Source organism: Python bivittatus, unplaced genomic scaffold, assembly GCF_059951505.1.
Source record: "Python bivittatus isolate LINGU-HERP-01145 unplaced genomic scaffold, Pbiv_v1 ctg000220_np1212, whole genome shotgun sequence".
Taxonomy (NCBI): Eukaryota; Metazoa; Chordata; class Lepidosauria; order Squamata; family Pythonidae; genus Python; species Python bivittatus.
In genome coordinates this window covers 31,555,722-32,080,900 of record NW_028277048.1, presented here as the reverse complement: position 1 = coordinate 32,080,900, position 525,179 = coordinate 31,555,722, and the positions used below count along the sequence as shown (strand labels likewise).

The 525,179-nt window shown below is 39.0% G+C and overlaps 8 protein-coding genes, 1 long non-coding RNA gene and 1 other non-coding gene across 19 annotated transcripts; 6 read left to right on the top strand and 4 right to left on the bottom strand.

Annotated features, from left to right (window-relative positions):
- Positions 1-11,734: 11,734 nt before the first annotated feature.
- On the bottom strand, positions 11,735-29,884 carry PSMD12 (proteasome 26S subunit, non-ATPase 12). The gene is made up of 11 exons (XM_007433211.4): positions 29,700-29,884; positions 26,415-26,474; positions 25,770-25,898; positions 22,668-22,775; positions 17,255-17,359; positions 16,390-16,539; positions 16,111-16,245; positions 14,513-14,625; positions 13,802-13,976; positions 13,243-13,320; positions 11,735-12,168 (listed from the first exon to the last, which is right to left on the bottom strand). The coding sequence occupies exons 1-11, from the start codon at positions 29,805-29,807 to the stop codon at positions 11,959-11,961; spliced, it is 1,371 nt and encodes a 456-aa protein (XP_007433273.1). The 5' UTR covers positions 29,808-29,884; the 3' UTR covers positions 11,735-11,958.
- Positions 29,885-43,875: 13,991 nt separating this feature from the next.
- PITPNC1 (phosphatidylinositol transfer protein cytoplasmic 1) lies at positions 43,876-186,008 on the top strand. Its single transcript, XM_088138275.1, has 9 exons — positions 43,876-44,684; positions 114,492-114,640; positions 130,967-131,055; positions 135,940-135,947; positions 148,153-148,224; positions 163,863-163,958; positions 169,687-169,842; positions 173,737-173,800; positions 181,222-186,008. The coding sequence occupies exons 1-9, from the start codon at positions 44,625-44,627 to the stop codon at positions 181,479-181,481; spliced, it is 954 nt and encodes a 317-aa protein (XP_087994401.1). The 5' UTR covers positions 43,876-44,624; the 3' UTR covers positions 181,482-186,008.
- A 4,812-nt stretch (positions 186,009-190,820) lies between these two features.
- On the top strand, positions 190,821-216,375 carry NOL11 (nucleolar protein 11). Of its 3 annotated transcripts, none has more exons than XM_088138274.1 (19): positions 190,821-190,984; positions 193,338-193,451; positions 194,042-194,098; positions 194,825-194,970; positions 195,222-195,279; positions 196,205-196,346; positions 197,189-197,386; positions 197,904-197,980; positions 202,582-202,705; positions 203,846-203,943; positions 207,474-207,518; positions 208,282-208,347; positions 208,876-209,060; positions 211,365-211,490; positions 212,042-212,269; positions 213,809-213,887; positions 214,826-214,918; positions 215,898-216,005; positions 216,228-216,375. In XM_088138274.1, the coding sequence occupies exons 1-19, from the start codon at positions 190,853-190,855 to the stop codon at positions 216,339-216,341; spliced, it is 2,190 nt and encodes a 729-aa protein (XP_087994400.1). In that variant the 5' UTR covers positions 190,821-190,852; the 3' UTR covers positions 216,342-216,375. The 3 variants fall into 3 exon arrangements, with proteins under 3 accessions (XP_087994400.1, XP_087994398.1, XP_007430612.1); XM_088138272.1 differs by having other exon boundaries at positions 207,471-207,518; XM_007430550.4 differs by lacking the exon at positions 207,474-207,518.
- A 5,943-nt stretch (positions 216,376-222,318) lies between these two features.
- Positions 222,319-314,275, top strand: BPTF (bromodomain PHD finger transcription factor). 5 transcript variants are annotated; one of them, XM_025168141.2, is made up of 32 exons: positions 222,319-223,246; positions 235,518-236,340; positions 250,327-250,550; positions 258,137-258,337; positions 258,611-258,796; positions 260,569-260,742; positions 260,866-261,041; positions 261,710-262,065; positions 262,533-262,664; positions 262,776-262,905; positions 267,989-268,124; positions 269,200-269,454; positions 269,854-272,236; positions 273,434-273,558; positions 275,865-275,993; positions 276,097-276,247; positions 277,563-277,686; positions 282,896-283,148; positions 285,733-285,894; positions 286,542-286,693; positions 287,586-287,709; positions 288,428-288,648; positions 289,306-289,528; positions 292,132-292,535; positions 294,565-294,647; positions 297,579-297,804; positions 302,915-303,264; positions 306,270-306,443; positions 307,171-307,363; positions 307,816-307,900; positions 310,325-310,511; positions 311,947-314,275. In XM_025168141.2, the coding sequence occupies exons 1-32, from the start codon at positions 222,559-222,561 to the stop codon at positions 311,981-311,983; spliced, it is 9,267 nt and encodes a 3,088-aa protein (XP_025023909.2). In that variant the 5' UTR covers positions 222,319-222,558; the 3' UTR covers positions 311,984-314,275. The 5 variants fall into 5 exon arrangements, with proteins under 5 accessions (XP_025023909.2, XP_025023907.2, XP_087994396.1 ...); XM_025168139.2 differs by having other exon boundaries at positions 222,320-223,246; positions 277,563-277,605; positions 292,132-293,033; positions 311,947-314,274; XM_088138270.1 differs by having other exon boundaries at positions 222,320-223,246; positions 292,132-293,033; positions 311,947-314,274.
- Positions 314,276-317,705: 3,430 nt separating this feature from the next.
- Positions 317,706-328,387, top strand: LOC112540916 (uncharacterized). Its single transcript, XR_003084952.2, has 3 exons — positions 317,706-318,590; positions 318,720-318,774; positions 327,939-328,387. It is a non-coding gene; the product is annotated as an uncharacterized LOC112540916 (long non-coding RNA).
- CUNH17orf58 (chromosome unknown C17orf58 homolog) lies at positions 319,183-330,080 on the bottom strand. Of its 2 annotated transcripts, XM_007430549.4 has the most exons (6): positions 329,847-330,080; positions 327,828-327,968; positions 325,459-326,076; positions 324,804-324,884; positions 324,051-324,242; positions 319,184-321,041 (listed from the first exon to the last, which is right to left on the bottom strand). In XM_007430549.4, the coding sequence occupies exons 1-6, from the start codon at positions 329,914-329,916 to the stop codon at positions 320,851-320,853; spliced, it is 1,293 nt and encodes a 430-aa protein (XP_007430611.1). In that variant the 5' UTR covers positions 329,917-330,080; the 3' UTR covers positions 319,184-320,850. The 2 variants fall into 2 exon arrangements, with proteins under 2 accessions (XP_025023906.1, XP_007430611.1); XM_025168138.2 differs by lacking the exon at positions 329,847-330,080 and having other exon boundaries at positions 319,183-321,041; positions 327,823-327,897.
- Positions 330,081-346,510: 16,430 nt separating this feature from the next.
- On the bottom strand, positions 346,511-346,583 carry TRNAR-CCG (transfer RNA arginine (anticodon CCG)). Its single transcript has one exon. It is a non-coding gene; the product is annotated as a tRNA-Arg (tRNA).
- A 551-nt stretch (positions 346,584-347,134) lies between these two features.
- On the top strand, positions 347,135-356,533 carry KPNA2 (karyopherin subunit alpha 2). 2 transcript variants are annotated; one of them, XM_007430546.4, is made up of 11 exons: positions 347,135-347,286; positions 348,296-348,400; positions 348,477-348,617; positions 350,100-350,188; positions 350,886-351,154; positions 351,884-351,978; positions 352,060-352,323; positions 353,198-353,431; positions 355,279-355,461; positions 355,624-355,773; positions 356,040-356,533. In XM_007430546.4, exons 2-11 carry the CDS (start codon positions 348,326-348,328, stop codon positions 356,127-356,129), a joined length of 1,590 nt encoding a protein of 529 aa, XP_007430608.1. In that variant the 5' UTR covers positions 347,135-347,286; positions 348,296-348,325; the 3' UTR covers positions 356,130-356,533. The 2 variants fall into 2 exon arrangements, with proteins under 2 accessions (XP_007430608.1, XP_087994395.1); XM_088138269.1 differs by lacking the exon at positions 347,135-347,286 and adding an exon at positions 347,336-347,535.
- A 37,739-nt stretch (positions 356,534-394,272) lies between these two features.
- Positions 394,273-490,370, top strand: SMURF2 (SMAD specific E3 ubiquitin protein ligase 2). 2 transcript variants are annotated; one of them, XM_088138268.1, is made up of 19 exons: positions 394,273-394,943; positions 443,701-443,739; positions 447,111-447,219; positions 452,244-452,377; positions 452,710-452,775; positions 456,592-456,676; positions 456,903-456,986; positions 459,126-459,328; positions 461,812-461,896; positions 464,364-464,522; positions 470,064-470,271; positions 470,886-470,989; positions 473,684-473,798; positions 476,427-476,605; positions 477,308-477,445; positions 477,703-477,823; positions 478,872-479,073; positions 479,883-479,958; positions 487,239-490,370. In XM_088138268.1, exons 1-19 carry the CDS (start codon positions 394,892-394,894, stop codon positions 487,336-487,338), a joined length of 2,259 nt encoding a protein of 752 aa, XP_087994394.1. In that variant the 5' UTR covers positions 394,273-394,891; the 3' UTR covers positions 487,339-490,370. The 2 variants fall into 2 exon arrangements, with proteins under 2 accessions (XP_087994394.1, XP_087994393.1); XM_088138267.1 differs by lacking the exon at positions 394,273-394,943 and adding an exon at positions 416,480-416,540.
- A 1,022-nt stretch (positions 490,371-491,392) lies between these two features.
- Positions 491,393-524,908, bottom strand: CEP95 (centrosomal protein 95). The gene is made up of 22 exons (XM_007431349.4): positions 524,770-524,908; positions 522,155-522,283; positions 521,356-521,463; positions 519,373-519,486; positions 516,514-516,622; positions 515,233-515,348; positions 512,894-513,013; positions 511,962-512,176; positions 511,220-511,292; positions 508,345-508,427; positions 506,888-507,006; positions 505,796-505,919; positions 503,509-503,623; positions 502,750-502,931; positions 500,712-500,804; positions 499,291-499,441; positions 497,013-497,173; positions 496,343-496,417; positions 495,484-495,636; positions 494,691-494,837; positions 494,539-494,610; positions 491,393-494,265 (listed from the first exon to the last, which is right to left on the bottom strand). Exons 1-22 carry the CDS (start codon positions 524,789-524,791, stop codon positions 494,086-494,088), a joined length of 2,661 nt encoding a protein of 886 aa, XP_007431411.1. The 5' UTR covers positions 524,792-524,908; the 3' UTR covers positions 491,393-494,085.
- Positions 524,909-525,179: the final 271 nt, after the last annotated feature.

Genomic DNA, 525,179 nt, shown 5'->3' with positions numbered 1-525,179 from the left:
GACCCCTTGAGCAATGGAAGTTGCACATTCTGCAGCTCAGGTATTAAGGCTGCAGCTTTATGCTCCCATATTAACATCCTAGAGCATTTTTGAGAAACCCTGTGTAGGACTGGAGTTACAGCACGGAGGATCCAATTGCAGCCTTTCATTTCAATCTGACACCATGGAAATGGCTTCAAAGGTAAAAGGGGGTTGCCTTTTAAGCACTATCATAGGGTTTGTGCAACACACTAAGCTAATATGTGGCTGATATAGGTATCTGGTCCAAGCCATGAAGATGGCAAAAATGACATTATGTCATTGTGCAAATGACTTGATTTATGAAATTTTCATCAGTTGCCTCATCCTAACACCCCTGGCAGAAGACTAGTTTGTGACTCTTGGCATTATTCAGTAACCCAAGTTGCATAAATACAACCTGTTGATATAGTGCAGCTTGACATAGCTAAGGTCTCTGCTCCGACCTGCAGTTTACTACTGTCAAGAGTCCATCCTTGTGGAATTGAGAATTCCAAGGCTGCAGGAGTGAAAACTTAGCAGACATTTAATTTCAGAGGCACTGGTAAGTGACATTGCCCTTGGGTTGGGATAAAGATGATTAATTGACTACTTTGTGTTTCAGCAGATGATGCAAACCAAAATAATTGCATTCACAAAATACCACATAGGTTAAATCTGTAATCCAAAGACAGCCCAAAAGTAGTTGTCTCTTTGGAGGAGGAATTTAATCCTGGATTCATGCATCTCACTCAGTCACAACATGATCTGATGGGATTTGGGCTTAAAGTGTTATGTGAATCCAGCCATTGTGCTTCTTAACAAAACCATGGCTTAGTACAATACATGCACCTGCTCCTTGTTTGAAGAAAAAGAGACAGAATTAGGAAAAAGCCTGCTCAGGTGGGAGCTGGAGCAACTCCAACTGAGGATGCTAGGTGCTCAGGGAAGCTGTACTCCTGCCTCTCAGGAAAAATATTATGCCAAAGGTGGGGGTGTGACTAGCCTGGCCCCTTCCACTGAAGAGCAATAGAGCAGCTGTAAGGAATTTGCTTTTCCTTCTGTCCTATTAACATCTGACCTGGGACTGGTTTACCAAAAGGCTGGTGGCTATAGGAACAAAAGCCAGAAATTGTGATTCAAGAAGGACCACCACCAAAGGAAGGTCAGCCAAGTCTGAACTACATAGAAATACCAGCATATTGCTCACCATTTCTTTGTGGCTTGGGAGAACTGATTTCCTCCCTTCCTGTGCACTGTGTGTCTTGCATGTGCAATTTGTAGACTGAAAGCCTAATACATTAGTAAATAAATGTTGAAAAAATCCACCTTCAAAACTTTGGCTTTAAGTTTTCAATTATTTCGATGGTTGACCTTTGAATCAAAAGCAGAAAGAATCAGCATTGTGGCAAAAGCAAATCAACTGCTACTGCAAATATCTTTCCTTTTGCTCTGCCCTGACTTCTTAGGCTGAAATGGTCTTCAGAGAGGCCTATACTGAAACCCTGAATATTGACCTTTGTACAAAAGTATCATAAACCGTCAACAGATTTTTATTGTGAAGATTATATGAATTTACCCATGAAGTTTGGCCAGAGGGACAGATGTCTGGGAGTTAGATATAATTTATGTACATTTCCTCTGTACATTTTCAAGGTAGCTGCTCAGATAAAATAAATCATAAATTCATCATAAAAATTGTAGGTAAAGAAATTACCGCTAGGACACTGAATAGGCACCATGGTGCCTGCAGGCAACACATTTCATTCCTGGCACAATTTTCATGTTTGCTGGCTGCTCTAGTTTCTTGTCTCTATGTCAGAGTTGGGATAAGCTAAGTCATAAATCAAACTGGGGTCAAGGTAAGTAAACTAAGAACAAACCTTGGGTATGGTAGGGGCAGGGTTGAACTTTGCCCTATCTTGGACATGTCTGAGTTTTGAGACATGAACGATGCAGTTTGAGCACCATTGACCTAAATATGTCATGCAAATGCAGCCTGTAAAAGACTAGGAAGTGATCCAGGGCAAAATATTGGGAGAATAACATGTTTTGTATTTGATGTAAAGTGAAAGACAGCATAGCTCTGCAATTATTTTCTATGGTGACTCACAACTATGCAAATTGCTATTACTACTACTGTATTCTACAAATGTAATTTGTAATTCTCAGAGCCAAAGAAAATATATACCAGGACATATGAAAATTACAGCTCTTTACTACAAAGAATAAAACACATTAAACTCAATGTGCAATTTAATCCAGGAAGGTAGAAATCAACCCCTCTTTCTCAAACAGAGTCACACTCCATCTGAAAGATCAAGTATGGACTTGTGAATTTTCCAAATTTCAATTTGATCTTGGCTACTATTTACTGCAACTCTGTTATTCATGTCTTGGGTACCCAGAATATTATATAACAATGTATACAGGACTATCTCCCAAGGCAGTTCAAATATTTCAGTTAGACAGGACAGGAGGCAGTAGCACAGAACATGGTGAGGGCTAGGTATTTGGATTTTTTACACCAATTTGGCATGAGTTGCATTGATTATTTGGACTGTGGCTTCAGAAATGATTTGGAAAAGGTGTTTCAGAGTATGAGGAAGCATGAATGTAGCACCTATTTGTTGTTGTTGTTCAGTCGTTAAGTCGTGTCCGACTCTTCGTGACCCCGTAGCACCTATTTACAACTCTTTAAAGCAGGTACATATTTTATCAGGATTTCAATTGTCCTCCGGTTTCCATGCAATAAGATACAGCTGCTTTAAAGAGTTCCACATTACAATAATGGTATGTTTGAGCTCCTGCATGTTCCAAAGCATGACATAGCTCCCTGCATGTATTTGCTTCTAGAACCAATACAAAGTGCTAATTTTCCTAACCTGTATCAGGAGAAGACCTTTTTCAGTCTAGTGGTCACACAATGACATCCTATAAGCCACGGTTAAAAAAAAACAAAAGTGAGGCCAGGACCAAATAACAGCACCAACAGAGTTAGTAGGCAAGTGCCAGGCTAAAAAAAGTCTAACATTAATTTTCTAGAAATAAAAGTAAATATATTTAAAGCTGTAAATTACATTGCCAAATTCTGGCAGCACCTGATGTGGGAACTCCGGATGCCAAGCAAGAGCAGCAGGGCCTTGTATACAGCCCTGAGGCCAGGGGTTGCCATCTGTATGGCTCACATTGGTCACAGATGCAGAACTGCATGATTGAAGGGACTGAGTCTATAGTATTGGCCATGTGATTGTGAAAATAAGCAAGCGAGTTACTTGCTTTCAAATGGGTTTTAAGTAACATTTTAGTTTAGTCTGCCTTGATTTTAGCAATGGGCCAAATTGCTGCTGTTGCTCTGGAGGGGCAATTTCCCTGTACCTGCAGCACCCCCCCCCCTTCCCAGCAGATACCGAAGATATGCAGAGGGTTCAGCGGTAGGAGAGAGGATAAAGCCTCTCCCTGCATAAGTTTCTTTTATCCAGCCAACCTATATTAACTGGTTTTGTGAGGTGGGCCTGTTGCTGTTTTTCTTTACTGTTTTAATATTGTGTATTTTTCAAAGTATTGTAAATTACTTGAGAACACGTCTTGCCTTTTAAGCTTTTAAATGATAAATAGTTCTTCAATATGTTTTGTAACTTATTCACAGAGCAGCCCTGAGATACAGCGGATGCTCTTAAATAAGCTGAGATGGAGATGGAGAGAGAAGGAGCATTAGCTTAAAAAGAATAGGATACCATAAATCTATGTATCATGGCTACAAATGATGTCTTTCAGTGCTCAAGATCCACTATCAAAATGTCACAAAAATAATGAGAAACATGAGAAAAGAATAAAATTAGGAGCAAATACAGAGTTGTCTGATATTTAAAAGTACTGGAATATTTCTCAAAAGTGAGGGGTGGGGGGTCTTCCTTTGGAAGCTGGGCTGGGCCCCAGAATTCCATATTGCCAACTTCCCAAGTCCCTGAAATCTCTACTGGTGTCCATCAAGCTTTCTGTTCCACCTTTCAATGCAATCTTAGAATGCTGTACAAAAAATAAATTAATACAAAATAAATTAGATTAATAAATTAATGAAAATAAATTAGAATAAAAATGATAGCAGTGTTCAACTTTGTTTGGGAATGTGTCCGCGTGTGAAGGAGGGGGAAGCTGAAGTAGTAGCAGCATTCAGGGAAGCTAGAGAAGGAATAATTTGCATTCTGGTAAATTGGATTTTGTGACTATGTCCACATCAAACATTTTGCTTTGTAGCTTCAGATAATCTGGCCCTTAGCCATTATGGCTTTAAAGGCTATTACCAGGACTTCATATTAGTCCTAGAAAGGGAATGGAAACCAATGCAGGTGGTAATGCATTGGCATTATATGAGCATATTGATCAATCCTATTTCATGCCTCTGTGCATCTAACAATGTAAAAATATAAAAACAGGAAGAAGAAAAAAAGACCACTACACATAGAAATAGGAGCCAGGGTTAAACCAGACTTATCAACCATAAATCAACATAACCAATGTATGGGCTTAGCCACACCTCCTGATCCCCAGGTCTGGTGACAAAACCAAGTCTTTAAGCCTTACAGAAAGTCAACAGAGTTGGAGCCATTCTAATCTCTGGGAAAATCATATTTGAGGGGCAGGCACCATGACAGAAAAGGCTCTCTAAGGATCACATTCCTTAGCAGGCAGAACCCAGATCATGCCTCTTCTGCTGGACCTAATGGGAAGAGTAGACATAATTAGGGAGAAGCGGTCCCTCAGATAACCCGGCCCTATATCATTTGGGCTTTATAAATTACAACCAGCACCTTGACTTGAACCCAGAAGCAAACTGGCAACCAATTCAGCTCGCAGAAGAGAGGTAACATGTGCTGATTGAGCAGGCATAACTGCCCACATTGCCATATTCTGTACCAGCTGTAGCCTCCAGATACTCTTCAAGGACAGCCCCATGTAGAATACATTACAATAATCCATTTGAGAGGTCACCAAGGCATGAGTGACCATGAGCAGGGCCTCATGGTCCAGGAAAGGGTATAATTGGTACACAACAGAAAGCTGTGCAAAGGCTGTCCTGGCCATGACTCCTTGAACAAAAGCCATGAGTCCAGGAGGACCTCCAGATTGTGCGCTGGTTCTGTTTGGAGAAGTGCAGCCCCTTCCAAAACTAAAGATGGAAAATCCTGGAACCGCAGGACCCGAATATCCAAAGCCACTCGGTCTTGTAGGGTTGAACTGAAACCTGTTGTTCCCCATCCAAACCCCCACAGACACCAAGACAGAGCCTCCATGGCATCACTTGGGTGACCAGGGTATGATGATACCCCATGCCATCAGATGACCTCACCCAGCAGCTTCATGAGGATGTTAAACAGGAGAGAGACAACTGACCCCTGCAGGACCTGCAGAGCAAGGGGTGTGGGCTGGACCTCTCCTCCCCTATCAAAACTGTCTGGAACTGGCCCCATAGAAAGGAAGAAAACCAGCACGACATAGTACTGCCCACTCCCAATCCCCAGAGCCAATCTAGGATATCGGTATTGTTATCCTATTTTGGACTTAATGAATTTTCCAGATCATTTTATCCATATAAGATGCATTGCAGTCATTCACATGAGAGGTTACAGGTCATATTACACCTGCCTCTATTGAAAATTGAAATCACTTTTTCCTATTTTCTAAGCCAACACACAGCCCTATGGATTGGGAATTTTAGCCAGTAACATTTGGAGGACACCAAGCTGGAGAAGGCTGTTCTGAGCCATCAAAAGAAACATTTGAAGACTGGACTATATTCAGTTCAAAATCATCTTAATTATATATAATGCTTAGGAAAATAGTCAAGAAGTTGGAAGGAATCTCGGTAGAAAGGATGTCCTGTCAATCTTTTCCAAGAATAAAGTAAAATGTTCAAAAGTGCTTTGGAATTAATTTGCAGTAAATTGAATGTTCCAACTCATTCCCAGTTCCCTTCCATTTGATTATATGCCATCAAGTCTCTGCTGAATCTTAGTAACCACAAAGCTAGATCTTCTCCAGGATGATCTGTCCCCAATCTGGCCTTTCATGTCTTCCAATGGTGCACCCATCACTGCTGCAATCAAATCCCACGACTTTGGTGCTGGTCATCCTCTTCTCCTCTTTGGTATCCTTTTTCCTAGCATTATAGATTATTCAAGAGAGCTAGGTCTTTGCATAATGTCCCAAAATATAATTTGAGCCCAGTTGGTCAGAACAGAAATAAAACAGGTGGCTAATTCTGCCACCTGTCTCAGGCCTTGGTTCTATTGCCAATTTACTCACAATGTGAGAATGCATATCACCTTAATGATGGAGGTGGTAATTATTTCAAACTTAAGAGATTTTGAAAATTCAAGAAGAGTTTGCAATGCATTTCCTATTGCTGAGAATGTGTGCTGAGTGTTAATTTCCCCATGCTTGCTCCTTGAACGAAAACTAGCATGTTTTTCATTGGAGTACATAGCAGCTTTCTCCAACTCTAATTACAAATCAGCCATTAACTAGAGGGGGGGGAAAGAATCATTTCTTTTTGCACAGAAAGATCCCTCCTTGCTTGATATTAAAATTCATGCATTTCACAGTGCACAATTACTCTACTTACCTGTTGAAAATGAAGGGATTGCATAACAACAAATAGCCTGGAATTTAATCTGGTGCCATAAAATGAATTTAATATTGATTTATTATTGGGCTGCAAGCTATTCAGGTTGGGCCAATGGTTAATTAATGCTCAGTACTTTAGTCCTGTTAATGCCAGGAAAATAATTATTCAGACAAGTTGAGAAGCAAACTATTTTTTCCTGCATTTTCCTTGGGGCTGAAGGGACCTCAGGAAAGTAGTTAATCACCACCCCTAATTACATTATTTGATATACTTTCTATAGCAGGGGAACAGGAACCTGTGAACCTTGAGCCAACTGCAATCTTCAAGGCCCCTCCCCCCAATTTAAGCCCTCTGAAATTTGGAAGTAGACTACCAAAAAACACTGTTTTCCAACTTACCGTGGGGGGAAAAATCATTAAGGAAGTAGACTTTATGGAGTCTTACCACTAAGTTGGTAACATGTGCAGCTCTTAGAGCTGAAAATACTGCCTTTCATACTACAGTATTTTTCCTTCTCTTGCTTTTGGTTTATATAAATTGAAGGAACTGGGAATGTTTAGCCTTGAGAAAACTAAAAGGGTTATGAGAGCATTTTTTCAAATGTTGAAAAGACACAGAATAAGGGTTTTAAATTACACAAAGGCAGATTCCAGTTGAATGTCTGACAAATCTTGCTTACAGCAACAGTCACATTGGAATCAATTACCCAGAAAGGTAAGTGGACTTTCCTTCAGTGGCTAGGTTCAAGCTGAGACTATCCAAGTGCGATAATTTAGATTCTTGCATAGAGGATTTAGACTCAAGCGTCTAAACTTCCAACTCTGATTCTCATATGAAGATATAATAAAGGTAGAGATTTGATGTATCAGATTAAGAGCAAACTAATGCACTTAATATAGGGGCACATGTTAGTTTGGGTTAGGGATGTTGGAATACATAAGCCTTATTTGCCCCATGCTCTTTTACCATTTAGAAACTACAGAATGCATAAAAGTTCTCCAGATCACTTCAGGAAGTGTTCTTTGAGAACATGTAAAAATGTATAACCACTTCCCTCAGACATTGTTCTATTAAAAATGACATGATACTCTATAAAGCATACCCAAACCTCAAATCATGTTTAAAAATCAGCACCCTGAATTGATAACGGTGCTATCCATTACAAAGTAAAAAACAGCCAGCCAACTTTGTGCCCTTCAAATGTTTTGAATGACAACTCCCACAAAGCACAACTTATGATTCAAAATACTGAGAGAGGTTGTCTAATACATTCAGCAGGCACCAGGTTATTTTTTAACCTTATAGTAGATACTATATTTATACTGGTATTTAAGCAAAATTTGTGGTTTTGATATGCATATTTAAATCATCCTATTACTTTTTATATTACTTCTCACAACATATTAAGCCATAATGCAGTTTATTTAGTTTTGGCTTAAGTTACATGAATCCAGCCATTTTATTTTACAAACCAGTTTATCGTTTAGTATGTTCTGCAAATCCAACCATTTGTAATTGACTCAAATCTCAATTAACCAAACCACGGTTTAGCTCATCATGTGACTAATCCTATACAAAATAGTCTGTACAGAAGCATTAAGTGCCAGTGAGTAATAAATCTGTACTTTTTAAAATCCAACAGAATTGCGTGGCATTACCAAAACATAAAGACTACTATTCCTTATTAAAAGTATGTCTCAAGTAGACTCCCTAAAAATTAACAGACTCTTGCTCAGAAAAATCAGTGCATGCACTCCGATTTACCTGATACTCTAGATAAATGGAATAAACATTCAGCACATTATCTGATACTGTAATCCCAACTTTCTCCATCCCTCCAAAAGGTTCATGGGGGTATACACTGAGAATGCTGCTGGTGGATGACCAAAAAGGGAAAGTGCTTGTAAACTTTATTCACTTGAAAGAAACTCTGTGGGGCAGTTGCAATTGCTGAACATTTTAGAGCACAAAATCAGCAATTTCTGTTTAAAAGCTTCTATTGTAATGTAACTTGCTTTTCAAATTAGTTTTTGTCCAATTTTCTCATCTTTATATTTAATCCACCATTCCTCTCTTCAGAATTTCATTCAATTGCACTGGAAACGGAAATGAGTTTGAACCTTACTGGTTAAACATAGAACTTCAACTGGGTCTCATCAGCTCTTGAAGAAAAAGGATTTGCATGTTAATATACCATTCCAGTCTGACTCATGCAGATTAAGTTGTCATATGCACACGTTAGCTGCTTTCCACAGGAAAGAGCGAAGGAAAGTGCCACTATTTTTACTAAGGCTACCTATAAAGCAATACTTTTCTGGTTTGCAATCAACAATACTAGTACTTTTTGGATATAACTTGCACTAAACAGTCTTTAAACCAGCTTTATATATCACGGGGAAAATATACAGCCCATACAAGACATCATTAATGACTTGCCGTTAGACCAGTTTCACGTACAGTTAAGTAAATCTGTTCTAATTTAAAGGTTATTAGGGTAAGAGTAAGATAAAGGCAAAATATCTACCAGCTTATTTCAGTAAATTGTGGCTTTCTCACCATGGGTTCAAATATACTGTATACTGGAGTCATATAGAGACCCTTCAAAAGAGCTTTTTCAGTTTGTTAAAGGTCTGTAATCTAGAAAATATCTTGCTGGAGGTGGTGTACCTTCATCTGGATCATACAACACATATATACAGGTAGTCCTCAACGTACAATAATTGGGACCAGAACTTCTGTCACTAAGCTATGCAGTCAAGTGAGTTGTGCCCAATTTTGTCCTTTTTTGCCATGATCGTTAAGCGAATCACCATGGGTAAGTCAATCCAGCTTCCCCCACTGACTTTGCTTGTCGGAAGCCCCATGGGAAGGTCGCAAATGGCAATCATGTGACCCTGGGACGCTGCAACTGTCATAAAATACATGCCAGTTGTCAAGCACCCACATTTTGATTATGTGACTGTGGGGACATTGCGATGGTCATAAGTGCGAGGACTGGTCGTAAGTCACTTTTTCCAGTGCTGTCATAACTTGGAACTGTTAAGCGAATGGTCGTAAGTCGAGGACTATCTGTAATGCAGTTGGTTTCACTGGTATGTTCTGGGATCCCAGCCACTAGACCTGGCCAATTATGGTTTATTCAACTTTGATTAAGCAATGACTTCATGGGCTGCATGTGCCAGGTCTCTGTTGTCTCTGATGAGTGTTTAAAAGTGGTCTCTAGGTGAAGGCAGAAGGAATCACAGGGAAAATATATTTTTCATATAAATTGAATGTCATATAAGGAGCATGGGAGCCACCACTGTTATGGTAGGTAGAAGCTCAGGAGAATCTAGGATTGCATTATAGAAAAAAGGGCAACTATTTGTTCAAATCCACAGAACTGTCAATTGAAGAGAGTCAGCAGTTAATTTCTCTGCTCTTTGCCACTAAAAATTTTTCTAAGTGTTGTAGGATAATCCTGTATAAAGTGGACTATGGCATGAGAATCTAAGAGAATCTAAGGGAGGTTATCTAAAATCAAGTAGTGGCATATTTTGTAATCTTTGAAGCCAGTGAAAAACAGTTTGCAATATAGCAAAGGCAATAGAGTTCAATTGACATTGGCTTTCTGACACATACAACTTTAGTAAAAGCAAATAAGAAATTAATCTCTCAATTTTGCACAGCTTAATACATATGAGAATCAAGCATGGTTTAGATACTTACTGGGCTCATATCACAACATGGGGTAGCACAATACAGCCACACTTAGTATGCTGGACAAACACTTTATGTAAAGTATTGCATATTCTGGCCCTTCATTACATTAATAAGACACCACATGCAATACATAGCACTTAAATTAAAGGTCAGGTTTTACATGGCCAAGGTTGGGGTGGCTGCCTTCTTCTGGAAATCCATCCATTGCCCTTTCCTAACCCACTCAAAGAGTTCCCCTATATTGAAGAGAGATTTGGAGTTTTTTGGAGGGGGATATTCAGAAATACCACTTTCCATCCTCTTCTTCTACCAGTATCTCTCTAAACCAAGGCATTAATTGAGGTCCAGATTCTAAATAGTGTCTGATCATGAGATCACTTAAAGTTCTGTGTGCACTCACTTAGAGTTTCTTATAAAAAACAATGAGATACAAAAGCAACAGGTAAAGATTAACTATCAATAATTCTTATATAGAATAGTAAATCTCAGAATGAACCTGAACAAAATTTGCCTGTACAAGCAACTGATCTATTTACATCACACCATGCAAAACATATAACACAAATATTTTGTTTGTTTATATAGGCTATGATCCAATGTTTGAGCATGCCCAATGAAACTTGTTCTTTTGAAGAGCAGACCTTCACCCACCCACCTCTTACTTCATATCACATCATAATCTCCTAATCAAAGTTTGCAAGTTGCCAAGTAGAATAAAGGAATGCAATTTAAAAAATGCAAGCTCAAAGCATTAACCTCAATGTATCCAAGGCACTTACATATACATGCTGTTATACTGTTTTAAGTGCCATTTATAAAAATGTTTAGTTGGAAACAATCTGTATTCATATCTGAACATGGCTCATCTAACTGAATTAATAGTAGCATATAGCATTCTGCAGGGCTGTACATTTAAAATTTGATAGTTTATGGACCAAAACTCACAGCTATTTACCAGATGAACGCAAGGTTAGGACACCAGCTGGCTTATTTACATTTTGCTTTCATTTTAAATCTTAAGGTTACTTGAAACAGCCTAGATAGTTCCTTCATCAAGACACAATGAACTATCAACAACACTTTAAACTTTTTTTGGTGACTTTTTGTGTTAATGTACCTAGCTAAATATAAGTAAAGTGAAAGACATTGATGTATAAAAATATACAAAACAGCTACAACTTAATTCCATGCTTTTCTTGATCTGCTATAAAGCTACCATGCTTTAGTATAGGAGAGAAATGATATTTGTTTCATGCTTGAAATTCCAGTCTAAGAGAATCAACATTAAATAATCACTTTGTCACATTTCTTTATAAAAGAATGTATTACAACATACTTATATATCTAGCAGTAAAAAGATATGCAAGTCAGACAAATGCAGGATGAACTGGGATAAATCAAAGGCCATTTCCATTACACAAGCAGTACAATTTTATTTTTCCCCATCAATTGCAGCAAAAAATTGTTATAAACCAAATTAATAATCAAAGGAACTTAATTGTCAACAATTCTTCAAGAGTGATTATGTTCTAAGTTTCATCTGGAAGGGAGAGATGAAAAAATATACAGTGGGATAAAGTCTCTATGGCCAATTCAATGCCTCTCTAAAGCATTAAGGCTACTGAGGCACCTTATTGCAAGTTATGTATCATCTCCTCTTTGGCAATGAGGTGTGTAGTTTTATTAACTAGAGCCATCAGTGAATTGAGCTTGTGAGACCAGTCATTGAGTAAGTTATTTGGGTCCTTGGGTCTCTGAAAGTTGATAATTCCTGCCAGCCTATCAACTTTTGCAAAGATGGTCTTATTCACCACTAAGTTGGACAAAAACTCTTCAGATTCCTGTAAAGCAAATAAATGACACAGAATCAGGTAGTCAAACTAACAAACCATTTTGAATGAAATTTGATTGTTTCATAATAATACATCACAGTTACCCATACTCTGAAGAAATGAAGAGAGAGAGGGAGAGAGATCCAATAAATGTACTTAAGAAACATTCTATTTGGCTGGCTTATCTGATGTCATTTTTTTTTTAAAAAGTGTGATTCAGCATTGAAACTATGATTGTATTCAACCACAACCTTAACATGCAAATTAGCTAATTAATGTGGCAAAATAATCTTGTGTGAGACAACTCAAACCTTTATCTAAAGCTGAATAAATATCTGCGTAGCAGTATTCTGGAAGTGATTACAGAACATAGAATCCCATGTAACTATGATGGCTATAATGGCAACGTGGAGTATGACAGGGAGGTGGGAAGGAACTGGGTGTTGCTGCCTAAAAACATCTGAAGCAGCCTAAAGCAAGAGCACCTACCTGGGCACTCTTCCTATGGCCCTTCTCTTAAAGAAGGTATGTCCTGGATGCTACCACTTTGAGGTACAGACAACATCCCCAAACAGAGGGGAGCATGGGGCTAGCCATTACAATGAGTTTTTTAGTTGGCGTATCATTTGGCAAAGGCTAAGGAACCATAGCTTAAGAAATTCTTGTTTCTATTCTACACACTTTTTAGAATTACTATGTAGGAAAAAGAACAAGTAAATTTCAACAATTGGCAAGCCATTTTCAAAAAACCTTGCCTAGAAAACGACAGGGACTAGTCCCAGCAGTTGCCAGGAGTCAACACTGACTCAAAGGCCAACCCCCCCCCCCACTTTCTAGTACAAATTTACATAATTTCCTCAGATATACTGTAAATTCACCTAGTTCACCTACAAATAATCCCAGAGAAGTATGAACAGGACCAGAATCTCAATAGGATTTACTGATTCTATTATTATATTAAATGTGCATCACCCTGGGGATCGGATTCTAAAAGCTCCAAAAACACTACTCGAGCTCTTTTTTCAACTGTGCTGTACATTTTCTCTCATGTAAAATCCATAAGCAATCTTGAGCATCACTTACATCAACTGATAAATCCAAAAGCTGTGCCATTCTCTTCATAGTAATTCTGGTATAATATTTTGCCATTATTCTAATATTCTAAAAAAAAAAAATCAGAATAGACTACTATTAGGAATTAATTGAAATAATTTCCAAAAATATAAAAGGGAACGTTGCAATGGATTCAAGTATTTGCTTACATTTCAAATACTTATTGAGAGTGAATTAAATAATTTATTCAGTTTAATATGCAGGAAACATACAAGATATTCTCAGATACAACTTCTAATACACGGCAAGCAAGTTGCTGGAAGGAATTAGCAGTGAGTTACATTTTAAAGAAGATAGCACTCTTTCCACATTCCTCTCTGTAACAAAGTTTGTTTATATGGAACAGCACTGTCTTTGCTACAATGTCTTATGTGTATTCCAACTAGAACAAATATGTGTATCTGTTAAAAATAACTTCTCAAATGGAGTTTGGCAATAAACACTATGTCAGTCCTACTGACAAAAATAGTTTTAATAAAAAGGAAGCTTGCTATTGATGACAAATGGCTAGAAAGCAGAATTGACTTACATGTTCCACTACTCTGTTTTTTAAATCTTTCCATCTTTTTTCACCTTCCTCTGTATAGCCAAACACATCTGTTGCAGGACTTTCAAGGGATCCTTCCCTCAATTCTTTTCCATAATCCTCAACAAGGGTAGTCCAGCGCATCAATTCCATAGTGGTAAATAGTTTTAAAAGATCTCTGTTTAAGAAAGAAAGAAAGAGAGCCTCTGTAAATGGTTAAATAATTTTCACACTCATCAGAATGCTGTATTTTCCAAAACAATTCTGCCAGTAACACCAGTGCATTAATTTAACAATTTTACTTGCGTTATTAAATATGTGTAATTGTATTAATACTTTAGAAAACAAACTATTAATTCAGAAGAGTGCAGCAGCACCAGTATACATATCCAATATAGAAGCATCTACTTACAGTAAATTCTTTACAAATATACATCAAGATACTAACAGAGTTTCAGTTTGACATATACACACATTTAAAAACTTGGGAATAGAAATCAATACTTATATGTGCAACGACACTGCAAACTATTATTTTACATTCTATAAATAGAGGTAATTCAAATATCTTCACTATATATCTTAGCCACCTCTTTCCAACAATACAGCATTATGAATATTATATGAAATTCTACAGGGAACATATTCCATAAATCAGCATTCCCCACCCCACCCCACCCCAAATGTATTCTTAAAATGAAAAAAGCTACATACTTATATTTGGGAATGTCTTCTAGTTTTTTATCACTGCTTATTCTATGCACCAGGTCAGATTGTTCATTATCATAAGGGGACAGGATGACATAAAGAACAACACTCTTCAATGCCTGTTTCAGAGAAAGGGAAAGAGAATGTTCTGCAGAGATGTATTAATCTATCAAACTAAACAACATTACAAGTACCTTTTGGAACAAGAAACTGAATTTTTTATTCTATGTACTTGTCTGTAATCAAATTTATTTTATCTCAGGATTATAAGTTTAGAGAGCTAAAATGAGCTAAACTGCTCTTCAACTGTATGTAAAAATTAGGAAACTTCTTGAAAACAAATTAAAGCTTTCTTGTTATGCTAGAATTCTTCATTTTAAGGAAGATTTAAGTTGATTTAGTGGAATTCCCATATATGTACCTGGAAAGCATTTTCAAAAACTCAGAACATTGTTCCATACATTTCTATGAGGTTCTTCAATTCCTAAGATACCTTTGAAAATTAAGCAAATAGGAGCTCTGGTTTCCTATGCCTTGAATAATTTATGTGTATCTTTTTATCAGTGCCAAATTTTGGATAACATCACTTAAAATAACTTCTCCTTCCTGGGCCTTTTTGGCATATTCATTCATAACTTCTTTAGTTACGAACTGTAGAGGGTTAAAATTTGACTTTCCTATCATTATTACACTGACCACTTATAGTTCCCTACTAACTTTTCATGCTTTAACATGCATGAGAATCAAGCCTGGTTCAGATTCCTACTAGACTGACTCTATGGTTGGAGCAAACGTACACAAGGTGGAATAAGATATGAGCATCCGTGGAGAATCCTGCACTCATGAAGGTCGCTCTTCAGAGGTTCTGCCCAATTCTAGTTATCACACACAGGAATGTGAAAAATAACTGTTTGTTATTTAAGCATGCCCAGGTTGGAATGAGATCTCTGCCCAATGTTTCCTCTAGTGATGCAACAGAAGCCTGTATACCTGGGTCTCCAATGTACCCACATATTTTAATTAAAAAGATAGGAAGTTAAATGTTGCAAAGCAAAGCACCAGCCTCCAGCACTGCCCGCACTTCCAACAATGCCTCTGATTCTTCCTTCTCCCTGCAGTTTTCTAATTTTAGTCAGAAAAACCTGTTTGAGCAATACGTGAAATAGTTTCACAGAAACACATGAAAAATTATTCCTTTCTACTTCAAGAGCTTCAGCTGGATTAAAGTCCATTTCAAGAATTAAAGAAGTATTCCATATTTGCAGAACTGCCAAATCATATCCAACTCTGTTTTAAGACATTTTCCTTATGGCCTGATAGAATAGAATCTAACTATACAGCTATAACTACAGCTACATTTTATTTAATAAAAAAGAAAGTAACTTTGGAGCTGTTCTAGAAACAGAAAAATCTTTAAGAGATGTACGTAGAACGTGAATCACATTTTTTCTGAAATTTTGATTATAGTAGGATAATGATAGCATTTGATTTTCATTGCCCTAAAAAATAAACACCTTCAGAAAGGGAGCTTCTGTTCCATTTAAACAGAATCTGACTATATAGACAACTTAACAGCTTGTAATGCATTTTCCTTTTGTTGTTACCTGTTGCCATTTTTCACCTTCAGCCTGGATGCAAGGTGTATCATAAATAGCTCTGTAGTGTTTACAAATGGAAAGGTAAGAACCTTCATGCTGATCCAACTGAATCATTAAATTGTAGTATTTCAATTTTAGTTTCTGAAATGTCAAATAATGTTGGGTTAGGAGAGACACATTAAGCATATACATCTGCCACTTCCCCAGTAGTGTGAAAACTATATAAGATGTGTGAATAACACCCCATAAACCAGCAAATCAAAAGCTTTCTACCATCAGACATACTTCAGTATTTTCTTCCTGGAAAAATTTGGTGTTAATTTTTTTGCTAATAATTTGAGTTCGAATGTAGTCCTTTACAGCCAGACAAAGCCTCATCTGTTCCAAGATGAACTCTACACGCTCCTTCTTTTCCATTGATCCATAGGTCTCCACCTAAAGTTCAGAACATGAAAATATTATAGACTATGACACATGAAATTTTAAGAACTGCACACTCAGCTGTTTGTTAACAAAAGCAGTAATTAATATTTGACTTAAATAAAGCTCTTCATTTGAAAGTTACAATTATACAGCAAATCAAAACAGGTTAAAGTATAACAAGATTCTAGAGACACAAATTCTATTCAATTTCCAGTTGAATAAGCTTCATTTATTTTGAGTTTTTGTCAAATTCAAAGTGAAATTCAATGAAGGAGCTTTTTGGCAGATGGCGTCAGACCACAGGTCAAGTTGTTAATAATCTGTTCTTAAAGGCTGGGGGGCAGAGGGGGAAAAAAACTCCCATTGCAAAAAATGATTTGCACAAGCACCATACTGGATTTCAAACGCTGTCTGGTACATCTTCTTAGATAACTCTTCGTTGTTTTCTTGAGAGAACTCCTGCAAAGCTGGTTATCTTCAGATTGGCAAAGGTAAACTCTGCAACCATTTCTGACAAGTAAACAATACTGTGTAGGCAATGTATTTAAATGCTGTACTAAAAAGGTACCTAAAACACAGAGATAAATACCAAAAATGTCTGTGCTATTTAATGTTCTTATATTACTATTGGATAACTGACCAAAACAGCTTTTAAAAATTGAAAAGAAAGGTAACAGTATTTGAAACACAGGAACTTATCCCAAGCCAAGCAATTCTTTTATATTACCTGAAGTTCCTGCAAAATTGAGGCTGCTTCTTTTACTTCACCATTCTGTTCTTTTATTTTTGCTAGTGTATTTGTCAGCCGAGCCCTCTCAATTTCAACGTATATCTAAAAACAGGAAGGCATTTAATTTCATGTAAAATATGACCTATCATTGCATGAACCTAGTGTTGTATACTGTATGTGGAAGAAACTTTATAAAATATATCAGTATCATACTTAGCATCAATTATACAAGTAATTTTATGTTTATTAACATCTTAAAAATCATACTTAACATTGATATAATTTTTTCTCATTTTTAAAGGCTTAACTTATCTAAATCACCATCAGTGTTAATAGTTTCCAGTTTCTGTTGTATAAATATCAATGTATTCAGTTATTATTATCTGTATTCTATAGTATAGTATTCATATTTTATAATGCAATAAAAAATTAACCTGGAAAAAAATAAAATCCAAAAGTAAAATAAATAAAACCTTAGTGTGTTCTTACTTATGTGCTAATGAGACACAAGGCCAAGTTATTATAATGAATGGACATTTCAGTTATTCCTTGACTGGACAGAGAGAGAGATGGAAGGCATATAAACACCTGGTTATCATAATGTCCTGGAATTGTGATGGAGGGGGGAAAACCAGGGCTCCTATCAAATCTTTGTCTGTGCACTGGTACTATGCTGGTGCAAGGCAGGAACACATTCAACCATTAGCCAATAACAATAAATAACAAGCTTTATTTCTTGTTACTTATTACCAGTACATATATCAGTATAAAGGTTGACAAACTAGATTGTTAAAATATATACAAGGTAACATTGTAAAGATTGTATACAACTATGCAATTTTTAAAAAGAATAAAGAAAATTTCAGGAACAGAACTTAAATATTTTTTCCCCTCAAACTGCTCAATATTCCCTTGCCTTGTTCCTCTGTCAAAAAAAGAGTGACAACCACAATTCAAATACTGACAAAAATATGTCAACAGTTCACTAATGGAGTGTGAATTTATCTTTTTGTTGTTATATAATAATTGTTTTGGCTATCCCAGCTCAAAGTATGTAAACTCTTAATGTACTGATATGTTCCAAATGCAGTAACCAAGAAGAGCATATGCAGCAAGCCATATTGACAAAACTATGTATTTCAGACCAGAATAAAAGCAATAGTAAGAGTATATGTATTCATTTAAAGCAATTTATTTGTCTGAACCAAGATACAAAAAGTTATTTATGCAATGAATCCAGTTATACAGCATCTAAAATGTCACTTCTCTAACTCGGTAAAACATAAATATTAATGGTATTGATGAAAAGCTTTACAACATAAATAGAGTATTAGCTGTTTAACTCAAGAAGACACCGAAAGGAATTTAGATATAATTCAGAAGACCCCTTTTTATCTTATTACTGAAATCAGATCATGATTTCTGAGGAAGTTTTACTGAGCTTCTTTCCTCTTCCATGAAAGGCCTTTACAAAGTTTCCCCATAGGATCACCTAGCAGAGGTGTACAAATTGCAACCTTGTTTTCAATACAAAACCCCTTGAGAATAGTCAGGACAGCCCTTTTGAATGTGAAATACTGTGGACATCCCTATCACCTGATGCTTCCTTTATTGTGTTTTTGGCATCAGGGCTTTTTTACGCATCCAAAACATCTCAGTATATGCCATGACCCTCCTTGTTTGTGGGATGTGGACAACAGTACATTGGCTTGCAAGGTAGTCTCCAGATTAGAAGTCCTACTTTGCACTAAATACCATGATCATGCTTGATACAAAACTGGATTTTGGTTGTGCTTGTGACATATTGGCCAAAAAAGAATGCTACTGTCCCTACTGTTAGCAGGGAATGCTCATGAGACATATACATAACTAAGGGTGGTAATCTAGTCTCCTCTATCCTATTAAAAAATTGTGTGAAAACCTTCACTGACCAAAGCCATGACAGACCTAGTATCTGGCTGATTAAAAGGCCTGTTTCAAATATATGGTTAGAGCATAAGTCAATTTATGCAAACACACAGCTTAGGAATGGAACTAAGAAAGAGTCCTACATGAAGAAGACAAGGATTAATATTCCAACAAATGAAAAGTGAGTTGACATAAATGACCTTGGTGCAGAAGCTGCTTGGAACAGAGTGAAAAGAATTGTATTACAGAGTGCTACAGAAGTGTGTGAAGTCCCATTAATGGGAAGTATGCAAGAAGGTATCTTGATGGAATGAAAAAATAAAAAAGGCTATGAAGGAAAAATGCATGTAAAATAATGATTGCTGCAAAATATAAAGATGAAAGTTGGTTTATATTACATTACATTACATTACATTACATTTATATAGCTGCCCATCTCACATTCGTGACTCTGGGCGGTTTACAATTAAAACATAAACAGCACCAAAAAAACTAAAAAAATAAAGCAGCCATACAGACCATACAAATTTTAAAACAATTAAAAAGCCATACAGTATAATCATTGGGAGAACACAGCCATTCAAGAACAGTACAGCCATTTTATAACATATATAATAAAATGGCTGTAAAGGAAAAAACAATTGCAAAGGATGTGATCAAACAGAACAAGGAGCAGTTAAAATTAGGCAGAGAAAATGCAGAGCAATTTTGGTGGAAATAAAACACTCTTTTGGAAACAGGCTAAAGGAGAAGCTTCCAACAGAATGAATGGAATCAAGAATAAAAATGATAAAATTACTCAGGATGAAACTGAAGTTAGAAAATGCATTTTAGAGATTTACATGGGAATAATAAAAATAATAATTTTCAGTGGAGTCAAAATGAATGCTATAAATATTAGTGTTCAACAAAACAAATAATGAATCATAAATGTTCTGTGAATGTTGAAAAAGGGCAAGATTGCCAATAAGCCATGAAACTGGAGAAAAGTTAAAATACGGACGTTGTGTGCTTGGGGAGTGACTACATTAATGTGTATGCCTGTAGACTGCATCTAAGTCTGACAATCGGAAAAATACCGTTAATGTTCTAAACAAATAAAGAAAAAATTAGCAAGAACTAATGCAAAACTACGGGGGATAGTTTGTTAGGTGTGCCTCAGATAGTGTTTGGTAATTTCTGATGGAAAGGTTACGAGATGCGGCAATAAATATAATGTGGGAAATTCAGTGCAACATTATGCCAAGCAGGGATACAAATGCTAGAAAAAGATAGCAGGTGGTCTGTTGCGAGGATTTGTAGCTGAACTTACCAGCTACTGTCTTCCCAGTCACTGGAACATGGGCTTGACAGGAAAGCCAAGTGGATAATCAGTAGTGTTGATTCATGAAGGAACTTCCTGCACTGAACTGTTTTGGAAGTAAGCGCTCTATCCCAGTGGGCTGATATCTTTGAACATCTCATCCATGACTGATAGTCTGAGTGGCACTGGGATTAGCCATAAATGCAGTTTTTGGACTACCATGCTTGGCACTATTACATGCACTATGCTAGTGATCTGGTCCTAAAGAAAAGCCACTGTAGTGATCTGGGATAGGGATAGGTCTTGGAACTGAGTCTAATGTTCCAGTCATAAATCTTGCCAGCTTCGTAAAGGTCAGCCTCCCAGATGCTAGGATCTCTTTCAAAGTTTGAGGATGCATTCCTGAGACAGAGAAATGTTTCTTTCCTCTGTGATACCTTCTCCCAGATGTAGCATCTGTTTGAACAGCATTAACATGCTCTTGGAAACAAAGGAATATTCAGTTTAGGCTGTTTTCTGCTTTTTTCCATCAAGGATGCTCTGATGCATAGATCCTCCTTAGATCCTGTTCATCGTGATATCATAGAATCTTAAGAGTTGGAAGGGACTTCAGAAGTTATCTAGTTGAACATCCTTCTCAGTAAAGCATTTTAGACAGATGGTTATCTGGCCTCTGTTTGAAGACTTTCAGTGCAGGGGAACACAGAGACCCTTTTCACATGTATTACTGCCAAGCCAGGGTCTCCCCCATTCTATGTATGTCCCTTTCATTTTTCCTATCCAGATGGAGAACTTTTCACTTCTCCTTGTTAAAGTTATTTCAGGCTACTGCTCAGCCCACTTGGATCTTTTTGAATCATCTTCTCTTCTAAAGTGTAGGCTACTCATCTTAATTTTGGGTCATCTGCAACTCTGATAATCATCCCCTAATCCCCTTCATTCAAGTCATTAATAAAATGCTAAATATCACAGGGCCCAGGACAGCCCTGTGGAACTCTATTCAATAATACTTTCCAAGCTAATGTGGAGCCATTTATGAGTACTCTCTGAATGCTGACAGTCAGTTACAAATCCATCTAACAGTTATCTCACCTATATTTTACTATTTCTTTAATGAGATTATGAGACTTTGTTGAATGCTTTGCTGAGGTCAAGATGCACAGCGTCCACAGCATTCCCTTATGTATTAAGTTAGTAATACTGTCAAAAATAGATATAAGATTGCTGCCATTTGGGCTGGATATGTCAAGGGAAACATAAAAGTACACTGAATGAAGACAGAGTAAGTTTCTTAAGAACCTCATGTGATAAAACAAGGACAAGGTCAAGAATGAATGGGTAATGCACACATGCAGACTGAATACAAATGTGAGTGACCAGTATAAAAGAGGTGGCTTGCTCATATAGAGAGAATGAGGACTGAATTGCAAGACAAGTATAAGAGGGAATGAGTCAAGATTGATTGATTGACTACATGCCATCAAGCCACTGTCAACTCTTAGCGACCATGTAGATTTTCTCCATGATGATCTCTCCCTAATCTGGTCCTTCATGTCTTCTAAAGGTGTACTCTTCACCACTATAACTGAGCCTATCCACCTTGTTACTGGTTGTCCTCTTCTTTTTCCTTCCACCTTTCCCAGCATTAAGAGTCTTCTCCAGAGAGCTAGGTCTTTGCATAAAGTGTTTGAAGTAGGATAATTTGACCCTGGTCATTTGTGCTTCAAGTGAGAACTCTGGGTGGATTTGTTCAATGATCCATTTGTTTGTTTTCTGGGCTATCCACGGTATTCTCAGGAGTCTTCTCCAAAATCAAAGTTCAGAAGCATCAATATTCTTCCTAACTTGCTTCTTCAAAGTCCAACTCCATAGAGTGTCACAGGTTCTCTGTGGCTTGCATGATTCTGATCTTTGTAGGTACAGACACATCATGGCATTTGAATATTTTTTCCAAGGCCTTCATGGCTGCTCTACCAAGTGCTAGTCTGTGACATATTTCTTGACTTCTTGGAACTGTCTATTTCTATGCTGTTTTACCCTTCATTAGCACATTTTAAAGTTGGAATTTATTTATTAAATTGTTCCATGATGACTACATTTAGTTTGCAAGGCACTAAAAAACTGAGTGTTATGGTGTTAGGTAAGTATTGCAAAGAAATAAAAAAGCCTCACAGATTGTGAACAGGAAAAATATCTTACCTTTCCTTCCGTCACTGTACGTAATGTGTCAATTAATTGCAATTTGGTTGGTAAATCTGTAATCTCTTCAACGTAAGTACAGCACTGTTGGACCATTTTAGCAACTGCCTAGCATGAATAATGAGAAAGATTACACTTATGTGAATATAAACTTGCATATATAGCATTGGTGTTCATTTGTTTCAGTAATGCTGCCTGTTATGCAATTTTATTTCAAAATATCAAAGGAAACTGAAAATGTTTGCAATCCAAGGAAGAGATATGACAAAACAAACAGGAAATTGTCAGTGATTGTTTCCTTTTATTTTCAGATATACACATGGAGCAAAGGGACTTCCTGCAGAAGGATATAGTTGAGTTATTTTTGTCTAATATTTCTTACTTTTCACAGTTTAGATTAAGCTGCTAAAACAGAAACGTCTCCAGCAATATGTGGTAAAAGAATAAAAGTCACTTGCCTGCTTTAGGATTTCAAAAGAATAGTGCTTTCTTTACTTCTCATGGCTGCTACAACTTAAAATTACAACACACTAAATTTTTCTTTGCATAATATATGGTATTGTATACAACTTTACTAAAACAACAAAAATAGTGCAATTTAGTTTTCCTGAGACCTTGAACTGCTATTTGTACTATATATAATTTTGCTATTTGCTTTATTTGCATCTTTTGGGTAGAGGGAGGTTGCCTATGGGTTGTTTTTTTAAGCAATCAAGCAATAGTTGAAAGGGAGAAAAAGATTAAAAAAACATAAATAAACTAAAAATATCCCACCCAGACAGCTTTTTAATTTGTTTAGTATTACTTTTTATTCAAAGCAATGTTTCCATTCATAGTCACTACTGCTATATATTCAATTACAAGTTCAAGTCATTTTTATAAAAGAATGAAATACAGGCTTGGATATAAACTTGTACCTTTCAAATGATTTATAATCAACTTTAAAACCCCTTTATTATCTATCTTCAAATTATCCACTGACCATGTGGGAATTTCCAATTTCACTCTCTATTACTGTAAATTGTACATGCTGAATCAAAATTAGCTAGAAACGCAACTGATTTAAATCACTCTGAACCAATTACTATCTATCTCTCAGCCCAAGCCTATTTCACAAGGATGGAGGGGAGGGGGGTATTGAGTTGGGATGTTACATACAGTACAAATATGTTACTATGAGTAAACTGCAACAGATAGGAAATGAAAAGTGGACTGTAGACCAGATCTAATAATTACGAAAAACCTATTGTTAGGTTTAAACAAAAAAAGCTAACTAATACAAGATTGTAAAAAGTCATTAGGATTTAATCTCTTACAGAAATCTTAAGGTAACCGGAAAAAATAATTTAGCAATATTTTATCTCACTTCAGAAAATTTTAAACCTCAAGGAAATAATCTTCAAAGTACAGCAAAACTTTTCATTCGACATAATATATATTACATGATTCTGGAAACAGTTATGTCCAATTCTCTACTATATGCATGAAATTTTGAGCTATGACATATAGTATTCCAATAGTCCCCTAGTCTAATGTAGGAGACTACACCAAAGAAATATGAAACTAGGATCTGGATTTATACATCATGTTAAGCTAAAATGTGAATATTCGGTTTAGTATTGTACAAACCTAGCCATTTATAGTTGTAAACCATGGTTTAGGACAGGTATGCAAAAAGTATAGTCACGTGCAACCTGGTGGCAAGCTGGGTGTGAACAATTTTTCAGACCTTCTGTCGTGCAACTTTAGTGTATGTAAGATATGAAATAGCTGCTTAAACCTTCAGCCTGTTTAACTTTTTCTACGTTCCCTGGTATATTTGTTTTGTGTTTAAATAGAGAGAGAAAAGCTCAAGTGTTTTAATTAGTGGAAGAAACTAAAACTCTAAAAAAAGGGTCTGAACATCCAGATGGTAAAGGCACTGTTCAGTTGAGCTCAACTCCTGGTGAATACATCACCAAAAAACCCTTGAATTCCCAGATGGTCCCCTATTCAAATTACCTGCCAGACTACCTGCTCCAACCAGAATCAGCTTCATTAGGACATCTATGGAGAAACCAATTCTAGTGTCCCACTTTTAGGAAATTAAGGAAAATGAGGTCCTACTTTCCAGTCTCTTTGTGTCAATCAGACTGGCTCTCTTCCTGAGTGCGTTCCGGGAGGTGCTGGAGACTTAAGTTGTTCTGGAAAATACTCTAACCAGACTGGGCCATATTTTGTTTCATTTTTAAGTTGCTATTTGATTCCTGCTTGATTTTGATACTCTTAAGAACACATCGGATGTTTTAAATGTAAGTTGTACTGATTGCAGTGGAATACAAATGTAACTGATAATCAGCTAGGTGTTGCCAACTGCTGAGGTCAGAGAATTTATATTGATGGGGGGGAAGCTGTGGTATACATTCATTGTATTTTGAATTCTTAATTCGGAATACTCTAATTACTTAAATGATGAAGATCAATATAGAACATGGAAATGTATTTAACACGTGTTCAAATAGGGACAAAATACATAATGTGGTATCTCTTCAAATGATGGTTCTTAGAAGGACCCACAATGATTTAAGAATGACAGTGGCAATCCAAAATTTAATTCTAGTAAGTAGGAAAAGACACCTGTAGCTTATTTTCTGCTAAAAACAATATAATAGATAGAAGCAACTGCTACAAACACACACATATTCTGTTTCTCTTGTACTTTTAAACTGCTTCATCAGATAGCATATATCAAAACAAACTGACTTCACAGGTACAGGAAGTACTTTTTATTGATGGTTTTAGAGATTACTTATGAACATCTAGTTTTTTTATTTTAATTACAGCCAACATTATAGAAACAGAATTCTGGGACTGGTCCTATTCATACTACACACAGAGCCTCCATATTTGTCAAATTTGTTCCAATTCTCCAGAGCAACTTCAAGAGATATATACAGTTGTTTTGAGTGCTTTTTATTAAATGAAAAAGCAGGAGAAACCTTTTTTAAACAAATACACAAATAAACAAGGAAAAATCTGCTTGTGGGTACTATTCCATCAATAGACAGGTATAATTATTTGTAACTCTACAAACCCCTCCCCCCTTTCCCTTAGTAAACTCACCTGCTTTAACTGACTCCTTCTTTTTGAAAGAAGGAAGATATTTTCATTAAGACCATTCCAGTCTTTAGCATCATAACACATTTTTACTACAGCAACCAAGATGCGAGATGTGGAAACCATATCAGAAGCCTAAAAAAGCATGAGGGATAAAATATCATTTTTCAGTATAAAATATTTACAATAATTCTTTAAAAAAAATTAAAAACTTAACTATATATGAAAATACATTTCTGACTACATGATGAAGTCTACAGCAGGAAAGTAACTCAGATTTCACAAAGTCAACACGGATGATCATTTCATTGTTCCAGCACTCATATCAGGGTGGTTTAGAACAATTTTTCCACACATTATTCTTGCTTATAAATGGAGATTTTACTTTATCAAATAATTTACTAGTACTATTTAAGCATTAACTCCCATACTCTTTTACTCTAAAATAACTCTCTTCCACTCGGTTTTCTACAACTTAATTAAAATCAATGAGAATCTCATTGTTTATAAGCACATATTAAAAAGCTGGAGGAAAAGATATCAATTACCATTTTGATATCTGCAGAAGAGCTACATACAACAAGAGAAAATAATGGGCAACTAATTTGTTACAAATTGAAAAAGTGACTAATTCATTTCAAGTATTCTTACAGTTCGAGTCTGTTTTTCCAGTGACAGCAATGTCTCAATTGCTTCCTGAAGCCTTCCATCCTAAAACAGAAAGTACAGTGCTCAAAACAAAACAAAACAAAACAGCAAAGTACTTCTAAATTAACTGAATTGCCAAGTTATATATCTAGTAAATATAACATACAACAAAGCTGGATAAAAAGGTGTTAGTTATAACAAGTTAGGAAACTATGGCTTGGGTCACATAACTTGGTAAGCTAACATGTTGTGGGAATCTACCAAGACTGGTTTGTAAACCATGACAGACTAGACCACATGAACCTAGAAAATTGTGGTTTCTTCAGTAAACCATGGCTAAACAAAACAGATTGCTGTATTGCTGGAATAAACTTACTTGTTTAATTTAAAATAGAAGAGCCAAATCCTGCTTGTATCAAACATAACCAAGCTGCATGGAAAGCAATTAAATTTCAAACAGAATAATGGAGCCTGTTGATTTCAACTACACTTATGTCAAGATTAACTACACCAGGAACAAGACCAGTGGATCTATATCCTTTTACTCTAGCTGCCTGGGCTTCTCCTGGAGATAGAAGCAAAGTTTCACCCCTCAAATTACAACTGCTTTGTATTCTCTTCCAAATAAGCTACCCAACATTACAAAAAAATATATAGCCATTTTAAATAGTGAGAGTCAAATTGTACCTTTAAGTTTCCTTAATTTAGAATGCATTTTCCTTAATATTATACTCAATTTCAAAGGAACTACTCCACAGCAGGATGCTGTGGAAACTGTCTTCAGAAATGTTTTAAATGTTTATCAAGATTAAGTCTATAAGGTATTCATTCAGATGCTGAGAGGGAAATCATAGTATGCCCCTCATTTTGCCAGATGCAAGTTGCTTCCTCTCTCAAGTAAACAGTGAACACATTTCTCTTCTGCCAAACATAATAATCTATTATAGTTATTCTTTTCCAGTTAAATTATTGCATCTAGTTATATGTACTTTATTGCTAAACTGTACTGCCCTGAAAAATTCTTTGCTACTGCAAAAAACAAGCTGGGGAAAATGGCAATGTTTACACAAAGAAACAAATTCATAAATGCGTTATCTCAAGCCTGTCATGGCAAAATGAATTAACAGTGGTGTTAAAAGCAGTATATTGCATTTAGTACCAACACAGAGCACTGTTAAAAGAAAAAATCCCAACATGTAACTGAATATTTCATACTATGATTCCATGTGCTGCACATTTCTTTCCAAATCATTTTAGACCATGGTAGAGTGGGGAGACCTTCCTCCAATAATTTAGTCATACCAACAATACCCTTTATGTTCAAGAAATGCACAAAGAGGGAAACTTCTTATGGTAAGTCTTCAAATCACTCCACTGACAGAGGCAGCACCTAAAGTTCCAACTGTGTGCAGTAACTTCTTTGGCCAGATTGATCATTTTCACTTTGTTTCCCACAGCCAAAAGGGAGGTGAGGACTCAGTCAGTGCCCACTCTGGATGCTAGGCTTCTTTCCTGCATTTATCATAAGGGGTTCTAAGGAATATGAATGATCCTTCTCTTGCACAAACCTCTCAGTTCAATGCTTTAGCTAGTATTCACATTACAAACGTTTCCATGTACAGTACAATTTAATCCTGGCTTACTCAAATATAAAGTAGGTGGCTGCACCTGGTCAACCTTGGCTAATCTTAAAAATCTAAGCAGAGTTAGATCAGGTTAGCATTTAAATGAAAGACCACCAGGGCTGTAAACTAGATTAGAATTTTTTTAAAAAGAGAGAAATTCTGGAAGAAAGCAAACTACTTCTGTATTGTTGCCAAGAAACCTACATGGATACATCCTTGAAATCATCAGAAATTAAGATCAACTGTAGGGAGACTTTACCACTTAACCAGATTTTCTAAATTCACGCAGCATTCACATAAATGAATCACAAGGCTGAGTTGATCGAACACACTAAGTTAAAATGCAGTTTGATAATTTGGGGTTCAGCAAGTGGCTAACATGACTTGTAATCAATATGGCAGAGAGTAACAGTTCTTCACCATCACCACTTGGTCTGGATAGTGATGGGCAGCTTTGTACTGTTTTCTAAATTCAAGATAATTAGCACCCAGGATAGATTTTTTTCATGGACTCACATCTTCTAGAATGGAGATAAGCACAAGGGAAAATCATAAAATATCTGCTAGAAGAGACTGTATCCCAGTGGCCTAAATAAATGGTACTGAAATACCATTAGGATAATGGATTCTCAATTAGCTATTGTTCTCTAGGGAGTAAATCTGGGCTAGCATTATCAGCACCCAATTCTATAAAGAAATTAACAACGTGAAAAATTCTATACTTAAGTACCCAGTCCCCCCTTTACTGGAAAGTGCAGTTAGTATTAATAACACACAGCGAATGAAACAAAAGGTAGCACTCGAGTACACAGTGATGCCATGTGCATCAGAACCAAATAAAAAAGTACTGTACAGCAATTCATCAGATACCTAAGATATACAGTACAAGGTGTCCCTTAGCCTAAATCCATGCAAACCCTTTAATATTACTTCAACATATAGTATTAATATTCTTGTAACTTCGACAAGAATTAAAAGAAAGCTAAAAATCACGAAACAGGAACAGCAGCAGCACCGATTTACAGCGAGCCAGAAGTCCACTGAGTTTATTAAGCTCCAGTAAACGTTCGGAGAATTTCAGTGTTACTTCTGACCTCAGTAACCTCAAAAAATATAATTGCCTCTTTCTTTCAACGCAGGCTGACACCTTTCGCTAAGTAATATTACAATATTCGGCTGTAATATTACAATAAGGAAAAGGCCTATAATTCTATAGGAGCAATCATAACTATTTAACTCTGGGGGCCTCATTCCTCCGAAAAGCAGCGTACGGGGGAAAAGGTTCGTCCCCCTTTCTACCGCTCTTGAATTACAGAAATACGCAGTGACATGCCTTTGCCTATCACACGCGCGAGCGCCACTTCTTTAGGAAAGAGAGCAGCATTTTGCCCCGTTTCTCCCATCCCAGCCGCCAAAGGAGCGGAGCCACCGGTCTGAGGCATCTCTCTTCCCTTCCCTTCCCTTCCCTTCCCATGCCGGGCAACGCGGCTCCCGCGAGGCGAAAGGCCCTTCCGCTCTTCTCCCACCTGCCAGAGCCCCCGGCCCGGGTCAGCCTGGCGAGGCGATCTCCCACCCCCCGGGGAGTAGCTCCTAGCGAAGGGCCGATGCGGCCTAAGTCGGGCCGCGCCATGACTCAGCCCTCAGCGGGCCATCTGCTCCTTACCCGGGCCATCTGCTCGCACTCGGGCAGACGCTGGTCTACCGTGGCACTGTAATCCACTTCCATTTTCACGATGCGGCCATCGGCCCGCTCCGCACCACCGTCCGCCATGGCCGGGTCTCGTCCAGCCCAGAGTCCCTCACAGGCTCTCAAGCAAACACTCAGTCACGCACTGACTCACCGGAACCGGAAGCCCCTGGCCAGTCTCGCGTAGGCATCCACGAGGACAACCATGCCGCCAAGGACCCCTCGCGTCTGACGCCCGGCAGCAGGCACCCCGTTAGCCACCTCAAGGTGGGGGCGCTTTAACCTTAGCCTTGCACCACCAGATCGGGGCGGTCAAGAGTCCTTTGCATCTCTTTTTCTGCAATATAGTGGGCGTCCGGATTTTTGCAGCCCAGATCCGGAGGCTCTATACCAGCCTCGGATTCATCATCGAGGGAAAGACGGGAAGCGAGCAGAGAGTTGTTGTGGGATCTGCCAACTTGCGCGGTCGTGTCGGAGTCAGAAAAAGAAAGGAGCGCGCTAAACGGGAAGCCTACCTTCCCCAACTTGGTGCCCTCCAGATGTACGTGACTAGAGTTTGCAAAACTCCGTTTCAGGAGTCGTAGTCCGACGCTGCTGAAGCATCCCATGCGGAGGAAAGCCGTCGACTGCCTCCTCCGGTAGCCGGGAAGGAGAGAAAGCAGGAGTCGGAGAGAAGCTCCGTTTCACTGAGGCGTGTGTTATGAACCGCCTTGCCTGTCTCACGAAAGCAAAAGAAGTCAGAGTCGGGTCACTCTGTCCTGAAACTCTGAGGTGGAACAATCGCTGAGTTCAGTTCTGGTTCTGAAAATAAATGCCTGTGCTCACAGATGCTCCTTTCCCTAATTCTAAATGTATGTTTGACTCAAATTATTTTCCACTGGGGTCTAGCTGATGGGGCTTGGATTCCAGCAAAAAGCAAGCTAGATTCAAAGCCAAAAAGTTTGACCAACGCTGATAAAAAATGCTCAACCAGATGCATCACTGGTCTCTGTATAAAGCACTCGCTAATTCGTGACACAGCAAGCAGGAACTGGATGGGGGCAGGAGCTTTCTATTCTTATACAGTACTGGGTTGCTGCCTGTGATCCTGGCTAGTTGAGCAGAATTGAAAAATCACCAAAAAGTGCCAAAAGCTGCATATGTACTGTAGGTTAAACTAACACATTCCAGGTCTACTTGCTTCTATCATGTGGTTGGAATAAGCAAAGGGTAAAATAACAGGAAGAAAAACACAAGGATAGTGAGTGAAGATGGTCTTCACTAATGCCTCTGACACTTCAAGTTGCAGGACTGTATAGAGTATCAGTGGAATAAAGTTGTTAGGAACTCTACATTAGCACTGAGAGTTTAGTAACATTCAAGGCCAGGAAAAATATGTTTGTGAATCATTGTGGTGGATATTAAAGAGGTATCTGCCTTGGAAATGCACATTTGATTTTAGCTCCAGAATAGTGATACATCATACTTCAAACTTGACTTAGAGTACTTGCAGTTGCTTTTGAGCATTTTGATTATATTTAGAGCATATTTTAACATTTTATACTGACTAGTTATTTTTGCAAACATCCTTCCTATGCTTTATAACTTATCTTATGCCGACTTACTCAAATGTAAATTGTACTGAATTTCATTAGGAGCGTTTCAGTCTTGGTCACCTTACATTTTATTTATTCATTGGTTTGCTTAATTTATTTTACTTGTATACTGCCAAATCAATGCAGACTCACTGCAGTTTAGTCAACAAAAGCACCCATAAAACATTAAAATGTCCACAGTAAGTACAAATAAAATTAAATATAACTAATATAATCAAAATTACAAAAATAGTTATAGCAGTTGTAATAATGAAAAGTAAATAAAAATCATAACATCAAAATAAAATAATTTAAGTAAATTCAAAATAATGTAAACTGTTCATCAAAAGCTATTACGCAGCGGCTTAATGACGCTGAAAGTTGCTGGCCAGAAATGGTCGACGCTTCAGCGGTTCGAGTCCAGCCTTCGTGTTAAACAGGGTGAGCTCCTGTTTCCTCCCCAGTTCCTGTCAACCCAACAGTTCGAAAACTTACGTGAGTAGATAAATGGGTACTCTCACTCCGGTGGGAGGAAAAATGCTGGGGCGCCTTGCAAAAAAGGAGCTGGGAGCAGTTGCCGGTAAGCGCGAAAAACCGCGCGTGCCTGAAAAGGGCGCGAAGCAACAGAAACCCCGCCTCCTGCGCTCGCCAGCTGGGCTCTGCCCTAGGAAGGAGGCTCTGGCAAACCACTTCCGAAGAACAGTTGCCTTGAAAACTGCAAGGACTCGTCCAAGCAGTCACTGCAGGGTCAGCAATGACTGAGCACAGACCAAAAAAAAAAAAAAATAAGCCACCTTAAGTAGCTTCTGAAATGTAGAAAGGATGGATGAAGCAAACCTTAATTCTAAGGGGAGACTATTTTACAAGGTTGAAGCAATAACTGATAAGTAGTATCTCTTGGCCACTGTTATCCTTACTTAACAAAAGTACAACCAAAAATATCTGGGAAGAACATACTGCACAGGCTAAATCAGGTAGGAAGAGGTGGTCCTGCAAGGTCCTGGATGCCAAGCCATATAGAGCTTTATAATCCAAACCAGCACTTTAAGTTTTGTCTGGAAATCTACTGATAAGCAACGTAGGACCCAAAGCAGAAGTGATTAGGTATGATCCTAGCAGGCAGTATTTATAAACAACCAAGCCTCTGCATTTTACACCAATTGCAATGTCCAGATTGTTCTTCAAAGGTAGCCCCAGGTACAGCAAATTGCAATAGTCTAATCAAGATGTGATTAGGGCAAGAGTCTCTGTTACAAGATGCTTGCAATCCCAGGTCCTAGCCACTGCCTCCACTTGCCCATCCAGGAGGACTCCCAAATGACAGACTTGGCCTCTCAGGGGCACTGCCACCTTTTAAGAGACAACACTAGAACTGACTGAGAATCTCAGAGGCCAAACAGTAATTCTGCTTGCTTGGGTTTAGTTTCAGCCTGTTTTGCCCTATCCAGACCCCTGCAGCTTCAAGACTTCTATCACATTACTGGTACAACCTGGGGTGGCAATCTGTAGCTGCTATCATCAGTGTACCAACAATACCACACCCTGAAGGGCAGACAACCTATTCAAGTGGCATCATATAGATATTAAATAGTGGGGGAAAGGGACCGACCCTTGGGGTACCCCACATATGAGGGGCCCAGAACTGACCTCCCCTATCACCACCAAATGGAACTGCCCACTAAGGAGTGGAAGCATTGTTACAGTACCTTCCGCTCTCAGCCTCCACAGGCAGTCCAGAAGAATATCATGTTTGATGGTATGAAAGCTGCCAAGACATCTGATAGGACCAGAAGAGATGCACCACCCCTAATTAGGTCCCAACATTCTGTATGTCATCTATCAGCACAACCAATGCCATTTCGATCCTATGTCCAGGCCTGAACTCTAACTAAAAAGGGTCCAGATAATCTGTTTCTTCTAGGATACTTTGTAGCTGGATTCCTACTACTCTCTCAACAACCTTTACAAAAAAAGGGAAGGTTGGAGACTAAACAATATTTGTCAAATATGGCCACAGCCAAGGAGGGGCTCTATCATGGCTTCCAGCATAAGCACCTCTCACAAAGAAGAACTGACAATCTTCTGGACCCAGAGAGCTATGCTTCCACCTGTTTCCTGAAGAAGCCAGGGGAGGCATGCTAGACAGCACTATCAATTTCATCAGAGTCTACAAACCATAAAAAATCCCAGAGAACATGGCAAAATGTTACCCCATCAGTCCCCTCCAACAAAGAATAACAGTTTTGGCAAATCTGTGCAATTTTGTCAGTAAAATCAGCAGCCAGTCAGCAGATTTACCTGTTCACCCCTCCATCATTTAGGGACTTAATAATCCTAAACAAGTCTGCTGGCCAACAGCTTGCTAACACGGAGAAGTAGAAGTAGGAGAAGCTTGCTAACATGGAGAAGAAGTACAGCTGCTTCACTCTGGTCAGATTCACTTTTCATCTTTTTCCATTAGCACACCAGGAGCTGCTTCTGCCAATTCACCTCCTGGAATACCTTGGTAAACAAAGAAACCAATTGGGATTGGTGTGCAGAAAGGCTGCAGGAACAATGGTGTTGAAAATCTGGGTTGCTTCCTGTTGCTAATGACTAAACAGGCAATCAGATGGAACTACCTATCAAATCACTGGTAAAATCCCTAAATGCCTGCTTCAGGACAAAAGCAAGGCCCAACGTATGACCACATGCATGTGGGCCCAAGATTAGTTGGAACAAGCCCACAGTTGCCATTGGAAATCATGAAATCCAGGATCCAGCCCTTAGGGCATGGAAGTTGAAGTCATTCCACACCAGCTGCAAGACTAGATTCAGCAGCCTGGGCAGAGATCCTACTGGGCCACAGGGTGACTTGTACAACAGCAGATTCCTAATTTTTCCCTATAGCCCAAAGTCCCAAGAAGATATACAGGCATTCACTCCCTGCTTTTACAAGAGGAGATCACCTGGTCACATACAAGGTGTTTTCTATGGATCAATACCCCCTTTCCTCCCCAGCCTTGACATTGAGGACAAATTTCTGTCAAGATAAATTGCCATCCTCACTCACCCAGGGTTTGATAATACATGCCAAGTCCACCTACTCATCAGCCATCAAATCTTAGATGAGCAAAACCATATTACAGATATTTATTGCATTCCAGTTGGAACTGCCCACTCAGGAAGAAGCAAAACCAGCACAGGACACTATCCCCAAACCCCAATTCCTTGAAAGCAGTCCAAAAGAATGTTGTAATCAATGGTATCAAATACTACTGAGATCTAACAGGATGAAGAGAGGTGCACCACCCCCATCCATAACCTACCACAGGTCATCCACCAGAGTGATCAGTGAGGTTTCTGTCTTATGTGGAGGCCTGAAGCACAACTTCAGGCCTCATCAACTTGTAGAGAATCCAGCTATCTTCTCAACATCTTTACCCAAAAAGGATAGGTTGGAGACTCAGTCAATCTAGGACAGCTAGATCAAGCGATGGCTTCTTGAGAAGGGGGTATACCACCATCTACTTCAAGACCAGATATACTGTATTATCCCCGCCCTCAAGGACATGTTCTTCACCTTCTGCACCATGCTATAATTTCCTCTTTGGTTGCAGATTATCAGCCACGAGGGGTGTGGATTAAATTTACTGGTGGCTGAGCTCATCCTACAGAAAACCATGTCTACTTCCTCAAGAGCCATAAGTTTTAAAGAATCCCAGGTGGCCTTTCAGGATATTACTTGTATCACATCTGCCCATCCAACATCCAGTCAGAGTGAAGGTAAGCAATTTTGCCTGGCAATCTGCCTATAAAAGCTAACAGTAGGCTCTTTCATGCACCTGAGGATGAGAATAGGTCACTTGAAATTGCACTCTTGCCTGGGGCAGAGTAGTATTGACACTATGTTATATTTATTCACCTGGTGTAGACCCAAGGGTGTATCCAAACCTGACCGGGCATCTTTGGCAGCATCATTCCAGGCATCTTCAAGTGCTTAACTTCAATAAACTAAGGAGCACCACTGGATTGGCACACTGGGAGACGCCTTTGCAACAACCCTTTCAAGCTCCTTTGTTATCTCCATATTCCCCAGCTCAACATAGTACCCCACAGAGCCACCCTAACCCAAAAACACGGCTGAGCAAAATCTTGAATAGAAGAACTCTCCCATCTTTGCCCAGCCTATTCCTTTCTCTTCCACCATCAGACTGTGGAGGAATAAGATCTTGTTACAAATAGAACCAGCTAAATCCAAGGCCTTCAGGGATCCAGTCCCCAGGACCTTGGATTAAGGCTGGGAGGCTGGAAGACAGGTTTGGAACTAGGTTTCCTATTCCTATTTATTTATTTGAATTTATAAGCCATTCCTCTTTAACAGCCCACTCCCACCTCAGATCATATCTCCTTCTGCCTGTCACCATCATAATCCCCCCCATCCTCCAGTCCCCCCAAACAGTTTTCTCTGATCTTTTTTCTTTTCTGTATTAGTCTGACCTGGATTTTAAGCACCCATTTGGGAGCTATCATATTTCAGCTGCTTTCAAAGTCTACAGTATCTCTTTCTTACCATGTGGTGGTGATCCAGATTTTTGCAGCCCAGATCTAGCCCTAAACTGGTGGTAAAAAGAAACTGAAACCAGGTAAGTAAACAGGAGAGGGGGAGAACTCTGTTCCTATCTGAAAGCACCCACTATCACCATCAGGCTACTAACATTTGGGGACAAATTTCAAAGGTCTATTTTTCTACCTTTCAGTTAAATTAGTGGGCTTTTTTCGTTACTAACACATTAAAGTACTCTTTCTTCCATTTTCCTTCCAAGGAGGAAGAAGAACAATTTATCACTGTCATCATTATTGCAACTGTCCTCCCGTGTAAACAAGAAGATTAAACAAGTTAAGGGAACTCATTTACACACTACATGGATGTCATCCGAGATGGTTAAAAAAAGGTTCTTGGGTTTCACTTCTGCTGAATTCCTTTGCTTTGAAAAACATTTAAGTTCTCTGCTGTTCCCCCTTTTTTTTCCTCCCTCCAAAAACATTTTTTTTATTTTTAGGCTCTATTTCTGTTATCTTTTTGATATTAGACTACCTCCTGATTTTCTTACACAACTCCAAGGTCAAGCGTGATAACAAAACTATTTGGCTTGAAGTTGTTAGTCTGCCACCCATTGTCGCATAAACCTGTATAACTTGTCTGGGGAAGTCACAGAAAGGTTAGCAGCTGATCTATGGAGTGATAGCTGGGCCTAAGCCTATTAATTTCTGTATAGGATCAGGCTGAAATTGTGCTGCACTCCATAAACTATGCCATAGTAGATTAAATAATGTGGGTTTTTTTTCAAAAATAATAAACCAGATTTTGTTAAAGAAATAATAAATTGTATTTCTTTAAAAAATAACTTCTGGTTTGAAAATGAAGCCATGATGAAATGCAAAAATCTAAAACTCTACTCAAGCATACAAATTTTTAAAATGTAATCTGTGATCCTCTATCAACTGCAACAGCCTATACCTTAAACAACAACAACAGACTGCTAGGACTGGCTGAATTTGGTACCTGGCCTCTCGCAGGCACTCTCCATCCAGGGTCAGGGAGTACATCAAATAGCATAGCCTTGGTATACCTTGCTGAGGGGGAAGGGGGGTCCCCACAAACACTTTTGCTAAGTCCCAGCAAATGGCCATTTGTGGAACCTCTGGGTAAGAAAATAAAACACATGTCATCTGAACTGAAACTGAAACTCTGAAGTAGTTTAATAAAAGTAACAGAAATAAGTAGCTCTTAAGAATACTGTATACCTATACTGCCAGGGGAAAAAAATCTTGTAGCGTCCATAGGTATCAGTTTTAATGAAGGAAAAAAAACACCCTACAGCCCCCATCCTATGGTTATTCATCCTACATTCCCCCCCCCCTTTTAAAATAAAGGATTTTCCTCCCTTTTAAATAATTTATGCCCTCCCTCCCCACCCTCCCCATGTTAACATAGATTTGACAACCTTTTAAATATGACCAGGAAGCTAAATTACAAGGAACAGTGAAATAGTAAAAACAGGAAGGATGGCTTAGTGGGAACCAGAGGAAAGAGCAAAGGAAATTAAGACCCTCTGAAGATGGACTTCAAAGACGATGGGATGTCAGAGTAAGAAACTAGACAGAATTTGCTAAAGCCACACTCGTAAATCTGATCCATCATCTCCAGTGATCTACCTGGCTACTTTCCCTCATCAAGAGGTCTAAGGCCTAGAACTGGATCTCCTTCTTTGCTGTCTTCCTCAAGAGCATCTTCAGCCAATGTCCTTACTTGCAGCAACAGCACTATATAATAGCCACTCAGAGTAAGATCATGAGATGTGAGAAATAAGCCGAGAGCCAAGGTTTCTCAAGGCAAAGATCTTAGTTATATCAACAACCAAACTGTTCCATTTCAAAGCCATAAAGCATAAGGCAAAGAGTTCTTTGAAATGAGGGAGGGGCAGAAAGAAGCAGCAAACTGTCATGGATATGAGAGAGACTATACCTTTACCCTGATAGAGAGCAATCAACTACTGTATTCACTGTGGCTTCAATCTAGTTTCCAGTAAAGATTCTTACCTAGCTGTGCTGTGTTGAGTGTCAGAGAGATTTCAGCCAAACTTGTGCCTAGTTCAGCCTTATAGATGTAGGGATTAAAGATTTAGAGCCAAGACCTAGTCCAAGGAACCTGACTGGAGATGAGGCTATGTGTGCTGGATCCAAAATCAAACACTCATGCCTTGACTCCAAATGTATCTACGAGCAAAATATAATTACCTTCACCTAGGTAAAGGCAGAAATGGGGAAGATCCTTTATAATTCCAAGATCTAGAACCATTTTCCTTGTTCTGAGCTCACAAAAAGAAATGTTTTAGTGCTCTGAATCCTTGCTGGAGTAACACTTCTCACAGAATTACTTTTGAGGTAGATGTTAGCCTACCTGCAAAGTTCTTTAGCCAATCTGATATTAACTTTGGACCAGATCAAGCATGCATGCAACCGTGTCCACTATTTTTATTTATTTATTGAAATTTGTAATAGCTGGCCACTCCAGTAGACTTGGACAGCTTACAAAATCTAAAGAAGCAGTAAAACCTGTCCCACCCGGTCACACAGAGAGGGCATGCTTCGGACCCCCTCAGTAAAAGAACTTCGGCTAGTGGGGTCCAGAAGGCAGGCCTTCTCTGCGGTAGCCCCCGCTCTTTGGAACATTCTGCCCCCGGAGGTGCGATTGGCCCCCTCACTCCTGGCCTTCCGAAGGACCTTGAAGACCTGGTTCTGCCACTTGGCCTGGGGTGGGGAGGGAACATCTCAAGCAGGGAGATGGCTAGCCCCATAGTGGCCGGCTGTCCCCGCCCTGATTTTCCATCTTCTTGGATTTTTGTTTCTAGTATTGTTTTAATTGTATATATGGGATGTATTTTACATATATTTATAGTTTTAATCTCTTTGTAACCCACCCAGAGTCCCCTATTGTAGGGGAGATGGGCGGGAGAGAAATCCAATAAATAAATAAATAAATGAATGAATAAATAAATAAATAAAAACAGTTCAAAACATAAAACAACATAGACACCCGAGGCTAAAAAAGCAATAACAGTAACAATAAAACAATGAAGGCCCCACAAACACATTATTCCCCAGGGCTTGGACTAGAGCCAGATTTTAAGGACTTTCCAGAACCCCAGGAGAGAGGGCATCATCTGTATTTCTGGGGGATGCTGTTCCAGAGGGCCATGACAGAGAAGGCATGCTTCCTCATTCCTGCAAGTTGCCAACATTTGATAGAGGGGATCTAGTGTGCACTCACTCTGCCTGAACATACTGGCTGGGCAAATACAATTGGAGATAGGCAGTGCCTCAGATAACCAGGCCCGATGCCATGAAGGGCTTTATAGGTGCCGACCAGCACTTTGAATTGCATCCAGAAGCCAACTTGCAATCAATGTAGCTTGTGTAGCAGCGGTGACACATGGGCATAACAAAAAGTGCCCATTACTGCTTGTGCTGCTGCATTTTGACCCAGCTGTAGCTTTCAGATAGTCTTCAAGGGCAGCCCCATGTAGAACACATTGCAATTGTCCAATTGTAAGTGACCAGGGTGTGAGTAACTGTCTGAAGGGCCTCCCAGTCAAGCAAAGGCCACAACTGGCGCATAAGATAAACCTGTGCAAAGGCCCTCTTGGCCACAGATGACACCTGCTCTTCAAGCAGTAGCTGTCAGTCCAGGAGGACTGCCAAGTTCCATGCCAGTCCTGATTGGGGAAGTGCTACCCCATCGAAGACCGAGATGAAAACATCCCTAACGTGGGGGGCCAAGCAGCCCTTTTTCTTCCTATTTCTTCCTTATCTGAACTCAGACTATTGGGAGTTGGCTTTGTATGCTCATGGTTAACAATTTCCAAGTCCTTAACCATATTTTTAATAAAGCTTAGTTGTACACTTGGTTTACAATCAAAGTGGACTGGGTTCATGCTGAACCATAATTATAAACCCACATTTTTTTAGTTTATTGTGTGAACCTAGCTCAAGTGACCTTGGTCTGCCCAACCATATCTTTGCCCTTGACATATGCTTCCTATCCAGCTATGGACCTGTTTGCCTCATTCCTCTCCTATCACCTTGCCAAACAATATACTGTAGCTCAACCTCAGCCATTTCCATTTTGGTCACCATTTCATTAACAGCCTCATGGTTTGTAAAGCAAGAGATCATTTCCCATGTCAGTTAGAAATATAGATGAACACTTGTAATTATTACTACCCTGCCTATTTTTGACATGAACAATATGCAACTGATAAAGGATGCTGCATTTCCATTTAATGCGTAGGTACATTTGACGTGTGTTAAGGTGATGATCATTTTTATTCTCAAATTGAATGCTTTGAATGCTTCTCCACTTTTATAGGTATTTTCACAACTGTAAACAAAATCTGAAAAGTATCAGAAAAAATCAAATGAGTAAAAATGTTAGGTAGCAATAAAAACAGCATTGTAAGATGAACTATTTCATATGTTTTTCACTCTTTTGTAATCTCCATAGACCTGTGAGTCATCATCTTGGGGAAGGTGAGCTTAAAAAAGAGACATCACCATGGCCTTCAGGTTTAGTTAAATCAACTGATGCTGTCCTCATTATCAGGGCTGTGCAGTATTTTGGATTCAAGGACAAAACATTTTGGACTTGGAGCATCTGAAGTACAAACCAAGCTGCAACTCCTTAATTCAAATCTGCCTTTTTTCTGGGATTGAATGGCAGCTGAGGAAGGTAACCATGCAACCCCAGGAAAATAGATCGCTGCTTGAAGGACCTGCAGACCTGTACTACACTTGTGTCCCCAGGCACTCCAAAATATCTTTTGGCTATTGCATCCAAAGAATTGCACATCACTACTCACTCTTACACTTGTTTATTCAAGACAAGGTAGCTGCTGGTTGATCATTTTTAGAACATGTTTGCATGTCACACCTGACCTAATATATGCTACCCATATAGGACTAGCCATAGAAGAACCAGCAAATGGAGGACAGCTCTATTTGGCTTGGGAATATCTACTGTATCTTGGTTGGAATTCCAGCTGTCTTCATAGTGACTGGCTGGCCCTTGTTGTTGCTATTGACTGTTGAGAAAAGATCATTAAAATCCATGGAGGCTCACCACAGACTGGAGAGAAGGGTCCTGTTATGTCCTTGTCAGCCCTTTGGGGATGGGCCAGATCAAAAAAACAGGCATGGCAGGTATTCTAGGAATGCTCTTTATTGTAATAATACCTTAATACCTTACCTTGTAATAGTACAAGGTAGAATCTTGAAAGCCTCTCCAAGTTTCACTCAATATGGGATTGGATTTCTTTCTAATGCTTCCCTCTTTCTCAGGACTGTGTAATCTTTTCTGCCAGACGATCCCCCCCTCTTTTCTTTCAATGGTACATTCCTTCCTTCCCCCCTTACTGGCTCTTTCATAATTTCCTCAAGGTCAGCTCTAAATTCCTTTACACCCTACCACTTTTGAATCTCTGTTGTACCCTTCCTCCATAATCCTGAAGGGGAAAAAAGAGGGTGAGTAAAGATAATATATGGCTGTAACCATCTCATTTTGCAGATGCTCTAAGTTCTGTATTTGGAAGTCAGAAAAGGTTAACTTCAAAGTAACTCTCCCTTCACAGTCTTTACAGTACCAAGAGCCCAGGCTCAGGTTGATTGGTTTACAACAGAACTCATATAAAGCAGTGGATAAGGGGCTCTGTCTAATCCATAACTTGATCCAAAGTCTAGGTTTGTGTGGCATGCAAGATCTAAAAATAGCCTACCGTTGTGTGTGTGAAAATTTCAAAATACCATGCACATTTTAACATTTAGATTAGAAATTGGTTTCCATAATTTCCATTTCTAATCTTGGAAAAGAAATATTTGGGTCTTTAAGAAAAGCAGAATTAGTAAATTACAAATGCAATCGCTTTTGTGATGCTCTGATTAATGCATGAAGCATTCGACCCACTGGAATGCTGCAAGGTGTCAAGATTATAGTAACATTTGTCATTTGTTGTGACTCCATGTGCTAAAATATTTTTAGCTTGCCCAATACTATAGTAGCACAATTCTCTGGGGACTCCTTCTGAATGTAATTAACCTACCAATGCCAGGATATCTTGTATTATCATCATTCTTATGTGTGTGTGAATAGACTCTATTAATGTTGTAACAGTCACTGTACTTTCTGCATGTCGTTTCCCTGACCTCACTGTTTACAATTCCCTCTTCTGATCAGACGTGCATATACACGTAACAAGGACAGCACTACACATCTACTGAAGTGGTCTATAGTCCACGAACATTTTTGCCATTTTGTAAAATTTTGCTGTTTTCACTTCTAGATACATTGTAGATTGTAGCCTAATACCATATAAATGATAAATTAGAGATTCAGAGCTCCAGTGGGAGGAGTTCCATGTGAATTAGAGTAAATAAAAATAATTTAAAACTATCAGCCACTGAAAGAACTCAAATTTCCACTACTGTATTCTTATTTTTTGAAAGTATGGGCACAAAATTAAAACATGAGCAAAAAGAGCTTAGAAATTGACTAATGCCTTCGCTGAGCGTTCCCTTCCTTTTTTTTTTTTTATAATAAATATGCTTTAGAGTCATAATAAATATATCCCTATTTAGAGGTGTCAGATTTCATTCTTCATACTAAAACAGATTTTATGGCTACTCTCCTAAAAATTAAAAGCGGCCTGTTTGCAACCAAGTGTTCTTGACAGACTCGAAACCAGGTCCATGTAATCTGCCAATAAAACCATCCCATTTTAAAAAGCAGAATCCAATCAAACAAGAGTAGTGAAAGATAACTGCAGTAGCATTAGCCAATCTCAAGGCTGGCTGGCAAAGAACAGTTTTACCAGGCTCCAGAAAGACCATTGAAAAGAGACTGAGCAAGCTCCCCAATTAAGAGGCTTTTATCAGGATTCTGCAGGGCCTTTTGCAAAAGAGCAAGGGGGAAGGGCGGAGTAGCTCATGTAACTTAATTTAATACTAGTATATGCAGCAGCTACCACTAGCTTGAAATCTGTCCAGGGAACCATTATAAAATGTAAGGGTTTTTTAAACTTTGATTTTTACCCAGGCAAGGACTACAGATATGATTATATGCTTGAGAGGTAAGAGCATTCTGCCCATTTTTGAGGACTCAGATGGTTCAGATTGGGTGGAAGGTGCAAGAAATGGGGCTTGGCCTCTTAAAATGGAGTTCTACTTATTCTCTGCTTCTATTCTCTTCTGAAGAATATAAGGCTAAGATCACATGCCAAGCAAAAACACAGTTTAGTGTTTCTGAGCTCAGCCCACAGTGGTTTGCAAAATAAAACCTGTTCAAGGGGAGCAAACCAGATGGAATGTGTAGTACAGGCCCTACTGTATGTGCTTCAACTAAGGATAGAGCCAGCTCTGCAACAGATGGATTTTGTATTAATAAAAGCTCAGCTGCCTGAGCCTGTATACAGAGAACACCCACATTTTCCCTCCCAGCCGCTCCCCCCCCCCTTTTCTTTGTTCACCATCTTGTAGGAACGAGGTCCCCAGTAAAGGCACTGCCCTCAGAGAGACTCGGGATGTTCCCGATGGCCCCGAAGGCGATCTTTCCTTTCTCTGCGCTTGTGAGAGGCACCGTGTTTCGGCTTCCCTGGTTTTCGCGTCGGAGTCCGCGTCTACACAGGTCTAGCCCCCGAGGCTGTCTCACTTCCCCGGGGAATCTCAGCCCACAGACCACACGAACTTGCCAGCCGCCTTCAACTTCTTCGCTGAGCGTCCCCCTCTTTCTTTTTAAGAGAAAGCCTGGACTGATTCTGCCCCCGCGCACGCCCTGCTGCTCCTCTCCCTCTCCCTCTCCCTCCTCTTGCTCCTTGCTCCATCTTCGCGCCAGCGGCTTTCTCCCCGCTGCCGCATCAGCAGAGGCACGCTCTTCTGTTTCAAAGGGTCGTCTGCTTCGCTCTGCCCTGTCTCTATTGGCCGGATGGGGCCTTCTTCCTGCCGGGGCTGCTGATGTCAGACACGCTCTCACACCCTTCCTAAGGCCGCCGCCGCCGCCGCTGCTGCTGCTGCGGTAGAGCCTGCTCGGCGCGGCCAGACTCGCCCCGAGCGTGCGGGCTCTCTGCCGGGGAGAGCCGAGCCCAGCCCAGCCCAGCCCAGCCCCCCGAGCGATCCAAGGGGCCAGGCAGAAAGCGCTCCTTCCCTCCACCTCCCGCCCTCTCCCGGTGCAGCAATGCTGAACGCCTGAGAGCCGCTCGCCCAGCCAGGCGGAGGGAGCTTGTTTACCAGGCGGAGAAGGAAACGTTATCAAGCCTTTTGTCTTGGAAGGGAGCATCTCCTCCGGCGGCTGCCTCCAGGGCCGGGGACGCGGACTGCTCGCTCCAGCCTGCCTGTGCCGTACTTCGGCTTCTGGAAACATGTCTTGATGCTGCAGCGGCAAAGAAATGTCCCCTGCTCAAGCGTCCCTGGCGGATGCCTTTGTATAATCGCCTCCTTTTATGTTGGAGCCGCCTTCGGCGTGTGCACGCATGAAACCAGGCACTTGAGCGCAGTTTGAAGCGGCAAAACTGGAAGATCGGAGGAGAACATCGTGGGGTGTTTTTCCTTTCCTCTTCCCCGGTGGCCGGGTCAGCCTTCTAGATGGTGGCAGCGGCAGCATCTACGGACATTGCCAAGCACGCGTCCTCCGGGGCGCTGTAGATTGTTGGTGCTTTTGCATTTACAGTATTGGGGAGCCTTCGGCTACAGTCGGGGTGCCTTGTGGTCGCGTTTCTCCTAAACTGCTGATCTGCATTTAATGTGTCGGAATATGCTCATGAAAGAGTATCGGATCTGCATGCCTTTGACAGTTGAAGAGGTGAGTGCGCATTGCTTAATAAACGCTTCGCGGTTCGCTTAACTGTTCCTCCTCGGGAGGTGAGCAGAGGGCTAGGCGGCGATCCATCTCCTGCTTTTTCACGGAGTTCTTTATAGTCTTATAAATACGTTGAGGGATCCTAGTTCTGCTGCGAAAGCGAGAACGTGGAGATAAGGCAAAGTACGTGTACTAATTTGCAAAAGCGTCAGAATCTTGATTGGCAGCCCAGCCTTGGCATGAAAAAAAGAAACACGTTCTCGCGCGCACACCTGGGATGGCCCTGATGTGGGCTGCAATTAATGTAAGAAGAATTTATTTGGTAAAAAACTAACTTAAGAAAAAAACGCTCCCCCCACCCCACCCACCGCCCACAACGACGTTATTTCCATTCTCCAAGTTTATAGAGTTAATAATGCTTGGACATTTCTATTAGGTAAAGTTGCATTTTTAAGTGGGCTTGCCTCTTCCAATACATGTAATAAGTAACCAGCCTCTCTTTTGGTATTTTACTAAAGCAATGCCTATCCTAGCATGTGCGTGCGGCGCTAGATACCTAAACTGAAGCGGGTGGCACACAGACATGACGGCGCAGACCTACATCAAAGGGGCTGTTCATGTGCAGAATGCAACAAGTTTCAGTGTCATGCCAGCTACAGTTTTAATCAAAGTCGTAATCGTTGCTTTACTGAGATAAAGTTTTGATATTGTTTAGACTGTAAACTTCAGACTGCCTTTCTTTTTTTCTTCCCTCTTTCTATTAGCGTTCTCAGTTTTGAGTACGAAACTGAAAGGCTGCAGTCTGAATCGGAAAACAGTTTAAATTACAATTATTGCCTTAATGGCAATCCAGTCAATACCATTCAAGTCTCTTTTCGCCTGTATTCTTCTGGCAGTGCCAAATACATTCGCGCTTTCTCTCTCTCTCTCTCTCTCTCTCTCTCTCTCTCTCTCTCAATGTGCTGTACGCCACAAGGAGGCGCTTTTTGGATATAATTCTCTCTAGAGCTTTATTCTTTTCCTTTCTATCTGATGCAGATATGTATGGTGGGAAGAATCCCATTTGTAGATTCTTTGTGTGTGTCTGTGTGTATGCAGGTATCTTTATTCTTGCATCCCTACATTTTGGATCCTTGCTGGATTTATAATGATTTTTGCATTTACATAAAACTAGTTTAAATGTTCTGGCAGTGCCACAGTTCTTTCCAGTTTGTGTAATGAGAAAATAGAAATGCAGACATTAGTCATCTAATTCACCTTGTTCTGCATCTATATTATTTTAGTCAGCTAACATTCAGTGCATATGATATATTTCGTATCTTTAACATTGTGAGCTGACTAGCTGTTGTATGAATGTTTCCTTCAGCAGCTTCTTGAGTTCTTCAGGCTCCTCTGTCTGCCCGCCAAACCAGAACTCTAATGTTTAGGAGAGTTTTGCCAATAATTCAGCAGAAGTTGCTAGTCCTCAAAAACTGATACAAGTAAGCTCTGTTGTTAATGTTCCTCTTTATTAGTCATTTCTCAATAGTTAAATTTTAACACCACCTCCCCCTCTCCATTTCAAAACTTTTACAGCCTGGTTGCCTGGAGCTTGTCATAAGCAAACGAGACAAATGGCTGTTTACAAGCCTGACTTAAAATGTTTGGTGTAGGGGTTGAGGCACCAGACTAGAAACCGGAAGACCCTGAGTTGAGTCTCACCTTAGGCGCAAAGCCAGCTGGGTGACCTTGGGCCAGTCCCTCTCTCTCAGCCCCAGGAAGAAGGCGGCGATGGCAAACCACTTGCCAAGAAAACTGCAGGGACTTGTCCAGGCAGTCGCCAGGAATCAACACTGACTCGAAGGCATGCACACACACACACACAGAGACACACACAAATAGTTCAGTAGAAGTAAAAATTCAGATCCTTAGTTCTTTGCACAGATGTGAAAACATTGTATTTCCCACTTCCTTTCCTGGCCTAGGGTAATCACAGTTTGCCATTTTGTTTGAATTTGCAAATTGTGGTTCATACTTTCCTTGTAGAATAAGACTAGCGCAAATAATTTTCCACTTTGGGAAAAATAAGAAACAGGTTTGCTTAAAATGAAGGAAAGAACTACAGAAGCACTCAGTTCAGTCTTGGGCTTATATTGCCAAATCACAATTTTGTGTCATAAATGAATGAACATTAACTTTTTGGTCTAAAAGTACAAACCAGGAGCAAAACGTTATGGCTTTTAGGTCAGTCTCTACTCTATACATGTAATCCCAAAGGATTGTGTTTATGATTGTGCAAAGGCTCTGTAGTAAGATTTTCTATATTCACAAAAAGCGTGGACATACCGTTCCCATTCATGGAGAGGTATGAGTCCTGCTCTCAGCCCTGCTGGTAGAACTGGGATGGAAAACCACCAGCTCTTGGGATGTTGCAGAATTTCAGTTCCCAGTAGCCATACCCAGTATGGCCAGCGGTAGGGGGATGCTGGAGGACCACAAGTTGCCTCCTGCTATTCTAGAAGGCTTTGGGCAGTCAGTTTGCCATCGTATCTCCTTTTACAAGGAAGCAGAGTTCAGTCGTCTTTACGCTGAACATGTCCCTCAAATTGTGCCTGGGTATAGAACCTAGCTTAGGGTCTTTACAACCGTATCTAGAAAGAGGCAACTAATTCTCTATGTGAATATAAATTCTCTACTCCAGAGGACATATGGTTTTGAATTGTGCTCATGCTATTGGTTGAAAATAATACAGTAGCAGTCAGTGAGTGTCTTTTTTTCTTCATCAAATACTTGAGAGCTAGAAAATGGATTTAAATAAGTTCCTCCTGGTGTTCTTTTCTTGAGGGCCTTGGAATATTTCGCTGTGAGGAACTGTCACCTGCCTAATAATGGGCTGGAGTCTTTTGCCATTTTGTACTATAAGCAGTGATAAATGCATGAGTACATTACGTGAGTAGGCTTATAGCAACAAGCTGTAGCTTTGCTTGGATCTTTTGTTGCCATGTTGTTTTCCTTTTATTTAAAAAAATGGCTATGAGTATCTGACCTTTAAACATTTATCATCAGACTGGGCTTTTTCCTTGAACACTTTGTGTATTTGCTGTAATTCTCATGTGGCTTGAGTCACATTGGGATAAAATGTCAAAACCTCAACTTTAGGCTGCTATAGCTATTTTATAGTAAAATTTCTAGTAAACCTGATTGGGGAAGAAATATAATGTATGAAATCTGACATTGTTAAATTGTTGATTATATGTTGGCTAAGGATCTCCTTGTTCAGTTTATATTGCCTTACTTAAATACTGAATTCTGAGCAAATTCTATCATTTTGGCAGACATCAGTAGTATTTCAATGAGACATTCACATAATAGCCCACTTAATGCAAAAGGTACTCCAGGTTGAAAGCATTAAGATGCTTCCTTGTAATGATTAATGTTTGTTTACAATAGAAAAAGTCTGCTTGGCATAATTAGCATTTATGATTGGAAAAAGATCTGAAATAAATTTGCCCTAAAGATTTAATTGTTCCTGGTCTTTGTTCAAGTACATGGCATATAGATGGGGGTTCCGCTTAACATATTTCCCCAGACTTCAGGTAAGTACAATGCTGTCTTAATTTCATGATTGTTTATAAAAATAATTTTATCCATCACTTTCAGAAAGTGATGGAAGAAAACCTTCAAGGCAGCTAACAGAACTGATGAAAACAATTCAGTGTAAATGAAGCATGACAATGAAACATCCAAAATAAATATAATGGAGGAACAAAAGGTAAATAGAACAAAATATTCAGTTATTGAAACTGATACACTCACCTGGTATAACAATATTGAATTGATCAAATGATTGAATTTCATTAAAAAAAGAGCCATCTGGGCTTCTCAGGAGTTCCAAATCTTAGATGCTGCATCTCTACCTAATTCCCTATTCAGACGGTGTCACTAGACTCCTAAATGAGAAATACTGTCCAACACAGAATAGTTTTGTATTGCTGTTATGTTGTGCTGGTCAAATGCACCCATAGATCTTGATTACTGATGTCTGCAGCTCTCATGAGCTAGGTGATATGAGCTAGTGAAGGATACTAGATGCTTGCTGCAAAGCCTAATGTGCTTCAAGATGTCTTAAAACTGGATATTACTGGTTTGTTGCAGGCTAGATAACTATATGATAATTTATAATCCTGTTAAGTAATTTTCAAGACCACCACATAAGCCAAAGTATACAATGCAGTGCTGTTGGATGGCATAACCCCTGTTGCTCTGTATGGGCAAGACCATGAAAATCTGATGAGATTTCAAGCAGGAATACCAAAATCACTTAAGATTTGGCATCTTGTGAGATATAATTGTATTTTGCCCATTTAAAAAATGTGCATTTATTTTGCCATGTGCACGAGGGGCTATCGTTGTTATCCTCATGAACCATCCATGGTCCTTTGACCACAGATTAGGAACTATTGGCTTAGATTAACCATTGTTAAAGCATCACATGTCAGGTAACACCAAATCATGGTTTATCACTAACTCTCTTTTTTGACAATATCCTGACAATCTTTACACTAGCTAACACTACCTTGAATTTAATATTATTACTTTCCCCCAGCTTCTATATTTTACCTCTGAAAAACAAAGCAGGAGCAACCTCATTTTCCAGGAGCACTAGTGATTGCTTAACCACAAGCTAGCCATTCAGTTGGTTTTGGGTTATAACCGGCTTTTCCTCCAGAAACTTAAGAGCATATTAATAACAGTTCCAGTGTTTTTCCCATCCCAATAACATGGTGAGATAGTTTGTGCTGAGAGAGAGTGACTTCCCCATAGTCACTCAGTGAACTTCCATGCTGGAGAATGGACTTAAATCTAGGTTTTCCCATTCTTAGTCCAATACCTTAACTTCTCCATCAGACTGGCTCTCTCCCATCATTATCTAACCACAATCATTTGGGTCAGTCTTTTCCTTATCTTGGTCTTGTTATAAAAATGACAGTCTTTGTGCTTGCTTGTAATCTGTTTCAAATTAACCTTGGGAAGCGATGTAGTTCTGTAAACTATTTGGGAATCCAACAGACTTCCTCTTTAATTCAAGGAAGTGAAGGTAGATGCGGTGTTCAAAAGGAATTGGTATTTCTGTTTGCCAGTTACAAATATTCAAAAGGGATGCACATTACATCGGCATATCTTCTTTTTGTTATTCTTGCATGATAACATCAATTTTTGACAATGTTCCATGCTATTTTTAGGATTCTGAAACCCTTTTTATCTACTCATTCTCATTTCAAGCATGTTTTATGCTTATGACAAGCTGCAAACAAGAAATGCTCTAAAATTCTCTCTTCCTGGGTTTCTGTCAGTCTCAGTCCAAAATTATAAAGCCACCTTAGTATGAAGTTAAATTTAAGCAGTGCAAAACTGGAAGATGATGGGACTGCTGATTATTGTAAGAACTGCTGCAATTTTCAAATCTACCACTTCGTACAATATCTGCTTACAAAGGGTGCATAACTAACTAATGCTTACTCTAGGATAAATATGTAGCCCTATCCTCTATCTGGTACCATTCTGCTCTGAATGCTCCTGCGAAGATATTTAATCTTAGTAGAGGAACACACTGCATTCAACTCAACTGCTCTCTTGACTTGACTTCTGGTATTTACCCAGTGAGAAATGCATTGTAGCAATGCTAGGTGGTGTGGCAACTATGTTTACTAGGCTTTAAGAAATATCTCAATCAAAATGTGTTTTAATATTTTACACTCTATTTCTTTAGAGTCTTATCTTTGCATTGACTTGCTTTTGATATCAGATACATCAGCACTGCAGTTTTCAGATTCAGATTTCCCTCTTTGATTAACTAATGCCCACATCTCATTAGCTATAATATTTCAGCGCCCATACAAATGAAGTTATAATCCAGGGGGAAAAAACCCAAGGTCCTTATGGTGATTTAAAGCCCAGTTTATTTATTCTGATATATTTCAGGATTCAGTTTCATCAGATCTGTGGACCTTTATGGCAAAATTGGCATTTCTGTACACCCCTGTTTTTGAGACACTGAGAATTATAAACACTGAGATTAGACAAAAATAAGACAAAGAAAAGTATAGAATATGATAATTACCTTATCAGTTGTGGGTATTCCAAAACAGCTGCTGGTATGATCCAGACACTTGGAACGGATGAACTGCTTATTACACATAGCGATAGGCCTTTTTTCTTGGTTCATGTCACAGAGGATACAATGGAACTTCTTGATCAGGAATAGAAAACTTCTGTCCTATGAGCTTATTATAAGTCATCCGCCTGGTTTTCATGGTTTTCCCTTTTTTATATTTTTTAGTTTTATTATTGCTGTGAACCACCCAGAATTGTGTTTTACAAGATAGGTGGACCATGTAAGGCTTTTTAATAAATAAGCAAACAAACAAACAAACTCATTGGTATCAACTATGGAGTCATTATCAAGAAATAGAAACTTGAGCTACCTGATGTTTCCACACATAAACCTTATGGGCAGTATAATTAGAGACAACGGTTTACTTTTATCACTGCACCAGCAGTGGTTTCTTGTTATAACGTCAGAAGAAATCGGAAGGATATTTAACAATTGGATCTGGCAGCATGTAAAAAAAATTAGTGAAAGCAGGTTGAATCAAAGCAGTCACTGTGCTTAGTTGGGTACAAAACTACATGGTGGCAATGCCCAAATATAAGGATATTCGAGAAGAATGGGAATCTGGTAAATGTAAGATGATGAGGATGCAAAATAAGAGCTCTGGTCAGGCTGCTGGGATTTAATAGGGATTCAGTAGACTAAAAATAAGGATTTCCTATGAAATATGACCACACAAATGCTTGCTTATAGCTACTAAATGGAAAGATGAAGAGCACCTATTTCATTCCCAGTGGCATTATTAAAAAGTGGCAGTTTTTGCCAATGGGCAATCTAAGGGCCCCTCCACAGGCGGCACTTGTGCCCATGTGGTGGTCCCACACGGTTGTCCATCTCTTTGTCTTCCTTTGCAGGCTTGGCTTTCCACAGCTCAAACGACAAAACTCTGTGTGATTTGTGATTCTGGAGCTCTTTGGAGTAGGGCATTTTCCCTTTTGCAGGATTCTTGCCTCATCCCATTGCCTATGCTTAGAGGTCCCTGGTAGATTTCATGGACAATATCATCAGCGATCCCCATCTTGTTGGTTTTAATCAGCAAAAACCACCTGGCTCCATTTTTGTTGTTCATATAAACAACCTGTGTTGAGCTTTGCCCCACTTCCCGGACCTTGGGCTCAAATGAGCCATTCCTCACTTCCCCCCATCGCCACCCCCCTCTGCTACAACCTACAACCATGGCTGCAGCTGTTGGAAAAAGCGCCTGCTTGTAAAGCAGTGCTGTCATGCCATCATCACCACTTTGGGGGGGGGGGATTTATAACGCAGGAAGAATGACATTGTGATGGCCAGGCAGCTTTCCTCTCATATGAGCAGCTCATATTTTTTTGCAAAACAGTCAAACACACAGCTGAAAGCTATTAATAAACAGTTTTAAGTCTAGCATGAGTAAAATGCAGTTGCATAGGCATACCATTAATAACTGTAGATGAGAGGGTAAGTAATAAATAAAGGGTAAGTAATAAATATACAGCAAAAAAAAAATAGAATTGAACTTTAATTCTCAGTTTATACACGTAGTACTACTCACAGTCAACCATTAACAAGCATGACAGCGAGATGTATTCGGTCTTGCACGACTGCTGCTATCTGGAACTGGGGAGATTCTGAGGTAGACTGCAGCATCACAGTCCAGTACACTTTAGAGCCAACATAGGTGGCCAATTTAAATGCAAATTTCAGCTTTAAATGTGTTGCTGCCCTAGGGCCATACATCTGAATCAAAAATCTCAAAGCGGGTAAACAGACAACTTATTACATCCTAAAGAAAACTGAAAGTTCAGATGGAAATATAGCATAGTAGCCTTCTATCAGATATTGGGGGCAGGGGGTTGGTTTGAATCAGAAAATGAATAAGTACATAGGAATAAAACAAAGCTCATATTACTCTTCCATAGATGAAGTTGTGTTGAAAAGTGATCAGGTTAGCTAGTTGAGAATATACAGGTATGGCTGTTTAGCCTGGAAATTTAGCAGAACATTTTTACATCTTAGGTCTGGTTTTAACATGCACTTAGTTTTTGATGCTTGGGTGATTTTGTTTTGTTAATATGCATGTCCACATATTAATTACATATTAATTCTTCCTTGAAAAGTATAAATTTCTAAAATGCATGGCCTTTTCAAGTTTCCACTTACTATATTGACTCCAGTGGGAGAAGTAAGGGATTATATCTCAGTGGCTGTTTTCATGCATCACACCAAGCATGGGTTTTTAAACTATAGTTTGTTAAGTAAATCACATTTACCTAGGTTTACACAACAGTGTCATGTGCAAATTATGTTTTGGGTTCTTCTTCAAGGCCATGCTAATTTGCATTCCTCCAGTGGTTGAAGCAGCAGAAAAATAATATGCACTGCTGTAGTAGTCAGGCTCTAAGCGGACTTAGGAACAAGGCTTGCAAATGGTCCAGCTCTTACAATTTTGCTGACAATTTAAGGACAGCAATTACTAAAGTCCTCTAGATATTTTTCTCCTCCCACCCAGCATCAGCAGCCACTGGGAAAGACCACCAGTCTCTCCGTAAAGTATGGGTGATGGGCTTGGGGGAGTGTGGGCGGGGGCCTAGGATGCAAGCCATCTTCAGGTTGACTGAGTGATAGTTTCCAGCGTAGAGATGGTCTACACTGGTAACCTATCCCTTGAGTTATTTCTGAACACAGGTCTACTGGTCTTCTGGAAAACCAGTGGAGCTGGACCCAAGAATAACCCAGCTGAAAGGAGAGTGTGACAGAGAAGAAGTATGGGATAAAGCTGGAGAAATCTTTGGCAAGACTGAGAGAGCTTTGTTCTGCTCCATCTTAGCTTGTCCTTCACCCAGTAACCTGTCAGGTGAACTGTTTTTGGACAAAGGTTTACCAGCCTTCCAGATGGGTGGATAGGTTTACTGGTCACTTGGGTTAGAACCAAAATGGTGTCAGTCCTGACTGGGTCAACGCTAAGTTTGTGAATGAGGTGTCACAGATCATTCACACACTGAGCCTTGGGTTGGGAGAAGGTAGAAAACACAGTCTTTGTTTAGTGACTGACTCATTTAGCAACCATTTGCAGTTACGATGGTGATGAAAAAGTAACTTTATGACCAATCCTTGCGTTTATGACCTTTGTAGCTCTCTAAAGCAAAGGAAGGTTGAAGTAAGATCGTAAGCACAGTAGCAGTTTTGCTTCACTTAACAACTGAGTTGCTGATCCCAATTGTGGTTGCTAAACGAGGACTACATGTATATTAAAACTGGAGGAGTTAAGGACAACTTTACTCTACTTCCATGGTTGGCCAGGGAGGAGACAAAAGCTGCATTATGAGAAAAGAAAGAAAGTGGTTAGTGGGACAACTCTGAGTCATGATTAACAGACTGTGTGAAAGTATGGTGTGTGCAATGTGTGAATTAAGTCTGAGTGTAACAGCATTATAAGAAAAGTACCACCAAAGAAATCACATTTCAAAAAATGTCTTCCGAACTGGGGTATCCTCCAGATGTGTGGACTTTAGCTTCCATTATTGTCAGTGATAGTCATGTTGATTAGGGAATTCTGGGAACTTAAGTCCAGATCAATATCAGGGAGAGAAGGCTAGAATACAAATGGGCAACCAAGCATAAAGTGTGTACGGAATGAAACTCTCCTGTGTTGCATCTGTAATTTGCTATATAAATACCAAGGCAGTCTTGCCTATTGAATCAAACGTTTGATATTTGTGAATTCCATGTCACCATGGTAGGTTTATAACAAACTGTATACAAATCATTCATATTCCCTCTATTTTGTTGATTTTGTTCCTAGCATTGTATGCCCTTGTATGTATATAACACTTGGATTCTTTTTCAATATTTATTTTATTTATTTATAGGACTTATATGGCTGCCTATCTCATATGATGACTCTAGGCAACTCACAACAATCCATAAAAAACATAGTTAAAAACCAAACTAGTTCCTGGTATGTACTCAGTACTCAAACATATGTTATTTGTGATCTAATAATTGTAATAGTAATTTAGTAAATAATAATAATTTATTAAACTTATATGCCACCCAGTTCTCAACGACTCTGGGCAGGTCACAACAATCTAGATTCATATCTCATTTGTATTCTGTTATAAAGTCATTAATTAGTGTTTGCTCTTGAAAGCTTTCACTTTAGTGATGCTTAATTTGGGCCAATAAAGATCCAGAACAAATATGGATCTTGAGTTTTTAGAATCTCTTTCTGAAAGAATTTGTAGATAACAAATTGCCAAAAATAATTTAAATTTAAATCCTGATTTTTAAAAATAATGTATAGATATCTTAAACAAGATCCAATTATATTTTAGTTAATTTCTCCTTCCATTATAAAGTTATATATCCTCTTCTTTTGTTGAGCTGGCAGCCAACATGAAAGTGAAAATTTTTGGTATTCTCTGAAATAGTGAGAGATTTTAGAATGTAATACTAATTATGATTGTTTTTTTAAATTAGTAAAAGAATTGGTGAGATGTTTCGATGTGACAGCTCATGGTTTTGATCAAGAATTATTACAGGTAGTTCTCAACTTATGACCACAATTAGGACTGGAACTTCCATTGCTAAGCAATGCATTCATTAAGTGAGTCACACCTGATTTTACAACCTTTTTTGCCACAGTCGTTAAGCAAATCATGTGGTTGTTAAGCAAATCCAGTTTCCCCCATTGACTTTGCTTGTCGGAAGCCCCCTGAGAAGATCGCAAATGGCAATCACATGACCCCGGGATGCTGCAATTGTCATAAATGCATGCTGGTTGACAAGTGCCCAAAGTTTGATCATGTGACTGTGGGAACACTGTGACGATTGTAAGCACAAGGACCGGTCGTAAGTCACTTTTTCCAGCACTGTTGTAACTTCAAACGGTCATTAAACAAATGGTTGTAAGTTGACAACTACCTGAACTCTAGCTCTGAAAAATATTGGAGAATAATAACAACACTTAGTGAAATAATGCATATAATTTTATTAAGGATTAGTCCCAAAATCTTTTTTTTAAAACTTAATTTAGTCTTTCTTAGAACTATGTGTTTAAAAGCAATCTTTGTATCCAACAGACAACCTTGCAATAAGGAACTCAGATTTGTATTGGAAATGCAAAGTGCATCTAATCAGAACACTAGACAGTATTTCAATAATGGGAAGGGACTAATCCTTTTATCCTAGAGCAGTAATGAAGGCAGCACTTACAGTATGAAATGCCTCTCATTTGGCATCTGTGCTTTGTAGTAAGGGTGAAATGCCATTATGTGTCCATTACGTGAACATCTCTGACCCTCATACAACTTCTCAGCCTCCTTCATTTCTGCGTATAGCAGAAATCTGGCAGTTGAGGTATGGTAGGAGAACTTTGCCAGATCAGACCAACGCGCAAGTTAACCTCACTATCTGCTAGCTGGCATTGTTCTCACTGATGTCTGTATTTAATTTTTTTTTAAAAAAAATCTAATTAAGAGTTGAATTTTTAAAGGTATGAAACATTTGCAATTCATTAATGAAAGGGGGGGGAAGAGAATTTGTTGAATTAATTAATTATAATTACACAATTAATTATAATTAATTCAACCAATGCCCTTTTCCTCCACCCACCCCTTTCAGTTAGACGCCTCGGGATATCTCGCTCCCTTCCTCTGAAACCAGCCTTCTGTGAAGCGATGTCCTTCAGATGGCTTGGAGTCACAATTCAGAGTGGCCGAGGGCAAGGAAGGCTGAGGGGCCTTCCCGTTGTATCTGGAGGATATCAAGTGGCAAAAGGCTTGGGCCTAAATTATGAGAGTCTGTCTGTATGTATTTTTTGAATTTATATGAGTCGTTCCCAGGCAGGCTGCAGGTTTTTTGGGTTCCTTTTCTGGCAGCCAACACATTTCTCTCTCCAGACTCCAATTCCCTATCCTCAGGAGAAAGAGAAAAGCTGATTAAGAATAGGAACTTTCCTGTAGGGCTTTAAAATACCCACCATTTTACAAGCATGCATGGGAAAGTTTCCTCTGAAGTCTCTCCTCCCCAACGCTACAGCCCCCTGATGCAGGGAGGCTTTGAAATATCTTCCCTTGACCAATAAAAGGGAGAGAAAAATTCAGGGAAGGTTTGGTGTTTACTAGGAAGAGCTAATTCTTATTTTCCAACACTTCAAACCACCCTTGGAAATCAATCTCCCCTCCCCCAACACCCCCAGCCGTCAGTTTTTCAAATAGCCTTCATATTAACGGAAGCTGTTTCAAAGCTTCCTCACCTGCATGGGGAGGTCGCTCTGTGGGTGCGGATATACCTGAGCGCAGGTAGGTTAGGAATTGCAAAGCTGCCGACAGCCGTCTCCCCCTGCATTGTGCTCTGGCCCTGCTTCCTGTTGTCGTGTAACCCTAAAGTTGTCTCTCTGGAAACAGTTTGGCTGTTGAGCTGCAGTAAGTTCCTTGCATCTTTTTTAGGCCACTGGTTTCGATTAGGATGTGTTCTTCCATCATGAAAAAACAGTTATGGCAGTTTGATCGGTATCAAGATGCTCCTCTTGCATTTGCAACAAAGGGGATTGGGAATACCTGAAATGATTCCAGTACAGGCATGTTGGAAGCAACTCTGCTTTCAAGCCTCTAGTGTGGGGATGCAGAGCTTTTGGCTTGTGGATTTATTGCAGCCTGTCTGGCTGACTCGTGCAAACTACAGGGCCATGAAGGACACCCCCCCCACTTCCCCTAACCTCTGTTTCATCTACCCTTCACCTCCCCAAAGGGTAAAGGGAGGGCATGGGCAAAACCAACAAGAACTGAGCCTCCAAATGTTCCTGTTAGAGCGCTTGTGAGCCCCACTTTGTTTTAACCCCATGCAGGATGCAAGAAAATGAGTGACATGGAGGACATACATATGGAACAGGACATCTCCTCTTAAAAATCTCCCCCCCCCCCCACTGTTATGCAGCTTGCTAAGGTAGATGACTGGCAAAATCTGATCTGTAAGCAGTGTTGTGACCCCCTCCTCTCTTCTATTGTTTTACAAGGAATAGTATTCAGTTGTGATCTCTGCTCCATGTAATCTAGCTGGTTTTCTCTCATAACTTACAATTGTTCCATTTGCATTTGTTTCTGTGTTCCCCATATCAAGGCGTAAAACCACTGAAATATCAGTGTTCAGTCTAAGTGTGAAATTGAGACATGTACGTATTGTAATAACAGTAGGTGAGAAACCAATCATTTCCTGATGTGAGAGAGGAATTATGTCAGCTCTAACTGAATGAAGCAAGCAGTCTGGTAAACACAGTAACACTGATGTTATTTTAAGTTCTATATGTCAGTCTCTGGCTTCAGATTTTTTTTTTAGTTATTTGAATTTTGACTCCCAGGATTTGGAAATTCTATTTGATATTTTGCTTCAGGCAAAGATCAACTCCTTTTAACTACTTTTCCCCTGGAGCTGTAGGACTGTACAACATTGACAAACCTTTGTAGGAAAGTATGTGTGAACTTCTCCTGTTTTGTCCTGAGGACTTACTTACATGAACCACACAAAGAAAAACTCTGAAAAGCTTTCTGAAGTTGTCTCAATGACTTACTTTCCTATGACATATAGTTCATTGTTTCAAAAATGAATGAATGAATAAATAAATAAATAAATAAAGCAAATATTTATTTGCCAGACAGAATTGAGGAAGAAATGCCTAATATTTGTTGCTTTAAACATTCAAATTAGCCATCACCAAATTAAATATTGTTACAGTAATTTTAATGGACCAACTGTAAGCATGAGTGATTCTGGATTTGATGCAGAGTCCTAATGTATTCAAAGGTAGAAGAAATTTTTAAATTCAGATTTAATAGAAAATCACATTTCTTACTTTGGGAATGATCCTGCTTGAGCCCTGAACTCATGCATATTTCATCTTGCACGTTCATGAGAAGATAAAACTTTGGCTTAAAATAAACCTGTTGTTTCTGGGGTTTCTTGTTTACTTTTTTTATGGGAGACAGGTCTACTATTTGTGGTAAAATCCCATCTGTCTTGATACATTCAATATCATATTAAAGAAAACTTATATAGGAAATAGATAGGCTTAACACGTACAGTATATTTACTTGTTTTAATAACACCTTTTGGAACAAACCATAGGGGCCTGGTTCACATATCACATATCACACAATCCAAAACCAAATCACATTGTGACATAAACATAGCATGTGAACCCAACCTCTAATTAAGTTCCTTTTATGAACAAAAATTTATGACTGTAAGATGTCTCCAAATTGCATGTAAAAAGAGATGTCCTGAATTAAGGTCAACATCTGGTGACTGCATGGGCAGAACCGTTCAGTTTTCATGTCTTAATCCAAATCTATTATTCTATCCATTATTTTTCAGTGTAATGCAGAGTAGCCCTTAATATTAATGGTATTCATTCACAAATGTAGCCCATCCCATTAAACTTGGGATCCTCGAACTGGAGAATTGAGCTGGATTCTTCTGAGATCCTATACACTTTTTTAACAGATTTGACGCCATCACAATGCCTCCACCCAGGGTGGGAACTCATGGGATCTTAATTTTCAACCCATCCCTGGGAAACTCAAATGTCTGTTCCAGGAAAGGTGTAAAAATATCATCAGGCAACCCTATTGGAATCAATGTGGTGAATACATTTCCTGTTGCATAGCAGGGCCTGGTGCTCAAGATCTTGGAACTAGCTCCCTTCCCTGTGTGTACTTTCCTGGGGATGCGTTGGAGCTTGACCCTCATTGGAAACATCCTGTCTTAAAGCAACAGTACACATTAACCTGGCTGGTCACCTCTGCCTGGCTGAACCACCCAAAGTTCTCTCTCTGGTTAATTATCTCCGTGTCTCTTCCTTGATTTCTGCTGCCTCTGGGGATGTGCTTCACCCCCACCAGGTCTCTCCCCCAGTTAGACTCTGCTCTTTCTTTCACTGTTCTTGTGGCTCTGACTGTGAGTTGATACTTTTCTCTGCTGCTGCAGAGAGAGAATCGTTGCTGAGCATACACTCCTTGCTCTCAGTTGCTGGAGAGAGAAAAAAAACCCACTTTACTCCGAAACAGCTTTTCTGTCCTTGCTTCTTTTACTAAACTTTTTTTTCCCCTCTCTCAAGCTCCTTTTTTGTCCAGCCTTTTCTTTCTACTTCCTCCTTGCCTTTCTGGCCAAATTTCTGCTGTGCACGCACTTTCTTGCTTGCTTCATCTCCTTCTCCCTCCCCTTTTATCAATTTCTGCTTTCAGTTTTCCACTAAATTTAATTTTGGTTCTCCTACTCCCTAGAAAAGCCCCATCAGTCTTGAAGGTTTTTTAAACTTTCATTTATTTTCTGCTTATCTCTCGCCACAACTCTACTGGCACCCAGCAAGCAGGGGGTTGCCCAAATGGATCTCTGCAGTAGCACCTGGGCAACTATCAGAGGATTAGAGTAACGATGCACATCTTCATGCCTTTGTGCCATGATCAATACCTATATAATGTCTGATCTGACTTTCAGCAAGTTATTTATTGCTCTTCAGACACAGAGGCGGATGAAGGGAAGCCAAACATTTACATGCTGATTGCTGAAGTCTTCATTCATCTTTTCTAATAGGAGGGAAAACAATTCAGCTGCTTTAAGCCTTTGCCAAGAAGAAGAATAAGGTTGAAAAGGTGTGGCAAATCTGCAAACTGTCTCTAGCTATTCTAAGCAATTTCCTAACCTGGCATACAAAGAAATAACGTTGTGTTGACCATAAGTCTTTGAGTTTTAGCAAATTATTTTGAGGCACAATGCCATAGTGCTTGCGATAGCTAGGGCTGCATAAACAACATTTTCAGCCCTTATGGAAGCAACTTGGCACTGAAACTTGAGTGGTTTTCCATTAGACACAAGAAGGCAGGCCCTGAATATCAGATAAATGCTCTGCCAAACAAGTCAGCAGAAAACGCAGTACTGTATAGCAATCTGGGAAGGAGTTGGTCTGTATTCAAGGGGCTAGTTACTTAGACTGAGCCCAAAGCTGGAGGTTTATATGCTCAGGTGAAGTCTCACTGACCCCTTGTATCATATGCCAACTATACGGTGGTCTCTTGGCCTTTGGATTAACATGTTAATGGGAACCCATTCAAGTTTGTAAATTATGATTAATGGTTTCTGTGTGGCAGGAACTCAAACAGTTGTGGTTGGGTAACCATGGGGAAGTGTCATGTATGAACCCAGCTACTGAGTCTTCGAGTTTCAATAGATTCTGCTATTTACAGTGTTGATTAATAAGTGTAGCAAGGCAGAAGTTGGAAGGATTCTTCCAAGCTACCTGAGCAGCCCAGAGATAAATGCACTGAACTGAGGTGGTAGTTTGAGATTCAGGATATCTTACAGGCAACCCTTTTCATTTCCTTTAAATACTTTTCAGATGCAAAACCTTTTGGGATTAACACAATTGCTGCCAAAACTCTCTTGTGCTGGGGCAGAGCAGACTTGATGCTCCCCAAAAGTATGATTTGAGTTCTCATGTGAGGTTGCTGCTCATGTCCACCAAGGCTCACCAGCCAGAATTATATACAGTTCCAAGCAGCCTCTATATTGCAAACTATTCCATGATGGTTACAGTATTCTTGTATATTTTTGTTCATGATTTATATAGGATTGGCTTTTCTGTATAGTTGCTTTGGCGACATCAGTTCTAAAAACAATGATAAAATTCAACACCGTTAAAAAAAAAAGATAAAGAATATTCTCCCTTCCTATCTTCTATACACACTCTCTGTAATGCTGATGGTTTATTTAAAAATGTGATCCAAGAGAAAAAAATAGAGTGGAATAAACAGCAGGGTGGAAAGCAGGTTTGAAACATGAGGTACAAGCCTCTTCAAGCTTCCACCACAGAGGTGCTTGGTGCCACATCCACTGAGCCTACCCCCTCCCTGTGTTGGGGTCAAAGATCTCAGGAGGGGAGAACATTCAACATACAAAAGCTTTATTTTGTGTTCTAGAATCTAATGTGAGTCAGTTATTAAAACTCTAGTGATTGACCATCTAGGCCAGTGTTTCTCAACCATGGGAACTTTAAGATGCATGGCTGGCTGGGGAATTCTGGGAGTTGAAGTCCACACCTCTTAAAGTTCCCAAGGTTGAGAAACACTGGTCTAGGCTTAGAAAATGCTGCCATTTTCTTCCATCCTCACAAGCCATGGATGACGGGCAGTCGAGCCTATGAATGGGATTTCCCGCTCCCACAGTTATTGATCATATGGTCGCAGTGCCCGAAGGGGCCTGTTTATTTGAAATATTTGTATTGATGGTTGTTGTTTTTACCTTGGATGCCGGTTGTCTATTTATTTTGTACTTACTGTTTGTTAGGGTTTTTTTTAATTTAATTGTTGTTGTTGCTAGCTGCCCAGAGTCACTTGTTTGAGATGGGCATATAAAATGAATGAATGAATGAATGAATGAATGAATGAATGAATGAATGAATGAATGAATGAGAGCTGTAGGAAGTCTGGATTTTCAAGTTTCAACAGAAGTAATTTCTGGTGTTAAGTCTAGGCTGAGTGCTGCTGGTTAATCATTGCTTAGTGAAATAAGTTTCTCAGACCCAAAGATTCATACTCCCATAACACTCAGCAGAAATTCACTCAATAATTTTGCTGCCCATATCTTTCTTGTAAACCTCATCTGGAATTCTTAAAGAACTGTCCTTTGCCTCTGAGTTGCAGGCATTATTTTAACTCTTCTTTCTATACTGTGAAGGATATTTGCCATTGGAAGACCTGAAAGACCAGATTAGGGATAGATCATCATGGAGGAAATCTATTTATGTGGTCGCTACAAATCATAGACGACTTGATGGCATGCAAACAAAGGATATTTAAGAGCAGTGAAGGATATTTACTAGTTCAGTTGCTTTTTTGATCAAACCTTAATATTTCTGATAATTTTTTTAAATTAATTGCTCCTCATATAACTCTTCCAGAACAGCACTGGCATAGCTTAGTTGCTCAAATTAAGCTTTTCAGACTGTTCTACAGAAATCTGGTCAACAAACGGAACTGTTTGCATAAATAGACTGTAGTGGTTGTTTGACTTTTAAGGTTACTCTAATATACTTAAGAAACATTCTCAAACATTATTAAGTGAGTTTCAAAATATCTGATGTTGACATTTGCCTATTTATTCACTCCCATTATTTAAGCCTAGGATGCTACATCTCAGCTTGTCTATGGACATTAAAATGTGAATGTGTAGTTTCAGTATTTCTTACTGCAAAGAGACCCACCTATTTCTAGAATGTTTTTATTGCTTTAAAAAAGAAAGAAAGAAAGGCTTTTGTAGCTGATTAAATAGGATTTTAGCTTCAAAATTATATGTTTTGAAACCGACCTTTCTCCCATAAAAATAGTTGAAGACAAGTAGCAACTTTCAATATTTATGGACAAGAATGATATTTATGGAAATGTCTTTTGATAATCTCTTTTTTGCATTTCTGTCTCAAAATCAGAATCCCTTGGTAAGGTTTATTACATCAAAGTTAATGAAGAGTTTCTTTATCATTCTATAGGGAATTTCTTGTAAAGAACAAAATGGAACTACTATTATTCAGGGCTAGCAGAAGATGTTATCATTCTGTTTATTTAAAGGTGTGCAAGCTGTCATTCATTTAATTAAAAATTCCAAAATTGTTTATTAAAAGGATACAATATATCATATAGTAAAATGTAATAAAATCAGTTTTTTAAAACCTATAAAATCGAAAATTATTAGGGGTGACTGACAGTAGCATGGCTGGGCAAAAATTGAGCAAACAAATAAATAATTACATCTGATTAGACACTAATCTTGATGTGGAGATTGAAGAAATAATTTCACACAACAGAGGGCACCCTTCTCAAAATCCTCAGGTTTTGGCATGGTAAGAAAAGCATAGAACAAAAAGATTAGGTAGACCTTTATAGAAGGAGATTCTTCAGATCTAGACTATTTAGGGCTTTGTTACTCAGCCCCAAGACTGAGCATGGATTGGTAAATAACTATCAGTCAATGAAGAGCTTTCAACTAGGCACTGTTTGTACTCAGTACGAAGGTCTGACCTAACTCAGATCCAGAACCATTTTTGAGCTTCCATTTTTCACCCTAAGTTGGATTTCCCCATGACCATACTTGTCTTTCACCTCTCTTCACCTCTAGCTTCCTTCTTCACTGAGATACTGAGGCAAGGCCTGAGTATACAATGGACACTATTGCTACAGTATTCTCTAAGGTGAATGATGAAAGTTTTGCTGTCATCTAGCTGAACTTTCTGCTTGTGGGTAAAATATTTTGGAACTTCAAATAAATGAAGGACCCTGTGTGTGCAAAAATTAGAGGAACATAAGGATAAGCCTTCAAGTTGAGTTTCATTCTTGGTGATTTCAGGGATATGTCCATGCCATTGGTAGGGAATAATATGAACATGGTTTGCCATCACTGCCATCTTCTGTTTAGCTTTCCAAGATCAGCCATGGACAAATTCATGGTACTACTTTCTGAAGGTATGTTATTCTAAATACCTTATAACAGAAGATGGACACATTATGCCTTGATAATGTTAATTGTTTTCTTCCTCAGCCTTAACTACAAACTCATTACTTAGTCTTTGCTTATTAAGACAGAGTTTAATTCTTAACTGCTAAGGTTAACCATTGTGTTCAGTGAAGCTGATAGAGCTGGATCACTTATTGGAACAATAAAATATTTTCTTATTGTTATTTAATTAACCAGTTGTAATGGAGCAGCAGGATTCTTAATTCACAATTTTGCATGTCAGCAAGTGTGACTATGGTATAGTCCAGAAAAAGAACTGATAATGATTTACTGAATGTTAGAGGCAATGAAACAGCAGGGGCTATGATTGGAATGCAAGGGAGGAAAATATTTTACTGCCTTCTTTGCAGCCAAGGGTGTGATTACTTCTTTGTTCTCAAGGTCATCCAGTGGAGATGCCAGGTGCTCAAAGATCTTTACCATCTGTGCTTCTGAGGTGTCTGCCAGAATGCTTGGTGGCATACTAACCTGACATAGCTGCAAAGCATTCTTCAATTAAAGTGCACTCTTCTGCTCTAAATTGGTTGCCCCATGATTTGCAGTATATGATATTCCATTATTTTATTTTCCTGATTTTGTATTCCCTGGTGGGAATATGTTCCAGTTATGTTATCCTGAGGATATTGAAGGAATTCTTGCAGAAATGTACTTTAGCTTAGCTTAGCTTAGCTTAGCTTAGCTTAGCTTAGCTTAGCTTAGCTTAGCTTAGCCCAGCCCAGCCCAGCCCAGCCCAGCCCAGCCCAGCCCAGCCCAGCCCAGCCCAGCCCAGCCCAGCCCAGCTGAGCTCAGCTTAGCTCAGATCATATTTCCTTGCTCAGGAGGTTAGTATAGACAATGAATAAGGATCTCATTGAAAAAAAAAAGGCAATGAATTCCTTCCAAAAATGTAGGTACTGCACATCTGGAATCTCTCACTGTTCTGGGAATCGTAATGTTATTTTAACACCTATATGAAGCTCCTTGAGTAAGGGATTTGCAGTGAACAATAATTGTACTGGTAACATTTAACAATTTCTTTTCTTGCTAAACTTACTGAGATGGTGGATGGGAGCAAAGATTGAACCTCTATACAAGCTAAATTTACTATTAACTGAGGATGCTCAAAGGAGACTGTGGGATTATCTTCAAGTTCTTCTTGCTCTGTTAACTGCTTATGAAGACATGTCCTCATGACATTACCTCCATCTCATCTCCAGACTGCTTTTGAGGCAGACTAGTTCTTGTGTGGGAGTGGTATTTTCCTTCTTCTCCCAACACTGTTAGGCATCTAGACAATCTGGGGCACCTGAGGATATCACAGTCAGGGGCTGGGAACTGCCCAGGTCCTATTGATCATGTATGTCTGTTGTGGGAATGCAGTCATTGGACACAAAGGCAGTGGAGCAGTTTGTACACTGTAAAGCTCAAAGAGGCCCCCAGACACTGCAGTGAGGATCTATCTAATCCATGGGAATATAAATCTCTTTATATTTTGTACCTTCCATGGGACTGAGAGATTGATATACCTTGAACTATTAGATAACCATTAAACAACAAAAAAAGTCCTTGGTTGTACCTCTTCTCTACCTACCTAATGGAGAACTTGGCTCCCTTTTTTTAGTAGGCCGGCTCATTTTATGTATTCATTCATTCATTCATTCATTCATTCATTCATTCAATTTATATAGCTGACCATCTCACATTTAAGACTCTGGGCAGCTCACATAACTAAAACAGCAACAAAAACAATAAACAGAATACAAATAAAACATATAACAGATAAAACTATTAAAACCAAATTAAAACCATAAAACATCATCAGGAGATACAAGTCAGCATCTCAATCAATACAGCCATCTAGCAGGCTCCACACCACAAATGGATCTCCAGGCACGATGACAAGACCACATCTTGAGAGCCTTCCAAAAGGCAAGTAGGATCATGGCTAATCTAACCTCCAGGGGAATGATGTTCCAAAAGGCAAGTGCCATGGCAGAAAAGGCTCTTCCTGGATCCTGTCAGATGATGCTCCTTAATAGACAGGACCTGTAACATGCCTCTTCTGCTGGACCTGATGGGACAAGTAGATGTAACCAGGGAGAGGCGGTCCCTTAGATAACCCGTCCCCATGCTGTGGATGGCTTTACAGGTCATGACCAGCACCCTGAACCCGGAAGCAAACTGGCAACCAGTGCAACTCGTGGGCCAAAGATGTAATGTGCACTGATCGAGGAGTGCACATAACTGCTTACACCTCCACATTTTGCACCAGTTACAGCTTCTAGATGTTCTTCAAGGGCAGCCCCATGTAGAGCGTGTTACAGTAATTCATTCAGGAGGTGACCTAGGCATGAGTAGAGCCTCCCGACTCAGGAACAGGCACAGCTGATGCATAACGTGAAGTTGCACAAAGGCTCTCTTGGCTACGACTGCTACCCGCTCTCAAACAAGAATCATGAATCCAGAAGGACCCCCAAATTGTGCACAGGGTTTGTTTGGGGCAGTACCACCCCATCCAGCATCAAAGATGGTAAGTCCTTGGAACCTGTGATGGTATGTGGGAATGACCTTGGGAGACAGGAGGAAGATCCACAGCCTACACAATGGTCTGATAAGAGGCAGCTCAGTCTGCAGGTGGGGGAAAAGCATGGGATACATTTGAGAAAGGACCCTCCCTAGTTTTCCAGAGACTAAAAAGAGAGAAGGGGAGAAATACTTTCAGCCTTGCAAGATTCTGTTTAACTTTACAGTAAAGATGGTGCTGATGCTCCTGGTAGTGCTCCTTGTGTGGACTACCTCAAAGGGATAACAGAATCCAAAGACCCCAAAACCTAAAGCCACTGCTAGGGTTGAGCAGAAGCCTGTCATTTCCTATCCAAACCCCCACAGCCTCCAGACACCAAGACAGGACATTACATAATTCGCCTGGGATAGAGATGTAGCTGGGTATCATCAGCATACTGATGATACCTCACCCCATGGTGACAGATGACCTCATCCAGCAGTTTCATGTACATGTTAAACAGAAGTAGAGAGAGTACTGAACCCTGTGGAACCCCGCAAAACTGGACCTAGAAGGGACCACTCACTCCCAATTAACACCAACTGGAACTGACCCTGGAGGAAGGACGACAAGCAGCACAATACCCACCCCCAGCTCCCAGAGCTGATCCAGAAAGATACCATGGTCAATGGTATCAAAGGCCACCTAGAGGTCCAGAAGAGTGAGGATGGATATACTACCCATATCCCACTCATGCCAAAGGGCATCCAACAGCACAGCCAACGGTGTTTCAGTCCCATGCCCAGGCCTGAAACCAGACTGAAAGGGGTTCAGATAAGCCGCTTCATCCAGAATCATTTGAAGCTGTTGCGTAACCACCTTCTCAACAACCTTCCCTAAAAAAGGGAAGGTTGGATACTGGATGAAAGTTGCCCAGTATAGTTGGGGCCAGTGATGGTTTTTTGGGAAGGGGGTGAGCCAACACCTCTTTTCATCTCTCTTTTCCTATTAAAATGGTCAGACTTGCTCTGGTTTTTCACAGCTACATGGGATTTCCAGAGAGGATCTGAGTGGCTCCTCCAACAAAGCACTGAGGTCAGTTGGATCAGCTGGCAGCAGCAGAACTCTAGGGGAAGAAGCAACATTATTGTTGCTGCATCCCAACTGTGAGTGACTCCCCAAGTGCCTCAGCAGTGGAGCCTGACAAGTGATGGGCAGCTACAAGACAGTTCACGTGAGCAAGCAGAGGATACTGATGATGCCTGGTGGCAGGCAAGGAAGACACAAAGGAAGTGCTAAAGCTGCTGGTCGAGTTCTGTTCCAAGGGGTTTGTTGAAAATGACAGGGGCCCAGGAGTCAGCTACTACCTGTGAGACCCCAACAGACCTCATAAGAATTGAAGACAATAACGATCCTTTTCGTGTGCTTCCATGAAAGAGCTGGATTTGGCAGAGAGACAAATCGGGCAGCTAAAGCAAGTATTGATAAGGCAGTTCACTCCCTTGTGGGAGATGTTGGTCTTAGACAAGATAAAGTTCCTTTTCCTTTTCCAGGTTTTCTGCTGTAATTTCCCAAGGGTTAGTTCCTTGCTATAGGCAAAGTCAAGAAACAGTCACAGCAGGGATTTCAGAAATGCCTTTTAATGTTGTAAGAAAGGACAACAGATTCTTGAAAGGCTGTCAGAGTTTCTCTCTGCCTCATCTTATACTCAACAAAACCAAGGTGGGTTTTCTTCTATTTCAACAGAGGAATCTTTTTTCTGCCAGTCGCCCCTTATTGGTTTGCTCCTTCTTTCTCAATTCCCAGAAGGTCAGATCTACATTCTTTCACACCAAGGACTGCAAAAACATCGTGTACAAGCGTGAATTTCATACCAATAGCCGGTTCTCCCTTCAATTTTTATTAGAAAAAAAGAATGAAAAGTTTTTGGTTAATACAGGAGAGTTAGAATTTTTTTTTCTTTTTCTTTTTGAGGGGTAACCTCCAAGGAGAGCAATAGACTTGCCCAAGGTAACCCTGAAAAATATTCCAGGTGACTGGCTGGTGGAGCATAAGGGCAGCACAGGAGAGAGTGTCCAGAGTCCCCCGTCTCAGTCCCCCCACATATTCTGGAGAGCAATTGGTGGTTGGTTTTCTGATTGTAAGTGATGCTGGCTAGAAGGAGGAATGACAGCCAAGAGCCTACCAGTTGTGTCCCTGAAATTCCCCAGTGTTACCTTGGATGGAGATAGCAACAATGCCTGGTCTTATGGGTGAGGCACAGTAAAGGGATCTCTTGGAAGCACAATTTAGGTCAACATCCTATCTTTCAGCCTCAAGGATGGAAGGAAAGCATGTTGAAGTGGCTGTCTGGATGAACCCCATATCTTTATCCAAAGGGCACACAATTTCCATTAAGCAGAAGGGCACACGTGCTTTTGAGTGTCATTTTGGGTCCATACTCCAGGATTGAGCTGGGCCAGGTCCCCAAAGTGGGCATGATCATTTAATTTTTTCTAAAAATAACATGAAATTATGGAGGGAAAACATTTAAATCTCACTTTATAGATCACTTGCAGTAAGAGTGATACAATAAATAATACAAAGAAATAAAGAAAGACCATGAGTTATTTGGCAGTCAAGTGTTTCTGAAGACATGGAAATAATATAGTCATGACAGGCTTTCTATTTTAGAAGTCATAATATGTGTAAGAGTAATTACAAGATGTGGCTACTGTATAATGATTTCTGATGTACCTCAGTAAGATGTGTCTGTCCCGGTTCTTATTTTTAGATAGAAAGGAAACCCCTTACACAAGATTTGGAGAATTAGTAAGTTCAGAAATTGTGATGGAATGGAATTATGAAGGCCAGGCTCAGGGAGATAAACATTTTCTTAGCTTGCCGGAGGAGCATGGGAGCAACAAGAGGATGAGACTGGCACCTCCCTGAGGAATTCACACTGTTGTGGCTGGCTGGCTTGGGAGCTGGGGTTTCAGTCTGGGAAGATTCTTGCTAGAGGTTGTAGCTAATAAACATAGCTGAACTGAATCTGCATTGTCTCTTGGAGTTCCTTGGGTTAGGCCTGACAGAAATGTATATATTTTGTTTTATTTATTTATTTATTTATTTATTTATTTATTTATTTATTGTCCAATTGTGAGGCTATCCAACTCCGTAATGACTTTGGGCAGGTTACCAATAAAAAAGAAAACAATACTGTACATATAAAGAGAAATCATAGCTGACAGGAAGAACAATACAACCAGCTATAAACCAAACTCAACCAAAGGGGGCTCCAGAGCCTCCCTATCAAAGGTGTGTTGTTAGTGATCTTCCTGAATGTCATGGGGGGAGGGGGACGGGTTGATGTCGATCCGGAGGACAGGTGCTGCAACAGAAAAGGTGCACTTCCTGTGTCCTGTGAGATACTATTTGATTGACCAGATCCGGAGCGCAGCTATCCTGCTTGATCATTCCAAATGGGCAGAAACAATTGGAGATAGGAGGGTGGAATTTGGTAGAAATGTCTGGGGCTATGGAGCTATGTGAGTTTACAATAAATGGCAATTACCACATTCATGAATAATCATTCACATTCCTTTCTTATTGCTGGCAATCTTTGCATTTTTTTTCTTTTTTAAAGTTGTTTCTTATTTCTTAACTTTTAGGGGGAAATTACTTAATGCATTGGAAGCAATTGTTAGGGCACTATATATTCTATGTATTAAAAAGATATATTCTTAACCATCTGTATTAGAGAACAGCTTTGTAAAATGTGAAAACAAAAAAAAAGGATAAATAATTTATTTTAAAGTTTTTTAGAACTTAAAAATGCATAAGAAGCACATGTTTTGCTCTTATACAAATAGTTTGATACAATGATTTGAAATACAGCAAACAAGCTCTAATCTAGTATAGAATAGGATAACAATGGTTCTGCACTTGATTGAAGAAAATTTCCTGGAATATTTTTCTTTTATCTGAATATTTTGTTTTAAAATAACCGATAGAAAAACTTTTATTTATTCTCTATCTATAGAATAAAATAGTCTTCTTATCCTCTATATGTTTTTCAGTTTTCTTTAAATTGGATTTTGTAAATTTATGTACTGGGTATGTTTATTTTCAACATACTAGATCTATTAAATCTGTCTTTTTGAAATACTTACCTATTCTGAATATTTTTCCCCAAAATATCCATTTTGTAGTCCAAAGTAGACTGATCCCCAGTATTAAGATATGGCTTTAATTTCCTTTGAACAGTAGTATCATAATGCATTTTTAATTTAGGCAAGTGAGAGAAAGGAGTGTGAGGTAGTGGAAAAGGTGAGTCTTTTCTAAAACCTTCATAAGCATTACTCTTAAAGACAGTCTTTAAAACTGAGTTTTAGAGAATAGGCGAAGTTCTTTTACTTCACTTTTTAATGTAGAGGTACCCATTTTCGCATTGTAAAACAAATGCAATCACCAAAGGGAATTATCCGTTGAAATGGGGTGCAATCCAGTGTTGCCCTAATGGATTTCCCTTAGTGCAGCACAGATATTTTATCCTCTCTCCTATTGCTGGTTGGAGCATCCTTTGCGGTTAGTTGTGAGGATTTGACGGGGGGGAGTGGGTTTGGAAGGAAGACTGGAAATATCTACTCCCATTCAGTGAAAATTAGTTATACTCAAAAATGCATACAGTCCATTTCACTTGTTATGATGCAGTTGTCCAGTTTTTAAAAATGCATATAAACTGTATGTATTTGGCAGGAATCTCCATCTCTTTTGGTCCGATGGGGAGCCTTGCTCATTCACAAAAACCTGCCAGAAGGGATAGAATCAGTTACGAATCACTGAGTTCCCAGAATGCTGCTAGCAGCCCCATCCTTGCCACCTCTGCTCACCTTTACAGTATCCTTTTTATGGGTAGGAAGGCCATTTGGAAATAGAAATGATGTCGGAGCATGCTCCTTTGTTTTGCAAGGTACTGGTTTCTCTCTCTCTCTCTCTCTCTCTCAGGTTCAAAAGAAAATCTGGTGGAGGTCAAGAGAGGTATCTATGGGTGCCATGTTAGGGACACCATTTTTAGGGGACGAGATACACGAATGTATGTTTATTGAAGAAAATAAGCTAAAACCAATAAGTTATATTAGGACAGAATTTGCAAATATCTACATATTTGAAAAAAAAAACATACAAAATGCATGCATTAAAATGCTGATTTTTTTTTTCAATTTCTTATGTTAATGCAGAAACAGAATAAGCCAAATTTCACATTAGAAAAGTAAGAAATTTAGTCAGCTTTATTTGGTCCTTTGAAAGAATGAACCTGAAGCTATTTTCTTGACGCCCCATATGTATAGGTTATATCCTTTGTCTCTGAATCTGAAAGAGAAGTGCAGACAACTCAGAGTTATATGAAAATGAAAAGATAATTCTTCCTGTGTAAGGCTGGGAGTTCTTCTGTTTTGCCTGGTAAGCTCGTTACAGTATTTTCAGATGAATTTACAACCAAGAAAATGGTTTCTGCTCCCATTGCAGATAACCCATCATCCTATTCTAATTTTGAGGAGTTTGTAAGGCTCTAAGGACTATGGCGCACTGCACTACTTTAATTTACCTGATTTTTCAAAATACAAGATCATCATCATCTTCTTCTTCTTCTTCTTCTTCTTCTTCTTCTTCTTCTTCTTACTATCAGCCTCAAACCTTGTGGACATCAGTCAAAGTAATGTCCCACTTGATTTTCACCATGTGATTATGTATTCAAGGGGATACATAAAATGTCTGTGATCAGGTTGAATGTGACCCATTCATTTCTGCAGCTGGAATAGCGCTGGAATAGACCAGTGATAAACCAAACTTCATGGAATTTTCACCCTCAGAAAAGCTACGTGATTCCATGTGCAAATTACAGTTTATCTGCGTACTGAATAGTTCTCATTTCTATTTTTAAACCATTATGTTCCAAGATTAAATACAAAAAATAAATGTCTCTATTGACTAGGTTTAACAGCTCTTTTGAATGTAGATTTACTGCTATTCTATCTATTTGCAGTAAAAAATGCATGGCAGAAAATTGGATCATTTTGTCATAAAGTAACCATTACATTGTTCTAACTCATATCAAGGATATCAACTTTCCTAAAGTGCAGGAGGGATGGAGGGAGTTGATCAAATTTCCACACAAATGGAATTCCAAAGTGTGGGGTACCTATTGAAAAAAGCTCTCTTCCAAGGCTGGATTAGATGACAGTCAGATCAGGAAAGAACATGGAGGGAGTTGAGCACAGTCACTCTGTTAAGATGGGCAGATGAATACAAGACAAAGTTGTCCCACACGTAACCATGTCTGGAGTCATGTAGGGCCTTAAAGATGACAACCAGCACCTTGAGTTGCATCCAGAAGTTAATCAGGAGTCAGTGCAGCTCCCTTAGCAGTGGGATCACCCAAGTATGCTGGGATACGCCCATCACGGCCCAGGCAGCCAGATTCTGTATCAGCTGTGCTTTCTGAATGTTCTACAAGGCCAGCCCCATATAAAGCACATTACAGTAATCTAAATAGAAGGTAACTTGGGCATGAGTGACTAACTAGGGCTTCCCAAACCAGGAATGGCTGCAGTTGGCCCACAAGATGTAACTGTGAAAGCCCTCCCAGTCATAGCTGTCACCTGCTCATCGAGCAGAAGCTGTGAATCTAGTGGGAACCCCAAACTGTAAATCATCTCTGAATGTGAGAGTACAACTCCATTCAAAGACAAAGACTATTTCTGTGGAATAGTTAGGCCCACGAGCCACTTTGATCTAGTGGTTAAGGCACTAGGCTAGAAAGCAGGAGATGGTGAGTTCTAGTCCCTCCTTAGGCATGAAGGCTGGCTGGGTGACTTTGGGCCAGTCGTTCTCTCTCAGCCCAACTCACCTCACAGGGTTGTTGTCGTGGGGAAAACAGGAGGAGGAAGGAGTATTAGGTATATTTGCTGCCTTGAGTTATTTACAAAAATAACAAAGGTGGAATTTTAAAAAATCTTTAAAAAAAAAACGACTGCTACTCCATCTTGAAGGGATTCAGTCTGAGTCTGTTCCTCCCCATCCAGACCCTGGCAGACTCTGGGCACTGGGACAATGCTGTTACTGGATTGCCGGTTTGCCCAGGGCCGAGACGTAAAATTGGGTCTCAGCAGCATACTGATAATACCAGATACTGTGCCAATAGATGACATGCCCCGGTGGTTTCATGTAAATATTGAAAAGAAGTGGAGAGATGAGAGACCCTGAAGCATTCCACAAAGTAAAGACCTCCATATTCCTCCCACCAACTATCCATTCAGGAAGAAGAACCACTGCAAATCAGTGCCCCCACTCCAGTCCTTTGGAGACAGTCCAGAAGGATACCATAGTTGATATATCAAAAACCACTGAGACGTCAAGGAGAACCAAGAAGGCTGCATTCCCCTGGTCCTAACTGCTGTGCCTCTAAATTATCTGATCTTGGCACAGCTGCTATAAATTATAGTACAGGATTGTACACAGCAATTTGCAACACATGACTAAAAACAATAGTTAACCCTATGGAGTTCTCATAAGCTGTGTTTAGTTTCAGCTCTATCTCCAATCTGCATAATGAGCCTAAAACCTCTGGACAGCTGCAGAGTAGCTGTAACCTGATATGCAGCATTAAACTACAGAAACTACATAAGCCACTCACTCTCGGGCACTTTCCAGGTTGAGGGCAGTAAATTGCACTGGTTTAGAATTTGCATTGCTAGGGTTATTTTTAATTGTTTTACACTTGAGAAAAAAAAGCTAGAGAAAGCATGAATTTAATCTAAAAGAACAGGATAACCATATTGGTGCTCCTTGTTGTCCCCTTGAAACGCCTGTAGGCAGTTGTCCCATCTGCCCCAGAGGACACTTAAAGTGGCTCCCCAATGGAAATCAGGAATTGACCTACACAGACAAAGAGGTGGTTGTCACTCCTTTTTTTATATCAGCGTGGTTCTTATTTTGCCGCCTTATGTATATTTCCTGTTGGGAAGGGGAGGAAAGAACACACGCACAAGTTTAGAAACATGCACTTCCCTTTTAATTGTTAAGCAGGAATGACGTAAACACAGCAAACTACCCGCTATCATGATAAATGAATTGATGCGTAGGGAGCCATGGAAATGATCTTGCAGAAAGTATCCAGAAGCTGTTAGGACAATGTGTATGTGTTAAGCTCAGGGGGCCGAGAAGATATTAGAAAGAGACTCAGACTGGCTCCCCTCTGATTCCCTGGGATATAAAAGGGAAGGAAGGGAAAACCTGGGGAGACTGGCAAGATTCTGTTACTATATTCTGTTACACTTTATTTATCTCAATAAAGCAGACTTCTGGTCTTCCTATGGACTCAGTTGCCTCGTCTGTCTACCTTGTAAGTCTGAAAGGATGGTTGGCTTTCGTCAAGAAGTTTTACCATTTAGTCCTTTTGAATCTAAACGTTGCAATGCTGCTATGGTCCTATTCATTGGTCTGCGCAAGTTTGTTCAAGACGTGACTTTTTTTTTTTTAATTCTGGCAAACTGGCCTGAGGCTAGGACAAAGACAGACAACCTTGTGCTCTCCAGCTGTTTTGGTTTCAATTCCATCAGCCCAATGCAAATGGCATGGGGCTGCAAGGTGTGTAGTGCAAACATCTGCAAGGTACCAGGTTACTTACTCCTGATCTATAGGACTACATCTCAATTCTCAGCGTTACGTTTGCCATCTGTTACCCACAAGCTGAGATTAATCTGCTCTTGCAAAAATGTGTTATGATTCATGTTCTAAAATATATCAAATTAAGTTTTAAAGACACGGTCGGCACATTAATCACTTGATGTTCTAGCTAGGTATTCTAGCTTGAGAATACTAATGATGATAATTGTAGGGAGCAAGTAAGTTTCACAAGAAAATGTTCATTCTGTAATGGCTGATGGCTGCCCTAAAGTTGATCTCTCTTAAATAAGAAGCAGTCAAAATCTCATGAGCCATGAAATTAGAAACAGACTGATAACAGTTTAGTAATTCATAATATGTAACGTGCTACTGACAGAAGACAAGGTAGTTAAATATTATCACTGATGATATAAACATGAGTTTACAAGATCTCGAGCAAATAGTGACAGATAATCCTGATGAAATGATGTCCATTGGGTCACAAAAGTCAGAGACAACTGAACGACTGAACAAAAATATGCTGTGGCATGAAGGAAGGTTTTCAGGGACAACCATCTGTTTTTCTATCGAAGAAAGTACATATAATTTTGTCACTCAAAGAAGCATTCAATTATATATTTTTTCACAAATGTATAGCCCCAAATATAAGTCAATTTTAGTAAATGCAAAATACTGCTATTAATCATTTAAAGCATATATATCAACACTGTTCCTTAGCAATCAGTGTTCTGTGAACAGTGTCCTGCTATATTATAATCTTGACTTGGATTTAGGAGTAGTTGCAATATTCATTCATTCATTCATTCATTCATTCATCTATACGTACATACTGTGCCTTTTTCTCTGGGAGTTCAAGATACTGTATACAGTAGGCCTCCCTCAATTTTAGCCTCATAACAACTTTGTGAAGTAGGTTTTGCTAAGAGAGAGTTATTGGTCCCCAGCCACACACTGAGCTCTGTAGTTGAATGAGAACTTGAACTTAGGTTTCCCTGGTTGCAGGACCAGGGAACTCCATAGATACACTTTCTGTAACTATAGAAGTCCATTATGTAAATACAATGTTAATAGGACCCTGTACATTTGTTTTATACTGAAAAAGATCAACATTCTTTAACTATAAATTGGAATATTTTTGTAAACTGCAAAATGCTTTTGCAGATCTCTTATTTATCAATATACTATCTGAACCTTCTGCCAAAATGTCTTTTGCCCTGCAATTTTTTTTTTTAAAGTCATAATAGGACAGAACCATCCTTGTGTTTCATAGGCATCTCCTACAATTATTTCCTAAAGACCTAGGCACAGATTCAGAGGGGGTTGCCCTCACCAGGAGGCATGCACATGTTCTTTTTCCTTGAAGATGTCCTTTTCCAAAAAATCTTCCACTGCAAATCTTGGAATGTTTCCTAATAGTTTTTCTTTGGTAGTTTTCAAGGTTAATGGCAACACAAAAGTTCCACAAAATTTAGTGAAAGATGGGAGACCTTGGTCTTGAGTAGGTTACAATGGCAGTGCAGGCAGCCTAGGATGGTAAGGAATGTTAGAAGTTCAACGCTGTTTGGAAGTTTGCAAGATCCTCATCTTTTGTGTATGCAAACAATTAGGATTTTGTTTTTCTTATTTTCATTGTTACTTTGAATTCTACAGGAATGTGTAAAAGTAGCTTTATATTGCCTGGGAAAGCTGCTATTTCATGCAAACAGCTGTGTTGGTGCTTAATGGATATGAATATAAACTTTGTTTTTCATCTTCCATGGAACAATCTGAGAGTGAAGCCACAATACCATAAAACATATGAATGGTGCTGCTATAAAACTACACAGAACATTTACTAGCAATGTTTCATTGGGTTCAATTCTCAAAGAGTAAGATGCATATGTAATTTTGGAGCCAAATTAGTGGAACCAGCTGCATTTCATGGCAAACTGGCCCTGGCCAAACAAGGAGGAGGATCAGCATCTGGCAAGAATAAGCTTCTGAAATAGATGTTGCTCTTTGGCATCCCGCTGTGAACTGGCAGAGGCTCCCTTTTACTTTGTCCAAAAAGGCACCCATCATACTGAACCAGAGCCTTGAGAGAGTTGCAGCAGTCCAGTATTTAACACTTTGCAGTAATTTTAGCAAAGAGCTACACACCAATGCAGGCTGCTTAGCATTGGTGTGTAGCTCTTTATATCCATATATGATATAAGACATTTATGAAAACTAAGGGTAAGATTTTCTTCTCTTTGTTTTTCATACTGTTCATCTATTCTTTTTAGATTTAAAAAGATTAATAATATGGTTAAATTGATATTTTTGTAGGGCTTTTTAACTTTCAACTAGAAATCTCTAGAAATAATAATAATGGTGATGACTAGTTCTAATTAAATAGAACTTTGGGCCCAGTTCTAGGATGGAGAAAGCCTTGACTGACTTAGTCACAGAATTATAGCTTTGGAAGGCACCTTAGAGGTACTAGTCCAACCATCTACTCAGGGCAAGTTCCACTAAAGCATGTCTGACAGATGACCACCCCAGACTCTGTCTGAAGACCTCTAGTGAAGGAGAAGTCTTCACTTCACATGACAGCCTGGTCCATACAGTCCAGCATTTCCTCCTGATGTCTAGCCTAAACCTCTTCCCTTATAATTTTAATCCATTGGTTTTGGTTCTGCCTCTGGAGCAATAGAGAATAAATCCACTCTTTTTTATGTATGACAGCCTTTCACATATTTGAAGATTGCTGTTATACCTCCCCTCAGATTGTCTTTTCTACAAGCTAAGTGTAACCAGATCTTTTTACCATTCCATTCCTCATAAGGCTTGGATTCCAGACCTTTCACTTTCACCTTTTGGTAACTCTCCCCTGAACATGCTCCAATTTGTCTTTGTTCTGTCCAAGCCAGGGTAGAAAGTTACTTCCCATGATTTGGACTCTATATTCCTGTTAATGTCCTGTTAGATATCATTTGCCTCCTTAGCAGCTTTATCACATGCTTTTCCTTTACATACAGTGCAAAAATCCTACCCTTTCTGTTGATTAGGTTCCTTTTGAATAAATTGTAGCTTCCAGTACTGTGTGTCAGTCATGAGTATTATTATCCCACTAAGTTTCACTGATGCCTAGCACATCATATTTGCCTTCCTGAGTCAGGCTCTCTAATTCTCCCTGTGTATTTCCCATAGTCCATGAATTAGTATAGAAACATCTGAGGTTTTCTATGGCACCACTTACTGACCTCTTGGTTGTAGTTTCCTGTAAAACTCAGAGTCCCTACTTCTGCTTCTCCCTTTGTGTTCTGCTTTTTTGACCCTAGTCCTTGGCTTCATATTCAGTTTTGGACTTTTGCCACCATCCATCTTTTTTCTAGTTTAACACCCTCCTGATGGAACTGCTGAGGTGCCTGCCAAACACTTTCTTCCATGTTTTTGTGAGAGGTATCCTGTCTTTCTCAGGACTCCTTCATGAAATTAGCATGGGCCATTATTACAGAATCTAGTCCCTTTTTGGTAAGATTGTGTAGCCTGTTGTCTACTCCCAAGGTTCTGTTTTCTCTTTTTTGCCTTGATCCTCAACTGGGAGAACTAATGAAGAAACTACCTGTGGTCTCAATTTCTTCACCTTCCTGTCCAAAGCATCATTGTCTCTGGAAGTTCTTTCAAGATCTCTTCTGGCTCCATCATTCATCTGTATGCATATCAAGAGAAAAGGGTAGTTGTTGGTGGGCTTGAATAGTCAGGGTAATGACTCCCTCATGTCCTGGATATGGCCACCAGGAAGACAATGTATCTTCTCTAACGTTATATCACATATGCAGGTAGCTGCCTCTGTTCCTCTTAGCAGGGAGTCGCCTACTGTCATGATATACCTCTTCTTTCTCAGAGTGGCTCTTGAGGTGTTTTTTATTCTTGGGGGCCTACTTTCTCTTACAAAGTTCTGTGGCATTCACACGGTTTGCTCAGGTGGCTGTCACTCATCCTCTAGAAGGAGAAATTGATACTGGTTCTTGAGCTCCACTGGCACTGAGTGCCTTATGTTTTTCTTGTCTTGTTGGCTCAGATGCATCCATGTATTTGGAAGAAGGGAATGAAAAGGAACTGTTTTGCACTCAACAAGATTTCAGGAATGCTGGATGGAAACAAATTTCCTAAAGCAGTTGGCATATTCTAAAATAATCTAAAGGGTGATTTTTGAAATGAGAATGAGAATGAGCTGGGAATGTTGTGTAAAACAAAAGCTTGGGAGAGATGTGAGACTTAACAGTTTTATGTGCATGAAAGGATCATATTATTAGCTCTATTATTTTATATGGTCCAAGTTCTAGCCTTGTGAATCATTAGAAGTGGGTGGACTGCTATAGTCATCCTAATCTATGCTTCCATTTGCCAGACAAAACATGAGCAGAAGTAATATGAAATGGCCATATGTCATTCAGGCAATAATTGTGGGAGTGAGGGGGGCATTTCCTTTTGGTTGCTCTTTATAAGAAGTCTGTTTGCATTTCTATTGATCAAAGTCTAATTTCCAAGCCCATATTTTTACTTTTAAATGCATCAAGAAAAGAATCGGCCAGGTGTTTAGTAAAGTACCATTCCCAGCAGCCCCAAGTAGTATAGGCTTCATCCTAAAAGGCATAATAGTAACTATTTAAACCGTGTCTTCTGTCTAACATTCCTGCTTAAGAAGTTTTTAAAAGAAGCATTGTCATCATGGCCATCATCCGTTGGTTTTCTCTGCCAGTGAAGATTAATATGCAACTAGAGGTTTGAGAATGCTACAAAACTAGTCTAGAGGTGAATCGGCACAGTGATAAGGAAAGGCCTGGAAACCATGATGTCTCTTTTGAAAAGCTGGAGACAATTAATATTTAGACTTGGCAGTTAATGAATGTTTTAGATAAATACAATTTATTATTTAGAATCTTCCCTAATCATCTCAACTTGGCAGCCACAGGCACAGTTAACATAAGCTAGAGGACTTGCTTCCATCCACTTCTCTGTGTTTGAAACATGTCATAAATTAAGGGAAACAGATCATCTTTCACAAGGGAGAGATTCTTCTGACTGGGGGCTCATCTCAGAACTTGAAAAGCCGTAGTGACCAGCCATACATCCTGAGTATTCTTAAGAAGCTGCATTTCTCAGAGGAATACTCTTCGATTTGTCAGTTCTTTATTAATGATATAAAAGTTGCTTTGTTGTAGAAAAAGAATGCTAATAAATTAGCATTTTCTGTGCCCACTTTATTAGGAGCTTGGTCTTTGCTCTCTGATTTAGTGATGTGTGTTTTTAGGAACTCCATAAGAGAATTCAGATTTAACATACACAAACTTTATTGTGAAATCCTGTGCACGCCTGTAACTCATCTGAACTGCGATTTCCAGTTATAGCCAAGCCAAGTTTAATTTCTACTTGCCAATAAGAATATAAAACAAGGATCTGATCCTGGTTGCTAAAACATTTTTAAAAATAAATTGTTTACATATCAATCATTGCAACCAAAAACAGATGTCAAAGAATTCTGCTGTCTACATGAACTATAATGGAATTATTTACCTTTATGAAAACTATTTTTTGTTGTTAAAGATAATTTCCCACAACATAGCTGAGGCTAGAAGTTTGCCAGCTTGTAATATTGTCACTTTCTAGGGTTGTGCATGAGTCAAACATGATTCAGAAGAACGGCTTTGGACCTTGCACATCATGAACACAACACCTTTCTGATGCTTATTAAAGCAGCTGTGTCTTTTTTCAGGCTTTTGTGCAAACCTGAAAGAAGATGCCACCGTTTTAAGAGTCCCTTTAATGAATTGACTCTTATTTCCTAGCACAGAGGTATTCCCAAGGTTCAGAGCACTCCTTCCAAATCATTTTTGATCCATGTGCAGCCCCATCATTTCTGCCCTTCTTACAAAATAGGTTACTGCTTGATGAACTAGAGGCCTGGTGCTGGAACTCTTTCTTGTGATTTAAAAAAATTGCAATTCATATTTAAATTATTGCTAGTATTATCATCTTCTTGCTTCTTTGTTCATGAGGGGTAGCTTCTGTGATTTCTGCATGATCTGCTGAGACTTTATTATATGCTGCCACTAATAGTACTGCTCTGGAAGTACTGTACTGAAAGTACTGGGTTCAACCCACCAGTCTACACTGTTTTCATAGTTAAATATTTAAAGTGAATCCTTTGTTTCCTTTTCTTCTTTTGTTCCTCCTACAACCACTGGAGTTAAATAGCATGTGTTTCTCTTCTATCGCCTCCTCTACACTATCCTACCAAATATTGTACAGAGTTTGATTGCTTTCTTCAAGAAATCTCTGATTTCTTCTCTAAGAATTTAGCTCGCTGCAATTCTGATTTTCTAAAATGGACCATAGGCAGAAGATTTCCAACCACTCCAGTCTTGGTGTTAAGAGACATCACTGTATTCCCAGCCAAAACCCCCTGCTTCTTTGAACCATTTACTTATTTTGCCAGAACCCAATTCTGTTAAGTCCACCAAGTAATGGACTTTCTGAATTAGCTAATTACTGAATTCACTTTTAATCTGCAGGTATTTTGCTCTTATTTTCTGTTTATGCTTAACATAATGCTTAATAGTTCCACTATACTTATTCCCCCAATACCTGAAATAGTTCTTCAGTATTACCAACACATTTCTCTAGCAGTTATTGGCATCTGTAGAGCTGCAGGAATAAAAGCAGAAATCAGTTAGTATGCAATTAAAAAAAAAGATTCTTGGCCTGTTACATTTTATTAGATTAGTTGGCAGCACATATTAAGTGTCTGGGATATAATTTAATTCTTACTGAACGTCCAAATGTGTGTGCTTTCACTGTTATTATATTTTCTTAGTTTTCCATTGCAATTAGAGAAGCATAAAAATATTTAATCTTGCCATTCTCTGGAGTCATTCAAAACTCTAAAGACAGATTCAGATCATATTCAGATGTGAATATATTAAAGTCTACAGTTCAAATCCAAGCACGAATTTCCCAAAGGTATATGACATTCTCATGAAGTCACTGTTCTTTGCATGGAATCTTTTATATATGGTATCAAACACACTGCTCCAGGAAGTTGGCGATCTCATTTATGCTAGCTTGTGTTAGGTCATACTTCTTAAAAAATAAATTGAAGTGAATCAGCTTAGGCGTGAAACCTAAAAGGCCCCCTCCTTAATAAAAGCATTTGCATCTCCAGGTTTTGGAAATAGGCTCAAATAAGTTTCTCCAGGGACAGCAATGGCAAATTGTCTAAACAAAAATTGTGGGCCCCACTCTCCATTTAGTGTATCCAGGAACATTTGCTGGGGGTGGGGTAACAAAGTCAACATGTTGGCCAGAACCATGCGATTGAAGCTCTGTCCCTTTTTACATGCATTATGTAGCTCATTAAAAAAGGGTCAGAGCTTCAAGCACATGGTTCTGGCCACCAATTTGACTTTTTTTTTTTTTTTTACTTCTTCATGCAGAGTTCTCTGGATCGATTGAAAAATACTGTCAGGTCTGAAGGATGTTGCATTTTCAAGTCCCTTAGATCTTGCAAGTGGGATTTGTCAGCTGCATGTTTTGAGAATTGTTCAGAGGACTTGGGATTTGTTGATTGTAACTTAGGTCTTCTTTTCCCTCTTTTTTAAGTCTCTCATTTAAGACTTCCACAGCTTTCCTTATCCTTCGCTTAAAAAGAATAAAAGGTTTTTAAAAAAGGGAATTAATAAAGGATCCATTCTGTTCATTATTCAGATATTTTGGGGGATAACCATGAGGTTATAATATCCTTCATTGCAAAATATACTACCAGTTGGATATTTAGAGCTCATAAGTGCACCCATGTGGGAAAGCTGTCAGTGCAGAATGTTACTTTCCACTTGAAGAAAAATATATTTCTATGTCAAAAGTGGCAAAAGGGTTAGCATATTTTCCCAGACATATTTTTCCTGAATTGACTAAAAAGGAAGCATATTTTCCTGGAAACTCTGCTTAAACTCGGGAGCAAACATCTTATAAATATTTCTGTTCAGGAATTCATATAGTATGTGAAAGTTAAATTATACTAGTCCCAAATCATTCTGGGGAGAAATAGTTATTTTATTATTATTTTTAAGTGTAGAATTAATCTAGGAAATTGAGGAGAGTTTTGTAAAATGGCTTCCCCCTGGTCTTTAATGGTTTTATTGATTCGTCAGTATATTTATTTGAGAATAACTCCTTTTGAATTCAATAGAATTCATTTCTGATTCAATGTATTTAGGATTGTAGTGTTAATTCTGATTCCTGCCCCTTTTCACCATCCAAAAATATAGGCTTTAAAAAAAAAACAACCTTTGGTTCATTTTCAAATGAAGCCCATCTGAGGGTTTTTTGTTTGTTCTTTGCAAGATACAATTTTCTTGCAAAGAAAGAAATCCAGATGTAAAAAAACAGTTTATTCAGTAGTTCATATTTAGAACTGTCTATTTTCTATACTTGGAGCAATCTGCCCATTCTCTAGAGACTCATTTAACACTGCACTGCTCAAGGAAAATGAGCTCCAGGGGGAACAATTTGCCCTCTGTGTACATTTTTATGTAACTGTAGTCTATTATCATGGTCACTCCCAGACAGTGCCAAAAGTGGCAAGCTTGTTTTTTTAAAAATGATGGTAGCCATGTTGCATTTCCCCAAATCTCAGCAGAGGATTGGGATGACAAAATGACAATCGCTCTGCTTTTCTTCTCATGGAAAGGATTTTGCCTCCCTTCTGAAATTTCGCAATAAATGTTGAGGTAGGGAATGCACAACATGGACTTTTTCCATTCCCAATCCTGTTCTTTCCCAGCTTCTGCTCCATTCTGTTTTGAAAACTGGATCTTTTGATGAGGTTCTTTGCCAACCCTCCCCCCCACAAAAGGATCCAAAAAGCGTGAAACTAGCTTTGCATTCCAAAGAGGCGTTTGGCCTGCATTCTTCTCGAGCACTGGTTCTCTGACAAGGGGTAGAGATCAGTCAAGGCAGACGAGAGTATCAACCAAAGGAAAATCAGAATTGGACTACAGTACACATTCATGCCTTGGCGTATGCCTAAAGCTGCTTTTTAGATCTCAGTCTAAAAGTATTTTTCCCTAGTTCTTTATGCACATGTTTTCCTGACACATTCCAAGAAAGGATGACGAAGCAGAATTTCCAGCAAGGCTTGTTCATTTGTGAGAGCGCTAAAACATTTGCAACCAAATGTGTTCATATGGAAATGGGGGTGGGGGGAACACTCACTGCCATAATACAGTGTCCATAGCATTCCTCCAAGTTTCAAAAAGGGCTAAGTAATATAGGGTAAATTGTGGACATTTTCCCTGTGAAGACAACTGTTCTCTGTATATGTGCGTGCATATCCCTAGCATAATGTGCCAAGTTTTTTTTTTTATATAAAGATCGGAAATCTGCACTTTAATTAGCAAAAGGGGATTCCTGTAGCAATATTTAAAATGGGAATTGGCACTGTTCAGATTTAACTAATGAGATATGCTTGAACATTTGCCACTGTAGCTTTGTCTATATACTTCATCACAGTATAGTAGGACATGTGTCAATGACTCAACATCCCTGCCAGAAGGCAGATTCTTTCTACAAAGGAGATGTTCTGAATTTACTTTTGAGAATGGCTGGTAGTAAGTATCTAAACTTCATTAGCATGAAAGCCCTGGGGTACAGGTAGTCCCCAGTTTAAGAAAGAGTTCCATTCCCAAGGTCTGTCCTTAAGTCGAATTTGTATGTAAGCCAGAACAGTATTATTGTATAATACTGTATAAGTAGTATTGTGTAATGAGCTTGACCTGTTGTGCATTTAATTTGAATCATTGTGTTTTTAACTCGAATTTTGCTACAATAGGCTCTGTTCTTAAGTACGGGTGATCCATAAACTGGGCGTTCTTAACCTGGGGACTACCTGTATCTGCATGCTGCGAATTGCTCAAGGTACTTAACTGATTTAAAATGGTTCTTAGACCTTCCCTGGGGGACTTTCTATTCAGAATCCTTTATTTAAGCTTTGTCATAACCTGCTTATAGCCCAAAGGCAGGAATACCTTGGGAGAATAATCACAGTGTTGAATCTGTCACTGTGAGTCCTATTTCTAGGAAGACTGATAGCTATCAACCAGAGTTAGAGGGCTCATGTCAGAAAATTTAATTTTATCCAATAATTGAACATGATGTCCATACCCCAATCTGTACTTTATTCAGCCCCTCTTCCATATGAATTGCCTCATTAGAAACGCATTGTGCAATCTGAAACAACTTTCTTAGAAATTTGGTTTGAACAGCCTCAAATTTAGCATATTTAGAGTTGCATGGACTAAACTGGGCCCCACAGAGGAATGATGTGAGTGCCTTGACCTCAAGTAATTTTACAGTGATGAAAAGTATTTTATGCTTAGTAGTGTAGGCAAGAGGCATGATACCCAGTGAGGTTTTGGGGGCATTTAGTGAGGCACAAGTGATATAGGCATTTCAATTCCTTCCCTTCTTGACTGGAATACAAACCCTATACAATATATATGTGTGTGTTTGGGCCAAGAAGGTGGGTGAGGTCTGTTGGTAATGTAGCTTTTATGATTTGAGTTAGATGTCTGCTGTTGTTGTTTAAGTTTATACACTGCCCAGAGTCACTGTTGTGAGATGGGCAGTCAGATAAATCTGTAAATAAATAATAAACAAACAAACATACACACATACACATACACGTACACATACATATACTCTGTGTGTGTGTGTGTGTGTGTGTGTGTGTGTGTGTGTGTGTATGTTTGGAGCATACTACCTGCTTGATGCCATGTCCCTCCACATCAGCTTTTTTCGTCTTTTTTCAAAGACATAAGCTTGGTTTTCTCAAAATTGATAGGTAGCGAGTGATCCCTACTGAAAGCTTTTGTGGGAGTAGTCCATTCTCACATTTGCACCGACTCTTTCCTTATCCTTCCTCTCAAGAGCTGCCTGGTTGATTTCAGAGACAACCTTATCAGCAAACTTTCCAGGCAGTTTTGCAACCCCTGTAAAAACTCTCCAGTTTATGTCAGCAGCAAGTACCAGCCTCTTGCTTCACCCCACTGTCCAGACACGGGGCTCAAGCAACCTATCGCCTCCACCTTCTCCCAACATTCCTAGAGATTCTACACTGTGACCTACAACTCCAAGTGTTGGGAAGAGCATTAGGCTGCCAAGCTGTTACTAAGAAATCTGAACAGTCAGAATTCAGATTTTTAAAATTGTACTTTTTTTATAAATAGATGCAATAAAACTTTCTGTTCATTTGAATCCAGATATGTTCATGTTGGATGTCCACATATTTTCCTTAGATTTTCCCCTACTCTTACTGTTCTTTTCTCTTTGTAAGTAAATATTAACTTTAGGGCAATTAACATTCTAGTGCTATGTTAATGGATTTGTGTTAGGTTGGGATTAGATTCATGAGCTTAAAAAATCCAAGTCAGCTCCATGTTAAGTGATGTGAGCTCTTGATTTATATAACATCTATGCTACCTCATATTAGTGTTTCTTTTATAATACTAACTGTATTATAATACTATTCTGTTTTCAGATGTATCATCCTTATGCATTCACACATATAAAACCGACCCAAATTAATCCAGTGTAGGATGAAGGCCTCTTCATTAAAGATTATTGATCATAATCTACCACACTGATCTAGTATGAGTTGGTAGATAAATGTTTTTCAACTTCCTAGTCTAAGGCTGAAAGAGAGTGACTGGCCTAAAGTCACATACTTGGCTTCTGCACTAAGACAGGCCTAGAACCTGGGTCTCCCTGCTCCTAATGCAGAACCTGAACCACTACATCAGACTGGCTGTGATACATATGTCTGTGTATGTATATGTGTGCATATTCAGAGGTAGAAACCAGTTATTCCCTTGGTTAAAACAACCCCCCCCCCCAAATTTGAAACATTTAATAAAATGGAGCTGAGAGGCAACCAGCCTGATACTTAGGTTTCACTTAATTGTTGTTCGGTGATTCAGTCACTTCCAGCTCTTCATGACTCATCCCTTTGCCAAAACTGTCAGTAGCTGTTTCTTTGAGTTCCTGGGAACTTATACTCGTGTTTCAGTGAGAGTATCTAGCCAACTTGATTTCTCCACATAAAAATACAAAAAGCAACAAGATGCCATCAGGAGTAAACTAAAGGAAAGTCCCTCTGAAGCAATTTGGTTGTTAACATTTTCCAGAATAACAAGGAAGGGGCCAGTCTGATATCTGTCAGGAAGCTGTTCCAAAGGACCACTGCTGCCCCAGAGAAGCAGCACATTCTAGCTTCAGCCCCCCGAGCCACTCAAAAATGTGGAATGATAAGTAGCTGTTCTAATAGGCCAGGCTGATATTGGTTGGAGCGGACAGTCCAGTAGGTATCCAGGTGCCAAGGCATATGGGCCTTTAAGAGGTCAATACCAGCATCTGTTCTACCTGGAAACCTTTCAGGGCTCACAGAATTGGTGTTATACGCTTTCAGTGACAAGAGCCAGTAAACACACAGGCTGCCATATTCCAGACCAGTTGCAGTATCCAGATGGCCTTTAAAGGCAGCCCCATGTAAAGCACATTCATTCATTCATTCATTCATTCATTCATTCAATTTATATAGCTGCCCATTTCAGACCAGTGACTTTGGGCAGCTAACAACAATAAAAACAGTCAACATTTAAGATAGTACAAAAAATTAAATATAAATATAAATACAGCCAAGAGATCTTTAAAAACCATCGGTATCAGCACAACCATGAAATGGGGCCCTTCACACACTCGGGGCCCCAGGCCTGGACATAAGACGAGGTCTTCAAGGCCTTCCAAAAAGCCAAAAGGGTCGGGACCATCTTAATCTCAGGAGGGAGGATGTTCCAGAGGGCAGGCACCACAGCAGAAAAGGCATGTCTCCTGGTCTCTGCCAGCCAACATTCCTTGGCTGAGGGGACCTGGAGCATGCCCATCCTGCCAGACATTCCATCAGTCTAGCTTGGCAGTAATGAAGACATGAGTTATTGTAGCCAGGTCCTCTTGCCCCAGGTACAGCTGCCATTACCACACCAACCAAAGCAGGGCATAAGCCCCTCTGACTATGGTTTCACTTGCTGATCAAGCAGGAACTATGAGTGCAGAAGAACCCCCAAGTTGTGGACCTGATCTTTCATGAGGTAGTGCCTGCCTGTGAAGAAGCAACCCTGGTGGCAACAGAGAGCCCCAGTGGACAAACAGCAACTTTCTCTGCATTGGGTTGGCATTGCCTACTGTATAATACTGTGTTCCTTTTTTCTTTTTTTTTTAATATTGAGCAGCAGAGCAGCTTTATACTCTACCCTTCCACCATCAGTAAGAGATAACAAAACAAGTTTTCCTTGCTTCCAGCTGTCAAAGTGCTTCATCAACATATCTGAGGTTATTGATGTTTCTCCCAATAATTTTAACTTCCTCTAGTCCAGTATTTTTCACAGTATATTCTGTGCATCATTTAAATAAGCTGGCAGGATAAATCTTGGTGTAATCCTTTCCCAAGTTTGAACCATCAGTTGCTCCATATTTTGTTCTAACTGCTGCTTCATGGCCATACTACAGATTCTTCAACAGGCAGGTGAGGGGCCTTTTACCCCTATGTTTTTAAGGCCATCCACAATTTGCTGGGTCTACACAGTCAAAAGTCTTTGTATAACCAATAAAGCAAAAATAGTCGTGTTCCCCCCCCCCCCCACTCTCTTGCCTTTTCCACTGTCCATTAGATGTTAGCAATCTGATCTTGGGTGTCCCTGCCCCCTCTGAATCCAGCTTGTACAGCTTGCCATTCTTGTTTCTTGTATTGTTGAAACCTGGATTGCAAAATCTTGACTATTATGTTACTAGCATGTAAGATAAGTGCAGTGATTTGTTCATTTAAGCATTCTTTAGCATTGCCCTTTTTGGTACTGGAATATAAATTGATTTTTTTCCCCAGTCCCTTGGTCATTGCTGTGTTTTCCATGCCTGGGTATAAATTGCATGTACCACTTTGACTGTAAGGTTTTGAACAATTCTTCCAGTAGTTCATCAACTCCTACAACTTCTTTGTTAGCAATGCTTTCTAGGGCATGTTTCACTTTCTAAAATTTCTGGCTCTAGTTCAGCGATCAGACTTTTGTAGATATCAGTTTGGGATCTTTCCTGCACAGTTCTTCTCTATATTTGTCTCGTCTCTTTGCATTTTCTTTCTCCAGTAAATCTTTGCCTCCTTTGTTTTTTATCATGCCCCCTATGCATAAAATATGTTTTGTGCCCAACTTTGCATAAAAGTTCCCTTGACTTCTGTAATTTTCTTAAATAAAACTCTTATCCTTTCCATTTGATTGCTAACATCAGTTTCTTTTCATTGCTTATTTAAATTTAACTTCTTATCTCTTTTGAATATCACTTTGAATTCATTTAAAAACATTACAAAGTGAATGATAGTAGGCACCATAGTAGGAGATAGGATATGTAATTAATGTTGGGGGATTTAACAGTGGAATCAGTAATTAGTTTAAAGGCAGAGTTTCAGGAAACACACTGCCTTTGATTGTTTCTTGGAACGGATCAGTCTCCAGAACTCTTACATAATAGCAGCATTTCTTGGTTGTTAGTGTTGTTTAAGTAAAAGCATGTGCGCTTCAGTGGCTATTGCTTCCATTTGGTTAAACTTTCTCTAGTCCATTCTTTCCTAAAATGGTGTTCCCCAAAACTGTAAAGTGCTACAGTTTCTCTAGTGCTGGCTGGAGATGAACATAGTTGTAGTCCAACACATGTGGGGGCATCAAGTGAGGGAAGGCTAACGTGGCCTTTGTTCTGTTTGCAGTTTCCTGTAATACAAATGCCACATATTTACTTCATTTCCTGCTCAATAGCGGCCCAGACTACAAGGACAATTACATTTCTGAGAAGCAGAATACCGCAGTGGAGTGCAAAATCAGCAGCTCATTCTGTGTGGTTCATTACATTAAGTCTTTACAAGCGTTCTCCAACTTTTTGAGGAGTCTAAACATACCCAGAATAAGGTACTTCTATACAGCTGTGTTTTTCACATCCTAAACTTTCGAGCAAGGTGGATGGACTCAGTTACAGTGGCAATGGGTGCACTGTTGGAAGAACTAAAGGGCCAGATTAGGGATGGATTGTCATGGGGAAAATTGATGTATGTGGTTGCTAAGAATCAACACCAGCTTGGTGGCACATGATCAACCTTTCAAAGGCAGTTTAAAGACAAACCACTGCCACTGATGTTGTAGCCCTAAGATCAAGGAGGGAAGATCACATGCCCAAATTATCACAGGTCCTGAAGCAACAAAGATGTCTTGGCATTCAGTGCCACACAGACTAGAAAGAAAGAGAACACTGAAGTACTCTAGTGCTTTCATGTGGTTGGTCCCCTGTGGAGAAGAACAACATACCAACTTCCCTCATTCGTTGTGCGACTACTGAGGGGAGATGTGAAGCTGTCAAGCCAACATTCCCTTTAGAAGACCTTCTTGAAGCTGAGAGGAGGGTGAAGCAAGAGTTATCTCCAGTGGAGAAAACTCCCCCCATGTTCCCCATAACTGCAGCAGCTTTAAAACCAGCTTTAGGGCAATTCTCTTGCACTGCAGTTGAGCCAGAAGTAAGTCAGCTTAGCAACTAAAGAGACATGATAGCATGGGATCAAGGGGACTAGCATGAACACCTCTTATGGAAGTGCTGTAATAGATTTTTAATTGCTTTATTCAACTGAAGCATTGATGCTAGGCCTACAGAGGCCTTGGGACTGGTGGCCATGCCCCATATTCTCTAACATTCTCTTTAAAATGTTTACCCTAGTCAGTTATTTTAATGAGATTGTGTTACTTTTGTTGTGATCTGTATGTCTTTATGAAGTGTCTTTTTCCACCAAACATAGCTAAAAGAGGCCATAACTTAGCAAGGAGGTTGAAGTCAGCAATAATTCTTGGGCATTTTGGAACACATGGATACTTAAGTAGGTCCACTTCTCTCTTCCTTGGATATGCAGTCTCTAAGCTTGGATCTAACCTCCAGGGGTTCTCAACAGATTCATAGATGCTGAAATAGATTTACTGGTTGGCAGCTCTGTTTTCCCCTATCAACTATAAATCGATAAATAATTTCCCTTTAACTTCTCTACAGATGCAGCCACCCCAGGGATTCAACAGTATCTAGGGGAAGAATGTGATAAAGTAGCCTATTCAGGCCAAACAAAGATTGGGGTTAAATGAACTATGATTTATTGAATTAATCCAATTGCCTCAGTTTGCACAATAGAGTGAACTATAAACTAACAACATAGGATGATTTTATACAAAATACTGAGTCACCGCTCAATTAAAGGGCTGTGTTCCTGTCCTTGAACTGGTAGAAAACTGTCCCCTATCCTGCCTCTACTGCCTCAGTTCTGACTCACTGCCAGTGGTGCTAGTCTTATCATATACATCCAATATATGATAAGCAAAGTGACTGGTTGTTTTCTCCAACTTTTCAGTCGTCTTTCCCTCTTCTGGATGTCACCAGCAGTGGGAGAAACATCCACCAATAATTGCTTTGCAGCAAGAATGGATCAGATCTGGCAGCAGTTTGTCATAATGTCTGCTGAATAAAGTGTAAAACAGCACAGAGATTGGAGTAATAAAGGCAGCCAAGTCACAAGCAGCATTTTTATATAGAATTTCTCTCCCTTTTTGTCCTCCTAGGCAACAAAGGCTAATTTCCAGATTCTTCCATGCTCTGTTTAGGAGGCAGTGGAGGGGACACCTCCCGTCATGCCATTGTTCTGCTATTTCAGCCTTAGACAAAACCAGTAAGATTCACAGAGCCAACAGCACTTACAGGGCTGTTGGCTGAGCCATCTAATGCTATTATGCAATTCTTGATAAATTGTGACAGCCATTGGATCGAGGCTGTAGTCCTTTTTACTAAATGTTTTTGTATAAATGATGAATATGTTATTGTTAAAATGTATAAGACGTTGTTATTGATGAATCTGGGAGATGAACAAGCCAAGAAAGATGGAAGGTCCCACAAATACCTACAGGAGAAGAACGGATTATCTAATGGACTTGGCTTAAATGGCACAATTAATAGTATTAATAAGAGATAATATTGTTTTTTAAATTCGTCTCCTTATGGCAACCCTTCTTAGATTACATGCTTGTTGGGGGGGGGGATGAAAGTGTTGATTGTGGGTTTTAATAATTAGGTGGTTTGTGTTGATAGAAATAATGTGAATTTGGATTAACTAGTGGTAAGAGATTAACTTTTTTTTTAATTTGTGTTTATATCTGCATGGGAGATAGTCGGAAGTCGCTTTCCGTTCTATTCTATCTTCACTATTTTAGTTTTTGTCTTTTTTCTTTTAGTTCTATTTTCTATCTTTACTGTATTCTCTTTTTTGTTTTTAATTGTATTCTTAATATAATATAATAAAGTTCTTATATATATAAAAAAAGCTGTAGTCCTTTTTACCAGGACTAAAAAGGGTTAGTTCCTAGTTCATGTATATTCAGGAAAGGGGTGGTGGTGTCATTCTGCTATTGTCAAACCTCACCAACTGGGGAAGATCAAGGAAGCAAGAACTAAGCAGATTTTGCTGCATTTTTAATGCTAGTCTAGGATACATACAGAATCTTGGAAACTGCAGTAGAAGTTTCCCAGCCTCATTTATGGTGACTCCTGTTCAACCAAGGATGTAAATTGAAATGATATAACTTGTTGTTTGATATAATTTACGAAATGATGCTGAGCCAGATAAGGATATTTTCCTTATAATTCTGGAACATCTCTGAAAGTGGTTGGTTTGTATTGATAAGCATCTAGTTGTTGGGCACCTCTGCCAAGGGTTCTGATAGACCATCATTACACTGTTGGTGTCTCCAGCACTTTAGGGAGTCAACAGCAGAATAAGGCTGACTAGGGGGACTGAGTGTGCCTGCCTCAGCCTGAACCAGCCAATAAGCTATGCTCTTATCCCACCAACTAACGGCCATCTGATTTTGCCTCTGATGAATTTATTTATTTATTTAAATTTATTGGCCACCCACCTCTAGTGGACTCATGGTGGCCAATCCATGGTGAAGCATAGCACACTTTGCTGTTGCCATCAGATGATGTTGGCACTAATATTGGTACAGTTAAGGGCAACTTGAAGCCATCCTCTTCATGACTGGGGGTAAAATGAAGATAACATTATGGGGACAAGTGGGAAAAAAAGGTTGCTGGGCAAGATTTGTACTGTGGTGAGGAAAGGCCCATAAAGAAGGCTGCTGTATTTTAGACTAGCCTGTTGTGCAAACCCAGCCTATATATGACCTTAAGCACAAACCTACTCTAAATATAGCCCTTGTTTTTGGCTTGCTAAATGAAAAGCTTTGAAATGATCCAAACTGGGGGTAGCGTAGAAGAAAAGAGTTCAGTTCTGTTTTCATTCACACATGATTGTGGCCCTTATAGCTATTATTTAGGAAGTAAAAACCAAGAAGACCAAGACTGTATTTACAGGTCATATTAAGCCATGGTTTTCTTAAGTGTGGTTTATGGAATAAAGGATCATTGGTAGGTTCACTGAAAGTGCAAAGTGCAAAGTCAAAACCAAACAAATCACAATAATTTAGTCATAGGTATGCACAGGAGGGAGTTAGGTGCAGTGTAGGTGACAAAAAATGTGTCACCATTGTAAATGCTGTGACTTGCATACTTGTGTCTTACATCAACAGGCAAGCACAAAAAGCTGGGACTTGTGTCATGTCACGACACTCATTTGGTTGTTGTTGTTGTTGTTATTATTATTTTGGTCTTCACAGTTTATAGCAGCTGCCTATGGGCTTAGTATGATCAGGCAGTGACTAATATAATGGTCATGTTATTAAAACAATATTTCATTTGTCAGTATGAGGGGAAGATAATTGCAAATGAGGAGAGATGGGAAGCTTTATGTCAATATAGTGACTGCCTTGATTTGTAAGCAGACTTAGTAATAATCTGTGAATAACAAAACCTTCAAAACCAGCACTGTGTGTCCTAAAATCATTTGAGGAATTTTAAGATCAACAAAGGCAATGAACTCTGCCTCTACCTTTATGCATTTCTTAGAAAGAAAATGTCCAATTTTTGTAGCATTGTCTACCATTAAAAAAAATCTGTTAATGAAATGTACCACAGCATTCCCCTTTGGATGCAAACTGCAGCATAGTCTTGATATCCTGTTCATCACTTATATGATAAATTCTATATGAGTAGAGCGCATTGTAATACTAGTGAATAATGGTGTATGCTAGTAATATCAAGCAGTAGATAATGAATGCTTGGACTTTAAATGGATTAAAGTAGATTTCCCTAGTAGATGTTTCAAGGATGCAACGCACAGAATTCCAGCCAGCAGAGTCAGTGGAAAATGTTAGTATCAACTCCCCTAAAGTGTAGCATACCAGGGAAGCTGCATTTAGATAATGAATATTTAATCTAAAATGGTATTGTATTGTATTGCATTGCATTGCATTATATATTATCTGATATAATACATATACCTGAAACTGTCATAACTCAGTTGCTATAATTGTATATTTAAAACAGAATGGTTGGGCTTCATGTAGATCAGGGAAGTCATGTGACCTTGCAGCCTGTTCTTCAAGAAGTTGTACCCTCTTCCAGATGTAACATTTCCATGGCTGAAGAAGCCAGGAATAGCACTGACACAGTGTGTACCTCCCTTGTTTGCTTAGGGGTACTTCTAGGCTTACAGCTGCTAGTTCTACCAGTCAGAAGACATTATGCTTCTGTTCCTGGTTTCATCCTTGATGGATTCTTTGTGGTTAAGAAAAAAAAAGAAGCAGCAATCTAAAACCATGAAATTCATAGAGGGGAACTTTCATCATTTCCACCACCACCACCCCACTTTCCCAGTAATTCCATGAATAAGGCAAGCTGGTTGCAGAACAGAGGCATTGTTTAGAAATGGTGTAAACCAGGACACTTGTCGTAGGAGATGAACTGTGGTTTGGTTCAGATTGAACACAGTGTAGCAGTCTGGAGGCAAATTTGGACCAGCCACATCTTTTCCCTTCCTCCTGTAATGTGCTGGTCTTGGCACCAAGTCCAAAATAAAGAGCTGTGGCTCCACATCAGGTGATTAGGATCTTAAACCAACATTACATTGTGATTTGTAAGTTGGTTCTCTGTATGTTTGCAGGTCTGGTAGCTCTAGTACTGGTGCCATGTACTGGCTCTGCTCCATCCCTGAGGATGTCCCCCAGACTATCGCTGCTGCCATTCCTCCCAGGAGAGGCTCAAGGGTGCAAGCCTTGGATTCAGGGCAGGATTGCTCCCTCAGATGTAGCCACTAGCTTTTCAACTGATGACTAATGTTAGGGTGAGGGGGCCATCAGAGAGACTTGCCTCAGGACCCAGAGAGCTCTGCTTGATTGGCAACAACAGCACAATCATGCTGGTACACTGTTCTGCCAATACCAGGATGAGTGGATAGCACTATAGTTTGGTATGATGGAAAGCTCATAACCCAAATTTTATTACCAACAACTCATATCTCTGTCTCTCTACCTCTGTATTATGGTGATGTCATCATCATGTGTCATTTGCTCCCCAGTGAATGTCTGTTTAATGTTTAACATTACTTCTTCAGAAGGCCGAGGCAACTTGGCTGTATACCATTCACAGAAACGGATAATTAATTTAAAGAGGCATTACTCTTGATTGTAAGAAAGAATGCATTGTGTTTGCAGGAGCATGTATGTACATATTCCTGCTGATCTATTTGAAGGTAGCTGCAGCACATGCTCAGCTGCATGTTCCTCAGTCCCTCATTCAGACTGAGAAGGCCCCTGACTTTGGGGAGAATTATTAGCTTGAAAGACAAGCTTGGTTTAGTATTCACCACATAGTCATTTCGGCCATGTTCTCACGTGGATCAGTGCTCCACTCAGCCACCATCTTGGTTAGGAAAACTTTGGAGCTGCGTGCCCTACAAATGGCTTGTTCTATAAGAGATTGCTGGAACTCTGAAATGATGGCTTGCAGAAGGCTTTTGAAATTACACCAAGAATGGCTCCTTCCCTGACTGGAACGAGAAGCCCCAGCTTTTCTTACTGTTTCCCTTCTATGGGGTCTCTTTGCTGTCATTCCCTTCTCACAAGCCAACTCACATGGGGCAGAGACTTTTGAGAGGATTGACCCAATGGTGTTTTACCTGGCAGTGGACCTTGGTTGAAATGAGCAGGGCCCAGTTATATAAGTCTTTGCCACAGAATTTGAGTCCATGTATTCGGAGTGTTTCTCATGCCAGTTCTGCAGAGAAGATCCCTGCTGTAGGATCCCAGCTACCTGGTTGTATCATTTTAAACATCCTCTCAGGACTATGTTATTTAGAGATGTGGCTTCCTCATGGCTAGGACTGAGCATATGTGTATGATAACAACGTCATAATGATCTATTTCTATGGAACCAGGCTCACTGGTCTCTGTCACATCTATCACTTCTCTTTGGAATTCCCAGTTAGTTAGTGTATTATGGTCTCTGCATGTTCCTATGTTTTAAATTGTGCTAAATTCCATTTCTGGAACAATGTGGTTATTTAATATTTTCCTATCATAATCCCAATTTGTAAGTGATCTGGAAAAAGTAATACAAAAATCCAGAAGTATCCTTCCACTAAAAAAATTACCCCATTTACAGAATGATGCAAGCTAAATCTTTCCAGATGTTACCCGAAATAGCAATCAGTACTTTCTTCAAGGTCAGATCCACACTTGGCACAAAATGATGACATTCCAGATATTTCGATACATGCAGCCAAAACTTGATCTTCCTGAAGTGCTAGTAACTTCAGCAGATGGCAGTTCATAATTGTTGCATGAAATTAATATTGGGGAGGATTGCATAAATGTTCTCCTTAAAAAGAAGAGTTGTGTAAACCTTTAATATTTTTTAAGCTTTCTAATACAGGGAGGCAGTAAACATATGGGCATATGTACTGTCACTGTCATATTGAGGTAATTGCACCAAAGACCCACAGGATAACTATTCTGATAGTATAAAATCAGTACATTAAAGCAGTCCTTGTCAAAATGGGTGTTCCCAACATGTCTACCTAGTTACAGTTAGTTTAATCCTGTGTAAGATTGAATGTGTTTCTTTAGAGTTAATTGTCTTGGTTAACTGACTCCTTTTCAGTGTTCCAGTGAAATGCTTAGCTGCCAATCCTATGTCACTAAGCACCTCCTGGAAACAGAAATATATCATATTGTAAGTAAATAAGTAAATTAATAAATTCAAGAAAACTAGCTGTATAGATTGTATGTAATTACATTTTTAATCCTTTTTCACATGAGCCCTACCAAACATAAAGATCTATGTTTTTGAAGTTCAGAATTTCAGACTTACAAAAACAATTTATTGATTCCAGAATTTAAAGCAGGATGTTGCCATCTCCCTAAAAATCAAAAGTTTGAATCGTTGTGTAGGTAAACTATACATACCTTCTTGAGTTCCAACTGAAAAATGTGGAATATACATGAAATAGATGCATATTTTTTTTATTCTCCTTTAGATTGCTATAAATTTAAACCACATTCATGTCTTTAAAATGAGCCAATGTTTGGATGAAATCAAAGAAAAGGGATACCAGTCACTAACTCCTCAATTTCAAATTGCCAAAACTTGCAAAGCTCAGTAAAATCAGCCCTTCTGTTTTATACTAATTACACAGTGATCTAGTCACAATTGTCAATTTATCTGGAAAGTCTTGTTAGGTGCCAAATTTGTACTTATGATGTGTTTCCTCTTCTGGATGACCGCAGCATTAGAAGACATGTTGTGTTTTCTCTGAATGATTCATTATTTTCATTTTCTTCCATCTTGTAATACAACTACTGCTTATATTGTAGAACAATTGCAAGAACATGAAAAGGATTTTAAATGTCAAATGTTCATTTTATTTTTCATTTCTTCTTACTAGATCAATTACAATTACAATTTGACCAAGCATGTTAAATCTTCTATCTCAATCAGACAGTATTTATTTATTATATACAGGGCATGTAGACTGCCCCAATTTATCAGCTCTGAATGGCATACAACTTCCCAATATATATTTGGGTTCCAAAACAATTAAAGCAACTACTAGAAATATTCCTATGGAACTGGCAGTTGTGATGCAAAACATTAACAATAATAAAAAGACATCCACTCTCCTGACTGAGAGACAATCACAACAAACTCCTTTCCTGGCTTGACAGACCAGGTCAGACCTTCCTAAAAGCCAGAAGGGAAGGGACCAATCACTATCGCAGCAAGTGCTATTCCCGATGAAGAGGGTGGTACTGAAAAGTGAATTTACATGGCCTCAGAAGGTGACAGTCTCTAATTGAGGGGACATGAATTGAGCCCATCCTACTACATCTTATCAGGTTGGCAAATATGGCAGGGAGAAGTTGGTTCTACAAATGCCCAGAGCCTGAACCTGGTTGTCCTTCATGGTTAGGATTCAGGCTCTGGGTATTTGTAGAACCGTAACTCTAGGTATTATCTTCTTCAGGGGAACAGTTGTGATTAGGTTGATTATTTGTTCTGTGGCATGCTAATGCCTAATTAAGTTGCAGTAGAGACAAGACAGAATGGTAGTTAGAAGGGCAAAGTTTTCTAAACATAGAACTCTTCTCAAAAACCATATACATATACAACTTCTGTAACCATGTTTTAAAAAATGCTAAAATAGTATTTTTAATTAATTCAATTCCTACTTCAAATATTTAATATTTTGTTATGTCACGTTTTAAAATACTCATTTAGTTTTGCTATATTATGCCAGTTCTACAGAGTATAATTTTTTATGAATGGCAACTACGTTGTTGGGAGGGAAAATAGCAATACTGTTGATTATTGTATTTAGTTCCAGAAGTTTGAATCAGTGACCAAATTCTACTGTGAGCAGCTGTTTTGAATTCATTGTAGATTTTCAGATTAAAAGATGTAGGTCAAGGACCAAGAAATACAGATTGTGATTTCTGAAAAGAAGGAGAATAGAAATAGATTGAGTGTGCGGGTACTTCTAGAAGCCAGCGTTACTTTTTGTGCTACAGTATGGCCATATATTTTTTCTAGCACATCCAGAAAAAGAAGATCTTCTACTTACCATGTTACCATCTCTTCTTCCTGAAAAGCCATGAGTTCATTATTACCGAAGAGAAATTGAGAGAGTAAACACTAGCCCATGTAGCCACCAGAGATGACTGTGACTCAACGGCATTGAACTACTAACATGGAGCTAAAAAGAGCCTGAAGGGGCTGCTCTCAGCAATAGGCATGAGGAAGTAGGCAACTCAATTTGAACTGTCCCACATGATTTAGGATTTCAAGACTTGGAACCAACAAACTTGCTGGATACCTCTAAACCATGGATGTGTAGTCATCTCAGTCTTTTGCATTACAAATTGACAATTTAAGTTTGATTTTCGTGTAGTTTTAAAGTACTGAAAAATAAGACGTGACCATCTCTTAATTTATGCAACTGCATGTCTTGTCATTCATTGAAAAAATAATTATATAAACTTTGAGAATTCAACGCTAACCCTAACCCTAACCCTAAGTATTTTGAATAGTGAAAACTGGATTCTTATTTTGAATTATTATTACGGATTCCAATTACATTTCTCTCAGAGACGTGTTTGATATCTTTGTTTTTTCTAGCTATATCTACTGTCTGGCACATTATCCCAGGTCTTCATGTTGTATTTCTACTTGTGGATATATACAAGTGCACCAATGTTTTTTATTGATATGAGAGCATTTACTTCATTAAGTATATATTGATTCTAAATACATTACTTTTCTCTAACCTGGCACATCCAAATAGGTTAGCTTTCAACTCTCAACAGTCATGCTCACTTGAAATTCAGGGAGTTTTAGTCCCAACACATATGGCAGTTTAACAGTTAGAATGGTGAAATAAATTAGAGATGGATTGATGTCTATTATATAAAATATGAAATAAATTACAAGAAATCTTAGTAATGTTAAGGCAGTGTTATCTGTTACTAAACGATGTGCCTCCTTCAGTACCAAGGGACATAACCATTTCCTATCTGTGAATTGCAATGTTACATTTGGGACTATAACTCAGAGTTTTCAGGAAGATATGTTTATAGCTTAAGTATCTGTATAGTTGGAAATTTAAACACATTTTTATCTCCAGATCTTTAACTCTGTATCTGTAGAATATAGAGTTAAAATCTGGAGAGCAATCTGTGGTTTTAATCTACCATTAAGTTATATTTGATATGTAACAGAATTATCTCTTAAGGAAAAACTCATGGGTAAAACACATGAGTAAATCTTTACATTCTTTAATAAAACTGAACTGTGTGATAGGTTAAGTGTTTTCCATTAAAATTAACAAGGAAAAGGTTAATTAATATTCCCAATGAAATTCTTTTAATGAGATCTGAACAGCCAAAAGAAGAAAGAACAGAACAATTTAGGAGAATAGAGTGGAATAGAATAGAAACTACAGAACTGTTTGCTTGAGTCTATCTTCAGACTCTGGAAAAATGTATAAGAAAGAGAAATGGGATATTTTCATAGATATTTTTATTCATAGCCACCTATTGCACCTTGTGTAATACTAGAATTCATCAGAATAATAATATTTCATTCATTCTTCTGTAATAACTTGCTTGTTTCAAATGAATGATAGTTTAGCTCCATATACAGCAAATATATTTCCCTGGGCAATGAGGTGGAAAACTACCTTGTCATGCTTGTTGAAGTCCAGATATATTATAGGCTAAAAATAAAGTTCTAAAAATGCTAGACTAGTACAAGTAAAATGAGGCAAATATACCAAGTCCTAGGTTTTGTCAAAGGATCAATCACTACAACAACCATATTCTACACAAAGCCTATTGTGTGCTTATTTATCTCAACCCCCAAATAATAAACCTTCAAACTGTGTCCTTATTTACCTCAGCCCTCAAACCTTTGCTCAAATCTCTGTATTCTGAAGGCTTAATTGGCCGTTCAGTTAGAAGACATCACCTGTGCCTTACAATGAATACACCATATTAAACAAAAACATTATTATATTGTGTTAGAACAGTAAAAATCCCAAGTCACTCACTTTACAATGACCAAATAGTAAAATAGGGCTGGTAGAATAGGATTTGGGGCTACACCACTACATACTGCATCAAGACAATTAACTCCTTGTGGTTAGAACTGTTAATATCAGCAAGTAGCTGCTGGCTGAACAAAGGTATGCAGAGCGCCGATGTTGAAGAAGATAATTTGGATAACTCTTCTCCAGCCTGGTGCCCTCCAGATGTATTGGACAGCATTCCTATCATGCCGCGGAGATTGTAATCCAATTTCTCTTGAGGACATCAGACTGATTTGTATAAAGCCCAGAAGCCAGCCTCAGACACAGAAACATCTCTGGTATGCATTGCTGTGGAATAAACAGAAGGATCTCATACCCAGCGGATCTCAGGATATTTACATTTACTTGGAACACAAAGACACACTTGCACACACTCTTAGCAGACATTAAGCAAAGGCTGTTTTCCTTTATATAGGGGGCACCTTCCATTCCCATCCTGCAGGTGGAGAAATCTGCTGAGGAGAATTCCCTCCCACAATCATTCCGAACAAACCTGTTAGGACAATAGGAGTGAATGGGTGAGGAATGGACAATGAGCCCATTTCTGCAGGTGGAACAGGGTCTGGCGGCAGAATGGCAGGAGACTGAGCCTAAAGTAGCCTAAAGATAGTTGATGGTACTTCTTTTGGCAGCTGTAAAGTCCTTAGTGGAGCCAGTTTGGTGTAGTGGTTAAGGCACCGGTCCAGAAACAGGGAGACGGTGAGTTCTGGTCCTGCCTTAGGCATAAAGCCAGCTGGGTGGCCTTGGGCCAGTCCCTCTCCCTCAGCCCTGGGAAGCAGGCAGTGGCAAACCCCTTCTGAAATCTTGCCAAGAAAACTGCAGGGACTAATCCAGACAACAGTGGAGTCGACACTGACTTGAAGGTGCATGCACACACACAAATCCCCAGAGGGCTTCCTTCCTTTTTCCATCCTGGAAGAAATCTTCTGTGGGAAGAGTTTACCCCTTTCATTGCCTGCTTTTTAGCAAGTGTTGCTTATGATTGTATTTCAGAAAGCATTCTTTTCCCTTTTCTCTGAGCAGTTTTTTGGTTGTTTTATTGGGTGGACGTAGCTCTGAGTTTATGGAGTATAATTTATTTATTTATTATTTGAACAGTTTAACTAGCACCCTGCTCCACACCAGTAACTCTGCTCCAACGTGATTTGCCGTGTTATTGTAACCGATGGAATTCTTTATGTATAGAATTACATAATAAACAGCATACTATTTTTACACAAATAATAACTGCACCATCAGAACTTTGAAAGATAAAGTGTGGCGATAGTAACAGTATGAAGAGGTTCCTATTTCATCCTCTGGGTATGTAGAGCATTTTGAAAAGTTTTAAGTGAAAAATAGTAAAATAAACAGGAAGGGTTATTGCACATGCCTGAAGCGGTTGACAAACGAAACGGAAACAGCAGTTACGCTGATATAGGAGTACTTTTGCTTCACCAGACATTCATTGGGGTTTAAAAGATTGCTATTTTATACTTAGCCTAAAATAGATCTTGGTTACTCACCTAACCCCATAATGACCATTTTTCTAGGTTCAGATGAGACAATGAGCCACATTGCAATACTCTACAGCTGAGTTTAGCATGCAGGTGTGACCCACATCTTAAGCGGCTACAACTTGTGTTTTGTGGGTTCTGACCTCCACCTCTTCGAATTCGCCTGTCCATCCGGTTCCCACACGAGCCGTGGAGAGCTGCACTGGTACCAGATTTATCAGGGTTTTTTATTTGTTTTTCTCCTTCTAGCTTAGCATGGCAGCCCTCCTTTAAGAACTGAGAAAGCTGATCTCACTGTACACTGTGTTTAAAGATAAATGGAATAAAAAATAAAAAATTGTATATGAAAATAATAAGGGCTCAATCATCGTTGTTTTTAAAATAGTGTCTAATAGCACTCCTTTTGGTTTCTTCCTACATAGGGAGAATAACAAAGCAGGCAAACCATATTATGACTTAACCTACCATAGCCAGCTAGTTGTAGTTTCTCCACGACTCGGGGCTCAGCACAATGCAGAAACCCAGTGATTATCTCCTGGTGGCGTAGAGCTGTGGCATAGAAGTCTTTGTCTGCTTCAGTTCTCCATCCGCATAGCTAACCATCCTCTAAAACCCCATGCTCTAAAAATAACAAACAGAACTGTGGCACCTTAATGACTTAACAGTTTATTAACCACAAACTTGTGTGCATGATGCCGTCATAAGTCTGAGAGCTGTTAAGGGGCCACAGTATTCCTTCTTGTTTTGTTGCTAGAGATGAATAATGCAATTAAAAGTGGGGACAGGGATCCACTTCCTAGTTCCAAGCCCAGCCAGTTTTTTCTCATCAGCTTGGAAGGTAAAAAACTAAATCACTTTCCCCTGTTCTGTCTCCTGCTATACCTGCCACACAGAGTGACTGAGTAGACAGGGTCTTTCCATCAGGTTTTCTGAGTCAGTTCAGAATCAGACACAGCATGTCCAGGATACTGAGAATTGAGTCTTCCCTGCCCCCTCTCTTTTTCATGCAGGTTTATCTAAGAAAAGCTGGCCTTCTACTTTGAAACATTGCAACTCTGCAAGGCTTGCAGGCAGTTTGTGCTTCCATTGGTGGGAAATCTTGTCTAAACTTATTGCCTGCCTCTGAGCTACAGTTTCATAATGTTTGACTTAGGCCTTGCTTAGAAAATATCTTCTAAACTCAGGCGTTATTATCTGTTGCCTCTGAGATCTTGGAACGTATTAGGATCGCTGTCCAGGGATGATTTGAGATATCTGAGCAGTGCTGCAAGAGATACATGGAAAATACTAGCTCAAAGTAAATTTGGTCCATCGAATGGTGCTATTACCATTTCTGATTAATAGTTTTAGAGAAATTAATTGTGGAGCCTAAGCCAGTAACTCATTTCTATAGGAAGCTGAAAGAAAATACTTCCTCAGAGAATGTTTAATAAGTGTCAGTTGCAACCACATTGCTGCTGAAGATATAATTCTATTGAAACATTAACTCATATGGTTTGGTCTTGTCAACAACAGTATGGTTAATACGACTCTGCATTATTCACTCTGTGTTCTATGTTCTTCTTGGCTATATAAACAAAGCTTGAAATCTATGTAGACATCAAGAACTGTGGAATTTTCAGGCATAGGGGCTGGTTAGAAGAATTATCATACAACACCCAAAGAAGAAATCTACACCTGATTTAATATGATGGATTGTTGATATGTATTTTTTGTCCACAACTGAAATAGTATTCTTTCAACAAATGGGGAAGAAAGAAAACTTTCTAACAATATACACACTTTTGGGGGAGTTATTTCTTTATACTGTAATATAATTTTCCAAGCTATTTTTTTCTTTCTCTCTTTTCCCATTTGTCTCTTATTTTTATTATCAAAATTATTAATTTTGAAGTTAAATAGTTTTGTTGGTACTGTCCGTATGTATCTATACTTCCTATCCATTAGAGAGAGAGAGAAAGAGTGAGTACGTATGTGTGTGTGTGTATGTATGTGTAGCTTCTCCTAATAGGAAGAATTCCAATTTTTTGTAATGGGTCAGCTGGAGATGGGCACTGACCAATTCATGAATACCTTTCATGTTCTTAGGTTTTAAGATTAGCTGAGGTGAAGATGAACCCGAGGTGGGCTTCCAACTGCTTTGTGTGGGCTTGGAGAAGGAAATGGTGGTGATATGGAAATGCCCACATTGTTTCAGGAGATTACTCTTCTCCTTTTTGATCATAATGTGGAATCACAAAGCCTCCACCTAAGTCCCTTAATTTATTATTTCCATCTTGTTGGCATGCCCATATTTTGAATATGTGGGTACTTCCAGATAGGTGTCTCCAGCATTAACTATCAAAAGTCATTGTGGAGCTAACCAGTGCTTTTTTTCTTTAACAGATTTTTTTTTTCTGGTATAAAAAGTGATGGAAAAGTCCTGAAGAGTAAGAGATGAAATGCAGTATTCCCTGGATTTCCTGTAAAATTCAATGAAGATAAAAATAAAAGCTTCATCTGAAAGTACTTTGTTTCTGAAGCTACTCTTAGTACACATTACTACAGCACAGTAATGTATACTAAACCATAGTGGTTTATATAGACCTCCGCAGGAGTGCACAAATGAAGAAATTTGTGTTGTAATGCAAAGCAGGTAATTTATCTATTTGCATTCGACATTGAGACACAAGTATGAAAGGTATAATTGTATCATTGTGATGAACATATCTCTTATTCATTCATTCATTCATTCATTCATTCATTCATGGTTTGTAGAGGCCTGTGGTAGATCATAGGAAGCCAAAGAGGAATGACTTGAGGTTTAATGTGCGTGGAGGTTTAATCTTCAGTGGAGAAATAACGGAGAAGAGGATGGACAGAAAAGAAGAAGACAAAAGTAGTGATGGGGTGAGAACTAAGGGATATGCCATAAGTACCACTTTTCTGCCACTGTTGCTGGAGGATTGGAGGGACAGGATGAGGAGAAAATTGAAGGACAACTTACATATGCAAAATAGTGTAAGTTAATACTAAATGTGTGGAATATATAGAATAATGCTCTGTTTAAAATAGCAACATTGAGGGTTATCTGGATACCACTTTAATATTACATGAGAAATGTAGAGTCGACTTGGAAAGATAAATACATGTAAATAACAAGGGAAATATATGAAGACCAACTCAAAGATCCCTCTAAGCCATGGTTTGATTGAATAAACCATGGCTGGCTTTGTTCAATCAGCACAGTGACCAATATAACATGATTTACAGACCCTGATAACTGCATTTATTCAACCATATTAAGCCTTAACATGATGACTGAATTGCATTATGGAAAGTGCTGCTTTTTTAAATACTTCACAGTTAACAGCAAAATACATTTAGAGCCAAACTACTGGAAGGCCACTCCTTTTAAAGAGAAACTCCGTTTCTCTCCACGCTAGTTCTATAAATATCACACAGAAGATGGCTTATCCCCACTTAATACCCATACTTTGACCTCCTGGACTGATGTCCAATAAAGCAAGGTTCAGGATGGACTCACCAAAGCATGTTATCTCTGAAACAGAGCTTGGCGATCATTGTTAGAGGTACACAATGGACAAAGTAAATTTAGTACCCTTGTGGCTTTTTAGGGATGCGCTTCTAAATGTGCATTCTCTTTCTGTCACAGGGAAACACAAGGCTAGCAAATGTAACCTTTAAACAGCAGGGATGGAACAGCTGCATAAATTGTTAAATGTCACATAAAGCATTGTCAAAGCAAAGCACAGCCAGTTCTTTTCTTTAATCTGAATTTATTTATAACATAAAAAATGAAGATAAAACAAGATTCTGTTCCCAATTACAAGCAGCAAAGGGAGGCGGAATCCCTGGGTTATTCATCCGAGCACAGTGGAAGCAGCATTTAGCTGTGAACAGGTTTTCCCACCACCACTGGCAGGGAGCAAGCAGGAAAATGGCTACATCTGGATATGCCTGTGATAGAATATGTCTGTGTCAGGATGTATGTTGTCATTTGGGATACCCATAGGAAGAGTTTTCAATGGACTGGGCACACCTACCCACAAGAGTCAGCTTCTCTGTATCTGTGTTGGGTGTAGTAAGTATGGCATCAGCCAACTTGCTCTTGCAAAGCTTAGAATACAGAGAAAGGGACATGCCCTCGTTGCATTGCCTTTGTCTCATCCCCAGCCCACAACTGAAGCAACTTGAAGTTGTCTTTAGCTGTTCCATTCATAAAGTAGGGTTTTCACTCTTCCCCCAGTGCAGTATTGCCATGAATGTGCTGTAGCACACTTCACCGATAATGCGGCTGCTGGTGTGGTCAGGGATTGAGATCTGTCCAGCTCCTAATGGCTACTTTAGGTTGCTGCAGGCCCTCCCCCTTCCTCCTGGTCTCTGAAAATGCCCTCCCTGGCTGTTTTGGCTTGGGCAGAAGCATCTTCCTGCACAATGCCTGGCCAGGACTTTACAAAATGTTTGTTAGGTATCACATGGGCTCCTTCCATTCATGGGTTTAGCATTCTCCTGAGAGAGTGCTAGACCCATTTTTCAAACATGGAGAGAGAGAGAGCGCGCGCACAAGAGTGCTGCACAGAAGACCAATTTAAAACGGGAAAGAGAAATTAGTTCCACTAGCTGAATTTGCCTACTTCTGTCATCTATGAGAGTGTTCCACAGCTTCTGACGAGGGAATTTGGATGACTGTACCACTTATTGTTTTTATTGCTGTGGTTGGAAGAGGGGTAGTGCCAGCTTGCCTCCTTGTACACCATTTTGTTTCCTACACAGGTTACTTCTAAGTGTCTGGGAAGATACTCATATGTGGAGATCAGCAGTTCTTCAGGAACACATCAGTTCTCTTATTTTTGACTGGTATAAAAAATGGAGCAAGGAATGGGAGGGGAATGAGTAATTTTTGAGAGAGGGAGCACTCCTCTCTGCCAAGAATGCATGCAAAGGCCATTCTTGGGTGAAACAACCTGAAACTTTCTAACTGAAATTTAGTAGGATTCATTCCCTTAGAGAAGAGTGCTATGCCTGCAAATATGTTCATTTTTTGTCAAAAAGCAGAAATACAAGGAGGGGAGAAACCAGCAGAATTAGTAAGCAGGACCAGATCATGTACCCCTCTTCCTGGCATGTGACCTGTCAGCCAAGGTATTTATTGGACCAAAATAACCCAATCAACAGGTCACAGGCATAGCGTACTTCCATGCTTGCCTGCATCCTGTTGGTTGGACAACTTGACAGGTAGCTAAACTCACCATTCCATAATGACCCTGCCAGTGTCTACCATCTTGCAGATTTGGATCCATGCTACCTAACCAACATAGTTAGGTAAGCTCTGCTGCTGATGTGATCTTTAACCTCAGGCATCATGGGTTATTTGTTGTGGATGTTGTTTTAATCTTTGTACGCAGCCCAGAGTCACTGTTGTGAGATAGGTGGCCATATAAATAATCTAAATAAATATCTGGATCCTTAACTTCAGAGCTTGCAGGGTGAATCTCTGGATTCCCACAGCAAGCTCTGGCTTTCCCTTTTTTCCCTCCTGAAGACAAAGCAAATACACCTAATTTGGGGTAGGGTGGTAGTGGTAGCGGTTCTGGGGGAAACTGAATCAGCAATGGCCTGGATGACCTTATCAGACACTCTCTAGGTCAGGGTTCCTCAACCTTAGCATTGAATTCTGGGAGTTGAAGTCCACCCATCTTAAAGTTGCTGAGGTTGAAGAACCCTGCTCTAGGTGGTTCTAACAATGACTGTTTAGCATAAGGCCGAAACACTGGATGTGAAGCCTGGGATGTGAATTCACATACATGGATAAGTAAGGAAGGCTTAGCTCTTCTCATTTCCGTATATTCTGTGTGCTGTAAAAGTCTGACACACACTCATACTCACATTCACATATACACACGGCATTAATATGTAGCTCAGAGAACCAGTTTAAATAAAAAATGTACTGCTGTCGTATCCATTGCATCCCTTAGGGACTAAGAAGAAAGAGGCCAAAATAAAAACCTAAACATGTTTGTGGAAGGCATAATGTTATGATTAGTCACTGAACTAGGCTGAAAAAAAAATCACCATATAGAATCACCATATTTTATGAGAGGAAATTAAAAGCTTGGGCTTGTTTGAGCTACCAAAAACCTAGTTGAGAGAATCTGATTGCACTGAAAATGTATCAAGGAAATTAAACCAGTAGAAGCAGAGTAATTTAGGTTAGCATGGATTCAAGACCAAATGAATAGGCAAATTATGTCTAATGTAACTGGTGATTTGAGAAATGTTGTCCTGTACTGTATGTGAATACTGAATTTTCCAAATGGATGTAAATATACACAGCTTTCATTTTTACGTAGATATCGCTATGCAGCACTCATGAGAGACCAGGGCACAGGAAGGGACGTGGTCCCATACTGTACGTCACTTCACTGTGCTAATTGAGTTTAAAGGCAGAGATTACAGTTTTACTTTGGATATACAAGTAAATTTCTGCTGTATGGGGAAAAGCAAGTATGGTAATATTTATATATTTATTGACATAATTTATATGCCCCAGCCTCAGCCCCATTCTACAAGCTCCAAGCAGTGTGTGCAAACAATACATATATAACTCAGTAAAAGAAGAAAATCTGTTCCCCTGAGCTCAATGGGACTCACTTAAATGTGCTTACGTTTGGCTGGATCATATGCGGTCATGGTTATTTCTGTATACAATGGTGAGTGAGGCTGTATAGAGGAACAGGGTCCAGAAACTAGTTCATCTAGTTATTTCCAAGTGTGTTGGTCATCCTGAGATGCTCAGGTCTATAACATGGTAAACATCCATTATATTGATTTATGTTGCATTGTAAAGAAGGGGCCTGTAACAGGGGAAAAGCAATGTTAATGAGCAATTTAAAAGTGAACTCCTGCAGAGCAGGGAAAATGTCTGTGTGTGTGTATTTGGGGGTCAATGCGTTGCCACTTTCTTATTCTGATACCAACTGCTTAGCGACCTTTGCTAATAGCATCATACTGTTAATCATTAGATGATTTCTCATAAAATGGGAATAATTGGTGGAAAAGTGGAAGTGATTAAAACTTTTCCTAATACTTTGCTATCAAAACAGTTTTAGGAACATAGGCCCCTTCCTTAAATTCAAAACAGTTCTAGGCGGTGTTTGGCTGGTACGTTCCTCCCTGCGCAGATGCACAGATGTGCTTCAACTCTATATGTGCTATTCAAGCTCCTGCTTGCCCTGCTTCTCCCTCCCCCCACCATGTAAAAGGGTCAGGACCTGGTAATAGATATCAGATTTCTTGCCTTTACATTTGTTCCTAGGCTAGGACTTGGCTGAAATCTTACAGGCATGGCTGAGCTAAAGAAGGATATTTTGAGCGGACAATAATGGAGCCCTACAAAACAGCTGGGTGCCCACCTGTGTAAGGGTGTAAGTGCCCTGACACCCCCGATGATTCAAACATGTGACATTTACTTCCTGCCTTTTCCCAAAGCAGGACTTGGTGGCCTTGAAGCTGAGCAGTTGTTGAGTGTTCACACAGTTGAACACCCAACTCTGGTCAGAGATCTGCCAGCCCAAGGTTCACTTTTCAAATTACATATCACTTTATACTAGATCTTAAACATCTTTAAGGAATTCTGTACATCCTTAATTAAGGTATTAATTTTTCTATTCTTCTTTTGTGTCTTGTTTTTATAAATTATACATTGTTAGTATGGACTTGCTTTAAAAATATGGTAAAATGCCAAGTGCTACATTAGGTGTGTTGAATAGAAAAATAATAACCAAGATAGATTTTGGAACTGACTTTCTTCATATGGAATCCAATGCCAATTGATTATATATAATGTAATATGTCAGCAGCTGAAAAAGGAGAAAGGGAATACATATGCTGTATTTAACTCTTTCCCACAGGTAGCACCAGCTCAGAAGATGTAAAACATTTGAAAGCAATGGAGTCGAAGCAAAGCAGATAGTTAAGAGCAATTAAATACAGTGAGCTCAGAGCGGATGATAATGAAGATAAGAAGCTCTTTTGAACTGGCAGCCAAGAAAAAGCACTTGTGTAGATTGCTTAAAATCTGTTTTCAGCAAAACGCCTGTGTCATATTTGTACATACCTGGTCGCAATGGCGTCTGAGTTTGGTTGTGCAAAATAAGGCATCCCTACCTCATGCCGAAATATTAAGGCTTTATATGTGAGCCAGTAACTTGAAGGGGGCCTAGAAACAACTTTGCATGAGCACAACTGATGAAGTATTATATGGCCGAGGGATTAGGACCTCAAAGTGGGTAGCCTGCTGCATTTGATACCACTAAAAACTTCCAGGGTTAGCCCAGATAGCCCTGTAAAATACAACTGAGGGCTGTTAAGTATTTAGGAACTTGTGATAGCTCATAGCCTCTCCTCTCTACAACTTTCAGAGTTTGTTTTAATTATATGTTACATATTCCCTGCAAACTAGACATTTTGAGCTATATTCAGGGTGAGTGGATTACACTGAACCCTTTTCATTTCCAGAGAGCACCATTTTTTTTCATTATATGTTTCTGGTTGCGTAGGCTTTGCAAAAGAACTACACAACCCTGTGAAGTGTAAGTAAAGAGAGTGGAATCAATTACAGCACAGATAATTGTAGCTCTTTGGTATACTACTTTGGAGGGACTTGGGGCAATCCCTGCCCCTTTACTACAATGAGCTCCAATATTTTCCAGATTTGTTTTGACAGCTGACGGTCAATATTGATGGGTTGGTTGGTTGGTTGGTTGGCTAGCAACACCAGTCTCCCAGTCTCTTGGTCAGTTGATATTCCCATGGCAAAAAAAGCCTATATTTTTCGAAGTTGCTATATTGATGTCTCCACCAAGCTGCTCTTGGCTTTGGTTGACCCTTCTTGTACCCAACAGAAAAGATATTGATGGTGTCTTCCTATCTGGTGAATAAACTGCGATTTACATCATTAAATTCTACTGATTACTCATTTAAATAAACTCCACCCTGCTAATAATTCACTGTTCATTGTCTTTTATTCCTTATTAATACACTGATGTTCCTAAATGCAAAGTCCAAAGGGTAGCTGTTTTGGACTGTTGAAGCAAAAGCAACAAATAATTTTCTGACATACGTTTCTGAAGACTACAGTCTATTTCATCAGCTCAGACTTCAATTCGGTTTGGCATTTATGCGGTTAATGCTTGTGTATCAGTAAGGATTTTTTTTCTCTCTAAGTTCTGTGTGACGCACAACTCCAGCTGACAATTAGAACATGCTTAGTAAAAAGGTCAGTCATATGAGGGAGAAATGATGTTGTGGACAAAGTTCATCATCTGAAGTATTTCGCATACACCCCAAAATACACTGAAAGGCTCAAGCACCTAAAATTGATCTACTGTCTCATTCTGTTTCTCATGAGAAAAAAATTGAAATGTAGGCCCACTGTAAACTGGAGAAGTGGAATGACCTAAATATCCTCCACTTGGATGTTTGTAAGCATTTTTGGACTGTTTTAGGCATTGCTGCTCTCCCTGGAACTAATGTATTCCAGAAAATGGTTTATATTTCCCCATTTCTACTTTGTACCTTTCTTTCTTCAACATATAATCTACAGTGTTGTGACTAGAGCAGCTTGTCCCTAGCTATCCTTTGTGAAAGCACTGTCAGAAAGTCAAGGCCATAATCTTTTTATCTTTCTTTTCTTTCCAGTTAGTTTTCGGATGGGGGGGCGGGTGGCAGGGTTAGCGCTGTATTCTATAATATACAAGCCAGATCTCTGACGTAAAATTATTCTTGGCATCAACAGAGGAAAGGTTGAGCTTTGGGAGCAATCTGCCTTTCTGCAGTTTTAACGAGGAAGAGCATCTCCCCAAGTCAGAAGACTCACAAGCTTTTAAATATTATGCTATAAAAGTGGTCCTCTGTGGAATACCTTAATTATAACAAAAAATTTTATGCTCTTGTTAAGCACTGCTTAAAAATAACAATGTAAATGTTCGTTCACAAGCCTAATGCTACAGTCAAAGCGTTGGCTTTTTGTAAAAGGATCATGCTGTAGAGTTTTATTGTTGGTAATGACACAGTCCCGATTGTAGTACCTGGAGAAATGTGCATCTCAAAAGTTCCAGGAGACATATTGATATATAGCTTGGGCTACTCATTCTGTTTTAAATTGCAGGGTCTTTCTCTTTTCCATCCTTAGCAACTCCAGAATAGTTTTTCATGTTGAAAATCGCACTGCAATTTGACACTTGCCATTTTGTTTAGCGTTGTCTAACCACAACACTAAACAAAATGGGAAACAATGAACTTCAAAAACTACCCAGTTTGGTTACTCAAATATTTACAGCTGTGTCTAATTCCACTAAACAGAACTAGTGTTACAGGACTTAAAAACTGCATTAAGAGACGTTTTTAACTAAGCCAAATGGAAATCACATTCTGTTATGAAAACAGTTAAATACCACACTTTTAATATTTAGCTGGAAGGTTTTTAACTGAAGTCCTCCCCAAAATTGTCCTTGGTTTCACATAACTGCAATTCAATTAGTTTCAATTAATTTCATATGATGTTTTCTTGTTGTAACAGTTATGAATCATTGGGAAACTTGGACTTCTATTTACAAATAGATTCAAAGGAATTTCCAAGACCCTTTGAAGATACCTTCAGTGTTTCATTATTTTTATTTTTTCTTTAATATGATCTAAGCAAATTGCAATGCCCAGGTTAATATGTGGAGTCCATAAGGAAGTCCCAGAGCTTCAGGCTATATGCAGAAGGCAATGGCAAACCATGTCCATATTGTTGCCAGAAAATCACAACTCAGCTTGCAGGAGATTTTACTTGTATAGTATGTCCCAGTTAGACCAAACTTAATGGAGTAAGAAATATCAGATCTGGTAAACATCCACAAACAGAACTGAGCTGACAAATGAGACAATCCATGGAGCATTTTCGGTCACTGGCTGCACTTAGGGTTCAAAGCTTGGGTGTGTATATATGCAGTAGGTTGAAATGTTGCTCCCCCCATAGTCTTGGGACCATTTCATGTGGGACAATTTACAGATGTAGAAACTAGCTCCATCATACTATAGTTTTAGCTAGATGGTTATCAAAGCTTCCCAAAGGGGCCTTTGTATAAAGGATTCCTAAACATATGATTATAACAACAGCCAGCTTTTAACATTGTTAGTAGTTTCCATAATTCATTATTTTTAAATGTGCTACTCACTGTGTAGATACTTTATGGATTTTGCAAAAACAAAACCCAGCCCCTAAATATACATTTTCCTTCTTTTTGCATTGCAGTACAGAATTGGACAGCTGTACATGATCAGTAAACATAGCCACGAGCAGAGTGATCGTGGAGAAGGTGTGGAAGTGGTACAGAATGAACCCTATGAAGATCCAAACTATGGGAACGGTCAGCTGACAGAAAAACGGGTCTATCTGAATAGGTAAAAATTCCTGTAAGCGTTCTGGTATTGCATCCTCCTGTAATGCATATGCAGCTTTGGGAAGGAAACTCTGGTTTTAGGCAGCTTTCACACATTGCACCAATCATCAGTGTGTAGCTTTATGAGGCTCACATGGCAGAATGCCCAGGACTCCTTTAAATTAGAAACATGCTTACTGGCTGGTTACTTCCTTCTTCCATGTAAGAACTCTGGGGAAAGGAAGGTCTGTGGAAATGAACAGATTCCTCTTATATCAGGTGTATCTACAGATACTTATGGGTTCATACATTATGCTAAGCACATAGCAGTGGAAAAGCAACTGAAATTATAAATAAAATTAAGCAAAATATGTGTCCAAAATGAAAAAAACACAGTACGTGGTCTGGATCATCAGAGGGAATTGCTACTGATCTACGCCTGTGCATTTCATAGGTTATATTTGTCAATATTTGTGCATGCTTGCATGACCCAAACCCCCCCTAATATCAAAGATTTAGGTCAGGGTGGTATGTGATCAAACTCCCATTGAAATCCATTACATTTTGTAAATGCTTGAAGATAGTTTCAGGGACCAATCTGAGTATGATCATGCTAGACTTTCTGCTTAAAAGGAATCAGATATTAATTTGTTCATATTTTTCATGGTTTTTAGACTCTCTAATGCATTAGATACAACAGAAGAGAAAATGGCATTACTGTAACTGAGGATCTACAAAGCAAATATGCCTGAAACTCCCAAATCAGTAACAAAAACCTTTAGAAGGAGAAAAGTTGCTTTTAAAATAAAATTCCTTTTGACATCAAGGTCAAAGTCTGACCTTGTTTCCATTTGCTCAACATCAGCAGCTTGGATAAAATCAGTCTGGCTCATAGCATACAAAGAACTGCTTACGACAGGAATATCAAACATAGCTTCATAAGAAATATATTTTAGTGAGCTCTTTAGGCAGCAAAATATCTTGGTAAAGAACAGGACCATTATGAATGACTAACCTTGTGCATCATTGCCCCAAAGCAGCAAAATTAAAGATTTAATGAGTGAAATACTTTTTCTCTTTCTTGTCTGATACTTTCTTAAATAAAGTCTCAGCACATTTTGTAAGAGACTTAAACCTTGTTATTTTTACTGTCATTCCAGAGATATATTGTGCTTTTTAAAAATATATTGCTGAATCAGCCACCGTCATTTGATTAGTGGTGGTCTAACTAAATATTGATGCTTTACTTACTTGCCTCTATGGCCTGTGGTCCATTGACTTCTACTGAGCTTGTGACCTTGGTAACAGACATAGCAGCTACATGCCCATTACATCATGCAGCGCTGCCCTAGAATCTTGATACTTCTGACCTTTTGCAAGCGTAGCACTTGCATTACCAGCTATGTTCAAGTTGAAAATTCTGTTGGGGCAAACATGTTTCTTCAGGCTCACCATAGCATTGCCTTCAAACAAGAGCTGAGTATTAAGAGTTAATAAGCCTTGCACACAGACATTCCAAGCATGTCCACAAACGTATATTTATCCAAATAAAGAAAGATTAAGACCTGTAAGTTAAGCAAGGCATCTGAAGACCGCTGAGATCTCTGTTTTGGAGGGATCATCAGAGTTTGCATAAGACTGGGTACTTGATATCTCTTTCATTGATATCATTGGAACAACTAAGTACCAACAAAATTTAAGACTTATCTGCCAGGCTGAAAGTTTGCCTCCAGCAGGCCTGATCTTACAAAAAGGGGAAAAAAGGACTTTGATCAAGAAAAGTATCAAGAAGAATGTATTTGGCATAGTTCCTCATCCATAAATAATATCAGAAGCATTAGAATCTAGGAAAGAGGAATCTGTTGCATGTTGAAACAAAACATAGGCTTTGCTCATTCAAACTTATCGGACTCAAATATATCAGGAACCTTAATATTTGGGATTATTGATGTGGCGATTCTCTGTGACTCTACAGCAAGGCTTGGTGAGGCACATGAGATTGTATCCATGGCAAATTCATTGGGATAAGAAGGAAACACCACCTTAACACTGATATGCAGAGTAGGATCAGATGAAGGCAACATCATGAGGATACAGCAAGAGGAGGCTGAGTTCTTCTTGTTCCCAGAGCAGTTTGTGTTGCAGTTAAGTGCAATTAAGGAAAGGTACTTTCTCACTTTTTAAGTATATTCACCTTTAAGCACCAAAACTATTCTAACTTTGCCTTCTTTCTGCAGGACATTTATGCTTGGTTTTGAGGGGAAATCAGCTAGCAAAGTAATTGAGCAAAGCTGTTTCAAATGCTTCTTGGAGTATATAATTTCCACCATTAGGTTTTGTTTGTATTCTAACCTGAGGAATCTATCTATATCTTAATATTTTCTCTATCCAAATCATAGCTGAGCAGAAACTAACAACTTTAGAAGAAACTTCAATAAACTGATCTGCTAGTAAAAAGCATACAGTTTCTGTTTCAGATCAACTTGCACGTTTAGCGAAAAGGGGAAATACTAACTCAGAGTACCAGGGGTGGTTGAAGGAGCAGCATAACAAGGCATGCAAGGCTTGATGGCTTTGTCTGGACATAGACAGAAGCACCCTGAATACATGATGTTACTAAACTGCCCTTCCAACACCTTCAGGGGCACCTTGCTGGTGTAAATGTCCTTCTGTGTAAGGTGGACAGTATGTTAAAAAAACAACTAGGAATGCTGAAAGGTCTGCTACAGAGGCTCCGTAACAAAAGTCTGAAGCTTTGAATCTGTGGGTCCAAGTCCACAACTTCTTGTGTTGCCTTTAACATAGTTTCTTTGGACTAAGCATTAACAGGGCTTGAAGGCCACAGTAGGACAAATCAGAAGCTACAGATTTTTTTGCAAGAGAAATTGGACTTGCTATGAGAATAGATTGGATCAGGGTCTTACCCCAGAACATTTGTTTCAGCCGGTATTTCAAGTGAGACATTATCATGCAGGTCTCCACATAAAACAGCCCAGTTCTAGTCAAAGAATTGCATTTGACACAGACTGAGGAATGCAAAGCATTGCTCTTATGAATTTTGACTTAATTGCTTTTGAGGCCATTATATCTTTATAGGCACAGAGTGAATGCCATAGAGCGGGAGACTTAGCACCTTTGCTCTAAATAATTTAACTGCTGCAGGGACACAGTTATTATCATTGCAACTAAAGAATTTAATTATAATGTTCTAAACCTTTGGGGCACATCTATTGTAATTTCTCAGATTTGTTGTTTCCAAGTGCTAGGAGATTGAAAGTGGATTGCTAAATATTTGAAAATCTTAGCCTGTTCAATTTGGACACCATTGATTTTTTAATTATGATGGCAGTTGGTACATCTCTTACTGAATATGACCACCTTCATTTTAGAGTAATTGATTTCTAGGATTTTTATTATGGCAGAATGTTGCTAGTGCCTGGAGACTCTGCTGAAGGCCAACCTGTGTCAAGGAAAGAATGATGGCATCATCTCCATAAAGGAGAATGGAAATGAGTTTATGACCTAGCAACAGGGGGGTGGGGGGAATTCAAATTTTGAGAGAGCCTGAACTATGGGATTGATATACTACTGTAGTTAAAAGGGGCAAGGATACATCTCTGTTTTGATTCTCTTTAGAGTGGGGATTGGTCTAGAAAGAATTTCATCACCAATGCATGTAGGTATTCTCATGGAGCACTATAATTATCCAGAGTAAATGGTGATCTTTAGTTCTGGTTGCCAGTTTCTTGCATAACATCTCTCTCTAGGGATTAAATCAAATGCTATCAGCTCAGTGAAGGCAGCACAGGGAGTTTCTCATTGGCAACTGCTGTATTTTTCTGCCGAAGGATATGTGATGCACAAACGTTGATCCATTAAGTATGAGCCTGGCTTGTTCCTTAGCTGGCACCTTCACTTGGATAATCCAATCAAGGAATTTATTACAGAAGAATTTAGCACACAATTTACTTTAATAAGCAAATTGGCCCAAAGTTAGCTGGGTTGAACTTACTGCAGTTTTTAAAGTCTGGAATTGTTATAGATTGACCTCACTCTTTGCACATCTGGAAGGAATGGTCAGTATGGTAAATAAGATTGCTAGCACAGGAGTCCACCATTCAGAACTGTGTTTGAGGTATTCTGCAAGGGATCAAGTCCACACCCCACACAGCCCCAGCAACTTTATAGTTTTTCAATGGGTTCTGGAAGTTTCTGCACTGGTGACAGAAGGCCAGTCAGGAAGGGGATCAGAAATCACCACTTGCAAGGCCTGGTTCACTAAATGTTATATTAAATCGCTCGTGAAAGTAGTCGATTTTGCGTTTCACAGGTGGGTTTAAAATTCTGGCTCCAGAACTGAATTGGAGACACCAGAAGACAGGAGAGTTTCATCCTTGGGCTGCTTGTATCAGTTTTTCCTGGATGGCCAATTGCTGTTTCAGTTTCTTTTTTTTTTTTTTCAGAAATGTCTTACACTTTTTTCATGGCACAAAAAGCACCCTGAGAATGTTGTTCACTGCTACACCCATCCTTGATGTGGCCTTTTTCTCATCCCCAGTGCATGAATGAGACAGGCTTAAGTCAGATGTAGTCTGACAGCATCCACAACGTGTTTGAAAACTCGAATGATTTGCCACATCTTACGTCAAAGGTAACGTCAGGTGACCAACACTCAGCTGTTTAAGGCTGATGCAGGCATGCCCTGTCTCCACCATTCTCTGGTCAGCCATGTCAGTACTGGGAGAGTGTAAGGAAGATGATCTTGACACATAGGCCAGATCCATTACCAGTTCAACGAGCAGAAAAGCATGGCTTAAGTCCAAAACAAGCAGATGGTATATATACTGTAAGTGGCTCAGACAGACACCTCCCTTAATTCACATGGGTACAAAAACCAAGGAGGCCCAGCACAGTCAGACTTGCAAGATTCTGTTGGTATAGCCACTCTCAGTAAAAGTAGTCTTAGCTTCCTATGAAATTGATTCTTAGTCTGGTGTCCTTTGTGTGGTTGACAGTACTGTAAGTGGTTCCACTCTGGCCTTCATGACTCTTACAAGGCTGACATCCCAAAAGGGTGAAATAGTACAACAGGCTCAAATAGCACAACAGTGGATTCTTTCCATTGCATCCAAGGTGTATTAAACCAAGATCTGCTAAGGTGGTTGCTCTTTAGTCTGCTTAATATTGGTGCTGGTGGTGGTGGTGTACTTTCTATAATGAATAACTTAAAAATCAAGGCAAACATCGAAAGGCAGCTTTGCAATTGTTTACAGCAACAGTTCCAGAGAGTTTGCAGTATCCCCTGTCATAACAATGGATGATTTGAAGGTTGAGTTGCTTAATATAAATGGATTAGGAACCATGATGAAAACACATAAAAGGTATGGGTTTTTTTTTGTTGTTCATGATTGAGAGGTGTGAATTAACATGTCACTAAGAAATCATTCAGTGTACAATGACTGCATAGCACATGGATGAAAGACCTGGTCCTTCCTTCCTCCCCCTGCTACACATCTTTGCTTCTTCCCCTTCCCCTGCTTTTATACAGTGGGGCTTGAGGAACAGTTCTGGAGAACTCAAGAACTTCTACATTCTTTTACAGTATGTCATGTTGGCTTTCTCTAATAAAGGTAAAGGTAGTCCTTTACTTTGTTGTTACCTTGTTTAGCAACTACCTCATTTAGTGACCATTCACAATTACGATGCTGATGAAAAAGTAACTTTCAGACCAGTCCTTGCATTTACAACCTTTGCAGGTCTGTAAAGCAAAGGAAAGCTGAAGTAAGATTGTAAAATTGTGATGTTTCACTTAGCAACCACTTCACTTAATGATCAAGTTGCAATCCCAATTGTGGTTGCTAAACAAGGACTACCTTGTACAGTAATACTCAATTTTGGATGTTGATTTTTTTTCCTTTTGCTTTTTTAAGTAACATACATATACAGTTTTCTCTGATTTTAAAAATGTCATGCTCTCAAGTATGCTAGATCATTGGAATATTTATCACTAGTTTGGCAATATTATTAATTTAATTTAATTTAATTGTCAGTAAAATCAAATGACTCATGACAGTACCACCAGATTGCAAAACAAATCCAGGTGGTTCATAGATTATAATCACAGCACAACAATAAAGTTGCAAATAAAACCTCATAACAAGGTAAAAATATTTTCTTAAAAACCCATTAGTCCTCCATAAAAGAATGCCCAACTATGATTGCCCTGCTCATGTAGATGACACAATCATTTCACAAAAGCCTTATGAAAAGTACCGTTTTTACTACTCTTGGCAGGACATTAGATGGGGCCCATCTGCACCTCTGGCGATAGAGCTGGGATGCCTGTCAAGACAGTCTTCCCCTGCTACCCCTAATTTCATGGAGAAGATGAACCTGAAGCATCCTTTCCTATACTGGAATCTTCAGCTTGAAGAAGCCCTGGAGATACTTAGGAGCCAATCCATATAGGGTTTTATAGATTAACATCTGGATTAGCATCCTCAATTATACCTGGAAACCTGCCAGAAGCCAGTGCAGCACCCATAAAACCCATAATACATGATTATATCAGTTCTCACATCCAGTAGATGGGCTACCCATTCTGCAGCACTTGCAGTTTCTGAAAAGTTTCAAAGGCAGCCCCAGACAAACTGCATTGCAGTAGTCCAACTTCAAGGTGATAAGGGCCACCTGTGACAAGTCTCATGTAGCTGGCAAAGGAAGCAAGAACCACACAAATGTAAAGAAGGAATGCCAGAAAGTGGTAAAAACAATCCTGAAAACTAAGAGTATGGCCCCTACATCTGGGCTGTGTTGCCTCTTTTCACATAAATTGAAATCTTCCTCCTCTTCCACTTGCTTCCCACAGTCTCTCAAATCCTCCAAATAGGGCCACAACTGGTATAACAGGTGAAGCTAGGTAAAGGGCCCGCTGGCCAAATCTCTACCTGCTGATTCAGTAATAGCCATTAGTTCAGGAGAGCCCCCAAGGCATGGGCCTGCTTTTTCAGGTGAAGTGCAACCCATTCAGAGTCATACAAAGATCCAGATGGCTATTGGATAAACATCTTGCTAGGATTCAGCTTCAGCTTGTTTCCTCCAGTCCAGTCTCCCCACAACTTTCAGACACTAAGTCAGGGCCTCCATTGCATCTTCAGCAAGGCTAGACTATCATCAGCTATATTGATTGTACTTCATCTTGAACTTATGGATGACCTCTCCCAATGGTTTCATACTAGATGTTAATAGGTTAGGAGAGAGAGAGCTGAGGACTGTGGCACCCACAGAGCAACCAGCCATTTGACCTCTCCACCCTCTGGGGCCAGGAACTGGCAACTGACTGGAATTCCCTGCTGAGGAAGGAGTAGAACACCAGTAGAACCGTGCCACCCGCTCCTAACCCTCTCAGGTGACCCAAAAGGATACTATGGGTGATGGCATCATACACTGCTGAAAGATCATGCAAAACCAGGAGGGCCACACACCCTGCCATAGGTCACCCACCAAAGCAACCAATGCAGTTTCAGTTTCATGCCCAGCCCAGACCCAAAACCCAGCAGGAAGAGGTCCAGATAAGTATTTTCTCTAGGATATTCTGGAAACCATGTGGAAGTTGTCCAGTATGGTTGGATCAACAGAAGGCTTCAGGAGGGGGTATACCAGTGTTTCCTTCAAGGTAGCTGGTGCAACTACTAAAGAAACGTATTCCCTCTCAATTCCCAGGAGTCACATGCTTCCTCGCCTTCCAAAGAAGCCAAATAGGAATTGGAATCCAACATACAAGGAGAAGGACTCCAATTCCTTGGAATCTTTAAACCAAAAGAAATCCCTACTCAGAATATACAGTATGAAAACTGTAGGACACTTAATGGATATAAAAAGTTCATAAACGGTCAGCTGTACTACACAGAATGACAATTGTCAAACATTTCCACATTTGTTGTGAACAGTTAGTTTACAATGGCTGATGTGGGTCTTCCGGGCTGTGTGGCCGTGTTCTTGAAGTTCCGGGCCACACAGCCCGGAAGACCCACACCAGCCATCGTATGCCGGCCGTGAAAGCCTTCGACAATACAAGTTAGTTTACAGTTGTGCTGTTTGGTTATGTAGTCAAGAGCATTCAGATAAATGCCTCAAACATTTAGTCTCTATCTCAATTTTGCTATGTAGTTCTTAATACTTTGTAAAAAAAATCCCCATCCAATACCTTACAAAACAAACATAGAAATGCTGGCCTGAAATGATAACCAATGGCAGATTATTATTAGCAAATTTTAATTTTAAGATCCTTTTAAAGAAAACATTAATTGCCCTCTGTTCTCCATCATCCGTTTCAAATGCCTAGAAAAGTGTTAATTATATTTCATTACTTAGTACAGTTTCCATTGGAACCAGATATTGAAAGCATTACTGTATGCTAAATGCATTGTTCCATTTAAATCAATTAAATTACCAAGGGTGTGAATTCTTTTGTATTCTGCAGGTACAGCCTATCAGTTTCACAGACAAGAACTTGTAAGTCTCTTCAGTGTATCCAGAGAAAGGAACTTTTTAGTAAGGTTTCATTCCATCTTGCGCGAAACTCCCCAAACCTTCATTTTAATATTTTGTATAGCCCCAGTTCACATTGTATTCAGTTTTAGATTGATTGATTATCTGTCATCAAGTCAGTGTTGAATCTTAGGAACCACACAGATTTTTTTCATGATTAGATTGATTAAGCTTTATTAATTTATAAACTGCAAGATCAGCAGCTTCAAGATACATAAGGAAAATCTGAGGTTGTTCAGGAACTTGCAAAGTTTTTCTTAGTAAGATGAGTAACACTGGCCAAATTTTCTCAAAGACAGTTGATCCGTCAAAACAGTTATAGATTAGTTAAAATGTAATCACTTATATCTTAGATGGAATTATCTACTTTGAGTTGCATTCCCAAGCAACTGAACCCCAAGAAGACTTGATCTCAGCACACCCAGAGGCCTCATACCATACATAGACCTTGGATTGAAGACTTGATCATCCCTTATTTAAGATATTCTAGGCAGACTCTTCCCCATTTCTATATCTACTTTCACATTTTACTGTATTTGTCTAATATTATGTCAACCATTTAAAATTTATAGTAGCTATTAAGTCTCCATTTTAGTTGTAATATACTTGTATATAGAAATACAGGATTGTATCTAATTAATGGTTGAGTATTTAAATCCCTCCATGTATTTTAGATCCATCTTTGTATTTGTGTCCTTCAATCTCACACACCCCACCCACACTCCTTTTTTTATTTTATGCAATCTGCTTACCCACTTTCCCATCTTTTCCCTGTGCACTCTGTCTTTCCATCAAGGAACTGTATGTTAATTTGGTCACTAATTGTAATAAAAATATATGTACATTGGCAATCTATCTTGGTGATATCCTCACATTTGCAACCTAATTAATTTGGAACCAGAAATGTGAGAATTAAGGGAAATAATGGTTCAGGAGACAAACACCAGCCAAGAAGTACAAAAGGGTTAATTGGGGGAATATTTTGGTACCAGAGAAACCATTTTCTCTTTTATGCCAAAATAAGCACTGGGGAATATTTAAGAGAGATCTTATATATTATTACTAATTGCCTGCCTTGTGCAGTTGTAAGAAAGAGTGGTGGACAGCATTTGGCTGACCTTGTCTGGGATCAGAAGCTAAGCAAGGTAGGAACTAGGTTAGTACTTGAGTGGGAGACCACCAGGGAATAATAGGTTTATAGGCTTGACTAGGAAGTAAAAAAAAAAAAAAAATCCTGGAGGACATGACAAATTACTTACCTAGAATTCTGCAGTTCCATGCAGAAAACTGCATGGATGTATACATTAAGTTATCAGGAGCTGATCTGAAAGAGACTACCTTTTTTTATCGGAACATTTACAGCAGTGATTCTCAACCTTTTTGAAGCTGCCGCCCCCCTAAGGAGCAGAAAATTTTTCAACTCCCCCCTTTGTGAAAATCCTGTAATTTAGGGTATGGGGGGGGGGGAATTACTGAATTATAAAAGGCAAAAATTTTAAGTAATTTTTTTCAGTAGACTTACACACCAAATTTGTTTGATTTAATTCGATACTTTCACCCTGGAAGGTAATTGCATTCCTTTTATTAAAATTAAAATGACTAATGCAAAAAAAAATGCTTAAATGTTCTTTTATGTAAATACGTTTATTTCAAAATGCTGTAAATACGTTTATTTTTTTGATGCTTGTTTTTTTAATTTTTTTAATTTTTTTTTATTTTTTAATTTTTTTTTGCAAATGCTTTTTTAATGTTTAAAAATTCTTTATTCTTAATTAGATAATTAAAAAAACAGCAAAAAAATATGCTAAAATTTTTTTTGATGATAGTCCACAGTCCTGGGTAGAGGCGATTGATGTTACTTTGAAGCCAAAATTCTGTGAGACGATCACCATTCTGGAAGCTGGCTTTCAAAGTTTCATTAGTTTCTCAAAATTAATAATTCACGACCACGATAAAGAACTAATAAGCGCACTTACCTAGCCGACTGGCCAAATAAACAATGAAAGTAACTCGAAACTGAGGGGAAAAAACAGAAATGAAGCAAACGAAAAGCAACTCAAGAAACACGGGTCAAATCAAACATTCATATTGAAAGGATGCTCAGCGCACGCACTGCGATTAATCGTGGGGGAAGACAGCTGACGCACGCGCTGCGATTAATTGCGCGAGAAAACAGCTGACGCATGCGCTGTGCTGGTTGGGATCGGAGAAGAATCGTAGTGTCGAGTTCTTCAAGGTCATCCTACCTAGAATACAAATTCGTCTCACCGTTCTTAGAAGTGCGTGAGGGCAGCCGTCGCGTACGTTTGTTTTATTGCTGGTACAAATGGTGTAAACCGGATAATCGATTTAATAAATTTTTTTGGGAGTTTTAAAATTAAGTTCAAATGCCAAAACAGGCTCATCGCCCCTCTACCGCCCAAAACATGCCCACCGCCTCCCTACTGCCCAAAACAAGTTCACCGCCCCTCAGCATCCTCCCACTGCCCCCCGGGGGGCGGTACCGCCCCCGTTGAGAACCAATGATTTACAGCAACAGAAACATACAACTGAAGTATCCTGTACACTGCCTAAGTATTTATTGTATAGCAAGAGTAGGCAAACTGGTGCCTTCCAGAGAATTTGAACATCCGTGATCCCCTAGCTAGCATGTTCAGTGGTAAAGGATTGTGGGAGTTGTAGTCTAAAATCTCTGGAAGGCACCAGCTTGCATCTCTCTGTCATAGTGTTTGGCCCATTATTTTCTTGATTAATGCAGAAGGGTTCCTGTTCAGACAAGTATACGCAAAAGGCATTGCTTGTGTGTGTGTGCGTGCATGCGCGCGTGCACACACGCAGAGATAGAGAGGGATGGATAATTATAGTTTATCAAGGATGACAGACATATGAACTTTGCTCTAGTGTAGGTCTTGGCTTGAGAAAAGAATCTGTAAGAGCCAGCGTGGTTAGAAGACTGGATTAGAACTTGGCAAACATACCAAAAAGATTTAACTATGGTATTGAGATTGATCTGCTATTACTTACACTAATATCACCATCTTATATTTAGATGTATTTATGATCACAAGTCAAAAAATCAGTAAAGTGATCAACACAAATGGTATTTTGAAAGGCTTATTATCAAATAATTGTAAGTGCCCAATCATATACTGCCAAAATTACAGTAGTGAAAAGGTGAAAGCAAAGCAGACACAGAAATATTTTAATTGTAATCTCAATTTGTTTAAGCAGATCACTTGTGGGAAACCCAAATAATTACCTTTCAAGTGGGAAGGCTGGGTACATTTGCCAAGTATGTAGCGATAAAGGCAGGTGCTGTTGAAAGTGGAGAAGAGCCATCAAGGGAGAACAGGAAAAGCATCCTGGCCCTCCCCTCCTCTCATCACTTTCCATGTACATTTGTGTAGCGGGAAGCCCCTCTGTCCACGGAGGCTCTCCCCACAAATGAAGAGTGTATGGAGAATTTCCATGAATAGGGAGGACGACTGCCATATTGTGGCTGCAAAATCCAGATACCCACTAAATCAAGAGGCACAGAAAATAAACTTTGCTGCCATCAAAGTTAGTGGCTGCCTAATTTTTTGTAGGTGAGATATTTTAACTGTACCAGTAGAAGAGAATACATGTAGCTCAGGGTTGAACTGTGGAGTCCTTGGTACTCTCTGAGCTTAGTTGTTTGCTTGCAGACATTTCATCGCCCAACTAGGTAACATCTTCAGTGCTACTGAGTGTGGGGTTTTCTCCCTGTTTATATACAGTAGCTTGCCCTGCCAGTGTTGGTGGGGGCGTGGTTTTCTCCTTGGTAGTTCCTTGATTAGGGTATTGTTTTCTGCTTGATTATTCCCCTGCTTGATAGTTTGTCTCCTGGGTGGTTTTTTCATTATAGTTTTCTGCTTGATCCTTTGTCTGGTGTTCATCCCCGCTTATCTAGGCTGCTGGAGAGGATGCGTTCTGGTCCTTGTGTTTCTTTCTTGGCTTTCTTATTGTCTCTTTTGAATGGTGTGTAAATGTGATTTATCTCTATATGTCTATTGCTGGCTGATGTGTCTGAGTGCCAAGCTTCCAGGAATTCCCTAGCATTTTTGGATTTAGTGTGGTCTAGGATGCTATAGACTTGATGGCAAAGTCAGAAAAGATTCTGGGAGAAGGTTGTGGCAAACTGCTTCCATACTGTGGCCTTGAAATCTAGATGGACATGTCTGGTTATCAGGAGTCAGATTTGATTTGAGGGGCATCTTCATCTTTACCTTAAATGTAAGCTGTTGTAAACCTCTCTAAGAAACATCTGACTATAATTTATTTGAAAAATCAGTTAGAGATTCCTAAACACCCTCAACAGCACAGTCCGGTTGCCAAACCTGTTCTAACTACTGATCTGATTGATAGTCCTCCTTTCTATTGGCACTGAATACTTAAAGCAGCTCACAACATGCAAAGTATAGATGCAAAATCAAAAATTAAATGCAGTGATAAAACAGTAACAATCAACCATAAAACCTTAATGGAAGAAATAGAAAAGTGGGTTGGGATCAAATGCAACTCTATAAAGAACACATGTTATAGCTTGAGAGCCATGCAGAAGAAGGCCCTCTTTGATACGCCCAATAGACAGGCCCTGATAGAAGGGTCCTCTTAACATCCAAATAACTTTTCATATTTATTTATTTGATATATTCCGTCTTTATTTGTTACAATTCAAGGTGGCGTACATAATGCTTCCTTCTCCTGTTTTCCCCACAACAACAATCCTCTGAGGTGGGTTGGGCTGAGAGAGAGAAGGATTGGCCCATAGTCACCCAGCCAGCTTTCTTACCTAAGGGAGGACTAGAACTCAGGGTCTCCCATTTTCTAATCCAGCACCTTCACCATTACATCAAACTGTCTCAATATCACAAGAGTTGCACTTTCAGATAGACAGCCCCTAACCCAGGTAAGATTTAAAAAGTTAATGCTAGCAGCTTAAAATGTGTCTGAGAAATCATCGGCTCAGCTCCATCTATGTTCTTCCCATTAAGACCATTTACTCCAACTGGAACCTGCCCACCCAATATGTACAGGCCAAGAGGGCAGGCTGTCAATATGTGCAGCCCCCCCCCCCGCCCCAAGGAAGTAAGGAAGCCTGGAGGATAACCTTTGCGATTGTGGTACCTCGCTTAAGAGTAGCTGGCCCTGAGGTCTGGATGGCTCTTATCCTGTTCTCATTTAAAAAAGCAGTTAGGGCCATCTTTTCTGCAGAGCCTTCAGAGAGGCGAGCACCATATAAGGCAGTCAGCATTTTGGCTGCTGCCAGTATGAGCTATTGTGGACTGGTTTTATTGACAATGTCATTGTTTTAGAATTATAAGTTACCTAGAATTAATTGTGTGGGCAGCACATTCTCTCTCTCTTCATCTGTTCAGCCATAGCTGGCTTTACTAGTTCTCTTCATTCCCAGCCTCATTTTCTAGCCCCTCCAACCATTCCTAGCATAGCTTTTTTTTTTCCCTAAGGATCTGAACAAATGATATGACCAAAATAAAACAACTTTACCTTGGTAATCTTCGTTTGCAGTGATGTTTATCGCTTGATGCAAATCTTTTATTTTGCTGTCCAAGCTATGCACAGTAGCTGTCTCCACACCCCTAATTTAAACGAATCCAGCTTCTTCTATCTGCTTTTTTATTGTCCAATTTTCACAACTGCAGGTAGTTACAGAAAAAACAGTAGCATTTACTGTTCTGCACTTGGTATCAAGACTGGTGCCCTTGCTTTTCCAGATCCCCATGCTAGTCACTACAGTGCGCTCAAGTGATATTCTGAACTATCATTCAAATCACTGTAAATAAATACAGTAAATGGAGTCTTCTTTTAACGTGGACATGTGACGCCAGCCATGCAGAGCGGGTAACATCTTCACTGTTTCATTTTACATCAAATGGCACTTCTGGATCCATTTCAAGATTATCCCCGCCTAAGAGCCTCTGGCAATAGTCAAGGTCAGTGTTGTCCAAACTTGGCCACTTTAAGAGAGTGGACTTCAACTCCCAGAATTCCCCAGCCAGCCATGCTGGCTGGGGAATTCTGGGAGTTGAAGTCCACTCTCTTAAAGTGGCCAAGTTTGGACAACACTGGTCAAGGTGATCGTGACTACTTTTCCCCCTAACCAAAATACTTTTTATGTTTTGAAATCCCCTTGCTACTTTTCCTTATCTCAAGGAATGCATGAACAATGCTCCCCGTGCACAGCAGCCCTGCCCCCAAGGTCTCTGGGCATCCAGTTAGTGAGCATGTCCCAACACACTGACCACCTCAATTTTTCATGTAATCTGCCAAAACACACCGTTCTGGAGTTTGGGCACATGTGAACTGAGCCTTATTCATCTTATTCATCTTCTATTTAAATGAATATAGCCCAATTCCTGTAGGGTTTGCCACCTATCTCTTTATCATCTTCCCTGCTCTCTGCTGGATCCTTACCAGCATATGGGAAGGATTTATCCTGACGTCAGCACGCAAGACAGACTGCATTTTTTCCCATGTTAGGACTTTCATCACTCATTCAGCCACCACTTGATAACAAGAAAACAACTTTACAATTGGGAGAGCAAAGTAAACCTTCAAATTATTAATTGCGATACAGTGCTAACATTTTGGATCGGTTATCAGAAAAATATCACCAGGCTGTTCTTTTGTTGTTGTCCATTATTCGGGGTTTATAGCGAATCTAAATATTTATTATGTAGTGTAGAAACACTGGAGTGATTATTTAGGCTCATCAAATGAAGACAGTGGGTTGGGTTTCTAAAACGTACCAGTCATATCTGAAAAAAATCGTTTACAATACTTTTATTTTAATAGAATATTATTTAATATTTGCCCTTCCCTGTATTATAATAAATTATTGATGCCTAAAGGATAGATCAGAGTCGCTCTGCAGTGAGATGGGCGGTGACAAATTTGAAATATATATATATCCAGAAGAGTGCAGTGCTAGGAACAGCTCAGATACTGTGCAGAACCCTCAAACTCCCAGGCCTCTGGTAGAGGACCTGAGATTGAGGAAGACACGTATCACCCATAGGGGTGAGAGGGGAATTTTTTATTGTTATTATAGGTAATTGGCCTATCAGAAAAAGGGCTGAGTAGGATAGGAGGCCATTGGAAATCCCAGAGTGTAGGCTAGGAAACAAAGGCCTGGGAGAAGGCAATGACCCGTCACTTGCATCTTGCTGCCCAGGAAAACTACAAAACTGCATTGTCAGCACCTGGAGTAAAGCTTGATTTGAGGGAGTCTTTGCATTTCAAACTGTATTTACCGCACTGCTAAACAGTAATGCTTGGAAAAAGAATCCCATTTTCAGGCTGCTTAAAACTAAGCCTGGAGAATACATTTTGAGCAGTTGCCACTGTGAAAAAAATGGCTGCTGTTTACGGACAACAATTTCTCAATTTATAACGGCAACCTGGAAAAGCAGATACTCCACTTGATCCAATCTTTGGTGTTTACTTTAAGTCTCATAAACCTGTGTGTTGGGAAATGGGTATTTTGTGGCTGGTCATACTCCACCATCATTGCCCTGTTGTGAAGACACAACCTCTTTTGGCAGCACTCTCCAAGTTCTAAATGTGCTTACCAGCTACAATGTGAGAATGAAAAAGATTGAAATTTTGAGGCTTCTGTTTTGGGGTATTTTGTACAGAAATATCATTTGTCTTTAGCTGTATCTACAACCATTATGTCTTCCACTGATTATTGTTCATTAGGGGAAATTAACCGGGTGGATTGTATTTGTGATTCAAGTTTTTGTTTCTCTTGCAGCAAACTTCCAAGCTGGGCAAGAGCTGTTGTCCCCAAAATATTTTATGTTACAGAGAAAGCATGGAATTACTATCCATATACAATTACAGGTATGTTTTTAAGGGGGTTGTGGTGGTAAAGAAAGTAGATGTTTTAATGATTTCAGTTGTTACACAATTCTGCTATTCTATCTTGGATTAACAATTTTATTATTGTATAATATCTTACAGACTAGATCAGTGTTTCTCAACCTTGGCAACTTTAAGATGTGTGGACTTCAACTCCCAGGATTCCCCAGCCAGTCCGGCTAGGGAATTCTGGGAGTTGAAGTCCACACATCTTAAAGTCGCCAAGGTTGAGAAACACTGGACTAGATGCTCCATAAGATGCATGTTTATCCTCATTTGGGTATACGTATATCATTTGTTTGGGTTTAGAATTGCAAGCAGTTAAATCAGAGGGAAATGGCATGCAGAGGCTACAAAGAGTAATAATTAGATTGGAGGCTGATGTTAAAGTAATCACAGTGACTTTTTATAATGGCAGTGACAGTTGGTAACACACTGCTGAATTAATTAATCTCTGTAGTGAGATGGAAAATCATTGATTCTGTTTAGACCAATTAATAGAATGGAACTTCAGCTGAAGTCTTCCCTTGGAATTCTTTTGTTCAAGAGTGACTGCAGTAAGAATAGTAGCAGGTCAGTTGAATCTTGACTCCAACTGGTTTCTGAAGATTGAATTTCTAACGTCTGATTTGCATCACTTGATTCTTTTCCATGTCCTGTGCAAATATAAAATGGTATTTCAGGCAGATTACAAGGATATATAAGAATACAGGTAGTCCTTGTTTAGTGACCACAACTGGGACTGGCAACTCGGTCATTAAGTGAAGTGATTGCTAAGTGAATCCATGACTCTGCTTACGATCCTACTTCAGCTTTCCTTTGCTTTACAGATTTGCAGAGGTTGTAAATGTGAGGATTGGTCTCAAAGTTACTTTTTTATCACTGTCGTAACTGCAAACAGTCGCTAAATGAAGCAATTGCTAAACGAGGACTACCTGTATAAGCAGGAGAGTGGATGTTGTGACTAATGTTCTTGGGTCCTCTCATTGTGTTGTCTTAATAGATATGGGAATCAAGTTGGTACCTGTCTCTCTTGTACAGTCTGATCCCTATGTGGTCCTCTGCTCATGCTGGCTGGGGAATTCTGGGAGTTGAAGTCCTCACATCTTAAAGTTGTCAAGGTTGAAAAACACTGCTTTAGAAGTTAAGCTTGACTTGAAGGAGAGCTTACTTTTTATTGGCATGTGTTCTGGATATAGGATGGGGCTTTTTACCCATTCTGTAGATAAACAGTAGTGTCCAGAAAGCAGATTGGTTTGTCAGACTAATCTAGATTTGAGTTATTGGGAGGTGAAAGATTTGGTCCTGGATTGACTTCTCTAGGTTTGTGAGTTCAGATAGTAAAAATGTCATGTATCTCAGGCAGAGAAAGTTTTTAGAGGCAGGAGTTTAAAAAGCCATTGTTGGAAATCAACCATAAGCATGTTAGCATATTGTAGAGCTAGGCAGTATCTGTGGCAGTACAATTCATTTCCCTCCGACCTCACTGCTTTACAATTCTCTCACCCATGTTCAGTCACCCATTTAATTGTGATGCATACAATTAAATGAATTAAAAGTTTATATCTATCTTCCCCAGCCTGGATGTCTTCTAGCTGTGTGGGTTTCATTTCCCAGAATTCTCCAGCCAGCCCGGTTACTGCCAAGAATTCTGAGAACAGAGGTCCATAAGAGAGTGCCATAGTTGATAGCGCCTATTCTATAATACATTTCTTAGCCTAAAAGTGCCACCCAAGACTGTTATTTTCAGAGCAACACAAATCAACACAGGCACTCTCTGGACATTTTTGCTGTTTTATGTGTTGCTCCTTTCCACATTAACTTTCATAAATTAAAGTTTCATAAGTTACAGATAAAAAATCCCACTACTCTTTAGAAGAAATGAATCCCCACTATTTTCATTTCATGCTCTAGCCTTTGCTAGATACTTATTACCCAACTCTGTTCACTGCTGCTTAAGTACAGCACCACATAACATTGTGAAATAGTTTGATGTGCTATAATTCACCTTGCTGCTGTAGCTGATTTCCCTTGCAGTTCACCTAATAGCTGTACTGTACCAGGGACATTATTTAGTAGGGGTTACAAGGATCAGGCAGTATTTCATTCAGTTCATCCCAGGACAAGTTGCCATTCTTCAGCTCCCATAATTAGAACTTCTGCTTACAGGAGAGCCAAGCTGAACACAGATTAGTCACACAGCTACAGATTATTGTTTATGGTACCATGGCTGAGTTTGCTCTCTCTGCATGCCTATCTGTAGATTGCTTTACATGTCCAGGGCATACCCAGTGTTCTTGCAAACAAAAACAAAAAAATCTGTTCTCACTCCAGCTATCTAAGGTGAAATATCAAGGGCATATTTCTCCTGGCACTGCAGAGTTTCCTTGGCACCAAAGGAGAGCAAACACGCTCTAACTTTGAGCTAGCAGCGTACTGGTTGAAGAGAAGCTGGGAGTTGTCAGATGGGTACATTCCCGAAAAGCCACAATGAAGCCCTGAGAGCTCTCGGGCACCAGAAATGATCTCCTGGGGTTCTCTTCCTCCCACCAACCACTACCTTGAGCTGTTGGTGGAACTATGCTTGGTGCCTGCCTCAGGAGAACTCTCCAAGATTGCCTCCATTGAAGGAAGGGCACATAGCTTAGTAGAAGAGCACATACTCTCATCTCCAGCTTACAAATTAAAAGTGGAAGGAGGTATCCTGGAAGACCTCTGCCTGAGAGTGGGGCCTTGGAGAACAGCTGTCAGTCAGAGAAAGAATACTGGGATAGGGAACAAAGAGTCTTTGGGCAGATGTCTCTCTAGGGACTTTTGCTGGGTCCCATGAATTTAGTTTTCTTACGTGGTGCCATTTGAGTCTTCACACCCAATTCCTCACCCCAGCCGGTCATACCTACTTTCCCAAAAGAAGGCAACTATTCACTGCAGATGAAACAGGATTAACAAAAGCATGACCTCTAACAACTGTTTTGCATAAATGTTTTTGAGGCAAATTCATATTCTCCATGCTTATTATTTAAGATGAGAAGTTTAATCTTTCCCTTTGCCTCCAAAGTGAGTGCTGTAAAGAAAGTATGAATAGGAAGGACATTTTGGAGCTCAATTTCTAAATTCAGTTTCCTCCATTATATTATATTTGTTGCGGGAGACTGGAGGGTTAGGGTTTCTCTTACATATACACATGCACAGTTCTTCTATGCTTCCATTGGCATTGTTTATTTAGTATGTTGATATAATCCATAATATTCCATCAGAGAGAAGCGTACACACATTTGTAGAAAAATATAGTTATTGTCAGCAATTAAATTCACACAAAACTGAATAATTTATTGGTCTAAAAACCGTAATACAATACAATAAAATTAATTAAATACTGACATGAAGTGGTGGTTTCAACCCTGTAAGGACTGTGCCTGACCCACTCTATGCCACTGTTAAGACAGCATTTGACACAGATTCACAATGTTTTGTTACTCCACCACTTGACTCTAATTTGAATTATTGTGCAGTTTGCTAACTGGAACTCCCTGGGAGTGCTCTTGATATATTAATTCACCAATTGATTTTCCAGTAGAGTTCCAAATAGCTTATATGCATTTAAGGTAAAATAGAAACATCTATTTCCCCTAATTTGTTTGATATATGTGGACACACACATGTGCTACACACACACACACACACACACACTCAAGCATGTATACAGGTTTCCCTCACTTTCTACAAATTTGCTGTATGTCAGTTTGCTATTGCGCAATTGATCTTTTTTTTTTGTCCAAGAATTTGCTTTATGTGGAAAAAGTCACTACTGTACAGTTTGTACCAGCATAGTCAATTTGTGCCACAGGTTTGGAAACATGCCAAGACTTCTTCCTGCCAAACCACTTGAACATTTTCCCACAAAACTCCTTTCTGCCCTCACTCAAATATTTACCATCATGGTGCGTGGTTGTTCTAGTTGTGCCCAATCTCCCGCTTATTTGGTGCAACTATTACTTGCAATAGCTACAACTGTTACTATTGGGTCAAAACAGCTGTCAACATCTTGTCCCACTCTATTACCCCAAAGGAAAAAGACCTCTCTAACACTAGAAATAAAGTTACATGATGTCACACCAAGGCTGGTGAAGGATCCTAAGCCCTCAGATGAGCTTTTAACCTGGGCAGATCTCATTATGTGTGCAACATATGTATGCCTGCAAAATTTGTAATGCTGGGATCCATTCTTCCTCTGTCTGCCATGATAACCAAGTGCATTAGAAATCCAGCAATACAAAAGGTAGAGAAAATGTTTTACTGTACATACTACATAAAACAAGGAAGAAAACATGTTGGAGTAACACAGTGTTTAAGAGTAATTCTCTAAAAATTTACGAGGAACCCCATTTTTTCCACTGGTGTCTTGCTTCTTGCAAATTTGTTACATGTGAGGTTTTCAGGGTACATAACTCTAGCAGAAAGCAAGGGAAGCTTCTGGGTGTATGTGTATGTTACATACATTGTTTTTGTATTCACCTAGTCACCAGTCATAAAGTGGGTAGCTTTGGGGGCATAAATCTGTAACCTTAACATTTCACTGAGGGCAGGGAAGCTGAAAAGCAAAAGTATGCAAGAATTACACCCATCAGGTGCTTCAATAGTTCAAGTCATAACATTCCACAGTTTCTCCACCCACTCACTATGAAACAATTACAAATAGTGCCCCTTTGAATTGTGTTCCAGCCCATATGATTCTCAGGGCTCTGTATCATGCATCAAAATTAGCAGTGTATCTTTGCATTTTAATTAAAGCAATATGAACAATGAAATAATTTTATGCCATTATTTTTCCTTTTCTTTTATTCCCATCGGCTGAATGTGGATCAGAATACACGGTAAGTTCTAATTCTTCTTTGTCATGTTAATTAGTATTTAAAAAGCTATGATTAGAACAAAACAATACATTCTTAGCTTTTTTATAAAAATAAAAATACTGATACTCAACAGCAGATTGCTCCTTCTTTTATGTAGCTGAAGAATTGAGCTTCTAATACTATCAGTTATGTTACTGATGTAAAAATGTAATAATTTCAGAAGCTTGATATATTTTGTTACTCGGTGGCTGTAATAATAAAAAAAAAAGCTTTCTCTCTTTATATAAAAAAGAGACACACAGCCTTTAATATGCTGGTTATTGCTGGTAATAGAGAGACAGTTTTTCATTTTATCTTTCATTAACTTATAAAACAGCCATCTGTCTAGATATAGTACCTGGAAAATGCTGCAATCTCCAGACAAAATTAAACAAATCTGGGCTCAGTGCCCAGAAAAAATAAGAACTGAACAAGGAAGTATAAGACAGGAGAGACACAGTGCATAGTTAAAAATACACTGCCTTGAGCTAAATAAATTTCTGTTCAGCTGTCTTCTATGAAAGAAATCTAGTAGAAATATGTTTCTACGGCAAGTACATCCTTCTCTATAACAGTTTGATCAAAATTAAATATACATCTATATTCTATAGCTAGATTAAGTGGAAAGATGGAAGGTTGGCCTTCACAAATTCAGAAGGTAAAGATGTCCTTAAGTCAAGCTTCTCAGGTTGACTACTTGGATATATCTATTATAGCCAAGCACACTTTGAAAAGGATTCAGAAGTGCTTTAGACCAAATGTGTGTGGAACATCTGTCTGCTGCTCATTAAAATGAGCCTGAAAAAGTATGTCTCAGCTTTAACAAATGCACTCCTTAAGGTTAATGCAGCTCTTCAAGCAACACCTTTTTCTCAAACTTGTGCAGAATAGAAGCATTTCTTCTTCTTGTTTTGAAGCATGCACAGTCCTAAGGTCCATGAAGTTTTCTCGGTAGCACTATGGAGGCTGTTTGCTAATACCGTCTTCTGGGATTTTATTTTTTACATCCCAGCCTAGCCTACAGCCTCAGAGTTCCCTGGGAGCCTCTCATCCAAATAGTAGCCAGCCCCAAGTCTAAGCTCTGTGCCTAAACAAGGTTGGTCAAGTGCTTCCACATGTTAAGAGAAAAGGTTTGCTAATTAGCATGGCTAAACATGACACTTTAAGAAAACATAGTCCAAAAATGACCCCAGTCGTTATAGGGTTATTAAATTTGTGCTGCAAAAAACTCAGATGCCAGCAAAGAAATACAGAAAGCGATATCTCTTTGCTCTCATCGTCTAAATTTGTGCAGCTCAGATCCAGTAACTCCTGGCCGTCTTAGAGTAGGGGCACCACATTTGTGAACATTGAGACCCCCCAGGAGAACTTACATGAGAGTTTAATCTCATCTCTGTCATGCTTAGCTTAGTAATGACTCCCATGACGCATTCCCAGGACAACTAATGCTATTTGCTCTCCTTATGGATGCTTCTTTTTCTGGACATGATCTATGATATTTGTTTTGAATAATTGTGGCTTACAGTATTATTGGGTATAGTACACTTCATTATCGTGAGAACCACTTCACTAGTGAAGGAGACAAGAGGCTGAGTGTGTTTGAAAATATTCTTCAGTGAGAGGGAGGGAGGAAAAAAATAGGTAGATGCAAAGCGCCAATGGAAGAAAAATACCAGAAAACCTTGATTTTGCCCATTAAAAATGGCCACTCTCTCTCTATGGACAGAGGAAACTGCACCATCGACAGGTATTTTCCCATTCCTCTTGCAAACAGGTGAAGCCTCCACACACGTGGCCCTGTTCTCCAAAGTACAGCTACTCCTGGCCAGAGTAGCAGAAAAGCAGACTCCTGTGCAGGAGCTCTAACCAAGGCAGCCATGTCCGTGCTTGTGTTGTGTAAACAGCAGGAACTCCACTGCATTCATTTTCATGTGCCCAATAAGCACAGTTGCCGTTTGGATGGAAAATGCTGCATGGACCACATGGGCTCCAGTGCAGAACCTACCTGTCTGAAGAACCAACTATAAAGCTGATGAGAAATCCTGGATTCTCAGCTGTGGCCTCGCTGCTTTAGTTCATCTCAGCCAGAACACACATTGTATCTGTTTTCAGTAAAGGTGGATGTACATACATCACAGTGGATTACTCTAAGGCATTTTAATTGGCTCTGCTCTTGAGGAATATCTGGTATGCTGGTGAAGATAGCTGCTGCAAGACTTTTGACCAGAGCTAGCTGTCAGAAGTTCTGACTTTTTTGTAAAACTGCCCTCTGTCCTTAAGAATGTTTCTCATGGGGATCCACAAGAACTATTTTCTTCCTGCTTTTGTTCATGGCATGTGTATAATGCTGATGGACAAGAACATGTACAGATATGGAACTGAAGGATCATTGAAGGGAGTTACTTTTGAAGGTTGTTTAAACTATGCCATTAGTAGAGAACACAGAAGCTGATAAAAAGTAAGAGTCCTCAAAAACACATTGAACGGATTATGCCAGACCAAGTATTCCACATTTATGTTGAATGCTGCCTTAACCTTATAGTTGTTTTCTTGAGCCATCACTAAGATCAACTAAGACCTTCTGTTCATGCGCTTCATCTATATACACTATGTACTCAATAGCAAATATAACACACAGTTGCTGTGTAGGTTTAATGAGCAAAACTGTGGTCTGAAAAATCTTGTCATGAGATAGAAAAAGTTAATAGCCTATGTATTCAACTGAATTATTTGCTGCTTGTACTGTAGCTAAGCAGTAGTTGATGGGAAAGTACAGGTAGCCCTCTCTTAATGACTGTTTGTTTAGCAACCATTCGAAGTTATGACGGAGCTTAAAAATGACTTATGACCAGTGTCTAAAGTTATGACTGTCACAGTGCCCCTGCAGTCACATGATCATGATCCAGGCACTTGGCAACCAGTTCACACTTACAACGGTTTCAGCATCCTGGGGTCATATGATCGTCATTTGTGACCTTTCCAGCCAGCTTCTGGCAAGCAAAATCAATAGGGAACTGTATGATTCATTTAATTACTGTGTGGTTTACTTAATGACAACATTGATTTGCTTAACGACTGCCACAAAAAAGGTCATAAAATCAGGTCCAGATTCACTTAACGACCACATCACTTAGCAACCTAAATTCCGGTCCCAATTGTGGTCGTTAAGCGAGGACTACCTGTACTGTTTTCTGTTAACCAGCAAAAGTAAAACTTAGTATTTCAAAAGCAAATCTGTAAAATTTAATTTTAATTGGAAACCATTTTTGAACTACAATTTTATACATGGAATTTGCCATATCCAAAATTTGGGATTAGAATCCATAGTATAACTTGATGTATAATTTATATTATTGGTGGAATGCATTATTCATTACTATAGTTTTCTTTCAATGGTTTAAACAACGTGAACCAAGCATTTTTTAGTTTAAAGCTTAAGAGGGGCTCATGGATTTTGACTAGAAAAATGGATATAAAATATACTACTATAAGCTTCAAATGATGTATTAGAATATAGTAGCCTTATGATACTTAACATTTGTTGTTTATCTACCTGTATTTCTCAATCTGTAGCTGACTTTCTTATTTGTACTACCTATTTCTTGTATTCTTTCAAAATAAGTATAATAAAGAAATGGGAGAGAGAGCGAGAGAAGTGGTTTTCTAAAGTAAGATAAAAAATGTACTGAAGTCCTGTTAACATATCTAGCTCACTTACACTGAGTCAGACTCTCAACCTATCTAGCCTCAGCCTTGTTTAATAGCGGGTTGTTTTTTCCCTAGCCTGACAAGCCAAAACTTATAATTGAAAATACCAAGAATTATGCAAATTATATTTCCCTTTGCCCCAACAACTATTCCTAACTCTGATTTGATTTTGATCCTTTTCTGTTTAATATATTGTTCTTCCTATCATTTTTTAAAGAAGTGGGGTGTTGAGCCCTGCTGTCCATTTACATGCTTCAACGTCATATTGAGGGAGACTGTAATGGACGCCATGTGCGAGGAGGATACTGGAATGGAGGATCAAGGTTATCAGGAGGGAGGGGGAGCATTCCTGAGCAAGCGCTTCCTCAGCCCGCAGCAGGACCGTGAGAAGGTGAAGAAGCTGAGGCTGGAGCCTCCCTAGAGTTTCATGGGGTATAGCCAATAGTTGCTTTGGCATAGGTTTAGTCTGGCGAGATTCTGTCTATTAGGTGCAAGCTAATAAAGGAACTATACTGGACTGGACTGCCTTGTTGTGCCTGACAGAGACTGATCTGTCATCTTTTCCATTTATATTAACCATTAGGCAATGACACTTGGGAGTAAGAATATATAATAGGCACAATAACTAGCTTTCAATCACCATGAATAATTATTATGGTAATAAAAGTATTTCGGTCAGCTGCTTTAGAACTGTAGTTTGACAACAATTTGAGTTCAGCCTGGACTGTAAAAACTGTAACTTCAAAATCTGTGTTTATTTCAACAGTATGATTAGACTTACTATCTAACATTACTGATAGCCACTTGCTTTTAAATTGGTGTGTAAACTAATTGGAAAGACAATTGTTAAATTGTCTTGGAATGTCAGAACTTCTGGAAAAATGCTTGTACTTTTTATTGTAATCTGGCTGGGTTCAAAACCACAATGCTTCAGAAATTTCACATTTGGTGTGAAATAGAGATTTCCGAGCTTAGTCTGAAATGGATCTATTACTTTTTAAAGTGTTGGGAGAAAATGGAGACATGTACAAGGACAGACGACACAGCTTCTTTCTCTCTCTCTCTCTCTTTCTCTCTCTCTCTCTCTCTCTCCATCATGTGCATTTATTTGCTTTCCTGAGAGTTAAAGCTTACTCATTTCCTGCTCTTGTGTTAAAAAAACAAGCCTCAGTTGCCCCATTATCTTTCTTAGAAACGGCACTTTCTGATAAACCATTTTTTAATGTTGCAATGGGCAGGTTAAAACAACGACACAAGTTGCATTTTAATGATTTATGTACAGCCCTTTACTGTCAAAAATAATGAAAGTAACAAGGGTATTTCCAGCACCCAGAAATTCGCAAATATAGAAAAAGAAAGAAATTCTTCTTTTCATTCTTTGCTCTGCTTTAATGTACAAAAAAAAGATTAAAGGAGAAAAAGAAAGCAAGGAGGAAAAAGAAAGAAAACAAAAACAGAGGGGGAAAAAAGAAACCAAAAACACATACTGTATGTTATATATAGAAAATCTTTCATCCTAATTTAAAATACATTGTTTAACTCCTGGCCACACAAAGTAATATTGATTAATCTTTCTATTGCATTGATAGAGCCAACTCATAAACAGAAAGCAAATTATGTCAGTAATCCAGGAACTGTAAATCTAAGACAATGCTTTCTTCCAACCTTGAAGAGTAGTATTTTTTGCTGTTCCTCACCTCCCACCCACTTGATTAATCCATAATACTAAATTCAAAGTTTTGGATACATAATTCAGAGGTATATCTTTGAACACTATATTAACAAGCTTGTGGATATTTAATCAAAACAACATAATAGTGAGAGAAACCCATATGATATGAATAAGTGTTCCCTCACCCATTTTGTACTTTCAGCATAGTGAGGTTGATAGCCAGCCTTTTTAAAAACATTATCTGGGGGTGTCCACTGAATGCGAAAAAGCATCTTTTGTTGAATTAGACTTACCCTGGAATAATAAGAAACATGTGTTAAACTCTTTAAGACCTTTAGCCATTGATTTCCTAATATGGGATCTTGCAATTAGCTAATATCCACCTTAATGATACTCTTCATTTATAAATAAAAATACTTAAAAGATTAGAAATATTCAAAATACGTTCCAGTGCTGATAGTAATTCAGGAGTTTTTTCAATGCTGCTAGGGCTTCTGGACCAAAATGTGAAATCAGAAGACGTTTTAGTTGAAGATGCAGCTGTTTTGCAATATTATACAATCCAAATTCCTGTGCTAGTACCTTTAAATTCAAACAAATTGAGATGATACGAAGAATTGTTCAATGGGAAGGACAAATCCCTAGGTTTCGTTTATCTAAATTACATATTTATCTAAACTAAATTATACAAAGTTGGGGGTTTTAACTTTAGTTTCAACTCTACTTTCAGTTTTATCTCTGGACTTATACTTTGACTTCAGTTTTTCTATGGAATGCAAGTGATCAAGTAAAAAAAAACCGAGCACAATTAGGAAATGATTATGTGACCCCTTGAACATGATGGCAGGGTCTTGGCTCTATAGTGCCACTGTATTACCTGCATTAAAGGCTGCAAACACATTTGGAAGATGCTGGAGGTAATTGCATGTCTGAGGCAATTGCAGCTTGAAAATAGCAAGTAAGCGTTTCTTGAAGTCATGGGCAAATTGGGCTATTAATACTTTAGGTCAGTGTATTGCCAATCAAGTTTTTAAAGCATTTGAATATGAAGAAATTTGAGTATATGAAGAAATAATAGGGCTACCATTTTGGACTGTAAAAATCTGGACAGCCACTAGATGGCAGCAAAACTGTACAGAACACCAAACTCTTTGCTTCCATCTAGGGAGATTTTTTACCATGCATCTATGGTACCCCTGGGAAGAGGATGAAAAAAGCCGGATGTATTCGCCCACTTTGCAAACCAGATGCAGTTCGGGTTCACAAACATTAACAAATTTATACCCAAATATAATTTTTAGTACTGTCCAAACAATATTTTTCCATTACTTTCTTGGAAGAACAGTAATGATTTAATACAACAGCAATTAAGGATACAGATATAGGAAGTCCTTCAGGTTCGAAGAAGACCCGCTGTGATGCAGTTCATCTGTGGACACGGAGGTGGCTCTGTCGTCCCAGTCTGGAAGCGCAGAGTCAAGCACAATGGGGCACTGAAAGTCCATTGTTGTAATGACTGTGGGTGTTGTTCTGTGACGCCGCTCATGTTTTCTATCAGTTTTTGGTGGTGCCTGTCTTCAAAGCTGGTGTATGGGGTGCCCAAGGAGGGGTCACACCTCTGGTGGATTAAGGATCCAGGAAAGAGTATATTACTGTCATGTCAGCATCAGGATTAAGTAATCAAAACTAACTTGAATAAATCAATGAATTACAGGTTTTTGGTGCTATTGAACCCTAATGTATGGCAAACAGTTGGTCTTAAAACTCAGTGATAACAATAGTCCATTCACAGCGAATATAAAATGCTACTGAGGTCTCTCAGGTTTATTGTCCCTTTATACTTTAGTATCTTCAGTATCCCTGTTTTTCAAAGTGATTTCTACCTTGCAATTTCCTGGTTGCTGTTCATTTCATGGGCATCAAATCCTTACTAGTCCCTGAACTACCAGCTAATGCAGTTGAAGGAAGCAATTGGTATATGAATATTCCATTTCTACTCTTCATTTTTTATTTGATAGACCCCAAATAATTTCCAGTGACTCAGAATTAATGCCTCTAAAGGGCAGAATAATGAGGAATGACTTAAGAATCTGTTCAGCTATTTTGGAAAAGGTAGCATTAGATATTACCACATGAAACAGTTTTGGCTTGATTATTCATCACGGGTTCCTCAGATGGAAGAGTGGAGAAATGTTAATTATCTTAATTTTCAATATTCCTACTTCAGAATATTGTAATCTCATCATCATTTCAAATGCAGTTGGTATGGAAAGATCACAAATATAGCAGTCACCACAGGCTGATAGAAAAATGCCATGTATTTTCTGTTTGGTGTCTTTAATTCTTTGGCACTTGTCTTGGCTTACGCAAATTAGAGCATGTTCATGCAGTTGCTTCTTATTGCTATGGCAACATTAATCAATCATCACCCTAAAAATAGCCTTAATTCTTTTTTCTTTTTTAGAAGAAGGCATCTGTAGTGAATTTAAAATTTGACTATCGCTATGTGTTTTCCATGGCTGTTTTCTCTTCTTCCTCTGTCTAGGGAATACTCAAAAAGTTGTCTTAGCAATTAATTACGTTTCAGTTTATTCTGCTTTTTCTCCACAGTGGAGTGCTGAAAGCTCTTCTCTACTGGTTGTATATTAAAATATGTGAAGATAAACAGTTCTGGGCACAGGATGGGTGGGGAACAAGCATAGCCCTTTGTAATCATGTGCACTAGAGCCAGCATGCATTTTCCCATTGGTGTTAGAGATCTGGGAGAGGGCTGAAACTTTGAGAAGTTGTCAGCAGATTTATGCAGACTGACACATTTTTAATAAATACCACCAATATTTTCTCCAAAGGCAAAAATGAAGGCAAAAAGAGAGTATTTTTTTCCGGGGGCTACTCTCAGTAACAATTACTACTAGCTAATACCGTAGAAGACAGAAATGATCTTGATATTTACAAAAATGGGCAGATAATATCAGCATGAAATTTATCAGAGAAAATGAATGCATCGTTTTTTTCTTGAGGAATAAAAACTCAAATAACAGCTCTCCGGATTGGCATTTGTTCTTGGGGAAATGAGAGCAAGCTCTCAGTCAGCAATGTGATGTGGCTGCAAAAAAAGCAAACCCAGTTTTAGATTTCATCAAGAGAAGAATAGTTTCCAAACCAGGAGAAGAAGGAGTTCCCTTCTGTTCCGCATTGGTGAAACCACACCTTCTGGGCACCACACATTCAAACAGATTGGAAAGACAATCAAGATTATCAGAGGGATTTAAACTGAGTGCCAGGAGGAGAGATTGGCAAGTGAATGTGTTTAGCTTTAAATAGGGAGGGTATGATACCCGTTTTCAAATATGCTGAAAAATTTCTACACAATCGCATCTGGAACAAATTGATTTTGTGGTAGGAGACCCATCAAGTACAGGAGTCTCAGAAAGGGGAATGCAAAGGAAATGTTGGCTTAGGGGAATTTGTTAGGATTTAATAAATCAAATTTCTCAAATTTCTCAAAAATTTGACAAAGTGAACATTTAGAGTGAGATTCTCACTGTTTCCTGCTCCAGTTTGTGGCAGAGTATTGTAGACTTTCTAAATCTCTTACAAGTATTATTTTGATTAATTATTATTTATCCCTAGAGTAGCACCTGGCAACCTCTAGAGATGTTAAATAGGAAATTAGAAAATACGCTCTATGTATTCCTTTATATGCCATGTGTACTAACAAAAATGCCATATTTGTACTTGAGAAATGTATGCTCAAGGGAAATGGAAAAAGGAATTATGTCTTAAATTTCAATACACTTACAACATTAATTTTTGGCATTTGTATCTTGCACCTGATTTTACTTCTTGCATGAATTAATATGCTGTCACTAAGGTAACATTTAGTTGGTTTGTAAACAAACAACCTAGAATTCTGTATGTTGCAGTAATTTTCTAGCTTTGCTAAAGTACAATGAATACATGGGGTTGTACTTCTGTTGTAATCTAGATTTAGTTAGTTACTGCTAAATATTGATAAGTACTGCATAATATATAGATTGTGTTGTAGATTATGGGTTAAGGGATAGCAAAAATCTAATAATAGGAAGGATTAGCCTTTCCTTAAAATAGGACACAAAATGGCATACTAGGCAAGGCATGAGACCTCTTGTTGTTAAATCAACTGATGCCAAATTTTAAATATTTCCAAACATACACTTAGTCCTAAAACATCCAACATATGCATTTGATCAATCAATCAATCAACACTCCACTTTGATTTCTGTATGTTTCCATTTTCAAAGGAGAATTGTTCAATTTCTTTTTCCTAACCATTATGATCCCAATGTGTTGCAATTTTTAGAATTCTGGAAACTCTTTTCCGTAAGTTAAAGAAAAAGGCTATAGGAGGGCATTCTAAAGCCATAGGTTGAATCCAGAATCTGCCACTCACACACAATGGGAACAGGGAAGGTGATGATCTTCCTTTAATTCCTTTTCTCCCAGCAGCTCTAGAGGATCAGAGGACTTTGGGGAGTTGGAAGTGGGTACTGCAGAAGCAGGGGTAATTTAAAAATGGAGGAAATCCTAGATCCAAAGCACAATTATTAAGGTACTTTAGGATATATTAAGCTGCCAATACAAGCCAGATTATTGCTCATCTTAGTAAGTTTGCCTAAAATGAATGGGAGTAATTCTCCAGAGTCTCAGGAAAATGGCCTTACCTGTCAGCTGCTACTTTATCCTTATTTTAAAAAATGGATTAGCTTCTGCAGGGAAAGCATGCTTTCCCTGGGCTGTGCTCTTTTGTCATTCAACAAACATTTAGGCAAAAATCCAGCTTCTACACACTGTGTTCTCTTTGAAAGGCTTGCATTCGGCTAATAATCTGGGTAGATGCCTTTATTCTGTAATTCTTTGGGTTCTTCGTCATAGCCATGTTAACATGCATTCCTCCAGTGCTTAAATTGGCAGAAAAGTATGCCAGCATAAATTGCTCTGCCTGGCTGCTAAACCCTATTCTGTCTCAGTAAGGAGGCTGGTGAATGGTGCTTAATGCAAGACAAGGGAAGCAGTGGGTGAATTCCCTTGGCTTTGTCTCTTCTTCAATCAAATATCACCTGCCAGCAGGAAAAATAACCAACAGCCCCTTTCCTTAATGTGTGGTGGTAGCAACATTGGCCAAGGGTAGATGGTGCTTGGAATGGCAGGTTCACCTGCCATTAAGTTGCCCGCCTAACAAATCATAAGCCCAGGGGTGCTATTTAAACACAGATCCAGCACTCTTTGGAAGGAGCACTATACGCCTGTCCAAAAACAGTCCAGCTAATAGGTCAGCGGGACAAAGGGAGGCTTAAGTAAAGCACCAGGGGCACTCCCTCCCATTTCACCCAGCATCTCTCCTGGATGCTCTCCCATTTCACCCAGCAGCCCCAAATGCTTCTGTTGGTTCCTGAGAGATGAAAGAACTGGGCACAGCCTCCAAGAGCAGGCCCTTTCAACTGACAGCTTTTGTGTTATTCTGGTAAATTGTTCTCTTTGTACTGAAGCATGGACGTATCTGGGTGGAATTCTGTAATTATTTGCATTGACAGGAATGCGTACATGCAGTTGAGTCTCTCTACTTATTCTGAGATTTGCTGCGAGTGGCAGTGTCCGCCCCAGTAAAAAGCACAGCCGCATTAAACCCCTTGTCAGCAAAAGCAGCAGAACATTTATAATGCTCTCCTTGGGGACAGAACAAGCAGAACCCAGCGCTCTTTCCTGGTGTAAGTCAAACTTCTGTGCAGCACAAGACTTGAAACCCATGTTGAAAAAACACATCCAGACTCAAGAAAGTTCTGAACCAGCGATTATAAAGACGCTATGTAAGATGTGACAAATGCTATGGAAAGTGCCATTTGGGTGTAACATGAGTAGATTCCAATGTGGAAGCTGATGTCTGGTCATTCCTGCAGTTCAAGCCAACTTGGCTAAGGAGCCCAGTGCCTGGTAACCAGAGGAGGGCTCTTGCCCATAGCAGCCTAAAATGGTGCATCGGAGATGTGTAGATTGCAGCCTCCAGCACATTGTCAGTTGTGTGCTAGACTGTGCCCATGGCCAAAATTGTGTCTGGAGGAGGAAAGACTCCTTTTGAAGTTGCTTCCCTTGTAGACTGGGGATGAGACAAAGGTGATGTCATGAGGACACGTCATTTAAAATCAGTTTGTGAGGCTTCTTTATGCTGAGGGACATGAAGATACTTCGGTTAACATCTTACTATGATGATGATGATAATGCTAATTTCATTCTATTGTATTTGGTATAAATCTGGAAAGTGTTACATTAATGAAAAACGTCTCCAAACTTGGAATTCTGTGGCAGGAAAAATGACTTGGATTATTTGGCAGTGGAAATGTGGTAGGTGGCAAAATGATTAAACATCCCTCAGTTCACATACCTGTTACATCCACTCTCCTGCTTTTCCTCCTGAAGTTTTTTTTCCCCCCTAGAAATTGTTTTGCTTTTGTTGCTTACCCTTGCAAGTTCAGCATAACTGTCTTCCCATAAAGCAAATGCTTCAGTTCCAACTGATGAAAGTGTCACTTGCCAGCAAAATATAGGAAACTGTCCATGGACTGAAAAATTCATGGATGTTGAGACTGTTGGGCTTGTGGGCTATTACTTTTTTCCCCAGTCCTTATAGAGATTTCACACCTATAAATGTCCTGCTGATTCTCCTGAATGTGAGGTCGGTGGGAGCTACAGCCAGGATACTGAAATGGACAGATGAAGTCATGAAGTTGTTCATGGTTACAATTGTTGTATTATATGTTGTTTTCTTTGCAGTGCTCATTTTTGCCCAAGTTCTCCATTCACATAGAAACAAAGTATGAGGACAACAAAGGAAGCAATGATAATGTAAGTATTCTCTCCTTTGAGTAGTGGAATGTAAATACATTTAAAGGGTGGGGCAGGTAGCCCAGAGGGGTTCAAAGGGAGATCTACCAGCATATTGGCATCCAGCAGCACCATGGTGTGGACACCACTTACATGCAGTATAAATAGTCAATATCCAGGTGTACACTAGAGACCTTTCAGGCTTGAGTGCTCCTGTTTCATAGATGGTTGATTCTTTTTATGAGGGTAACAATTTCTAGAGGGAATTATCTTCAATTTCTTTTCTGATAGCAAAGCAGGATGTATGACCTGCCAGTATATTAGTCCAAGGATATTACGATATGGTATGTTGGTAACTAGTATGCCCCCCCATCTTTAGTAAGGATGACCCATGTTATATTAGATGAATGAACTTGGATAATTTTTGAGTAGAATAAGAGTTTTCCATTTATATTCCTTTTACTGTATGGAAAAAAGACAGATACTGCCATGATTCTCCTTCTTTGCTTGTACGTACTGCCTATCCTTGCAATGTACCTATTTTTTTAAAAAGATAATAAAGATTTTATCATACACATTTTTAAAATTGGTCAAAAAATGTATTCATAGGCTGTCTAATTTTTATAGGCCCTAGGCTGGGCTTCCTGTTCCATAGAATAATACAGTGCTGTCAGGAATTTTTCTTCTACTCCCATTCTTTTCAGATTGAAGGCGAGCAAGCGTGTGGCCAGACTGTACAAATAACTAAGATGCTCACCACCACCATTAGTATAGGAAACCTACTGAAGCATACCTACAGTTGTGTTGTAATTAAGTTGTACGTTTTCTAAACTGTCAACATCTTGAGTTTCCAGGACAGTACTCAGATCAAAAAAGATTTTAATAATTCCTTTTCAGAGAAAACAGGAGGAGATTGGTGACATCTTATGAGCTAGATCAGTATATTGTGGCATTAGCTTTCATAGACCACATCCCATTTTGTCAGATACATGAAAAGGTCAGTTACTGAAGAGGAAATAGATACAAAATCCCTTGAGTTCAGAAAACATAAAAAAGGAGGAAAGGTTCTTTGTTTTTCTTATGAAACAAGGCCAATATGGTGTTTTGGATGTTTCAGGCTGGCAAATAGCAGGATAATAACAAAAAAGACTCCACAGGTTATTTCACATAGGTTGTACTAATCTAGCCTGAAATCAGAAGAACAGAAGTAAAAGCAGGAGACCATTCAAAAGCCATCAAGCAAAGGAGGACAGAAGCTAGTCAAAACTGTACCGAATGGTAGGCAAAGAAGCACATTCCGAGGTTTCAGGTCCCTATAAAAGAGCTGATCATGAGCAAAATCTTACTCCTGAGTAGAATTGTAGCTTTTAAGGTGTTTGGACCTCTGCCTGGGTGTTACCTTACCAGTTCAGCCAGTTTCTGCAAACCAGTTGTTAATTTTTTTTTCCTAATATTTGAACAGCAGCAGTGTGGCACTTGATGGCATGCAAGTAGGAACCATGTGGGTACAATAAAATATTAAAGCAATATAAAGATTGAAAGACATTAAAATATAAAAACCAATTTAACCAGTGCCCCTAAATACTGAAACAGTAGCATCATGAATGTCTGTGCCAAGGTAAATAGAAATTATGTCAGCCTGCACATCTCTAGAGAAGGAGAGGGAGCAACCATTACATTGAAAATCCCTTTTCCTGCTTGACACCAATGGATGTCCACAAGGTATAGCACACCCAGAAGTGCCTCATTAAATGATTGCAGTGATCAGGCAGGACTACTGCCTGTCCTGGAAGATTTGGGAACTGTGAGACTTGAACAGGCAGCTCTGAAATGGAGGGATTGTGTACCCTAAAGACACTAACCTAGCTGAATTATGTCTGAGAAGCTTCTGTTGAGTAAGCCTGGTTTCGAATAAGGGGCTATTATCGTCTGAAGAGCTGAGATTTACTGCTGAACTCTGGTGTGAAGCCTGACAGCTGGTACCATTATTTCACTCTTACATTACTTCAGCCTTGCACTAAACTGATCAGGGCTAGAGACTTAAACTACTAAGGTACTGCTGGCTAAACAGTCATGATACCTTGGGCAGATCCAAAGGATCTCCAGCATAGCTTTGCTGTCTCCAGCTCCTTAAAGGGCAAGAGCAGAATGGTGGCAGATTAGACAGACCAGGGCCGGGTGGGAAGGGCATGTCTGAATTAGCCTGAAATGGCCAGTTAGCACCTCTCTGATCTCACCCACTGCTGGTCACCTGACTTTGCTTCTTGTGTAAGAGGGTGAAGCATAACAGATTTCACTCATCTTGAGGCTGCCTATAGATATTTTCAGCTTAAGGGGGAAACACTCCTTTAACATCAGTACAGCTAAGGATAACCATTGCAAGAAACAAATCTTGAGTGTCTGCTTTGTTTGCACTATGAAAAGTTCAAAAGAGGACATAAAATATGTTTATATCATTTGAATCCTGCAGTAACCTTCCCTGTAAGGATAGAATAGACTGAGATTCAGTAGCCTTAGAACCTGGCATAAGAATATGAATTAATGCCTCCAGTTCTCTGTACCACAGCAATCTTTTCATTCTCATGTAAACAGGAGCAGTTTTACGGAATCATGAGTTTGCTAGCTTCTGTATAGAAAATTTTTCCTATACAGATCTCCAACAACTTTCTGCCAAGAAATAATTAATCAATTGTGCTTCCTGTTGTATATCACAAAGCAAATAAGGTAGCAAACTTTAATCAATAAATTCATTAAAGCTCCAGGTAATTAATCAAGAGTACAGTACTAATTTTAACAAGGAGACTTTTTTAGGCTGTTTCATGGTGTGCCATAGTAATAGAGAATGGAAAATAAATATTAACTTAGATTAACAGACCAGAGATCTGCCAAGGTGTAAAGTTTCTTTATGTATGTAAGGATAAATGTATGAATACACTGCGTGAAGAACAGAAGCTTTATGGCACCTTTAAGATGAATAGATTTATTTAATATCTTACAAAGTAACATTTATTGTCACAGAAACTTTTGTCTATAAGGCATCAGAAGACTCTTAATTTTCTTGTTTAATAGGATATACTATATAGATACTAAATTACAGCATATGTACTGTATATGCTGCCAGAAAAACCCAGAGGTTTCTCTTTCTCGTCCGTCAAACTAAAGAATATTCTTAACACTATCCCTTTTAAAAAACAATTAGTTAAAGCTATACGTGGAAATTATATTTTCAATCTGCAGTGAAACAGAATTTAAGATTCTTAGTTACCAAAATGTTGATCCTTTAAAAGTGAGATATATACAATCTCTTATAAGTAATAAGAGTAACATATAGCAATGCAATGTTTGGACTCATTATCACAGAAATTTTATAAAATGACCATTTCAGAACAGAATATTTATCAGACAGAAATAGAGAGCTAATTTTCCAATATACATCCTTGATGGAGACAAAGAACAGCAATAGCATTTGACAAATTAAAAGCCAGAGAATATTTAAACCGGCTTTATAATAGTACAGGTAGTCCTCAACTTACAACCACAATTGGGACCGGAACTTTTGTTGCTAAGTGATTCGGTCATTAAGTGGGTTGTGCCTGATTTTATGATCTTTTTTGCTGCAGTTGTTAAGTGAACCACCATGATCATTAAGCGAATCACATGGTCGTTAAGCAAATCCGGCTTCCCCCATTGATTTTGCTTGTCAGAACCCCTAGGAAGGTCACAAATGGCAATCGTGTGACCCCAGGATGCTGCAACCATTGTAAATACATGCCAGTTGCCAAGCACCCAAATTTTGATCATGTGACTGTGGGGATGCTACAACGGTTGTAACTGTGAGGATCAGTAATAAGTCACTTTTTTCAGCACCTTTGTAACTTTGAACAGTCATTAAATAAATGGTCGTAAGTCAAGGACTACCTGTAGATGTCTCTTGTTATTACCTATTAAGCTTAAGTTATTAGGTTATAAGCAAAGTTATTACTTTGCTTATTTCCTGCCTCTGACTGCTTTTTACATGCTATCACATATTTATTTAGATGTACAGTGAAGTATTCCCTATTCTTCTGATAGAATTTGGCTCTAAAGAGAACATTTTCCCACTGGTTCTCTTTATTCTACCAGGTTTCAACCATACCTATTATCTCCATCTTCCTATAAAACCAAAGCACTCTAGCACCCTTATTTTGGCTTACAGTCTTCTAATAGTACCCAAGAAACATTTTCCTGTGGCATCCTCGGCATGTCTGTAGCATTTGACTTTTCCCGTTTGTCCTCCTCCTCTTGGAAGGAAAAGTTTCATTTATGTAGATCAGCATCTTTCTTTATTTAACTCTAAAATGAAATTTGATTAATTTGCCCAAGTTAGCAATAACAGAATGCTATGTCTTTGCTATGGAAATGCTGACACAAAGTGTTGATGACAGGAGTTTCTATATTAAGTTGAATATGATGCTGTAGTTCTGGGTTAATGTCGGTCCACAGAGATAGAATTGCACATTGAAGCTTATTGACCTCTTGCCATATACTTTTCAAGTTCTTTTTTGTGGGGAGAGGTTACAAGAAAGGGGGAAATGTTTTTACTTGCATTCAGCTCATTAAGTTACCCCCAATATTTGAATGCACACAGTATATAAGCGTATAGAAGACAATATGAAAGCCTATCACTTCCCATAGCCTCTAGTTGTAGTCTGTTAAAATGTGTAAACATGATGGCTTTTCTTGCCCCTGCCATCCCCCTCCCCCATTAAGTGGTTAGTTACCCAACCGCAAGGCCTTGTCAGTGTCCAGAAGTGCATGCAGCTTAGCACGCTAAGAACACTTCTGACATAAAACTGCAAGCAGACAACTGGTAATTCTTCAAGATTTATAACCTGTTCTATGTACTTTTACTTGGTAACAACTGAGTTTGGTTGGACCTGCCTAATATAAGTATTTAGGATTGTTAAAAGCAAAAATACACTTTCTTAAAAAATTATAAATAGTATTTCTGCTTCAAAGAGTTTAGCTCAATAGTATATAGAATACATCTGTCCTCTTTAAGCATTATATTACTCCTTAGGGAGATACGTAATCGGCCAAAAATTATTTCATAATTTATAGTACTATTAGCACATGATTTACTATGAAAGCTGTTCATCCCTGTGTTGGAATTACTCAATTTGTCAATTACTCAATTTGTCAATTACTCAATTTGTCATGGTAAGTTGTTTCTTGTTTTGCAAACTGGGCGCAGTAAAGGTCTTGTGTTTCATTTTTGGTTATTTGGAACGAATTATTTCTGTGATAATTCAGTGCTGAGCCATAAGGACTGAAATATGACATTAGTACAGGAAGTTTGCATTGTTCAAACTTATACTTTTTTATATTCTTAAAGTCTCCTTTGAGCCAATGCTGACTCCTGGTGACTGCAAGGACATGTCTTTTTTTGTAATTTTGGCAATAAAATGCAAATGGTTTGCTACTGCTTTCTTCCAGCATGATTTTTCATCTGTCTGTCTGTCTGTCTGTCTGTCTGTCTATCATCTGTGTGGCTGCCCATCTCATCATGATGACTCTGGGCAGGTAACAATGGTTAAAATACAATATAATAAACACCACAACAATAAGTACATAATCATCAGCCAAGATAAAACCACAAACACACATCAACATAACCTTCTCATGGGCTCTACCCCACATTCTGATCCCCATGCCCAATGACACAGCCATGTCTTCAATGCCAACAAGGTCAGGGCCAGTCTAATCTCCAGGGGGATGATATTCCAGGAAGCAGATGCCATGACTGGAAAGGGTCTCTTCCTGGGTCCCATCAGATGGCACTCTTTAATAGATGGGACCCATAGCATCTAATCTAATATTAATTCATTCTTAATAAATCTGAAGAAGTTATTAATAAACTGGTTTTTTATGATACACTACAGTATAGTTTTTTATGATCCGATGGTACAGTTTATGGGAATTTTCATTTGGTAATATTGCAGCCAAGAAGAACTACTACTTCTTTCTCTTCCAAAATGAAATACTTTCATTTTTTTACTAATCCCTCACACTCATCTGTGAGTGAATGTGTAAACTACTAGTAAAAGGAATGAGAATTTTCTTGATTAAAAGGAACTTCTACAGAGGACTTACACTTTAAGAAAGAATTACTTGGATCAGATTTTTGTGAGTTGACAAATATGTACTAAGAACTAATAAAAACAGAAATATTAAAAGACTGGATGGAGTTTTTAAAGCATCTCTTGGAAAAGAAGTTTCATGTAAAGTGTTTTTGTAGAAGACAAGAGGATTTTCTGTGTTGCCATAATAGATTGCATGGCCATAATCAAGTTTATTAACATGACCAAATATGACACAGTACGTGAAATGGAAATGCTATCAGTGTACAAATGAAATAGAGAGGGTTGTAGATTCAGATCATCAGGCAATTGTGAGAAGTTATGAAGGAAAGTCTTGTAGATGAATTTTTAGAGTGATTCGACCATTTCATAACAGAGCATTTCACCAATGGCTCTTAATTGACTTTGGGTTAGTTTAATTAATGATAGCATTTAGTCTAAGCCCACAATTCATTATATTTTTCAGTCACATGAAGATTATTTATTGACTGAAGCAAGATTTAAGTTAATTATTATTTTAGCATCAGTGTGCTAATAATACTGGCATTCCTTGAAGTCTGGGTTGATCAACATGGCACCATCCAAATATAAATGTCACATGTTGGGAGGCTTCTCTAGCCATTTTCCCATCCTCAATAAACATTCCATCCAGACAGACACGTTCATTGATTCGCTCTAGTTTTTTTCCATTGACTTGCTATTGTTCACTCCACTTTTCCTGTCAAAGACAACTACTTCTGTCTTTCAATACATTAATGTTCAGATCCATGATCCTTGTAGCATCACATGGTCTAACATTTGCTGTAAATCGTTTGGGTTCTCAGCCAACAACACGGCTGCATACCAAAGCACACACATTCGTGTCCCCAGCCAAACACCACTAACATCCCCACAAGCATTCCTTGCACTGATATCCGTAAGTGTATTAAACAACCAAAGAGACATCCCACATCTTTGTCATACTCCCTGCTCAGTGTGGGACCATTTGTTAAGCATTTATTCTCATGAATGTTTTATTTCCATCATATGCCACTCTTAGAGCATACAACAAGCAAGCAACTTTGAACTCCATATCTATGCAAAACTTTTCCATAATGCAGATCCGTCCATTTTATCTTACGTTTTCTCTGTATCAACAAACATACAATTAACTTTCTAGCACCCAAACATTTTTCTCACTGACACTGAAGAGCAAATTCGGGTCTGCACAATCTTCGCTTGGCATAAAGCCACAGTGTACTTTCCAACTTTTGCTCATTGTCACATCTCATACCCTTTTGAGTCAGAATTCTGCCAAATACCTTCCTATAAACTAATATCTTAAATATTGTTATGTACTTTTCTAATTTAATGTTTTACTGTAATGTAAATCGGCTATGGTCTTTGATTGATTTAATCTTATAAGGGAGAAAATAAGTCTTTAGGGGACCCAAACCAGGTCCATTAACACAGAATGGAGAGTGTCTTTTGTGAGGAGAGTGACTTAATATAGGGAGGACTGATGGTATGGAATATTGTGTCCTGAATAAGAAAAGCCCTCCGTAATATTTGGAGCTCTGTTTTATTCCAGTTCTCACTTATTACTTGTATAAAACAATGTCAATAGTTTTGATTTGTACTCTTATCAATCCAGGAGATCTACACAAGGCCATGGTTTTTTTCTAAGCTCCCCATCTTAGGTGCATCGTGCTGGGTACTAAAATGTTTCCCAATGGAGCCTCTGCACCGCTCCAAGGAACACAGGGACATAATATTGCCAAGAGTGCTGCAGCAAGTTCCCAACAGTCAGAATGAATTGCTAAGAGCAATTAGTGCTGGTTGGCTGGCAAGTCAATCTTAAAACTTCGTGCTGAATATTAGTTTTCTTTTATGTAAACTAAACAGTTCAGTGAGCTATCCCTGTTTCAATTAGAAGAGCAAGTTATCTGTAAAAGATGTATTTCAAATCAAGACGTTGATGTCAAGCTCTGAGCAGAAGGCTGGAATTTCAAGAGCTTGGGCAGTAATTCATTCATTACTCATCCTTTAAATGGTGGATGAAAGTCATTATGTACCTCTCCTGCAGTCCAGACCTCGAAGCAGCTTGCCTTAATTTACTTTTATCATACAAAAAAGCACAGGAAAATTCTCATGAAGATTGTGGCTTACTCAGTGGATGCCCATGACCCACTAGACTGTAGTGTGGCTTTTTTGGCTGGCTTAAAGTAAGAAGTTAACACAGATATGGTGATTAGTAACCCATTGTGGTGTATTATTGTGTGGCTCAAATAACACAAAGCCATGGTATGCTTAAGCCTGGTTTGTTGAGTAAATTACTGTTGGCTGGGTTCACCCAACTGTCTAAGCAATAAGTCATGATTTTTAAACCAGAGTGGCCTGTTTCACACAATGTGCTAAACAATTAAACCAAAACCATATAAACAACATAGCTTAGTTGTGTGAATTCAATGTGTGAATTCGCTCACCAACCTGGTTCACACATTGTGCTTAACCACAGTTATTTATTATGCAACAATTGGAAGGGTTAACATCATAAGCTTAAAACTAAAAAAATTAGTGTAATGTGTAAAGACAGCCATGTAATCTATAAAGAGAGGGGAATCAGCTGTTGTATGCTAGTGAATAAAGGATTCAGAGAAGATATGAATTGGGATGCATACTCTGTTTTATTTTTCCTTGACTGAAAGTAGAAAGCTTAGTTACATGGTAAGCTTGCTTGAGCAGCAAACGAACAACTTTCTATCAAATGAGGCAAAACAAGCTCGGATTCAATCCTACCAAGACAGATTTGCTTGCTAGACATTATGATGATCTTGTAACGTCTGGTCCAGTAGTCAGTCTGGGTGCTGTGCTCCCCCCAGAAGGAGTTGGTTTGTGGCTTGGTTCTCCTGGTCCTGTGGCCCCTACTTAAACATCAGGTGAAAGCAATAGGCAGCAAAGTCTTTGTCGAGTTTCAGCTGGTGTACCAGTTATGACTCTACCTGCACCAAGATATCCTGGTGATAATAACCATAACCTGGATGGACTGCTGTAATTCATGGGGTGGCTTTTGGAGACAACCCAAAAGCTATACTTGGTACAAATGCGGTGGCTAGGCTCCTGATAGGTCAGCTTCATCAAATGAGAATAAATACCTATTTTGAAGTTCATTCCCTTAGTTGCCAGTAGCTTCCAGTTCAAAATACTGATTATCACCTTCAAAGTCTTTTACAGTTTAGCACTGAGGATCATTAGATAATGCTTTGCCAAAATCAGATCTGCCCAACCAGTCCAGACAGAGAGGGCCAGTTGTAGGTCTTCCCACTCATGAGGTTTATGGGATGTGAGACATTGATGACAGGCCTTCTCAGTGGTGGCCCCCATTTCATGGAACCCACTCTCTCAGAAATCAGAGACAGCTCCTACTCTAGCCAGAGCAGTATTTAGCCTTTAGGTTGCCTTAACTGAATGACACCCGTTATGTACTAGGCTTCTGTTGTTGATTTTTATTAGTTATATATGATTTTTAGTGTCCTGTTTTTGCTTTGACTTTGTTGTATCCTGTCCAGGCTCCATTTGGATTGGGATGGACTATAAATATTGTTAAATGAAAAATAAGCTGCTTGAATTCCCCTGATGACTCCTTCTGTGAGAAAGCTGCTCTAATTGTTTTTTTCAGCATGTTATACAAGCCAAGGATTCTCAGAATGATAAAAGATACTTCCTATCAACACCATGACCACCACCTCACCTTACCTACCTTTCTTTGTGGGGCAGATAGACACCCTTCCAGACAAATCACCACTTGCATTTGGATTTCTGAGAATGCCTGCTGGGGCATAAGTAGAGTTTTCTGGGTCCACGGGCAAACCTCTTGGATGGGGGTCCCCAATGATTAAAGTTTTCACCCTCTGAGACCCTCCAGCTATGGGAATTGAGGGCAGACTGGAGGAAGCAGGAAGAAGGGTTTACCCCACTGGGCCAGGCTCTGCAAGGGTCCCCCCAGGTCTTCAGTACAGTACACTATGTGTAAGGGAAATCTCTGGGGCTGGGAGTGAAACAGGAGTATCTCAAAACCTCTGCAATAACAGATTGATATTTCAGGATCAGCCTTATCTGGCAAAAAGATGGTCAGCCCTTTGGTCTCACATTCTGGAGAAAAGAGGTTCAAATGGCTCTCAGAGATCCCACCTTAATGAATTCTCTACTGCAGGGTTCCTCAACCGTGGCAACTTTAAGACGGGTGGGCTTCAACTCCCAGAATTCCCTACCCAGCAAGGCTGGCTAGGGAATTCTGGGAGTTGAAGTCCACCCGTCTTAAAGTTGCCAAGGTTGAGGAACCCTGCTTTACTGAATGAATGCTAGAGTCTTGGTTTATTTGGTTTCCAAGATTCTGTATATTAACCTTTTTTGTTCTTGACCATAAGCCTAACTAATGAGACTTATGAAATCTAACTACTCAACCTAACTAATGTGTGCCTTACTTTCTGGGTTGTACTCTGCTGTAGGGCTTAATCGCATGCCTTCCTCGACTAAGGAGAGGAAATACGGTAGACTGGCAGCAGTGCAGCTGTTGACTGAAATGATGGCTGATTCAAGCAGCAGTGGAGGAGATGGTATAACAGCAGGGGTGCTAGCTACTTCTCCCCCACTCATGCCTTCTGCACTACTCCTCTGCTGCAGCTCCCATTAGGGTCCTGCACAAGTAGGTATAAGGTTTGAGGCAGGTGAAACAGGAATCAGCAGTTCCCAGGCTGAACTGGGAGACATTCAACCCCTACTCAGCTTCAGAGCCACCAAGCGTTGCACCAAGAATCCCTCAGTTCAGAAGGTTGGGAGGAAGAAGGCATGATTTTGAACCATCAAGGATATGGGAGGGCAAAGAGAAAAGCAACCGAGAGTTGGAACTAGCAATATCCAGTCAGATGCATATGGCTGTTCATTCTTGGCTGCAATGAAAATGCTCATCTAACCAAGCCGTGGCCAGGAATTTAAGCAAGGAGGTGGGCTAAGCCAGGATGTCTGTAATTTACTGCTGAGTCTGGGTTAGAAGAACCTGCCATCACATATGTTGAGAATGAGAGTTAAAGGGGAGCCTGGGGACCCCTGCATCTGTTGGCTTTGACTATTTTTATACTACGTAATGCCTAGGGCCCATATGGAGCTCAGAGGCTGTCTTAAAAATGAAGCTGCTGCCGCTGTAAGGCATTTTGCTTTGCGACGTGCCAGCTTCTCTGCCTTTTTAAGTAAAAAAATCCAATTTGTTTTTTTAGAATCAGGCCAAGCAGAAGGTTTGACAGGTTCCAAGGGAAGTGCCTGCAAGGAGTGTAGGGGCTCATGTGCAACCCCAGGGGATCCCAGCATTAGACTGATGGCAAATACGCATAAGAAGAGACCTTATTGCCCAAACTATGCAACCCCTCCATTTCGTTTTTGGTTTTGGCAGACAGCTCATATAGTACATACTGAAAACTGTGGAGAGAGAAGCAATTAATTTCATTTTGTTTTTATGTGGACAGTAGTAGCAACGAGGAGATAATTATTGCAGGACTGTTGGGAGCTCAGAGGCCAGAACACCGTTCAGTTGTTATTTTTAAAACTCTTCTATTGATCATTTACAAGGGAAGAGTCTGAGCAATGACTGACTGATGGTGTTTTCTTCATTCTTTGTGTTTCAAAGTTGGCAGAAGGGAAGGTGATGATAGGTTGTCTCCTAATTACTTTGTGATTAGGAGCACTGGTGGTGTGGAAATGCTCTTAAACAAAGGTCTTTTTAAAAGTCTTCAGTCGTTCAGAAACAATGTATGTATTTCATCAAACATGTTTTCATAATGTTTCTTTTGTTAAGTTTAACTTTAATTAGTAAATGTTGTATATACTAGAGAGGCAGTGTGGGGTAGTTGTTAAGATGCTGGAGTAGGAGTGGGGGAACCCGGATCCTAGCCCTCCCATGGGCCCCAAAGCCAGCTGAGTCACCTTGAACCGGTCACTTGCCTCAGCCCTAATCAATGTCAGGTTCACTTACTAACCAGCTAATGCTGTGCCCACCCCTCTTATTATGCATGGATCAATTAGCTGTAAAAACTAGGTGAGCACAGTGCAAAAGCAAGCAGGCCCTGCAATCATATGCAGGCTAAATGGTAAGAACACAGCAATAGATATTATACATTTCTAATCTTATTATGTCTAATTTGATAAACTATAGATAATGGAAAAAGAGAACAAAGTTCTCTAAGCCACAGGAATAGCCTTTCAAAGCTTTGATCCTCTGCCTATTTATTGTCCTTTGGGAGGAGCAGCAGGTCAAACATTTGCTGATACAGTATTTGGGGAGCAGCTGGCAGTATATGCAAATATTAAAAAGTACATTCTAGAAAACTGAGGCAAATCATCTATTAATCTGGGGGCAAAAACCCTCTCAGATTGGATCATTACATTTCACATGGAGTCTGTTGATGGGAATTAACATTTAAGATTAAAAATATTTTCACTAGCTTGGATAAGCTTTTCTCTCATTAACGTAATTTTTAATGTGTAGTAAAAGGTTGATCCTACTAATAATGAATTGATTTAGGAACACAGAGAATGTAACCTGAAGATTTTCTCTGTGTTACTTGAATTGAAATAACAGAATCAGCCCTTCCAGTATTCTGCTAATATATTTTCAATGGCAGTACTGTGTTTTATATTCCACTAGTATAACAGAGTTCTTGCCAAATCCTATAGTCCCTCAGCCAGCAAAGTTCAGGGATCACAGCTAAATTTCATTTGGAATTAATAGAAACTGGGCTGTAGTCCTTAACACATTTCTGTCTGTTCAGTTCAATAACTGTTGGTCCACATTCTGTCTTGATGTGCAATAAAAAATGGATCCAGACTACCCTTGGCCACTTCTGCTGAAGAATAAGCAGAATTTACATCAGTCCCCGTCTGCTTCCTAAAAATCTGTCCTGGAAAGGATGAGGAATGTTGCAAAACATGAGGGAATGGAGAAGAGAGAATGTGCAAGAGTGGTTTCTTCCTTTTCTTCCAGCGTGAGCCTCTGTTGGATTTCATTCCCACTGGTACTGGGCAAACAGCTTTGTAAATACTATAATTTTAAAAATGCTGTCATTTTTATAAAGGTTATAATTTATAATTCACTTTTGGTTCTTGAAAATTCTTAATTTGGTTTAGTCATGGGCATTTCATATTGCTATATTACTTCCAAAAAGCAACCCTCTCTAATTTCTCTTTCATATCATAATATTTATGAGTCCATTCTACAATCCTGACCTTGTTAGGAACACAGAATGTTCTTGCCATTTGCTTTCTGCTTTTTGCCAGCACAGAGAAGCAGATTGAGAGCCTTCTGCTTTTCCCCATGAACTTTAATTTTCTTTTTAAAAACTTTTAAATATCCCCAGCTCAACTGCATAATTAATTAAATTATCCCCTCTACAGACTCTTAAATATTTCAGAGAATATTTGGCTAGAAGCAACAGGAAAATTATCTGTATTGATTTAGTATATAAATAGATCCTTTTCTTACTTTGATATAGCTATTTATTTACTTAAATAAATGTCATGATATAAAAACAAAAAGTACCCTCTAAAATAATTTAAAATACAATAAAATATTAGATAAACTAATCAAAGTAAAAATGCCCAGGCAATGTTGTTACAGCACAGAGTGTTTCAAGCTAAGAGGTTAAACCTCCATCTGTATGCAAGAGAAAAATATACACGAATAAAAGTTCAGACATCTGAGGAGTGAAATCTATCAGATTTAGGATCCACTTGAAATTGATTGGGAAGATGAAAATAGTATCTTATGGATAGGAGAGTTCTTTGCTATAAAGCTATTGGCCAGAAGATCCATAACTCAAATCTCACATCAGGCATTCATGTTCAGCAGATGACCTTACGCAAGCTACTTCCTCCCTACAACCCAAAGAAAAGGCTATCACACTAGTGTGCCTTACAAAGTGGTGATGAGGTTTGTCATTTGTATATTATCCAATGCATATATTACAATGCTTTGCATGTTTGCAAATGGGAAAATTGAAAAGCCAATATAGATTTAACTTTTTTTTTTTACCAGAAGAAGGAAGGGGTAGTTTTTCATCAGAAAAAAAGAAAAAGAAATCATTTGTTTCCTGAGAGGAGTTGAGTTGAGTTGAGTTGAGTTGAGTTGAGTTATAAAGTTATTTGTGTGCCATCTCAGCTGACAATTCTAGGTGATTTTATCATCTGAAGAAGCCATAAAATGTGCAATAAAACCATAAAATAGCGGATAGAATCCATTCCAAAGGTTTTATAGAAGAACTGTCTTAACAGCCTTCTTGAAGGTTAATAAGGAAGGAGCTCTTCTAACCAGGGGTAGGTTATTCTAGAGCAAGGGGGTTATGATTGAAAAGGCCTTTTTCCAGGCTCCTGCTCCCTTAGTATTCATCGGGGAGTGGGGAGGGAATCCCACTCAGCATCCCATCTCAGGCAGCACATATTTGACACACAAATTCTACCTGGAAAATATGGTCCTGAAGGTAATGAGGACCTGAACCTTAAAGATCTGTATAGGTAATAACCAATACCTAGAATAGAATCTCACAATCTTTGGGGTTATTCTGCTTATCTGCTCTCACCAATCAGCAGGTGGGCAGCTGCGTTTTGCACCATTTGTACCTTCCTAATCAACTTCCAGGGCAGCCCCATGTAAACAAGTGGCAGTAATTCCTGGTTTTGCCTTTTGCGGAACAGCAGAGTTCATCGTCTGCTTCTAAGCTTCCCTTGAGAAAAGTGTTTAGAGGCCTTTCGCTGACCTATGTATGACATTTACTTGGCCAGGAAGAAGGGGTAGAGAGGCAATTCTGAGTGTCAGGAATGTTCAACTTGCCCTCCATGGATAATTAGGGTATCTTGATATCAGGTCCAGTAGCCTAGAGTGACTGGCTGATTAGGACTCGTGGTTAGGTTGTGATCCTCCCCCTTGGGTTGGAATGAGATACATATCAGAGGTTGGGAAAAAGGAGGGCAGCTTTATAAGCAATAAATAAAGCCAATTCTGTAAATTTTCAGTGGCCTCTGCTCCCCCAAATCAAATCCAAGTGGGAAATTCTTTTTAGTCAAAGAGTTGTGGCTTGTGCAACATGTATTTATTAATGCAAGGATAGGGGAAACATTTTAAAAGCATGTATCAAGGTCATAGCAATGGAGAATGACAGTAGGCAGGCTTATTCTGATGACTAGAAAATGGCTGCTTATCCTCTGAGTTTTTCAGTCTTACCTCTTAAATCATGTTTTCATACTGTCACTTATGAGAATAAGATTTGGAAAACTTGTCAGAGGCATGAAGTAAACTTGGGTTCATGCACTGAAGTTATTGCCTGCAAACTACATAATTTGTGCACAGCCAACCTGTAATTAGGAGCCACGGCCAAGAACATATCCTGCTACTTTTGGAACCAGTATTTTTGTTTCTTGAAACAAGTTCATAACATTCAGTACATAACATTCACAGAGTTTAACTTCAGAATATGTGTCTACCAGAACATTAAAATGTGTTTGTTTTACATCTTGCAGATATTTGATAACGAAGCCAAAGATCTTGACCGAGAAGTCTGCTTCATTGATATCGCCTGTGATGAAATTCCTGAGCGCTATTACAAAGAATCAGAGGTAAGTAAAGAACATAATGCTTTTGACTGATACTGTGCGAGCAACTCATGAAAACACCCAAACTACCTTGGGGTGAATATTCCCATCCTGGAGTAGTTTGGCTGTTTGTTTAAATCATCCTACCAACTGGAACAGAGAAATGTTCCTACATTTTGTGTGCAGAAATGCAATAGCTTGAACTGTACACTTCTTTTGTGATTAAAGCACATGAGAACAATTCTACTAAAGCTGACCAAAGGCCTGTCTAGCATTCTTGGTCATCAAAGGCCAACTAACTGGGTTTGGAGAGCACAAAGGCAACACAATGCAGTAGCACCCTCTGCTTGGAGTAGGTACTAAGTTGCATGTTGTCCGTGTTTCTGGCAGTAGTCATATATCACTTTTCTGCCCAGGACTCCCAGACCGCTTCCTTTTCATCTGTTTTCCATAGTTACATTCCATCTACCTGCACTTTTTTTAAAATAGGTGCTCTGGGTTTTGACCTCTCCATTAATGCTTTTTGTTATTACAGCTTTAAATCTTCTAAGCCTTCACTCTAGTTGGCTTTTAGGCATTACTGTACTGATTAGGTTATGCAGTAATTTAGGAAAGAGCTTTCATGGTTAGGCATGGAATTTCTCTTCGTCATAGCTCAGATCCTGTTCACGTGTGCATCTGTATTTTTCTAAAGCAACTCACTAGAGATATCTAGACTTTGCTGATATTCTAAATTTTGTTTAACTTCAGCACTTAAAAACTCTTTAATAAGCCTTAAATAGGTTTATTAAAGAGGACTCACATTTTAATGCAGTAAGGATTACGTTCACACTGGCAATTTCACATTTGAGTTATTGAAGAATTGTCATACAGATATCATTTGGATGCAGTGAATTCTTATAATTCACTGCAATGTTTATAAGACCTAAAGATTCATAATTGCATCAGTTCCTGAGATATTGTTCCTGAAAATGTCAGTTCAAGAGGCTGTTCCTGGGATCTCATTCTCCGTAGCTGGGTTCCTCGGGAGAAAAAGTGGCAGGAGTGGGAGTAACTTATAGGAGCAACTTGTAACCTTCTCTGCCAGCTTCCCCATTGCCTTTGCTTGTGGGAAGCCAGCAGGAAAGGTCACAAATGATGATCACATGACCGCGGGAGACTGCAACCGTCCTAAGTGCAAGCCAGTTGCCAAGCACCCAGATCGTGATCATGTGACTGTGGGGGTGCTGAGATGGCTGGAGCTTCAAGGACAAGTCGTATGTACCACGCGTTCAGTGCCTTCGTAACTTCGAACAGTTGCTGAACAAGTGGTCATTAGCCAAGGACTACCTGTACAGCAGTAGGAACAGCCACTGCCGTTACTACCAAAACAACATTATTGCTCTGTGCTGGTAGAAAAGAGAAACATCTGAGTCCTTTACTGCCTCTTGAATGCAGAGGAAGGAGAGAAGAGGTTCTTCTGGAGAGCGGTCAGCAAATATTTGCGGATTCATAGTTCTTGAAAATTGTTAGAAATTGCCAAATGGGACCAATCAATCTTTCCTTCCTTCCTCTTATATGCCATTCCAAACGTTGGAATCTGAATGGCATGCTGTCAAGCCCCACATATTTGGCAAACCAAAGAAACAGGAACCACATGGATTTCAGAAAGTTCTCTTGGATGCTAGGCTGGGATGAATAACTACTCTTGAAAACTGTAAGAGTACATTCCCAGCCAAACTTACTGTGAGTTAATTAAAGCGGAGTCTTCTGGAAGTGCTTTCTTCCCAGAGGTCTCACAACTGGACTGTGTTGCCTCTTCTCGCATATACTACACCCCCTCCTCCTTGGTTTCCTTCCCAGTCTCTCACACCTCCGCACCCAATATAATGTTTGGATTAAAACAGTACACATGACATAGATATCACTGCTAGCAATCAATCACAAAGAGCGCTCCCTCCTGCTTTCCAAAACTTGAGAGGATGGGGAAGTTCGGCTTTTGTAATAATAGCGCTGAGCTATTGTAGATGGCAACCCTTCTTGGCCCTATGAGAAAGGTGCTAACAAATTCATGTTTTGCTTTAAGGAAACGAAAAGCTAAGAGCGATTAATTTATGCAAATAAAGAACATGTGCATGCTTTCCTTGTGTTTGCATCATTTTATGTTGCTCCTCCTGGGAGAAGAGGCTGCCTAACACACATTAACTAGATTCCTGTTCACTATAAGTGTTATTTAATCATATTTCTGGTTTCATTGATGTTGCCTATACACTCCTATTTTTCCTTCAGCCACAAGGAACCACAGAAAGTTCTATTTGAAAAGACAAAAGTTTTCAGGAGCTGAATGTTGCATCTAGTATTAAATTCAGCGGTAGTTATCCATTTGCATAGAATAACCGCATTAATATTCAAGGGCCTATAGACATGTCTCAGAAAAAACATAATCCCAGGAAAAGAGGCAGTACTTTCAATGGGTACTTCAAGAAGACCAGACTTCCTCACAGCCAAGGGACCTGATTTCACCATGAAAATGAAGCAGGGCTGGAATGGGCTGTTCTGACTATTTATAATTACCAAGATGCTAATGCAATACATGTATTTACTTCCTTACACATCTATGGGGCTTGTAGAGAATCAACAGCCAAGCAGAGCTTATTCTTCTTGGAAGGAGGCCCTTCCTTGCCTGTTTCCTCAGTTTTGCATCAAAACACAAATCTCTTCCCCTTTTGCAAAAAAAAAAAAAAAAAAGCATTTGGGGTACACATCAAGATGGCAACTCATCAAACCCCCACATCTAGTCCATTGTGCCCCCTTTACTGAGGCCAGATTTCCTGGTATGGTATGGGCCAAAGGTATAGAACATGCTGGCTGGGGAATTCTGGGAGCTGAAGTCCACACATCTTCAAGCTGCCAAGGCTGAGAAACACTGGTATATATATTTACTGGGGCTCATATGCCCTCCAGTCCAAAGGGATTCTAAGAGCCTTACATTCCCTTCTTACAGTAAGACCAAAATAATAAAACAATATAACAAAGGGCAAACTAATAGCAAAAAAAAAACCTCAACCAATAGCAAGAAGGGTATCATAAAATGTCAGAACAATATCTGATGTCCTGTCTAAGGAACATAGGCTGGAAAAATAAAGGTGACAATTTACCCTTGTCTTATCCACATCACCTCCCGAAAATGGATGTTAGGAGTCATCATATTCAATTCAATTGGACAAAAGAACACTGGAAAAGCCACTGATTCTAATTACAGTATAAAAAGTCCTTAGTATTGTAATCTGAAATCTCAGATTTGGATGTCAGATCAGTATTTAGAGATCGGCATCTTGACTTGAATTATGAGTGATGAGATGTTTCCATTCTTACTTCAGCCATGCAGGTACAGTATAGCTTTAAAACAGCCCACGTGGTTTCACTGATCATAATTTTATTTTATAAGTACAATGCAAAAGTGTTTCACTGGGCCCTAACTGATGTTGTTCAAGCACTTTCAGTGAAACAAACTTTAAAACTGAGTCCCATTCTTTAAGTCAAACATTGAGGAATCTCATTGGAGAATCTCATTTCATTAAGTCAAAGAAAGTTTCAAAAAGTTTGTTTCTTCATCTCACTGTTGAAGTGCTTCCTTGCAACATATGTCAAATATTTCTCGTAGAATGCTCCCTGTTAGGTATTAAGTCAGTGGCCATATGCTGGTATACAGGAAAACTTAATTGTCTTTTTATAATTGATGCAGTTTGACAGTCTATAAAACATTTGCCCTCAGGTTTATAGGCAAGCAAAGATTACTGTATTGGCTAGCCCAGTTCAGAGAGAATATTTTTATAAAGGATGTTAAACTTCCTGAAATAATAATGATAATGATAATGATAATGATTTCTGAACAGATGCTTAGGTCTGCCTGGAATAATCTTTAAGGAAAGCGTAGATGCTTGATGAAGTCAACCCAGATCTTCCAGTTTAGAATCTTGATTCATGCACCATTCATAGACTGTAAACAAGAAACGTGCATCAGTGAAATATCAGAAGTGTGTGCCTCATCCAGGCTAGCTTCTAGCTGAGCACGCTTAGCAGAGGCATCCTGACAGATGCTATTTCACTAGTAAAGGGAAGAAATCCTGCAGTAAAATTCTATTTTGTAGAGGTAATATCTAATTATTATTTTTGTCTAAATTAATAGATTCTAGATCACAAACTGTGGCTGAAATTTCCTTGAGTTTGCAAAAGCAATTTGTCAGGTACACACACACACACACACACATACACACACAGAGAGAGCCTACAGAGTTTTTCTTATGATACCAGATGCATCATTTATACTCCTAAGTCTTCAGGAGCAATGAAGCTTTTCAGTCTTGCTCAAGCTTTCTCATAGAGATGTTTTGGAGAAAGGGGACTGTGCTCTTTCCCTAGTGTCATAAAGTACCTGTGAAAAACAGAGCAACCCACTCATGTTTAACTTAAGACTCACCATACAATTGTTCTGCTAGCGCTACGTTAAAGACATTTTCCAAGCACTTGTGTTAGATTTCTCCTTTGCTCCCCTCTGTGCTTCAGTCAAATATAATTTATGAGGCAAACTCATTTCGATGGAATAATTTTGCTACCAAATAGCACAAATTGCTCCGTGTTTTCAGTACATTGTGATGCGAAGCACAGGATGTTTTAAAATAGCACTTTCAAGTATTGAGCACTACCAAAGCAGATGTACTGCTTTATCTGTGCTTTCTTTACTTTGAAACCAAAGGGAGGAAAAAAGAAACAGCCAAATGTAATTATTGTTAGTGTGTGAGTGGAGGGAAGAAGTGTGCCAATTTTCAAATGTATTTTTGAAAACATACTTTTCAAATACATTGAAGAAGCTCTTTTAGATTGTCAGGATTATGAATGAGATGAGCACTTGGAAAACAGAAAGCAAAGAACTATCTGGTATCAAAACTACCTGAACTAGTTGCAGAACTATCTGAAATATCAAAATTAAAATGTGCAATACCTTATCCATTAACCAAAATGGTATTTTAGCAGGTTAACCTTTTTGAAAGGATCACACCTATTAATAAATCTTACTCTGTCCTAAACTAATGCATATATTTAAAACAGAAGTAATATATGGTGGAAATCTGTTAGAATATGTTCATTTTTAACCTACATTTAAGATGTTGAACAGGAATATCAACACCCAGCCAGCATGCTGCATCTGCCCTGATCCTTAGACTGTACAACTATAGTATGTTGTAATCATTGCAAATTTATTTTTATATGGTACCCACGAAGATAATATATTTCTCCTTCCCATTCTAGCAGTAACTTTTTGGATAGTTTATTAGAAAATGTATTTATTAATTATATTAAAGAATTAGCTGCTTTCTGTTGTGTCTAATAATTTTCATTTGCATAGCTTTTATTTTATTTTATTTTATTTTATTTTATTTATATGGCTGCCAAATTCCCCAAAGTAACTCAGTTGAATGGTTAAATGGGGCTAAGTGAAGTGCTTCATTTAGGATTTAGGAATAAGGATTGGAATTAATACAGTGGTTTTTCAAAAATCTCCAGTCTTCTTGTACAAACAACCAGCTTCCAGCCCTAATATTAATAAATAGAGAAAAGAAACATGAAATGAACATTGTTCCTGTCATAGATAGAAATAATTTTGTGTAGCATTCCATTCTTACTAGTAACAATTTTAGCACAAGTGGTTCTTTTTTTCAAACATAGATTTCAATCTTCAGTTAGGCTGCTCGCTCATTCTTGTTTTCAATAGGACCCTAAGTATTTCAAATCAGAGAAGACTGGGAGAGGCCTATTAAAAGAAGGTTGGAGAGAAACTCAAGACCCTATTATGTGCTCCTACAAACTTGTATCTGTGAAATTCGAAGTATGGGGACTTCAAACTCGAGTTGAGCAGTTTGTTCATAAGGTGAGTAAAGGACAGTGTCTACAGCTGTTTTTCCTACCTGTCCTATGCAGCTTTTCTGGGGAGAAAGTTGCTGCAGGTAGCCAGGATCAGCAATAAGCATAATACAAAGAGTTGATGTGAATATCTTTGCAAGTGTTTATAATTACTTACTCTGACATTTACTCACTTTCCACTTACTTTGGCAGCAGACTATCTTGGCAACTCTAATGTTTCCATGTGATCCTATGGTCTTATCTGGTCCTCAGCCCATGTTTAAACAATCCTATCAGTCCTTTGGGTACCACAAATAAACCAAATCATTTTTCTTGCTTAATCCACTACAGAGCTACAGCATATAAACTTTATTCTGATTTCTCACAATTCTATGGGAAGTACATTCATCCTTTAGGAATTAACCAAACAAGTTATTGGTTAATTCCTAAGGGAAGTAACAACATTTTAGGAGGGAGACAGGAAATTCATGGCAATCAGCGTCCTCAAAATAGTTGCTCCACCACAATGAGGATAATATAGTTTGTTAGCCAGCTAGGAAACAAGAAGATCCAGGAAAGTATATTGCTATCTTGCCAAGATACTATATTGCTACAGAAAGGGCTGAGATATCCTAAGGATTCCGAGTAAGGAAAGTCTCTCTGATCATATGTTTAGCCAGGCGCTTAATGAGTAAAACATAACAAAAACTGAAGTAGAGTCTGCCTGACACTAGGATTGCAATATGTTGATTCAAGAATTAAACACAACCACAAAGGATATCCACTAAAGGTTAACAGTACCAAAAAAAAAAAAAATGGCAGGAAATAATGTGCACATTTATTCCAAAATATAGTATTCTTTAATCATAATGAGAGTAATTTTCATGAAAACCTATATGCTTTATCATGATGTCTCAAACCTGAGCCTAGTTAAGAGATGCACCATGATAATTTATATATGAAAATCCATTTATAAATCTACTGAGCTTCTATGGAGTGGTAGGGGAAAGAAAGAGAGGAAGAAGAATTAAGGATGGCAGAAGTGAAAGCAAACAACCAGAAATTAAGGAATGAGTGGATCAGAAAGAGAAACAATGGGACTGTGAAACTGCACCTGCAAAAAAAAAAGAAAGTTAGGAAGGGAGCTGAAAAAGTTAAGACTGAGATGGAATATACTCTTCTGAAAGCTTATAGCAGGAGAGACAATTATCTAGTATGATTAGTTTCCAAAATTCAGAAGTGCCATGTGAGTCTGAAGATACAGAATTAAAATAACTAAGATTTCTTTTAGGAAGAAAGGAGAAGGCAGATCTTTCTAAAAGTATGTCAGGGCAAATCGTGACTCTTGTCCTGGAGGTCATCTACAGCCATTGGTCGGCTTCTTCTCCATCAATTTATCTAATCCATTTTTAAGCCTTCCAAATTGGTGGGCACCACCATTCCTTTTAGTAGAGAATTGCCAAGTTAAACTTACCTCACCTGAGTCTTGTTCCTGTAATTAGAGAAAAAGAAAACTTATCTCTGTCCCCTTTCTCTATACAACATATGTTTTTATTGAATGCTATTTCCTTTTATGTATTTTTAAAAAACAATTAAGTTGTAAATTTGAAATATTTATCTTCAAGGAAGCTCCTTGCCTCTAATCCCACCTGACTAGCTTTATCCTATTGACAGAATAAATAACTTATTAGAGAAAGCTTTCTTAAAGGACCTATCATTATTTCAACCCACCAACCTTAATTTTCTTCCAAAAGTGCATGATGAAGCTTGCCCAGGTCATTTCTGCTGACAAGCACCATGGCTACTGACCCACTCCAGCACTATTTTCCAGTCTATCTTGACAGAAACTTACACATTAAAAATGAAACTAACCTACATTTTTCTTCCTTGTGCCTTTGATGTGTATGAAAGAGAGAGACAAGTCCTTAGCTATGTGTTTACTTGCTAATGTAATCTGCTTGTAATTTATGTCCTCAAATTCTGCACATTTTTTGGCTTATTTTAGATTCAAGGTCTGAAACAGATGAAGAAGAACAAAATGGGGAAGGAAGTTCTGCAGAATATAAGAGAATATGGATGTTATTTTCATGGAATGCAGAACTATTTCTTAGATGATTTGCATCTAAGTGATTCTACATGGGGTCCAGATAAATCTACCCTGGTGATAAATAGCTTTTCCATGTTTCAGAGACAGTGGAACTCACTCTCTATGAATTATGCCCCCATTCTTGACTTGCTTTTTGGAGATGACTTGTTGCCTGGAGTATAAATACTATATTTTAATACCCCCCTCCCCCAAGATTTAGAAGCAGAACTAAATATATTATGAATCATGTTGCTTTGCTTTAAACAGAAATATTTAACACAAAGAAAAACATTTTACCCCATTTATTATCAGTATGTATGTTAGTATATATGTATACTATTTTATGTTCCTGGGATTCAGTAGAAGAGAATGCAATGCATGCTGTTGGTTTATGAGCCATCCATCAAAGGTTTGCTGCTGCCATGTCCTTAGTTCTTTTGTACTCACTGTCGTACAAGCCAGGAACACATTTTTCCACCTAGCTACTCAAAGACAATGTGCATTTCTTAGCGGCACAAACCTTGCTCCCTTTACTACTTGCTATTCTCAGGAGTTATCATTCCCCAATATGTGAGAGTTGGGAAAGTAGGCTAATATAAGTCTGTTGAGGAGGTGTCCAGTTCTAGCCACAAAGGCACCCACCAGCTGCACCTAAGATGCTGGGAGAATTGTCCAGGGCTTGCAGAGAAGGCCTTTTCCAGTAAGAGGCCAGGAAAATCAAGTGGACCCCCACCAGACCAGGTGAGGGCAACCCTCCGTCCATATGGATCCCCATACTTTTTTGACACCTTCCTAACCTTCCCGTGGTGGCAAACTCTTGAATGGCAGAGCCATAATTATCCCTTTTTTCCCAAAACCAATAATAAAATAGGGGACTTAAGCCTCTGATAGTTTTAAAGCACCAGTTTTACAGAATCTCTCAAGCCCTAAACAATGCAAAGGGGTGGAGGTGGTAAAATCTGGTGGTGCCCTCTAATGCAGGGTTCCTCAACCTTGGCGACTTGAAGATGTGTGGACTTCAACTCCCAGAATTCCCCAGCCAGCCATGCTGGGGAATTCTGGGAGTTGAAGTCCACACATCTTCAAGTCACCAAGGTTGAGGAACCCTGCTCTAATGGCTTCAGCTTGTTACCTCCTTGCCCTTTGTGGCTCTTGAAGATGAAAATGATTGGTTGAAAAAGTGTGATCCTCACTTCAAAAAGCTTGCCACTTGGTTCTAGTTCTCAGAGCTCTCTTAGGCTGCCAGCAATCAAACCCTTCAAGAACCTGGGAAAGAATGTTCTCATGTTATTGGCATTGTTAAAGCAGAGCTCCTCTTGCTGTTGTTGCCCCTTCCCAGGGACAGTACCCTAAAGAAAGGATAAAATATTTGTCAGGAATTTTAAGGGTGGGGAAAAACATCAAAAGGAAGACAAAGACCAGACCAGTCCACCTGACTTGCCAATTGTAAGCAGTTTGGGCAACTGCTGGAAAGCTAAAGTCACATGGCTATGAAAGGCAAATTAAAAGTGGGATTCCCAGAAGCAGAGATAGACTTGGGCAACTGACCCTGGGACAAAACCACAGAGGGACAGCCAGGTGAGATACTGTACAGTAAAAAGGAATCCCCTGCTCCAGCTTAAGTGTAGGGAATAACATTACTGTACTCTCCAGTCCTGTATTTCATGGTTTTCTTTCATTAGTAATTTGGTAACAGTTCTTGGAGGTCTCTGAAGACCATCCCTAAGGCATTCAGAGATCATAAATGAACCTGATTCCTCCTGTTATGTACCTCTACCACAAATGATCATTTCTGGCTATTGTCCTCTCAGTCTTTTAACCTTTCTTAATTTCTAGGTGGTCAAAGACATACTGCTAATTGGCCATCGACAGGCATTTGCATGGGTGGATGAGTGGTATGGTAAGTCATGTTTTTGTAATAGAACTATTTCAGGCAGTGTATACCATGTGACCCGCTTATTTTTATTCTAGTTGTCTTCATTAAAATAGTCAACACGAAGGAGAGCATGTTCTGTTCTTCAGACAAAATTGCTAAGAGAATGTTTGAATGTTTATAGTTGCTTGCAGGAAATGTTTGCAGCTCTGGGTACAATCCTGCAGCAGTGCTGACGTCATAATGTTATTAAATGTGTACTTTAGGATCTGAAACGCTAACTAGCAGGTTTAATTTTAATTAAGTTCTAAATCTGTCTGGTTCAAATATAACATAGAGCCTGGTTTAAAGACTAGTAGCAAACCACAATTTGTGATAATAAAACCAGAGTTTGAATTTCAGAGCCAGTGTGATGGAATGGCTAAGATGTCGTCCTAGGGTTACTTTCAAGTCTATCCTCAATCATGGAAACTCACTAGATGATTTTCAGCCAATCAGTCTCTCAACTAATCTATCTAAGACTAGTTTTGTTCATAAAATGAAGGGAGATACCAATATAAGTTGCCTTGAGTGCTTGGAGAGAATGTGAAATAGAAATAATTAATTATGTTAGGATTATCCTTGCCAAGCAACAATTCTGCAGAAGTTTCCACAGACAAAATTGAGACAGGCAATTTTCCACAGACAAAATTGAGACAGGCAAAACATTCAGCTTGATGGCTTTCTTCCAAACTCCAAACCATAATTCTGTATTGTGTCTGCCCTGGTTCATGTTAACTTCTGTATTGAGTAAAGGCATTCATAGATCAGAAAAATGTATCAAGTTGAGAATTATGAAATGAGTGAACAAACCTCATTCAACAGATCCAATTTAAATCTATTGATTTGGTTGCAGCAAATGGTAAATATAAATATACATGGATAAAAATACAATAAACAAATTAAATAAATAAGCTTTAAACTAATATATATAGAGATAACAACCATAAAAATTAGTTTATATCTATTAAATTCTAAACACCAATATCATTAATATTATTTTATATTAGATAAGCTTATTGAGTTTTTCTTTAATGAAAAAAAACGTTATTCATTGTAATAAATATTTGGAATCAATTGATCAACTCCCTATTTGTCTAAAAGTAACTTAGAAAACATGGAACAGGGAAAGGAGAGTCAAATGAGTTTGGCTATTAGGAATATTGACATTTTGGTCCATTAAATGCACTGTGATCAATTCTAGGACTTATTCAAATTTATAACTCAGCCTCCCAACCAGCCTCCAGTATCCAGATCTGAACCAGTTTTCGAAGATTAAAATCTTCATTTAGATAAAAGGATAAGAAATCATTAAAAGGAAATATCACTGGTGTTTGGTTTCTACCATGAGAGTAGATTTCCACTGGCCACGTCCATGTTTTGCCATTTGACATGAATGTCTTGATGCATTTCCCCAAACTGTATTTTGCTTCAGCTTTTATGAAAAGTAGCAGGTTTCCCATTTCCCATAACTGGCCTTCCCGTGATTATCAAACTACTTAAGCAGGATTGGAGGATCAAATGGTGCTAGTAATTTTCTGACAGGCAGATGAAAGCTTTTCCCCCCAAATAATTTTGTGTACAGTCTTTGAGAACCATGAGCACTGCAGTGGGTATGTACCTTCTGGCGCACCTACATTTTCCTGATAACTCTGTATTTGGATTGTTATTGCTGATTAATGGTAAATTAATGTATATAGAATTAGGATTTTTTAAATCTTTGGTTTGGAAAAATTTGTTATAGAAGTAATACATGAGATGGCTCTTTCAAGTACATAATGATGACCAACCTTCAGCATTTCTTATATGCTGGAAGTATATGTTCCCTAGGGGTATCAAATGAATTCCCAGGACTAATGTAGAACTGCTCAGGATATAATTTATTTTTTAATATGTATTTTGTTGATGCAAGGGCTTCACCCTCTAATTGCAGACTAATCCTCAGTTCTAAACTTGTTTACAAAGAAGTGTTGCCATGATTTTAGTGGGACTTACTTCCCTGTAGATATGTGTAAGATTGTTGACTAATATGCAGTCAGCTTTGCCGTAAGACAGCATTATTGCATTAACTTGAAAGTTGCTAATGAAGAGCATGAACACTGCTTGGCAGAAGTGCTTCTGATCACGCTGGTTCCATTGCTTATAAGCTTCTTTGATCAGTGCTTTTTAATGCCCTTAATTTTAAGTGAGAAAAAAAAAGCAAAACATGATGATACTACATGAATCATATAAATATTAATGGAAAGTACTATGAAAACTTAAATACTAGAGTGTGCTAAGACAGGAATGTGCTAAAAGAATAAAATGTAATGCCGTGTACTGCAATATAAGAGCACTCTTTCCTCCAAAGAAGAGAATAAAAATTCCCAACCAGTAGAATTTGATGTGCGCATGTTCTTGTAGATATATTGAATATGCCCACATAATCATATTCCCACTGCTGAGGGAGAACTGGATTGTGTATAATTCTACTGGATAGTCTTATAATAAAAAATGAAGATATACTGATGGTAGCTTGACTTTCAAAGCATGTAAAATTTTCAATTAATCTATTATTCACTAGTACTCTGCAGTTAATCTATATGACTTAATACCTTCTACAATCTAAGCCAGGTAGTGTTTAAACAATTTAATATATTGATAGGGAGCATAATGTTATTTAAAGTAATGCTCTAGAATTTTGTTGGAAAGTTCCTGACAAGGTAAGTAGATTCTTCTTTAATCCTTCCTCTTTTTTTCCCCAGGAAATCTTCTAAATTTATTTTAGAAGATGTGTGCCTGTGGCAAAGCCTGCACCCTGCACTTTCTTGCCTAGCTCACTTCACAGAAATAACCACTTTCCAAATCCCTATACTGTGATTCTTTTTAACTGATCCTTCTTATACTTACATTCCTTGGCTGGTTTATCTAGCTGTTTGCCTACTGATACCAAAGTTGGCTTCCTGCTTTGTGGCTTTTGCTAGGAAGGGATTTTGCCCCAGATTCTTCCTTTTATTAAAAATTGAGATTGAATTAATAGAAGATCCCATCATCTTGAACTTTTTTCAGATATGACTTTGGAGGATGTTCGGGAATATGAGAAAAATATGCATGAAAAAACGAACATTAAAGTGTGCAATCAACATTCATCTCCTGTGGATGAAATAGAGAGCCATGCCAAAGGAAGTGTATGTAGTGCCTTTAAAAATATTGCCCACCATCTCCTAATGCAAACAAGGAATAAAAGTGCTGAGCTTTAGGAGATTGCTATGGGAGTAGGCCTGATCACTGCAACTGTATGCCTTTTGTATGCCATTTTCCCACTGAAGTTCTGGAAGGATCAACATAAGGTTGAAAAAGTTTTTGCAAGCATGTGTATCTTGGTGGGTAGGCTCAGAGTAGAAATCTAAGACATACATGTATTTCCATGTATAGTCTTCCCTTAAAAATTGGGTCGTTCTTGTGTTCTGAGCCAGCTGGGCACAGGCACGGATGTCTTGTTTCCCTGTGATGCCTTCAGAGCATTTCTTTTCTCTTTTGTCAAAACAGTGTCTCATACTTTTTTTTAAAAAGGGGATTTTTTTTTAATTTTTAAAGGGATCTCAAGGTGTATGTGTTTGAAATAGCACAAGAAACCAGTGCTCATTTGAATGAATGTTCTGCTAAGCTTTAAAAAATAGACATGACAAAGTAAATGCATCTGAGTTGTTGATCACATCTATCCTTGAGTTTTGAATCAAAAATAAACCCAGGGGATGATGAACTGCATGTCGGTACACATCTTTAGCTGCACTGAGCTATCTCCAAGGAAAATTAAATTGTCACATTAGAGTTAACTGAATGTATCATGTGGCAGTTTTATTTCTGTTCTCTATGCCTATCGATGGAGGGCTGTATAAAACCTGGAACAATCCTTTTTATCAATGGCTGTGATCTGTTAGATCAGACTCAGGCAATCAATACTCCAATGCTATAGTTTTCTTCAGAAATAGATAATATCCTGGTTCATAATGCTAAGCCAGGACTTCTTTAAATTGTGGTTTATTGAACACGCTGTAGTGGTCTGGTTTGTTGCATATAATGCTAAGGCATAATGGATGGGTTCATTCTTCATGCCATGCTAAGAAAAGATAAGCCATGTAATGATTTTGTTATGTGCAAAGCAGGCTATTATTTTATGCAAGTGGACAATATCATTTTCTCATTTCATTAAAATTATTGCATATTTTTGTACAAAAGAGATTCAGGATGGTTACATCTCTGGAATGGTATAAAGAACTACAGCTTATTTCACTCAAGTAGCAGTAATCAAATAGGAAAAGAAAAGGAGAACCATGGAGCTGCTGCTTTTATCTCCAAGGAATAAAGCTGAGAACAGTAAGCTCTCCCTTGAGTCAAGCTCAGTTCTGGATGACTTCATGGATAAGTTTCTTGGCAACAGTATGGAAGCATTTTGCCAATACCTTCTTCAGAGATTTTTTTAACCATCCATTAAGTTTTTCTTATACTCCCCAATCCATAAACTAACCAGGTCTAACTTTGTTTACTTTTTGGAAATCTAATAGCTAGATGCTACCACCCAGCTGGATACTTTAGGAAGAGAAAAAGAATAAATAGTTTGACAGCAATAGGAATTCATGCAAAAGACAAAATTTCACATTGAATAAGAGTATACCCCCCATGTTCTTTTTTTACATATTAAGATCATAGGTGTGAAAATTCTCACATGGTCAAAAGTAGATCAGGCTGTTATCAGAACTAGAAACAGATGGAAACTATATTTCCTGCCCAAAAGAGAATGCCTTCTAGCCGTTGACATAGAGTGGGTGGGAAAAACAGGGGTGAGAAATTTGAATGTTGATTTTGGTAGAAATATTCAATACACAAGAGTCACTGGAATTCTTTCATAATATCTTCACAGTTTTGTTACAATAAATCTACATATCTGAGCCTTCATGTCCTGGAAAATATATTCTTGTAGTGTTTTATCTTGTCAGCGAAGATTAAATAAATAAATAAATAGCAATAAATAAATAATAAAACCAGCCTGACAGTAGGTTTCAATTTCCATGTTTCTCTGTTGCCTTTGCTATCCAATTGTTTGACATCACTTCAGCCATTCATGCAAGTTATTGGGGAACCACATAATACTGATATCAGTATCAATTGCTCTTTTCCAATCTTTTGCAATATTCATCCCCCAGAAGTGACGAGTAGGAACTTAAAACTTGACTAATTGGATTTTGACTGAGTAGATGGTTTCAAGAGGCTCTTAACAACCATTTGTTTGGTATTTGTGTTTGACCTTCTTTTAGCTTCCTTCGTAGGAACCCATGCTCCCTGCAGGAAAGTTGAAACTCAAAGAAAGGTGGGGTTTCTTGTGATTAAGAAACTCTTTCCTGGTATTCAAAACATTAACCTGAATCTGGTATGAAGTGTTCAAACCTCAAATGACCTTTTGCTGAACCCATCTTGCCTCTTGAGTTGGTAGAAGGAAATAACCAAGGACATATTACTCTATGAAGTTTCCATTGGAGGAACGGACACTATAACGAAGTAGCTCTGCCCTCTGGTGGAATTATTCAGTAGGATTGTAATATTTTATATACCTGAATGAAAATCCAAGATCTTTCATTGTTAGGGTAAAGAATCTGATTGGGTTGCACTGAGCTTTCCTTATAGCCATAATTAAGCGGTGCAGTTCTTTCGGTTGGATTATATCTAACAACTGAATTCTAACAATTCAGGATCGTTGTCAGTGTGTCAGAAAAAAAGCCACTATATATTTTTCAACCAATTTTAACTTGCAGTGGGCTCTATTCATTTGCTGCTCTCGCTGAGCTCCTTGTCATGTTAGGAGCTAAATGTGTGTTGGCTTTTTTCAATCATACACTTAGGCTGACTTGAATTTTTTAATAATTCATTGAAGAACAACTTTTGTTGAGTTTTAAAATATTGGAGTTTTGTTTTGTAATAATCTCAACTTTTTTTCTAGTACATTTTTGATACGATACTTTTCTGTATGCATACATTACATGCCGTCATCATAAAACATGTCTTTTGAGAATAAATATATTTGTGTTTATGCGTATATATTTGTGTGTGTGCACACATGTGTGCCCAGAAAATTTCACACTGTATCTGGAAGATGACAAAATTAAAACTATTCTCCATATCTAAACTTCTCTTTGATATGAGGAATATTTTTTAAAATACATAAGAGAACTTCAAAGCATTATACCACGGGAGCCTCCATCTATATTCTACATCCTAGAAACAGATAGAACAATAAAACATAATGTTTTCTTACTGCAGTTTTTCTACTGACTTCAGAAGAGATGGAATTATTAAAAATGTCTCTTCTTGTCCTAAAAGATGGTAAGACTTTATTACGGTCATAGACCAAAGGAAAAAAAAAAAAAAGGAAAAAAAATCTCACATTGGTAAAATATTGCATAACCATTAACAATTAAGTCTCATAATAGGGCAGAATTTACCCACTGTATAGCAAAACTTAGCAGTATTTAAGGATACAGAATTGTCTTTGTTGTCTAGTGGGGAATGCCAGTAAAAGTCCTAAAAGATGTGCTATTTAGAAAAAAATATCAGCACGTGCAAATAAAAATAGGAATGCTTCAGTCATGAAATTTAACTTATATAAAAGTACTTTAAACTCTCTCACATTTTTATCTTAATCTGTATTTAGAATGGCATTAACTGTCTGCTGGTGGAACGATAACTGCAAGTAGCTGCCTCTTTGAAATATTCCCATATATCCTAACTTTTTTTTTTTCAGAGGCTTGAAGGCAATAACTCCAGAGCAAATGAAGGAACAGGCAGGCAGCAGAGAATTGAAACCAGACTTATTGCACACGAAAACCATTGCATAATGTCGGATGCAGCCCACTGGATATATGTCAGTGGCTATATTATAACTCATTGATAAGGAAGTCCTGTTAATGGTTTTCCAGAATGATCAGAGAGCTCTACAGGATGCATGATGACCCAGAACAAGTTAGAATGATCGCTAGATTATTAGCTGAAACAAAGGATCCAGTTAATCTATGATCGTTTGTTTCGGCTTTCGTTTATGATTTTTATCCTTGTTTGAGTGAAACCAGATAAAAACATAACTCTGGAAAGAAACAAATGTCTTTCTCTCATGTGATCCCATCACGAGAAATGGTTTTGTTTTGCAGTCCCAGAGTTTTCTTTGAGCAGTCAGCAACTCTACCAGTGAGATGAATGGTGTGCAAATGTGGCTCCTGAAATTTCAGCAGCACTTCTGAAATATTGGCCAAAGCATCTCTTGAGTAAATATGCACACTGACAGGAATGGCTCCTTAAAGACTACAACTTGAATAAAGCTGTGTAATGATACCAACTTGCACGGTGATTCTAACGTGTTCTTTCTTTTCTTCTCATTGAAGACATGACTATGGACGAAGTCCGAGAATTTGAACGAGCAACTCAGGAAGCCACCAACAAGAAAATTGGAATCTTCCCTCCCGCCATATCCATCTCTAATATCTCCCTTCCCTCTTCAATCCGCAGTGCTCCTTCTAGTGCTCCATCTACGCCTCTCTCCACAGACGCACCTGAATTCCTAGCAGTTCCCAAAGACCGTCCACGGAAAAAATCTGCCCCAGAAACTCTCACGCTGCCAGATCCAGATAAAAAGGCTCTCTAAACCCAGCATGGTTTTTTCCTTATGACAAGCTATGACTGACAGAATATCATTTGCAAAGTTCATGGTAGTTGTTTTATTTAAACAAATCTTATAGATCTGGAAGTATGCCTTTCCTATTCCCTCCATTCTCTTAGGCTTTCCCTGAAACTAGTTAGCTAAATGCGTGCAAGATCATAGTTCATGTGCTCTGATTCCCAAACTAAAGCTCTAAGCCATACGACAGATGTTGCTATCAACCCAGAATGAAGTAGCTTGTAAAGGCAAAAGCAATCTCTTCTAGTGATTGCTGCCAACAGAAGATGTAGAATTGCAGTGTTTATGACTGGAGAGGTTACAAGGATTTCATAAAGCTAGCGAGGACATCCTGAGAGAATGAGGTTCTCCTTAGCTACAGGTTCAGATCACATTTCTCATTTCAAGCCATTATCTCTCTATTTCTGAAATCCTTTTTTACTCTCAGGCCGAACGCACCTTAAAGTAAACTTTGGAACTGCTGACTCACTGATCAACACTTGAATACCAACAGATTCAGATTCCTTTTTACATAATACAACTCAGGATTTCGGGTGTAGTTAATGCACACTTTAAGCTCTTCAAAAATTAAAGAGCCAATGTGCTCTAGCTTTGTCTTAAATTATCGTAATCATTTTGAGACCCTTGAACTATTTGTAACTTGCACAAAATTTTTAACTCCTTTTTATCATGTGCTGTTGTAAAACTTTTCTGTGTTGGTTTTGGAGAACTGAGACCTACTGCAGGAAGAAAAAATGGAAACACAAATAAATAGGCTACAGAGCCCAAATGGGACAAATACATCCCAAGAAACAATGCCATTATTAATTCATAATTCAGTTTTTGATTCAGGCCTTCTGAGTTCCTATGAAATTAATGAAAGTCCTGATTGAAAACCCTGTTCAAAACAAGAAAAGTTCAGTCCATTTTTTGCAACATTGTGAGCAGTCATCAATCTATTCTGTGACTGGAATTTTTGCAGAGGGTAGCCATGTTGGCCTGTTAAAACAAAAGCAAGAGATTATAGCATTAAAAAATGCCATAATAACATGTGTTAGACTTATGGTGCAGATTCTTTTTTCTCAGTCTAAAAATCCTGTATATATCTATCTATCTATAAAATAAATACTGAATGTGTTGTAAGGCTGAGCCATGAATAAAATTAAGAAAGAAAAGGCTGGGGAGAGCCAAACAGATTTTTTAAAAGGTGGGTCTGCCAGGAAGTCTTTAGCGTGTTCAAGAGGGTGAGACTCATGCATGGTCCAGCAAGCAGTACTTTTTTTCAACTGCTTCACCTGTTATTATTACCTCCTTTGAATTCAGGCACCTGAATTCAAAGTGGAAAGGGAAACATGGTGTACTTTTGCTACAGTTGACAGTTGATCATGAGTCCTTGTTTAAGAGCAAAAAAGTTATGTGGGAATCTTCTAAAGCTTCTTCCAGAAACAAAACAACTTGCCAGCTTCCTGAGCTCCTTTGGTTGTACTCTTTTCCAACAATGAAAATAGAATTTAAAAGTTTTTTCTTTTGACTGTTGGTACCCCAGAAAACAGCATTAGTTGCACCCTGCCATTTAGTTTGGAGAGACAAAATATTGGCCTGTTAATTGCATCACCCTTCTGTCTCAGGAATTAAAGATACTTCCCCATATACAATTTAAGACACTTGGAATCTGTTCCTTTCCTGATAATTCATTCAGAATTTAATTTAGTTCAGTAAATTAAGTTACCAGTTAACCACATGCAAGCTAGAATCAGTTGTGAAGGTATCATAAACATATAGTGACAGTACTTCGTATTGTCAAGGGGAATATAGAAATATACATGCAGACCTCAGGGGTAAAGCTAACTTTGAATAACAGAAAATTTCTAGTAAGCACGGCAGCATGAATTTTCATATGAAAAAGTGTAGCAGACTTAAATCTCCAATTAACTCTCAAGTGACTTCTTACTTAAATTGTACATACTAAGGAGACTGTTGTTTAGGGTAGTTTTAGTCATAGAATGGTAGGGTGGGAGAGTAGAATGCACTGTGTGCATTTGAAAACTCAAAATATGTAGTAGCTCTAAGTCTGTATTAATCCCCCTACCATTTAGCTTCATGCCTTTTCTCTGTTATTATTCAAGGTATCTTATTCTATCTTGCTCAGCATTCTGAAGGTCTGTGTGACTGTTGTTAATACCTGGTTTTTTAGTATTATTACATTTCTATACAGAAATACGCCTTGAGTTTGTGGCTTTAAGTTAGCAGAAAATTATGATAATTTCTGTAGGCAATCAAGCCAATGTTGCTCTCCTATCTCCCTTTTAGAATCTTGCACAAATCTATAGGCCAAGACGTCAAAACACAGTGTTGATTTATTTTAACTATTTCACTTCTTCCTGTATTATTGTGTTACTTTGGCTTGGGAATAAGATCAGGTATTTGAATAATAGATCTTAAGAATATGCTCATTAAAAGGCTGCTTAGTGCAAAAATGAAAGGTAATAGCATGCTATGGGGAAAAAAATAGTGGACTTATCTGTGATACTTTCTGCTCTCAGTGCTGCAGCAAGAAGTATTTGTTCAATTTGATGTGCTATCAAAATTGGGTGCTTACTGAATAGACACACAAAATTTTATTCTTCTGCATGTCTAAATGATGGCTGGCACAATCCATGTCTGCCTGCTCTTTGCTTTTCCTACTTTTAGCAAGGAGTTAGCAAAAATCCAATGGATGTTTCTTCAGAATATACACTCTCATGTACCTATGCTCTTCACAAATTCTGTTACACTCCTTTGTCATACTCTGTTTTACTTCCACAGCTTTTGCCATTAGGTTAGTCATTATTCAGTTACTTTTCCTTCTTGATTTTTGTCCTCTGCTTTTAAAAAACATATTTCTGACACAAGAAAAGTAACTAAATTAAATTTCTAGCATATTTTTGGTTGCACTAATATGTCTTTTACATGGGAAAAAAGTTTGGCTGGGTTGTATTGTTGACTTGTCTGATTTAATTTGTACAGAATCTGCTGTATATTTTTAGCTGTATGTGTTTTGTGAGGATCAGACCTGTGGATGTTTATCTATTTGTTTTGTGGAACAAAGTGGCACTTTCAATAAAGTCTGGTGCAGCAAAGCAAACTGAAGTAGTATTAGGTTATTGTGCCATAATCCTGTGGCCCCTTTTTTCAGTGAGAACATTTGAGCATTGCTAAGAAGAGGAAGGAGGACTGTGTTCTGAAGCTAATCTACTGCTGGTTTTAAATTAACCTTTCCTGTCAAATAAAGCAGACTCCTGAAATTCTCTCTTTCAAGACCCAGCTTTGACCTCCTAAGCAAAAGAAGAAAAGCTTTTTTAAGCTGTATCATGAAAGTCTCAGGAAGGTTGCTCAACATTTATTATTGGAAATGCTGGTGTACTTTCATCGGATATGCTTTCCATGTACATGAATCTTTAAAAAGCCATGTACATGTGCTAGAAGTCTTCACTGGGCTTATGTTTGCTAACAATGTTTGCAAAAAAACTTGCTAAATTGCCATAAGATAAATTTGAGCCTAGCTGTTCTTCACATATGAGTGGACGTAATTGAGTTTAGATCAGTTCTTTCATATTGAATGAATAGAAACAGCCTAATCATCTTTCAGGTAGAGATTTTCAAGTTACTGCTAAAGGGCCCAACTGGAATGGTATCCTCTAGAATAGAAAAACTCTTACAAATTTTCTTACTGAAGATTTCTGTTCCATTGACAATGTTTCATTTTTTAATGAAACTTTTTAAACCTTTGTTAATGTGAAACGAAGGTTACTCCGCTGTCTTTATCTGAATAATAATAAGAGAGATGCACCTCTTTAATAACACATTGGGTGGATCCTGAGGTACCCCTATATGAACAGAAAAGGTCGAAAGATTTTGACCATCCCATAAGTTAGCTTTCCATTGGCCATGCTTAGATGAGGTTGATTGGGCCTATAGTCTAACAGAATTCCTCTCATGCAACTTTGGGTTGTGGTTTGCTGCACTGAAACTTTAGAACATGCTGTTGTTTAAAAGACATCAAATGTATGCACTTCATAGTAGATAATACATACGATGGGGAGGGTTCATGAACTCATCAGTAGGAACTCATTATTTACCATTATTCAGACTTCTATTTTCATAAAGGCTTGAAGCTAAACTAATCCCGGGGAAGGGTCTTCTTGTCTGGACAGCATAGTCTTTGAATTACAATTGTCTATGATTTTTTTAATGTTACTTCTAGAAATAAGTTTTTGTTTCATTTCTGTGACAATCTTTGTGACTTTGAGTGTTGTGTATAGTAGTGGGGTTTTCTGTTTTTTGTTTTTGGTGATAGGGTTAGTGTTACGAAGGAAGGACCAAACACTCCAAGTTATACAATACAAGGCTAAATAGAAGAATCTGAGTTTCATAGTTTCCATACATACATAATTGTTGCTTTTTCAGTTATTTATTATTGTTTTTAAAACTGCCTTTTCTTACATTCTGTTGTAAATAAACTACAAGCAATCTTCTTTCCAAGACTGCCTTGCTTTATTTCTGAACTCATGCAATAATAAAATGCAGATCTAGCCATATTTAAGATTTTTCTTCAGCTCTAATCCATGGGATCAAACTAGGTAGGATAATACCAAATGAACTGAACATGATAGAACACACTGTGGTGGGGGAAGGGTGAGCCTCTGAATGATGGATAAGAAGATAGTAGGGTTTCCAGTGGAAGAGCCATGATGGTCTTTTGCTGTTTTTGAATACCTCAAAGTCCAACAAATGCACAAACTTTCATCAAAGGTTTATTGGAATGAGTAGCATATCAATGTATAAATAAATAGCTTCATCAGATGCATGCATCTGATTAAATGAATTGCAGTCAGTTCACTAATAGGCTTTTAAGGTATAACAAGACACGTTTCGTTTGTGTGAACAAAAGTTTCAAGGTAGTGCTGGTTGGTGTTGGACTAGGCCCAGAGAGACCCAGGCTGAAGTTAATTCTCAACCATGGAAGCTCCCTGGGAGAATTTGGTCAGTTGCGCGCAAGCCAACCTACCTCACAGCATTGTTGGTTGTGGAGAAAAATTGGAGAGGGAAATGCCACATATGACTCCTCCACCCCTCCCCTCCCCTCCCTCCTTCCTTATAAAACATTGAGAAATGTAGAATTTATTCATTTGTAAAACAAATGAAGAAAGTAATTCCCATGTTATTATGGTTACATAATAGCTAGCAGTTGTCAAGAAGTTGTCACATTGTGAGTGCAAGATCTAGGCAATTGGAAGGCTTCCTATAGTGTTCTGTATGTATAATTAATGGGATTCGGAGATGAAGACATTGGGTTAATTCTGCAGTCAGTTAAGGCTAAGTCATAAAGATTTATGTAGGATGGTTTGCTTCAGTTTACTTACCCCATATGGTCACTGGTCATTTGTAATGTAAATCAAAGGAGTGAGAATGATTCATAAGTTTAGATAAGTTGAATGTATAAAAAACTATCTTACGCTAAGTAAGACCTTTGATCCCTCTGTTACTGAGTAGTCCAGGAATAAGGACCTTTTCACTACAAGCTTTTTAGTTTTTTAATTTGAGATGCAAAGGCCTGAACTTGGAATTTTCTGCATAGAAGGAATGTGCTGGGTCACTGCACTCTGATGTTTTTGTCAGGAAATCCTTTTATGTGGTTTATAATTTACAGCTTCTTCCCTCCAGTTCCTTTTTTGTATAAAATACACTGTTTACATAAAGGTTTGTGCTACCCTGTTCATGCTGACTGGAGCTGATGGAATGAAGGCTGTTGGAGGTCACTTTATTACCATCGGTGTCTCTATTGCCTTACCACTCTAGTAACATTAATAGACTAACCTTTTGGACTGTGGTGCATAATAATTAAAACCACAATACATTAAAAACAAAGCAATCTCAGTTTAAAAAACAGCTAGTCAATTTAAAATAGTAGTAACAGGAATCAGCACAAATAGAAGAAGTCCAGAGGAAACCACTCATCAAAATCTAACATGACTATCATAAAAAACTCATATGTAAATTAAAAAAGAAAGGAGCCATGCAGGAGGTCCTATTCCAAGTCCTATAACTTTACATCTAGAACCTTCAGGGAGAATGGAGCTTCATCCAGAACATGCTGGATCTATTTGGATCAGTATTCCTGTTGTTCAAATACATCTCTGTTTAAACTTGTGACAAAACTAGACATGACAAAACTAGATATTTACTTCCCCATTCAAATAAACAGAGGAGACTGTATACATTTTACATTGAAAGCTGATTCCATATGACAGGGACTGCACTTTCTCCTTTCCTCTGCCTTAATTTCCTTTGTGTCATCTGTTCAGACTTTTTTGATCCATCCAGGTTCCAAGATGCTGAGATTAGTAGGAAAAGAATTTACAGAAGAGTACTGAAGATGTTTCATGTTGTCTGTAAGGCAGATTATTTCTGAAATGTGTAGATTTCTTTGATATCAAAGAAAGTTTAAGTGCCAACGAAAATCAGCAATGGTGGATGTACATTCTGGTAAATTATATAATATAAATGTATATTCTGATAAAGATGGCAATAATTGTGAATGTTTTCATCACAGGGGCACTCTCCTGAACAGAAAAAAAGTAAAATTTGTGATCCACAAGTTAAAGCTAGAACACTTATTTGAGATACCTTAAAGCAAGAATTTTGAACAAATCAATTACAGTAGTGGGTCTGTTTGACACACAATAACAGCAGTTGCCACAAAGTTGCAATCCAATATTCAACCAAACTGTGTGTTATATCTGAAAGAAAAAGGCTCACTCTGTACCTAAACAATTATTGTAACAGTTTTATTTTTAATATCCAAACACTTTATGATGATACTATAAGTCTGTTCTGAATCCAACTAAAATAAGGGGTTTGTAATAATAATATTTTTTAATAAAAATTCTTACGTTTTATCTGGTAAAGAGGCAGTAAGTTTAACTTGAAAATAATTCAGAAAAGATATGGCTTTGTATGGGCTGATCATTTCTGAAGATTTTTCTTTTATCAAATGCTGTAGAACTCATCCACATTTAAACGGAACCTCTTTGGCATGATTAACCATCCATATGGCAGTTTGAATAGCTGTGAGGAAAGTTGTTAATTCACATGGGGGATATACATAATAGATGCCATCCCCAATTCTAAGACTGTAGTCCTGAACACAACAACCTGGAAATAGGGAAGGGCAGTCCCATCATGTGGAAAATTGAAGCTGCCATCTTGGGTGGCAGATTTGGGGGATGACTGAAAGGCAAAAAAGTCACTTTTTTATTTCTCTTTAGGCCCTTCCTTGCTACCAAGCTGAAGTGCTATGTATCTGTCCTTGGGGTGACAGAAAACTAGGCCCGAAGGCATTTGTTCTCCCTGCGGCTGATATCTGTCCTGCCACTGTTTCCTCTGCTCCCAGTTACTGCCAATCACTGGACTTCCTACACAACTTGAGGCTATCATTGTACAGTGTTAGAATAAGGTGAAAAATACTACTTTGATACTGGTACCTGTAAGATGTAAGACCATCTTATTTATTTGATTGATTGATTGATTGATTGATTGATTTCTATAGCCACCCATCTCAACAAGTGAATCTTATTCATTGGCTGGGGATATAATGAGATCATGGGAACAAGGGGGAAAACAAATGTTTTCAAGGCACGAAAGTGTTGTGGTTAGGTGCAACTGGGGACACGGCTGAGATAAAAACAGTACTTCCAATTAGTAATATGCATATTGTCTAAAATGAAAATATTTCTTTTACTACTTCACCCTGACTTCAGATTAACAGCTTTTGGCATATACTCTTCCTTTCACTGATCCTTAGATTCTGAAAATGACTATCTTATTTATTTGTTATGTTTCCTCTTCAGCCTTTCTGTTACTACTGCTGCTGAAAGAGCTGCACAACAATATCCAGTCTTAACAATAAATAACAATAATCCATGAAATAACATTATTAAAAATAACCCCAGCAGGTAAAAACAGTCTCAGTTGCAATTTATATGTCAATCACCACATTAATTACCTGGAACTGGATTTGAGCTGAGGCTTAACCTAACCCTGGTTCCAGTGCCAAGGCTCGGCAAGTACTGTATGTAACATACGATGTAGTAACCACTGTGATTTTTTACATGCAAACAGGCAAATGCACACAAGATGAAATAAAATCATGGATGAATGTGTGTGTGTGCGCATACGAGCAAATTACTTCCTACAGTTTTCTTGGCAGGGTTTTTCAGAGGTGGTTTGCTGCTGGCTCCTTCCTGGGGCTGAGAAGGTCCCCCAGCTGGCTTTGTGCCTAAGGCAGGACTAGAACTCTCAGTCTCCCGGTTTCTAGCCTGATGCCTTTAATCACTACGCCAAACTGGCTCTCGATATCAAACTAGTGTCCATTAATTCTTTTGCACAAAGTTTGCTGTTTGCCCTACAGTGAATCCAGAAGTGCATTACTGGCAAACAATGGTATATAGACGATGACGCCCCTCTGAATTCTATGTAAGACAACATGGCCCTGATTCTGTGCCTTTATTTATTCTATTTCTCCCACCTACGACTGAAGATTAGTGCTAATCCTGGCAATTGCCACTATTTGTATTATTTTTATATTAATATTCTATTATTTTATTCTACTTTATGCCTCCTTTTTACTTATATCTATAATTTTAGGCATATGTCTTTCTATGTAGTGTTTTCTGTCCTAAAGGCTGTAAAGGTTTGTTGTTGTTAGGATCCTATAATATCAGACTGATTCACAAATTGTCAGGATTTATTTTATCTACATTGTACATAGCATCATAGCAAAAAATGTAACAAATTAACAATAGCAATACATACCAAACCAAACCACCAAAACACCCAATAGCTACAATAAACTGCTGTGCTATAAACCAAGATAACCAACTTCCATCACCAGCTTCAGACACTGGGAATGACATACACACCGCTTTGCACATCACACCAATGTCAGTGGTGTGCAAACCAGCCCGGTTCCGTGTTTCAGAGAAACGTAAAAAACTGGGTTACGTGAATAAGTAGGTCAACGTGTCGCTCAAATACAGCTCAGACTACGTCCAGCCAGCCTGGGCTTTCTCCGCCGCAGGTTCAGGCTCCTCAGACCTTATTCCGCGAGGCGACGTCCAACTAACTCGCCCATTTACTCTCCGCCTGCGTCGCTTTTTCTTCCCAACAGGGAGCGCTGCAGGCTCCCGCGCCACCGACGGCAACTGCGCTTGGGTGCCGCTGAAGCCTGGAGCGGGAGGGAGGGGAGGGGTTGTAACGCAGGCGCGTTGCATTCTTCCCTCTCGCGAGACTGACAAGCAGGTTCTCGCGCGCTTTGCAAGATGGCGGTATTCCGAGAGAGGTTCACGTTGTGCAGCTTGCCAGGGACTCCCCCTCGGGCACCGCTGGGGTTGGAGGCGGACGCGGACCGGGTGCTGCTCACGGACCGGGGTCGGACGGTGACGCTGTATAAGGTAAAGGCAGCCCGCTGGCACTAAGCGAGAAGGTCGAGGGCCGTGACCCCGTGCTTTGCGGCGAGGCAGGGACACGGTCGCGCTGCCGTAGGGCAAGCGGGGCGGGGGAAATCCGGGCGGTTCTGCAGGCGGGGGCAGCAGCGGCAGACTTTTCGGTGTCTTTTTGCAGCCCGGATGCGGCGGGTGCGCACCTTTCAACTCACGTCCGGGCTCTTAGCGCGCAGCCTCGTGCTTGGAAAGCAGAGTCCCGACGGTGTGGTCCTGCAGGGGCGATGGGCTTTCGCGTCCAGTCACCACTGGAGCAACAGAAATCAAATGTGTTGTAATCCTTTTCAATGGGTACTTGTCACTCCAGCCCACAGATTGTATTTCTTTTTGCTTTTAAGATTACTGGGGTGCCTTCTTAACGTTCCCCGCATTAAATGACAGCTCGCGGAACTTGCAGCCACCTCTGTTGGACATCTTGGCTGGGAATTCTGAGCCGGAGGGTAGAGGGCATCCACACCATTCATTCTAATTTTTAAAACTTTTAAAGGACGTTTTAGCTTTGTTTTTGACCACTATTATAAAGCTTTTATGTAAACCTGGTCCAAGATTACACTCATTTAGGAAATCTGAAAATGTTACCCCAGTTCTGCACATGTTATCGCTATGGTTTTCCAGACTCATTTAGAATACCAGTCTTAGTCTTTAATACGTGGATGGGCAATCTGTGCCTTCCTTTCCCTTCCTTGTAAGCACTGGAGCCTTCCTGACCATTTTTGCTCCAATTCAGTTACATGTTTTTGCACAATTTTGTAGCCGAAAATACCTGGAAATTGTACTGTGCAAGCGCTAAAATTGATGTAATGTACTTTAAGAAATTCCAGAGAGGAATTAAGAAAAGAAAAGAAAATCCAGAACTCTACAAACCCTGACAGTGTTGGCTCTTTTCATGTCCATGGCACAGTCTTGTCTACTTTACATTATTGCAGTCATATTGTGGACCTTAGACAGTCCCCACTCTGTTCTGAACCTTTAAATGGCTTGTGACAAGATTATTTGAAGGACATCATTCACTCATAACATCCTGCTAATATATTAAGATCTGTCTTAGATTGTAATATTAGTCAGGAGGCTACAGAAAGTAATACAATCTATAATTCACCCATTTCAATATGGATTTGTAAAAATAAATAAATAAACAAGCATCTGGCAGTATCTCCTAAGTGATTGACATTTTGGATATCACAGCAGATAAATTGGATGGCTGTTTTATTGGACACTGAAAAGCCCTTTATGTAGTTCAAATTGAATTTATGAAGTACCTTCTAAGAAAATATTGTCATCTTTTGTTCATTGGATTACAATTTGGTATCTTAAATCAATGTTATTATAAATAGATTTGCCTCTCTATCTAGTTATTTCATGGTACTTTTCAAGGATGACCTTTGCTTCCTTTAATCTTCAATTTGGTTTTTGAAACATTGGTTTCTTCTATTAGACCAGGAATTCTAACCTTTTTATGCCATGGACCCCTTTTAAGAGTGGTGCCCCTTCTCTGAGAAATGTTTTTAAATGCCATGGGCTTCATTTCAGAAAAATGTATTTAAATGCTTAAAATAAAATACAGACATAGATTGTATTATAAAGGAAACCAATTATGCTCAAATATAATTCAAATAATTTTAGATAGTGGGATTTCTTGAAGTTAACAAACATTTTGAGAGTTAGGGGCCATAAATTATTTTGTTGCCTGCATTCATGATTGAATGGAAAGCTACATTTGGCAATGTATGCAACTGAACATGTGTTAACCAAACAATAATACAAATAATTTGTATTATTTATGTTTTTACTGATTTTAAATTGTTTTGTTGTGAACCACCCAGAGTCCCTCCTTATGGGGGAGTTGGGCAGTGATATAACTTTGACATAGAAAGCAAGCAAGCAAGCTTGGACACTAGCAGCCTCTAGGATACCTGCAATTTTATATCCATAAGAAATACAGTGCTTAAATGGAAACCAATAATTAAATGTTATAAGGAATTAAAAAGTAAAATGAAAGTTAGTATTATATCTGAATTGTGGAAAGAAGGCTTAAAATACCCAATTTTGAAAACTCAGTAGGGTCCAGGTATTAAAAAATGTAAAATAATACTTCTTATGATTTAAAAATTAATCCATTAGAAAATATTATTTCATATTTATTGGATCCTTCAAAGAATGCTTAAAGGTGGTGGATATTAGATTTTTTTTTCTGTTGGCTCCAAATCATGTATTTGAACTCAGAATCATGTGATATTTTATTCTGATTACCTAAATTACTTTATACTGAGCAGCCTATTTTATTTGAAACTTTCTTTTTTTCAAGGTGTCTGATCAAAAACCACTGAGTTGCTGGTCAGTCAAACAAGGCCAAACAATTACATGTCCAGCTGTTTGGAACTCTGAAACAGAAGAATTCATTCTTGTTCATGATGGCAAGGTATGATTTTTAATGTATATGATTACAGGTGTATACCAATCCTCTCAGTGTTTTTTTTTAACCATGTTTTATTGAATCTTATCAGAGGATAATAAAATAGGCTTTGTTTAAAATTTGTTTTCGTTTTTTGGTGCTTTCCCTGTATAGGGAAGGGGAAAGGGAAGCGTCTGTATAAACCATCTGTTGTGAAATTGCATGCTGCAGGAATGCTAAATATGGTGTCCATGTTTTCATTAAGTTGATCTTGCATTCCTTAGTAAAGTGAAGTTGAAATCCTAGATGTAGAAACAAAATGTTCATTTTTCTACTGGAAATAAGTTCTCTTGCACAGAGTCAGTACAAGAAGGAAAAGCAATACTGCATCCTTACCTCTTTGAATATCTTTCATAGATTTGATGGGGCTGTATTTTATGCAGCTTCAAAGTATGTGCAGATATATTTCAGTACTTCAGCCAAATACTTTTGTGTGCCATAGATTATTTTATTATTCTTAAATATATCTGAAAGTATTTGATTTTCTCCAAGTTTCAAGAAGAATAGTTAGTAGTTATTGTGTCTTTCTAAAATGATAATTCTGTAAATTTTAAAAGGTTTTACAGATCTGGAAAGAAGATGATACCGATCTGGATAAAGTGTTTAAAGCCACAGTACGTACTGATAATATATTTTAAAGTCGTTGTAGAAAGTAATTATCTCATGCAGTTGGACTCTAAATTCAACAGGGGATTTTATTGAAGGAGGATGGGGATTTTTGCTTGTGATCATTATTATTTAGTTACATTTTCCCTTCAACTCAAAACCTGCTATGGAGAATTGAAGCGCTGTTCAGAAGATTATGCAGAATTGTGTAGAATTGCAGAGGTATCAGGAATCAGTAAAAAATGTCAGTATTTCTCTTCCCCCTACCTTTGCTGGTTTATGACCATAATAAGATTGTACTCTACTCTTTTACATAGCATAGTGGGATGTCCCTCATCAAAACAGGCATAGAAAGACTGGATCATCTCCAGAAATAAAAAGGTGAATCAGCTGATAGTACTCAATTGAGTAGAATCCTGTTGCCAGCAAAGATATTTTCTCTCTTCCTCTCTCAGATCATAATCAGATTTGTTTTGCTGGGACAAGAAAATATTTCCATTTTGGAAAAGTGGGTGAAGAGCAAGTGACATGAGTCTTGTGCAGGCCCACTTATCTAGAGAATTGAGGTGAAGCTCATTCCCTGCTTAGTAGGAGCATCAGATTTTTGAAGCTGGGTGAACAAAAAATTATCATTAGAATATTTATTTATTTTCACAAGGAGTCCTTTCATTTGTTGCCATATATGTAACCTACTGCATATCTCAAAAAAAGTATTTTTTAAAATTATTTTGCAGTTGTCATCAGATGTGTATCGGATACATTCGTTACCACACACTGAACCCTTAGTCCTGTTCAAGGGTGGAGCTGTTAAGAATTTGGATGCTTTGCTAGCAGCCCCCCAACAAGAAATTGAAAACATCATTTCCAATGAAGTTATTAGGTGAGTTACACTGCTTGTAGTAGCGTTAAAATTCAAAGTTTGAACTGAGATTCTTTCCCCATTTGTACCTAATCACAGAAGATTTCCCAGCACATCTCTTTTTTTTCTGCCACATCCCCATGATATTGCCTTATCTTGACCCCAATCCATGAGCGAGACATAATGTACAATGTTAAATGGCTGCAATAATATCTAATGTTTTATTTGATTGCATTTTCTCCTATAGCAATAACCATGTTCCTTATTTTTAGGTGGAGTGATACTTTAATTGGAGTTGAAAAGCATGTTCTTTTATTTATTACTGAGCAGGTGAGTGTTAAAAGTTAGATAGTGGTAAAGTAGTTAAATGATGGTGTCAAAGTATGAATGTGGCAGGGCTGCTGCTTCTAGTAAGTAGGCTAAAATGTTGGTAATCCCGATATGTTCCATTCTTTATGTATCTTTCATTCATCTCACTGTGGTAAGTATTCTGACCGATTTCCCAATACTAGGACATTGGTATATAAATGTTTGGCTCTGTTTGTCATAGAAAGATATTGGCTTTCTGAAAGCTGAATAGTATTAATTAGCACTTTAAACACTGAAGACATATTTGAGGAGTTTGTTTTATTTTTTTATTTTTATTGCATTTATATCCTGCTGCAGTCAGATGACTCTTGGCTGTTTTATGAGCCCTAAAGATATGATCAGATGTTCAGATGACATATAAACACCAAGTTATCCAGATGTTAGTATTATGATATGTCTGTACTAGTATGTCTGATCCACTGACATCTGTGAAAATGTTCCTGTGCACTAGATAGTTAATAGAATGTTGTTTGCAACAATATAGTGAAGCAATCGTCTTCAGATGTAGAAAAGCTATTTTAATTTCAATAATCCATCACAGTAATTTACCAAATTGAAATCTTCTGCTAACATACCATACTTATGAAACAGGCCTTGCCTTGGGTGAAATAGGATAGAGTCTTTCTGTTTGGTTCCTCTTCTTGGTTCCTTTAACATACAGACACAAATATAAGAAGAGGCTCTGTATTGTTTAGACTGACCTTCCTTTGATACTGCTTTTTTCATGATGAATATATTGGCATGTGTTTCATACTGGATTGTCATTTCTGTTCTTAAATGTGGGGCTTCAGTTCCAGTGGGTATGTCATGTAAACTCTTACTATCTTGCCATCATGATCTTTTCATGAGATAGATTGGGACATTAAAAAAAAACCTTTATTTTCAGGATAGGAATTACTTCATATATGTACAGCACTGCAATCCGTATTTCCTTCAGAAGTTTAAACTTGAACAAGGAGTTGGGTCATCTACTCCACTGAGCTTTACAGCATATTTGAAAAACAAAGTTATCGCACTCCTTTGCTTGTGTAAGTGTAACTGTATTTTCTAATTATGTTTAATTTTATGGCAGAGCCTCAGTTTGATACAACATGCACAGTGTTACTTTAGATACCAAAAAAGATGGAGTGTGTGTTTTGTAAATAGTATGCTTTCTGCTTCACTAGTCAGTAGTCACAAATGGTCTTATTTTCTATTATAGTCATATAAGCATAAGTATATAAAATGCATTTAATTTCAGGAGATTATGGTTAGATTCACACATGATGCTAAACTATAGTTTGTTTTAGCCTTGGTGTTTTGGAGAAGCCATAATGGCCTGGTTCACACATAACATTAAACTATGGCTTACAAATTAAACCAGCAAAATTCCCATATGCTGAGCAAGAATGAATTAAAGTATATCATAGTGCACGATGTGGATCAGCATTCTAAGAGGATGGTATTTATTTTACTTCATTTGCTGTATCAAATATTGAATGTTTAAGGCTGTGTTTCAGGTCTTTGGGAGGGCTTTATGTAAATGTTTGGCCAGCTATATTTCTCTCTCGTTGATTGTTACTAGTCATCTTGCCATGGATAAAGAAGGGAAAACAGGGAAATAAGTTTTCTTCAACTCTTGGAAGTAATCTGGCAAGTGGCATACTTACATTATTTTTAACGCTTTGATTATAGTTTGATGGTTGAGGCTTGTGTGTGTTTGTGCATATATATGCGTTACATACTGTAGATCACCCATAGAAGTAACTAGCAGAGGGAAGAAAGGGATGACTGTAGCAGTGGAGGAAGTTCGTAGATCTGTATTAACTATCGATTCCAGTTTTTATATTTATTATTGTAAATCAAGATGTTAACTTGATTTTGTATACAGATTCCAGTGGCTATGTGTGTGAGGTTCTGGTCCCACTGCAAGAGAGTAAAACTGCAGAAACACAGATTTTACCAAAATCAGTTCTGCTCAGACTCAATGTGTGTGGAAGTATTCTTAAAGGAACTTCAATTGTGATTCTTGATAAAGATCATATTGCTGTAACAGGATGCCTGGATTCCTCAGAAAGTAATGTTAAAGGTAAGCAATTGAACAATTGGACTAAAATAACTTATCTTAACTTAATTGGATCAAAACAGAAAGGAAAACATCCAAGAAACATTTGAAAAAGCACTAACAATAAGGATCTAAAGTTAAATTATTTTTCAACACAAAATGTAGAATTAAAAAGCAATGGAATCCTGATTGGAACCTTACTGATTAATCAGCTGAACAATGAGGGAGGTCAGGAAAGATTCTGCAAGGTGGTAGAGGAACAGACACTTCATTATTTTGATCTGAGAACTCACGTTTACTGAGAACTGATGAGCTTTCCAGAAAACATTATTTTGATACGTATTTTTTCCGATGCCTTAGTGAATTGAGACACTTGATTATTGACAGCATTCAGCAAGAATGATCTGATGTGTTAATTACTTCTGGAGTACAGTATATTGCCAGAGTACTCTTAATTAGTTTCCAAGTGACATTTATAAATGAGAACTGTGCATAGGTAAATGGCACTCTGTTTGACAAATGTTGTCTTTCCACTTGGTAGACTGCTTTTCAATATGGAATGTTAAGTTTCAAACTCTGGAAGCATCAAAAGAATTGCCACAGGGGACAACTGGACAAGTAAGTTGAGACCAGTTATTTGATTTTAATATACCTATTGCAACTGGGTCATAATAGAAATCCATGCACATGTAAGGTGTAGAAGAAATGTTGGCAGTCAGTGTTTTAAAATGTTTCCCTTTTGTTAATGAATATATCTCAAGCCTGTACGCTGTCTTTTCTTGCTAAAAGAAATTTGGAAGCATTCATTTCTGCATTCTGTTTTCTGCGTCATTTGGACTCAGAATTGTTATTATTGTTTGTTTTAGTACATTGGTTTATAAAACATCTTTAAGTTTGGCTCACTTAGAAAAAAAAATTGTATCAGTTTGCTGCGCTAAACCAGATAAGAAAACAATCTTATGTTAACCCAAAACAGTGCTTCCAAAGTCACCCAGTCACCTGGAAAATGCATAATACATTGGTTTAGACTAATTAATCCTCAGGGAACTTTCCTCACCCCTAAATGGGTTGGACGGTTAAGATGGAGAAGGGACCTGGGATCCTTCAGTCAATCTGTGGTCATGTTACAGGAATCATATACATCACATAAGATTTTGAAAGATTATTTTTGGTGGAAGGGACTAACAAGTCAAAAGGGGTAGCCATTTTATTTAAAACCAATACAGATTTTACAGTAGAAAAATATTCAAAAAGATAGGAAGATTTATTTTTATTAAAGGAAAGTTTGATAATAAAACTATAACTTTGGCCTCTAAATACATGCCAGATGAGACTCAATCAGGATTTACCAAAAACTAACAAAAACTCTGAATAAATTTGGCTGGCAGAATTTAGTTCTAGGGGGCAATTTAAATATTGTTGCAGGTATACCAGAACAAGTTGTCAGAAAAATAGAAGACAATCTTAGCATTAAGAGTTTGCAGAATTTGATACAACTGCAATACAGTTTATTGATATTTGGGGTACTATGCATCCGTTGACAAAAGTCTTGTCTTTTCTATTCTATTCTATTCTATTCTATTCTATTCTATTCTATTCTATTCTATTCTATTCTATTCTATTCTATTCTATTCTATTCACAAATACCAATCTCATTCAAATTTGGTTTCAGAAATATTTTTGAAACAACCCAAATAGAGACTGCACCAATATATATATTTAAGACCATACTCCAGTAATTTCTGGATTTAATTTGAATGGCAAAATCCCATTTGCTCATTTTTTGTGCTTTAATTCTAGTTTGCTACAGAATCTGCAAATGAAAAAAATATTTCGCTCAGAATTTGGGGATTTTTTTTCAAGAAAATTGTACTTTTCAAATTATAGTAGCCATGATAGCAGTCAGTGGAATAGATCAGGCTTATAGTATTACAAAAGCCAGGATAACAATTATTAATTATGATTCAGAATACTTCATAGTCTCAAGAGGTACCAAGCGGGGCTGTCCCTTTATTATTTTATCTTGTAATAGAAATATCAGCAATAGCTTTTTTTGGAATAAGGAAATTAAAGAGATAAAAATAGGAAATAAAAATTATCAATTAAATTTATTTGCAGATGATATGATAGTAACATTTCCTAGTAAATACATTAGGATTGAATTGAAATAATTTTCAGAAGTACCAGTGTTGACAGTAAATTTTAAAAAGTCATAATTTATGTTCTTTTATATCTCTCCTAAAATACCACGAGAGATAGCTTATATTTTAAATATATTGGTGGAAAGCAAATCCTTCAAATATCTGGGAATTAATATCAAAAAAATAACAGACTATTTAATAATAATTTTATTGCAGTATGGAAGAAATAAAAAAGGAAATGAAAATATGGGATAAGAAATATTTAAATATTCTAGGTCAAATTGCAGTGTTAAAAAGATGTGTCTTTCAAAATTATTTTTTTTAATTTCAAACTCTTCCAGTAGAAGTGCCAGAAAAATATTAACAATATAACAAAGAAAAATTGAACTTTTTTTCCCCAATACTAAAAAATTAAGAATTAATAGAAAGATCATTTATAGGCCTCAGAAACAAGGACGATGGATATTTCCATTTTCAAAATTACATTATGAGGCAGGACATTTGGGACATTCTGCCTTCATTATTGGAATATTCAAAAAGACAATGGATACAACTAGAAAATATATAGAAGCCAGATAGATCCATGTTTTTTTTTCCTTCAAAAAGCCTTTTAAAACTTGAATAATATAAATAATATGTTCACAAAAGCTACACTTCAGGTTTGGGGGAAAAAAAGATATGTATCTTTGATAACGTGCATCTCCCTCCTAAGCCTTTTACTGATATATGCAGGATTCTATCATCAGGACAGGTCAACACAATTGAAGCCTTGGAGAGATCTCAGTTTCAGTAGAGGAAGAGACTTCTACAGTAATGAGAGACCAGGTAGTAACGAAGAGATTGAGTTGCAGATAGCTTCCCACCTATCCTGCCTAACATAGCTCCAACTTAAATCCTTTCTGAATAAGAAGAATATAAAAGAGCTAGCATCTTGTTGTTTACTGTATTTTTCTGACAATAAGACGCCCCCATGTACAAGACGACCCCCACTTTTCCAGCCCAAAATTAAAAAATCAATATTTTAAAGATAGTGCAGAACACATTTTTATTTAGTAATTAGTTAACATTTACCTGATACACTCGGTGGGAGGAGGTCCAAACCGTCTCTCTGCAGCTCTATTTCCAGGCTCTTTTGCATAACTGATTACATTCAAGCACGAGTGAAACTGCCGATAGCTTGTCTCTGCAAACAGCCTACCTCTAATTGGTTTGTTCAGCATCAGCTGACGTCAGTTACATCAGGCTCGTGATTGGAGGAAGTCTGTTTGGGAGACAAGTTATTTCACTCGTGATTGGAGGCTAGCAACAGGAGGAAGCCTCTCTGCAGAAACAAAGTATGGGCAGTTTTGCCACCGTGCGGCTCTCTCCTCGGTTGACTTCCTTGAATAAGACGCCCTTCAATTTTTAGGGTAAGGATTTTAAAAAAAAGTATCGTCTTATAGTCGGAAAAATACGGTAATTATTTTTGAAAAATCAATCTTTAATTACCCTTCCCAACCCAAAGGAACAATCTCCAAAAAGGATATGGAGAGAGAGAGGGAGAGGGAGGGGAATTGAAGGTGGATAATCCACCTATAGGTCTGGAAGAAGTTTGGGGTACAGATTTAGGAAAATAGATGGAAAAGACAAAGTGGCAAACACTTTGGAAATCAGGTGGCCTTCTATCAGCTTCCATACAAGAGGTGCAGTGGAAGATACTACATTGCTAACATTTAACTCCAACTAAACTAGCACAAATATTTCAGAATTATCAAAATGTTGGAGGGTTGTAATCAGAAGGGAACATTTTTTCATATGTGATGGACTTGTGAAAAGGTTATGATTTATTGGAAGGCAATATTCAAAGAAGTTACAATAATAACTAAAGAGAAAGGAGAATACGTGCTAGAGTTGCGACCATTACATAAGTTTGAGAGAGATAACTAAACAAAACGGAGCTTATTATATTCTTATTCCTAAATTAATAATTGCTCAAAAGTGGAGATCTTTAGATTAGCTATCATTGAATATTTAGCATGCTAAAGTATGGTCTTACAGAAAAAAATACTGATAAAATTCAAATACTGACTTTTCAGAGAGATGAGTCACATTTTTATCGGATCTCAAAAGATTATATAAGTTGGTTAACAATAATAATTCTTCTTTTAATCATTTTAGTGATATATGTAAATTATAACTGAATATTGAGATATATTATTCTGGGCTGTTATCTTGTACTCTTGTTTCTTTCTTTCTTTAGAGAATATTAAAAGTGAAATATAAAAGAAAGTGAAATTTGACCTGAAAAAAAGGGTACTTTGTATTGATTACAGACCTGTTGAAGATATTTTGCATTGGTCTCTAAATTGATTAACCCTATTTATATCTGATTAACCTTATTTATATCTCTGTGGCTGGGTCCATTTATTGCCACTAAACTATAGACTATGGGTTACATAGCAAGATGGCTGGGTTCATATAGTGGGTTATGCCAAAACAAAACAAAACGCATTGTAACTTGGACTAGAACAGTGTATGAACTAAATTTGCACAAGACTTCTGTCAATACATTTGTTTGCCCTTTTCCTTTTATTTCATGTTCATAGAGATCAGCCCAAAAGGATGCTAATTTCCTGCTCTCTACCCTAATCTTAGTTTTGTAGAATGGGCGGTAGGGAACATTCAGTATGTTTCAGAAAGTTCATAATATATTTTGTACTAACTCTGAAATAACTTAAAAACTCCCTTTATACATTTTTGAGACAGATTACAGAAAAACAATAAGATAACATTAGCAATAAAAATAATGCTAGCAATTGTATGAACTTTGGCTTCTACACCAGCCACACATTTGTTTGCACAAAGAGAACCTTATGGTCAACCTTACAATCATTGTGTGATTCAACAGCTTTACCGTAGTGATATTTATATAAATATTAGCGTAATTAACCACTTGCAGAACTAACAAGAGTTGAGAATATGTGTTATGTGTGTCAAGACAGATAAAGGTTGAAAGGACATACATTTGCTAATTATTTTCCCCTGGCTTACTGTATGTATGTACATACGTTTGTTTGTTTGTTTGTTTGTTTATTTTAGTGTTGGGCTTATGATGATAAGCTGTTCATAACACATGGCAGAGAATTAGAAGTAATCTTATATAAGTGTGAAACATCCTCTTTGGCTGCTGCAGTTGGGAAAAGCAAGGATACACACATTTCTGGTAGGAACTGAACTGCAATGTTTTTGAATTACACTGTATATAATGCACTCAAGTGCTTTTGGAAAATTACATGTTAAAAATAGGTAAAACCAAAAGGATTCATATTATGCTTTGTTTATTATTAGAAGGCAGAGTTCTCAGGCTGTTCAGTTTAAAAGCTGTAATGGCTTCCTTCAAGTTCTATGAATGCAACAAATAAAGCTGGTGAGAAATAATTCTCTTCCTGTTTATTTCTTAAGTACATCCAAATGTAATATGTATTAGTCAATTAATTGGAAGTTGTGGATTGATTTTAAATACCCCAATAAAAAGGTTTCTGAATGATTGAAGTTCATCCGAGTGTATGGTTCTTCAAATGGCAAGGATAGGGAGCTACTGACCAGCTTGCAGCTTAAAAGGGAGGAGCAATTTGTACTATGGAGGAAGACAACAGGCAAGCTATGAATATGAGAAGATACTGTACACGCAGGACTTGGAAGTTGTTGGAGGCTGACGTAGGAATAATAGGGCTGGGTATGCTTTAAAAAGGTTTTGCAAGAGGTACTCCAGAATGCGTGGGAGTGCAGCACCTTTTTAAAAACACCCACATCGTTTTTAAAGGACACACAGAAGCCTGAAGAAAGTTGCATCTGCTTTGCAGTGGTGCTACGCCCCTGCTCCCATGTATTCGGAAGCATCTCTTCTGAGGGATTTTTGAAGCCCTAGAAAATGAACTAAAAGCTTTGTTTATTTAGTTGATAGGATTGGAACCAAGAACTGTCTCTTGCTGCTTGTATTCCTCATTTTGCACTGCAGTACTATTTCTATTAAGAAACTGAGGAAAACGCTCCAATAAAATAATCAGGACTGTTGGTAGTCAGTCAAGCTCAGATAATCTTCTATAAAGTGAGAGAATATCTAATTGGATATTGAATGAATCCGAGTGACAGAACGTTGGCTCTTAGAACTGGATCCTTTGATGACTTAGAAAGTGTCATACTCCTAAATAAAGGCCTTTTGGAATATATGATCACAATGTACACTTGCCTCTTGTACATTTTTGAGTCAGAAGAGGAACAATTTGCCAGGAACTTGGGGGAGGCAGGATGAACATAACATGGAATACTTTGTATCCTTTAAAGTAAATATTCATGTTTCTAGAAATGAAATCTCTGTCTACTGATTGGAATATGCTTCAGGAAGATGATTTGATGTGTGCCCATCCAGATAAACCCGCTAAAGATGAATCTAAGAGGCTGGTATGTTTTATTTTGTTGTGATTTTTTTCTAATTTCCTTTCCTAAGTATATAATATGATTTTCTGTATAATACATATTAATCATGGTATAGATTATTATATTTATCTTCTGACTGAGCTGAGTAATAGTAAGAGTCTCATGAAGTTGTGTGGCTTCTGAATTGAATAGATGAATAAGTAAAAAAGTAATATGGTAATATAAAATTGCTTTTCCTCAACTGTTTTGCTTTCTGAAAGGTTTTTCTCCAGATGAATTCAAATTAAGTTAATTATCCATGCTCCCTAAAACTTGATGTGAAAAATGTTGACCAATCAAATCTTATTGATTTCCATGCAAACTAAGTCCGATAATTAAGTTCCAATCTTTGGTATAATGTACATACTGATGAACTGTATATTGTCAGGCCAAAATGTTTTATACTGTTTCCTTAACACTATTTTGTTGATGACTGGAATGGAGTTGATACTGCATACAGGTAGTCCTCAACTTATGACACAATTGGGACCGGAATTTCCATCGCTAAGCGATGCAGTCGTAAAGCGAGATGTCACATGACCCATCACTTAGCAACTGCAATCCCTGCAGTCCCCATTGCTGTTGTTAACCAAGAATTGCAGGTTGTTGAACGAATACCTGCCCCGATCCAAGCCATTCCAGGCTTGATCCCTCCCAGCCCTGAGCCTCAATAAGGTAAGGGGCTGCCTTCAACTCCCCCCACCTGCCTATCTCCCTGCAGTGGATTGCAGCAGAGAGCAAGGCTATCAGGAAGGAGGGGGTTCATTCCAGGAGCGGAAAGGAGACAAAAGACAACACAGTCCGCAGGGGGAGCGTGAGAAGAGTAAGAGGTTCAGGATAGTCACTCCCTAGAATCTCCCAAGGTATATCCACTAGTTGCAGTAGTATAGATTTAGTCTGGCAAGATTCTGTCTATAAGGTGTAAGCAAATAAAGGGACTATACCCGACTGGACTGTTTCACCGTTGTTCTTGGGCTGGGCCTGACACTCCCCCCATCTCTGCCCTTTTGGCTGCCCTGCTTGCCACCTCCCAGGAAGCCACAGCCGCCCCAGCCCAGCCACAGTCGCACTCACCACCCTGCACTCCGAGACCCCTGCTGCCCTGTGCTCTGCCCCCCAGCTGACCTTTCCAATCTTCTTGCTCCCACTGCTAATGAGGCGGGCTGGCCCAGGCTGGGGCTGGGCTTCGCACTGTGAAAAAAAAGCCAAAAGCAGCCCCTGAGCCGCAGTGTGCCAAAAAGCTCCTTTGCAAAAAGCTCCTGGGCAGGGGTTTGCGCTGCACGAAAAAAGCCATGAAGCCCAGCCCCGTCCAGGAGCTTTTTGCAAAGGGCTTCAGGAGCTGCTTTTGGCTTTTTTTTTTTTTTTTCACAGCACAAAGTCCAGCCCCAGCCTGGCCCAGCAGCCAGACCAGGCATGCCTTGTGAGCAGCGGGAGCAAGGAGACACCAAAGGTCAGCTGGGGCGGCAGAGCACAGGGCAGCAGGGGGTCAAAAGGAGGGGGAGATAGGCAAGCAGGGGGAATTGAAGCACCCCTGTGGTTGTAAGTGCAGGAGGGCTACCAAGTGCCCAAATTTTGATCATGTGACTGGGGGTGTTGCAACGCCCTTACTTCGGGCACGGGTTTTGAGTCCTTTCAGCGCCATCATAACTTCAAACGGTCACTGAACAAATGGTCGTAAGTCGAGGACTACCTGTACTGGAATCCAAGCATCTAGTAGCTATCTGTTTAACCTTAAAAATTCTCAATTGTTTGGTTAACTGTCCAGATTTCTGTAAACAGAGTAGATGATGTGATTCTATCTGCCCTGGTGGGATACTTTGTCACCATGTGGCTAGACAGGAAAGGATAAATGTTAATGGACTTGATTTTTTATTTGTGCTCATAGGAGCTAGTGTATCTCCATCTCTGTTTTAATCAATATCAAAGAAGATGAGAGTAGGAAGGTGGTTATCTCCCTTCACAGGATAATTCTTTTCAGGCATGGCTAACTGTTGCTGGGGTGCGGGGGGGGGGGCAATTATGGAGAATCAGCTTGGAAAATGGAAGAGAAGAAAAGTCTTGAGTTTGCTTTTCCCCCCATTGTATTCTGAGATACAAAAATCGTGAGAGCAGAGCACTCTCTGGCTTTCTCTTATCTAAATGCAAACTCTTTCTCTAGGATTGTGCCCTGAACCTTCACTTACATGTTGAATATACTAGCATTTTAAAAAGTCCAAAATGTATGCATATGTATATCATTTGCCTTTATTATATTAACAAGTATTTCAACATTTTAAAAATATAGTATACGGTACAATACATACAGTATTAAGCAGTGAATTGTATCTCATAGCATTGTTTCTGAGGATATTTATTTCTAAGCTAGAGCATGAGTGCGTGTTATGTGTGTGTGTGTATTGTGGTAAGAGAGGCTTGTGACAACTACCAGGTAAGCCAAGGATTATGTGACGACATCATCATCATCATTATTATTTGATAAGGCTCTTGGTTCATCTAAGTAATTTTTGAGCCCTTCCTTGCCTTTTTCAACCTTCTTTCATCATATGAGTCTCACAGTGAAAAGAACTATTCCAGAAACTGCAGGGAAACATTCATGCACCCTTTCATGCCTTTCACCATCCGGCACCCAACATGTTTGTGTTTTAAGGTGTGTTAGAGTCACCCAACTGTAGAAGTGTCCCCAGGACACTTTTAAGAAAAATCTTCCATGGACTTTAATGCAACTTTCCTTTCCCCTTTTTTAATGCCAGCAGAAGGTGTCATTTTGGAACCAATCAGCACATGGCAATTCTAGCTGGGATCATTAGGGGGCTCCCATCAGTACAGAGCAACAGCTGGATCATATTTTAACACGTGGAAAAGCTAATTTTTCTACATGCACCTGACAAGCACTTGCCATCAGACCCAGCACTAGTCTCTAATGAGGCTGCTAACCCAGGCTTTCTAGTCTTGATTCTCAGAATAGCATTTTTTTTTTTCAAAAGATAAAATGGTTGAAATGTTGGAGTTTTCTTCTTCAGATTTCTCCTCACCTCCCTTAAACAAACAAATAAACAACGTTCAGTGGTCCAGTCATAACAGGGTGTGTGTGTATGTTTTTGTTTTGTTTTTGTGCTTTTGAATCATTCTTGACTCCTGGCAGCTGCCTTGACAAGGACATTCCGTTTTCTTAGCAAGAAAGAAAGGAAATGGTTTGCCATTGCCTTCTTCCTTCTAGCATGGAGAGAGAGTGACTGGTCCAAAGTTACCAAAGTGGCTTTATGCCTAAGGCAGCAGTAGAATTCATACAGGTAGTCCTTGAGTTATGACCATTTGTTTAATGCCCCTTCAAAGTTACCAAGGCACTTAATGAAAGGACTTATGACCAGCCCTCAAAGTTCCAGCCATTGCAGCACCTTCACAGTTACATGAACGAAATTCAGGCGCTTGGCAACCAGCTCGCATTTAAGACTGCTTACAGTGTCCCGCGGTCATGTGATCGTCATTTGTGACCTTCCCTGCTCTCTTCCCAGAAGCAAAGTCAATGGGGAAGCCGGCAGGGAAGTTCGCAAGCCGCTTGGGTAAGTCTCCCAGGCCTTTCTTCACACGCACCATGCCCTCCTTTCCCCTTTGATTGCATGCACACACTGCGCCCTCTTTCCCCCTTCGCTCACACACATGTACCCACCAGCACCCTCCATTCTGAGCCTCCCTGCCTTGCACACGTCCCACACCCTCTTTTCCCAGCTTTCCTGCACTTGCATACACGCATGCACCCACCAGCGCCCTCCTTCTCAGGCCTCTCTGTGCTCACACGCACCCCACACCCTCTTTCCCTGGCCTTCCTATGCTCACACTGCACTGCAACACCCCCCTCCCCCAACTCATGCATGGCCTGTGCCAGGCTTCCCAGGCCCTAATTTTGGTTTGATGCAATAGAGGCATCCAAACCGCACACTATTCTATTAGTGTTTTTAACATAATCTAATGGGAACCAGTGATGGTATTCCTATTTCTGCCCATTACACAGTTTGTTCTGGGCCCATTCTGGAGTGTGGGTTTTTGTGATTCAGAAGAGACACTTTTAAGTGCATTCTTTACATTTGCAGTAGGGTAATAACATCACTGCTGGTATACAGTACGTGTTAATACCTGGGTTACATGATCCTTGTTGTCTGACAATGCCTTTCTTACATTCACCCAGATGGTACCTTCATAATAAATGATCAGGGGTTCATATTAGGATATGAGATCTCATTGAAGACATAATCTTTGATTACTTGTTTTCAGGGAGTGTTATCTACTTGTTTCAGAGAATCTTAATTTTTTTGTCAAATATTGCAGTTGAGATCAAGAAAGAATGTTCAAGAAGGGACCCTGACAGTTGAACAGCTTCTTGTAATTATTAAGGTAATTATGAACACTCCCTACTGAAAGGGTGACAAAGCAATCTTGAGTGGCACTGGGTTTTTTCTATGTGCAGATGCATCCTTAAGCGTGGCTCTAACAAAACGTAATATGTACCAAATTGAGTAGTTGATGTGCAATTCTCTTTTAAGTATCAGCAAAACAAATTAGTTATAAAATAATCATGGTTATATTAATTGGCATTTTTAAAATGTAATTAGCAAATCTCCTAACTGATGGGTCTGTGTGATTTTTTAAAAAATAAGTTGTTTTGTAAATTGCAGAAACAGAGGCTGAGAAAAAATATTTCTTAAAAACAAAATCTTTTCTTGGGCTGGTGGCATCTGTGCTACATGCAGGCATCTAAAAACTGTTTTACCTTTCCAGACTTAATTTCATGAAGAATTAATGGACCAGAACTCTTACAATATGCTGGGTGACTTGTCCAATAATTAGTAATTGTAATTAGCAATTAAGAAAATAATTAAAGTTATACTTGGAACTATTGAGTAAAGTTTTTTTTTTTTTTAGGGTGCTTCTCAGAATACTGTAGAAGAAAAACTGTTGGCATTTTTGTCTAGTACCCCAATGCCAGTCTTTCAGGTGTCAATTGGATATATAGTATCTACTCTTGTGAACAGATGTAAAGCAGAGTCATCATTCTATCCTCGCAGGTGCTTGGTACAACTGATTCAAACACAAGGTGTCTCTTACAGGTAAGAAATATCTAATCTTTTCTAACAAAAAGAACTAGAATTCTTCACATTTTTTGTAGCAGTAACTCTCAGGAATTGGTTACTTTATAAACCTGTGGCACTTCCAGAAACTTTTGAAAAAGATTTTTGGGAAAATACAGTGCATTTGGAAAGTATTCAGACCCTCTTCACTTTTTTCAATTTTGTTACGCTGCAGCCTGATACTACAATCATTCAAATTCATTTTTTTCCTCATTAATCTACACTCAGTACCCCATAATGACAAAGTGAAAACAGAATTTTAGAAATGTCTGTAAATTTATTAAAAAGAAAAAACTGAAATATCACATTGGCATAAGTATTCAGACCCTTTGCAACAACACTTGAAATTGAGCTCAGGTGCCTCCCATTTCTCTTGATCATTGCTGAGCTGTTTCTACACCTTGACTGGAGTCTACCTCTGGTAAGTTAAATTGATTGGACATGATTTGGAAAGGCACACACCTCTCTGTAGAAGGCCTCACAGCTGACAATGCATACTGTACCAGAGCAAAAGCCATGAGGTCAAAAGGACTGCCTGCAGAGCTCAGAGACAGGATTATTGCAAGGCACAGATCTGGGGAAGGCTACAAAAAAAATTCTGCTGTACTGAAGGTTCCACAGTGGCCTCCATAATTCTCAAATGGAAGAAGTGGACTCTTCCAAATGCTGGTCACCTGGCCAAACTGAGCAATTGGGGGAGAAGAGCCTCAGTAAGAGAGGTGACCAAGAACCCAATGGTCACTCTGACTGAGCTCCAGAGATCCTGTGTGGAGATGGAACAAAGTTCCAGAAGGACAATCATCACTGCAGCCCTCCATCAGTCTGGGCTTTCTGGTAGAGTGGCTAGACAGAACCCTCTCCTCAGTGCAAAATACATGAAAGCCCGCTTGGAGTTTGCAAAAAAGCACCTGAAGGACTCTCAGACTGTGAGGAGCAAGATTCTCTGGTCTGATGAAACCAAGATTGAACTGTTTGGCCTCAATTCTAAACATTATGTCTGGAGGAAACCAGGCACCGCTCATCACCTGCCCAATACCATTCCAACAGTGAAGCATGGTGGTGGCAGCATCATGCTGTGGGGGTGTTTTTCAGCAGCAGGGACTGGGAGACTGGTCAGGGTTGAGGGAAAGCTGAATGGAGCAAAGGACAGAGATCTCCTCAATGAAAACCTGTTCCACAGCGCTCAGGACCTCAGACTGGGCTGAAGGTTCACCTTCCAACATGACAACGATCCTAAGCACACAACCAAGACAACACAGGAATGGCTTAGGGACATCTCTGTGAATGTCCTAGAGTGGCCCAGCCAGAGCCCTGACTTGAACTCTATTGAACATCTCTGGAGAGACCTGAAAATGACTGTCCACCAACGGTCCCCATCCAACCTGATTGATCTTGAGAGGATTTGCAAAGAAGAATGGCAGAAAATCCCCCAATCCAGGTGTGCAAACTTGTCGCATCATACCGAAAAGGACTTGAGGCTGTAATTGCTGCCAAAGGTGCTTCAACGAAGTACTGAGTAAAGGGTCTGAATACTTATGCCAATGTGATATTTCAGTTTTTCTTTTTTAATAAATTTACAGATGTTTCTAACATTCTGTTTTCACTTTGTCATTATGGGGTACTGAGTGTAGATTAATGAGGAAAAAAAATGAATTTGAATGATTGTAGTATCAGGCTGCAACATAACAAAATTGAAAAAAGTGAAGGGGGTCTGAATACTTTCCGAATGCACTGTATATAAGAAAGCCTAAACGTTAGCACATTAGAGAGCTAGTTTGGTGTAGTGGTTAAGGTGCTGGCTTAAAAAACTGGAGACTGTAGTTCTAGGCCCCCCCTTAGACTTGAAAACCGGCTGGGTGACTTTGGGCCAGTCGCTCTATCTCAACCCAATCCACCTCACAGGGTTGTTGTTTTGGGGAAAAATAGAAGGCAAAAGTATTAAGTATGTTCGCTGCTTTGAGTTGTGTATAAAAAAAGGCAGAATATAATAATAATAATAGTAATAGGCGCCTTGGATGCAGTCCCAAAACATCTGGAGCACCACTTGAACACCATTGGCATTGAGAAAATCACCATCAATCAGTTACAAAAGGCAGCTTTACTTGGAACAGCTTACATCCTGTGATGATACCTTTAACACCAACATCTGCCTATCCCAGGTCCTTAGGAAGGACTCGACAGGTGGATAAAAATGCCAAATCCAGTCTTAAACAACTGGCTGACTGCGTGATCAATAATAAGATTAAATATATTGAGAACTTCACTACTTATTTTGTGTTTCAGCATGTGTCCAGAACTGATGGCTATTGCAGTGGAGAAAACAGATATACACCTGTTGCAACTATGTCTGCAGCAATTTCCTGATATCCCTGAAGCAGTTATTTGTACTTGCCTAAGGATTTTTTTGAGGTAAATATAACATACTTCTGTCCACATTTAAATTTACTAATAGTTCTTGCAAGAGTTTGTTTTGAACTGCTAGGGTTTTTTCCAGTTTATGTTTTAAAAAAAGCTCTGAAAAGATGGCGCTACCCTTAGATCACCATTTGGACAAGCTGAAGAAATGATAGCTGATATAAATCATCTCTTTTTCTTCAGAGAACTTTTCATTCTAGAAGCATATTCATTTAGGTCTACTTAATATTGTATGAACCTAAAGTAATTTCCCTTTTATAAGATCCAGATTGTGGATTCTTTTTCTTTTAATTGATTCAGATCAGGAAAAGTTCATCTTCAGGCAATTAACTATATAATGGCTTTCAGCATCCCTGATGTACTATTATCCCTATCAATTTTGCCTGCCAAAGGCAAATTTTTCCATACATCAGGGGAAGGTATGCTCTTCTTTCTTGACTACAAATAATCTTTCTTAGATTTATTATTATTTCAACTTCAGAGTTATTTTTAAATACCATTTTAAACAAATATGAGTATCTGTGGACATTTCTTTTCCTTTGTAGCATTGGTGATGACCACCTTGAAACAATGAATATGAATTTAGATTTTGTACCAAGTCATGTTGATACTGTACAAAACAACAAAATGGATGAACTGTCTAAAATTGTACAGAATGGCTGCACTTTTGAACTCATAGAGGAAGATAGCTGTGATACACAGGCAATACAGAAATCCCATGAACTAGACCTAAATGAAATATGTCCAGTTGGGCCATACAGAGCAACATTACTGTATCCTTTGGAATGTATTATTTATGTGAATGATGAAAAAGAAACAATATCATGATTGTTCTTCCTATTCATTATAATACTCTGAATTGAAAACGGTAACCCTCAGATGTAGTCTTTGGCCTCTGAATTTATTGTGGTATACAATGGGGATATAAAAGAAATATGCATTGAACTTAATTGGGAGCAAAATGTAGCGATGCACCAAAAAACACTGAACAGATTCTATCAACATCTGTCATTCTCAGCTCCAAAATTTGCATAAAAGTATATATTTGTTTTTGTGCAAAAACAACATATGTTGGAATAGTTACGTCTAAAAAGTATATGATGGTATGGTTGAGTTTTTTTAAAGGGTGTTTAAGGTATTGTAACAACAATTAATGTAGTTTGTTTTTAATCAAAATAATTGGTTGACGTAAATAATATGTGGAAGTAGGGCTCTGATATGGATTGTATTTAGTGTATCACATCTCTAACAGCTTTTAGTGGTATTGTTACAAAATATCTATGCAGCTGAAGCAAACTTGCCTATGAGGTTTGTTTACTAAAGTTTGAAAATGTCTTAATTGCAAACCTCAATTCTCTTGTGGCTATTTTTCAACAAAGTACTGCATGATTAGACCCTTAGTTAGCATAGCACACTAGAATAGCAACAATTTTGCTTGAGCCACACCCTAGGCCGTGTGGCTATTCAGGAATGGTGTGAGTTGGGAGTTACCTGTAGAGCCACAGGTGTCCCACTATTGCCCTAGAAACAAAAGTATGCAGGAGAAGATTTCTTCTGCCCTATATCCTACATGGGCCATTACAGAATGTCCCCTATTAGTACCATCTCTTTCTGTGTATTAAAAAAAAGAAAATATAGAGAGAAGTAAACCTTATAATTCCTCTGAAAAGTAGAGGATTATGTGTACCGCTTTCTGCTGCACTGCTACAGTAGTCTGATTGTAAAGATAAAGACTGAACAGGACTGAAACTTAATTGTGTTCCTTGTTTGTGGATCCATCAGTCCGTATATGTTCACTTTTAACTCATGATCCTCAGTCCAATCCCAACGTTATCTGTCTACATTAAGCTGCCTACAGAAAGGAATTCTTTTCACCTGGATCAAGACCAGCAGAAGTAGCAAGACTGCTACTTGGTTCTGCTAAACCTTCCCTGAAAAATTGGTGCTTTGGTGTTTATGGCATAGGCGAAGATGTATCGACTTTCATAGCGGCAGTTAATCCTTTCTAATCTCTGTAGGTAAGGTACTGGTTGCATTTTTTTTCTCTTTCCCTAACGATGAGACTTGGTAGAATTGTTTCTAGGACCAGCAGTGTTAATTTGCAAAGTCCCCAGGTTTTGAGTCATGTTGTTCCATAATTTGGATCCACTGGATGATGGGTTCTTTGGATGATGAACAAAGGCTGTTTTGCCTGTTAATCTTTTTAAAATGTTTTAGTTTTAAAAGTACTGCTTTCAAAAAAATTGGGATAAAATAAGATACAAATCTTAATACAAGTAGATCCTTGACTCAATTATCTCAATATTATGCAGAAATACAATTATTTGTTCAGCATACAGTGAAACGTTTCTTTTGCCTCATTTGAAAGATCTTTCTGCAAAGGAAGTCATAGTAAGTATTGGTCTGTTTCTTCAGCATTCAGTGACCGTGTCAAGTTAGTTTTATACTTGATTATGACTTTGCTAAAGTTGTCCCTTGAATATCTTGTAGTTTAATATTAAGATATAGAAGCCTGTTTATAAACATAGTTAAAAATCATCATATATGTACTTTCTGTAATCGGCTGAAATCCTAGTTCATCTTGCAGAACAAGTTGAAGAATCTATCTCTCCATCTCTCCATTCGTCATTTCAGTCTCCATTAAGCAGTCTTTCATCTCTTTCTGATTCTAGTCCCTGTAATGCTAAATTTTAAACTTTGGATATGGAGTTGTGATTGTAATAAAACTTCCCTTTCACTGCTCTTACAGAAATTTTAGATCGATCTGAGCTTGGTGATTTTCTTGCAGATGTTTCATGACCAGACTAGGTAACATCATCAGAACAAGGGCCCTAGCCTGGTCATGAAATGTCTGCAAAAAAACTACCCAGCATAGAGAGCACCAAGAACTCAACAGTTCAGCCCTGAACTATATATTCTCTTCCATTGGAAGAGGATGCCTGTTACTTACGAATGTGTGTTAAATTGCAATTGTGTCATTACAAATTATGCAAATTGACACACATAATATTATTTGTGTAATCACCATGAACATCATAAAATGAACACAAATTTAACTCCCTCATCTGGACTACTTTGTATGCAGCCAACTTATCTATTACTTTGGGGAGCGAGTCCAGACTGCAGTTTGGTTCACTGCATCCAGAAATCGAGGTTTTACTGTAGTGTTTGTCTTTGACTGGAAAATAGTTCTTTTGCTTGTTGATGTATGGGATGTCCCAGTTGCACCACCAAATAAAATATAAGTCATTCTTTTTAAAAGGGACTGAGTATTTGTTTGCACATATAGCTGTGTTCAGCAACATCTAATTTTATTGTTTTCTTCTTAGTTATTTCTCCAGTATCTCCAGTATGTATACGTGCAATGTAGTAAAGAGTCTTCTGCACACTTTCCTGGAATATTTCGTCTGACCGTACAGCAGGTACAAAGAATTTTCCCTATGAAAACTATCAAATTATTCTTAAACATGCCCAAAGGAATCTTTTAGGGCATGTTTAGATTTAGTGCCTCTGGCAAAATAAGTAAGGATAATCCTCTCAGGTTTCACTGGAATAATGGACTAAATGAGAAATTTATTAATTGGGCCTGTTTGCCACCAATTACTACATTCAGTCCAGGTATATTGAGATTAGGCCTATTCATCCTAATGAATCTAATGTGAGAATGGCTAAATTTGGTTTCAACACATTATATTATGACAGTGAAAAAGTGAATAAACCCTTAATACAGAAAATCTAGTCTTGCTTGTTGTAGATCAAGAGTGGCATTCCATAAACAATACGAGCTCCTCTGGGCCGTAGGTGACTCCATTAGAGCTTCTGCTCCTATAATTGCTTGGGCTGGATGATTTTTATTTGCTTTGCCACGGGTGCTGGGATCTTCCTGTAATGTGATGTCACTTTCAACTAATTTTCAGTAGCCCAAATTGTGCTTCCTATATTAAATTCTAATGCATAGCAACATATCTCTAGTTAAATCTGTGGTGATGAACTGATTGGAAAGCTGTCATTACCAGTGAGGTTGCATTGCTGGGAAACCTGTAAAGTTTCTGTGTTCTGTGCGGAAAAGGGCATTGGGAATTGTGCTAGAAATATATTCACACTGACAGGAATGGAGATCATTCTTGCCTGGGTTTAAAATTATGGAAACACATAATTTGGTAAATTCTTCACAGAATTACCACGATTGCCAAAAAATAAAAATAAAAATCAATAATTATTTAAGCATGCTACCTTCTTCAGAATGTTGTTAGTATCAGTTTTAACACTGAAATTAAAAGGCTGGGATTCTAAGTAGGTATGCAACAAAATTCTGTATGGCTGTTGGACTGGCTTGCATTTTAATGGCTGAATACTAAGATGTTCTTTCACGATGACTGTGTACCTTGACTTCATTTCCAGATTATGGACTGGTTGTGCCTCCTCCTAGATGCTCACTTTACAGTTGTTGTTATGCTGCCAGAAGCAAGAGGGTTGCTTTCAAAGCTACACAAGTTTGTTAGAGCCCAAGTAAGTTTCCCTTCTACTTAATGCTACAATCACAAGCAGAAGTTGATCATGATTATTGTAGACAATAGTGGTATCAAATCTGTCTTCCCACTCCCACAAAAAACATAAATGTCTGCTGTTTTATGCATTCTACACAGGCAGTTATTACTTTGGTTCTCACGAGGAATAATACATTAAAATGCATATTTATTTGTTGGCTAAACCTTTACTTTTTCTTTTTAGGTACATTTTTACTCTGAACTGAACAAGATTGAAGGAAGTCTGAAACATTTACAGAGAATAAACCACCCAGAAGATAAAGGCTTATATTCCATAGAAGTTATAAAGCTTACTTGAAATTGGCACACCTTCATTAAATTATTGTTATGAATCTGTTGTAAAGAGCCCTTTATTCTCTTTCAGAATATGCGCTGGGCTTTGGAACTGAAGCCAAAAAGGGACTTCTGAGCAGATAAGGAATGCACAGTTGGTGCTTCCGTAAATCAGAGTCATATTTTGGATCATGCTACCATACAACTCCAGGATAAGATGCAGTTTCTTAAGGAGGTGCTCACAAATGTGGAGTGTGCCTTGGGCCTGCTCTGAAACAGCTTTTTAGTTTCAGATCTGAAGTGCACTAAGAACTGGTGGCAGTAGTTCAAGGCACGACAATTGGATCAGTTATCCTAGTCTTTAAAACTTGGTACAAAAACCTGAAAAAGATGGCTTTATAAACTAACTTGCACCTAATCTGGACCTGGAAATAAGGACCATAATAACTCAAACTTGATGGTTTAAATTGCTCTCCTGAAACTCTCAGGAACATGGAGACATATAAAAGAGCAACCCTCAGAGCAAGTTCAAACAAGCCATAACTTAAATTGACAGGTTGCATTGCATGAGAGACTTGAATGCTTTAACTCCAGCTGATAGCTGAGGAAGTCTAAAGGGGAATAATCTATTGCCAAGGTCAAACCAAAACAGTCCTTTGCCTATTAATGGGTCCTCATCATTTGACTAGTTTGGGTGGCACAGCCTCCCCTAAGTTTCAGAGAAAAGTGTAACAAATAATTCAAAAGATATGTATAACTGCTTTTGCCAGTAGATGAAAGAACAGATTTAGCCATTCATTCAATAAATTAAGTGGATTCAAGTTGGATGATCATATTCACATGTCTCATCAAAACTATAATTTGTCCAAATCCAAACCAAAATCTGGAGCAATAGAATGACTCAATAATTACAATGGAAACCAGATGAGCTTTGTAGCCCTTTCAGTCTTTCTATCTGGTAAAGCCTGAACCAGCTTCTGCCATTTAAGAGTCTGAAATTCACCCTGAATCATTCATCTGCTATTACTAATATTTAAATTTATATGCTGCCTGACTCCCAGTGACTATTAGATTTGCAGATGGTGTTCTAGAGGCCTTACTCTGCATTTCAAGTATCTTCTCATTAAGAAGGTTCATTGTCAAATAATTGTACGAGTTTGTAGATGGGATTAGTGTGTAGTTCTGTTTTATCTATGTAAGAGCTCTTTCTCTAACACTGTATTAGGGTCTCCAGTAACAGTAACCAGGAGTAAGGAAAATCCTGTGGTATAAATATTCTACTATTTACGATGCTCTTGTCAAAATGGAACACTGTCCTAATTTAGAAAATGATCTGTATCAACATTAAGTTGGTGAGGGCTGAAACAGCAGGATTGCTTGAGTTAAAACTCTAGTACATTTTCCAGGAAGAAGTGAAGAACAAGATTCTATGGGGTTTTTTAACCACTCAAAAATTTAACCACTCAAAAAAAAAAAATCCGCGCAGCAGAGCGAGCTCCTGCTTCCTCCCCAGCTCCTGTCAACCCAGCAGCTCGAAAACTTACGTGAGTAGAGAAATGGGTACTCTCACTCCGGTGGGAGGAAAAATGCTGGTGGCGCCTTGCAAAGGAGACGGGAGCAGTTGCCAGTAACGCGGAAGCCGCGCACGCCCAAAAAGGGCGCAAAGCAACAGAAACCCTGCCTTCTGCGCTCGCCAGCTGGGCTCTGCTCTAGGAAGGAGGCAATGGCAAACCACTTCCGAAACACCTTGCCTTGAAAACTGCAGGGACTCGTCCAGGCAGTCACCGCAGAGTCGGTAATGATTGAGTGCGGATTAAAAAAAAAAAAATTAAGCTGCTTTTTTTTTTTCTTGCTATCACAAAACATAGTAGCCTAACCATGCTTGCTTGGATACAAAGTTGCTTGATGCTTATTGTAGTCTATCCATTTCTTCAAGTTTTTGAGCCGATGGAGGTTTTTGTGGAGAAAGCCCTGGGATTTTATTCTCCCCATCCCCACCCTGAATTGGGCTCCAACTTCAATTCTAGGCTGATCTGGAAAAATCCTGGAGATCCAAAGCAGATTTTCAGGAAGAGGGAACTGGTAAAACCTATCTTGCCAACTTCCAGCTTGTGGAGGCTGTCTCTGGATCTAAAAGCAATCCACCCATTGTATCTAAAGCACACTGCTATTGTTACAAAAAGTATTTATATTGAAAAACAATGTTGAAATGCCTGAGGAACTCTTGTTTTATTGATGTCTATCTAGCAGGTTAGAACAGAAAGAAGGAAACAGAAATCCTTATATTTATATCCAGCATGAAACAAAATCAACTTCAATACTGCAGTGCAAGAAAAAAAGAGGAAATATAGCATCCTGTGTCACTTTTTTTCTTTTTTTAAATTTGGATATTACTAAGCACTCTCTCAACATGGCAGCTACCGTATGGTACAATGAATAAATAATAGTATAGTGTAATAAACTATACTAGTTCACAGATAAAAGTACAAATTCTTGTTCATGTGTCTGTGCGTATCGGACAATCTGCAGGCAATTTAGAAAGAGACTCCTAAATGGTTTATTAATTTTTTTTCTATAAAAATAATTACAAACACATGATTGATTTTTTTTAAATACAACTGTTGCCAGCCTGGGAGGAGGGGTTTTTTTTTTTATGTTGCTACCTTATATTTTATACTTATCAATAATCACTGGTTTACTCATGGATTCACTACTATAATAGGAACAGTACAAGATTTTATTGTAAAATACCACAAAATGTCTGCCATAGTAACACATACTGCTGCATCCTTTGATAGTAGAAAATACTGCCTTTTCCAAAACAGATAAATCACACATTTCCAAGAACCTTTCCTTGATATCTGGAGTAATAACATATTTCCAATTTCTCAATATGATTCTTTTAGGCAACAGCCCCCCTCCCCGCCCATGCTCAATACAGCCACAATTCCTGATAGTCAAATTCCAAAGCTTTGGTATTAAGTTCGACGTTACATTAAAATCTTTAATGTTTAAAGGTTTTCTCATAAATCTGCTTATATACATTAATACACTATCTCAAAAAAATACCAAATGATCACATGGCCATGTCAGAGGGATCAGTGAACTCACATTTTTTACACCTCCAGCATAGAAAATCTGATGTTCATCCTTTCAAATACATTCTTTGGGAGTCCAATGCACCCTATATAGTTTTCTGATTAATCAACTTTAATCTCAGATCTGTTGATACCATTTTAAATTTTTAAGGACATGGAACCATTAGTGGGGTTTTATTGGCGATTCCAATTCTTCAAGAGGCATATAGCTCTTACAGAAACCTGAAGTGATGTCTTGCATAAAGTGGTTGAAATTGACTCAAGAGCCACTTGTGGCCCTGGAACCACAAGGTGACTTACCTCTACCTTAAGGGCAAATCATGCATCAATAATCATAGCAACTGCTATATAGAGAAAACATGAAGCTATTGGCAATGGTTACAAATAGATATTAGACACACCTCTGCTGACCGTAAGATTCTCTTCCATCTATTACACCACACCTAGAAGAACTATGTATAATGCCAGATGTGAAAAGGAACATTGTGATGCTGAAGAATGACGGATGGCAAAGGGTCAAAACTATTTCCCTTCTGGCTGTGCATGTATCTAGTAGCCACAATAAAAGCTGCATGTGCATAAAAATATAGTTTAGCTGAGTCAATCTCTTATGCAGACAGAGTACAGAACATTTCCCAAATAGTCTTAGAATACGAATGTGGAAGTCTTCTACCATTAAACTCTGTAGAGGCCATAGTACAAATACACAGGGCAAAGTTTGAATTCATGCATCATAGTCTGTTTGGGTTTGAATTCAGTCGGTGTGGTTTGTAAACCAGGTTTATGTTGAATGGATTATGTGATCCAACCCAATGGTGATTTATTAAGCAGCCATAACTTAACATTATGTTTTAAAGTCTGATTTACGATGTGGTTTTTCCATGCTGAAAAGAAAAACAAGTTAGTGCTTTTTTTTTAATCCTGCCTTTATTATTTTTATAAATAACTCAAGGTGGTGAACATACCTAATACTCCTTCCTCCTCCTATTTTCCCCACAACAACCACCCTATGAGGTGAGTTGGGCTGAGAGAGAGCGACTGGCCCAAAGTCACCCACCAGCTTTCATGCCTAAGGCAGGACTAGAACTCACAGTCACTATTATTAAGCTATCTACCTACACTCAAAATAGGCACAACATGCCCATATGTCACCTTTTCCTCCACCTCATATAAATCATCCAAGAAATTCTAAAGTATATTCAGCTCAGTTGATATCTTTGTTATGATGATAATAAAATTGGGCAAAATAGGACTACCATACTGGGGCTGCAAAACTCCAGATGACCACCATATGGCAGCAAAGAGATAGAAAAAATGTTAAGACTGCTACCATTTAGTGATCACTCAGATTTTTGCAGTCCAGATATGGTAACCCTCATTAATTAAAATACAGTGGATGATTTACAACAATTAAAACATCTATGATACATCTAAAAATGCAATACAATAAAATACTAAAAATAAACATTAAAAGACCCACATTAACAATGAATATTAAAATATCTACACAGTATAAATATCCACAAACACAGTACAGAGAACAGTATACCCACAATCCATCATAATATTAAGTAGTTCATTATTAGTGACTTCCAAATTATGATTTGTTTTTTATTAAAAAAAAAAAACCATATAGTGTGGAGGAAGACGAAGTCATTCTTTAGTATTACCAGAGAGGCTATGTCAAGATATGGTTGTTTCCCATTCCCAGCTCTATGGATCCCAGTTGTGGAGCCTGTTAATTAAATAATGCCTCCAGGTTTTGGACTGCAAACAGCTCCCTTTGAAGGTTGGAATATTTCTGGTGTAAATAATATTTGGCTGGAATTCCAGACCATTATTGGAAATTAGAATTGATGCCTCAACATGATGCCCATACCTTCAGCTTAATCAAAAAGGATCCTATCCAGTGTGTAGGCACAGAAATACAAGTAGGTCAGGGATGGCTCTAACAAGTAGGCTTGTAGCTACAGGAAGTAGCTGCCAGGGCCAAGGTCAATCTTCTAAATGTGGAATGTGTAAAACACTGCAATCAGATGCATTATCACTTTGTCTAAGGTCTTTTCTTCTCAACCCTTTCTTCTTCTACCATTTAGATAACCCTTTTCTCTAAGACTGCCCTCTCCCCCTGTGTGGATTCTGAAGAAGAAGAAGAAGAAGAAGAAGAAGAAGAAGAAGAAGAAGAAGAAGAAGAAGAAGAAGAAGAAGAAGAAGAAGAAGAAGAAGAAGAAGAAGAAGAAGAAGAAGAAGAAGAAGAAGAAGAAGAAGAAGAAGAAGAAGAAGAAGAAGAAGAAGAAGAAGAAGAAGAAGAAGAAGAAGAAGAAGAAGAAGAAGAAGAAGAAGAAGAAGAAGAAGAAGAAGAAGAAGGTGGTGGTGGTGGTGGTGGTGGTGGTACAGGAAGGTACAGCATAATTTTGTCATTGCAGTTCCATTCCACCCATTTTGAAACGAGCCTGACACTTTCGCAAACCTCTTAAAAACTTTCTTTCGCACACACATATACAACCTTGCGTGAAGAAACGGGAATGGCTTCGAATCTGAAACAATTTAAGGAAGTAAATACAGAGCAACCAAGGCTTGAAAAACCTCTTCCTGTGTATCAGAAGTGGTGGTGTCTGCTGAGGGCTTTAGCGACATACCACTGTACGGGAGGGGAAAAGAAAGGGCGTGCCTCCCTTACGGAGGGGTAACAGGTGTCTGGGGCTTATTTGCGCGGAATGCTTTCTGGAAAGGAGGAAAGCGCTGCTGCACTGGGTGCTCGCTCCGCATCGAAGATGGCTGGGAGCTCGAGCGAGGGCAGCTGCCGCCGCCGCCGCCGCCGCAGGTAGCTCTCTGGCGCCCCCCGGCGGCGCTGCGCTGGCGGAGAAGGCTGGTCACGTGAGGCGCTCAGGGCCTGCCGCCGCCGCCGCTTCCCCCAGTCAGAGCGGAGCGATCCGAGGCAGAGACGAAGAAACAAGATGGCGGCCGGTGGCGATCCGGAGCGGGACGCCGGCGATTCGAATTGAGCCTTCGGCCCTCGCAAGTCGGTGGCGCCCCTTCCCTGCCCCAGAGCTCCGACCGCGGGGAGGAGGTCCCCTGCAGCCTCCCGCCGGACCCGAGTGCCCTCGCCCCCTCGCTTCTTCCCCCCTTGGCTAGCGCCCAGCGATGCGGGGCCGGCGAGGCAGGCCGCCCAAACATCAGCAGCCTGCGGCGGCCCCCGCTCGGGCGAGTACCCCGGCTCCGCCCGCCCCGCCGGGCCCCATCGGGGGCCTGAGGTCCCGATTACGGGGCAGCAGCCGGGGCAGGTGGGCGGCTTCGGCCCAGCCGGCCGGGGCTGCGGGGCCCAGGTCGAGGGGGTCCGCAGCTGCCCAGGCCTCCTCTTCCTCCGCCGCCGCCGTCTCCTCCTCCTCCTCCAGGGGGGGCGGCAGGAGGAAGGGAGGCAGCGGCGGCAGCAGCAGCAGCACCCCTGGTGGGGGAGGCAGTAGCGGTAGGGGCAGGGGCAGGGTTGGAGCGGCGGCGGCGGCGGCAGCGACGGGGGGAGGAGGAGGCGGAGGCAGCCGGAGCAGCAGCAGCAGCCAAGGCAGGGCTGCCGCCTCGTCCAGGAGGAGCAGCAGCAGCAAAGTGGTGTACGACGATCATGAGAGTGAGGAGGAGGAGGAGGAGGAGAGCGTGGGGTCCGACGAGGAGGAGGAAGGCGACGCGGAGGAGAAGCCAGACTCCGAGGAAGAGGAGGCGGTCATGGAGGACGACGACGACGATTCCGATTATCCCGAAGAGATGGAGGACGAGGACGACGCCAGCTATTGCACTGAGAGCAGCTTCAGGAGCCACAGCACCTACAGCAGTACCCCAGGTAGGGGGCGAGGGAGGGGGGCGGCCGGGGCGGGGGCGTCCCTTCACGCGAAGAGGGGAGAGGGGCGTCGCTCCGCTGGTCCGGCACCTGGCTGGGGGCGAAGGGGTGGTTGGGCGACCGACGAGAGGGAAAGTGGGTTAGGCGACGCCGAAACGCGGCAGGGAAAGGTGGCGACTGCATGCAAACGAACAACAGACGTGGAGAAAGAGAGACTAGGAAGGGACTTTTCGAAAAATAGGGCGGCGGATGCCTGTAATAAAACAATGCCAGATCTGCAAAGGAAACACAGGAAAGGGGTGGGGGAGCTCATCCTGTTGTACTTGGGGAAAGGTGGCATTTGTAAACATTGGCGTAGACAGATTTCTGTACCGTCAGTTTGGTAAGGAACAAGGTCTCTGCTACCCACATATAGTCCAAGTGAATTGTAGAGTAACCTGGAGGAAGGCAGAAACGTTCAGAACGCAGTCCTTAAAAGATAACATTCCTAAATGTTAAGAAAATGTGTATGGTTTAAATGTAGTGTGTAAGTCTGCTTTTGTCATTCAAATTCAAATGGTCATCTTCTTATTGGATGTTGGTTGCTATTTTTAATTTAATAATTTTCTGTTATAAAACTGGTAAGATCACCAAAACTGTTGCTTGTTTGGCCTTTATATTCTGTGGTCTTGCTAAATTGACTATTGTTAGAGCTCGTTTTCAATTCTTAATATACCCCTATTAGATGCTAACATGATTTTAATTATAATATTGATTATATTTTATTTCCAATAAGCATTAATAGAGTGCAATTTATATAAATCATTAGTTGCCACAGTGCTATATTAACTTTAAGTGTGTCCTAAATTAAGTTCCATTGAACTTAAACTTCTGAGTAAATATTGTTCAATATTCTATTCAAGCAAAATATTATTATGTGAGATTACATGGACTTAATTTTGTTATGTTAGGTAATTTTTGCTTATGTTTGCAAATTAATGTGACTAGATAAGAAATTGAAAAGACAATATTTTAGTTGTTCAAGGAAAACAATATGTGATTTGCCAAAATACAGTTTGTTGAGGTTGTATAAAAGTGGGTTTAATGGACACTTAAAGTATATCTTGTCAAGAATTTTTTAACAGTTTTATGTTTTAATGCATAGATACAGTAGTAGGTACAATAGATACATTTGGGATCTTCTGAATACCTAAAGCAACCTTTTCCAGCCTAACACCTTTCAGATAGATTAGATCACAACTCTTGTAAATCACAACTAGCATAGCCAAGGGTTTTAGTGATTGGGGAGTTAGTAGTTATAGTCCATACATTTGAAGGATACCAGATTGCCTCCCCCCACAAAAAAATACATTAAGCTACTTTTACCCATTTTTATAAAGCAAGCTTTCCTCACTTCATAGGATCATAAATATAAATAAGTATAAAGCTTTGTTTAGCCATACGTTTTTAGCAGTTCAGCATTTATCGATCTTCCTTCATTTTGATTCTTCACTGACAAGGGAAATATTCTATACTATTCAATGTTTAACTGGGAAGTTTGAATTAAATTTGGTCCAAGGAGACATTGATAATTATGCCTCTTCAGGAAAGCAAATAACAATACTGTTTACCCACCCACACAACATGGAATACATATTTAATTACATGCAGTCATGGTTTTGAATGAACTTCAGTATATATCTAATATTTCAGAGTTGCATCTAATTTGTGTAAACTATTCTTTAATTCTAATGGTATGTCTGTAGAGATCATTATTGTATGTAAGATTATTCTATAAATGTTAAATATTAACAAATAAAGATTCTTGTCAATATAATATAGTAATAGTAATTGTATAATCATAATATATTACGCTTGTATGCTGCCTGACTCTCAATTACTATATTAGATAGAATAACCAGTTTTATTTGAGAGACATATTTTAGTCCCAGAGTTGGTATCAGTGTTTCCTTATTCTTTTACTTAACTACCAGTGATAATAAATCAAGTTTGATAGTTGTATAGTGAGTGTGTCAGACCAAGAACTCATCGATTACAGCAGTATGCTAGTTTGTCAATTTTGTTTCCACCTGTTGTCCTGTATTGTTCACACATATACAGTAGTAGCTTAATATGTAGTTTTTTAAAAAAAAGTTTTGTTAACTTATAATTTAGTGTAGAGATATGCAAATTTTTGCAATCCAGAAACAGAACATCATGGCTATAGTATCTCAAACTGCTTCTAATTCAAGGAATTTACTTCTGGAAATGGTGCCAAAACTGTCTCCAGTGTGGCATATTCCACACTGGAGAGATTCAGCATTGTCTGGAGAGGGTTCAGAATTCTCAGGTGTACTCTGGAATGTTTGCTTCCTGAATCCCTGAATTTTGCACATTGGTAATTTAAAGCAATAAGGATGTGAGAATTATTCATTTCTCTTCCTCAGTTGCCTAACTCTGCCATACCTTGTGGGCCAGTATATTTCTTTCAGTCATCACTTGTACACAGGTTTCCCTTCTCATTACTCTTTGGAGGTAAATGTAAAGCACGAATGGTGAAGTCCCATACTTTGGAAGCAGTTTCCACTGATGGAACAGCTTCCCTTCTCTTCACCTAGATGTTGATTTGCACCCTCACAATCTGCTGTGATGGAGTAAAAGGCTTAATAAAAGCTGAGCAGGTTTCCAGGGAAAGGAATTTCATAACCTGAAGCCATTGACTTTGAAAATTGATTAAAATATTCATTTTTTGGATGGTGCTTAGTGGTGAGACACAAGAAGCAGCAATTCCGTCAGTTTAAAGGGGCAGTGGGTTAGGTCCTTGATTAAGGAAGCCATCTTTGGACCAAACCAATTTTAATAATTATAGGCTTGTATTCTGTATCAATACTGCAATTCCAGAGGAACATTTAGAGGAAACTGAGTATTTTGACCCAGATTTTATATGGAGTTGCCCTTGGGTGCTCTGATGAATAATTTACTGAGAGAGACATATGGTTATGGTAATAACTCCCAGTCCATTCAATGACTTGTGATACCACTGATCATGGTATCCTTTGGGAGTATTTGAGGGAGTTGTGGATTAGAGGTGCCATTTTGTACCGGTTCTGCTGTTCTTTGGATATGATCATAAAGTAACATTGGGATACATCTGCTCAGCCCTTTGGAATTGTAGGTTTTCTTGGAAAGATGTTGAAGCTGCCCAACATGATTTAAAAAAACACCAAGTAAGTTAAACTCTCTAGAGATAAAGCATCCCAGAAATGTATAGATGTTACCTTAGAGTAAGGTTATGTTGCTATAACCTTTGAGAATTTTTGAAGAATAGGTGACCCCAGGGTATGGCCAGTTTGTTGATCTTGTCATTGAAAGGGGGGGGGGGAAATTCAGAACACTATAAATCAATTATATTAAAAATAATATGAGGCAAAATCATAGGATAGATTAAGTCTGCCCTATGACCATATAGAAAAGGACATGTTGACTACTAAGGAGCATCCTTTGTCAATGGGGTTGTAGAAGGGAGGGGGAATTGCAGTCAATAGCTCTTCTCCTCCTCCCTTCCTGTTTGTATACTGGAAGATTGCTGCTTTAACCAGGAGGCCTAATTAGACTTTGTTTTGTCTTCAGCATGCCATGATTTCACCTATAACCTCTAATTTTGTGCAGATTTCTCAAGCTGGAACCTTAGAAATAGGAATTGTGGCCCTCCATGCACCATTCCCTATAGCAGGGGTTGGCCTACCACCCAAAATCATCCAGACCATAGTCCCCAAAAGAAACATCCACCTGGCCTGCAATAGTCCTAAAAAAGAAGTTTGTAATTTTATCTTAGGCCTAATGTAGAACCACACTACTTTACTAAATTCTAATGATTTTGATGATATTATGAATCCATATATAGATATACACATATGCTTACAGTATACCTTCCTTTTCCCTCCATAGGCATTTCTTTTCACAAGAGATGCTCTGAGACTGCGGAGCACGCCCTCATTTTCCCTTTTGGCCATGCTTCCCTTTCTTTCCCCTAAGAAGGAAACACCCAAAGAGTTTTCCCCAAAGAGTCTTCCCAAGTGCCAGTGTATTCGTCCAAGAGAGAGGGAAGAGTGGCCTGCCATCCACTCACAGACATGGCCTCTGTCTCCTATGAAGAAGGTTGCCAATTCCTATCCTATAGCAATCCAATTCTTTGTGCACAAACCATCATTCCAACAATGATCTGGCTTTACAAGTACAAACAGGAGCCCTCTAAGAACTTAGTTTTGCTCTGCTTGAATTGAGACATTAGTGAGACCAGTTCTGACAAGGTTTGGCTGTCAGGGGGTCAGGAATAGGTTAAGGAACACCTTTGATATGAAATTAATAGTTGGTGTTATATGTTTTGTTGGGGAGGGGTCATACAAATCATTTTAGGGAGTCAAGGCATCACAGAATTTGAGGGTCTCTGAATTAAGTCAAATCTGTAAATCATGCTTGTGGAAGGTCATCAAGACCTGGCTTTTACCCTGGCGCTGGGGTAGAGTGAGGATGTTTCGGGTTGGTTGTTTGGGCATCCCAAGGGGATGACTGGGGTGCCACATTTTGGTTGTGTTTTACAGTTTTATGGTTTTCATAGTGCAGGGTTTTTATTGTTGTGAGGCGCCCAGAGTTATATTTTATGGTGGGCACCCATACAAATCTAATAAATAAATAAAATTATGGGAAAGGTGTAAAAGTCTTCAGGAAAGCATTGAACAAAGCTTCCTATAATATCCTTGAGGCATATGGTAAAATAGAGGCTGAATGATATTACTATTGTATGAAATTCACAATAGTAAGCAGCAAGTGTTCATGAATGCTTCAGTTTGTACCAGTGCTTTTGAGCAGAGTTTCACTAGACGATATCCTTGGCTTAGTTGTATTCAACATCTGTATAAATGACAAGGGGACATATCTAGGAAGTTTATTTCTAGAGGAAGCTTTGGTTGTGGTAAATTGAAAGGTGAAGAACCACATATTTGGGGCACCAACATGTTTGCAAGGGGCTCAAGATAATGCAGAAGCTTCTGCTTACTCTGAATACGGAAGCCTCCCACCTCAATTCCTTTTGGGGGTCTCCCTGTGTATAGTTTAGATTTGCTGGTTTTCAAAGTAAGATGTTTCTTACTTTAACTCTGTTTGCTAGAGATAGTTAACATTCTGTTCTGTTTGATTTATACTTTGCTAGCTCTCATAGCCTGCCTAAAAGTATAAGAGGACTTCATAATCCATCTTCTAATCCCCAGAATATAAGAAACAGTCCTTTCATATGTACATGTTTCAAAGCTATTGAGTGAATAAAAGGAGAAGACCTCTTCTCATCCCTCCCTTTTCCTTTATCACTTTAGCCACAGTTAGCCCCGCCAGTTAAAAAAAAACGTATTTTCCATTAAAAAAGAAAAAGAAAAATCCTAAAGGTTACAACTCTGTACTCTATCTCAAAGTAATTAACATATGTTAGTTAGTTTTTTGCTATTTGTTATTTCAGTTACCTAATCTGCTTTTACATTGTATATCTACATTTGTACCCATTATGCTGTTCTCTTCTGAGGTGAGCAGCATTATGTGGACAGTAGGAAAGGAGTAAGAAGATTACTCATAGAAATTAAAGGCATGAGATCAAATAAAACAGCTGAAACAAATTTATGTCCCCACACCTTTCTATTCTTGCAAACCATCCTTGCTTCTTCTGTGCCTAACAATTGCTTCGTATGTTGCCTTTTGTTCTTTAGGCTTCTTGCCTCTTTCATTTTGAGGTTCTCAGCTCCATCTAATCACAACTTTCTTGATGTTCACCTTCCTCTTGATTCATTCACTTCATATTATTTGTTCTGCAATTTGATCCTTACTCTCTCTATATGACCAAACCACTTCAATAAATAAATTCCTTGTGCATTTATCTAAGACAAGAAACCAACCATTCCTTGGTTATTTATCCACGATAAATAACCAAGTGGACATCAGTGGACTTCCTTGTCTTACTTACAGCTTAATGTTGAACTATTTGCTAAGCATTGTATTGTTTTCACGCATACATGGGGCTCCATGAGAGATCATGTGCATTTATCCATAGGTACCATAAATAAGTGGACATCACACTTCCTTGTCTGTCTTATACCTTAATATTGAACTGTTTGCTAAGCATTGTTTGTTTTCACACATACATGGGATTCCATGAGAGATCATGATTAAAACAAAGTTTTGTTTTTTGTTTTTTTTTAGCTTTGTACATCTTGCAATGTGTACAAAATGCTAGTGCTTGCAGTGGTGAGGATTTTTATGTGCTGTTTCTCAGCTGCTAGCATGCTGCTTTGCTGTTGTTATGTGCCATTGTAAAACAAGGATTGTGTAAGCTGAAAGTGAATGGTATTGTGTTTGTATTTTTGGCCATTTTTGTGTAGGGGTTCCTGGGACCTGAAAATTATGTCGAGGGTTCCTCCAGGGTAAAAAGGTTGAGAAGTACCGGTGATTTCTCTAAATCAACAAATTTAAAATAAACTTTCTCATATTCATCCATACATTTTTAAATGACCTGCTGAAGAGCAAAAACCTGCTCTGCATACCCCCTGTTCAGCAGAAAGCTAGCTACTTTGCACTGCTCAAATTTTCTTCACTCTCATATTTCATACCCTTTCAATCAGGATTTTGTCACACACCTTCCAAAACTAATGCACCTGAATATTTATACTTACTCTTGCTACCTTTCCTTTTGTACTAGCTATTGCACTGGCTATTTTCCAGTTGTCAAGCAACTTCCATTCTGTAGACAAACTACATACATATTTAACCATTCCTTCACTGTCTACACTTGCCACCAAACAATTTGTTGATATTCTCACAACATTTATGACTACCTTATCAACTTTTTCTTGGACATTAAGATTTAACACACTTAGTTCAGTTCCTGTCTTCAACACATCACTATCATTCAACATAAATCTCTAAAATACTCCTTCCAGAATTTGCCTGCTCCTTTATTTTTCCATAAAAATTGCTTTGCATTTTCATTCCTTCTTTTCACTGTAACTCTTTCTTGTTTTCTTCATCTATATTCTTTGCCATTATCTTTTTCTCAATACAGGTAGTCCCCAATTTAAGAATGAGTTCTGTTCCCAATGTCTGTCCTGAAGTTGAATTTGTATGTGAGCCAGAACAGTATTATTGTATAATACTGCATAAGTAGTATTGTGTAATGAACTTGAACCAATGTGTATTTAACTCGAATTTTGCTGCGGTAGACTCCGTTCTTAACTATGGGCCATCCTTAAACCAGGCATTCTTAACCCAGGGACTACCTGTATATATGCTATACAGTATTTTTCTCATATCCTAATTTTTGGCAGCAGTCATTCTTGTTTATGTGTATTCTCTCATCCATAGCCTCTTTCGCTTCATCATTCCACAAAGCATCCTTTTTCATACTTCGCATTTTCTAAACTTCACATGCTTCTATGGTCCTCTGTAACATAATTTTTTTCACTTTGTTCTATTAGCTCTTATATCCTCTTTCCTAACGTCCACTTACTACTCATAATGTTGGGAGATTAATGTGTGTTCTAATACTTTTTCATATAGGGTTGTACTTTTTATTTCTGCAGTTATTCTACTTTCATTCTCATTTTTTTCACTTTTTTCCTTCCATGTCAATTTTTCCCAAAAACAGCCGTTGACGCTACCAAAAATTGGTCTGCCCCAAATTCAAAACCTGTCATCACCTTTTATCTTTCATTAATTCTATTTGTTCTTCGTTATAAACTATTAAATTGGTCATGCTTTTAGACTTATGTTCCATTGGCCATACAGGTAGTCCTTGTTTAGCAACATTCGTTCAGTAACCATTCAAAGTTACGGCTGCAGTGAAAGAACAATACTTATGCCCAGTCCCCAAAGATACAGTCATTGCAGCACCCCTGCAGTCACATGATCAAGATTTGGATGCTTGGCAGCCTACCCAGTATGACAGTAGGGGTGCTTCAACTCCCCCCCATCTCTGCCCTTTTGGCCACCCTGTACAATGTCACCCCTCAGTGGCAGCAACACTGGAGCTGAAGTAGAGGCTTGGGGAAGGTGGCAGTTGGCTGAGACTGCTAAAGGCTCTGGGCCTCTACTTCAGCCCCAGCACTGCTGTGGCCACCAAGGAATGCTGCTGTGCAGGGCAGCCAAAAGGGCAGAGTTGAAGGGGAGATAGGCCTTACCAAAGCTTGGGGCTGGGAGGGACCAAGCCATGAATTGCTTGGATCAGGGTAGGTCCTTGCCTAATGACTTGTGGGATTTGGCTAAAGACGGCAATGGGGACTGCCAGGATTGTTGTTGCTAAGCGATGCGGTCATGTGACTTCATATGACTGCATTGCTTAGCAATGGAAATTCCAGTCCCAATTACCATTGTTACTTGAGGACTGCCTGTACATACATACCTATACAGTTGTGTGAAAAAGAAAGTACACCCTCTTTGAGTTCTGTGGTTTTACATATCAGGGCATAATAAAAATCATCTGATCCTTAGCAGTTCTCAAAAGTAGGTAAATACAACCTCAGATGAACAACAACACATATTACACCATGTCATCATTTATTTTACAAAAAGAAAGCCAAAATGGAGAAGCCATGTGTGAAAAACTAAGTACACCCTTACTGGTTCCATAGGTATGGAGGCTAAGTAGCAGCCAGGTGCTGCTAATCAAATGCCCTTGATCAGTTGATCATCAGCAAGTGTGACTACCTCTATAAAAGCTGAAGTTTTAGGAGTTTGCTAGTCTTGAGCATTGAGGTGTGTGTTAACACAATGCCAAAGAGTAAAGACATCAGCAATGATCTTAGTGAAGCAATTGTTGCTGCCCATCAATCTGGGAAGGGTTATAAGGCCATTTCCCAACAATTTAAAGCCCATCATTCTACAGTGAGGAAGATTATTCACAAGTGGAAAACATTCAAGACAGTTGCCAATCTTCCCAGGAGTGGATGTCCCAGCAAATTCACCCCAAGGTCAGACCATTCAGTGCTCAGAGAAATTGCAAAAAATCCAAGAGTTACATCTCAGACTCTACAGGCCTCAGTTAGCATGTTAAATGTTAAAGTTCATGACAGTACAATTAGAAAAAGACTGAACAAGTATAGTTTGTTTGGAAGGGTTGCCAGGAGAAAGCCTCTTCTCTCTAAAAAGAACATGGCAGCACTGCTTAGGTTTGCAAAGTTGCATCTGAACAAATCACAAGACTTCTGGAACATTGTCCTTTGGACAGACGAGACCAAAGTGGAGATGTTTGGCCATAATGCACAGTGCCATGTTTGGCAAAAATCAAACACAGCATATCAGCACAAACATCTCATACCAACCGTCAAGCACGGTGGTGGAGGGGTGATGACTTGGGCTTGTGTTGCAGCCACAGGACCTGGGCACCTTGTAGTCATTGAGTCGACCATGAACTCCTCTGTATACCAAAGTATTCTAGAGTCAAACGTGAGGCCATCTGTCCAACAGCTAAAGCTTGGCCGACATTGGTTCATGCAACAGGACAGTGATCCCAAGCACACCAGCAAATCTACAACAGAATGGCTGAAAAAGAAAAGAATCAAGGTGTTGCAATGGCCCAGTCAAAATCCAGACCTCAACCCGACTGAAATGCTGTGGCAGGACCTCAAGAGAGCTGTGCATAAACAAATGCCCTCAAACCTCAATGAACTGAAGCAATGTTGTAAAGAAGAGTGGGCCAAAATTCCTTCACAACGATGTGAGAGACTGATAAAATCATACAGAAAACTATTACTTCAAGTTGTTGCTGCTAAAGGTGGTTCTACAAGCTATTGAATCATAAGGTGTACTTAGCTTTTCACATATGGCTTCTCCATTTTCACTTTCTTTTTGTAAAATAAATGATGACATGGTATAATATGTCATGTGTTGTTGTTCATCTGAGGTTGTATTTGCTTACTTTGTCCTGATACGTAAAACCATAGAACTCAAAGAGGGTGTACTTCCTTTTTCACACAACTGTATAGGTATGAACAGACTTGAGCTTAAACTATGCAGATGAAACAGAGCTTTTTCTAAAGAGAGAGTCCTCAGTCACTGTCTCATCCATTCTTGGGTCTTTGAATGGCCCAGTCATTTTTTCTGTACTCTTTTGTCTTATTCCCACCAATTCATTCATGTTACCTAGCAGAATACATTTTCCCTCTGGATTGTATTCATTCAGAATGTTGCATAATTTTTCTCCAAACTCATCTCTGGTTCAGATCACCATTTAGGAGCATAACATGCAGTTATCACCAGCCTGTGGATTCTTCCTTTAAAGTGCCCTACAACAACCTAGACAACATCCTTTCATACATTTGGACATACAGTTTAGCCCCTTCATTCATAATGAAATCTTTCCTGTAGGCTCCCAGGCACTTTTATGCTGTTCAGTGCTTGGATCTGTGAGTATGTTGCAGAACAATGTATTATTGTTCACATCTTGGACTCAGAGATAGATACAACTTAACTGTATAATCAAAATGCCATGTATGTACGTGTGTGTATTTTCTGTTCTTGCAGTAAACATCTTATTTCAGTTGGGTATGGAGGTTTGAGTGCAAGTTACAGCAATCCCAACAGATTAATTTTCTTTGTCAAGCTACCTAGAAACAGTTAATTGTGTGTTATTAGTGTGCATGTGAAGAGTAGCAAAATAAATATGGTAGCCCATTTTCTTATTTAGAAATGTAGATTCATCATGCTGAATCATGGTTTGTTGAATAGGCCAAAGCTGTTTGGATGTACAGAATATATTAAACCTTAGATAGTGATTTACAAACTATAACAGTCATCTCCAGAGTTTGGATGAGTGCACCATTCAAGTGAGACAAAGGGAAGAGGCAATCTTTGTCAATTTTCCCTTTGATTTGCAACTATTTGGGTTTCCCAACCTTCAACTTCAACTCCAACATTCTCACTTGTGGCCATGCTGGCTATGGAATTCTGGGATTTGAAGTCTACACACCTGAAAATTGCCATGGTTGTGAAACAGCAGTAGACCAGCAAAAAGTTCCCACCTTCCCCATTTCACACAAAAGAGAAAGAAAAGTGGTGACTAGCATCCTCCTCCCCCAGTCCACCAGGCAATTGCTGGTAAAAGAGCAGGCAGCCGCTTGGGCCTGTCCTCTGCCAAAGAGACAGAACTGTTGTTTATTTCACCCTTGCTCACTTCATCTGAGCTACTGTGCATAGGTAAGGGAAGGATCTGCAAAGACTCAAAACAGTCTAGCTCAGTCCTAGCTGTATTTTAAAGTGGAATCAGCAGGGCCATATGCCAAAAAATAAAAATCAGAGCAGATTTTGTGAGGAGGACCTCCAAAGCAGGATCTGTGAACAGAATGCTACTTCATCTGAAGTTGAAGAGCCGGGGGATCGGGTGAGTCCCAAAACAGACTGTCTACAAGTTTTGCTAGAAAATGTAAAATAGATACACCACAGCTGAGCTAAAAGTTAATCAGCTTGGCTGCTAATCAATGACAGCTTGGGAACATATAGCTCTGGAACTGATCTTGAGATGCCTAAATCTCATTAGTCTTAACTGGCCTTTTTGAGCAGGGACATTACATTTTTTTCTTCTCTAAAAGAGCCTTCAAAAGGGAGAAAAAATGCAGCATGATAATTACTTTGGGCCTCTGCTTTTGAGTAAGAATCTCTAAGTCCAAGTGTGGATCAATAATATACAAATTACAGCATGAACTTCCTTGTGTACTTCAGCAAAGTCTGTTATTGTGAAAATCACACATTTCCTTTTATAAATTTCCAAGCAGCAAGATCAAATTAGCAAGAGATATCAATAAAAATACTGTTTGCTTACTTTTATTAATACATTTGATTTTACTTAAAGGCCTGTAGAAATTCCCCTTAGAATATGAAGATCTTTCATATTTGTGTGGCTCCTGAGTTAAGATATATTCATTTTCCAGATAGCTTTTTCTAGACGTTTAGAATGAAGCAGCAAGTCTTAGCTAATTATAACATGAATCCTTTTGCAGAAGGTGTACAAAATGAGCACAAGAAGAAAAAGGAGTGTTTTGCCTTCTCATAAAGTTTGATTAAATATCTGTTGTTTCAGATTTTTTTTTTTTAATTGGATCTGGTAGAAATTGGATGGATGGATGGATGGATGGATGGATGGATGGATGGATGGATGGATGGATGGCATTGTAACAAGTGAATATTCAGTCAGGATTATAAATATGGATATTTCTGCTTTCGCTTACTATTATCACATCCTTACTTATTTACTGTTCATTTATAGGTAGAAGGCGACAGAGAGTACATCGACCACGTTCTCCAATACTGGAAGAAAAAGACATCCCTTTTCTTGACTTGCCCAAATCCTCAGAGGACCTAATGGTGCCTAATGAGCATATAATGAATGTTATTGCCATCTATGAGGTACTGCGGAACTTTGGCACTGTTTTACGCTTGTCTCCTTTTCGTTTTGAAGACTTCTGTGCTGCTCTCGTAAGCCAAGAACAGTGTACACTTATGGCAGAGATGCACATAGTGCTTTTAAAAGCTGTTTTACGTGAAGAGGACACTTCAAATACTACCTTTGGACCTGCTGACCTCAAAGATAGCGTTAATTCCACATTATATTTTATAGATGGGATGACTTGGCCTGAGGTTTTGCGGGTATACTGTGAGAGTGACAAGGAGTATCATCATGTTCTTCCTTTTCAAGAGGCAGAGGACTACCCTTATGGACCAGTTGAAAATAAAATTGAAGTTCTGCAATTTTTAGTGGATCAGTTTCTTACAACAAACATTGCACGTGAGGAATTAATGTCAGAAGGTGTGATACAATATGATGACCATTGTAGAGTTTGTCACAAACTGGGGGACTTGCTTTGCTGTGAAACTTGCTCAGCTGTCTACCACTTAGAGTGTGTGAAACCACCTCTTGAAGAGGTCCCAGAGGATGAATGGCAGTGTGAAGTTTGTGTAGCACATAAGGTGCCTGGTGTAACAGACTGTATTGCTGAAATCCAAAAAAATAAACCATACATTCGACATGAACCTATTGGATATGATAGAAACAGGCGGAAATACTGGTTCCTGAACAGGAGGATTGTTATGTAAGTACATATTCTAACCATATCAATATTATACTTTTTTTTTTTAAAGGCAGTTCATCAATATATTTTTATTTTTATAATTTGGTTCCAGGCTTTATGTATATTTCCTTATAAGATTAAACAAAATTCCCAGATTATTTGGGGGGGGGGGGTAGGGATTTTTTTAATTGTAGCTGAAAAATTCCAGACACTATTTTACAGTTTTGAAATGATGTCTGAGCTTAGAAACATTGGTTGCTTTTTCCTTTATTTGTTACTGGTGCTCTTAAGGATCAAATTTAAATTTATTAAATTTAAGATTAAATTTAAGAAAATAATTTATAATATTATTTACATCCTGCATCTCTGAAATGGCTTTGCTTTACTTGCTTCTCCCAAGTGGCAGTTTAACCTTTTTCATCTTACTTACAGTTTCTATATTAAAATCCAGGTAACAGATTCACGTAATTTAAAATGCAACAAGCTGTTACAGGATGATGATGATGGTGATGATGAAGAAGGAGGAGGAGGACCTGGAGTACAGTTTTATTTTTTGTGGAGGCCGGATAGAAGCTTGAAATTAGGGCTCTGAATAACTGGGGGTACATCTTTCAGTTCCACTAGTTTTAGCTGTGGTCAACATTATACAATGATTTGAATGTTTGGTGCGAGCAAGAGGAACCCTGAAATTTGAAAAGCTTAGAAACACTGTCTTGTTCAATATCACACAGATCATAGTTTGTTTTATCTATGCTTTACAGAACAACATAGAAACAAGCCAGAATTAGTCTTTCAAATAAGCAAAATAATGATTTGTTTGGCCATTTTCTGACTGCTTTTCCTCTTTTTTTTAGCAGCTCTGTGGATTTTGTACTTGGGTAAAGTACAAAACCAAATTAGGAGTAAATCAGGAAACTACAGATATGATGTAGCCCCATTCACATTAGCAGCTAGCCAGTAATAAACTATGTTTCAGTGGTGGTTTATTGATGTAAAAAAATTAATTTATTCACTGATTACTGTTCGCACATCATGTTAAGCAAAAAACAAAGCACATTATGACAGCACAGTATATGAAACCAGCCATGGATGAAAAGAATCTAGCATAGTTGTCTTGAAATAAATGTATACAACTGGGGTACTAATATAGGTAGTCCTTGCTTAACGACCCTAGTTGGGACTGGCAACTCTTTTGCTAAACGAAGTGGTCATTAAGCAAAACATCACGTGACCACCCCTGCTTAGCAACAGCAGTTCTGACAGTCCGAGTTGCAGTCGTTAAGTGAATCACCCACAGTTGTTAAGTGAAACATCACATGACAGCGACTTGCAATCTCCTGCCAGCTTTCCCATTGACTTTACTTGTCGGAAGCTGGCTGGGAAGGTTGTAAATGATGATCACATGACCCCAGGACACTGCAACCGCTGTAAATGCATGCTGGTTGCCAAGCACCCAAATTTTGATCACGTAACCATGGGGATGCTGCAAGGGCCGTAAGTGCAAGGGCCAGTCAGAAGTCACTTTTTTCAGTGCTGTTGTAACTTCAAACAGTCACTAAACTATTGGTCGTAAGTTGAGGGCTACCTGTAGCTCATTTTTAAACTGGCCAGTTCAGTGAAATCTCATTCTAAGATATCATTTGTTGTTCCATTATTCCAAATGTCCATTAAATGTGATAATATGTCATTACTGTGATTTATTTCATTTGCATCCTGCAAAGTACATCATGATGTAATGATACCATTACACAAATGACATAAATTGCTGCACATGTGATAAAATTGAGCACCTGGGTCAGACTATTTCAAATGCAGCAAGTTTGTCCATTATATTGGGGGAATGTCTGGATGGAAATGTGGTTTGTTGCATCCAGAGTCTGCACATTAAACTGAGGGTTCACTGTTGACAGCCAGCATGGTGTAGTGGTTGAAATGTTGGAGTGGGAACAGGGAGACCCAGAGTCTGGTCTGCACTCATCCATGGAATCTCACTGAGTAACTTCGGGCCACCTACTTTCTTTCAGCCCAGCCTACTTCACAGGGTTGTTGTGATAAGGAGCTATAGGTCTTGTACTGCATTGGGTATAAGGGCATACCAAATTAAGAAATAGTAACATATAATTTGTTTCCAAAGATTCCAAAGAACAGGACATTGCAGAAGAATCAAGCGTTGACTTTCTAGGGAATCACTGGTCTGGTCATACATAATACTAAGCTATGATTGATTGGACAAACCATAGTGACCTGGTTTACACATACTGCTAAGCCATAATAGATGATGTTGGTTTTTGGCCAAAACTGAACTGCATTATACTTTAGTATTGTTTGCCAACATTCACAGAAGTCAGACAAGGCACTGGTACAAATCCGAAGTGCATCATGGGGGATATGGGGATCTTTGACTGCCTGTTATATTTTATGCTGATTCTGGTGGCTCTCAGTTCTCTACAGAAGTGTCATGGCCAACTTCAGTAATAATGTGTTTCTTTTAACCATTGCTTAATTTCATAACATGCTGTTTATGCTTTTGCTTCTGTCTCATTTTATCTGTGACTAAGATCGTGTGCAGTACTTTGAAACATACCTATTTCTAGGAGTGTACCTATTTGCCTAGGAGTGTATTTAAGCAAATGAATTAATATCAAATGTAGTGTTCTCCAAGAAGAGAAGAAAGAAAGCCTTATATACTTTTTTGATTGCAATTCATGCTTTCATCACTGATCATGTTCCTATAGAATGATAAGCCAAGATTCATCTGAATAAGGAAGCACTTATTGAGTATATTCTTAAACTGAGGATTCTCAGCTGTTGTCAGTTTGTTCTTGCTTTAGGAGTGTTCACTTGTTTGAGAGCAAGAAGTTAGGTTCCTTAGACTGACTGATACTCTTAACAAACCGTATCTCTTCCTCTTGTGAAAAGTTGTGTGTGAAAAATCTGTTAAGTGTTAGCAATTGTGATAACAGAGAGCAGAAAAAGTGCACAGGCTGTGTGGATTAGTTAGCGTGCAGGATCTTCATGAGAAGCCAGGTTTCTTTGTTCACAAATACTGCAGGTATGTCTGCCTGGTCTCTCTTCATCTTCTGCAGAGGAGAGCTTAGCCAATCTACTAGGTTCTTAGTCTAATGGAGTGTTTCTTAACGTTTTTGCTCTCAGGACCCCTTCCCACTTTTAAAAATTATGGAGGACCCCAAAAGAGCTTTTGTTTGTATGGGTTATATTTATCAATATTTATTGTATTGAAAATTAAAATTGATGCATTCGTAGAATATTTATTTATTGAATCATGTAAAAATAACAATATTAAACCCTTTAAATATTAACATAAAATATTTTTTTATGGAAAGCCCTATTTTCTTAACGAATAAAAGATAATAATGAGAAGAGTGATATTGTTTTAAATTTTTGCAAATATCTTCAATATCTAGCAAATAATTTTGATTTTGCAGACCCCTCAGAGGGTCTTGGTGGACCCCCCAGGGGTCCTCAGACCACAAGTTAAGAAACATTGGTCTAATGGGTCTGGTACTACCATTTTTGTCTCACTGCTTCTTCCTTCCCATATTTAGAACATTGTATCCAGTGCTCCATATATTTTTGTAGAAATATTTTGTTGTTGTTGGAAGATATCAGCCACTGAATTTTGCAGCCAAATAGAATCTTATAAAAAATGAATATTAAAATGGGTATTTCCCAGATTTTGAGTTGGTACAGAATATAACTCAGATTGTTTGGTATGACTGTACATCCATGAACAAATAGAAATATAGTTCACTAACAGTTGAATTCTTCAAGCTGCAGATGGAGTAGAAAGCTGTATTATTTCCTCTTAATGCTGTAGTTTTTTGTGTATTTTGCCATTTTATCTCATTCATGCTGAATTAGATAAGTTTGAAAATTCTGAACTCTTTTCCTCCACTTTAAAAATTGAAGCTTTATAAGAAACAACCTAAGAGTCCTAGAAAGCTGAATTCTGTGCTCACTACCACATTCAGTGTATTTCTGTATACACTATTAAGGACATACATGTTTTTCAACAAGAGACACTTATGTCCTTTTAAACAAGAATATAAACATCAAAACACTGGAAACAAACTAAACTGATGTAACTATAAAGTAGTTATATGTATGTATCTCATGTGGTGTAATTCATCTTCAATTTGCAGAACTATATGTATACCTAAATAGGTCTTTTTCTGTGTATGTTCAGTGAAAGCTAATGTGTAAGGTTGAAGTGCTAACTTGAAGGCTATATGAGGTTTGGGGTGGTAGTTTAAGGGGTAAAATGGATGTCTTACACTCTGAAAGACCTATGTACCCATTTTCCCCTTAATCTCAAGAATGGGTGAAAAAAGGAGGTTGACAAACTGCATGCAGCCCCAAGGCTACCTTTTTTGCATCCCTGATAGAGGTATGTATGCAAATTTTATAAACCAAATCAATCTTTATTGCAGTCATTAACCAGCACACTAGATTTAATACAGACTTAAGATCCCCTGCTGGATCTGATTTACTGCCAATCTAGTCTAGCATTCAGGGTACTGCAGTGGCCAACCAGACACATTCAGGAAACTTTCAAGTGTGGACTGTAACATTTTTCTTTCACTAGTACTTTTTAGCAGTTGGTATTTAAGGTGTGGGGTATATGATTCCAGACATAGCAAATAGTAATTGATAGCCCAAACATCTATGAATTTGTTCAGTCCCCTTTTAAACTGTTTAAATTGGTGGCTATCACATCTCCTGTTAGCATATTCATAGCTTAACTAAACATTGTGTAAATAACATTCTTTATTCAATCCTGAATCCCTCCACATTCCATTTTAATGGATAACTTAATTTAAGTATTACAAAGAGAAAATATTCTGTATCCTCATTTTCCATACTCTGAAGGATATTTCTCAGTCTTGCCTTAAAAGATATAAACACTAGGCTTAAAGATCAGTGTCATTTTTGTTTCCTGTAGAACTTCACTGCAAAAGCAGCAGCAGGTATATTAGTTAAAACTCCATGTCTGTATGTTGATGTAAGATTCCACATAATAAAAAAGGATTAAAGGTTGTGTAACAGAAAATTAAAGGACACTTCAGGTACAGACTAGTATGAGATCTATATTAATGGCAGTGACGTTAATAATGCCAGATAACAGAAATATCAACCCAGTGTGTAGTTGCTGCTAAAAATAAATAAATAAATAAATGCTGTGCTTGGAATAACTATGAACTGGAGTTAAAACAGCCAGCATAGTTGAAATCTTATATAACTCAATGGTGAGACAAGATTACTCTGTACATTTCTGGTTCTGACACCTGCAAAAGACCACTTCTTTCAAGGGTTCCACAGCAAAAGACAATTGATTACTGTGACCAGTCAGGCTAAACCTCTTGACACTTGCCTAGTCATTGGCCATTGGATGTCTTAGCCTTTCTATTCAGGAATTCTCCCTTTAGCTCAGCTCTAGGAAAATAGAAAAGAAGATACATTGGTTTGTCTGCTCAAAGCCCAGAGTTATAGACTATAAAAACTTCATATTGATCTTGAAACATGGAAGCTATGTAGTCATGTGGTCTTACATGCAGGCATGGATTCAGTGAGAAATTCCTCTATAAAATCAATTATTGAAAATGTTTAGACACATAAAAGAGTTTATTGGGGAAAGGGAAATTGAAGGAAAATAAAACAAGAAAACATCACAGGGTATTATGGCACTAAGGAAGCACATTTTTTAACATTTGGCTCTGAATATTACTTCTCTGTTAAAGAAGTAAAGAGCTGCAACAAATAATAAAATTTAAAAGTATACCCTTTCCTTCTTTCTACCTAAACTATGGATTACGATTCTCACACTGCTGAACCAAATCTGGTCCAGAACTTTAGCTAAAGGAAGTTGTAGTTCATTTCAGAGGCTCTCTTATTTATTGATAACAATGAAAGTGGAGGAAAAGCCTAAAATTGCATACTACTATTCTCTAGTGTAGTCTCCTCCATCTTGATGGCCTATTAGTATTTTGATTCCCAGAATTCTCAGCAATAGGCTTGCTTGCTGGGTTGATCTGGGAATTGAAGTCCACACAAGTCCATGAAGAGCACAAAGGTTGAGAAACGTTCTAGTGGGAGTATCTTATGTATGGAGTTTTATTCACAGAAACCTTGGGCAAAAGTCACAGATAATTTTCTCATCTGATACATCGTTGCAAAGGAACTGCATACATTTTATTCTGTTTCTTAAAGTACAGGTAGTCCTCGTCTTATGACCATTTATTCAGCAACCATTCAAAGTTATGGCGGTGCTGAATGAAGGGACTTACAACTGGTCCCCAAAGTTAAGGGTGTTGCAGTGCCCCTGCAGTCACGTGATCAAAATTTGGGTGCTTGGCAACCCACATGCACTTACCACCTCAGGGGCGCTTCAACTCCCTCACCCCTCTATCTCCGCCCCATCTATGCCTTTTGGCCCCCTGTCGCTCTGTGCTCTGCTGCCACAGCTGATCTCCGCCATCTTCTTGCTCCTGCTATTGACCAAGCATTCCGGCCTAGCCTTTCATGAAACAGCTGCTGGCTGCCTGAGCCTTTCTTGCCCAGGTCGCACATGGCGGTTTTCTCACAAGACCTGGGGCACTCTTCGTCCACAGCAGGAGGAAGAAGACAGTAAAGATCAGCTGGAGCAGTGGAGTGTAGGGCAGCAGGGGCCTCGGAGTGCAGGGTGGCAAGGGTGACTGGGACTGGACTGAGATGGCTGCAGCTTTGTGCTGCTGGGCTGGAGTGGGTCCTTGGCTAATGACCAGTGGAATTCACTTAGCAATGGAAATTCTGGTTCCAATTGTGGTCGTAAGTTGAGGACTACCTGTACAACCTGTGTTAAATTTAAATCCTTCTTATAAACTAAGTTGGAAATCCAAGTGTCTGTTAGAAGATCAGACTTGGAAAAACAAAATAAGGGTTTTTTTTAAAGTTTAATTCACCCTCAGTCTCATTTTAGATTAATATCTTAAGGGTTTTTTTTTTTTTTTAAGTTTTCCCAGACTAGAGTTAATTGTATATGCCATTTAGGAAAAAAATAATTTCCATTGACTTATTTAAGACCAACATAATTGCATATCATGTTGGTTTAATGGCAGATTATGAAATTAGACCTAATGCAGACTTTATTTTAACAGTATGAACTTATACAAATCAGGTCTATTGAGAGGAGAGAGAAAGTTTCCTATGCAGTCAGCATATTACATTACTTAAATTTGGACTGCTCATAACTACAGCAAAATCAAAAATAAATAGAACTGAACAGATTATTCAAATATCTGCATTTAAAAATTGTACATTCTTATAGGAGAATCAAAAGAAATTTAGAAATAATTTTGTACAACTTCCACATTTCATACAAGGAGACATAACAATCTCTGAAGTCTCTAAAGAAATATTGAAACTCATTTTTTCCCTAAAACTGGGGATTAAGCAGGACCGAAAGCTTTTACCGCCATATTATTTTTAGATTATCTTGCATTTTCGTTGGTAAACTAATTGATATCACATACTAAGCTGTGGATACTACATATAGCCATGGTATATAATGAATAGTAGGTGCTACTCTATGATCATAATAAACTAACTAGCCACTATATGAGTCTCATAAAAAAATTCTAACCTTGAAAAGAATTAGACTCTGCAGTTTCTCAGTGCTGCTATTTCAGTTCTACTTTACTAAAAAATCTAAAATATTTTCAATTATATTAGAGGTGAAAATAAGAATTATAAACATCAGTGTTCACTGACTTAGTGATCTCATATTCAGTACTATGTTACCTTAGTTCAAGGTTTCTCAATAAAATTTGATAAAGCAGAATAAGTTACTATACATAAATCTCATGGGTATTTTGTTTATACATATATATTTATTTATTGTATCACAAGAGTACATCAGTACCATGTATGTATCTCCTAGTTGGTGGGAGATAGGCAACAGAATGTCCCCTTGCATAATAAGATTAGAGAGGCTAGCTTGCATTGAATAGTGTGAATGTATTTAGGGTAAAACTGGGCTTTCAGCTGCTGGCATACTGGCCAAATGTACAAGAATTGACAAGTATTGTCATTACCACTAGCAGGAAGAGCTGTGTGTGTTATGGGTGCAGATAAGGCTGATAACCTAGTCTGTACCTTCGCTTTATGTGAAAGCATCAGTTGATCAAAGCCCTGATGGGTGGCTCAGCCTATATGCTGAATATGTATTAAGGAAAGCTGGAATGGAAGAAGACAAGTGTGGTTTTAAAACTGGAAGAAGAAATATCACCAAACTCTGCTATGCTGATGACACTACTCTGATATCTGAAAATACAAAGGATCTGCAAGCTCTAGTAATGAAATTCAAGGAGCACAATAAAAAAAATGGGACTAAAATATAAAGAAAACACACTAATGATAACAGGTACAGCAACTAGTCTTAGAATTGACAGTGAAGATACAGAAGTGGTGGATAGCTTCTGCCTTTTAGGATCAACCATTATTAGGAAAAGCAGTCAAGAAATATGCTGCAGGCTAGCACAGCCATGAAGACCTTGGAAAAGATATTCTGACCCATAATACGTCTATAACTGCAAAAATCAGAATAGTAACAAATGGTATTCCCTGTAACAATATGGAAGTGAAAGTTGGGCTTTGAAGAAGCAGGATAGAAAGAGTATTGATGCTTTTGAACTTTGGTGTTGGAGAAGACGGCTGAGAATACCGTGGACAGCCAAGAAAACAAACATCATCAAACAATTCAACACAGAGTTCTCGCTTGAGGAACAAATGACCAGGCTTAAATGATCATACTTTGGATATATTATATGAAGACCTAGCTCTCTGGAGAAGGGAAGGACTCAATAGGTGGATAAAAATGCCAAATCCAGTCTAAACAATTGGCTGACTATGCAACCAACAATAATAATAAAAATCACCATCAGTCAATTGCAAAAGGTAGCTTTACTTGGAACAGCTTATATCCTGCGATGATACCTTTAACACCATCAGACAACAACATCTGCCTATCCCAGGTCCATGGGAAGGACTCAATAGATGGATAAAAATGCCAAATCCGGTCTAAACATCTGACTGTGCAACCAACAACAATAATAATAATATGCCGTGCAGCTCTGGGCGGAAGGGGAAAGGAAAAAGAAGAGGATGACCAGCAGCAAGGTTGATGGACTCAGTTACAGTGGCAATAGGTGTAGCATTGGAAGACCTGAAAGGCCAGGTTAGGGACATTACTATGGAGAAAATCTGTATGTGGCTGCTAGGAGTTGACACTAACTTGGTGGCACATAATTAGTTGACCTGAAACGTCTATGCTTTATATATGTATGTATGTATGTATGTTTATACATACATACATACATACATACATACATACATACCTCAAATTTAGACACTGCTCATCTCACGAGGAAGAGCATACAATATTGGTTTTGTAGAAGAATTTGGACAATTTGTAGAGGAATCTAGACTGTGTGTTTGTAGTTCTCATGTTGCCATGAATTTTCCATCTTTAGTTGTGAATGGGATAACACTCCCCTGGATGAAAATGACATGAAGTTTGGGAATCCTCCTGGACTCTCAGCTCCTGCTTGAAAAGCAGCTGGCAAGTGTGGCCAGGGGGACCTTTGCCCAGATTTGTTTAATGCACCAATTGGGCCATTTCCAGAACCAGGAGTCCCTTACAGTCACTCGTGCCTTAGTCATTTGACACTGCGTATGAATTATTGCAATGTACTGTACTTGGGACTGCTCTTGAAGAACACTCAGAAACTGCAGCTGGCTCAGAATGCAGCAACTGGGGCAGGGATCTTGGGATGTCTGTATAACGGCTCTGCTACATTAACTGCACTGGTTACGAGTAGCTTCTGGGTGCAATTACAAGTGCTGGTCATGAGCTACAAAGTCTTTCATGCCATAGGGCCTGACTGCCCAAGGGACTGTCTGGTAAGATCTGGCAGAGCAGGCATGCTCCGAGTCCCATCCTTAAAACAGTGCCATTTGATAGGACCTAGGCAACGTCCCTTCTCTGTCACGGTGTCCCTTCTCTGTCACAGTGTCTGCTCTCTAAAATAGTATCCCCCCTGAGGTTTGAGTTGTCCTAAACCTGCCATCCTTCAAACGGGCCTTAAAAGATCTGGTTCTTTCCCTACGCATCCAGTCAGGAGCATGTCTGTTGGGGAATTTTTTCTCAGATGTTTGTTACTTTAGTCTCTGGTTTATTGCCTTCTGTTTGTTTGCTTGCTTGTTTGTTTGTTTGTTTTTAATCATATTGAATATGTTTTTAATTGTATGTCACCCATAGTTGTTTTGAGTTGGGTAGCTGTTGGGTTTTTCTTAAGCTGGTACAGACCACAGATACAAAGACTTAGATTTGTTTTTGCCTCACTAGGCTTGTTTTATAATACAAAATTAAAATGTTTGTAATTATCCTACTCCTTACTTTTAATCTGAATGCTAAATCTTCGTGTCGGTTTCTAACTTATTTTCTTACTGCTTATCTTAATCTAAGGTTTCCTGTCGGTATAAGTTTCATAAAAGTAGTTCTGTCTTAACCTATGAGTTTCTGTCTCTGTGTTCTACGTTTATATTTTCCTGTTCCTATAGTTCTTAGCTCTATATTTCCCTATCTTGACTGTTTCCTAGCTTTTTCAATCTTTCTTGTTTCCCCATGTCTTTGGCTCTTCTACCCACCACAGTTCTTTTGTATTTGAAAAGTCTTTTCGCTGCTTCTCTAACGGCTTGCTTGCGTTATTGGAGCTTTTCTCCTCTCCGCCCCTGCAATGCACAGTCCTCTCTTCCCCGAGTTGTATTGTGGAACTCTGCGCCTCGGCTGTTGCACGCGGTGGGCTTGCTCTGGTTGCTTCTTTGCAGATGCCGGTCCGGCTTTTCCCACCATCTTTTAGCTCTGCCTCAGCGAGTTTTGTCTGTTGGGTGCCTGCTTCAAGGCTTTCCATTCTTTGTGTCATCTGCCACTCAATTTGCTTGCCTTTGAATTGAACCTTTTCTCATTTCCCTGTAATCTTCCTAGTGCAACTGCTTTGTACCACACCCACACATGCCCTGGGTTTCTTGCCTGCTTTATGGGACGCACTCTCCAATTAAGGAGAGGGTTGGGCTATCTTAACCCTCTTTCCCAGGCAGTATTGAAACTCTGGATCTCAGGAGGGAAGGAGGACCACCCACTCATTTGGGGCGGTTAAGTTTATCCTTTCCCAATGGCCTACATGAGCTATGAACATAAATAAACTGACATTCTGGATAAAGTTGTACATTTCAACAAATCAGAAATGAATCTTTCATTGTAAGTCTCATTGAGTAAATGTAGGTAAGATTTCAGGTTTAAGTGATAATCTGGCAGTTTACTTCTTATACATACAGGAAAAAATGGCAGGGGATATGTCTCTGATACGGAAACAGGGCAAAATATTGATAAATAAAGCATAATTGGTACACAGAGAAATCTCCCTGCCATCCTATTCAATTTGTGTTTTTACAAATTTGGGATGCTGATTTCATCCAGCCCAGATAGTTCTGAAAACCATAGTACATTGGCAAATATCAGGGACAACATGCATGGCATTGTGAGAAACCAGTGCTTTTTAGCCATAGCTCTGAGACAGTAACCTATGTAAATTTGGTCAGCCTTGCAGAAAGGATGAAAAACTTTTCTGTGGAAAGCTTGAATTACTAGAAGGATTATTAACTTGAACCATTTAATAGAGCCTGACGACAAATGGGTTAATACTCCATCTCTGAAATGGTTTGTGGGCACTATAATATTTCAAGTATCTCATCTTCAAGCATGTGCCTGACTCTTTGGGTGCTTTTGACCTTTCTGGTTCTGTGAGACTACTAAAGCCACACATATGTCAAGCAGAACAGATAACTGCATTGGGATTTTTCTCAAAGAATCCCTGCTTGATATCAAAATGTATTCAACGGAAATATTCAAAGCTTGAATCTATCAAGTGGCCTTTTGTCAAGACAGATCACTGGCCTAACTAGTTGAGCAATCAGCTTCAGGCAAAACTCTATCCCATACCAACCTGCTATCTGATGCTTTTACAGGTAGTCCTCAGGTTAGGATGACAGTTGGGACTGGGATTGCCGTTGCCAAGCACTGTGGCCGTAAAGGGCAATGTCAGATGACCACATAGCTTAGTGACAGCAATACACACAGTCCTGGTTGTCATTGTAACCCCGAGATGCAAGGGTAAGCGGGAAGCAAAGGGAGCCCCAGGTAAGCAGAGCAGGGATGCCACAGGGAGGTAGGGGAGGCCCAGAGCAGGCTCCATGTGAGTTGGAGTGCTGCAGTGCAGCACAAGCTCAGGGAGGCCAGGGCAAGAGGGTGCGGGGTGCATGTATGTAAGCACAGGGAGGCTGGGGAAAGAGGGTGCAAAGTGTGTGCAAGCACAGGGAGGCTGGGAAAAGAGGGCGTGGGGTGTGTGTGTGCGAGTGCAAGAAGGCCCAGGGAAGGAGAGCACTGGTGGGTACATACATGTGTGCAGGCACAGGGAGGCCAAGGGGGAGACTTACCCAAGTAACTTGTGGCCTTCCCTGCCAGCTTCCCCACTGACTTTGTGGGAAGCCGGCAGAGAAGGTCGGCAACAGTGATCACGTGACTGTGGGATGCTGCAACCCATCGTAAGTGCAGGCTGGTTGCCAAGCACCCAAATTTTGTTCATGTGACCACAGAGGCATTGCAACGGCTGGAAGTTCAAGGACTGGTTGTAAGTCCCTCGGTTCAGTGCCATAACTTCAAACAGTCGCTGAACAAAGGGTCATAACTTGAGGACTACTTGTATTAATCCTAGAACTCTTATGCAGGTGAAGGATGTGCCATATGGTTGAATTCCTAGACATCATTTAGGTTGCATAAGAAATATTGTAGCATCCCGTTCATATCTTCTAGTTCTTTGCAGTGACAACAGTATTGCAAATTATGCAAAAAGTTAAATACTGTTTTGAAAACCTCATTAATGTTAAAGCAGTTATATATGCTATTGGGAACTATAGGAATATGGGCTGAATATTTCTGCTATTTCACTATACTTGGCTACATTCACGTGAGAATAAATTTGGTTGAACATTTGATGCTTGATTAGAAATAACTGTTCTTCAGTGGCGGGGAGGACTCCTGTGACTGCAGGATGAAGGTGGTCATTTCGTATCCAAACATATAAAGTAATTCTTATCCATGATGGCATAACTGCATCCAACATTAGGTAATAGAACACAATAAAAGAAAAGCTTTGCTCCATTCTTCTTCTTTATCTTTCTTATATTTTGCTTTATTCTTTTCTTACTGTGTATTTATTCTTTGTAAAACTGTGGTGTTATTTCAATTTACAATATATCTTTTAAATCTCCAGAGATTATTTTTTTCAAACCGTATCCTTATTATCATGTTCATAGTGCCTTCTCCAGCACAAATTGCGAGAGTTTCTTGCTGTTCCAAGTGTCTCCAGAGTTACCATGACATTAGAGATAAGGACCTGTCTTTCCCCAAGTTGGAGAAGGGGCAGGAACAGTTATACCAATTTTCTTCCAATTAAAGTTTGAGAATTCCTGGTGTAACTAATTTTATCACCACCCAGCATAATGAATTGGTATTTTACATAAGGTTGACAGTTTCATTTTATTCTAAGAATCTTTTGTGCACTTTTAGTAAACTATTTCATTCTCTGCAAAACGCTCCTAGATGTGTTTTGATGATATATGCAAAATAACAGAATATTATGTTGTAGATTAAGTGACCTACTTGTCTATCTTCAGATATTAATTTATGCATAATGCTTTTTAGAATACTTTTATTATGTTTGTTCATTGCTATGTTCAGATGAATTGGAAAAAACAATGCCTAACACTTGGATATTTTTTAATGTTTTCCTTCTTATTTTTTATCATATAGTTTAGGTTTTAGATATAGATATAGATATAGATATATATAGAATTCCTCATGTCTCATAAACAATTATTCTAATGCTATCACAGAGAGGAAGATTCAGAGTGTGAAAAGCATAAGAGAATCTGGTACTATAGCACAAAAGTCCAGCTGGCAGAATTAATTGAATGCCTAGACAAAGATTACTGGGAAACTGATATCTGCAAAACTCTGGAAGAAATGCGCGAAGAAATTCATCGGCATATGGATATAACAGAAGACCTTACTAATAAAGCACGGGGTAGCAACAAATCTTTTCTTGCTGCAGCAAATGGTAAGAATCTACTTAATTAATCTTAAATTTTTAATCGTACTAACAACACATTTTGATTGCATTGACTCATATTCCAGCAAAATACGGTTGTGAGAGGAATTCCTCATGTCTCATAAATGCAAGAGGGTAGGATAAAAAGGCACAGCCAAATGGAGAAGGGACTTCAAAATACTTAAGGAAGCAGCATTTATTGTGAAGCCTAACAATTGTTGGATCCCAGGATACTTTTTCAAGCATGCAAATACAGCTAGGATAAGCAAACTGCAGTGAACTAGCTAAAGCAAAGGATTTCATCTGTAGAATGAATTAGATATGCAATAAATGTTGCTTACGTACTTGGTAACCATTATGCCATTTGTCAGAGAGAGAAAGAAAAAAGACATATTTGTTAAATCAAAGGCCAAATTCTGTTTGGTTTATATTCTGAAATGATGGTTTTCTGAAAGCAGCTTTTAACGACAATGGAATACATTTGAGAAGATTCCATTAAACCTAAGAGCCATTATAGAAGTTTTGAAGGATGTCAAAAATAGGCATGTATGTAATGAAATGACCTGTAGCTTACAAAAGCTTGCTCCTTTATAGAATGTGCTAGTCATTCCATTACCAGACTCCTGATTTTGGGCTACCATATATTAACACAGCTCTCCTACAAATAGTGACTCAGATTTTCTTGACTTTGAAAAACAAAATTTTGAAAACCAAGAGAGAGAATTAAAATGTAGTTCATTGCATCTCTGCTGAATATATATTACAAGTTAACGATTATATTTCAAACAATCAGATCCTAATAAGACATGATACACTAGAATGGCATTTGTCTGTTATAGTCCTTTCGCTGCTGTTTCCCTTAAGGTCTGCAGGTCAAAAATTGAGAAGCCACAGTTAATTGTAGCTCTCCATTATGTATAAACAGGAAATATAGTTAATGACTTTTAAACAAGCCAGGTCTTATTTGCAATCTGTTTAAAACATTGTTTTGCAGATCAGACATAGGAAACTGTGGGTTCATTGTGTCTGTCTGGCTTATTTCCCCGTTTATGGGATGAAATGAACAAAATGGCAGCTAATTGCATTTGCTGAATGCAACCAAAGTGCATAGTTTTAAGGTGACATAGTTGTCACCTTTAAAGCCCCGCATGGCTTAGGACTGGGTTACCTCCCAATAGTTTCTACCCGTCCAATTTGGTCTGGTAGTTTGGGGGTGCTGCGGATCCCATCAACCAAGGAATATCACCTGGTGGGGACCAGAAGGCCGGCCTTCTCAGCAGCAGCCCCGCCTTTTGGAACATTCTTCCTTTGGAACTCAGGATGGCCCCAATCCTGCTAGCCTTTCATAAGGCTTTAAAACCTGGCTATATGCCTGAGCCTGGGGCCCCAAAAGTGTTACCTGGTTGCACTAACTTTTATGTAATTATTACGATAATTCTTGGCTGCCTGTATGTATAATTTCTAATGCTTTTAATGATTGAAATTGTTCATCACCCAGAGTCACTTGGATTGAGATGGGCAGCTATAGAAATTGCATGCATAAATAAATAAATAAATAAATAAATAAATAAATAAAGAAAGAAAGAAAGAAATAAAGAAAGAAAGAAAGAAAGAAAGAAAGAGAAAGAAAGAAAGAAAGAAAGAAAGAAAGAAAGAAAGAAAGAAAGAAAGAAAGAAAGAAAGAAAGATAGATTATTGTTTTGTGCATGCACAATACTGTGAATGAAAATAATTTCAAAAAAATCTTCCTGAGGCATAGGTATGATGTACATGTTGGCATTACTATTCAGTAGAGAATGTATACAACCTCATATCATTAACAGGAAATTGTACACTTTCAGTTTCCATAGTTTAATAGCTGTCGTTTCATGATTAAATTTGTCTAATCGGTCTTCTCATTCTGGTATGAGTAACTACAGTCTCCAAGGGGGCTGTGTAAACTACAGACATTACCTGCATCTGCAGGATATTTTGTACATTGATGACATATTGCTCATGCAATATGTATGAATTCATCTCAAGGAATTTATATAGTGCATAATTAATATGAATATTTTCTGGATAAGCAACAGTCTCCTAAGTTCCAGAATAGAAAACAGGATTCAGGGGGGTGGATGGAGGGGAGGTAAGATGATATGACTTGGGTTGAAAGATCTGCAGCTCACTTGCTTTGCATGTATGTAGGAGGCAACTAACCCTAACCCTGTAGACTAGGAATTTTCCAGAGTATCTTGGGATAGCTTCCTAGAAGAGGAAAATGGATGTTCCCATCTGCACAAGCAGATTTATTTATTTATTTACGTATTTATTTAACGTGGCCCCTATCTCAAATGACACTGGGCATCTAATATAAAAAAAAACACAAGGTAAAACACATTTATAACAAAAACGAATAAATATAGCTGTCATGATAAAACAACCAACACAACCAGCATAACCACAATATGGGCTCAACCACACACCAAGAGCCCAGGCTCAGTAACAAAACCAGGGCTTCAAATATTTATGGAAAGCCAGTAGGGTCAGGGCATAATCTCTGGGGGAATGATGGGTTTCCAGAGGGTGGGTACCATGGCAGAGAAGGCTCTCTTCCTGGGTCCTGCTTGATGACACTCACTAATGGATGAGACCTGGAACATGCCTCTCCTGCTGGATCTAACAGGACAGGTAGATAAAACCAGGGAGAGAGAGTCCCGCAAGTAACCCAGCCCCAGGCCATGCCATTTTCTGCTTGAGCAGTGTTATTTTATACCTTTCCCCATTCAACATAATATCAAACACAAGGACACTGTTTTGTTTTGTGTTTTGTTTTGTTTTGTTTTTTTGGTCATTTCTGCTTTAGATCAGAGCAATATTGGTCAACTTCATGTAATTTTTTCCTCCCTGTGCCCATAAAAGTATTACTGAACAAGCAGGTAAAATACTTCTTGTAACTACTGACAAAGTCAGAAAATCACTTTATAGTTCAGTTAGCAGATGTATCCTTATGAAGGTGAAATCTAACATTGCATGAATAGACTTCTATTCTCACAGCGCTTTTCTGCCTTTTTTAATGCATAGAGTACAGGTTCATTAAAAACAACATGGTTGATTACTTGACTCTGAGTAACCTTAGGCATTTTCACTTTCCATTTATCAAGGATAGCATTTTCTTTCACAGCAATCATGGGGCAAACTTCCATTTGTTATAAGTAGTATTCATTTGCCTTCTCAATAAAATCTGCCAAGCTTTTATATGACCTGTGCCACTATGTCCTTTACTACTTTGGCAAATGAACAATATTGTCACTTTGCAATATCCTGTCTCATTTGGGCTACATATAACACTATGGACATAGGCTCTTAAGCATATCCACTCTCCTGTCTCCTGAATCTGCTGTGGAGAACTGCCCCCCAACTATGCATAGCAAATTTAGAGAAGGGGAAGGGCATTTATTTTGCTGGCAAATGCTACTTCATTGTTGGATAGATAAAAATTTGATATAACCATGTTAAATATTCCTGATATATGATAGGTTTATGTGGTTCCTTTGGATTTTTGCACATCAGTATGGCAGAGGGAATTTATTCTGAAATAACACTAGTTTCACTAATGTCACTACGAGGTATTTGGATCTGAGGTGTTTTGATGACATTTCAGCAGTTTTACCCGTGTTAGCACTAATATATAGAGAATATAAAACAGGAAATTGGGTTAAATGCTGAAAATGATATTTTGCCATAATGTGTGTTCCATTGACCAGCACTTGAATGTGCTTAGGAAACTATATAATGATATAATGAACCAAATACATGAAGTATATTCTCATAATTGCATTGTACTTGGAATGTTTTTGCTCATTTCCTGAAAACATAACTTTTTAGGTGACCTTTGTCGTGGGGTTCTTCCAGACATCTTTTGATTTGATCTTCCTTTCATATTTAGATACCGTTTATTGTAAAGTACTATTCAAAGAAAGACTCTGGTATCATATTGTTAGCCACTGGTTAACTTAGTTTTTCAAACTAATGTACTGTTTTATTAAAAAACAATTCAACATAAATGTTTTAGAATGGTGAACACTTGTATTTGCTAATAATCATCACCTTTGGCTGTCGGAAGTCTTACTAGAATGGATTTCTCTGCAAATTGTTAGGTTATTAGCTATATATAGTCTAAGAGCTACAGCAAATATCTCTATCTGGCTTCTGCTTTGCAATCACCAATCCATTTCCTTTGAACTGGCTTAGCTACAGTGTATTTTTCAATAGATGTTTGTTTTATTTGTTTGAACCCAATTTCTTGGTGGTTCAAGAGCCCTCATTTAGTTCTGAAGTCTTTCAGATATTACAGTGAATAAACACACTGGGAACAGAGTGGATTAAATTAATCCTTTCTTCTTGGGGAAGCTCTTAGCTGAAGGTTCATTTAATCCAACCACCCCACCTAATTTTCAGTCATTGTACAAATTTCCCTGTATATATTGACAACTCAGATTCCTGTAATTTCGTAGAATTGATTTTTCTTTCCATCTGTTCAGTTGCATCTGACTTTCCAAGATTTTACAGATTAGTTTTCTCTGTTCTTTCTGATGTTTTACAATTTCATGTAACGTTTCTAGGTTTAAAACAGTATCTTGCTTGATTGTATCTATCCAACATGTTCTTTGCCATCCTGTTTTTCAAGCACCTTTAACCATTCTTTGCATAATTGATTTTTCTAAGAATTTGATCACATGACATAGCCAAAGTAAGACAATTTAGCTTGGTAATCTTAGCTTTCCAGTGATATTTCTGGCCTGATGCCGTCAAAAATTCATTATTTTTTCTGTTCAAGATATGCACAGTAGCTGTCTACAGATCTGTAATTCAAAGGAGTCTACTTTTCTTCTATCTGCTTTTTTGTCGTCCAAATTCAGAAAAACAATAGCATTTATTATGACCAATATCCTTAATTCTGCATACTGATCATTGCAGTGCACTCAAGTGATATTCTGTATTTAATTTTGGAACCAAGGAGACTAAAGTACTGAACTGATTCAGTTTCTTCATTGTCAATTTTTATCTTGCTGTCATCATTTTCAGCTGTTGTCATGAGTTTAGTTTTCTTTCTTTTTAGTTATGTTTAGATGCAATCCAGCCTTTTTGCTTTCTGCCTTGACTTGTAGGATTGTTTTATATCCTATTCGTTTTCTGCCAGTAGATGGTATCAACTGCAGATTTTACATTGTTAATGTTAATGCTGCCAATTTATATTCCAGCTTCTGATTTGTCTAAGGTAAGGTTCCTCAAAATAATTTCTGTATATAAATTAAACAGAAATGGCAGTTGAATACAACCCTGCCTCACACCTTTTCCAGACTTCAACCCGTTTATGTCTCCATATTCAGTGCAATCAAAGGCTTTACAATAGTTGATTAAGTATAAACATGCTTCCTTTTGAAATTTTCATACTTGTTCCACGATCCATTGAACCTTTGCAGTGAGATCTCAAGTACCTCTTCCTTTTTTAAAAACAGCCTGTACCTCTCTTTCCATGATTGGGTCCAATTGTTGTATGATTTTCCACAACATTTTCTAGCATGTGATATCAGGGCTATTATGCAGTGCTTGGAGCAGACACACATGTCACCCTTCTTTGGGATTGGGATGAACACTGATCTTTTCCAGTCTTTCAGTCATTTATTGATGTCCCACATTTTTGACATAGTTTTGCAGTTGCTGCTGTTGGTAGCGATTTAAGTAATTCTGATGGAATGTTATCAATTCCGGGTGTTTTCCTTTTTGACAGCTGTTTCAGTGCCCTTCTTCATCTTCCAGTATACTGGGCTCTGCTTCGAATTTCTGCTTGTTGAAGAGTGTTACTAGTCATATACAATTCCTTAGCCTGTTCCTTCCATCTATTTTTCATTTGCTTCTGATTATTTGGTTCCTCCCCATCTTTGCCCTTATTGTTCTTTTATGTACAGTGAATAGTGTCTGAGTTTTCTTTATTATAACAAAAGATCTCCAGTATGCCCTTTTTGGTTTCTTTCTTCCATTTCTTTGAAATGCCCGTTCCAGCAATTTTCTTTATTTTTTTCTAGCTTTACATTGAAATTCTATATTTAGCTACCTTGCTTCATCTCTTACCAATGGCTTTGGCTTTCCTTCCCTGTTCAGCAATTTGAATTGTTTTCTCTGAAAACTATTTGTCTTCATTTTGGGGGAAGAGTATGGGAAATGCTCCTGGGGTGTTTTCTTCCCATAATTCATGTGGTAGTTTTTCCACAAAGTTAAGTCAAATCTGTTCCTTACTTCAACTTCAACTGCATATAGAAATGAAATGTTGTCAATACCATACTTCCTGGTGCTTATGTGCAATTTCAAATTGAATTTGAAACCAACTTTGGTACAAGTCATTCATAATTCAAGCCACAGTCTGCAGCAGCCAAAGTTTTAAGAGAGAGAACTGTGTTTCCCTCATTGGCTGCATAAGTTGTGATCACTTTGGTTGTGGTACAGTCCATTTGGAGATGTCCATGTATGCAAGTGTCATTTGGATTAAATAAACCATATAGTGGTGATCTTCGGCTGATTTTCTTGACAGAAGTGCACCAAATGGTCATCTGCTTCATTTTTTTCTCTAAACCAAATCCACTGACAATTTCTACTTCTTCTACTTTCTCTAATATTGATGTTGAAATCTCCCTCAATGTATATTATATTCTTTTTTGCATTTGTAGTAGTGCTTCTTGAATGTCAGCATACAACTCTTCTATTTCTTCTTCAGATACATCTGTTATTGATGTATAAATATAGAAAATTGTGACATTAAGAGTTTAGATTGGATTCAGATAGCCATTATTCTGTCATTGGTTATCAATGCTACTCATTTCCTCCTGATGTTGTCCTTTCTGGAATAGTATACTGTAAATACATCTGATTCAAAGTAATCTTTCCCAGTCCATTTGATCTCAATAACACTGAGAATACCTATTTTGTTACTTCTTTCTTGATAATATTCATCTTCCCATGGCTCATGCTACATACATTCCACATGCCAATCTTATTCATTTTCTTCCAGTGCAGATGGTTTCTTCTGCCATAGATTTCATCAGCTTTCTGGTCCACCAAGGGGGTTTTCCCCTTCTGTGTCATAATTTCCTAGTTTATTTGTAGCATGTTGTTTTTTCCCAGTAGCATATTTCATACTTCTAGCCTGGCACTCCACTTTGCAATGCCATCTTTGAGGGTTTTTTTGAAAACCTTTCCATAATATTTTGGTGATAATACCAGAGTAGGTTACCAGTCTTTCTCCAGCCCTCCCAAATTATCTGGGTGTACAGTTGTGTTACCCTCTATATGGCTGGGTTGGAGAGAATGAACATTAACTTAAAAAGCCACCCCATAAAAAAGGTAGAAAAAGTTCAGCATCTGCAAAATGCTGCATAATTGCCAACTGTACAATGGCCTGGGTACTCAGTTCATTTTCACATATGGATCTGCCACACATATACTTCTGTGCTTCTGAAAGGGTATCATGGTGCATTACAAAACCATAGTGTATAGGCTGTACTCTTATACTTGAAACGGTTGGTCTTAATTCATCTTTTTTTCCCCCATGTTTGCTTTAGAAGAAATTTTAGAAGCAATCAGAGGCAAAAAGGGGGAGCTATTAGAGGACAGAAGCTCAGTTGCTGATGAAGAAAAGGCTACTGTTGAAAATAAAGAGTGCACAGATATTGAGAATGGAAAAGAAGAACTTTCAAACCAACAGGTGGATGTCAACAAGGAAATATTGGCAGAGGAAAGTTCTGAAAAAGGGAGAAAGGAAGGTAATAGTGATATATTTGCTAAGTTAATATATTTGTTACAGTAGCAATGCTAATGCATTTTTTTAAGCAGTGTACAATATATATTTCAATTTTATAATCCATACAGCTATTTTTCACTGAAGAATCAGCTGTAATTCCCCAGTGATGCTTTTGAGGAGAGAGAACGCTATCTGCTGTCATGAACTTATTTTCAGTTCAAGTTCAATTCATGTGGTTTGTAAACCAGTTTTAAAAATGAACTTTTTATGAACTTTTACCATGCATTTCCTATAGAACCAGCAGATGCTTGTGATAAAAACAACTCTGTGCTATCACTTCCTGGAAGCAGCATCACAGATGTTTCTGCAGGAGAGGCTGATGCTTCTGAAGGGAAGAACACAGTGGGATGTGATTCAGAAATCCTTGGTGATAATGTGGCAGACAAAAATTTGGCATCAGAAGACCTTAAGGATATTTCAGGTACAAAGATATTTTTTGTGTCTTGAACTAAATTAGTAGTTTCCTAAAGTTAATGTGAATGTTGCTTATGTTTCTTTGTCATTATATAGTTATTAAGTTCAGAGTATATTGGAGTTTGATTGGTATGTGTCTGAATTTTTTTACAGTTTTAGTCTGCATAAGAGAGCCAATTTGGTTTAGTGATTAAAGGAACCAGGTTAGGAACCAGGAGTTCTAGACCTGCCTTAGGTACAAAGCCTACTGGGTGATGGGCCAGTCACTTTCTCTCACCCCTAGAAAGAAGGCAATGGCAAGCCACTTCCAAAAATATTGCCAAAAAACTTCAGGAACCTTTCCAGGCAGTCACCAGGAGTCAAGACTGATTCAAAGGCACAAATTTAGTCTGCATAAATTCTGGTACAGTATTGATATACATTGGTTAAAGATGTTTAATGAACATCTTTCACATTACTATATTTGCTAGTTATGCTAACTGATGGCTTAATGCTGGTATTTCCGATAAAATATCAACTAGATGCTTTGGATTATAAAATCCAAAGTCTTGCTGCCCTGTACTAATAAGAATTGTAAACTAAAACATCATAGAGTCACCATGGTAGGGAAGATTATTAATCACAAAGTGCCGAGCTGCCTCCAGTTTGATAATCATCTATTACTCCCTCTTTTTTGTATTTCGCTTGTCTGACACATTAAATTGCTAACATTAACTAGGTTTAATGTTATGACATCAACTTCAGATGGTGGCTTGTCATAACATTAACTAGGTTTAATGTTATGACATCAACTTCAGATGGTGGCTTGTCAACACAGTTTCTTGAAATAAACCCTAATTAATATTAAGTATATTATCAGTGGGAAGTTGCCTTTCCTTATCTCCTTTCTCATCTGTCCACCTGTCTCCCCCTGGTTCCAGCCTAAAATAATATAGAAATGTACAGAAAGGACAGCATTCTATTAGTTTCACATGATGTATCTGCTGAGGAGCTTTGTCTCCATAATATTATTTTATATGGTTGAAGTAACTCTGTGAATATTACAACCACATGAATAGTCTGATTTGGTATGATGAGGGCATGCACTTTTAGGAGTGAACAATAAAGCTTGTTTGTTTGTTTGTTGTCCATTATCTGGATTCTTGTAATTCTGAATAATATAACACTGTTTTAATCCTATCTATCCTGGTGTTTATTTTTAAAAGCACTAAGTTCAACACAAACCACTTTTTGTTGTTGAAAATGTTATTTTATTCCTTCTCCTTTTATCCATGACTGCTAGGGCTTCCTTAGGAGTGTTCTTCCAAGTCTTTAGTAACCCTAGTTCCATGCTTGCCCACCAGAACAAATAATATAAAGCAATACATCAGAGAATGGCTCTCTTTCCCGAGTACATGCAAGGGGTTAGTTGCAATTTTATATGCTCATAACATTAAAGCAATATCATACTTGCTGTACTACAATCTGAAAGAAACCTGGGTAATTTTGCAAAATACGTAGTTTGATCTTTAGATATGCTTGTTGAAATGGAAGGAAAAAAATCATTATTGGAACTAAATTAAGAAATAGAATTATTTTCCCAGTAGGGATGTGGGTGTAAAGTAAAAGATATAGTACTTCTGTGTAATCGTTCCTTATATGCTTTAAATGTGTCCATCATGTATAATTATTAATTTATTCATATTAACATTTTGCAGCTTTTTGACTTCAGGTGTTAATGTTCTATTTTGAAGTGTTCTTCAGGTAATACTAAGTACCTAAAATAGCTGTCTTTTGTAGATGAAACAACTAAGACAATTCCTAATCTGAACATTGATTCATCTGCTGAAGCACTTTTGTCTGATCCAGAAAACAGCAGTAGCAATGAACCAAATTCTATGCAGAGCGAATCTGTGAAGAATTCTGATGAAGTGGAAACCATTGAAGGAGGGTCTCAGAACTCAGAGGACCTAGGTAAAAATAACGCTAATAGTCACTAGGATATGCTGATTGCTAGTTTTTAGTTTTAAATGGTATGAGTAGCTGTACTCATTTGCCTTACTTGTATGTTCCTATTTAAACCTTTTTATCTGATAGGAGATAAATCTAATGGTGAGAGAAGTGAATCTCCAAGCAGTGGAAGAGGCACTCCAGGTTCAACACGAATGGTCACTCGCTTACGAAATCCAGATAGCAAACTCAGCCAGCTAAAAAGTCAGCAGGTTGCTGCTGCAGCACATGAAGCAAATAAGCTTTTTAAAGAAGGCAAAGAGGTTTGTGTTAGTGTTGAAAACAAGAAGTGTTCTGATTCTTAGAAGTGCCAAATGAACATAGTTACATAGTGGTTAAGAAACAAAACCTATCAAAAGTAAATGTGTATGGAAATGCCACCCAATACTAGCAATGATGGCATCAACATCTATGCATGTGTGTGTGTGTGTGTGTGTGTGTGTGTGTGTGTGTGTGTATTTTTTAATTATTATTATACTTGTATGCTGCTGAGTCAGGAATGGTATTCATTTTCCTAAACATGTGATTTCAGTTTCTTTGCTCTGGAATGCAGAAATATTGTGCTGCTATCAGAGATCATGAATCCACTTATGTTGTTTCGGCCAAAAATGTTGATGGAAATGCAAGCTTAGTTTATTATTGAGGTTTATTCAGGTGTTTATTTATTACCACAATATTTATGCTGTTGAATTCTAGAAAGGCTCTAAGTGCTTACAAATAATACAGAAATGGAATAAAATGAAATAATGAGGCAAAACCTGTGTGGTCAGATACATGCTATAGTAAGCATTGTTGCTCATTCTTAACATGGTAGTTCCTAAAGGCTGCAGAATTTTGCCTCTTTCTTGTTTAAAACTTTAAAATTTAAGTTTAAAGAATAAATGTTCTTAAGTTTTGTTGCTTTTGTTTGTTTTGTTTTGACTTCAATAAGGTGCTTGTGGTTAATTCCCAAGGGGAAATTTCCCGAATGAATACCAAGAAGGAAATAGTGATGAAAGGAAGCATCAGCAATTATTTCAAGCTGGGTCAAGAAGGGAAGTATCGCATCTACCATAATCAATATGCTACCAATTCTTTTGCTCTGAATAAACATCAACACCGAGAAGACCATGACAAAAGGCGTCACCTTTCTCACAAGTTTTGTCTGAGTCCTGCTGGAGAGTTCAAATGGAATGGTTCTGTCCATGGGTCAAAGGTTCTCACAATATCCACTCTAAGGTTAACAATAATTCAGCTAGAGAATAACATCCCCTCCTCATTCCTTCATCCCAACTGGGCTTCACACAGGTAAAAAGACATCTGTGGTTTTCCTAGGTATTTTGTGCATATAAGCATTAGATTATGGGAAAACACACCAGAATTGAGGAGCTTTCAGTTGAACATTCAACACTGGAGAAATAAAGGGGAAAAAAAAGGAGTGAAAATAAGGCAAACATGAAAGCAGTAGGTAGTTGCTTCTGTTGCAGAGAAGGGAACTAGGATATTATACCAAAGACATCACAAAGAAGTAGATTTTAAGGAGGGATTTGAATGAAAATAAACAACATCAGATTTTATATTTTATCATGCTGTAGATGTACTCTAATACACCCAGGACTACGGTTAAAGATAGGGTTAAGTTATCAGCACTTCAAGGGTTTTTTGTATCATTGCAGTTGTTGCTTGCTGTTTTATTATTTTTGTTTTGCTGTTGTTGGAGATGGCTAAGTGAATACAATATACTTAATACTTTTCATATTTTTGTCAAATAATAGATCTAATTGGATCAAAGCTGTCCAGATGTGCAGCAAACCTAGAGAATTTGCATTGGCTCTGGCTATATTGGAATGTGCAATTAAACCAGTTGTTATGCTGCCCATTTGGAGGGAGTCCTTGGGTCACACCAGGTAACATATTAGAGTGTGTATAAAAGCAGTTCTAATGATCTACATCAAAATATTTGACAATTCTAGATCAGCCTCATGCTTTAAATGCTCTAATGTGTATCTTATGATTAGGTTACGCAGAATGACAGCTATTGAAAGAGAAGAAAAAGAGAAGGTGAAAAAAAAGGAGAGAAAACAAGAGGAAGAAGAAACCATGCAACAAGCAACCTGGGTGAAATATACATTCCCCATCAAACACCAGGTATTATTTCTACATAACATTATTCTCTTTTTAAAAAACTAATACATTTTAGCAGATTGCTACTGGTCTTTGAGTTAATTTAAAAGACTGTGAATATTAATGGAATACTAGTTGAAATAATCACAGTAATACAATAAACAAAAGAGGGGACCTAAATGAACTTGGAGTGCTGCTGTAATCTGATACCACTCCATTATGGTTGTAATCTTGCTCATTTGATCACCAAACATCTTTGATATTGAATGTGGTAGAGTTCATTAAGGGAAATTCTTAGATGGACCCTTTTTCTTCTCCCCAGTGAATTCTGAGTGGAGGTCAATTTCTTAGGAATCCAGCTGGGAATGGCAAACCTATATCCCCAAAAGGGTGTGTGTGATCTTTTTCTCTCTTACTCTGGTAAGCATGGTACATAGATGGTTGTTAAATAGTTAGCTGAGAAGATCACAAAATTAAGCACATTAAACTTTTAACTTAGCACATGGAAATTCTAACAACCAGAATCTGAGCAAGAGGGAAAAGTAAATTATGGAATAAAATTGCTCCCATTTTTCTTTACCTCTACTAAGATGGACATAAGCAGGCACAAAATCTTGTGCATTATTGTTTCCAAACAAAAGGATTGCCTTGGGTTTAATCTGTCTTTAACAGACCCCTCGCCTTTATTTGCAGTCAGATTAGTCGGGGGGGTTTTTGAAGGGGGGGGTGTTGTATGAATTCGGCAGGTGACAATACTCAAATGACCTGGTTGATTTCAGAACAAGGTTGACCTTGCTTGGTACTTGGATAAGGGACCATATAGGATTTCCTTGGCTATAGACTAGACAGGGAAATGAAAAAAAAAAAAATCCTGGAAGAACAGAATAGCAAACAACTTCCATGATGCATAGATGTCACCAGAAGTAGAGTTCAACTCAAGGATGCCTTTACCATTTTTATGCGAATTCATTACTTGTGAAATGAAAACCATGTGATTTTTCCCCAGAGAGGCACATCTGAGTCTAGCACTTTTGTTAGATTGAGTGGATTTGTGTAATAATAGGCATTCGTTCTGAGTTGCTTTCAGAATAATTTGTCTAACCATAAAGTACTGTTTTCAGCTAAAGTCAGACAAGAGTACATTTTAAGGAGATAACAATGGACAATGTCATTAAGTAATTATATTTTTTGGTATTAGTAAAATCTGATTGAGAGAATTATTCAGACACTCATGCTTATTTTAAGGCACTTAGTTCCTGTCAAGTGGAGGAATTGCCTTTATTTATGGTTCTCTTAGTTGAGAGAAAGATCACCAAAAAACTAGACTGCATCTTTGGGGTGATTTCTTGAGAGAGGATTTAGAATGGCCCTCTCTAACCTGGTGGCCATTAGATGGCCATGAGCGCTGGGGACCATTGAGTTTGTAGTTTAGTGCATCTAAAAGATACTGGATTGGAATGTCTTTAAGCCATAGGGAATAAGAACCACTTTTGTGAAGCTTGCTGTGAATTCAGGTACACTCTGATTTTCCCATTTTGTGGGAATAGGAAAAAATAGGTTCTGAGGGATTGTGTATTCAATTGTGATGGGTAAAAGGCTCGTCTCCTGAATAACTGCTGTTTGCAAGGCGTGTGACCTGAGAGCTGATTGTTAACAATTGTTGGTGACTTTTACCATTGTGGGATTCCTTCTACCAGAGTCTGTAGAAGGAATATAAGGCTACCAGGTTCTTTCACTGAGAGTTTAAGGGGAATCCTTGGCCAAACTTTTTCCTCTTAGGACAAGAATGAGTTGGCTAACCTGAGGACCAGAGAAGGTAATGAGAAGAAAAAATATTTCTCCTATCTTAAGCAATAAAAGTGAAGATGAACAGACAGAACTTGACAGTTGTAAGCCCTAGGGCTTCTTTGTATTTCTGCCTGAAAATAATTTGGAAGTGCAACTTTGTAGTACCCCCTAAAGAAAAAGTCAGAAGATTGGAGCAACGAGTCACCATACTTCAACTGAAAAGAGAGGGCGAAGGTTTCTCAGATCAGAGAAAGGTGGCACTACAACAAGAGTTGACAGAGGATGCAGTTCTTCATAATGAAGGAAATCAAACAAACAAAAATAAGGCCCAGTGTACAAGACTGACAACCAAAAACAAGAAATGTGAAGTGACTGCAAAAAAGGCAAATGTTGCATCAATAAAAATACACTTTCCAAATCATGTGAAATAATATTTGTACTGCACACTCAGGTGATTTCTTTACTATTTTATCCAATTCTGGACATCCCATGGTAATAAAAATTCAGGTAAACCTAAGCAAATTCAAAGTAGGACAATAAAAATGATCTGGGAACAAAAAAACAAGTTCTGTGAAGAAAGACTGAAGAAACTAGGATTATTTCTCCTAGAGAAGACTGAGGGGATATGATAGTATCAGATACCTGAAAGACGATTGAACTAAAGGAGGTCAAGATCTGTACTCCTATGTGCAGAACTCAGAATAATGGGTTTCAATTACAGAGAGCAGATTCCATTTGAATATTAGAAAATAGTGTCTAAAGAGTATGAGCAGATTGACAGTGGAACCAGTTACTGAAGAACTGGAAGGTACCTTAGGTGAAGATACAAATTAATTAACCTCTTTTTGCTTAAAAATGCAAAAGTTGTTATTTAGACCAACATACATCAACTGATGAAGACTGGTAGTGAATAACTTGAGCTAATAAATTCAAGATTAATTTCTTGAAATAGTATTATTAAATTAATTAGTAAATCCCAAAAAAACTCTAATCTCTGTTTATATTTGGACATCAGGGAATAAAATGCAGCTTGGAAATATTAAAGATGATCCATAATTCCTAAATGTGACATTCATAATCCATCATTGAATAATATTTTAGTATTTGTAGTATATATCCAATTTTGGGGAAGTTATCAAATATAAATTAGTATATTTAGTTGAGGCTAATTAGCTTCCACCAATTTTTAATTTGGAATTCCAAAGCATGTAGCATCTTGTGAAAAATAAGGTGGTTATTCTTATTATAACAGAACCTACTTGTTTAACTTGGAAATTAAATAAGGTCACCTAAAAATAAAAATGGCTTTTCTGTTCTCAGAGAGATGTCAGCAGAATGATAGCTGTTTATAAAATGAAACCCAGAAAAAGAAAGAGACCAAAAACACCTTGATTAGGTGCTTGTGAGTTTCTAAGAAGGATGATAACTTTAATTCTGTTAAAAGTCATCCTGAATTATACAAAGATGTTTTTGGAGGAAGGAAAGGAATAAAAACATTAGATAAAGTATTTTATATACCCAGCTGAGGTGCCTGTTATGTGTGTGGACTTCAATGTCTGAAGTTCCCCAGCCAGCATGGTCATTGCTGGGAATTATAGTAATAAATTCTTAAACTGAGGTGGTCACTATCCCCAAATTTAACTCCTACAGAGAAAGGGTAAGCAATACATGAATCCTCCAGATTCTGCTGTATTTTAGCAACCCCAGCCAGTATAGTTCAAAAACATCCAAAGAGCCACACATTTTCCTACTCTGTAGTAAGTATGATTTCAGAGGAGTGAAAAAGAGTGGAAAAAGTACCCAACTCACTATCACTAAGAGGCCTGCACACAGTTTCTCTTCCAAGTGGACTGGAGTCCTGAGCAGAAGTACTTCTAGCAGTAGTGTGGTGGTACATACTATATTCTATGCAGTTCCCTTGGTTTGTATAATTGTAAATTTGCTTATTTAAGCCCAGTGTCCATGTGTGTATGTGATTTGTCACTTCTTAATTGAAAGTAGGCCTTTGGTGGTTTCAGTTAGCCTCTGTGGTATACCAGGGCCCAACCCGCTGACATGCTTTTAAAAACCCTATTTTTATACTGGCTGTTAACTCTCCCTACCATATGGTGTTACTGCTTTTAAGGGGTTGTATTTATTCCAGTTTTTATTCTAGCTTGAATCCAGACCTAGATTTGTAAACTGCTTCCGATTTCTTTGTAATGAGTTTTTGTACTTATTTATTTATAACTAATAGATAAACTTTATTTACTGCTTTCTTGGATGCAGTTTATATAGTATCATATTTTTTAAATGCACTCTTTGTTTAGCGGCAGCGTTCCATTCCAGAGATTTTGTCGTTAAGCAAAATGGTCACTAAGTGAGCATATGACTAAGAGAGAGAGACCACTGGCTGCTGCCCTCTCATTCAGATAAAGTTCTCTCACGTAACTATGCCTGTGTTATTCCGGCATGCGTTGTTGTCAGGCACATGAAATTTGGTCATAAAAGCATGCATTGGTTGGAACGTGAATTGTTTATTACCTTCATATTTGTGAATGGTCATTAACGAAGTAGTCACTAAATGAAGAGTGGATGTATGGTTACCACTGAAACAGCATTCAGTGCTAACAGTCACAATATTCAGGAGAGGATATTCTTGGTCAGTCCTTTTAGTGAAGTAATGAGAAGACAAAGGTTCAGTTTTAAATATCTTGCCAGTTATGGTTTGAGCTAATCAGAGTTGAGAACCTAAACATTGTTTGAACTTCCAAGGAAACAAAGGGGAAATCAGGGTTTAGCATTACTTGTTTGCCTTTTTCAAGTCATATGTCTGCTCCTATCTTCCTGTTATAGCAACCTCTGGCAGTGAAGAACGGCTGTTAACCAAGGCATATGTATTCAGATGTTGCAACAAACCTTAGATAAACTTTCTTAAGTGCCAGTTTGAGTGTAAGCCGAATTCATAAAGTAGAAGAAGACAGTTTTATTAATTTTTCTAAAGCTAGCTCTATTTTCTATGCTCAAGAAACCTGAACAATAACCCCCATTGTCACCTTTTCATTCTGATGAAAAGGATTTCTGTTTTAGGCAGAGGCAGCTTGCTCTAAGGGCATGTGCACTCCTAACCAATTATTTCTAAAATGTTATGCCACTTTTCATTGTAAAAAATAAATTGCAAAACTAAAATTGTTTAGAACTTGAATGGATAAAGTGTTAACTTCTAGCAAAAAAATAAAATAAAATTCAAACATTCTTTAAAAGTCATATTTTATGTGTGTGTGATGCTGCAAATTCATATAAAAGTTTTTAAAAACTATATACTTAAACCCTTTCATAGGTCTGGAAACAAAAAGGAGAAGAATATAGAGTAACAGGATATGGCGGATGGATATGGATTAGTAAAACGCATGTTCATAGATTTGTGCCCAGATTACCTGGAAATACTAATGTCAGTTATAGAAAGTTGCTACTCGGTAAGTGTTGGAAATCATCATTATCCTTATTATTTCATTAAATTTATTATAGCTGACCACTCCGGCAGACTATGGGCAGCTTACAAAATATAGCTATGAATTTTGAAATATTATTTTTTGCAAGTGAAGTTTAGAACATCAAACACCAGTTTTCACAGTATTTTCAAGCAATGTTGTAATATCATTTTAATTTCTTTCTAGTTGTAGCAAGCATTTTAGGAGAAAATTTAAAATACATATCTGTAAAATACTCTGTAGCTATCAATTAAATACTGGTGTTTGCAGTAAAATATTGCTGATTATTCACATAAATATCTTAATTTTCTAAATATGAAAGAAGCATACTACTGGAATTGGGTTTAGTGTTGAATTTCTCCAGCTGGCCTATTTAACTTTATTAAATTTTATAATTAAAGAAAATTTGTGATTTTGGTAATGTACCCTAACCCCAAGCTAATAGATTCAAAGCTGTACAGAGCAGACTTTGACAAATAGGATGTTTCCATAGATGGAAGATCATTTTTATTGATTTCCCCATTCCTGATACGACCAGAAAAGCTGTTCTGGAAGGTTAGGGGGCCTTTGGAATGGGGGGAAAGAATGGGCACTGCAGCAGAAGGAAAATGAACAAAATCACCTCTGTTTCTCCTAGTGGGAGCCTCTACAAGATCAGAATCCCTTTTGCAAACAAAATAGCTTGTTAAAAATGTCATTTTATAATTGTTGCTACTGATGCAGAAATAACAATCTGATTTTATTGAGATAAAAATCTATAGGTAATAGTTTTTTAATGCTTTTGGTAATCGGGTTTGGTGAATTACATCTGTTGAGATCCTGTTGGGAAATGGTCAGTAACATTTCTATTGAAGAAAATTGCATTTCAGGAAAAAAATAAGGTGCTATACTGTAATTGTAGTAGTCCTATTTCTGAATACAGTAATAGGTTTGGAGGGTGTGATAAATAATAATCTTGAATACTCTTAAAAGTTATTCCTTTTAAAGTGTATGCTTCTATGAGAGTCTTATACTGACAGATGACAAAAATCATGTGAATATATACATATTTTTTTATCAGCAAAGAACAATACTGCTGCTATCACAGAAAAACAACATGAATTGGATAAAAGGAAAAATCCATCAAAAGTAAAAGTAGAGCATTATTCTTTGAAAGATAGAATAAAGAACTTCCGTGAACCACATAAAAAGGACCAAAAAGAAACTGAAAATTCTGAGACCACAAAGAAAAGTCAAACCAAGGAAGAAAATGAATTAAATGAAGAAAAAGCTGAAATTGATAGACATTTTGAAAAATCAGATCATGCAAAGGAAGGTAATAAGCACTTTATCCATTTAAATAAACATTTAAACTTTCATCGGTTGAGCAAAATTTTATGTGTGTAACATTTCCTGAAAACAGTCTAGAGAAAATAATTATTCAGTGGTAGAAACAAAGTACTTTATTAATTCCATATATCTGCATATACTATTGCAAAAGAATATGTAATCAATCACAACTTAGATTAGCCTTCTTCAATCTGAACTCACTCCAAATGGGTGATCTCAGATTTCCAGAATTCTCCACCTAGCATGCCTATTGTTGATGCTATACATAATGATGGGAGTAAGTTATATAATTGGAAGGTGCCCTGTTGGGGAGCTCTGACTTAGGTTTGCCAGTATGTATGTTAATTGATAAAATGTCCTACTGATTAAAAATTATTCTTTATAGATGAAAAAGAAATATGTGAAAATGATAAAGACATCAAGGAAGAACCTATGGAAGTGGATGAAATGAAAATGGATGCTTCCACAAAATATGAAGAAACTCCAATCAGTGCAGATTTAATAAATGTTAGTGAAGGTTTTCACTTAAGGACATGTTACAAAAGGAAAGTTAAAACATCAAAATTAGATGGACTACTTGAAAGAAGAGTAAAACAGTTTACATTAGAGGAAAAGCAGCGATTGGAAAGAATTAAGCTTAAAGCTAGTGCTAATTCCTCAGATTGTAAACCTCCAAGTCCACAAAGGAATACAGATGGCCTACTGTTAGCTAAGACAGAAGATGGAAAACAGATAGATTTAACTTCACAAAAGAGAATCCATATTTCAGGTACAAATCAATCTGAAGATCCTGTTAAAGACAGTTTGTCACCTAACAATCTTCACCTCAATAAAACCAGTGAATCAATCCAATCCTTGTCTTGCTTGAATAGACTTTTAGAAGAAGAATCAGATCTCATTTCAGATCAGTGCTCAGATACTCAATGTTTGATAGCAATGAATGCTCATGAAAGTGTTTCTGAACCAGTGGATATAGAGAAAAATAAAGTTTTGAGTAAAGAGAATGATAATTCAACCATGGAACATTCTCAGGCAACAGACAATAAAGAATCAACTAAATGCAGTGCATTAGAGGACAATGAAAAAAGTTCAGAGGAAACAAAGATCACAGAGCCCAAGAGTGAACATAATATACAGCCAGTGGGAATTGAACACAGCTGTGAAAAAGACACTGCATCTTTCATTAAGAAAGAGAGTGAAACATTAAAAACTGAAAATCAGGGCTGTGATTCTGTAGAAGCTTGTAATTTAGAGGATCATCATGCAGCAGTATCTCTACAAGCAAATAACATAAATATGAGTCTACTGAAAAGCAATGAAGATGCATCTGAACCAAAGATTGTATTAAATCCCAAGCGAACCCTTGAAGGCCTAAAATCATTGCGTACTGAGCTTATTTCAGAAAAAGCATTTGAAGCCCAGATTCCTGACGTGATAGGAGAAAATATTCTTGATGAAATTACACACTCTAAAATTACAGAAACAAATGGTGAAAAGCTAGGTCAGGCGAAGTGTGATCCTCCAACTTCCATAAGCAAGTGCTTTGATCAAATTAAAAGCATTGCTGATAAAAATAATAATAAAAATGGAGAACATGATGTCCAGATGGAAAGAGGAAAGTCAGCAGCATTTCAGATTAATGGAAAAGATGCTGATTTCAAAGTATTACCAAATGAAGGATGCTTAAAAGAAGTAATTGAAGAAGCCGAGAGTAATATTGACTCTAAAATCAATAATATTAATAAGAGCAATCTGCTGGGTAAATCATTTCCCTCTAATGAATCTGTAAAACCATTTATGAATGGAGATATTGCTGCAGAACATGTGGATGAGAGAAGAAATTCAGACAATGAGTGTTCTGTACAGAGTTCTGTGGGTCCAGACTGTGATTCTCGAGATGGTGTTTTACCTCAAGACAGGACATCTCAGTCTGCTCAAGACACTGGAAGGAAGCAGTATTCTTCTGAAAGGTCTAGTCCAGTTGATGATGCACCCATCCCAGCCTTCCATTCCTGTAATGAGAACAGTATATGTAGTGAAACAGAATGCATGGAAATTGAATCATCATGTGTTAAGAAAGCTGCCCTCTCACCTGTAATTTCATGTGAAGAATCTAGTTTGAGTAATGACTTTGCTGATCAGAATGGACTGCAGACACATAGAGTTAAAAACATCAATGGAGAAAATGCAGTAAAAGCTGTTGTGACAGAAGTGACCACCACATCTACTATTTCTACAGAATCAAAAACTATTTATAAAATGTCAGAGCTATCAGCAATCAAGGAGGATAAAGAAAGTGTGGTGTCATCTACTGAAAACTGTTCCATATCCACTGTAACTACTACAACCACAACCACTGTAACAAAGCTTACCACTCCCATAGCAGACAGCAGTACAGATGTTATTTCTGTAAAAGAGCATAGTAAAACTGTGGTTACAACAACAGTGACTGATTCTTTGACAACACCAGGTGGAACATTGGTGACTTCTATGACAGTCAGCAAGGAATATTCCACAAGGGACAAAGTGAAACTAATGAAATTTTCAAGACCTAAAAAGACTCGGTCTGGAACAGCATTGCCGTCTTACAGAAAGTTTATTACTAAAAGCAGTAAAAAGAGCATATTTGTTTTACCCAGTGATGATTTGAAGAAGCTGGCAAGAAAAGGAGGGATTAGAGAAGTACCCTGTTTCAACTATACCGCTAAGCCTGCTTTGGACATCTGGCCATATCCATCCCCAAGACCAACTTTTGGTATCACTTGGAGGTACAATGTTATAACAATGTTATAAAATAATAACATTGAGTGGGAGAAGTTTTTATTGTGCATACATTGTAAATATATTATAATCCAGCACTTTAATTGTCATCACTTTAAAATCTTAATTGCTTATTATTTTGTCCCTTAGACACTGAATCTGTATTTAACAGGAGAATAATATTCCTTGTATGTGTATTCAGAAAGAAAGGTTTCTCAACTGCTACTCAATCAGGGTATGGGAGCAGTATAGGGCACCCTGCACCTAATGCACATTTGGCACTTTTCTGCCTCTGATGTGTGGAGTGATGAAGAAGCAGGAGACACTGCAGAGTGTATCCACTGTAAGGATTAAATATGCTGAGTAAGTGCCCACTGAGACCAAAAAATAGAAACTAGAAATATCCTGGAACCTTATCACATCCTTTTTAACTTGAGCCTCTTAGAATGAATGCAGCCTAAAGAACTGAACACTACAAAAATTTATATTTTAAGATTATCCACAAGGTTGGGTGGAAAACTCTGGTCTCCAATTCTGAGCTTGGACTTATTCCCGTTCCTTTCATAATTGGTCCTGTGGCTGGAATACATGGAATGATAGCAACTTCAGGAGGGCTACAGATTTGTTAGGCTAGGCAAAAGGCTTTATATAGTAAGTTTGCCTTTATGTTATTAAACAGGATTCTGCTGGATAAACCTCATTTTAACAGTAACCAAGGACTTAAGAGTTTTCAAAATAATCATGGTTCACATTCTAATATATGCCACTAGTATTATTTAGAGCTTACCAATACTAGAAACTTGAACTCATAGAAAATAATGTTCAAATTGCCATTACAGAATAGTGTTTTTTCATAACTTACCTTCTTTGGTTGGGTTATCAGAGCTATCACAAGAACACTTAACACCTTATTATTTGGTTTCAGTGGATAATTAAGACACTAAAACTATACCTAGTTGACCTGCCATTCTAAAAATATTCTGTAACTTGGCATTTAAATGAGCAGAATTCAACATGTGATAGCATAGGTCTGTATAATCACTGCTAGTGGTATGTGTGTGTGTGTACATGAAAATACACCCCATTCTTAACTAAGACTGAAAGAAAAACATGAACTTTACCTTAGGAGATCTATGGCATTTAGGCTGTTTCCTTTAGGATATTGAAGGTGGGCAGCCTATGATTTCCTTTTTGTGTTTTTCCAGGTACCGACTTCAGACTGTAAAATCTTTGGCAGGGGTTAGCCTCATGTTGAGGTTACTCTGGGCATGCCTAAAGTGGGATGACATGGCTGCCAAACCCCCACCAGGAGGAGGAACTACACGCACAGGTAGGGTTAACTTTCAGAAATATGGATAATTAAACGTTCTTGCAAAATATGTAATATGGTATGGGAACTAGAACTCTGAATTCAATTATTTTTAAGAAATTCTGTTTTGTTTTGTTTTTGTTACTCAATTTTTATTATGCTTTTTCTTCCTACTCAATATATGATATGCCTTGGATGAATATGAATGAAACTGAAACTCATTTCAGTCCATGATTTAACAGTAAACCGTGGTCACACTATTAAGCACAGACTAAATGAATTTTACACAGCAAAAAAACTGAATTTTGTTGTTGTTTAAGTAGGAAGATATTTATTAAAAAAGATGATACCCAGAAAAGCTGACAGCTTCACTGTCTAATATTGCACAGTGTCTGGATTCTGTTAGTTCAACAGAAAATTTAAAGCATGCTGACACTGGTTTCAGAGAAAAACATTCCCTGGTATAAGAAACAAACTCAAGCATTTATTTTCTATTTGTGCGTTGCTGCATAAAAGACACTATAGTTCATGTAACCATGGCTTTTCTGTGACATCTGAATTGGGGAACTGATTAAAGCACTTCCTATAAACTAGAACTGCAAATTGGTTTGTGTTTCTGCTTTATAGAGAACCCTTAAGCTGGAGTTCACCAGTTGGGATATTATGAGAACACTGGTTTAACAGACCTGGGAGCTGTTTTTGTTGCTGTGCACACAAGAAGGAAGAATAGCCAAGTTGTTCATATTCATTTCCATAAAGCATTGCTTATTGGACCTTTATATCTGAATCCGATATAACTTTTAACTTTAATTTTAGCTGTCAGGCTAATTTTTTTATAAGTCTTTTGTTCCTTTAGCATTGGGAGTTCAGCATAACATCATTCCCTTAGACTTGCCTGACCCTATTGGTTTTTGTAAGGCCATAAAGACCTGGTTTTGTTGCCAAGTCTGGGGCCCAGAGTACGTGGTTGAGCCAGTATCTTGGTCATGTTGACTGTGTTGTTGGTTTTATCTTTGCTGCTATGTTTCTTATATATTGTTTTCTATGGTTTTTAACTTTTTTTTTATTCTCTGTCAGCTCCCCAGAGTCATATGTTTGAGATGGGCAGGGGCATATTGAATGAATGAATGAATGAATGAATGAATGAATGAATGAATGAATGAATGAATCTATCTATCTATCTATCTATCTATCTATCTATCTATCTATCTATCTATCTATCTATCTATCTAATTTCCTCTCTCCTGCTTATATTAGACCATAATTCTGGGGGCGGGGGAAATGAATGATAACTTTCTGTTATGGTCAGAAATATTGTAAGCATCTTTGTTATATTCCAGAGTTTCAGAATATGCAAGACAGATGTCAATTTAAAAATCAATCCTCAAAATAGATTTTTTAAAAACCAGTGTAAGCCTTCACATCTATAGACTGCTAGTAAGAGAATGCTGCTTAATGTGGATTTATTTTTAATGTATTACTCATTTAACTGGTAAATATGTACTTCTTAACATCTTCAAGAAGATATTGAGTGAGAATATCATGGAGTTTGGGATTGAGTCTTGATCATTGTCACTGAACTTTACCATCTCTTTCAGTTGAAATCAAGGAGGTGGAAGATCAGAATGTTGTTTGGACATGACAATGTAAAAGGCATTTCCCTTTCTTCTCTATTTCTGTGCTGATATTTTCTTGCCTCCAAATGCAGCAGGATATTATAGATTCTTTTTGACACATATTCGCTCTACAGAAGGTTTTTGAAGTTAGATCAAGGGCTACAGAAGGCACTCTTCTGAATTAGTCAATCCGTTACTTGTTTTCTGGCTGATAGAAAAGACATTTCTGTTTCTCATTCATCTTAATGTTTCATAGTTAGAAATTGTAGTTGATTTTTCTTTTTTGTCCATTCTGTTACTCTATTTTTAATGTTTAAAATTATGGTTATTCTGTATATTATCTTAAAGGCCTTGTGTTCAAAACATGTAGCTATTTTCATCAAATAAATACAAGTATGAAATCCAGTGATATCTGTCACTTTTCTGTATTTCATTTCACTTTCATTATGGGGTTCACTTAATCGGTAACTTAAGCTTCATGTTACAGATTTTTAAAGAGTATCCTGACATATTACACAATGGCTTAAAACTTTTCTTAATTATACTAATAACAAAAGTTAAATTCAAAGTGCCAGTGGGTTTTTCGTTTTTTTGTACTTATGCTAAGACAAACTATATGTGCAGTTTTTAAACTGAAACTCCAGAATTTCAGCTAACATTTGTGGTAAGTTCTTTTTAAGTTAGTGAATGAATGTTGAAATATGTTTGTAGAAACATCAGAAATGGAAATTACGACGACAGAAATAATCAAACGGAGAGATGTTGGACCATATGGGATTCGATCAGAGTACTGCATACGGAAAATTATTTGCCCTATTGGTGTTCCAGAGGCCCCAAAAGGTAAATATGTGTATAAAATGCACAAATAACTTAAAGAGACACACATGATGTGTGTTCATACTGATATTTAACTGAACATTGATTGATGTTGCTTTTTTGTCAGAAACTCCAACCCCTCAGAGGAAAGGCCTTAGATCAAGTGCATTGAGGCCTAAAAGGCCAGAAACACCAAAGCAAACAGGACCAGTCATAATTGAAACCTGGGTAGCGGAGGAGGAATTGGAATTATGGGAGATAAAAGCGTTTTCTGAAAGGTAAACTGACATTTGAAATCTGTTTTAGCTTTACTGAGGTACATATTTAGGTGTATTCAAGTTATGCTAATTGGTTTAACAAACAAACTGAAATCTCAGAAAAATCGTAGAACTGTAAGTGCAGGAAATACAAACAGAAAAAAACTTCTTGATACCATTGTTTCTTCATTTCAGTGAATGTAATGCTAAAAAAATAGATGTTGAGGCTGTTAAACTGATTCCAGTTAATTAAACTTTACAATCCCTTTTGTTTCCTATTTTTTCATTTCTTTAATTCTTTAGTATAGCCATTATCTTCCTAGATTTCGTATTGGGTTTTCTTTCTTTCATACCCAGCTTTCTGGTAATTCTACCCAGGTCCAAAATCTTGTTTAGTTTCCCCAGGTTTCCTTTTCTACTTCTTTGTACTCAAGAAAATACTAACTTTGAAAAGTAGAAACTTTCCAAATTTCAGTGTCTTTACCCTTTCCATTTATCTCATCATGATGATAGCATTTTGTGTTTTTATATCCTATGGCTTTCTCTGTCTCCATTTCCTTCTCCACTTTGTGCTTCCTTTAGGAGTTGCTGTGCTTATTCTAGCACAAGGCAATCAAATTTGTGCCTTCTAAATTTGTTGTACTGTGAGTTCCGTAAGTCCTACCATAATAACAATATCAGCTGGTGCTAATCAGAATTGGTACTTTAAGCCTCTGAAGAATGCTCAGCTGCTTTCCTCTGACTCACTCAATTGACTACTTTGGACACCTTTCTTCAGAGCTTTTTAGGTTCTTCTTTAAGTTTTTAAGTCAGCTGCTTTGACCCCCTACTTCACTCACTAAAGGTATATCATCCATAGAAGGTTTGTTGTCAAATTGTTTCATCTAGACATTAAAATAGTTCAGCCAATGCTTGGTTTAAGCAGCAGGCAAATCAGAGATCTGAAATTTCTTGAATTAAATTCAGAGGTGGTCAGCAGTTGGTGCCAAAGGATATGAATGGAATTCTCCAATTCTCTTCTCACTGGAATCACATAGGAAGAGGGATTGGATTCTGCATAGGGAAAATGTAATGAGACAGACGTTCTGTTTTTTTTCCCAGCAGGAAGTGTTCATTAGATCCCAGTTTCCTCTAGTCTTGCAGAGGACCAGGTCTAAGAACTCATAAAATATTTCAAAAGGAAGAATTATTTATGAAGTAGAGCATATTGACATTGGAAAATTTCAGGAACTTAGATGCAGCTTACTAATAACCTGGAAACCAGTTCCCTTCGTATAAAAATGTTGTAATTCCTTTATAGTGGCCAGTATTAATTTTCTATACCTCTCTTTTGCAGGGTGGAGAAGGAAAAGGCACAGGCAGTTGAACAACAGGCTAAGGTTAGTGAACAGAAGAAGGCAGAGGAATTCAAGGCTCAAATGGAGGCTCAACTCAAACAACAACGATTGGCTGCCCAGCAGGTGGGGTAGCCTTTTAGAAGTCCCACCTGTTAAAGTTTAAATTGTTTGCATTTGTGTACAATTAGCAAATTAGCATGGAAGTGTGTCTTCCTTAAACATTTTCATATGAGTAAAAATATGAAAATCCCTAGTGGAAATCTAAAATTGGTATATCAGATTTTTGTCATTTATTGTGCTACTTACATTACACATCATGTGGAATGCGGTGGCTTTTCCTCAGGGTTGTATGCCTCTTCAAATTTCTGTTGCAAAGCTATTAAGGTAGATGTTGACAGGATATCTAGTGAATGTAATTTTTGGCATTCTACCAAGTACACAATCAGAAACACTTCCATGTTGGAATGGAAATGGAATTCTTAGTTAGAAATATTTATATACCCATTGATATAGAATTAATCTGCTGTGAATGAGACATGCACACAAGGATGACATATGTCTAGTAGTTAACTCTGTAATTTTCCTAAATTTCTTTTTAACAGTTGCTTTACCTTTTACCTGTCATTGATTCTTTATGTTATTTCCATCTGCTTTTCCAAGCAAAATGCTCACTCAAGTCAGCTTATGTATTAATATAAAATAAAACCAAACATATGTTGCTGGGTTTGGTATTCATGAACAAAACAAGCAATAATAGCAAAAGCAAAATGAGAAAAAGAATCAGAGAAAGACTAACCAGAACCCCTTCTTTTCATATGCTTTATTGACAAGTATGATATTTCATAAAACAGTTCTCTTTATTTTAAACACTTAGAAAAGTGTTCAGTCCTTACTTCTCTAGCAGAAATGCTATTCCATACCAACTTTTTAGTTATATATTACAGTACAGGTAGTCCTCAACTTGCGACCACAATTGGGACTGGAATTTCTGTTGCTTAGCAATGTGGTCATAAAGTGCAATATCATGTGATCGCATTGCTTAGCAACGGTAATCCAGGCAGTCCCAGGTGCTGTTGTAACCCCAAGACATGCAGGTCGTTAAGCGGGAAGACGCAGGAGTCCCAGGTAAGGAGCATGGTGGTGCTGTGGAGGGGTGGGGGAGGGCTGGCCCAGGCTGTGCATGAGTTGGGGGAGGGGGTCCTGCAGTGCATTTGTCAGGGAAAGAATACGCTGTGGCTCACGGGCTTCTTGGCACACCGTGGCTCTGAGGCTGCAAACTTTTTGCAAAAGCAAAAAGCCCCAGAGCTGCAGCACGCCAGGAAGCCCCTTTGTGCCATGTGGAGCCGAGCCCCAGCAAAAAGTAAAAAGCCCCAGAGCCACAGCACACCAGGAAGCCCCTTTGTGCCACACGGAGCTCGGCCCCAGCAAAAATTCCCAGAGCCACAGCACGCCAGGAAGCCCCTTTGCGCCATGCAGAGCCCAGCCCCAGCAAAAAATAAAAAGCCCCAGATCCATGGCATGCTAGGAAGTCCCTTTCACCACACAGAGCCCAGCCCCAGCAAAAAGCCCCAGAGCCGCAGTATGCCAGGAAGCCCCTTTGTGCCATGTGGAGCCCAGCCCCAACAAAAAGTAAAAAGCCACAGAGCCACAGCACACCAGGAAGCTCCTCTGTGCCGCACGAAGCCCAACCTGGCCCAGCCCAGCAGCATGGCACAAATGGGCTTCCTGGCTCCCACTGCTACCCCAGGAAGTCCCAGCAGCGCAGCGCAAAGCAGCTGCCCCAGGAATCCCAGCTATCCTTGCTGGTCTATACTCCAAAGCCCTTGCTGCCCTGCACTCTGCCACCCCAGCTGACCTTTGCCATCTTCTTGCGCCTGCTGCTGGCCTGGCTCTTCATGAGGCAGCTGCTGGCCAAGTGAGGCCATCTTCCTCAGGTCTCATGAGGAAACCACCATATGCAACCTGGGGAAGAAAGTCTTGTTTGGCCAGCAGCTGCCTCATGAAGAGCCAGGCCAGGCATGCTTAGTCAGCAGTGGGAGCAAGAAGACAGTGAAGGTCAGCTGTGGTGGCAGGGGCTGCGGAGTGGAGGGGGCCAAAAGGGCATAGATGGTGGGGAGATGGGTGGGGGGAGTTGAAGTGCTCTTGCGATTGTAAGTGTGGGTGGGCTGCTATGCACCTGAATTTTGATCACGTGACTGCTGGGGTGTTGCAACAGCCATAACTCTGGGGACCAGTCTAAGTTCCTTTGTTCAGTGCCGTTGTAACTTTGAATGGTCACTGAACGAATGGCCATAGGTCAAGGACTACCTGTATAGCAACACAAATACAACCATCTATTCTTATTAATACAATAAAAGATTTAAGGTGTCAGAAACTACTCAATATTAGGGGAGTATAGATATTCTTGCATGCATATAAACACAGAAAAATTACACCAGATTTTCAGAACTCTTTACATTTATTTACAAAATTGATCTATAAAGTGTTGTGAAATGTATTTATTTGCTTGCTTGCTATGATTTGTATGCCATTTAATTCCCAATTGCTCTCAGTGGCTTACATCAAGCAACAACAACATTAAGACAAAATCATAATAATCTAAATAATACATTAGTAAGTCAGCTTGATCAATGATTATTATATTACATTAAAAATATTAAAAGAAAGATAAAGTGTTCAGATTTGTGCCAGCTGTTGCCTCAAACAATAAACCTCCCTTGAGCGCACCATCCAAGGAAAAGAAATTCTCATTGTCCCCAGATGTTTTCCCGAGAAGCTGTGTTTTCAGATCTCTTCAGAAATCCAAAAGGGAGGGGGTTGTCCTGATATCAGGAGCAAGTTGTTCCAAACAAGGGACACTGAAAAATCTCAACTGCAGGGTCCCTGTAGATGGCATTTCCTTGTAAAAGACACCCTTAGAAGCCTTCTCTCCCAGCTCTTCCTGGATGGACAGAGTTAATCTGGAGCTGGCAGTTTCAAAGATATCAAGGCCCTGAGTTTCCAGATGGTCTTCATGGGCAGCCCTTTGTAGAAATCATTGCAGTAATCCAGGTACATGATGACAAGGTCAGGACTGAATGTGCACTATGCTTCCTGGTTCAAGAATGGCTGCAGTTGATGCATCAACTATAATTGTTCAAAAGTCCTGGCTATTGTCTTTACCTGCTGTTGAAGTAGGAGGTGTGAGTCTAGGAAGGTTCCTCGGACTCCCAAGTCAGCTCTCTCTGGGGCAGCACAACCTCCATCCAAAAGTGGTGCTAGATTGTTCCTGGATTGTTAGCTTTCTAATACACAGCCACTACATCTTCCTAAGGTTGAGTCTGAACCTATTTTTTCCTGTCCAGTTCCTAGTAGGCACCAGGTCAGGAATTTTGCTACATCTCTTGTCCAGCCAGGGGTAGAGATGCATAATGGGCTATTGTCTGCTTATTGATGAAACCTCATCTCATACTGACTGGTGAGGCAAGCTGTGCTGTTTCTGTTCAATACCTGGGCCTGAATCCTGACAGAGAGATTCAGATAACCCATTTCATTTCAGGAGTCTCTTTAGCTAATTGCAGATTCTTAGCAATGTTCCCTAAAGATTGGAGCCAGAACAACAGTTGTCTGAAACAGTTGGGTCAAGTGATGGCTTCTTTAGGAGGGAGTGTGCCATGTCTTTTACAGTGGGAGGGGAATGCCTTTCCCTCGTGGATGTGATCACCATTTACAAACCCATCCTTCTGTAATCTCTGTGGCAGTTTTCTCTAGCCAGGTAGTGGAAGGGTCCAGTCCCCAAGTGACTAACAGCACAGAGAATTGTGTCAACTTCTTCAGGATTCATAGGTTCAAACTGATAACCTTATAAGACCAGACCTCTGTCATCTCAGCTACCTAAAGCTGCAGCTTTATCCAAAGTGCCTGTAGTATACAATAAAATAATATTACCTGTTTGAAATCTTACATAATAACTGTAGGCTCTGTTGTGTTGAAAAAAAGTAGTATCAAACAAGGGTTTTTTTAAAGAATCTGACTCCAGCATTTAAAACAAAAGCACTTCCAATTCAATGCTTAAATATTTTACTTTCACATTCATAATAAAGACTTCATAGAGTGTTCCAAACACTGCATATACAATGGTTTGGATCCAGAGCCACCATATTGTGGAATCTGGTGAATTGGATGTTCTGTGGAGGAATTCTCCCCTCTCAAGTAAAAGGTGCCACTAGAGCGGGATACTTGCAGTCCATGCAAAAGAGGACCCTTCAGAGTCAATAGAGGTCCTGTCTTTCCTCATCCACTCTTCCCTAGAAAGCTACTAAATCGGTGCTAGTGCTCCTTCTTGGCAAGTGGTAAGTGGGGGAACTGTACACAAGAGGAAGAGAGGCAGGGATTGTAGGAAGAACTTCTGAAATACTGGCCAGGGCTTCCCAACCCTAACAACCTTGACTGCTGCTGAAAATTTGCTTTCAAGGTTTGGAGACCCTTTGACAGAAAGCACACGTATGCATTCTATGATCTCAGGCAGGCCAAAATTAACTAACTAATGGAAATATTTATTGCTTTTCATGAATACCATCCCAAAGCACTTTTCAGCAGTGCTACAAAAATGCGAGTTTCAAACTGCCAAGTTAGAGAAATGCTACCAATTAAGCTTATAGCAAACAAGGGGCTCTAGGGATATTCTTTGTAGTTCAGTTTCTTAGCTGCTATTTTATAACTTTCATATGGTCAGGGCTTCGGTGGATAATAGCTTCTCTGTTCTAATGCTTAGACTTTTGCAACTTGTAATGGCTGTATCCATTACAGTTGGCCTATTTCTTTAAAAAAAAAATACTTTATCTCAAATTACTGGGATATCCTGAAGGGTCATGTAAGTAGGCTTATCTTCTGCACATTTACATAGTTGTATTTGCATATTTACATAGTTGTCCAGTTGTATTTAATAGTGCTTGGTTCCAAAAAATGTGCATGAAATTTAGCCTTAATATACATGGACTGTGTCAGGGATGGGCAACTTCTAGTCCAGATCTTAAGTCTGCCTTTTCTGATTCTTGGGACCATCTTGGTATGATTGCTGAAAGCTTGATGGTACAGTTTCCTGATATTTTGACGTGATAAAAACAGATGAAAACTACAGAAGTAAACCTTAAAATCACCAAACCACAGTTAGAAACAAAAACACCCCCCATTTTGCCCATACGAGTGATATGACCTCGCTTCCCCCTCCCCCAGGTGCATCTCTTGATTACAAACGTTGCCCACCCTTGTATTCTGTGATGAGAATGATGGTACAGTTGTGCAGATGAATGGAAGCTGTTCTTTGTGATATCATGATGTTTAACTCTCTTAGAAGCGACTGGAACAACAGAAGCAGGTGCCTGTTGTGTGTGGAGCCACTACAGCTACTACAACTAACAGTACTGTGACCACAGTTTCCACTCCTCAGAAAGTTGTAGTGGGCCCATTACCACGCTCCATGCCCAGCGGAGCCAAAGTAGTGCTTGCCACCAAGGTGGGATCTCCAGCTACAGTAACATTCCAGCAGAACAAGAATTTCCATCAGACTTTTGCTACCTGGGTTAAACAAGGCCAGCCTTCAACAGGTAAACAAGTTAGTTAAAATATACTCTCTATGGGTGTTTTAACTTGGAACTTTAAAAACAGCTTTTTATTTATAATATTGGAGTCCACTCATATACTGGGGAACACTAGCTATGGTCTTTAGGGTTACAGGTAGCTGCTGAGGAGGTTGCAGCTAAGAGAGTTGTTGTTTGCATAATCTGTCATTGCTGTCATTTGAACAATGTGGCTCAGAAAGCTCCTTGTGCATGTCCTTGTACACAGCTTCTCCTGGAGATGTCAGCTGAAAAGCAGAACCTTTGTGCTATCTGTCCTGAAGGTGATCATGTGATTGGTGCAGGCTGTGTCCTGGAATACTTAAGCCTAATTGGAGTGTTCTTCAGAAAACAGATTCCGTAATTGTGTATGCTAGCAGTGCATTTTGTCAGTATGATGTGTTTGTATACTGTTTACAAGAGCCTAAAAATTGCCTTGTTGGGTCAAGCTGAGGCCCATGTAGCCAAGTGATTTGTCACCTTGTGATATAGCATTGTATCTCTAGGAAAGTCAAAGCAGGGACCAGTGAGGATAAACAGAAGGGTCCTCCAGTTTCTGGTACTTAAAAGTATACACTGTCACCAGGATTTTAGATGCCAAGTAAGTATCCTGGTTAATAGCCCTTTAAAAAAGAGATCTGCACAACTTTTATCCCTATTCAAACTTTTGCAAGCTTTTCTCACACAGGTAGGAGAAATGCAGATCAATTGGCTTAGTCTCTCTCTGTCATGTTTCCCAACCTCCCAAATATAGAGGGCACTTGAGAGGAGGAAGGCGGTAGTGGAATGCCCATTCCTAATACCTTTTCTTATGTGTAGAACATATGTGTATTCCCCCATTGAACAGAACTGTGGAACTCTTCTGTCCAGAACATCCCACTGATCCACCTTCTGTTTATTTTTTTGTTTCTCTTAAAACAGATGTAACACATTCCATGGTGACTATAAGTGTTCAGTGTTCTTCGGGCTGTTTTAGAAATTCTCCCCTTTTTGTATGTAGATGCTATTGCTTTGACTTTATAAGAAGCAGCATCATGTTTATTCCAAATAAGCAGACTGTAAATTTAGTATGATCTTTTCCCATATAGATAGATTAGAGAGGGAAAATTTACATACACAGCAAAATCCTGTTAAACTTCCAACTTCCTTATCTTGTCAGATAATGTTGTCAACTTCCAATAAAACCAACCTCAGCAAATATGTGCTTGTGACCCATCTTATGCAAATATTATGTTATGTATGGCCACCCAGAGGCCATACGGCAAAAAAGCATGGGTCCAGGAAAAATTAACAAAATTATCATCTATTGCTTTAAATTAATTGCCTGTACAATAATGTAACCCTCTGTTTTCATATACACAGATACATTCTCCCGTGCGCAAACTACTTTCACACATACACACCCCTACAGGGAAGGAGATTCTTTGTAGAATTCTGGGCTCAGCAAACATACAGCTATGAGTGCTTACTTTCTCATTGGGTTTAATACCTCTTACTTGTGCATAGGAACGCTGAGGGTATATCTGTTCAGCCCAGCTTCTGTCACCTTACTTGGGATAGAAACTGTGGAAACAATCCTTGGGATAATGAGGTTTTCCCCCCTTCTTTTTGCAACAATGAAATGGATCCTTTGTGATGAGCAGCAAAACGCAAGGGAAGTTGTGCATGCGGATTCTGTTGTAAGCCCCACAGACTTCAGTGGCTCCTGTTGCAAGGCATCTCATTCTCCCTTTCCTCCATGTGTGGAGGGTGAGGGTCTGTAATGGAGATTCTGTCCACTGGTTGAGGAGCATGCTTTTCCTGAGTCCACGTTCACAGAGGGAGTGTCTCCATGGATAGAGAGGCTCCACCTTGCAGATTCATCCTCTGCATATGGCAGACAACAAAAGGAGGGTGGGGATGGGGCGCTTGTCTCATTCCCTGTGAAGTAAGGTGACAGTTTCATCTTCTCTCCTGCCTTATGTACTTGCTTTCATTATTTGCTCCTCCTGCACAGTTGCTTACTTTCAGTAACACCTTCCTCTGTTACCATATTCTAAAAAAATATAGGATGACCCTTCCTCCGTTCATAGGGAAAATTATTTGGGGGGAAAGCTATCTTCTTTTGCATACTTGTAAGCTTCACCTGACTGTTAGCTTATAGAACAGTCGGGACATGAGTGAGGAGCTTTTTGTTCCAACAACTCCCCCCCCCATGAAGAATTTGTATTTAAATTAGTTTAAAGGTTTACTGGATGAATTTAAATGTTATAATAAATATTTAAAATGTTTGTATGCATTACCACATTCATAGTTTTATAAAACTCGGTTTTGCCCTCCAACTCTAAATAAAAAAGATTCTTTAGCCTTTCTTTAATGAGGACTGTGTATTTAAAAGCCCAAGTAAATACAGCCACTCTATATAATGATGTTATAGTCTAGACAAAAAAGTGAAATACAAATGTTGTTGTTACTGTGATTGATTGATTGATTGATTGATTGATTGATTGATGTTAGCTGATTGTCAAAGAAATATGTACATCTACATTGGATTTTGTTTTGTTTTGTTTTGCCCCCATTTCTGGTTTATTAGCCACAAGCACAGCTGCTACATCAGCAACCACCATTTCTAGCAGTGGTCAGACTTTCCAGATTGCCAGCAGTCCAGTAACCATGGCGGGCAAAGTGATTACAAAGCTGCCTCTTCCTGCAAATAGCAAAATAGTTGCTGTTAATGTTCCAGCTACTCAAGGAGGTAGGAAAATGTCATGAAAAGTTGAATTCTTTTTTATTCGGGGTTTCCTAGTAAATCGTCTATGATCTTTTTTTAGAGAAGATTACTTGGGATTTGTTTATAATTTCTCTGTTTTAATTTCTCTGATTGGCATTTGTTCACACTGGTATCCATAAATCTCTATGCAATTGTCTTTCAGAGTCTGAAGTGAGACACATAGTGTTTAAAATCAGTGTCAATATACAGGTTATCCATGCTAAAGGAAGCTAGTAGCAGACTTAGGGCCCAGGTTGTAATTTTTAATCTGATGGAGGAAGGGGTTTGTTATTAAATATATTACTGGAGAATAATCATATTCACTATATTTAATTTTTACTATCTTTAGGCATAAATAAAATGAAATCAAGTTTAGTTATTGTCCACTATTTTTGAGTTAAATGCTTGTCTTCACTGTTCAGAGCCCCAGCATTATGAATGCAGAATAGATTTGTTCAGCCAAAATATTATTTAGTTCCCAAGTCTAATCCATGTCATTTGTCAAGATTCTTATGCGAATTTTTAAAAAATTTGAATCTTTTAAAAATCCACCACTGTAACATTCTAAAGAATGAGTGTGTTATCTTTTGACTTGGCAGTGCTTTTAAATAAATACATTGCTCTCCCAATAGGCGTAGTTCAGGTGCAACAAAAAGTGTTGGGCATCATTCCATCAACAACTGGAGCAAACCAACAAACATTTACTTCATTCCAGCCAAGGACAGCAACTGTAACTATTAGGCCAAATAATACAGGGACTGTATGTACGACAAGTGCTTCACAAGTAAGTTTAACTCTTTTATTAGGATAATACAGGACTTATTTGGGTGACTTTAGGATGATTCCAATTTTTATTTTTTAATTATTACTGTAATGCATTGAAATCCTGTCTTCTGGGAGCTCATGGTGACCTACATGGTATGTCTACGTTGTATGATAGATTGGGCTGAGAGATAGTTTTGGGCTCCAAGTCATCCAGTGAGCTTACAGGACAGAATGGAGCTTTGAATGAGGGACTCCCTGATGCTACATTTTACCCAGTATACTATACTTGCTCTCATATGTGTTAAGAATGTTGCATTTGTGAAGTACACTATTGCTAAGGACAACACCATCACTACATTTTCTTGATATTTCAGGACCAGAAACTGTACTTCTGTGGTAGGCTAGTTAAACTGGATTAATTTTCTGTTAAATATGTGCATATGTAAAGCAATAGGTCTATAAGGCAACCTGGTGAATACTCTTCAGTTGAACAAGGGCCATACTGACTGGCAATTCTGGTTGTTATATGGTTCAGATATCACTGTGTCAAAATAACCTATATCCATTGCTCTACTCAGATACGAAATGTCTGAGAATATGTTAGTTGTGTTTCTTTTACCAAAAAATGACTCAGGTTTTCAGGGGAGATGCTGCTACTGCTACTGTTGAATAAAGTTATATGAAAAAAAATGTTAGGGGGATGAACAAAAGAACAGTGGCTTAAATAGAAAAAAAATGCAGTTTGCTTTTCAAAAAGCTTTCTTATGGCTTTTGTGAAGAGTGTTTTATCTTCAAAGCTTTGTTTAGTATCTTTAGACAACCTTTAATCTGTATATAAGTTACTTTTTTGCATATCTGCTGTTCTTTGCAGTATAAGAAAAAGTTGAACAGTTTGTTTGAATTTTGTATAGGTAATGCCTGGAACACCTCTTCGGCCTGGAATGACGGTCATAAGAGCACCTCTTCAGCAGTCAGCTCTAGGAAAGACCATCATCCGAACACCTGTAGTAGTACAGCAGGGTGTTATTCCAACCAGTAAGTTAATTTTCTTTTTAATGATTTCCAGTGTAGGCAGGTTGTGGTTTGTTTCTCCATTTTGAATTTTGTTCTGTATCGTTCACACTTATTCAAACGTGTCCAGGTTGAAGGGTTTGTATTTAAATCATTGATAACATTTAATAGCTTTAGATTCAGTCACTTTTAACAGTACTAAAAATTAAATGGCATGTTGCATTTTGCAAAACATAGTTCCTTTTTTTCTGTTTGAATCAAATATATGATAAATACTTTAGCTGGGATCAAAAGTGCTGCTCAGGCAAAGGACTCATGCTAGTACAATCTTTGTTTCTTTTTGAATAGTTAACATCAATCACAAAAGGTTGTTAAAAATCTCTACTGTTTCAAAAGCATTTGCCATGTAGCATTGGAAGGTGTGTTTGAGATACACAATTCCAAAGTCCCCTTGGAGTGTCAGAATAAATTGAACATTTCTGTACATTCTGTCCTATAAACAATTGCATTCAGTATGTTAATGCATCAGAATACTATTTACTGTGTAACAATATAAACTATATTCAGTCCTTTGAAGAAACCAGCTCTGATTCTGCTAAACAGTGTATTGTTGGTTTTTCTGGTTAATGGATCTTGCTATTTGAGAAGAAAAAATACAGTTTTTTGATGACTGGGTGGGTTAATTTTTTTAATAAGAGTTCTTGGCCAAAGGATTGTACAATCCTGTGATATGTCAATACAGGCCAAACACAACAAGTGGTCACACAGATCATCAGAGGTCAGCCTGTGTCAACAGCAGTGTCTAGTCCTACTACAGTTTCTACCAGTCAGAAGGTGGCAACAACTCCAGGAATACCTTCACAGCACATGCAGTCACAAGCCACTCCGCCACATCCTCCTCGGCCTCAACAGGGACAGGTGAAGCTTACCATGGCGCAGCTCACGCAGCTCACACAAGGACAGGTAAGCAATCATGATTTGGGATAAGGGGAGTCATATAATGAGCAAAAGATCACAATGAGCACCCCAAAAATACGCCTTTATCAAGGACTGCCTCAGGCAGAGAGAACTCAGTGTTCAGTGAGGTACCACTGAATTTCAGCAACCCAGTCCCAGGGTCTCCAGGAGCTGCAAAATGGGGTTTGAGGAGCTCTAGTTGCCCTGCTGTTGGAACCAACATACTGTATTCAGAAAAAAACTGTAGCTCCTTTCAAATGCTAAATTGTATTACATAGGGAAACTGCAAAAGTGCTTGCAAATTTTATCTTCCTTTCAGATATATTTTTCATCTTCTGTAGTTTTAATTCTCTGCTCTTTGCATATATATGCATAGTCTTCAGTATATTTGGGTGCTTAAAATGCAAGTTGTGCAATGTTGAGAGATTCACATCAGATTATCAAACTTTTCTATTTTAAATTTTCATGGATTAATGCCATGAAAATTTATTTTTCTTTTCGGGAAATTTTATCCTTTTAGAAAACATATATATTATAGACAGTACAGATTGCAATGTCCGTACTAACCCTCACTGGTTTGCAGTTCAGAACATAATGCAGACCTGGATCTTTTACTGATATTAATAACTTTTGCTTTATTTATTTTTTTGTCTCTCTTCTTAGGGTGGCAGTCAGGGATTAACTGTAGTAATTCAGGGACAGGGTCAAACAACTGGACAGTTGCAGTTGATTCCACAAGGTGTGACAGTAATCCCAGGTCCAGGTCAGCAACTGATGCAAGCCGCTATGCCAAATGGTACCATTCAGCGCTTTCTTTTCACCCCATTATCAACAGCAGCTACAGCAGCTAGCACTACTTCCACAACAGTTTCCACCTCAACATCAGGTATACTTTTTATATTTAACACACACAAAAAAAGTAATTCAGAATTTTCATACAAGCTAAAAAATGCTCATTTTTTTCCCAAGGTGGTGGTTGGGAGAAAGTTCAGTGTCTGTGCTGGGCATGAGAAAAATTAGTTTCTGTAGGCTTCTTTTTTGTTGTTTTTGTTTTGGGAGCACTTGGATGGACTTTGTGTTGTGATGCTAGTCTGCACTCTAGTTGGGAGTGCAGGTTTCAGATATGAGCAGAGAAAGAATGGGATGATGCACTGTGGAGGAGTGGGAGAAATGATTTGAACCTTTCCAGTGGCAGAGGAATGGGCCTTTGTGTAGACATCTTGGCTTTATTCAGTGCATTTCCATCTCGGTTGAAGAGGTGGTGTCTCAGCTCATTGCAGTGACAGTTTTGAGGGCCTACTCAAAATCCTGTTATTTCAGGCAGCGCAACTGACTGAGAGGAGTTGCGTGACATGAAGGCTTGCAGATGAAGCAGATTGGTCTCTCAGTCAGCAGAGATTATTTGTGGTGTCGTGGTGAGGAGCTGGAGTAGCAGAAACTGGGTTGGGTGGAGGTGTATCAGACTCACCTGAGCCCTGCAGTTGCCCTGTGTAGGATGGGAGTGAATGTGTTGAGCAGCCTTTATGAGAACCTGGCTGCCCTGATCCTACTGATTGCGCTACAGCAGAAGCAGTAGGGGGAGTGGCTGTGATTGATGGTGACTGAAGGTGGTTGATAGTTTGCTGAAGATGTTTCTGGGTCTTGGGGGCAGGAGATAGGGATGGGGGGCAGGGGAACTGACATAGGGCAGGCATTACTACCCAAGTGGTGATGGGCTCAGGGAAATATGAAACTAGGAGCAGGCTGTACATGGGGCAGGCAGAGTTTATAGTTTTCCTCCATTCTCCATGGCTGGTTCCAGTTAGTGTTGATAGCTAGGGAAAGGTCTGACCCAAAGCTCCTGGTTTGTGGGCTGTCTTAGGATTTAATTATTTTACCTCTCCTGTTTAACAGGACAGGAACCTCATGACTGTTGATCTGGCCACTTGTTTATTAGATCCATGTCCCTTGTGACTGGTTAAGGCCTCTTGGGAGGTAACGTGTAAACAAATCTATGTGGTGCTAAATTTATCCTTAGAGAGGAGGAGGTTCTGCCTGCCTTGAAAGAAGCAGTGGTGCATCCCCCTCCTCAAGAAGCAATTGCTGGATCCAACAGTTCTGGACAATTTTCATTCAGTCCCCAGCCTTCCCTTTTTAGAAGAAAATGGTCAGACTACAGCTCCAGAGGGCTCTGGAGAAAACAGATTATCTAGATCTGTTTCTGTAAGGTTTCAGGACAGAGCATACTACAGAAACAGCATTGATCACATTTGTTGATGACCTCTGGTGGAGCCAGGAAAGGAGTGATGCGGCTGCTCTAGTTCTTTCTGATCTCATAGCAGCTTCAATATCATTGATCATGACATTCTTGTGGACTGGGAGTGGGAGGCAAGGTACTGCAGTGCTTTTCCTCCTTTCTCCATGGCTGGTTCCAGTCAGTGTGGACAACTAGGAGAGGGTCTGAACCAAAGCCCCTGCTTTGCAAGATGTCTCAGGATTTGATGCTCTCAATTCTCTTGTTTAATATTTACATGAAGCCATTGGGTGATGTCATCTGTAGGGTCAGGTGCCATCAATATACTGATGATACTCAGCTGCATATGTTGCCCCAGATGATGCTGTTGAAATCATAACCCAGTATCTAGAGACTGTTCAGGTCTGGAAGGGCAGGAACAGGCTCAGATTCAACCCTGACAAGACCAAGTGGCTGTGAATACTTGGCTCCTCTGGTGCTGGTGATTTTCTGTTGTTGATTCCAAATGGGGTAACAGGACCATGAATCTTGTCTCATGATCACGCATGCCTTGATCACCTTACATGTGGATTATTGCAATATACTTTACATTAAGTCCCTGAAGACCACTTGCAAGTTATAACTGATCCAGAATGCAGTGCCGTAAGCAGTTATCAGCATACTTTGGTCCACCAGTCTAATACCTATGCTATGCAAATTGCACTGATTACCAGTAAGCGCTTGGGTGCAATTCAGGGTGCTGGTTATCACCTATAAAGCCATTCATGGCATAGGGTCTGAGTATCTGAGGGACTGCCTGTCTCCCATCATTTTTGCCTGCCCCATAAGATCCAACATAGGGGGCATGTTTCATGTCCCCTCTCTTAAGTAAGGCCATCTGATGAAACCTAGGGAGCACGCTTTCTCTATCATGGTGCCTGCTTAATCTTTAGGCATTTGGCTTTTTCTCCAAGCTCTGGGGTAGACTGGTGTTGTGCCATTTGCTGTGTGGAGTGCCTTGGTTATTGTATGTTGTTTCCACTGTGACTTTAACTCTGTGTCATGTTATTTTCTCTGTTTTTAGGTATTGTATTGATTTTAATTGTACACAGCCCAGAATCTGTGCTAAGTTGGGAGGTCTTTATAAAGCTAAATTATAATTTTTTAAAAAAATAAGGTTCAGGCTTCAGATCACTGGGTAATGTGTAATGAATGCTTTTAGGGCAAAGGAGTTGTTCTTTACAGCTGTGAATATGAGGCTTCTTTTATCTCCCCAGCTGCAGGAGAACAGAGGCAAACGTCTCTTGCACAGACTCAAACACAGCCAACGCCAGCGCTTCCACCTGCTGAGCCCAAGCCTGCTCAGACTCCGCTCCCAGCTCAGCCCCCAAGTGGTCCGGCTCAGACTGTGATGCCAGCCCAGACGCAGACTGCGCAGGCGCCAGTTCCAGCTGAACCCCTCCTGCCCCCAGAAGCTCAGGCTCCACCTTCGCTTCCAAGTCCAGCCGTTACCTCTGAAGCACAGCCACCAAGAACACCATCAACTGTAACTCCAGCTGTGGCTCAGCCCCCACCCCAGAGCCCTGCACAAGGGCAGCCTGTACCTCCAGCACAGAACCAGTCCCAGCCAGTTGCGCATCCGCAGACTCCACCCAAAGGACAGACGATCCAGCCAACTCAGGTACAGACCGCAGCCCCACAACAGGTTCAGATCCAACCACATCCTTCAGTGCAGATCCAGACCCAGCAGTCCCAGGTCCCAACGTCACTCCCAGCTTTGCCGCCTGCTCAGCCTGCCAACCAAGTCACTGTACCGTCTCCACGCCCTCAGCTGCAGATTCAGCCCCCCCAGACCAAGGTCATTACTGTGCCGCAGCTTCAGCAGCAAGTCCAAGTGTTTTCCCAGCTTCAGTCCCATATGGTGGCCCAGATTCAAGCTCAGCAAAGTGGCCTGTCTCAGCAGATTAAGCTCCAGTTACCAATTCAGATTCAGCAGGCCAGCTCGGTGCAAACACATCAGATCCAGAATGTAGTAACTGTTCAAGCCAGTGTTCAAGAGCAACTGCAAAGGGTTCAGCAGCTCAGAGAGCAACAGCAGAAGAAAAAACAGCAGCATATTGAAATAAAACGGGAACACTCCCTTCAGGCTTCTAATCAGAGTGATATTATCCAAAAACAGGTAAAATGTTTTCAAAGGAAAGCAAAACTTTATTTCTCAGTTGGCATATCATTATATTTACCTGAAACAAAAGTGAATCTCTCCCTCACCCCCAAAATTAACTTTTAAAATGGGAGAATTAACTTAGATTGGCTGAGAAAGAAACAAATGAGGGGGGTTTTTTTCTGTTTAATTATCATTTTGGGTAGGGTTTATTCTAAATTCAGGTTCATCTTTCTTTTGTTTAAGTATGATAAGGACAAATCAGTAAATTTTAGAGGATTAAATCCTTGGTGACGTGCCTTTTATATTGCTTCTTGTGAAAGTAAGAGATATTCTATATAAATCTCTTTAACATAGCTTCAGAGTTATTGAACAATAACAGCAAGAGAAAGCTCCCTTCAATCCTAAATTAAACAGCAGAATTGAAAAAAGCTTGGATTAACCAGGACTGCACTCAGTATTCAACTGTTCTCTGTGTTTGGCCTTTACAATTTTGGACTTTCAGGTTATAGTAAAAGCAGAGTAAAACTATCAATCCTGACATCTTTTGTCCCATTTTTCCTCAACTGTAGAATATTAAGGATAGATTTAGAGAAGAAATCCTAGGTATGATAAATTCTATTGCCAAATATTTAAAATATTTTCAGGAACAAAATATATCACATAAATTATCTAACTTTTCCTACTGCAGAAGAAAGTATCCTTGCACAGGTTGTTCCTGACCTTTGCTCCAGGAGACAGGGGACTGGTCCATCAAATATGTCTGTAGTCTTCTGTGGGGAAAAAACCCTCCTCCCATCTCACTCCAACCGCTAGGACATCAGTGATGCCTTGCTTCTGAACTCCTTCCTGTTTTTTCTTCCTTTGATTCTCCCTCATTTTCTTTGGGATTTTCTTGAAGCTTGAGAATCTGTGGAAGGAAAGAACATAAGAATCTAATAAGAAACAGAAATTGCGATGATAATGATCTCAAACAGCATGGCAAATCCCTCATTATTTTATCTGAAAGCAGATCAAGAACATTTTGGAGCAAGTTAAAGACAGAGAGAGACCTGAAACATTAAAGGAATGATGGTGGATTAGGTCCTAGGTCAAACGTCTTTCCTAAACTCTTAAGCTAGACTGATTTTTTCTGCTTTTTAAGATAGTCTTCCCTCTAGAAATCTTCTCATAGCATTCTTATTTCTGTCTGTCAGGCTCCTTTCTTCGATAGCTTTGTTTTTGTTTTAATTTTTCTGTTCCTAAGCAAGGATGTGTTATACTCCCAGCTCTGGTCCTTCTTTTCCTGCTTTTTCTCTGCAGCCAGTATTCCACCTCTCCTGTTCCTTCCTCCTTTTGGAACTCTTCAGTTTTGCTTCAGAGGAAGGCAAGCAAATACCTTTTGTCTGAATTGCAGCGGCTGAACAATTAAAGGCCACTTTCAGTTTAATCACTCTGGTGCTCAGGTTTTGAGTTACTTGTAGGTTTAAAGAGGTCCCCAGATTTCCCAGGTTGTTGTTTCTTGCTCTCTGAAGTTTTCATATATTGGATTTTTTTTCCTGTCTTGAAGGTGGTAATGAAACACAATGCTGTGATAGAGCACTTAAAACAGAAAAAGACATTAACTCCTGCTGAGCGTGAAGAGAATCAACGGTAAGGCAAATTGTTATTAGCCAGATATTAATTGTATATGTCTTCCAGTGTTTCCTGCTGCAGTGAAATATGGTAGTGCAGCACCAATTGCAGTAGCTTCCACAATGGGTGGGATCCTGAGTTCTCATATGCTACATGGAAATGGAAGGGGCTTCTGATCCAGCAGAGACTTTGCCTAGAAGAAGAGCAATGTGGTTATTATTTTCACCCATTGTTCCCTCCAGCCCTGTATGCTACACACACATGCACACACTCACACCCCCTCATATTGCAGAAGGTCCTCCCTATTGTTTGGAAAGATTTTTAGAGTGTAAGCTACTGCCATAGGGCATAGTAAAATTTCCCCCTCATCCTTTGCCATTAAATGTGTCATCTTATGGGTTCAGAATGTTAGTTGAGAACTAAGCCTATATTTCTAAGAGGTGAAGGAAAAGAAGTGTTTTTCTGTGTCTCCCAATGTTAGAATTCAGGGCAGGCGTGTTACCTAAAATTAAGTAACAGCCAGTTCCGATTATTATCTGTAATGACTCCCAACCAGCCACGTGATGGTGAGATTGCCAACATAGGAATGTGCAGATATAGACACATACAAGATGTAAAAGAGGCACAGGAAGTGCCAAATTTGGACTGCCTAGAGCAGGTGTGTAGGGTCAGCACTACAACCCAGCTTGGCATCCCTCAGGAAGAACACAGAAAATGTAACAACTGGTTCGCAAGAACAAGACTGAACCAAAAATATAACATCTGTACTATTGTCAAAAGAGTTATGTCTCAAGTATTAACCTTCAGAATTTATTATTGTTTCAGCGGGATACAAAAATCAGGGTGGGGGTGTTGAGTGTTTCCCTTAGTAGAAGTTTTTTTTATATATATATAGGAAGAGGGCAGTTTGGGCAGCAGTCTGTAGTTTGCAGCTCTGTAAAAAAACCAAGTCAGATCTAAGGCTCCTTCCTGTCAATAGCTGCTGGGCACCAAGGTTAACAGACTAAGGACTGACAGCTCCTCAAGCTATCCAAGCATTGCTCTTCTGGTGGAGCTGCCTACAGCAACTTGCCTTTCCATAGTCTCACCTGGGATGGGGTAATCTGGTGTATGTGCAAGCTTCCATGCTCCATCCACATGATGGGCATTGTGTAGCCTTGATGAAGTGGAAACTAGAGAATTCAGAAGTTTTTTAAGCTGTTTTTTTCTGTTTGCACCGATGTGCTGTTTCAATACAGAAGCCTCTTCCACAGTTACTTAAATGATTTTTTAAAAATGCTTTAGGGTAAATCAGCAGATTTGGAGGAGGGGCAGTATGCCAAAAAGCCCAAGAAATACAGCATGTTGTTGTTCTTAATCAGTATATACAGAAAAACTTTTTTCTTTTAATGTTATTGTGCATATATACGTGCATACATATCAGAGCAAAGCAGGCACGGTAGGAAGGAGTTTTTCAGTGTGATGAAAGGACAGCAAATTGTTGAATGTTTAGAAGTTAGTTTATTTTTGATGCCAGGGATAAGGAGAAGTACTTGGTGGATTTCTTGGCTCATGTATCAAAATACTTTAAGCAGCTTGATTACTATATACCAGGAGTCTTAAACTCAGATTGTCTCAAATATTGCATGAAGAGTAGTTCCATTAGCCTGAGGGCCATAACACAAAAATCAAGAAGATGTGCAGCATCACATTATGCCATTATGCATAAATGTATTAATTTTTTTAAAGAAAACTTTTACTGTGCCCGGTTAGCCATGCATCTTGCATGTGAAACCTAGATCTGATCTAGCTAGGGATCTCCTCCCCCTCCCCCTCTTCATTTGAATTTTGTTTCTTGACAAGCACTCCCATTCAGAAATGGTATTTAAACAGTGCAAACTTTCTGACTAGAAATGTAAGCAAAGATGAGATTGGGGAAGTTAGGGACCTATCCTAAACGTGAAAAAATTACATATTTCTGCATTTCCACCTTGATTTTTTATTACCCTATTTCTCATGACCATTTTTAAGGAAGGGTGTTTGGAAAAGGGGCCCTTTATTTCCAAGGGATCTTTCCTTTTTGCCTGGAGAAAAATTTACCCCATTCCAGGGTCTTTTGCATGCACTGACATCCTGAGAAGCTTTTTAACTGGTTCTTCCTGAAAAATAACTAGTTCTTCTGGGATGATATAAATGGAAAAATTGAAGACCATATTCCAAGGAAGAAACTTGTCCTTTTGAAGTCCAGCTGCCTTTGGACTACATTTCCCAGGATGCCATTGACACCAGAAGAAGTTATTACGAATGGGTTGTTGTTGCAATAGTTGAATCACACTTGCATGCTTGGCGCAGACTTGGGTATTAGGCTTATTTTGCTCCAGTCCATGGCTTCTTTGTGCTACCCGGTGGAGCAGTAATGACAAACTGATTAAATTGCTACTTGCTGAGGCAGCAGGAGCAGCAAAAGACAGCAAGGTATACAATATGCTTTTAAAACTAAGAGAAAGACCAGTTGTAAATAAATAAGGAACACTACATACAGTATGTCTGATGTATCCTTCTCCCATTCTCTGCTTTTCCGAACAAAATTTAACAACTGGTTAACAAGAACTAGACCAAACTTGCTAGTTGATGCTCCTGACTCAGGGTCATCCATGGACACAGTCTGTAGTTAAATTATGGAATTTGTGTCCTCAGGCGCAATGGACCTAACCAAAAGGACCATTGATTTGATCCAGCAGTGCTTTCTTTACCTTCTTAATATTGTAGGATGCACAGATCAGCATGTAATGATGAGCTGAGAGCAAGCTCAGAAGTACTACCTTTTAGTAAAAAGACTATCATTCCCAGTTGAGAACTATGCTGTTTGGAGTATAATTATTATGTTGTCTCAAATGTAGTTGTCGGTCTTTTTTTTTTTCCCCCCCATATTACTACTACTTAATTACACCCTTTGTTTTTCTTCCCCAGAATGATAGTGTGCAACCAAGTCATGAAATATATTCTGGATAAGATAGATAAAGAAGAAAAGCAGGCGGCTAAGAAACGAAAGCGGGAAGAGAGTGTGGAACAAAAGCGCAGTAAACAGAATGCTTCAAAACTCTCTGCTCTACTCTTCAAACATAAGGAGCAACTAAAATCTGAAATACTGAAGAAAAGAGCACTTTTGGACAAAGATCTGCAAATTGAAGTGCAGGTATAATTGTCATTCTTAATCATCTTGGAGAGTTGACCCAATATTGCGGTTTATTGCTTTGCATCCATAGGCAAAAGCCCAGAGCTAGACTTTTCCAGCTTATGTCAGTTTCTGCAAAACTGCCTATTTAAACTGAGGCCTGCTCCATCCCATATGCCCAAGTGTGGTTTACCATATTATCCTGGGCTTCAATTTGAGGGTGATTGTTCGCTGAGAACAAATGGTTCACATATTTCTGGTGGTTATTGGTCACCTTTGAAGTCATTTTATTCTAGGTTGCTAACTGGTTGTTAATATTAGGCTGTGCAGTGCTTTGGATTCAAAGGGGGGGAAATGTGCTTCAGTGTGCCTGGGTTTGAGCTCCAAATCCACATTCAGTTCAGTCTCCACCTTTTTTCCAGAGTTAATCATCTTATCCACACTTTCCTCTATCTTTTTTTCAAGGGATTTAAATCTAGCTCCTAGTTCATCAAACATTGACTGGAGTAGACTTAGAGGAGTTATTTTACCTTCTAGTGGCTGCTCCAAGGGACCCCTTTTAGCCATTTCTTCTTCTTTTTTTCCCTTTCCGTTTAGACTAGTAAAATGTATAGCCAGATATAGTTAGTTACAAATGAAAGTAAACTGTAGTTCACGCCCTCTAGTGCCTTTCAAGCTAAAATTGCAGGCGTGTGTGCTCGCTTCAAAGGGATCACATAGGAATCAAGTTACAGTCTAGCTCTCTTTCTAAAGACTCACCAATCAGCAGACAGAACTGAACAAAACATAAAACTTTCCCGTAGAAAAGACAAACTTCGTTGCTGCAGATGGAGTTTCATGAAAAAAAAAACTTTTAACAAATAAATCTTCCTTTTTCACTATGAGTAAATTTTAAGTCTCTTTTAAGTTCCACTTTTCCTCCAGCTTTTTGTGAATTAAATCAGCTTAATTTAAAACTCTATTTCTCATTTAAAAATATAGTCCCAGAAATAAGGATAAGCCCCAAGAGGTTTACTTATCTGTTGTGAAGGAAAATTTCTCTTAAGCTGAAAAATAATTATAAGCCAAAGTGTTTCAGAAATGGGAATCGGTCGGCTCTAGTATCCATTAAGGCTGCATCACAGCAGCGAACGGAGATGGTTCCCCCACCTCCCAGCCGCTTGACTTGAGAGTGGTTCACAGAGGCTTCAGTCTCTGCGATTAGCTTTCCAGGAACAGCTGGCAAGAGACCAAATGGGTCAATTTCCTCACTTCCTCCTTTATTCAGAGCAAATTGAGTGGCCAGCACTTGCTGCCAGCCACCAATCCAGCTGCAGTGTCATCTCTCCCTGTTACGGAGAGGGTCTAAGCTGCCATGTTCCCACCGGAAATCCCAGAGTGCCTGAGTTTCATGGTGTGACCCCAGGGAACTGTGGGAGGGGCCACAATGCCCTGCAGTGACAGGGCAAGAACTGGTATGTGTGCCAGGTTGCCAGCCCAAAGAGCAAGAGTCAGGCAAGCATTGTGTACGCACTTGCATACAGACTTAACAGCATGCATAGAGAGCAAGAGATGAAGGGTATGGTGTGTATGCTTGCACACTATATTACCAGCACAGAGAGCGAGAGGTGAGAGACAGTTGTCAGGCTGTCCAGGGTTGGGCAGGAGAGAACCAATAATAGTGTGTGCAAATTAGCATGCCAAGGTCTTCCAAAGACGAGGGTGGAACATGGAGTGCGAGAAGCAGTATTCTCTCTAACATTAGTTGAACCAGAGTGGCCAGTGTCTAGAGCAATGTACCCCTGGGGTCCTCCAAGATCCTCTCAGGGGTCTGCAAAATCAAAATGATTTGCCAGCCTACGTTGAAAAATAATCCAATATTTTATTTATTTATTTATTTTCAGACTTGTATGCCGCCCATCTCCCCCAATGGGTGACTCTGGGCAGCTCACAATAATAAAAAAGAAGAAAAAACACAGGTCTCTCCAAACATGGATACAATCTATAATTAAAAAACATATATTAAAAATGCCCTAAAAACCTCCTATGATTTTAGCCCTTAAAAACCTGTAAGATGCTGGGGGTGGGGGACAACCCATCACCCCACCAGCCATCTCCACAGGTGCAGGCCCCCCTCTGGCCCCCAGGCCTTCTGGCACAGCCAGGATTTGATCCCTTTCCTGAAGGCCACGAGGGAGGGGGCACACCGCATCTCAGGAGGCAGGATGTTCGGGCGGGCGCTGCAGCAGAAAAGGCTCTCTGCCTAGACCCCACCAATCAAAATTCCTTGACTGGTGGGGTCTGCAACCTGCCTCTTCTGCTGGACCGAGTGGGGCGGGCTGAAATGACCACGGCGAGGCGGTTCCTCAGATAATATTTTAATATTAAATTATTAATGGCTATTCCTCAGATTAATATTTTAATATTAAAAGCCCATCAAACAATTGTGAAAAGCAGTAGTGGCAGCAAATGTGTCGATTTTAATTTTTAATACAGTAAATATTGATAAATGTAATCCATACAAACAAAAGCTCTTTTGGGGTCCTCCACAATTTTTAAAAGTGGGAAGGGGTCCTGAGCTAAAAAAGTTAGCTAAGAAACACTGGTCTAGAGCATAGGGTGGGAGCCAGATGCCAGAATTGCTTCCAGCAACTGGGGGAAGGTGCCAGCTTCCTTTAAGTGTCTTCCTGGCTAGGGTTGTGCAGGTGTAGAGCTGTTACCCCAGCTGTTGCTGGTAATGAGGCAGTTAACTGTGTCAGATTCTGAAAGGACTTAGAGCCTCTTCGTGAGCCATCCATTTCTGCATGGTGTGGTGCAGCATCCTTCCATCAAGGCTGGGATAGTGTGCCTTGCAGCCTGGAATTTGTGTCTGCTGGAGAAGCGTCCATACTGGTGGAGGGTGATCCTGGCAGTGGGGAAACACAGGATGTCCCAACATCCTCTGTCACCCAATCCACTCTTTGAAGGCCAGTTCCACTGCTTGGGGCATGATGTTATGCACATAGCACCTGTCTGGCAGTTCTTTAAACCAAATGCTTTGCCACGGATCGCACAGCAGCTGCAGAGAGTAGCCCTGAGATCCGAGGAATGGATGCAGCTATTGTAAGGAGTTGCAGATAAGTGCTATATACACACCCACTACACTCTGAAGCATCTTTTTGCCAGTGAGTTCAAAGTGCTGCATAGGCCTTGCTAATATACTTGACTGTGAGGAGTTCATTTTTTTGATGTCTGGACTTAGGTGAAGAGTTCTTAAAGTGGCATAGACCTTGTCTGTTGAATTTGCCAAGGTGTCGCTTCTTGCTTCCTTATCTGCTTGCCGTCTCTTCCTCCTCTTCCACTCATCCACATAGCCTCTGGGTTGGCTTTCCCTTTTCTTGGCTGAGGGCACGTGTGATGATGTAATGGTATGTGGAAATGACCTTGGGAGATGGGGGAAAGAGATGCTGCCTAGGGAACGATCAGATAATAATGGGAAGAGAAAGAGACCCAAAAAGGAACCCTCCTAACTTCTCAGGCTGTAAAAGAGATGGCAGGAGACTTGTACTATCAGACTTGCAAGATTCTGTTAATGTAGCCTTACAATAAAATAGAATGAGCTCATCTGGTCATGTTTCCTGTCTGGTCTACCTTAGAAGGCTGACAGATATGAAGCATGCTAACAGTGCTTCCTTTTCTGAGCACAGAGGGCACTTTCAACTATAATACAAGTAGGTCTCAGTTAATGACAGCAATCGGGACTGGAATTGCTGTTGCTAAGCAATGCAGTTGTAAAGTAAAACATCATATGACTGTGCACCACCTAGCGACAGCAATTCCAGCACTCCTTGTTGCAGTCATTAAATGAATCACTGCATGTTGTTAAGCGAGGACATCATGCGGTCACCATTTGCACCCTCATGCCGGCTTCCCCATTGACTTGCTTGTCAGAAGCCAGCAAAGAAGGTCGAAATGACAACCATGTGACTGTGTGACACTGCAACATCGTAATTGTGAACTAGGCACTGAACACCCAGATCACGATCATGTGACCCCAGGGATGCTGTGGTGGCCATAACTCTGAGGACCAGTCATAAGTACGACTTGTTCAGCAGTGTCGCAAGTTCGAATGGTTGCTGAACAAGTGGTTATTAAGCAAGGACCACCTGTGGGCTTCTCTTTATTTATTTATCAGATTTATATCTCTCACACAGGCTTGTATCTATGTAAAATTAGCTTATTAATCCCCTACCCAATTCTTTTATTCTTGCTTTCTACTAAATAAAGTGAAATCTCAATTTAATGAACCATTTGGGGAAGGAGATTCCAATCTTTCTGAATGTTCATTAAATACAAAATTACATAATTATGGCAATGTATGCTATTAGTGTAATAACATCCAGATGAAGCAAATTGCTGCAATTTGCTATTGATACAAATGATGTCATTTGCACAGTGATGTAATTATACAAATAATGTACATTGCCACAAATGAAGTAAATTTAAGGGAAAGTTAACATTCTAAGTGTTTGTCTAGATAACTTTGGATGAAATTGTTATTTTGGTGGCATATCCAAAGGGAAATTGTGTCCACTGCATCTGAAATCCAGTAAATGGGGGTCTTTTAAATCAGAATTTCACTGTATTAGAAAGTGTTTAAATCCTACGGTGTTATTTTCTTCCTTTTTAGTAGTTATTAAGGATTGGTGGGCAGTGGGACAAATGTTCAGATTTGAGAGAATGTCTTTTCAAAGCTTCCTTTGTCTTGTATTTGAAACCTTTTGTTTTTATATTTCTTTAAACTGCAGAAACAAAGGCTAGATTCATATAAAATTACCTACATGAATTTGGCATACTAATCGATTTGGGTCCAATATTTTTGAACGGCCTAAGTTTTTATTGTGCACATGATTAAGCCAGAATCAGTTTATTGCTTATAATTTAGATTTTATCAATAGCTTGTTTTCTTGTAGTGAGCTCAGTGCCCAGATCTTCTGGGTACGAGAAATCTGAGGAGCTCACAGCAAGAAAGCTGATATGTTTTGCAGAAGTGACTAGTGCCAAGTCCTTCGCAAATATGAGTTTTCTGTAGAAGTTTGATGGTGTAAATCAACCTTTGACATTGTGGACACCTATCTATGTGGGTTACTTTTGTGCTTTTCTTTTTCTTTAGGAAGAACTAAAGAAAGATCTGACTAAGATTAAGAGAGAAAAAGAAAAGGCACAGGCTGCTGCAGCAGCTGCTGCAGCGGCTGCAGTCCTGCCTCCACCACCGCCTCCACCTCCTCCACCGCCACCACCACCACCACCACCACCTCCACCACCACACACTTCCGGTTCCAGCGTTCCTTCAACAGCTTCAGGCACATCGTCTATTTCATCCCACAAAAGAAAGCGAGAGGAAGAGAAGGAGTCTGCATCTTCAAAATCCAAGAAAAAGAAAATGATTTCTACTACCTCAAAGGAAACCAAGAAGGATACAAAGCTTTACTGCATCTGCAAGACGCCTTACGATGAATCCAAGTGAGTAATGAATGTTATGTGCTTGAAGCATTCTTAGTTTAGTTTTAGCTTTTAGTTAGTAGCTGGATTAGATGAATAGAAACGGAGTTAGACATTTGATACCGTTTTATTGTGCAATCACTGAGAAGGTATTACAAATATTAGCGCTCAATTGTATTTTTTGAAAGCAGTCTTTTGGCTTTTGTGATTCATACCTTACTTGCATGTTTCCATTGTACAATCTTGTCTCACATTGCACATTCTTTACTTTGTTCCTCCCCCCCCCCCCTTTCTTTCTTGCTCTGGTTCAGAAGCAATGGATTACAGATTAGTTTTCTTGGACAGGCTCTTGATCATGTCTAAATATATTTATGGATTATATTTGTACTCTCCGGCAGGGAGGAGACTTTTTAAATGCCAGGATACACATTTTATATTACGAGTTTGCCAGATAGGAGGTAAATTATAGAATATCTGGAGAACTTGGATGAATGTACTACAGTAGAGTTTTCTGAGAGTTCCAAGTGCTGTTGTCTTAAATTAGTCTTCTTTTTAAATTATTATTTTAGGGGAAATGGAAAGGGCAGGTCTCTAAAATATTGTTCAATAATAAAATGTAAAATATATTTATGTAATTATTAAAAACATTAAGATGCCATAGCTAATATAATTTAATAAATCAGAAATAGCTTTTGATCTGGATATCGCTATAGTTTAAAAACAGCAAGTAATATTTGAAAAATCCAGCTAGAGATCTAACTGCCCCACTCACAGAATTGACTTGACTAAAAAGATTAAAAGTTGGCAGTTTAACCATAATGGTGGTATCAGAAGTTTTAATGAACATGTCCTGGATTTCTTGTTGTTTATCTAGAGTTCATTGTCAAATCAGTACTAGAACTTTTAAATTTTAAACTTATATGGTTAATTGCAATATTTGTAGGAGACATGAGTCTCAAGTCTGTCTACCATATAAAATTAGCTTTTTCTGAGAGAATCTTTATGAATAATCATATAAAAAAATATCTGTTTCAAAATGTCTGTGGCACAGCATTTACCACAGTTACTTCTTGAACTATAGTATCTAAAGAAAATAAATTATCACAAGTAAATTGAGCAGAATGAGTGAGTCAGCACTTTTTTTCTGGAAGTTAAGCTCTAATAGTACTGGCATGTGTGTGTATTGATTACAGTAATTTTTAAATAAAATACATATATAAAAATTACTGTAATCAATAATACCTGCTTTTCAATTCAGACAGATGAGAAAGGTATTACATTTTTCACTGCTGAATTTATTGTGAGCATTTATTAGAAGATCAGATGATTTACAGATTAAAAATAGTTATTCAGGCCATTGCTCTCCTTCTGTTGAACCATGCTCTTCATTGATGAAAAGGAAGAAAGCTGATTATTCAGTTTGCCTTCTGTACATATTTTTATGCTGCGTTGTCTCTTCACTTAATATCCTTGGTGAAGATAACCTGAGAGGGAATCTTGTTGACATTCAAGCCTATGAGAAGTGTCTTGGCTATGGATCACTCAGTAAATTCAGGTGTTAATAGAAGTAAGGCAGACAACATAAGCAGAACTCTTCACTCGCAGCGTGGCTTTCCCATCCAGCTGGTCCTGAGAAGGAGGGGATCCTGCAGAAGGACAGAAAGGAGTTTAGGGGCCAGTGCTGTCAGCTGAATTTTACTCACGCTAGTTGGATCCCAGCCGTAATATGCAGCATGTTTATTTGGCCTTCTTGCATCAAAGCTGTTTGTTTAGATTTAGCGGGCAATCGTTAGGACTGCAGTGGAAGATAGGCAGAAAAAAGGAATGATTGGGGTAATTTCTGGAGAGGTTTGTAAGAGAAAGTTCTTTCAGTCTTAGTTCTGAGTGGAGGCCATAGCAGATACATTGGCTGGCATATTGCAGGAAGGTTTTCTGTCTTCTCAGGTGCGGAGATTAGGTTAGTAGGCACACCTAAGCACTGTAGTGCAGCAGTAGGATGCTTAAATAACAGGATAACATAACACAGTATGCAAAGGGAGATTGTGGAACTAGGGGCGGTGTTAAGGAATATTCCACCTAATTTGGAGACCGAAGCTATGTTCAGACGCAATACCAAGTCAGTTATAGGGGTACACGAATGAATCTGGTATGAGGGAACATGTGTTCCTTTCTTCCATAAGGCTACAGTTCCCTCCTTCAGGGGTTTGAGGCAAACAATATATCTAAACCAGCAATTCTGGTACGCAGCACTAGCATCGTACTAGAATCACTAAAAGAACAACTATTTTGAACTTGGATACTGTCCGATGGAGGTTTGCAAGTACGCAAGGATGAGGTTGCGTACTTGTGTGGTTTTTTAACATGTCGTCTTTGATCTGACACCCAACGTTTTCTGAGAATAGATATTTTTGAATAAATGCCCTGCATTTTTTTTTTTAATTTGCTAGAATTTCCACCAATTTCAGGCAGTTTCTTGGAAAACATACATCCACTTGTCCCATTTTCCTTCATGTCATGTTATACCAATATGTGTTTTACATATGGCTGGTATGCATGCTGCTTTTTTTTAAAGTGTACCTGTAACTTCTAGTCGTATCTGCACTGTGCTTCTTTTTAAAATTGAGACCTATGTTTTCAAATCTTAAGAATGACCAATGTGTTTCATGGTTTTTTAGCAAGAGTTTTGAAAATATAGATCTTTTTCTTTGGCCGTGTCTTTGTGCATTCACAGTTGAGACATTCACATTTTTCAGATTTCAGTCCTTTTTTGTTGTTGTTGGTTTTTGTTTTTGTTTTTGTTTGTTTTTTGTTTTTGTTGGGGTTTTTTGCAAAAATATGAAGAACTGTCTATTGAAGTAGGGCCTGGCAACTTTTTATCTGTGTTAGCTTGAAGATACTAGGTCCGGAAGAGTAGATTAATGTAGTTAGGGAAATTTAATTCAGAAAAAGTCAAAGATTCAGGTTAGCAAGTGCCTTGCCATTTGAAATGACAATTACATTGTCATTTTCATTGTAAATACTTTTAGGTTCTATATTGGCTGTGATCTTTGTACTAACTGGTATCATGGAGAATGTGTTGGCATCACAGAAAAGGAGGCTAAGAAAATGGATGTGTACATCTGTAATGAGTGTAAACGGGCACAAGAGGGCAGCAGTGAGGAATTGTACTGTATCTGCAGAACACCTTATGATGAGTCACAGTGAGTTCTGACAAGAACCTCTTATTTAATATTTAGGTAGAAAACTGCTCTGAGTTTGGTAATGTGTTTCTTGAACAAAAAAGAAATATTGTTCAACATCTGTTGTATCTAGTGCCATGACTTTAAGAATCTCTAAAATGACACTAAATCGTATTATGATTGACACTCGGGGAAAGGGAGGTTTCTAGTATTGCCAGTAAAATTTGCATTCTTCAAAACAGGCTATTTTTACTGATTTATTGCAGCACGTTTCCAACAAATGCCTTAGCTGCTAGGAATTTGTAATTTATTGCAATTAATACTAGTTTTAGTTCAGGCTGAAGTTATGATTGTAATTTCAAAATCAGTATATAAGTGGTATTAAGTTTGTTAAAGTGCCCCATTCATATTATGCTATAGGACTCTGAATGTCAATTTTCTACAGATAGTCAACCAATGTATTAATAGTACTTTTACAAATAGTTGATCAAAAGGAAAAGAGAATCTCTGATAATCATATTTGTAAATGCACAATTTATGATTTTGGGCTTCACCTTTGTTCCTTTCAGCTCTAAGAAGTTTCAGTTGTTTGAGATTAAGCATGGTTGATAAAGCAATGCTTCCAATTTGATGTCAGAAATTTAAGTGTGAATGTGAGGCAAGAATCCTCATCTTTTAGGTTTGTTAACCAAGGAAAAGTCATAATGTGGAATTAAAGGTGTTAACAGTTTTCTTTGGGATCTTGCAGATTTTACATTGGCTGTGACCGATGTCAGAATTGGTATCACGGGCGCTGCGTTGGTATTTTGCAAAGTGAGGCAGATCTCATTGATGAGTATGTCTGTCCGCAGTGTCAGTCAACTGAAGATGCCATGACAGTTCTCAGTCCTTTGACTGACAAAGATTATGAAGGGCTAAAGAGAGTGCTACGTTCATTGCAGGTAAGGCTGAATATTGTTTAATCAATGCACCAGCGTACGCTAAACCCTCAGTTTCACAGAGTAATTGGAAGGGGTGTCCACTAGATCCAAAGTCCACTAAATGCAAATGGGGTTTTGTCCATTGCATCTGAGTCTACTGAATTGCGATTTAGTGAATCGAGGGGTTAACTGCATTTCAAAAAGCATTGCAGTAGATCTTTGGGGGAATGGGGTTCAATTAGTTCAGCCAGTGGAATGAAAACTGCTGAGCAGATCCTTGTGAATTGAAGCTCACTGAAATCAGCCACTCTGTGTGTGTGGTTTGCATGCAGCAATGTAACAGATTTCTACAAGTGATTTCCTCTCCGCTTTTCCCAGTGCACTGCAACAGTAGAGTTGATGTGAAAGAAGGTTTCTCATATTAACGAACAATCATCCTTTTTGAAATGAATGATATATCCTTTTCCTAACAGGCTCACAAGATGGCTTGGCCATTCTTAGAACCAGTAGATCCCAATGATGCTCCAGATTATTATGGTGTTATCAAAGAACCTATGGGTGAGTGAATCCTAGGGCATCCTGTTTAGTATATGTTGTGTGTATGATTCATTTCTTCTATAGGTTAGTCGGCAAAGGCATGTTTGACCTACAGTGGGTTAAATCCAAAACAAAATTTAAATGTATGCTTAGAAGTTAATTAGAACTTATGAATAAATATGCATTAAATTGAAGCTGTAATAATTTCCTTGATTGGGACAGAATATTATTTACACTTTTTTTCCTATTGTCCTTCCTAGTTACAAGCAGCCACATCACATTATAATATAGATGAAAAACAAAAATATACGCAGTACATAAAATCATGATGCTTACAATCTGTCCTTTTCAAATTGTAATCTTGGTGCTAATATGAAGTCTCTCTTTATTGAAGCAACTGTTGCTTCTTTTCACAATTTTATCTTTGAAATCTCTCTTAAGCTGTATTCTTTAAATCTGCCCTGAAAGCTGCGATTAAGGGTTTGCTTATTAAGTATCTCTACTTTTGCATGACTCTTTTATTCTGTTGTCGTGCTTGTTTTGCTGTTCATTGTAATCCTGTTGTTTACCTTTTTCTTTAATATTCTGTTTTCTTTGATCCTATTACTTTACCTCTTTCCTCTTCTTTTCTCTCTTGGTTTCTTTCTTTTTCCCCCTCCTGACTTAAAGGCTAAAGGCCTTATATTTTGCTCATTCTCTCCTCAGTCCTCCCACTTTTGCCTGTCTTACAGTTAGATTGTGAATCTATTTACAGGTCTGTGTATTATAGTCTTTATATTAAGCTGTAGATACCTCTTGAAATTATATATCATGATATGTTTCTTTTAATAAGTTGCTCATAGTTCTTCACTCAACAGGAAATGCTAGAAGCAATTTTCTTATTTAATAGAATAGGTTGTTTCTTGTAGGATGGGTCAGATAAATGAATAATAAAGCAAATAGTTTGTATATTGAAGGCCTGACAGATTTTTGGGTTCTTGATTACTGTTGAGAATCTAAAATTCTTGTTTCTACTGTCTATAAACAGATCTTCCAGGTTCTCAGTGAAGCCAAAGATCAGAGCTCCTGTTTTTGCCTGTCTTTAGGTTGTAGTGAGGGGAGTATTGCTCTCCAGTTGCAGTCAAAATAAAGTCTTGTGTTTTTCCATTATTTCCTATAGGCAGCTTCAGCTCCAGGTATCAAAAGTCTAAAAGAATTGGAATTTAGAAAACTCTGTTATTTAGTTATATCTAAAGTGAAACCTGGAATGTTCAAACTTCGGTTAGGTGTGGAGAGTGAGAATGATCTGGTACATGAAGACAGAATTTACATGCTCAAGTGCATAGCAACCCGTAATAAATCTTTGCAAGGGGGAAATCTCATTGTGATGATCCAGGGAGATGTTTTACTTTCCATTCTCCCTTCCCCCACAAATAAAGCAAATAGGTACAAAATTTATAGCCAGCTCCAACCTAAGTCCTCCTTTTCTTTTTGGGGTTATTCCTTGACTTTTGACCTTGTTGGTGAAATGCCAGGATTTCTATATTCCTTCATGGCCCTGGCACTGGGGATCAGAACACATCTTATTTAGTGGCAGCATTTATCCTCTTAATTATGCTCACCAGCTTCCTTTCCTCATGTTGAAGACCTGTTTGTTTCTGAAGACTTTTCTTAAAAATTAGACAGTGTTTTAATTGGTGCCTTGTATTCCTACATAAAGCGTTATGAGGGTTTTCTAACTAGATTACCAAGTCTGCTTGTCCTTATCTTTAGCAGTGCTATAATATCTGGAACTTAAATACATTTGTGAGCATCAGTGTGTGTTTTAGGTTACTGATTCCTTAGATTTTAGATACTGTTTTATTCTCCCACTGTTTAACAGAGGTACGCAAACTGTTTCAAAGTCAAGGAATTGTAACTAGAAATTTCCTATTACTGTGACTGGTAATTACAGAATGGGATCCTTGATCACACTGTGTTCTTTGTGTCCTTTTGCGTTAAAACTGATTGAAAAGTTCAGACAAGGTTCTGAATTGAAATAATGAGTGCTCAAGAGAAGATGTACAATTTAAGCATGTTTATATGCACTAATTGCTTGGGGTAATTAAAAAGTAAGGAAACCCCAATCAGAGAGTTCAGAGTATAAAAGCCAAGTGGTCTCCGGTGGAAATGTGTCTGTATAGGTTTCAGAGTGCCTTCTTCAAACAGAATCTTCAAAACTGCATCTTTATAACTAGAGATAATGCCCAGTATCCTGTCTTGACTTTGATCTGGAAACATTTGATAAACAGCTCTTCTTGCTCCCTACTCGATGATCTAACATAATACCCTAAACACATATCCTGTATACATTACTGACATTCTAGTCAAACATACGTTTCTTTTCCTTCGTATTTCCATGGGTGTGGGCTGATATGCTACAAGTTACTGAGGCTTGTTTTTTAATAACATTTGTTTATTTTGAAGATCTTTCCACCATGGAGGAAAGAATACTGAAGCGTTACTACAAAAAGGTGACAGAATTTGTGGCCGACATGACCAAAATATTTGATAATTGTCGTTATTACAATCCAAGTGACTCTCCTTTTTATCAGTGTGCAGAGGTTCTTGAGTCATTCTTTGTACAGAAACTAAAAGGATTCAAAGCAAGCAGGTAAGTAGCTTTTCTCTTTAATGTGCTTTTCTGTCAGTATGGAATACATTTTGCCACTAGAAACTTGCTTGCTATTTTTTGCAATATGTCTAATTCTCTCTACGTGCTGGAGTGATGCAAATGACTACTAGTTATTCCAATAAAATACAGTTCTTCAAAATAATCAGGGATTTTTGTTTGAATTACAAACTGGGTACAGTATAATAAAGAAAATAAAGCATGTGGAATGAAACTGAATATTGAAATGTCCAGCAGTCTAAATCTGTTTAATGGCTTAGCTCCCAAATATTTCTAGTAGATCTGAAGAAGGCAGCTCTAAGCTTGTTGACTCAATAATACCCATGCCCCGGTAAAGGATTGCAGTCTAAATTAGAAATGGGACAGAGCGACATTTAATGATTGATGTAGGTTTTTTTTTTTTAATGTTGATGATATGCCTACTACCTGCTTAAATACTTCTCATGATCAACTGGGTTCAAATGTTTGGTTTGGACTTAATCCGGTTCTTCTAAGTGATCAAATTCTAAACACATTCCTGGTGAAGGAAGATCAGTTTCAACGATATTTGTCTCTGTTTTATACGTCTCTTCTCCAGAACAGTGCTTACCTGGGATTGGAGGCAGAGTTGTTTTGTTTAAAGATTGGGAACATCTGCTAGCAAAGCAGCACATCCAAGTGTTGCTGTAACATCTGGCCATACTTCTTACATTTCCTTTGTGGAAATAAACGATTCCAGTGAGAACCAAAGAGTAGGCACAATGTGAAGAGGAGGTTGCAGCTGAGCTGACAGTCAGATTGTCATTTATTCCTTCCTCATACTTGCTTTCTTATCAGCATTATATTGTTTGGCTGCCACTGAATTATGTCCCCTGTGTTCTTCGTTTGCAGATAGTGATAACTGTAGTCTGACTTTCTAACTAGAATCAGAATGGGGTGTCACTGTAACCTGTCACAGCTTACCTTTTCTAAAAAAGATCAGTTTGTGCTGTTCATACTGTCTTAATGTGGAAGCAGTCATTTGCTAACAGCTATGGTAGGAGATAAAACAATCTGTTGTTTGAATACTGTATCAAAACAAAGTCCAGTAACAGTAATAAAACCAATGTGTTACCAAATATCTCCTTAAAGAAAAACTTTCCAAAAGAGAATGATTGATTACGTAAATGTTCTTCCACCAGCAATGAACATGATCTGCTTCCCCAAACACTGTTCCTCGGGTGCCTGCTCTTTATCTGTGCATCCCTCTGAGCATTACATGATATTTTTGGATGTCAGAACTGATACTGTGAATGGGGAGAAAGCCTTGCTTTGTAACTGTTGTTGGTCTACAAAAGATGGAGAAGAGCAGCAAAATGGCTGGTATCCCCGAGTGGTTGAATTTTGGAGTCCGCTTAGATGAAGGTTGCTTACTTGTTCCTTTTTCTGCGTTCTGCAGGTCTCATAACAACAAACTGCAGTCTACAGCTTCTTAAAGTTCTACGTGTTACCATACCACAAACCACAAGAATCTGGTTGCCTGAATTTTTTTAATTGGGGAGCCAGAGGTTTTTAGTCAGGGTGTCCTGACAAGTCTTGATGTAAACTGTGTTTTTATCAGTCACATCAGATTTATATTCTTGGCTAATTTTGTCCAAAGGACAAAAGAATGAAAATCAGCAGCATCGTTTTCTTGTCAAGATCAAATTGTGCTGTTGTGGCAGAAACAGGAAAACATTTTGCTGAAGGACAGGAAAAAAAACACGCAAGAGAAAACAAGATACAGTAAAATGGGGTCAAATTCTAACTCCATGGAAATGCCACATCTGTTCTTCAGTGAAGAAGCTGGTTTATAAATTCCACACAGAGAACTTTTGACTGTATTTATTTATTGTTGCAAAAGGACGCTTTTTTATTGCTGCCCTCATTTGTCAGCTGATTATTTTTTCCCCTTACAAATCCAGCCCTGGTTGTATGTAACCCATTCTGTATCTTACCATGATTCCTGTAGGTAAAAGTACAAGATGACCTCTAGATGTCTTTTCTTTCTATGAAAGGAGCTGCTATGTACACATGTGCACAAACAAACTGGGAATCAACATTGAGTTTATCGTTCGCGGTAGAGGAAAACAATTAAGCTTGCATAAAAGTTGGGCAAAGTGGTCGTGGACTACAGACTTTGTTGCCTTGAATATAACAGTACAGTATCATTTACTCTGCAACGGACTGATCTGAGTAAAATCTATTTGAAGGTATCTTGTTTGTAAACATTTGTCAGATTCTAACTTTTTTTTCTTTTTGTATTAAAAATTCAAAACATGGATGTATATGAAACAAATAAATGGAGATCATTGTTCTCTCCACATATGTAGGTGTCTTTTGAATGTTCACTAACATGTTTGTGAGGTTTGTTCTTATGTGTAAGATCCTAAAGTACAGAAGGGAAATGTGGGAAAGGGAAAGGGAAAGGATGGACAACCTCCCCCCAAAGTGTGATTCTATTTGTTTTTAATCAGCTATAATAAAAATTCTTCTGTGGTGCCACACGTTTGCATTGATGATAAAGCAGTTGCGTGAGAATTATCCTTGCCATTGCTAACTGAGATGGTGACGAGTAAGTGGCTGTGTAAGGTTAAATAACCGTCTCAGAAGTGCGTTTTGGTGGCTTTTCTACTTGGACATACAGTACAAAAATGGAAAGCCAAGAAGGACGAGAGGGGTGTTAAATGTTTAGCTGTAATTGCTCCCCACAGGTGACGTATGCTACTGACAGTTTTGTATGTGCACCATATCCAGCAGCAGTTGGCTTCTGACTATTACACCTATTTTAACTAGATTTTGCACTAATTCATAATTTTTGCCCTTCAATGATCTGGAATTTATCTGATTATGGATAAGCTTCCCTTGGGTTTAACCTCACCCTGCTATGCAAAAATCTTTTCTGTTACTTTATTAGACATTGCTGTCGATCACACTTTTCTTATAAGTACAGGCTCAGGTGTACAGATAATATAAGGTTAATTTTCTCTAAGAAAGCTTCTGCTTTTGTATATAGATGCTGTCATTTAATCAATATGAATTCAAGAGGAAGTTAATGTTCGTTGTGAGACCATCCATTTATGTTTCTTAGACAGTAGGAAGAAGAGTATTTGTGTGTTAGGGTATATTGTCTTAGGACTTTTTCAAAGAGATGCTACATATTGTATGCATTATGTTTATACAAGAAGGACTTTTTCAAATTTAATCCTACAAATACTGTCTCTTCATCGTATTTCTTTATTACTCATACTTATGGCTGACCTTGAAAAACCATGATGAGAACTTTCCTACTTATAGGCAATAGATCATTGTTTTTAACAGATTGTGACAAACTGAAGAATAACTCTTTTTGTACATAATAGGACATTTCATCTTAGACAAATAAAATAATGTTGTTGGACCTCAGATTTGGTGGAGTTCCTAATGAAACATCATTTGTTTAGAATAAAATATGTAGCGCTTGGCATTGCCATACTGTGCAGAAATTCTTTGAAGTTTTTCATATTAATTATGAATGAGGAAAATGCTACTTTCATACACTTTTTACCAAGCCGCATCATTTTTCCTACTGCTTTGTAATATATGAAGACAATTCTTAGCTGTATCAACTATGGTAATTTTTAGTTTTTTGAAAAACTTTATTTATGAGCCAGTGTAATGTGTGTACATTTTAAATACCACTTCTGTAAAAGGAATAAAGAAAATTATACTTTACTCAGTTTTTAAATGAAACAATGTGCAGAATACTTTTTTTCTGATCACTTCATGCCTCATTAAAATCACTCACTGGGTATCAAGTGTCACGAACCAAATGAGCTCACTTTTTATTCGCAGTTCCTCAGTCAAATGGAAATATTTGGTCTTCTAACTACAAACTTCCAAATCCTCATTAGCTGCTTTGTTTTTGTAATGAGACTTAAGTTGGAATGGTATTGTCTTGAACAGCTGCAAAATATTTGTACCACTATTGGCAAAATGCACAGTTTAAACCTTATGGATAATCACTCTAAGGTAAGAAAGCTCTCTGAATTGCTGTTCTCAAAATGTCTGAACTGGACATATGATTGACCCTTTATTTTAATTTTTAATTATTGTGATAAACCATTACAAAATTGGGAAGCGGTATTTTATCCAGTGAATTATTTCATTTAATATGTGACATGCTTTTGATTTTAGATACACAGCAGTTTTAAATTTTTTATGTCATTCTCTGTTTATAACTCTCTCTCTCTCTCTCACACACACACACACACACATACACACACACACAAACAGCACAGTTTTGTCTGAAACAAATGTTTTCCAATATTTTATTAATATTTTGTTGAATCAATGAAATAATTGCTCCTTTTAACAGAAAATAATATTCTTTGAGCCTTCAGAATCCTTATGTATTGTGAACAAACCACTTGGTAGCATACACGACCTATTTATTCTCATTTGCCTTCTTCTGCTACTTAAATCAGGAATGGATTCTTTCACATGATGACTAAAATGGTGATCCTGACTTATCATATCCTTTACAAGGTTCATTGGCCTATAATCCTGCCTCTGGAAATAACCAGCCAGCATCCCTAAGTTAGATAACATGCTGAATAATTCCTGGTTATTTAACTGGCTATACTAGTGAAGGAGCCAAGCCAAGAAGCAAACTTTCTGGACTGGAAGATTATATAAATTATTGTACTCCTGGCTTGAGCAAGGTGACAGAGGTGGGTGAAGCAAACCACCTTGGAGAATACTAATGACCTTGACCCATTTCTTTCTGGATTCAACTCTGAATATGGAATAGGATTGGCCTCAGCTGCCCTTATGCAACTCAGTTACTCTTGATGGAGTGTGGCTTTTGATACCACTGAGTCAGCATCCTCATGAAATGGCTCTGTGGGCTAGGAGTCAGGAGCATTTTTATGAACAGCTTTGCCTGTTTCTGCGGAGGTGGTCCCAGAATAATATGGGGAGATTATAACTCAGCAGCTTGGCAGTCTTGTGTGTTGCCTTGAGGTATACAATCCATCGCTGTCTAGTATCTTTATAAAGTTGTTGAGTTACAGCTTTTAGGGGATGGAAGAAAGTGTCACCAATAAGTTGATGACACCCAAGTCATGTTTTTTGGACATCAGAATTGGGATAGCATCGGTGCAGTCTAAACCAATACTTAATTGCAGAGGTGAACTGGATGAGAGTCAGTTGAAGTTGAGTCCTGATTTAAGATGCATGCCCACTGGGTGAATGGTCTAGGAATTCAATTATCTGCTCTGGTTATGGTGGTACCCCTCGAAGGAACAGGTTTGCACTTAGATGTTAACCTCTGTAACTTGGGGCTCTGTCAACTGCACCCACTCCCAGAGAACAACAGCATTGCATTGGTGACTTGAGGGATGGAGAACTGTAGTGGACTCTCTGTGGGGCTGTCTTTGGGATTGGTCTGGAAACTGCAACTTGTGCAGAATTCAGCAACTAGGGTACTGACAGGTGTCTCACCATATGCGTACACATTATCTCTGTCTAAAGGATTTGCACTGCTGGTGGGCAGCTACTGAACCAGATTCAAGATGTTGGTATTAGCACATGAAGCCCTAAATCACTCAAGATGGGTTACCTAAAACAAGAACCTTCAATAATTTTCTGACCCCTACGATCCTCAGAAATACTGTTACCCAAGTCGTGGCTTGCAGATTACCGTTTGGTGTGGCGCAGGTACGGAACTTTTTTGTAATGGAATGACACACACACACACCCCATTCGGAATGCAAGTCTAATTTTGATGTTTTAAGCATCTTTTAAAACCTATATTGGTTTTCCCTAGTGGTTAAATCCTAGTATTTGTCTTTTTATATTCTAGTTTAGCTTATGCTTTACAATTACTGTAAATGCAACCACTGTTTTCTGAAGTTGCTATTTTTCTTCATAATACACTTTCCCAGTACAGTGTCCACCCAGCAGTTTGCAGGGACTGCTGGTGAAAATAACATAGCATGTTAAACTGCACCCAGAATGAGCTAGTTTCTGCGCAGGCAGCCATATTTTTTTAAAGCTGAAATGAAGACTATTTCCAAATACTTACGTCAAATACTCCAAATAGACTGCAGAGGTCTGACCTGTGTTAGCAATATACCAATGTGTATATTCCATAGAATACTCAAATGCTGCAGACTCCAATGCTATGAAACATGGAGTCACATCGCCAAAGAAAATAATAGCTGTTGATATATACAGAACTGTCATTTCCTCTTAGAAACATTTAACAGGACTCAAAAAGCAAGGAAAGCAGAGAAATATGGCTGTTTATACCACAATGTAAAAGACTGAGGCAGCTTTTTTATTTCTGGTGCTTTAAAAGTATGCAAAACAATATTACATTAAGGAATCCATAGCTTGTAATTAAGAAAAAGAACAGCATTTCCCTAAAGCTAAAAGGATTCCCTGCTAAGCAGTAACACTTTTCTTCTCAGATGGAAAGATTGCTTTTGCCAGTCTTCAGTTAATGTGCTGTAGGTCCCGATCTGTGATTCCTGAACAGTGAGAAGGTATCTTGGCTCATATAGCCCAGCACTAAATAGATTTTCTCAGAAATAAGTCATATAGAATTCACTGAGACTTAGGACTGTGTGGAGTATAATTGCTGAGAGACTGAGGAAACTGATGTAGGGAAGCCACTATCAACCTTAAGCATGTACACAAGCTGCAGTAGGAAAATAATATTGATAAATTGCACAGAGCTTTTCTAACTCGGCAAACTAGGGTGTATATATGCTTGGGTTGCAGCAAGGCTTAGACAAATTTCCTGTTCAGCTGGGAGAGGTCAGAAGCTTCCACATGTGGTTGCCTGTATCTGTTTATGTGATTTCTGTATGTAACATCAAACAAATCTGATGTTAGATCATGAATTGGATCATGCTTGCAAAGTGCTTTTAGAACATTCTTAAGCACTACAGTACATAAATATTACTTATTGTCCTGGAGCCAATGGGCTGAGATCCCTAACTTCTATGGATTCTGACATTCCTTTTTACCTAGAAATTGGGAGCCTAGAGTCACATGAAACATGCCATAGGCCCTGGGAAATAGAAAATTAGAATCCAGGCTTTTGTTATCTATAGAACATATTATCACATGGGAAAGCCCTATAGTAATGTAATAAACACATGATGCTTCATAACATTAAAGAGACGAGATTTTAATTCTGGACAAGGACAAAATGACATGCAAGTGAAACCTGTGAATCAAAGCTTTCATGTGACTGACACACAGTAGTTTTTGAAACTTCATATATTGGCTGTTAGCATAGTTGTAATAGAAGTACCATATTGTTAAGCTGTAGCTAAGTTATTATCAAAACTGGTACTGTACATTTCCTCCTTCAAAGGAAAGCTTGTAATGGAAGACTCTAGCACCACACAAACATAGATACTGTATTTTTCCGTCAATAAGATGCCCCCATGTACAAGACAACCCCCACTTTTCCAACCCAAAATTAAAAAATCAATATTTTAAAGATAGTGCAGAATACATTTTTATTTAGTAATTAGGTAACATTTACCTGATACACTCGGTGGGAGGAGGTCCAAACCGTCTCTCTGCAGCTCTATTTCCAGGCTCTTTTGCATAACTGATTACATTCAATCACAAGTGAAACTGTCGATAGCTTGTCTCTGCAAACAGACTTCCTCTAATTGGTTTGTTCAGCATCAGCTGACGTCAGTTACATAAGGCTCGTGATTGGAGGAAGTCTGTTTGCAGAGACAGTATGGGCAGTTTCACTCGTGATTGGAGGCTCGTGATTGGAGGAAGCCTGTTTGCAGAGTCAAGCTATTTCACTCGTGATTGGAGGCTAGCAATAGGAGGAAGCCTGTTTGCAGGCGCAGTTCTCTCCTCAGCTTACTTCCTTGAATAAGACGCCCTTCAATTTTTAGCATAAGGATTTTGGAAAAAACTATCGTCTTATAGTCGGAAAAATACAGTATTTCTGTTAAATATAGAAAGCAAAAGGAAATGAATGCAAGGAGAAATTGGATTCAAGCTACTTCCCCTCTTCCCCCCACTGTTATGGGCTACTTCCAGGTAATCTCATTTTGAGACAATAAAGTGCTTTCATTGAAGACACCTTGGAAGTTTCAACTCTGACATACACCACAGTGGTAAGCCTACAACCTCTCCACATTGACTTAATATTTCCTGTCCTTCTGTTAGAGATGTATGAACCTGTTGAAATCCAGATACCTGAAGTGAAGAGGCATTTATTAAGGTACTGTATTAAAAGCTCCTAAGTGATTCCAGCCACAGCTGGGTGGGTAAAAAATGTTATAATGATAGAGAATGTAATGACTGGACCAATTCCCTTTCTATCAGTCATTAAAGTACTTTCGTCCTAAATTATTCCAGTCCAAAATTAAGTTGTACTTTTTCATTGGTGTCTGCATTTTTCCATCACATTCACTTTCCCTCCTCCCAAATTTTACCATTCTGATACAATATTGTAATTAGTTCTAGATATATTGATATTTTTTATTATATCAGTGATATATTCCTGTCATATAACGTTTACATTTAAATACATATAAATATCTCTCAAAATGTCTGAATGCTTTATTTTCTATATCAGGAATAGCATTTATGAATCCATTAATACAACTAGCCAACCATTTGATAATGCTTTACATATTTAGTTTATATTACTTTTACCTATTTTTATGTTCAATTGTTAAAGCCAGAACTTTGAAAATGAATGCAGAACTACTGATATTGTAGAGTAGTGTTGTCATTGGGAATTAGTCATGATGTATATAGAAGATAATCCCTAAAGGTACCTGGAAAGGCTTCTGATTGGCAGCTGGTTAACCACTGTGGCAAATGCTGCTGAACTCAGTAGGCTTTTGATCTGAACAAGCAGGGTTCTTAATGGTTTCTTGCAGAAAAAGGTACGTTTGCCATTGGTCCCAACATCTGGCTACGCCTCCTCTGAAAATTGTGTACTATTGCAATATGATAAATTGCAGTGCCTGGATAACAGCATTAGGGAAAGGGTGTGCAATGCAGTATTATTCCACGCTGCTTAGAAGATGTAGACTCTGCAATAAAGAGCATTTGATTCCATGTAAGAAAATGACATTGTTCAAGATTCAGACCTCTAGCTTGTCTGCTAAGAAAGAAATGGGTGAATAATCTCACATTTTATCATTTTTCCATAAAACTTTGCCTAAGAATCCATAAAGTACTGTTCTTATGTTGCTTTTTGTCTCTACCACTTAGCCCAGAATTGAATAATTCAACTTTTGATTAAATACCTAATCTTGTTGGCCCAGTCCGACATTGGGTTCGTGTCACCCGGCGCGAGGGGCCAATCAATCACGCAGAGTTGAGGAAAGTGGAATCCAACACTTTATTTCTGTGCAGAAGCAAAGAGGTACGCTCAGGACCTAAGTCCAAATTGAGCGGGTCCTTCATGAAGCCCAAACCATTTTTTTATACAGTTTAAACAAGGAAGCAATAAGCTGAATGATAAACTTCATAGACGTGCGCACAAAAGCACCCTATCCCATAATAGTCCAGGGGGAGGATATTAGCATATGAGATTTTCACTTCTGGGTGTGCTTTTTAGCATGCTAATGATAAACTTTGTTCACCTCCGGACCCTTGTCCAGACGCCTCTAATGGCAGCTGAAACTGAATATCACATCACCTTCCTTTATTCCAGTAACGAGCGTGCTTGCAAAGTTTCTTAGCAAGGTGTCAGGGCCACAGTCTGCCTGTTGGTCTAGGTACGAAGCATTTGCGGTCAGCCTTTCAAGCTCCTGCTAGCAGGTGCTAGAGAAGTGCTGCTTCTAACAAGCAAAGGCACAAAGTGATTGCAATTGAACAGCTCCAGCCCAAGCTAATTCATGGCTTATAAAAGCCTCTAATGGCTTGTTAATACATTGATTCAGGGGGCCCTCAGTCTGACAAAGCAAGGTGGCTACCGATAGACAGAAATGCTACTAAAGGAGTACCCAAGAAATGGAAAGTGGTAAAACTGCCTACTGTACTAAGATTCATATCTGATTAATCTGTGAAGTATTCCAGAACAGGCATTCTGTACCATGAACCTCCTTTATTTTGTGGCTAGTAGATTGTTGAAGCCAATGGAAATCCACACCTTGATAACTGAGTTAATAAATTAAAAGGTTGCAGCAGGCTCCGGTTCCTTGTATTAAAAGCAAAAGCAAGAGAATTTGTCACCCAGAAAATATGATGAGCCTGTAGCAAAACCAGAGAATACTTTTTATCCGCCTATAACCTTAAAACTGCTTTTAGACCCAGGGAAAGTTACGGCTGAGTTACATTCTCATCTACACTTGGAGCGAGCTGCCCCTTGAACTTTTTGATCCCGCCTTCTGTTGAACCTCTTCATGTAGCTGTTGCCTCTGCAGAGTAGCCCATCTCCTGGCCTCAGGCGCCCTCTCACACGCTCTTGCAGAACTGTAGGCAGCTGCCTTCTCCGGTGATAGAGGCGACCCATCACGATGTACCTGCCGCCTGCAAAATAAAAGCTAAACCTCAGAACCGTCTCTGTAGGGGAAGAAGTTCACCCAGTTCTGAGGTTCTGCATTAACTTTTTATGATTGCCCATAGAAAGTATGGGCAAGTTAGGAAAGAAAAAAAAAGTTTGAGAAGAAAGTATGGGCAAGAGAGCCAGTTGGGTCTAGTGGTGAAGGCACCGGGCTAGAAAATGGGAGATGATGAGTTCTAGTCCTGCCTTAGGCATGAAAACCAGCTGGCTGACTTTGGGCCAGTCCCTCTCTCTCAGCCCAACTCACCTCACAGGGTGGTGGTTGTGGGCAAAATAGGAGGAGGAAAGAGTATTAGATATGTTCGCTGCCTTGAGTTATTTATAAAAATAATAAAGGCGGGATAAAATATTTAACAAAAAAAAGTAATATCCTCTAATCCCTCTCTCTGCAACATTTTCCCCCTTCAATTCTAGCAGTAGGACCTAAGGTAAATGGCACAACTCTTTATTCTGAACTTCTCAGGACTATGTTACAAAACTGGGCTGCATAATGACTGAGGACAATAGAACATTTCCATAAGGGACTTCATCTCCATACTAGGCCTGTCATTTCCCATTAATTACACAGCCCTTCTTGCCACTGTACTCTGAATGCAGCAAATTCCATTGGATGAAGGAGAGTTGGCTATCTTGATGGTAGCTCTTTTTTGGACATGACCCCGGACAGAGTTGTACTCCCCTTGAAGGAACAGGTCCTACATTGCAGGATATCTCTTGGGGTTCTTCTTACTGCAGTGCGCTCTTCAAAAATGAATCAGAAGTTGCAGCTGATATGGAAGGGTATAGACTGCTGGAGGGCAGCTCCTGCCATTACAGATACCACCTGATCTATAGTTGCTGCACTGGTTGCCTGTAGGTTTCAGGGCCCAATTTTGGTGCAGGATATTACTTATAAAGCCATATACAACATGCCCCTGGATTAAGTTAGAGACCTCTTTTTCTTAATGATTCCTCCCATCAGGTCCATCATCTAGAGAATAAGTGCTTAAGTTCCCACTGCCATGTGAGGTAAGGGGGATGAGAACTACAAAACAGACCTTCTCAGTTGTGGCACTTAACTGTGTGGAATACGCTGCCCTTGGTGATATGCTTGACCCCTTGCCCTCAGCTTTTGGAAAGCTTCTAAGAGTCATTGAGAGTTGGGTGGCATACAAGTTTAATATATTATTGTTGGTTGCACAGTCAGCCAGATAGCATTAAGGCCTCCCAGGAGATGACATGTGGTTGGGTCCAAGCAGTGTTCAATGCCTCTTTACGGATAGGCGTGGTTTCACCTACCTTGAAGGAGGCAGTGGTTCATCCCCTTCTTAAGAGGCCATCCTTGGACCCAACCATTTTGGACAACTTTTTAGTTGAGAGGATGGTTGGCGCTCAGTTTCAAAGGTTCCTGGATGAGGTGGATTATCTGGACCCTTTTCAGTCAGAGTTCAGGCCAGATTACAGTACTGAGGCAGTATCTCTCACACTGGTGGGTGACCTCTGGAGGGTTAGGGATGGGGGTGATGCCTCTGTCCTCTCCCTCCTGGATATCTCAGTGGCTTTCGATACAATCAATGATGGTACTGGCTTTGGGGGTTGGGAGTGGGGGGCACTGTTTTGCAGTGGTTCTCCTTTCACAGTGGCCAGTTCCAGTCAGTGTTGGGGGGAAATCTAACCCTAGGCTCTTGCAGAATGGGCTGCATCGGGGTTCAGTTCTCTCACTGCTGTTTTTTAATATCCATATGAAACTGCAGGGTGAGGTCATGCAAGAGCATGGGGTGTGGTATCATCAGATGGTATCAGGTGTACATCTTCATCCCTCACTGGTCAGGCAATGTCATTCAGATGCTGTCCCAGCACTTGGAGGCTGTGTGGGTCTTAACAGGGAGGAACTGGCTACGACTGACCCCAGCAAGATGAAATGGCTCTGTGCTTTTTGGCCCCCCTGGGTCTGATGAGGTGTCATCTCTGATTCTCAGTGGAGTAGCACTCCTCTGGATAGAGCTGGTATGTAATTTGTGGATCATTCTGGATTTGTGACTGCTGCTCAAGGAGCAAGTGGCAGCCATGGCTAGGGGGCCTTTTCCCAAATTCATCTTATGTGCCAGATTGTACCTATTCCTGGACAGGGAGGCTCTGCTCACCATCACTCATACTTGGGTCATTTCCTAATTGGATTACTGTTACATGCTCTACATGAGGCTACCTTTGATGACTATCAAGAAGTTACAAATGGTCCAGAAGGCAGTGGTGGCACACAGTTCTGGCCACCCTATGGTCTGCCTGTATTACACTGTTGCTGCACAAGCTGCACTGGCTCCCAATTTCTCTCCTGGTGCTTTCAAGGTGCTAGTAATCACATTTAAAGCCCTACATGGCATGGGGCCAGATTTGTAGGTCAGCCCCTCCCTGAGGGTATCTACTTATTTCACTAGGTTGGATAGGCTGAGCGCACTCCAGGTTGCTTCCTTTAATGTTGTCATCTGGCGGGACTCTGGAAGAGCACCTTCTCCATAGCCCCTCTGCCCTGTGGAATACTCTCCCCTACCCTTCTGGCTTTCCAGGAGGCTTTAAAAAACTGGCTCTTCCCCCAAGCTTTGGGCTAAGGTGAGGCTGGAGCTCAGTCAATGTGTATGTTCAGGTGTGGGGAAGTTTTGCTTTTGGATGTCAGGAGCTGTTCTGATGCTAGTTTTATGCTTTATTGTGTCCTTGAGATCCACCCAAGGTTATTACACAAGATGGGTGGCCATAGAAGTCTTTTTGGATAAAGAGAGAGAGAGAGACAGAGATGATTGGTAGATATATAGATACAGGAGAGAGACAGAGGTAGATGATAGAGATAGAGATGATAGAGAGATATGGAGATAGATAGATAGATAGATAGATAGATAGATAGATAGATAGATAGATAGATAGATAGATGAGAGAGAGAGAGAGAGAGGGAGAGATGATGGTAGATTCAGATAGAGATAAGGAGAAAGGCTTTGATTCTTTACCAAGCTTGAAGTCTGGACAGAGTTTGCTACAGTTCAAAGCATCCACAACAAGCATTTGAACTCGAAAGAAGTAGCCGTCAGGGTTGAGGAACAGCCGGTTTGTCTTGTAAAGTCCATTGTGGTTCACCAGCAGGGTCACCAAATATGTTCCTTTGTATATCATGGCAATATCGTGAACAATGCCATTCACCACTTTTTAAAAAGAAGAGAGTGGAAAATTAAGTGGGATGCTGATCCTAATTTTACAGTAACGGAAGGCTATTTCTAAAAAGCACGACAGTATATAAACCACTTTTTAAAGTTCAGGATACATGTAACAATGTTAAAATGTCATAAGTGCTGTGAGGCTGTGGAAAAGGAAATGTGCTCAGCATTTGGTTGGAGCATGCTCCAACAGGCAAGTTCTTCTGAGCGCTGTAAAATATATTTCTACTTATTCCTAGTTTTCTCCTGTAGATTTTGGTTCTGGTTCACAATAAAGCAATGGTAGCAATATTAAGCCTGAAGCATATAATCCAACTGAATTTAACAGCAGCCTAAAACAGCATACAGTACAGTTAAATTGGATGTTGTCTCTATTCCCAACTTTGAAGAGAAGAAATTCTTCTCTATGGCCCACTGAGACAATTTATTTGGTAGTTCTATGAAACAATTGCTGAGAATGCTTGGAAAAGGAATTATATTTAGAAGTAATATGAGCACACAGACTGCATAAACTATGCCCACCAGTTAAATGGAACTGGATGATCTTACCAAATTCACTGCTACAGTAAGCCTCTACTTCCTCACGTTCCCTCTTGCAACCAGTCAAGCATACTTCTAGACTGTCAACGTCTAGAATAAGAACCAAAATGAATAGAAGTGAGAATGGGGGAGTGGGGAGATAGAGAGATCCACCTTAATAATTATAGTAATCAAGCAATGAAACATATGGATAAACTGTTCTCTGAAGACCCTTAGTTACTTTTAATATGTTCCAGAGACCATCAGAATTTAATATTATATTTAATCCTGTGGCCTTGCTTAGCATGATAATGGTTTGCACTGAGTAAATAGAAGTTGTTGCTGGTTAGTTTTGCTGAATATAGCAGCCTTCCCCAGTAGATACTCTCCAGATAGAAGCAAGTCAGCAGCTACCATACTTAACTTACAGTATTAACTGTATCGCTTCACTGCAGTAAAAACACCAAATCAAAACAAGGGATACTGTTAGGAGGAATAATAAATTGGTTTATAAATTAATAATTTATTTTTTCTGCGCTTAATGACCTGATCCTACATGTACTTATTTGGAAGCCAGCCCCAGTGACTTCAGTGAAACCTCAGAACAGATATTGGATTAAGATCAGTCCTGTCACTCATGACACCATGCACCCAGAAACAGAATTCTACTCTCATATTTCCTTACCAATCTTAAAGACGCTGAAGTCATTCAGTGAGCTTGGACTCTGTCGGTTTGTGAGCCAATAGGGTTTAGTGATATTTTGGAGGAAACCATTGAGTTTGTGGTAAGGGTTTTTATTCCCTGGCCGGTTGAGGTGATCCAAGTCACTATAGTGTTGACCAACATTTGACCCTGCGTTTTTAAACATAGATGCTTCTGCCAGAAGTCTGCCTTGGCAATGGGAGTATCCAGGTGGGTGGAAGTAGGTAGAGATGCGGTTGGCAGATTCCAAGTGAAGCCTGTTTCTGCTGATTGGGTTCCTTTGACTCAAGTAAGTGGCAGAAAGAGATGCTTCCTCAAGACTAATGGAAGGAAGGCTTTTGACATGCTGAACAGACTGCTTCTGTAAACCTGTCTGATTCTCTGCTGATTTTTTCACATTTTTCCTTTTATCCAAGAGCAGCTGGAGTGTGTTTAATGCTTTTGCTTCCAAAGGATTCCACTCATCCTGAGGTAGGAGCTGGTCCTTCCTGTGCTCAGCCCTGATAATGCTGCTACCTCGGAGAGACTTGTTCTGGGAAGGAGACCCATAAACTTCCTTGCTGAATGTCTGCATAGATTTTCCAACATGAGGCAGGGTCCCTGTGTTCCAAAAAGCAAACAAGAGAGTAAAAGAGAGACGTTAAAGGATGAGAACAATGATCCATAATGTGAGTTCTAAAAGCATGCCAAAATTATGTGGCCTTCCTCACTGAACTCTTCCTTGAAAAGACAATATTAGTAAGAAACTGCTTAGACTCTTGGAAATAAAAGCTATGTTAGAGGGAAGTGGGTTGGAAAGGGGAGCAATGAATGCTTGGCTTTAAATGTGAGACTTACTTGTCCTTTTATTTGCTAATTGCAAAGCCTTTGGATTGGGACAGGCAATATATTTACACAAAGTAAGTATTGTGTGGTTTTTGTGCTTCTGAAGGATCTGGAAGGTCCTGTAATTGCTGTACCAACAAATCAGATTTGGCCCCTTCCCATCCTGCCTCTCCTTTGTCTTCCTTCATAGCACATTGAGATAATTGAAATAGCAGTCCTGAGTGATAAGGCACTGTTGTAATATCTGAACAGGGGCTGAGTCAGGCTTGATTCTGTGACAGTGCTTGAGTTCCAAAACCCAGTCTTAGCAATTAATGTCAGGGTGGAAACTCAGAATCAAGTAACTGCAAGAGGCAATATTCTAGTAGACAACATCTAGTTTCATCAGCCACCTTGATCATTCTTTGCATGGTTGAGAGGACTGGGAATTGTGCAACAAATCTGGAGGGCATCAGAGAGAGGAAGATTGCAGATCTAGAGCAAGCACAGATCTGTGAGTTGCTCTAGTATACCAAGAGTTGAAGGTGTACTACAGGGAATGTTGTAGCATCTTTCAGCTAAGACTTCATTTGCACAAAGTTTATTTAACAGGGGTGGGGGGGACAGCCCTGCAGTAGCATGAAGATCTAACATTTTTTCCTGTTTGTGCTACAAATTAAAAACACAATTTATAAACAAAACTGTCTCTAAAAAAAGAAAACTGGATGTCTAGGGAGCATCCGGGGAGCAGGGTTCACATCATATCCTGGTCTGATTGTTTAAATGTATATGACAAACATGACTGTTTAGTTTTCCCATCCATGGGAAACCTTGTTGACAATGTCATTTGCCTTATTCAAGGCCTGTCACCAGCTTTGCATGGTGATGGATAATAATTTAGACCTAAAGGCCCAGGTGAACAAAGCAGTTGTTCAAGAACTCTCCAGAAGACCTTCAGAGTTCATCTACTTTGACTCACTTTATTCAGATGTCATATTTACTGGTTTGACATCTCAAGCAAGAATGTTTAAGACTGCACTGCTAATGAACTTGGATTTATAGAATATGCAGCAGGATTCTTGGTTTCTAAAACTGCCATCCATAGGTTTCCTTTTTCCTATTTAATTTGAAAATAAAATTTAAAGTAACGCCTTGAAGCCTGTCCACTTTGACATAACTATCCTAAGCAAATTAGATAAATTATAAACTTCTGTAGATATATGGTGGATTTAAAAAAATAATTATTATAGCAAACTACATCATTTATTTGCAACAAGAGTGGGAAAGAGGGGGATCATGAAATATGATTTACAAAGCAAAGAATGATTATTATGATCACCAGTTTCATTTTCCATACATACATTTTGTTATTCCCATGGACATTACATTTTCAGTACAATGAAGTTGACGTTTTCCCAGGCAGAACAAATTGTGGATGGATCACTGTAATTATTCCAACTTTTCTTTCCCACCTTAGATGCAGTTTGTCAGTAAATGGAACTTTTGATTTTAAAAAGTATATAAACATATACACAAACAAACCTTACATGGTTGGCTCACAGTTCCCATGGCTGATTCTGACGGCTGGTTCAACTCTACTTCCAAAGTCTCCTGTCTGTTGACTTCATCATTTATTTCTCTCTTTCCCATGACAACAGCTGGTGAGAACAAAGATTGCCTGGTCCCGCCTGTGAAAGCAGAACATTGCCATGAAGTGAAGAAAGATTAATGTGAAGAAGCAGAGAATACAATCCTGGAGGCAGCTTTTCCACCTCAACATGTTTCTTTCTGTTCATTTCTCCACCCCATCAACATCATTCTTCTTTGATCAACCAAGCCCTTCATTTTTGTTGTGCCTGAGATTATCACTGTCATCACAAAATTTGAAGGGAGAGATGAAAGATTAGGTTTTAATCAAATACTGTTTTATTTATGTTAATGTTGTATAAGAGAAGGCTCTTATGTACACACTATCAGTCACCCCATTTATAGTATAGGAGTTATGGGTTCATATTTTATTTGTGCAAAATGTGTTATGTGTGTGTGAATCAGAAACAATCAGGACTGCATAAGCTTCTTTCACAGCGTTGGTTGACTTTAATGAAATACACGGTCGGACTGAAAAAAGAAAGCCAGCAAGCAATGTTTTGTGAACTTTAGAACGCAGACATTGGGAGAAACCTGGATTTAAGGTACCGTTCAGCCGCCAGATCCAAAACCTTCAGCCTAACTTAGATTGCTGGATGCTTGACAAAGAAAAAAAAATGAGGCTTGCCCTGAAATTGTTGGGAAAAAGCCAGAATAAAGCAGTAATAAGAGTACCCCTCCCCAAGATATTTCCAAGGACAACTAATTACCCTCTTCTACAAAGGGTTGCTGCCTAATTTGTTTTAGTTAATTCCTTCTAGACAAGATAGAAAAAAATATAGCCTGTTTAACGCTGTTTTAGATTAACCAGATTGCTTAAATCATTGCTCAACTTATTATTAAATGGAGGGGGGCACGGAATCTGGGTGGTTAAGAATAATGTCACAAAATGAATTTAAGTGACCCGCAGCAGAGTTCAGGGCATATTTACTCAGAAATAAGCCCAGTCGAATTCAATAGCATTCAGCTGTCACCCGGCATTGCCCAGGATTGCAACTTTCATCACAGGCAGGAGAGATTAACAGGTTCTACCCACAACTTGCCCTCCACCCTCTTTCACAACAGAACCACAGAATGTATTTTTTTTTCCAAAAGTCATATTAATTTATACTTGCGGTAATGCAGAATTTAATTAAAAGTCTCTCTCTCTCCCCTTCCACAACTGGGACAACTAAGAGAAAAATTGTTGGTTCTGACAGCACTTATTTGTTTACCTTTTTGAACCTCTCCCCCCCCCCGCCCCGCTTACCGCACAGAAAATCAATTTCTGCCTTATTTGCCCCCCCCCACACACACACACACACACACACCTTCCCAGCCCAGATCCTCCTCAGCCAACGGGGCTTCCTTTCAAGTGAATGACGGAAGGAAAGCCGAGCCTTCTCCCCGTCTCCTCCTCGTCCCACCTGCCGCCTCTCGAGCTGTGGCAACCCATCCACGTGGGTCTCCGTAGTGTCAGCCCTCCGCGAGCCGAGCACACCCCTAAAACACGCTTGGTCGGTAGGAACAGCTCAGGAAGAGACGAGGAAGCCCCCTCCGCCTCCGCCCCCACCCCGAAGAAAGGAAAACGAGGTGCTTCGAAGCTGCGCAGGGCAGGGACGGGAGAAGGGCAGGCAGCTTGAAGCCAGGAGGCAGCTCGGAGGAGAGACCCGGTGTTCGCCCGCCAGTTACTTTCTGCGCCTCGGCAAGCTCGCCCTCCTTCGCACGCAATCCGCCGGGCGCGCCAGGAGGGCTGAGGACCCGGGCAGCCCTTTCTCGGGGCTCTGAGGAGAGTTACTGCCCCGGCCGGGGGAGGAGGCTGCAGCGCTGCTGAGGAGAAGTTTGGCAGCAGGGCGCGCGGAGCGGGGAGGGACCGCGTCCGCTCTACCTCCGCCAAGAAGCGCCTCCTCGTCCTACCTGAGCCTGCGGGCAAGACTTACCTGCTACCCCGGAGGAGGTGAGCGAGGAGGCCAAGGCGAAGCACAGGACCCAGGCGGCTTCGGATGTCATTGCAAAGGAGAGCCAGTCAGGCAGGCAATCTCTCGTTCTCTCTCTCTCTCTGTTTTGGCCCTCCCCGCCCCCCTCCGCCCCCCATGCTAATGAGAGGCATCCTTGGGGAAAACGGGAATCGGTCCCTGGCGAGAGCCCTGGAGCTAGACCAAGCTGTGTTGCAAATCCTGGCCACCCTCCTGGCACCTCTCAGCCTCAAAGAACTGAAGCTATTTCTTAGCTTTAGGCAGGCCGGAGAGGGACGTTACCACGATTTCGGTGGCTGTGGGTGTGAACGTCTTTTTCTCCCTCAGTCGCACCGCCGAAAAATCAAGCAGGTTGTTCCTGCAGGGTGAACACCGGCGCGCTCAGCGGCGAAGTCACTCAAACGCACCGCTACTTTTCTTTCCAAGTTTGATTGTACAAATAAATAGCTGATACATTACTGGTAACCGTTAGCATTGTTAGCTAAATGAAAGCTTCCTATTCCATGGCAGTATATCTTGGAGAAATGATACCCCAAACAAACACAAAGCCCTCTGAGGCTGATGGTGATGATTTTGCTCCACCTCTGTGCCAGTGTGTCAATATATATACTATATACTGTAGTGCTTACGTATGAAAATATGACTTCCAATATGACTCTCTCTAACCCCTGTTATGTTCTAATAACAGGAAATATTTCCAAAACAAATATTTTTAGAGGAAGAGCAGCAATTGCATATTATTTCATGCTCAGCTTATAGTCCAGCAACTATTCATATTATTCAGCCATCTCCACAAGGTATCTTTCCAGCGGTTTGCTCATTTTTGCTAAAGCATGAACTGATCAAAATAAACATCTCAGCACCGAACAGAATTCAGAAATGGATTGAGCACTAGAAGAACTTGCTGAACTGCTTCCCTATCTCCTTTTAAAGTTTCCTGTTTTGGATGATATATTCCTATCTTCTTTCCCACCCACCCCCCAGGTTGTTTTTTTTTTTTTGGTATTCTAGAGGAATATGCAGAGGAAACAAGTGGTGAATGTTTATTAATGTTCTGTGGAAACATTTAAAAACTAAAGTGTTAAATGTACTTATGCTTTACCTAAACAGATAGGGATGTACGTGATTATTAGATTCAGTTTGGGCCCTGATTCAGAAATTCGGAAATTGTTTTGACTCTAAGTGATTCGGAGGTGGTATGATTTAACTTGAGGCTGAATCTGAGACTCCATTTCCTCCACGGATTTCCCGTTTCCCCCTCATTTCCCGAAGCTTCATTTCCCCCATTAAGCATCACTGATATCTGTGAAGTGTGATCATTTGTTTACCTTTTAATAGAAGTGGCAAATAAAGTACAGTATGGCTTCCTGAGCAGACTAAATCTGCCATTTTGTAAAAACAGATGGCAAGGTTTTGAGAGCTAGGTTCTTAAAAGTTTTGATTAAAAAAAAAAGAATAAATGTATAACACACATATTTTAGCAGTTACATAATATTAACAGGTATAATTTTCCACTTTTGTGGGAGAAGATAAGCTGATGCCGATGGTTTTCCTGCAAAACAAAAACAATCCAACTTTACAGTTTTAGGTTGTTGAAAAATGTTTTCTTAATCCCTGCAATTACTTGGAGGACAATTGATATGAAACCATCAAATTTTGGATATTGCTGCTTGGTAAGAAATCAGCTATATTAAGGATGGCTCCAAATGGAGGCTTTTATTCAAAGTGCATAAAGTATTATTTTGGAATGAGAAGTGAATATCGGTTTGCTTCCTGATGGGCAGTTGATAAAATGCAGTGAATCGATACTCAATGAATTGTAGAGTGAAAAAGCAAGATATAATTTAGTAAAGGACTGGGATATTGGACTTTAAAGAGAAAAGAAAGGACCTAGGAGAAAGAGCTCCAGAACAATTTGAGTCTAGAAAGACGTGGTGATGAATTTCAGACCTTGGAAATAATGTTGACTTTATTTGACAAAAGGTTGTGAACTCTTGGGGGGAAGGGGGATGATCAAGGAAGTTGAAAGAAGAAAAATCCCAAATTTCTCTGAAGAAGGAAATGTACAAAGATGAGTTCACACTATGAACAAACTTTGTTTTAATTTGTGTGGGAAGGAGAGAGATGAAAAAGAAAAAAAAATCCTTGTTGGCCCTAAACCCCAGGAGTTCCAGGCTTTAAAAAATGAGCAAATTAACGGAGGAAGTTAGCTATATTATAAGCTATAGGAAGATGTGACAGTAAAACAAGCCTCCATGTCTAGAAGTAGTCTGTGATTGGGAACCAGATACTTTGCAGGAACAAAACAGAAAAACTACTGAGCAGCTGACAGTGATGGAAAGTTGCATAAACAGGTATCAGTTACCATGATATCTAGGTAATGATGAAAAATAACAGGCTATTTACTAAAGGACCTATTGTGAAGGTAGACTTGGAACTCTTTAAGGATGTCTTGGAGGGCAAGACTAGTGGCAGAACTTCAGCTGGGGTACAGTAAAACAGCTATAGATAGATAAGAAGTTTACATCTCTAAGTGGCAGTGCCATAAAGCAGTGATAGCACTAAATAGCCTTAGTGCTTAATGCAGCGCCCAGATTTTGACCCCTCCCTCCCAAATATTTGTAAACAATATTTACAAAAAGCCCTGTAATTAGAATGAGTTCTTGAATAAATCTGAGAAGCCAGGTCAACTAGCATAACAAGCATCAAACTCTGCTACTTCATCCTGGGGTTGGGAATTCTTGAACTTAGACACTTAGCATCCACTTACTGATGAACAAGAAAATATTGCCTGCTTGTCTCAAACCTAATCTCTCCTTATGAAATAAGACTTATTCAAACTCCAAGTAACCATGATATAGATTTTGTGGATACAACTCTGTAACCAGCTCTGTACTTGGTGTCTTGGTTTAGTTTGATGCCAGCTAGCCACCTTTGCCAAGTGCCTTTGCTTCCAGTTTTCCTAAGTGTTTTTAGTTTCTTGCTCCTTATAAGATCATAATCTTTTAGCTTTGAAGTTTAGCCTGTGTCTGTTTCCTATTCCTTTGGGGATATTTTAATTTAGATTTAAGGATCTGTAAGAGTTCTGTTTTGCATTGTCCTCATACTGTAGTTGGCAACTCACAGGCCTAACAAGTAAGATACACAGGTCTTGTGATCTGTGGCAAAGGGTCATATTGGAACCAACTGCAATTGCCTTCTATGCTCCACTTGGGTTATGAGGAGATTAGGCTTCTAGTTTTATATAGATTTTATCATCATACATCTTGTGTGTGTGCACGCTTGTACACGTGCCTTCAAGTCAGTCTTGACTTTTGGCAACTGCCTGGACAAATCCCTGCAGTTTTCTTGGCAAGATTTCAGAAATGATTTGCCACTGCCTTCTTCCTAGGGTTGAGAGTGACTGGCCCAAGGTCACCCAGCAGAATTTGTGCCTAAGGCAGGACTAGAGCCCACAGTCTCCCAGTTTCTAGTTTGATGCTTTAACCACTACACCAAACTGGCTCTCTTTTATCATCATGCATATTATCCTAAATTTTATCCAGGTAAAGGTAGTTTTCTGATCTTATTTTGTCTTAGTGTCTGATGATCTTTTATACTAATGTGCACCTGGGCTTTTGTGTTTCTTTTTTCTGCTAACATGCTAGAAGTAATCTAGGTGAGAAGTTAAACTTTCTGATTTGGGGTGGATGGGATATGTTCTATGATCTGGAAAGAGGAACTGATTTCTCCAGTATTTATACCTTAGGGTACTTATAAATACCAACCCATGGCCTTCAGTTACACACCTGGAAGTATATCACTTGATAGGTAACTTTAATTCTGATTAACCATGTTATAAGGGATGAAGGTCCCTATATTTACTGCCTTGTTCAATTCAATTAACAATTTATTATAAGGTTAGTACTGTACACCGTTATTCCCATTTTCAAAAAAGGGGACCAGCATAAACCTTCTAATTACAGACCAATTAGTGCAATAGATGTTGTAGCAAAATTATATACTGAACTTCTTTTGCTCCAAGTAGAGGACTGGGCTTCAGGAAATAACATCATAGTGGAATAGCAGTAGCATAGTGGGCTTCAAGCATGGCTATTTTACAATAGATCAAGCCTTTGTATTAAATCAGTAAGGTAAGAGACTGCCTCCAACTTTGCTCTTTTGGCCGCCCTGCACCCTGCCTTGCGAGGTGGCAAGCAGCCCCAGAACCATGGGGCTCTGGGGCTACTTGCCATGCCCCAGGGAGCTGCAGCCGACCCAGCCCAGTCCCAGCTGCCCTCACCATCCTGCACTCCAAGACCCCTGCCACCCTGCGCTCCATTGCCCCAGCTGACCTTCGCTGTCTTCTTGCTCTCGCTGCTGATGAGGTGTGCCTAGCCTGGCTGCTGGGCTGGGCTGGGCTGGGCTGGGCTGGGCTGGGCTGGGCTGGGCTGGGGCTGGGTTTTGCACTGCAGCTCAGGGGCTGCTTTCTACACGATGTGCCAAAAGTGCAAAGGGGCTTTTTGGCATGCTACAGCTCTGGGGCTGCAAAAAAACAGCCCCGGAGCTGCAACATAGCATGAAGCCCATTCCCAACCCAGCACAGCAGCACAGCACAAGGTTGCAGCTGCCCCAGCCCAGTCCCAGCTGCAGTTGCCCTCACCGTCCTGCACTCCGAGGTCGCTACCACCCTGCGGTCCACCACCTTAGCTGACCTTCGCCATCTTGCTCCTGCTGCTGATGAGGCAAGCCCAGCCTGGCTCTTTGCAAGGCAGCTGTTGGTCATGCGAGGCCATCTTCCCTAGGTCTTGCAAGGAAACTGCTGTGAACAACCTGGGGAAGAAAGCCTCACATGGGTAGCAGCTGCCTCGTGAAGGGCCAGGCTGGGCACGCCTTGTCAGCAGCGGGAGCAAGAAGATGGTGAAGATCAGCTGGGGCAGTGGAGCACAGGGTGGTAGGGAGTCAAAAGGGCATAGATGGGAGGAGATAAGTGGGTGGGGGGATTGAAGCACCCCTGTGGTCATAAGTACAGGCAGGCTGCCAAGCGCCCAAATTTTGATCACATGATTGCAGGGGCACTGCAACAGCTGTAACTTCAGGGACCAGTCATAAGTCCCTTCATTCAGCACCACCATAACTTCGAAGGGTCACTGAATGAATGGTCATAAGTTGAGGACTACCTGTAGATCTTTATCTACTGACATTGATAAGGCTGTTAGGTTACAATACTAGGATTTGCATCAGGTTCTTAGCAGCAACTCATTTTAAACTACATTCTCACCATGCATGGAGTGAAGGAAGGGCCTACCCTTGCTCCTTTTTCATTAATTTTTTTCATGTATGACTTTGCAAATAGTTTTTTCCCTGTATTATGATTTTCCTCGTCACTTTTGTTATATGCTGATGACATGATCCTCATCTCACAAACCATGGTTGGGTTAGAGAGACATTTGTCTTCCCTAGGGGATAACTGCTGAAAAAAATGATCAGTTACAATAAATCAAAGGCAATTGTTTTGGGGCAACATAATTCTCAAAATCAATTGTGTTTGGAATCTGCCACAATAGAACAAATTACTGGCTACAATTATCTCAGTATTCTGCTTTCCCATGATGGTGCTTGGGTTTCCCACAGTCAATCATTGAGGCTAAAAGCAGATAATATTTTGGCAGCAACTGAGTGGCTTTGAGGTACAACCTGGATAATGATGCTAATATGGAAACCACACCCTGAAAGAAACCCGGATGTTTACTTTGCCTCCACATCTAAACCAACAGCAGCATCACAGGCCCCAACAAGTACACACACAAGATTAGAGTTGCTTTAATATGCTCTTCCTCTAATATGATATATGCCATCATTTTCCAGTAAAGCACCTCTAGAATCTTCATAGGACAAATGGGACAAACATTGCACAAAATAATTAATGGACACAAATTTGACATCAGGACTCATAACAAGGACAAAGTAGTAACAGAGCATTTCATCCTCCTAGGACACTCCATGGCAGGCCTCAAAGTGACTGTTTTGGAAAAAAGGGGACTTTAACTCCACTACTGAGTGAGAGGTTGATGAACTCACATACATTAAAAGGTTTCAGACAATTTCAAAGGGTCTCAACAAACATAATGGGTTTTTAACACATTACAATTGTTAATTGATAAGGGGCTAATACTCTGCCTCACATGTAACTTGCACTTGCATAACCAACCTGTCATCTGCTTTCTTCCCCTGCAACCTCAATTTAAATCCCACAAATCAGTCTAGCCATTTGGGCACCAAGTGAATAGACAAAGAGAGAAACAGGTGTGATGATAAAGCAATGAGGAAACTGTAAACAATGATTTGAACATACTCTGTTGGCTATAGGCCTTCAGTTGTTTTGAACAAGTCAAGCTGGGGAATGTGCTTAGGAGAATGGGAGTTCCAGAGCATCTTATTGTCCTCATCCTCATGAAAAAACTATACACAAGACAGGAACCCACAGGCCAAACAAAACGTGGCAAAACAGACCAGCTCCTGGTCAGCAAAGGAATGAGACAAGGTTACATATTCTCCTTATTTGTGCAACCTACATGCTGAATATATGTTGAGGATGGTTGTACTGGAAAAACATGAATGTGTTTTTAAAATTGGAGAAAGAAAGATCAATAACCTGTGATATACTGATAGCGCTTCTCTGATAGCTGAAAATACAAATGATCTGCAAGCTGTAATCATGAAAGGCAAGGAACAACAGTAAAAGAAATGGCAGTACAATATAATTAAATATAAAGACAATCAAACTACAGGTAGTTCTCGCTTAACAACTGTTTAACAATGGTTTGAATTTGCAACAGCCTCAGAAAGGGTGCTTTACAGCCCATAAAGCACTTCAGGTCGTCATAAAATGTTGCACTGCCCCCCCCCCGCCATGGTCACATGGCTGCATTTCAGGTGCTTGGCAACTGGCTTGGATTTATGACTGGTTGCCAAGCTTCCCACAAACATGTAATCACCATTTACAATCTTCTCTGCCGGCTTCCCCAGGAAGTCAATGCAGGGAAGGTTGGAAGCAGAGGGGATGGAGGGAAATCTCTCAGTGGTATGCAGCAATGGAGCTCAAATCCTGAAGATTTGAGCTCTGTTCCCGCACACTGCTGAGAGGTTTCCCCTCCTCTTAGTAGCATGCAGGAACGGAGCTCAAATCTTGAAGATCTTCAGGATTTGAGCTCCATTCCTCCAGCCCCACAAAGGATTTCCCCTCCGTCCATGGAGGGGAGGGCAAACCCTTCGGCAGGCTTTAGGAATGTTTGAGAGTGAAAGGGCTGCTTACCCAGAGGATTTCAGCTCTGCGTGGAGCTGAAATCCTTCAGCAGACGGTTCTTTCACTCTGTCCGATTAACAAGCTGGGAGATTGCTTAACGACCGCAACTGAATGACTGGATTGAGTGAAGCAGTCACATGGGCATCTCGCTTAACGACTGCTTCACTCTACGACTGAGATTCTGGTCCCAATAGTGGTTGTTAGGCGATGACTACCTGTAATGACAACAGGTACAGCAGCCAGCATTAGAATTAACAATGAAGGTATTAAAGCTGTGGATAGCTTCTGCCTTTTAGGATCGACTATCACCAGTAAAGGAACTAGCAGTCAGGAAATACATCACAAACTAGCACTTGATAGGGTAGCAATGAAGGCCTTGAAAAAGATATTCAGATACCATGAAATATCTATACCTACGAAGATCAGAATTGTGCAGGCAATGTTTTTCCCTGTGATACTCTGTGGAAGTGAAAGTTAGACTTTGAAGAAGCAGGATAGGAAGGGCTTTGATGCTTTTGAACTTTGGTGTTGGAGAGGACTCCTAAGAATACCATGGATAACTAAGAAGACAAACAAATAGATCATAGAACAAATCAATCCAGAGTTCTCACTTGTGTCTCAAATTTTGAATATGTTTTGAACACATTATGCAAAGACCTAGCTGCCTTGAGAGGTCCACAATGCTGGGAAAGATGGAAGGAAAGAGAAGTAGATAACTAGCAGCAAGGTGGATGGACTCCATTACAATGGTGACAAGTGCACTGCTGGAAAACCTGAAGGTCCAGGTTGGGGACATATGATCCTGGAGATGATCTATCTATGTGATTGCTAAGGGTTGACACTGACCTGATGGGATATAATCATCAATCACTAGATTACTTGCTATAAAATCTATTTATAGTAAACTAAGACCCACACATTATAAAGAAAACAGAGTAGAAAAAACAGTGACACATATAATTCACGTTAATAAAAGAGTTGATAAAAGAATTTTTTATTGAAAACCTAACCTTTGGGGTTGAATGGGATGGGGGGAAAGGAAGTGATTCTGCTGTATAATTAAATTCTAACAAGACACAAAGCAAACAACAGAAAAAAATACATGAAATTTAACTTTTAAAAATTTGGATAGGCAACATTTTTATCCCTGAGAACCATTAACAACCATCAGGGGCTGCACACATGCATGCCCATACTGTACATATACACACCACATACTGTATCTCCAGTTACCCAGTAATCTTTAGCAAAGGTGCTGAGTTTGTTCCTGCCCCCAGCAACCTGCCTGTTCATTGCTGGGTTCCTTCTCTGGAAACCAGTAATCATAAATGGGATCACCAAAATAAAAGAGAATCTTATTCTTCTGCTCAATTATAGTGGAAAACCAGAAATTTTGAACAAGCCACTAGGAGGCAGGAGGAATCAACAAAGTTTCCCTCTTTCAGCCATTAACCCAGGTGGGCCACTGTTGGCCTCACTTTCTGAACCCGGGGGCTGCTTGCTGTCCTTGAGCTGGGAATTTTCTATTCCTATTCTAAAGGAAGAAGTCAGGTGCGAATGGAGTGGAATGGCGAACAATTAGGAATTGACACTTTATATGGCTGGAAGAAAGAGGATTTGTTAGAAGGAAAAATCTGGAAGGTCTAATGTCCCAAATGATTCCTCTTTGACTCTTCTAAAGGATCTCAAACACTCTTGCCCAGATGAGATAGCACCAAAGAAAATATACATACAATTCAACATTCCTCCCAGAACATGTCAAAATTCTACTCTACATAATCCATAAATATCACCAGATTGTTTTATTAAGGATGCCAAAGATTCTATCAACAAATTAAATATTAATGAAGATAAACATCCTTGATACATTGCATGTTGTATACAGAGAAAATTATCCCATTCAGAGGAAATAATTCCATTCATAATTACTGGAGCAGAGGAATAAAAAGTAATATATTTTATCTAAGAAATAAATTCTACAGGAAATCCAATATCTTTATCACTTGCACCAGAAACTTGACTTGCTGCATCTAATGCTGCCAAAATGCCTGATTGTGCTGAATTAATGATTGAAGATAATACCTTCTTCAATATTCTTTGCCAAAGTAATTGTTAACGTCTTATTATTAATGTTTAACAAAGAAATTGGGTAATAACTCACACAATTCATAGGGTCCTTACCAGCTTTCAAAGTAACCATTATATAAACTTCAGAGTATAAAGCTGCTTAGGGGACTTTTTTAAAGAGAGTGTATGTATCTCCTGATATATCTCCAGCAAACTAGGAGTCAAGCTCACCTTAAATTTTTTATACTGCAGTATAGGTACCCCATCTGGCAGAGCCTTTCCAGATTTCACTGTGCCCATAATATAAAATATTTACTGTAAGGTTAATGGTGTAGCTAAGCCTCTTTACAGTACTATATTAGGCAACCAAGATTTCTGGAAGATTTATTCCATTTAAAAAGCATGCAAGTGCTCAGTAGATATTGCTATGTTTACAGAATCTAAACCTTTACAAAACTCTATAAAATGGGAGTTAATTTCAATATAATCACTATGAATCAAAGTGATCTGTTATTATAGTTGTTATATTATTGTATTTCAATTGTTTCAAATGAGAGGAGATAGATAGATAGATAGATAGATAGATAGATAGATAGATAGATAGATAGATAGATAGATAGAATATTTAGCACCCAAGATCAGGCTCTATTTTAATTGGTCTAAAGCTGTGATACAATTTGCAGATTGTGAATTCTGGCATTTTGTTCAAATATCTTCTACTTACTTTATTCACTCTCTACAACATGATTCTTTCTCTTTTTGTTCTTCCAAGAGGCATAGGCTATTGTCTTACTATGTTTAAAGCATGTATACATGCTTTAAATGCATCCCACATTAGTCAATTCTCTGTTTATTGGAAAAAAACCAAGTCTGTGTCTTTTTTGCTGCTGTTGATTCACAACCTGACAGTCTAACAACAAAGTATCAAAACACCACTTCCCTCTAACTGGAATTCCTCCTCTGCCCCAAAGGCATAACTATAAGTACACAATCAGAAATTGTACTTGGACTAATGTTACATTTGTTAAATAAGTTAATAATTGATTGAGATATTAAAGAGTAATCCAGTTTAGAACACATGCCATGAAGGGTAGATGAAAACTATAATCTTGCTTGTTTGGATGTAACTGTCTCCATATATCCACTAAATCAAATTCCCAGATGTATGCATGAAGAACATTTCAACTATGTGGACTTGTTTTATTCCTTGAAATCTTATTTTGGTTATGGAATGGGTCTAAAATTAAATTAAAATTATCAGACACAATAATCAAGACCACCTGTAACCCAAACCCTGGCAAAACAATTATACTGAATATCAGGCTTATCTTTCATGGGACCATAAACTTTTATCCAACAATTTCTGATTTAACAACTAAAATTATATGATAACCTTCAGAGTTCAGAATTTCTTGTTCAGTTAGAAAAATAGAAAATTTCTTAATTAAAATCACACCAATTTTTTTCCCCAGGATGTTGGACCTAGGATCTGGTCCAATTCTTCTTGGCTGGCCACCAACATTTTATTTTATTTTGCTTTCTCTGACTCTTCCTAGGTTTTAATCTCCTTCTCATATAACTCACTCTTAGCTTCTTGTTTTTTAAACGTTTCTTGCTACAGTATATTTCCTTTCCAAAAGATCCACATTAGCAGCATACTGTATTCCAAGAGATGTTGATTAATTGTCTGTAATATCACCAACAACTCAGAGTTTGCAATATACGTACCTTGCAGTAATGATGAAGGACTCTCTGGAGTTACAACCACTCAGTATATCTTCCATTCAAACCCAAATTCAAGCCAAAGTATTCCCTGATGGGGGGTGGGGTAAGTAATTTCTTAGGTGAAGTCACACTCCCCAAAAGTCAGGGCTAGGGTGGAGGGCTATGTGAGAGAAGGCAGCTGTTCCAGAAGGGGAGAAAGAACATGGAGAAGGAAAAGGCTGCTGCTTGTGTTTATGCAGCAAATCATCTCCCCAAAATTCCAAGGCCCACATAAAACAATATAAATGGTAGTTTTGCTTATCAGTTCTTATTGCTTTCATGATTTGCAGAAGAGAGAGAAACAAACTGTGTGTTAGCAAACCACCACTTTGCTGGAAGTCATATTATTGAATCCTACACTGGTTGGACCACTGACAGATTCAGTATAGGACACATTCATATGTACACATGATTAAAAGTGGCACATTTTATGTATACCTCTTGACACTTGAGACCTAATAATAATAAAAGCCAGGGCAACACCAAAAAGTTAAACTGTGCCATTGGTTCAGGTCTGCACCTTACCAATAGTTTTAATTTGAATCTGAGAAAGGGAGGAGTCAGAGCTGAGTAGTAATAGCAAATATAACACGAATAAGAAACAAAAGATCCAAAAAAGATAAAAGACAAAAATAGCTGAGAACAAGACTGAACGGGAAAAGAAAATGGTGTAAACAGAATGAGTTCTAGCTAACTCTTGACACTTGAGACCTAATAATAATGAAAGCCAGGGCAACACCAAAAAGGTAAACTGTGCCATTGGTTCAGGTCTGCACCTCACCAATAGTTTTAATTTGAATCTGAGAAAGGGAGGAGTCAGAGCTGAGTAGTAATAGCAAATATAACACGAATAAGAAACAAAAAATCCAAAAAAGATAAAAGACGAAAATAGCTGAGAACAAGACTGAACGGGAAAAGAAAATGGTGTAAACAGAATGAGTTCTAGCTAAATAAAAATCACAACAAAATGAAAAAAGATTATGAGAAGAAAAACAAAAAAGTAGCTTCAGAACTAAATAGAAAGCAGCAGGAAGTAAATCTAAAAAATTATCAGTATAATAACAGAAAGATAGGAGAAATCAGAAAGAATTGCTAAACAAAAAATAGAAGTCAAATCAAAATGAATATTTAAACAAATCCTACAGTATTAAATGTCAGTAAAGATAAAAGAAAATTAGAGCCAAGATTTAGACTTGGAAAAAATATTAAAAATAGCACAAGCTAGAGAATGAAAAATGGTTGCAGGAGAGAGAAAATAATGTTTAAAAAAGGGATGGGGGGAAAAGGAAGCCAAAAAAAGAAAATAATGGAAGAAAAAAGATCACTCCCACCTCATAGAATATTGGGAAGTGCACAAAAAAGAACAGGATCATAGGAATAGATGATGTTATCCAACTTTCAGCGGGAGCTTAGTAAAAGTGGAAAGGATTTATGAACGGCTCAGTGACAGTTTAACTGCCCACAGGAGAAGGAAAACCCAGAAATTAGATTTGGAGGAAAAGAAGTGCAAGTAAGGGATTGGCTGGAACCAAGAAACAAATGACAGTAACCAAATATAAAGGGAATATGTGAGGAAATGGAAGTGCACACCCAAAAAGTTGGTAGGAAAATAGAGTAAATCAGCCATTTTAAACCTGGGTGCCTCATATTTGCAGACTTCTCCTCCCAGAATGCTCAGCAATGACCATAAATTAATCCTAATGTGACAAATCCATATGAAGCTAGAAATCTAGAGATTCGATGTCAAAAGTAGGCACATACAACGATGTTAAGTTGGAAATCATTGAAAACAATGGAAATTATTCAAATCTGTAGGCTGGTTTTCTTCAACCTGGTGCCTTCTAGGTATCTGGGACTACAACTTCCATAGCCCCAAAGCAGCTGGGCTGGCATCCAATACCCAATGCTCATGAAGGGCACCAAGATGTAGTCTTTTGGACAGGTATTTTATGTAACCCCTAGAAAGATCACTTGACAGTGCCAATGTGATCCTAACAGTTTGGTGAGTCTTGGTTTCTGGCTCCAAGACGAAGAAGCCAAGCAGCAGCTTTTAATGCCCTTGGAGCATCAAAACGCTGCTTTCCCACCAAAGGATGACCCACAAAGCAGCTCTTGTACTTTGATGAATGAATAAAAAGAATACAACACTTTGGCAGAAACTAGACCTTATTTACCATTATTTTAATAAAAATTAAGCCGAATTGATGAAATCACAGAAGATTTAGAGGTCAAAACCTTAGATTTGAACATGTTCTTAGGCCACCATTGTCTGGCAGCATGTTGCTTCTCTGAAAGCATGCACACTCTGAAAAACAATTTTTCTCCTTGAATGGCTAAAATAGCGGCAAATGTGAATCTCTTAAGTGATTTACTTCTAATTATTGGTATTTTTGAAGAAATTTCTGTGCTATCAATTGCTTTACAATCAATTCCTACCAGTTTACAAAAAGCTGACAAATGTATAAGATGTACAGCTAGAGTGATGCAGCCTTTTCCCAGATGGTCAGATGCAAAACTTTCCACAGAGCATTCAAAAATATCAGTTCAAAGAAAACTCCATCGCTTCTGAGAATAAACTTACTCAGCATGCAATTGACTATTTGAGACCCGGCTTTTTATCAACAAATCGTTTTATTTTTCAACTGGGAAACTGAACCTGAAGACAATGTTGCTGATCAACAATATGAAAAGCTTTTAGTCCTGTTCAGTTGGTTGAACCCAACTACCTGGAAATTATGACAAAAATTATTTATTTATTTATTAGATTTATCTCCGCCTATCTCCCCCTAATGGGGGACTCTGGGAGGCTCACAAAATCCATTAAAACAATAAATATATCCAAAATTACATAAAACATGAAAACTATACAAAATGTTACCAAAAAAACCCCAAAAAGTCCGAGAGGCTGATGGTTACCAGAGCTGCAGATGACAGGCCTCTAAGGGGCTAGCCATCCCCACACTTGGTGTCTTCCCTTCCCACCCCAGACCAAGTGGCAGAACCAGGTCTTCAGATCCCTCCGGAAGGCCAGGAGTGAGGGGCCCAATCTCACCTCCAGGGGCAAGATATTCCAAAGGGCGAGGGCTACAGCGGAAAAGGCCCACCTTCTGGACCCCGCTAATCAGAGCTCTTTTACTGAGGGGGTCCGAAGCATGCCCTCCCTGTGTGATCGGGTGGGATGGGTTGAAGTCATGGGGAAGAGGCAGTCCCTTAGGTAACCTGGTCCCATGCCACGTAGGGCTTTAAAGGTAATAACCAACATCTTGAATTGGACTCAGAAGCAAACTGGAACCCAATGCAGCTTGCAGAGCAATGGTGTTACGTGGGCCCTTCTTGGGGCTCCAAAAATAGTCCACGCAGCTGCATTCTGGACCAGCTGTAGCTTCCAGATACTCTTCAAGGGTAGCCCCATGTAGAGTGCATTGCATTAGTCTATATGGGAGATAACAAGGGCATGAGTGACCATTTGAAGGACATCCTGATCCAGGAAAGGGTGTAACTGATGCAGAACCCAAAGTTGTGCAAAGGCCCTCCTGGCCATGGCTGCCACCTGCTCTTTGAGCTGGAGCCATGAGTCCAGGAGGACCCCCAGATTATGCACTGGGTCTGTTTGGGGCAGTGCTACCCCATCCACCATCAAAGATGACAAAGTCCCGGATACAGAGGAGCCATTAACCCACAGCCACTCCATCTTACCAGGGTTCAGCTGAAGCCTGTTGTTCCCCATCCAGACCCCCACAGCCTCCAGGCACTGCGAAAGGGCAGTCATGGCATCACTAACCTCACCTGGGATGGAGATGTATAACTGAGTATCATCAGCATATTGATGATACCTCATCCCATGATGGCGGATGATCTCGCCCAGCGGTTTCATGTAGATGTTGAAAAGGAGCGGGAAGAGAACCAAACCCTGAGGCACCCCACAAAGGAGGGGCTGAGGATGGGACCTCTCACTCCCTATCACCACCGACTGGGACCGGCCCTGACGAAAGGAGGTGAACCAGCACAGAATCGTGCTGCCCACCCCCAATTCCCTGAGCCGTCCCAAAAGGATACTGTGGTCGATGGTATCGAAAACCACTGAGAGATCAAGGAGAGCAAGGTTTGTGAGGGAAAAGAAAGTAGCATATCTGAATCAGCTGCTACATGTTTGGCATGGTGGATAAAGGCACCAGGCTAGAAACCAGGAGACCCTGAGTGTGAGTCCTGCTTTAGGCACAAAGTCAACTGGGCCTGTCCCCCTCTGTAACCCCCTGGAAGCAGGCAAGGGTAAACCACTTCCGAAATTTTGCCAAGAAAACTGCAGGGACTTGTCCAGGCAGACTCCAGGAGTCAAAACTGATTTGAAGGTACACACACACACACATGTGCAAGAAGTTAACAGCTGGCCACATATCCAACTTAATGTCCATAAAAATAAGAGGCAAGCCTTTAGTAAATTGAGATCCAGAACTTTTTGGGAAGACTTGGCACCGGCAACTGATGTGAGAATTCATCCCACAAGGTTTGAAGAACCATCAGAAAATATGCTTGCTGTATAGAAAACCCTGTAGTTTGTCTGTTTCAAATTGCATTTTTTAAACAAATTATTTAACACATTTCTAATTTGCAAGAATGTATTTTGCATTCCACAAATGAGTTCTTAACTGCAAGCGAAGGCGCACTTGTTGACCACAGACTGGCAGCACGCCTCTGCTGCTGAAGTTAGGTGGACAAAGTTGGTAAGGAAAGAAGGATCTTAGAGGCCCCCAGGAGTGAGATTTCCGTGTTTCCTCTCATGTTTTGTCCCAGCAAAGAGTTCATGTAACCTTACCTAGATTGTCCTGGTCTGTGGAATTGCTTATTTCCCCAATTGCATTCAGAAAGTTACTGAAAACAGATGCCTTCCAGATGGCTCTCTCTGCTTTTACTTTTGAGTTGTTACTTTGTTTAGTTTTTAGGCTACTGCGGATGCTTTAAATCAGTGTTTTTCAAACTTGGGATCTTTAAAAGGTGTGGACTTCAACTCCCAGAATTCCCCAGCCAGCAAGATGGCTGGGGAATTCTGGGAGTTGAAGTCCACACCTCTTAAAGTCCCCAGGTTTGAAAAACACTGATTTAAATGGTTTTTTCTTTACATCGTGTTAACAGCAGATACGAATCAATCAATCAATCAATCAATCAAATAAATCATTTTCAAGCGAGCCCAAATTTGCTAGCAGCCAGCCACGCCCGGCGTGAAAGAGTTCCCCGGGTGCATTTGGGATGTAAAAATCGTCTTTGAGCGGAGGGAACCCACAAAGGTTCCTCTGGTATCTTTAATGCGAACAAGTCTCGCTCGCGTCCTATCCCACGTTTGTCGGGCCAATTCGTGAACAGCCCAGACTACAACTGGAAGGGCTTGTTTTATTCCGTTCCAGAACGATGGTGGGAAGGAAGAACCAAAGCGACTAACAAAGACTAAGAAGCCCATCGTCAACCTCGGGAAACGTCTTCATAAATTTTAATCTCGCTGCAAAACAAGAGCAATGAACGACCCAGATGGGACTCGAACCCACAATCCCCAGCTCCGGAGGCTGATGCCTTATCCATTAGGCCACTGGGTCACTCGACGAAGAGCTGTGAGAGCCGCGTTCTAAGGGCCCCTCCCGAACACGCAAGGCTCCGCCCACTCACGTCCGTCCTTTCTCTCCTGGTTTCGTTTTCCGTCCCTAAGAAATTGGCCACGCCCTCCGCCTCGGTTCGCCTGGCGTTCTAGCAGCTTCCGCCAGCGCATCTCGCTACCTCTTGAGCGGATTCGAAGGCTGGCTGCGTTCTAACTCCTCCTTCAGGTCTACCGGCCTGAGACTGATCTGCTGCCCGCCTGGAAGAGTTTGGCGCTAACAGGCTATCCAAAGTGTCATCACTTGCCGAAATGCTGTATCTGAACAGAAAAAGTTTAAAATCCCCGGTAACCAAACTGACGACGCAACGATCAATTCTGCCCCCCGTGTAGTTTGTATCGTAACGTTTGCCCCGCAAACAGCCCCGCCGGGCAGGGTAGTCCACGGACCTCGCGCGTAGGCGTTGAATACAACGATCGCGAGACCTCAGGCTCACGAGAAACACACATCCCTCCCTCCCTCAGGAGCGCGAGAGCTGAGCGGATTATATTTTTTCAAACTGGCCAATGAGAGGTTTGCTTTGACTCGAATTCGCCAATGAGAGCGTGAAGCCACAAGAAGTTTAAATCACACCTTGCAGAGGAGGACGAGAGTCGGAGCTTCGCAGCTCCAGCAGTTCGGCGCAACGTGTTGGGGCGCTGGTCGGGTGAGTGGCGGAGCCGGAGAAGCGAAGCGTGCGCTGAGTTGTAGGACCGGGGGGAGCTTTCCTAGCGGGTCTGGAAGCGGGGAGGGACTCTGGAGAAGGATCAGAAGGCTGGGAAATGTTAAAGAGCTTTCGTGACCGGGACGATTCCGGTCACATTTCTTCTCTCTGCCGCCGCTCATTTGTATTTATTACGTTGTTTCACGAAAGCCTCATTTCCTGGCCAGGAAAGCACCCACGCTTCTTGTTCGTGTGAGTGGCTGCTGTCGCGCGACTTGCTTACTCGTTGCTCCTTAAACCAGGATTTATTCAGCTCGCTTTCCTGGGTTCTTATGACATGCGGGACTGTAGATTTACGAGGGCGGAGTTCGCCAAACACGCGAGGGTACAGTTGTGGTTGGCTGGTTTGTGGATTAGGGTTTTGTGTGAATGCTGCCAGTGAGTAGGTGTGTGTTTGGGGAGGGGATATGAGGATAACAACGGAGCTATGTGTAATGCGTATTTCCCTAAAATTCTCTTTCGCAAGTTCAATGGAATTTCCTCAAGAGTAACTGCGGGCCCGGAGTAAATGTAATCCAGAGTAGAGGAAATAAGATCAGCCCCCTGAAGGCTGGTGAGCCAGGTTTGTCTGTGAAGGACGGACCTGAGGAATTCCTAAGAGGAATAAAATGGTTCAAAAGCCCCACTGATCATTGTTACTGGTCAGTGCGAGCCCCTAATCCCCTTACTCAAAGGCATAAATCTTGAGACCTCAAGTGAGCTGGATATATTAAACGTTCTCAAACCTAGGAAAAGTCCTAGGAAAAGTTAATTGTAACTAAACACCATTTAGATCAACATTTAGATGTTTGAATAAAATATGCTTAGAACAGAGCTGCCTGTTATGTTGTAAACTGCATCTTAGCCACTGTTTGGTGGCTGTAAGTAATTTAGAAATTAATGCCAATTGCAGCTGTGGAATCAATATTGTTACAGGTTAATATCTTAATTTTAGCTATAAATCTCTTTCTAGGTTTAAAGACATATCTGTATCACAGTCACAATGTCTACCAATGAGAATGCTGGGGGAATGGCTGCCCGTCTGAACAGATTCAAGAACAAGGGGAAAGATTCCAATGTGAGTAACTGCCATCTTCCTATAACTACTTGTATTTTTAAAACCGCAGCTCAGTTCTTCAATGTATGTTCACTAGGAAATGAGGCGACGGCGGATGGAAGTCAACGTAGAGCTGAGAAAAGCTAAAAAAGATGATCAGATGCTAAAAAGGAGAAATGTTGGCACTTTTCCAGATGATGCTACTTCACCTCTGCAAGAAAACAATCGGAGCAATCAGGTAAGTGCCTATTTTATAAGTCTTTCTGAAGATTTGCTGTTTGGTTCTGTGTCGCTGTAGTGGTGGTTCTGGTTTTAGACAGGTATTTTTCCCAGCCCAAATGAAGATGGCAGACATTCAACTTGAGACCTTCTGTTCTCCACCATTGAGCTATAGGCCTTCTCCATTTAGAATAACAAACTCTTGATCTAGATTTGTTTGAGTGCTGTGGACAAAATCAGTTTGAATGTTGGAATGTCAAAAGTAATTACCTTATTTTATTTATTTATTTATTTAATGTGTATGCTGCCCATCTCCCCCAGAGGGTGACTCTGGGTGGCCCACGGTTAAGAGTAAAACCCAAAAACAATTTAAAATAAATACCAACATTAATTAATTAAAAAGTCAGACTATATAAAAAGAACCTAGACATAAAGACTAAAAACATTCAAGATGACAGGATAGAATCAGTTACCCCACAAGCCACTTCCACTGGTGTGAGCCCCCATCCAGCCCCCAGGCCATCTGGGATAGCCCAGATTTCACGCTCTTCCTGAAGGCCATGAAAGTGGGGGCACACCACACCTCGGGTGGTAAGTTCCACAGAGAAGGGGCCATGGCAGAAAAGGCCCTCTTCCTAGAGATTCCTCCACTGGTGGGGTCCGCACCATGCCCCTTCTGCCAGACAGAGTGGGGCAGGCTGATATAATGGGTGAGACAGCTCCTCAGATAACCTGGTCCTGTTCCATGAAGGGCTTTAAAGGTGATAACCAACACCTTGAATTGGACCTGGAAGCAAACCAGCGACCAATGCAGTTCGTGTAACAGAGGTGTTATATGGGCCTCCCTGGGGCATTCAGAACTGTCCGCGCCACTGCATTCTGCACCAGCTGTAGCTTCCGGATACTCTTCAAGGGTACCCCATGTAGAGCGCATTGCAGTAATCTAACCGGGAGGTAACCAGGACATGAGTGACTGTGTGGAGAGCCTCCTGATCCAGGAAGGGGCGTAGCTGACGCACAACACAAGCTGCACAAAGGCCCTCCTAGCCACAACTGCCACCTGCTCTTTGAACAGGAGCTGTGAGTCTAGGAGGACCCCCAGATTACGTACTGGGTCTGTTTGGGGTAGCACAACCCTGTCAAGAACCAAAGATGATAAACTCCTAGATCTTGAGGTTCCCCATACTCACAGCCACTCCCAGCCATCCAGGGTTCAGTTGAAGCCTGTTGTCCCCCATCTAGGCCCCTACAGCCTCTAGGCACCATGAAAAGGTAGCCATAGCATCACTTAGGTCACCAGGGATGGAGATACATAGTTGAGTATCATCAGCATACTGATGATATCTCATCCCATGATGCCGGATGATATATTTTATTCTATCTTAGTGAAGGCAACCTTAAAACCAAGGCCTGTGTATGCAGTGGTGTTGTACTAATGAGGTTTTCCAAGAATATTGTAATTGTTAAACTTCATGTAGGTGTTTGAAATGTTGCCTTGTAGGTTGCTGTCCATTGGTCTGTTGAAGAAATTGTGAAAGGCATTAACAATACTAATTTAGAAATCCAGATGCAGGCTACTCAGGCTGCCAGGTAACTCTATCAGTAATATCATTCATTCTGCTTTGCGTAACATGGACTGGGAACAAGAACTGAAAAGCTATAATCTGAGGTTTCATGCAGACTAGTACTCAGTGCAAGACTTCTCATTGACTGGATTAAGCAAAACCTAATTTGTTTAGTTTTGGCAATGCAGTATACAATCTAGGGAACTGTGGCTTAGTGTAGGATATGAACCTAGTCGTCTGTTGACTTCTGATGTATAATGGTTAGATGACAGTAATACAAATGTCTAAAACTTTAGGATACAAATCAGCAGCCTAATTTGATTCTGGAAACATCTCTCACTTCTTGATGGTTCAAGATGGTAATGCATATGCTTCCCAAAACATTAGTTGGGAATACTTTAGGTGCTGCATATATGATAGGATATTTTATTTAGTCTGTAAGTAATTGCTAAAAAAAAATTGGACTTGCTATATGAGTACCAGAAACTGGTCTTTAAACCTCATCCATGCCTATTGCCACTGGATTGAGGGATTTCAAATCTTGTATATAATGCTTTGCAGCAAAGGGAATGTTTCACTGTTCTGCACCTAAATGAAACAGTAGCGGCCAACTTTTTTAGATGAAATAGGACTAACAGCTGTTGTCATGGGAATTTAAGTTTTCTATCTGTAAAATGTGGAGAGGCAAATTTAATTTGCTTTTTTTTTCCCCTTACACATAGGAAACTGCTGTCCCGAGAAAAGCAGCCCCCTATAGACCAGATTATTAGAGCTGGCTTGATATCAAAATTTGTGTCCTTTTTGGGAAAAGCAAACTGCAGCCCTATTCAATTTGAAGCTGCTTGGGCACTGACCAATATTGCTTCCGGCACATCAGAACAGACCAAAGCTGTAGTAGACGGTGGAGCAATTCCTGCCTTTATTTCCCTGCTGGCTTCTCCCCATATTCACATTAGTGAGCAAGCTGTATGGGCTTTGGGGAATATTGCAGGTAAATGAGTAAAACTGAATGGCGTATTGCACTGATGTCTCTTTCTTGTAGGTAACGTTATGCAAAAAAAGCAAGGTGTTCATTTGAAATTCAAGACATTCTTTCAAATTTCTGCAGCACATAGCTGCATCACTGTTTTGACAAGTATAATCTTATGCCAGCATTTTCAACATTACGAGCTGAGTGAAGTATTACACAGAATTTATGCAACTATTTCAGAGCCTTTTCTGGAATTCATAACATTAAATGGTGGAGGGGAGGGGAAATCACATAATATATGGGAGCCATATGTTGTTAAGCATGCTCTTGTCCTTACAACCTTGAATACAGTGTTATTTAGGTAGAAATTATGTAAATTCGAAACTACAGCATCTTGAAGACTTTTGTACATATCAATGCTATGCATTTCAGGACTTTATCCAACTCTGCAATGCTGCTGTTGAAATCATTTCCACATGGTGGCATCTGATGACTAATATCTGTAACTGCAATGTTCTTTGGCTCCTGGATGCTAGTAGTTAGTTCGCCAAGGGTTTTAATGCTGGGTTATCAGCAAGCCTGCTTTCTTATTTCCCCTTCTTCCTGAGTAGTTTTCTGTGGCAGTTGTATAATGTTTGTAATGCTTGGATTGTGCTTAAGTCATGGTGATATTCCTGCCCTGAATTAGCAGTAATTCTATGTGATCTCTTACTCTGCATTTAACATTCTTATCTTTATTTCTGCCTTCAGGTGATGGCTCTGCTTACAGAGACTTAGTTATTAAATATGGTGCACTCGACCCACTTTTGGCTCTACTTGCTGTTCCTGATCTCTCTTCTATATCTGTAAGTGTGAGTTCTGAGCTAAAATCTGAAATGTAAAAAACAGTTTCAGCATTACTAAATCTTTACTATGGTTTCTTTCAGCTTGGCTACTTGCGTAACATAACTTGGACTCTGTCAAACCTCTGCCGTAACAAGAACCCTGCACCACCCATTGAAGCTATTGGACAGATTCTTCCGACTTTAGTTCGCCTGCTCCATCACCATGACCATGACGTCTTGGCAGACACGTGTTGGGCTATTTCTTATTTGACAGATGGGTCAAATGACAGAATTGAAATAGTGGTCAAAACTGGCCTAGTGCCACAATTGGTGAAACTCCTAGGATGTGGAGAAATTCCAATAATGGTAAGATAGCCACAAATACAAATTAGTGAAGGCTATGAAGTATTTAAATTTATATGAGTTGTTCTAGGAGACCACAGTTCCTAACTGCAGGTGTAGTAATCTCAGCAGCTTCTTGAGAAATGTAGTTTTAATATTCTCTGGTTTAGAAATCTTTTCAGTGTATTCATGTTGCTCAAATTGCAGTCTTCTTTGGCTATATAGTGTTGTATTGAGGTGGGTATACCTCCCTCTTTGACAGACATTATTGAAACATCCTTGTAATTTTCTATCTGGACATATCTGATTTTTCATAAGACCATGAGTTCTAGTTCTGCCTTAGGCATGAAGCTTACTGGGTGACCTTGGGCCAGTCATTCTCTCAGCCCTAGGAAGCAGGCAGTGGCAAATCACTTCTGAAATCTTTCCAAGAAAATCGCAGGGACTTGTTCAGGCAGTCTCCAGGAGTCAACACTGACTTGAAGGCACCAAAAAGAAAAAAAAAAGGGTTCTTAACAGAATAGCAAAAGGATCAACTAAATATGTGAAGTCCACATAGGTGGTTCCTGCTGTATACTTGGGAATGACTTTTATAACTGGTATACTATCTTCCTCTAATGTTGCTGTTAGCATGGCATATTTTATGGTTGTGATGAAGTAGAAGTTCTAGTTAGCTTTTAATACTGTGGTATGCTAGTTTATAATATGTACTTTTAATAGTATAGTAGCATTGAGAAATGCATTTAGGACTTTTGTGGGTGGTCTCATGTGAACATTGAGTAGGTACTACAAGGATTTATTCCGTTGACTATAGTATTCTATTGACTAAAAGGGACTGTCTCTGAAATTAGTCGGTTCTCAAATTATCCTTGTTAAGTAGCTTAAACTTCTTTTCCAGACTCCATCATTAAGAGCTATAGGAAACATTGTAACAGGGACTGATGAACAAACTCAAACTGTAATAGATTCTGGAGCACTAGTTGTCTTCCCAAGTCTGCTTACCCACCACAAAAGCAACATCCAGAAAGAAGCAGCATGGACCATGTCTAACATAACTGCTGGTCGGCAGGATCAGATCCAGAAGGTTGTGGACCATGGGCTTGTTCCATATCTTGTTGGCATCTTAAAAAAGGTAAGGCTAAAATATATTTTGATTTCTTTGTGCATCTCTGCCTTAGGCTGAACTTTGGCTTTAAAAACCTATGGTTTACTGTTGTGATGTATATATTTTTAAGAGATAATGTATGTCTTAAATGTATAGTTCTTCATAGTCTAGAAGACTTTATTATATATCTAAATATTTCACTGACACATTTAACTTTTGGGAAGAGTAATAAAATATACAGGTAGTCCTTGACTTACCACAATTGGGACTGGAATTTCTGTCGGGGTTGTAAAATGAGATGTCACATGACTGCATTGCTTAGCAACAGCACTCCCCGTTGCTGGCATTAAGCAAATTCCGTTCCCTCCCAGCCTTGAGCCTCAGTAAGGTAAAGGACTGCCTCCAACTCCCCCCAACCACCTATCTCCCCCTCAATCTCTGCCCTCTTGACTGCCTTGCACCCTGCCTTGTGCAGCCCTGCAAGTCTCTGGGACTGCTTGCCACACTGTGGCTTAGGGGCTTCTTGACCTTCCTTCCCCCTTCGCTTGCTGGCATGCACCAGCGCCCTCCTTCCCTCTTTTCTTCACTAGTACCAGCATCCTCCTTCACCACACTCGCTTGAGGACTCTCCAGTGATGCTTCAAGTGCGCACTCTGCAGCTCACGATGGAAGCTGCTGGCCATTTGTGAGGCTTTCTCCTTCCTCCTGTAAAGCCCCAGAACCACAGCGCAAATGGGGCATAGTGCATGTGAGGAAGTGAAGGAGGGTGTGGAGGAAGGGGGTGCTGGTGCAGGCAAGCAAAGGAGGGCATAGTGCGAGCAAGCGGGGGAAAGGAGGGTGTGGGGCATGCAAGTGAAGAAAGATCAAATGGGTGGGGGAGACTTACCCAAGAGACTTTGACTTTGCTTGTGGGAAGCCGGCAGGAAAGGTTGCAAATGGCAATCGTGGTTGTGGGGTGCTTGATAACTGGTCGTAAGTATGAACAGATTGCCAAGCATCCAGATTGCAATTACGTGACCACAGGGGTATTGCCACAGCTGTCATTTCGGGGACCAGTCGTAAGTCCGTTTTTTGAACGTTTGCTGAATTAATGGTTGTAACTCAACTACCCGTACAGTCTTTATGAAATACCTGTGCTATTTAAGAACATGGAATGTATTGATCTGTCATATTTTTAATTTAAAAGGTATACCTAAGCAATGTTCTTAAAATGCTTTGGTCACGTAGAACTGGGAAGAAAAAAGGGACATTTCTTGTGTTGGATCCTATAGTATTCCGGAAGGTTCTTTTACCCTTGGGGTGATTTGGGGGGGGGTATATAGATTTCAGAGGGAGAATCAACTAGAAGTGTATGTATTCCAAGAGATGGAAAATTTGGATCATAAACTTTTCATAGATTGAAGAGGCACCATGCTGAATCCAACTCACTATGTATAATGTAGATGCATCAAAGCTTTTCAGTAAACAAATTAGAAGTGTTAGGTTTGAAGATGCAAGATGCCCTGTATTGGTTACTTAACTCATCTTTTTGCAGGTAAGCAAATAGAATGAACTTAAAACCATCAGTTTATGGTTAACAGGCAGTGAAATAGTGTGCAGGAAATGCCACTGCTAAACATTGCAGCTTTTTCAGAATAAGAAAAAATAATTATTTTTTCATGTATCTAACCCTGAGTCATGTGCTGAGTGGGTGGCTACGTAAATCAACATTTCAAAGGGATAGCAGAAATTTATAACATTGCGGTAGATGTCAGACATGTATTTACCTTTTTGAGCATGTCACAGCACTTCTAACTTTCCAGTGTTAAACTTTCTTGGAGCCACTTCAAGGCTGTTCTACTGCTGTCTCCTTATTTTCTTGTGTCTTAAAACAGGGAGACTTTAAATCCCAAAAAGAAGCTGTATGGGCAGTGACTAACTATACAAGTGGTGGAACAATTGGCCAGATCATCTACCTTGTTCAGACAGGTGTATTAGAGCCATTATTGAATCTGCTCATGGTTAAAGACAGCAAAACAGTCCTGGTGATTCTGGATGCTATTAGTAACATTTTTGTGGTAAGTTGATAAAACAACCAGCCCCGGAGGTGGGGGGAGCATTTTCAAATAAGTGTTGCATATTTTACTACCAATAACCGTTAAAGCTAAAACATGAAGTTCAGGATATCTCATTTGTATGAAATGAGATATGGTCCATTAAAAATAAAATTATCTCTATAGGCAGCTGAAAAAATAGGTGAGACTGAAAAGCTTTGCATCATGATTGAAGAATGTGGTGGCTTAGACAAAATTGAAGCTCTACAATCCCATGAAAATGAGCAAGTTTATAAATCTTCTGCAACTCTGATTGAAAAATATTTTTCAGCAGAGGTAAGTAAATTCAAGTCAGCATGCAGAGGTTGCTATATAATAATAATTAAAAAAAGCTACTTCAGGAGATAAAAGTTTGTGCATGTATGGGTTTAACATCTGTAACAGCACTGAGGACACTGTTACATTAAAAACATGAAAGGATTTGTACTTTTTAATTTGTAATTAAAAATTAATTTGATTTTTAGATTAATTAAAATATGACCACATGCATCAGACTATGCAGAAGCTTCTGTCATATTTTAAGCTTCATTGTTTTATTATAGGAAGAAGAAGATGAGAATGTTGTTCCAGAGTCTGGTTCTGATGCATATACATTCCAGATTCAAGACAATACTGATGCCTTCAAGTTTTAAGTCTCTTGTCTGACAGTCTTCAACCTGTTTTTTCTCTCTGTTCTGTCTCTTACATTGCCTTCTTTCTATGTGAAATGTGAAATAGCACTTTGTTACAGCTAAAACTACTTGAACAGATCATGGCAGTTACATATGCCAAGTGAACTTGTGTCTTCTTCTACTTACGTGTCCTTTTTTTTGTATTCTGTACATTCTCCAGTTCAGAATCTATTGTCTTTCAGTAATGGATGTACCTAGATTTAGATTATATCCATACTACAGTTGACCAGATGGAAAAGGCTTGTGAATCTTCACTCTTGGTATGATTTGCAGAACGCTCAACACTGGCTAGCAAAAGCAACCTCTCAAACTGATTTTAAAGAATACTTGTTCAAATGAAATAAACTGGTATTTGAATATGAAAATTGTAATGTCTCTTTTTTGGAGATGCAAAATGGTGTATTATTGTCCTTGCTAATTTAAACAAAACTTACGCAGAAGAGACTGCTTAATCTTGCTGCAACTTCACTGCATGCTAACAACTGTGTTACCGAACTTTCTGCAGTTACCCACAGAGTCATGCTTAACAGAATTAAAATGATTTGAGGCAGGAAAAGATGGCAAAGCAAACATTGTTGATGATCTGTTGTCCTCAGAAGGAATTTTTCTAAAGTAGAAGTATTGTATTACCACTTTCAAAAGCCTGATTGCAGTTTCATACAACTGCCTAATCTGATGCTTCTCTAAGACACTGTCGAATTCAGTGCAGCTTCATTTGACTTTAGGGTGTCTCTGTGCTGGGACAAGGATGTAATTTTTTATAGCCAAACTATTTTTTCTAAAAATACAGAGGGCCACATTCGGTTATCACTAGGCTGAATGCAGTATTTTGTGCTATTTTTGCTTTAAAATGTTGAATTGCACTGATCAAAATCAGTTTAACTTTCAAACATCAGTGGCCAATCCAGGGTTGCTCTAGAGGCAGGTTGGTATAGGAATGGCGGACTGCATGAAGACTGTTGCTTACATTGCACCCAGATAATAACTTAACCTTGTGGAACTTCTCTTCTTGTTCAGTCGTTAAGTCGTGTCCGACTCGTGACCCCATGAGCCATATTGCGCCAGGCCTTCCTGTCCTTCACTGCCTCCCTGAGTTTGCTCAGTTTCATGCTCATTGCTTCAGTGATGCTATCTAACCATCTCATCCTCTGCCGTCCCCTTCTCCTTTTGCCTTCCATCTTTCCCAGCATCAGGGTCTTTTCCAAGGAGTCCTCTCTTCGCATTAGGTGACCAAAGTATCTGAGCTTGAGCTTCATCATCAATCCTTCCAATGAGCAATCAGGGTTGATTTCCTTTAAGACTGAACTTCTCTTCTATCCTAACATTAGGCAATAACAAGTAATATGAGCAGGAAGTATTTTGTTGAGGTGGAAGGAGTTAGGAAAAGATTAGAAAGTTACATTATTCCTTTGCCTTAGTTTATGTAATGGTCAACAACTGGATAGTTATTTAATTGATTCTACCTTTGCTTTGGATAGTTCTTTAAGGCAAACTGTTTTCCAGGTGTGAAACTTAGCAGAAATCAGCTTGAAATTTTGGTATGCCAGCATGCTGTTTTAAAAAGAAAAGTTAACTTACTGTGTTAACAACTGCTACAATAGTCCCACTGCTGCAGGCCAAGCAGATTTTCAGCTTGTCGTTACTCCTTTTATTTAGCATTGCTACAACCCTGGGTTCAAAGGAACAATGGCAGAGCGTTAGCTTGATTAGAGCCGTCATGGAAGCTTATAGGCATACTAGCAGCAATCAGTTGGCAAGGTTGGTGGTAATAAAACTTATGGAGAGACCTATATCCATGTTTACAGTTGTCACAAATGTACATTTATGCTTAAAGTTCTCAGGCACTCTTTAAGTTCACAGTGAATTTTGTCACTTGGATATGACCAAGCCTATTGCTTTACATTTATCCTGAAACCACTTGACAGTACTGTAAAATGTCTGTAAATTTCTAATAGACATCAGCTGGTCAGGAAATACTCTGATTAGCTGCTTACATTAGAGCATAAAAGGCCAGTTGATTGGAATGTATTACCCTTTAGTATTATTTTAGCTTTGTGTACTTTCACTGTTATCTTCCCAAGAAAAGCCTTGCTAAAGAAGCTTTACTTGTTTTCAATGCTATTTAAATCTGTGACCCATAAGAAGTGTTTCTACTAATCAGCCTATTTAAATCAAATTTTAGAAACCTGAAGAAAACATTTTGTTCAGCCCTCATTTCATGCATGCTCATACAGTAAAAAAGCAACAATAGAAAAAATACAAAACCCTGCTCCAAGGTCAACCAGAATGTGGGATATCACTGGGAGCTTTTTGATAATCAACACCACATATGCAGTTATCTAGACTTGATACTGATTTTTTTTTTCAATTGAAAAATATTTTAAAAAATTGAGTTTGAAGGAAGCAATTTCTGGTAGTGGAGGAATAGACCAATATACATCTAAGACAAGAGGTGGTCCTTGGACCCAACTGTTTTTGACAACTACCGACCAATTTCCAACCTTCCCTTTTTGGGAAAGGTGGTTGATAAGGTGATTGGTCTGCAGCCAATGAGAACCTTGGAGGAAATGGATAATCTATGCCCATTTCTGTTGGGTTTCAGGCTGGGATTTAGTACTGAGAAAGCTTTGGTCGTGCTTGTCAATCACCTGTGGTAGAGATGGGATGGTGGTGGTGCACCCATCCTTGTGCTTGATCTCTCAATGGCTTTCAATGTCGTTGACCATGGTACCCTAAGCAGCTCCTTGGGTTGGGGATTTGGGGCACCATTTTATGGTGATTCTCTTCCTTTCTCCCAGCCCTATTCCAGTCAGGGTTGGTTGGAGGGGGAGAGATCACTCCCTAGACCCCTCCTGTGTGGGGTGTCACAGGGTTCTACTCTCTCTCCTCCTTTTCAACATTATATGAAAATACTGGGTGAGATGATCAGCCAGTTTGGGATTCAATATCATCAGTATGCTGATAATTATATCATTAGACTCTGGGTCAGCCAAGTGAGCCTGTGAAGGTACCTGGAGGCTGTGTGAGTTTCGATGGGAAGGAACTGTTTCTGACGCAATCCTACCAAGACCGAGTGGCTGTGGTGTTTAACTGCCCAGATCTGGGGATATTCCATCTTTGATCTTGGATGGGGTAGCACTTCCCCCTTCAAGGTTGCTATACAATCTGGGGGTCTTCCTGGACTGCAGCTCCTGCTTGAAGGGCAGGTGTCAGCTGTGGCTAGAAGGCCTTTGTACAACTCCATTTGGTGTGCCAGTTGTGCTCTTTCTTAGATTGGGGGGCTCTTCAGACAGTCACATTCCTAGTCACCTTGTGGTTTATTTACTGCAATGCTGTCTACATGGGGCTGCACTTGAAGACTACTCAGAAGCTTCAACTAGTCCACACAGTGCAGCGGTGTGAGCAATAATGGGCATGCCTTGGTACGCCCACGTAACAAGTCTGCTTTGCAAGCTGCACTAGTTGATGGTTTGCTTCCAGGTGTGATTCAAGGTGCTGGTTGTTACTTATAAGCCCTACATGGTATAGGGTCTGGTTACTTGAGGGACCACCTGTCTCCCATAATAAGTGCCTGGCCCATTCGATCCTGAAAGGTTAGCGTGCTCCAGGTTCCTTCAGTTAAACGATGCCCTCTGTCAGGACCCAGGAAGCGCACCTTCTCAGTAGCAGCACCTGCCCTCTGGAACAAGGTTCCTCCTGAGATTCAGATGGCCCTCACTGTGCTGTTATTTAGAAGAGCTGTGAAGACTTGGCTCTTCAGCCAGGCCTTTATGGGAAAGGCACTCTTCACCTGGCTCCTCTGATGAGACCTGTCCAGTATGGTTGAATCTCTGACTTAGCTTTCCTCCTCCTCGGAGCACACAAGCCCCACAACCACTTCAAGATAGTGCTTCACTGGGGGATTATTATTATTATTAGAATTCCCACAATTTGCCATGTTCAGAATGGCATGAAGAAATAGCCCACAAAAATAAGAGGATAGATGAAGGCAGGCAGATACAGTTTTCATGGCCTAGTTCTGCCTTTCTGCTAAAGTATAATTCAATGCCATATTATGTAAGAAACAGCACTTAATTTACAAATGCTAAGCCATGATACAAATAAGCTCCAAAAGCTAGGTTTACATTGTGCTCAGTGTGGTATACAAACTACAACAGTGAGTTCACACAGCATATTAAGCCAAAATGAAACAAACCATGTTATTGTTTAGCTGGATATATAAATCTAGTTGACTGAGTCTTGGATTCATTGGATAAGTTTGAAATACAATTTGCCAGTCACTCAATTTATGGATATGTCTGAAGCAGCCTACTTACGTTTTACAAATTAGAAATCTGTTAATACACTCTAATTCAAAGGTTTTGAGAAGACAAACATACTTTAATTCAACTTGGCCTGATTCACACAATGTAAGAGAACATTCATGTTTCCTCACGATTGACTCAGTTTTTGTGATCAAAATACTGATGGTCTCTGAAAATATACAAGCAAACATACAAAAAAACAGCAAGATTAATTTCGTAGGAATAAATTTTTAATTAATTTTAAAAGCACATACATAGCCATCACATTGTTACCTTTTTGGGGTACACAATGTTATACAAAGCACAGAAAGAGAATAAGACGTAGCAAAAGAAATTAAGAACAGGCTAAGAAAAAAGAAAAGGAGGGCTAACTAGACTAGTTTACACAAATAGCACTCACAATATGCCTCCTTGTCTTTTTTCCTTGCAACCTATCCTAGCTTCTACCACATCCATACACTGATTCATAAACTGTTGTTGTTTTTAACGTCTACCAATTTCATTTTGAGGAACTCATCAGTTCTATCCAGCTGTGATCTGTTTTTTCCCTTCCTCTTAGTTCATTCACTCTTCCACTCTTCTGTAATTAGATTTTCATACATTCTTGGCCAGGCCACCTCAATGTATTTATACTGGTAACTCACTTTATATTCAGTCTACATTCATTCCTGATCCTTGTTGCAAATCCTTTGGGTTCTCAGCCAACAACATGGCATCATCTGCATATAAAAATACACACATCTTTATACTCGCCACTAACACACCTCTAATGCATTCCTAATACATTCATTCAGAAATACATTAAACATCCAAGGGAATGTCACACTTCCCCGTCTTATTCACTGCTGAATGCTGAATCATTTGCTAAGCATCCCATTCCCAAATCATTTTATTGGAAAGCTTGGGAGGAAGCTTGGATTATGACTTTAAATCAACTACTATGTAATGACTATTTTAAGGATTTTTCTTGACTTCAAATTGAATTTGGTCTTCCCAATTCACAACAGTGGAGGCATCTTCAGCTTCAGCACATTCTAACGGATCATTATGGACCAAATGCTTTGGCTGCCTCAAAGGAATCTGAGTTGCTTTCTTGTCTGATGGAATCCATTACAGAAACAAAATCTATAATACATCTTTATCAAAAGCTTAAGAATATTTTAAAGTGGACATTTCTGGGATATTTCAAACGTGGACTAAAGAACTGGAATTTCCAATAGAGCCACAGCAATGGCTTCAGGTCCCTAAAAAATGTTAAAATGGTATCTACAGATTTGAGTTTAAGGTTAATCAATCAAAAAACTGTATTTAGGGTGTATTGGACTCCACAAAGAATATATTTGAAAGGATAGATATAAATCTTTTTTATGCTGGAGGTGTAAGAAATTTGGGGGCTCACTGACATACTGATATTGTCATGAGATCATTTAGTATCTTTTTGGGATTATTAATGTATGTTAGTAGATTTATGGGGGGAAATTTAAATGTTAAAATGTTAAATGTAATATCAAAGCTTTGGAATTTGACTGTTTATCAGGAAGTATATGGAGCATGCGGATGACAAAAAGAATTATATTAAGAAATTGGAAAAGTGATATTATTCCAGATGTCAAGGTCTGATTGTCAGAAATGTGTGATCTGTTTTGGGAAAGGCAATATTTTCTATCAATCAAAGGAAGCAGCAATATGTATTATTATGGCAGAGATTTCGTGATATCTTATAATAATATCTTGTTACTGCCTTCACTGAGTCCCATAATATTCCCTGCTCAATTTCACCATTATCATTAATCTGCCATATTTCCTTCCATTCTCTCTCTAGTTTTTCCAATGTCTCTTCATTTCTAAAAATATTCATATCCATTTTCCATCTTTTAGCTTCCTTATAATCACATTTCATTTTCATTTGGATACTCACCATTGAATGATCACTGATTTTTATAAATACATTTGTAGTTTTTGCCAGTGCATTATTTGAAGCAAATATGTAATATATTCTTGAGTATGTTTTATGCACTTGTGAAAAATACGTAAATGCTTTTTCCTGACCTTTCAATTCTCTCCAGACATCTTTTAAATTGACCTTTTTCATCAATCTGTTTAACATAGTTTTTCTATTTTTCATCTCCTCTATTGTTACATTTGATTTATCCAATTTCTTGTCTACTACCATATTACAATCTCCTGCTAATATAATCATCCCTTTACTTTCTTCTTCAACCTGCTTCACAACAGTATTAAAAAATTCTCCCTGTTTTTCGTTAGGTGCATATAGGTTTATTAATGTAATATCCTCACCTCTTATTTTACCTTGTCTCATTAAATATCTTCCTTTATCATCTCCCTTCGTATTTTCCATTTTAGACACACATCTTTTAGAAATCAATGTTGCTACTCCCCTTGCTTTTGAAGTACCATACAATTTTTCATATTTTTCAACCCAATTTAGCTTCAATTCATTAATTCCTTCTGTTCTTTGATGTGTTTCTTGTAAGAAAATTATGTCTGGTCTTTATTTTCTTAATTGTGCTTCCACTCTTTGTCTTAACAAGTTACCCAAGCCTCTAGCATTCCATGTTACAATTTTTATGTTTTTAAACATCTTTGAGCTTATTACTAACCCAGCAAATATTTTTTGTCCCACTTTGTGAACTATCTATACTATTTAACAACTTGATATAACAATAATTGAATATAAAAAACGTAGTAACAATAATACATAAACATATAACAAAAATACATAAACATATACCCCCTTCCCCCCACCTTAACCCATACCCCCCACATAATAATCCTTTACCTCCTGTCCACCCTTCAGGCTTCCTCGCCCAGGTACCCACCCAAGATTCTCCTGGGGGGGGGACGCACCTCTTTCTCCCCATACCTATCCATTTCCCTTCCCTCACCAGCTGCTTGACTTTCTTACATAACTTTCCATTTCTATCCACCTCACTTTTAATCCTCTTCTGCCCTTATCTAAATACCTTTCCCATGGATCTCACTCCAAAATTTTAAAAACCTAATACCTCTTGATTAATACAGTCATTACTATTTATGTCTTATCTAAGCAATTCTTTAATTTTTTTACCATTTTACCTCGCTTTCACTTCAGAATATATTTTACTAAAAATCTTTAACATTAACCTAATTTTCCCACTGGATCCTACCAGCTTATATCAATATACACTTGCTTTTCCATCTTCATGATATGTTCTTACCAGTTCCCTCCCTTCAGATATGAGTGCTAACTCCTTAGTTAGATATTAATATACTTATACAGTATAATCTAATCTTGTTTTATATGGGTCTAACCCATCTAGTATACTAGTTTTTCTAAAATCTATTATCCTACTTTTTCGTCCGGAATTCACCTAAAATTTACATAACTTAATGAAATTTACCCTTATAAATTCTTGCATTCCCACCTCTCAGTACTTTTCCCTCCCCCCCCCCCCGTTCATCAAAGTGGATGTTACAGAAAGACCATGAAGCAAAAAAATATTATCTTTCTTGGCAGAGCTGACAGCTAAGTGGCAAGCAGAAATCCTATCAATAATACTTTCTCCTTTGCATGCATTTTTGTGGAGGGCAAACCTACCAGGTTTGAATTTCTTGCAGCTGTTAAACATATAGAAACCTTGCAAACTGATAGGCCATTCCTGCAAAATCAATAATACATTCCAAATCATTTGTGCATTTTAGAATCTTTGTGTGGATTAAAGATAATAGAGCATGCTGGTTTAATTGTTGAAGTTTTTAATCTGCTGGTATGGCATACGTAGTCCATCTTCCCTGAAACTCTCAAAGCAGAGAGATACAGATGTTACATTATATTATGCTCCAGTGCACAGGGTTTTGCATGACTTCCATCACCCTCCTTGGATGGGTGGGGGTTGTGGAAAATTATTTATTTATTTAAAATTCTTATTTCTACATAGTGTGTATCCTGTGTGGTATTTTCAGTTGCACTGACCACCAGGAGACACCAGGTGAGTGGCTTCATCCGATTTAAGACTATCCATGTCTGACAAGTCCCAAATAAGACAAAATTGGTGGTCAATGTAACTGAAAATAGTTTTTAAGAGCAGATGTGTCCACTTTCTGGCCCACAGAACCTATTTCCTTAGCTCCAGCGCAAGGCATTTGATTGTGAAATTCCTGTGCTTTAAATATTCAACCCTCCCCCCACAACAAAAAAGGGTTACAGAATGTATAAAAAAATCAGATGAGAATGCAAGAATAGCTTCTGTCAGAATTCCAGTCTCTTCAACTGAGCTCTGAAAGAGAAGAGTTCAATTCTCCTTCCTATATTCCATTAGATCAACCTAACTACCAACACACAAGCTGCGTTGCCTTATTGAATCTCAGAGGCTGGTTTCCAACAAACCAGAGTGTGGTGAGTTCTGCCACAACAATTCCCTGCCAGTTTGCAGCATCAGGGTTTAAACTGGGACCAGCTTCTCCCATTCCAGCTGTACAACTGCTCATAGCTCTCTTCCACCAGAGAGCGCTATAAGTATTATTTCATGATTAAAGACCATTTTAAATAGGGGTACTCTTAGCTTCTCTCCCTAAATTTGGCGTTTGAACCTGGGGATTTTTTTTTTTATAACAGTTCTTCGTAGTACACTATTTCAGTATTTGCGAGAGAAAAACAGATTTTTTAATAGATTTATTACAAATAATTGTCCAAGCAAGCTGCTATACAATCAAAACGTTACCTCCAGACAAGGTTGTGGCTTCTCAATAGGTAGGGATATGTTGCCTCAAGCAGCAGATCCTGGGTGGGATAAAAAGAGGGAGCCCCTTGCTATTCTGTTAAATTATATCACCCAAGGAAAACTCCAATGCCAGTCGGATCGTCTTCAAGGGAGCACCCGCTTGGCCTTTACTTCACACAAAGAGAAGAGGAGGGAAGACAGGTAGTAAATTCAACTCTGAAGTAACTCAGTCAGCCCAAGAGAATATGACATGATTCGTAGTAAAATAGAGTCTTAAATCTGTGATTACACAGCAAAAGAAAGCAAACCACAGACCCAAAGTTCCTACCTACCTTATTGATTTTGAATCCTTTTGACACTGCATTGTAGCATAACAAAAAATGTGCTAGAAATCTTAACCGTTGGGATGAAAATCAGCCATTCCTGCCCTTGATGAGCATATCTAAGCTCATTTCATTCTTGATATCACTAGTCACCCAGTAAAGAAAATCAATGAGCTAGTTAAAGATGCATATCTTCCTAAAGACTTAAGACATGAAGTATAAGTGGGGCAGGGGAGGAAGAGAACAGACCCCCCTCCCCAAGTGGTTATCTCTGTACTCAGGGGAAGCTCTAAAAAGGCTCTGACACACAGGATTCTGATGATGATGAAAGTTCCCTTCTTCTAACCATCATTCTCAGGCTTATGTTTTCAGAAACATACAAGCCAAAACATAGATAGAGCATAGTAGGATTTCAGGCAGAGGAAGAATCACTGTATCTGACTGCAGGAACTTCCCTTTTTGATTCCAAGGAGCAGCCCAAAAATGGAGAACACCTGCAGCCACTTTCCAGGTTGCTGCAGTTCATCTACTGCATTGCGGAAGCCCACGCAAGTACTTGGGAATGTGGGCAGAGAGAATTAAGAAACCAGAAAAGAGAAAAACCATGTAGCTTAGTTATGTGCCACCAATTAAAAACCAGTAATCATTAGTCAAGAGCCAGTTTGGTGTAGTGGTTAAGGAACCAGGCTAGAAACTGGGAGACCATGAGTTTTAGTCCCACCTTAGGCATGAAGCCAGCTGGGTGACCTTAGGACAATCTCTCTCTCTCTCAGCCCTGGGAAGCAGGCAAGAGCAAACCACTTCTGAAAAACTTGTCAGGAAAACTGTAGGGACTAGTCCAGGCAGTCACCAGAAGTCTCCAGGAGTCAACACTGACTTGAAGGCATACACACACAGACAAATAATTAGTTAAATCCCAACAACTGCCCAAGCACAGAGGTGATGGGCATCCAAAATTTGCATATCTGGTAGAAAAATTGAGTACAGGTAGTCCTTGCTTAGCGACCACAATTGGGACCGGCAACTACATTGCTAAGTGATGCAGTTGCTAAGTGAGACATCATGTGACCGCAACTTGCAATTTTACTGCCAGCTTCTCCAGTGACTCTGCTCATTGGAAACTGTCTGCGAAGTGATCAAGTTGATCATTTGACTGTGGGGATGCTGTGAGAGTCGTAAATGCAAGGCCTGGTCATAAAGTTACTTTTTCAACATCACTGTAACTTCGAACAGTTGCTAAATAGGGCAGTCATTAAGCAAGGTCTACCTGTCTGGTTAAAAATAGGAGGCATCCTATTTTTCAGCATCCTTGCATATGCTGCAACTTTAACATTTAATGACTGTTTTTTATGAGTGATTAAAAAAAGAGGATGAGAGAGACCTTCTTCAGAAATCCCTGTTGTCAGAAGCTCATTTGGAAAGGCATGCAGGAGAGGACTTTCTCCTGTATTGTTCTCAGTTTGTGGAAGACACTCCCTTATCATTACAAAAGTAGCTGATTACAGCTAGTCGTTTATTAACTGCAACTGGGACCGGCAACTCAGTCGTTAAGCAAAGCGGTCGCTAAGTGAAAAATCACGTGACTGTGCTTACGATTTTACATGGGACAACACATATTAACTGATTATAATGGCAAACACGGGACTGAGAGAGAGATGCTGCAAAGGTCATAAATGTGGGCCTTAGTTGCAAAGTTTCTTTTTCATCACTGTAGTAACTGAACAGTTGCTGTCCTAGGCAGTTGCTAAGCAAGGACTACCTGTACTTTTATAAAGAGCTTAATAATACATGTTTTTCAATTATGCCTTAATGCCCCTTTTATTCTATTTTGTATTTTTCTTTTCTTTTTAGCTCTCTAAATCATCCAATTGGGAAGAAAAAGTGGAGCATCACATAAAGAAATTAGTAACTAGTTGCCTTATTTTGTTTTCTACTATGAAGCTTTGGAGGACCTTGGTGGTTTGGAATATGAAATCCTACGTAGGGTGCTGCAATCTTTCTGGACCTTAGGGAATGCAGCCAGGCATATAGAGAATGTTGGATACACTGAGGCTATCGGAAATCCTTGAAAAATCTCCAAGACGTGTATCCATCCTCCCGAAAACTTCCCCTTGACCCACTATGTGAAACAGATGTAAAAACAGCTTTTTCATCAGTGTGCAGATGTATAGCTTTTGATGGCAGATTTTTAGTTCCAGAGGAATCCTCCTCTTAGTGCTGCAGCAAGACGTTTCTATTACTTCTCATCGCCCCCCCCCCCTCGGGACAGAAACAATACTCGGACATTTTTCCTTTCTGAATCGGTTCTCTAGGAATGAGGAGGGACTTGAATCACCTCCGCATACCATTTCATTTCCTCTGACGGCTGGAAAAAGAACATTGTTTCACCAGTCTGACTTAGCACAGGGGGAACATTATGAAGAAGACAGCCTGCCTTGAGAAACACCCAGCAGAAATCACGTGCCTCTTTTAAGCATGTTCCTCCAGGATGATTTAGGAGAATATGTCTTTTTCATGTCGAGGGCTGCATTCTCCATCCCTTGCATTACCAGCTGAAAAGGATTTCAGGCTGTGGAAGCACCCTGCAGGGTGTTTGCCAGGAATCTCTAACTATAGGAGCCACTGGTCTGCCTTGCTCTAAAGCACCTTCCAAAAACAGCATTTGATTGGTTGAGACTTCGACCCAGGTTTTGTTCAAGTATAGATTAGAGCAGTGTTTCTCAACTCATGCTGGCTGGGGAATTCTGGGAGTTGAAGTCCACCCATCATAAAGTTGCCAAGGTTGAGAAATGCTGACTTAGAGACTAAACTTCCAGTAGCTGAGTTTGTACAACATGCAGAGCCATAAAATATGATTTAAAATTGTAATAACTGGATTCACACAACATGTTAAGCCCAAACCAAAGAATTTGTGTGAGCCCAGCCTTAGAGCTCAGGGTGACAAGAAAATAATAGGTCACTCAATAGAGTCCACCAGTGTATTGAAAAGAGTTGATTCTAATTAAAAGAGAACTATAACGGATGGATAGCAGCAGGGAGATAATGCTTACCTTGTGTAAGACTTCCAGCTCTGGGTTTCAAAATTCTGGCCAACCAGTAAGTTATACAATACTATGTCTCTCTGTTGCCACCTAAGGGTCCCACAGATGTTTGCACCCTAGATCATTTTTAGCCAAACAAATAATTCAGTGAGACCAAAGGAAAGAGGAGAACACCTACTCTGTTCCTTCCAGAGCTCAGGCACATAGTTCTTCTAATCTTTTCCTCTCTCTATTTTGTCCAGGCTAGTTTGGATATGCTCTCTGTCTGCTATAACCCAGAATATATATCATACTTTAAAGAAATGGACAAGGCCCAGTGTTCTGCTGCTAGGCTACAAGGGCAGATCTATGAAATAAAGTAGTCTTTTAGGAATGGATAAGATCCATTTACACCTCACAGAAAGCACAATTGTTAATGGAGAACTACCAAATCCTGTGAGATACCAAAAAAAAAAAAAAAGACAAGAATGCCAATTGTTTCTGCTCCTGTTTATTTTAATTCTTGAAATATTGAATAGAGATGTAAGACAAGATAAGAAAATTGTGGGAGTAAAGATCAAAAGAGAAACTTATAAGTTAAGAGCATTTGCTGATTGGGTTTTGGTTTTGGAGGTTCTATTAAAGGGAATAGAAATATTAATGGGAAAATTAAAAGAATTTGGTACGCTAGCAGGTTTTAAGATTAATAGTCAGAAGATGAAGATGTTAACAAAAATATGAATTAGAGAATCAACAGAATTGATGAAGAAAACTGGTTTTAAGACTGAGAAAAAAGTAAAATATTTGGGTATCTCTATGACAGATATGAATTGTATATTATTTCAAAATAATTATGTTATGATATGGAATTAAAAAGGACATTTTAAGATGGGAGAAACTACAATTGTCATTGTTGGGGAGAATTTCTGTGATAAAGATGAATGTTCTGCCTAGAATGATGTTCTTGTTTCAGACAATACCTGTTTTGATAACTGATGTACCATTTAAACAATGGTAAAAAGATATATCTAAGTTTGTGTGGCAAGGGAAAAAGTCATGAGTTAAATACAAGGTATTACAAGATGCAAAGGAAAGAGGAGGATTGGGTTTATCCAATTTGAAATTGTATTTTGCAACTTCTTGTTTGGTTTGGATGAAAGAATGGGTGTTGCTGAGAAATAAAAGCCTTTTAGAGTTAGAAGCACATGACCTGAGATTTGGATGGCATGGATACTTGTGGTACGATAAAGAAAGTTTAATGTAGATTTTAAAAATCATTGTTAGACGTGCCATATTGAGAATATGGAATAGATACAAATCCAGGTTGTGCTTGAAAACACATTTATGCTCTCAGCACAAGAAGCATTTTACAGGTGAGAAATAATAGGCAAAGATAAATGGTTAACATATCATGAGATACTAGAATTTTAACAAGGGGGGTATAAAATAAAACCAAGAGAACAACTGATGGCAGAGGGACATTGTTGTCAATGGTTTTCTTATTTACAGTTAACAGAAAGATTTAAAGTAGACAAAAGAATTCATGGTATTGAACAATGTAAGACAGAATTTGAAATGGAATTGTGTACAAATGATGAATATATAATTGCTAAAATGTACTAACCTTTATTGAAATTTGAAACAGAAGACGAACAGGTCAAATAATATATGATAAAGTTGGCTAGAAGCTTTGATTATAATATACAAATGGAACAATGGGAAAATATGTGGTTGAAAGGATTGAAATTTACATTATGTTATAATCTTAAGGAGAATTTTTATAAAATGATGTACTGCTGGTATAACACAAGAAAAATGATTAAGAATGTATAAAGGCTTAATGACGCTGAAAGTTGCCGGCCAGAAATGGTCGACACTTCAGCAGTTCGAGCCCAGCTTCGCGCAGCAGAGCGAGCTCCTGCTTCCTCCCCAGCTCCTGTCAACCCAGCAGCTCGAAAACTTACGTGAGTAGAGAAATGGGTACTCTCACCCCGGTGGGAGGAAAAATGCTGGCGGCGCCTTGCAAAGGAGACGGGAGCAGTTGCCGGTAATGCGGAAGCCATGCACGCCCGAAAAAGGCGCGAAGCAATGGAAACCCCGCCTCCTGCGCTCGCCAGCTGGGCTCTGCTCTAGGAAGGAGGCACTGGCAAACCCACTTCCGAAACACCTTGCCTTGAAAACTGCAGGGACTCCTCCAGGCAGTCACCACAGAATCGGTAACTTCAAATGTATGTTGGAAATGTGAACAACAAGAAGGATCATTTTATCATGCTTGGTGGATGTGTAAAAAAGCTAGAAAATTTTGGGCTCAAATATATATAGTGATTCAGAGGATTTTAAAGATTAACATTCAGTTGAAACCAGAACTTTTCCTCCTGGGACTGATGGATAAACAGTTAGAAAAGAGCAATGGAACACTGTTTTTTGTAGATGATAACTGTAGCAAGATTATTGTATGCACAAAGATGGAAAGATTTGGCAATACCTACAACGGAGGAATGGTTGGTGAAGATGACAGAACTTGCTGAAATGGCTAAATTGACTTGTTTGATTAGAGAAAAGACAATATCTACATTTATTGGTGACTGGAAACCCTTGTGGACTTTTTGTGTAAAAAATTTAAAAAATGAACATATGATTTATGTTTTTGATGATTAGACAGGATAGATTATAGAATGAAGAGAGTCATGATGTAACTATAGAGAGAGAGGTTAAAATATAATTGTATTTATAATTGCTGTGAAGAAGATCGGAACCACTTTTAAAATCTTTCTTATATCTTTCTTGTATCTTTTTTCTTCTTCTATTTTTCTTCTACCTTTTTTCTTTCTGCACTTTTAGTTTTTTTTCTCCCTTTCTCTATCTTTATTTTCATTATATTTTAGTTTGTATTAGTTCTTATTGCTGTTAAAGCTATATATATATATGCATGCCATGACAAGACAAGACAAGACAAGACAAGACAAGACAAGACAAGACAAGACAAGACAAGACAAGACAAGCCCTTGCATGGGACGTACCATCGACAGATAGCTGAGGTGGCTGACGTTGGGAAATCCTACCAGTGTCTGGAAAGGGCTGGACTGAAAGACAGCACTGAGGCACTGATCGTAGCAGCACAAGAACAGGCACTAAGCATCCGATCCATAGAAGCAGGGGTCTATCACACTAGACAGGACCCAAGGTGCAGACTGTGCTGCAGAGAGGCCTCAGGGACAGTCCAACAATGGTGGCAGGCTGTAAGATGCAGGCAGGAACAGCATACACTGAACGGCACAACCAAGTAGCTGGCATTGTGTACAGGAACATCTGCACAGCATATGGGCTAGACCCCCCCTCAAGTCCAGATGGGAGATTCCACAGAAGGTCATGGAGAATAACAGAGCTAAGATCCTGTGGGACTTCCAGATCCAGATGGACAGGCAGGTACTAGCCAATCAACCAGATATTGTGGTAATAGACAAAGACCAGAAGACAGCGGTAGTGATAGATGTAGCAGTGCCAAGTGACAGCAACATCAGGAAGAAGGAGATGAGAAGCTGGAGAAGTACCAGGGCCTGAAGGAAGAACTAGAGAGGATGTGGAAAGTCAAGGCCAAAGTGGGCCCAGTGGTGGTAGGAGCACTCGGGGCTGTGACTACTAAGCTGGGAGAGTGGCTCCAACAGATCCCAGGAACAACATCACAGCTCTTGGTACATGTTGGAATAAAATGCTTGCTTATCAGAAACTTGATTCAGGCTTCTGCAGTGTGGCCAGGCCAGTGGCCGACACACGAACCAGAAACCTAGGATGAGGGAAGGTACCAGATAATAAAAGCACCTAAAAGCACGATAAGGCGATCACTGCTTGAGAAATACCTGATGCTACGTAAGCAAGTAGGGAAACGTATAACCATGACAGGCTATACAGGAAACATAGAATAAACCAATAGTGTTGCTTAAAGCTGTTGCATGACTATAAAAGGCTATATGCCCCCACCACCTGCCCCCACCACCTGCTTCCTGACTTGTAATACCCAATAAAAGAGTAGTTCAGAACACGCTCTGGGCTCACTCACCTCGAGGAAAACCTGCGTGTTTGTCTTCACTCTCGCCTGTCGAGACCCCATGAGTGGCCCACCCTGATGCGGACAGCAAAACCGCATTGTGGTGACCCCGACGTGATCGCGTGAGTTCACGAGGTGCGTCTCGGACCGTCCTTACTTATCCGCTCGAGGGGAGCTGTGCACTCGTCCCGTCTGAAACACGGCTGGATATTCGTAAGTATGGGCGGAAAATTCTCTCAACAACAGACAGCGCATCTGAAGGAATTGAGGGAATTAACCGAATCATCCTCTAAAATTTCTTCAAATGGAGGCAAAACCCTCCCCCGTTTGAAAAACAAAGAATTAATTGGCCTTTTGTCTTACATTTGGCAACAATGTCCATCATACCCTGAAAAAGGGTCACTGAAAATATCCACATGGACAAAATTGGGGGAATACTTCCACACGGCCCCTAGGGCCCCGGTCCAAATTCTGACCTCATGGCGTGTGGTCATGGAATGCTTAATGATTCACCATAAATTCGACAACCAAATGCCGGCAGAACCCATACCACCCCCGTATGATTCTGTTAAAAATTCTCCGGCCACTTTACTTCCCATGTCGGCAGGTTCTGGGTGCCTTGATCCAGCCAATGGTCCCACGGCTCCCATGGCTCCAAGTCCCCCCCTGACTATAAAACCTCAAAAGGGGGGTCACATAATCAGAGCTATGCAGACTGCTCAGCAGTCAGGTCAACTCTCTGCTGAGGATCTTGAAGCATGTGCAATGTTTCCGGTGACCTGGGTGGTGCCCGCCGGAGCTGCTGCGGGCGCTCCTGGCCAGCCGGTGCATACGCACATAGATTACAAACAAATCAAAGAGATTAAAAGTGCTGTTAGAGATTATGGCCTGCAGTCGCGTTATGTTATGGGCTTGCTTACTTCGCTTTCTACTGCTGCTGTGGAAATGCTGCTTGCAGATTGGCAGTCGCTTTTTGGCATGATTTTAACCCCTGCTCAATATGTAATTTGGAATTCGGAGTACGGCAAACAGGCTGCCGTTGCCATAAATGCTGGACTCCCTCAAAATGTTACTGCTGACGATGTCCTGGGGACTGGCACCATCAGCACTATTGCACAACAGCAAAACTCCGATAGAGCTGCTTTTCCTATTATTAAAAATTGTGCCTTAGCAGCCTTACGAAAGGTTGATGACAATCAGGGCAAACCTTTGCAAACCTTTTCTAAAATAATTCAATCGCCTACAGAAGACTATTCTTCCTTTATTAGTCGCCTTCAAGTTGCATTAGAACGCCAAATTGACAACGTAGATGCTAGAGGTGAACTGTGTATGAAATTGGCTTATGAAAACGCTAATTCGGACTGTCAAAAGGTGCTCCAGCCCATAGCTAACAAACCTGGCATCACCCTGGCTGATTTTCTCCAAGCATGTCGTATTGTTGGAACCACCAGCCACAAAATGGCTGCGCTGGCCTCCGCCATTACCACAACCTTGCTTCCGCCTTCTTCTTCCTCCCTCGCGCCACAAGACGCACTTCCTGTGTCACGCCCTGCCGGAAATTGCTTCAATTGCGGGAAACCTGGTCATTTCAAATCTCAGTGCAGGGCACCAGGAGGGGGCGCACATCACAGTTTCTCCCAACAGGCAGTCAAACCTAAGACCGTTTGTCCAAAATGCAAAAAAGGATTTCATTGGGCCAACCAATGCAGGTCCTTTAATCAAAGTCAGCAGAATTCGGGAAACTGATTGTGGGGCATGCAGCCAGCCCCACCCCCAAGGCTGAATTACCCAATGAGGACCCGTCCCCTCACTCTGTAGAGATGACTGCGGACGAGACCGTGACCTATTCTTTACCCGCTCATGTTTATCATCTTTTTATATCGCCTCGCTTGCCTTTGACATTGCCCCCGAAATGCCGGTGCTTGTTTTCCCTAACTTGGACCTTACCGCTCAAGGAGTCATAGCTGCCCCCTTTTTGCGCAGTGCTGACTCCTTTTCTGATTTCGCCTTGGCAATTATGGTTAATTCTCCGGTAACCATCAAACAGGGAGATGTGGTGGCGACAATGATCCCCCTTGAGACTTTTTCTGACTGTATGACTATAGAGCAAAACGTCAACTCCAAAAGGCCAGTAGCCAAGTTTAAACTCAATGGACGTTCTTTTTCCGGTCTTCTAGATACCGGTGCCGACGTCTCGGTCATCTGCTCAGCTGAATGGCCTGCCGATTGGCCTACTGACCCTGCCCCATCCGTCAGAGGGGTAGGAGGGATCCAGACGGCTCAGATCAGCTGCAATTGGATCTCAGTCACGTCAGCCACAAGCCCTGTTACCGCTTTCATTAAGCCTGTAGTTTTACCTTTACATACTAACTTGTGGGGACGAGATTTGATGTCCCAATTCCAAACCAAGCTTATTTTGCAATAATGGCTGTTTCAGCTGTTTTGCGGCTGGAATTGCAATCTCAAACTCCAGTCTGGATAGATCAATGGCCGCTCACAGTGGAAAAACTCACTGTATTAAAACAATTGGTCAATGAACAATTGGACAATGGGCACCTTGAGCCCTCTTTAAGCCCTTATAACACTCCAGTCTTTGTAATTAAAAAGAAATCCGGTAAATGGAGATTTCTTCATGACCTTAGGGCGGTGAATGCAATTATCAAACCAATGGGGGCGCTGCAATGCGGCCTCCCAAATCCAAATTTGATTCCTCAAAATTACGATATGATGATCATTGATCTTAAAGATTGCTTTTCTCTATACCCTTGCATCCTAAAGATAAACATATCTTTGCCTTTACTGTACCTGCGCTCAATAATTCTCAACCAACTTCTCGCTATCAATGGAAAGTTTTGCCACAGGGAATGCTGAACAGCCCCACCATGTGTCAATACTTTGTATCGCAGGTTTTACAACCCTATAGGGATAAATACTCGTCATTTTTAGTTTATCATTACATGGATGACATTCTGGTTGCTGCACCAGGACCCAAAGGTACTGTCTTAAAAACATTGCCTCACCTACAACACATATTGCAACAAGGAGGATTACATATTGCACCAGACAAAGTACAACTTTCATCACCTTTTCATTATTTGGGACACAAGGTGCTTGAATCACACGCTAACCCCTGTTTGCCGAACATTCAATTGCCACCTGCGCCTACCTTGCTGCAATTACAGCAATATTTGGGATCCATCAACTGGATCCGCCCCTACATAGGTCTTTCCACCATTCAACTTTCTCCCTTATTCACGGCACTAACTAAAGGAAAGCAACCTGCAGATGTCATCCCTTTGCAAAAGGAACAATTGGACGCTGTAAAATTAATTAATCAGGCCCTACGTACCAAATGGGTGGATCGCATGAAAGACAACTTGCCTTTCTCTTTGCTCCTACTGAACACGCTGACACTGCCAACAGGTGCGGTGGTTCAGGTGACACCTTCATTGCTAATCCTTGAATGGATCCACCTGTCTCACACGCCTCGTGCAACGCTTACTACTAAACCCGCTCAATTTGCTTCCCTTATTACCAAAGGTCGGCTGCGGTCTAAGGCCCTAGCTGGTGTTGAACCCTCTGTCATTTATGTTCCTTGCTCTCTCTCCACATGGGAGTCACTGCTAGCGGTCAGCGACCACCTTCAGTTTGCCCTCGCTGACTGGCCTGGCACTGTCTCTTGCCATCCACCACCAGACCCTCGGGTACAACTTCTCAGAACCACTCCCTTTATTTGGCAAACTCCTATGTCTCCTTTCCCCATTCATGATGCAGTCACTGTCTTCACCGACGGCAGCAAAAAATTTGGCGCCTGCGCTTGGCAGATTGACGGCCAATGGCACACAAAAACCACCCCTCCACAATCCTCCGCCCAACGGGCAGAGCTTTATGCTTCCATCCTTGCTTTTGAGGCCTTTCCTCATCAATCTTTTAACCTTATTCTTGACAGTCTTTATGTTTCCCAAATTATTTCCTCCATTTATCAAGCCTACTTATCCCCCTCTATCGAACCAACTCTTCTATCTTTGTTTCTGTCCTTACAACACCTCATTTCTAAAAGGACTCATTCTTTCCATGTTGCACACATTCGTAGCCACCAACCGTTCCCTGGTATCCTCCAGGAAGGAAATAGCGTGGCCGACGCTGCGGCTGCGGCTGCATCCTCCTCCCTACTCATTTTTGCCTTTTCCTCTCCCACTCCGTGGGAAAGTCATTCCTATTTCCACCAGAATAAAAAGGCGCTCATCAAGCAGTTCAAAATTTCTGCTACAGAGGCCACTGCAATTTTACAGCAATGCCCCACCTGTAGCAAACAAGCGCACTCTGTGCCCATGGGAGTTAACCCCAGGGGGACAGAGTGCAACCAAATTTGGCAAATGGATGTTACCCAATATGCTTCTTTTTCCCCATGGAAGTACTTACACGTTTCCATTGACACTTACTCGGGGTTCATCATGGCCACCCCTCAAAGGGGCGAAGCCTCTAAACACATTATTAATCATTGTATTCGAACCTTTGCAACGCTGGGATGCCCAAAAGAACTTAAAACAGACAATGGGCCTGGCTATACAGGCAGTGCTTTTGCCGCCTTTTGCCAGAAATGGGGAATCACACACAAATTCGGCATACCATACAACAGCAAAGGTCAAGCCATAATTGAAAGAGCAAATCAGACCTTAAAACATGCTCTTGACAGATATATAGAAACAAAGGGGAAAGGGCACCCTAGCCTCCCAGCGGTGCAAGACATTCTCAACCTTTGCCTCTATACTCTTAACTTTCTCAACTTGACCGGACTACCTGCCACTTCTGCTGCTTGTCGTCACTTTGCCTCACAACCTGCCGCTGACCACCAACGACCACTTGTCTACTATCGTTGCCTGCCAGACCCCGCCTGGAGAGGGCCTGCACAACTCATCACCTGGGGTCGAGGTTACGCGGCCATTCAGCTTCCCGATAAGGTTCTGTGGGTCCCTGGTCGCTGCGTCCGTCCTTGTCATCTCCCGCTTTCGCCGGACGCCCAAGACGCCCCTCCTCCTCCCCACATAAGAGGCCTTACTGGTGTCACTCCGGAAGCTGACCCTCAACGTACGGCCGAGGAAGAGGACAGCAGGGACAACAGAAGGTAGACCAAGGGAAGGGCCTCAGTCAAAATGTCACATCTGCCTCAATTGGGAAGAATACTGTGGTTCCCGGTTGCCCTTCAGCTACTGAGCGTTGCCCTCTGCGCACCTAACTATGCACAGCACAATCCCCATCAACCCCAGAACCTAACGTGGGCGGTATTGGACGCACACGCAGACATCCTGAACTCCACTTCATCTATGGCGGTGCCGGGGTCCTGGTTTCCTGACCTGTACTTTGACTTTGGTGTGATGATGGACACCACCACTTCTCCCAACAGACCGGGTATGGTTAGCCACAGATGGATCAAGAGATGGCCCCTTTATGTCTGCCCCGGCCATGTCAGGGCAACAACATACCGGAAGAAGTGTGGTGGGGAAAACGATTACTTTTGTGCGGACTGGAGCTGCGTCTCCACGGGAGAAATAACATGGAACCCCCCTTTCAGAGGTGATCTTATTACGCTCAGACGGACTGGTGAGAACGTACGATGTGAGCAAAACCAATTTGGAACATATGTTAATTGTAATCCGGTTAAAATCTCTTTCACTGCTGAGGGAAAACGACACACGGGGTGGCAGTCAGGGGTCACTTGGGGAGGCCGAGTTCATGATAAAACCGGGGAGCCAGGGAATATTTTTACTATACGCCTAACACAAACCCCCATAGAACCCCCAGTACCGGTGGGCCCCAAGACAATACCAGCCAACCGCAGGGAGCCACCCCCACAACCCACCCCCACTCCCGGGAAAAGTTCGCCTACTTCCATCGGTTATTCTTTTCCCCTTCACAGAGCCGCCCTGGGAACCCTCTTTGGGACATCGTCACAGCCACCTATCACATGGTCAATGACACCAATCCCAACCTTACTACAGCCTGCTGGTTTTGCTACGATGTTCGACCCCCATATTATGAGGCTGTAGGGCTTGTTTCTCCATACAACACTTCCTCGAATGACAAGGCATGCAGATGGAAACATGGCTCACAAACATTGCAGTCAATCTCAGGCAAGGGAACCTGCCTTGGACAGGTTCCCACACAGTATAAACAATACTGCAACACAACACATAGTGAGGTTGATACAACACTCTTTTACATACCACCCACAGATGGATGGTGGGCTTGCTCTACAGGCCTCACGGCCTGTGCCCATGGTCATGTAATAAGCACCAAAGGTTTTTGCATCCTTGTCCAGGTCATGCCACGCATATACTACCACACAGAAGAAGAAGTTTACAACATTCACTCAGGGTCAGAACTCACAAGACACAAGCGTGAACCCATTTCCACCCTCACAGTAGCTCTCTTGGTAGGACTTGGCCTAACAGGAGCAGGAACTGGGATAGCATCCTTTGCAAATCAGTATGTCCAATACCACCACCTTAGGGCAGCCATCGATGAAGACTTAGAGAGAATAGAAACTTCGATCTCTCACTTACAAAAATCCCTAACCTCCCTCTCAGAAATGGTCTTGCAGAACAGAAGAGGCCTTGATTTACTTTTTCTAAAAGAGGGGGGGTTATGTGTGGCTTTAAGAGAAGAATGTTGCTTCTATGCAGATCACTCTGGCATAGTGCAGGACTCCATGACCAAACTCAGGGAGGGCCTGGATAAACGTAAAAAGGAGAGGGAGGGTCAGCAAGGATGGTCTCAATCCTGGTTCAACTTTTCCCCATGGTTGACCACCCTGATAGGTACAATAGCAGGACCTGCTACTCCTTGCATGTACATTTGGCCCCTGCATTCTATCTCGCCTAACAAAATTTGTGGAAACTAAAATAGGTGCCTTGGAAAATATGGTACTGGAACGCCACCATTACCAACCAATACGGTCTGGAGAAAATATGGAAAAAGCATCCCTCCGCATATTAGACTCTGACGAAGAGTTGGAATCCACCAGTTTTACTTTTAAAACAAAAACGGAGGAGATGTTGGAATAAAATGCTTGCTTATCAGAAACTTGATTCAGGCTTCTGCAGTGTGGCCAGGCCAGTGGCCGACACACGAACCAGAAACCTAGGATGAGGGAAGGTACCAGATAATAAAAGCACCTAAAAGCACGATAAGGCGATCACTGCTTGAGAAATACCTGATGCTACGTAAGCAAGTAGGGAAACGTATAACCATGACAGGCTATACAGGAAACATAGAATAAACCAATAGTGTTGCTTAAAGCTGTTGCATGACTATAAAAGGCTATATGCCCCCACCACCTGCCCCCACCACCTGCTTCCTGACTTGTAATACCCAATAAAAGAGTAGTTCAGAACACGCTCTGGGCTCACTCACCTCGAGGAAAACCTGCGTGTTTGTCTTCACTCTCGCCTGTCGAGACCCCATGAGTGGCCCACCCTGATGCGGACAGCAAAACCGCAGGTATAGAAGAGTGCAGTGCCAGGAACAGCTAAGATACTGTGCAGAACCCTCAAACTCCCAGGCCTCTGGCAGAGGACCCGAGATTGAGGAGGACACATGCCACCCATAGGGATGAGAAGGGAATTTATTTATAAAGAAATAAAATGGTCTTTTAGGCATTAGCATCACCTACTTCTACATGTGAATGCATTATATTCAATGGGGAATTTCCTTACTTTTTTTCAGTTCAACAGTGACCGGGAAAAAGAGAAGTAGACCAGACCCAATAATCCTGCACTGCTCTTGTCTTGCTGAATTAATCCAGAAACCAGTCTGTGAAAAAAATGCTTAAAATAAGCATCAGGAAACAAATACCTCTTCATTACTTCTCTTGTAGATCCCAACACAGTGACTGGACTCACCCAGGGTCAAGCCCTGATTTACTTAAACATTATTTATTGAATAAACCAGAGTTAGATTCACATAACATGTTAAAATACAGACAGGAAAAACACACTGCAAGAATTCAAAGGAACATACTAACCAGAACACAGGCCTATATAGGTGATCTCTGCAACTATACAGTACTGTGCAAAAGTTTTAGGCAGGTGTGAAAAAATGCTGTAAAGTAAGAATGCTTTCAAAAATATATATTGTAATTGTTTATGTTTGTTAATTTACAAAATGCAAAGTGAGCAAAGAGAAATTAAAATCAAATCAATATTTGGTGTGACCACCCTTTGCCTTCAAAACAGCATCAATTCTTCTAGGTACACTTGCACACAGGTTTTGAAGGAACTCGGCAGGTAGGTTGCTCCAAACAACTTGGAGAACTAACCACAGATCTCCTGTGGATGTAGGCTGCCTCAAATCCTTCTGTCTCTTCATGTAATCCCAGACAGACTCGATGATGTTGAGATCAGGGCTCTGTGGGGGCCAAACCGTCACTTCCAGGACTCCTTGTTCTTCTCTACGCTGAAGATCGTTCTTAATGACGTTGGCTGTATGTTTGGGGTTGTTGTCCTGCTGCAGAATAAATTTGGGGCCAGTCACATGCCTCCCTGATGGTATGGCATGATGGATAAATATCTGCCTGTACTTCTCAGCATTGAGGACACCATTGAACCTGACCAAATCTCCAACTCCATTTGCAGAAATGCAGCCCCAAACCTGCAAGGAACCTCCACCATGCTTCACTGTTGCCTGCAGACACTCATTATTGTACCACTCTCCAGCCCTTTGGGAAACAAACTGCCTCCTGCTACAGCCAAATCTTTCGAATTTTGACTCATCAGTTCAGAGCACCTGCTGCCATTTTTATGCATCCCAGTTTTTGTACATAGTTGAGTCGCTTAGCCTTGTTTCCACATCGGAGGTATGGCTTTTTGGCTGCAATTCCTCCACGAAGACCACTTCTGGCCAGACTTCTCCGGACAGTAGATGGGTGTACCTGGGTCCCACTGATTTCCACCAGTTCTGTGCTGATGGCACTGCTGGACATCTTCCGATGTTGAAAGGAAGTAAGCATGATGTGTCTTTCATCTGCTGCATTACGTTTCCTTGGCTGACCACTGCATCTACAGTCCTCAACGTTGCCCATTTCTTTGTGCTTCTTCAAAAGAGCTTGAACAGCACATCTTGAAACCCCAGTCTGCTTTGAAATTTTTGCCTGGGAGAGACCTTGCTGATGCAGAAGAACTACCTTGTGTCTTGTTGCTCTGCCCAGTCTTGCCATGGTGTATGACCTGTGACATGAAATTGTCTTCCACAACCTCACCTTAGTAGCAGAGTTTGGCTCTTCCTCACCCAGTTTTAAGCCTCCTACACAGCTGTTTCAGTTGATGACTGTGTTTCAACCTACATATAAAACTGATGATTATTAGCACCTGCTTGGTATAATTGGTTAATCATACACCTGACTCTAATCCTACAAGATCCCTGACTTTGTGCAAGTGTACAAAGTGTGCAAGTGTACGAATTGATGCTTTGAAGGCAAAGGGTGGTCACTCCAAATATTGATCTGATTTGGATTTCTCTTCTGTTTGCTCACTTTGCATTTTGTAAATTGATAAGCATAAACAATTATAATATTTATAATATTGTCCAAGCGGCCGGGGCCTTGGACAGGATCGCGCCTTTGCGACCTCTCTTGCCACGCCGGCCCCGACACTCCCCGTGGTTTACAGAGTTGAGGGTGCTGAAGAGGGTTAAGAGACGTCTAGAGCGCCGCTGGAGGAAGACACGGACTGAATCCAACCGAACACGTTAGAGCCGCTATTAAGGCCTACATTGTGGCGATAAGGGCGGCGAAGCACCAATACTTCTCCGCCCTTATTGTGTCTGCAGAGTGCCGCCCGGCGGTCCTGTTTGGCATCACCAAGTCCCTCCTGGATATGGGGGATGTGGCGGTGCATTTGTAGGGCCGCACGGAGGAATTTGCAGAGCACCTGCAGGATAAAATTGCTCAGATTCATTCCAAGTTGGACTCCGAGTGTGGCGCAGGGTTTGGGGAGATACCGGGGGATCGTTCTTGCCCAGTTAACTGGGAATGGTTTGATCCTGTTGTTCCTGAGGAAGTGGACAGGATCCTTCGGTCTGTGAGGGCCACCACTTGTCATCTGGACCCATGCCCCTCCTGGCTGGTGAAAGCAGCTCGGGAGGGGACATGTAGTTGGATCCAGGCGATGGTTAAGGCATCCTTGCAGAAGGGAGTGTTTCCGGCACCCTTTAAAGAGGCATTGGTGCACCCCCTCCTCAAGGAGCCCTCCCTGGATCCTACTATACTGGACAATTTTCGTCCAGTCTCCCACCTCCCGTTCTTGGGGAAGGTGGTTGAGAAAGTGGTGGCTTCGCAGCTCCAAAGGGTCCTGGAGGAAACGGATTATCTGGACCCTTATCAGTCAGGTTTCAGGCCCGGCTATGGAACGGAAACGGCATTGGTCGCACTTATGGATGATCTCTGGCGGGAGCGGGATGGTGGTAGTGTGACCATCCTTGCTCTCCTTGATCTCTCAGCAGCGTTCGATACCGTCAACCACGGTATCCTATTGGGATGGCTCAGGGATATGGGGGTGGGTGGCACAGTTTTGGGCTGGTTCACCTCCTTTCTCCAGGGCCAATCCCAATCGGTGGTGATAGGGAGCGAGAGGTCCCATCCTCGGCCCCTCCTTTGTGGGGTGCCTCAGGGTTCGGTTCTCTCTCCACTCCTTTTCAACATCTACATGAAGCCGCTGGGTGAGATCATCCGTCATCATGGGATGAGGTATCATCAGTATGCTGATGATACTCAACTATACATCTCCATCCCTGGTGAGGTAAGTGATGCTGTTTCTGCCCTCTCGCGGTGCCTGGAGGCTGTGAGGGTCTGGATGGGGAACAACAGGCTCCAGCTGAACCCTGGCAAGACAGAGTGGCTGTGGATTAATGGCTCTTCTGTCTCCGGGACGTTGTCATCGTTGGTTCTGGATGGGGTAGCACTGCCCCAGACAGACCCAGTGTGTAACTTGGGGGTCCTCCTGGACTCATGACTCCTGCTTGAAGAGCAGGTGGCAGCCGTGGCCAGGAGGGGTTTTGCACAGCTTCGGGTTGTGCACCAGTTACGCCCTTTCCTGGATCGGGATGCCTTGCGGTCACTCATGCCCTCGTTATCTCCCAGATAGACTACTGCAACGCGCTCTACATGGGGCTACCCTTGAAGAATATCCGGAAGCTGCAGCTGGTCCAGAATGCGGCCACGCGGGCGATTTTTGGGGCCCGAAGAAGGACCCATATAACACCTCTGCTCCATGAGCTGCATTGGGTACCAGTTTGCTTCCAGGTCCAATTCAAGGTGTTGGTTATCACCTTTAAAGCCCTACATGGCACGGGGCCAGGCTACCTGAAGGACCGGCTCGCCCCCACGATCTCTACCCGTCCCACCCGATCTCACAGAGAGGGCATGCTTTGGATCCCCGCAGTAAAAGAACTCCGATTAGCGGGGTCCAGAAGGCGGGCCTTCTCTGCTGTGGCCCCCGCCCTTTAGAACATCTTGCCCCCGGAGGTGAGACAGGCCCCCTCACTCCAGGCCTTTCGGAGGGACTTAAAGATATGGCTCTGCCATCTGGCCTGGGGCAGGGAGGGAAGAAATCAGAATTGGGGTTGGCTGGCCTCTTAGTGGTATGCTGTGGCCCCAGCGGCCTCTTGGATTTCTTAGCTTTTTTATTTTTTAATGTTTGGTTTTATAACTTTTACCTGTATTTATGTTTTTTAGTATGTTGTAAGCCGCCCAGAGTCCCCCATAGTGGGGAGATGGGCGGGGACAAATTAAATAAATAAATAAAATAAATAAATAAATATATTTTTGAAAGCAGTCTTACTTTACAGCATTTTTTCACAGCTGCCTAAAACCTCTGCACAGTACTGTACATTTGTGATATATCATAATATCCTTGCTTGTAACACATGTACTGTGCTATTAAGGGGCTAAGAAACTCCTCCCTTTAGTCCACTAAGGCAATCTAGAGCCAAAGAGGCCAGATCTCCTCTTGTATGGCCATTTGCCTTCAGAGAAGGAGATCTGACCTTGGGAGCTCTTTCTCAGCCACTGCAGAAATTTCTGAGGAGAGGGCAGAAAGAGTGAGAGAAGAGGTGCCAGGAGATTATGTCCCCAAACCCCAGCCTTCTGGTCCCCAGATATACCCTCAACTAGTGGCAGATCCTTGCTGGGCCTGAAAATGGCAGAGACTCTTTCTCTCACTGGTCACTTTTCCTGCTGTGTCTTGATGGGTCCTCTTGGATGATTAATCCTTGTTTAGCCAGTCTGAATTCCAGTCAACACCATTTTTTTCAAGAGGCAGCTTATCCTCTTTCTCCTATCCAATTTCTTCTCACAGAACTCACAAATACTCTTCTGCAGCACAATCTCATACAATAAGTTTTGTATCCAGGAATTAACACAAAAGATGTCCATATGTATGAAGTAGGTCCTGATATCCAAATGCAGGCAGCTGGTGATGTTAAGCGTAATCCTTTGTATCTGTACTTACAAGAAAGGTCCAATTAATTATGTAGGGCTACCTCCCAGGGAAGGAGATCCAGGGCTGCAGTTGTAATCTGTTCTTTATCATTGCTGTCATGTATTTTGACATGGGGAGGAAACTTACTGGTTAATTTGGGCAATTTCCTATGTTTTGGAATCCATTTCCAAGTGCAAAGTGAATGGGAAGTGTTCTTGATCCTGCTCCACATTTAAGGGGACCTGGATAAAATATCCTTGAGGGCCCCCTCCTCTATCAGTAGTTGGGCTAAAATATCTGGGCTGCAAAAACCTAGATAACCACTAGACAGTAGCAAAGACCCTGCTGCTATCTAAGGATCATCTGGATTTTTGTAACCCATGGATCCTGGTGGACTTTAATTGCCCAAAATGCTTGAGATTATAGGATATTGAAAGTGACTCAGTCCACTCAGAAGTCTAGAATGAACCCAAGGATGCCATAATACCATAGCTGAGTATTATTTCTCTTTCCCTTTATAAACACTTCTACGTTCATAGATTGTTCTTGTAATTTGGGTGTCTGTCACTTGCTTCACATATCACTTTAAATCATGACATGGCTTGGTTTTATTTAGTGTGCTGTGTGAATTTGTACACTATGCTATTTGGCTCAGGTATCATGTGATTCCAGCCGGTGATTGCTAAATAAACCATGGCTAAACATAGGACAGTGGAGTACCAATATATTATTAAAGAGAAAGTTTACATTTATTCACATAAAGTGACCAACCCTGCCAAGAATTAAACACAGGAGACCTTTTGGCTGAATTGATTTACCACAAGATTGCAACTAGAAGGGAAGTGCAGGAGCCATTTTCAGTTTGAGCAATAAGCAGTAATTGGGCAAAAAGCAGCCTCAAATTTCTCCATTAATGTAACAGAGAAAACTAAACCATTTATTATTTTTCAGTTGCTAACTCACCTCTGATAACAGCTGGAATTACAAATGCAAATGCTGAACATTTCAGGATATTGGATGACTCAGAGGGTTTTTGGCACTGTTTCCTTAAAAAACATGGTTTTAATGCTCAGAAAGCTAGTTGACAGTTTTAAATGTAGAATTAAGATCAGGAATATGAAAAAATCCTGTCTGGGTCAAATTCACTGTTTGCAACATTCACAATTATTATTATCTCAAGAGACTGCTAAGCCAGACACAGGAACTAGTTAGAAGAAGAACATTTTAATTTCTTGTTAGAACTGGCTTTCTTGTAGCATTGCAGCACCAGTCATTGCATTTAAATTATTTATACAAAACAAATATTACAATAAAAAGTTTTCATAGACCTACATACATTCAGATTTCTTCAGCGTCCATATTTATGTAATTTCAAAAATGTGGTGATTATATCATCGCATTACCACCAAAATCACAGATGTGGTAATGCGATGATATAATCCCCTGAATACACACGAATCCCCACCCCCATATAACAAATTTAGAAGTATTCTTCTTTTCCTGCTCTTGTTGCATGTCAGTCACTGGCCAGTAACCTGACAATGCTAGCAAGTTATTTCATTCTGAGATAGCAATAGAGATATATAAATATATCACACATACACACAAAAATATGATGTTTCAATCTATTACGTGGATAAAGGTTGCATTCACATTTTTCCAATATGCATATTTCTGGGGAAGATAACACTATGAGTAAATATTAATCTCACATTTTCTACCATTCTAAATAACCATTTAAGCTCACTTGGCTGAAAAAGAAAAAGGTTACTAATGGACATGTCATCTTCCAAACCTATATTGCTGTTACCGCATCCTCATAATAACCAGATAGTTTGTAACATGCATTTAGTTACATGCATTCACATGTATCTGGGCTGCTGTAGTGATAATTCTATCACATCCAATATAATTATATTCATTTTTTCTTGATATCAACATGGGTGCTTATTAATTTGTGGTGAATTTTATTTTTGCTCCTTGTTGAGTAAAATAATTTTAGCTTTTGGAGCATTAAGACATAACTATTTGCCCATATCATCTCTACCCTCACTGCTGCTTATCAGTATCTTAAACAGAACTGTGAGATGTGTAAGCAAACATACAGAACTAGGGAACAACGTATTTACACACCACCTAACACTTATACCAAGGATGGACTCAGAGGGTGACTAACTCTTGGAAAAGGCTATTTTATACAACTGCATCTTTTAAGAAGGTGGCCACCACCACGCAGTCATTTCCATTCACTGATGCATCATTTCCCCTAAATGCATCCTGTTTCAATGGCTATGTCTGTTATCTCATGTTCTGTCCTCTCTTTTGATAAGCAAGGATTTCTCTTCCACCTAACTTCATTTTCCTAGCTCAAGCGTCACTGGACCAGCTCCCATCATTTTCAGCAAGCATGGCCAGTAGTTAGGTATAGTGGGAATTGCAACCCAACATCTGGAGCATGGTTCCCCAATCCAAACACCCTCCAGATGTATCATGTAATGTTGCATTGACAGCCTAGCATAATTTATAAAAGACAATAATACAACCTTCAGTTTTTTACACTGAATTCTGAAAGTGTGTTTTGACAGAAATCTTTACAATCATCAGTTCACCAAATGTGTGTTTGGGGTTCTAGGAATTAAATTAGAATGGAAAGTTATAGCTACAGATTCATTAACCTTTTAGTCTCATGGTTCAGCCTCAGGTACATTTCAAAATGCTGTTTAGACCCAGAGGGCAGGTAGAGTGTCATCAGCCTCTCTTACTGGAAGAAATAAGAAATGTCTGGACAGGCCAGGACAGAACAAATATTTAAAATCAACTTAATCGTCAAGGTTCTTGAAGGTAGTTTATCTAGCAACAGCCTTAAGACTTCTACTTTTTGATAGAAGTGGAAGTAAACTTACTGAGAATACTCTAACAGCCTCTTATATTTACTTCCAAATCCTATATTACAGATGTTATGTAGAAAAGACATCTCATTTTGAAAAATATTTTAAGCATACAATTTTGTCTATGATAGATGGTTGTGCAATAAATTAATTTCCACAGATAAAGCACTCCCCTTTTGAGAAATTCATGAACCAAAGACCTGCAGCATTCATTATTATTACTTCAATGGGTATTTTTGGTTGTTACTATTTTGTTTGTTGTTCCTTTCAATATTTATGAACAAAATAGAAAACTCAGGGTGAAATTTAGAACTTCTCAGTAGGGTACCTTTTAATTTCCTACTTCCAGTGATGTTTTGATTGTATGTTCCTGAGGAATATCTATATCCTGGTCAGATCCTACAGGATTTCTCCATCTCCCTTCCTCTATACATTCTGCCCAATCACTGAGAAACACATGTTCCACCATAGACCTTCTGACAGGTGGTGAACGAAGTGAAGGAACTAATTTTTGTCAGAGTTGATATCCAAAACGTGAACTGTTCAGTGATGCAAGGCACTCTCTTCCCTCTTGGATTGTGCTTTTTACTTCATCTTGAAAAGATTCATGGCTTGGTGATACAGTATCAGCCTTGAGCGAAACAGAGATCACTTGACAGAAATTACTTGAATACTCTCTTCATAAAGGCACTCCATAAAATACATCACAATGTAAAAAAAAAAAAACCAGAAAAAAAAACCCCTCATCCATTTTCTGCCACTTGGATAGCAAAATATTTTTCAGCCATGTGATATATTCATTTAAGGATTGACATTTCAATCGAAGGGTCAAACAATAGCAGGGTGGAGCAGAGGGAATGATTAGCAGCACAGACAGAAAACACCCAGCATTACCAATCACAGAATTCTCACTGCATTCTTTTGTGGAGAGAGAAATCATAATCTTGTGGAACTGCCAGATGTTTTATCTCACTTAAACCAGTGGTGACAAACACCCGTTGCTCTGCTGTTGGCAGCAAAAGGCCTGTTAAAATGGGCTGGATTAGCATCAGGCTTGCTCTCCTCATTTTTTGTTAATGATCACAGCTAATATAGCATTCTGATTCTATTCACATCATAAACTAAGGTAGGGGATGCACTTAATATTTTTGGTCCCTTAGGAATTTTCGCAGGAGGTGTGGCATGAGACAGCATGACTTCACTGGGTTAGGCAAGGGTTGGGTTTATTTTTTGAAGTTTAAAAAGGTGAAATTGTGCCTAAAGCTTCTGCAAGTCATAAAACACTCATTTTGTACTTTCAACCTCCCCAAAACACAAGCATGTAAAAAAAAAGGGGGGGCCCAAAAACCACTGGACTCACCTGAGTCAAAAACAAGCAAGCTGTACCTCAGCTGTGTTGTGCAAATTCCTTCTCACTAGGGCCAGTCAGTTGTTGACTGTGATAATAAAAGCTGCATCTAAAGTAAGGAGTTGTTAACCCAGAGAAAGTTGAGGCTTTACATATGTAACTTTCATTGTGCTTCATCTTTTGCTAGTTTATTTCTGGTCCTAGGCTGGTTTGTTATTCAAAGCTAGGTCTTTTCCTATAGAACTATTTTTCTATGTGTGTCTGCCTTTGAGTTAGTGTTGACTCCTGGCGACTGCCTGGATAAGTCCCTGAAGATTTCTTGGCAAGAGGTTTGCCATCGCCTTCTTCTTCCTGGGGCTGAGAGAGAGGGACTAGCCCAAGGTCACCCAGCTGGCTTTCGTGCCTCAGGCGGGACTAGAACTCATGGTTTTCCACATTCTAGCCTGGTGCCTTAACTACTACACCAAACTGGCCCTTATGACAACACTGAATTCACATCCGCTGATATTCTGAGTAGCTGTAGGATTAGGGTGGGGAGCCAGGGAAGAACTGAATAGGTTCTTGGGGAGCCAGGAAAGGCCTCCCTGGAATAAAATCAATGTTTCTGGGTCTAGTGGAAGTTTCTCAGCATTTCCTAAACGGAGGACTGAGTATTCCACAGAAATCCATCTTCTTCCTGAGAAGAGAACTCTTAGGCTGGGTTCAAATGAAATACTGAACATAAACTAGCCCATCCCATTTTAACCTTGCATGGCAATCAACTTAGCTGGTGATTAGCTTGTGACACAGTGACAATATAGAGGTGACATGACTAAGACATCCTGCTTCCAGGGAATCAATCTCTGTGTACCAATAATGCACAAGGCATGATATCTCAGTCAGCTTTCTTGGCATACACCTTCTAAATATTCACAGCTGCTGCAAAGGATGCTGGGAAGATTCTTTCTCTCTCCCTCCCTCCCTCTCTCTTTCTTTCCTGAAAGAGGGAACATATTCCCTTTTGGTGGGAGGTGGGGAAGGGGAATTGAAATCTAGACTAGTGTGATAAGGACTGGCATCAACATGGACAGTTAAAGGAAGCTTATTCTACTCATTCACATTTACCCATTTTTCATTTCCATGCGGTCATGGGATATATGTGCATGTGAGAGTGTGAGAAAATTCAAACGATGACAGGGTCTAGAAAGGCACAATTTACACAAAGCCTATATATCACTTAGTTTCAAATATACTTGACTGGGAAGACAAACTTGGGTCTGTTTGGGGCTAAAATTAACCATCTCTGGGTAAACTGTCTGGATCCCTGTTTTTTCCTATTTGCACAACTCATTTCTGTCCCCTCCCCTCCAATGATCCAGTTAAGCATGTTATGTAAATACAGAATTGGACTGAGCAAACAACGGTTAAGTTAACCATAGATGAAGATGTTCTATGAAAGCCTCTGATATTAAGGACAGGCTGGATCTTGATACTAGTGTTGGAAAGGAATGCTAGATAGACAGTCCTTTGGTTTGATTCAACTAGACTATTTAATGTTTTTAAATAATGTAATCTTATACATGTCTACTCAAGGCTCAGAAGGAAGTCTTACTTAATTCAATTGGACTTAATCCCAGATAATTGTGTATAAAATTACAGCCAGTCTTAGTGTATTTGAATCCTTAATCATTTCAGAAAGCATTATTGAAAGTGTAATTGCTTGTCAAAACCTCAACACTTCTGACAAAACATATTTGTTTTAAAATACTTACTAGGAATATTACACAAATGATGAAACTAGCTTATATAAAAGAGATGATATGCAATTATTTGAAATCATGTTGAAATGTTGAAAATAAAGAACAGTTGTTTTTATAATATAAAAGAAATGATCAATAACTTTGAAAAAACTTAGATTTCATTAAATTACTTTCCAAAAACCTTGAAGGATTTATTTAACTGTTTCCCATCAATATAATTTAAAAGCCATTTTTAGATTGAAGTATTAAATTTATTTAACATAATTTTAAAAGAAGATTTCTAGGATGCTCTATTTTGTTTTAGTATTGATTAAAATATAGAAAGTTAAACTATAAAAAAAATTCTGGACTGTAATTTAATATGCATTTTTTCAGTTCTGGTTCTATGGTACAAAAGCTAATTTCATCTTTTGCAATGTTATTTCAATTATTTCAATATATCTAATTAAATATACTGTCCACTGTAGTGTTTTCCTTAATTCTGCAAACCTGTCTGCATATCAGCTGCCCATATATCTCTTTTACACTTTTTACTTGAGGGAACCATAACACTTATTGTGGGAATACAACAAGTGTGATGTGTTTGAATTCTCTAGAGCAGTGCTGAGCTGGGGAATTCTGGGAGTTGAAGTCCAGATATCTCAAAGTTGCCAAGGTTGGGCAACACTGGTCTAGAGATCTGCCTTAGTGCTGAGCTGCTTTGAAGCCACATGGAGGGTATTTCACCAATTACAAAGATTAAGGGGCTTGATCTGTGTGACACCTGTGATGTGAGATCTAGGCTTTTTTTAAAAACTGCAAGTGTGTCAAAAGCTTAGGCTCTATTGTGGACATAACAATTATATTATTTTAACAATATAAGTATGTTGTATGATTTATGTTACAGGGAACACAGGCAGTAGGTAGATTTGGGATTGTTATTTCGGTAACGTGTGAAGTGACCCCTCATGTTGGACAAGTGATGCAACTCTTTGATTTGTAGTAATTATAACAATTACCAATTTGGGACTCATAGCTTTGGAAGAGGTTGTGAAACTGAGACTCTAGATTTATTTGATATAGATGACGGATACACATTTTCAAGTATAACCCAATGGGATTTCCATGTTTCATTCTGCCACAGAAAATCTCTAGCTTTCCCCATCTACATATTCTCTTGAGACTGTAACTGTTAATCCTTGTACCTAAAACAAGGATCTGTTGAGGCCAATGGCTTTCAAAATTTAAGTTAAACCCAGTAGTTGTTAATAAATGCCCTTGTTACTTTCCATTTATTTAGTCTTCTTTCAACTATTATTTGAAACAATGTGTCAACTTTTTTCTAATTCATTACACTGCATGGATTTTAAATATAAATGTTGTTTTGCACCAATAACATTCTTAAGCCACTTGCTCTGGAATGACTTTCAACAGAATGACACCTGAATAGGTGATTTAAAGTCACCAGCATCATTGATATAAATATTAAAATATTTGAGAGCACAAGTTGAGAAATTGTAAGAGCAATCCTGAAGTTAGTCACATGCCATCTCATACAGTGTGAGTAATAATAATTCCTTCCAAGTAATTAACTTGCCAGTCCTTCTAATGTAGCTGTCCTATGTCGAGGTGGATAGGTTTGCTTGTTATTACAAGTTCAGGTATTTATCTACAAGGCTATATTATTAAAATTCAGGATGATTTAATATACTGACTGCCTCATGTAGAGTCACTCTGGTAATTAAGGCAGCTAATAAACTGATTAAATAAATAAACAAGTCTCTTGTATATAGCTTATAGGTGCACATTCTGGGAATACCATCATAGATATATTAGAATCTCCTACAGTGATTAAATATCATCTTAAGCATCTAGAACAATTCCAAAGTATTTAGCAAGAAGGTACACGGGGAAATCAGAGAAAAAAAAACTCTATAAACTTGGAAATGAAGCAAGTACAATTTTTTTTTCCTAAAACAATGATAGCATTAAAATTAAAATGCAGACATCTATGGTGTTCTCACAGATAAAACAGCAAAGTTGTAATTGCATTTGATTTTTGAGCAATAATTTAAAATTAAATTAATTATCTAGGACTGAAGGATATGTAGCTTATATAAACAGGTATTTGGTTAAGAAGTGATGCTAGATAAACAGGATGAAATCTGAACTGAAAACGACACATATGGATAATTTCTCCATCTAGCCTAGTACAACTTGTATACCACCGGCTTTCCAAGGTTTTCAGCAAGCCACACTACAACTTTCCTGAAGTTAAAACAGTAAAAATGCCTTTGAACTCAGTTCCTGATTACTATACAGGCACATCCATACCATTTTCTTGGCAACAGCACATAAGTGATTGGCCAATGTCATCTTCTCAGACACTTTTTAAACTTCCCTGTCTAACCTACAATCCTAGTGGGACACCATCCAAGTATTAACCAATCATGACCCTATTCAGTTTTGAGTTAGACTGGGTCAGTCAGGTTCTAGCACCTACTGAGACTTCTCCAAATACCAAACTACAACTTCCTTCATCTTTCACCATCGACCATGCTAGCTATGGTTCATATCTCATATAAGAAATACTGCCAATCCTTGCATTAAATAAGTAATCCAACATATCAAGCATTGTGGAAAACTCATTTACAGTACAGACTCCAAATTTTGCTCTTCTACCCTATACTTGCTGAACTATCATTGTGTTTTGCTCATCCTCTGCCAGCCCAAATAATTACCAGGGGCCTAGACCCCCAAACCCATTAAAGAATGAGAGCTAGATCATCTATTTGTGAACCTGAGGACCCAGAAAACACTAGAGGGCCACGCATTTATGCTAACAGGCCGACCCTCACCCAGAATTCCAGCTAAATAGCTTCCTCATCTTGCTTCACTTACGAAAACAACTAATCTGCCATTCCAATTCTCTGGACATCGGATGGAAGTGAGCCTAATTTAACTGATCAACTTGAGTAACCATAGCCACGAATTGTAAATATTGGAAGGCTTCATGAATGACATCACACTGAAGACGGAAATTTCTTCAGGCCAAAGCGACAAATCTATACTCAACACCTCTCGGGCACCATAAACAAAAGTGAACTCTCAGTGTTTGAGAGATAAACCTTAAAAGTCAGTCTGAAATCCGTGCAGACACCATTTTTAGGACAAGCTTTACTCGCTGCTGGGCAAAGATACTGGCGTACTGAGCCCGCAGCCCAGGTGTTCCAAAGGTGAAGCGGCGTTCCCTGAACTCGTGTCGGGCAGGCCTCCCAGCTTCGCCCGGGGGGTGGGGGGCGCCCTCCCTGGGTGTGGTGGGGCCAGCACTTGGGGCTCCTGGGTTGGACTGAGGAGTCTCGCCCCCATTTCTACGGCCAGGGGAAGCCTGTGGGGATACCCTGAGGGACTCCCTCGGCGTGTGACGAAACCGACTGGCGGGATCTTGCTTTTGCAGCCAGGAGAGCGCTCTAAAGGTCGTCGTCGTCAGCAGCAACAGCAAGCTTTCCTTTTGCATCGGCCACACGTCCACCCGCTCCCCCGCCGGGTCAAAGCCTCCCGCTTTGTTGCCCAGGCCGCCTGAGCCTCGGGCAGGGGGCGGAAGGCAAGGCGGCTGCGTCTCTTCCTCCTCCTCCTCTCCTCCTCCTGGCGCTGCCCCCGCTCATGGCGACACTGGGCACATCCGGGCTTTTCTTCCTTCGGCGGCCGCCGCCGCCGCCGCCGCCGCCAACGTCGTTGCTGCTTCTGCTGCTCTGAGCTGCGGCCGGCCCGACTCCATTGGCGGGTCCCGTCCCTCCTCCCCTGCCTGCCTGCCCCCCACCCCGTTCCTGGCGGGGAGGGCCTGAGACCGGCGGCGCCGCGCTCCCGGAGGATCCACGGTGTCATGTCCAACCAGGGCGCCCGGAGGAACGGGCCCGTCAAGCTGCGCCTGACAGGTGAGGAGGGCTCAGCGGGGCCCGCGGAGGGCGCGAGGCCTGGGGTGGGCGAGCCGGTGGTGGGGAAGGGCGCCGCCGCTGAAGGAGCCCCTGGAGCTGGGAGCGGGTTGGAGGGAAGGGATTGCGTGGGTCGCGCCGTGGGCGGCGTGGCGAGGAGAGCGCGGCCCGGCTTTGTTTCAGTGGGGAGGACGGGAGTCGAGCGGAGGGAAGCGTTCCCAGGGTTCGAGGGGCTGAACCGGCCGGGCGGTGGTCGGCACCGGACGGTGAGGGTGTGGGAGGAAACGGCCCGGTGCAGGGAAGGGAAGAGGAAGAAGAGAGAGCTCTCCCACCCCGGTGGCTGGAGAAAGAGACGGGAAGAGCCCCAAGCCCGGGTCGGTTCAGTTTGCTGGGCTGCAGCGAACGAGCCGCTTCGTGCCTTTGAGATTGAACCTGTGGGCTCCCGGACTCCCCCGAAAGCTTCCAGGCCTCAGGAGAAAAATAAACTCTTCACCCCACATTTCTGGGCAATAAAGGACGTGGCTGAGGGGCTGGAAGGGAAAGGGCGGTGGAAAGGTTTGTGTGCCACTGAAAGAAAAGTGAAATCCTAGAGACGAAATAGACACCGCAACGACTTGCTGGGCTGGTTATTGCAAAGGTTGAAAACAGTCCAGTTTGAATCTCTGGCATGAGCGTGCGGGACGGATTCTCCTTCCACGGTTTTAATTCTTCCTCTAATTCTACTCTTTGCGGGATTTAGGGGGATTAATTAAAACTACTAAACGGTTTATGCTGTATGAAATTAAATATTGCAATGCTTAGAGGATTAAGCCCACTGAAGGTTCAGTATAAGTTCCAAAGTTTATCCTCTCCTTTTTGGGCATAAACTAGAATCAGTTTTCCGCCTCTTTGTACTCTTTGTTTTGATGTGCTCTGTTGCTCTCTTGAATCAACTACCATAGGGAAGGTTGTGTAAGGTTACCTTGATATACCTCCTTAGGATGTTGTATGGAATACAAGCATAATTCGATTTTTCAGAACATTTACAGTTTACATCAATGTGTACCTGAAGTAGATGAATCCTGTAGATTAAGCAAACAAACCCTACCCTTTTCTTTAAAATGTTTCTCTAGCTGGATTTTGCAAAATGCTGCAGTTTACTTGTGCTTTAAACAAAACATACTATGCAATGCTTCTAGTGGGACTTGGTCTCAATCAAATATATGTAGGATTGTTACTTAAGAGGGACAGAAGCATATAAAAAAACAAGGAATTGTGATATTTACATTTCAATATAATAGCTAGTTTAAAAAACGCTAGTATATTTTTTCATATTTTGAAAGCTTATAAATTCAGGCTTGTTTTCATTTACAATATTGCATAGGATTGCTGATTAAAAAATATTTCTTATATTTTTCTATGTTTTAAATCTGCAGTCCATATTTTACTCAAAAGTAAATTCCACTGTGTTCAGTAGAGCTTACTACAACTATATTGGAGTGCAGCCCCTAATATAATATAATTCCATATTAGAGTTTTTTATATTGTGCTGTTGAAATTACTATGTCTAATGAATTGTAGATTTGCATATAAGAATTTTGCAAACCCTATGTAGCAGACTTTTTTGGAATAACTTTGGAATATTTTGTAATTCTGTTTTTGATATTACTAAGCCATCATACTGTAGAACAAATCTATCTTTTAAGCTTGGAAAACATGGTGATACCTAGAGGGCAAAATATTTTTAAGCAGTTGTTTTTGGCCCCTGTATTTCTATTTCAATTTCTATTTTTTTCTGTTACATGCTAATATGTAATATTGCTCATGATAATGTCCTAGTTAAGAGATTAAAAGGAAATCAGATTTTCATTGATTTTAAAAACTTATTCAAAAAGCAAGTAGTTGATTTAAGAGGCACACTTTTTAAAGTCAGTGTACTCCAGTAGATAGTGAGAACCTTGAATAAATAATAGTATCAGTTTTTGATTTGTAAAGTTGGAAGTGTTGTAATTTGGATGACAGAAAGCAATTCTGTAATATTCTTTGAAAACTAAAATAATATAACTGATTATATACTTACAGTACTGAGAATAGACAGCAAAATGTTTGATACTGGAGAGGGAACATCGTTTGGCTATCTAGTCTGCACATAATGTCTCCTTTTTCCATAGTGTAGGGAACCTTTAGTACTTAAGATCTTTTGTAACAATATTTAAGTAAACAAATTAAAGCTACCATCATAATAATATTTATTTAGAAGTAAGCAGTATAGAACTTGGTGGGTCTTCTGGATAAAACATACATAGCCGTGGGCTGTGAGTTTTTAAGGCTTCTTGTGGAGTGCCTTAATTCCATGCCTTCTGTAGTCTAATTTCTCATCCTGATAGAAAATTTACTTCCAACAATTTGTGATGCTAAAATTATGCAGATTTTAAATATTTGAAAGTACAAATTTAACTGGAACTGTTTGAATAGCTATGTGCTGTCAATGTGTTTAGAGATTCTTTGCTTAATAATATGATTTCTTTATACCATATATGTTTAGATTTCATAAACTTTGGAATCTCTTGTCTGGATTAATTATGCAACCAACATGTAATATGTATTTCAGATTCATTATCTCAGAGTGTGATGGTACAGTCTGTAAAAAATAGTTTGGAATAACTGGATTCAATTAGCTATTTTCAAGACATAAACATTAAAAGTTCTAGCTGGAAACACTGTTGTGACTGACTTGATAAATCACAGGATAATGTTTGATGTGAGTCCAGGAATTGATTTGGAGCTAATGTCCAACTACTCTGTTCATTTTGAGCAGCCAAATAAAATATTTAGCTTAGGCCTGATTTAGAAGAAAAGGTTGATTCTTTGTGAGACTTTAAGAATGCTTGAGAAATGTTTGGCATACCTTTGGTCTAAGTGTTTAGCAATTTATATAGGTCTTTGTTCTATAACCGCTACTAATTTTACAGAGTATCTTTTCATAGTTCTTTTCCATGTTAGTTTTGTACCGTTGTAAATTGTATCATTTGCAGTAATTTTTCTTTACTTATCAACAATATATGGATATATTATTTGTTGGACATCCTATCTCAAATTGTTTCTGCTTGCCCTACCAGAACCAACAGGGTGGGCATGCTCTGGGTCCCTTCTATTAAGCAGTGCCATAGGAGTCAAGTCTTCTCTGTTGCAACACCTGTCCTGTGGAACAGCATCCTCCCAGAGATCCAGATGGCCCCAACTCTCTTGACCTTTCCTAAGGGACCAAAGACCTGGTTGGTCTCTCAGCATTTCAGCCAGGATGTTAGGTGACCATCTTGGTTGGTTGGTTTGTAGCTTTTTTTTTTTAATTGATTGTAAGACAGAATGATCTTTTTGGATCTCTGGCATATGATATATTGATTGATTATAGTTCTAATTTCTTTTTAATTAATTGAGTTTTTTAAAATTTCAATTTCTTATTCACCACCTAGAGTCACAGTACTGAAATGGGCAGCCATATAAATCATTTAAATAAATAAATAAATAAATAAATAAATAAACAAACAAACAAACAAATGCTGATACATATTAGAATAAAGGTTAGTTTCTTCCTTCAATTTTTCTACCAGTGACAGTACTATTAATGTGGGTGGGCTGTCAGGGATTACTAATGTGATTTGTCTTGTATCAATTAAAGTTGAAAAAGAATTGATTTTTTTGAAGTGTTAATTTTGGATTTCCTTAATTTCTAAATAAGGAAAAAAGTTTTTAAATATAGGTTTATTCTGCTTTCTGTACTGATTCATAGCATTCAGAGATAATTCTTTAGAGACTAGAAATGATTGACTTCTAGAGCTATTAATCAAAATGCATTTTCACCCCCTAACAGATTATCACTGGAAAGAAAAAAGGTAGAAGCAATGGTTTTAAATTAAAAAAAGGGATAGCTATGGAAAATATCAACATCTGAATCCCTGTAGAATTCCACAAATGTGGCAGAATAACATAAAAGCCTCATCTATATTTTAAACTCCCTGCAAGTAAGCCTGCAATCCTCTGCATGTATAGAAAGCAGTTCCATTGGACTCTGTCTGATTTATTTAGAAGTAAGTGGCAGTATCTTGGTTGACCTTGAAAAGCTAAGCAGAATCAAAATTCCAAGGCAATATACTAGACAACAGAATAAAAAATATCCAGGAAGAAAGCAGTGGTGAACAGTTTTGTATAATTGCCAAGAAACCAACATGAAGGATTTGAGACTGACTCAGTGGAGACTTTATCTTAAATGAACTTCAGCTTGTTCTTCATGTATCAGTCATGAAAATTCCACAGAATGACACACCAAATAAACTTTAAGGAAGATACTTCACACTATATTTGTATAATAATTTGAATAAAAGATTGGGCTTCTATCAGGCTGATGCTGTAGTTTAAATGTTTTGAACCAGAGTATATATATTGCTGTTGAATTTATGGATTCACAAAGATGCTGAATCCTAATTATAATATAAAATCAAGAACAACATAACTATTTGATAGTCATTTAAAGACTCTACAGGTGATGATGAAGCATGGGTACTGTATTAGTGTTATGGAATGGGAGGGTGACCTTGGAAGATGGGGTGTTGGGGGGGGAAGAGATGCCACCTAGAAAATGATCAGATAAAAGAGAAAGGAGTCCTCAACAGAGTAACAGCCAGAAAAAGAAACTTAGGAAGGACCTGTCCTAACTACTCAGGCGGTAAATAGGGAGGGTAGGAGATTTGTACTTTCAGACTTGCAAGATTCTGTTAATGTAGCTTTACAATAAAGTAGAATTAGCTCATCTAGTTGTGTTTCCTGTCTGGTTTACCTGGGAGGGCTGACAATTAATCTCTTCTCTCTTGTTTACGGACATGTTTTTTGAGAAAAAAAATGGTCAAAACAGAAGCTTGGGTGGCTATATTATAAGTACTTGTGTGAGCAGTTCTGGTTTTTATCGTTTATTGATACATATGAACTAACATATGAACCAAATGACTGAAAGAAAATTTGAGAATTATCTAGACTGGAAAAATGTTTTGGATACACAAAAAACCAGAGCACTCAAAATTGCTAAGGTGTACATCCCAGTGTCTCTTAGAAACCAGTCTCAAATTCTTCTTGGTTATACTTCTTGAAAACAACTAGTGTTTTCTTTCTGTTTAAATTATCTTATTTTAAGAAATAGAAGATTCTTAAGTATGGACTGAAGCAAGAATTGGAAAAACTGCAAAGGGCAATAAAAATGATCAGGGAGATGGAAACAACTCTTATGAGGAAAACAAAATGAGTAAGGTTGGGAATGATAGAGGTGTATTAAATAATATATGGCATGGAGAAAGTGATAAGAAAAATTATACTAGAAATGGAGATGGGAAGAAATTCAGGATAGATAGAAGAAAGTACTTCCAATAAAACATTCCATCATCTGTTTCTGTGCTGTCATCATACAGTGATAAGTAACAGCAATTCTAGAGTGCTTTTATTTATTTACAATATTTTTAAAACACACTAAACAATTAAGACTGGGCAGTGAATAAAAAACTATGAATAAAAAAAAGCACAGTAAACAAATAAAGAAAAACTATAAGATCTGTGCATGATGAAGTTGAAAGCCTGCAATCAATTAAGGCTAAAGGAATGATGAGAGTGTACAGTGGTGCTTAAAAGTTTGTGAACCCTTTTGAATTTTCAGTATTTCTGTATAAATATGACTTAAAACATCTGTTCTTAACATAAGTCCTAAAACTGGATAAAGAGAGTCCAATTAAACAAATGAGACAAAAACATTATACTTATTCATTGATTTATTGAGGAAAATGATCCAAAGCTACACATTTGTGTGTGGCCAAATTTGTGAACCTCTAGTATTATCAGTTCATTTGAAGGCAAAATTAGAGTCAGGTATTTCAATCAATGGATGATAATGAGGTATGAGTGTGGGAGGTCCTACCTTATTTAAAGAACAGAATTCTGGATTTTCACTATCAAAGTCTGATCTTCACAACACAGGTATGTGGAAATATGTCATGGCTTGAACAAAGATTTCTGAGGACCTCCAAAAAAATAGTTGTTGATGCTCACCAGGCTGGAAAAGGTTACAAAACTATTTCCAAAGATAGTGTACAGATGGAGGCCATTCAGCACCATTGTTACCCTCTCCAGGAGTGATCGACCAACCAAGATCAGACCAGAACAAGGCTTGTAATACTCTGGGAGGTCTCAAAGGATCCCAGGGCAATGTCTAAGGAACTAGAGGCCCCTTTTGCATTGGTGAATGTCAGGAGAACACTGAACAACAATGGTGTACATGGCAGGGTTGGAAAGAGAAAGCCACTGCTCTCCAAAAAAACCCCACTGCTGCCCATCTACAGTTTGTGAAAGACCATGTGGATAAGCCAGAAGGCTATTGAAAGAATTTTCTGTGGACAAATGAGACCAAAAGCTTTTTGGCCTGAATGAAAAGCGTTTTGTTTGGCGAAAGCAAACACTGCATTCCAGTATAAGAATCTTATCCCATCTGTGAAATGTGGTGGCAGTATCATGGTTTGGGCCTGCTTTGCTGCCTCTGGAGCAGGACAGCTTGCCATCATTGATGGAACTATGAATTCTGAATTGTATCAACAGATTCTACAAGAAAATGTCAGGGTATCTGTCTGTGAACTGAAGCTCAAGAGAAAGTGGATCATGTATCAAGACAATCAAGTCATATGACCAAAGAATGGTTAAAGCAGAAGAAAGTTGATGTTTTGGAATGGCCAAGTCAAAGTCCTGACCTTAATCCTATAAAAATGTTGTGGAAGGACCTGAAGTGGGCAGTTCATGTGAGGAAGCCCAACAACATCCTTGAGTTGAAGCTGTTCGTAAGGAGGAATGGGCTAAAATTCCTTCAGGCCAACGTGCAGGATTGATCAACAATTATTGAAAATATTTAGTTTCAGTTATTGCTGCCTGAGGGGGGCACACCAGTTACTGAAAGCAAAGGTTCACATACTTTTGTCACACACAAATATGTAACATTGAATCACTATCCTCAATAAATAAATGAACAAATATAATGTTTTTGACTCATTTGTTTAATTGGGTTCTCTTTATCTAGTTTTAGGACTTAGGGGGAGAACAGATCACGTTTTAGGTTATATTTATGTAGAAATATTGAAAATTCAAAAGGGTTCACAAACTCTTAATCACCACTGCACTTCTTTTCCTGTCTTGCAAAATGCAGGGGGCAAATGTACCTCTGGGAATGTGTGTTCTAGAGCATAGGGGCTAGGATAGAGAATGTCTGTTACCTCACCCATACATCATGCAATTTTTGCTTGGGAGAAATTCTCAACAGGTCCTCTTAAAAAGTTTGGACTTGATGGAGAGATTTAATTTTGTCAGGTGCCTGATATATCACAGATAAGGTTTATATATGGTAACAGCATTTGTCTGTTTCTTACAAACTCACATCTTGATCACAAAGTGGCCTTCTCTAGGGAGCTAGGTCCTTGCATAATGTGTCCAAAATAGGATAATTTGAACCTGGTCATTTGTGCCTTGACTTAGAACTCTGGTTGATTTGTTTGATGATCCATTTGTTTGTTTTCTTGGCTATGGTATTCTCAGGAGTCTTCTCCAACACTAAAATTCAAAAGCATCAATACTCTTCCTATCCTGTTTCTTCAAAGCCTAACTTTCGCTTCCATGGAGTGTCACAGGGAATACCATGGCTTGCATGATTCTGATCTTTGTAGGTGGAGACACTTCATGGCATTTGAATATCTTTTCCAAGGCCTTCATAGCTGCTCTACAAGTGCAAGTCTGCAGTGCATTTCTTGACTGTTTGTTCCTTTATTGCAGTGGTTGATCCTAAAAGGCAGAAGCTATCCACCACTTTGATATCTTTATTGCCAATTCTAAGGCTGGTTGTTTTCCTGTTGTCATTAGTTTGGTCTTCTTTATATTTAATTTTAGTCCCATTTTTTTCACCGTGCTCCTTGACTTATATTACTAGGTCTTGCAGAACCTTTGTTTTTTCAGCTGTTAGGGTAGTGTCATCAGCATAGCGCAGTTTATTGATGTTTCTTCCTCCAATTTTAAAACCATGCTTATTTTCTTCCAATCCAGCTTCCCTTAATATAAATTCAGCATATAGGTTGAAAAGGGATAAAATCATCATCATCATCATCATCATCATCATCATCATCCCCCAGTGAGGCACTACCTTGACGTGGTTGTGGGGCTTGTGTGCTCCGAGGAGGATGAGAGCTATGCGAGAGGTTTAACCATACTGGATAGGTCTCATCAGAGGAGCCAGATGAAAACTGCCTCTCCCATAAACAATATGGTGAGATATAATTTACAGAAACCTGTACAAGATTGGTTGTCACCCAGGTCAACAAGGACTGTGCTAGATGTTCTAGTTCCTGTACATCTGGTGACATGTGGGCTATAGGACTCAGGACTGTTGGCTGAGCAATCAGGACCAGCAGCTGCAGAACCACTGGAAGAAGGGTTGTTTATTTGTTGGAAATATATGAAGACTGAAAACAAAGAAATAATGATCTGCTATTACAAATCAAGTCTAACGAGAAGAGGATATCTGAAAAGAATGCACCAGTTCTGGAAAGAACAACATTCAGAATCAGAAATAACAGAAAAGAGGCTAGCAGATCAACGTTGATTTATAATACGAAATAAAGTATTCACAGAAGTAGAATTGGAAGAACTACAAAAGTCTACCCAGGGCAACGAAATTGAAGCCTTGCCAGAAGTAGCTCAGACTGTAGTTGGCAGTAGAGGAAGCCTACATAGCTATTGAATCGTTTTCATTCCAAACCAGGCACCCTCTCCTCTGCCTTCTCCTCAGAAAGAACAAAGCCCTCTAACTAAAAAACAAGAGGAATTGAAACAAAGAATAACTGAGCATCTAGAACAATACAAAGACAACAGAATAAGGTTGCCTGCATTGAAGCTTGTTACAAAGAAACAGCTGCCATCAATATTAAAAGATGCCAATACTGTAATATCAAATATAAACACCAGCTCACTGCAAGAAACAAACCAACCTATGTACAGCACGGCTGCAGTTATAACTGAATACCTTGGATGCAAAATCAACAACCAAGAAAACAAGCCGTGTAGTGCACCACCAAAATGGAAGATCAGGTTGGAAAATAAGATCAGCATGCTAAGATCAGATGCAGGCAAGCTAGAACAGATGAAAGAAAAGAAGCTGAAGAACAAGAAGACCAAAGAATACCTGATCAAGAAATATTACCTAGGAACAAGGAAGATCAAGGAAGCACTGGAAATAATAAAGCAGCAAATAACAGCCATAGCCAAGAAGATCAGCAGATACAGTACGAAGCTCGAATTGCACACTATAGGCAGAATCTCCAATTTCAGTCAAATCAGGAACGTTTCTATTAATGCATCAGTGAAGAGACTGCAATGAACCAGTGAACACCTGACAAAGAAGAAACAGTGTAGTTCTGGAGACAGCTATGGGACAACCCAAAGAAATACAGCAAGAATTCAGTTTGGATAAAGGAGGTGGATAACAATAAAAAGAAGCTGAAATGAAAGAACTTGTAACAACAGCAGAAATGGTGGAGAAAAGGGCAAGGAAGATCAAGAATTGGTCAGCACCAATTGAAGATGAACTGCATGGTTTTTGGTTGAAACATCTGACTGGTCTGCACCCACTCATTGCCAAACAGTTTAACAACATACTGCAAGGAGGTAAAATAGAAGATCGGTTAACATCTTGCAAAACTTAACTGATAATGAAAGATCCAACCAAAGGGGCAGCTCCAGGCAACTACAGGCCAATTACTTGCTTACCAACAACTTTCAGATTGCTAACTGGTGGTGTAGCTGGTGCAGTCCAACAGCATCTAGTTGAAAACAAGCTCTTTCCACGTGAGCAGAAAGGAAACTGCCCAAACAGCAGAGGAATGAAAGATCAGCTCCTAATTGACAAGATAATTTTGGAAAACTGCAAGAGAAGGAAGACCAACTTGAATGTAGCTTGGATTGATTACAAGAAGGCATTTGACTCCCGGCCACATGATTGGATAATCAAGTGCCTAGAAATAACAGGAGTCAGTAGAAACATCAGAAACTTTGTGCAAAGATCATTGGTGCAATGGAAGACACAGTTGCTGATCAATGGTGATAGACTGGGAGAGGTTAACATCAAGAGAGGAATCTTTCAAGGAGACTCATTATCACCAGTACTGTTTGTCATTGCATTGATTCCTCTGTCAGCAATACTGAACAGGTCAGGCCATGGCTACCAAACATCAGAAACATCTCCAGGCTATCCCAGCTCCTTTACATGGATGATCTGAAGCTGTATGGAAAAACACAATCTGAAATAGAATCACTGCTCAACACTGTCCGAATATACAGCCAAGATATTGCAGTGGAGTTTGATCTGGACAAATGTGCCACCCTTACCATCAACAGTGGAAAAATAGTGAAAACTGAAGGAATCAAGATGCCTTACGGAAATAACATCAAGAGTCTGGATGAAGAAGATCGCTACAAATACCTGAGCATCCTCAAGCTGGCAGCATCACACACACTGAAGTCAAGAAGAAGGTTAGTAGTGAATACATCATGAGAGTGAAGAAGATTTTTAAGTCCAAACTCAGTGGAGGAAATATCAAGTCAATTAACACATGGGCAATTTTAGTCATTAGACACACAGCTGGAATAGTGGACTGGACTCAAGCAGAACTAGACGCCTTGGATAGGAAGACCAGAAAAATAATGACAATGAATCATGCCCTTCATCCACGCAGCAATGTTGACAGACTCTACTTACCAAGGAGCATAGATGGGCGTGGAATGTTGCAAGTACACCAGACAATTGAAGAAGAAAAAAGGATATTGGAAGAATATCTGAAGGACAGTGAAGAAGATGCACTGAAGCTAGTAATCCATGAAGGCTTACTGAATACTGAAGAGACCAAACTGGCCTACAAGAAAGGCCAAATGAAGAATAGAAAAGAGACATGGCAAGTAAAGTATTACATGGTCAGTACACATACACACACACAAACCGCAAGCAAAGCAGATAACAACAAGACCTGGTAATGGCTAGAGCAGGAAAGTTGAAGAAAGAGACAGAGGGCTAATTCTGGCTGCACAAGATCAAGCCTTAAGAACAAATACGTATAAAGCCAGAATTGAGAAGAGAGTAGCAGATGGCAAATGCCGCCTCTGCAAAGAAGCTGAAGAAACAGTGGACCACCTAGTTAGCTGCTGCAAGATGATCGAACAGACTGACTACAAACAACAGCATGACAAAGTAGCAACAACGGTGCACTGGAATAAGTGCAAGAAATACCATTTACCTGCAAGCAAGAACTGGTGGGACCCCAAAACAGACAAAGTAATAGAAAATGAAGAAGCTAAAGCGCTCTGGGACTTTCGAATTCAGACAAGCACCTGCCACGTAACACCCCAGACTTAACAATTGTTGATAAGAAAGACAAAAAAGTCTGGATAGTGGACATTGCAATACCTGGAGACAGCAGAAGAGAAGAGAAAGAACTGGAGAAAATCACGAAATACAATGAGCTGCATATAGCAGTAGAACAACTGTGGCAAAAAAAAGCAAAGATTGTACCAATAGTAATAGGCATCTTGGGTGCAATCCCAAAACATCTGGAGCACCACTTGAACTCCGTTGGCATTGAGAAAATCACCATCAGTCAATTGCAAAAGGCAGCTTTACTTAGAACAGCTTATATCCTGTGACGATACTTTTAACACCATCAAACAACATCTGCCTATCCCAGGTCCTTGGGAAGGACTTGATATGTAGACAAAAATGCCAAATCCAATCTAAGCATCTGGCTGACTGTGCAACGAGCAATAATAGTAATAATGGAAGAGGATACACCATTGTCACAGTCATTTGCCAACCTGGAGCCAGTCTGTTTCACCATGTTTTGTCCATCCTGTGGCTTCCTGACCTGTATATAAGTTTCTTGTGAGGACAATGAGATGTTCTGGGATTCCCATTTTTCTGAACATTTCCCACAGCATGATGCAATCGTCACAATCAAAGGCCTTTTTATAATTAATATATTGACTTTTTTTGGTATTTGGCTTTCTCAATTATCCAGCATGCATCAGCAATAATGTCTTGTGTTCCTTGGTCTTTTCTAAAGCCAGCTTGAACATCTGACATCTCTTTTTCCGTGTAGGGCTGCAATCCATGTTGCATGATCCTAAGCATTATTTTGCTAGCATGTGAAATTAAGGATATTGTATGATAGTTTGCATGCTCTGGTAAGTTTCCTTTTTGTGGTATTTGAACATAGATTGAACTCTTCCAATCTGTTGGCCAATTGTGTCATTCTCCAGATTTGCTGGCATAGCTTGGTTAGAGCCTTTGCTGATTCTTCTTCAATTGCTTGCCATATTTCTGTGGGCATTCTATCAGTTCCTGTAGCCTTCTGAGTTGGTAATGATCAGAGTGCTGATCTAACTTCATCTTCTAGCACTAGAGATTCTTGTAAGTAGGGAATATCTTCTAAGGTATCTTGGATGTTGACATCTCTACTGTACAGTGTTTCCATATACTTCCATCTTAGTTTGATCTCCTTTGAATCATTTACTATCTGTCCATTGGTGTCCATACCAATTCAAGTTTAGAACCTCTTTTGAGTTCAAAGATCTTTTGAAAGACTCTCCTTGTTTTTCCATGTCTGCTTCCCTCTTCGATGTCTTTACAGATGTTGTAATAAAGTTACACTAAAGCTGTTTATGGCTTTTAGTCATCACAGTTGTACATTATCTCCAGTAACAGAGACAGTATGCCTCTCACTGCTGGTTGCTGGAAGAACAGCTGAGGGTAGGAAACAGCTATATATTTATGTCCTACTTACAGACTTCTTATTTGTGTCTGCTTGGCTGCTGCAATGTACTTTCAAAGAACTAAATTTTCTTTGTGTTTCATCCCTCCAGTGAAACAGCTAGTTTTTCTTGTGTTATTTTGTATCAGATTTCACAGATGATTTTCTTTCTTTGCTAGGTAGCAGGTTCACAACATGAAGATCCCACAGGCTTACAAAGGTTAGAAAAAATAGCACCTCTTAGCATCAATTATGAAATTAATGAGCTGATAGATATTCTTAAGAATACTGGTCAACCTGAAAAAGATTATATTGAAATTGATCCTGAGGGAAGCTAGATTCTGCAAATTTCTATAGTTTCCATTCCTGGTTGGAATAAATATCCCACTATTTGTTTTATATTTAATCACACACACATAATGTGTGTGTGTGTGAGATTCAGATTGCAATCTGAATTTGTGGGGCTTACTCCCAGGAAAGAATTTAAACTGATTTCAGCCTGCATTATGGCACTTTCTTGTGTTACTTTCCTCAGACACTGAAATTAATTGGGAAGCTGAGTAAAAAATATACATGGGAAGAACAGGTACAATAGTCAAACTGACTTTTAAAGGTATTAATTTAGAGTTAACCATGCTGTCTTTGACCTCTATTAGGTGGTCAGTTCTGCCATTTTTCATAGTACACTAGTTTAAAAACTGAGGTCAATCAGTTGACAAATGAAGTAGTTGTATACACCTTTTTGTTTTTTGCTTTTGCATTTCTGTTATACATTACTTAATCTTCTATTTATACCATTGCTTTAGAAATGTACCTAACAGTTGACTATTAAATATCAAGTCTAGAAGTGGACTATTAATTAATTCATTAAAATCTGATTAGCATAGACATTTGAGAATGTGAGGAGGAGTCATTGACAGGATGGTTTATACACATTTGCTGTGTTTTGAAAGTTAAATGAAAGCAATTTTATGCAAATTGTTTAAGTATTTTAAAGTAGAAGAGTAGAATAGAAATATTCTTAATGAATGTTCAATATAAAGAAAATTCCCCTATTTTCTTAAATAATTCCTAAAAAGTTCATGCTCAAGATGATTAATGCATACTGAGTTCTTGTAGAAGATGACCCATTCTTCAATAAAACATGGTTTTATAAATGATCAAATAGACTAATAGTTGTGGACAATACCATTAGACAATTAAAAAAGCAAAGATAAATGAAAAGCTTGATCCTGAAATACTGAATATTTCAATACAGTAATCTGAAGAATATTTTAAGATTTTCTGTTTTGGGCAGGACACACAGCTGCATGATCTCAGGCAGCTCTTATGGTAAATGCAACAAAGTATGGTTTAGAAGATTCCCTAGAACAGTGATGGTGAACCTATGACATGTGTGTCAAAGGTGACATGCCACAATGTTTTGGGTGACGCGCCAGCGTTCACCAACACCCGATAACTATTCTCCCTGTTTGAGTTACCAAAGAAACTGAATTTGTTTTACTCATATTTCATTTTTGTAATTATTTAATGTTTCTTTATATAATACATAGTACCACACAAGACTGCATTTTTTTTAAAATAAATGAATATGTAAAGAATTGTTTCTCTTTTGTTCAGGGGATGGTGACACACCAGCAGAGTCAAGTTAGACATTTTCCGAATTTTTGACACGCCAACCCCAAAAGGTTCGCCATCGCTGTCCTAGAGTTTCCACAGTAGTTTCTTAGTGTTCATAAGTTATAAAATGTAAAAATTGTAAACTTTTTTTCTAGCTGGCATTCACTCCTTTCACCACTATTGGTATGTCAGTCAGTGCATTGTACAAATAATTAAGACAGCACAACTTGCAATATGTAAGCACTGATTTAAGTTTAAATGTAGAGTTCACGAGCATACATTTTTGAACTTACAAATCCTTGTTTGAAAAATAAAAAATGTGCTTTGTCTTATAGTTTCACTTGTATTTCTCCATATGCATTAAGTATCCTGGTTATTCCATGTTTGGTATAAATCATAATTTGCATTCTAGCAGAGTTTTCCAAAACAGTATTATAAGCTGCAGTTAAGCTCCTTCTCATTTCTCATACTTTTTGACATATTCATGAAATTAATTTAGAAGTCTTATGCAGAGTTTTGGAATTTGTTATCACTAGTATGTTAATGACATTAGGTATAGTATATTTCCTTTGTGGTGTTTTGTGTTCCTTAAGTCAAGAGAATAAGATTGAATTGTTGATACTGAGTTGTTCTAGAGATGATCACAGAGAAATTCTGAAATCCACGATCAGATGATGCTTTATTACTAGAATCCCCAGGTTGGTTCTTATGCCACAAATATGCCTGCAGATACATTCCTTGGTGTCTGACAGGCCATCTGCCTAATTTTACTTTTTATATTTTTAAAATGTTGTTTGATTTTTAAACAAAATTAAAAAGGAATCTGGTGTGCTAAAGATCAAAGTGCATTCTCCAAAATCATATTTTTTTCCCCAAGAAAGCCCCATTTTCTTTTCATGAGGGCTCCACTGGATTGTAGAAAGTATTTTTGTTTTACGTGTGTCTACTCAGAAAGAAAACAAAGCAAAACTAGAGAATTGATAGTAAGAATCCTGATTGTCTGGAGCAGGCCTGCACAACATATGGCCCGTGGGCTGCAGGGAGCCTGCTAAGCAGCCTTGTGCAGCCCACCAGCTTTTTAAAAAAACTCATTAAATTCACCACTGCCAAATGTTGCCACCAGGAAGGATCCACTGCTGCCACCACTCTGAAAGATATGCTGCTGAGCAACTCCAATGCCTCCAGGCCTCACCAATGCTGCCACTTCCAGCACTGCTGCAGCTCCGCTAGCCGCTGAACAGCTGGTCGCTGCGCCAAGTATTCCTTAGCAGCCTGGAATTATTTTTAATTTATCATTGTGGCCCTTTCTCCTCTACGAGTTGGGCAGGCCTGATCTAGAGAGTAGGGAAGGGATTATTAATCTTATTAGCTTGCCTTCTGAAAAATTGGTACTGTTTGTGTGGACGTATAAACTGGTATTTTTTGAATAGGTAAGCTTTCTGTGGCAGCCATTTTCTTTGATTGTCCACAGCATGCTTTCAATATGTCAGTATGTTTATAAGAAATGGGGAGCATGAGACTAAAACAAAAACTCTAGTGCTGAAGCCATGATATTTTCATGGTCAGAGGGCCTTTCCTCACTGCTAAATTGAAGTGGTATCCACCCATCCTTTAGAGAGCAGAAAACTACTAGATTGAAATTTGCTGCTTCTGTTGCCGGTCGTTATACTGCCTCTGTTACAGCTTTCTTATTCAATGCTGAATGGAAGTATCCTGATTTTGTATGTGCAACACATATAAGAAATTCCTTCAGCTTTGCTGTCATCCCTTTACAGCATATTACTGGCCAGCAGGAAAAATACCTGCCTGTGATCATGCTACAGTAGGAATGGGGTGAGTCTGGCTGTAGGATTCTGTCTGTCATTTTTAGGCTCCTTCCTGTGCCCCTCTTCCTGTGCCCCATTAACTTGTAACCCAAGTTGAATAAAATTAAAGCAAGAAACAAACAAAATCATTGTCCTGAAGGGAGCTGAGTCACAAGCTGCAGTTTCATTTAGGATTTCTTTCCCCTTCCTTTCACTACTTTATATAGACTAAAAAATGTGAACTTCCAGAACAAAACTTTGTGTTTTGTTCAGGAGTCAGTAGAACGGGCCTAGTTCCATCGTATTGGCTTGTTACGCTTTTTCAGCCTTGTGCTAAACCAGTAAGGGCTATAGAATTAAAGCTCTTATAGTACTGCCAGCTGAATAATTTAGCATTGTTGTGCAATTTCAAAAGGCATAGTGCTGCTGTAACTAGCACTTTAGAAAGCTACTAGAAGAACAGTGGCAGTTGAGACTTACCAGGGACTGGAGGGGAGGTAGTATGTTTGCATCAGTTGGAAACACTCACCATGTTCTGCTGTTGGCCTCTAGCGGTCACCTGGCTTTGCCTCTGATAGAATGGGAGAAGCGTAACAGATTTTGCATACTTTGCAGTTGCTGTTGGGACTATGTGAGCTTGAGGGAGAAAATGCTACTTTAACATTAATACAGCTAAATGTGACTTAAGTCTGTCTTATTTATGGGCTGGTGATGAGATAAAAGCAGTGCCAGTGGATTGTGACAGAAAAAAAATGTTGCCAGGGTATGTTTATGCTGTGGTTAGGTACAAGTGAGGAAAGGCCCCGGGTCTCAAGATGGAGTGAAGGAAAAGATGCAGATTTAGCAGATTTAAATGGATTAGACTCTGTCATGAAGATTTCAAGTTACATCTAAGGACTATTGGGAGAAAAAAAACCTAATAAAATAATTTATTTTTTAAACTATAGAATCCAATAGTAGCAAAACGTCTTTTATTTAGTATCCTGTGTATGAAGTGTAAAATGCAAATGCATGTGAGAGCAGTGCTTGCTAACTTTTTTTGTAGGTATAGACAAATCAGAGCATCAGAATATCTTTTCCAAGGCCTTCATTACTATTCTACTAAGTGCTAGTCTGCGAATTTTTGACTGCTGCTTCATTTATTGGTGATAGTCAATCCAAAAAGACAGAAGCTATTCACCACTTCAATATCTTCACTGTCAGTTCTTAAGCTAATTGCTGTACCTATTGTCATTAGTTTGGTCCTTTTTTTATTTAATCCTAGACTCATTTTTTCATTGTGCTTTTTTACTTTCGTTACCAGAGCTTGCAGATCATTTACGTTTCCAGCTCTCAGAGTAATGTCACATCAGCTTAGTGCAGGTCCTTGATGTTTCTTCCTCCAGTTTTAAAACCATGCTCATCTTCCAGTCTAGCTTCCCTCACTATCTATATATCTATATATCTATATATCTATATATCTATATCAGCATATAAGGTGAATAAATAATGAGAGAGGACACAGCCTTGCTTTTGATGACCTGGTGTGCTAAAGATCAAAGTGCATTCTCCAAAATCATATCATATTGGATCTGTTTCACCATGTTCTGTCCAGTCTGTGGCTTCCTGACCCGTGTATGGGTTTTGCATCAGGACAATGATATGCTAGCATGTAAAATTAAAATTATTGTGTGATAGTTTGCACACTGGCCACATCTGTTTTGTTACAGCAGTTTTCCACTTCCTTGAACAAATAATATAGTCAGTTTGATTTCTATGTACACCATCTGGTGATATCCATGTATATAGGCATTGTTTTTAGTTGTTGGAGAACTGTGTTAGCAATGAAAAAATCACTGCTTCAAAACATTCTCCTGCTTCATTTCAATTTCCTATGCCATACAATCCAATTACATTTTCTTCCTTAATATCTCCAAGTTTGGTATTCCAGTCTCCAACCACAAGCAGCACATCTTACTTGCATGTTTTGTCTATTTCAGGTAGAACTTGACCATAAAACTCATCAATCTACTCCTCTTCCACATCAGTGGTTGGAGCATAAATGTGGATAATCATGATATCAAAGGGTTGTCTTATAATGTTGATATTAAAGGGATGTTACAAAATCTAATTGATGCTATTCAGTCATTGACTGCATTGTACCCAAGTACTGTCCTTGCTATGTCCTTTCTCACTATGAAATCAACACCATTCTTCTTTGTTGTTTATGTCCTGAGATGTAAACAGCATGATCTTCTGATGAAAATGTCCAATTCCAGCCCATTTCAATTTGCTGATGCCTAAGATGTCAGGGTATAGTCAGTTCATTTCATCTTTCTTTGTGTTGACCTTTCCCCTCTTTGTGCTTCTTAGGTTCTCGGCTCTCACTGTTTTTGCAGCTTTGGGTTTTCTTTTCCTGCATGGCAACATTAGCAACTAGACATCCCAAAGGTTTTCATCTAGCTATGTTATAAACATCATTAGTATTCTGAAAAATCCTCAGCTCTTCCTCAGTAGCATGTTGTGCCATCTGACCTGAGAGGCACTCATCCAGCATTATGCGTATTGACAATTGTTTTACAGTACCTGTTCATATGGTTTTCTTGGTAAATACAGGTTTACCATTGCCTTCTCCCACACAATATGAAATTATGCCTTTGCTGATATCATTACAGTGATCATCTTTGCCACTATTTTCCTGTATTGCTGTTGCCCTATATAGGTGCCTACTTGCTTTAGCTGGACAGCTGGGATGACCTTCATGCCTTGGGTGACCCTGCTGGGATTATATATTCTTGACATACACTCTCAGTATTCTTCACTTATCCCTCCTTGGAATACCACAATGAGCAGCACAGCAGGACTTCAGGGGGCTTTCTAACTGCTTTATTTTTTTTAAGTATTGTATTAGACACTTTGACATATGGATTCTGTGCTACCTTGAAAGCATTTCCAGTTCTCCATGTTCCCACAATACCAGCAGTGTTGAAGAGCTAAACTAATTTCATTGTGTCTCAGCTGAGGTGTAGTTGACATGGCTGTGTAGCTATTGTTTGGTTGAGATGTTATTGCTCAGTTTCCCCATTGGAGGAAACTCTTGACCCACCTCACCTCTTCTTCTGATATCTACATTTAAAATCCTATAAGGAAAATGCTAATCTGAGGACTTTGCATCTCTTCTTCCATAGAGCAGACTAAAGGAACTGAACAGGAATTTATAAGACTTATTGTAAACTGTCTTTTCAGACCTGGACTAGCTATAGACCAGACCGATCAGCAGCCAGGACACCTGGCTATAGAAACAGGAGCCCAGTCAGTCCCTGCTTAGTTACCTGCAGTCTGTATGGCAGACCACCTTGCCTCTGAAGATGCCAACTAGAGTTGCCGGTGAAACATCAAGTAATCTGTTGTCTAGATCAGATTTAGATGCTGGCTGTGAAAGCCTACACCAAAATTTACTTGCTTTGGGAATGACTTTTGGTAGTTGAGATTTTAGCATTTTGTCTCATGTCTGCTGTAGTTATGTATGCATTGCTATTATTTTTCCTGTCCTAAGCTTTCAGAAAGTGCCAGGTTGGAAAATATGACAGATAGAATCATGTTTTTTGTAATAAACAGTATATGTATGGGAAACTTCATCAGAATGTTTCTAAGATGGTAAGTGCTTATAGCAGCTGTTTGCTTCCTGAAGAACAGGAAGAATGGCCATGTGCATGCATGCACACACACACACACACACACACACACACATGCATGCCTTAGTGTTGACTCCTGGTGACTGCCTGGACTTGTCCCTGCAGTTCTCTTGGCAAGATTTCAGAAGTGCCTTCTTCCTGGGGCTGAGAGAGAGTGATTGGCCCAAGGTCACCCAGGTAGCTTCATGCCAAAGGTGGGACTAGAACTCACGTCTCGCTAGGTCTCCTGATTTCTAGCCTGGTATCTTAACCACTATACCAAACTGTCTATCTATGGGCTTATGAACATAATAAATATATATAGAGGTCTGCCACAAGCCTCTGTGAGAATTCATCCAGGCACAATCTATTTTATGACCTTAAGCCAATCTGTGTGTTTTTTTGGCCCTTTAAACAGCAGAAATAGTTGGGAAGTACAAATTATAGTGATGATCATGTGACATCCATGCAGTGAATTGATTGGTGATAATTGAAGGAAGAAATGGTGATAAACTTAACAAATACATTTTACTACTTTTTCTAACCTACCTGTATTTTTCATAAATTTTGTCCTGTGGCAAAACTATATATCAACAATTATTTCAGTTTAATCTCTGAGTCCAGTTTTCAAAATCCCACACTTTACTCTTATTCCTTAGTGGGAGTAGGAGTTAATCACACACTGAATACAGTAATAAAAGCTGAATTGTTAGGTAAAGTATATTTCTTTCTTTTTTGCTTTTTTTTTTAGTAGAGTACTTGAGAATTTTCCCACAGATGTATAATGTGGAACTCAGATGCAGGAAATAGAAGTCCTCTTGATTCTTAAGTAAAATGTGTAAAGCCTTGTAGATTTTAGACTCCAGGTCTCTGAATGCACTAATTATTGTGGATTGCATACCATTTGGTGTAATGTTTACTCATAAAATGCATGTTAATACACCAGAGAAGCATCTGCAACAGTATTTTAAATAAGATGATTAATAATTATAATAATGATTTTATAACAATCTGATATTAGGTCTCTTGGTAATTTAAAACAAAAGCATAACGCCAAAGTTGGAACTAAAAATATTAAAAGATAATCAGCTATGAAAAATATGTTCAAAAAGATGTGTTTTATAACCTTTTAAAAAGAAGCCATTCCCCTTAATTCAACAGGGAGTGTGGGGCAGCCAAGCCTACAACGGCTGTAGGCAAGCCTTCTCAAACACTGACTAAAAGATTGAAAAGGCAGTAGGGAAAGAGAGGGTTGGAAACTGACTGTGGTTGCAATCAGAAATGGGTTTTGTGGAGAACATGGCTGCAGTATCCCAGTTTTATTGAGCTAGGAGAGATATAGCGTTAGGTGCCAAGTAGGCTGTTCAGGGAAGAGAAGCTGCCAATTTGATGGCAGTTTCTTCTTCTAAATCAGTTGCCTCTACCTGGACCACTGGGTCTCAAGTTGGCGCTGGTTAATGCCAGGTTTGTCTGTAATAAAACCACATCCATCCATGATTTGGTGGTGGAAAAATAGGCAGATCTGATATGTATTATTGAGACTTGGCTGAGGGAGGGCAGTGATGTTGCCCTTAAAGAAATTTGTTCTGCTCAGTTTCAGGTCCTACACCAACCTTGATGCCAGGGCTGGAGAGATGGGATGTGTTGATCTTATCTGTGGCCAAGGTCGCTGTTCCAGAGGTAGCTGGGTGTGAGTGCTTATGTGTTCAGTTAGGGTTTTTGATGTGCTGGCTTTTGTACTACTTGTTATGATCCCTTGCGGAGCTCCTGGGTGTGGTCAACAGCCTGGTAATAAAGATCCCTATTGGTTGGTATTGGGGGACTTCAACCTCCAGGTGGACAGGACCATGCCCAGTAGACCCTAGGAGTTCATGGCCTCCATGACAACCATGGGCTTGTCCCAGGTTATCTTAGCTCCGATGCATGTGGGCAGTGAGATCTTAAGTCTTGTTTTCATCTCCAAACAGTTGCTATGTGATCTGGAGGTGGAGGGTATTACCATCTTCCTTTATCATGGCCCGTCCTGATCTAGATGTGATTGATTGTTCCACACTTCCTCCACAGGGCTTGACCTTTTTGGATGGTCTGCCCCAGATGCATTTGGATTTATATGTTTTCCAGCAAGTACAGTGGTACCTTGGTTCACGAACTTAATTCGTTCCACGATTCTGGCCGCGAACCAAATCAAATTTCCCCATAAGGTTCAATGTAAATAATGTTAATCCGTTCTGAACCATATGTATTTTTTTTTAACCACAAAAATATGAAACAAAGTACAGTACAGTACAGTATGAAGAGAGAGGACACTAACCTTGCTTGAGGCGACACCAAAAAGCTTCACAGCAAGTGTCTGTCTGCAACTGTGATCTCGCCTAGAGGAAGCCACGACCACGTGTCAGAGCAGGGAAGATGGCCATGGGTCATGTTTGTCACCCGATGTGGAGTTCGCAAACAAAAGCAAAATTTTGTGAACACTGCTGTTCGCAAACCAAATTGTTTGTGAACAGAAGCGTTCGTGAACCGAGGTATTACTGAGGACTTCCTACTGATTATGTGGGCAGATTATTTATTATTATTATTATTGTTACTATTATTATTATTATTATTATTATTACTACTACTACTATTATTATTATTATTATTATTAATTTGACTTGTCCCCGCCCATCTCCCCACAACGGGGGACTCTGGGCGGCTTACAACAAACTAAAATCAGAAATACAATTAAAAGTTATAAAAACCAAACATTACAAAAATAAAAAAGCTAAAAAATCCAAGAGGCCGATAGGGGCCACACCAGGCTGCTAAGGGGCCAGCCAACCCCATTTCTGATATCCTCCCTCCCCGCCCCAGGCCAGATGGCAGAGCCAGGTCTTCAAATCCCTCCGAAAGGCCTGGAGTGAGGGGGCCTGTCTCACCTCCGGGGGCAAGATGTTCCAAAGGGCGGGGGCCACAGCAGAGAAGGCCCGTCTTCTGGACCCTGCTAGTTGAAGTTCTTTTACCGTGGGGATCCAGAGCATGCCCTCTCTGTGAGATCGGGTGGGACGGGTTGAGATCGTGGGGGCGAGGCGGTCCTTCAGGTAACCTGGCCCCGTGCCATGTAGGGCTTTAAAGGTGATAACCAACACCTTGAATTGGACCCGAAAGCAAACTGGTACCCATTGCAGCTCACGGAGCAGAGGTGTTATATGGGTCCTTCTTAGGGCCCCCAAAATTGCTCACGCGGCCGCATTCTGGACCAGCTGAAGCTTCTGGATATTCTTCAAGGGTAGCCCCATGTAGAGCGCATTGCAGTAGTCTATCTGGGAGATAACGAGGGCATGAGTGACTGTTCGCATCCCGATCCAGGAAAGGGTGTAACTGGTGCACAACCCGAAGCTGTGCAAAACCCCTCCTGGCCACGGCTGCCACCTGCTCTTTGAGCAGGAGCTGTGGGTCCAGGAGGACCCCCAAATTACGCACTGGGTCTGTCTGGGGCAGTGCTACCCCATCCAAGACCAACGATGACAACGTCCCAGATACAGAGGAGCCAGTAACCCACAGCCACTCCGTCTTGCCGGGGTTCAGCTGGAGCCTGTTGTTCCCCATCCAGACCCTCACAGCCTCCAGGCACTGCAAGAGGGCGGTCACGGCATCACTTACCTCACCAGGGATGGAGATGTATAGTTGAGTATCATCAGCATACTGATGATACCTCATCCCATGATGACGGATGATCTCACCCAGCGGTTTCATATAGATGTTGAAAAGGAGTGGAGAGAGAACCGAACCCTGCGGCACCCCACAAAGAAGAGGCCAAGGATGATACCTCTCGCTCCCTATCACCACCGATTGGGATTGGCCCTAGAGAAAGGAGGTGAACCAGCACAAAACTGTGCAACCCACCCCCATATCCCTGAGCTGTCCCAATAGGATACCGTGGTTGACGGTATCGAACGCCGCTGAGAGATCAAGGAGAGCAAGGATGGTCGCATTACCACCATCCCACTCCCGCCAGAGATCATCCATAAGTGCGACCAATGCCGTTTCCGTTCCATAGCCGGGCCTGAAACCTGACTGATAAGGGTCCAGATAATCCGTTTCCTCCAGGACCCTTTGGAGCTGCGAAGCCACCACTTTCTCAACCACCTTCCCCAAGAAGGGGAGGTGGGAGACTGGACGAAAGATTGGTTGAGGACCTGATTTGCTGCTGGCAGGAGGTGCTATCTCAGGCCCTTGACAAAATAGCCCCCAAGCAGCCTCTCTCTGCTGACTGATCACAGGTGGCTTTTTGTGGTGGAGTCTTGTGTGGTGACTAGAGCGCTATTCTGCCATGATATCTGGGTTTCCTTCTAACCTGTTACCTCCAAGGAACTGGATTGGGTGCAGTCTAGGATGTCCTCAACTACCTATGGGCTTGTCAGCCCTACCAGGTAGAGAGACCAGGAAATCAACTCCATAGGAAGGCTAAAACTACTTTTATTGAGAGTGGCACAACAGTCTGATTGTGCTGTACCTTCTCTCCCTTTTTAATACTCCTGTGAATTAGGTAGGTGTCTGTCTGAGCCTCTTCAAAATATTTTCTGTCTATTGTGGACTTAAAATATGTATCTCCCCTCATTGCTTTGGTAATGGAGCATGCATATCACTGTCATGGTCATCTTCCTTACTCTCTACAAGACTGGATTCTTGTCCCTCCTGGCTTCTTCAGATAGGTGGGAGGTGAGGGGAATAGTTCCCTGGATCTGGGAGGTTATTAACACCTCACTGCAGTAGAAGTTGATGCTGGCAGCCCTCAAAGAAGTGTTGGTTTGCCCTTTCCTAAGAGTTCCTCCTTGGATCCTAGGGTGCTAGATAATTATTGCCCTTTTTGGTAGAGGTTGCCAAGATGGTGGTTTGGGACCAACTACAGAGCTCCCTAGAAGAAATAAATAATTTGGACCAGGGTTTGGACCTGGGTATGGAGCAGAGATAGCTTTAGTTGCTCTGATGGATGACTTGTCCTGGTCCTCTTGGACCTCTCATCAGTTTTCAGTACCATCAACCATAGTATGTTACTGGACCAGCTGTGGGGATCGGAGGCACTGTCTAACAGTGGTCAGTTCCTTCCTCAGTGGCTTGTTCCAGTTGATGGTGATGGGGGAGGAGGGATTGGCCTGAGGGTTGCTCCTATGTGGAGTGCTGTAGGAGTTGGTTCTCTCCCCCATTATTTAGCATCTATATGAAGCTGCTGGGAGAGGTAATTTGGTAGCTCAGAGTCTGGTGTCATCAATATGCTGATGATTCCCAATGATACATTGTGACCCCAGGCTGATTTGGAAATATGGTGAAATCCTGTCCTGATGTCTGGAAGCCGTGGGGATATGGGTGGAAGAGAACAGCTCAAATTGAACCCTAATAAGACAGAGCTACTATTTGTACATTGGGGATCCTCTTCACCTCTGTTTTATCTCTGGGTGGGTTACACTGCCCCTGAAGGTAACTTGGAGGTCCTCCTGGACTCACAGCTCCTGCTTGATCAGCAGATGGAGGCTGTGATTAGGAGGACTTTTGCCCAGCTTTGATTGTTGTGCCAGCTGTGGCCTTACTTGGGATGATTAGACTACTGCAACACATTCTATATGGAGTTGACTTGAAAGATAATAAATACCTGGAAGCTTCAGTTGGTGCAAAATGCAGTGTCTCATGTGTTCATTAGTGCCTGCTGATAGGCATATATTACACCTGTTTCATAGGTCCTGCACTGGCTTCCTATTAGCTTCCCAGTGCAATTTAAAGCACTGGTTTTAACCTATAGACCCTGTTATAGCTTGGTGCTAGGTTACATGCAGGACCATTTCTCCCCAGTAGAGTTGATTCAACAACTTCAGTTGGGGGCAGAAGAAACAGCTGGTTGTTCCTGATTTTCAGGAGCTTAGATGACCAAAGCCTGGCAATATTGTTTTTTCATGATGGGACTGGTTCTGTGGAGTGTTTTCCTGTTGAGGTTTGATTGGTTCCAATGTTATATTGCCTTCCAGAAAAAGTTTAAAACAGGGCTTTTGGGATTACTCAATAATAGGAAGTTAGAAGCCAGACTATAATTGCCAGCTTCAAGGGGTCCAATGTAGGCTTCTTTTTTTAAAAAATGTAATAATTACCTCCTTTAATAAAAAGTTACTCTGCTGTCCTACAAAGAGGCATTTATGATGTTAACTATGATCTTGTCAGCCTTTTGAGGTAGCCCAGACAGGAAACCAAATCCAAGAGTCCTGACACTACCTTTATTGTAAGGTTACACTAATGGCATCTTGCAAGCCTGAAAGCACTTCTGCCCTCCCTTGCCTGTACTTTCCAGTGGACTAAGGAGGTCCCTTCTGAGACGCTTTCTCCACCCCCATTCCTTCTATGGGCTGAGATACTTCTTGTCAGACTGTTACCTTGGCTGCAGCTCTTTCTCCTGTCTCCCAAAGTTATTCTCACAGCCCATTAGAGATCTCTAATAATCTCCTGGCTAGAAGTTACAAACCATGTTAAGCAACGGTCAAGAAGACAAAGGTCCCAGCAATCTGTTCACATCCTCTGGAGTCATAGTTGTAATTCATTCACTTACAGGATGAGGTAACAGACCCTACCATAATTGTCCCTGTCATTGTCATTCACACTGATCCAAGTGTGAGTTTTAGCCACCAAAAAAAAAAAAAAAAAAGTCCAGGCCTCATAGCAAGCTATTAAAGGATCTGTGATCAAGCTCAGGGAGGAGGTGGCAGAAGTTCAGATTAGCTCTTCACAACCCAGTATAGTTCAGGAAGCCACAAGCTTAAGAGATATAATTTGTGTAGGAAAAAATGCTTCTTTGTTGCACATGTTACTGTGATTACTAATCATCTGATAAAAAATCACATTTTCTAATGCTACCATATACTGTCACCATTTGCTTTCTTCTTCTGGCCAAAGCACAAAAAAACCTTCAGTATCTTTCAAGTGACATGCAGAAAGATTCTTAACAATTTTACTATCATTCTCTATTGGTATAATCAGCAGCCATTGATAATTCTCATCATGGACCCTTATCAACCATTATCCTTTGCTTCAGGTCTATTCCTCATGTTGCTTTTTGAACTTGGAATATGGCTCCATCTAGTTGCATAATACAGCATGCTGGTAGTTAACTAATACATTTTTAAGGTGCAGTCTGTGGTCATGCTTCACTTTGAAACTGGGTAGAGCCCTTTCAGTTATCAAAAGACATATACATGATGATTTTTGGAGGACTAGTTTATGTCTCTGGGATTACAGCATTCTGCTGTTCAATTCTATATGCCATTTTATGTGTATCAGTAATGCTTGAACAAGACATTCAGTTATCTGCTGTAGAAGGAAATGCTTCAGGGTTTTATTTATTTATTTATTGGATTGGCCCATTGATAGATATGCTTGTTAGTGATCTGGTACTTAGCAATAAGATGGCTTTTGGATAGATCCAAAGTTCTTTGTGGGGACAGCTGTGTCTCATCCTACTAAGAAATTCTCATTTGTTGTTGCCTCCACTTTTCAAGATTATCTATACTATAATTTAGTTCTATTTTTCAGTTGCATGGCATAAATTTAGGTTCATTTTTCCGTATATGCCATGTGAACACAATGTTAAAAAAGCAATAGATTGTTTTAAAATGAAAAGTCTGCCCAAGACTTTTGAAGTACAAAGTTGAGTTTGGTCAGTGATACAGAAATCATGTTATTTCTGTAAAAGTGACTCTTAACAACCCAGAAGTTGAAGTGTTTCTTTTAAAGGATGACTTTGTAGATTTAATTTATTAATGATTTTTAAACAGATGGTCTACCAAATAACTTTATTCTGTACAGAATTTTAAAAAAATGTTTTTTCTGTTTTTTCTCCCACTTTTTTATGCCTCTGCTTACATGCATATACTGTACAAAGACCCACAGATTTAAGGGGAATTTTTGCAAAATCTCAGTTTGTAGTAATGGTAACTCAAAACAGTGCACATATTTTAAAGTTACAGAACCTTGCCTTTAGAGTGTTAATATCATAATAAATGGAATAGTTACTACAGTATTGTAAAATAGTAATTATTCTACTTTAACTTTTCTAGTTACTTCTTTCTAAAACTGTATAGTTGCTAGCGGACAAATCTGTCTGATTAAAATGCTGCCAATTGCTACTTTTCTTCTGTTGTTACAAAACTTGATGTATTAGTATTTTTATCATAGAATATTTTAAAATAATGCTGGCGAATTAACTTTAAGAATTGTCCCTATTTAACACAGTGAGATGTGTCTGATAAACAGGACAAAGTCTAGTCTGACAAATAACATTAGGAGTTTTGCTTATTGCTAGATATACAGAATTAGTTAACCTATAACAAGGATACAGGAAAAGCTTTTCAAAGGTCTGCCTTGTAGGCAGAAAGCTTGCCAAATGGGAAGTGATTCATCGTCTCTGAATGGGATGAGGACTAGGCAGAAATAGTTTAAATTTGAGATTTACTTGGCTCACAAACCACCAATAAATGATTATAACTATCTCTATCCTGTGTCTCATTATCCTGTTCTCCAAAATTCATCAGAACCAAAATACTGTGCCTGAAATGTTTTTTTCATCAGCTGGATATTTGTATTTTTAGATATTGGACTTTGACAGGTTTAAATTATATTCATATATACAAAATCTGTATTCCACAATTGGAAGAATAGTTTTAATATATAGTGATGGATTCTCCATGCCCTTATTATGTCCAGAAGACTGATATTGCAACATTGGAAAGATAAATGTATGGCCCCATTTAGTCAGTGGACTGAAGACCTGATTACACGTGCTACTTATGAGCGGATTGCCTGTAGATGTAGACTTTGTATGGATAAGTATAATGAAATATGGGACTCGTTTATACAAAATACAGTAGGTTAAAAAAAATGACAGTTATATAAAGTTATTGGAAATATATGTGCATTTGAATAATACTTGCATTAGATAAATATATATAGATATGTAACTACTGTATAATGTTATAGTACAGCTTTTATTTATTTATTTTTTTGTTCTTGTATTTTTGCCACTTTTTGGTGATACCACCTTTTAATGTTTTCTTTCTTCTTCTTATGCATTATTATTATTTTGGGTTTTTTTTGTTTTTGTTATTAATTAAAAAGCAATAAAATTTATATATGAAGATAACCATTAGTGATGCACGAAAGGCAAGAATGTCATGATTTACTAGATCTAAAGCAAGTTATTAAATTTTATTATTATTTTTTAAAAAATGTATTTACTGCAATTATATCTTCCCATCCATCCATTCATTCATCCATCATATTTATTTCGGTCATTGACCAATAAAAATACATATAATAAAACAGACAACAATATTACCCCTTTCATCAATGACTATTAGCAACCATTTGCGGGTGAAGCTTACACATTATGTAACAAAATTTTGCAGCTTTTAAAGAAATAGATTTGTCTTGATTATTTAACAAATAATGCAAGTAAAAATTATCAGAATGCCCGGGAAATTTAAATAAAAGAGGGGTAATCAGCTGAAAGTGAATGTCCCTATAATACTGACAGTACAAAAGAACATGGACTGTGGTTTCAATGGCACCCGTACCACAGGGGCAGTATCATAAGGGATTTTCCTGTATTTTCCTTCTAAAACAGCTGTAGGGAGAGTGTTAAATCGAGCTAAGGATAAAGCTCTCCTGAATTTTGGGACTGTAATATGATGCAAGTATGAGACTGGTTTATTCACTAGAATTTGGTTATTTGCAATTATATTATGACTAAAAACAGCAGTTTCTGCTTGGCCTTCTATATCTAAGATCCTTTGCCTTAGTAGTGACCTGGCTCGGTCCAACTCTAAAGTCAAAATGGCATCGTTGGAAAACCCACAGAGACTCAATTTCTTTTGGATAGCTGTTTTCCAGGTCGTCTCAAAGTTATCTGCCAGTATTAGATGGGTCAGTCCACTGGGGTTATGGTGTAATTTTAGCCAGTGGGTAAAGATATTAATCCATAGATTGGTTTCAAGTGTACTGACTCCTGCTTCCCGTTGGAGTACTGCATTTGGAACACAGCTGGGCACCTGGAAGATGTTTCTTAGAAATTTTGTTTGAACTATATCTTCCCATTTCTCTGGGAACTCCAGGCAGTATACATGGTTGTCTTCCTCATTTTATTCCCACAACAATTGTTTGAAGTAAGCTGAGATTGAGAAGAATAATCATAGAAGAAATTACTGGGAAAACAAAATACTCCCCCTGCCCCCAATTTCTCAATTCTACAGGGACTGGGCTAACTGTACATAAGCTTGCATTAAAAAAAAAAGTAATTATAATACTTCTAAGAATCATACAGAGAAATAATTAATTCACTACATGGCTCTAAGAGAACTCTGAAGTAGAACCCTCATACCTATGTGCTTGATCCTTGTCCTTCCTTGCTTGTGTGACCTGCCTTGTCATTTTCAGTATCTGCGTGAAACACTGGAAAAAATCATCTGTCAGTTTGGAGTGATGTATGTATACTGATGAAACTAAGCTTTATAGATCCACCAAGGCTTGAGCAGGAGATGCAGTGGATGTCCTGACCCAATAAAGGGTTAGATGGGATTAAACAGGCTTAAGATGAATCCCAGCAAGTTGGAAATACTTTTTTTTTCCAAAGCCCTCAGATACCACCCTCAAGAGACCAAGCCTGAAAGGAGCTATGTTGGCTGTAGTAGGCTTCGTTGTCCAATTCCATGTGCTGGTTATTACCTATAAAGCCCTTTCTGGGGTCCTTGTTACTGTCAGGGTATCTACCTGTCCACTCTGCACTGCCCAAGAGGGCAAACTGAGAATCTTTCACTGTAATGCTTGGAGGAGGTAGCATATAAATATGTGTATAAATAGTCTGGGGAATGTTATCCAGGTGAAAAATATTCTATTAGGTGATATGAATTGATGGGAAGGAAAAAGAAAAGAGAGTGATTTGATCTTTCAGAGACCCCAATATGATTAAGAATGTGATTGGTAAGGATTTGCATAGGAAAAATATTTATTTACTTATATTTATTTATTAAACAAATTTATATGGCCGCCCAACTCACACACAGTGACTCAGGCAGCTTAAAGAATTAAACTGTGATGGAATGGAATTATGAAGACCAAGCTCAGGGAGACAAACATTTTCTTAGCTCGCCAGAACCCCTTGGGAGGATCAAGAGGATGAGACTGGCACCTCCCTGAGGAATTCACACTGTTGTGGCTGGAGGACTTTGGGAACTGGGGTTTTAGTCTGGGAAGAATCTTGCTAGAGGTTGTAGCTAATAAACATAGCTGAACTGAATTAGCATTGTCTCTTGGAGTTCCTTGGGCTAGGCCTGACATAAATCCATAATACAACCCCCCTGACCCCCCATGGCAGCAACAGACACACTCAAATTAACCATTTGATCAGCTCCGTATCAGCCTGGGGTCCCCAAGCCTGCTGACAAAACCACGTCTTCAGGGCCTTCTGGAAAAGTATCAAGGTGGGGGCCAGTCTTATTTCTGGGGGAATGATATTCCATAGGGATATCACCATGGAGAAGGCCCTTTTTCTTGGTTCCACTAGACGTACCTCCCCCATTGAAGGGACCTGCAACATACCCTGCCTCCTTGCTCTGGTGGCCCAGGTAGATATAACTGGGATGAGGCGGTCCTTCAGGTAACCTCGCCCCAAGCCATGTAGGGTTTTAAAGGTGATAACCAGCACCTTGAATTGGACCCAGAAGCAAATTGGCAACCAGTGCAGCTCCCGCAAAACTGTGATACATGCACAAACCTAGGTTTGCACAAAACTTTGCAGGCCAACTGCATTTTGAACCAACTGAAGCTTCCGGATACTCCTCAAGGGCAGCCCTATGTAGACCATGTTACAGTAGCCCAAACGGGAGGTGACTAGGGTGGGGGTGACTGTGAGAAGGGCATGTTGGTCCAGGAAGGGTGTAACTGGTGCACAACTTGCAGTTGCACAAAAGGCCTCCTGCCCGTGACTGCCACCTGCTCCTTGAGCAGGAGTTGCAAGTCCAGGAGAAATCCCAGATTATGCACCATTTCCATCTGGGGCAGTGCAACCCCATCCAAGACCAAAGATGATGTTCCTCCAGAAACCAAAGAGCCCCAAAGCCACTCTGTCTTGCCAGGGTTCAGCTTCAGCCTGTTGTTCTCCATCCAGACCTCAGCAGCCTCCAGGTACCGAGAAAGGGTGGTCATGGCATCACTTAGCTCACCATGGGCAGAGATGTATCATCTGCATAGTGATGTGGCTTCATGTAGATGTTAAATAGGAGTGGAGAAAGTACCAACCCCTGTGGAACCACGCAAAACTGGGGCCGAGGCCCGGACCTCTCACCCCCAATCAACACCAATTGAGAACAGCCTCAGAGGAAGGAAATGAACCAGGACGACACAGTGCCTCCCAAACCCCCGAAGCCGGTCCAGAACGATATCATGGTTAATGGTATCAAAACCTGTTTCTTTGAACTTGTGGTTTAAATGTAAGTTTATTCATGTAGTTATATATAGTGGGGCAAAAAAGTATTTAGTCAGCCACCAATTGTGCAAGTTCTCCCACTTAAAAAGATGAGAGAGGCCTGTAATTTTCATCATAGGTATACCTCAACTATGAGAGACAAAATGGGGGAAAAAAATGCAGAAAATCACATTGTCTGATTTTTAAAGAATTTATTTGCAAATCATGGTGGAAAATAAGTATTTGGTCAATATCAAAAGTTCATCTCAATACTTTGTTATATATCCTTTGTTGGCAATGACAGAGGTCAAACGTTTTCTGTAAGTCTTCACAAGGTTGTCACACACTGTTGCTGGTATTTTGGCCCATTCCTCCATGCAGATCTCCTCTAGAGCAGTGATGTTTTGGGGCTGTCGCTGGGCAACACGGACTTTCAACTCCCTCCAAAGGTTTTCCATGGGGTTGAGATCTGGAGACTGGCTAGGCCACTCCAGGACCTTGAAATGCTTCTTACGAAGCCACTCCTTCGTTGCCCGGGTGGTGTGTTTGGGATCATTGTCATGCTGAAAGACCCAGCCACGTTTCATCTTCAATGCCCTTGCTGATGGAAGGAGGTGTTCACTCAAAATCTCACAATACATGGCCCCATTCATTCTTACCTTTACACGGATCAGTCGTCCTGGTCCCTTTGCAGGAAAACAGCCCCAAAGCATGATGTTTCCACCCCCATGCTTCACAGTAGGTATGGTGTTCTTTGGATGCAACTCAGCATTCTCTCTCCTCCAAACACGACGAGTTGAGTTTAGACCAAAATGTTCTACTTTGGTTTCATCTGACCATATGACATTCTCCCAATCCTCTTCTGGATCATCCAAATGCTCTCTAGCAAACTTCAGATGGGCCCGGACCTGTACTGGCTTAAGCAGGGGGACACGTCTGGCACTGCAGGATTTGAGTCCCTGGCGGCATAATGTGTTACTGATGGTAGCCTTTGTTTCTTTGGTCCCAGCTCTCTGCAGGTCATTCACTAGGTCCCCCCGTGTGGTTCTGGGATTTTTGCTCACCATTCTTGTGATCATTTTGACCCCACAGGGTGAGATCTTGCGTGGAGCCCCACATCAAGGGAGTTTATCAGTGGTTTTGTATGTCTTCCATTTTCTAATTATTGCTCCCACAGTTGATTTCTTCACACCAAGCTGCTTGCCTATTGCAGATTCAGTCTTCCCAGCCTGGTGCAGGTCTACAATTTTGTTTCTGGTGTCCTTCGACAACTCTTTGGTCTTGGCCATAGTGGAGTTTGGAGTGTGACTGTTTGAGGTTGTGGACAGGTGTCTTTTATACTGATAACAAGGTCAAACAGGTGCCATTACTACAGGTAACGAGTGGAGGACAGAGGAGCCTCTTAAAGAAGTAGTTACAGGTCTGTGAGAGCCAGACATCTTGCTTGTTTGTAGGTGACCAAATACTTATTTTCCACCATGATTTGCAAATAAATTCTTTAAAAATCAGACAATGTGATTTTCTGGATTTTTTTTCTCATTTTGTCTCTCATAGTTGAGGTATACCTATGATGAAAATTACAGGCTTCTCTCATCTTTTTAAGTGGGAGAACTTGCACAATTGATGGCTAACTAAATACTTTTTTGCCCCACTGTATATTAGTTTAAATGTACTCTTGTAGAGTAGTAAAACTTTAGGTAATTTTAAATCACTTTTCAATTGTAATCTTAAGGAGTAGCAAGCTGTCTTATTAATTAACTTAAAGCATAAGTGGAAAGTTTATTTTTTTAATTAGTGGTAGCTTACTCTTGACAATTCTAAATTTTGGTTTACATTGTCAATTAAGTGTGCTTCCAGATGAGTCTCTTACTGTATAATTATCCTTATTTTCAGAACAGGATTCTCCATTTATAACTATTATAGCTTTTTCTGCTACTTCTGTCAGATTTCCTTCCAGAAGAAAATTTATTAAGAAGAAAAAGATATATAAAGGTCTTTGGATGGTGTTGATGCAATCTATCTGGAGGAACCCACAAATCGACCTATTTGGATGTGTGTGTATATATATGTGTGTGTGTTTATTTGTGCCTTCAAGTCAGTCTTGACTTCTGGTGACTCCATGGACAAGTGTAATTGCAGGGCATTATCCAGCCATAGCTAAGATTAAAATACATACTTAACTGGCATATAGAATTAGTGTTGTGACCAGGGCTGTGGAGTCGGAGTCGGAGTCGAGGAGTCGGAGTCGGAGGAAATTTTGGGTACCTGGAGTCGGAGTTGGAGTCGCCAAACAGTACTCCGACTCCGACTCCTACTAAATTTAGATTGGAATTAAAAAAAAAGCAAGTTTAAATGTCCCAATTCACAAAAAGTTATAATTAATGACTTCTCTACCGTAAGAATAAAGACCAATGCATGCAGTGCCTCACGTAACCAAAAAGCGAACATGTTAAGTGACCGTGAAGAAGCATGCTTTTCATGTGCTTCACTATATGACACGCAACGCACAATTAGGAGCGGCAATACTTATACTTTCCATAGTGTTGTGTTCTGCTGTTACAGGGAACGCAGCGCCCATTGGTAACCTAGCCTCTCACTGATAAGGGATTAAGTAAATATGTTTTTTGCAGGACTAGAGAGACTTGTATAAGTGAAGGGAATGGAAGGTCAATAGTTGAAGACTGAAGCTGTAAACCATTGGAAAAACTGTTGTCATTCAGCTAAGGCTATAAAAACTTGTAAACTCCGATTGTTAGCTTAAACTTTAAACATGACTATGGGATTCTACTAGGGAAATCATGTTTTATAATAAATGCCCCTTCCTGGATCCTCCCACTGCCCTATCTTCAGCAGCAGATCAGCACACAAAAAGGAAAAGGCAGCAGCTTCTGCCCAACTACCTCTCTGCTAGAAGAGCTTAGAAGAACTTGGTGGAACAGCTTCTTGGATTCAACTGTAAGTGTTTATATTTATTTTAAAACCTGCATGCCTGCTTGTCTGTATGGGGGAAGACATGTGTATATGGTTCTGGAAGAAATTGCATAGCTGTCCCTGCTTGTCTGTATGAGGGAAGACATGTGTACAAATTTCTGGAAGAAACTGTCTATCCTAGGTTTGTAAGTGTGGTGCAGGAATGTATGAATGTTTATGTATAGTACAGATTGATTATATGCTCTGAGTACTAAAATGTAGGCTCTGTGTTGTGTGTGTGTGTACAGTACATGTCTCTGCATGTTTTTCTGTATAGGACAAATCATGTCTAGGTTTAGTTCTGGGATATATAGCTTATTTGTTTGTATAAAGCCATGTATGTACAACTTACAAGACTGTGTATGTTGATATTAAAAATCTAATTATATGCCAGTTAGTATAACATATTTTATATTTTATATTTTAGAAAAAGAGGCATCCTAAAAAATGGCAAAAAAACTACCAACACCAAACACGACAAAGTCTACTGTTTATAAGCACTTTGCATTATCAAATGATGGAAAACATTACGTGTGCCAATGTATTAGAAAAGATGATGGTGAAAAACAATGTGATGCAAAAATTAGCAGTTTCAGTGGGCCTGATAAAAATGCACCTACAAGAGCATCAAATTTGAAAAGACACTTACAGCGTTTTCACCCCAAAGTGTTAGAAGCCGTGAATGAGAAAGATAGCGATGAAAACATTGCATCTACTTCTGTGACAAAAAACGTTCAGAAATCTTCTGGAGAACAATCACAAATAAAAAAATTCTTTATATCTGACAAAGTTACCATAAGGATGACACCAGAAAAATTCAAACACCACATTATTGAAATGGTAGTAAAGAATAGTGTACCACTATCCTTCTTTTCACATACAGCCTTTTTAGGCCTAAATGGAGAAATGGCAAAAAAACTTGGTGTTTCTCTGGAAAGAGAAAGTATAAGGAAACTTATAATTGAGGAGGCCAAATGTAAAAAGGAAGAACTACAGAAAGTTCTGAAAGGACGTTTTGTCTTCCTTAAAATGGATGCATGCACACGTCACAGAGTCAATTATTTCGCTATTAATGTTAGATTTGTGGATGAAAATAACAAAAGAATAACACGGACCCTCGGATTAAAGGACACTCAGGCACATCACACCAGTGATTACCTTCAGAACTTAGTGGAGGGTGTTCTAGAAGATTTTGAAATTAAAAAGGAACAGATTTTATGTGTTGTGACAGATAACGCTTCTAACATGTTGAGCACAATTGAGAAGATGAACGCAGATGAAGAAGGTAACAAACAGATATTAGAGTTAGAGGAAGGCAGCTCTGCAAGTATTGGAGAAAGTTTAGAAACTGAAGAGAATGCTGACATTTTTTTAGACTACTTTGTTGAAGAAGCATTGAAGCTTGCTACTATTCATCATATGCGATGTGCTGTTCATACACTGCAACTTGCCATAAGAGATGGATTAAAAGATCGCCATGCAGCTACACTAATTGGCAAATTACGGCAAGTAACTGTTGCAGCCAGGGCACCTAAAACAGATGCAATTTTGAAAAGACGTGCAGGAAAAGGAGCCATTTTGGATCAACCAACTCGCTGGGGAAGCACTTATTTAATGGTGAAGCGTTTGCTTGAACTTAAAGACTTTATAGAAGAAATGGACAATGAAAACCTTGCATTAACAGAAAGCCAGTGGACACAAACAAAAGAGCTGGAGAACCTTCTTTCTCACCCCTTCACTGTCACCAAAAGGTTGCAATGTGACGATCTAACCCCGGGTAAATTCCTCTTGGAATGGAAGAGCCTGTTATATCGCCTGAACAAAAATGGAGGGTTAATAGCTGAGGGCATTGCATCTTCAATGATAAAAAGAGAGAGTCTTTTGCTGGAAAATGAAATCTTGTTAGCGGCTATTTATGTCGACCCAATGAGCCGACTTTTGTTGAACAGTGAACAGACTGCTACTGGGAAAAAGGCCCTCTATGATGTAGCAGTTCGCATGAAAGGATTAGGACCTGAAATACCTCCACAGGATGAAGTTCTTTTAAGCAATAGTGATAACTCAGGATCATCTTCTTCAAATGAAGAATTAGACTTTGATTCCTTCTTAGACAAAATGGAAGCTGCTAAAGGAAAGCGAAGTCGCATAAGCGTTACAGAATCAGTAAATGTCCAAATAGAAAAATTCCAACAGGAGTTTTATAAAGCACTAAAAGAAGTTGAAAAGTATGATCGCTCATCAAAACTTACTGTTGAAGAAGCCATCCTTGTTTATCCAGAGATTGTTAGTGATGTGGCCAGAATAGTTACTGCAATGCCACCCACCCAAGTCAGCGTCGAAAGATTATTTTCAGCCCTAAAAATAATAAAGTCTGACTTGAGAGCCTCTATGAAAGAGGATCTGGCAGAGGCAATTCTCTTCCTTAGAACTCTACATTGAATTGATTTGCATTTGCTAAGCCTATAACTACAGTTCAAGATTAATATAAACCATTTCTAGGTTTTACAAATTTTGTTTTTGGTTCATATAGATAAGCTTTGTTTTTGTTCTAAAACAACCAAATAATGTGGTTTGTATGTTTGAACTAATAAATTTACTGTTCCTGATGTTTATGCCTGCTGCTACTATCCAGCCACTTGATTCATTAATAAAAAAAATAAATAAAACTTTGTTGTTTTCATTGTGTTTGTCTTTTGCTTAAACTGTTCAATACAGTAGACTGTTGGCTTCCCAGCCAGTAGTCCTGTGGTAATGACATGTATGTTGCCTTTCTTTCCTTCAAGGAATGTATAAAATACATTCACATATTAATAGAGAGGAGTCGGAGTCGGAAGTACAAAAAACTGAGGAGTCGGAGTCGGAGTCGGAGCATTTATCTACCGACTCCACAGCCCTGGTTGTGACTGCCTTTTGCCCTAAGTATCTACTATAGTCTCCATAAGAAAATTTAATTTTTTGTATTGTATTGTCTGCTTATTTAAGCACAGGGTGCTTTAAGGCAGGGCTTTTATGGGTTTTATTCATGGAGTTGTATGAAGAATCCAGATGACAACAATCTTCATTCGTAATATTTTTGCTTGACTGTATATTGCATTATATTTCATTAAGGAAAATATCAAAGAGCTGCACAATAACTTTTGATTGGTAGCATTAGAAGTCCTCTTTCTAAAAAAAGCCAACAAATGATGGCTGTATAGCAGTTTCATATTGAATTACTCTATTGGGTTTAGATGTTGCAACAGTAGCTCACCTTCAAGACCATTGAGCACTCAGTAATTGAGATATAAGAAACTTGTAGAACATGAATATATGTAACCAGGCAACACATATTTTCTTTTGATTTTGCAAAAGGCTGGACCATATCACTAACTTTCTTCAGGCTCCCCTGATTTTCAAAAACAGTATGCCATGCATTGGTGTTTGGGAAAAGAGATGCAAATTTGATATATTTTGTGGATTTTTTTGTGATGTTTTTGTACCGTAGCCATGAGTTTAGAGGATGCATCTTTGGGGGGAAAAGTGTTAGGATTTTTACTCTGTCATGGTAAAATGTACTTTCAGAAATACTTTCTCCTAAAGAATATCCCTTGTTTAAATGACATTGATTATGTACATATAGTAAAACTGCAAAATGTGTTTATGATAAAACAAGGAAGAATTTATAAGTAAAACAACACTGATTTAATTTAGTAAACTGACTAAACAGATCTTTCTCATCTGTCTTCCTGTTGCAGCCCCAGTAGTCCCTGAAAATCTGGCAGTCCAGGGACAATCTTGAGCTATGTTCTCTTATATAAGAGAATGTGGTAATAAAAAGCAAGTGAACCCTTCCTTATGCAACCAGCAGTTTTTGTCATTTCTTGGATGAAAACTAATGCCTAGAGGGAAAGGTGGGTTTGGGGACTTCTTTGTAGTTGAAGGATAGAGCATTTTATGATGTAAAAGTATTTCAGTTTTTATCTGATATTATCTGGACATTTGAATGATGTTAAGTGAATTGCCTAGCCTTTTTTGTTAACTACAACTTTCTTCAAAAATTTTGGTTTATAGCTTCTCTGGAATAAGTTACATATTTTGGAAGGCGTATTACAGAAAAAACCCCTCTAAGTATGGCTGTCTTGCATTGTCAAAACATAGGCATTTGGATGGAGAAACTTAAATTAGAGTGTTTTGAATGTTCTGTTCTGGAAAGTTTGGTAAAATTTCACCAAGTATTTAAATATTATCACTGCTTTTAAATTGTCAGTGCTGCTTTCTGATTTCAGAAGTAGTATTTTGAAATGGAGGGTTTTCTACTTTTTAAACTCCCTCCCCCTCCAGTAGTTTCATTCCAATCAGTAGCATAATTGGAATACAGCCTCTGTCTGGAGGGGGAAAGGGAATTTTTGGCAAGAGGCAATAGAGCAGTTGGGAGATTTATTCAGATTAAAGCATAGCTTGTACAACACACATTAACAGCAGTGTAGCATTGTGTTTCTACAGCTGGGATGTATTTTTAATTATATATGCAAACATAAGGGAACCAATCAGGGAACACTATGATAATGAATTCCAGTAAAATATTATTTTCAGTAGAAGCCGAAGTGCTACATGAAGTGGGATGTGAACTTTCCTTTTCAGTTTGCCCATTTCCTCTATCATATGCATTACTCTGAGAAAGTACCACCTTTTATAAATAGGTATGGATGTGATTATTTTTTTCTTTGGTGTGATGACATGAGAAAGCCAGAAAATTAGAAAACGCTATTAACATTTTGGATCAACTTCTTTCTACTACAACATTGTTTTTTGTTAGCCTGGAAGTTACTGCTTTTGAATATCATAAGTTTATTATTATCAAATCATACTGCTGATGTAGAAAAAAACATTGGGCTTTGAAGAATGGAAAAGTCTTGCTATTAGATTTTTTTTAAAAAGTATTTTGCTATAAAAATAGTGTAGTTTTTTTTATATTGTAGACTTTCTTTATATTTTTTCTTCAAAAAATCTTACTGTGTTACATTTAGGGCATTATGCATGCTAAACAAATGGTAAACCTTAAACATTTTCAGCTGCGAGATTGTAGTAAATTGATAAAAAAGTTTGTTGTCAGTGTTACAGTCTGCTTCATTAGCAGTGCATCAACACAGATTCCAAACTTGTTTTCTTGAAAATATTTTACTTGAGGTGTCCACTGTTTTTCAGAACTTTCTTCTCACAGTTTTTGTTTTTGTTGTTGATTAGGATTCCCACAGGTTTTTTGGTATGTGCCAGTCCTGCAGTATTATTTTACTGAGATACTTTCCTCTATTTTCTTCTTTGAATTGTGAAAAATTCAAGACAATAATAAAGAGGAAATACATGTTGTCCTCTCTTTTTTCTTTGTTGACAAAGGGTTTTTTATTCGTTTATTTTGAAGCTTCAATTTCAGTTTACTTTCTACCTCATTAAAATGCTTTATGCTGCTGGGTAGGGTAGATTTCAAGGTGGCTGAAGATTAAAACAGTAGAAACAAATATGAAAATTAATAAAAGCTGGTGATAATAAAAAAATTCAACCTCAGTCATATTGAAAAACAGAAAAGCATTGTGCATACAACTACAGCTTAAAAGGTTGTGCAATACTGTATATTCTTTTTATTTTAAAATATGTTCATTTAAAAACCTGCAGTTTTGCAGTTGTAAATGCATTTTACCCCACTTAAAAAACTCTTTCTTCTTTCACAGTTAATACTGCTATACTCATGTAGTTTGCTATAAGTATGCATGCTAAATCATAGACCTTTTAAACCTTGTTTCTCTCACAATAACAGTTCATTGTATTGGAGTTTGACCCATTATTGTGCTAAAATGTAGTAGGGTTTGTGCTCTATTCTTTGATAACTGGCTACAGTATACCCATTGTTTGGGGAAAAATGATACCGCCATTACATCAGGAACAAAAGTGAGTTCTTTGCAAATTCTGCCTCAGATTCTGTCATTTTTTGTTACTGAATACAGTGGAACCTCGGGTTACGAACGCTTCTGTTAACGAACTTTTCGGGTTACGACCAGCTCCGGCCACAAAATTTTGCTTCGGTTTGCGAACTCCACCTCGGGAGGTGGATACGCGGCCATTTTCCCTGCTGACACGCGGTCGTGGCTTCCTGTGGGCGAGATCGCGGTAGCAAGGAGACGTTCGGTGAGGCTTGTGGTGTGTTTTGTGGCGTTTTGGAAGGTTTTTGGTGTGCTTGTTAGCATGGCTCCAAAGAAACTGAATTTGCTTCGGGTTGCAACCAATTCGGGTCGCGACTAGAGTCACGGAACGAATTAAGTTCGTAACCCGAGGTACCACTGTACTACTTTTTAAAACTCCAGAAATATGTAAATAGTCTCATTCCATTTTAAGAGGAAAAGAAATCTGGAGAGATTATTTTGTTTAAAAATAATAAAGGTTATGTCTCAACAGGTGGCAGTACTTGAATGACCTTGTCTGGGCTTAAAAATTAAGCAGGATTAGTACTAGGCTTTTGACAACTCTGGATGAAATTGCAAGTCAAAAACAAAAAAACAAAACCACAAAAGAAAGGGATGGCAAACAACTTTTGTATAGTATTGCTGCCAAGAAAACTACATGGGTGAGGAAAAATAAAGTTGTTTTATCATCTATATCAGTGTCTTATTGGATAATGAGTTGGACGAGGATCAGGAAGACTCAGGTTCAAGTTGATTGTCAGCTAAGAAAGTTCACTAAGTGACTTTGGGCCAGTCATCGTCTCTCAGCTAGTGGTGTTGTTCCAGGGATAAAACTGAACAAGGGAGTGTATATCACCTTGCATTCCTGGAGGAATAGTAAGATATAAATTAGTGTATATTGGGAGATTTATGGGAAAATCTTTAAATGTTAAAGATGTTAATATAATGTTGAATTATATACGAAAGCTTTGGAATATGACTGTTTATCAGGAATTGTGGTTGTATTGAGATGAGGGATGGGTGGCAAAAAGGATTCTATTAAGAAATTGGAAAAGTGGTATTATTTCAGATGTCAGGGAATGGTTGTCAGAAATGTGTGATCTATCTGTTTTGGAAAAGGCAATATTTTCTACCAAAGGATGCAGCAATATGTGTTACTGTGGCAGAGGTTCTGTGATACCTTACAATAATATCTTGTATTGTTTATATTATAGTAGTCAATATAAAGTAGTAACTATTTATAATTTAAGATAGATTTTTTTCTTCTTAGTTCATATTTTTAGTTTGTATTTTAATTTTTTAAAGTTTCTTTTTTTAAGATTAACGTTTTTAAAAAATGAAAAAAATGAAAAAAACGTTGAGTTTTGGAAATATATACATTTATCAATAGCTTGACAGCCATAGCTGTATTTCTTTTGGGCATCTTTGGTGATGGGTATCTAGTTTACAACTGAGGGAAGATCCTTTTCTCATGCTTTTAGAATATTTCATCTCCTCTTTAGTGTTTGAAGTTTTAAAATGACACACTAGAATTCCTGCAATAGTGCAAGACACAGTGAGACACAGTTGAACATAATTGTCATGGCAGATTGAGATGGTGAATATAAGACATAAAACCAGACTCTTTCCTTTAATAGCTTTAAGTCAGCTTTTAATGCTTCAGTTGACTCTATCCTGATTAGAAAAACTTCCATTGTTATGAACTTCGGCACCTGACTAATTTTGAAGTCATGGAAATTGTTGAAACTATGGGAATGCTGCTGGGTGATGTGCTTTTTAAAATTAGCATGGAGCAGACTTTCTCGCTAGACTGAAGAGAATAAGCAGTAGTGAAATGCCAAATTTAGAATCTGAAAGGGATTTCCCAAAATTCCAAGGAGGCCATAGTGGATAAGAAAAGAATGGGAATGGTGTTCCCTTCACTTTTAGTGTAGGTCTTCCTGGCTTGCTTATATCATTTGAAATGTCTGCATGGAAAAATAGATTGCAGCAGGTTAGATCTGTATTCCTTCCAAGATGTCAGTTTAGGAAATTAACCCAAAACCAATCAAATTTTTGAAAGAGGAGAATCCTTAGTGTCTTCTGTTATCACAGATCAGAACTTCATGCACATTTGTTATTTTACATATATGAAGGATAATATAAAGTGGATGCCAAAGGATGTAGTGGTGATGATTATATAGTGCACTTGTTCTTAAACCTCTCCTGAGAGTGATGTGTAAGGAAGAATGTTGTGTGTTGTTGTCTCCCATCTTGCATTTCACATATCTGCTCATTTTTCAGGATTACAGCCTTTGTTTGAAGTATATTTAGTGCACAGTAAATAGACTAACAAGAATGAAATTTATCTGATGTGAGTAGGATACAGTAAAAATAGCCTTCACAAAATGCTCCCTACTAAACAAAATATTAAAATTGATACAGATTTCTGGGGTTGAAAGGGGATCAAAACCTATTACCAGTATCTGAGAAAAGATAGGACATGTGGAAAGTTAGATTTTTGGATTAAAGTGTGAAAGTAAAGAGATAAATAAAAATTGAAAATTGGGAAAGTGCCCAAGCAAAGCAAACTTGATGTCAGGGTGATAAAGAGAGAGGAATGTTGTTTTGAAATATATTGGGAGAAGTCACAAAACTCTTTGATAGTTGAACATTAAATGGAAAAGAAAATGAGGAATCTTAAGTTAAAACCAAAATTTCATACTTAGTTTGAATAGTTGCTGATGATGGATATGGAGAGCAGGTGATTATGAATAATAACAATAATTAAAATAATTGATTTGCTCTTTAACTTAAATCCATTTTTAATCATGAACAGAAAGTAGGACTGTCTCTCATTTAAAGAATATCATTATTAAAATTAAAACTTATTGTAATTGTACATTTAAAATACTTTCAATTTTATAAAATTGAATAACATGTTACCCATCAATTAAGCATGAGCATTTATTTCAGGTTTTCATACAAATTATTCTAAGAGATAGGGATGTTACTGTGCTAAGAAAATCTTGCTCTTCTATCCATCTGGTTTGAACTGAACAAGTGTCAGACAATAGAATAACAGCATATTATAATTCTGTAACTTAAATGAATTGCTTTAAAAGTCATCAATTTTTAAGGAAGTCTCATGCATGAATTTCTCTAGAATACAGTTAAAACATATATTCATATCTAATGCATGACATGAATAAATAAATATATGCTATCTCTGTCTATGGCAATATCAAGTGATTTGCCACTGTGCCTGAAGCATGACACATAAAATTAGTATTATGTACTAAATGCTAAATACTAGTATTAGTATTATGTACTTAGAGTAATATTAAATAGTAATACTAAATAATATTAAATTAGTATTATGTACTATTCTTTCCTAAAATAATAAAAATCTAAATAATCACTCAAAGTATATTCTGCTAGCTATTGTAAAATGGTAAATTGTAAATTAATACTGATCAGATTTGCATAATTGTTTAGTAATATATGAAAAATAGCAATTATTTAAGGCGCCAAAGAAATTGAGTACTTGTTCGGCTATAAAGTGCTCTATATAATCTCATAAGTTTGGTTTTAAAACATAGCAGTGATTTTCAACTGGTGCATTCTCCCCACATCTCCATTTTGATATGTAGGATATCAAACAATAGGAAATGAAGAGCTTCCTGTTCTTTAGACAAAGTACTTCTAACCTCAGATTCTAATAATTTCACTGAATATTTTCTTTTTCTCCTGTCAGACAAAAGATCCCTTGCAGAATAGGGTTTCCCTTGCCAGGGAACTTTAATTTGCTCAAAAAGAAAATATATAGTAAAATTCAATGAGTGGTGGTTCTTTTTTTCTTCTCTTTGTACTGAGTGTCATGGATTTGTTACTGATCTTCAGATCCAAATCCTGGTCTTACTATATTCTAAAAGGCTCCATTTTTAAAAATTATATTGCATGAATATAATCCAATATATTAGGCAAGTGGCATAAAATAAATAAAAATTACTTTTATTTGATTCATAGTACATGTGCTTTCTTTTTTCTTTTTTTACAAAAATGTGTATGTTAATTGTAATATTCAAATATATTAACAGAAAATTTCTTCTTTGGCTAATATTAATCAGGAAGAAAATTTAAAATATATTTTAATATATTTTAATAAATATAAATTTATTAAATTTATTAAATAAAATTTAATATAGCACTGGCATGTGAGAAGAGCTCAAAAAGTTCAGCAATATTAAAACTTCTGGTTACCTGTGTAGTTGTAAAGCATATCTGGTGACAGTTAAATTGGCAGAAATTGTTGCTGTCACTGCCTCACATGTAAATATATAAAATGAGATTCCAAAACAGATTCTTAAAGAAGATTTTATAGAAAAGATGGCCGTTGCTATTCTGTACTGCTGAACTGTACTTGTCTGTCTCTAAGCATTTACATGTACAGGTAGTCCTTGCTTACCAACCACAATTGGGACCAGCAACTCAGTCGCTAAGCACCGCAGTCACTAAGTGAAAAATCATGTGACCACACCTGACTTATGCTGCCCCTTCTGCTTCTGTCATTAAGCGAATCACTGCTATTGTTAAGCGAGACATCACATGACTGCAACTTATGGTTTCACTTCTGTGTTCTCCATCAATTCTATTTGTTGGAAGCCAATTGTGAAGCTCACAAATGGTGATCACATGATCTGGGATGCTGTGACAGCTGTAAATGCAAGGATTGGTCGCAAAGCTGTTTTTCTTCCAACTGTTGTAACTTCGAATGGTCACTAAACAAGGCAGTCCTACTTGTAGGAGTTAATTTTAATTCAGGAACTCCCAAATTGAGAGCAGTGGGAACATTACTGCTAGACATGGTATTTTACAGAGTGTATTAATTATAGTAAGAATATATATGGAGGATCATTTTCAGAAAGTAGTCTTGAATTTAACAATAAATAAATTCAGGATTACACAAAATAATATATTATGTTATTCCAGTTGCGATTATCATTTTATCTTTAACTGTGTTACCCAATGTGAACTTAAGCAATAGTTAGGTGTCTATCATCTGTATAGTCTTCCTTTGGCTCAAATGTATGCTTGTAGAATAATTAATAAACTTTTTTTAATAACATATGATAAAGATACAGGCAGTTCATGAAGGTTCGTTGCTTTGTGTACAAAGCTTAAAACATAATGACATCCTTGGGCTCTATCAGCAATAACTACAGTGGGGCAAAAAAGTATTTAGTCAGCCACCAATTGTGCAAGTTCTCCCACTTAAAAAGATGAGAGAGGCCTGTAATTTTCATCATAGGTATACCTCAACTATGAGAGACAAAATGGGGGGAAAAATCCAGAAAATCACATTGTCTGATTTTTAAAGAATTTATTTGCAAATCATGGTGGAAAATAAGTATTTGGTCAATATCAAAAGTTCATCTCAATACTTTGTTATATATCCTTTGTTGGCAATGACAGAGGTCAAACGTTTTCTGTAAGTCTTCACAAGGTTGTCACACACTGTTGCTGGTATTTTGGCCCATTCCTCCATGCAGATCTCCTCTAGAGCAGTGATGTTTTGGGGCTGTCGCTGGGCAACACGGACTTTCAACTCCCTCCAAAGGTTTTCCATGGGGTTGAGATCTGGAGACTGGCTAGGCCACTCCAGGACCTTGAAATGCTTCTTACGAAGCCACTCCTTCGTTGCCCAGGCAGTGTGTTTGGGATCATTGTCATGCTGAAAGACCCAGCCACGTTTCATCTTCAATGCCCTTGCTGATGGAAGGAGGTGTTCACTCAAAATCTCACAATACATGGCCCCATTCATTCTTACCTTTACACGGATCAGTCGTCCTGGTCCCTTTGCAGGAAAACAGCCCCAAAGCATGATGTTTCCACCCCCATGCTTCACAGTAGGTATGGTGTTCTTTGGATGCAACTCAGCATTCTCTCTCCTCCAAACACAACAAGTTGAGTTTAGACCAAAACGTTCTACTTTGGTTTCATCTGACCATATGACATTCTCCCAATCCTCTTCTAGATCATCCAAATTCTCTCTAGCAAACTTCAGACAGGCCCGGACATGTACTGGCTTAAGCAGGGGGACACATCTGGCACTGCAGGATTTGAGTCCCTGGCGGCGTAGTGTGTTACTGATGGTAGCCTTTGTTACTTTGGTCCCAGCTCTCTGCAGGTCATTCACTAGGTCCCCCCGTGTGGTTCTGGGATTTTTGCTCACCGTTCTTGTGATCATTTTGACCCCACAGGGTGAGATCTTGCATGGAGCCCCAGATCAAGGGAAATTATCAGTGGTCTTGTATGTCTTCCATTTTCTAATTATTGCTCCCACAGTTGATTTCTTCACACCAAGCTGCTTGCCTATTGCAGATTCAGTCTTCCCAGCCTGGTGCAGGTCTACAATCTCACAATGGTCTGTGAGAGCCAGACATCTTGCTTGTTTGTAGGTGACCAAATACTTATTTTCCACCATGATTTGCAAATAAATTCTTTAAAAATCAGACAATATGATTTTCTGGATTTTTTCCCCCATTTTGTCTCTCATAGTTGAGGTATATCTATGATGAAAATTACAGGCCTCTCTCATCTTTTTAAGTGGGAGAACTTGCACAATTGGTGGCTGACTAAATACTTTTTTGCCCCACTGTATGTCTATAAAGAAAACAAATGCGATGACATTTAGGAAGAAGAGACTTTCCAGTGCTCCCATTTACTGTCTTCTGAATAAACTAAAGTTCAAGGAAACATGTTGTGACTGGGTTGGTACAGAAATCTGCAGATCCTTTTAAATATATATGTACTCTTAGTAGGATTTTCTCACTTTTTCTTAAATCTGATTCAATTCCTTCCTTGGTATTACCACTTAAGCCTTAAAATCCTATGTTGTTTAGGCTCCAAAAATGTTTAATAAAATGAGGTTTTGAGCCTGATTTTGTTTCCCCATTATACATATCATATATAACTTCCTTTTTCTAATTGGTACAAAGGAGTTGTTATGACAGCATTTCTAGAGCTGATCTAGAGTATTAGTTGTGGTTTTTTTCACTGTAATATATTGAATGAATATGCATAGTAACTACTGTAACAATTAAAATATATTGGCTTATAATTTATAAATAAAAAAGCATACTCCATATACCTTGGCCAAATTATATTTGTTTAGAGGCATGGATATAATACTAAGATGAATGGTTGCTTCTGGGTGGGCTGCACCAAGCCCATTTTCTACGCTGCTGATACCAGCGGATGAAGGCATCAGATAACAGAATGCCAACTTTGGCGTACCATATAGCTGTAATTCTGATCTGCAATCTGCGTGATGTATTTGCACTTCTAAATACATTTATAATGTACTTCAGTGTGTGTACATGTTTGAGATTGTGTTGTTGAACATTTGCAGATATTTCATAGATACATTAAAACTCAAAATATTGTTCTATAACTTTTTTTGTGTTTTGTTTGTTTTTAGTTCTCTGTGCAAAAAATTTGGTGAAAAAGGATTTTTTCCGTAAGTACATATTTCTGTTTTTATACCTTCTATTCTGTGTGACATAGGGTTCAAATGTATTGTCTTACTAGCTAGCATTTCATAATCAGAACAATAAACAGAGTGCTCTGATTCAGTCAGATATCTACTCACATTCACGTATTGTTTATGGCTTATGCTAATAGTGTGCATTGATACTCTTGCATTTGGAATACAAGCCAGTGTGCTATGGTCATTAAGGCCCTGGACTAAGAGCAGGGAGACGGAGATTCAAGTCCATTCTCAACCATGGAAGCTTATTGGGTGACTTTGGATCAGTTATTGTCTCTTAGCCCAACCTGCCAATTGGAGAAGGGAGTGTTAATGTACAGGTGAAACTCAAAAAATTAGAATATCGTGCACATGTTCATTTATGTCAGTAAGGCATAATGTGCATAAAAGGTGAAACCAATATATGAGATAGATGCATTACGTGCAAAGCGAGATATGTCAAGCCTTACTTTGGTATAATTGTGATGATTATGGCGTACAGCTTATGAAAACCCCAAATTCACAATCTCAGAAAATTAGAATGGTGTGAAAAGGTTCAATATTCTAGGCTCAAAGTGTCCCACTCTAATCAGCTAATGAATCCATAACACCTGCAAAGGGTTCCTGAGCCTTTAAATGGTCTCTCAGGCTGGTTCAGTAGGAATCCCAAGCATGGGAAAGACTGCTAACCTGATAGTTGTGCAGAAAACCATCATTGACACCCTCCATAAGGAGGGAAAGCCCCAAAAGGTAATTGCAAAAAAAGTTGGATGTTCCCAAAGTGCTGTATCAAAGCACATCAATAGAAGGTTATGTGGAAGGGAAAAGTGTGGTAGAAAAAGGTGCACAAGCAGCAGGGATGACTGCAGCCTGGAGAGGATCGTCAGGAAAAGGCCATTCAAAAGTGTTGGGGACTTTCACAAGGAGTGGACTGAGGCTGGAGTTAGTGCATCAAGAGCCATCACACACAGACGGATCCTGGACATGGGCTTCAAATGTCGTATTCCTCTTGTCAAGCTGCTCCTGAACAACAAACGACGTCAGAAGCGTCTTACCTGGGCTACAGAAAAAAAGAACTGGTCTGTTGCCCAGTGGTCCAAAGTCTTCTTTTCTGATGAGAGCAACTTTTGCATCTCATTTGGGAACCAAGGACCCAGAGTCTGGAGGAAGAATGGAGAGGCACACAATGCATGATGCTTGAAGTCCAGTGTGAAGTTTCCACAGTCTGTGTTGATTTGGGGAGCCATGTCATCTGCTGGTGTTGGTCCACTGGGCTTCATTAAGTCCAGGGTCAATGCAGCCGTCTACCAGGAGGTTTTGGAGCACTTCATGCTTCCTTCCGCAGACGAGCTTTATGGGGATGCTGACTTCATTTCCCAGCAGGACTTGGCACCTGCCCACACTGCCAAAAGTAGCAAAACCTGGTTCAGTGACCATGGGATTACTGTGCTTGATTGGCCAGCAAACTCGCCTGACCTGAACCCCATAGAGAATCTATGGGGCATTGCCAAGAGAAAGATGAGGGACATGAGACCGAACAATGCAGTGGAGCTGAAGGCCGCTATTCCTGGTCTTCCATAACACCTCAGCAGTGCCACAGGCTGATAGCATCCATGCCACGCCACATTGCGGCAGTCATTGCTGCAAAAGGGGCCCAAACCAAATACTGAGTACATATGCATGCTTATACTTTGCAGAGGTCCGATATTGTTCTATTTCCAATCTTTGTGTTATTGATGTCATGTAATATTCTAATTTTCTGAGATTGTGAATTTGGGGTTTTCATAAGCTGTACGCCATAATCATCACAATTATACCAAAGTAAGGCTTGACATATCTCGCTTTGCATGTAATGCGTCATATCTCATATATTGGTTTCACCTTTTGAGTTGCCTTACTGACATAAATGAACATTTGCACGATATTCTAATTTTTCAAGTTTCACCTGTATGCTGCTTTGAGTCCCTGAAGGAAAGGTGGGATTTTCATCATCATCATCATCATCATCATCATCATCATCATCATCATCATCATCCCTTATTTACCTATTATAATAGAGGCTTGTTGTAAGAATAATATTTTAATTTGTGTACATTTCTCAATATAAGTACGCAATCTATGGCACTTCATCTCTTGTTGAGCTTCAGATCCTAGCATCTCTCACTATTGGTTTTGTTTGCTAGAGATATTAGGAATTGTACTTCTGGAGTGCCATTAAATGCCAATTGATTGTGAAGTTAAAATCTAAAAATGGATCAATAATATAGTATACTTCAATCAGAACTAAAATTCAAGGTTATAATCCAAAGGATTTGTACAAACATTTCATAGCATTAACTTTTTAGATGTAGTTACCAGAAAGCACCCAAAAGGTCCCTTGAGTTTGAAAAATAGCATAGACATTTAGTATGAGAGCAATTGGAAAGAATTGCTGCCATCTGGTGCAAGAAACATTTCACACTGGTTTCTTCTTGCTAAATTTGTTGTTCATTAAGGGCTTGCTTTGGTTATCATCTCCTGGATACTGCTAAAGTCAAGTCTCATTTCAGTCAAATACAACTATTGGTGACTTCATGAACACACCCATGCAATTTTCTTGGCATCAGCATGGATGTGGTTTGCCATGCTATTCTTATTTATTTATTTTGTTTATTTATATATTTTGTTTTTCAACTTCCAAGCCTAGCCTACATTATTGGAATTTCCTGTTGGTCTCCCATCCACCTATTAATCAGGATGACTTAGCTTACCTTTTAAGCCCAGACAGAGTCAACCAGATGCTGCCACCTGCCAATATTCACGTGTGTTACAGAATATTTATAAATAGCTGTGTATCTTCCATAATGTTTATCCTTTCATCTCTACCTTTACAGTTAAATGCTTCAAGAAGTACTCAAGTGTGTTGACTTTGAACTACAAAGAAACCTTTTTGTTCTTGAAAGCATTGGAGTTGTGAGAATAGTTGTAAAGAACAGTTTTTAGCATTTATAATGGTAGCCTGCAATGTTTTGAGATGATGTTATATGTCCGAATAAACAAATTTTGTATAGGATGTGAGTTGCAATGAACAAATAAATAAATTACAGAGACCCTTGTAGATTCTGTTATAGAAAAAAAAACTTCAGTAAATTTCTTCTTTCTTTATATGAAATTCTACTTTTATATAAAGGTTTGATACTTTCAAGGTAGAGTACAAAAAGTTCTCAAAACCAGATTGCTAGCATAATGAGATTTCTTTGTTTATTGGATAAAAAAGAGGTAGATTGGAAAATGTAGATACTTTCTAACAGGCCATCACAAATAAAAAGATATCAATTAGCAGCATGCTCATTCTATTATGTATTTTTCCTCCTTTCTGACAGGGCTTCCTGATCCATTTGCTAAAGTGGTGGTTGACGGATCTGGCCAGTGCCATTCTACTGATACTGTGAAGAATACCCTTGATCCAAAGTGGAATCAGCATTATGACCTGTATGTGTCAATAGAGATTATCTAAATATGGCCAAACTTTAACCTGGGTAATTGCTAACAGAATTGAAATATATGAAATCAGGGAGCCTTTGAAAAGAATTACTCTGAAAAATAATGCGTTGTGTGTTAGCTGTCGAGTTGATTTTTAAAGTAGCTTGTTTTTCATTGCTAAAGCACAGGGTTGATTGATTATGTGCCATTACATTAGTGTCAACTCTTAGCAACCACATAGATTTTGATTCTTAAATTGTGCTTTTCTGTATAAAATCAGAGTGCTTAACTGAGATGAGTAGGTGTATTCTTGTGGCAGTTGGCAAACACAGACAAAATTGCAGATTCTGGATGAGGAGTAGAGATCTGTGGCTATCAGATAGGATTGGATTCCAAATTCCCACCAGCTTCTCAAAGCATATCTAGTGCTCAGTGATGATGGGACTTGTAGTACAATGGTTTTAGTGCCATAGATATATTATCCTTCCTTTAACTAAGGCTAGTAAGTTGTTTTAGAAACCAGTTATTATCCCAGTATGTTCACTTCTAATGATCCCTGCTTAAGTATTAATTGACATATCATAAGTTTATACATCACCCAAGTATTATTTCTTTAAAGTGAAGTTGGGCAATAGTAGCCCATGACATAATTCTAAAAGCTGTCTACTTAGAAGACTACTCTCTTAAGTAGGCATATCAGGAAACTTTCAAGAGGAATCTGTTCCTGCCCTGGCATCCTATTGGGTTGGGGAAAAATTGGGGAGGAGAGAGAAGAAAGTTGCAGGAGAGAAAAAAAAAATAGCCCAGTCACTGATAGATTATTCTAAGTGATCCTGAACTGAAAAAAGTTTCCTCACCCCTTCTTTAAAGGAGTATTTCCACCTTCCCAAAAGTAGAAGGGAAGCTAGTATGAAATACAAATTGGTTGCTTTTTTAAAAATTTCTCCTTTAAAATGTATCATACAAATAACTTGTATTATAGCTTTTTGAATGTGAACAGAAGTCAGATCAGTGAATTTCAGGAGTTCTTTACAATTACAACAGTTGGGCAGATACTGCAATCTATTAGCCTGGCAATTTGCTGGAAATTTTACTAAGCATTCTGTGACGTGTGTTGAACCTGGTCCTTCATTGAAATGAATGCAGTTAGCTACATTTTAAGAGCCATAAAAAGATCAGAATGTACATATATTTTAGGTTTAGGCAATGTAGAAGGAGAGCCGTATTAGTCTATGGTAGTCAAAAATCAGAAGGAGTGTGGTAACACCTTTTCCTACCTGCAGATTTAATTAAAAGGCATATGCTTTTTATGAATTGTGGCTAGCTTTAGCAGATGCATAGAGTGGCTAGACTGATATAGGATTTAAAAAGGGGATGAGACAAGCAGGTTTATGGTGGAGAAAAGGGCAAGGAAGATCAAGAATTGGTCAACACCAATTGAAGATGAACTGCATGGTTTTTGGTTGAAACATCTGACTGGTCTGCACCCACTCATTGCCAAACAGTTTAACAACATACTGCAAGGAGGTGAAAGAGAAGATCAGTTAACATCTGGCAAAACCTAACTGATAATGAAAGATCCAACCAAAGGGGCAGCACCAGGCAACTACAGGCCAATTACTTGCTTACCAGCAACTTTCAAATTCCTAACTGGTGTTGCAGCTGATGCAGTCCAACAGCATCTAGTTGAAAACAAGCTCTTTCCACGTGAGCAGAAAGGAAACTGCCCAAACAGCAGAGGAATGAAAGATCAGCTCCTAATTAACAGATGATTTTGGAAAACTGCAAGAGAAGGAAGACCAACTTGAATGTAGCTTGGATTGATTACAAGAAGGCATTTGACTCCCTGCCACATGATTGGATAATCAAGTGCCTAGAAACATCAGAAACTTTGTGCAAAGATCAATGGTACAATGGAAGACACAGTTGCTGATCAATGGTGATAGACTGGGAGAGATTAACAAAGATCTGCAAATAGAAATAGAATGACAGTGGCAAAAGAAAGCAAAGATAGTACCAGTAGTAATAGGTGCCTTGGGTGCAATCCCAAAATATCTGAAGCACCACCTGAACACCATTGGCACTGAGAAAATCACCATCAGTCAATTCCAAAAGGCAGCTTTACTTAGAACAGCTTACATCCTGCGACAATACCTTTAACACCAACATCTGCCTATCCCAGGTCCTTGGGAAGGACTCGATAGGTAGATAAAAATGCCAAATCCATTCTAATCATCTGGCTGACTGTGTGACCAAAAGTAATAATAATATTTCTGCTTTGTCCCCTTTGAAAAACAGTAAATGTGTTTGAAGAAACATTTTTTTCTTCATGGTCTCATTGTTTTATGAGCATTGGTTCTGAAGCTTTGCAGAATCTTGTCCAAAACATTCCATAGATAATTTGGCAGGAGCATCCCACATCTGTTTTCCTCACTGCACTTACACAAAGAATATGCATCTGCTGTTTCTGCTTAATTCTTTGTTGATCACTGTAGTAGTAGTTTTGCTTAGGAGTTCTTCAATCCTTTCACTTCCCCAGAATGATTTTTAACCTTGGTTTTTTGCAAGTGTGATTTCAATTTTGACATCAATAGGAGTATTTGTTTGAATGTTATGCAGTTTGCCATGCTATCAACTACTTTGGCTTTGGCAAATTCCCTGATACCTTGTACATTCCGTTGATCCCTGAACCTATCCAAAATGTGAAAAGTCCAGGTTACTGGTTTATTCTATCAACTGCAACAAAACCAAAGAAAAAGAAATATAAGATGAATTAAGGCTACAGAATCATCCTAGTGTCATTTTGGTCTAGTTTTCAAGAAACATATCCACTCAAATTCCCTTCTCAACTCTGAAAGTATTTACTTTACTCTTCATTGAAACTATGGGTTTCCCAAGATCAACTCCCTTCTGTGTCAATAGTACTATTTGATGTAGACCTAAGTGATCAAACTCTGCAGCCTTCATTTTACTATACTAGATCTTACCCTAAGCATATTATATGAATGATGCATTGCAGATTTTGGATACTTTTTTTTCTTTTGTAGAAGGCTAGAAAATACAGAAGGATACAGTATTTTGCCTAATATAATGGTTAATCCATTTCTCTCAGACTATTTGCATTAATGTCCTCTTCTGGAAATAATATAGTACTGTAAGTTCATAAGATGCTATGATAATGTTTATCCTAACAGCACACTATTACATGGGGACACTGGTCTCTGACTTATAACTTATTCCTGCTATAAAAAGTAGTTTCTGTGCCAAAGATAATGGTATCTCAGTAGCAAAATGCTGTGACTATAGAGCTTTGATGACCTATGAGAAGAATGGAGCACATATATGAAATTCTTGGCACTAATAATTTTACATTTGTGAAAGGTTCTAGTTTAGCATTAAATATGAACTAGATCTATTGAGCTGTATCTGTAAAACAGTAATGGTCAATTCTTAGACTTCTGTATAGTCTCCTAGATTTTTCAACGTTGTGTTATTAAAATTTAATACAGTCTTTGATTTTAATTTTGATGAGGGGTCCAAGAAAGATTGGGACCTCTTCTAGAATGTATGAACAATATATGTTTTGCATGTAATATCAGCAAAATGCTGTAGTATTGTTCCATCACTTCTGATTCTTCATGATCCAATGGATATAATTTTACTAAGATTGTCCATCAATAACAGTTTATCTAAGTTCCTGTAAGGTTACGCTTGTGTCATCAGGGATACAATTTAGTCATTTTGCCTTTGCCAGCATATTTTTAAATTGCCTTCAGTTTTTCCAAGCATCAGGATCTTCTTCAGTGACTCTTGCCTTTACATTTTATTTCTAAAATATACATAAAAGTGGTCAAACATGAGTAAAATATATTAAATGTGCAAAAATCAGTAAGAATATTAAATTTCAAAGATAAAATGATGGAGAAACATTAGGATCTTTTGATAAAAATAATTTCTGTTTAGCAGCAGCCCATGCAAAGCTTGCTAACCTCCATAATGGTGTCTCCTTGTCTAAATTAATTAAATATTCAATTTTATATGAATCAAACCAAAATGATTTTCCTATCGAGAGGCTCCAAAAATGTTCTGTATGCTGAAACAGAAATGAGGCACTACAATAAATAATGTGTAACATTTTCAATAATTTCCTTGGAACATGGGCAAAAATGCATATTATATGGGATATTAAGAAATCATCCCTCTTTAGTTGCTGACACCATTTGCTGGAACCATAGTCTCATGAGTGCCTCTTGGGGGGATGGCACATAGAAGATATTCCTCCCTTCTTTTTGTCATTGGAGAGATACAGGTGCAATGCATCTATTGCCCTCTTACAGTACATGCAGGTATTTAACTGAAATTTCGTGTTTGATTTCAAGCAGAAATTGTATGTAGAAACAAGTTAGAGGGATTGTTATATGAATAGCCTTTTCCAAAAACATACCATTGTAAGTCTTGGAAAATAGTCAATTATTGATCTATAAACTATGAGAGCCTTAATTACATTAAATAACCAGAGATGCATTGCAGCTCTAGTGTATGTGTTATGGGTAAGTAAACAATTTAAATGAGTGAGTGTAGGAGGATACGTTTTAATAAATTGAACGCTTAGATGTTTGCACTATGACAGAATGTATGTAATGGGAGAAGCTTACTAAACATCTCCCAGAGAGAACCATAATTCTTAAATGTTACAACTCCTCCCCCAAATTAAACACTCAATAACATACCAGTCTTTTTCTGTTGACAAGCTTTTACTGTCTAGCCAAAGGATGTCAGCAGTATATGATTTACATAAGATATTTTTAAAAATTCCTTTGACATTTCTTAATGTAGAATCTTTTTACAAATAAATTATGATGGAGACTTTTGCACATCTGTGTATAATGCATTAGACCTCTTCTTCACCAGATAACCATTTTTATTCTCTGAAGCTTCAAAAATATTTTGCAGTCAAATACTGTGTTTCATAGACTGTTAGAGGTGTGCAGTCAACATATGTTTTGTTACTGATTCCTGTCTTTTTTTTCCAGATACATTGGAAAGTCTGACTCTATAACAATCAGTGTATGGAACCACAAGAAAATCCATAAAAAACAGGGAGCTGGTTTTCTGGGTTGTGTGAGACTTCTTTCTAATGCTATCAACCGCCTCAAAGACACTGGTTGTAAGTAGACAGAACACAAATACTTCCATGTTTTGAATAATTGTGAGCCACCCAGAGTCATCCCTCAGGGGAGATGGGCAGCATACAAATGTAATAAATAAATAAATAAATAAATAAATAAGCAAGCAAGCAAGCCTTTTAGAGAGACTTTAAAGTTAGTATTCTGTGGAAACTATGATTGAACATGCCTTTGGGGAGTGAAGACAAGTATGCTTTTCATCTTCTTTTGAAATTCTAGAAATGTTTAATCCAGCAATATGTATTTTGCCATAGAAGTTACCTTATATGATCATTACATAGGAATAAAGTGCACTATTCTCTGTTTTTTATAGATCAGAGATTAGATCTGTGCAAACTTGGGCCAAATGACAACGATACAGTTAGAGGACAGATAGTAGGTAAGTAATGATTTGATTTAAATATGTATTTCAAACACCAGGATTATTAGCTTCTTAAATGGAAAGAAAAATGAATGTGAAGTATGATTCTCCTGTTATTTAGGTCAGTTTTGAGTCAGAATGGCATGATTTTGACATTGCCCTATGTAGTTTTGACAGAAAACTCCACCTAAAGCTGCCATAATTCTGTACGCTATCGGCAGAGAAGTTTTGGAAGGCTTCTGTGGTAGTTTCCTTCCTTAGTATGACATATAACAGGTAAAGCAGTATAGTCTTTTGGAAGAAGCCCCTGTAAAAATATGGAAGAGGAATGGTACAGAGTTCACCAGATTGAAGAGATTGTCCATGAAAGCCCTTTGATCCAGCAAATGTTTTTATGGATAAAAAAGGAAGGAGACATTTTATTTCCATTTCTTCCTTTTGTATGCACCTCCCCCCCCTTTACCTCTTCCCATGTTGCTCATGAGGTTTCCCCTATTGTCTGAAATAGAACTGGGGAGACGGGAGTGTAAAGCATAGGTGGAATGAAAGAGTTCACCCCTCTAGTCTATAGCTCTGCTGGGTGACTGGATTCCAATTTTGATTGGAAAGAGAAACTATTGTATACAACTCTTGTACAGTACTTCTGTTTATCAGCATTATTTAGAATTCATTTTTTCTCCCTTGGTAATAATTGCACTCAGCATATCATTTCTACTTATGCTTTGGCAAGTATATTTAATCTATATAGATTAATAATAATGATAGTCAGATACTGTTTAATGGAAATGCTTAAAGCCAACTAAATTTACATAATATGTACTGCTTTATTTTCTCTTCTTGCTGAAAATAACATAGTTTAAAATTGCTTCAGCTATGTTTTGATGAAGCCTGTTATGCTTCATATCTTGTAAATATACTTGTTAACCATATGAATTGATTGTAAGAAGGGAAACAGACAAGCGTGTTTGCGTGTGTTGTGATGATGCTTAAAAATACAGTTTGATGTCACATATATGCTGCAAATTATGTATTTAAATAGTAGATCCATTTCAAATGTTTTATTATGTCAGTGGTAGGAGGCTCTGTCAATGAAATTGAACCTTATAATCCAACCTGACACTGTTTAAAGTGTTAAGAATATTAAGAATCCATTCCACTCAGTAGGTGACTATGATTTAATTGATTTAAATGCTGGAGCAAGACTCGATTACATCTAATCAGAATTTCCAGACATTTGATTTACAGATTGTATTCTTCCAAGTTCTTTTTGAAAATGCTGATCCCAGCAGGTGGAATCATAGGGGTCTGTTGGCAGATGGTGCCCTACCTTCAGAATGCCAGCATTCCTTTTGGTTGCAGTGGGGCCCAGCCCCTCTGTTATCTTTTGCTAGGTTGATGCTCATTTTGGTCTAGACTTGAGCTTTCAGTTCCAATCTAAACAGGATTAGGAAAAGCCCATTAATCTTAATGCCACAGAAACCACAAATAAGTCATGTGTTCAATTTCATTCTTGACTGGCCTCTTTATAAAGTAAACAGAACTACTTAGGTTTACACAGACAGCCTTTGTTGTATTATTTGCAACACTTAGGCACAGAATTATCATTTTATTTTATTGTGAAAAATCTTTGGATGTAAGAAAGGTTAGCAATAGAGATTGTCTTTTTAATGCATCTGTGAATATGGGAATTGTTCGTACAGCATTTAAACTATTTTTGCAATGTAATTGTGTTGTATATGCCACTGTTAAAAGTAATAGGATATTACATTTACATATACTTATCTAGTATCTAAGCCTTGTTATATCTTCAAAAATATAACAAATGAAATAAAAGCAAATGAAAGATGTATATCAACATTAAAAAAAAGAGTGAAAAACCATGTCATAATACTATTTATTAGTAGTAATTAATAAAATCGCTGATATGGAGATCCCTTTTACATAGAAGTATCCAATTCCTATCAATTGACTTGTGCTAAATGATAAGGGAAGTGATAAATATGAGGTCCCATTTCTTTGGAGTCCTTGGGGTTCTCTGAGCTTGGTTGTTTTCTTGCAAACGTTTCGTTACCCGGTTAGGTAACATCTTCAGTGCTAGAATGGAATGGGGTTTGCTCTGTTTATAGACAGTGGCATGCCCGGCCAGTGTTGGTGGGGGTGGGGGTTTTGTTTTGTTTTATTTTTCCCCCTGGTAGTTCCTTGATTAGTTCAACCCTGAGCTATACATATTCGCTTCTATTGGTCCCATTTCTATATTGACCACGTGTTCAGTGCATTAAATTTCCCAAAGACTTATCTTTACTGGCAAGATTGGCATGTCAGCCTTCAGCAGAGCTTTCAGTGGTGGGGATGGGAGGAGAGAACATAAAAATAAGATATAGCACACAGAAACAACAACAGCAAAAAATGGCATGTTGAAAAGAATGAGATAGCAAAATATCTGATTGGCCCAAGGCATAAGAATGTCACTGGGTAGGTCTCTTTGAGGAGACAATTCCACAAGCTGAGCGTCTTAATTAAGAAGGCTCTCTCTCTTTCTGGTCACCACCCCACCCACCATAACTCACATAGTCCTTAAAGGAGATTCTCTGAAGAAACCAAGCATCTGTTCACAGTTCTCAGGTTCGCCAGGACTGAGTTGCGCTTATTGGCCCATACTCAGTTTATTATTAATTCTGGGTATAGATTCATTATTCTTTACCTGAATTTGATGGAAGAGAATGGGATGTTATCAGCAAACAGGTGATGCCTCATTACAGCTCCTTTTATCTTTTCCAGTGTAATTCAACATTCAGGAGCATGGAGACAACTAAAATCTTGCAGGATCCTATAACACTGATGTCATGAGGTTGAGCATATTCCCTCAGTATCACACTTTGGACTTACTTCTTTAGATAGGAATGGAATTACTGTGTATTGTGTCTCCCAAGAATATGGAAAAAGTAACATTGCAACTGATATTAGAAGTTGCTAGAAGCTCCAGGATTAACAAGATCCATATTCCACAATAAATCATCCATTAATGTGATGGTAGCAATCATTGTAGTAAGGTAATCTTTTCTAACAAAAGTATATGTGTTTTACTAGGCAACTGTGAAGAACAGATTGAAGGGGATAGAGACATGGTTATAGGAATACCTATTTCCTGAGCTAAAATTTCCAGGGTCAGAATAATTGTATTTTAGGATACATCAAACTGCTTTCTGCTATCTGTGAGAAATCCTCAGAGACTTCAGTAAAAAGATAAGAGCATCCTACGTGTTTTCAAAATTCCAAATGTATCTATCACTGGCCTGAAAAGATTCATGCAAGATATGCCATAATAATTTTTATATATAATTTTATTAAAGATTTTAAGAAAGAAGATAAAAACTAATAGAATCTAATATAAACTGAGAAAAAGAAAAGAAGAAAAAAGAAATCAAAGAAGGAGCTAAAAGTGCCAGAAAGGAAAAAAAGAAAGTTAAAAAAAAATAGAAAAGAAAGAAAAGGATACAAAGAAGTAGCTTCCAATCTTCTTTATAGCAGTTATAAGTAAATTTATAAATTTATCTCTTGCTCTACGGTTACAACATAACTCTCTTTTTTCTATATGATTCTATATGATGATTCTTCTGTCTAATCATCAAAACCATAAATCATGAGTTCATTTTTTTCTGTTTCATGCAAAAAGTCTATAAGAGGTTTCCAGTCGGCAATAAACGTAGATGTTATCTTTTGTCTGATCAAAGAAGTCAGTTTAGCCTTCTCAGCAAGTTCCATTGTCTTCACCAACTATTCCCCCATAAGATATGCCATAATGATGTTCTAATTTTGACTTTTATTTTTTGACAGTAAGTCTTCAGTCCAGAGACCGGATAGGCACAGGAGGGCAAGTTGTTGATTGCAGTAGACTATTTGACAATGATTTACCTGATGGGTAAGTTAATTTTTTGAAGGCTGGAACAAAATCATATATTGCATGCCACAAATGCACTTTTAATTTGTGCTTAATATTTGCAGTGATAACAAAAAAATGAAAGAATGTTAGTTTAAAATGTATAATACATAAACTTATTTAATAAATAACACTTTCTGTGAGATCAAGCCTTTTAAAATCAACCTGCTTATAAGATATACTTTTCTTTCAATATAAAAAAAATTAGCTGGGAAGAAAGGAGGACAGCTTCTGGAAGAATTCAGTATTTAAATCATATCACACGAACAACACAGTGGGAGAGACCAACACGGTAAGAATTCTTAAAAAGAGTTAAAGGTACTGAATGCCTAGAACTCTAGTGGTTGTCAGTACTAGGAATTCTCCAATTCTAAGTTGTTGTTCCGCATTATGTCCCATCCTCCCAAATTAGAGCTTTTTCTCACATATTTAATATATGTTACATTTTTATACAAAAATATAGAACATATTTCCTTATGAGAATCTTTTCATGGAAGTTCTATGAAAACCTAAGCATTATCCATTTGTTCATTAACAGGCTGCAAGGCTCTTTCCTGTTTTTGCTACAAAAACTCAAAATGACTATGTCTCAAGAAATAGTTACTTTAGCATTTTTTTTAAAAGAACCATAAGAAGGAAATATTGCATTTTTTAAAAAAGATTTTTTATCCTGCCTTTATTATTTTTATAAATAACTCAAGGTGGCGAACATACCTAATACTCCTTCCTTCTCCTGTTTTCCCCACAACAACCACCCTGTGAGGTGAGTTGGGCTGAGAGAGAGAATGATTGGCCCAAAGTCACCCAGCTGGCTTTCATGCCTAAGGCGGGGCTAGAACTCACACTCTCCTGCTTTCTAGCCTGGTGCCTTTTGTTTTTGGATGAACTGCACTTTCCCATGGCTCAGATGCAAATAATGCAGCATACAGTAATATGGGAGAAGAAAAGTTGAAAAGAAGGACTGTCGCAGTCAGTTATAAGTCCTGTGGCCATTCATAGAGAGCAGAAATGAAGGGTACAGCTCATTCTTTTGTCTGGAATTGTGCCACTTGCACAGAAAAACATGACAAACGGAATCTTGAGCGGCAGAGCATCCCAATTCGTTTTCAGATAAATGAGAGGTTTTTTTACTTCCCTCTACAACAGTCGTTTTTCTAGAACACTCACTTTATTTCAAACTTCCACATATGCCTGCTGGATCAAAGAAGTTGCTTATCCCTCTTTTATTAGCTGTCCTTAAGCCCATTTTTATTTATTTGTTTAATATTCAATAATAGGTGATAAAGTCAACAAGAATAAAGGATTGTATTTATATAGAAAGATAAGCCAGTATTTCACAGAATTCTGGTTTTTATTAAACTAGATCAGGGTTTGTTATTGGTTTATATATCCTTTCTAGGAAAGGGAAAAACAAGGAATCAGTTTGGACAACACACTAAAGAAACTATTCCTATTTTCTTTCCAGTTGAGCATGGGAGACAGTGACACTTGTGTACCAGTAAAAATGCACCAGGATTTTTCTGATTCTGCTATGATTGGTTATAAAGCGGGCCACTCCGTTATTGCTAATGTGTAGGAAGTCAGATCTCTCATCTTCTCCCAAGTTTTCTTTGTTCCATCTCTAATACAATGCAAACAGTGTGAACATTTCTGAGAGAAGCACAGTATGGGGATGGTCCTAGAGCTGCTATTATCAGGGGAGACATTAGTGGTCTCTGTGGCAAGGAGAACTTTTTTCCAGATATGGGTTCTTTACCAGCTGTAGCCGTTCCTTGTCAGGACTAATCTGTCCACAGCAGTCCTTGTGTTGATAATTTTAGGACTGGATTACTGAAAATGTCCTTTATGCAGTTATCCTTGGGCTGAGCTGGAAACTGCTTCTGGTATAAAACATTAACAGCCAGATCGTTGAAGGGACAACTACTATGAATGTGTTACACCTGTCTACCAATCTATTCATATTCATATAAAAGAACTGTTTGGGCTTTGGAGGTAGATACCCGAAGTGTAGTCTATTCGTCCCATCCCAACTCATATATTGAGGTCTGATGGCAGTGCTGTATTTACCAAGAATTTGCTATGCCACAACCCAAGGGAAGGTCCTCAACACTTGTGCCCTGTTTCACTCTGTTGCATCCAGCCTTCTTGGGCTGCTTGTCTTGTTCCTAATGACCTGCTTCCTTTTTTTTTTTTTTTAAGTGATGTAGTTTTACAGTAGCTGCAATTCTGTGAATTGTAGTTTAACTGCTACTTTTTAATCCTGTTTGAGATTATTACAGATAGTTAAAAGTGAGTAATAAACTTTATTTATTTATTTATTAGAATTTGGATTCTAAACTAGTGTTTCATAACACATTACTTAAAACTAACTGTGATTTTAGGCTGTAATATCCTTTTGATAGAAGAAGCATAGATTGTTGTTTTTCAATAGGCCAGCATCAGAATATTCCAGTCCGGGTAGGCCTCTGAGCTGCTTTGTGGATGAGAACACACCTCTTACAGGAATAAATGGTGCAACATGTGGACAGTCATTTGACCCCAGGCTAGCAGAAAGAAGAGTTAGATCTCAGAGGCATAGGAATTACATGAGCAGGACCCACCTGCATACTCCTCCAGATCTACCTGAAGGATATGGTATGTATTCCTAAAGTTGTCTAAATGTCTGCTTGTCTTTTATGAAGAATGCATAGAGATCACGATTTCCCATTTAAGGGACTTTTTTTCCCATTGGATTATAGTGCTGGTGCTAACTATGATGGTTTGGCAACTATGCAACACTAAGGAGATGCTGGGACTTTGTGGTTACAGTAGTTAATATTATAATCAATGACATTTACCTTACCATAAAAGACTTAGATTACAACCCAGTGTGGTCATAAAATTGGCTAATTTTGAATCAGTATCTTTAGGCAAAGAGGAAACTTTAGGGTTTTAAAATGAGATACAGTATATTGTGGCATTGCAAAGAAATGAGGATAGCCTTGCCTGTTGTGAATATGGACATATTTGGTATATTGTTTTTAAAAAATTAGAAATCTAAACTGCCTTAGACATGTCATTAATGTTATATATTGTCTCTTTCAAAATACACACGTGTACCAACTCTTTTACTCTTTTTCTCTTTTCATTTGTTCTGTATATGTGGCTCCTGTCAGGGGGGGTTATGCTATTGTTGTTTTTAATTGTCCTGCAGATACATTGATTTTTTTATATAGTATGTAAGCTATCAAGAGTCATTTGATAGTGGCAGGATATAAGTTTAATAAATAAATGTGTATGTATACATATATACATACACACGCACACACGTGTATTTCCTCTAACTCAGATATCACAATTCTGCTAGAACTTAGCTTTTATTCTAACACAGTTTAGCTTTTATTATTATTTTTCGTTATGGAAATTTACACATTGAGTTTTGCTTACTTTATAGGATGTTAAAGTATATACTATTGTATTTAAAATAGCAAGTTCTGATATCTTAAAATGTGTGCCAAAAAGTTATTAATTGACCATCAGAACGTTGGGATTCTCTGATCAAATTTAAATTATGTGTGTATGTATATGTGCTTATGGGTGTGTTTGTGTTGTGTTCTCACTGATGCTTTTTAGGGGAAGAGAATGAAAGGAAAAGCCATCCCCCCCCCCAAATCCTTTATAAACAATTTGGAAATGTGTATTGATCTAGTTGGCACTGAGCAGTCAATATACATGCAGACTCAGTATGTACCATTTCTGTATTCAGTGGCTCTGTCTGAAGAATCTATTAACCTATATGGAATGCACTTGCAGGTCTGAGCTGGGAATATTTGTAGTTGCAGGATTTGTTTTTTTATTTTGTTGATTTGAAAAGGGATGAAGAAAAAGGAGTATTTCATGATCATGGTAGCAAGACCAAAGGCATGAAGCTTATAGATAGCCTAGTAATAAACAACCTTTGATCTAACTTAACAAGTTTAAGATGTTTACAATTTTCACTCGTGACTCAAAACGATGGTAGTGCTGGCTAATCTATATGGAAAATATATTTGCTTTACAAATGTACTACTGAAACCTCCATATAAGTAACTCCTGTTAAACTCAGGGTGACTTCTGAGTAGACATATGGAGGAGTATTCTGCATTCAGATACTTAAGTTATTAGAATATTGGAGATTCTTCATTTCCCCATTTTGTATGTGTGCCGACTCTTCGATCTTCACCCAGCTTTCTTTCCACTCTCTTCAGTGGGATTAAATTCACTGTGGCTGCATAGAATAACAGCTTTAAAAGATTGCTTTCTTTCCCCTTATATATTTTCCCATTATACCCCACCCTTGACAATGTCTCCATCCTATGACAGACAGGCAGGTCTCAAGGGTTATTGGAGAAGAAGCTGGATGCAGATGTGAACAGGGTGAGAGGGAGATGGTTGGGAGGCCAGTAAGCACGCTATGTTATCCCTGCTACTCTCCTAGAGTTCAGCAGCTTTTCAGCTGTCATCCCAAGGGACTTCCGCAGTTAAAAAAGACCAAAGATGCAATGGGAAAACAGAGGAAAGTTACATTGGAAGATACTGTTGGTATTCCGATTAAGTTCCATTTTTTTTCTGAAGGCATCTTTGGTCTTTTGTCACATAAACACACCTTTGTGTATCTGTGTGTTTATGAATAGCCACTATCCTTTAGATTTATTCCAAGATGAAAACTGCAGTTGTAGGCATGGAATCCTGTGAAGCTAACCCTGTAATATTATACTGTAAAAAAGTTAATTCAAACAACCCTAGTATTTTAAAAATCCTTCCAATGTTCTGGCCCTGAGATAGTTAACAACAGTTAAAAATATAACACAGAAACAGAATAAAATAGCCAGTTGGGAAAATACATTGTATAAAAAGCCAAGATTACCCCATTCCAGCTTAGCCAAACTGTTCAAGCTAGTCCAAGTCTGGAACTCTTAACAGCTGTTCTGGAAAACACCAAAATGAAACAATCACGAGGGGGAGTTATATAGACTGTCACTTCTGTGGTTCATTTATCTCTAGAGTATCAACTATAACTGGTGTTCCAGGGAATTTTCGTAGGGAAACAATATTTTGAACGTTCTGATTTGTTTTTGCATTGATAATTTCCCAAACAGAGCAAAGGACAACTCAGCAAGGGCAGGTGTATTTCCTACATACTCAAACTGGTGTAAGCACGTGGCATGATCCCCGGGTACCTCGGTAAGAAAATAATGTATCTTCATTGATGCTATAAATTAAGTAAAGCCCCTTTACAAATAAAATGCAAAATAGCACACAGATCTCAAATAATTGCACACTTGTGTATTGACAGGATGGTGTGCATCATGTGATTCTACAGACACTCAAATTCAGAACTTGGTTCAGAAACCAATGCATTCTGAGAACCTCTGTTTTCATTTAAAAAGAAGAGAACAGCTTGGGCAGAATCCCTGTGTCTGAAAAAGGAGGTGTTTACATGCCTAATACATTCACAAACATCTGAGGGGGTTGCAATAAGACTTTTCTTTGGCCAGAGATGATATTTCAGTGCATAATTAAACCTAAATTTATATTTTTTTATTTACTTGCCTCTAATTTTCTTACCACAGAAAGTCAAATCAGTGAAGATTTTCTGCTGATGGAATGGCTTCTTTCAGCAGATTTAAGAGAGAGGTGATTCTCCCAACTCTCTACAGTTCTCTGTGTACCCTTAAAATTCAGAGAAACCTCTGAAGCAACTGTAGGGGTACACGGAGAACTGTGAGGTCTTGAGAACTGAGGATGGTCTCATCACTCAAGTAGACTTCCACTTATTGAGAATGTTAACTTTTAAAGTATAAAACATGTGCTATGTCAGTGAGCTAAAATGCTGACTTATATAGTTTATTTTTCTTTAACATTAATGGATACTGGTATGATTTCAATACTATTATCTGTTGGCATATTTAAAACTAACTTCCTTAGTTCCTTTACAGCAGTGGTTCCCAAACCTGGGTAAATTGTTGGAGTTGGCTGGTGGGGTAATCAATTCTGCCCCCCATCTTGAATTGTATATAGTCTTTTTATATAGTATTATTTTTTTAGCTAATTTAATATGGATATTTATATTTTTACTGTTTTCAATGTTTGATTTTAATTGTGAGCCACCCAGAGTCACCCTCTGGGGAGATGGACGGCATATACATTTAATAAATAAATAACCGAAAGTTGGGTAAAAATGGTTTTTCTTTGGGTAACAACACACAAAACCATTCACAACAGGGACATTTAAATTAACTTAAAGATTGCCATGTGTACTAAAATATATTTGAAAATCTCCCAAAATATTCGTATTAAGACGAAAATCAATGAAAATTACCAATGAAAATTTTTTGAAACGACATAAAGATCATTCAGTATATTGTTTTTATAATACAGGTAGTCCTCGAGTTACAACCATTTGTTCAGCGACCGTTCAAAATTATGATGGTCCTGAAGGAAGGGACTTACGACTGGCCCTCGAAGTTCTGGCCATTGCAGCAGTCCTGAGGTCTCGTGAACAAAATTTGGGTGTTTGGCAACCAGCTCACACTTATGACTGGTTGCAGCATCCCATGGTTATGTGATCACCATTTGAAACCTTCCCTGCCACCTTCCCACAGGCAAAATCAATGGGGAAGCTGGCAGGGGAGGTTGCAAGTTGCTCGAGTAAGTCTCCCCCACCCACCCCATCCTTTCTTCACTCACACACACTGGACCCTCCTTCCCCCCTTTGCTTGCATGCACTGCGGCCTCCTTTGCTTGCTAGCACGCACCACGCCCTCCTTCCTCCCTTTGCTCACACACATGCACCCACATGCGCCTTCCTTCCCCCCTGAGTTTTGGGTAATGAAGGAAGAAGTTTGGGAAGCACTGCTTTAAGGTGTTAGTCTCGTAAGTGATGTAATGGTTAAAGCACTGTGCTAGGACTCTGGAAACCCACATTCAACTCCTTAAGGAGTTATGAAATGCACTGGGTAATCTTGGGTTACTTGCTATGTCTAATCTATCCTACCTCACAATTGTTCTGAGGATGGGAAGAGGAACATGCACAGTGCAGAATATGCAGGATATAGAAATAATAAGTAAATTGGAGGCTTCTTTTGCAAACAATACAGGATTTTAGTCATAACTTATTGAGCAAACCTATATTCACCTAGGGCTTGTCATCGCATCTCATGGTTAGTCCACACAGTTGGTTAAAGTCACCTGTGGTACATTGCAAGCTCATATAAACTTTATGGAAAATAAGAAAGGTCTGTTTTCAGCTTTTTAAAAAAAATCAGGTATCTTTAAATAATTAAGAAGACTTGTTAAAATCGTAACTAAAGATAAAATCAGGGTTAAACTCCTGTAGTAAGAGTGGCCTATAAGTACTTACATTTCAAGTAGGAATCATACTGATTAATGGAATATTTATTAGGAAAAAAAAACAGGTTTTGCAGTAACAGTTTTTCCAAGGCATGTGCAGTGCAGTGTCTTTCTAAGAGTATGTTTTTCTTTTACTTTAGTGAACTTGTTCCTAGGGAGCAGAGATTCCAACTGAATAGATCAGGTTTCCGAAACAATATATACACATAGACTTCGTGGAATTGTTATGTTACATTTATGCTTGTTTGGCTCAGAAGCCCTATGCTGAGATATTTTTCATTTATATTTGTTTTTTCAGGGATCTTAGCAACATCAATTGTGAAGAGCTTGGTCCTTTGCCTCCTGGATGGGAAATCCGAAATACAGCCACAGGCAGAGTGTATTTTGTTGACCATAACAACAGAACGACACAGTTTACAGATCCACGGCTATCAGCTAATTTGCACCTGGTTCTAAAGTGAGTTAATGTAGTCACTGATATCACCAATATATGGCTAATAACATTTAGAGCATTAAGGTGGTTTTCCTGGAAAGTCTCTTTATGATTTTTAATTTCTATATGTAAATTTTAGGTTAACATAATCTACAGTAGAATGTTTGAATTGCTATGGGTATGGATTTGCTTGTGTCATAGAGGCTAATGCTCCAGAGAAGAGCACATTAAATTTGTGTTCTGTGTGATAAGTCACTGATTTGTAAAGGGATGTTAGGAATGTTATCATTTTTGTTAATCACTGCTTATATTTTATTTTTACTGTTATGAAAACAAACATTTCTTTGATTCTCTGCTTCCTTCTCCTAACACCCAGGTTTCCCCTTAGTTTCTTGTGTATCAGTCCAAATTTAAAATAAAGAAAACTTAAGGATGAATATATATGAAGCACAGAAAGAAAGGAGTAAAGGAAACAATGGGACTCAGTGTCATTTTCAATGTTGGAAGATCAGTACTTGCCTTAAAGTACATAATACTAATTTATATGTAATATGAGGAAATTTCCCTGTGCTAATTGAAATTGGCTTTCTTCTTGTAGTAGAGTGCGATTCATATTTTCATGGGGAACTAATCCAGATTCACTGATTTGAATACATTCAAATGCATGTATGGGTTTTTATTTGCTTTGTAGTTTTAGATATGGAGCCCATCCAGTGGTTTGTTTGAATGCATTGTTGTCGCCGGGGGGGGGTATAGTGGGTTTGTATTTGGGGTTTTATAGCCACCTGGAGTCATCGTGAGTAAGTTGGGTAGCCATATAAATTGCTTTAATAATAATCATAATAATAATGATAAAATATAAACCATTTTACGAATTATCAAATATTAACCATCAGTATGGCCTTGCTAAATAAAGTACCGTGGTCATCTTATAAAGCTCATTTATCTGGAATGTATTCCACTAAGGCATTGCCATAGTTTATTCTGAGTGAGATTTCTAGGATCATATTTATTTTGATTAGGATCAGTAATAATGGCATGTATCTCTATTGGGAACCTCACAGTATATGAATAACAGATTTCTAATTGATTTCTCATGCAATGTCTGTAGAGGATAATTAGAAATGTTTGAAATTACGTGCTACTGAGCTATATATTTTATTTCAGTTGGATTTCTTGCAAGCAGCCCAAGCCATATCTATATCTCCCCAACAAATAATTTAAAAAATCCTTGAGGAAAAAAGAAAGTCCCCTAACTTCTCTGTCTGATGTTTCCAAGAATGAAAAGGAAGACTTGTATAATGAGCAGTTTAGTGCCCAAAATGTTTTGGATGATAAAACTTTTTCAGGAATAACTGATTACATTCTTTCTAAGGAACCATCTTAGATTGTTTTGAATCAAAATACAAGATAGTATTGATTTTCTCTTGATAGAGTTGAAACAAATGGTCCTAAGGAAGCATTTTTAATCCAAAAAAATTGCTTTTTCTGTACCACATGAGATTTTCCAATTTTGCTCCTGCATTTGATACTTCCATTCTTCCCAAGAGTAAAACTCGAGCAAAATTTGCTGTTATCTAGAGAGAATTATTCATTAGTTCAGATGCTCCTAGAATATTGTTTCTAAACTCTAATATCTTTATAGCCCAACTGTAAATTTTGGCTCACCAGTTATTTAACACCTGATTCAGGAACCTGACTCTTTCTTTACTTACTTTCTTAGCAAAAGCCTCACAGACATGGCTCAGCTTGATTAATCTCTTTATTGCAAATGAGAATAAAGCCATATTCTCATAGAAGATTTGTCTACTTCAATACATAGAAATTAAAGCCCTTATATAGGTCCAGGGTTTAGGCTTTTTCCTCCTGTCTTTCCAAGTCAGTAGATATCTAGCCGTTCTCTTGATGGCCTTGGAAGGCACATGATCTATAATGAAGTAATAGTTTTCTCTAGTCTGGGAACTGCTGCCTTCTGCTTTGCCAGCTTCATTCTTCACATGTGGGAAATACTTGCATATCAGTAAGTTGATTCTCTTTTTTAAAGAAGTATTAAAAACTCTGCAGTTGGGGATAGGAAGTCATGGAACAATATTTGGGAATGGGAGTCTGGAAAATGAATTTCTTTTTGAGATGAAGCTAAAGCATGTTAAAAATAAATTTTCTAAAAATATTTGATAGAGTTTATGCCCCTCTTTTAAAATGTAATTACAAATTTTAGAAAATTTCTTGGTTTGTATAGCTGTTCATGTCTGGGTTATCTGTTTAGGTTATCTCTTAACTGACTGATGTGGTATTAGAGCAGATTGCAAATATCCACCACTTTCCAAAGACTTAAATATTATCATTTTCTTACTAGCAATCAGTTTAGAATAAAATTTGTGTTTCATGTAGACTAGCAAAAAGGCTTAACGAATTAGGCTTCTTGCAGGAGAAAAACATTCTATTGTCAGGTTCTAAAATCGCAGAACTTTTTTTTGCACTTCCCAAGCTATTACTACATACTGTACTTGATTTTTTTCCATCTGTCTTTCATTATGAAAGGATTTCAGAAATTCAACTAGCAGTGTCATCAGCAAAGTATACAGTCTGATAAAATTTATGTGGTGTTTGTTCTTTTATTATACCAGACAGGATATGTGAAAATGATTTTTCTCATATTTGCACTAAAGAAAAACATGTTGGCTGTTTCTGTATATTGAACACCTAATTGTGTCTGTGTGTGCGTGTCTGTCTCTCTGTTTCTCTGTCTCTCTCTATCAATACTTACATGATTCATGGCAGTATACATTATCAATAACCGTAAAAAGCAATAAAGACCATATATTAAAACAAAATATAAATAACCACAATGGAAAATAACATTGATGCACCAAAGTGCTGGGAAAAAAGCTCACCCAGCAGGTCACCCACTCCCACACTCAATGCCTGGAGAAAAAACCCAGATCTTTAAAGGCAGGCATGCTAACTGACTCTTGGGGTCAGGGATGCTCCTCCAAAAGGCAGGAGCATTTGACATACCATATTTCCTACCTTTAATTTATTCCTTTAATTACTACATACGGTTGACTTCTGAGAGCATAAAAACCTAATTTTTAAAATCCAGATGAAATTCTACCTGTTCCTGTGAAATGCTTTATGAGTTGTTTTGCCATTCCATTTAAAGCAGATAAGTTTACACATAACATTATTTTTAAACTGGGGAAAAAATAGAATTGCTGTTTATAACTGCTGACAGCAGAAAACTTGTGGCTGGAAGAACAGAAAATTCTGACAGCCAGAACTGTATTTAAAAACAATAGCTACAGTTTTATTACTTGGCATAAAGAATAGAGGAAGAAAGCATTTGTTGATGATGTCCTGACCTGACTGCTTCTGGATTATGCTGACTGCCTGCTTGGTACCTGGGTTGGAAACTGTGGTTCATGATGATAGTAAGTGTGGTTGGCAATCCATCCATCTGTTAACCATAAGCAAGGCATCTTGGGAGCCGTGGTCCATGCCTGATACTGAAAGCGCCGGTTATAAGAGAAACAGCCATCTCTTTGTAATGAACAACATGCTTTCTATGATGAAGGCAAAGCATCATCGCTTACCATGCTGTCTAAAACGTTCTTATTCTATTAATCAGCAACCAGTTAAGAGTTTACAGCAGGGTTCTCATAGCGTAATACAGAAAATTCTGAGAATTGGAGCAAGTAAGCTCTTATATGATTCTTGCAACTTTGCCATAATAACCAGATAACAAGTTAAAAAGAAGAAAGAAAACTAAATGTAGTCTTGCATTCACACCACAAGATATTACTAGTCCTAGGGCGCTGTCTGATGAAATCGAATCCTAATAGACTCCAGTCTTGACCAAAAGACTGGAACATCCCTTTTATGAACTATAGATGTGACTTACTGAACAACAGATTGATTTTATGATCTACTTTAAATTTTATCTAAGTACCTTCAGATGCTAATGAAGACAGAAGCATTTATAAAGTTATATAGATAATTTCAAATGAACAATAAGTTGGTGATTTAAAAATTTAAGTCTGCTATTACTTGCTCTCCTGATTCTTAAACAACCTAACTGGAAGAAAGGATTGAAAGCATGGAAATTGGGCATTTTAATATCTTGACCATCTGTCTCACTTTGTGTCCCAAATCTTGAAGATTTGTGCTTGCTAGGTTATTTCTAGTTTAGTATTACAGTATCAAGCTTGCTTTCTTGCTTCCTGAGTAGAAAGAAAATCTTTTGGCTCTAATGCTTTAGGCAAAGTGTTTGTCCAGAATTAGACATATTTAGTGTTTTCATTAGTGTTGGAGTACAATACTTACTGTATATACTCATGGATAAGCTGAGAATTTTAGGTTCAGAAATACACCCCCCAAAATTGGGTTTGGTTTATCCGCCAGTAAATATGGTAATACTTCTTAAAATATCCTGTATATACTCGTGGATAAGCTCATCTGCAGATAAGCCGACCCTCGAATTTGTAACCAAAATACCATGAAAAATGTGTCACCTGAGGATAAGCCAATTGTGAAAATTAATATGTACTAAATTTCGAGGGTTGGTTTATCCGGGGGTGGCATATTTTTCTTGGTATTTTGGTTAAAAAATTGAGGGCCAGCTTATCGACAAGTATATATGGTAGCCGTGTTTAAGTCTTTTATGAATTTTTCATTAACATTTTGATAAGAACAGTAAAACCATGTTGTGCACTATTACCTATCAGAATTATTATGATTCATCTAAATGTATTTACCTCTCTTCTGGTAAAATAATGAATTTGATTGACAAGGTTGGTTTTGTTTATCATTGGCTTCTGCTAATAATTGGAACAGGCAATGAATTGTGTTTCTCCACATTGCAGCTACATTGTGGCTACTTTCAGTTTCATCTGACATTTCCTATAGTCTTTTAAGCAATAAGATTTAGACATTTTCTCTTAGCAAAACTTGTATTCTGAAATAATGTTCATTCTACTTAAAATGCTGCAGATTTTGGCATGAGTCTGTAACTATAAAAAATGTCAGAAAGTCCTACCTTGAATATATAATGTTTTCCTCCCTCACTGTCTGAACATAGCTTTAAAACATTTTTCTTTAATAGCTAGTGAAAATGTTCATTTATCTGTGCCAATTGTAAAATTGCCTACATTCCTGTGGTTAAGACTAATTCAGGTACAGCAGACACCATCTTAGCCAAACTCTGTCTACAACATTTTTGTAAGTTAATTTTTCAGGTAAAGCATTTAAAATTTATGGTGGTATCCCCCTTTTAGTTACCTGACATAACTGAAAATCTTGAAAGATAAGGCAGTGTGAGACATTTTGAGCAATTAAAGTCCATATTGTGCTTTGATCAATTTATTTTTTATAAATAAACTAGATGAAATGTCTAGTATTAAAAGAAGCAGAGGTATGTACTCTTCCAGACTCCTTCAGAGAATTTTAATAGAACAGCACACTAAATTTTTTTTTCAACATGTTAACTCACGTGCATCTTATTTTGCCATGGAAATGAGAACAACTGGAAGTCTTGGAATTAGTCAAAATCGCTCTGTTTCTTTTCAGCCGTCAAAATCAACTTAAAGATCAGCCACAACAGCAGCAGCAAGTTGTTTCGCTGTGCCAGCTTTCAGATGAGGCTGAATGTCTGACTGTGCCAAGGTACAAACGAGATCTAGTACAAAAACTCAAGATTTTGAGGCAGGAGCTATCCCAGCAGCAGCCCCAAGCTGGACACTGTCGTATAGAAGTCTCCAGGGAAGAAATTTTTGAGGTATGTGAGGATCATAGATTATTGCAGATATTAAAATAAAAGGCAGTGCCTACTGTCATGGTGATCTGTGATTTGCACTACAAATGGAGGAAAATTCTTAGATACTGAGTTACAATGCATATTTTGAAATTCAGTGGGGACCTGTGATTTTATGGAGACAGCATCTTCCTGGTAAAGTCTGAAATTAATTTTTACATGTTCTCCTTTAACAAGACTACAGTCTTTTTCAGAATTAAGTCTTTTTTTTTTCTTCAGTTGATAGGGCTTACATTAGAATACATATGAGTAAGACCAAACAACATAACTGCAGGGTGGTTTCCAGGAATTTTGCAGGAATTGTGGAAATTATATTAGAAGAGTATAGGTTTGCCAAAACACATAAAATAGAGATTTTTTTTCCTCAAGGAAACCAAGTACTGAACAGAACATACTTGAATTTATAAAACCTATGCAAGCAGTACCTCTGAACACTAGTGACATTTTTACTGACCTGAGAATGAAGAATAAAACTTTACACATTTGCTAATGAAGGCAGTAGTGTAGGTTTTATATAGTTTAGTTCAAGTTGAAAACACAGGAAGCGTTAGGCTAATACATATCTAATGTAATTCCAGGAGTCTTACAGACAAGTCATGAAGATGAGACCGAAAGATCTGTGGAAGAGATTAATGATAAAATTTCGTGGGGAAGAAGGCCTTGATTATGGAGGTGTTGCCAGGTGAATAATAACATGCAGCCTAAAATATAATACTTTAGCTTGTTTTTTTCTTAAAAAATAAGGTGATAATTGGGAAGTATGACCAATAAGCTGGCAGAGGCTAAGAACAGATAAAATGTACCTTTGAGTCAAGCTCAACTCCTGGTGACTTCATGAACATGTCCATATAGTTCTCCTAGTCACAATACAAAAGTAATTTACCACTGTATTCTTCTGGCCGTGGTTTTTGACTTCCCAGTTTTACCAGATTTCCTGGTAGGCTCACATCCAAGCATTAAGTAACTTTGACTTTCAAAACTGGCCAAGATTGGTTAGGAGCTGGTAGGTTTTTCTAATGTGCTGGCATCCACAGTGATTATAACAATTTCAGAGTAATTATTGCACCAAAAGGTTCCATTCTTTGAATGGAAGAAACATTTTCCAGTCACAGGAGAAACAGAATCTTTGGATCAAACATATTGTTTTTTTTTCTCACCTGGGCTTTGAAAAATGAAAGTTTACACCAGTGTTTCTCACCCTTGGCAATTTCAAGATGTGTGGACTTCAACTCCCAGAATTCCCCAGCCAGCATTCTGGGAGTTGAAGTCCATGCATCTTGAAGTTGCCAAGGTTGAGAAACACTGGCTTACGCTAGCAAGGCTCCACCTTGTGGTAGTGTTTCATAAAGCAAAGAAGCCTTACCTTACCTTGCCTTATTTACTTTGCTTGAAATGGCATTTCTCTCTATTCCAATTCTTTTGTTTTCTGGCTATATATTCAGCTTAAAAACAAAGTGGAATAGAAAGAGAATGGGGCGGGGGGGATAGAATGGAGCGGAGGGGATAGCACTGTTTATAGTTCTGAATGTTTCAACTGGTATTTTCATTTTGCAAAGCAAGAAAAAGTCTTGTTTTTACAAAGGGGACTTTTGGTTTTTGTTCATGGAAGTGGAAATGGAATGTAGGGAAGGGGGGAGGCATTTTCAGGATTTTCCCCTGTAGTTTCTTGATTTATCTCCAAAGAGTTATATCTCTGATGCTCTAGAACAGATTGTTAGGGAGCCATAGAGGGAAGAAGGAATCTTCTTTCAGAAGATGTTTTCATAGAATAAAGGAATGCTGGATTCAGGCCAGTGTCAATGTTTTCTGTTATTACACAAGAATACATTTTAATATTTAGCTGGCATAAATTGCAACAGTCAACAGTACTGCTGCATTTTAGTATTTTATTATATGCATTTTTATGTTTTGCTATTTCAATATCTGTGTAGTCCCATGAGTTTTAAATGCTAGGTATAATCTAGTCCATTATAAGTAAAGTCTGGAGTGGGAGAATGGAAAAGAATGAAACAACAGGAGGGCAAAGGGTAGTGGGGAAAAAATGGATTTGCAGGTAGAATAGTTTTGGAAGCTGATGACTACAGTTCCAACTATATCCTTACCTTGTTTCTTGATCAGTTCTCTCTCTCACAACTAAATAAGTGAAGGGGGATTACTCAGGGATAGTTCTTAGTTTTCTGTATTTGCACTGTGCATAGACATCAACAGATGCATTATGAGCCCCTTAGTGAGGAGCATACCCTCTTTTCTTCCATCCAAATTTTATCCCCAGCTTTCTTTAATAAGATTTTATATTTAGACTAGGATGCTTCTAAGTAATGATGTAGATTGGCAGTTGTCTTCCAGTTCCATTCATTTTGGCATGAGCAGACCTATTGGCAATGAGACTAAGTGAATCAGAGCCAGAAAAGTAAATCTCTGAAGCACTGGGAAATTCTGTTAATTGGTGGCGGGAGGGGGTTTCTGTTACTTAAGCTAATATTTACCAAGGGAAACAAATTTATTTAGCACTTTAAAATGTAAACTTTTAAAGTAATAGCAAGTGATGGCATATTTCAGCATATTTTAGCAAGCTGAGGCTGAGTTGAACCATATGCCATGAGACTGCCATAACCAGAATTACATTTACAGTGAGCAGAAGCAGTAAAAAAAAAAAAAGTTTCAAGGTAATTTAAATTCCTGAGACACAACTGTATGTTTTGTGCCCTTAATTCATATCCTGTCTTTTAAATCTAAAAAATGTAAATACCAGCATTTGTTATTTGATTAATGATTTGTTTTCTTTTACTTTCCTTTTTGTACGTGCAGACTATTTTAAATAGAAGAAAATTGTTCAATTTAGCTAAAAAGCTGTTTTTTCCTTTTCTTTTGGCTGTTCTGAGTAAATATAATGTTAATCCTTGTTTGTCTCTTTTTCTTACCTACAAGATAATAAAATACAGCTTGGATCCTAGAATATAACTTTGTTATTTCTACCATAGAATAAGTGACTTCCTTACTTTACAGAATGCTGCTCGGTGGAAATATAAAATGCTAAGCAAGGAACTAAAGGTGCTTCTCTCTTTTCTTCCACCATAATCCTGCCTAGTCTTCCATCTTCCCCACTTCCATCTTCCAAAGTTTCACCAAGTGTCTTTCAAACACTTCTTGGCAGCTCTGTTCTCAGGATGCTGAGTTTTGCAAGCAATACCCCATAGCATGTATAACTGGTAAATTGTTCCTTGCCACAAATGGAGCATGAAATGATGAAAGCTCAGACAAAGCAGTAAGATGAGAACATATTAAATCATTAGTTATGTTTGGGTCATATTGTCACCTTTTTGCCTAAGGCTTCATTGAAAATTGTATCTTTGTGCAATGTTTGTGTTTTCTTCAGGGAATGGCTCTATTTGCTATCCCATGAAATGCTGAATCCATATTATGGCCTCTTCCAGTATTCCCGTGATGACATCTATACTTTACAGATAAATCCAGATTCTGCTGTTAACCCGGTATGATGAAATACTTTACTAAGGCTTATGCTATCTTTGACCAGCAAGTTCCTTTTCAGTTTTTGCGTTTAAGGACATTTAGGTTTTATAATGTTATGATGCTCAGCTCACCAAAATGGGAAGGAGTTTTTTTGCCTGAAAGGAAAGGTACTTTAATATGTGCTAAATATTTCTCTGTGGGATCTTGAAACCTTTAAAATGAAACTGATTGCAAACTGTTCATTTATAATTTGTGCTTTGGATATACAATTTTCTTTTTTAACTCCTGGGTTACACACAGTTGTGCCCAAGTCTGAGAAACACTTGTAGACAGTTTTCTTTCCATTACATCCAAATTATGGGTAAGACTTAAGGCAATTTTTAGATGCTTTCTCAGTAGTAAGCAGGGCTTATGGCAACAATTCTATTATGTGTAACATTTATTTATTTAGCAAATTTATATAGCTGCCCATTTCACAAATGTGACTGGATGGTATACAACAAAACAGTTACAAACAAATATAAACAACTATTAAAAACAATTAAACATAAATACAAAACCAAGATTGCAGGAGCATGGACACATTCTAACCATAACACAACACAACACGTATGAATTGAGAGAATGTCCAACAAAGAGGAAGATAGAACAGGCCCCAATTTTCTTGCACACTCCAGCATCTTTATATATGGTTGTGCATTACCAATGACCACACCCAATCCACATTCTATAGAAAATAAAATAAATGATACAATAGTTGTCAGTCGTTGCAGTCATTTGTAGCAATACCCAGCCATCATCTTACATAAATGTCCAGAGTACCCATATACAGTTTATTCTAAAAGTGTCTTAAATCCTGTCAAGACACTATTTGGAATACTAGTAACAGGAGAAGAACAAATCCCAATTTTAGCCAAGTCTCTCCATATCAGTTACAGTGCAAAAGAGTCTATGGTTTGATGGAGCATCTTAGTCAAGATATGTTGTCTCTCCCCTTCCATCAGAGGAAGGGACGCACTTGCTGGAACAATAAGAACATAAGAACTGTCCTGTTGGATCAGACCCCTGGCCCATCTAGTCCAGCAGTCTGTTCTCATAGTGGCCAACCAACTGCACAAGGAAGTCTACTAGTCTCCCAGCAGATGACCTTCAGAGGCCGTGGCATCAAAACTAATAGCCATTGATTCCCATGACTTCCATGAATTGGTCCAATTCTTTTTTGAAGTCAGCCAAGCTGGTGGCCAGCACCACATCTAAAAGCTGAATCCAATACGTTGCAGAGCTCATGTCTGTTTGGGATTCTGCTTACAAGGAAGGTTGATCAGTGTGTTCCATGTTCATAGCCAAGCTGCCTGATTTCAAGAGGGAATGGTAGTATGGAGTCCTTGGTGCTCTCTGAGCTTAATTGTTTGCTTGCAGATATTTCATTACCCAACTAGGTAACATCATTACCTAGGAGCTGTATAAGAACATTATTCAGACAAGTACAAATGCACTGCAGCAACCCAGAACACCAGAAAAAGGAAACAGACCACCTATACATCTTTCAACAAAATGGATATCCATGCAACTTTATCAAAAAGTGCCTGACTACTCAACCCACTATAGCACAACCAACACAAGCTATGAAAAGGATACACTACCATACATCAGAAACATCTCAGAAACAATCAACGAACTATTACAACCACACAGCATTACTGTAGCACACAAACCAACTAAAGCCCTCCATCTTAAACCTTCCATCTTAAGTAAACCAAAAGACCCAATAGCCCAAGAAGTGCTGGGGCTATGGGTTGGCTGCTACAGAGTGTGGGAGGGCGTTTGAGAGTGCACAAGGGGCCAGTGCAGTGCAAGCACAGTGGAGTGAGGCTGGTTGCTGCCAGGTGCGGGAGACTTACGAGAGTGACTTGAGCCCTTCCCTGCTGGCTTCCCCATTGAATTTGCTTGTGGGAAGCTGGCAGAGAAGTTCGCAAATGGCAGTCATGTGACCACGGGACGCTGGAACTGTCGTTATGTGTGAGCCAGTTGCTGAGCACCCAGATCATGATCACGTGACCGTGGGGGTGCTGGGACAGCTGGAACTTCGAGGACTGGTCTTAAGTACCACTTGTTCAGTGCCATTGTAACTTTGAACAGTTGGTGAACGCGTGGTTGTTAACAGAGGACTATCTGTATAGCCACCCATATTGTAATAACCTTGAGAGGCTCAAAAAACAGTAAAAAAAAAACAACCCTAAAACAATAAATAAAAACTATAAAACTCTATAAAAACTCATGGCCCCCTGAGGCAACACTTGGGAAGAAAAAAGATTTTAAATAAATGTGAGCCATTCGATTATGAAAATGGATGGACACAAATCTGCTAAATTTTAAGAAATAAAGGCTTTACATTGTGAGAAAGTATTAGGCTAAATATAAGGACATTATTCTAATTATAAGATTAGATGGCTAGAAAATGAGTTTCTGAATGAAAGTAGTTAACAGTAAGATGTTTCTTCAGTGGTGGAAGTAAAACAGGCGCTTTTACTACTCTTACTTATATTGTGATATTTGACTGAACCTGCTGTGTATTATAAAATGCTTAGAAATAGTTGGGATAGAAGAATCTGATTTGATCCTGATTACATATATTCTTTCAATTCCAGGAACATTTATCCTATTTCCACTTCGTTGGGAGAATCATGGGGATGGCTGTGTTTCACGGACATTATATTGACGGGGGCTTTACGTTGCCTTTTTATAAACAGCTGCTAGGAAAGCCAATTACATTGGACGACATGGAATTAGTCGACCCAGATCTTCACAACAGCTTAGTATGGATACTGTATGTACTTACCCCTTTAAAATTATACTATTTCTGGAATGGGTATATATTGCTTATTTATATTTAGTGGCTGTTTTGTTAAACTAATTTTAAACTAGGATTATTAAATTCTTTAAAATGTCCACTCCTTGCTTCTTGAAGAACATTATTTCTTTAGAGATGTTCTATGGCAAAGATTAAAGGATGCATTCAGAGACCCTTTTCTTTTTAACTTGTTTTTTTAAATTCATAATTGCCCCAACATTTCTCTCATATACATGTATTTGCTCACATACTGTACCTCTACATTAATTCATCAGTTTGCACATATTATGTATGCAGATGCTAGACGTGAATCTACCACAAGCCAGAAATTCACCATCTCTTAGCCTTTTAATCTTAGAATAGGAGAAACAGCTATTCTGTAATTGTCATTTTATGGTTTTCTAAACATTTGATAGCCACATTGGGGAGACTGAAAACTTTGGAATGTCTAAACCTTGAGTGGGAAGGTTCTTTATTTTTCAGAATGTTTTAGAATTTAATTAATTCGTTTATGAGAAAAGTTTGTAAAAAAGAAGAGGGGGAAAAACATACCATCTTTTTACATTGATTTTGTAGAGAGAGATCTGTAGAAGTAAATGTTTGTGCTTTTATTTGAGAGTAAAAATATATAGTATGCTTAGACATTTACATTTTAATTATTTTTCTCTATTTTTTCAGGGAGAATGATATTACAGGAGTCTTAGACCATACATTTTGTGTGGAGCATAATGCATATGGTGAAATCATACAGCATGAACTTAAGCCCAATGGCAAAAGTATTCCTGTCACAGAGGAGAATAAAAAAGAATATGTCAGGTATTTTAAAAGTTACCCATTATGGTGTCCTGTCCAGAGAGAATTGTCATGTGCATAGATTAATGAGATGCATTTAGCCTCTAATTGCTTATTTATTCATTTATTTTATAGTATTTTTATCCCCCCCCCCAGCAACTTAGCATAGTTGGTTTGTCTCTGTGCTTCTGGTAACAGAATCTGCAGTTTGTGGACAAAAAAATCTAAAGTGATAATTGTGAAGCCATTCCTTTGTCAGTAGAACATGCACTTTGTTGCAGGCTGTATGTAAACTGGCGATTTTTAAGAGGGATTGAAGCTCAGTTTCTGGCTCTCCAGAAGGGTTTTAATGAAGTAATTCCACAGCATCTGCTGAAGACATTTGATGAGAAGGAACTAGAGGTTAGTATGTTAATTATCGATATATTTCTTCTGTATGGAATGTGTGTGAGAGAGTGGGAAGTTCCCTCCTTTCTGATGCATTTGCAGCAAAAATCACACAGATGCCCAGAATGTGTAGACTCACAGATTGACCCAAGAGAAGCTCAACATTGTGCTTTGTATGTGGCCATTAATCTGAGCTGGAGATGAGCTCATATGTGAGATGTTCGTAGAAGTCCTGTCTTTCCCATTGTAAACTAGATTTACAGAGCATGAAAAGATGGTGAAGTATGTAACATTCTCCTCTTGATGTGCTTGATGACCATTCTTTGCCAGACTGACTGTTCTCATCACTCCAAACACAAGCAAAACAAGTTCCAGATAGCCAGAAAACCTGTTAGAACTGCCTCTTATTAGAAGCAAGACTGTTGGCAAAAGGATGCCAGCACTCTTGCCAGTCCCAGACTCTACTGGCTGGAATAAAATTCATTGAATTTTATCTAAATTTAAATGAAATAAAATCAGATTAAATGTTTGGATTTGCCCAACATACTTTGGAGTATGGTCCCCAGCAGGTCCCTCAAAAGGTACATGAGACCTTTGTTCTGGAAAACATTGTAGATTACTGTGCTAAACAGTAAGGACTCCTGGCAGCTTCTGAATCAAGTAATAAATTTCATAGAAAAAGAATTTTGCTTACCAGTTCCTACATCATGTTCTATATATTCTACTTATTTCTTGTACAGTTGGACGTACTTGTAAGACTTGTCAAATACAGAAAATAGATGCTCTTTAATTTATTTGTTTATTCATCCATTCAGTTTGTATGGTGCCTACTTGCCAAGCAACTCTGGTTGACTGTTAAAATTAGGGCAATGCAGTTTGGGGGAAAAAATCCCTTCAGTTTTAAAATCTTAAACTCTTACCATTTCATACTGGGCATAAGGTACTTATTAAAAGTTAAACAATATCTCCTGTTCCCTGTCCCTGAGGTCTTGTAGCTTCTGATTTTAAGTTGCAGCTTCATATGGTTAATGCCATTGGTCTTTATGTGTGCAATTCTCACCAGCTCATCATTTGTGGCCTTGGGAAGATAGACGTTAATGACTGGAAGGCCAATACAAGATTAAAACATTGCACCCCAGACAGCAACATTGTAAAGTGGTTCTGGAAAGCTGTGGAGCTCTTTGATGAAGAGAGGAGAGCCCGATTACTACAGTTTGTGACTGGATCATCCAGAGTGCCTCTTCAGGGCTTCAAAGCATTACAAGGTAAAAACAATAAACTCTATGGCTGTCCTGTGTCCAGTTTTACTGCCACAAACATTGCCCTTTCCAAAGTAGTGTTTCATAATATTTCAGATGTAATCATTTTTTATTAAAAACCTGAACTGAAACATGCTGTAGCCTGTAGGCTGAGTATAGGTTTAATCATATCTGGAATGGTCATGGCTACTGAAAGTCCTATTCTTTTCAGGGGTAGATCTGCATCCAGTTCAATTTAATTTATCAGTTTGCTTCATCCACCAAATATCTCCAGTGCTCTGTCCATGTAGTTTGATCATAGTTGTCTTGATAATAATTCCCATTGGACCTAGTATAATTTTGAAGAGTATTAAATGCAAATCTCTGATTTTCTTTATTATACTTTATTTTCATGGGCACAGTGGGACCTACACCCTGCCTGCTGTGGCATGTAGCATATTACTTGAGTTTTATAAGCATTGGATGCTAGTTATTAGTTCATGAATGATGTACCTTTAGAAACAGTGCATGCTTCTGGGGTTGGAGCAACTGTTTTACCCATTAATTGAAGTATAACTTTGATCTGCATAATTAGTTCTAGTCCAGTGTGCCCTGTAAAGTCTTAGATCAACATTCCTAAATGGAGTATATTTGGGGAAGAAAGAACTTTCTGAATAGGATATACTATGCATGTGCACACCTATGTATATATTGACATGTGCTTGCTCACATGCATATCCTTTCTTATACAACAGCGTTTTCTTCTCTGAGCAATAGTATGTTCTTAGATTAATGCTGTGTAATATTGAACAGTACCATATTTGGTGCAATTCTAGGTGCTGCTGGCCCAAGACTGTTTACCATTCACCAGATTGATGCCAGCACAAATAACCTGCCAAAAGCTCATACTTGGTAAGTCAGGAGCAATTCTCTGTTGGCCTTTTCTATACTGAGTGCATGCAACTAATTAGAGGTATGGTTGTTAATGCTTCAGATTTAAAAACATGATTAACCTACTTCGATATATGTGCACATTAATGGTCTCATTAATATGCTGAAAAGAATTCAGCATTGATTTTGCAGGAAATGTTGTGATATACAGTGGTACCTCTACTTACGAACTTAATCCGTTCCGTGACTCTCATCGCAAGTCGAGTTGGTCGCAAGTTGAAGTAAATTTTCCCATAAGGTTCAATGTAATTACCGTTAATCCGTTCCGGTGTCCACGGACCACGCGGCAGGGGCGGAAAAACGGCCGCTGACCACGCGGCAGGGCATAAAAATGGCCGCGGACCACGTGGAACGGGCGGAAAAATGGCCGCGGACCACGTGGAACGGGTGGAAAATGGCCGCGGACCACGTGGCAGGGCGGAAAAACGGCCGCAGACCATGTGGAACGGGCAGAAAATGGCCGCGGACCACGTGGAACGGGTGGAAAATGGCCGTGGACCATGTGGCAGGGTGGAAAAACGGCCGCGGACCATGTGGAACGGGCGGAAAATGGCCGCGGACCACGCGGCAGGGCGGAAAAATGACCGCGGACCACGTGTTGGGGGCGGAAAAATGGCCGCAAACCACGTGGAACGGGCGGAAAAATGGCTGCGGACCACATGGAACGGGTGGAAAAACGGCCGCAGACCACGCGGCAGGGCGGAAAAACGGCCGCGGACCACGTGGAATGGGTGGAAAAACGGCCGCGGACCACGTGGAACAGGCGGGAAATGGCCGCAGACCACGTGGAACGGGCGGAAAAATGGCTGCGGACCACATGGAACGGGTGGAAAAACGGCCGCAGACCACGCGGCAGGGCGGAAAAACGGCCGCGGACCACGTGGAATGGGTGGGAAAACGGCCGCGGACCACGTGGAACAGGCGGGAAATGGCCGCGTACCACGTGGAACGGGCGGAAAAATGGCCACGGACCACGTGGAATGGGCGGAAAAATGGCTGCGGACCACGCGGCAGGGCGGAAAAACGGCTGCGGACCACGTGGAACGGGTGGAAAAATGGCCACGGGCCACGTGGAATGGGCGGAAAATGGCCGCGGACCACGCAGCAGGGCGGAAAAACGGCCGCGGACCACGTGGAACGGGCAGAAAAATGGCCGCGGACCACGTGGGATGGGCGTAAAATGGCCGCGGACCACGTGGCACGGGCGGCAAAATGGCCGCGGATCACGTGGAACGGGCGGAAAATGGCCGCAGATCTGGTTCGTAAGTCAAGGTGAGTTCGTAAGTAGAGGTAAATTTTTGGGGCCGGAGCTGATCATATCTCGAAAAATTCGTAAGTAGGGGTGTTCGTAAGTAGAGGTACCACTGTAAAATGAAAGACTATCCATGTTTGTAAGCTGTATGTATGCTGACTTTTTTCAGTTCTGTCACTCAACTATCTGTGATAAAAATCTCAAAGCCAGTTATCTTGTAGACACAGATACACTCCACAAACAATTGAGATGGGCCAATTCTGTGGCAGTACGTCAACTCTCCAAATGCTGTTGAACTTCAGTTCCAGCATCTCTCATCAGTGGCCATGTTCACTTGGACTTTGTGGAATTGTAGTTCAACAACGCCAGGCAGGCCAACCCTGCCAGACCCAGTGTTTTTGTTGATTCAATTAAACATGGGCTTTTGCTTGAAATTAAAACTTTAACATTATCCAACCTCAGATAATGTTAATGTTTTCTGATTACTACTGGTTTTCCTTTATGTCGAGAGTTTCCTAAATATTAATATAATCTGTGTCTCACGTTGTGGTAAACTGTTTTTTAGCCATGTTCATAATCTTCATAAAACAATGCCTCATTTAACTGCATTTTTAAAATACTTCTGAAAATTGATTAGCATTTAGGTGGGTTAAGGTAAAATCCTTCCTTCAGTTTGTAAAATATGATTGTCAGATGCTCTAGGTTTAAGTAATCTCAAGTGCATGTGACTCTGTCAAGATTCAAACCTTGAAAAGTATCTGAATCAACCAACTTTGTCTACATGCATAAGAGAATCCAAATATTCTAACTACTCATTTAGATAACTTACATAGTTTACTCATTTTAAGCCACTTAATTAACAATAAGTGGTTCCTTTGTGAGAACATTAATTTGTGAGCTGAGCATAAAACTCTAGAGATTATGGAATTTGTATCAGTGAATTGCCAGGTCACATTTTACAAACTTTTTGTGTAATAATGTAAATGGATTGCTTATCTGACCAGAATTCCTTTAATATCATTCCAATATTCAGTTTTAGAAAACAATAGGTAAACCATTTTGCTAATAATCTACATTTATCCCATTCACATTCAGGACTGCTGATACAATGTGAGTGAAATCAAATGGTCAAAAGTGTATGTGTATGTGGAACTCTGACACTCTGTCCAGTTGTACATATTGGAAATAAACTCTGCTATCATTTACTTGATGGCTTATCCCAGAATGATAGAGATCCAGATGACTGCTCTATTTTCTGTACTTTATTTTGATCCTGGAACTGCATAATTTTGCTTCTTCATCTGGGCTCTGTAATTTATACATAAAGATTATGCATCTCTACACAATTCTGTTTGGAATCTTTTCAACTGTCTGGTGGGAACCCTGCCCGCTATGCATACCACATAGTTAGGTGCAGCATCATGTCTGTAGTCTTCACATTGTTTTTGGTGGCCATAGAGTCAGCACATTCATCCTTCATCTCTAGCCTTGAATATTATTGTATTTAAATTCTTTAATTTTCTTTCTTTTAACTTGCCTCAGCTCTTCTTCAGAATAATAAATCAATCCTTGGAAAGTTGTTTATCAAGACACCTTTGTTCTCCTTTCACAACCCTTACCCTTAAGCCCACATTTCAAAGGCAGTACAGGAACAAACTCCCCTCTCTTAGATGGTCATTAATTTTGATTTTTTTGCACTGGAGAAGGTCACACCTTAGATTCACATAATACATTTACAAACTGGCTTTTAAAGAACCTGGTACAGGTAGTTCTTGTTTACTGACTGCCTTGATTAGCAACCATTCAAAGTTACAAGGGTTGAAAAAGAACAGCATTGCGACCAATCCTTGCATTTGCAGCTGTTGCAGTGTCCTGTGGTCATGTGATTACCATTCGAGTGCCTCGCAACTGGCACCCATTTATGACCATCACAGCATCCCGCAGTCATGTGATCATCATTTGTAAGCTTCACAAGAGGCTCCCAACAAGAGAATTAATGGAGAATGTAGAAGTGAAATCGCAAGTTGTGGTCACATGATGTCTCACTTAAGAGCTGTGGTAATTTGCTTAACGATAGAAGCAGAAGTGACATCATAAGTCTGTCATGTTCACGTGATTTTTTTACTTAGTGACCGTAGCACTTAGTGACCAAGTTGCTGGTCCCAATTGTGGTCAGTAAGTGAGGACTACCTCTGTACCAGTTAGTACAACATGCAATTGGTTTGCCAGTCCTGATCCCTGTGATTCCAGCTTACTGGAGAAAGCAAGAGTCTTCTGGGCCAAGCCAACTACTATACTCTCAATTTCTTGTCACATCAAGAATCTTTTATAGAATGAAAGGAGAGGGACACTTGCTCTTATTCCAATAGTTACCATCTAATTCTGTATTATAAAGGAGGTATCCCAATCAGGTTCCCAAAATCCTTTGCCCAGAGTCAGGCTTTCTAGCTTACGAACTTCATTGCTGCTGTCGCTGCTGCTTTCTCCAGAAATCAGATGATGCAGTTAAATTTTAAATTTTATTATGGGCAGATTGATAGCCAGGTAAGGCAATTAATCAACTACTTCATCAGGCATATAAATAGATTCAGAGCAATCTGCAAAGTTCTCTGTGTTTACCTCTGACAAACCAATGCTTGTTTCTCACCCTCCAAGAGCTGTAGAATTTCTTCATTCTGCACATTTTTTCCTGCAGATGTAGATAAAGAACTGGCCTCAGCCTGAAAAATCTCTCCCTTTCCAATGCCCTGATATCCATAGATTAAAAAAGCAGAAAATTAAATATTCGTCTTAATGCAAATTATATTCCTCAGGACTTCTCTTCCTCTATTTTGCTCATTATCAAGCATGCATGCAGAAATGCCATCTATTTTGAGGGGGAGAAGATGTTCGCATTTACCAGAGGACAAGAAGCAGTTTTCCAGAGAGAAGCAGCATGATTCACTAAGCAGGAACTAAATATGGCTCATCATATACAGTAACTTACTTGGCAACCAGAGATATGGCATCTTCCATTGCCCTTTGTGGCCATAACTAACTCTGTTCTACTGAGTTGATATTAGAGGCCAGGCTAGAACTGAGGATCTTGCCTTCAGTGACAGTGCAGCATTTAGCAACAAGATGCACGAAATTTCTAAGTAACGATACAAGGGAGACTTTAATAAGTATCAGCTTAAGATCAAAACTTCTAGTATATAACAATTATTTTGATGTGAGTTGTAGTGGTTCTTTTTCAATGTTATACTCAACTTTGGATGAAAAAGCTAAATAATTTTATGCATGCCATCTGTACTGGCATCGCAAATCGTAATTAACGTTGATAGAATATTTTTCTTTCTCCTTTCAATATTCTAAGCTATTTAAACAATAGAATGTTAATAAAGATATTATACAGACATCAGTGTATGAAAACAACACAATGTATTAAGATTTATAACAACATAATAAAAAGGGAAAGGGGGAAAAAGATTCCTTTCCTCGGAAGGATCAGAGCTTACATCACTCAACTACAGGACGTCATAGCAGTTATGAGCAACACCTACTTCTTTTCTTAGATGGAATCTCTACCATATCTTTTTCTACCTATTTCCTGTTGAGCAGTCTTTGTAAAGATAGATAGGGATTTGACCAAATGGATTCTCATTACACCTCAAGATGGTAGTAGTTGTGGTTTGCTGTGTTACTCCTTTTCACCCATCAGGTCTACCAAGTTTAAGTCCTTTGTTGCATTTAAAATGGCAAGTCTTGGCTCTCTCTTGGATAAACCTTGCAATCATATCCTCTCTTTTTTCTTCACTAGGAGCTGCTTTCTTCTAACCCCCTGATAAAGCACTTCATGACAGGCCTGTTACACCTCTGTCCACCAATGTCTCTTCCAGGTCCAGCCCAGAACCTCTTCCTTGTCCTCACTATGTTAATTCTGAATCTTCATCTCCTCTCATGGAAGGCAGCACTTTTTGATAGTCTTCAAGCTTGCCTGTTGATATTATTACTATGTGCATTATGGAGAAATTCAGCCCTCCATTCAGTGGTACCTCGGTTCACAAACTTAATTCGTTCCGCGACTCTGGTCGCGACCCGAATTGGTCGCGACCTGAATCAAATTTCCCCATAAGGTTCAATGTAATTACGGTTAATCCGTTCTGAACCATATGTATTTTTTTTTAAAACCGCAAAAATATGAAACAAAATACAGTACGAAGAGAGAGAACGGTAACCTTGCTCGATGCGACTTCTGGCGTGGAGGACAGGAAGGCGGGTGGGGAGGCGGTTATTGCTTGGAGGGAGAGTCCCCCTCCCTACAGGAAGCCGTGACCACGTGTCACGGGAGGGAAAATGGCCGCAGATCCAGTTCGTCACCCGATCCGGCGTTCGCGAACGGAAGCAAAATTTTGCAAACGGAGCTGTTCGTGACCCGAATTGGTCGTGAACAGAAGCGTTCGTGACCCGAGGTACCACTGTATTTTCTATGTGAATAGAGTAGTCCTTTACCCAGATACCTCTTCTTCCAAAATTACTCCTGACTTCTCATTTGATTCGAGACATTACACTGCCTACTTTTTTTCCTCAACATTGCAACTGCAATAGGAACATGTTTCATCCTTTTGATATATCTTATGTGCTTGTCTTCTCCTTGGACCGTATTGTGATGGAATGGCATGGGACTGGAAGGGGGGTAAAGAACGTGATCTCGTCTCCAGAGCAACGCACTGGAGATAAGAGGCGAAAGCTGATGCACCCCTAACATTCCAGGAGGTAGTGAATTCCTGTTCCTGGGAACTGCTGGCCAGTCTGAGAAGATTCTTTAAACAAGCACTAGCTAATAAACCTTGCTGATTGAACCTGCACGGTCTCCAGGAGTTCCTTGGGCTAGGCCTGACACGTACAGTATAACATTATTCTGTCAGGACCAGCAGTTATTTCTGGCCTTCCAAGATCTATCTAAGGGCTCGTGCTCTCCCACCAGCATTTCTCTAAATGCATAGTAGCAACCATCAAGCTTGATTACAAGCTGGCTTAGCAGCAGTGCCCCTTCCAAATCATGCTCATTTCTCAAGAGTAATAGCAACCAACAGCTTTCCTCCAAAGCATTCACTTACTGAAGCTTTGCCAGGCAGCTACATGGGCTCAGCATAGACTGGATCTGCATCTCCCAGAGAAATGTTGTCTTTGCAAGGATCATCCTCTCTCTGGTTAAGTAATGATGACTATGCAAGCCCACCTCCAGGTAAGTTGCTTGCTACTCATCCATCTGTGTGAATCACAGAGCCCATAATGAAGAAATAGTTACTTATGTGTAACTGCAGTTTTTAAGTGATTATCTGTATATTTATAGATCCCATCCTCAAATTCTTCTTGGTCTCAGATGACCTAATTCTTTGGATAAGTATTGCTCTTCTGAACTGAACAGTCCAGTAGGAACTGTGCCTAGTAATGTAATATGCATGGGTGGCTCTAGAACTTTCTATAATATTTTGTTCTATCATTTTTGTTTAGTATTGGTTTATATCTAAGTGAAGAACAAAGCCTGTGTTTCCCTACAACAAGAACTCTGTGGGGAAGGCTGGGCTGTGAGAGTGTGACTGGCCCAAAATGAATCTGTGGCTGAGGGTGGGCATGAAGCTGGGTCTCCCTACTAGTCCAACTCTGTTACAACTTGACCACACTGCCTCTAAGCTCTAAAAGGTTCTAAATGGACTGCAAAGATGCATAACCTATATGTGTAGATTCACAGATGATCAAAGAACTCCAGTTATAGGTAAATAACCAGTTTCATTTATGTTGTTCAAACATCTGTCTTCTGCTAGTTGGACCTAGTTCCTGTTCTGTAGGGGAATAGTCCTTAGGAACTGTGTCTTATAACAATAACACACCATATATAGCATTAAAACTACGTAGCTTATCATAGTTAATCAGTATTAGTTGCACTGCTTATTTGATCCATGAAAATTATAAGTTGAAATGCTTATTCTTTGTTATTTGCTTGCAGCTTCAATCGTATAGACATTCCTCCTTACGAAAGTTATGAGAAGCTCTATGAAAAGCTGCTAACCGCCATTGAAGAAACATGTGGGTTTGCTGTGGAATGATCATTTGTGGACCTACATGGAACTGTATTTATACTCCAAGCAGAAAATCCTTTCCTCAGCCATGATACAATAAATGCTTGAAATATAGGAAACTTTCTTCCCCCTTTTTCTACTATAGGACGATATGAGGGAAAGGACAATTTTTGGAATTCTTCATTCAAGAAAATGTTCTGTGGCTCCTGCCAAGGAATAATTCAGCTGCTATTAAAAACTAATATCTTGAACATACAGAATGCTGACTTTTCCTTCATTTCAACAGTTAAGCAGTATTCTCTTTAAAAGACGACTACTATTTTTGTAAAAGGTGATCTGATCTATTTGCTTACCTGATTTCTACTATCACAGATCCAAGGGACAGCTGTTGGTACAAGCCACGTTCCAGCTTACTTATATAAATATGTGATTCTGAACAGCACCTGTACCTGCTATTTTTTTAAATAAAATATTTTGATGATTCTAATTTTTGCATAAAATTGGCTAAACAAATCATAAACCTTTTAAAGTAAGGCCACTTCACAGTATGAACTGTATTTTCTTATCGTGAATGACTTTATTCTGTGTTATTAGTTCAATTTCAGTGGTCCTTGTGTCAGAATTTTTATATTTCTCAAGCATGAATTACAGGGTTTGGGTCTTTTTCTCCTGTCAGATTTCTCTAGCAGAATCTTAGTCTGAGTTAAATTGCACTGCATTTGGTACAGTACTTTGTGGTAAATGTGGAAAGCCCTTTTTAAAAATGTAGGTGTTCAGCATTTTTTAAATGAGCATTTTTGTAAAAAGTCAATACTTGAGGCGGTTTTTTTAAAGAATTGCTTTCCATTTTAAATGGAACTGCTGCATTTTTTAGACTCCTAAATATATATGGATGATATCATTAGCCTTCATAGATCATCAATTGATTGTTCAAAACACTCTGTGGATGTCAAACCAACCAAAGCTTTTTTGTTGAGATACAACCAACCTGCACTGTATATTAGTTGTTGCTCAAAAATCTTATCCAGATAAAATTGCCTTTACTTTTAACTGCTTGTAGTCTATGAGTTTGTGGTAGTGACAAATAAGGGAAAAAAACACGATGCAGTAGATTCAGAAATGAAATGCAGATGTGGTGTAATGTACTCCGTTAAGTAGCTGACTCAGATACATAGGAATTTGTCTTTGTTTTAATGCAAGCACATAGAGAATGCTTAAAAAACAAAAGGCACATTCTATTTATGGTGGCCATGTACATTTGAATACAGTTCTTAATTGTTAAAATGTGCATTTGTTGAAGATAGCTCACATATTTAAGCTTTCCTTGTAATTCTGTGTGGCTGCTATGAAGAGAGCAACATCTGGTGTCAAAATGGCTGAATATCATCACCAGTATCAGCATTGGTTAGTGCTAGTATTTTCCATAATTATATGTTCTACTTACCTGTGTGGCAGATTAAAGTAGAGCTTGCATGTGTGAACTAGCCCTCATTCAGCAATGTTGAGAACTTACAGTTCAGCTGCTCACCTTTCCACTGAGAAGCAAGGGACAGTAAGCAAAGCCATGCATGCTCTGTAACTAATTGGAAGCCACCACTTTTTTTATTGTAATGATTAATAATCAAGAGTGCCAAGTATACTTCGGAAACTGTGTAGCTTTGCTGGTCTTTGGTATTTCTTCTTTAAGTAAATGTTTTAAAAGAATGTGAAGAAAATGCAAATAGGGCAAAGCATGTTCACTGTGTAGTGTTTCTTTTCTGACTTGGTCCAAATGCTGATCCTGGAGTCCAGCAGGTTGTGTGGCAATTGCCAGTTCCATCAGGCACATAATTGCATTTTGAGATAGAGAAACGAGGATAAAATATAGTTTTCATTTGACTATTTCTTCTTAAAGGAATTTCATGATACCGTTCAATGTAGAAGGCAGAAATATTGGAATAAAGCAATTGCACAAATTAGACAGTTGTTGTAAACTAGTTGGTGATGATAGATGGTCTATTTATGATTCATAGTTGAACAGAACAAATAAAGTTTCTGGTAGATTAGGCTGCAGTTCATGGGCTCTACAGCATTACAGTTATTCAAAGCCTGCTACTGAGGCCATGTGTGACAGCTTAGTTCCAGGGTAGGGAATTTGTTGCCCTTCAGATGTTTTTGGATTTCATCTTCTAGCAATTCCAGCCAGCACAGTGAGTGGTAGATTGTGGAAGTTTACTCCAAAATATCTGTTGAGCACCATGTTATCCAACCCTGATGGAGTAAATTTGAGCCTGATAAGGAACAAGCCCATATTCCGTTAGGATATCTTCTTTTGTGCCTGTCTGAAGCTGTCTTTTCTTTCAGATCATCTCTGGGATAATCTCTGCCTTTTTCAGCTGATCTTTCAGGTTTCAGGAATAGCATTGATTTGATTATTTTCTAGATGTTGAATGAAGAACTAATGGAGCATTGGTTTTCATACACCATTGAGCACTGAGTGTTGGACACCTCTGAAGGTGGATTCTTGCCTTTTACAGTTTACCATTCAGGTCCTTTGTTTTGTACACAAGCTCCTTGAGAGCTTCTTGGATAACCAGATTGTATCTAAAACCCACTTTGTTTCTTGCTCTGTAAGGAAAATCAATCTGTTCTTCCTTTTCTGCAGTCTTACCATTAGATTGGAGGTAATAGCCTTGCCCTATCTCATTTAAGGATGCATCCATTTTGAATAGGATGAAACCTAGCAATCTTAGAATGGAAATTGAGAGCTAAAAGAATTTGATGACAGTGAAGACAATGAGTTAAGTTTGGGGAAGGCAAATCCAACCTGGTCTCATTCCAAAATTTGTGTTCAACAGCAACTTCACTGTTACTCTACTTCAAATACTTTGTGTTCAGAGAACCTTCTATTACAGCACTAGTCTAATTCTCTACGTATTAGGCAAAATGAAACTATACCTGCATCTTGCTTTGACCAACACCAAGCAGACGAATGCAAATAGAATTCTCAGGTCTTCTGAGTGCCTTTTTATCTGCATAACAATTAAAAGCTTTAAAGCACACGACCTACCAGAAGCTTTTCTCAACCCATCCATTGCAGACGCATAGCCATGCCTCTTTTCCCAGTGCTAAATATTATGCTGGACCTTTGGATTTTTACCCTAGGTTTAAATGTGAATATTTATTTCCATTGTACCCCTTTTCCTATAGGATTTCTTCATCAATTCTGAACATGGATTGAATGGTTAAGAGAGATGCCACCTCACATTTCCGTGCTTTCTTTTCATGAATGAATGTGTTAATATGAATAGTAACAATTTGCTAGGATTCAGTGATAAGTACTCAGACGCGTTTCAAGTTTAATTTCTAGGTGTAAAGTTTTGTAATGGTGCTTTGTACAGTATGTATTCTATTTTTTGCACATAGGTTCAGTTTCTCTAAACTGATTTTATTTTTACCAAACATTTGTGTTTGTACTAGAGTCCAGAGCACACAGGATTTTTTGTTTTTTATTCTGCAACACTATATCTGTTAAACCTGTGGTGCAGTTAAACTGGCTGCATTAATGGAAGGAACTTGTGCTTCTATATCACGTATTGTAATGTAGCATGACATCATTGCTACAGACTTTGAACTGCACTATATAGTTAACAGGTTCAATTTGTACTTAAGACATATTGTTTATTAGAAGATTTCTGACTCTGCCACATCCTAAAAGTTTTGTTTGACTAAAACAAATGTATACTTGGTATATTTCCTTCTTCCACAAACGGACACATTTTTTTAGTTCCATTTCTATTGTATTTATTGCAGAATGTGTTTAGCATTGATATTATTGTATTTTCACCAAGCTGTTACATGAGCTTTAACAATAAATCTGTATAAAATGTTTTAAGTATGTACTCATGCAGAAATTGAGCAATAAAATTGAATGCTGTTTGCACTGTCACAGCATCAAAGGTTTTAAAAATTGGTTTGTGTTTCATTTTTAAATAAAATAACAGTGATGTTCTTATTAGTTTTAAGAAATCACAGAAGTCCTGGATAGGAATAAGGCTAACCTTAGAGGTATCTTTCCGCTGTCCATTTGACAGTTGACTTTGAGTTTGCATGCCAGATCTCATTATTTGTAATTTGTTTTAGGGAAGATGCAGTCTAAACTTTTCAGCTGTGTTCCGCTGCTGTTGCCCTCACCTATTTTTTTTCTTCCCTGCTGATAGTAAAATCCTGCTATTTGCAGAAAGTTGGAGATAGTTGGAGAAAGGAGAATGGGGAGATTTTTCACTGTATTCCTAGACACAATATGTGTGTTCAAAAATCTGGCAACACTGATTTCCCTTTCAAGATTTTTCTTTTTGCAAGTCTGGCATTATGTAACTCAGAAATATTACAGCAAAACCTTACTCAAGGCCTGTAAAAAGATTTTTTAAAAATTCCAACAAGTAGCATTTAAGTTATAAATTCTTCAAGATTATGTTTTTCATTTTAAGGTATCTGAAGAATAATTTATAGTATTCAAATTGCTGTGGTCCAGCACAACAGTAAAGGTGTGGAAGAATAATTATAATCACTTTACCCTAAAGTTCATGATCAGATATTAGGAGAGAAGAATAGCAATGTTTTGCATATAAAATATGCCATAAGGCTGCATTTTTTTCAAAAACTATTTTCATATTTCAGAAGTAAATGAGCTTTAGCATTTCAGGATCAAGTTTCTGATGTGCCTCCTTTGCAAATGCAAGGAATTTGATTGTACATTTTTTGCACATAGCACGTAGCAAAATTTATTTATTTGATTTATAAGGCCATCCAACCCAGCACTGATTCTGGATGGTGTACAAATTAAAAACAAATGCAGTACCTTAAAATAAAAACTAACTAAACAATACACTTAACTGCATGAAGAAGAAACAACATACACTTGCCAAACCAAACACTATACTTCAGATGGGCACACCACCAACCTATGACAGAGCTAAGTTTTCAGAGATTGTCTAAAGGCTTGCAGAATTGAGCGATTTGAACCTTTGAGAAAATGCTATTTAAGAGGACAGGTGCTGTGATGGAGAAGGCACACTTCCTGGGTCCCATCAGATGACATTGCTTAATGGATAGATAGCACACACAGCATGCCAGCTGTGTCAGATATGATGGGAGAGAGGTGATCCCTCATCTAGTCCCTATGTTATAAAGGCTTCACAGGTGATAACTGGGACCTTGAATTGCAACCAGAAGCTCACTGGTAAGAAATACTATAGCAGAGGTAGGAATAAGCATACAACTATGAGCCTATAACTGCTCATGCTGCTGCATTCTGGATCAACTGTAGCTTCCAAATGGACTTCAAATGTAGCCCTACATAGAGCTCATGGAAGACGGTGAGAAGAAACCAGTCCCGGAAATGGTGCAATCAGTGCTCCAGATAAGCCTGTGCCTTCCTGGCTGCAGTTGCCACTTCTTTTCAAGCAGGATCCAAGAGTCCAGGAAGATCCCCAATTGGGCACAAGTTCTGTTTAGAGAAATATAATCTGATTCATAATTAAAGATGGAGAACCTCCAGCACCAGTATAACCATGAACCCATAGCCACTTGGACTTGCCAGGGTTAAATTTAAGCCTGTTCCTCCCCATCCAGATCCCAACAGCCTCCAGACACAAAGATCAAGTATCTAGTTGAGTATTATCAGCATACTGATGATACCCGACTCCAGATCAATGAATGGACTCAACCAGTGGCTTCCTGTAGATGTACTACAGGAGAGATGAGTGTGTCAAGCCTTGAGGCACTCCAAAAACCAGTGGATTCGGGCTGGACCTCTCCATATTGGTCAACACTAACTGACTGGAATTTGCCACGGAGAAAGAACTATTGCAGCACCGTTTCCCACTCTCAGACTACATCTCAGTCAGTATATGAACAAGCAATCTGATTTTAATATTAAGTGCTTTCCAATATAGAACTTGCCTAAATCCAGCCCCCACAGCTGGCCTGTTAGTTTCAATATATAAAATTTTTTATCTCTAATGGAGGGTGTTTGGATAGGAAAATCTATGTTAAAGTTTTTTCTCATATTTTCTGCCTTCGAAGGACTAAAGAAAGAAAGATGCAGCCACATAAAAGCATAGCTGTAGAGAATTTTTTTTCAGCAATTCCATTAGGTAAGTAATATAATTTCTAACAGCTATCCATTATCCATTAGTACACGGAGGAATATAGATAGAGACCCTGGAGATACATGGTATCACTTCCTCTAATATAGTTTGTTAGATACAGTACTCATAAAATGTTATACAGCAGAGCACTTCTCCAACAAGAAACTGTGTGTCTTGGTCTAGCCAATTCTTTATATACGATTTTCAAGAAATCTTGGCGAATTGGACAAGTGCCAGATGACTGGAGAAGAACAAATATCCCCATCTTCAAAAGGGAGACAAAAGATACATCAAACTATGACCAGCCAGTCAGTCTGACAGCGATACCTGGGAAGATTTTATAGCCATAATCTACAATTTGTTTTTACGTTAGCCCAGTCTGGGATAGCAATATACATAAGCAAAGATAAAATTTGGCCACACAAATTACCCCAGGAGATAGTTGAATTTTGATTGTAAGAAAGCTAATCTTTATTGACAAAGTCTTTAAAAAACCATTTGTTTGAAAATATCAGTGCAATATTTTCATAACATCAACTTAATTTTGGTCTTGGGGCAGCAAACTAAACTGCTAACTTTACATTTTTGATTCTGGTCTCCTTGAAAAAAAGCCATGTAGGTATTTTATAAACATGCCAGGCCTTTAAAGAAACAAATAGTTCTTGCTATACTGAAAAGAAGCCACTAGGAGTCTGGATTTCAGGCGATCAGCTTCTAGCTCTCGGAAAAATGAATCATCGTCATTATGTGTGATCATGTCCTGCAGCTCTTTAATCTCTTTCTCCAACTTGGCTCTCAGTTCACGTTTCACTTTATTTAATGTCTGAAAAGAAACCATTAAGATTATGTTGAGCCATCTGTCAATTCATTTATTATTCTAAAACTTTATAGGAGAGCTGTGCATATTTTGCAGGCTGAGGAACATACTTCAAAGAGAGGTTGGGCCATTTATTTATTATAATTTTAATTAAAATTAAATGTATAATTTCCCCCTTTATCACATTAAAAGCATACAATCCAACTGCAACATTTGGGAGTCATCCCCAAAGCACTGAGGAAAAGTTGTGCATTCCCTCTCTACAGGGAGAAGACTTACTTGGGCATGTGCTCGTTCTCTGGTCCGGATTTCTTGACGTTCTTCTGAAACAGCTTCTGCCAGCATTGAAAACTAAAGGACAATGGAAGAAAAATTAATAATGTACTGCGAGAGGTCAAGCAGCATCCTTACGTTACCAGGAGCAAGCCTACCTGATCTTTATAATAGTTCTCCATGGACTGCAGTTCATCTTGATACTGCCTCTTTTGTTCAGCACGTTTTTCCTTGGCATATGTCCTCAGCTCAAGAAATCTTTGCTTCTGAATTTCCAAGGCTTCTTCAAATAGGTGTTTAAATATCTGCCAAAATGACATGTCACTAACAAGCATAAGAACAGTTCTGTTTAAAAAGGGAACTTAACAATTTCAGGGGAACACAACTATCTTTAGACATAGATCCCAAGTTCAACTTTGTCACAGAGTCATAAATAGCTGAATCTTATTTTCCCATTTGGCAGTTCTAACTGATGGTAGTCAGTTTTGTCCAATAAGTGCCATCCAGTCATTTTATAGATAATTCCTTATTCCCTTAGGAGATTCTTCTATTGTTATCAAACTATCGCCAAGCAGAAATGGGCACATCATTGGCAGCTGTAACATTTACTATAAGACCTTGCAGATTAGGATGTTCAGAATATAAAATATGCTGCAAGATAAAAATTCTCATTATATTACCTTTGTGATGCAAAGGGCATAGTAATTGGGACCGCTTATTTGTTTAAAAAGTTAGCAAGAGGGAGAAGCAATAACCCAAGGTATCTAACTTGCTTTGGTGTCCTCCATATATGATCTACTCTTGATCAACCTGAATCACAGTTAACCAAATCTGTCAATTAACTGATGTAAATTGACCCAAACTCTCTCAACCTGGCAAAGGGAATTTGGCTTGGCTCTTTACTAGCATCACAAGGATCCCTACCCTTGGAGAGTGAGGCCCCTAACTTACCCTTTCCTCACGGGTCCTGGCCCTCATCATCTTGGCACGCAGCTGAACTCTGTAATCTTGATAGTACTTTTTGGCTCGGGCAATCTGCTGGCGTCTCTCCCTCATTTTATTCTGTGTACATTTCTGTCTGTCAATGCGCTGTCTAAGCTCTTGCTGAAAAGCAAACCAAAAGAGGAAAAGCTATTAAGATTCCCTGGAGAGCAATCGGCAGATATCCCTGTTTTCCGCAAATATTTAAGCAATGCTCTGAGTCATGATGCTCTTTCCCCTTCCTATGGTGCAGCTCTAGTTAGAAAAGTGACAATGCTCCAGCATGTCAGGTGTCTGGTTGGCACTGCAGCAGGCCTTGGAATCTGTCAAGCCCCAGACTTGTTGGGGAATGACTCCCAGGACTGAGACCCAACTAAGCCCATACACATTTGGAAGGTATCCTGCTTTCAGCCTAGAGTCTTAAAAGTTCCACCTTGTATAGCATGATCGCATTCGAATAGTTGAAATTGTTGTTCTTTCAACTGATGGTACCGTTTTAATCCCAATTATGTATTGGAGAGTTGCATGCTGCTCAAGTCAGTAGACTACAGCAGCCGGAACAAATGAATAGATCGTGTTTTAATTTATCATATTCTTATTTTATTCTCATAGCTCTAAATAATTTTATAGAGATTGAATAATGTTCTAATATATTGTTAGACGGAATTATGTTTTGATTAAGTATTGATGTTATATGATTATACTATTCTATTCTTGGGCTTACATTTTCTCCTCCACTGCCTTGCATGGAAGTAGATCAGAAAGGCTGCCTACAAATATTTTTAAAAATTAAATAATCATCAATACATTAGCTCATTTCCACATATACCAATCTCCTGTTGTGAGCCTGCTCTCTCTTAAGAAGATCCACAAGTAGATCATGCTTCTTCAGTGTTTCCAATACCTGAAAGAAGTACACAGATTTCATTTAAACCATTATTTTTTGTTCACTTATCAAGCCTCCGCATATTAGCCAATTTAACACCTCTCAGGCCTAGGCCTACTCTCTTCCGGAAACTCTTGCTGAATAGTTTCTATGCCAGCTTGGATTACAGCTTCCAACATCCCCAGTCATCATGGCTTACTCACAGGAAGTCAGACTCATGTTTGAAGGCAGATGCATTCCACTCTATTCCCGCCACTTTTCCCTTTCGACTGCTCCCTGTCCTTACATCAGGCCCTGCAGTCCATTTCCTCCACTACTGTTTTCCCATTTCTTTCCTTCTTCAATGTCATAAAGTGATCGAATGATATAAACATATAAAAATAAACCTCTGGTTGAATGAAAAATCTCAGACCCTCCTATAGTAACTGAAAAAACATAGTGACCAGTTCACTGCCTTTAATAGCATGCCAAAGAAAAACCAGGAGTACCATTAGTAGTCCTGCTTAGCGCATGGCACATTCAGCCCATGTTTGCTTCTTTCAGCCAGTGCTGGCACATTGTTGCACCTCACTTTTGAAAGGCCGTGACTCTCTTTAGCCTGCAGATAACTCACTTCATTTTGCAGTTTAAACTGGTTTCGATCACTGGGACATTTCAGTTGCTCTATCTGTGTAAGCTGCTGCTGCCACATCTTGTTCATTGTTGGATGGGAAATGTGCAGGTGGGGAAAGTCTTCAAGCAGCAGCGGCAAGAGATCGTTCTCGTTGACTTTCACTGGAAGAAAGACACAGACTTAAGCAATGAACAGCTGAAAACCGGGCCTTATGCTTTAAACTGCCATTTAAAACAGCTTTCCCCCACCTGGACACCCACATTTGGAGGCCGCCCTGACTGGGGAATACAAATTCATAGTCACTGTACTGCACATGACATTACTTGCCTTAACATTCTTACTTATCAACTGTAGATGGTGTGTGAACACACATCAACAGCGCCGCTTGCTTTGGTCTAGGAGCTGTAACTAGATCAAAAAAGGGATGGGCGTGGAAAAAAATTTACCACACAAACATGTTTTGAGAGCAGAGAAATGTTTACGTGCCATCAGGTTGGGGCTGCCTCTCAGCAACCACACAGATAGATTTTCTCCATGATGCCCTGTCCCTAACCTGGTCTTTCAGGTCTTCCAATGAGGTGCCCATCGCCACTGTAGCTGAGTCCAACTAAGAGAAATGAGCATCTCCAAAACTACTTTTCTTTTTAAAAGGGGTTTTATATTCTGTTCTAGCTATTCTCATATATGGCCAGCTCTATAATGACAATTGTACCCTATCTAGGGGAATATAGCAGCCAAGAATTATCCCCTGCTTCACCAGTCTCATTTGTAGTGAGAAATAGCTACCACTGGTAAAGTTATGCCTATATTTTCCCAAACAGTAATAATGATATAGACGTGGATTCAGACAGACCTTCTAATCCTACACCAAGAAAAACAGAGTTTTAGGAGCCTCTGCAAGTTAAGGCCATGTTACTGAGCCCAATAAAACTGACACTGAAGGCCAGCTGGGACTCACTGCAACTCATCAATTGGTTCACACGTTACACTAAACAATAGTTGTTTTACCTATGGTTTACTAAATAAAAAGCAGTTTGCTTGGTATAAACTATGGTTTACACATGATTCAGTTTGTAAACCCAACAGCCAAACAAGTCACATTGGTGTTGAAGCTCAGTGCATGAACCCTGTTTTATTCTGTGAACCGACTTTTGAAAATTTATCTACTGATTTTTACTACACTTATATAACCCTTACAGATGCAGATTTTTCTTCTTTTAAAATAAAATTGCAAATTGAGATACTTGGCTGTGTTTGAATTAAATACAGATTATAACATTTTTGTTATGTTTGTATGGAAGCTAATATAAGGCAGTATATTCATTTAAAAAAGAAAGGGGAAAAAATCAAAACAAGGAAAAAGAAATTGACTTTTCCCTTCCCATTCAAGCTAAGCAGAGTGGTGGACAAGGCATCTGCTTTATCTTAGACCAGGTTTGCTGTAGGTTTGCTCCATCAGATAAGTATCATAAACACATAGAAATACTTAATTAGTATGGTCACTGTATAATATTCCCTGCTCTTTGCCTAACTCAAACAAGCACAGCAGTTCAGTATAACAGCTTAATGCAATGCTCCAAACTACCAAGTTGGGCATTTCTTTACATGTGTCTTAATATACTTCTAAACAATGGTGCATACTGACGAACAAATCTGAAGTTACCCAGACTGGAGTTTTGCACTTCACATACTGGGTGAGAATAAAGCGTACAGGAAAGAACCATTAGGACACTCTTATGTTCTTTTGTAGGATCAACACATTTTGAAATCAAAAGAAGCAGAATAGGTTATTTTAAGCTCAAAATGTGTTGGCTGCTCCTTTTCTTGAGTTACCCACACAAAATTGTATATTACTTGACAGCAAACACAGCATCCCCAATTACTATGTTTTTTATCTGGATCATTAATTGTAATAGGAAGGGGAAGGGAGGGGAGGGGAGGGGGGAAAGGGGAAAGGATTGGATTGTTGGAGTGGTCTGCCTGGAGAAGTACTGAGTTGAAAGCAATACACCAGCCCTGTGTCAGACTAAACTAATGCAGCTGTAGAAGCCCAGCCTTCCTCATGACCTTGAAGAAATTGCGGGATAAACTGCACATCCCTCTTAAGGCTCCCTAAATGCTCCACTTCCCTTGCACAGGTCTAGACATATGGAGGTAATCAGAAAAGTGTTTTTCACAGCTATATGCTGCCAAAATGCCAGTGTTCTTGGCTCATGCTCTGAAAGCACATGCTTTCAGAGGCTGCCAGGCGCTCTACCAAGAAGTGTTCAGTTCTTACTTGGAGCTGCTTTTTTTGGCTTCACAAACCCTCCTCTTGAAATCCTCTGGTTGAGTTTGGAATGCCGAGGTATATTTTTTCGAGCATAAATCTTCGTTGCATGTGAGATTCTTGGAGTTTCTTTAAATATGTTCTCTTTGAATTTTTGTTCCTCAATGCAAACACACAGAACAAATAGTTACAGGGTTACTAGTTACTCCAATGCAGGCAGGTCCTAATGACAGCTCACATGGTTCATGCAGATGGAGCCAAACCCAGAGTGCAAGAAGAGGCTGGTGATTTTCTGCGCAGCAGACTTTTATGCCGTCCAATGCCTGGTTAATCTGGCTATGTGGCTTTAAGATGAAGGACTTAAAATACAATCCTAAAGGGCAGAAAGGCCTCTCTTTCACATCACGCTAACCAACAGTAGAGCACACCTTGGCCCTCCCAGGTACAGAACATTGTGTTTTGTACTCCTCCATCTTCAAGTATCTGGTTTGGAGCTAAAGATGTCAACACCCTCCACTTCATGCAGGGGAAAGATTATTGGTTTCCTCTCAGAGTCTGCTGGAATGGCTTCCCCTGGACACATCTCCTCTTCCTCAATCTTCGGAAGTGATACTTCAATCCAAATATACATCTCCAAAAAAAAGTTTATATATTGTCATCACATCTGTGGTACTTTCCTATCTATTAAGTGAGCAGTGAATGTTTCCATATTAAATCAGGTAACCAGTGCCTGTCCAAGTGGCATTTTACTACAGAAAATAATACTCAATAAGTCTCTGGCCACCTTCTAAATGCCACTATCTATCTGACTCTGGTCACAGAGATAACCTATTACTAACTACTAAAATTCACAGTCATCACGGATAGAAGAATGTCTTTCCCATAATCTTTAAGTGCCTAAGAAATTTCAGGTATAAAAATCAACTATTTTCATAGCTATAAAACTAAAATTCAGATAAAAGAAAATGCTACGTATGCTGAAGAATCAAATCTGGAATTTCATCCTTCTCCTTCACCCACAATAATAACGCTAATACTACCAATAAGCAGTTACCCATACTAGGCTCTACGGATCTTGATCCCAGTAAACAAAATTTATGATCAGTTCACATCTGTGATCCTAATATGAATGGATCTCTCCGGCTTTTAATACAGAGTGAAAACACAATCAATGAGAGGGAAACACTTTGAAAAACAGGAACTCCTTCCCAAGATTCTCAGGAAAACTGACCTGAAGCATGAGACAGGCAAAAGGTGGCCACTATTTAAAGTTCTGCTCAGGTAAATTTGGTGGGGAGAAAATCCTCCCCAAAATGTAAATATGTGAGAGCAGAACTAATGCAAAAGCTGCCCTTCAGATATTAATTTTCCAAACCATACTGAGAGTTAAAAAGAAATGCATAGAACATCAGCATTGTTCAGCATCTTACCATTTCCTGAGCCTGTCCTTTTAGCTTTGCAAGTTCCAATCTTTCACTAGCTTCATATGCTCTTAGTTCTTCATCATAAGCTTTACTCAAAAGCTAGAAGATACAATAAAGTCTGATTATTGCCTGTAACAATGTATTCATTTATGAAACATGTCCCTTGATAGTTTGATTCTCAATGCAGTTAAACTAAATTAAAAAAAAATCAGGAGTTTCATTTAATGAAGTGGGTCCTAGGCCATTAAAGCTTAAATCATAATATGCCCTTCTTTTTACTGCAACAGATTCAGCTGCCATTCTGGAGCAAAAAAACTCAGCTAACATACTGAAAGAGCAATTAGTATCTGAAAGTTTCAGAGCAAGAGAACAAGATAAACTCAGTATTTTTTTTTAAACCCAGGGAAATCAAAAGGGATCCAAGAAAGACAAAGGTGGACCAATATTAAGGCTGTCCCTTCACTGGTTCTACCTATCTAAATTTAGAAGGCAGGGCATGACATAAATTTGAAATACATGGACGTGGGTCTACAATAAAAGATGCTCTTTAGATAAAGTTCCAAACCAAACATGGAGTTAGAAAGTAAGAACCAGGACCATAAATATTGACAGAAATATGCTATCACTCAGAATAGTTTTTTTTAAGTGGATGTGATCAGTGGCCAGTCTCAATCAGGAGATTAGCCCATTTTAGGCAGACTCCTGCCTCACAGATGGATTATTCTTGTAGGACTCCTATAGGCTCATTCAATAAAACAAGTGCACTTGCACTTTCTCTTCCTGTAGTCATTCTACTTTCACTCTAATTTTTTCTTTTCCTCCATGTCCATTTTTATCCAAGTCCCTCTACTGACATTTCTAAAAAGCGGTCTAGCCTGTATTTAGAATCTCTAATCACCTTTGTATCTTTCAGTAATTAATTCTCTCAACCTTTCATCTAAACTAATCAAATTAATCATGCTTTTTTATTCATTCCCTTTCCACGTGTATGTATGGAGACTTAAACCAAAACCAGAGATTGGAAACCAAAAGCCATTTTTCTATGCAAATACTCACCAATGATCAGCTTTTCATTGCCGTGCCTCCAAATGATGTGATCGCTTTTTATGTACTCTCTTATCTCATTCCAACCTACCTATTCATGTCACCTAACAGAATATTCCCCCCCACACACATGGATCACATCCATTCGGAATGTTCCACAGTTTTTTCCAAACTTATTCTTGGTTCTTCTACTATCATCATGCACTGGACCATAACATGCATGTATTACCAGCTTATAAATTCCTTTTTTCATGCCCATCCAAAACAATCTAGATGACATCAATTCATACTTTCCAGTATACATGTTAGCCTAATTAAACCTATACTTTCACTTCCCTGCATGATTTGTCAACGCCATACCACAAGATTGGGCCACTTTCATTCAGATCCTTTACATCCTTCCCCATTCTTAGTTTCACAAACACACAATGTATCTATTTTTCTTTCATTCATTAATCCAGGCTGTTTACAATTTATTCTTCTAACATTCCAAGTTGCAATCTTCCATTTGCCAGTCATCGATCAATGGCCCATAAACATTGACCTCTGCCGCCCACCATGGCTTTGGTCAATCACGTACTTTTTAGTATGATAAAGACAGACCAGGTTACTAGCCTTAACCATGCCCATGCTCCATGCAACATTCCCTCCAAACAGTACTGGTCAGCTTTATTTTGGCCAGTATGTCACAAGCATGATCAAGGGCCAATTTTACCCCAAGCGTGGGCATGCTATTCTATCCGATCTGGGATATCTAAAGATCATCTGGCAAGCCAACATACAATGTTAGCATCCCACCCATTAGGAGGTACATGCAGTGTACTGTCACATTCAGAATGTGTTTTTCCTTTGAAGAAAGTATAAAACCTCTAAACTGGACAACCGGAAGTCCTTTTCACTCCAGTTCTAGTGGTTCCATCTATGCTAAGAGCATCTAGTAATACATTTACTTGTTAAGGCATTTATTTAGTGCCTCCATTTCCATTCCTGCTGCCATTACCTTTGCTCTTAACTTCCTCTGATCCTGTTCATTTTGCAAACATACTCGTATCCTTCCCACTGACCCTTTTGAATCCTTTTGGAGTGGACTATCTGATACGTGTGATGGCTGATAATTAGATGGAGGTGGGGAAGCAGAAGATGACCGTCGCCTGCTGGGTGCTTTCCTTGGAAGGCGAGCATCTATAAAAGAAACAAACTTTGGACATGTCTACCATGATTAGTTTTTTGTTTGTTTTTAAATGGTTATAAGTTCAAGGACAAAGGATCATGAAGGCCCTTTCAGTAATCAAATGGTGTGGGGCAAATTTCAGAAGCTCTCTTTCTAAAGCTTGCCCTGTCATGTCTCTGGGATCAGATAGTGGGCTGCCCTGTATTACTTCAATAAGATTCACTTTTTTTTTTTACATTTAGCAGCCAGATTCATGCTTTTTGTAAAGTTATTCATTATTTTTAAACTTCTGAGTTAACACAGATCCCAACAGTGATGTTGCTCAAACCTCTCAGTTTAGCAATTGTGATGCCCATTATACAAAAGAAATCTCCCTAACCTAGTGCTTTTAGATGTTGCTATGACAATTCTCAGAAGTCCTACCCAGCACGGGCAACAGGAATTTGGAAGTTGTAGCCCTAACAGTTAAAGAGGGGATCGGATCAAGGAAAACTGCTAGATGATAGACAGGTATGTAATGGAAATTATATGCCCCAACACAGAACAGTGCAATTCACTCATTAATAAATTTCATGTTCAGAATGTTACCTGATCCTAGTTTTATTTGGCGATAGTCCATGATGCTATCACTGTGCTGAGAAAGGGTATCCTCATCAGCTGACAAGTCATCCCTGCTTTGTTCACCCAAAGCATGCTTTAACATCTATGATTTAAAAAGATGTCTGTCTGTTCAGAGTTCACTCCAAAGTAAACTTTCATGGTTTTACATACTAAACACTTGTTTCTAATCAAGTAAGAAAAAAATCACATGTAAATACACAAAGTCTAATATTTATTCCAAACACCCCAGGTCACCTCTTTGCGCCATCAACTGTAGGCCTGTTCTGTACGAGCCACGGAATGGCTGATAGAACCCTAAAATGACAAGAGGTGACTGTACTATTAAAGACCAGAGTGAAAGGTTCTACTCTATTTTATTTATGCTTCCTAGGGTGAAAACTCCCTTCAAGTAAGAAACTAGTATGCAAGATTTCTTTTTTCCAATTTCCACAGGTAGATATTTTTTCTTCCTTTCTTTTCTTTTGCTGAAGAATGATGTTCAGAAATGTGAGCTCACACTTAAAAGTATGAAGCCATGCATTGCATTTAATCAAGCAGGACTTTAGTATCTCCTTCTATCACATGTATAAGCCAGGCCTAAATCCAGAACTTTTTCAGTACTGGCTGATAATATGATACTTATAAACATATTATAACCTTGAACTTCCTTTCAAAACGTTCCTTTCTGCACCATATAATTTAGCAAGGAGCAATGGCAAATTCATTCTGCGTTGTGCTCACAGGTCAATTCAGCAGTTAGATAAAAATGAGCAAAAGGATCATTTTACATAGAAAGGAAGAAATAACAAAGAAGTATTTCTTCCTTTCAACTCTATTCAGACGTTAGGGAACCAAGGCCTTCTGCTATACCACCAGGCAATGGGAAATAACTATTTTCTGCAATATGTAATCTCTATAATATGCAATTCATTTTCAAAATGAAAAGCACTACAAACTTAGATAATTTGCACTATGGAGGGAGAACTTAGAGATTCTTAGTACCAAGTTATAGTATCAAGGCCCAAACGGGTTCCATACTTTTACAAAGAAGCTTTCATAGCTATTTTGCTTTACTAAATGCAACCATCTGGCTAGGTGTTGCTTCTGGCTCTGGAACTGGCCGTTTTCAGATCAGGTTAAGAAATAACAAAACAGATGCTTGAGCAGAGAATAAAATGCATAAAATGCAAAGTAAGGAAAATGCACATGCCACTGCAGATATGTCCAGTGGTAGTCAGTTGATGGTAAATGGTGGGAGTTATGGAAACTGGAAAAGTCCAGCTTCAATGGAGATAGCTCCTCACCTGCTACTCTGTCAACATCCTGCTATGCTAAAGAACTATTGTAGCGCAATCACTTCTTGGGGACCAAAGTTCATGTTGGGCAGCTTCTTAGGTTAGCCTGCTGTACAGTACTTAATTTGAGGAGGAAAGATGGGAGTCAAGAATGCAGACTCTGCTCTAGAGTCTGGGGCCAAGAGGAAAAAAAATCCTCGTTCCTCCCTAGAAAGTCCTCCCGACTTTTCATGCAAGAGAGGATCGAACCCATTTCTGTTGGGTCCATCCCTCTGCTGACCAAGAATCCACAACATGCTAAGCCACAAACCAGTTTGCAATCCACAAATCACAGAGCTAAACAGAACAAATCATACGATGTCATATTTTGAGGTGTGATTTCAGTTAATATATTCCAGTAGGCATTTTTCCCCCTTCAAACAATACAGGAGCCACTGGGCTAGTCAGCCTTGGATCAAAGACCCTGATTCTACACTCCCACAATAGCAAACCCAGGAAACCCTGGTAGTCAATTAAATGACAGATCAAGAGTCAGTTTCAGGTGGAGTGATAGCTGATCCAGGCAAATGTCAAACTTGCTATTGTGTCCATTCTCATTAGAGATGGCCAGATGCCACATCAAATCTACAGTTGTCACCACAAGCCTGCTATGATTTTAGTGCAGTAAAATACAGGATGATGTCTTCTAATTATGTTAATTCTAATCTAATTATTAGCATTAATAATGTTAATATTGGATTGTTTTGGAGAAAAGTTATTCTTGTAAAGAGTAACGATCCCAAGCATACATTTACTTGATTGTACTTAGGCATTTAACAAAGCTTAGAGTATGATTGCAGGATTCTAAATTGGTCAGGTCTGTCTGCTTAGCTTCAGCCATGTTACTCCTCTGGGTCATCTCACATGGCTTTTCTACGGCAGAAAGGTACAAGCATTATATTGGGTTAGCATAATCCCAAAAATAGTTGGCGTTAACTTACTGCATCCAGTTCATTCAGCCTGCGGGAGAGTTTATCTGACATTTCACAGAGTTTTTCCCTGGCTCTTCTATGGGGAACAGAGTCTTCTACAAGAAAGTCTGTCATAGCAGGACGTTCATTCTGGCTGAGAAATCAGAGTGAAACATGATAAAATACCATATCTATCTATCTATCTATCCATCCACTCACCTACCCTGAGCTGCATTTTGGCAATATGAGAAGCATTCACAGATAGGTCATAGTAATTACACAGCTGTAATTGTGTGCTATTTCCTTAGATGGTAGGCCTGGTAATTAAAGAAACAGTATTCAATGCTCATCTGTGAGCTTTAAAGATAAACATTGAAAGTATAATACGTATGGGATCATCTTAAGCATGTAACTCAGTGTATGGGTCCCTATCCCTATTTTTCAGGAGGCAAACAGGAAGTCAGGTAGGTGGAGGAGAAAAAGAGAGAGAAGGGGAGGAACTGAAAAAGGAAACAATAAAATGAACATGAAATAAAACAACAATAAAATTATTGTAATTCAGAGTCTGTCTTCCGGGTGCTTAAGATCTGTTTCTTCTTTTAACTATTCTACTTTCTTAAGGTAAGCTGCCCGGAGTTATCTGGGGTTGAGCAGCCTCTGAACTGAATGAATGAATGAATAAAACTTCTTTTAATAATACTTTATTGTCCTTTACATTAACGTATTGATTAAAAATATTAATGGAATAATTTGTTCAAGGAAGTCTTAGAGACAGTGTAACATTCAGTCCAGTGCAATAGTTGTATCTGGTTGTAAGAAGGTGCTGAAAAATTACTTTTCACAAAGGTATGTTGAAGGAAAGGTAGTATGATTTTGAAAGTGATCAGTGAACAGTTCATATTGTTCAGGGAACACTGGTGTTCCACAGACCATAGTTAAAGGAACACTGCTCTAGCTGATGTTGTACTGCAACTCCCATCATCTTTAGCCAATAGAATGCAAGAGCTGTAGAGCAGCACAAGGTTAAAAGCCCTAGGTTGATGGCAATATGATTGGACTGGGAGGAAGAGATTATTCTGAAGATGAACTCAAAATTCCATTTTGTTTGAAGGAAACACTTACCTTTTTCCAATAAACAGATTTCTTTTTTTGGGTCTTGTGGTCTGTATAGAGGTGAACTGAGGTAATGCATTCTCCTTGCAACTATGAATTGATGTATGCTGTGAACTCTCATCCATTTCCTTTTAGAGGGGAGGAAGGGAAAAACTTTAATTCAAACAGTCCAGGGTAAATTCAAGAGATTAACTGGTATTAAAGTAATAAGGATCAGACTGCATAAAAAAGAATTGCCTAATGGAATTGGTATGATAATACTGCAGCTTAGGGCAGTGTTTCTCAAACTTTGCAACTTTAAGACGTGTGGACTTCAACAGGCTGGGGAATTCTGGGAGTTGAAGTCCACACAGCTTAAAGCTGACAAGGTTGAGAAACACTGGCTTAGGGTATCGGTAGTCTTTCAAACAACAATATTTACAGCATTGTTACCAGGCCAGAAAAGCATTTAGAGTTCCAAGCCATCAATATCAATCATTTATAAATTAAATGCTGTTTAAGAAAAAAATGGGAAATGCAGTCTTTCAAAATCTCAGCATTCCCAGATCTGATCAAAGTAAAACCAGCCACAAGTTTTTTAGAATCACATTTTCATGATGGGAATTGTTTTTAATCTATGCTTCTCTAAAAAAAAGTTTTCAGAAAAAGAGAGATACTACATGATCTGTGAACCAACAATATATGTTTAAGCTAGGATGGTTATAACATTCCAGTTGGTTGTACCGGAGGACCATCATTATAAAGATATGCCAAACAAATAAAAATATGATTAAACTGATCAGCTGCCGTAATGTCAATATTTCTATTTGAAATATCACTGGAAGCTAGAGTAAGACATATTAGCATTAAATCATAGTTAACCTTATACAGAAAAATGATCAATGCCTTGTTTTTGCAAACAAAAAACCCTGATACAAAAGGAACACAAACTCCTTAAACTAGTTCTCTGCCCATTCCTAGATCTACTTCAAGCTCCTCATCCTTACCACTGGAATTCTCTGTAGTCTGTCACCAACTTCACTCTCCATCCCAATACATCCGTCATCTATGATCTTCACTTCACCCTCAGGACTTAGCCTTTTAAGGTCTTTTGCTTTATTAAATGGCTTGAATATTCATGCTTTCTTTCCTATAAGCCTGGCATAACCTCCTAGAACGCTTACACAGTGCTGTATCCAATATTTCCACGTGGCTCCTTACAGGTGAATCTTTTCTGAGAAATTCTGTACCAAACCCTTGGTCTTCATCCCCTCCTGAGCTTTAAAACCTATGCATTGAACACATTTTTGTATTCTTCTGCCTCATCCTGCATTCTTTCTCAAGCTTCCCATTAGAATTTTAGACTGAGGTTCTTAAGACATGAAGTTTGCTTTGGTTACAATGGAAAGTTTATATGCATTGATGATTTATCTTGAACACATAAAAAGATACATCTATAGCCACAGAAACAATGCATTATCAATTACCTTGCCTGCATCATGTGGTCCACCTTGTGGCACCGATTCATCAGTTACACCACCTCCTGTTGCTGATTGTTCAGTTGGAAAATCTGAGCAGAAGCCCAAAGAAGTTTTTTTTCACTAATTTTACTAAGAATGATATTAAACAGATAAAACTAACACAAAAACCTAATACAAAAATAGTTTTGAAAAACAAAAGAAAAAATATTTTAAAAGTGCAGAAAAAAATCTCCCCCCAAAAAGGAAAAAGGAATAAGAAAAAACTTCCCCCTTCATCCCCAACAAGTATATTCAACATTAACAATTTACCACTGTCTTTTAAAATACAACCAAATAGATCTTCATTCCATTCTTCACCCCATTTTCTATAAACCCATTCTAAATCTTCAGCTCTCCTTTTTAGTCAACAAAGGTCCAGTAAAAGTTAACAGAAATACCTAACAACATAAGTACATAGTCCCCCTTTCCATTTAATCAAAATCCCTCAATCCCTCTCTTTAATAATCAAAATCTAATCCCATTTAACAATTAAACATTACTAAAAATTATTAAACATTACCAGAAATAGTAACCCCTTATTTACATATCAAAAATAGTAATGTAGATATTACAAACTAATCCATTACAGCCAGTTGAACATTTCCAGAAAGAACTATCCAGCCAAAGAAATCAATTAGATAAATTATGTATAGAAATATATCTTTAGTTCAATAAATACCAAACATTCACTTATTAGGTTACATAAAAAAGTGATGCCCCAAAAAACCCAAGGCTTCCACTGAGGAGACGAAGGACTACATTTGAGAAAAGTGCAAGTGGCTGCAGTGCAGAAAAGCCCAGGTGCCTTTGAACAGTAACCTGAAGATCAGCCTGTGGCTTGGCAGAGACTGTTTCTGGATGTGCATATTCCTTTTCTATCCTTCACTGCTCAGTTACCCCTTTCTATTTGTCTCTCCCCTTTCTCTTTCCTTCCCAGTGCAGCTAATCCTTCCCTTATTTCTGTTATTGCTTCATTTCTTTTTATCATGTTCCTGCCCCTTCTTAGAATGTGGCTTCTGGCAGGTCTAGCTGTCTGTATATTCAGCCGTATATTCATATACATGCGTAACACACACATGCATAATATACACACACACAAATGTGACACATTTATACATTTATTGGATAAAGAGGACATCTCCTGTATTATTTTCAGCTGGAGCTGGTAACTCCAGAGTGCTTAGGTAGGGAAGCTAGGCATTGCACAGCATTTTTATCTGTATTTATTTATTGTTTTCTCCTTTTTCTTTTTTGGGATCATTTTAATTTGGAGTTGTTTTCCTTTCAGAGAACAATGGTAAATATCTTTCTTGTGTCAAGAGACAATAAGATAAAGCTGAAGGTAAAGACTTCACTATTATAAAGTTATCTCAATTTACCATATTTTTCCGACTATAAGACGATACTTTTTTCTAAAACCCTTATGGTAAAAATTGAAGAGCATCTTATTCAAGGAAGTAAGCCAAGGAGAGACCACGCCTGCAAACAGGCTTCCTCCTATTGCTAGCCTCCAATCACAAGTGAAATAGCTTGAGTCTGCAAACAGACTTCCTCCAATCACGAGCCTGATGTAACTGACGTCAGCTGATACTGAACAAACCAATTAGAGGAAGGCTGTTTGCAGAGACAAGCTATTGGCAGTTTCACTGGTGATTGAATGTAATCAGTTATGCAAAAGAGCCTGGAAATAGAACTGCAGAGAGACGGTTTGGACCTCCTCCCACTGAGTGCATCAGGTAAATGTTACCTAATTACTAAATAAAAATGTGTTCTGCACTATCTTTAAAATATTGATTTCTTAATTTTGGGTTGGAAAACTGGGGGTTGTCTTGTACATGGGGGCATCTTATTGATGGGAAAATATGGTATTTATTCTATTAGGGATTTGTGTGTCCTCTTTTAAAACAGAAGACATTCCAAGGTTAGTTTATATTATGACTAAAGACTTGAAACCTTTTATAGGCTTTCATTGATCAAGATGATTGGTAATAAAAGTTTTTACTTATAAATCTAATCCAGATGTCCAAGAGAAGATCTTTGTTTTTTCTGTTTATCACATGATAGGTAACCACATTTCTAAAGTGGTTTCTCCAATTATAAATACTGCTAATGTAAAATGAGCAACTTTGTTTGCAAAAAAAGATGCTACATTAGCAGAAAAATGACTGTAAGGATTAGTGGAGCTAAAAGTAACTGCATGTTTTTGCCAACAAGAAGTCTTCTACTTTATTGTTGCACAAGCCACTGTGGCATAGTTTGCCCTTAGTCTATGTCATATTATGTATCTGGGGGGTTTTGATTAAGAATCTGTTTACTCACTCATTACGGCTTGTCATTATCTGTGAATTCAGCCATTATGATTTATTCAAGTAACATATTCAACAAGATTTAGCCACAGGGACATTATTGTCACGTCTTTTTCTCAAGGAGATTTGCAATGGTAATGTTTTGTGACGGAAATTAAGATCTATACTTGCCATACCTCTATAAAATCTGTAATTCAGCTAATTTTGGAGAAGGTGTGAAAACATAAGCACAGCTGTCCCCTTGACTGAGAGTGGAAACCTGCTGGATGCTAATGACTGTTGGCACAATCAGCATGGCCTGCATCGTCAAGGGTAAAAGGAGGAAGAATCCAGCAGCAACTGGAAGGCCAGAACCTCTCCACTCCTCACTTAGAACTGTCTATTTGACATACAAAATAGAACTTGCTATTCAAGTCTGCAGGCACTGGATTCTTACAAGCCTATTTCCATGCTCCAGATCAACAGCAATTCAGAGTAGCAGAGAATCTGATTTTGATAAGAGGTTAGAGCACAACATCTTATGGTGCAATTCTTACATGAAGTAGCTTCTGGAAAAGAATTGATGCCATCTGAAAAAATAAGAGATTCATGCACAGGAGGTTCTGCAGGCTATAAAAGAAATGCAACGCACATTAATATAATCAAAACAAGCAACCTGAAAGATGCATTAACCTATACTATAAAATTTAAATTACAAAATCTGTAAATAAAAGATCACATAATTATCAGTTTTGCCATTTCTCATCTCAAAAGCGAAAGTCGATGGCAAATTTTGACTGAAACACATATTCCATCAATAGAGAGACTGAAGTAATTTCTCATATGAGGTTCACTTACTCTCCTATCGTTTCTTTTTCCTCCTTATATCATGTCAAGTTTATTTGTTTCAACAATGTATATATGCTCACTCCTTTTGTCCAATAAGATATGGCAGATTTTCTCAATCTTATGATCTCCAAACATGTCAAAGTTCAAGTCTCATCACTCCAAATTAGCTAGCATCCCTAGCACATTCATGCTAGCATTTATTGGAACTGAATTCCAACAAATCTGGAGAGCACTGAATTGGGGAAGGCTGAGGTACTTGACTTTCTCCCCATACTATTTCATGTGTCCAAGACATGAATATTAGATTCCCAGTCCAGACTTTCTGATGAATAGGAAGGCTAGGAAGGATAACTTGGACAGTACTCAATCAAATCTTCCAAGCTAATGAAATTCTACAATGCCGTAAAAATGCTGACAGTTAAACAAAAACATAGGAAATATCACACTTACGACAGTAGGTGGAGGTTCCTGAGGTTTAAGTGGTAATAAAGGTGGTGGGGAATCCCTGCCTCCACTTTCATTGTTTCTTTCTGCTACATAGGAGGCCCTAGTGACTGAAGGCTGGTAGGGTGGCTGCAAAGCAATTGCTGGACGGATTGGTTCCCCAAGCTTCTTAGCACTGGTACTCAACTCCTCTTGAGATAATTGAGCGGATTTCGCCGTGGCTTAAAGGCAAACAATGCAGACACTCATTTAATACAGTGATTTAAAAGTCTAGAATTGATGCCATCTGAAAAAATAAGAGATTCATGCACAGGAGGTTCTGCAGGCTATAAAAGAAATGCAATGCACATTAATATAATCAAAACAAGCAACCTGAAAAGTCTAGATACTTAAAGCACATTATTGGGGAAGTTTCCTGTGAAAATGTTAAAAACAAGTATTACTGATTGAATTTTCATATAAACAAACAAGGTATACTGGCTGAGTTATTTTCTTCTCATATCATTTAGAACACAAGCTAGAGATTTTCAATGTAGTTAATGAAATATAACGAAATGAAATACTGTCTGCTGATGAAAAAATACGGCTTTTTTTTTTTTTTTTGGAAAAGACAGAACCATCTAACTTCTTCCCTCTGCAGAGGAAGTTTTTATGTGAAGTTTCATGAGCAGCTTGGGAAGGATCAGACTGGGTTTGGAAGCAGCAGCCTGGGAAAAGTCAGGGAAACAGACAGGGAGACTCTGAGACAATGGTGGAAAATGAGATGGTTAGGATGTCACTTTCTGTATACTTATCTACTAGATCACCCCAGTTTAAATCCATCTGATTAAGCCTATGGAAGCCCTTCTCAGGTAACTGCTATATTCCCCACCAAAATACAATCATCCCCGGAATGAAACCTTTGAACATCAACGTCATTATCTTAGAAAGATGCTCACCTTGCATTTCTCTAACAACATTATTTTTTCCACTGAAGAATACCCCAGATGATTCTCTAAAAGATGAACATTCTTCAGATCCTGCAGCCTTTTTTGGTACTTCTTTTCCTGCTGGTAATGCTGAAAAAATTCATTAGCAGAATATGAACATTTAACCGTATAATTTTTTGAACCTTAGGAAGCAGCTCTAGAGGCAGAGGATACAATGAAGTGCCTTCTTTCTAAGCATCAACAAAGGTTTTCTACAATTGTGGTATCCCACTGGAAGGACATGAACGTATTTTGGACAAGAAGTAAAGGGCAGATTGGGAAATAATTTAAATCCGCACCTTCTTCCCCAGAAGAAGCCCTAATGGAGGGGAAAATATATACAAAACCTGGAGCTGTATATAGTATAATATTACCCTACACTATTAAAAGCAAATCAGTCCCACTATTATATTCTCAAAATAACTTATTCTGCAATGCATGGAGGATGCTGATCCCCCGGTTTGGATGAAAACTGCATGGATTGTATAGATAAGTGAACTGACCTATACTCTGTGTGAAAGCAATTGTTTAATGAAGCATCTGGTTTGGGGGGTGTTATATGGGGCTAATGAACAATTGGTCACAAGTTTTAAAATTCCACAGACTGTTGGATGTGTTTCAATTTACCAACTGAAGGATGGAATAGGAACTGACCATGTCCAGGTAAATAGAACAGATCTATTGGATATTTCCAACCAAACTACACTGGACCAATTTACACATTGGGGGCCGCTTTTATTTTCCTTTAGCCTCATTATGTTTTGGTCAAAATTACACCAATCAGACCAAAGCTGTTGATATTACCCCAGTTGGGAATTATCTCAGTTGTAATCACACCACAAATACAACAAATCAGGTACATCAAGATTTCAACAGGTGGGGTAACAATGCATGGCAATAACATTGTTATGTTACTGATGTGTTTTCTTCTACCTATCGATTACCCCACAATCAGTAGGTGTGAAATTCAACTGAGGTAACCAGGTATTTGGTTTTTATGTGGATGCCAGGCAGTCAAAGCTCTCTCCTAGGGTTAAATGGTTCTTCCTTATAAATTGTGTATCAGCCAACAGACAGAAAAGGGCCATCATCTTTGAATCAACCCTAGTAAGATCACAACATAAGTTATAAATTGGCAAGAGCATTGCTGGAGCCCTTGACAAATTAAACCAAGAATAAAGGTGAAATTCAAATAGTGGTTTTATAAAATGGGTAAGTTTTAGATTTTTTATTAGCTAACTAGGCAGGAGTTTGTGCTCTCATCAATTCTAGTTGTTGCACTTACTTCGACCAGCAGGGTAAGGTTCTTGCTGATGTCAAGTTGTTTTAAATCAGTTGGCTACCTTTCACACTGTGCCACAAGCTGATGGCTCTTTCCCTTCTCCCCCCGCCTTTTTTTTTAATATTTGGGACTCTTACCTCCAGGCTGCCTAATTTTGGGTGGTTGAAATTGCTGTTTAATTGTTTTATTAACAATAATGGAGATTTTAGTTTGCTGTTGCTTGAGTTGCATGCCTTTGTATACATCTGTGTTTATCCTTTTATAGCCAAAGCCCTCTGGAGCAAGAATTATGGTGTTAAAATCTTTTCCTGCACAATATGATCCCACTTATAGAAACTGTCTGCCGCAGTCAGAAAGTGACACGATGATGCTGCGTATCAAAGGGGGGAAATGATGTTGGGGGGAGGATCTTTAGATAGCCTTGGATTTATCTTTGCTTGCTAACGTTCGTTTGTCACTGGATAGGAACCAGAAACAGATTAATTGTGGGCTGTTTTAGTTAGACTCCCTTCTGCTAAGGAATCTAGATCAAAGCCTCCCCCCATACAGAGGAATGTTTCCCTTATAGGCTAGCTTTATGTAAGTGTTAACAAGCAATTAACTCTTAGAAAGCAGCTGTGCTAAGAACCTGGTCATAATCTGGTCATTTTTTTTCTGATATAGCAAAAGTATCTACCCGAGCGTATGAATAAACCACTACCTACCAATGATTGTATACTCTTTTGTTTCAAAACTATATAAAAAGCTGTATTAAACTTTAAGTGGGGTGCTTGCTTTGCAACTTGAGTCCTGAGCATGAATCTTTACTTCTGCGCAGAAATAAAGTTGAATTCTTGTTTCCACCACCTGTGTGTGATCTTTGGCTACTTGTACCAGGTGAAACAAACTACCCAGCTTTGGACTGGGCCAACAGGGGGATGGAAAGGGCCCACACTTGAGACTTCTAAAGTGTTCCTCACGCAACAACCATTTCATCAGTCACACTTGGCTGCTCTTTTTTTTTTTTTTTTTTGCTGAGTCTGCTCACCTTCATTTCTTAGAGAAAACAAATAAGCTGTGTCACCAAGCTTAATTAGCTCACTTGTAGATTCTGAACCATCACCCTCCCAAGATGGATCAAATATCTCTGATGACTGAGGAGATCTAAACAGAACACAATAAAGTACAGTAATGTGTTTTTTTATTTGGCCACAAGGTGGTGCAATACCTAAAAAGCATCAACATCTTCAGTGGTTCAAAATTTGGGGGGGGGGGGTTGTTAGCATTACCACTTTAGTAAATCTAATCCCAAAGCTGAATAGAACAAAGCAGATCAATAAAACAATTAGAAAACAGCAAAAATTAAAAGTAGAACCATGACAGAGAGACACTAACTGAGAAAAAGTTTAACTTCAACCTTCAGCTGGGTCCTTTTGTGCCGGTGCAGTGGGGGCCTTCTTTCATGCGCCAGGCTTCTTTCGTGAAAGAAGGCCTGGGCCGGGCATGAACGGAGGCCCTGGGCAGGGCACGAGAGACACCTCGGCTGCACCAGCATGACAGGCAGCGGCACAAAAGAAAGCCCTGGCCGGTACAGTGCTTGCACGTGATGTGGCGCCAGGCAGGGCGAGGAGGCAGGGGCAGCTGGCGGCAGGAGGTAGCCAAAAGGGCAGAGATGTGGGGGAGTTAGGCGGATGAGGGGGCTGAAGGGGAGACAGTCCCTTATCTTACTGAGGATGAGGGCCTGGAGGGACCAAGCTGGAATGGCTTGGATTGAGGTGGGTCCTCGGCTAACAACCAGTGGGATCCGGTTAACAATGGCAACAGGGAATGCCAGGATTGCCATTGCTAAGCGATAGGGTCACGTCACGCTTTACGACCACATTGCCTAGCAATGGAACTTCCAGTCCTAATCACCACTGTTAACTGAGGACTACCTATAATTTGTTAGATAAGCCACCTTGAGTCTTTCCAATTTTTTAGCCAAATATGTGTAATAAATAAATCTGATTGCACTTGCAATGATAAGAAGGTAGCATATGTTGCTTCAGTAGTAGTTTCTAAGTGACTTGGAAGAGAAAGGATACATAATTAATGCTAATTCATACAGAATGTGCAAGGCACGGTTATGGCATCCTGTGCCCATATACAAAACCGATCAGGCAAGTATTTGAAAGGTGCAGCCAACTGCACTTGCCAAAGGTGAAATGTCTGAAAGCAGCCTCAAAAGTTGTATTATTCCTTATTCATTTTGTTTAAGAAGGTAACAGCCTAGTACTACTAAGTCCTTTGTAACCTAGTAAAGCAGCAGGCAATGATGGACCTGCCTTACCCTACAGCTGATGGTTGCTCCAGGGAGGGAACTGGGATGTCACAGCCATTTTCTTGCTTTTTTGAATAAGTACACTGGACTTCCTCTGCTGCCATCTGCTTAAGACCACCTGTTCATAAGCAATATTATTAATAGCGATGAACATGAAAAAACTCTGTCTACAAAAAAGATGAAAATTATATTAGCACCCTTCCCTCCAATGCATACATCTCTCCTGGCATATTTTAGAATCTGTTGGCCAACGAAATAAAAGAACAAAGTATTAGTAATTCAGACTGCACAGGAAGAATGGCGTCAACAATCTGCCTCTTCCTTTTCCATAAAAAAACACTGCTATGAAATTTAATTCAGGATCCTTGTTGCGAATTGAATACTTCTGTATCTAATAGGCTCAGCTGTCCTGGAAAGACTCTTTTTAGCCAAAGGCCAACTGCCTGTTACAATCTTAAGCATAGTTATTTCCCTCCAGTGAAGATTACTTCTTCCACCTAGAAAATAGCAAGGGAGAGAATCAGGTTGCTATTTTAAGCTTCTAGTAGTAATGAAAATTGTCTAGAGTACCATTGTGAATTAGCATAGGTAATACTGAGATAGGATGACCAATGGTCTGAAATTCCATAGACATGGAACATTTTTCTAAATATTCAGATTACTTACATCACAGTTGGCTTCTGAAATGCTGAGAAGGAACATATCATTGAAAATGTCATTTTAAAACAGCAAATTGGCTGTTTGCTAACCTCTATATACAACACAATTGCTAGTTATTGCAGACAGAGCTTTAAACGGATGATGTAAATCACATGTGCCTTTCAACCCATTTCTGCAGTCCCTACAAATCCCTCCCCAAGATTCAGCTTCAACAAAATAATTATCAATGACAAGATCTGTGGCTTTTTTTTTAAACTGAGGCTACAATGTACCTATTTTGCCTTAAAACCTCTCTATCCCTCAAAAAAGGGGAAGCAAAATTCAGATTTGCTCCCATTAGTGACATCACAACTATGTTCCCTCCAGTCCTTGGATGTTGAAAAAAAAAATGGGAAAAAATTAGCAGCCAACAAAAAAGGTGCCCGTTCCTGCTTTCAGTACTCCAAATCCTACAGATCTTGTGGAGTACTTCTTCCAAAGAGATCAACTGATTTTCTCTTTTCTGCAGAATGAGGCTTGTTTTGCTTTGTAGCCTGGTGCTATAGTATCACCTCAGAAAGGCTTACCACACCCCCACCCTGCAGGTAATTAAGAAGCACTATAAGAAACATTAACTTAGACATGTATGCGGTAGCTGTAGTCAAACCTTTTCACTTCCTTTCATATGATTTGGTTCTGAACTGCTGCAGTGTGGCTTTAACAGTTTAGAAATGTGAAACATTTGGCATTTAGAAATGATTACATCCAAATAGCATGTATGTTTAAATACTTGTTTCTATTATCTTACTAGCAGGCAAATCCACTGGTGGCTACAGCAGAATAGCAAATATCGTATCACATGCTAGTTTTGTTGCAAATAGAACAGTTATTTCATCAGCAACCCCTTTCCAATAGTTCAAAGAAGAGGGCAAGCAGTTGAAAGAATATGAATAATCCTCACCGAGCAATATCACATCCCCCACCCAGTCCTGGATGAGAATTGTGCTCAGGCCTGTCTTGCACACATCAGAATTGTGAAGGTATGTTTAGCAAACCCAAAAGGAAGCTGCAAGGACATAGACAGGCTCCTGCTTCCCAGGAAATACTCACAGAGAGGGACTCTGTTTAGTCCTTAACCAAGATACAACGGCTTTCTCCCTCTGAATTCTAATTATAGGTCTGTTTTTCTTACTTTCATGGAAAGATATTTAACCACAAAATGTCCAAGAAGAGGATATTACAATTCACAATCTATCCATAAGAATGGCTCTACATTCTACAACTGGATTAATATATTGTACAATAAAAGGTTTATTTCAACCATTGTTTGTTGGTATGTCACACTTGCTGCATTCATGTGTTGAGCAAGATCATAAACCAGAGCCATCCTAGATTACCTTGCTGAAATTTGGTAGCAAAGCACAGAAAACTGATATTTTTTGCTGTGAAAAATTTGTTAAACCTTCTCTTGTTGTTAAAAGCAATCCCCTCTAAAAACAACCCTAAAGAAAGAAGAGCCCAATATATCAGCCTCGCCGTCTCCCAAGATGCTGGTGGGTCACTTCTGGACCCTCTGCAGCTTTCAGAAGCCAACATTCCATCTTTAAGTGTCTTCTAAGACTCTAAAAGGTTGCTTGCCTTGGCCATAAATCAAAATCAGCTGGATTCACATCTTGCATTTTACTCAAACCAAACAAGCCACATTAGGGCTTGCATAATATATGGACCCACTTAATGAGGGCACTCCATAGGTGCCCATAGAACAGATATACCTTCACATAAGTACATAGTTGTCATGCAAATATCCCAAATTGCTTTTGCTGAAAATGAAACCCATCACACTCCTGCTAATTTATCTAATGTAATACGTTTCCTTTTTCAGCAAAGGCAATTTGGGATAGTTGCATGACATATTTTTAAATCTGCATGTTTCATACCTGGGTTCTATAGTTACAGAGTAAAAACCATAATTTCAGTTCTTGCCCCTATCACTATAGCAAAGTGCATGTATCCAAACAATAAAATGCAATTATTTTTATATGAAAGGCTAGTGATCAATTAATGACACAGAAAATATCTATCATTCAATAGTTATTGTTTAAAAAAAAAACTGAAAAATGTTTTTAATTGCATCCCCATCCCTTGAAGTAGAAGCACAAGTACTAACAAATAAAATAGGACATTATCTCTCAAAAGATAATTTGTGATTTAGTAAGCCATTTCTCTCACCGTCATTTTGAGAAGCAGCTTCGCTGATTTCTTCTGTAAGATATTCAAGTAACCCATCAAATATTTCCAAGAGATTTCTAATAGACTCCTTGTCTCCTTTCACAATATTCTCACCTTAACAAAAAACACACAGCATTATCTTAGAAAAGAAATAAAAGGATGGGAGGGTGTACACTGAACAGGGCTAAGAGCAAAATACTCAAGCTCTGCTTAAAAGAGCATTCCTGATATATGAACCTGTCCACTTAAAAATAATAACTGCACCATGTCATAGATTTTATTCTATGGGGAATGTGGAGTCCATTTTATTCTGTTGGAATGCTCATTCTAATGAAGAAAAACTTCTTTCAGCAACAAGACATCATGCAAAATCAGTTTCTTTCACTCCAGACAGCTTTCTGAATCTGGACATCCTCCAAGGAAGGCAATGCTGAAAGGAAAACTCACCATATAATTCCCATAATTACACTTCTGGATTATAATTTTTAAAATAGCTACCTCAGATCTGCTGTCCAAATGCATTGGGATAAAAACCTCCAAAAAAAACCCAGCCACCCAGTGTAGAAAGTTGTAGTACCAACACAACTGAGCCACCAAGTTAGGAATGGCTATGTTGAGTGGAAAAAACGAGAAGCAGAGAACATTAATTCTGTGGCTTGTTGAATCAGCTAGATGAAAAATGTTAGAACATCTGAGACGCCATCTAGTCCATGATATGTTTAGTGCTATTATGAGTACTAAAGGCTCAAAACATATCCTTCCTTTATTCTTCCCTCTACACCCATGTGCTTTGCCAAGAAAGGGATAATAATTGCTTCTGACTTGCATTTCACAGTTTTGATGGGGGCCTGGTTTTTGCTATTTTGCTAAAAATAGTCTCAAGAAAAGCCAGTTCGTTAAATCTGAGACATTCCTGTTAGGAGGATTGCTTGCGCAAATGCAAATCAACCAGGAAAAGGTACAGCTGGTGGCCCCTTCCAGCTGCCTGCAATACATATTCAGTGACAAAGAACATAATGTTTTGAAATGTATCCTACAGAGTTTAAGTCCCACTAGGACAAATGACAGATGAGAAATTGATTCTTTGCCAATTATAAGCCTAGGTATTGAATCACTTATTGTGTAAACAAAGGTGACAGGTACATATTATAATGTGTACCATCAAGGTACTTTTTAAAACATTTACTTATAATTACAACTCACTTTGTCATTACCAATTTTTACTTATCTGCCAGCTAAAAACATTATTATGGCCAGGAAGAAATTTATTGTATTAAATGCAAGTTTTTAAATCAGTTAATTACATTTTTTCAGTACCACTGAAGCATGAGTGTAGTATAAAAGTGTTCTCCTTGGTGTCAGTGCAAAAGAGGGCACAGCTTTCCACATTGTTGAGACTGACCAAGATTTGGTTGAGCAGAACACAATACATAGTTGCCATACATTTTACTATGAATAATTAAAAGTCTCCAGTATAATTGTGTTTTCATTCATTTTGACTACAATATTTATAAAAGTAAGGCAAGTCTGAAAGTACTCTTGTAATTTTATGCCATCAAAACCTATTTCAAGTTTTCAGCAATGGACTTAAAATCTGTAAAGCAGATAAAAGCTCCAGTCCTGTATCCACCTACTTGAAAGTATCCATCACTGAAGCTTACTTTTGAACAGACGTGTCTAGGACTGCCAGCCCTGTTTTATTTCATTGATTTTACTAGAACTATTTGTGAGCAAGTGCTTTGGAGTTCAGTCTTGGACCTGATTACTCAGCAGTGGTCACAGTATCTTCAGAGGGCCTTATTTGTAAGCAAAAAATAGAATCAGTGTCATAAAAAAGGCTCTAAGATTTGGATAAAGATGCATCTAACATGAAATAAATTTTCACTGGACCACATGTAAATTACTACTTTTAACTATCTTGTATCACAAAAGTATGGTACATTTTTGCAACAAGCTATTGTTTTTTTAGTTATAGATACTCACCAGTTATATGTGATAAGCTGATCTGCAAGTAGTCCAATGCCAAAGAATCTATCACTGCCTGCACATTATGAACATTGTCTTCTTGGCAAGTAGGAACAGCTATGAAATCTGTAAATAATTAACTTTTTATCACACTATTACCACTCATGAAGATATATTATAAAGCTAAATAAATGAACTATACAGTATCTTAAATAATTTGAGAGCAAGTTAGAATCTTTTCACATCAGTGGGCTTGTAGAAATGTATATAATTTTGAGTTGAACAATAAACCAATGCATGGAATGTAGAAAAATACCCCAATGTATTTTCAAGCCACTATAGATATTTTTTTAAAAAGACCTACACACACACATATATATATACCACAAGATAGCTTATCCACACTATACACATAAACTCAGAATTAAGTTTCACTACTTTCAATGAGGCTCTACTTCCATAGTATAGATTACTGTGGTTTATAATGAATCATCTCAGACACACTGATGTCCTGAGGGTGACTCTGAAAATTCCAGATACAGGAGATGGAGGGAAAGGGAGAAAGCACTTGGGAAACAGGCAGACAAGATAAATACTCAAGCCTAAACTGAGATTCATTCTCTATTTAAGTGTTTTTACACTTCTGGTTCTCAAACTCAGAACACTTTTCCTTTAATTGCAGTTGCAGTGAGGAAAGTCAAGCTTAAAAAAAAAAATTAAATCCTCTTAGCTATAGATTTATGCCCAACCTGTTTCAAATGTAAATATGAAACTGTTATCCTACTGTGAGAATAGTGTAAGGTACATGTATTCTTACCTGGGACTTTTTCTCCTAATATTGACTCATAAAGATGAACAAAAACTTCAGCTCCACAGTCAGACAGGTTACTAACATGCAGATGGATGTTACATTTTGTCAGAAGATCATTGGCAACATTGACCCAATCTGTTTTAAAATTACAAAAGAATATGATATGTTATAGTTTTAGAAAAAAGCAGAGGATGCATCTGCATGAGCAGGGATTCAAAATACTTTATCAAGCATCCCAATAAGATTTTTAATATTTTTTTTCTAGGATTAAAAATAAAGCTCTGCTACAGTTCATAAACAAGGTTGAATCCAAATGTGGTTACCAAAATCTAGTAAATCACACTATAATTATATAACATATTATATATAATTATAAATAAAATAATTATATAACAATATAACTACAAGTCCCTCAAGACCTGGCTATATTATCAGGCCTGGGTATCTGAGGGGACTGAGATTTTGAGATGGCTCCCTTACAGGTAGTCCTCACTTAATACAATAGGGACTGGAAAATTTGTTGTTAAGCGAGGCAGTTAAGCAAGGTCTGCCCAATTTTATGACCCTTTTTGCAGCGGTCATTAAGTGAATCACCACAGCTGTTAAACGAATCATGCTGTCATTAAGCAAATCATGCAGTTCCCCATTGATTTTGCTTGCTGGAAGCTGGCTGGGAAGGTCGCAAGTAGCGATCATGTGACCCCGGGATGCTGCAACTATCATAAGCGCGGGCTGGTTGCCAAGTGCCCAGATTACAATCACATGACTATGGGGGTACTGAAATGGTTAAGTCCCATTGTTCAGCACTATTGTACCTTTGAACAGTCACTAAACAAATGGTTGTTAAGCAAGGACTACCTGTACTGTGGTTAACATTATCCTCTCTTGTTCTTGTGTTTTTCATATTTTTTAATGGTGAATGTTTTTAGATACTTATTGTTTGTAAATTAAGTGTTGTACGCCACCCAGAGTAATTTCCTGTTTGGCCACTATCAATGACTATAACGGAGATCCAAGCAACAAGTCCCACAATGCAATTGTGCCAAGTGAAGAAGCAAAGACAAACTATAAGTATTACAAATGTGGTTTTTCAAAGCCAACAGTTCTTCACAATGCAATCCCAATCTGATTATGTGCCATCAAGTTGACTCTTAGCAATCACATCGATTTTCTCCATGATGATCTGTCCCTAACCTGGTCCGTCTGGTCTTCCAAGTTATACAAATTTACTCAAAAGTAATTCCAATGAAATTCAACAGAACCTATTTCCAAATATAAGTGTATAACTGGATAGGGTATTCTAATGCCATAGTGTAACTTATGGCAGTCGAGTCCCTTTTTGGTAACTTCCAGAATCTCTTAACACAACTACAAAAATTAGAGGCCTAGTTTTCTCACCACTGTACAAGAAAACTGTCATGCAAGCACAAAGTTTAATACAGTTTTAAAACTAAACAACCCAGTCCTTTTCTTCACCCTCAAAAACATAAAACCCAACCCACCTATGACAGAACCCTGTCCAATCCACTATAACTCCCTCTTTCTAAAAAAAATGTACACTTGGCCACCAGTTAAAAATTGATCACCTTGGAACAGTAGGGATTGGTGCCTCCACTTTACCTAGAACATAGGGAAAATAAATAACCACTATTTTTCTCATACTTATCTACAATAAGTCAACTTTATTTAATGGAACTCAAATCTGGGTACAGGACTACTATGTGGCATACTCAGCATTCTATAGCACTTCACAATATTCAAAAGGCTTCAAATACACTATTGCAGTACAGTAATCTCAGCAACTATGTCATAAGGCAGGAGTAGGGAACATGTGGACTCCCAGCTGTTTTTTCTCATAATGGCCTACAACTCACTGAACTGCCTCTAACCAACTACACTGTAGTATGCCGGTGTTAACCCAGCTCATATGATTTATTATTCAGCATATTGTGCAAATATAATTATATAGCTAGAATATTAACTGGGTTAATGGGTAAGCAGGCCATGTAAGCACAATCAATATCAATTTTGGATAAGCAGTAGATTACACATACAACTGACCAAAGAACATTTACATTTTTAAATAGGGAAATCCATTATAGAATATTAAGAATTTCTCCTGCTTTATGCAACATGAGACTTATTTATGTAATTACTACTCTTCACTCCAATCAATATAATCCATTTCATCACAACCTACTACAGGCTTTGCTTCCTCTCCTCCTGTCTTTAAAGTTGCTATCTCGTAGACTAATTTACAGCATGCTAGAGAGCCCTACTATCCTTTCCCCATTATTCCCTGAGAAAAGAGATTGACTACAAAAACAGTTATGTTTATAGCATAAATAGGTTCTTAAACCATACTATTCTTTTTTTAAAGAAAACAACTCGCTCCAATCGATGCTCATCCACACGTATGGGATCTTATGACACGTGTAAGTTCTTCTGCTCTGGAGTTATAGCAGACTAACACAGCTCTCCTCGTACAACGTCTTCAGGAACTGAGTTTAAAAGGCTGTTTTCGCTGAGAAGCACCGTCCATTTGTGCAAGGAGGATGACAACAGGAACGCATGAGAAATAAGGTCTCTCGTACTGGGGAGCCTTCCCCAATCCCACCCACCTCTTTCCGCAGCAGTGGCCATCTCGCAACTCCCCGACAAAGACGTCAACCGAGACACAGGGCGGCAAAGCCTCCGGTGATTTAAACCCTGCACCGCTCTCTGAACTCCTACGTGGCGATTGGTCAGCCAGAAGCGGAAAAGGCGGAACTTCCTCTTGGCCTCAGTGCCTGCCCTTCGCCTACTTCCGGCTGTGTTGCAGCTGTTCAGTTATGCCATTGTTTATTTTCCGCCAAGCTCGGTTTCTACGGCAACGAAGGGAGGGGGATTATTAGCGGAGGCTTTTTTTAAAACAAAGTTCCCAGAGAGAAAACAGAGTGCCGCGCGCGCAACGTGAAGCCCTGAGCGGGAACGGGGCGCTGCTGTTCCTGTTGCGTTACGCTGTTTTTTGTAAGCGTTGGCACACCTGGCT

Excerpts from the sequence above, each read along its gene's own strand:
- PSMD12 (XM_007433211.4), bottom strand. The coding sequence starts at position 29,807 with ATGGCGGACGGTGGTGCGGAGCGGGCCGATGGCCGCATCGTGAAAATG. Across the intron at positions 26,475-29,699 it reads AGTGCGAGCAGATGGCCCGG|GATGGAAGGCTTCAGGAAGC; the intron begins GTAAGGAGCAGA and ends TTTCTGTTTTAG. Across the intron at positions 16,540-17,254 it reads CAATTTTGCAGGAACTTCAG|GTGGAGACCTATGGATCAAT; the intron begins GTAATATAAAAG and ends TCTGAACTTTAG.
- PITPNC1 (XM_088138275.1), top strand. The coding sequence starts at position 44,625 with ATGTGTCGGAATATGCTCATGAAAGAGTATCGGATCTGCATGCCTTTG. Across the intron at positions 169,843-173,736 it reads TTGAGCAGTTTGTTCATAAG|GTGGTCAAAGACATACTGCT; the intron begins GTGAGTAAAGGA and ends CTTAATTTCTAG. Across the intron at positions 173,801-181,221 it reads ATGGGTGGATGAGTGGTATG|ACATGACTATGGACGAAGTC; the intron begins GTAAGTCATGTT and ends TTCTCATTGAAG.
- NOL11 (XM_088138272.1), top strand. The coding sequence starts at position 190,853 with ATGGCGGTATTCCGAGAGAGGTTCACGTTGTGCAGCTTGCCAGGGACT. Across the intron at positions 202,706-203,845 it reads CAAGGATACACACATTTCTG|AAATGAAATCTCTGTCTACT; the intron begins GTAGGAACTGAA and ends TCATGTTTCTAG. Across the intron at positions 208,348-208,875 it reads AGCTTCTTGTAATTATTAAG|GGTGCTTCTCAGAATACTGT; the intron begins GTAATTATGAAC and ends TTTTTTTTTTAG.
- BPTF (XM_088138270.1), top strand. The coding sequence starts at position 222,559 with ATGCGGGGCCGGCGAGGCAGGCCGCCCAAACATCAGCAGCCTGCGGCG. Across the intron at positions 286,694-287,585 it reads GTACGACAAGTGCTTCACAA|GTAATGCCTGGAACACCTCT; the intron begins GTAAGTTTAACT and ends AATTTTGTATAG. Across the intron at positions 288,649-289,305 it reads CGCAGCTCACACAAGGACAG|GGTGGCAGTCAGGGATTAAC; the intron begins GTAAGCAATCAT and ends CTCTCTTCTTAG.
- CUNH17orf58 (XM_007430549.4), bottom strand. The coding sequence starts at position 329,916 with ATGACATCCGAAGCCGCCTGGGTCCTGTGCTTCGCCTTGGCCTCCTCG. Across the intron at positions 324,885-325,458 it reads CTTCAGCGTCTTTAAGATTG|ACGTTGACAGTCTAGAAGTA; the intron begins GTAAGGAAATAT and ends TTCTTATTCTAG. Across the intron at positions 324,243-324,803 it reads TTACTGTAGCAGTGAATTTG|TGGTGAATGGCATTGTTCAC; the intron begins GTAAGATCATCC and ends CTTTTTAAAAAG.
- KPNA2 (XM_007430546.4), top strand. The coding sequence starts at position 348,326 with ATGTCTACCAATGAGAATGCTGGGGGAATGGCTGCCCGTCTGAACAGA. Across the intron at positions 350,189-350,885 it reads CAGGCTACTCAGGCTGCCAG|GAAACTGCTGTCCCGAGAAA; the intron begins GTAACTCTATCA and ends CCTTACACATAG. Across the intron at positions 353,432-355,278 it reads TTGTTGGCATCTTAAAAAAG|GGAGACTTTAAATCCCAAAA; the intron begins GTAAGGCTAAAA and ends GTCTTAAAACAG.
- SMURF2 (XM_088138268.1), top strand. The coding sequence starts at position 394,892 with ATGTCCAACCAGGGCGCCCGGAGGAACGGGCCCGTCAAGCTGCGCCTG. Across the intron at positions 447,220-452,243 it reads TGGAATCAGCATTATGACCT|ATACATTGGAAAGTCTGACT; the intron begins GTATGTGTCAAT and ends TTTTTTTTCCAG. Across the intron at positions 476,606-477,307 it reads AACAGCTTAGTATGGATACT|GGAGAATGATATTACAGGAG; the intron begins GTATGTACTTAC and ends CTATTTTTTCAG.
- CEP95 (XM_007431349.4), bottom strand. The coding sequence starts at position 524,791 with ATGGCCACTGCTGCGGAAAGAG. Across the intron at positions 505,920-506,887 it reads AATCTGTTTATTGGAAAAAG|CCAGAATGAACGTCCTGCTA; the intron begins GTAAGTGTTTCC and ends CTGATTTCTCAG. Across the intron at positions 494,838-495,483 it reads CCAGGACCCGTGAGGAAAGG|ATATTTAAACACCTATTTGA; the intron begins GTAAGTTAGGGG and ends TCATTTTGGCAG.